Raw genomic sequence first — 477,597 nt, forward strand, 5'->3', positions numbered from 1 at the left:
ATGAAAGAAAAGCAAAATAATGTTACCCATTTGTGAGCCAGAACTGTCTACCTCCTACTGAATGAGAACTATCAAATAATAAAAAGCTCTTTGAAATCTATAAAAATACCTGTGCTAATTATGTTTTACATCAAACCTTTGTAATTCCCAACAAATTCATTATATAAAATTGATAAAGAACAAGTGAAGATTAGGCTCACAGCGATTACTAAGTGCAGGTCAGAGATAGGAAAATTCCATTCCAGGAACAATTATCAGGATTGAGAAACGTTTCTGGGTTGAGATACATTTCTGGGGATAAGCTTTACTCCCTTGCATTCTGAAATATGCTGCCTCCCCCTGAGAGGCTGCAACAGCCCCAGAAAGGAACCGCAAAGGGCAGAGGATTTTCTGTGAAAGTGTCTTTAGGAAGAGAAAGTGTTATTAGACCTGACATGACTAAAGCAACTTACTGGAAAACTGAGACAACCATCTGGGAGGGAAGTCCCAACCCAATGTACTGATCTCTTCTGAAACTGGGAAGTAGAAGAAGAGCAACAACAAACTGCTAAAGCTTTGAGCCACTGGTAACTGCATTACCTTGCAATCAACAGGGACCTAATTAAAAGCAGACAAGGTAATGTTTTGGAAAGAAGCAGCACAAGGAGGATTTTCCCCTTTTCTGAATCATTGGTGTCTCAGGCTGGCTTTGGATGTGTGGATGTGCATCACTGGATTTCTGCCTGTGCATCATTTTGACTGTTAACTTTGTTTAAACCAATGCAAAACTCCTGAGCAGCAGAAGAGCTGAGATTTTGTTGTTTGTTTTTGAATTGCTGACTACAGAGGTGATAGCCTCTTTAATAGAGGCTATCCCTTTCTTTAGAGAAGGAAAACGGAGCTGGAAGCTCAAAAGTGGGGTAATTTTGAAACTATCTCCACGCTAAATCTTCTAAAACTATTGCAGCAAAAGAGGCAAGATCATAATAACCTCTCTCTTTTTTGGATAGCCCTCTGTGAAATGCAAGACAGAGAAGAAAATAAGCAAGAGAAAAAATAGGAGATAAGAAAGGAAAATTTTAGGCAGATTATGAAAATTGTCCAAGTAATTTTCTAAATGAAAGTAATCCTTGACTATGAGCAGCAGAGGCTGCAAATAGATGAGACTTTTGGGTAGAGAATTCCTCTTACTAATCAGAAAGAGAAGCACTGTGCAAGCAATATAAAAGGAGAGTAATAGTATTAGTCACTCCTCATGCTCTGGGATTAACTTCTTTCAAAACACTGATTACAGCTCTAAGTACAGCCCAAAACTGGAATTTATAAATCAGACAAGAAAGTGGCATTTTTAGTAGTTCCGTTTCAGATCCCAGCCATTCTCTTTCTGCATAACCAAGATCAGCTTTTGTAAGCTTATGAAGTTCTACCATATAGAGTTACTCATCCTATATAGTGAACATTCCCTGTTAGTCACATTGTGCTTCAGCTGATTTCACAGCTTACTGCCTTGGACTGCAAGTTGTGTGGGGTATGGCAGACCAACAACCACCTGAGGTCCTGCAGACCTCAGTGAAATATCTTTATTTGGCTTTTAAATCACGTCAGGCATCTGCATACAGAGGCCAGGATTAAAACAATTTGAGCATGGGTCTCTTTTGCCTCCTTTCCTGTGTTTGCCCTCCCAGCTGACACAGAACCTATGGGAGGACACAGGGCCAGCTCTTGCATGGAGCACAGGGTGAACAGGAACAGTGAAGCCTGACCAGCCACTTCATGTCCCACCCTTGGAAACCCTTGGCTCTTGGCCAGGGTAAAGAGTTTTCACCAGTTTTCAGCGCTGAATACTCAAGGTCAGTGATAGCTAAGCAATAAATTATGTCATAAGAAGATGCTGAGCCCCTGGCTAATACACCTGGAGAGAATAACACAGAAGATCCGTTTTTGGAAAAATACAGGAGGAATTACAAACCAGAAGCAAGGAAGGTTGCCAGTCAGTGGACAACCTTCTGTCAGAAGAGGCCTAGTCTGATTTTTTTTAAATTATAGCCTTCAAATTTAAGCACATTAAACCTGATGTAGAAAAATTCCTTGGATTCTTATTTAACAAGCCTGTGTCTCTGGCTTCTCAGGGAACTAACTTGCAAAGTCAGTTCCTGCAGTGTTCATCTCCAGATATCTGAAGGTTGCACATTGCAGGTGTCCAGAGCCACTTCCAGGGTCTTAGGAAGATGAGTTTGCCTCAGAAATACTTCTCCCTTTCTCTCTTTGCCTTTTCTTTCTTGTGCCTGAATATGTGTGATGAATCACAGCATCCCTAGGCACAACTCCAAGAAGGGGCATGTTTGTCCATCAGAATTCACATAACTTAAAGCTCTTGCCCAAATTAAATGTTTAACCACTGCTTAGCTCATACCCTGCCAAATAAAGGCATAAGGACTAATAACCCCAGTGCTCAATGGTTATGAAACTGTGTGCTCAGACTAACAAAGCCAGTGCTCATTCTGTACTGAATCTGAAGAAGCAGGTTGAAAATTTGTTAACATGGATGATGTCGCTAGAAAAGATCTAAGAAAATTTTAGACTTAAATATTAGGAGACCAAAGCTCTTTAATAATAATATTACAGTCATTCAGAATGTACAGCAGATAGCCAAGGTGAAAGTGAATTTATCTCAGTATATACACAGACACTGTATCATCCCTATGTTCATTAAAAGCAATACATTAAAAGAACATGTAAATTGCCTAAGCACAGCAAGATGGAAAACAGTGATGCTGAGGTTATGCATTCAATCTTAAATGAGTCCCTTTCACTGATTCTTAACTGGTAATAAAACATTTCTCTCAATTTCTCTACTTATTCCAGTGTATCAAGTAATTTATTTTATATTGCCACCTAGCTCCAAAGGAGCTGTTTTTCCTTTAATTGTTTCCTAAAGCAGTTATTAATGTGTCAATAGATGCCTAAATATTAATATCAAACAGATTTTTTTTAAAAAAGGAACAAGCATCATTGCTTCTTTTATATTGTCTCCTCTTTACTCTTCTTAAATTACAAATTTTCTAATTATGGCCCAAATTAAATATTTTTCTTTGAAATATGCATAGCTGAATTAGGGTCCAGCTCAGTTCCTATTCAAACCTAATGACGCAAATGAAAAGGAAAATAAGACATTTTGGTATCTTTCACTCCCAGCTTCAGCTTCCTTTTTTCTCTTCCTTCTTAGATTCACTATACATTTATATTGGTTTCTGAAGGAGATAGGGATTATCTGACTACATTGTCTTTATGCTCACCTTCACTTTTGAGCCCTCTGGCTTAATGTACTTTAACTTGAGAGAGCTCCTGATCTCCAAAAGGTTTTATTTCTATGCCTTCTGGAGAAATAGCAGAGAAGAGACAACCAGATCAGTCACCCCTCTAGGAGAAAGGTGGCAGTGTGAGGGGGGTTGTTACTCCCCCCCATTTTGCCAGGCTGCAACCCCTCTAGGAGAGGCAGTCCTTGGGAAGCATGGATAGCACCGCTGATAGCTGGGTACTACAGAGCACACAGGAGGATGAGTCAGGATGAGTCTGACAGGAGCCTTAAGCAGATCGGATGCCAGACTGGAAATCAAGATTCACAACTGACAACTCACAAACTGGATGTTCTGTTATTTTTTCTATTATTTTACTTTCTTTTTTTTTTTTGAGGAGGAATCAGTTTGATAATGACTCGCAGTCCTTGTGAATATCTAAGTTCTGAAGAGGAATCCACATGAGTTGGATTTGGCATTTGGCTGAGCTAAATCTAAGCAGAAACTTTGGGACTTGGCCCAGTGGCTGTAAGAGCTCACTTCCTCACATCATTTCCTCCCCAGATGGCAAATGAGTATTTCACTAGGGTACCAGCTTATCTCACCTAGGCCAGCTGTGAAAGCTCATATCAAGTCCAGCTTCTAAAAGTACCTGGTACTTTCACCTGGTGTTGGATTTTTCCCTCTTCCCTCAGTGATAAATTCAGCAAATCTTTCATTTTTGTTTCAGAAATATTAAACACCAAATCCCAGGTCTTAATGAAAGCTGCTATATGTAATGTCTTATAAACATAAAAGTAGGACAAGAGATATGAAAATCAAATCCCATGGCCCACTCAGTTGTGGGAATTTCTTTCATTATAATAACCAGTGCAGCTAACATAGCTCAGCTACATCTAAAATTGCTCACATGCCTGTTCCATTTTCTTCTTCACAGCAGCTTTGCTCTTAAAAAAAAAATTATTTTAAAAATGTTTTGTCCGCATACTGATCTCACAATTACACAGGCCAGCTTCTCCAGCACCTTCAGGTAAATCCTTCCTAGCCCTATCCCCAGTATTGAGTACATCCAGCTTCGTTCAAGTCTCTAACTTGTTTTATCTCTCCCATTGAGGAAGGGCTGTCCTTCTCCATCCCACATCCTGCCAGATCCAAATCAGCTTTTCCTTGTGAATACTGAAGGAAAAATGTCACTGAATACTTAAGCCATTTTTGCTCCCTTTTAACTAGTGCTTCTTCTCTATCCATCTCTGGGTCCTGAATTTACTTTGAAACCAACATTTCCAGAGTCTGTGCTCCTCAGTAGTTTCAGTTCCAGCTGGGCTACGGCCTTCCTAATTTTGACACTAAGTTTCTAACACTGCTCCATTCTATACTGCCTGTCCTTCTTTCTACATCTTCTCCACTTCCTTTTTGTGAGCTACTTCAATGAGAAGCTCCCCACCTAGCCATGCAGATCTTCTCCAGAAATTCAGTCTTCCCACATGGTGGGATTCATTCCTGAGTTCTCAGTAAGTTACCTTCAGAAACCAGCCAGGTTTCCTGGACACTCCTCCCCTTCATAGCAGCTCCATAAGGGATCATGTCAGGTAAACCCTGAACCAGTCCCTGTTTGCTTCCCCAAAGACCAGGGTCCTCTGCTCACCAACCTCCAGCATCTTGTGTCACTGCATCCTGGCTGCCCTGCGTGACCAGAGCTCTTTCCTGTTTGTGAGAAGCAGCTTGAGTCAATCGGTGGGGTTCAGTCAAAGCATTACCCCGAGGAGCAGAGCCTGCCAGCAGGATGGGGCTGCTGGTTTGGAGCTTGTGCCTGTTCCCAAGGAGTGAGCACCTTTCTGCCACGGGTGAGCGCTGTCTGTCTGTACAGCCATGTATTGCCAGCCACAGACACTACTAAACTTCATAAGAATGTTCCATAATAATTGCCTTGAAGAGGTGAGCTGGTCCTCTATTTTTAGATAAGTGACAGCTTTACTTTCAATTACAGTGATACTTAATACAATGAAAATGGTATTTCTTTTAAAATCTGGACTTTGAACTCCTTTCTGGAAATAACAGGAATATCAGCTCAAATTACTGCTTATCAATCACTGATGTAACTGTTTCAAATGAAATATAGCTTTACAGTTTGTTTTCATTTTTAATTATTTTCTGGCATGACAACCACAGGTCTTACCATGCTCCAGTCAAAGACTTGTTTTTAAATTTTGATACAGCATGTAAGTCTTAGAAGGGGATTCTGACAGTTGAAGAAACAAAATAGTATTGTACAGAGATTTTTTTTTAGAGTTAATTAAGAAAATGACCATGTCTGTACTTCACCACTTTATTAAGCACAGCTATACTTTGCTCAATATGTGATTATGAAACCATTGTTTTGTAAAAACAAACATACATTTGAATGCATTGTGGGGGCAAGGGAAACTTTGCAGATTAGGGGTAAATGGAGTCTTATATCCCCGACAACAATAGCTTGTCTGAAAAATCTCACTCGGGGATAAAAATGGTATAATTATAGGGGAAAAAAAAGATATATTGGTTTGGCACTAGCAGCAGTTTGCCAGGCTGGGTGGCTAAACCAGTACAGTCTGCACCAGTGAGACATGACCTTAATACCATGTTGCACTTCATGTTTTTATAGCATCTGGAATCTTCAGTGTTGAAATTTAGGTCCAAAAATGTAAAACATGATGAAAAAGACGTCACCTTCCAGACTTTTCTCATCTGAAAGATTTTAAGACTTCTTTTTCTACAGGAGAAGAAGATAACAGCTTTGTCACAGTTGCTGAGTGTGGTACATGTGTTTTAAGCAAGTTTTAGTCTGCAGGGCCAAAAAATAAAGGTGCAGAGTGTTGGTTTAACTGTTGCCATCTATATTCTTCTTTGGCCATTCTTTTTGATCCTTGAGGTTCACACTGTAGATTGTCATTACCAGAAACTTTAATTTTAGCATCAGAGATCCTAAAATGAGATACTTATTCCAGGGTATGAAGAACACACTGAAGATGGATAGAAATGCCAATAATTCTCAGGAATAAATTTAGGAATAGACAATTAGAACAGAAATTTAGGAACAGACAATTTGGCCCATCTAGCCCAGTATTTCTTATTTCAGTCATATGTATCAGCCACCAGTAAGGTTTTCTTTCAGAGCTCAGAAGTTGTGTGGTTCTTTGTTGCCTTTGTTGCAGTAGAGTAAAACTCTGCAGTCCTTGAGTATTTTGAGTTTTAAGGACCATGTAGAAAAGAAAGTATTTTTTCCTTAATGTCATATTCCTTTGCTTTCAAGGTTCTAGGTTAATAGTGTTTGCTAGGCCACCTCTGTAATGTAATCTCTGTTCACAAAGCATTATTTCTTATTCCCTATCTTACCCTATTTGTCTTTATCTAATCAGGTTTGCATGTTGGCACTCATGACTAAGTACCTGAATGCTACCAGCAGGAACTTGATTCTAGTATCTACAGGACCATATTGTGTCCTAAATAATCACTTGCCCTTCCACAGAAAGCCACTCATATTTCAATTTTAGTTTAGCTTTATTTTTTTCTGTTTTGGGCACTCGCTATATCTGCCCAAGTATAGAGACTGACCCAGGAGCAATGGACTGGATGGGATTTCCCAGTGCAACAAGTTCTACCTATCTAGTATTACTGGCAAACAGCCTGAATCATCCTTTTAATAAACTGACCAAGTTCTAGTTTAAAACTATGTAGATTCTGTCATTCCTTATTTCCACAGAAGTTTCAAAGCAACCAAAACCTTATTACTCTACTAGTTATAAGCCATCCCAGCTTTCAATTTAGTTGTGTTCACAATTTATACTCATTAGTTCCTGTGTCAGTATTGTTCTTGAGCACAAGTGGCTCTTTCCCTTCCAGGTGTTTTACCTGTTCAGCATTCACAGAGAGCAACCAGGTCCTCTTTCAGCTTTTGCTTTTCTAAGCTGAGCAAGCTCTCTAGTTCAAAACACTTCCCATAAGTGTAATCAATTCTCTGCACCTGTTCCAGTCTGAATTCCCTCTCCCTCAGTCATTGATGCTCAGAAGTGCACACAATACTCCAGATAAGGTTTTGGCAGAGTCACTTACACCTGCATGAATATGTCTCTTTTTTTCCTTACAATTACTTCAATTGACAAATCCAAGCACTGTGCTTCAAGGCAGCTTCTCATTAGTAGCTCATAGTCTGATTCTGATCAGTTAATACAGCCCATAGCACTTATCCTCTCTGTTATTCCCACCTGGCATTCTCACAGCTCTTTCTCTAAGGTATTTCTGCAGGAATAGTTTCATTCATGCAATTTTAGCAATTTGAAAGTTAGTGGTCAGGCTCATCAACTTAAAGTATCTGTCAAAGGCAATTTAGATAGGTATGTCCCACTGTGATTTATTCCATCTATCTCCAACAGATTTCTAGTACTAACTTGATGTCTCCACCCAAAGGTCACACAGAGTCTGGGACACATGGGCCATTTTCCCATGTAAATATTCAGCCCTTGCCTAATACATTGGGGCCATTTTGTCACATGCTGGCCCTATAAGTCCCATTTCCTCCATCATCTTCCCAGTTGTCTCTGAGCTTACACCATCCCTGGCCAACCCAAACATGTAAAAACCAAAGCTCCCACAATGACAATCAGGTTCACCCACTCTGTGTAAATACTGAGCCATGAATTACCCAACACCAAAGAGATACATAAAATGTGTTTTCACAGAAACCTGATGGGATTGAGTAGAATGAACCGGAAGACAGCAACAGAGCTTGGAAGGGATATTAGCAAGAAGATAAGGACTGGACTACAGCTCATCTTCCTGGAACAATTGTGTGGACACACCAAGACCTGAGACAGCTTTAAAGTTTGGTGGACCAGAGAGAGCACAGACTATGGGACAGCCCCAGCCATGGCTGCAGGAGGGGTAAGCAGAGCTCCTGAGGAAAACACTTTCTCCTGGATATCAAAGAAACAACTGAAACTCCCTACCATGGCCTTTCTCACTCAGAAACATTAAAGATGAAAATGTTTATTGGCATTTCTTTATGATCTGAGCACAGGACTTTTTTCCAGAATAATTTCTCAAATGATTACTGAGTACAACATGGAAGGTCAATCAGGACCAGAGCAGTGTTTGGGGAAACCGCCTTTGGCTACACTTGCCAGCTTTTTTCTCATTTTTTGAAATGGGCGAAGCCAGAACAGACATGGGACAAGCCCACACCATCTCTTTAAAAGCTGTTGTTTCTGTCTAAAAGAAAATCATGGTTAGAAAATAATTGACTCTTTTTCATGTATGAAAAACCCAGGAGCCCAGCAGTCATGTTTGATTTGATAGGCAGGTCAGTAAGGTAGGACTAGGTCTGTCTGTTCATTCCAAGGCCAGGGAAGCAGGACTTTCTCTGAACATGCTTATCTGAGCAACTCCTGGTTGTTGTGGTTTGCTTAGCTGTCGCTCCAAGTTTTGCTCTCAGGCTCACTCCCATCCTTTGCCCTGGCCAACACCCCCCCCACCCCCACCCTCCCGTTCTTATCACTGCAAGTATTCTGGCACTTGGAAACACTAGGAATCCCTTTTTCAATTTCTTTGGTTTTGAAGTTGTGTTATTGTTGTTGTTTGGCATTTCAGTCTAAGGAGTGAAGGTTGATCAGTGTATTGCTGACCTATTCAGATGCAGCCACCAATCTGCAGCTATCAGTGAGGGTCAGCTCTCACTGATGAACTTGGACCCCTCATTCATCTGTCAGCTTTGAGGCTGCTGAGAAGCCTGTCCAGACACCCAAGGCTATCTTTAAGACATGGTGAGCTGGAAGGCACATGGGCATCTCCTGCCATGGCATCTGACACGTGGCTGAGAGGAGAAAGGAGAAGCAACTCTTGCATTCTGGACAAGAAGAGTTCAAAATCAGGGCAGAGCTGTGTGGGACTATACTAAAGAATTCCCAGCAAGCCCTTATAGTGTCTGGATAATCTTCTTGTACAACACTGATTTTGTGTAAGAACAGAGGTTTCTGCCAGATATGGTCTCTCTTTCTCACATCTGCCTTGCCCTAGTGAAAAGGAATTCAGGGTGGTAAGAAGGTCTGTGTGTGAGTAGCAGCCTGAGACATTGGCCTTGCCAGTGGATGTCCAGGGGCTTGAAAAGCTTGAAAGAGGCTAGTCTGCAACAAAAATTCACTTGAGAAAATACTCTCTGAGTGCAGAAAGCCTCCTCCAGATACAACACTGAGCTTGATTTCAAGTGACTGATATTTTTCCTCACATTTTCAGGCTCATCTTCAGCCACTTACACAACAGACAGCTATAGGTAAGCTACATGTGTACCATCTTTCTATTGGGTTGATTTAAAGACTGTTAAAAGGTAGCAGTGCATGTCTCAATATTACAGAATTGTCAGTGATAACGCCCACATTCTATTTTACTGTTTTCAGACAGTGAAGTTCAGTTGCCTTACTATAAAAATGTGCTAGAAGAACCAACATTTCTCAACCTTAATAAACCCTGCTCCTCCAACCTAGAGAAGTTTTTTTTTGAAGTATGTGATCTCAGTGCCTCTGAAAAATAGGGTCTCAGATACGTTTCACAAAGCAATACAAATTTATAAAACTGGGATTGCTCTGTATTTTTTATTCTCTCATAGTCCATGCATCCACCTGGCACTTAATGCATCATAAATGCTATAATAAGCATGTCAATGCACGCATCTATTTAATTTTGGCAAGTTCTTGATCGCAGTCTTTTGTATGGAGGCAGTTGCAGATAGGAATTGTGACAGACAGTAAATCTAACTGACTTTGAATTGGCAACAATAGCTGTAATGAAGATTTGCATTTTTGAAGGCGTGTAATTAACACCAGTATTAACTTCCTCCTCCAGCTAAAAAGTCAAGCTGAAGTACCTTTTGCTGAACTTGTGTTGAGTTTTGTATTTCTTTTGCTTTGCTGACAAGTATAAAGCATACAGATCAGCTACTGCCCAGGTACTGTTTTGAATATTGCTGTTAAAAAAGGTTAACCTGTGAGAGAGAAAAAGCAGGACAAATGGGTAGATGTGCTGGGATGGATGGATGGATGGATGGATGGATGGATGGATGGATGGATGGATGGATGGATGGAACAAATACTTAGCTTACCTCAGGATCTGATCTGAGACATTACCTTAGAAAACTTGGGTTTTACTCTGTTTTCTATGGCAAAATTACACAATCCATAAGGCAATAAGAATTTTCCTTCCTTAGTTTCTTCACTTTTGTTGTATTATATTTCATATGCACATAATGAAACATAGAAATGGCTTTGGTGTCCTTTATGTTCCCTCAGCCTTTAGACTCTCAGTTTGAACACATGCCTATGAAGGCATGACATTCAATCCAGTTATTCCAATTTTAGTAAACATCAGCAAATACATAAAAGAATAATATTATGGTAGACAAAGTACTAATGATAATGGTTTTTAATACTTTAAAAACCACATATCAATCAGCAAGTCTGAATTCCCAATTTTTCACTGCTGTTTACTTATTATTTCTATAATTTTTCATTTTCCAGATATTGTTTCTTTAGCTGAAATCTCCCTTCAGCTTGTTTAACAAGGTCAATAATTGCCAGTAGTAACAATAAAGAATTATTTACTTGAGCTTTCTCTGGGCCAGAACCTGATGTTTCTATCTAAAGTTTACTCAGTTCTTTGTCAAACAAAACTTCCATGAGATTTGATTGGTCCTTGCCTTTTGAAAGCTATGAGTATAAGCTCTTTAATAGGCTGCAGAGCAGCTTATGTGAAGAATTCATCCAACTGTACAGAGAGTTAAAAGCAAGACTAAGCATGAACTTTGTAGATGCCACTGTGGGATCGATAAGATGAAGTCTATGACACAGCATGGAAATTTTGGTTCTGTAAATTAAAGTTCTTCATGTCTTTTAAATGCATGGTGTTATACCAGAAAGCTGTTTTGAAAACTCCTAATTTGAAGGATGCTATGCAGCAATCCTCTATGACCAAATGAACTGTCCCATTTAAAAATAAAAGTTTAACAGCCAGATGGATTTTTGCTCCTGTAGGTATTTATTTGAATTATGCTTATGGTTTCAACAGGAAAATAATTCTATTCATTTTTTTACTGTGTTAGTACATTACAGAATCAGAGAATCACAAAATATAATATTCTCAGCGGGAAGAGATTGCCTTTCCCTGGACCTCATATTTAAATTAAATGTTGACTTAGTATTCAGGTTTTTTGTAAGAAAGTACATTCTACAACTGACATTAATGTCTAGAGGGAAACTTATAAAAGTGAATTAATCAAGAGGAAAACATGCTTGACCAATCTGACATCCTTGTATGGTACAAATGGCCAGGTAGATGAGGGAAGAGCAGTGGATGTTGTCTACCTTGACTTCTACTTGGAGGGTGACAAAGCACTGCAATATCTCCTTCTCTGATCATATCTGAAACTTGCCTGGGCACAATCCTGTGCAGCCAGATCTAGGTGAAGTTGCCTTAGGAAGAGGTTGGACCAGATGACCCCACTGGGGTCCCTTCCAACTCCAACCATTCTGTGATTCTGTAATTATGAGATTCTTTAAGTATTGTTTGTGTTGTTGTGACATCAATTTCTAGAATTCCTTGATTTTTTTTTCCCACAGAAATGCACACACATGATTAAAAGTGTGACAAACTGAAAAATGATTCATTGAGTCAGTGAGAATTTAGAAATATGCCAGCATGTTTTTCTTCTGCATCCTAACAAAAGGGTGAAAAAACAGCAAGGAGCAGCTTCCAACCTAAACTTTAAAATTAGATGAGATCTGATATAAAATAACTTCTAAGGCTTACAGAAAAATAAAGTGAAAGTAAGGCAATGCTACTTAAACATCCTGAGGAAAAACACACAAAGGAAACAATCTCTATATTTTTGCCTATTCTTATTTCATGTGTGTGTTCTTCATTGCTCTGAATATATACAGCCATTCATTGCATTCAAGTATACCTTATCTTTTGATTATGGACACAACTCCATCCTGCTTAGGTGAGTCAGTGGCATCCCTGAAAAGGCAAATTGGTCAGAAAAGCTAGAGCCCCTTTCATCATCTGCCAGCAAAGGATCTGACTCCTGGATACTTACATATAGAAGGAGAAGTATAGAAGTATGCAGTCAGGAAAATCCTCCATTTGCTGCTATTTTGTTCATCCAAACTAAACTGCAACCTTTTTTTCCCCTATAATGTGCATAAAATATGTCATGTAGAAATCAAAATATTCTTTGTGAGCAGGAGCAATTCTGCCCAACCTTGCAGCTACATGGAAAATAAAGATAATAAAACTGACAAAAGAGGGTCCATTTGCACACTCGTTTTCCATAAGACATTTTCACTTTAGCTTGCAGGTATTTTGGGGCAGGCCAGGAAGAAAAAATAAAAGCATCTGAGCAGTGGATCTGCAGCCAAAGCATCGCTTGCTGACACCACTGGCACTGAGTCAGCTGAGGTGAAGGTAGCAATTCAACCATCCCAGACAACCAACAACTAGATAACACTGTGGCCTGGTATGGAAGGAGAAAACTCATCAGTAGGACAACTCTGAAAAAATCATATATATTCCTGCTTTCAACAACATCTGCTGTATGATAACAAAGTGCAAAATTATTTCAGTCTTCATTTACATTTTTCTTCATAAATAGGAGTGCCAGTATCTGCTACAAAGAAGGTGGATATTTAAAGACCCAAACTCATGGCCAAAATAGATGAAAGAAGCATAACTACTTGCTTCAGACCTAACAAGTGAGTCAGCAGTCAGATTCTATTTCCTTTGTTGAAGTCAGAAAACAAATTAAGCTGACAGCATGCCTCTAATGGTGATGACATCACCAAGAGCAGAGTTATTTTCAGTCTCTACAGCACTGGTAAAGGAGAAGCATAAAAGTGAGAAAGGGAAAATTAATTTTTTACTCATGCCTACTACTAATACATTTGTTTTGCACCCCTTCCCTCAAGTTAGGTACTTTTTTGCTTTTGTCATTCTGTGTTTAAAAGTATACATGCATTTTTCAAAAGATTGTAACCATATAAGACATTTTTCTTTCTTTCTCTAGGAAGCACCAAAACATAAGATTTACAGCAATTTTATACTTGTATGAAGTGGGAAAATGTCCTCCAAATACTTTAGAATTACATCTAAATAAAGCAGAGAAGAGTCTAAACCATTTCCCAAAATGTTCAAAAGTGACCTTATATGAAATCTGTCACTCTTCAGATGCACAACCTGTGGGCCCTGTGGCCAGTATAGAGTATGCGCCTCTACATCTGCAAAAATACCTCTCTCTCTCAACTGCATTGCTTCCTTTTAAAGTGGAGGTGGAAGAGCTTCTGCTTTTTGACAGTACAAAAACTGTGCTTTGAAGAGTTTTCTAACTTGGAAAAAAAAGACTTTCTGGGACAGTGGCTGAGAGGCACTATTAAGGTGGATACAGGGAGACTCGAGGGGATTTGGGGAAAAGCAGGCCTTTCTACATGAGAAGCCTGAAGCACAGAGTGACATAAAAAATGCATGAGGCTGAGAAGCAGTGGAAAAGAAGATGCATGAGTATACAGGCCCATGAACCAGACAAAGGAGAAAATGAAGAAATAAGCCAAGGCAGAGGTCTGCCAAGCTATGAGGCTGAACCTGAGTAAGAAGCAGAAAGAAGTGAAAGTGTGGAAGTGTCAAGGGAGATGGGAGCAGCCTGGCTGTGTTGGTGAGTGATGAGATGTGAGGTGATGAGAACGTTGCAGCAACAGGACTGCAACTCCTGGCACTGGCAACAGACAGGAAGGAAATGCTGAATAGCCAATATGCAGTTCCTGAAGGTACATGATTTAGTGAGAAGCTGATGACTTGACAAGGAGGATTAGAGAGGTTGGCTTCTTGTGCAGCAAGTGGGAAATCATTGAGAGAAGGGGAAGAAAAATTTTGGATGCACCACATAAAATATGCAGATAATTAAAAAATAATGATGACAGGGCAGAAAGAGGAGTCATAGTAAGCGAGGAAATAGATGTACATGAGGTGGGTGGGCACCTCAGATCTACTTAATATAATGCAATGAGAGCAGGCAATCTTCTGCCAAGTGCCAGATTTAAGTTGTGTGAGAAGGATTATGAAAACCTTGAAAGAAACATGAGAATGAAGTTAAGAAAACAAGGTCTGTCTGCAGAAGCTGAAATGAAGAAATGTACAGAGGACTAAGAGGACTGAGAAAAGACAGTTAAAGCTGTCCGGAAGGAAATTAGTGACAGATTTCCTGCTTGTGTCCAAGGAAAAAATAAACTCAGTGCTGAATGTCACACTTCAGACAAGAACATTCATGTCATGATATGCCGTGAATGTACAAGGTGTTCTGTTGACTAAAGTGTACAAATTTTGTCATACAGATGAGTGGTGCTTTAAGGAGCTAATAAGAAATGTCTTTGTCCTGAGAAACTATTAAACCCTAAAAAATCTGGAGTAATGAAATGAATAGTTAAGGAAGCCTTGCAACAGACCAATTCAGCACTCTCTGGAGATGGCCATCTTATTGCAATTTACACTCTCTCTTAACCAACGTCATTAGTAGGGGTTCTAGAAAGCAAAAAGTGATGAAGCACTGAAATACTGCAGGAACACTGTCAATACTGATCAAAGCCCTCATCGTGGTTTTTGTTCAACTAGGGCAAGCAGAGTGTTTGTGCACAGCAGAGGAGCATTCATTCTGATGAAGCAGGCAAAATAACGTCATTCCTTCCTGAAAATTGTGATTTTTAAAATAGCTTCTTTGAGTCAGACAAAGTTTCAGTTTGCTGAAAGTGAATCAGTAGAGGAAGAATATAATCCTGACGATTCATTTAATCCCTTCTACTGTCTGTGATGATGTAATAGCAAAAACATCATTAACTTATACATCCACTCATGAGCTGAAAGTTTACTTCTTACTGCAAGCATTAAGCTAAGCCATTGGAAATTGTATCCAGCTGTAACAGACTTAATGAGACAGTGAATGGTTTTTTGTTTCATTAATCTTGTATCAAGTGACTTTAAAAAAGAAAATACTGACAGATTTCTACAAATGTTTAGAGCATCTCTCTGGCTTATCATTATGAACACATTATGAACAGCCTTTACAATTTTCTGTGATTCACTAAATATATACTGAAGTATATATAGATTTAACTGGATATTCACCTCCAAGACACAACCATTCCTTATAAACTTATAAGCTCCTTTAAAATTGTTCTGCTTTTTTCCTTGTTTAAAAAAGCTATCTTCTATTCTCAGCATTCCCTCTCTATTTTATCCTACATCTTACATTACCTTCCTTGGCACTTAATGAAGAATGACCAACAAGCCAAAAATCTTCCACAATCTCCCTTCCTCCTGTATCTTGCCCATCTAGTAGTAGATCAAGTCCATATCACTCATTAGCTTAAGCCCAAAACATTCAACAGGTATCAGACTTTACAGTTTCTGACTCACCTGTCACATATATACCATTTTGCAACACTAAAGCTTTAAGTAAGGAACCACATCTTAACACAGTCTTCAGCTGCTCTGCAGTACAGGATAAAGGTTGCTGCCTCCTCATCCTGCTACTCCTTTTGGCAAGTTTGGGACTCTGGAGCAAGGCCTTGAGCGTGTCTTTGCTCCATGAAATAGGACAAAGTGGGTCAACACAGCTGGGAAAGAGTGAGGTACTTAAGGGGGGAACAGGGTTTCATCTAACATATTTCTCTTCATTGCTTCTGGATAATGCTTCCAAAGCTGTCTTCCATCACTTTCATGCTTCCCTTCAGTAAGCAGTGACTTTGGGGGACAGAAACATGCACTCACTGTGGAATCATGTCATTGCAATGTGCTGAAATGATTGCTGGGGATGTAAATTATCTATACTTAGAGGAGGCACCTTTTCACCAGTAAAATCACTTGTAGGACACAAGGAAGGGTGTCAGTATAGTTTGATAGCTCCTAGCCAATAGTGAGTGCTGAATAAATACTTCAGGGTAAGGCTGTCATCAGTGAAGTTCCTTTTTGATGTATCAACAGCGCACAGGAGTGTGAATCCATCATTTCACTGAATCACAGAGGGGCCCAGGGCTCATACAGGGAGCTGAGGAAAATATTACCTCTATACAGCCTCTTGTACAATGTACACAATTATGATCCTTACTGATTTACATCTGATGATGTAACAGGTTTTACTGATCACTGGAGAACATTCTGGACATGATCACAAACCTGGGCCCCCTCTGGCATTGCTTTGTTCTCCACAGGGCAAAAGGCAAGGCACAAAGGTGAGATGCTGATGGAAAAGCAAGTGAACTGTCTTGAGAGAAAACATGGATCTTTCAAACCAGTAGAGGTAACAAGCTCTATTTTTAGGTGAGATCACTTCAACAGCACATATCTTGGAAATATCCCCAGACTACTGGGAATGAGCATCAGGTGTTTTCAGGCAGGATAAAGGACAGCTGTTAGCTCAGTCTGGAGAATCCTGTTCAGTATAATTAAGGGTCAGTAAAGAGAAAGTGAAGCTTTCTAGATTTAAAAGGGATTCTTTGATAAGAGATGCTGGATATTCTATAAAAGGAAGTGAAGAGTAAGATGATTAGAGAAGATTTGGTAAAGAGACCTCTTTACCAAAGAGACCTCTCTCTTTCAAAGAGACCAAGGCACTATTTAATTGTGAGGGCATAAAATCAGGAAATTTAGGTAGTAAGGTTAAATAGCAAAAAAGTGGGATAAAGTAGGCTTTGCTTGTCAGTAGGCTCTTTACTTTGATAAGAATAATAAAAGGGTCTGTGACCCCTAAAGTCCAGAGGCTGTCTAGATCTGTGGGGGGTAGGGTGCATAAATAATGCTGTGGCCTCCTCTAGGCAGTGTGTTTCATAGCAATGATTTGTGAAGGTGATGAGTTTTTCATTGCTATATTGCTATATTGTATAATATAACATCATGTTCTATCAACACTGCTTTTATTTTGGGTCTTTTTGTTGGTTGGTTTGGTTTTTGTTGCTTTTTTTGTAAATCTTGTGTTGTATTTAACACAAGAGAACCCTGACCTTTACACACTGATGCTTGTTCATACTCCACCATGTCCCTTTTGTCTCAAAATACCCCAATCTGAAATTCTAATCTGCTTCTCAATGTTCCACTGCAAAGGGGTGACAACTTACATTCCATATTTGACAGCAGGTCCCCATGTAAGATCTCAAAGCTCAGCAAGAGGTTTCTTATACTCTGTGGTGAACAGGATAAATTTTGTAATTCAGACAATAAATCTGAGCTATCTGTATGTACAGAAACACTAAAATGAGAACATATGTTGGAGACAGGTATGCTGTAATGAGACCATATTTTATTGAATTCCAGATTTCCACTCAGGATGTAGAAACCACAGGCACAATTATTTCCTGCTAGCATAGTGACCACAGATAAAACTCGGATAAGTAATTCCATCGAGCCTCATGCATTATGTTTTACCCTTTCAGTGCAATTTTATGTAAACATACTTACATCCAGAAAAGCTATAGCTTTAAGCAGTGAGTCAGACATTGTATCTCTAACATATATAGAATTTAGAAGCATTCTTATTGTCATTATCACATTTACTACACTTTCAGGATTAGAACTTCAAAGAAGAGCCTGCCAGAGGAAAATGCAGGAAATGTTTGCATTCCTGTGTGATTCTATCATCCAGGGGCCTGTAATGGTGAAAGCACCCTTCAGCAGATGTTGTTTGAAAGGTCAGGTTAAATCCTAATACACAATAGACATTCATTTCAGTTCTTCCCTTTTTAGTTATTGATTATAATTCTGATTCATACAGCAAATCCTTCTGGTGTCTCTGATATAACAACTCATACCACCTGGAAACTTCTTGCAGCACTTTGTCTCTCTTCCCCTGGTCTTTGTCAGCTTCCCAAACATCACTGAAACCATCCTTCCAATATCCCAATGATGTTAAAGAGATGTTCTTTATATCTGCACCTAAAGCACAGAGCCAATTCTAACTAGCACTAAGGTTTCCTTAGTTTATTTTGGCAGAATGTATTTATGCTTCTTCAATCAAGGCCTCCTCACACTTTTGAAAAGATCATGAAGATAGACTAAGTCTTCTTAGTTGAATCTCATCTATATGAAGTGACTGACTAGATAACACAATTGTCCTTTATGTTCCGCTAGGAATTGAATCCAGGTGTCTTGAGAGTAAGAGACTCTCTTTGTCTGTTAGCTATACAGAGTGTTGATTATTTTTTTAACTCCTTGGAGGTTTTTTCTCATATAAATTCGGATAGTACCTTCTGTATATATTCCTGTGCATTAAATTCAAATGATACACCTCAGTGCTGTGGTCATAATACTTGAAACAGAATTTCACACTTTTGCACTGTATTTACTGTTTCATATTCTATTCAGAAGATACTGCATCATAATTCCCACCTAATGCACTACTAGACCTTCTAGATGAGTGTCAGATTGTGGGGTTTGTTGCCATAGTTTCGTTTCATTTTTTCCCCGCTTTTATGTGTATTTTAAAAATGCAAGTTCAAGCTCCCAAATATTATTCTGATAGTAATATTAGTAAACTAATTTTGTTTTATACTTATTATTTTGGGGGGCATGACTATGGTGATTTATTAATTCTGCAATTAATTCTGCACTAATTGCAAAGAGTAAGTAGGTACTACTTCAAAGCTAAGCAAAGCATTAGATACAACCATCCATAAGCAAGCTTCTCTAACTTCTGTCACATATATATCAAGAGGCTGCCTGTAGGAAAAGACAGGTAAGTACTACTAAGCTGATGTCTGCCTTGCAATCGAGTGACATTTCAGTGAGGTATGTTAGAAACAAGAGGAAAAAAAATGGTGCAGCATGTGAAGCCCATCTAATTCATATGACAAGTTAATGGGATTTTATACAGCACTGTCATTTCAGTGCCATATGCTACCCTTTTCTAACAAACGTGATCAAATTTTTGGTTGCAATGCATATAAAACATCCATGTGGATGCACCACAATTGCAAGCACTTATGCAAAGGTGACATCAACGCCCACAGCCGAGCCTGGTGACAGACAGTTATTAGCAGTGACTGCAGTCAAGCAGAGATAGCTGTGCCTAGAGGGAAAGAGGGAAAAAGGAGAGGTCTGCTGCCACAGGTGAAGGCACTGCCTTACTTTGGCCTGAGACAAAAGGAATGAAAAATAGGAGCCACTGTCTTGAGGCAAAATATCTTCAGCATCTTACCTCTTGCTGGGAGGATGATCCAACTCTGAGCTTAGCAGGATTTGAAAGTCAGAATCCCCTGCATCTCCCTGAGATTAACTGATATGTTTGTCTTCCCTGTGGAGACACTTTCCAGATGATTTTCTTGCCCTGAAGTCTGTTCTTGCATAGTAACTCCTACTAAAATCCTGATGCAGCTTTCTCTTTTATAAAATTTAAATGTGTAGTGTGATAATGCTGAAACCCCTGAACAATGAAATGGCATACTTCTACCTACTCTCTGTACTTCAGAAAAGGTCAGATTCCTATTGTTTGCAGCCCTCTTACCTGCTAGTGCAGAAGATTTTTGCCCCTGTTTTATTTTGGATTTGTAAGATGCATACAGTGAAGGACAAAAGAGGATCTATGTAAAAAACGATAACCAAACTATTACCCCCCTCCCCTTCTAAAAAGAGTTCAAAATTCAAACAAGTAATTTAGAATATGTACCCATGGCAAGAAAGGACAAGACAACTATGAAAGGAAAAGAGATCATGGAGTTTTTTAGTTAGAGGAAGGAAGTCTTTTATAAAGAGGGACTTGTTGAACTATGTGAAATGCAAGTTGAGGTTTGGTGTATTTTTCTTGTGATTGCCACCTTTCAGTTCTCAGGTTCTTCTCCCTAATGGCATGTCTCAGATGTATGTACCTGACTGTGCAGTTGATGCAAGTTCAAATGCATGAACTTTGATAAAGTCAAGTGAAATATCCCTGTGGGGGAATAGAAACTTGTATTTCCAGAGGGATGTAAGGTAACATTTTTTTTTAACATCATGAATTTTTACATTAACTTAGGGATATTTTTTAAAGTCCTGATTTGTGTGTCAACCACATAATGCATGACTGCTGTAAAAAATTAGTTTTATGTTCAACATTCCAGCAGCCAGTCTGAGACTGAAGTGACCTGGTGCTGATCAGACTATGAAAAATTATTTCTTGCATTGTGCTTAATATCGTAACGTTTGCATTGTTCTAAATTTCATATCATTAACCAGCCAGAGTTCTGCAACTTGACCACATTGGAAGGAAGCAGTCCCAGCTCCTCTTCAGCCTTTAATAGGGTGGGTTGGCTGGTTGGTTGGTTAGTTGGTTGGTGAGGTTTTTTTTGAGGACAACAGGAGGTAAAAAGGGTAAGTTTTGATGTGGATCTGTTCCCTGGTATAACTCACCACATGACAGCACAAGCAATTGCACCCCTTCAAGAGACACCGATGCGAGGGCCAGACTGAACTGCAGTAAATAAGGGCACATCTGCTCCTCCTGGCTTCAGGTGATCATTCAACTGTGACCTTTTACTGCAGATATGGAAGTCTCTGTAGGACCAACTGAAGACTGTTTCATTAAGAGCAACTGCCTATCCACTCCTTTGTTCCTCCTTGTAGGTGGGTATTTATGCTTACATGAACATGAAGGGGGATCAAACAGAAACTGCTACCAAACAGAAACAGAAGCAGTCTGTACTCATCAGAACAGTGTGCGCATGCACACATACACAGACACACACACACTCTTTTAATTACTAGCACTCTTGCCATCTCTCCCACTCCAAAAAGCCTTCTAAGTATTTAAAGAACGTTAACTTTTATAAAGGATGGAGTAAATCATGTGACCTGTCAAAATCTATAAATGGTCGGGGCACTGGGGGCTGTCGAAAACTAAGTGGCCTTCTCAGAGAGTTCTGGAAAGTTTGGCTTTAACAGCAAGAAGTCTGACACCAGCGTTCAGCCACCTTCAGTTGCTGGTCTCATGTTTCAAGGATTCTTCAGCATCAGCCAAGGCATCTAATGTTGCAAGACGATGGGTGTTTATGACAGTGCTTAGCATTTTAGGAGAACCATGTAACACCCCAGAGGCTGTGGGTCTCAGTTTTTTTGTTTGCGTATCAGCTAACAACTGAGAGTAAAAAAGTAAGACAAGGGCCGTTTTCAGAACCTGTGGGGGACTTTTTGACAGCTTTACCTTCATGTTTCTTGGCCTGGGGAAGTATGACTTTCCCGCTTCGACGCAACTCCTACTCACGCAGCCCAACCACTACTTAAACGGTGTTGCTACAAAAACAAATTCCTACACCTTAATTCCTTTCCCTCTTTGCCTAATGATATTCTGCACAACACCACGTCTCACCCGCCTCTCGACTTCTCCCTCCGCGCTTGTTTGTGCAAACAAACTCTCCGCCTCTCCAATTCCCCTCAGCCCGGGGAGCGGCAGCAGTCCCGGTTCCCGCAGCCCCTCTCCGTGAGCCGCGCCCGCCCCGGCGGCAGCGCTGAGGGCGCAGCCCCTCACGGGCAAGGAACGGCGCCGGTCAGGGCCGCCGGGCGCAGGCGCGGCCGGGACCCGGCCGCCGCCATGTCGTGAGCGGAAGCCGAGACGGGCCGGGGGAGGGCGGCAGCGCGGCCCCGCCCGGCAGCGGGGAGGGCGCGGGGGAGGGACGGCGGCGGTGGCAGCGGGCAGCAGTCGCCGCAGGAGCTGCCGCCGGAGCTAGCCGGGCTGTCCCGCGCCCTCCGCAGCGCTCGCTGCCTGCCTGGCCGCCCCCGCCGGGTAGCGGGAACGCGGAGCGCGGAGGCTGCGGGAGCCGGGCGGGGAAGATGCCCCTGGCGCAGTTGGCAGACCCTTGGCAGAAGATGGCTGTGGAGAGCACGGCCGAGAGCAGCACCGAGGTACGGGGCGGGCGGGGGGGTGCTGCGGGGAAAGTTGTGAGGAGAGGACGGGACCGGGACTCCCGGTGCTGCCGTCGCTCAGGGGATGGGCAGAGTTTCCCCCTAGCGAGGTTTCGGGATGGGCAGCGGACGGGGGCCAGGCGGCAGCGGCCCGGTGGGGGAGCGCGGCGAGCGCCGGCCCCTGCACGCCGCTTCCTCTCCGGGGCACTGACTCACGGCCGGCACCGGCCGGGACTCCCCCGCCCGCGCCGGGCTCGGGGCGTGTTTCCCGGGACCGGGCTGCTCCCGGCGCGCTCCCTCCCCTTCCGCCCCGTTCCCGGGAGGGAGTAACCTGCCTCCGCGGTGGCCGCCGGCTCGGGCGCTTTTGTTCCAGCGCGGTGTCTGGTTACTGTCACGGCGAGTTGCCTTTCCCGGGGCGGCCCCGCCGCCTCCGCCGGCGCGGCTTGAGGTGGGCAGGAGGACCAGGCCTGCCCTCGCCTTGCCCGGTGCCCTCGCCTTGCGGCCGCTCCCCGTGTGGGTCCCCGCCCGGTGCCGCTGCCCCCTTATCTCGGCAGGATGGGGTTGCCGGTAGTTTCGCAAGAATTTGGGAAACCGCAGGGACGTGAAGGGTGGTGGAGCATGGGTGAAGCTTTGTGCTCGGTAGCGTTGCCGGGAACAACCCCGGGGTGCCGCGCAGTGTGGGTTTCCCGCTGTGGTAGCGGGGAGTGCGTGTTGTGCCTGTCCTTGTTAGGCAGGACGCGTGTCAGCTTTCCTAGGTTGGAATAATGAGAGCGGCTGGAAATTAGAGTCACTTGATACCGAGGCCATAGAAGCTTTCAGTTATTTTAATATTTTTTCCTACTATTCTTGGTTTGGATCTATGTAAACACTGCACCTACACAGTCAGTTGTGCTTGCTCCGTGAGTCCCTAGTAGCCTACAGTGCGTGTGCTACTTTGCGACCAGATTCCATCTGAAAAGAAAAAGCTGCTTTTGACAGTGCAGCTTCGACCTGAATCGGCTCCAGCTGATACTCAGCCAGGCTGCTTCAAGTGATGCTGATGTGGAGCGGTGTGGACCCAGGCCAGCTCCCAGCAATTAGTCGCAAGGTTAGGACTCTCTCCTTAGTGAGACGAGCATAGAGGGACCAATGCAGAGTTTCTGCAGTATCAGGATTTGTCCTTTTGGTCTTTGTCTTGTCATCCTTCGGCTGAAAGTCACTGTATCTCAGGGAGTCAGAAGAACCTACAGTTCACATCTGACAGGCACATACTTTTTTTTTTTAATTCTTGTCAGGTACTGTAGTTACTTTTAAATTCGTGCTAGTTATTCACCGACTTCTGGAGTAGTGATCTTAGATGATTTTAAACTGGGAGTAACTACATAGAGTGTGATGCTTGAGGGTGGGGCAGAGGGTGGTAGGGGAAAACAGATTAATCATTTAGAGAAAAGAACTGTTGCTTTAGTCTTTGATGCTCACTGCATGTGGTCTAACTTCAATAATAGTGTATTTTCTAGATATGTAGAAAAATAGATTGTTATTTGCAATATGTGTACTTGCATGATTATACTTTACTTGTTTTAGCATATTTCAGACATCATTTGTTTTTAAATTGCTGTCCTAAACTTTTTGAAATAAGTGTACTTTATCACTTCCTTAAAAGCAGTTAAACTTTTTATTGACATGAGTGTATCATGTAGAGCAGTTTATCACCAAAAAATGTCTAGGACCAATAATAAAACATGAAACAGCATGAACTGACAGGTTTGCACTCCAAGGCCCTAGCCTAGAATAAACAGTTTTTGAAAAGACCAGGCTGCACCTGCAAAAGCTTCTAAGATGACATTCAAAAGGAAAAAGTTCCTTAGAAAGGTTGCTTATGTGAAATAACTATTTAAGAAAAGATATTTTAGTAAAAATAGTTTAATTCAAATACATAGACAAGTGACCTAAATACATAACTTGGATTTTTGATTTGCATGAGTTGTGTTTATCTGTAGCATAGTGATATCCTAATTACAGACCCTATTCTGCAAGAGTATCCTTGGGCAAAAATGTTCTTACATTTGCCTGAAACTCATTGTGATTTCAGTCATAGTTTGATACTAATAATGTCTTAGCTGTAACTCTGAGTAAAGCATTTCTGCTAACCTCTCTGATTTGCTGACACAAGTCTTGAAACGCTGATTAGCCACATATGGAATTACAAATTTTTGAGCTCTAAAACTCAGCTCAGACACTTTCCTTGTCTTAACGACTAATGGAATTTTTAATTGACTTGATTTTTCATTTGTTTCCCAGTGCAGTCCCATAGTTACAGTGGTACCACCAAGGAGGTGATATTCTGTGATGGGTGAGCAAATTTAGGAGAAGGACTAGGATACCTTTAAATAGCTTTAGAGTAGAAGTGTACTTAACCACAAAGAGCTGCTGTAACTTAGGCGTGCAGAACATAGTCTTTCTTTCTTAAAAAATAAAGCGGACAAATTTTTTTTTAGATAAAATGTGGCTTTATAATTTTCAGGACTTTTGTTTCTACAGGTCCAAACAGGCCAATGATGCACATTGCATCTCTGACAGCTTTTTTAATGTGTAAAGTAGTTACACTATTTTTAAAATATTTTGTCTGTACGTGTAGTTTCAGTTTCATGTTGTAAATCACAGCACCTTTAAAGCTTGTGGAATGATGCTGTCTCTTACTGACTCAGGGTCTACTCAGGATTCATAACAAGCACAGGTTAGTTTTTCATGGTGAGAATATGCCTGTTATTGCAAATCATCTTCTTTCGAGCAAATTAAGTATTGATGACTTGAGTCTGCATTTGAATGCCTGAATAACTAGCCTGATCCTTTGATCTGTACTCCCAGCCATGCATATTAATATCAACTGGAGGAGAATGAATACAGTTATGGCAGCCAAATTTTGGACACCAATATGTTGAAAGAACTGGCCCTCATAAGGAGATGCCATTTGCTAGACGTTCTGGGAAGCATTTGTGACAGCTGTCATTAGGAGCTTTAATTTAGATGCTCCAGACTGACTGTGGAGAAAGTTCTTTTTTTTTTTCCACTGCTCTTGACAGAGTTTATGGTCACTTGTTCAGGTGTTTAAGTAGGTGGTATGAATCTTCCTTCACAATTTCTTTGTTTTATATTCTGTATCCAGGATTATTTGAACTTTCCATGAGACAAGGGATGCTAGCACTTAGCAGTCATGCTGATATTTTAAAGAAGCTAGTATAATGCAAATTTTGCTTTGTAATTTCATTTTGATTGTCAGTGTGGCATTCTCTATGTCAATATATATTTCTGGCCTGGAAGCTGAAATTTGTCAGATGTCTTTCCACCTGTAGCCTTGAGCCTGTGTTTGTGATTGTCTCTTCACATTCTGTACCATGTAATCAGTGTTGTACTTGTCTTCCACAGGAGCAAAGGCTGTATTTACAGTCATTTCTGGTATAGCCAACACAGGTAAATAGTTAAAGCCAAAGTGGAATCACCTAAATGGACTGGTCTGTGGGGGTTTTGAAGACTATCCATTTTCTCTCCATTGTAGACAAAATTCTGTGCAGCACTCGGCTGTCGCTTCTCATGCAGAACTGCTGTCAGCATAGTGCATTCTGAAGTCTGAATTTTTCACTGATTTGTGGGCTGATGTTTTCTTGTACTGAGTTAAAAATGGGAATTAGAAATTTAATTTTCATTTAAATAAGTAGTATACACTATATTCCACAAACTGTTGTGATAGACGGATAACAGGTCTTATATGTATGTAAATACTATCTTGAGAAACACATAATCTGCATGAGAAGTGTTGGAGGGGGATGTTCAGATTTTTCATATCCTTATTGGTACCATTTTACCTGCTTTGTTTTCCAGTTAACGCAATCCTAATCTGTAACATAGTAATCATGTCCTGTGGTCAGCTGAGTGGGGCAGGAAAAGACAGGAGCTTTACTTTGTTGAATTCAGTACCTCCATGCACTCACTATTGTGTGCTCTCTGCAGCTCTTGGTTTCCTTGTAAAGGTGTTGAATTTAACTTCTCTGAATGGTTCTGTTGCTTTTCTTCGGGCATCGGCAGTTCTTATCTTGTTATTGTTTTTTTTGTTGTAGTGTAGGCGATATTTCTTGCCCCAGCTGTAACACAAAGTAGATGTGAGCAGATTGACACATTTAAAGGTGTGTCTGTTATCTTTGAATTGGTTGTGGTCTGTCGCACTGACTGTAGTTGTTTGTCATTTGAAATGCTAAACTTAAAGTCACATTGAAACATAGACTGAGGTGGGCGTTTAATTATTTCTGCACATCAAAAATACTAGCTTTGGGTGTTGACTGATCTTGGCAGGTGGCAGATCTACCAGCTTTAAGAGCCTACTCAAGATACTGGTTTGGAATTGTGTTTTTTCCTGTGGGGAGATGTTTTGTTTTGAATTTGAGGCTTTCTTTTTTTGGGTTCTTTTTTCCACCAGATATAATTCATAACCATATACCAATAGTGAAACTTTTAAACAGTTTTTCAGGCCAGAGTAGATTCATATAATCAGGGGTTTTTTTTCAATTTTGGTGATGTTCAAGAGGAGAACAATTTCATCAGTAAAACTAGGAAAAGTTAGAATCCCTTCAGGGAATATTTAAGTTTGGGCAAAGTGGTTGAGTACCACCATTGCTGTGCTATATGCTTGCATACGTGATACCATGCTACTTATTCTCTCCTTATTCCCTGAAATAAGATTAAATGCCTCACCCACTGGAAATAGAGGGGAGAAAAAAATCCTGTGTAGCAGATGGGAAAATGAGGCTCAACAGCTTAGTGACCCCATCTAGCATCATTCATTGAGTCTCTTCTAGAACTACATGAACTCTGATTTTTTGGGACCTGCTCCAGTGGCTTGACCACAAAGTTACTGCTAGTTCATTCCTATCAGTAAGAGTTACCATATGTTGTCTTTGATGCAAGAAACCTCTGTGGTATGCTTAACACTCCACTTAACTATTTTTGGAGGAAACAATTTTTATTATTAATTTATTTATTTATTCAGTGAAGCCATTCAATTTTGTGTGAGTGAGTATGTATCTTAAAAATACTTTACTGTGGTCTGGGTCTGTTTCCTGACAGTTTCTAAGTTGAAATTAAAATAAATGTTAAAAGAATATTTAAGTAATTTAATCCAAGCATTAATTTATTGAAACATGCTTAGCTAGATGCAAATGATGTGAAGAAATGGTATTTTGTGATTTTAAATATCCAACGATACATAGCTCTGAAAAATAAAACCCTCTTTGTCCTGCATATTCAAAAGGTAGTGTTTTTAGGATGTAAATATTATTTGAATTATTTCTTGCATAAGATGTTTGCCAAAATTAGTTACTGTTAGAACTTAGACTTACTTGTGAAAAAATGCTTTTAGCTTCATGGGGGTTTTTTCTCCTTCTGTCTTCCTGTAGCTGACTTTTGTTTCATAGTCAGAACTATACTTCAGAAATCCTGAATTTTAGGAAGTAGTGAAGTTGTTCCACAGCTTATTCTCTATTCTTAGCAGAATGTATGAAAATAGTAAACTATAAAATAAGTGTAAAAAAGGTGTAAATTTCACCCTTTGAATTTATTATGAATTCTGAGAAACTAGCTGACTTCTGAAAACCTGTGTGTGTAACACAGGGAAGCGCAGTGCAGAGCCTTGCTGTGCCTGCTCAGGGAAGGGCCTGGCACATCCTCCCTGAGTGCATCCAGTCCTTTGGCAGGAGCCTGGGAAGGCACAGGGCATTTCCAGGGGCCTGGGACTGCAGGAGGAAGGGAAGGTGAGCTGCACCTGCCTTCTCATGCAGATCCAGGCTTGGTACAACTAAGATTTGTACACTCTCAGGTGCCAGAGTCACTCTTAAGATTATGCATGCAAGCAGAAGGAATTTCTTCTATTTTCAGGTGTGCAGCAGTAGTTGGGTATATTAAGGTGGGTGATTTCTAATAATGTGTGTATTTCTTCTTCCTCTTTGGAGCAGATGAACAGAGATTGGGTGCTGTGGGGTTTTTGGCTTTGTTTTACTAAGGCTGGTCAATTGATGTGTAAAGCGTAATAATTTACTACCCATCCACTTGTTTAGGTAGGGAACTGAGACTTTCTCTTCCCTGTCTTTTTCTCATTTTCTTGGGTTTTTTGTTGATTGGCTGGGGTTTTTTTGTGAACACATGACCACACACTATTTGGAGCTGGTTTTAGCTACACAGCCTGCTTGTCCAAGACCAAGATTTTATAATAGTATATGTACAGCATCTTGAATAATGTTGTGGCACTTGCTTGACTTCAAGATGAGTTAATTTGGAGAATAAAACTTGCTGAGAGCTTTTTACTATACTTTTCTAATGTTCCTTGGCATGGTGCTGGAGAAATGCCAGCGAAGAAAAGCACTGCGGTGCAGGAAAGGGGACTGCTTTTCTGTATTGTTCAACTATACTCTTGAGTCATACTAGATGGGAAGAAGGTGGCAAAGCAGATAGGGTTTACAAAATCACATAGTTAAAGTTGCCCAAGTATCCTAACTTAAAGAAGTTTGGCTTTGTACCTAAATGATTTGCAAGTTAATGGCTTTTATCTCAGTTTGTCTATGGAGAGGCAAGTTTCAACATCCTGTTGTTTCTCTTAATACTTAGCAAAGGAAGAAGTCTGTCACCTTAGACAATAAAATTGAAAATAAATTCTGTGGAATTCATGGAACATAAGTTAACAAAGTTTTATATTAAAATGCTGGTGGGATTTTTTTTTTAAAGAAGGAGTTTTTAATACTTGCATGTACTATTTCTAACAGTATATGTAAAATGTTTTGGATGAGTGTTATAAGAGAACAGCTAGAGAAGTCTAAGATGGTGGCTCACTTCTGCTATTTGCATCTAGTAAATTTTAATCAGGTCAGGATTTAGGTAAGTGCTTTGGATCTGTGTGGCTTCACAGCTCAGAAGTTAGGGCACAAGTCATTAATTCAGATCCTATTAAAGCCTTATATTTTATTTAAGCACTGGAATAGATTGTGAAAACTCCTGAAGATTTAAGAAGAGCTTAGACATAAATGTCTTGTGAGCAGCATTGTAGGAATAGCTGATCTTGCTTTGGTACATGGAGATAGATCAGCTGACCTCTTAAGGTCCTTTTTGGTCTATTTTCAACTATTTTTTGCAGACCAACAAATTTTTTCTCAGGGTAGCTCATTGCTGCTTAGAATAGCAGTTTTGAGTGTGCACAGTTCAAAAGGTTTTTACTAAATGTGGTTCCACACAGTGCCTTGTGGCACAGATGTGTTATGAGTGTTTCAGTGGAATGCTGCATTTTGTGCTGCTTTGAAACAAGCCAGAAGCATTGTCACAGCTTTATTCTATCCAAGGACCTCACAGTTCTTGGGCTTTGTCAGTTGAGAGTCCCTTGAAAACATAGAGGGAAGGAGCTTGGGTCTATATATACCCAGTGTTTTAATGACTAAATAATACTGCAAGTTCTCATGTGTTTAAATCCAGTAACTGGGTAGATCTGGAAGTTTTCATAGTTGACAACTAGGAGTTACCTGAGAGAGCCTTCATCACCTATGTTACTCATTGGCATGTTAAAACTTCCACATAACAATTTGTGAGGGGTCTGATTCAGACATCTTATCTCTTTTTCTTATTTGTGTCCTCAAAGAATCATTCTGCACTGATTTACAGTTTAATTCTTGATTTAACTCTTGTCAAGTCTTGATTAATTGCTGAGTCTAGGAATAGAACATTTTTTGCGTTTACTGAGTTTTGTGGTTCTGCTACAAGGCACCAATTACATGGAAAAGCCAGTAGTTGCCAAGTCTACCGAACTCTGTTATTAGTATAAGGACTGCCTACTAATTTATATGCTCAATTCCAGTATTAATAATTAGGAAATATTGACTTTAATGGCAGAAAAACTATTCCAAAAGATGCAATTGGTATCAGTTTCATAAAGAGTTTTTAAGTAGCTGACAAAGATAGTTGAGGAAAAAAGTTAAAATATTTACCAGAAAGAATACTTAAACATTCCAAAATAGTCTAAATTCAAAGGGAAAATATTCTGGGGATGGGAGGAGGTGTCAAATATTGAAGAATATCTGGGGACAAACTTAATGCCCTTCAGAAAAAAATCCTTTTAGACTGTAGAAAAGAACAAAGATTAACAGAATGTAGGAATGGAGATGCTAAACTAAATCTAAAAACTTCAAGTGTATACTATCTATCATATTATTGATGAAACTAAGGGGAAAATATGAAAAATGAATACAATAGGAAACATAAGTATTTGCTCACTTAAAACTTCAATTGATATGGTTTGGATACATGTAAAAACAGTACATTCCCAGTACATTGCATGTACTGGAAATGGTGGTTACCTGACATTATTATTAAAACAAGATATCCTGCCCCAAGTTCCAAAGTCCTAATTGTATTTATGGATGCTAGGTGCTGTATTATATGTACAAAATTATCCATCTGGATCCAGTGCTAATCAGAAAGGTAGTTTTGAAAAGCATTAGGTTTATTGTGCAGGTAAGTTTTGCCAGACTTCTGAAACAAATTGAATCTCTTACAGTAAATGCTGAGACTATAATTAAAAAAAAAAAAAAAGTGGCATTACAACTTGCAGATCAATATGTAACTGTAGTACGTAAAGTGCAGGATATTCAGTGCTTCAAAGGAAGTGGTTAATTGATTGTAGAGAGATGTGGGCTGCATTTCTTGGTGTACTTCTTTCTTACAAAGGATTTGGTATGACTGTGTGTTCTTGATGCCAGTACCTTAACATGTGATTCTACTTGTGACCACATTGTCCCTGCAATGTGCTTTTTATGGGTGTGCATTACTGGTCCAGATTTGAAATAATTTGAATTTTAAAAAAACTTTCTTTAAACTTTCTGCCAGGAAATTCCTAGGAGTTCTTACATTCTGAGAGTTCAGCAGTTTGAAACCTGTAATTTTTGATTGCTAGAAATATTGATGATTGATTGACTTTTGTGTCACATGTTCTGTCAGATCATTTGGGGGACATTCATGTACTAGCTGCCTGATAAAGATTCCCTGGTGTCTGCCTGCTTTATACCTAGTAGAGAACCTGTAGGATCTCTTTGTGTTCCTGTCCATGTGCCTTCAGGAAAACTGCTGGAGCTCAGCTGTGTTTAGGTATTGATTTCTACTAATTTAGTGAGATATGGCAACAGGTTTAAAAGCTTTGAGGAAACAAATTTTGTACCTTAATTAACATGACTTTTTCCACTGGAAAACAGAATAGGAAGTTGAATCAGAGTGGATTGGAAGACCATTTTATAGGTTGCCTTTGTAAGGGATGGGCACCCTCCTTTCCCTGGTAGAAATTGATTGTTTACATGTTCAGGTATAAGTAGAAATTTTCTAAGGACCTTTTCTGTTATTTTTTCTTCTCTTGTGTTGCCATCTGAAATAGGTTTTACTTTTGAAACCAGAGTACTGGGAATATCTAGATCGTGGATCAATTCTGCTTAATTAGTTGCCCTGCTATGGGAGGAGAGCACCTGAAGAATAATCAAGGTCTGGAGTCTGTCCTTTGAATTAAACTAATCTGAGAATGCAAAAGATATATATTCAGCCTTCTCTTGGTCTGTGTTCATCAGACTATTAGATCTGCTCCCAGCCTGTTATGTCATCAAGGCATGCCCTTGGTGCTAGTTAAATACTAGAGGGAGTCTACAACCAGCAAAACAAAACATGTTTCATTTGCTCACTTCTTAAGTGTGCTGCTGACCTCCTCACTCCACACTGCTTTCAACAGTGCCATTTCCAACAGGAACCTTTGGGCTTTACATTTGAACTCCTACAAAAGGCTACAAAGTACACAGCCTTTCTGAATACACAGCTGTTTTCTATTCAATGGTATATACCAGCAAACCATAAATCATATATACATATTCTTCTTTACCTTACATGGCTCAGACTGTTCTGAGAAAAACTGGTTCTACCATCCAGTGATTCCCTTAGCATAATCATTGCTTGGGTAGACCTGTTTGAAAAGATCTTGCTAAGCCAGTGCTCTGGCTCAGACAGGACTGCATGGTGCTCATGCTGATTGCTTGAGTTTGTTCCTAGTTCCACTGAGTGTGTTTTGCTTGAGTTCAGCTGAAAAGTAACTGTGAGGAGTGCAGGATTAAACAGGAAGACCAGATTGTGCAAAACAGTTTATTTTTTTTGCAGAAGTTTGCTGTGGTTTTTCTGGTTGACTGCTGAGAAAGTCAGTGAGGTTGAAGATTAGAGCCTTTTTAAAAACAGAGGTTGATCTCGCCTTTTTCTCTTTGAAGGGAGGCTTCTCTGAAGTTTCTGAGGGTGCATTTCACTTCCAACTGATTTCAGTTGTCTTAAAATAGTAAATGTGAGAACTTAAACTTACTGTGTTGTGAATTCTTTTTTAACCTGCAGTTAATGTACATTACTATTTAGCAGAATGACTATTGTAGCAGGAATTACTATTTCTGAAAATCTGCATGTGGAATGGAGTCAGTGTAGAGCACATGGTTTTGATATACAAATTGCCCTATTTTAGGCCCCAGAGTTTAGCCATTGTTGCTGTTAGGACATTACAGACTCCTCCTTTTCAGCTAAAGTCAATTATTTTATTTGTTCCACTGTTTTTTTTTGTTGTTTTTTTTTCTGATTGCAAGGTTGAAAGAAGCTATGTTGTGGTGTGAACAGAATGTAGAGGTGTGTAGCTAACATACTAATGTTAATTTATGTCTTAAATTTGAGAAAAGAGGAAGTATGTGACTTGTGGCCTTGATGGTAATGATATATGTGTACTCAATATACAGCTTGTCCCTGTAAACAAGCTTTATTAAAAACACTCATTTCTGTTACTTAGCTAAGCTGGTATTTTTCTGGTCTTCCATTTGATAATATTAACTTTTTATGTCTCTTAAGGAAGGGTAGTACAATACAATATGCACTGCCTGTACACTATAAGTAAAAGATATTACAGTGTGGGGAATGTGGGCTTTTGGGAGAATCATCAAATTACCCTTTGCTGTACAGATAAAAGATTGTATTAGCTGCCCTTAACTGAGACAGCTTTTAAAGATTATATTCACTGCTGTAGTTATGTATAGCACATGCCACTGATTTCTTACTAGAAAGAAATCTTTCCATCATGGAAAGATGACTTCCAGATTTGACCACAGTCATGTCAGAAGTCTCTAGTATCTTCCTGAAGCTTTTCCTGAAGGAAAGATGAGAAAATAGCACTGCTACCATGTGCCAGATGTCTGCACTAGGAAGACAATCAGAAAATCCTGTCTTCTTCCCCTCCCCACCACCTAAACAAAACAACCAAAAACCCCCAAAAATAAATCCAAAACCAAAAAAAAGCCCCAAACAACACAAAAAAAGCCCCCCAAAAAACCTAAAAAAACACCCCCTCAAAAAACCCCAGCCCACCTGTGTCATATTTGGGAAATCCATGATTCCTATAATTTAGCTTTTTCTAGCTGCATCTTCCAGGAAAAAAAAAAGCTCCAGAGAAAAGTTGCTAGAGAGCTGGTAATCATCTGATTGAACATTCAGTGTGCTTGCAATATTTGAAAATTAGAATTTGGAAGTGGTTAGGATTTAATCTGACACATATGAAAGACTCTCCTGTAGCCATATGCAAGCTAGAAGATTCTATTAATCAGAAGTGGTTACAGAAGATGTTAGGAAAGTTCTGAAGAATTCTGCTGAAAAACTGAGTAGTGGGAAGGAAGGTGTGAAATGAAGCTAAAATCTGAATTTCTGAACAGCTTTTACTAACTTTCTGACATCTAAAAGGTACCTATTTATACATGTATGTAACTTTTAAGTAAATTAGGATTTGAAAAAATTGATTAATTAGACTTTGGATTCTCTAGGGAAACAATGCACAAATGAGCTCAGATTCTGTCTCCAATGGTAATGGAAAATGGTAACCATTTTTAATAGTTTTTTGTGACCGTGTTCACAGGGGTCTGAGGATGAGGGAAGAGATGAGGATCTGACTCCATGTTTCAGAAGGCTTGATTTATTATTTTATTATATATATTATATTAAAACTATACTAAAAGAATAGAAGAAAGGATTTCATCAGAAGGCTAGCTAAGAATAGAAAAGAAGGAATGAATAACAAAGGCTTGTGTCTCGGACAGAGAGTCCAACCCAGCTGACTGTGATTGGCCATTAATTAGAAACAACCAGATGGGACCAATCACAGATGCCCCTGTTGCATTCCACAGCAGCAGATAATCATTGTTTACATTTTGTTCCTGAGGCCTCAGCTTCTCAGGAGGAAAAATCCTAAGGAAAGGATTTTTCAGAAAATATCATGGCTACAGTTTTTCATTTGTTTCTAAAATGATACTGAATCACTGTTAAAATTTAGGAGCAAACTAAGAATTAATGCCTGAGGTGATGCCCTGTTCCCTAACTTAGTAAATATGTACTTTTATTTACAACTTCCTATTGGTCATGCTTGTTGTGTAAGCAAAGTCATTCAGATTCTTTCAGGCAAAAATCTCTTAGAAATTCTCCAATTATAGTATCACTGTCAAGCAAAGGAAAGCCTTTGTTGACCAACAAGGTATTCAAGGTTTTTGGATTTTTTTTAAATCTTTATTACTAAATTTCAAATTCAAAAGCCTTTTTCTGTATTGCTTGTTAGCATAGCCCTTGGGAAGTACAGAAAGTGGTAAATGCTGTCTAATTGATAGTAAAATTAGAATTGCATTCAGTATTTTTTTAAGGAAAATGTATAACTACAGTCTATACTGTAGTTATAAATTTTCCTTAAGGTGGAATAAGGACTGACTTGCTATGTAAGGTCATGGTCTTAGAAGGAGCCCCTTTATCTGTTCATTTTGTGTGACTTTTTGCCATTCAGTCTTCATCAGGTTTAACTGTTTTGCAGAAGTTGTAGTAATGCAAATAATGTCTAGCTGTGTAGTAATGAGGCTTCAAATGCCAGGTGGTTTTATGTATTTCTTCCTGTGACTTCATCCAGGTTGAGAATACACAAGGATCAAAGCAAGAGTGGCATTACATGCCAGCAATAGGGAATTTTCCCTATTTACTGTTTACTTTCAATTACTTTTCATTTTTTCAATTTCAGTGTTTACTTTCAATTACCTGCTTTTGTAGAATATGGAGAAGAGAGTACAGTAACATGCTATGAAAGCCTATTTCCAATATATTTATTTCTGTACTTGGATTCAGTATTTATTTTCACTTTGTGTCTTTTTTATAGAATGGACAGCAAATTGTGGATGAACCTATGGGAGAAGATGATATCAACCAACAAACTGTAAGTAAAAGATGGCTGTAATAAAAACAGTACAATTTTGGAGCACACTGACATCTCTTAATTCATAATGGCAGTTTGCCACTAGTGTTTTGTTGTTTGATATTACTGGGCATGGGGTGCACTCTCAGATCTTAATATTTTTGAGAGAGGTTTTTTTTCTCACTGACTCCAGTCTAGTTTGGTATCCTGCTGTTCTCAAAACTCATCCCTCAGCTTTTAATAGTGTTTCAGGGAAGGTTGAGTGTGAGGAACAACTGTGAAAGTGTAGTTTCCATTGTGCTGGTTATTGAAAAGCATTCCTCAAAGGAGTTCTTAACCTAGGCTTCTTAAAAATAGAGATTGTTACTAAAGAGAGGATCAGTGAACCTTCCTTACTGTGATAATTTTTAAGGTTCCTTGTCTTCATGTCGGACTTGCAGTTTACAAAATTTCATAATGTGAAGATACTGAGTTCAGTTTTCTTGTTGCAATGCCTGTGAATTTTGTCAAACATGAAGTTTAGCTGTGCTTTCATGTTAGAGAGTACTAGCTGAATCTTAGGTCTGGTGATAAATGGCTTTGCCAATAAAAACAATTTTTGAAATTCCATATTTGGTTGGACTTCAGGGTTTATATGCTGCTGTTGCATATTGTGCAGACTTCAGGTTGTGAGTAGATGGTCCAAGCTGTTTCCCATTCCACTTGTGCTGCTTGACAGGGAGGAGGTAGAGGGGTGGTATCAGCCTGAGAAGAAGGGGAGGGTGGAGAAAAAGGTGGCTTTAGTTTCATCTTTGTTTCTCACTATCCTGGCAACAGGTGAAATAATCCATTCCCTAAATGGATACTCTCTGGCCCATGGTGGTAACTGGAGTGTGCTGTCCCTGTTGTTAAGGCAGGGCATGAGCTTTTCTCCTACATGTCCTGCTGAGGAGGGGGATTGAGAAGGTGGCTGGGTGGGTGTCTGGCAGTCAGTTAAGGTTTATCCCTCAAAATTATCAAACTTCTCTTTCAATATTTGATAACTACAGAACGCTTGCAAATGTTTCCCTATATTTCCTTTGGAAATTTCCAAACTGCTGCTTTTTATGTGAGCACCTGATTTTAATACAGTATAACCATCAAAAAGTTAAAGCATTAATCTGATATTCTTTCTGTCATGCTTGAGCTGCTTGGTTAAGATTGTTTCAGCTTTTTAATGTCTCATACCAGTATTTTAGGAGTATACTTTGCATTTATTTCTAGACTGTGGTGAGTAAAAGGTTGCCAGTTGTGGTGTAAATTACTCTAGGGGTTTTTAAACAACATGTTACTTCAGCTGCTCAGTCAGTTATAGCTGGAAGTTAACCAGTGCTGTCAGTCAGGTGATAAAATACTACTTGAGCTGGGATGTGAGATTCTGTCAGTCCTTCATAATCTGTTTTGGTGCAAGATACAGACAATTGTAAATTACCATTGAAACTCATTTAAATTGTACTGTTTAACTTTGAACTTAAATGGACTTGGGGCACTTAGATAGTTGCTAACAATTTATGAAATTTCTCAGCTGTAACTGAGGAGAGTAGAATGCATAGGGTGTACTAGCAAAACAGGTCAGAAGACAAAATACTTTGGTAGGTGTGTGAAGTATGCAAGTTCAGGACAGAAAGTTGCCATACTTCTATGGAGATAGAAGGTGAAAGCTTGAAATCTGCATCCTTTTTCTGTTGTAAGTGGTTGGATAGAATGCTGATAATACAAATGAGATTGGAAGTTTAAAATAAATATTAAAACATAACACAGTTCTATGTACAGTCCTATGTACATAGGAACTCTCTCTAGTATTCTGTGTATCAAAAGATTAATTGTTTCATTAGATCCATGTTTTTTTGGTCAAAAGTAAAGTTAATTAACAGGAAAGTCTGAATTACATGGCTGTGACTCAAATTTGGTAGTTGTTTTAGGAAAATCAGGACCTAAAAAGATATCCATTTCTAAGGAATCCAAGATGCTGTATGGTTCAAAGTCTTGCTTCTTTTAAAAGGGGAATCGTTCAGTACTATGGTTTTATTGCAACAAGTGTGCTGATTATAGCTGACTTTATAGCTTGTTGCCAACATTTTTTTATCTGTATCTCATAAATGACCTGGGACCAGCAGGAAATGAACGTAAGAGCAGCTGGCTGAAGCTTAACCTGATGTGAAAACTTAAGTGAGCATTACTGAAAGGGGAAGCTATTTGAAGCCTTTTATTTGCTACCTTTCTCACTCTTATGCTGCCATTGCTTTTTCTACCTCTGTGTCCACAGAGATTGTGTAAGTTAACTGAGCAAATTAATTGTTTTGAGCTGTTGCAATCATGCTTCAGGCTTTATGGCTAGTTAAAGCTAACCAGCAACTGCAGCTAGTTTAACAGGTGGCTTCCCATTTTATGTGTATGTGAAGAGCATATCATATTTGTGCTGTGTTCTTTATGTTCTGTTTTCTGGATTCTATGTAACTGAATAAACACTTAGTTTAACTGATGCGTTACCACTGCATTCTACTAGCTTAAGCCTAATTATTAAACATATGAAAAATATTAGGTTCCAAGAATTTGTAAAAAAATTTCTTTTCACTAGAAGTGAAGATTTCATTTGTAAGTTGCAGGAAAATTTCTTTTTGGTAATCTACAAGGACTAAAAGATTTTTTTCCCAGTACAGGCAGAAGTGGAACCTGTTCAGGCTCAAACCTGGGATGAACCTCTCTTCAATGCAGGTGGTGGGGTCATATTACTACCCTTGACTTCTTGCTTTGGCCCTACTTTTAAACAAGCAGAATTAAGGCATACATAGAATTAAAACTAAATCAAAACAAATCATATTGAAATATGCTGATCAAGGTGATAAAAAATTAAATCTCAGTAGCTGTCATCCTCTTACTAAAAATATGTAACTAAAGTAACAATGGGTCAGTGGGTAGTCAAAGGTAGAGTAAGAAATGCTTGCAAAGAGAAGTCAGTAGTTTAAAAAGTCTTTTTCATTTATGTTTTTCTGATAGAATTTAAGTAACACATCTGTTTGTAGTCAGGAGAGATGAAAATTAAGACCATTGTCTTCCTAGTCAGTGTTTTTTATTAAAAGAGTTCATAAGAAAAGCGTGATCTTAAAAAAGGCTTCAGTATACACTGGAAAAATAATTTGAAGCATGTGGACAATAGAATCTCTTTGTTGAAGTATTGCATTTGATTGGCTGGTGCTGGGATTCTGTATTTTACATGCATGAATACCATACAATTTACGCTAAATCTGTAAAGCACTGGAGTGGGGATGTCAAGATTAGGAGAGGGATATCATTCACCAGTTACAGCCATGGGCAAAACAGCCCCCATCACTCAAGCAGTAATACTAAATCCAGAGTAATCTGGAGTAATCTCATTTGTTGTGTCTTCATCTGTGAAAATAATGCAGGATGAGAATGTTATTCAGGAAAATTCAGGGAAAAAGCATAACTAAACTGAACAATTTTTAGATTTTAAAACATTTCAGAGAGGCTTTAGCTGATTTTCAGTTTAGCCTCAATTCCTAATATTCTATACTAGTGAGAACTCAATGTTTCTGAAACATTTGTTTGTCTTTTGGCAAGTTGAAGCACTGTTTCAGGACTGCTCCAAACTTCTGTTGGGTATTCCTGCTCAGGTGATCAGTAACAGTTTCCATGTTTAAGAACAGTCATATCTGTTAACATGACAATGAAGACATTTCTGATTTTGATGTTTGTTTTACTTTTGCTGATACAACCTTCACATTCCAATTTTCTGTGTGTGCATGTTTGTCAGTTTTTTGATTAAAATTCTTGCCTCTGTGGTAGAGGCTTTAAGACATAGCTGTAATTTCTTAAACATTAGGGAAATGTTTCGATTCACAGGTGTTCGTAATCCATAATCCAAGTTTTGGATTTCTCATTATTTACAGACTGATACTTATTTTTAGCTGAAACAGCTACTTGTGTAGCTACTTGTAGCTTGGGTTGCAAATACTAAACTTGCACTTGAAAGTATTCTGTGATTCTTACATTACTTTTAGTGTATTCTACTAAATATACTTAGATATATGTACTCATGTATTTAATTTTATTTTACAATCAAATAACTTGATTCTGGAACAAATAAGGGTTTTTTTTTAGGCAAGCAATTTACATCTGTAAAAATTTAATCCAGTCATTTCCTTCTCAATGACCAGACTGTGCTATGTAAAAGGCTGAATACTTCTTTTTTGTCTAATGTAATAAAATTAGAAATTCATTATCTTCCAAGGCACTCTCCTCTGCTGAAACTTGCGTGAATTTTGTTAGCAGCTTTTTGATATGGTGCATGTTAGCTTTCTGAGAATGAAGTTGCAGGTCCTCATGTAAGAAGTTACAGCATCCTTGTAAACAGTGCAGACCATTTGGTCTGAAATGTTAACTCTTAGATATCAAACTAATATATAAAGAAGGTAAGCCCGGAATACTTTTTTTCCCTAAGATGTCATCAGGTGTTGAGGAAAGATTACAGCAAAAATTTCAGTAATGTGTTCTACTGGATTTTCTGAGTGACTTCTTATGCATTTGGTGTCTTAGTTGCAGGGTATGTTCTGGATCTTGGTCAGAAAATTTAAATAATTTGAGAGTGTAAGCAATGTTGAAAGTCAAGCTGCTTACTTGTTACATGGAGAGAAAACAGATGGTAGCCCTGCAAAGCCTGTAAACTGACAGATGGAAGCTGCCACACCCCTTGTTTAATAGAATATTGCTTCTTTGGCTATACAAATGTATTTATTATGAAGAAAAGTACATTATTCTGCTTCTGAAAACTCAAAAAATTATCTCTCTGTTCCTCAACTGTTGACCTTTGTCAAACAAGGGCTTTTCATTCCATATGTGTACTGCTCCTTTGGTTTTTTGCAAATAATTGAAAGCAATCCGTACTACAGAGCCTTGCTTTTCTAGCACTGTAAAGACTTAATCTGCATTGTTGCACTTCTCAAACTGAGGGTATAGGAGATTGTCAGTTTATCTGAAGGACTCCACTTACATTCAATGTTTCAGCATTCAACAGAATTCATGGATTCCCAAATGTTGTCTATTGCTTTGAGAGTTCCTTGGCAGTTTTCGTTTCTCCTGCTCTCTGTAGTGTCTGTGAGCTCTGTTCTCTTGAAAGTCTAGATAGCGTTTCTCTTAATTTTCCTAAACTCAGATCATCCAATTTAAACAATGAGGAGGGGATGGGGGGAGATGAACTCACTTTGTTTCTGTACTGGAGGAAAAGGAAATGCATTGTGCAAGTGCAGTTCTGCAATTGACAGGACTGTGACTGACAGGCTCACCACATTCCCTTTGTTTTGGAGACAGTTGTGTCTCCTTATAAACAAGTACAATAATCTTATCAAAGATTTTAAATTAGGGAAGCAACTTGCTGAAGCAATTTCTTCTTTTTATCAGAGACTTCCCTGTTGGGGACTGCTGCCCTCTAACCTGTCTCCTTCGTATATGAAGGAATATTTAAAAGGGCAAGCTCTCTTCTGAGAGATGCTCAGAGTTGTGTAGCTTGTTTCTTAATGTTTCTGGTTGGCTGCTGGTGCTCTTTGGGAACCATGCAGGCTGTGTTCTCCCAGAGCACAAGAAATTTCTTCCACCTGCCAGACTCATGCCGGTTATAGGAGAGCTATTGTTGTGCAGTAACCCCACTGACCCCTGAGCACTGTGCTTTGTACTTCTCTGGGAGGTCACATAAAAGGTTTTGGAGAGCAGTAGTCAGCAATTGTACAAATGTTTCAGTTAAAATGCCTTATTCCCATCACCCTTAGCAGATACAGCATATCTGCAGCAAAATACACTCTTACCTTTACAGCCACAAGATAAGAAAATTATTATTTACCCGCAGTATCTTTTCATCTTTAGGGAATGTTGTAGTTAGAGCTGCTCTTACCATTTACTCTCCATTTCTGCCTTTAGCTCTTTCTGGTACAACAGGGTTTAATTTAGTGACTTGAAGATTCCTGGTCACTCTGCTTTTAGTGTAATTGCATCTATTCTTTGCAAGGTAATGGCAGAGAGCTTGAATGGTCTCCCTTTTTTTTTTTTAAGTTTTTCAAGTGCAAATAACTATATTGCTGTTAAACTGCAAATTTAAGTTCTTGAAGTATTTCAGTTTTGAAGGAGGAAGTAACTACAAGTTTGAAATGAAGAAGGGAAAGCTTCAAGTAATTTTATAATATTTATGAAATATTTTAAATCCTTGTGTTGCTATAAGCTTCTTGTGTTCAAGGAGCTTTGTTCATCTTGAGACTAATGTTTAATAATTCTTTATACTGTGTTACTGCTGCTGTAGGAAGGACTGCTTCCCAAAAGGCTGTACCACACTGGACTGTAAAAAGCACATTGGCATTGAGGACTTCTGAGCCCTCAGTTGAGTTACAAAATCCTCCTTTGTGTAGTAGCAGTTCCTGAAGGCCTGTGTTTATTATCATAATAATTGTGTATATTCAGTACACAGAGTTTAAAAGATCGTCCCTGCAGATGTGACACAAATAAAGACTTAGAGGAGTACAAGAGAACACTAAAAGGGCACCATTTTACTTCTGGGATATGGCTAAAGTCAGGTCTTTATTTCACCTCTCCATTTGGACAAGAGGATCTTGGCTCATAGTGAGGAGATGTGTAATCCCAATTTAAAGGAAAAGCTAGAAACTGATACTGTAGGGAGCCAGGATGTGGGCTAGAGATAGCAATGTGGTCTGTCACTTAAATTACTGGCTTTGTCTTCTGAAAAGGAATTAAAATATAACAAAAAATGAAGTAATCCAGATATTTGTTAGAACCCAGTTAAGGGAAGCTGTGTGCAGGGTGGGTTTGTTTTCATGTCTTGTGCAAGCAGGACTAGAGTATTTTGCTGTATGTTTCCTTTGATACACAGTCACTAAACGGAATCACCTGGATATGTTTATAGCTGAATACTTGTATATGCCTTTAACTAAAGGCTTTTACTTGCCTTTGTTTATTTATTACTTGAAAAACAATCTTGTTCCACTAAAGGAGCATGTACTTTGCAATTCCTTGTTTTAACAAGTATCAAAAAAGCTAAAGATAGTGTCAATATTCAGGAAAATAGCTCCCATGGTAAATCCAGAGAGATCAAATTAAAAACTTCCTCTCTTACTCTTTGCAGTAAATAGATTGAATTCTAATTCCTAGAACATTTGAAGGTTCTGGGGCTTTTTAAACATTGAAAGAAAGCTTAGGGATCTTTTTTTTTTTTACTTCAAGAAGTTCACTTTCTACAGAGCAATACAATATTGGTGCAGAAGTCAGACCTCTGAGCCAGGCAATCCAATTTAAATATTTCTGCAGTTTGCCTTGGCCTAGAACATCTGTGTAGCATTTTCTGTGTGCAGGATTTCAAAGGACTAGGTACAAGGTCATTTTGATCCTCTAACTAAATTCTAGTAAATAAAAACAACCTTTAGGCATTCTCTGCATTGAAGTCTATAAGATAATGATATCTGAGATCTTAAAACATTTTGTAAAGTTAAATTCTTAAAAATATAGTAATCACATATAGGACTTTCAAATACTTGCTATCATGCTTAATCAGTGAAATGTTGTGTAGTAGTGTGATTTCTGAAAGAGATGCTGGTCTCTTTTGTTCTTTTCTGGGAACCAGGAATCGGTAACATCTGCAACAGCCTGTTGCTATCAGGCAATCTGCTTAAGTTTCCTGTGCTGATCTCTGTAAGTATCAGCAGCATGAGTACCACTGCTGCCCAGCCTTTATCACAACGCTGTATGTGTGTGTGTGTGTGTGAAATCAGTGTCTTTTTTTTAAATGTCTTTTCTTTTCTTTTCTTTTTGACCTTTTTTTCCCCCTTCTCTCTCCCCACCCCCCAGCTGTGTCTGACTTGCCTGACAGGAAATTTTCTAATTGCCGGAACAGCTGGTCACAGCAAAAACGCCAGGGTTGGTCTTCCCTGCTCAGTCAGAAAATCCAAACATCATGGTTTCTTAGTCATGTTTAAGTTTCTGCCTCTGCGTGTTCGCTCTGTTCGGGTGAGCTTAGTTTATTATTTAAGAGAATAACAGGGAAAGTTTTACTTTTGTAAATACTTTGGATTTCAGAGCAGTTTTAGTCTTTCGCTGCTTAGGGATCAGTGTTGTTTGGATACAAAGTGTTTTGTATTTCCTTTAAAAAAAGTCTGTGGTATGTTTGTATGTTGTAGAAGTTTCTAAGGTACCTGCTGATAAAATTTAGCCTTATTAGGAAATTGTTACCTGTATGTAAATAATGTAAAACTTGTATTTTAGGGGGAGGTGGGGTTGTTAAATGTGAGCTTAGCTGTATGTTTTCTCACTGAGAGTCAAGTTTTATTAAAAGCCTTTGTATTTTTAATACTTAGTGGTAATTTTAATAGTTTCATCCTAATAGTGCTTTAAACTGTAAATTATGGCTCTGTGTGATGATAGTTAAAGTAACTCAGGCATATTCATATCTTAAATTTACTTCTGAAATGGTATGAAAAGTAGTGATGCTTGCATAACAGTGTTAGGGTTATTTCAAATGATAATTTAGTCATAGCAAATGTTTAATTTGTGTAATTTGTCTTGTTGGGCATATATTTAAGCATTAAAAAGTTTGGTTTACATTGAGAAAAATTACTAGTGGAGTATTGTATTGTGCCAAGCACTGTTTCAAAACTATTTAACATTACATGTAAACATTCTGTCATTGGAAGTCAAATCAGCTTTCACTCCTTTTGTAGGTCTGCAAATACTTTTTCTATGAGGGGGTAAAAACCCCAAAACCCATGACCTTCTTCTGTAATGACTTAACATCTTAAGTGAGGGTCTGTTAACTTCTCAAAGCAGTAGACACCTACTAGCCCATGTACTGGTTTAAACAATTTGTATTAGTTTTTGCAATGCATATTAAAAAATGAAATGGAATTTTCTTGCCACAAGTGAAACACCAAAACCAGACATGAATGTAAAACAATAGAACATAGATTGGGTTATAATCAAGAGAATTTTTAATATAAACATTACAAAATAAATACTTATCAACTCATAGTCCTGAATTATAGTTCTTTTCCACAGGCAACATGAAAGGTATTCCTCAGAGATTTGGTCCAATAATGGCATTGTTTTATCTACTTACAGCAGCCTGCTTAGGTTGTCTTCAACATTCTGTTGATTTTAAAGTGCTAGCTATTGCAGACCAAACTACAGGTTTTCAACCCATGTAGAGTTGAGTATATATTTAGGAAATTATGATAATAAAACAGGATTCATAGTTTTCATAGATTAGTGCTGAGTATGCTCAGGGATTATTTTTCCTTCTAAATAGTTTGGAGCTTTTTAACTTTAATTAGTTTTTAATTGCAATTCTCTGTTAGTGCTTACCAAGTAGGAAAAAAATTTATATCAGAGTTACTGGGAAATGAAAGTTCCACCCAATGAGTATTTTTTTCCAATGCTGATGAGCACATTTCAGTTCATGAGATAATTTTGTGCTGCTTGATCAAAAGAGAACTGCATTGCAAAACTGCTTTTGGTGGCATTGAGCTTTTAAAATGCTTACAGGAATTCTTCAGCTTACTGCTCACAGTTCCTTTGGGAAGGAGGGGGTAGTGTTCTGTCCTGTCCTTTCTGTTTTCATTCTAAGGAAAGAAAGCATTTATCAGAATTACACTCCCAGCCTGGTGAACCACATTTGTCCATAGGGCCTTACCTGTCCTCTGGCTTGTTTCGCTGGGACAGGATTCATTCTTCAAACTCCTATCTGGCTTCATCTCTACAACCAAAAGAATGGGAGGGGTTCTGTCCCAGTAGCCAGGTCTGCAGTCTTCATTTTGTGAGTTGGCTATGTGAAACAAATACAGACATAGGCATCTACGATCTCAAAATTGTTGCAGAAAAAGACAAAAATGAAAAAGAGTAGAAAGAGGCTAAGGAATAAATACATTAATGCAATTTTCTCTTTGTTATCTCTACAAATTATTTTCCCCTGAAAGACTTAACAATTTAAGGATTAAAAAAAAAAAAAACCAGACCCTGAAACTAAACATTTACAAGTAAAGTTTTCTCTAAGAAATCATATTTTCTGTCAGGTAAAACAATAGATGCTGTCTGCAACAAGTGATATGCTGTTAGTTGAAATTGTAGGTTTTTCCATCTTGTAAAAAGAAGCAAAGACATAAACTGTGAATGCCTGTGTTTCTGACTTCAGATGTCCACATTTAGAACATCTGCTCTACTCTTGCTTTTCTTTGGTAGTAGTGTAAAAAAGACAGCATACATAGAATATCCTTCGATCAGCTTGACTTAATTTTATGCATGATACTGCTTTGTTTTTTGTTGTATTGGAATAATTGCTACTTCAGAAGCAGGATTTTTAATCAGCTTTTTAGAACAATTGTTTTTGTATGAGCGGATAAGTAGTGGCTACTTGTGTTGACTCAAATTGAATATTAGTTACAGTTACAAGGAATGGCTTTTAGACCATGATTTAGCTCACTAACACTGCTTACCAAAGTAATGGGAGATTGTGAAGTACTTGTTGCAATGTGAATTTTATTTTTAAGGTTGTTTTGAATTTGAAGGTAGGAGAATTAAACAGTGTAGAATGTATGAATGTATATAAAATGCGTCCAAGGTATTTAAAAACACTTAGACTGATGTACTCTTCACATTTTCAACTCCCATTTTTACCTTAATGAAGATTTCTATAAGCTCTAGTAAAAGAGGTAAAAGTAATTGGTTTTCAGTTTGTTGCTCTTTATTACTTCTAAAAGTATAACTCAAAAGGAGGGTTTAATTTCTGCAAATAATGCTGAAAATTCATCCTATGTTCATAACAAGTTGGGAAAGTAAAAATCTATCTAGGAGACTTCCTGACTCAAGGGAGGGGAGGAAAAGGAAGTTCTGTATATGAGCTGGGGCACTGCGCCAACATTGAGTCATCCTTTTAAAATCACTTGATATCCAATAAGCTTACTGTCCTTACAGGACATAACTGCTTTATGTAACTTCAGCACCAAGGTTTAATATCAGTCAGTACTTCAGAAATAGTTTATTTGATTGTGGGGATCAACATTATGATGCCTGTGACAGACAAACACAGCCATGTGCAGCAGAGCTCTTAGCAGTACAGTGAAGGCTAGCAAAGTAGTAAAAGGCAGCCTATAGCCATTGTTGGAGCAGTGGGAAGTAAATTGGTGGGGAATCCATTTTTCTGTTTTCAGCCTTATCTTTGCTTGTACTAAATGTACATGTGCTTCAGGAAAGTGCCTTGTCTAAAGGAAGCAAAACATTCCTGAAAAGAGATTAAGAGGGGTGAAAGCAAAGCTGCTACTTCTGTAATGAAAATGGAAAAAAAATCTATGTTGCTACATAATCAATACTAACAAATGAAAAATGATAAAAGCAGTATCTTGGCTGCTGCACATTTGGATTGCTTTTTTTGAAAATTGTATGGTCAACAGCATACCCTGATTTTAGGACTGATACACTGATTTAGGTCTTATCTTGAAAAATAGCTGATGTTTGAGGGAGGTGTTCGCCAATATTGGCAAAATGGTTTTGACTTAATTGTTCTGATCAAAGCTATCAAAAAGGATTTCTTTTTTCTCTTATTCTGATTCCTGACCATCAAGGTTGAAGTTCCAGAACTGTGATCCTTCCTAATGGTGATTCTGGTTTCTCATGTGTAAATTATCCCCATATAAAATAGATACAAAAAATACTGTAGTATGTGATTTTAAGCAGAACATATTCATTAAATAGTTCCCTAAAGGGTTTCTGATGGATCCACCAACATTTTTTAATGTATTCATAGGGTCTGTTTAAAAGAAATGTTAAAGTCACAATATTGGCACAGTTAAGTGGTAAATGGTGTATTTAGAAAAAAAATGTCCAGTTTGGGGGAGTGACTTGGTTTTGCCAGACAGTGACTCTTGGAAGGGCTCTCAGTACCCATTGAGCACAGCCCCAGGGCTGGTCCCTCAGCAGCTGTGGTCACTGCAGGTTGAGGCAGGAGGATTGTGGCTGGAAGTGTGGGGATTATTGCTCTATGTGCAGCAGAAATCAGTGATGCAGAGGCTTCCATAATAACATGAACAATCAAGTAGTAAAAATAAAAAAGTCAGTGAAGACTTTACAAGAACATGAGCTAGAAAATCACTTTACGGTGAGAAATCCGAAAAAGTCTTTAAGAAGCAAATTAAATCATAACTAAGACTTATGTCTGTCTGTAACTGTATGTCAAAGATGGTTCTGTTTGTACCTTCTTTACTCTGTAAGGCAGTACAGAATTAACAGGTAAAGGTGAAACCTGGGTAATGCTGGAACCAGGATTATCAGTATTTAAATTAATTTCTCCAGCAGTTGCTTAAGATGGCTTAGCTATTATAAAGGTTTTAATTATTTATTGATATTAAAATTTGTTAATCTTCTTATCTGATGTTTTTGTTAAGTCAAAGCCTTAACCTAATTTTTACAGATTTTGGTCAGCATGTCAACAATGTTTGATGTCTGGGAAGAACTTCTATGATTACTGAACCCATCCAAGGATTTTTTGCATGTGTCAGATTTCCTTCCCACTGGGTTTTTATGAACTGGAGTATGTATAGCACATCTATCCTACTGATGTGTGTTTGTTATTGGAAGGTGGCAGTTTATGTAAAAGTCCTGCTTGTCAAGTTTTTTCTCAGTTCTAAAAGCAAAGATATGACAGAGGGGTTTCTTTCTGTCCAGAAATTGTGCTGTAAAATTTAGAGATTTTATTTAAAATGAGTGTGAGGTTAATAGTTTCTTCTTGTTCATTTCTTATGTCCTTTATTTCATAACTTCCATCTCTGTTAGCTGCAGAAGGGGTTGGTCTGTGGCCTTTTACTTTTTTCAACCATGAAACCTTTTATTCTGATGTTACAAGTTTGGTGCTGTGTTTCTTGCTATATTTTGTAAAGCCAAGAAATGTGTGTGCAGAGGGGAAGCTTTTTGATCAGTATTTAGTCATCTGCCAGGTGAAATTTACTGCACTTCTGAGGAGATTTTCACCTTCATCTAGGTAGTGCTCCTTTCATGGGAAGGTGAACGTGCAGCCAGCCTTGATTTGCACTCAGTTCTTGTGGGTCCCTTCTTGTAACAGCGTGCAGATGTTCTGTGTTATCTCCAATATCCCCTTCCTGATGCAAAGGACTCAGGATAGTTATTCATCACATGTCTCATGTCAATAATGACATTAAGGATTTTCTTAATCAACCTTTTATAAAGAGCACTTTCTCAGAAATCTGTTCCTGAATTTGTTCAAGATAGAACTTGGGTATGGTGAAGGAGTCATTTATTTTCTTTAGCCTTTAGCTGCTGTTACTCCGTTTTTTCATCAAATAAGAACATCCATTTTCCACAATAACAGCCTCAGAATAATTAAAAAAGTAATGCCAATCCTTTCAAAGTGTTCAACATGTTAAAAATAATTAGAATGTTCTTTCAAAAAGCCTTAATCTATAGGTACTTGTGGCATGTACTGCACATACCTATCTTTGCTCTTGGTATGGTAAAAAAATTAAACCTCACGGGTTTTTTGTTGCTCTTTGCATAATTAGTCAAAAAGATTTTTTTTAATTTGATTTTTTTTTTTTTTTTTTAATCCCACAGTTACAGAATCAGATAAAATCTTCCTGGACCCTTCCAACCCCCCAGTCTTGTTGTGCATGCTTGTCTTTGTTAGGAATCTTAGTTTTTGGGTATCTTGCTTTCAGTCAGCTTTCTATTTAGTTTCATTTCACTGAAGCGGACAGCAGAGACTATGCAGTCACTCTTTCTGTTCAGGATGGGTCCAGTTTACTTTTAGAGTCACATGCTATTGACTTTAATGTTTGAATGCCTTAAGCTGTAAATGTTTCCCTGTACTTTTTTATTTCTCACCTTTCCAATTCTATGTCACTTCATGACTTTACACCCCTTAAATGTTGCCTCTGTGTAGGATCCATATAAATACACTAGTCCATTATTATTTTTGCACTAAAACTTTACATTTTTTAGGTAGCTGCTGCATTTGTCCTTTGGAATAATATATGCATATCATAATTTTAATTTATACTTTCAGTCTATTGAAAAGTATATACTCAAGTCTTTGTCCTTCATTGTGAAGCTGATGAACAAGTTATTTTTTAACAACTGTTATCTAAAATATGCTGTCATTAAGATTAAAGTGCTTCAAATATTTCTACTCATACTGTAATTTTCAGTATCTAGAAAAGGAGAAATCTGGCTTCCAGAAATACCTTTCCAAAGTACATGTTCCATACGTAACATAGCAGTTTATTCTTTGATGTTGTGTTTAAGGTAATTCACATCTAGTTCTTACACCTCTTTAAGAGTAAATTCTTGCTGAATTTCCTATTTCTGCCCCAGTATTTTGAAATTTCTTTGCCAAGCACTTTCATCATGCAAGTTCACACTTTGCTTATGCATTTTTTTCAGGAAGTTGAGGCTGAGAATTTTAGGTGCAGTGAGACTCCTATGATGTTTGGATATGCTAATATTCGTTATTCTGAATGGCTTTCCTCTTCCTGCTACGAGTGAGAGCACAGATCTGATCCTGTGCTGCCTAATAGGATGATTTGGAGTATTTCCTTGTGAATAATTTTACCAATATTGCAGCATACACTTATATATTTTTAAAAATTATTTTAATCTTTAGTTGATTATTTCTCTGTCTTTTTAGTGTAAAATTTGCAGACTAAGAATGCTTCCATTTTTTTAACGTTTACTATTTAAACACTAATGAGTGTTGTAATGGTATTGTGGATTTTACTGGTAGTTCTCCTAAATACCAGTTCAGAGCCCAGTTTAGTAGTCCTAGAGCAGCTATTCAGCTGTCCCTGGACCATACTGCTCAGAGAAAGGTCTGCAGATAACACACAGCTCGTTCTGCACTGATGAGCTTATGCCATCCAGCTCTGCATGGGCCACTTCTTTACACAGAGCAGTTTTCAGGTTTCCTGTTGAAAATTCAGAATTCCAAAGGGTAAGTTGCAGAAGAGTCTATGTAAACTCATGTTTTTCTCTTGCTTTTCTGGGCTTTTTCATTACTACTGAGAAGTACATACCTAGTAAGACTGTTTCTACTTCCTTTAGGGTTTGAAGTCTGGTTTTCTTTTAACATATTATCTATTAGTTGTTCCTGTAATAAGATCTCAAACAAATAAAAATATTTTATGTTGCAGCAGGGTTAATTTACTTTTGAATTAAAACGTGATGGTAAAGGAAATTCACATAAATTCAATTACTAGAAGTAAAATGAGTGTTTAATTGTTAATTAAGTACCTAAAATATTGGGAGTTTTTTTTCCCAGCAACATGATTAGGCTATTAGTTTTATAGTCTGATAATGATTAAATAGTTTTTCACTGCTTCCCTAGAAGGTGTCTGTCCTTTTGCTTTACTGGCAAGCATGTTTCCTATTCCTATTTGTAGCTGATTATTTATGATAAAAATGAGCTGCCCTTGGTGTTGCAGAATCCTTCTTTTTTTTTTTTATAAAGTTTTTCATTCCAGTTTTATTTGTCTGTGCCATACAGTCCATTTGATGTTCTTTCCTATGTGTATTTGTGTGTTCTTGTGCACAGGCATATATTGTGAAATATATTACTATAAGCTTATTATATGGAGGTACTGCCTGGAATAGACTAGTTCAGTACAGGAAATTGTTCTAGAATATTGTATTTTAAATTCATACCTGAACTTGTTTGTCACTCACTTCCTTTCTAGGCCAGTGTTCATTTAACACTATTACATTGTTAAGTAAACTCAGAGTAATGTTACCTTCTGTTTGTTTCCTTGTATTCTATATTTAGTTTCACTCTAGTGGAAGCCAGTAGCAACCACTTAAAAGTTGACACACATGGTTATTTTGGGGATTTTTTTAAATGGCTTTCTGAGGCAGTGCAACTTTCTAATGTGAGGAAGGCCTTGAGAGAACTGTGTGTCTGGAAGAGGCAATCATGTCTTGAGACTTTTATTTAGACCCTGCTGCAGTATAATTCTTGAGAAATGGGAGCTTTCCAAGCTTATAAATAAAAGAAATAAAATGTAGGCAGCTGGGTATAATTGTAACTGGAAGGAAGACCCCACCATTGCAGCTGGTGAGTTGACTGTCTGTAGTTGTGTGAAAACTGTCAAGGAATGGAAGAAAGGAGCAGAGGACCCAAGTATTCCAGCATCTCATTTATTTTCAGTTCATCACATGGGACAAATGGTTTTGCCAGGTACCAAGAAATGATCAAGCAATTCAGTACCAGATGGAACAGCTGGCTTCTCTTCCAGTTTACTGCAGGATGACATCTTTATTCTGATGTAATTAGTGCAGTTGGTTGAGAATAGAGATCTCTTTCTGCAGTGTGTAAGATTTTAATTCAGGTAGATAGTGAGGCTTATTATCTCTGCATATGATTTGTGTTTCTATAAAAGCCTTAGCTTTTGTATTTTTAACTGCATTTTCAGAACACTGTTTAGGTTAAAATAACAAACATTCAGCAGTTATGTCAGAAAAGGAAACTGCAAATTTGTGGACAACCACTCATCATAAATCTTGCTCCCAAATGAGAGTTACCGACAACTTAAAGTTGGATATCATTGGAGTTCCTTTTAGTTTAAAACAGAGTTCTATTAGGTCTGCCTTTTATGGACTGAAGAGTAACTGAGCCCTGAGAAAATGCAAAGCCTGGGAATATTCTCTTGGTATCAGGAATGTGAAGTGGTGGTTTGGGGTTTGTTTTGTTTTTTAGAGGGTGCTCAAAATAACCACTGGAAAGATGGTTGCATAATAATTGCATAGCATTCAAAAATAATAATTTTTGTTTGTGTATAGAGAGCAAGTTAGTATATTTTCTTGTTCTTGTTGAGTTTTGTAGTGCTTTTAAAGCAATATAGAATCACAGAAGGATTTGGGTTGGAAGGGGCCATGAAGGTCACCTAATCCTAGCCCACTTGCCCTGGGCAGGGACACCTTCCATTGGATCAGGTTGTTCAAGGCCTTACTCAGCCTGGCTTTCAACACTGCCAGGGTTGGGGCATCTACAACCTCCCTGGGCAACCTGTTCCAGTATCTCACCATCCTCATAATAAAGAACTTCTTCCTAATACCTAACCTAAATTTCCCTTCTTCAGTTTGTCCCCATTACTCCCTGTCCTGTCACTGCAGTTGTTGATGAAGGATCCCTCTCTGGCTTCCCTGCAGTCCCCTTCAGATACTGGGAGGTTGCTGTGGGCTCTCCATGCAAACTTCTCTCCTGTAGGCTGAACAGCCCCAACTTTCTCAGCCTGTCTTCACAGGGAGGAGCTCCAGTCATCTCACCAACTTCATGGCTCTCCTCTGGATTTCCTCCTACACTTCCATGTCCTTCTTATGTCCACCTGATTCCTTTGCATCTCTGAAAGCAGTAAATAAAGAAGATTTTATTACATTGTGTTTCACATGTTTTTGACTTTCCCAAGATTGCCAGTAGGCAAATAGATAAAACCGTTAAGCAGAAGTGGATCAAAGTATCTGAAGTATTACTTCAATGTGTGCCAGGCATTCTGTTTTGCTGAGCTATTCTGTTCCTCCCTTGGGATTCTATAAGATTCAGTGGGTGGTTTAAGTAGTATGTAATCCAACTGATCACATTATAATATAAAATGTAAAACCAAAAATGTCCACCAGCAATTTATTCAACAATATTTCTTTCAGACTCTGTACAGATTCAGCTGGTAATCAATGATGGTAGCATTTTCTCCTGAAAAGACACAGAAGTTCAGGTTATTAGGTGGAGTACTCAGCATGACTATGTGCACACACATGCAAAATTTGGCTGTCTTAAAATGGAAACAGCCGCCTAAACTTAGAGGACATCTTGGATTTGTCTTGGGTCTTCTAAAACTATTCTTTAAACTAAATTCTTCACACTAAAGTATCTTTTTTTCACTCCCTGATTTTAAAAGTTGCCAGCATATTCTGTGCATTATTCCAAATCATGTGCTGGAGTTTTTTAATATATACTGACTATCACACACACTCAGGATTTCTTGTGTGCAGCTCGTTTCCAACTTTGTAGTCTTTTGAAAATAAGAATCTTTTGAAGAAGAATTGTCTGTCTGAGAGAAGCATGTGTTGGAATATACTGACCTGGGTGGACAGTTGCTTTGCATTTATATACAGTACTGAAATGATCAGATGCAAAAGGGTACTTTCAGCACTAATTCATGCACATAAATTTTGCAGAATGCTTGAAAAGCTTACAAATTAGTGCTTCAGAAACACAGTTTTAGAACTTGGCCTGTACTAACCTATCACTATAGCTAATTAGTGCACATTTTGGTGCATATAGATGTAGGAAAAGACTGGAGCAAGGAAGACATAGTCTTAGAGGTAAATCATAGACTATCCTGAGGTGGAAGAGATTCATCAAGATCATCGAGGTCCAGCTCCTTGTCTTGCACAGCACCATGACCAGAAGTCACACCATGTGCCCAAGAGCATTGTCCAAATGCTTCTTGAGCTCTGTCAGACTTGGTGCTGTGACCTCTTCCCTGGGTAGCTGTTCCAGTGCTCAGCCACCCTCTGGATGAAGAACCTTTTCCTAATATTCAACCTAAACCTTCTCTGACACAACTTCAGGCCATTCCCTCAGGTCCTGCCACTGGGTAGGTTAGAGAATACTTAAGCAAGCAGGGTGTATGTAAGTCTGTGGGCCCTGATAAGCAAACAGAGTGTGTCTGACCTGGGCCCTGATGGAATGCACCTGAGTGCTGAGGGACCTGGCAGCTGTCATTGTGAGCCCACTGTTGATTATTTTCTAATTACCACCATGACTGGGAGAGGTGACAGCACTGAAGGAAAGTGAATGTCAGTTCTTGTCTTCAAAAAGAAGGAGGATCCAGGGAACTACAGGTTGGTCAGCCAGGCTTTAATCCCCAGGGAAATCATGGAGAAACAAAGCGTTCCTGTATACGTGGAGTACAAAAGGGTAGCAGGGCTTATTCAGCATGGATTCACAATGGTGAAATGATGTTCAACCAGCCTGAAGGTGCAAAGAACTTTTCTTCAGTGCTGCCCAGTGGCAGGACCAGAGGCAATGGGCAAAAGGAGAAATACAGAAGTTTGTCTGAACATCAGGAAACAATTTTTCACTGTCAGGCTGGCTGAGCCCTGGCACAGGCTGCACAGGGAGGTTGTCACCATCCATGGAGATATTCAGGTCCTGGCTCTGGGTGGCCCTGCTTGAGCAGAGGGTATGGGGTTAGACAGGATGATCTCCAGATGTCCCTTTCAATGTCAGCCAGTCTGCAATTCTGTGAAATGAATCTAAGAGTTCCTCAATAAATAGATGGAAAGTATTCTCAGATTTATTTTGTTTGCTATAACCCATAGAAGAAATAGAAAGAGAATGAACAAGAAGTTAAAACTGTAGATAGTATCTTGCTTTCTGTTTGTTAACTAACAAATTCAAGTTGTATGTTAACTTACAGTAGCTTGGATTGCATGTAATGCCTAGATAGATCTTCAGATGACATGAACAAGAATGCAGGTTTTTTTTACGTACTTGATGATTGTAAGTTCTGAAATTCTTTCCTTGTGTGGCAAGGAGTGTCACTTTTCAGGGATTTTCAAATTCAGTGCAGAAAACGCTGAATTAAGTGCAGAGCACAAGAAGATAAAATTCACTGCTGCTCAGAGCTTTCTGATGAACATTTTCTCCCAGAAGGGGAAAGGATGAGGACTGGGCAGCTTTTATAGGATAGACTCTCCTTGAGAAGAAGGGCAGAATACTTTCTTCAACAGAATTTTGTCAGTGGCAGGTGGGGTCTGCTGCTGAAGTGGGGGTGGACAGTTGCTTTGTGTGGAAATGTCTTGAGTCTCACACTGTCTTAAAAGGTGAGCATTGGCATTGCTGCAGCATGGTGGTCCTCATTCAAGTGTTAGAAAGGAGGGCTTTCCAAAGACATTTGGTACATTTGGTACACTCTAGGTGTGTTTTAAGATTACTAAATTCTTAAGAAGATTGGTTTCCATTAATTGGTTGTGAATCTGGAACAGAAATATGAACCCAATAATATGGGCCTAAAAGGAAAATCTTGGGAATTGCTGACTTCTGTCAACTGTTATTCTTTGGATCCTGGTGCATCTCTAAAAGTTTAAGCTACATTGTTACTGAACTAGTGCTGTCTTAATTATGCAAATAGCATTGCTAAATGGCTTTTTCCCTATATTTGGCATTGTCTAGTTGATTGGGTTCAGTGACACTGGTATTTTCCAACATATTGTGAATTTGTAAATATTCGTAAACCATTAATCTAAATTTATTCCTCTGTTTTCCTCTGCCAGGAAGAAGGAAGTATCAAAGAAATTGCAATAACTCACCATGTGAAGGAAGGACATGAGAAAGCAGACCCTTCACAGTTTGAACTTCTGAAAGTACTAGGACAAGGATCCTTTGGAAAGGTTGGTAACTGAACTCTTGTGGAGCCAATTATTCAGGAATATAGCATTGAATATTGGTTGTGAAATATTTAGAACAGTCACAGTTTTACATTAAGGCAATGTTGCGAGTGAAAACTGCTTTCTAAATTAGTGCTAACTAGGCACTGTAATTGTGGCAGATCTTTTTAAAGCAGTAATTTTTTTCATGTTAGCATAATATGTGGATTTCAAAGTTCAATAGCAAAAATGGCTTGATATGAAATAATTGGGTATTTTCTATAAAAATGGAATGTCATTCTTCTCTTAACTACTCTTCTCTATTTGAGAGGGTGAGGGTTGAAATGTTTTTTTGATAAGTATTCCTTGTTGCTTGCTAATTGTAGGACATCACCAGTACAGAAGCTGGTTTTTGTAGAATGGTGCAATTGTAATGAACAAATTTTAGGCAATAATGGCTACTGAAGTAAACATGATACACTCCAGTCATGTTCATTATCTGTTATAATTTGGTTAAGACAATGTACCTTGATATTTATCTGAACATCCGTTAATGACTCAAAGTTTCTAACATTTCATGAGTACTGAGATCTCACTAGGCATACATTTTTTATACTTTTAGTTGTCCAAATCCAACTTGAAAACAAAACATTAAGTTCACATGATAAGACTGAATGGAATATGTAAGGCAGGACAGGAGAGCCTTTACATCCATTTTCAGCCTCAGCTGCAGTTCTGAATGTGATGTTAAGCTCTAGCATGTAAAAAACCACCTTAGATGTGGTGGGAAATGAGAAAAATAGGTTCAATTCTCTTTTGGTGGTAGTAAGTTACTGTTAGTCACATTATTGTTCCAGTTAAGTTTGGAAATCTAGGTACTTAAAAAGTATAAAATTTTGTACTCACACTAGTAAGAATTCACTGGGAAACCTGATTCCAAAGGTTTGATTTAATCCAGAATCATAACCAAGTTTTTATTTGGAAATCTTCAGATCACAAGAAGTAAATCATTCAAGGGCAAGGAAAAGTAAGCTAATAAATGCTCATTTCAGCAATCACTTTTATTGATAATACTAAATTCAGTACTCACATTCAGGGGAATGTGAGTTTTTTAAAAAGCAAAAATAATAAACTGTCTAACTGACACAATTTTCTGCAAAAATGCCAGTCTTGTTCTCAGTTGTCTTAGCCTTTATGCCGAAATCATTAATATTTTTTAAAAATCCATAAATCATTTTGTTCTAATAATTTTTGAAGCTGTCTCTGTTTCCCATTTAGTTTAAAAAAAAGGAAATTTGCATGTTTTTCAAGGTCTCTTGATAATGATCTGGTAGTCTCTGGGTAATGCTAGGAATGTTAACATAAGTGAGAATTGGGCACAAAACCAGACATCAAACTGATTTCACATAAATGTTTAACTTCCTCATGAACCACAACATGTGTCTATACATGTCCACAGCCAGAAAACCTGTGACAGTTGGTTTTGGTGTTTGTTTTTTTCATTCCTAAATCTAAAATTTGTCTCTACTGGAATTAATTTTGTGTTAAGGGTATTTAAAACAATACCAGTCAAGAAATCCCATGATATTGAAGAAGGAAATGAAACACCCTTTAATTGAGGCTGGTTGTTCTTTATTGGTACATGCAACACTAGGATATTTTTAAAATTTATTTATACATTGATTTATATAGGTTTCTGGATCAAATTTTGTTCACATATTTATGGTCATATCTGAAAATTATTTTATTAGCACATTTCCTGTGTCATCGTATGAATTTCAATAAGATAAAACTAGAGATTAATTTTAAAAAGCAGATTTTTGTGTGTCAAGTTTGGAAGAACTTCTGAGAGAATCCAATTTATTTTTTTTACTCCCTGAAATTACTTAAGTTAGACCAAAATTAATTTGGCAGGGTATCCTCTGAATGAACTTTTTAGATTATGAAAGGAGATTTGGCTTTGCAGAATCTAAAACTGTCAAATAAAGTTTCATTGAAATCATAGTGACTACTTGAATTTCATAGCAAAAAACATTAATCTGACTTGCTTTTATTTTCTTTTAAGAATTCTTTCTAATTTTTAATGCAGGTCTTCCTTGTCAAAAAAATCTCAGGATCAGATGCTAGACAGCTTTATGCAATGAAGGTATTGAAAAAGGCCACCTTGAAAGGTAAGCATTGTTTAGAACAAGGGAAGATAAATGAAAAAGGTAACTCAGGGACATTATACCAAAACCTAATCTTTACACAGCTGCTGCTCTACAGATTGTGTCTTACAGCTTTCTTCTCTGAAACAGGAAATAGCAGAATACACTGCTTTGTCTTACATACCTGGAAGGATTAAGGATTAACAATACCATGTTGGTAGTTAGAGAGGACAGCAGGCTCCTTCCCTTGCCACTTTCCTTAGGTGATGGTGGGTTAATGGAGGGTTGTGTTACATCTGCCACCTGACTTGCTCCTGAGCTGTTATTTGAAACTTAATATCCTTCCGTTTTTCCTTTGCTGTGTGTCGCCAAGGATACAGTTAATGCCTTTTGCTCTGTTTATAATTAGGTCATGATACTTAAAAGCACTTTATATTGGCTGTTTTATTCTAGAAGTTCTTAAGCACATGATTTATTCTTTTCTTTTGAAACAGATGTATACAGTACGTATGTATACAAGTGTATACAGTACACTTGGCCAAAACCTTGGCACATGATTTCAATGTAGAATGTATTTTATAAAATCTTAAGTTAATCATCTAGGTTACTTGAGCAAAAACAAATTGTGGATTGATCTGTTTCTTCAGTGATTTTGATCTTGAATGCTATCAGTAGCAAAATAAGTCTAAGCCTGAACAATCTCAATTCTGTCTCAGAAAATTCTGTAAGAAAAAAGAAATAAGGTATTTTTTACCCTTTTTTTATGACTCTACTGAAACTGAGATGATAATTTTGGGATGGCTCCAACAGCCTGTAGTGCTTTACCGATGTTATCGATTATTATATTGAATTTCAGTTTTAATGTTTTAATTTCAGTTTTAATCCTTTTTATCATTAAATATTTATAGAATGATGGGGAGAACAGAAACATTGATTTATAAACTTTGGCTAAAATGTTTAAATTTTTTCACTTAAGATCAAGTGCTGAATGTCACAGTTCTTACACTTACAGAGGGCTGTGTATTTGAACAGTTTCCTATATTGTGATTCCTTTGTGTTTTGTGGCACGTGTCATTCTCATTATTTACTTCCTATTTTTCTGAATTTGATTTCCACTCATTTAAGGTACATTAATATCCTCAACAGCCTTTCATTCCCCAGCCTGTTAATAGCTCAGGACTGGTCAGAGGTCACTCAGCAGTTGCTTTTTAAGATGTTTGAGGGCTTCTCTTCATCACCTTTTGATTGCAGTTTAACCTCATGTAAAAATTACAGTCCAGGCTGTGGTTCTAGTTTTGCCTACAGATGGGAGAGACTGATATATACTGAAATTGAGAGCATGACTCAAATTGGGAAAGGAGACCCTCTGAGGCACTAAGAATTCAAGGATGCAAAAGGCTTGAGCAGAAAGGTGACAACATCAAGAGGATGCCACAGTCCTCAACGCTTTGTATCTGGATTATCAGATGCTTGCTTGTGATTCATGTTTTAGGAAGAGCAGAATTGCAAGCAAATTAAGATTACTGTTAAAACTTTAATATGAAATTAACTGGAATTAATTCTATTTTCCATAATTGCAACTTTTTAATATATGTAATACTGTATTCTTTAATACAGCATATTACTTGATCTGTCTGTGTTTCTTTAGCTCTTTCAAATCTATTTCATACAGTTATTTTTGTGCTCTATAATTTAAGATAAAAAGACCACACTTGAAGACCACACCTGATCCACAAATCAAAATTAGAGAAAATATTTTCATAGAAATGCAGCTGTATTAGCCAGAACACATTGATATAACTACACAGTCCAACTTTCTAATGTTTAGAGCAAATGCAAGAATATATACATATAATTTTGTTTACTGCAGAGACTAGTTTATTAATACACTCTGATAGAAAGTGTTATCTTTCAGTGCCCCTTTATGATGTGGAGAGAGAAACAGCCAAAACATTGCTAGAGTGTTTGGAATCAAATATATTAAGAAAAATCAGTACTTCCAGTAGAACCCACGTGGAAATTACAGTCAAACAAAAATCAGATGTCAAGTCAAATAATGGCTTATGCCATTATCTGAAATGAGCTCAGTTCTTTACACTTCTTTTGCTTGGAGTTTTAAGTCTATACTTTCCATGTAACTGCTGCATAGCTGCAGGCACTTGAAAGTCTTTTACATTTTTTTTCACCTGAACCTGCCTAAGAGTATTCTGAATTTCAGTCTTGTAATTCAGATGAACTGCCGAAACAGTTAAACTGCACAACTAACTATCTTGTGACATTTTAATGCCTTTAGATGCAAAGGTCAACATTCAGATGTGATGTTTGCTTTGTACTTGAGCACTTATTTCATAAGCTTCCATTTTTAGGGATGTGTTCTGCAGGCAGATGGAAACTTCATGGTTGTATTCATTCATGAAAACATATCTATATAACTTTTTCATAAGTATCTGTATTATTGTAAGTGTGTGTTTCTGGGAAAATATATATAAATGCCTTAACACCATTTTGCTTCTTGTTCTTTTTTCTTTTCTGCCTTATTATGTTTTAATATCTGAGAACTCTGGCTTGTTAACTGTACAAGGAATGCTGTCAGCTTAAACTTTGGACGGGACTTCATTGCTCTGGGGTGCTTCCTCCAGGAAGATACATTTGTGAAAGGAGCAGAAACAAAATGTAGAATAGAGGGAAAGAGGAAAATGCAACATCTTAAACCACTGAAAGCAAACTTTGGTAGTTCTCCCCTGTGTAAAGTACTGAATATTATCTGTATCCTGGCTGATTCAGAGCTTCAGAAGGGAACCAAGCCCTGACTGGAGCTGGCAGGAAAGTTGTGAGGAACAGCTGAAGCAGGTGCTGTGCTCAGCTGACTGCCCTGCCTGTATTCCTGCATTGCTGGCATGTGATGCTCATTTGGGTTTTATTCTCTGGTGGCATAGGAGCACTTACATGTCCTGTTCAGAGCCACCATGGATGGACAGCACAGGCAGCTTGAGCAGCAGCTGCTTCTAATGTCTGATATATTTCTCCATGCACATTTCCTCTCAGTAAATGTCCTTAAAAATATAATCTGAAGTATACACTACATTGAAGCAATGGCATTTTTATTTTAAGTTCATTATAAAGGAAATGAAAAAAATCCCTTCCAATCATAAAGAACTTAATATTTTATTAGTGTGAGTTATTTAATGAGTTAAACTAATACAAGCATCTTTATGATAGTATGATTATAATTATGCTGTTTGTTTTGCTACGACTTTAATCCTCTATGCTTTTCACTAGCAGAACGTTTTCTATACATAGGTGTGGCAATTTTTGTGATGTTTGAAAGGTTTACTAAGTATAGAGCTGACTGAAGGGTGGCTGTGTTGTCTCATGTGCTTTTGTTAAATTTATTTGCCTAGTGTTAGGTTTTGTCAATAGCAAAAACTGAAGCAAGTCAAAATGCATATTTATCAGAAAAAAATGTGGAATAAATTTTCTAAGTTCTCTGCTGTGTGTGGTATAATGACCTGCAGACAATTATAATATTATACAATGGGAAGTACATCAGGAAACAGATGAGAAATACTGAGTCATAATATCACTTTTTTTTTCATCTTGCACGCTCATGTTCTGTTGCAGTTCGAGATCGGGTTCGGACAAAAATGGAACGTGATATCCTAGTGGAAGTTAACCATCCTTTTATTGTCAAGTTACATTATGGTGAGTTGCAGAAAAATTCATTTTTATAGCATAGCATGTTTGTCAAGATAGCTTTTAATATTTGCTATTTGTGGTTCAGAAAATCACAGAACTTTAGGGTGTTAAGTCCCAATGGTGCAGACTTGCTCTGTAATAATTCTCATGCAAAAGAAGCACATGACTAACCTCATGCAGTGTTAAATCTTTATAAAACTGAGAGTCTGTAGCCCTTTGTGTTATTAAAACCAGCTATCTATTAATAACTAGCCATTATTTTCCAAAACCTCTAATCTTTTGTATGACATACATTTTTTAAGTTCTTTCTTACAGTTGCTTTGTTTATTCTATAGAAAATGTATGCAATGGCATTAATTCCACTTGCATCGAAATTGGTGGAAATTAGCCTTTTAATTTTAATAGTATGAACAGCTGTAGCACAATACTTATGTATAAGAGGGGAGGATATCAGTACTTTAAACATGTGGAAAAAAGGGGAGTTTCTGGTTTGGTTTGGTTTGGGGTTTTTTCAGCTCATATTTTTCTTTTAGGGTTTGTTTTTTCCTATAGTTAAACCTCATGTCTCTCTCACTTTTTAAAGTGGCTTAAATTATGTACCTTTCACTATTTTATTTGCCATTCTTTTGCAGACTATAGTAAATGTCCCTGTTTAGCTGGGACATTTAGTTTTTAGATTTTTAGATTTTAAAAGGTTCATTAGTTACTAGTTTGCCCTTTTAAATCTAGTTTCTTACTTTAAAATCTGAAATAAAATGCTGGTTAACCTAAGTAAAGTTTATTTTTTAAGGAACTTTATTGGTGATTTGCTTTACTTTCATATAGCATGGGAATTACTTGGTCTGTTGTAGAGGATCAGTTACCTCTGATTCATTTCAATAGATTTTCTCACAAAGGCAAAAGAGAAATTAATTTTAATAATGAAAATAAGGGTGAATTATTTGGTATGTTATTTTCCTAATCGTGGATAAAGTTAGGTGATATTTAACTTTTTAATTGATCTTTTCAGCTTTTCAGACAGAAGGGAAGCTGTATCTTATTTTGGATTTTCTCAGGGGAGGAGACTTGTTTACACGTTTATCCAAAGAGGTACACTTTTTAAATTTGAAAAACTGTCTGTTGATAGAATTTGACTATAAATTGTCTGTATTAGGAGAATTTACGTTTTAAATGCCGTTTTCATTTAATAAAATTTTGACCTGTTTTTAACCAGGTACATTTTTTGTTTGTTTGGGTTTCTTTGCACAGTCACATCATAGAAGGGCTGATGGCAATTAACATTATTTCTGAAAAAAGTCTTAGACAAGCAGTCTTTCTGTGCTGCTTTTTATACCTGGCAAAATCTTCTCCTTTTGTTACCATGTTTAAATATAAGACTCAGAACTTGGATTTTTATAAAGTAAATTTATGGCTGGTTTTGATATCCAGAATTCAGGGGCAGATAAGATACTCTCTTTTTTTATGAATGCAAAATTGTATTATGTATGAATGTTTAAAAAGTGAGAATTGTATACCACTTATTTTAGTAATTTTCAAAAAGTGAATATTTTGCCTCTGTCATGATAGTGATGTGTCTGTGTAGATACAGGATATAACAACTTCAAAGGGTTTCATTACCTCAATTTAATTTGATTATAATTCCTGAAGTAAATGTTAACATCTAATTTATCACCATATTTTTAAGTTTTTGTTATCCATTACTCCTGTTCAAAAACTCACAACAAATATCTGTTGGGATAGAGATTGTATCCAATGTGTATCTGGTAGCCTGGACTTGCAGTAGCTGCTTTCCATTTTCCTTTGCCACAACAGTATCAGGGGCAGTGGGTTACCACTGCAGTAAGTGCAATACCACTTATTGTTATTAAGAGGAGAGTAGAATGGAATTTATTTTGTGTATAGATGTACCCTTACTTCTGTGCTGACCACATAAATTATTACATTTGTTTTGATGATACCATCTGTTTCAAGTTGTCCTTTGTCATTTCTTTTACCACAGATAACTAATAGGTTATTAGTGCTCTAAAATTGAGATACTCCTAAAGTTTGTAGTTCGTTCTTGATTCCCAAAAAAGAATGTATATTGGCTTCCTGCTTCCTGACTTTTTTCATTCTGAGCCACTCACATTTTATAAAATTTAATGTGGTTAGATGAGAAATATTCATTATAGGTACCTGAATCTAAGCAGAGTTCATGACTGGTGAGTGAAATGGGCATGCTGGATGCTATTAATATCATCCTCATACCACACCATGTGATTTTGAAAGAGATCACATGAAAGTTGTTGCTTTTTTCCTATTGTCTACAAGGGAAAGGTGATTAATTCCAAGCTAGATGTCTACACTGCAGATATTTAAGGTTAGGAAAGACGAGTCCCATGCAATGGTTTTAAATAACTAAGTGTGGGTGTATTATCCTCCTCATAGGATCTTTTATTATTTGAGCTTTTAAATGTTTCTTCTACAGATTTCCTTTCTTGAATATGTCTGCACTAAATATTGGCTCTTTTGTAGAAGTAACATCAGCAAGAACCTATTGTACAAGCTTTAGTATTGCTTTCTCTCATGAAACTACTAAGGGGAAAACATATTCTCCATTCTTAACTTTTGTTTAAAATAATCTTCAGCTATGCTGAAATAAATTTTTATGCTTTTGCATAAAAAAGAATTGCCATTCTTTTTTCTGGGTCTGTATGCTTTATCTTAAGGTATTGAGTCTTAGATTCTAAAAACAAAGCAAGTAAAATAACTGAGTAGTAACTGAAATAGAATCAAATCATGCAGGATCTGGTTTTATTTTTATCTTTTTCTGTAGTCTCAGAAGAGTTGAATTGTAATGTATTCTGACAGGGATCACAACAGTTGATATATTGGGACAATATGTTCATTTCAATTAACATAAACAGAGAGTAGTTTATCTTCCTAATCCAGAAAGTGGGATTGCTACCTGGGATGCTCCCTGTGCTCTTATGCAGGCTGTTCACTTTACTCCTTGTTAGCTCCTGTTAGTTTACTCCTTCATCTGCTTTCTGCAGTTACATCTGCAGTTACAAGGCTGCACCTTGGGGCTTTTATTATTGCTGTAACTTCTTTCTCAAAGTACCTAGGAGCAGTCCTTCCAAAATCAAGATACATATACTTTTCTTCTCTCTTACTTTGTGGATGAAATTCTGGCATTTGGACTTCTTTGGTCCAGTTGTTGTCTGTGAATGAAATTATCCCATCCAACCAAGAGGTACTTACATTTTTTAAGTGCTTCCAAAGTATTTCAGTTTCACTACAATGTGTCTGTCTGTTTTCTTGAACAATCAGAAACAAATAATATCTCAATTTGCAGAAAGAAGAATATATTGCCTTTAAAAGTTCTTTCTTAAGTGTGTCCAAGTATTTCAAGTATGAAATAGTGTGGGTTATAAAATCCTAGTTTTTGTATAACTAAGAAATTTGAATTTTCTAGTGTTTTGTGTAGCAATGAATTCAAGTATTGTAAGAAACCCTTCTGAAACACCACTGCTGTTGTTTTGTTTGTGCTGGTGTAACCTTTACAGATTTCACGTGTGAAATACATTGTGCTACTTTTTCAGGTGATGTTCACAGAAGATGACGTTAAATTTTATCTGGCAGAATTAGCACTGGCTTTAGACCATCTACATAGTCTTGGAATAATATACCGGGACCTAAAACCAGAAAAGTAAGGCTCCTCTCTGAGAAATGCAGTGTATTAACTTCATTTCTATAGCACTTCTTCCTGTGCACTTTTTCCCAACTGTTAAACTTCGGTAATTTACTATATAAATTGAACAGAGGGAGGTGGAGGAGGTTTATGAGCTATTTTCATTTAAAAGGTTGGATTTCACCTGTCTCAAAGAGGAAAAAGGATCTTAGCTTAGGACTTACAGGGGCTTGTTGAGGGAACTTTAGACTCTGTTTGAAGGGGAATGGGTGCAAAGCCAGAGGTAAGCCTTTGGATGGCACACCACTCTTTGAGGGACAATGTTTCTCCAAGGTCCTTTGGTCTGCCATAGAGGTAGAGTTAAGGGATGGAGGTCCTTTCAGCAGCAAGGATGAAAGGAATATCAATATGTGAGAAATCCTAGAAGCAGAAGACAACAAAAAATATTTGTACAAATCAGCAGCAAAAGGAGAATCTCCATCCTTTGTTGGATATGAGGGGAAGCATAGTGACAAAAAGGATGAAGAAAAGGCTGAGGTACTTCATGCCTTTCTTGCCTCAGTCTTTAATAACAAGACCAGTTATCAAGATGCCCAGCCCCCTGAGCTGGAAGACAGATTGGGAGCAGAATGAAACCCCCATAATCTAGGAGGAAATGGCCAGCCCACTGCTGTGCAACTTAGAACCCCAACTTAGAACCTCCATATGACCAGATAGGACTCACCCAAGAGTTCTGAGGGAGCTGGTAGAAGAACTCATCAAGCCACTTTCAATCATTTATCAGAAGTCCAGGTCAACTGTGGAGGTCCCAGGTCACTGGAAGTGGCAAATGTGACACCCAGCTATAAGAAGGGTTGGAAGGAGAAACCAGGATGTCAGCCTGACCTCGTTGTCAGGGAAGGTCATGGAGTCGTCACCTTGAGTGCCATCATGTCACATGTACAGGAGAGCCAGGGATTCAGGCCAGGCCAGCCTGGATTTATGCAAGGCAGGTCCTGCTTGACCAACATGATCATCTTCTATGATGAGGTGACCTGTTTAGTGGATGAAGGAAAAGGCTCTGGATATTGTCTACCTAGACTTTACTAAAGCCTTTTGTAACATCCAACCCTTAAAGGGGAAGGACCACACAAAGTTTGTAAATGCTTGTGGTGGAAAGGAACAACAGAAGTGAGAGAGTCTGAAAAAAACCACAAGGTTTTATTAGTAAATTATATACCTGGCATGGAAATTGGTATTTTAGTCCCTGACCTACTATAAAAGCATATGCAGTGGGCTTTAGGTAAAGGGGTAAGATGAAGAGAGAAAAGGGAATTAAAGAGGGAGAGAGAGGAAGAGAGAAAAAGAGATCACCAGTCTTGGCTACATTGCCAGTCCAACTGTTGGGACATCCAGGGTCTGGGGGGTGTCAGCTGGGGCTTGTTGGGGAGATGTTTTTATAGATAGGTTTCCCTGCCATGAAGGTAAGTTTCTTGTTTGCTATACAAATTAGTTGTTAGGCACAGTCTGTTCTTTCAGACCTTTTGGAAAATGGGTTGGGGGTCTTTGGGAATATTGGGTGATCTTTTCTTCCCCTACAGTCCATGTCTGTTTCTCAACCTCATTCCTGCACTTGTGCTGTACTGGGTTGTGCTTATCTTCAGGAATTAGAACGAGGATGTTTGTCCCAGAAAAGTGCTGCCCTATCTCTGCATGGCCTCTTCTCTGGGCACATCTTGTTCTTTCTCACAGTGTGTCATTACCAGCAATCCTTGCTTATTACAGGCAATCCTTATCTGTTACTAGCAACAGTCTGTGGTTGGCCCCAGAGTTAAATGGCTTTCAGTGTTTGAGACATACATGTTAGCCCTTTATCTTCTGTGATTCTCTGCCTTTGACTCCATTTCCCACAGCATTCTCTTGGAGAAACTGGCTTCCTGTGGTGTGGACGGGTGCACTCTTGACTGAGTAAAAGACTGATTTATTGACCAGGCTCAGAGAGTGGTGCTGAATGGAATTGAATCCAGCCAGAGGCTGGTCACCAGTGGTGATCCCCAGGCCTCTGTGTTGGGACCAGTCCTGTTCAGTATCTTCACTGGAGATCTGGACGAGGGGATTGAGTGCACCCTGAGCAAGCCCACAGACAGCACCAAGTTGGGTGGAAGTGTTGATGTGCTGGGGGGCAGGAAGGCAGTGTTTGCATGTGGCACTTGAGGACAGACTTTAATGGTTCCCACCATGGAAACTGCAAAGAGGAAGGGAATAGGGTCTGGGTCATGTCTTGCCCCCAGGATGAAATGCAGATGGAGGAACTAAAACCATTGTGAAAGGGATGTTACAAAATCGAGTTCTTCAATACTTTGCATGCTTTGCAATGCAGTGATATTCAGTGGTAGTCAAGGACAGTTGGCATCTCTGAGAAGTGTGGCCTTTCTTGTGATTGAAGTGAAAAGGTGGAATTCTAAGGTCTGCTCCCAGTATAGGATAGGGCCTGTGGGTCCTGTCCTTTGGTACAACATGAGGGTATTTATTACTCAATCTTACTTGAAATGGTCAACAACTTTTGAAATGGTAATTACAAATTAATACCTGTTATGTATACATATGAAAACATACCTGGTATAAGAAAAATAGAACTATGTCTCTGTTTCTAACAATTATAATAGTGCTTCATGTGCTGCAGTTAGCCAAAACTGTTACTACATGCTGAATTTAATAAAATATTTGAATAAAATTCTAGTAAACCTGTTTCTTAATCTTTAAAAAGAAAGAGTAGAAGGAAACCAAAATGTGTCATTTGAATGTATCTTCTAATAATTCATTTTCATGCATGCTTAATTCTCCCCGTCTTTGTGTATCCTCTCCTGTTTATTTGTAAATATAGTCAGTATGTTTTCTGAAATAATACTTAAGATATTTTAATTAGTTTTTAATATTCTTTTTATTATTTTTTAGCATCCTGCTTGATGAGGAAGGACATATCAAATTGACAGGTGAATAAAGGAATTGCAATACTAGGATCATTTCTGTTCATAGTAAAATATTTGCATTTTCCTTTTGATAAACCACTAAGATAAAATAAGTAATTTTAACTGATCGGTAATTCAGCTGTGGAAGCAAGTAGTGTAATTTGGTTGAAATAAATAAAATCTAAATATTTCAGTAAGATACCTGCTTTACAAGTATATCTGATGTTATGGACCTATGATAATGTGGGGAGGGAAGGAGAATCCTATAAGTCCCATATTAGTGTTCAGTTGTCTATACCAATGATAAAAGCAAAACACTTCATATTATGGTTAAAGTATGAACATTTTTTTTTATAAATTACATTTGGAATTACTTTTATCCTTTCAGATTTTGGCTTAAGTAAGGAGTCAATTGATCATGAAAAAAAAGCCTACTCTTTCTGTGGAACAGTGGAATATATGGCACCAGAAGTTGTTAACAGACGAGGCCATACACAGAGTGCAGACTGGTGGTCTTTTGGTGTTTTAATGGTAGGTTTCTGGCAAATGTAAATAATAGCAAAATTGTGATTTGCAAGGTCTGTTGAAGCAAATCAAATACTAACCCCTAAGGTGAGCTTTACATGAATTTTAACTACAAAGGAAGTCTTAATTGTGAGAAATCAGTAGCACCACAGAGTTTGACCAAGATGATGGATTAGGTTTTATATAAACACCAATTTTATGCCATATTTTTATGATCATTTCAATCAAATACTTTATAATAGTTGAATGTTATGGGGACCAAGAGGAATACAGAAGTACACAGGAAAAGGCTGTCTGTTCCAAAGTGGGGAAGAAATTCATGTTCAAATTTTAAATTTGAATTTACATACAAGAGGAAAAAGGTAATTGGCAACTTTCTAATTAGAATCTACGGTGCAATTACAAGTTAGTGGAATAATGACAACTGTTCAACTGTTGTTCTCACACATCATGTTGATCTAAATGACACTGACCTGGTATGGGATATAGTTTCTGACTTGCTTATGGTGTTTCTGCAAGAGGTAATTACTGTGAAGTTACAGGGTCAGGGGAAATATTATGTATATGGAATATGAATTGGAAAATAATAATAGATCATGTTTGTTATTTAAGGAATGCTGAAAGACTTTTAACATTTAAAATATTTGTGTGCATTTTTGACATGGAAATTAAACAACTGTATAAATGTATTCATTTCTTACTGCTTCTGCTACATAACTGTAACAGTACAACTAATGTGTGTGCTTTATAGTACAAGAAGGACTCCTGTGTCTGAAAATAGGTCATCCTATGGCTTTATGATGATTAGAATGCTGTTGTGATCTGAAAACTGACTATGTAAAAGTAGCACCTGATAACTGAACTCTCTCCAGACAAGCACACACACTCCTCACAACCTCACATTTTATCATTAAGAGCAGTCAATTAAAAGATAATTACACTGTAGTTACAGAATATTTATCGTTGATAACACAAACATAATTAAACTTCAGCTTTAATTTATAAAGGTAGAAAACATAATTTGGTGTTTATCAAGTGGATATGGTGTAATTGAAAATTGCTGTAAGATGTTAGCTGTGATTGGGGTGGCTTTCACAGTCTTAAGTGCATTGCATGTTAAATACTTTGGCTTCTACCTTGAATACAAAAATATGACCTTAAAAACCAAATTCTTTAAAGTAGTATATGAAATACAATGCAGCTTTTTCTAGGACATATTTTTATTGCTTGCATTTATAGTTTGTAATTTTCATAACCAATCTGTAAGTATCCACTTTTAACTCATTCCTAATTTCTGAGCTGATCAAAAATTCAAGTGATGGTTGGTGTGGTATAAGTACACAGAAACTAGAGTGAACATAGATTCTATGCTAGAATTTATAGTATAGAAATTGAGACTTTAAAGATATTTCAACAAATCATTTGGCTTCTTTTCTTGTGCTGCTAGACATGAAGTATGCTTAAGCCATTGTTAAGAACTATATTCCAATTTGTCCTTTGAAACAGTGACAGTTTTAAGGGATGCCATACAAGTAAAAACATTAATTTAAAGTTTTCAGAAGCACTGACGTACTCTCCTCCTGAAATAAAACATAAGTAGGAAAGGCCAATGTTGGCTTATTCTATAAGTACTATTGGCTTCTTAATGTTGGAATATAGTATCTGGGAGGGGTGACAAAGAATACACATGTTGAGCTGTTAATACAAACATGTGTGCTTGTGACAAATTAGGAGCTTGTTAAAGAAACTGTATTTCATGCAAGTGTAAGTGGAGCACTCCAAGTTTACCTTTTAAAAAAGGGGGTTTTTTTAAGTGCACCTTATAAAGATCTTGCTAAAGCACAAAATTTTTTTATACTTATAGTTCTGGCTTATCCCTCTCGCATCTTCCTGACAATTGTCCTAGGTGTTAAAGTTAAAAGTAGTCTTTTTTTCATGTTGGCATCATTATTAAAGTTAATTTTTTTAATATATCAGTAATAAATATTATCTAGACTGTAAAGCATCTACCAGTAGTGAAGAGACGACAGTAAGGAATTCAAATTTTATTTCAATAAAATGGTGTTTTAAATGATACTATTAGTGCAACTTCATGCTCTTATTGTAGATCTACAAATACTATAGTCACACATTATTTATTCAAGTTATCCACTCCATTTTTTATGTTTAGGAGGCTGAATGTTTGGGTCATACCAGAAAAGAGGGGAATAGAAGATACGTTGTGTTCAGGATGACTTAAGTTTGCATAACCTGTTCTGAGGGTTCCTTTATAATTATTTTAATTTTGATGTCGTTAACTGTATGCCATAAAATTGCATTGAACTAAATAGTTTTGTAGTCATTAAACCAAAAAAATCCAATTTCTGCCTAAGTGCTGGCTGCCATGACTGCTCCCAGACTGCTTTCACTGCCTCACTTAGATCTGACATCCCTGCAGCATACTGCAGACCAACAGGAGTGCCTTTATATTTATCTATTTTTACTCAGTCACTTTCAGAACAAATCAGTATTTTAGCAGTGTCTGTTGCTTACTGCCAGGCACTGTAGAATGTGCATGCACGTACTGTGTAGCTCTTCCGTGTTCCTTCAGGCTTTATTTCCACTGTATGCATACAGTAACCACTTTTCATCATGCATGTCTTTGTCAATCAGCTAACCTTTTCCCCTTCCCAAGGCTGTGTACATGCCAATTTTCAAAATTTTGACCTTTTAAAAAATTTTTGCATGAGGAAAAATCATCACTAACTTTTCAAAGGAAAACCTTTTCCCCTACTCCCTCCCCTGTTGTTTAAAACTAAAAATACAGTTGTACAGATCAAGTCTTCCTAGGACAAAATTTTTAGGCAGAAATTAAACACAGAACATTATAGTCTAAGTTGTTCAGATAAAAGGATGTAAAGCAAGTTACCAATATAGGAAAATATTTTGCAGCTTTAAAAATGGCAAAGGCTGCTCAATGTTCTTAGCAGTTGAAACTGTACAATGAAGTTGTTTTGCTCAGACTTTGATTGTTAACATGCATGAATTTTGGAAGGTTAAGATGCTAAGTAGTTTTGTCAAAAATTAGTTTTTGTCCAGGTAATGTAATTGATGAAAGTTTTACTCTATACAGTTTGAAATGCTCACTGGTACTCTACCTTTCCAAGGGAAAGACAGAAAAGAAACCATGACTATGATTCTCAAGTGAGTACACTCTTATTTATATATCTCATCAGGTATTCTACAGGGATGCCCTCCGGGCTGCAATATCTAATTTCTACTCCTCCCTCATTTTCAAAGGTACTGGTAAATCCTCACTCCCTATTCCATATTATTAATTCCCTTTGCTGCCTATCTAATTTGCTTCACTATTCCTCCACCATACCAGGTACAAAGGATTTCATAGCAGCTCTTTAATCTGTAATAATAACTTCTCCAACCACATGATCTCTCCCATCTTATTTCCATAATATTTTTTTAACTTTCTTACCCTTTTTGATAATATGTGCATTTTTTCCTTGTTGGGTTTTTTTTTGCTTTGTTTTAGGTTTTTGGAGTTTTTTTGAGAAAGTATTTTCACTCCTCTTCCTTCTTTATCTTACCAGCTCCTCACCCTACCTCTTTATATTAATGGTGCTGCCAGCATCTTGCCTCCCCAATACTCCTCCCTTCTCTACTCTCCTATGACTTGCCTTAGCTCCAATTTTTCCCTTTGCTATTTTCAGCATTGATTTTGCATTAGCTCTATTGTGGGAATTGCTTTCCTTCATGCAGTTAATGTTCTTGTTTTTGCTAATGAAGCTCTGCTTTTTTCTTTGCCAATTCCCCACATATTCTCTAAAGTAGTACAACCTATGGCGTAAATTCCCCATTTTTGGGACTGTAGCCAAACACTGTGCAAACAAGTCTGTTTCCTCATAGCATAGGTTCACTTCTCTGTTTCCATCTATTTTTAACTAATACCATTTTTTTTCCATGGAAGTTCATAAGATTATCTTAGTTTTTTAATTTGTTTTCTGCTTCATTGTTTATCATTGTTCTCAGTCCTGTTAGCCACTTGTCTACCCATATATCAAAGCTGGAATTTTTTTTTTGCACTAAAAGCCTGTTTTGAAAAATAAATACATGGAACTTTTAATCTTTTCTCTAAATAATTAGAATGTGAAAATCACTAGAAAACACACTCATTATTTTCCTGGCTTTTACTTTCATAATGCATACATGTTATCTTATTCTTTGGTTTTTTCCTTCATCTTATTTGCAAATGTATTTAGTGATGCTAGTTTCTTCTGCTGCCTCAGCACTATGTGAGATCAAATCTTCATGTTGTGATTATTCAATGTCTTTTAACTAAAAAGTTCTATCTATTCACAGCAAGCATAAACTCCTTCTGACCATCTCCTATTTATAAGAAGCTAGTCTGAGATAATTCTGCTGCAATCTCACTTGCTTCAGGAGCCGTGCATTTTTTTCTGTGTCTCATGAGTCATATCTTTCTCTTCTCTTTGCCTGCATGTGACTCTGCCCTGTTCCTCAACAGTCTTTTCACTGTTGCTATAAATATCTTCTGTATTCAGCTGCCATGTAGAATATCCTTGCATTTCTCCAGGTAATTGATGTTCATAGTCATTCATAGCCCAGAGAGTGGTGCTGAATGGAGTGAAATCCAGCTGATGGCCAGTCACAAGTGGTGTTCCCAAGGGGCCAGTCCTGTTAAACATCTGTATCAACAACCTGGACAAGGGGATTGAGTGACAGTTTGCAGGTTTCCCCAACCTGGATAAGAGGGAATATGGATCTGCTGGAGGGTAGGAAGGCTCTACAGAGGGATCTGGATAGGCTGAATCAATTGGATGAGGCCAGTAGGATGAGGTTCAGTGGGGCCAAGTGCCAGGTCCTACACTTGGATCAAACAGCCTAAGGGAACATGCAGGCTTAGGGAAGAGTGGCTGCAAAGTTGCCTGGCAGAAAAGCACCAGGGAGTGTTGGTCAACAGCTGCTGAACATAAACCAGAGTGTGGCCAGGTGGCCAAGAAGCCAGTGGCCTGGCCTGTGCCAGCAATAGTGTGGCCAGCCAGAGCAGGGTAGAGATTGTCACCTGTACTCAGCATTGGTGATGCTGCACCTCATTGGTGATGCTGCACCTCCTGTGTCTAGTTTTGGGCTTCTCACTGTTAGGACACTAAGGTGCTGGAGCGAGTGCAGAGAAGAGCAGTGGAGCCAGTGAAGGGTCTGGAGCAGAGATTCTGTGAAGAACAGCTGAGGGATCTGGGTTTGTTTTTTCTGGAGGATGTGCAGGGGTGACCTTTTCGCTCTACAACTACCTGAAAGGAGGCTGTAGCCAGGTGGGGGTCAGTCTCTTCTCCACAATAAGAAGCAACCAGATGAGAGGATCATGAGTTGCACTGTGGGAGGTTACAACTGGATATTGGGAAAAATGTCTTCATTAAAAGGGTTGTAAAGGATTGAAACAGGCTGCCCAGGGAAGTGGCTGATTCACCATCCCTGGAGGTTTTTTAAAAAGATGTGGCACACAGGGATATGGTTTAGTGGTGGACTGGGCGGTCCTGGCTTAATGGTTGGACTTGACAGTCTTAAAGGTCTTTTCCAACCTAAGCAATTATAGGTTTCTATGATTCGGTAATTACTTTCAGATTTCATTTGAGAATATATCTCTTAATGAGATACAACTTCTTTCCAACTTTTTTTACCTTCTAGTTTTTGCAATTGTTAATGGTTTCAAATAGCTACACAGAAAGTGTGCTATGATGTAAAGACATTTTACTCTCTTTGAATGTTCCATATTCTTATTAATATTATCTTGCATAGAAGTGTTTTTCTTTTGGACAGAAAAGCAGCTGAAAACCAGAAGATATTTTGGAGTATTTTCTGATTAAGTCCACACTTTTTTTCTGGTTTATGTTTTCTTTTTATTTTCCACATACGTAGTATAATTTTCCTTAAATTTTCCATTAAACTTTAAAGTGGACAGGTGTGCATATGAATTCTGGTTTCCATAGTGTATATTTACAATATATTGCTTTTCTTACCTTCTGTTCCTAAAAATCCACAGAAAATGCATTCTTCTTACAAGAAATTTTTTCGAGGGTTCTTTATTTCTCACAACGTTATCAAGAAAAATTTTTGTTTATTCTTGTGTTTTACCTAAAACTGGGAAACCCTGCAGTTTGAAGAAATCATAGGTTGCTGCAACAAAGTTAAATTTGTAAACATTTTTCTCCTTTACTTAAGAGGTATCCCTTCATATAAAATTTTGCCATTGTCCATCAGGAATGTCAGAAAAAAATTGCTGTCACTCATGTAGTTGCATAATATAGGAACTCTGAGGACCTGGTAATTGCCTTTCCTTCTCCTCTGTCATGTGCCTGGTACAGGATTTTGTGAAAGGTGGCGGTGCATGGCAGTCAGGAAGAGTTGGATGGCCCACAGCCCATTCCTCCCCTCCACCGGTGGCCTTCATCTGTCTGTAGTGTGTTATTGAAGAGTCCAAAGAAGCCAGTGTTTTTCAGATTTTCCTCCTCCCTGCCCTAGCTTTTTTAATGCTGAAAGGAATGGAAAATTTACTAAGTTCTGGGTTGAAAGTAATGAATAGTGAATCAATGGCAACACTGATTTGCATTTAGACAAGTGATACCAAGGTGACTATCTACTAATACCTGGAATATAAGACAAATCAAGTTCTGATTGAAACACAGAGCTTGTGTCATGGACAGTTACAGAGAAATACAAGCTACAGATTGAATTAGTGATGGAAAGGAGGGAATTATATCCCTCTTTCCCATTATCATAGTTACAAGAAAAAGTAAGACTTAGTAACAGTGAGAGAATGAAGGCTCAACATTAAATGGCAAGGAATGTTGCCATTACAAAACAAAATGAAATTAAAGTACAAAAATTTAAATCTAAAAATTCAAGGCTGGCAAATTGTAAAAGTATTATTTGAAATAGATTGGGGAGGGGAGCAAAAAGGAAAAGAGGAGTGGGGTTTTATTGTTTGTTTTTTTGGGTTTTTTTTTTACCAGCTCATCCTGCAAGATCTGTCCTACCTTAATTGAATTTCTGTATTCTAGTTTGTTTCCTGGGACATCTTGGTGTGTGTCATAGTGTGGTACTTTTCTTAGTCCTTCTATTAGATAACTATCAGAATGCTTTGTTTGGTGTCAGTTGCTAGTAACTGGACCTATAAGTGGATCAAAGCATATTATGAAAATGTACAAGTTTATAAACTGCTGTTCTTTAGCTATTCTTCTCTACATTTTCCACCTTTTCCTCCACTGAAGTTCCTGAGTCATTGCTGAAAATACTATACTACTTAAAAAGAAAAATTTGAAACCCAAACATGTTTACATGACTGACAGCACTTTTGCTCTGTGTCTGATGTCTGAGGGCAATTTCTCAGTGATGCTACTTCATTTATTATGGACTTGTTGAATGGCAGAGGACAGGGGGAATGCAGAGTTAATTCTTACCTAGATATGTTTGTATGCTATTAATTATTCTTATTCTCTAGGGCCAAACTTGGAATGCCCCAGTTCTTGAGTCTTGAAGCACAGAGCCTTCTGCGAATGCTCTTCAAAAGAAACCCAGCAAACAGATTAGGTAAAGTTTTTAGCAGAGTATTTTAAATGTGATCATAATATTCATAACATCAGTGATCACTAAACTGACTAAAATTTTGTTTCCTATGTAAAATAGACTTTAAAGGAAGAATGTAGTTTGCCCTTCAAGTGATCACCAAAGTATTATTGTTTTTGCTAGTCATACATCTAAAATTAAGGAATAAGAAATATAATTTCGCTAGCCATTCCTTTGACCAAGAAGAAAATAATTCATAGACATTTTTCTTCCTTATAAAAGGAGCAGGTCCAGATGGAGTAGAAGAAATTAAGAGGCATGCATTCTTTTCCAAAATAGATTGGAATGTGAGTATGTAAAAATCAATCCAGTAAATTTCTTGGTTAAGTCTTTTATGGTATCATGTAACTTTTCCACTTACCATTTGTCCCTTCTCTTCAGAAATTGTACCGGAGAGAAATTCATCCTCCTTTTAAACCTGCAACTGGCAGACCTGAAGATACATTTTATTTTGACCCTGAATTTACAGCAAAAACTCCAAAAGGTAAAGAGATATGAATGAGAGAATTTGCATATTCAAAAGATTGAATTTGAATTTCAGATTTTTTCATTCAAAATTTGTTAGAAATTGTTGTCTTCATAAATTCAAGGTGCTACCAAAATTTCAGTACTTAATCTCATATCTACATGTTAAAGAATCTGCTTGTAAGTAGATGATGTATTTTTCAGATTCACCTGGTATTCCACCCAGTGCTAATGCACATCAGCTTTTTCGGGGATTTAGCTTTGTAGCTATTGCATCAGATGATGAAAGCCAAGCAATGCAGACAGTTGGAGTGCATTCAATTGTCCAGGTGAGTACATCTAATTAAAAAAAAAATCACTGCTGTCTCTTGGTGGATGGATTGTTTCCTCGTCACAGAATGAAGTATCATGACAAAATCACTGTCATCTTTTAGACAAGAAAAGTAAAGATCAGATTATTTCATCCAAACAAAATCTCTGAAGGTACAGGACCTGTATAATTACTGAGCAGCTACAGGTTCAAACAGGCTTTTAAATGAAAACTTTATACCATATGTACTGTATTAACTCTTTAATGTCAAGCCATAATTATAAGGGGGAGTAGAATAACAGATACATTGATTTATTGTTTTTTTCCCCCATACATGAAAATGTCAGTGGACTCCTGCAATGCAGTAGTAGGAGGCACTGGACTACAATTTTGAATTGTATCTGGATATTCTGGACTGCTGGAATCCATGGCCCAGGACATATTCTGTCCCTCCTAAACCACTAGTTAGCTAATCTCTGCTTTTTGTGACTGGAATCAGTGCATCTTACAAGTCAGTGTAACAGTGCACACTCAAGCTTTGGCTTCCTTGATGTGTTTGAATGACTCCAGTAGAGTCTCCTGTATTAATAATTGTGAGGTTGTCACCTAGAAAAGGAGACCTATGTAAAAATTGTATTTCTCCCTCCTCTCTCTTCTTTTAATAATTACTGAGTCATGAAAACCAACTCATGATCCAAATTGTGTTGAAAACTTCTTAATAATAAGGTAGGAATAAATGATTGGATTTACTATTAGATTTATTTGTGTGATTTGGTTTATTTGTATTTTTCAGTGCACTGGTATTTTGCAAATGTCTGAGAAAACTTTTTAAAACCCACAATTTATACAGAATGTGAATAGCCCTTGCATTTCATTAACACTCTCATGTCTAGAATTGTCACAACATGCTTTTCTATACATTACAGTTTCCTGTGTAATAATTTTTTTTAAATATAACTTTAGATCCTTTTTTATTCTCAAGAAGCTTTCTGATTTGATACATGCATCAGAATTATTTCTGATCCTGGCATCTTGCTAGAAGTTTCTGAAAGCTTCTCTGTGCTGCTTTATTTCCACATAGTTTTGTAGATGGCATTATTGCTCTTTGTGTATGGTTTCCTTTTCTTGTAAAGATCTGTTTCTCTGCTGCCTTTCCTCTGTGCCCCTCAACAACTTCCTCACTCCTATTTCCTCTTTTCTGTGCTGCAGGATACCCAGATGGTTTCCTGCAAATGCTTTGCATCCTTTGCACAAACTCCATACACTAGAACACCATTTCCTTCCCTTACAAGAGTGAGCACTTGTCCTCCTTTCAGCTTTTTATTTCTGTGAAAGGATTTTTGACTGCCATTCCATGCAATTCCGGCCAATCTGATTCTATTCAGTATGTCTGAATTTTCCAGCTGCCATTCTGTCTATTCAGATAATAAAAACAGTGATATTTCTTTGCCATTGTTGTATCACTATTTTATCTTGAAGTCTTCTGGTTTTCTTTGGATTGGAGCTTCTATCTTTAAATTAGTAAAGCAGCAATCAGAAAAATAATGCCATCAGTTTCTAAAATACAGTGTGCATTATTTACAGCATGTGTAATATATAATTTATCTTATACTAAGTTTGAACAGAAGGTAGTGGTGATTTAGACCACTTTGACCTAGTAGAGTCATCAGTTAAAATTTTAAGCAAATCAATAGGAATTTTTAAAAAGTTATTTTAATTTAAAAAAATCAGTTACACATTAAGAATATTCATTAATTGATAATGTTATTTTGGTAGCAGTTGCACAGGAACAGCATTCAGTTTACTGATGGATATGAAGTAAAAGAAGATATTGGAGTTGGCTCTTATTCTGTCTGCAAGAGATGTGTTCATAAAGCTTCAAACATGGAATATGCTGTAAAGGTAATTATTTTGTTATAAACCACACTTTTCAGATTTTAGCATTGGACATCTTTTATTTGCCATAGAGAAACACAGAGATTAAGATTAATTTTTTAATGTAGAAGTATTTTATATACAGCTATAAAAGTAAATTCATAAATTCTTCGTAACAGTCTTCAGTCTGCTATAGCTTCCAGAATAAACTTCAGCTCTGTTTTTGCTTCCTGGTTTTCAGCAAGGTATTTATTGTTGTTTTTGTTATTCTCTAGAGCTTTGTAGCACTTCTGTGAAGGCATTAAATTCTCACTTGGAATCAGTAGATTTCCCAGAACTGCAATGATAAGGTTTTTTATCTTTCTGTGTAATAACCTAGGACTGAATGGTTACTATGAAAGCAAGAGTATGGATTAGCAGACTTTATAAGTGGAAAAAAAGAGCAGTCTTTAAATCCTATTCTGTGGGGCAGTTCTCTTTTTGAATTGCTAAACAGCTTAGTACTTAATTATGTAAAATACAAAGATTTATTAAGTATGTAGATTGCCTCCTCTAAACCTTCAAGTTTTAATCTGGTAGTTAAATACTTTATTTTATTCTGGTTCTGGCCAGGAACAGATTTGACTTCTGTCCTTTCAATTTGAAGTAATTTCTTGAAACTGCAAGAAGGTCCTGGCATAGCTGATAATTCCCTCAGCTATAATATTTGTTGTGAAGATTCACTTGCTTTTCTATTGCTTCTGTTACGGCATTTTTTTTCCTCAAGGAATCTTGAAAAAAAGAATAAGGTACCAGTGTCTGATGTGTTAGCAGGGGATGGGTAGCAGTATGGGCATAAGGATAAAGGGCTAACATAACAATAGAAGAGACATTATAGAAAATTCTACACTTCAGGAGAGGAAAAAAGTGAGAAGAACAAGAATACATTTAAGTAGGGTAAATGGTATTTTGCTTGTTTGAACAAGGTGAACTTGAGAGCCAGAGATTCAAATGGACTTTTGTAATGAATGTGTTTGAATTAACTCTGAGAAATTTTTATTTTTACTATTTTTTTTGTTCTCTTTCTCTCCTACTTTCTTTGGCTGCACCAAATGTTTGAGATTAGCATTGTGAAAATCTGTTGATTAGCATCATCCAACCAGTATCTCGTGTTAAATTAGGAACTTCCTATTTTATTAAATAATGGATCACTGAAGTCTTATCTACTGAACAGCCTTGCATTATTTATCACAGCCAAAGAGGTTAGGTCACTTATCCTCTGAAATCGTTTTCAAAAGAAATTTTTACATTTTTCCCAACATTTTTTGCTTTGCCTTGCTTTTCCAATTTAACAAACTTGGTTTTGGTTATAATCTATGCCTTTTGCAACAATAAATACTGCTTAACTGTTGATGCTAATAAGCATACCAAAGCATTAAACTAGATCCACAAAAAGAATTATGCCTATGTCTGTATGTGCTCTTACAGATTATTGACAAAAGCAAAAGAGATCCAACAGAAGAGATTGAAATCCTGCTGCGCTATGGACAGCATCCAAATATTATCACCCTGAAAGATGTAAGTACTGTTTTAAAGACATCCTGTAGTCTATTACAATTCTGAATAACTTCTAATTTGAGAGATGAGAAGCTACATATTTTAGATTTATGTTCATGTTTTTCAGTATTTAAATATAAAACAATGCAATTTATTCAGTAGTATCTAGTTTTATTACTGGGATGTCTGTGTTTTCTTTTAAAGACACATATATTGTGGTACAGCGTTATTCTAAGGAGTCAAATAATTCACCCTTCATAAATCCTAGCAAGAGTAATTTACTTAATGTTGGCTGTGTTTTTAAAGGATCAGGGAAGTTTTTTGCTTGCTTAGTTAACTTTAAATCTGATTTCCCCTACATTAATCAAAAGCAATTTTATTATATAACAAAGGACTTACTGTTAGCACAGTACCCGAAGTATTTTTCATGGACAGTAGCAAGTATTACTCAAGTAGTATTACTACAAGTAGTAGACAAAATCTTTCCATGTTCATGGTTTTCACTGTTTTTTATCTTTATCTGACCTCTGTATGAACACTGTCTAGGTATTTTTTCCTTGTATTATTTGCTCTGACCATGGAAACACTTTGTCCATAAAAGCAAGGAATAATACAAGCTGGGAGGTAGAGGGTTTTCATAGTGAACAGTATATTCTGATGACCTAACTGAAAAAGAAAATTGTCTCCTTGGTTATTCATTAAAGAGGATTAAAAATTAAAAAGACGTATGCGTAATGACTTTCTTAGACTGCAGGGAAATATTCTGGTCCCTCAAACCAAACCTCAGGCAAAACAGCAAACCATTTCCAGGAAGCTGAGCTCAGCTGAAAGGAGATTGTCAGACATTTTGAAGCCATTAGAACAACAGCTCATAAATACTGTGGAGATGAGCACTAGAGAACTCTGCATGAAGCTGATCTACCATAATCTGTCTTCACTTTATTGATATCATACTGTTTGGCCCTTTCTTGGACAGAGAAAATAAGGTAGATATTCAGGGAAGCCCACCAGGGAGCTTATCCTCTTGTAAGCAAGATACCACAATTACAGTCCCAGTTTCTGTTCTGTTTCATGTGGTTGGATAGTAAAACTACCTGGAAGGAGCTGTGCTGAGCAGAACCTGCATCAGCATTCATGGTGCTTTTAGTGCTGCATGCTGGGATCATGTGTTACTTTAATTCATAACACAGCTTATGTTATTTAAGCAGGAAGACAAACATGAGAATGTGAGCACTTAACCTGAACTTAAGCATGATGAATATTTTACATTGAGAACAGAAATCCAGGCAGTCTTAAACAGCTGCAATATATGCTGAATTATTTCACTTTGTAATTAAACTTTTATTATCATCAGTCATCTTCCAGCAGGAATCATCTTTCATGCACAGCAAATAGGAGACAGCACACAAATAGGAGACTACCAAAAAAAAAAAAAAAGCTTTAAGCCCACAAAGGGAGAAAGGCTGTAATTCTCACTCACTTCTGCTTCAAGATCAGTTCCCCAAGCAAGATTATGGAAGGATGTAAAGAGATATAGAATTCATATGTAATAGAATATTGTATAAATCTGTAGGAATTTGGCATTAAGTTTTTTTTGTCCTAATACAGACCCATGGGGCAGATTGCTTGCATATCCCACATTATAGTGGTGTGCTATTACAGCTTTCAGAGAAGATAAGGAGTATTTTGCCTTCAGGTGTCAAACTCTAGAGCACCATTGTATACCAAACTCTAGAGTACTATTGTAAAAATAAAACTCATTGTTGATTTGCTCATTTTTTCATTTAGTTCCACATCAAAACTGAAATGTTTCTAATCTGAAGTGCCAAAATAAAATAGTTCAGCATTTAAATGCCTGCTTTGGAAATCATTATTCTGCAAGAAACAATTTCTATCTTTTCTTCTATTTCAAGAAGAAATGCAGTAATATTTGAATTTTGCTTAAGATGGAAGTTTTCATTCTTGTTCAGCCTTTTTATGTAATTTAATTCTGAAGGTGTTTGGATTGAAACAATGGATATTCAAGAGACCAAATTCTTTCTGCAGTGCACAGTCCTCTGGGGGTTTTCCTTCTGATTGTTATCAGTGGTCTTTTTCAGTTACACAGTATATAAACAAAAGGAGCTATATTGTGCTAATTCAGATCTCCTTCTTATCCAATATCCTGTCTCTGACAGAGGCCCTTAGTGCATGCCTAGGAAACAGTGTAAGAAGGGAGGAAGCACACAGCTTCCAACAAAACATTACCTAGAAACTTCCTGTGCCAGACCATTATAAGTATTTTACCCTTTTTATGTAATACTTACTGTTCTGTAACAGAACTTTTGTCCTGCTTTGAGTTATTTAAAGCATTGCCTGAAGAATCTTTTCAGAAACATTTTAGAAACCCGAATACAAGATATCCAGTCTCCCTGTCCAAGTGCTTATTTATGATTTCAAAATACCTCATAATATGTCTGTAAAATCTTAATTCCCTTGGCAAAAACCTTAATTTCTTTCTCCCTTGCATTATGTTTCGTTCATACGCCTACATCTGTTTCTCACTATAGTTTCTTCCACTTTACCTTGTAGAGCAAACATAATGACTGACCTGTGGCTTGTGCTCAGAGTTAATTTTAAAAAGTAGTGTCACATTTGTGACCTTAGCCTGATACAGTGCATCTGTGAAGAAAACTTCAGCAGTATTTATTCAGAAAGCAACTTAAGTTGGTAATGCCATTAGAGGATGGTAAAACAACTTAAGTTGGTAATACCATTGGTGCAAGGGGAATGGTTTGTTTGGGGTGAGTTATCTGTGGGGTTTTTTGGCTGGCAGACAGAACCAGCAGATAAAATAGTAATCAAATGCAAATTTTGCTTGAATTTGGCAATACTGAGGTGTGTATGCTCTGTCATGTCAAATGAAATAAGCTGATCTCCTCATGTCATACCAGGATTAGAGGAGGCATGCCTATAAAAAAAAAACCATCCAGTTTTATATCTAGAATTAGGTAATTCTGCTTTTGAATACTGTGTTATATTTAAAGTCTTAATACAAACACATTCAGGTGCTCAGTCATTTATATTCCATGGGGGAAAAATTCCTGTTAAATGAGAACACAGAAACCCATCATGTCTTCATCTCCTTAAGATCATAAGCTTGTAATGCCTACAGAATTATTTAGCTTTTTTTTTTTTTTTAATTTGCTGAGAAAATAAATCCTTTTAGTATCTTTAGGGGAACAAAAATTTTGATGCTTAGAGCTTTATTAGCAACTTTTTCCCAGGTAGCTTAAGACCAGGGAATTGGGATAAAAACCTGGTTTTTTATTCTTATTTTCTGTTACTTAGCTGATGTCTATTCCTTAATGTATTTTACTATAATTTCGGTAATTGTTTCTACTTAAACACAAAGGTTTTTTTATTTCACACATTTTACTGAAAATAACAATTAGGACATCCCCATAAAAGTAGGTTGAAACGATTAAAGGGAACAGTCTGTAAAGGATTTCACTAAAGCAGGAATTGTTTCTGGATTAAGTTGGAACTCCCAGCCCAGGTTGGATGGGGCTTTGAGCAGCCTGATCTAGTGAAACATGCTCCTGCCTATGGAGGAAGGCTGGGACTAGATCATCTTTAAGGGCACTTTTAACTTAAGCCATTCCATGATTCTGTGGAAGTGGAACTGAAATGAAATGCTAAAGTGTAAGTACCTTAAAATGTGCTTTGGTATCACTCAGTCTGTAGTGCCCTCTGGTGAGAATGTAAAGAATTCTCAAATGCTTCCCTGGATGATAAAATCCATGCAAAAATTGAGCCATTTTCCATGACTAGAAGTAAGGGATAAAATATGCTTATTTTAATACTTTTAGACTTTGGCATAGTCTTCATGTGCAGAGTGATGTATAAGTTTTAGGTGTTTTTCACTGTTCACAGTGGCTATTTGAGATAAATTTTGATTAATTTTTTTCCTTTTTTTTTTGTCTGACTGTTGGAATGATCTCTGTTTATATTTTTAATTTGGTGCAATAATTGCTGCTTGAACTAGCTCTGGTTTTGCCTAATTAGACTAGTTTCCATTTTTTACTACTTAATTTCTCATGTCTGGTTTCCTTTGTTGTAGTGAACCTTTGTGGGGGAAACTACCTGTTACTTATCCTTTTATCTTTAAACACTTTCATGCTAGTATTTCTATGTTATTTTGGTACAGCATTGCCTTTTTGTGACTGTTTTGTGTTCACTTCTGAAGATGCACAACATTTGGGTATAACATGTGGGTTATGAAATCAGGGGAAAACAATTGAAGAAAACAGCTCGTGGACACACCTGCACTATCTCTATGTGCTTCACAGAAGACAGCAGAGAATAAATGTTTTGAAGTTGAAATTTTTATGTACTTTTTGCAGGTGTATGATGATGGAAAATACGTATATGTAGTAACAGAGCTTATGAAAGGAGGAGAACTGCTGGATAAAATTCTTAGGCAAAAATTTTTCTCAGAACGAGAAGCTAGTGCTGTTCTGTTCACAATAACAAAAACGGTTGAATATCTCCACACACAAGGGGTAAGTTTTCATCTCAGACAAAATGTTTTTTGCTATTGAAAGCTTCTCTTTCAGAAGCATAAACTTGTATCTTGATACATTCTTCTGTGTGGTAATTAAGTAGTTTTTGGTAAAGAATTACATTGCAGCAGGAATTTGTGTTGAAATCAAAACTTTCCTTATCAGCTCAGTACGAGTTCAGATAACTGAGATGATGCAACTGTTTCTGTTGTTCTTTTGCAGTCTGTCAGCAGTTCTGTGGAATATGCAGATAATTACTAACAGGATATGAGGGGAAGAAAGTCCAGGAAGAAGTGCTAGGACCAGTGTTGTTGTATAGCCATGGGACTTAATGCAATTTCAGTCTTGTCCTGTGATATACTCTGAAAATTTATTTTCCACCTGTTATACTTGTAACTCCTTTGACTTCTTGGTTTCGAAGAACATGGTTTATGACTTGTAACTCCTGTGCCATAGGATCAGGAATTTGTAGGAGACAGAAAATTAGCACTTTGGGAAATAAATTTGGAGACAGAGGAAGTAGTTCAAATATAGAGAAGGACAGTGTGATAATTGCATGGCAAGAAAGACAAGTTGTGTTGCATTTTTAAGTAAACAAAAAAAGGAGATGGAGAAAAAGGAGAAAATAAGGGTGCAAGGAAAAAGCCAAGCTGCTAATACATGATGTTGTTGCCCAAGAAAATATGTTTTTGGAACATATAGTACTCAAATTATTTTAGATAACAAAGAATTCAGTACATACTGCCGTGGCTGGAAGCTATTATTTCAGAAAACTTATGATCAAAGTTATCTGGTATCTCATTCTGTGATTCATCACTCCAGTCACTTTCTCATGTGTGTGGTTTGGTTTTTGAGCCTGTGTGCACAGATTATAGTCCTTGGCCAGCAGCACCCATGGGAATTATGATCAAACCTTGATACCTCTGTATGGAAATACAGATAGTAGAATAACAAATCCTAACTTGGTTCATTCTTGCCACATGTGGCTAAAAGATGCCCAGAGTCCTTGCATCAAGTAAAGGATTTTAGGGGTTTTACTTTCTTTACTGTAGATATCCATAAATATTGGCATTTTAATTTGTATTAGACCACACACACTTTGGAATGTTTGCTTTTGTAAATTTTCAAGTCTTACATTAAATACATCTCCACATGAAAGCTGGCCACATATGTAAATATGTGAGCACTTCAGTAGTCTAATGCTTTTTTGGAAGAGTCACTCATATCTTTCATGAATTTTCCTGTTGAAACTCCTTTGAACACTGGGGGAGCTTATTTGAATATGGTATTAGGTCATATCAGGTTTGACAGTCTCTGCATCTGTGTGCAGTCTCCACAACCCTTCCAGGGAGAGTTTCCTCATGGAAATTTACCTTTGGGAAAACAGTTTAACATTGGAAGGTGTTTCACTTATTCTTTGACATAAACATTCTGGTTGCTTGGGAAATAGTGTTTTAATTTGAACTGCACTGTTAGACTTATTTGTCCTTCTACTTGACCTTGCTTCCCAATCTTCCAAAAAAAGCATACAACTCAAGCAGACTGTTCTAGAAACTGCCAAATCCTCAGCTATGTGCTGCTCCCATTCCATTGCTCACTTCTTCCTTTCTACCCTTTTTAGAATCTCTTTCAAAAAACCCCCAAAACATCAACAAGACTAAAACTGGGGCTTTTTTTTATTTGCTTCTTGGAGCGTAAAGGTTGTTTCACTTATTATTGGGGGAAAAGATAAAAACCAAGGGCAATCAGGAACTGATTCTCTCATACACTGACATCTCAGGCCAGGATGTTCCCCTTAACACCTACTGTTCCAAGTCAAATTCTTTAATATAATTTTTATATTTCAGCTTACAGAGTGCTTATTTCCATAATTTTAGGTGCTTGGTTTGTTAAATCTGAGAATTGCATGGGATTTACATGCTGGAGAAGTCTCTACTAAATAGACTTAATGTTTTAAATGGCTTTGCAATGTGCATGACCCTCTGCACTCTTACCCCTTAGTCTCATACTGCTTTCCTGAAACCCTGCTAGGTTTGGATGAGTGTGTTGAGCTTTTGATTTCTAGATATCACTTACTTGTAGAAGTCTGGGGGTATCTTCTTGTTCTAATGTGATTATGAAATATTTCACAATCTTTTCTGTTTCAATTTAACCATGAAAAGCTGTGTTTAACATTAATGAAACACATAGCACAACAAGGAAGATAAAGGCCCTCATGTTCAGCTTCAATATTTAAAGGAGGACACTTAGATCCACTCTGCTGTCTTACAGTGGTATATACCCTGTTCTTTACAGAGAGCAAAGTCTCTGGAGGCTGTAGGCTTACTAGTCTTGTGAAGAAAATATAGCAGATCATCTGATTTCAAAGACTGTCCTTGTGCAATTCCAGGTTTTGTTAAGGCTTGTTATAACATGGCTTCAAATTCTGCCAGAATGTTGGCAGCTTCTCCAGTATTGTCAAGCATTTTACATCTCGAGCCCCTGCAAAAGCAGACACTTGGGAACCAGTACAGGCTTTTTTGGTACTTGGAGAATACCTCTTTGATACTTCATTGGGGTTTTTATTATTATTATTATTAAAATACCTTCTTAATCAGGCTTTAAGTGTTTTTCTGAGATTAATTCAGACTGCCTGAATGAAGAGAATGGAATACAGAGTTACTCCAGCAGTAACTAGTCTGTGGTTACATAGCAAGGTGGCACATCGGCAGTTATGGGCACCCCTGACTCCAAAAGATATTAGAAACCAAAAGTTCTGATTTAAAGAGCCTGGTAGTTATGCATGTTAAAAAAGAAATACATTATTCAACCATTAGAAGAGACATCTGGAACTGTCTGCACAAATAAATTAGGGGGGCGGGGATGTGTGCAGGAGGTTTTATAGTTAAGAGTTTCCAAGTTGGAATTCATGTGCTCCAGACACCATGGAGCATCAAAACACTGCAGCTGATGGTGGAAGCTGGAACTCTGGAAACTAAGCACACTGGTGGGAGACTTAATTTTAAGTAGCAGAATTGCCAGTTAAAATAAAAAGCTTTTCATATGTTTAGTTTATTGTATCTAATGATTTCATGGGGTTTTTTTTTTGTTGTTTTTTTTTTAGGTTGTTCACAGAGACCTGAAGCCTAGCAATATTCTTTATGTTGATGAATCTGGTAATCCAGAATCAATTCGAATTTGTGACTTTGGCTTTGCAAAACAACTGCGAGCAGAAAATGGTCTTCTGATGACTCCATGTTACACTGCAAATTTTGTTGCACCAGAGGTAAAACCCAGGATAGTTTATATGCCTTGATATATTTTACTGGGATTTTTTTGCTAGATACATTTTGTTATTGTTGTTCTTGTGTAACAAGTAGAATCAATCTGTAAATAGTAAAAATTTGAAATGTTACCATTTTTATAGCATAATCAAAGCATTTCTAAGCATTTTTTTCAGAAAAACTGTTTGTCTCCCTCAGGTTTTAAAGAGGCAAGGTTATGATGCGGCCTGTGACATATGGAGCCTTGGTGTTCTACTTTATACCATGCTCACTGGGTAAGGGTGATTATAATTTGCTTTGCTGTAGAATAAACCAATGCAAACAAAACCAGTAATAAATGTAGGCCCACTGTTGCAGATGTTTCTATCAAAGCACTGATTAATCTCATCTTTGGGGTTGAGAATACGCTTCGCCTTTAGTAAAATCCAAGTTTTCAGGGACTGATGTGAAAAAATCTTTGCTTCTATTGTCTCCTCTATTTCAGGGTTTTAATTTCTGCTTAAAGGTGATTTTGCACTAAGAATTTATTGTTTCATGTGAAAATTAAAAGATAGATTAAGCATATATATTGAAGAAAATGTATGTTGCAAATACAATTACAATGCATTAAGGCATGTTTGTGTGCAAAATCCAGCCACTGAATGTTTGAAGTGATGCAGTTAGAATATAATAAATTCAACAGAAAGGCATTTGTATATGCAACAGAAATAAATTGTATAAAAGCTTATAAGGAATTCAACTATAGTACCAGAAGTTCAAAATAAAATCTATTTAGCAGATGCAATAGCAACTATCTTTTTATGCTAGATTATTCAGATTGCCACTTTGGTAAAAGTTAACATCATCAAGGATTTTCATATTTTAAAATAAATAAGTGACAAACATACTTGGTTTTAAGTGTATTGTATCTCTTTTTTGGTTGGGGGCATTCTGATAGCAGCAAGAGTATGTATAGTCAAGCAAGGAAAACTGGTGCACCTTTCTTCCTCCGGCATTAAACCAGCATTTATTCTTTCTCAGATATTTAGATTTACAACAGAATGGATTGGTTTAGTACTTCACTAGAATATGAAAGCTTAAGGAATACTTTCTGTAATTCAGGAACCACCAGTATTTGAACTGCTATAGGAAAAAAATCTGCTTTTCAGACCAGATACAGAGGAAATACATGCAATAAGAACAGATCTATAGTCAGTGCCACGTATTTTCACATGTTAAGAATAAATTCTTTTTACAGCTGTTTAACTATTTGTTGCCTATAATTATGTTGAACTTGCAGTCACATTTGTAATACTGAGACCCAGGTTATGGAAGTTGCTTACATTGAATTTGTTTGGTTAAATAGCTACACTCCTTTTGCAAATGGTCCTGATGACACCCCAGAGGAGATTTTGGCCCGAATAGGAAGTGGAAAGTTCTCCCTCAGTGGTGGTTATTGGAACAGTGTTTCAGACACAGCTAAGGCAAGTATATTTGCTTTTTCTCTTGGGGAATCAGGGATGGATTGCAATGTATCATTGTTGATTATCATGTATATGTTGTATCATAGATGATTGGCTAAATTCCACCCACTGTTATATTAAAATACTGATCTAATCCCTTATGTGCGTAGAATTTTTGTTTCCTGTTTTTGATCTGTTCATGTTTCAGCAGTCACTTGCATGTAGGAGGAAAGAACAGGTGTGACTTACACCTGTTCTGGTTAAGTTAACTGTAGCAGTTAACAGCTGTCCATAGAAATATTGTGTGTTCTGTCAGTGTTCATACACACAGTTATCCATGGTAAGGAGTGCTTTGATAAAACTTCATGTGGAAGCATGACATTCAAAAGTCATACAGGTAGTCTACATCATGATAATGAAAACCAATGAAGTATTACATTTTTGAGAATTCTGGTTTTGACAGCAAATAGACTCTGGACTTCAGTGTGCAATATCCTCTATGCCCCTTCTATATGGATGCTTAAAATGCTAAAATTTTCCGTGTTTAATTGGATACCTTCCTTTTGTGTTACACTGTTAGCATTGCTGGGTGGTTTTTCATTTGTTTTAAATGGACACGATGAACATATTTTTATACCTCTAGAATCTTTTATAGTTTGAACTATTAATCTCTTTTAAAGTTGAAGTTCTGCTGTTATTTCCATTGACCTTTGTTGACAGGACCTTGTTTCAAAAATGCTTCATGTTGACCCTCATCAAAGACTGACTGCAGCTCAAGTTCTCAGTCACCCCTGGATAGTTCACTGTGACCAGTTGCCTCAATACCAGCTGAACAGGCAGGATGCTCCCCATTTAGTGAAGGTAAGTAGATATTTTTTCAGCTTGCTGTTTAGCCAAAATCAGTGTAAACAAAAGGGGTTTGTTTTTAAGGTTGGGGGTAGCATGTGTGTCTTCTAAATACTTCTAAATACTGTGAAAAAGTTGTTACAAGTGGATGTTGCACTAAGCCGTAAAATGAACTTGGAATATGTAATAGGATTTAATGTGAAACCACTTACAGGTGATAAATCTAATAAATTGGAAAAAAAATTAATTTTCTTGAGTTTGAAATCTATTGGGCCCAATCTATTGGGCTTACTTACACTGGAAGGCTTAAGTGCTTTTAGAAACCAACTTAAATAATTCTTCCTCAAGTGAAAAATATGAGGTGACTATAAGGGAGCTGTAAACTCATTTGTTAACTTTACAGTTTCAGAGGAGAGTACTTGCCAGTAACTGAAGGAAAACAGAATACTTTGTGATCACAGTAAAAGCTGAAGTCAAAAGGGCATTGTTAATTACTATAGTATCACACTTCTGCACTCTGTCTGAAACAACCTGGAACTTTTTCACTTTGAATAAGCAGAGGAAAATCAAAAGAAATTGAATTCTACTTCTTTGTATTCAACCTTGTTTTCAGTCCTACTTTCAAGAATCTCTTGTGCAACATAAAAGGGATCTGAAGAATATAATTAACACTCTCTCTGAGTCAGCTACTAGAAAGTTCTAGCATCCAAAACACAAGTGGGAAGTGGGGGAGTTCTATCCCAGAGCTCACAACTTTCTAAATTTTTTAAAAATTAATTTTATGTGTTGAATAATGTGGGTGATTTTTAAATATTTTGTTGGAAACTGAAATAGTTATGTAAGTGATAAGCAGACACAGTCTACCAATGGGATTTCATTCCCCAGCTCTTTCACACAACATAGTGATAGAACTTAATTTGGCAACCTAGCTTATACCTTCTGGGTTTGACTCCAAGCAATGTAAAACTGTTTATTACCCTAAAAAACCACTCACTCCTAGCACTGCTAGGACTTGAGTAATGCAGTAGTATGTTTCTATTTTGTAGATGAAAATAGACTGAAAGTTGAAACCTGTTCAGAGTTTCTGGCATTTAGCACTGCTTGTAGTGTGTGCATCAGTCACAACGTACTCTTACTGTTCTTTTCCCCTCTATCCCACAGGGTGCAATGGCAGCAACTTACTCTGCTTTGAATCGTAATCAGTCACCAGTTTTGGAGCCAGTTGGCCGTTCTACTCTTGCTCAGAGGAGAGGTATTAAAAAAATTACCTCAACAGCCCTGTGAAGTGACCTCAAGCAGACACTTGGTACCATGGCATAAGATGATAGCACAAATCATGGCGACAGGTAGCACATATCTGACAGATACCTGCAAGCACACTCTGTCCCAGCTGGTACCTATAATGCTGCTGCTCCTGCTGCTGCTACTGCTTTCATCTACTCTCGCTTTAAACTGTTGATGGCAAGTTACTGATCTTACTGGAGCTGCAAATGGAGTGACAAGTGGAGACAGTGAAAATTACCGTGTTCGCGACTGAGTAAACCAGAAGAATTACAAATGCCACCTCTGTCAAAAATACACTGAATAAAGCACTCTGCACCACATAGCATTATTTTTATAAGGAATATTTTTTTTGTCCCCTAAAATATTCTTTGTTACAGGTCGAGATGGACAGTTTATGTTAAGCACTTAGCTTAAACAATCTGTTTATATTAGCACTATACATTGTGCCATCCAACATTTTGTATGTTTTTGTAAACAGTTCACAAGCAGTACATTTCCGTGCTGTTTTCTTTAATGTATACATGCCTTGTTTTACTTAGATATTATTAATCATTATGACAAGTAAGTCTGATTAAACAGTTCACCTGGATTAATCAGTATTGTTGGACAGCTCTAAAAGAAGCCTGACTGTTAAACAGCTATTGAATGTAATACTATGGATAAGTAGTTTTCCTTGCCTATGTCTTTTCTACATTTCTGTGTTTTTGATGCCACATGTCACGTTATAAAATGTAAACAATGAATCTCTCACCATACTATATATCCTATAGGTAATGTAACCCAGAGAAAAGATAACTTTCTCCATTTCTCACTGTCTTTGTTACCCCTCCCCTCCTTTTTAGTCTCTCCCATCTAATCTCTGGACTCAGGAATTATTGCTAAATACTTTCTGATAGAGGACATTTCTATATGGTTTATTCTTATAATCCATTGTTAATATTTTATCTGTATGTGACTTTTGTTTAAGCTGCAAAGGAATTGTTCAGTGAATGAATGTTGGCATTATAGAAGAAAGGCAACATTTGAAGATAAAGCAAAACATATTGGTCACTAATAAGCAGCAGCCTGCAAAGAGTAGATTTAAACTGCATTCATTGCAGTTGCAAAACTGATGGATCTAATGGTCTGTCAGTTTCTTTCTGATAATTTCAATTGACTTCAAAAGCAAAATGAGGGGCAGGACATAAAGATCTGTTTGGTTAGAATAAAGTCATTCTAATTTACCATGAAAATAGTGTCATCCCAGACAGGTAAGATGAAGCCATTCAGAGGGAACATTCTCACTTTTCCACAGATGGAGGTGAGTTGGTAATGAGGGTGGAAGACTCACTTTAAATACTGGTATAAACTTTTAATATTCTTGGCTTCTTGTTGTCTAAAGTAATTAAAGGCCCATCTTGATGGCTTGTCTTGAAAAGATGAAATTTCCCAAATGAGAAGGGGCACTGGAATGTGTTTGAATACAGTGAGTGTTCCATTCCACCAAAATTACAGGCTGTGTAAAGTCCTTCCAGATATGAAATGACTTTGGGGAATTCTAGCTTTAATAAAATACGGATCTGGGTGAATGGCTGTTGGTGAACAATGCAATTTTGTGTTTTGCATAAGAAGGTATTTTCTTGGCTTAGTGGAATTAACTTTCTTTTACGGTGATTAATTGGCTTATTTCCCTGAAATCATCAGTGATTTATTGAAAGGAACAATCATCTTTATGACACCACAGATTTGCTCTGGATGGGAAGGTTTCTTCTGCCAGAATTTTTGAGTTCCTTGGGGAAGCTTCCTTTGCTAGATCTGCAAATGATCCCACTTTTATTGCCCTTAAAATTTTGCTAAATATTTAATCCATGATATAATTGTGAAGAAATTGGTTTTATAAACAAGGATTCTTAAATTAGCCTAGCTCTCAGAAGTTTGAAAACACAGCTCTTCCCAAGCAAACAGTATTTTTCCCTTACTTGGTGCTCTAACACTGAAGTTCCCTTTAACTGTACAGATGCATCTACCCTTCCTACAAGAAACATTTTTAAGTAGAGGCAGAAAAAGGCCATCTTTATTTTTTTTGACAGTGTCAGCAGTTCCAGAGGAATTTAGTAAAACCTTACCTCTCAAAAAATGTATTTTTCAGCTCTGTGAGCAATTTTATATCAGGCTTCTCAAAATCTGGAAACTGTACTTTCTGGTGGCTTTTAAGGTGTTAATTAGAAGATTGTCATATCTAGTCAACCAAATTATTTAAATGCTGTTGAAATAAAAGGATGGCAGTATTTGCCAGTGTGTCAGTAATAACATTTCACTTCAGGAAGGAGTTCCTACTCTGTTCAGTGTGTGTATATAGGTACCTGGCAAAGAACAGACCAAAAAGAGGAAGTGTTTAAGCTGCCTCACTATTGGCAATGTCCATATTAAAATAATATAAAAATACTTTCAGTAGTTTTATTGTAGCCTTATTTTGTGGTCCTCAAACTCATTAGTCAAATAGTGAAGCAAAGTCAACTCCTGCATTTATGTATCTACACTCTCAAGTAAGCTGTTAATTTAGTCTAGACTTTACAAATGTTGCTATTAAGTCATGTATATATATCAGAGGATGAACATTTTAAATTGTAGCAAAACAGGAAAATTTAGCACACCCTAAGCTGAATGTGTTGAAGTCTAGATCCACTATATTTTGAAATTACTTTCTAAACCAAGGTATAAAGGGCCTGCCTAATCAGGGAGGTGTATTTTACAGCCAGGCATGGTTTATGTACCTTACTTCCTGGTTTGGATCCATGTTCATGACTTCCATTTTTTTTATGTTTTTATAGTTGCAGTTGTTATAACCTGTAAAGAAATCCACATAATGCTTCTCTGAGTCTCAGCACTTTTCTGTTAGAATGTGAGTTTATGACACACTGTGTACATGCATTGCTGGACTGCTGCTTGGTCTGCAAAGCAAAGCAAGTGACTCAGAGAGTCATAGAGGATAAAAAAAGAATGCAGATACAAGTGAATTTTTCTATGTGTTGACCATGGTTTGTTTTTAATTTTTTTAGTGTGAAATTACCATTTACTGTGCTTGAGAGCATGAGGGAACAGAGGGAAGAGTGAAGTTGCAATACCTATTAAATGCCATCTATGTCCAGTAATGGCAAAGTTCTGTGTTCATAATCACTATAACATTGAGTAAAACTTAAAAGGAGTTTTTCAAGAAAATAGTTAAAGCTTTTTTCTGAAGAGACAAGGCCATAAGAAAATAGATTTACGTGTCTGGGATTTGTGTGTGTGTGTGTGTTTTGCTTTTGTAAATGTGGTGTTACCAACTAAAGCTGTGCTTTTCTATTACTGGAAGGAAAGGATTCAAAATGTGCTGGCCCTTATTAAGCAGCAGTGGTTAATAGATAAATTTTCACTTATGAAAATGATGTAAATGATTAGCTTTATCTTGATACTCTTGACCTAATCAAAGGGAAGGTGTACTTATGAGGGATGTAATTATTTTGCAACCTAGTTGGGGGGGGAAGTCTACTTAAACAATTTTTAAAAAATTACAAAATCACAGATAAAATATTTTTCTACGATTCTATACAATCATACTTTATACTAGTTTTCTCAGCATGGCATGTAAGTGAGTCTAAGGTACTGTTCCAGAAAATCAGTGGTATTGTACCTTGTTCTAGACCATTACAATAGCATCTGTTAGATGCTTGGCACTGCTGTCATAGAATGAAATGCTAGTTTAAAAAAATTAATTGTACTGAATACTTTAAATGATTGTTTTATTCAGAGTCTGATCTAAGAGATGTTCCAATCATGCTATTAATGTGTAATTAAAACTGTTCCAGATGTAACTATGAACAGTTTTGGAAAGTATCATTGCTTGTTTTCCTGTCTAATGGCAGGTTTTGTAGTCTTCAAAAGAAATTGAAATTTCTACTATGAATAAACTTTGAAACATCTTCAAGGGTTGTTTTGTGTAATCATTTGTTCTGACCAGTTATGAAAGTCATTGATTGTTCATCACTAACTCTGAATTACCTTCACAGCACACTGAGCGTGCTTTGCCAGCCAGAAAGGGTTTGTAAAAAGCAGGTGTCCTGACATTGCAGCATGTTGAGGAAGGTAAAGATGGAGACAAAGGAAAAACTCCTGTTCAGCTGGTGCTTATAGACCTGATCTAACATACAACAAGACCACAGTGCAAGGATATTGTATTTAAAGACCCTGTCAGATTCCAGTCGACTCTAAAGTACCACTTAATGGGAGGCTGCTAAATAGCACTTGCAATGCTGCATTGCTCTGGACACTGAAAATATGGGCATGTTGGATAATTAATGCACTTTGTAAACATTTGAAACATAATATAGTGTATGCAGAAGCACTCCATAAACAACAGGCCTATGTTTTAGCAGCTCATACAACTTGGAAGCTTACAGCTGTGATTCTTTTTAACCTTGCAGCCTGGAAAAGATGGGAGATTTTCAAAGGTTGCATAGTGTACAAAACATTACAGTAATTGTGATAGAGGATTTGTGAGGAATGTTGCCAGAGGTTTTGCTAAGTGTACCAGAAGAAAGGCCTCAGGTAACATGGAGAGGTTTGGCAATGGATACTGTGATTTCCTCAGTGAAATTCATACCTGGGATCAGAGGTGTGCATAGCTGTAGCCCTTTGTTCACACAAGGCTTTATGCTGCCTGCCTAAAAACATTTTTAAATTTATTTACAAGTAAACTGGATCATTTGTAAAGCTCCAGAAACCCTGCAAAGGCAGAAAGGGGGGCTGGTATACCACAGCTCCTGCTGTCAGCCTTCCTCACCTTCATACCCTCTGTTTACAGAATCGTAGAATAGTTTGGCCTGGAGTGGAGCTTGAAAATCTGATTCCAATCCCCTGCCGTGGCAGCGACACCTCCCAGCAGAGCAGATGCTCGGGGCCTCCTCCCGCCCTGCCCTGCCCTGAGCAGCTCCGGAGATGGGGCACCCACAGCTTCTCTGGGCAGCCTGTGCCAATGCCTCACCGCCCGCACAGTAAAGAATTTCTTCGGAATGTCTCATCTAAACCTACTCTCTCAATTTGAACCCGCTCTTCCTAGTTCCGTCACTACGAACGCCTGTAAATAGTCTTGCCCCATCTTTCCTGGCAGGTACTGCGGGTACTGGAAGGAGTTATCCCTAACACCGCTGCCCCCGAGCGCCGTGCGGTGTCCCGGGGCTGCCTGGGTGCGCACTGCCCGCTCCCCCTGCTCCTTTTCCTTGCACTCCACCAAAGAACGCCCAGCAGTGCCCAGGCGGGGCCCTTCCCGGGGCCGTTCGCGGGGCCGGGACGGGGAGCGGGGACGGGGAGCGGGGACGGGGAGCGGGGACGGGGAGCGGGGCCTGGGCGCGTCCTGCGCCGCCGGAGTCCGCCGTGCCGCGGGGGGGCGCTGTGGCCGGGTCGGCGCAGCGGCCGGAGCGCAGCGCACGAGCCCGCGCAGCCCCGGCCCCGCCGCTGGTCCCGCCCGGAGCCGCCGCCGAGCCCGAACCGCCGCCCCCGCCCGGAGCCCCTCCCGCCGCCCCTCCCGCAGCCCCTCCGCGGCGGAGCGTTCGGCGCCATGCCCAAGAATAAAGGTGAGTCGCTCTTTCCCTCCGCCGGGCTCGCGGCGGCGCGGCCGGGGCCGGGCGCGGTCTCGCAGGGCAGGCCCGGGGGCCCCTCACGTGGGCGCCGCCGGAGCCCGGAGCCCGCAGGCGGAGGGGCCCTCCCGGCAGCCCGGCGGGTCCCGGGCCGGTTCCGCCTGCCGGGCGCGCTCCGGAGGCCGCTGAGGCCCGGCCGGGAGCGGGAGGCCCTGCCCGCGGCTCGCTTGTCAGGAGCGGCCCTGCCGAGGAGGCGGCCGGGCCCCTCCGTGCCCTCGCTGCCGCTTCCCTTCTTTCGTACTCCGGAAAGGAAACGCAGAAACCATGAGGGAAAGGGAGCAGCAGATTTTAACAGCGGGGCAAGTATGAGCTGCTCTTATGCTCTTCGTGAAGAGCATCTAATCCTGTTGCCACGTGTGTGCCTTTTAAAAAGGGCAGCTTCACTCGGAGGGTAAGCTTCCTCTTGAGTATTTCAGGGATTTCAGCAGCGCAGTAACTGAAGTTATTCATCTGCTCTTGAAGATGACGTGCATCAGGCTATCCCACCGCTAGTTTTGAGGTATTTGGTAGCAGGGATCACAAAAACTGAAAATGGCCATCTTGTGAAAATCATTTTGAAGGCTGCTGTCACTCCAGAGCAACCAGGACAGCTTAAACAGTGGAGAGCCCAATGTTTAATTACTTTGTTACTACCCAGATAAAAATTCAGACTTAAAAGTTAGCAAAAAATCTGGATCTGGGTGGGATACTTAAAATTGTCATTTAGAATGCAAGCATAAAAATCTCCATAAGTCTGACTTTTTTCATTCACTGTGTCCAGAGACAGTAACACCTGCTTTTTACTTCTTCCACTTAATTTAGGCAAAGGAGGTAAAAACAGGCGACGAGGTAAGAATGAGAATGAATCAGAAAAAAGAGAACTGGTCTTCAAAGAAGATGGGCAAGGTGAGTTTTTAACTATAGTATGGCAATGTCATTGTTTTCAGTCACATACTGTGACAGAATAGAGAGAGGTATTCTTATTGGGGTTGTATTTGAATTCCAAATGACATATTGAATGTAAGAGAAAGACAGTAGGAAAAGGAGAATTTTCAATACCTTCACTGCTTAAGAATGACGTTTTCCTCTTCTTGAACTTAGTGCATGCTCTGTGTAAAACAGCACTTAAACATTTCCTAGAAACCTCTTTATAGCTTGGTGTGAGGGTCTGTGAGCAGCTGGCTTGGCAGATGCGGTTCAGTTTTGCCAGTAATTGTCCCTGGGATACACAGTCCCACTTTCTGTTCTGTAAGGACTCTAACATCTCTTGGACCCTTCACTGAGCTCCCTGAAGTCGCTGATGTGGCAGAGCAGCTCATCTCACTGATCTGTCCCCTGGTTCATTTGGCTGCTGAGCTGAAGTCTAGCAGTTATTGAAACAGGAGCAGTAAGTGGGATGCTGTGTGGTGAAGTAAGGCATAGGAGAGTTCATGGGGGATGACTGGGATTCCCATCTGCCCTGCCTTTGGTGACAGTGAGCTCACCTCCCTTTCAGCTCGCCCTGCCTTGTGTGCCCCACTCTGGTGGTTGCTCACATAATGTGAGTGCTTTCCTAGTAACCAATTAATCAGTTGGTTTGTTAGAAATATGGGAAGGGTACTGATTTAAATCACTGTAGAAGTGCCACTGAACAAATTTCTGGTATTTTGTATTGGTTGTAAGCAGAAAAGGAGTTTATTTTTATGTACATCTGAAACTTAAGATTCTTTACATCTCCCAAGCAAAATCTATTTAATGAAACATTATTCTCAGTTATGTACAGTCTCCTGGTTCACTGGACTGTCTAATTTGTGTGAAGTTCTCCAGTATGTGATTTTTTTGCAGCTTGGTGAGGGAGAAGATGAAATACAAGGTGAAGAGATTGAGGGTGGGGTTAGAGAGGTGCTTCACAGACCTCAGCTGAAGTCTGCTGTTTGCCTTGCCTTGCAGTGTCTGATAAGGGTTCTGTCCTTTCAAGGACAGAGGGGTGCTGTCCACAGAGCCTCTGCAAGAGGGATTCAGAGTCCCAGTGGGTGGCTGTACAGGGCATGCAGCTTTCTCCTGCCTCAGTGACAGCACTGAGGTGTTGTCCTTTAAGACAGGTGCTGTGATGTTGTCATGTACTTAAATACTTTGAGTGTGACTCAGTAGCTCTGAGATTTTCTGTAGCAAACATTTGAGAGGGAACGAAAGGGTGGATGCAACCAAGAAGGAGCAGTATTTGAAAATGTTAACATCAACAGTGATACAAAACTGTGATACATTCAGCAGCCTGTGTGGGTGCTTGAAGCTCCTGTCAGCAGTTCATGTTTGATAAAATATTACAGCAGATTTGGGTTACAGTGGGAAAGTTATTGGTTGTGTCTTGAAGCTGGATTTGTTCAGAAGTTTTGCTCTGTGGCACTATGGGACATAACTTAGTGGTGGACTTAACTGTGCTGGGTTAATGGTTGTACTTGTTGATCCTAAAGATCTTTTCCAGCCTAAACGATTCTGTGTTTCTCTATGTTACCATCTCTTTCAGAATATGCCCAGGTGATCAAGATGTTAGGCAATGGAAGACTGGAGGCATTATGTTTTGATGGTGTGAAGAGGTTATGTCACATTAGAGGGAAGCTAAGAAAAAAGGTAATTCTGAAGCATTGCAATAGGAAACAGTGACATTATGCATCATATGTAATTGTAAAAATTTACATATGTAGCTTGTTACAAAAACAAATATTTCTACTGCACTTAATATTTTAAACTACTTTTTTTGATAGTAAACTAGTCTGTCCTTCTGTTTCCATTGCTGACACAAGAATAGGCAGTCTTTGGCTCTTGGGTGAAGCTCACAGTTGAAGGGCTGCCTTTCCATGTGCATTTTTCAGGGGAAGGTTTTTTTGGCTGCTTATTAAATACAAGCTTTTCATATTCTAGAAAATTATACATATATGAAATACTAAAAATCTCCCTAATTGCAGATGGGGAGCTTGGTGACTATATAGAAAATACACCTCCAATGCCATTGTTTCATTGTCCACTTCATCAGTTCCCAAAATATTTCTGTTGGAAGCTAGTCTGCAAAGATTTGTACCTTCAGGGATATCAGGTGTAAATGTTTGCATTCTTAAGTTTGCCATCTTCAGATGGTGTCCCCTCTGGCCCTTGTTAGGTGTTACATCTTCCTGTCCTCTGCTGGTGTATGGTAAGGAGGAGGTCCCTCAGTCTGTTTCCAGTGAAAACAGACTTTCACTGTCTTCATTCTGGATTGTTCCATTTTTTGGACAGCACTGAGTGCATGTGTCTTGGGATCAGTGTAAGAAGTGCTATAGTTGACTGCAAGAAACTGTTGAAGGTGGTGGAGAATGTGCATAAATAAACACTAAGTTAACATCAACAGTGCATAATTAATTTCTTGCTACAAAAAGCACCACTTATCTATTCCTTATGTTTAAAAGAAGGGAAATTCCAACTGAAATTAGTTCAGTCTCCAAAAAAATCAAGTAGGTGTGGGATAGAACTCACATAGAACCACCCTGTGCATTTAAAAGCATATCCTCTTCTGCAGATTTCTGGTTAGCATAGTTTCTGGAAACAACTCAGTTCATTTTCTTGTGCTCTTCACTGTTCTTGTCCATCACCCCCTTCACTGGGTTTTTCTTTAATTTTTGCCCTTGAAGAGCTCACTTCACAGAGTTCACAACTTGTGCCTTGATGCATTCCTTCTGTTTTCTCAGATGTTAAGGCTTAGGAAACACCTTGTTGGATAGAAGCTCTTCAAAGAACTCTGATTACCCTGTAATAGCTCCATAACATGTCAAAATAACTATGAGTATTTATGACCTTGGATTTGCTGTTAAAACATTAAATTGGACATTTTTAGCATTCTGGTTAGAAAATTAAGGTGGTGGCTGTAATGAAAGGTTTGTCTCTCCATAAATCTAAATGTGCAGTTTGGTTATTGTGTTATACAACAGAAGTTGAATTTTTGTAACACTTGTTTTCTCCTTCAGGTCTGGATAAATACATCTGATATTATATTGATTGGCTTAAGAGACTACCAGGTAAAAATCCAGTATTATATGCCACTATAAGGAGTATCTTACAAGTATCTTTATTTACTGTTAAATTGCAGCAGGTGTTGTGAGGAAATTCCTGTCTAACTTTGCATTTGTATTTAGTTATGCTAAATCATGATTTTTAGTTTCCTTGTACTACAGGAAGATTGTAATGAGTAGACAAATTCTGGTTTGACTTGTTCTTTTAAATTGCACCCTGAAAGTTTGTGAGTGAAGGTGCTTATTGTCATCAAGCTTGACCTGGTTTTTTTCCCAGATGGAGCCATTTGGTGCTTGCATCCTGTGGTACAAAAGGAGATGGAGTCAAGTACCAAACATTTTATGGTGACAATTAGAATTGCTGGTAATCAGAATTTTGGGTCCTTTATGTTTAGGCTTTTACCTTAAGAGGGAAATTAATCAGTAATTAGTTTGTACTAAAATTTCCAAAAATGGAGTGGCGTAACTTTACATAATACAAACAGTAATGGGAAACTGGAAAAAATTGAAAGTTGTCAGGTTTTCATTAGGTGAATGCCTTTCATGCATGAATGTTCGTGTTGTCAGCAGTTGTTGAAGATAGATTCTGCTTCTGAAATGTTCATTAGGTTTATAAAACATGTAAGATACTGTCACTTACTGTATATAATAAAGTACATAAAACTAGGAATTTTCTGGTTTTGACTTCACCAAGGGAAATATAGGTTGGATATTAGGAAGAAGTTTTTTATGGAAAGAATGATAAAGTACTGGAATGACCACCACAGAGAGGTGGTGGAGTCGCCATCCCTGGATGTGTTTTAAAAAAAACTGGATGTGGCACTTGGTGCCATGGTTTGGTTGAGGTGTTAGGGCTGGGTTGGACTCAATGAGTCTCTTTAAGGTCTCTTGCAACCCAGTCATTCTGTGATTCCTGATTGACCTCAACACTTCACTATGTGTGTTGTCTGAAGAAAGATTAATTTCAAAGGCATGAAACTGAGCTTGTCAAGTCGTTGAATACTCGAGATTTCTCATTTGTCTCAACCTCTCTTTTGTCTTGTTGCCCAGGGAAGTTGTGGTTTCCCCATCTCTGGCAGTGTTCAATGCCAGATCGAGTGCCTGGTCTAGTGGAAGGTGTCCCCGCCCATGGCAGGGAGTTGGAAGTAGATGATCTTTAAGGTCCCTTCCAATCCAAACCATTCTGTGAATTTATAAATTACTTGCAATTGGAGATAATTAAGTTGTCACTCAGAAGAAATTAAAATACTCCAATGTGTTTACTTCACATTTAAAGGAACTGGAGGGGAAGGAAGAACAAGATGTTCTTCTGTAAATATTATAGGTGTTAATCCACTGTAAATAATATAGTTGTTATAAATAATGCAGTCTGCTGAGGTTAATAGTTTTCTTTTTCCTTCATAGATGACTAATACATTCTAATAAATTCTTATTTAGGATAACAAGGCTGATGTTATTCTAAAATACAATGCAGATGAAGCCAGAAGCCTGAAAGCATATGGGGAGCTTCCAGAACATGGTAAGAATCTTTTTACTTCAAATTGGAAGTTCATGTTGGGTAAGAATACTCAGTCTGTCTTGGCACAGTGTGAGTGCACTCCTTAACTTCTCCAAATTCCTTCATAGCTAAAATCAATGAAACAGACACATTTGGTCCTGGAGATGATGATGAAATCCAGTTTGATGATATTGGAGATGATGATGAAGATATTGATGATGTAAGTAGTAAATGTGTATTTTTATCATATGCTTGAAGCTCTCATCTTTGGCATTAAGCTGTTGTTAGTTCTACAGCAGGGAATACATGGATGTTCAGGATAGCTCCTCAGGGACTGCCTCAGGGAGTGCTGTGGTGCATTCATGCCAGCTTTCTGTCCTCTCTCCTGTCCTACAGTCAATCCCGTGCTGACTTCTAAACCCATGGTACAGTTAGTGTCACACTGCTAAAACACACACAGAGAGCAGTCTGAAGGTGCCTAAAAGCAATCAGTCATTTGACACCCCCCAGTTCCTCTAGGTTTCACAGCCTCACTGTCCCACCAGAACTGCAGCAATAATTAAGGAATTTGGTTTTTAAAAATAAAGGTTTTAAGTCTCCATTTTTCTTTACATAAAAACTCCAAAAAGCTGCATCCTAGTAGTTTTTCTAAAGCTAACCATAATCTTGACTGTCACAGTCACTTGTATTACTGCTTACCACTAAACTGTAGTAATTGGTCATGCACACTCTGAAATTATAGTAGTAAAATTGTTACAATTCAAATTTTATAGTAAATTGCAGAAGTAGTATCTGCTGTGCAATGTTTTCTAAGTTGATGCACTTTAATTTACAGCTGAGAGATGAATGTGTGCAGGGTCAGCTGGCTGAGAGGATAAGTAGTAACTTACTGAGCCAGTGATTTAACTTAATTGGATAGACTGCTCTAAGAATACTATTATACTTTAATTCTTCATCTTTTTAGTCCTCTCTCTGAGTTGATAATATGACTAATTCTTTTAAAATGCTTCTATTATTCTGACTTTTTTGAGGTTATCAATATATGGTTCATTAGATCAAGTATTTTAAAAATACCAAAATGCTGAAGAATTTTTTTTCAGACTTTCGAAAATTTCACTTTGGGCCTGTCAGTGGTTGAGCTTACTGAAGATTTAGCTCATTGAAGCCAGTAAAACTAGTACTGCATGCTTTTAATAATGAGGCTGTTGTAAGACATCAAAGAGATAAGTAGCTGTAGGACAAATTTGCAAACTAATGGATCTGTGTGTGGGGTTAAGTGAGAAGCTATGATTGTTTTTAAGCTTTTGTCAGCTCTTCAATAAAATATTAATATCATGCTCTAAGAAAGTAAAAGATGCAAAGAAAAGATGTGAGTAACCTCTCTGAGGATCACTGTCATATATCTGGAATGAAGTCCAGTTTCCAAGGTCATTCTTAAACAGGAGGAACTTGGTGGATCCTTTCCTTTGTTTTTTTGTATCAGAAGGACGATTGGAAAGTTGCTACTTAGGGAAGTGACTCCCAAATTTGGTTTTATTTTCATTTGTGAGAATCATGGGCTAATTTATGGCTGTTCTAGTGATGTATAATTGTACTGCAGAGGCTGTGGTTATGCAGAATTGCTCACCTGCGTGACCATAGTATTGTCACAGGGCTTGCGGGGACAAAGGCAGGGAGCAGTTGTTATTTGTTAAGAAAACAGGGTATAAGCTGAAGCAAAACAGGACTGTCTAAGTTCAGGAAGTCTCCTGTTGAACTGTAAAAATAACTTTTAAAAAGTTATTGATGAAAAATACACTTGGATGAAATACATGGTGTGGTGTTTTTGCTTTTCAGATCTAATTTGGAGCAGAGGTTTACATTCCAACTTTTTTCCTCCAAGGATTGTTCTACATTGATACTTCAATTATTTCTTGGGTGATGTCCCTTACTTTTAAGAAGACTGAAAATTCTCAGTAAAGAGTGTAGTTTGTTACATCAAAAGGATTTATTTTCAATGTTTGTTTTAAAGTATTTATATTTCTTTAGAAATGGATAACGCTGGATTATCACAAAGGTTCAATGACATGCCACAAATATTTTGTCTCTTCACCAATTAGAGCTTTTATCTCTGGATGTAAGTGAGATACAGTGACATGGGCTGTAAAAGACTGCATTTTTCCCTCTTCTGCTTTCATCACTACAATTCCAGTTAAACTTGTATTTTGAAATAAAAATTGTTTACCCTGTAATTATCATGGATTTTGATTAAAGGCAAATAACCCAGTTCAGATTAGTATCAAATCATACTATGCAGTGTCTGTCCTTATACCCTTGCCTTGATGTTAACTTTAAAAAAAATTTTGATAATATAAGAGGAAGGCAGAAATCTGCATTTAAACTCACAATGCATGATGAATCTGCTTTTCGTGTCTAGTAGCATGCTGCTATTTTTATACTGATTTTGATAATTAAAAACACTCATTATTTCAAAGATGTCAATTTTCCATGGTGGAGGGAGGGATGGGAGAGGAGTAAGGATGAACAGTGAGCAGCATCTCAAATTTGCAATTTTTTGGAAACTGCAGTGGCTGAGCTGCAGCTGCAGACAATGAACATTGGGTGGCACCTGACTGAACAGGGAGACACAAATGCAAAGCCTTCACAGTGGGGTTTGTACTGAAAAATGCATAAAATAGGTTTTCCCCAAAGTAAATGCTTAACATTCTTGATATGTTAAACATGTAGAATATTTTTACATTATATAAAAGGTTATGTTAAGAGTAGAGTTTTATTTTAATCTGAAATTCCATACATTGTAAGGTGCAACATAAAAGCTTATGTGAACTTTGAATAACAATATAAATAAGTTTGTGTCAAAAGTAGAAAGAATCTTCTCATCCAGAATAAATCAATGAAATAGACTACTGGAAAGATTCTTGTCCACCTTCAGACTGGAGGAGTCAGTTGAGAAACTGAATAAAGACTAACATCATCATGCAAATATTATTTTGTGGTAGCCTTAGTGTCTTTGTCTTTAATAATGTATTTAACAACTCTGAAACAGGTTAATGAAAAAATTCCTTTTGTGCCATAAAGATCTGATTCTTGACACTTGTATTCCTTATACAGTCTTTTTGGTATGATGTAAAGTGACTACCCCAATAGATAAAAAGAAAATGGCTTTAAATACAGAGTGGCCTCTTTGCTTTATATGTATTTTTAAGGAGATTTAAACATCCAGAGCTTTTGTAAAAATGTCTTCTCTTTTTCTTTCATTATGGTGTCTATTTTCCTTTACATGGATCAGGTACCCTGCTCTAGGAAGAACATTTTCTTAGTATTAAGTAATTATTTCATGGATTTTAACTATCTGCTGTAAAAACTTGGTAAGTATTGAGGGAAAGATACTACCAATACAGCATTCTTACTTAACTGATCTTAAATGTATGAATTTACTGTCTTTGTATGTCTGTAAGGTTCAATTGTGAAGGAACATAAATGGTGTAACGTTTCAGAATAAGGCTTATAAATCACTTCTAAGTTCATTGCTTTCCTCATTGTATTCAGCAGGCTAAGCAGCTCTGAGAATGGTTAAAAGCTCCCAAAGTTCTTGAGGTGTGTGTTTCAGTTGTGCTAGCAGGGAGGTTAGTGATTACACTGCAGAAAACATGTACTGAAGATTCAGGTATTATGGGAACTGTACTTTGCAATCTGATATTCTGTATGTGAAATGTAAATGCATGGTCAATGCTAAGGGGAAGCAGGTACATAGTGCTGCTTGAGGGAGCCTACAGTTCTCAGTGTGACACAGACTGCAGCTGTGGGTCAGAGATGGAGCTGTTCCTGTCAGAATCAGTTCTGGTTTGTCCTGAGATTCCTTCCAGTCTTCTTTGCTCCCACATTCATGTCTGGCTTTACCTAAACTGCAGATTTTAGGGAAATTTCTTACTTAACTATTAATTTCTTAGTGCACCAGCTTAACACCCTGAGGTTTCTACTCATAAGCTGGGCTGTATGGCCTTTGTGAGTACCCTTGGTCACCTTGTTTCTGTCATCTGCTCAAGCTCCCTTCACCGTCTAATCTAGGCAGCTTGATATCATCCCTATTGCCTTTTTTTCCTTTGGGGCCAGAAAAACAGCTTGCACAAGAAGCTGGCTTTCCCATATCTCTGTTCAGAGCACAGTGGTAGAACAGCAGCTGCCAGCTAGAGCATTGCAAGGTTGCTGACTCCAAAGCTGTGAAAGGCCTTCCATCTGTAAAGTATTTTCTAGATAAATTTTTAATTATTCTTGTGTGAGAATTGCAGCTGTCTTTTTCCCTAGAGTACAGAATTGAAAGCAGGGATACAAAAATTATTCTCCCACAGCTAAAATACAAACTTTGTGTTCTCTGTTGTTTCCCACTTCAAGGTTTTCTCTGTGATTAACATTTTGAAAAATTATTTTTGTCCATTGTTCCAAATCTTGTCTCTTCACCTTACAATAGGGCAACTGTACATTTGCTTGGAGAGCCCTAATGCTTCTCCACCCTAATCCTTAAATACAGTCCAGACACAGCAGCTGAAAAAGGTGTATGAGAAACAATCTCTCGTTCCCTGCTCAAGAGGAGGAGCTGTTAACCATGGCTGCTGAGCTGTGTGCCATTTATTTGTTACTGCTGATAGGTGGTGCCATGGTTGTGCTCTGCGTGTGCCAGCACGCAGGTCTGAGGTGCTGTGTGCTGGTGCCATGCAGATATGTGATACAGGCCATAAATCTCATATGTGGTACCATATTGTACACACACACTCCTAAATCAGTGTACACATAGAACCTGCAGAGTTAGGCTGGCACAAGGGTTGCTTTGTCCCCTGGCTGATGTCCATGGATGGCAGTGAGCTGATGACCAAGGCTGGCAGGTTGCTCTGGGTGGTATCCAGCCACACTGCACAGGTTCTTCATGATTAACTGGTAGGACTGGTGGCATCTCTGAGTGTGAAACCATGCTGGGACTGCTGCTCCCTGAGACCCTCTGGCCATAAGGTAAGTCCTGCTCTCAGGTGAATTGGGGTGTCAACTGTTCCTGCAGTTGAGCAAGCTCCAATCGAATCCATAATTATTTGCTGTTACTGGATATGAGTATCAGGGGACTTGAGTTTCCCTGTGGTTCCCTGGAGGTCTCAAACCCAGCTTTTCATCTGTGGACATTGTGCTATCCTATAGGCAGGCTGACTGCTTCATGGAAGAAGACTTAAAATTAGGTGTAGCTTTTTGGAAGATGTGTGGGAAGAGGGAAGCATTATCTGAAATAATGTTGTTGTAGTGTGAGTGCAGCTTTATTTGTCCCTTCAAACTTGAGGCCCATGGCTGGATTTTCTGCAGGTAGCTCTTGGCAATGCTTTCTCATTTTGTTGCAAAACCGAGTCTTCAGAATTTACTTCTTGGGCTGTGATTGCCCTTCCTTTTGGAGAAGGAGAGAGAAGTAAGGGAGGATGCCTTGGCTTCGTTACATTTTTAATCACAGCAAGCAAGAGTCAGAGTTCCTATTGATTAATTCAGGTTACAGCTTGTGCTATCTTGCCCATCAGATTGAATGCCAGAGCTCAACATTGTGATTATAAAATGCAATCACAACCAAATAAAGAGGCAAAGTGAAAACTCTAAGTACCTTTATTTAGTAGTTGCAGCTAGTTTAGTGGGACAAAAAATACTTTCAAAAAATGCACAGATTAGACTGTTCATTTTTTTTCTATGTTTGTAGAGAGGACACTTGCACAGCAGTTTTATTTATATCCAGGCTGCCAGCTCAAGGAAGGAAAGCTTCGGCAGAAGCTGACAGAGACTTGGGGCCTCTTACTGCATCGTTTACTTAGCAGTGAAATCTCTTTTGAAACCCTCTCACTGTGTTTCGTAGGCATTCATTTTTCCCTCTTGCAAAAGTGGCTGGCTTGTTGTTTTGTGTCTAGGCTGTGGTGGTGTAGGAGTCTGTTCTGTGGTCACCAGCACCTGTATTCCTTTATCAGCCATACTCTTCATTATGGTTAAATTAATGAATTTTATTCCCAGTTGAGGAAGATGATCAGCTAAATGCCTTTGTGTGCTTGGCCTCTGGAGGGAGCAGACAAACAAAAAACCAGACCTTGACATACAGGAGCAAGCAGGGTGCCTCAGCATCTCAGTAGGAAGTTTCTATTCCTGGCTTTCAGAGACTCTGAGGTGCCCATGTCTGCAGTAAGTATTGCCAGCAATGAAAATATTTTTTAGGGTTTTCAAAGTAGGTCACCTTCTTCCTAAAGAAGCAGCTGATTGAAGCATGTTAGTATGGGCTTAGGTGCACCTCTGGCACTGGCAGCAGCACACAATGGACACTGCTGTTGGCAGCTGGAGTAAATACAGCCAAGAACAGCAGAAATACTGAAGGATCCCCGTGGGAAACCCAGAACTGTGTAGGTTACTTATGTTCCACTATCAGTGGTGCTGGCTGTCAGGGAGGATCCAGCCTGTGACAGGTCCTCAAGACAGTGACAGGACATGGTGGGCACTGTGTTTAGCCTCAGTGCTTGGAGAGAAAAGCCAAGTGCTGCACAGGGCTTGAGGAAACAGCTTCTGACTTGCATGGCTTTGAAACTAAGTGTAGTAGACAGTGGTGGAGGCTGGAGAAAGGAGCATTAACGAGGTTTCTGAGAAAACCCTGACAAAAGACAGTTTTAGTCTTTTGCTGCCTGACCCAGTAGAAACATCCACCTTCCTCATGAAGATGTATAGAGAAACTACAGTGATTAAAGCTGTAGTCTTGAAGACTTGTCAAGAAGCCCAAGACCCTGAAAAGGTGTGGAAGACCTTGCTGCCTTTTTACCCACTGGACAGTGACTATCCCAACTTGCCTTGCCAGGTTGCTCTGGAATACATTGGGATGTTAATAATGAGCTGTTGCAGCAGTGGCTGATCAGAGGAGTCTTGCAACAGCTCTGACACAGTGACCTTTTTGTCTTGAAGAAGTGACAATAGGCAGCTAGAACATAAGCTTTGATGAAAATGGCAGAAGTAGCCAATGCTAAGTGACTGTGTGATGGAATATACAGAGATGGATCTTCAGATCTGATTCTGGAAGCCCTGTTAGTTGAAAGCATCCTTAAAAATGTCCTGAGACTCATTGGTGTGCTGTCCAGTGTTACTGTATTCCTCTCGAGGGACTGGGTCCCAAGGATGGGCACCTGTGTCTCACTGTGGCTGTCAGCTGCATCCCCTTAACAGCAGCTTATATGAGTTCCAGGCTGGTAATGTGTCTGGATTTCTGCTGTTAACCAGAGTATGGGTGAGTGAGCAGAAACCTCTCCCCAAAACAGGGCACCAATTTCACAAAGGTGTTGGAAACGTGGAACAGCCTCGGGACTGTTTCATTAGAAGTTGGGTGTGTCACCTGTAAGTGGAACAAACACGGTTACTGGTGTATTGTTATCCTGACATGGACTAGTGAAACAGTTGCTGAAAAGTGGAAAAAGCTTGTGCTTTTTTGTATTAAATTGTGCTTTAATCCTCAACAACTTCCATTTCTGGCCTCCCTCCCCAGTTTGAATTGATGCTATCATATTGCCGGGTATATGCTTTGTCCACAAATGTAGAAAGAATGATCTCAGGCTCCATGAAAGGTTTTAAACTAAACAGATGTAAAGCTACTGTTTAGGACCACAAAAGTCTAGATTAACTGTAATATTTAGTATAGGGTAATACAGAAAATAACATATGGTTACAAAGAAAGAGAACATAATATAGCCAATAGCTGGTTGTGTGTGTTTACAGGCAGTTTAGGTTAACATCAATAGTTACATAAGCAAGTGTTGTAGAATCAAAAAACACTGTGTGTTTTTTGAAAAAATCAAAAATCAATGTGTGTCTGGTACAGGACATGAGGAGGCATTTAGAGGAAACAGCTTAAGTGCCAAGTAGCCAATAACTTTATATTGAGAAGACAGAATGAGTGTTTCTGATTACTTGCATAGATTGACATCTAAATCAATTACAAAAATAACAGGGGAAAGGAAGAAGTGTATGACACCTCATGGTTTCCTTCTTTATTACCCAAGCCTTCCTTATTAATGGTTCTCAAAATATTATTTACTCTTGAACAGGTTTTGGGGATTTGTTTTGATGAGTGCATGCCTAAAGAGGGTAATCTGTAAAACACTGAACTTTCCCCAAACAAGAATTCTGAGAAACTTAAGCTTTCAAGATAATTTGGGAGTTATCACTGATCCTTAGAGCAAGCTGAAGAACGCGGTATGTGAGGAGAAAATGAGATTCAGTGGAGGTCTATCAATCAAATTCAGATTAGGAGCTCCTGCCTGTTTACATATATTTTAATATTTTTCACTGTAACAATAATGAATGCACCTCGTTTGCACAGCTGAAATACTACATCCATATGATCTCTTCAGCAGATATTATTATTTTATTGGACTATTGATTATTCAATAAGAAGAAATCAGAAGCTGCAGAAACTTCTTTCTCTCTTGGGCTAAGCTGAATTGGCAGTAGCCTGGGAATCTTTGCAACAAATTTCCCCACTGTAATTCTTCTGCAAAAGTAGTCCTTTAGTGATACTGAAGTTAGTTGGTACTGACCACTTTAGGAAATTGGTATTTGTGTTACTCTATTTCTTTATGGTTGTATTGGCAGAATAATGTTGCATTGGTAAAAATGGCAGACAAAAAAAATGAAACTAACATTAACCAAAACAGGAGATTTTCTGAAACTGTAAAAATTTTAACAGTGATCCCTGGCAAGACAATATTTTTGGATAAATGATCTTTAGGTCCTCCCCTGGTCAATACTCATTTTGAACCTCTGCCACAGTGTGTACAACACAACACTTTGTGCAGCACAGCCTGAACCATCTCAGGGGAGTTTAGTTGTTTAGTTACCTAAGAGAACATTTTTTTTTTTTTCACTGTTCCATTTGCATTAATGCCAGTCAAGCTGAAGGAAAAATGCGCTGGGAGGTGAGAAGAGCAGTGGAGGTACAGATAACTGTGTTCAGTGCTCACAGCTAACTGTGAGCTGTTATAGCTCTGGAGGCTTTGAGGAGATCCTGGCCTCCAGCAGCTGTTTGACTCACAGAATTGCTTAGGTTGGAAGGGACTCCTGGGGGTTGCAACTCCAATGTTCTGTACAAAGCAGGTCGAGTTAGAGCAGGTTGCTCATGGCTTTGTCCTGTTGCCTTTTTAGTATTTTCAAAGTTGTAGGTTCCACAGCCTCTCTGGGAAATCTTTTCAGAGTTTGAAAACAAATAACTTCCCTGAATCTCATTGGAATGTCTTGTGCCCTGGGTTGTGTCCCTTGCCTCTTGTTCACCCATGATATGCAGCCAAGAAGAGTCTGGCTCTCTCTTCCCCTCCACCTCAATTATGTAGCTGCAGAAAAGAGTAAGAATTCCCTTCATCATTCTTTTCTCTGGGCTGAGCAAGTCCAGATATACGAATGTCTCCCCACTGTCATGTGGTCCAGTTCTTCCAGGAATCTGTTGCTCATTTTTCTCATGTTGGGGAGCCTCAGAATGGACACAGTGCTTTGGATGCAGTGTCAGCATAACAGTGTTCTTCACTGCAGTCTGAACCAGGCATCTGGTGCATGACTTTTTGTACACTGCTGAGCTGTTGAAGCATTTGATCTGAATCACAAGATTAGAACTTGACTCCGAGGATCTGAGAACTCCTGACTCACCTCTCTGTTAGAGAAGGTAACTGAGCAATTGACTGAGCAGAAATGGAAAAATACAAATGGGAAATATTGCAAAAAAAATTTAGAAGTTCTTTTTTTTTCATTTTCTTTTTAAACTAGCTTTTACCTTCAGTACAATTAGAAGTGTCTGTAACTACTGAAAACTGCACCACAGACTGTGTTACTGGTTACTGTCATAACAACAGATAGACAGATAGATCTGAAAGTGTTTGGAAGTCTTAGAGCTAAGCTTTAAAGGTGTAATTCATATTTACTGAATCCTAGCTCAGAAGAGTAAATTCTGGTATAGGGGGTAGGACATTTCTCATACCAGAAGGACTTTCAAAGTTGTACTTGCTTGAGCTGTGAGGTTCTGGGGTTATTTTTAAGTTCATGTTTAAACAAAGTGTTTTTCTTAAGCCTATAATCAGTCTGAGTGTTCATTCTGTAGGATCACTTGTTCATCCTTTTATTTAATTAGCTTGCAGCCTTTCTTCTGAGGAGGTGCTTTCTGAGGAAATAAGTGCAATCACTGGAATAATTTAATTGTTGTTATTCTGAGACTCTGTCCCAGCCCTGTTTTAAACTCCCTTTCTGCGTCTATCTGGATTTGATGGGAGGATTTTGGTGGATGAGAAATGGGTTGGATGGTCACATCTCCAGGGCAGGGTTCAGTGGCTCAGATGGAGAACCATGTCAAGGGCTGTCCCTCAGGGTCACTGCTGTTTAATGTCTGCATCAATGACACGGTGGGGTCAAGGGCACCTTCACTGGGTTTGCAGGTGACACCAAGCTGAGTGGTGGGGTTGCCACACCTGAAGGATGGGATGCCATCCAGAGGGACCTGGACAAGCTCAAGGAGTGGCCTGTGGGAATCTCATGAGGTTTAAGAAGATCAAATGCAAAGAGCTGCACCCGGGCTGAAGCAACCCCCGGTATCAACAGAGGCTGGGGGATGAACAGATTGAGAGTAGTCCTGCTGAGGACTTGAGGATAGTTGTGGATGGAAAGCTGGATACAAATGGGCAATGTGCAACTTGAAGCTCAGAAAAACAACCATGTCCTGGGCTGAATCCAAAAGCAGCATGGGCAGAACGGTGAAGGAGAGAATTTTGCCCTTCTACTCTGCTCTTGTGAGACCCCACCTGGATCCAGCTCTGGGGTCCTCAGCACAGAACAGACATGGACCTGTTGGTCCATGGGAGGGCCACCACTACAATCCCAGGGCTGAAGTACCTCTCCTTATGAATAAAGGTGGAGAGAGTTGGGGCTCTTCAGTGTGGAGAAGGCTCTGGGGACACTTTCTGGCAGCCTTCTAGTGTTAGAAGGGGCTTAAAAGAAAGATAGGGATGAACTTTTTAGCAGGGCCTGTTGCAATAGGACAAGGCATAACAGTTCTAAACTGAAAGAATTTAGTTTTAAACTAGTTATAAAGCAGAAGTTTTTGTGTCGGCAGTGGGTGGTGAATCACTGGAACAGTTTGCCTAGAGAGGTGTTGGATGCTTCATCCCTAGAAACATTCCAGGTCAAGTTGGACAGGGCTCTGAGCAACCTGGTCTAGCTGAGGATGTGTCTGCTTATTGTAGGGGGAGGGCAGGGTGGGGGGTGTTGGAATAGATTATCTTAAAGTTCCCTTCTAATTCAAACTACTCTATTCTCTAATCCAAAGCCCTATTTATTTGGCACTGCCTTAGTATCAGCAACCCCTAAAGTCATAGTTCTCTCTCTGCAATATTTAAGACAAAAGAGTCTTCAGTTCAATCTTCTAAGTGTCAGAAGTTGAAGAGCCCTTCATGGCCAAGTACCCACAGCAGTCACCAGTGGTTCAAACAGTACCAGCTTTTACAGAACGACTGGATCAGGTACTGCATGTGACAAGGGCAGGTAAAAGGAGATTTCTACTACTTGGACTTCAACAAAAGAATAAAGAAGGTCAGATATAGTGTTTCAGTCCATCCTCAGGTACTTCTTTTCCCCAGGTGCAGGACTTGGCATTTCCCTTTCTTGAACTTTACAAGGATTCTGTTGACTCATTTCTCCAGTCAGAGTCCCTTTGAATGGGGGCACACTCATCAGATGTATCACCTGCTCCTCCCAGTTTTGTGTCACTGCAAAGGGTGCAGTCTGTCTCATCATCCAGGCCACTAAGGACGATGTTATGCAGTATTAACTCCAGGGTTACATCACAAGTGACTGACCTCAATCATGCCTCTGATCACAACCCTTTGAATCCAGCAGTTCAGTCAGTTTCCAATCCTCCCCACCGTCCCCTGATTTTTTACATATTTAATCAGTTTCTCTACAAGGATGTTATGAGAGACAGCATTGAAAGCCAGCATAGATAACATCCACTGCTCTCTCTTCCTCCACCAGGTCACTTATATGATCTCATCATAGGGAGGCATAATCTCCACTTTGTAAATCAATCTCACTACTCCCCAACACCTTGCTCTCCTTCATGTGTTTGGAAATCATTCACAACATCACTTTTCCAGGCTCTGAGGTGACACTGGCTGCCCTGTAGGTTCTTGGATCCTTCTTTTTGCCCTTCTTGAAGAAAGCAGTGACATGTGGGGTTTTTTTCCCAGTCCCTAGGAACCTCCTATGATCACTGGCACCTCCTATGATCACTGGCACCTTTCAGAGATTGGTGAGGGTGACCTCACAGTGACATCAGCCAGCTCTATGCTGTTACAACTTACATAATTCAAATCTAGAAGAAGCAACACATTCCATGGATTGCAGGATTTGCAGGGAGGAAAAAACCTCATCCTTAATTATATGTGACAGTAAACTTTAACCTTTGCAATTAAGGTAAATTAATGCTTGATTAATATCATGCGTTTACTCAAGTTTTGACATGCATGACAAATATCTAAATGCAACTCTGTGAAACTTCAGTAAAATTACATTATTTTATCTTCCATGTGGGTTAGGTGTATTCCATCAGACACCTTCTAGTTTTAATTTCTCCAAGTATGGCTGCTCTTCTCCTCCTGTTAAGATACATCACATCCTACCATTTCTCCACTGAAACTTTGAATAGTGGACCCAAATCAAATCCACAATACAAGAAAGGATTCAGATGTGTGGCATCTATACTACCCTCTGAGAATAGGGGGTAAAAGATTCACAGTTCTAAACAGAAAACAAGCAGGTTACAGCTCCCCTATAAACAAGTAAAAGCAAGTTCTCTTGGTGGTGTGATCAGTCTGGGAATCTACTGGGCCGAGGTGTTATGCAATCAATATAGTTCACTACAGAATGTGTCTATTTATATCAAAGAATTTTCTACAGAATAAAGAAGTTGGATACTGATTTGATAACAGAAGGCCAGAGAGAGGCTAATTGCTATTGTTTCAGACATGTTGGGAGGAGTAGCTGAGTTTACATTCATATTTTAATGTGGTAGAGGCATAAGTCATCTAAGTTGGAAAGGCAAATGGATGCTAGGGCAAGGGGATGTGGAGCAGAAGTGTGACTTGAAAGCCATTCCTTAGGGGAAGTCTCTTGCTGCATTTCCAACTCCACAAAGTAGGCTGGTGAGAGGTGTTGTCCCACTTAGGCAACTCACCAAGGTGTTTCCCATATATTGAGTCTTCCCTCTCCAAACAGGCTAGGTGACAATCTTTTACTACCACTCCTGAAACCAAACAAGTAAATAAATACATTATTTTAATAATAGGCTTTATTAATAAGATGTGAAGACCTGAGACCTGCTGCAAGATCATTGAAATGTTGGTTGAAAGGTACCTCTGAAGGCTGTTTTTCAGCTGGACCAGGTCAGCACTAGACTATGTCAATCTTGGCTTTGCCTGAGTCTTGAAAAGTCTCAGTGACAGAGATTCCTCCACTCCTTTGGACAAGCTGTTCTACTGCCCATCTACTTTTTGCTTTTATTTTCTGATGCTTGGTCTGAACCTCCCAAGTTTTAAACTGTGGAAATTGCTCTGTTAGACCCACTGGCAGTGATAAGAACAGTTCAGCTCTGACACTTTTCTAATGATCCTTCAGACACTTGTAGGCTGATGTTATGTTACTTCAGAGCTTCCTTTCTACCAGCTAAGTCCAGTGCCTTTAGCCTCTCCTCAATAACTTTCTTACCAGCCCTCCATTGAACACTCTCTAATCTTGCCCTCGATCAGAGATATCCAAAACTATTTCAGGCATGGCTTCACCAGTACCCAGCAGAGATAATCAGCAAATTCCCTGTGATGTGCTGGCCATGCCTTTAATGCACTCCAGTGAGAGCCTCCTTCCAGAAGAGCCATGGTTTCCTGTGCTGTAATCCACAGGATTGTGCCCTCTGTCCCACTCTGTACCCATACCTGGGGCAATTCCATTCCAGGGGCAGAACTTCGTACTTCTTAAAAGAATCATGATGTCTTTGTCTGATCCTTGAGCTTTTCAGCATCCTTCTGGGTTGAACCAGCAGCTGCTCCCCAACCTCAGTGTTACCTGCTCAGAAGCTGTTGGTGAAGCTGTTGGATATGGGTGCCAGTATTGATCCCAGGCTGCTTTGCTGATTACGAACCAGATATTGAGTTAGTGATTGCTATCCTTGCAGCTTCCAATTCATCCAAACAGGTGGTTTGTCCAGTCCACACTTCTGCTCTTTCCAGAGGGGAAGGGTGGGGAAGGTGTTGTCAAAGCCATTTTCAAACCAAGGTATGTAGCAGCCACCACTCTGCCCTTGCCCACAGGGTCAGACATTTCATCACTCAGCAGGTCAAACATGATTTGCCTTCCTGGGCTGACTCTGCTGATTATGTGCTCCCTGATCTTTCCATTGACTGAGATGTGGCTGACTGGCCCATCCAGAGGGCAACCCTCAACCCTTTACAACCCAAACCATCCTGGGATTCTGTGACTCCTGTCTTCTTTCTTGCCTTTTTTTAAGAATGAGGACTGATAGTGGCTTCACAGTCAGGCCCACCATGGTGATTCCCATCCAGCCCAGTGGATCTGAAGACATAGAGCTTCTCTAACCTCTGGCTCTTGCATTGCTGGCTGCCCAATTCCTTCCCCACTTATGTCTGTACAGGCAGGGGTTGTTTTTCTGAAGACAGAGGCAGAAAAAAGGCCCTGAGTTCATCAGCTTTCTTGTTAATACCTGTTGTCACAAGGGGCCTCTGTCAGTAGAAGTCCATTTTCCCTGAACTTGCTTTTCCAATTAGCAATCTCCATAATCTGCTTTGTTCCAACCAGTGCCCCTTGGCAGTCTCAGCTCCAGCTGGGCTTTGGTGTTCCTGGTTTCCTGGTTTTGACACTAAGTGCCTCCCACTGTGGGAGGTATTGTGTCTGTCAAGTAGTAGTGATTTACTTAGGACATTAAAATACTTTTTTTTTTAGTTTGGCTAATCTAAATCACATACAAGAGATGATCATTCTGACTCTTGCACACCTTTGTTCCAGTAGGTCAAGACTTATGAATAAACATGGAAAAATTGCTCCAACTGCAGAAGCAATTGGCAGCTGTCAGGAAGACATGGAAAAATGTCTGAAATTATAAGGCAGTTAAATGTGATTAATAAAAATTGAATTGAATTATTTTATTTTTTGAAGATTTAGAAGGAAGGTGCAACTTGATAGTAAAAACCAACAGATGACCTGTAGGAAGGCTTAGGGCTGGTCTGCCATTGGGAAACATTCTTGGAAGAGGATCATACATGCATGCACACACAAAGTAGTTTGAGGTCTGGACTGGGATCAAGGCTAATTTGATTGATAAAAGCTTAAATTTTAAAGTAGGGAACAAAGCTGGGAAAGGTCCATGTAATCTGCATGATGATAATGTAGTAAGAAAGGAATATCAAAAGGTCAGAGGAAAGTGCCAATACTGATATATGGAGCCAGAAACTGCTGGCTAAAACTCAGCCACTTGTGGTGGCCAGCATGAAGACATTGGATGGGTAAAACAAGACAGAGAATCCAAAACTACTGTGTCAGAATGCAAAACTAGCTAACAGATACTTGTGGAGGATTAGCAATTGTGGCTGGAATAATAGGATGGAATTACATGCATAATTTAGGAAAGATGGAGGAGGAAAAAAAAGATGATGAAACAGCCATTATACATGAATGACTTCAGAGAAAAGAAAGGGATAGTATGAATAGCAGGAGTCATGTTAAAGTAAAGATTGTTTAGAAAAAGTTAGAAAACATACTGTGCTGTACTGGACTATCAGAGAGCCTGCAGTATCCAAGGGAGCCTGGGAGTTGGAATTAGACAGGGGTGTAGATATCTGTTATGTCAATTGGAAAAGAAAATAAGTACCTTTAGTTCCTCTATAATTATGGAGATATAACCTTGTAAGACCTATTCCTAAATGTACTAACACACCTCTACACTGCAGTGAGAAGATATGCAAGAGTGCTATGAAAACTTCACCATAGTTTTCATATCTGTAGAAGAAATTTGTAGAACTATTAAATATCTTTAACTACAAGAAAGTAATTTCCATTACTTTGATTTGAAATAAAATTCTGAAATGTCAGAATTCTCATTGAATAGAAACACTGGTTTTAACCATTGTATTTTTCCCCAATTGATTGTGATAGTTACATCAGGTTGCATCTTCAAATTGAGCCTGAGGACAGAGTAAATGACTTCTCCCATAAATACCACAAATTAATTTAAAAACAAAAACATGCTAAGATGTATAAAAGATGGAATTTAGAAAATATATGCTAAATGTAATTCTGATTTTCAATGGGGGGAGAGGGAAAGGTATAAAGCTAGGATTCAGAAAATACACAAAATGGCTACAAAAACAGCGCTATACATTTGGAATCATCCTCAACACTATTTCCACAGATTCTCTCATGCTTATTTTTATTCAATAACTAGCAATTACTTTTTTTTTTTTTTTTGGTCTCTCTTATGGTGACTACAGAGGTTTATAGACATGTACCAAAAGCATACACTATATTTGCTAAGTTGTAATTCCTATAAAATTCAAATCTAGAGGAAGCAGAATGATTGGATTGGCAGGGAGGCAGAAAATGGATGCTTAATTGTTCATGAGAGTGACCTTTCACCTGTGACATTAAGGTAAACTAATGTTTGATTTATATCTGATGTTTAGTCAAGTTTGTAACACATGACAACTATCTAAATGCATCTCTATGAGATTCCTTGAAGCTGTAATTTTATCTCTTTAGCAAATCTAGTTAGGATTTTTTAATGGAATGTTTACACATTATAAAATACAGTAACTGATTTTTCTCTTCAGAGACAGACTGAGTAATTTGTAGCTGTGTTGAAGGCAGAGGAACTCAGTCTGAAAATCCATTTCATTCTTGATGAACAAGTTTTATCAATAGCCCCTCCCCTTTTGTGTTAAAATGCCTGGTATAATATTTCATACTAATTGATTTTGCATTCTGCTCAACCATTTTTCAAACACTGCTTGCTTAAAAATTATTGATTTCATTTTAATAACCAGGAGGCCTTCATACTGTAACCATCTCCAGGCACAGCCTGATTTACCATGCCTTGAAGCAGCCACAGAATCACTGGGACCAGCATTGCTTTCTCTATGTCTGAGTGAGCCAAGTCACATGGCACAACCCTTGTCTGTGGAATTTAAGGAAGAATGAAAAATTGATTATAAGAGCAGATAAAATCCTCATTTTTTACAAAGTTCTTTCTCTCTCTTTCAATAAAAGCAAACAGAATTTGACTTGTATTTCCCTGTGCTGGGCAGATATTAAGTATTTTCTTAAATTACATCTGCATCCGTCATAGATTCCTAAAAGGTAAAAATTCATGAATGTTTATGATTTAATAAATCACTGAAAATTAGTTATGAAAGCAGACCTAAAGCACACAGACTTCTCTCCTAGAATCATCATGTCTCTCCCAGAGCTGTATTGTGCATAGTGCCCAGAGAGGCTGAGGCACTGGACTTGCCAGGCATTTAGGAAGTGCTGAGCACAGAGCAAATGGTCTCACTGGCTGTGCACTTGCAGTGCTACCCATAAAGTTATGTACTCTCAAGACCACATGACTGCTTGGACTGCCTGGTCTATATGTTGCAGAGGTTTTGCATCCCCAGGGTAGTCATGATTTCCCTTCTCTCCAAAGTGACTGAATTTATCATACTTGGGATGCTAGTTTAACCAAAAAAATAAAAAGTTAATTCTCTACTGACTGACTGACATCTGATGCAGTATAATTATTATTCAATGATAGCTAAACTTAATTAGTTTAAGGCTATTTTAGGCATTCAATCAGAGTAGAAACATTTTAGGGTTTGATATTCCATGAACTTGAGAACAGTGCATTATCAGTGTGAGGTAGGAACATTCCTGTCCATGCTTCTCTCCTATATAACATAATCTTCTCCTGCATGTTCAGTTGAGGTGCTGCTGGGGGAAGAATATTCCACTTCCTGGCAAAGCATCCTGGTGCAGTTAAACAAAAGTACTACAAATAACTGCAAATCCTTCAGGCAAATATCACTCACTTCAGCAGGTGGTGAAGAGAAACAGAAAAATATTTCTATGGCTGCAGGGCAGACATTCTTCCTTTCCAAAGCAAGACCTATCTTCTCCTGCTTCCCCCAGCAAAGGTAAGACTGTCACATCCTCTTAAAGCATGAAAACCTGACAGAGCTTTTGCCTTTTCTTTACCTAATACTGCAGTAAATAACCTTTAGTTGCATCCCAGAATCAAAAGCAATCCAAAACTCATTAAAATCTAACTTGTTCTTATTGCCCAATGATACCTGCCCACAAATCTGCAAAGCAATTAGTAACACAGCTCTTAAGATTCATGGCTCACAAGGTTTTGAATCTGGAGGGGAATAGCAGGCATTTGGTGGCAAATATTTAAAGACTTATTTACAGGAGAACTGGAGAAATCATAAATATCACCCTTTCAATGAAATATTGATGACAAAATAACCAGTTTAAATCAGTTTAAATCAATGTGAAATAGGTTTGTACTGCATTCCACTACTGTTTATCCCACAACCAGGCTCAGCAAAGCAGGGTGTGTATACAGGGCTATGTTTGTACATGACTTGAAATGCCTCTGCTGTCAGCAAATAACAAAAGACAAGGTGATGAGAGAGTTCCTCTCTTGCTCTATTTTCACTTATTTTTGTGAAGATCAACCCTATTAGTGCCAACCTTTTCCAAATCAAATAGCTATGACTGAACTACAAAGGATAAAAGTGAAAAGTGTGAGGCAAGTGAAAATATTTCCCTAGTTCAAGGCATTTGTAGAGTACAAAAAAAAGCACATATGGCATAAGATATTGGGGTATGTGATTTATCAATTTAACATTTAACAATGTTAAAAAAAAATCTACTTTCACATGAAGGAGAAAGAATACACTTTTCACATGTCAAATAACAAATACAAAAGCAATTCATTATGATTCATCCTAAAAATTATTTTAACACTATGCTGGTATTACTCACTGAATGACAGTTCTTGTATATATGTATACACAAGAATAAAGCAGACAGATGTAGTTCAAGCTTTTCCAGATGGAGTTACACATTGTTCCTGCTCTTCAATCAAGAGAAGATGCCTGTGAGTACCTGTGACTTCTTAAACAGTGAGAGAAAAACAGAAATTGAAGCCATTTCACCTGTGCAAATTCAACTATTTTTTATAGAAATATTTTTGACTAAAAAGGTAGAAGTCCTTCAGAAATACAACTGTGAGTTCTGATTTCAAAACTGTAGTTTTGAAACAGAGCACCATTTTGCTGTTGGTATCTACCTTCAAGACTGCTACCACCAACACATTCTATAGAATGATTTCAAGCTACTGGAAAAAAAAAAGATTTTCTCTGTTATCACAATGGTCCTCAGTTTATTGACTCAGAGCCCATGATTCTTTTATGTAACATTGATCTCTCATGAGGAAGATTTCTTATCAGTCAATTACTCCATGTGTTTCTGTCATTTCATAGAGTAGTTTGAGTTGGAAGAGACCTTTTAGAGCTCATCTAGTCCAACCTCCTGTGGTGAGCAAGGGCACCTTCCACTAGACTGGGCTGCTCAAAGCTCCATCCTACTTGGCCTTGAGCATTTCCAGGGATAGAGCATCCACAACTTCTCTGGGCAATGTGTCCATGTACCTCACCATCCTCACAATAAAGAATTTCTTCCTAATATCTGATCTAAACTTGCCCTCTTTCAGTTTAAAGCCATTCCCCCTTGTCTTACCCCTACGTGCCCTTGTAATCTCTTTTAGGGGAATGCTTAAGATGCTGAGTTAATATTTGAACAATCAGGAACAATTATATCTAGTTAGACCCACCACCTTTCTTCAGTTTCTGACACATGTGCTAAAACACTCTTTCTAACTTCTGACTCATGTTCTGTTTATCTCAGAGAACACAAACTTACCTGATGAAGAGGAGCACTTCCCTTCAGATGACTTTGCACTGCTTGTAAAAATACTTTGGTCTGAGCACTGAATTTCATCCAGAGATTGTGAGACACTGCACTTCCAAGTTTCAGAAAAGGAAGGATGATTTTGAAATTAAAGCAGACAAATAGTGCCTGGGAGTTATGGATTTGCCATCTCTGACAAGCAGTGTTTGCATGACACTGGGCCAGTTGCTCCAACTGAAATACCCAGACAGCCATTCTGCTTGCCTTACCTTTTTTTTTTGGGCACTCAAATTCTTGGCTATTGATTCAAAAAATACAGCAAAAACTGTGGACCAACATAGATTTGTAACACTGTAAATATGGCTAGTTTGCTCTGACTGTTCTGTTTTCCTTCAGAAGCATTCCTAGGGTGGGATGGCTTTGGTTGCATAGATACCACCATCTCAAAAACACAGAGAAAAGAAGCCAAGATTCTAAAATTTAGTTTACACTTTTGACAGTTTTTATTTGAATGTCTGTTAAGGTGGCAAAATTATCAGTCTCTCCAGCTTTCCAGCTTTTTTCTGTCTGCATCCTGAGCTGACTGTAAGAATTTATTTCTCTGCAGATTTACCTCTGAGATTTTCATAGGCTTAGGTTGACCATCACCTATGGTAGCTCATTTGCACAGACCTTTTTAAATAAAGAATCTCCTCAAAATGTGTGGGAAGAGAGGAAAAATGTTTTCCACAAAAGAAATCAAAAGTGGTGTTGATTTTAACACTGCACAACACAGCTTAAAAGAAAGAACAATGCTTCAAAATACAACAATCTAGAACAAGTGTTACCAGAGCTTCATTCATAGCAGGACAAACTGGGCTTCAGATGAAGAAAGCAGAATAACCAAAGTATCTGCAATAAACACTTTCCCAAATGGAGTGCTCAGTGTGATGTGCCTTACAGAGATGAAGTTCTGTGTTGGGAAAATTCCTGCACTGCTTTATAATCTATGCCAGAGAGCTGCTGATCAGAGACTGGTAATGCCCAGCAAGCACACAGCTTCTCCCTGCTGTCTCATTGCCCTTGCAGACAATGTGTGATAATAGTGTGATAATTCACACTCCTGGCCCAGGAGATGAGGAGAAATTTTCCAATCCCATCTCTCAGCAACCAAAGACTATGTAAAAGTTGTGTAATCCTTCCCCTATCTCTCAGAAGTGGACCCTCCCATTGCTCCTGGTGATGTGCAACCTCTAGGATGCTTTCCTTCTGCTAATAGGAAGGGACAGCAAAGCAAGGTGGGCTGTGGAGAGTTAGGGAGGAACACGGTGACATCCCCAGTTCTAAGCATGCAAATGCTGGCTGTAGTCCACCACAGCTGGGAAGGTCCCTTTTGCTGCTATAGTCAAGAAAATAATCTTTTCTGTAAACTATGGGTAAAATTAAACTGTTCATAATTTCCTTTTTGAAGGTTGAATATTAAAAAATTTCCCAGAGTTCTTCTATTTGTCATAAAGAAGGACATACAGACATGCTGAAATTAGCTCCTGACTCCCAGGTGTAAGTGCATTCCAAAGCTTTGTAGATTACCCTAAGTAACCCACTACACCTAGTGCTTAAAGATCTATGAAGTATTTAAAGTCAAACCTGAGCAAGAACAGTTATGCTCTTGTTTCTGAGGTGCTGGTGGATGCACACTGTATTAAATCCACTGTTCCCCGCTTTAAAACAACCTGCCAGCCTCCACAAATAAAAGAATTAACAAACCACTACAGACAACTCCAGACACATTACCATCCGTTAGCTCTTCCCTGTGTGTGAAATATGATAATACTACTACTTCAACTTAGAAGGCTGTTACAAAGTTAAATTTATGAATGTTTTGAAGGAGTTATAAGACTACCACAGGAAAGTCATCATGGAAATTAATTAACCTGCCTTCAAGGCAGGGTTTGAAGAATGTACAGAGAATATGACATGAAAGATTCCACTTTACATGATGAAAATGAAGAGAAACGTTGAAGAACTATACATTAATTAAAGACATCCTTGTATTGAATGAGGCAGGAGTCTTGTGGAAAAAACCACTCTGCAAAGGCAATTAAAAAACTGATTCCTATCACAAACAACATACAATACTGTAGGGGAGGGCTTTGGTTTTGGAGCTCTCATGTTTTCTGTATAGTTTCCTTAAGTTTTTTTAAAATCTCCTTTTTATTTTTTTTTCCATGGCATGACTGCAGGTATGAATGCTGAGAACCAGCTATCAGAGGAAATTACAGTAGTAGGAGAATACTTCTTTCTCCATGTGACATGCTGTGCTTATGGGCTTCAGGACTACTTGAGAGCCAGCACTGGTGGGCTCCTGTTCCTCGGGGCAGATTCTCCAGTGCCCCCATCCATCCCTCTCCTCTCAGCCACTGGCTACTGCCTGAATACCCTCTCTCCCTCATACCCTTTTCTCCAGTTTCTGGCCATAATCTTCCATCTTTTCATGCCTCACATCCATTCTCTGCTGTCCTGTTTCCCAGTCCTGGAAATTCATTCTCTGTGTTTCCTTTCTTCATCACTAAGCCCATATATCTTGCACTGAGACCAGCTGCTCTTTCCCATGTGTTCATCAGACACCAACAGGCTGAAGATTAATTACTGTCACAGGAGATTCTTCCTTTTTTCGGTTTTGTTGCCAAAGGAGCCCCTGGAAATTAGGATGAACAGCTACAGTGAGAGGTGGGTTTTTTCTTCTGTCATATGACCAAAACTGCAATTTAATCTTTAGACAGGTAGAATAATAAGTGGGGCCCCTTGATGTAGGGTTGGTGGGAGAAACAGCTGAAATAAAAATATCACTTGGCACTTTCAAAATGTGGTAGAGTTCTAAGCAATGAAAATTACATATTTCATTGATAAAGCAACATTACAAATAATTATTACTATATGCACCAGAAACCCTAAGTCTGTGTAGCTAAACTTTATTGAGGTGTGTGAACCCACACATCACTTCAACGCCACTTCAATGTCTAGATGGAAGAATTGCTGCCCAGCACCCCAACAGAATAATTGCCTCTTAGGAAACAGGAGACACATCAGGAATACCAAAGTAAATGCTGTCCTCCTCCTTCCTCTCATATTGACCATGGTCTGTACTTTCAGGTGAAGAATATAAAGGTAACATAATTGCTTGGCAAAAAGAAGAAAAAAGGAGTAAGATTGGAAAGTGGAAGGATTACATTTATCTTACATTTAAATTTTGGTAAATTGGCAGTGAAGATGGGTCAATAAGATGTTTGACATCTCACACCAGTTCTGGCAACGTTTTGAGCAGGAGCTGCCCCAACGCCGCAAGCCCTGGGGCCGTGTGCGCTCCCCTGGCACTGCTGTGTCCCAACATGGTCCGGAAACAGCAAAACCAGTAACGGGAGGCAAAAGAAGCATAAAAAGTGTGTGTTGAAATTTTGGGAAGGGGAGTTAAACCACTAGTATGTGAGTGATGAGGCGAGACAAAGATGATGTTCATTTCTCCTCTTCTAACACCGAGTACAAAGTGGTCCTGCTGCTGCCGGGCCAGCCCGGCCCGAAGAGACCCCGTGCGGGAACCGCGACCGCAGCCGGATGGGAAGGACACGGCTGTGCCTTTCCCCGGTGCCATCGATTCACCCGAGGCCGCACGAGGCTGCAAAGAGCGGGCGCAAACACCTGGATGGAAAAACGGCTGGATCGGCCGGGAAAGCCATAGAGCGCGCGTTTTTTGGCTCTGAGGGATAACCCGAGTGAACGCGCCCGAGCACCGCAGCGCCGCTCAGCCCCCCCCCGCCCGAGCGCAGCCCCGCAGCCGGAGCGCTGAGGGCGGGGCGCGGTTCCACCTGGGCAGCGGGCCCGCCCCGCCGTGAGGGCCCGGCCGCGGCCCGCCCTCCCTCCCCTCCCTTCGCCGCGCCGTCAGGTGCCGGGGCGGGCACTGCGCCTGTGCGGCGGCCGCGGGCGCAGCCAGCCCAGCCGGCCCCGGCGGGACGCGGCGGCGGCACCGGCGGGGAAGATGGCGGAGCCGGGGGCTGCGCGGAGCCACCCGCGGGCCACAGGTAAGGGATGGGGCCGCGTCCCCGCGACGTGCGGGGTACGGCGGCTCCTCCGCCCGCATCCCGCGGCTTTCCCCGGCGCTGTCCCGTCCCGTCTCTCGCCGCCCGGCGCCGGCGCTGCCCGAGCCCCGGGCAGGGGGCGGGCGGGGGTCGCTCCCCGGCAGGTGCCGCCGGGTCCGGCCGCCATCTCGGAGGGATGGGGCGGCCGCTGTCGGCGGGAGCCGCGGCGGTGTCGGCGCTGGGCGGCCGCTCCCGAGGGGACACGGAGCGGGTCCCGCCCGCGGCTCCCGGCGATCCCCGTCCTTGCCCTTTGTGGGGCGGGAGGTGTTTGCCATGAGGTGGCTTTTGTGCCGCCGCGATTTCCCCGGCCGCCGGCGGTGCTGCCGGGGCGGGAGGGCGGCAGCTCGGCTGTGCCCCGAAGTGCAGAGCGGGGAGGCAGCGATTTGTAGAGCTCCTTCTCGGCGGTGCCTGGGCCTGCCTGTGCCGGTGCTGCCCAGCCCGGGCAGCAAACTGGTTGAGCGGGTATCGGGCGTGAACACCGCACGCAGAGCCCTTATATAGGCACGGCTCCTGGTTAAGGTCCCTCCTCGCTGCTCGGCGAACATAACTTTTCATTTCCGAGGATGAAAAAGGGCGTGTGAGATGTGTGGAGGTTGCTGTGCTGTATGTGGGAGCAGCACCTGGCATGGGATCAGTTCCCCAGCTCCATGAGATGTTGGAGCCAAAGCTGGTGGTCGTGACCTTGGCTCTTGGCTTCATATGTAGGTGTTGGGGTGGGTCTGGCTGCTCCTTCTTCACATGACTTCCCCTGGGCTCAGTGTGAGATGAGTGGTGATTAAGGTGTTATGCAGGTGCTCATTACACTTTTACCTTAATTATCTGGTATGGAGCCTGTGCTTTGTGGATGGTAAACCATCTAAACCTGGTGCGTAAGAGGGAATTAATTTCCCCGTTTGTCCTAAGCCACTGTAGTGACTAAAAGTAGCTTTACAATTGCTTTGGGAGATAAAGAAGGATTACTCTTTCAAATTTCTGGAGAGGGAATCTGCGACTTTGACTTCTCTGAGGTAACACAGTGTGAGGAGCCAAGGAAGGAGCTGGGAGTGTTTGCTGCTCCTCGCCCTTCTCCACATGCTGAGCAGTTGTGGCTTTTGCTGTAAGGTTGTTGCTGTTGAGCAGTCAGGCACTTCTAGGGCTTGGGTCTCCATTTCTTAGTATTTCACATGGAAGGCAGGAGGAAATTAATGCTCAGAATTCATATTTGTGAGAATTTTTTTAAACCTCTTGTCTAAAGCATAGGGAATTCTTCCCAAAATTCACTTGCATTCTTCCCATTTTTCTTTTTGTGGGTTTTTTTTTTTTTAGTTTATACATTCTAACTTCAGAGGCAAATGTTGCAAAAAACTTTCACTCCTTATATTGACCAGTACATAATCTATTTTTCACCCTGTATGAGATTGGGAATCCATAGAAAAAGTAGCATGTACTCTAATTAAAGATGGTATCAAATGGGGTCATGTGTTGTAGGGCATGGACAGGCACAGACAGATGTCATTACTTGTGGTCAAGCATTGACATTTGAGCACTAATACCCAAGGAAGGCAGTATATATACAGTGGTCTTGGCCAAATTTGTTATTTGAATTGTCTGCTAGAAGATAATTCATGATGTGGTGTAAAAGATGGTGTATGTGTGGGGTGTGTTACAGACAACAGTATGGATAGCATTTGATCTCCTGCAGAGAATGAGGCTCTTTTTTGTGGGACTTCCCAATTTTGTAACAAGCACAACAGCTACTAAAGTGCATCATTAATATGGATGTGGAAATGGTGCTCTCTTAGTTCATGTTTGTATGTATGCCTTGGTCCTGGAAGTCCTTGCCTTGGTCATAGGGATAGGAAGAATTTTACCTCTCTGTTCCAGAGTAAAATGCTCCTTCCCACGGTGTTGTTCTCCAAAAGGGTGCTGCCAGCAACAGGCAGTGACTGAAGCCACCGTTCCCTTTCCCAAACTGGAGTTCTCTGGCAGCATCTGAGCTTTGATCTGTAGGATCCTCCAGTGCTGGGGGAATTGCTAGGATGGCAGTGCAAGCAAGGCACTTCAGACTGTCTGCCCAGACCAAGCTGTAACAAACAAGCCTGCAAGAATGGTTTTTTTTTTGCATCTCTTGACTACTAAAGGAGAGAATATTGTTAAATTGTTTCTAATTCTGCAAACAAGGAGCAAAATTCTGTGGTACAAGAAAATAGTAATTGCAGAGCTCAATTATATCCCTTTGCCAAAAATCAAAGGCATGAGGCAAACAATAGCATGAGAAGACACTGTAGGAATCTTTTTGTCAGGGAGAGTGTTAGGTGACCAAAATGTGGGCATTATTGCTGCTGCTGTCTGTAGTAAAGGTAATGACTAAAGAGCATTTGAAGGACAAGAGCATTGAATCTCTTGTCTTCTTTTTTACTGCCTGGTGAGATTTGCTTAAAGTATGTGCTAGGGGGCTGAAATACTGGACACTTTGATTTTCAGAGTAAGATGTGTTTGTTCGTTGTTTGAGTTTTTTTCCTTCTAGAAAACGTGATCATGCCTAAAAGAATTTAAGAGAAAAAATGATGTATTGTGCCATCTTAGACTGTATATCACAAAACCAGTTTGTGTGAGAGGAATTAATGTGTGGATTCCTTTAAAAATACTGTGTGGGTTTTTCTTCTTGATCTCATTGCTTTTCCAAGTAATTTCTCATAGGCCAAAATGATTTAACCAATGTGTACTTACATTCTTCTTTTTGTACTGTACTGTTTTCTCTCATATATGGATACTCAAAGTTGTTTATCCCCAAGGTTAATTCATGTGCTGCTTTTCATGTAATGTTACCATTTGCAAGTATTGGCCTTAGTTCAGGGCAGTTTAATACACTCTCAAGGTTAGTGTTTTGGTATTTGAAGGATTGGCTTTGTCCTTAAAAAAGCAAAGTCAAACCCCCTTCCAGTAAAGTTCACTAAACGGCAGTGAAGAAAAATGTCTTGCCTTTGAGTTCCAGGGCTGCAGCAGTAGAAGGAAGGTGTATCCCTTGAAATGCACAGGTTAGGAAAGTAAAGCATCTGAAAGCTTTAGTGTTTATAGGACAGTGTTGTATAGTGTCACATAGCTCCATTTGCTTTGGTGGCTGGTGTATCCACAGCAGTGGAAAGGCATGAGGAATGCTTTTTTGAACATAGGGTAATTATTTCTGGATGTGCTAATTGAAGGAGCATGCATGTATTTAATGTAAATGAAACTATGTATCCTGTGTGATGATACTGTATGAAGATACATGTAGTTAGGTTTTTTTTAAATCTTGTGAATAAATAAAATACAATTGTAATTTTTTTGGTTATCAGTCATTCAATGTATGTGGACCAAAACTGACAGGGGAAATTCTTAAAAAATCTTATGTCTGGCATTTATAAGTAAATGCTTTCTAAGACTACAGAATAAAGCAAGGCTTTAAATTCTGTTCAATTCTGGACTGCTTAGATGATTGGAAAAAATATCTTATTTCCTTCTTGTGTGTTTCACCTTTGCAAGAAGGTCCCAGCATCAGGATTATTGAGTAGCTTGTTTGGCTCTTCTCTTTTACTTATCTTTACCACTCCTTGTGAAATCAGGTTTTTGCACCAGCTCTCTGACAGGGCATTGCAGCTTCCAGCCCTTTGTGACTGGCTCAAGCTGTTGAGCAGATCCTAGAAGCAGTAATCCTCAGTTTAGATTCTACATCAATTTATATAATGCTTTTTTTGTTTAAGATACTGTTTTATGGAATTTTTATAAATAACTGGACTGTACAGGTCCAGTTATGTATAAGATGAAGAGAGATGAAGCTGATCAGGAAGCTAATGCAAATTTTGGGAATGCTAACTGCATTTAGTTACTTATATTACACACTCAGATTTAACTTTCTTGTGGACATCTACTGGTTGAGAGGGAAAATCTGGATAATAGGCTTAAATAGTGGAAGAAATAATAATGCTCAGCCAAGGTTATTGGAGTAATCAAAAGCAAAGTTCAGTACTGTAACAGGGTTAATTTTAATCTGCCTGTTTTAGGTAATTTTACATAATTTCTGAGTTATTTTGCTGTAATTGACTCATGTTTGGTGTTTTCATCACAACTTGATATATTACTGGTGTATTTTCTGTGCCTGGAATTAGTGCATGTAGGAACATGGTATGTATCAGTTTTCCCAATGTACCTGTGTTCAAGCAGCTCACCCAGTGAAAAAAGTGACTTAAAATCTTGGGTAGTCACATTACCCTGGGCTGGCTTTAGATAGGATATTTAGAAATACCTTTCACTGTGTCTTATATTCACAATGATTAATGATGATGATGATGTGTTGCTGTGCAAAGATAAGTAGGTTTCACAAAGTGGAAATCTATCTAACCATTATAGAAACCCTCAAGTTTATTGTTATGTGGTTTAAAAGACTAATGCATCTGACAGACTTTGTCATTCAAAGAGTACACTATTGTTTTTCTTCATTTGTGTCATGAAGCTGTCAAGATCCTAAAACCCTATCACTCTCTGTGGATCTGAATGTTGTAAGAATCTTAGTAAAGTACTTCTTGTTGTAGTTAAATAGTAATCCAAATGTTTCATTTGGAATTACTTCTGGCTTTGAGTTGTCCTCTGTGTATGCACATATATAATGCATGTGCATTTCAGGCTTTTTGCAGTTGTAATGAACTAATATATTCCAATCTTGCTGGTCACATTCTTGGTTTTTGTAATTTTCTTTTTGTAACTCTTAAATGCATTATCCACAGTAGTTACACTTTCCCATAATTATTTAATATCTATGCCCTCTGTGATCTGAAGTTTTGTGAAGTATTGTGCTTCTTTTCATTTAATGTATTATTAGTATGTGTGTCATCTTTGTTTGCCAAATGTCAGATCAAACTGTTTTGCCCTAAATTCTGGGACATCAATTTTGCTTTTGCACTGGAATATCTGAAGGCTTTTGCTGCTTCTTTCATGTGCTTGTGTCTGCTTTCCTTTGATCGAGGGGGAGCTGATTATTCCTGTGGTATTGAGGTGCTGCAGACAAACGCCTGCTTTGCTGGGATTGATAAAGCATTTCTGTGATCTTTGCATCAACTTCAGGTACACAGCAGGTGTTTGTTGTTTTAGCAGCTTTTCAGTGAGGAGCTCCAAAGCAGTGATGAATAGGAGAGGTATTCCTGATGTTGTGCAGGGTTTGCACAGTTATGCTGTGGTAGCTGTTTGCTTAGGCATGAGCTTGCTTTAAACTGGTTTTCTCTGTGTGCCAAAGTTTGTTTTTTTCACTGTGTTTTCATGTTACTTTTCTTGGCATAAAGATGCCAATAGCAAGCTTCTTGTATTAATGTTTCACTTTTGTTATATGCATTCCTTTACAATGTGTAAAATGCAGCTTTTTTGTGTTCCAGTGTTACAGGTATGTGCTTTTTGATTGGACCAGTTGGAAAAATAACGTTGAACTCAATTTCTTCTAATGATTTAACAGAAGAGATTGTTTCCTGTGCATCATATAATGTTTAACTTTTTGAGCTCTGTTTTTCCTTCCAAAAGTAAATATACATTTAGTGCAGTGTTGGACATTCAAATCCTTTTTTCTGGTTTGTGAAAAATCTGTAAACTCTTGTTTCCTGTATTTTGAGTACAGAAATAGATGAAATTGTCCGAGCTTTCGAGGTCTACCCCTTCAGTAGTAATTGCATGTGTTGTTTTGCATTGTTGTGTCCTTGCATTTGCCTTCCAAGAGGAACAGTCAATGGAATATGTATTAACTTGGTGTAATATGATGAGCATTTTAATCTAGGGTGTCTTCTGCATTGTTGTGCCAGAGGTTGGTGCCTTGTTGGCTTTGTGCATGTTAATACATCTGCTTGCACAAAAATGAAAATGGATTTTATGCCCCATAACCTTAACGCCATCACAGGTGTGTTGTGCATTCAACCAGTTTAGAAGAAATTACATGAAGCTTCATAAATCTAGTTTTCTTTGTTGAATAGTTTCTCTTAGATACTTCTTTTTCCTAGCAGTGATTTCAATAAATAACATGAGTGAGAATTTATCACTTCTACCTGAGATTTTGATAGGATGGCAATGGGTGTGTTAGATAAAATACATGATACCATATATCAATTTGTGGATGCCACTGTAAAAGCATATCAAAAAATCTTCAAGAAAACAGTGGTAATACTACTACAGTTAGTACAGTTTTGTCTGTTTTGGTGCCAGATGCTGGAGGATGTGTTGTGGTTTTGTTTCACTTAGGAAGATCTGCAACTATGCCTTGCCCAGTTCAATCCATATGAATTATCAAATTACTTGTTTCATGCCAAGCAGAAGCCATCAAGGCTCTGCTTTAATTCAGAAAAATGCTCATTCAAATATTTATAGTTTGAAATTAATTTTGCTCGTGGGTGTGGAATAATGAAATTCTTCATGTGGCTACAATCAAAAGAGAAAGATACGAGCTTTCCAAAGGTGCTGTGGCATGCCTGGGGCTGTAACCACAGCAGGAGTGCTGAAGGGGTCCAGGCAGAGCTCTGCTGCCTTCTCACTTCAGTGATAGATCAAGTGAGAGCTGGAATACTCCAGTTTGAATAAACTAGCCTTGATTGTTGAGTTGGAATAAACTTTCAATATCCAATTATATTGGGAGTAAATTAAACTTAATTTTGAAAAAACTCCAGCCATGTGAAACAAAAATATTTTTTATGCTTCTAAGTTTGCTGCATGACAAATCACCCTTTCCTTTTGTCTCAGAAGGGAAAACAGGACATACTGCAGTGTTTATCCACACATCATTACTGTGATTTTTACATAGTTCAAGTTAAGGGATTTGGTTTCCCTTCCCATGGGAGGGTGGTATCAACAAATGGGAAGAGTTTTCCTTTGCCTTTTGCTGGTGACTTGCCTGCATCTTGCCAGTTTTCATTCCCTTGTCTGTGTTGAATGTGGTGTCTGTGTCTGTGTGCAGACCCGCTCTGTGTCAGGGGAAAGAAACCTCAGGGAAAGAACTGGAATGTGCTGTTGGGTCTCGTAAAATGTTGATAAACAGTGAGAAAATTATGGCTTCCAAAATAAATGGTGGATGAGTTCTAATTCTCCTTTCCCTCTCCTGAAGGGGAGGGAGCCAGTAGGGCTTTACTCTCATGTGTCTTGACTTTTGATGCCATGCATCAGCCACAGGACATATTTTTCCCATATGCTTAATGGTCTATTAATAGATGTGAGTATTTCCATTCTGTTTCCTGGGTTTAGTGGCTCTAAGTGCTGTGGTTACAAGTAAACATGGCACTTTTCAGTAGAGTGAGGAAGTGGTTTTAATGATGCAGTGAAACAAGAGAGTGACCTTCCGTTGGCACAAATGAGTTTTTGATGAGGTTCTGGATGTGAGTACTGCGTTGCAGGGTTGTGAGCCAGGATGTGTTTCATGGCTTGTTGAGGCCAGGTTATGGCACTGAATGAAAATGTTTGAGCCCTGCATAGGGAAGAAATGGTTTAGAGAATGTATTATGGAGAAAGGTTGCTTTTTTATGGCATTATCAAGTTACAGAACTGAAAGAAAACTTGAAACAGAAATAACTGAACAGATTGAAGCATTTACAGATAATGTAAATAGCTTGGGTTTTGTAATAATTTTTATATTCTATAGGCAGTTTTGCATCTCTTTCATGCCTTGCAGTATGTTTTCCCTGTTTTGGGTTGGGGGTTTTTTGCTTCTGAGGTTTTTGCAATCTCTGTTCTTATAACAGAGTCACTGCCATTATCCAATCTTCCTTTAAGTCTCATACAGCCAAAGGATGTAATAAAAAAGTAGCCTATCCTTGAATTTTAATGTATTTAATCTGTGATGATGTTGTCCAAATCATGTGTGAGTGGCACTGAAAATCATGTTACACAGTGCAAGCACATCCACTTTCAGATCCAATTTTTGTCATGGTCTGTTTGAAGTGCTGAAGGTGAACTGAATACTATAAGGAAAGTCTTCATGCAACCTCCTTGTAGTGAGTGCTCCCTAAAGCATAGTGACAAGCTTACAGGCCATGTAGCAAGTGAAAAGGTGTTTAAAATAGCACAGTGATGCTCCTGGAAGATCACTAAAATCTCTGGTGATAAAAACCCCTGCACTACATAGACCTTCTGGTGCCTACTTGCTGATAATGGTGCATCTGTGCTGTTGATAAAATGAGACCCTACCAGGATAACTCACGTGCTCTAGTCTGCTTCTTGCCACAATTTCATAATTACACTCAATACAGTAATTCTTGCTCTTGCTGCCCCAGCAGAGCTCACTCATTCTATCCAGCCTGGGGAGTGGAGGAAAGCATGATGGAGGAGACTGGGCCCATAAGATGGGCTCCAGCAGGAATTTACCTCTCACCAGCCCACCTACCTCCTGCAGTGGGACCCCGGAGGGCTGAAGTAGCTCTGAAGTTTTTCTTGTGCAGCTGCAGAGGAGGCAGAGACCATGAATAGGAAAAAGGTGGAAAGGAAAAGAAAATGCATTCCATGCTATTTAACCTCTCCTTCAGGCGTTACTGTTCAGAAGTAGAGAATCACCATATCAAAGAGCTCTTTGAAAATCAAAGGTAACAAAAACAAATGTTTTCCTAGTCTTCAGAGCAGCTCTTGGTTAATGTGTTGCAAGTGTGATATACTTACTTAAGTTATAGACTTGGAGAAGTGGAGGGGCAAAAGTCCTCAAGATGGTTTGTTAATGGCTATTTTGCGCTGAAATGAACCAGATATCTCCTGGCGATGCATGCATCTTGAGAAATTCTGGTCAAAACCTCCATGGTATAAAGTAATGGAAGATGTAATTTTCCTATTCTGACCCAATGGCTGAGAACTGTTGGATCTGAGGAGCAATGTTTCAAGCTGATTGTACAGTCCTTCATAAATTTGTACAACTGAAAACCACCAAGAAATAAAATTCTTAAAGGAATGTGGAAAACTGCTCAGCAACTGAAAGGTAACTATAATTCCAACATTTTAGATTTGAAAGCATTCAGCCATCCCTATCTGTTTCCAGCTGTGTAATCTAGTCCATTACCTTGTACCTTGCCAGAATAAACCAAATTTGTTCTTCTTGGGTGTTGTTTGGTAAAAAAATGTAATTTCACCATTGTCTGACAGATGCCAAGTGCTGTTATTGGGGAATAGTGAAATAAATAAATACACATATTTATTTGTAGGTAGAGCTAGAGTGACATTCTTTGAGTATACAGTTTGGGGTCTTTGGGAATTTCCTGTGTCAAAGTTTATACAAACTGGTAAGGAACTGATGGTGTCAGGCTTGTAGAGGAAAAGAATTTCAGTATGCATCATCTAGCTCTGCTTTGAGAAGATGGTACAGGATTTGGCTTCTGGTTCTGGATTTAATGAAGCATGTTACACTGAAGTAATCTGCCCCTAAGTCTTCAAATGTTTAACCAGGAACAAGAATCTCTTAATCTTTTGCTGCTAGTCAACTGTCTCCTTTTGTTTCAGAAGTATTTGGTGCATCAATAAAAAAGTACTAAAAGCAAAGACAAAAATATTTCTTTCTTGCGTGTTAGATGGTCCTCTTGCCTATGCACAGGAGCAATACCAAAATGTTTGCTTGCTTGTTTGGGAGAAGTTAATTTCAGATCTCATTTGTATTCTCAGGTAAGAAGTTCAGATGCTGATCTACTGGAAAAAAGAAGTGTTAGTTTTGGTTTTTGTTTATAGCATTAATCCTCATGAAGGTAGAGAAGGTGGGTATAGTTGGCTGTTAGTGATGGTGGGTAGAGAAGGTGGGTTAGAGAAGATGGGTGTAGATGGCTCTTTGTCCCATTGCCTGTTAGCCCAGATGTATCCATTCTTTCTTCTACTGTCAGCTGAGGCTTAGAGAGCAGCCTTCTTGTGTGTGTGTGGACCTACATTTCCCTTCTTCCTGACTTCTTCTTACATGTGCAGGACTGCATGCATCCCCAACTCCTCTTGGCCTCTTCCAAAATATTTACTGGTTTCTATTTCTTCAGCCAACTCAACCTCTCTCCTCTACTCATCTCTCTCCTCTTTTCCCTCGCTATGGGTAGGCAGGTTTTTCAAGCCCTGACTCTGTATCTTTTGATTTGTATCTACATGTGAAACAAAATTCTGGAAGAGTGTAGGATTCCCATGTAAGTGCTGGCTTTCAGCCTGAGTGTTTGTGATATGGGGCTCCACATTCAGCAGAGCTGCTCTGTTGCCACAGTCAAACAAAAGCCTTTCCTTGTACAGGTGTGTCCTGAACTTTGCTCTGCCCACAATTAGTCTGTGTCTAATCACCCTGGCAAGGAGCTCCACAGTCAGCTGCCTTTGCTGAGAATCCTACAGTGAATGTCTTTGCAGTGAGGCGAGGTTTGAGGACAGATAACCTCTTGTTATGAGACCTACCAATTACAGTCCAAACAAGCAAAGTTCCTTGCCCATCGATCTGGAGAAGGAGCAGCTTGGTTCATGATATGTGGAAGTGGAGAGAAGAACAGGACAAGTGAGTGCATGAGCACTGAGGTTCCTGAGGCAGCAGCTGGTTCCTGCTCTTACAGACACACAGGATGTTGGGACACAGCACCTGTGATCTTTTACTGTGCTGCAGGGTGGCAACCACTGCTCAGGGTGATTCTGGTCAACTCAGTTCAGGATCTAGAGAAGCCCTAGACAAGAGGGTGGGAATAAAAATTCAGATGTCTAATTTGCTTTGAAAAGTATTCTAGTGGGGTTACGTGCTTTGCAGGGTGAATATTTGCCATTATGTTTCAAGAACTGACTAGGTGAAGTTAAGACACATCTCTTGGGGCTTAGAACAAAGTGTACAACCCATTGATGGGTTTTGGTTTTTCTGTGCTTATATACAAAATAACTTTCACCTAATGAAGCAACCCTGGTGAGTCATTTTATTAACTATAGTTGTAATGATGGAATTCCAGATTAGCAAGGGAAAACAAAACTGGTGAAAAAGAAATAAACAAAAAACCCCAACCCAAACAAAAATCCCCTTCTGACGTATCTTTCATGTCAGTATGTTTTGGATGTATCCTTCATGATTTTAAAAGAATAAACCAAGAGAGAATTGCTGACGTGTATAGTCATTGTATGCAGTTTTCAGATTCCTTGTAAATGCTGGAGATAGCAATCTTTTGAATGCACTCTTGCAACAATTGCTGAGTATTAATAAATTTCTGAGTGCATTTAAGTAGGCAGGCAAGACTCTTTTCTCCTGTACTGCTGGTTTTTCACCTAGGTTTGCACTGTATAGTAAAGATAAATGGCATTACTGGTTAGCTTGCATGGAGAAACATGATGCAGTCTCCACTTTCCTCATTTGAGACCTTCCTTTGTCAAGGAAAAATGTCAGATGAAAGCTTGCTGGAAGAAGTAAAAATGTCAGCCATAACACTTAGCAAGCTTGGATTTTTTTGTTCTTGGTATTGTGGGATTTATGGCACCAGGCTGTGGGCACATCTGGAGCTAAATGAACAGGCAGGCACATTGCTGTGACTCTGTTTGCAGGGACTCTGCTGTTACAGGCTTCTGCCATTTCTTTAGTAGAAGGGAATTTAACAGTGTCAAGTGTATTGTATCATCAAAGCAGTGGCAGCTTTGCTGTTTTTCTCTAAGATTTTTCTGGAGGATGCCAGAGCTAGGAGAGATTAAGAGATCCTGCTGCCACCTACAGCATCAGCAAATACCAGATCTGTTCCAAGCACATACATGCTGTCCTTTAGTGGTTCAGGACTTCAGTTACTAAGATAGTTAGGGATATGCAGTAGCTATCTGGAAAAACACCTTTTCTCTTACTTAGCTGAGCTGTGGTTCTCACTGGGAGCCATAACTGGAACCCACTGTCAGAGCCTTACATGCCCAAGGGCAGATTTTTTTCAGCAAATTTGAGGGGAAGGGAATTTATGAGGCCAAGCACAACTCCTTAGTTTCAGATTTAAGAGCTTTCAAAGTAATTATAAAAATGTTCTTGTTATTTAGCTTTGTTTTATTTGACTTGACAAAAAGTTCAGTGCCATATAAATAAGGGAGGGGAATAAGGTCATATTTTGTGTGTTATGTAAAATATCATTAAGTTTTTTTGCCTTTGAAAATAGGATATATTATATCCTATTTATAGGGTATAATATATCTGTATATAACCTGTATATAATACAGATTGCCTGCCAAGTATAGAGAACTATCAGTTCTTAGCACTTTGCTTGTAGCATGAGGGTGTTTGCTTTTTGAAATGGCTGGCAGAACAAATTGCAGACAGGAGGTGTGAGGGGTTTTTGTGTACAGCACAGACATAGAGGAGATGGAAAGTTAAACTTTGGAACAGAAAACTGTGGAGAAAGGTGGAGATTTCCTTTACTATTTTCATGTCTCCTATTTTAAAATACAGCAAGATGAAAGGTGGTGTAGTTTCATTTGACTGACAGAATGAGAGTAGTAGTCAAACGTGTTTTGGCAGAGGGGTTTTTAAACTGTCCTTACACCTGTGTGTGGAGGCAGGGGGTGGACTACAGAGCAGCATGTGTTGGCAGGGATAGTAGGAACAGCCCACTTTATTTTAGGAAGAGTTGGAAGGAAGAGGTATGAAACTACATTTTTATGACAAGGAACATAAAGCTGAAGGCAGCTGAATGCTTAGAAAAGGTGATAAGTGAAGAAAATGTAACCTCAACAAAGGTGAATCTTGTACCTGATTTCAGGAAAGTGAGGAGGTGTGAGGTCTCTAAGGTTCAAAGCTGAGACACTGAGCACCCACGATTCTTGTGGATGGGCCTTGTGTTGGTGTATAAGCAGCTGCAAGGCAGCATGGGGTTAACCTCAACTTATTGCAATGATGGAAACATTTCAGTTTCAAAAACCTGCATTTGAACTATATCATGAAAACATTAGTAATCTGATTTTTATGCCTTTATTAACACTACTGTAGCCTAACTCTTAAAGCATGACTGACATGAACCATAATTGAGGTAGCATGCCCAGGATTGACAGCTCTGATGTCAGTAGTAAGGAAAGAATCCAGTTTTTCTTTCATTTTTTCTCTGGAAACTTCTATGTTCCTCTGAAACCAAATAAGATCTCTGCTTCAGCTATACTTGGGTAAGTTCTGGCAAGTTATTCAGTGATTTTTCTGTGCAGCTGCCTGTTTCTGAAGAACATTGTCAATGAGGGGAAAATGGTAGGAAGCTCACACTGATGCCTTATGTGGGGACAATAGAAAATGGTATTATTTGGTGCTATTTACATATAGTATATTGCTTTGGTAGCTCATGCTACCAAGACATGGCTGTGGTTCTGTATATGCTATCAATAATGAGTAATTGGTATTGCTTTCCTTAATCCTTCTTAAGATGCATTGATTTTTTTCTTCCCTCCAATATTGAGTATCTACTGTAAAAAAATCTTTATTAGTTGAAATCACTGACTCATGACATTTGTTTTGATGTTTCCTTTTCTACTTAGCTTACTTATTAGGTTTGAGTTTTGCAAGGAAGACACATCTGCTAATCAGTGACTGAGACTTGATCTTCTAGAAGGGCACAGAGCTCTTTAATCACTTGCATTTTAAAAAGACAAAAAAAGGTGTTGGAGAGGAGACAAGACATTGGAAAGTGGGTGGGTATGTTCTTTTGGTTTTAGAGACGCTGACTTAAAAGCAAGAATGAAGCTCATCATTTTAGTGTTGAAGCTCTGAAAAAGTATGGAGAATAAATAAGACACTTAAGCTAAAATTGAGCAAACCCATGTTTAATAGAGAATATCATACATTAATTAAACAATAAACAGGGTCCATATACATTCTTATTCGATGAAGAAATGTCATTATTAGAGAGCATTACATTGATTTTCATTGTAGTCCTGTTGTACATTTATTTATAAATGTAAAAATGTAAGGGTTTTGTGTATTGATTTTTTTTCTTTTCTTTAGTCAAATCTCTGCTTACAACAGGATCTTTTAAAAAGAGCATCCTGCTTCTGTTAGATGTTCCTGGAAAAGAAAATCAATGTATGAACTTGCATACTGAAACATCTACTGCATTGACTTAGTAATCTTTAATTCTCCATGTAAACAGAAGGAAAAATGATGTTCAGTAAGACTATTTTTTTCTTACAGTTTGTTATTTTTCATCTTCTGGTAACAGGTTTAACTTCTGCAATTTTTATGTGCACATCTATATATGTACACAGAAGAGTTCTTCTGAAGTGTACTGTGTTTATTTGTATTTGGAATTCTACACACAGTCACAGGAAAGAAAATGGTGTGCATCCCTTTGGTTCAGTGGGATTTATTGTCATGATGGGGAAAAGAATAATGGGATTAAGATTAAATAAAGGTTGAGAGTTTTATGTTGGCATTACTGCACTGCTGTTGTTTCCTCATGACCTTTTGCAGCATTGCTCTTGCTGTGCTTTCATTAAACTACAAAAACTCTGAACTCTCTTTGGATTTGTTTTCTATCTCTGAGGTTAACAGGGCATGAGCACTGTCTATTTCATGCTGCTCTGAGCATTCATCTTGAGCAAGTGCTGAACCTGGAAGTGAGTATTGGAAAGCTGCTACTATTACTGGGTTAATTTGTTGAAACTCTGCTAAGCAGTACCTGCTAATGAACATTTATAGAGGTTTGTCACAGTTGACAAAGATATTGTCAAGTGCAGATTTGTCAGTGTTACATCAGGAACTGGGTTCATTTCATCTATTTTAGGGATTCTGCTTAAATGTTGCAGTTCTCATGGAATCAGTTTTGAGGTTGTTTTATCTCTTTAGCAGTCCAAGGAGATAATTATCAAATTAAATATGTAGTATTTCAGTTCCTTTGCTAAGATGCTTTAGCTGGTTTCTTTCATTCTTCTCAGTCCTGCTGTTCTGTCCTTTAATTTCCTTGAGGTCTGTTCTCTGACAATGTAGAAGTGCTGCCTTCATATAGAAACCCAAAGGCTGATGGTGCTGTGTAGTGTAATATGTAATGGAATAGAAAAATATGAGCTTTAGATAGTCAAATTGTTAAAACCCCTAATTTTAGAGCTCTTTTAGAAGCCTTTGATCCTTAGCTGAAAACTCATCATTAAGTGTCCCTTCCCTGAAGGGATATATGTTCAACTGCTTAATGTTCTTAATTTGTCATCAATAAAAATGTAGAGTTTTGAAATTCTGACCCCCAAAAAAGAAAAGTTTAAATAAAAACTTCCTCCTTTGCTATTACATGTGCAGTGTAATTTTTCTGGTGTTAATAAGCAGGCGATTGAAGACAGTTGGTATTTTGAATATACCTGTAGAAAATCCTGCCATTTCCTGTATGTGCCCTAATGCCTCAGTGGCAGGAGAGTGCACAAATTGCATTACTGTGCACAATTAGGTTCTCTGCAGGAATTCATCTGACATCTGTCTGCCCTGGTTGTCTTGGGCTCCCTTTGAGTAGAGTGGAACAGGCACTTCTAAATTCCTCCCTCAGGAGGAGGTGACAGGTCTGAGAAGCTCTTCTCGTAAAGTGAGTGAGAGGGAAGCTGAGAGATGCTGCCTCTCAGAGGTGAGTGTCTGTTTATTTGGGCAGCTGAAGTTAGGCTGAATCTCACCCTTCCTGGTACACTGGAGGTGCTGTACCTGTCCTAATGTACAGCTCTGCAAATGAGGAGACAATTTGTGGCTGCTATCCAGTTCATGATATGCTGACAGCTGTAGCAGTTGCTTTACTCTGCACTGCTCAGGCTTTGAGGATGCTCAAGAGGCACAGGAGGGCTGGTTATGGCCCCTCTGTGCCCTGCTGAAGCTGCTGCCTGCGAGCCCAGGGGCAGAAAGATGGTGCTGTTTACAAGTCAGGTTTACCATTTTTGTTGCAAAGGTTAAGTGCCAGTCTGCTCTGATGTTTTCCCCTCTGTAGCAGTGTGTTGCTACCAGTTGGCATTTCATGGAGCCACGGCTCAGCCAGCCTTTCTCAGAGGCCTTTTGTTGACTCACAATGATGTTGTCAGTGGGACTTTTCCAGTGGCAGCAGTTTGTTCCAAGCTGCTGTCTTCCTCAGTACCTCTATGCCTTCCCTGGTGTGTGACTTGGAATGCCCCATCCAGGCAAAGGAAAGCTGCTTGTGCCCTGTGTGACCTGTATGATGGGCAGGATGTGGCCAGGAGGCTGCTGGTTTGGTACCACTGATTGGTTGTTGGTAATCATTCAAACCATTTATCACTTCATTTAAATCTCTTCTTTTTAAGAAGGCAGGCAAATTTCATGGGATGTTCAATTATGGATGTGTTGATGTGTCATGAAGATATGTCATGCTCTTGTTTCTCTGGCTCTGAAAGCTTATTCTAATCATCAAAAGAGTTACTGCTCCATATATACTGTATATCACTATAACTTTGACCATTGAGGTTACAACATGTGCCACTTAAGCAAACACTGTGATATTTTAGCTTTTTGCAATATAGTAATTAAATAGAAATGTGGGATAGAGGTTATGATAATTACCAGTCTCTGTTTTAGAAAAGTCTGTGTAAGGTAAACCCATATATGCATGGATTCCTGTGAAGTCTGTCATTCAGCAAAGCATTTGGGATGAGGTTTGAAAATATTTAAAAAAAACCCAAAATCATCAAGCTTCAGGTTTTTTATTTGAGTTTTGTTTTGTTTTGATTATACAAATTGTTTATCCATGCAGGGTATTTTTATTGCTAAATTGGGGGTAGTCATGAAGATTAAGACTTAACATACTGTATTAATTCTGTTTATTGGACCTTGATATTGGGTATATGTTTTGCTTATTATGGGCTTCCTGGTGAATGTAAGATTACTTTCCAGATGCAACTAGAAGGCCACAGAATTAGCAGGCTCTGTAGCCCCCTGCTTTGGAGATGAAGCCATTACTGATGCGCCAAAATGGAATAAATGAAACTTCTTTTTTCTGCATCATTTGCTAAATACAGGTAGTATTTTATCTTTGACCAGTTCTCCTGCCAGAGCTGCCTTATGTAATTTTTAATGCCTTATTACTATAACCACTGGGGGACAGGGACTGCCTTTTATCTTGTGTTTCTACTCTGAGCCAAATATTAAAGACTTTTTGCAATTTTTTCCTACAATAGAAAAGAATATTTTTTTCTCCTAAAGAAAAAACAAAGTCTAAGAAAATAGTATTTTGTCTGAATCCTTAAAACATAGTTAAACAACAGAGTAAAGGAACACATTGAAAATAAAGGAACAAGACCATGGAAGAGAGCATAATCTCTGAAAATTTAAAAAAATTTAAAATTGCAAGGCAAATATTTTTGAGGAGCAAACTGGCAAAGACATAAAAAAACAGTGAACATGTCACCCTTGATACAGACCCTGCCAGACTTTGTGGTAGGTTGCTAAATGGTCCATGTGTGAAAGGAACACAAGAGACATAAGGCTGTATCACTGAAGCTTAGTTACTTGCTTTAGTGTTGTGTATAGAGGAGCTTAGGGGTGTTTCTTGTCCAAGTCTTTCTTAAAATGGAATATACCTTGATCTATTGCTTAAATTATATTTGATGCTAGAGGAAATTAGCTGTAATACAAAGGTTTAAAAACTCTAGAGAAGTGAAAAATTAAAATTTTCAAGCATAAAATTGAGTAGGTGAACTATGATACACTGGGAAGAGCCTATGAGCTTTCTGTAAGGAAATATATTTTGTACAATTGGGCTCCTCACAAGAGGTCAGCAAACAGGCAAGGTGGAGTAGTCCAGAAGAAGGAATAAGCTTGGCTTTTTTCTAAAAGATGTTTGTAGAAACCATCATCAAAGACACTAAACATCTTGAAAGCTCTTTGCTGTCTGGTGATTTCATGATTGATGTGAAAAAAAGTGTGAATACTGTGATGGGGTTTTCTGTTGAATAGGTTTTAAGAATGGTCATGTGACGAGTAGTCATTAAAGTTTGTTAGAAAAATGACCACCAAGTGACTGAGCAGTAAATAGCAGACAGATTTCAGTGTTCATTGGTACAGACAGATGTCAGGAGCAATGCCTGTGGAAGACAATTTATAAACAATGAGGTATTTTGAATTACCCAGTAACACTGGGGAGGGCAGCCTTGGAGGAAGGCCAGTCTGTGGGGGTGACAGCCTTCCCTGCAGAAAGTTCCTGACCTTGGGAGGATGGGCTTGGCTGGGATCTTCTCAGATCCTGTGTCCTCACAGTTAGTGAAGCTGCCTGTAGCTGTGAAAAATCTTTTGTTCTGAGCAGTATTAATGATCATTCAGAAGTTGGTTTTCTGTGGAGGTTTTCTATGCAATACATGCGAGTGAAACCTTTTTTAAAACCAGTAATTAACGGTTTGTGATAGAAGTATTTCCTAAATATGATGTATGATTTTTCTTTTTTTTTAGAGAGAGACTGTATCAGTCATGTTAGAATTATTGATGTTAGTTTTAAATAATTTAAAAAACTTGATCTCTCTACAGAATTTGGCATATGTGAAAAGATTGCCTGTTATAAATGCCTTTAGCCATTGTTTGTACTATGAAGTCTCAAATCTATTTGAAAGGTAGCTTTCTGCTGAATATATGCAACAAGGAAAGCTTTGTCAAGCCTGCCTCTTGTAAAATCTACAGGTCTACTCTGTATTTTCTGCTTCTTTTCTTGTACAGATTAAGCATCCCATTTTGTAAATATGTAGCTATAATGTAGGCTTGCAGAGATTTTCAATTATCTGTTAAAGCTAGGAGTAATTTTGAGAATGAAAATTTAATTATAAAGAGAGTATTGCCTTTTTTTCTTATTCAATATTTTCTGTTTTAATCAGATATAAATGTAATCCTCCATACCAAAATGAATTCTTTCTTATTTGTTGATGTTCAAAGGGACTTTTAAAGTTGTCCTTTGAAATCCTAGGGTGGTTTTAATCAAGATTGAGCAACTTTTTTTTTTCCAGAAGCCAGAAATTGTTTTGGTTTTTGAAGATGATGATGATGGTATTATTAGTAGTTTGTCTCAAAACATCTGCAGTAATGCTGTTTCTAGAACACAGATTGTCTGGTGCCACTGAGCAGAAAAGCACATTGTTTGCCCTGTAGGTAATCAGATGATCTTGTAATTGTGTAGTGGTATAAAGTCAAGTCAGAGTTCTTGGCTCCTGTTTTAGAAGGCTATTTATTCTTACTGTGTTGACATTTTAAATAAGGTAAATGGTGTTACTGATAGAGTTGAAATATGATGGCTTTTACTTGTAAATGAGCCAGTTCTTAATGAAGTTCCAAGGTAAGTGGAGGTAATGTATTGAAAACTTAACATGGTCCAAGATTTTAATTTTCCATTCTTGATTTCCACCCACAACGCCCGCTCCCATCAGTTTCCTGCATGTAAATTTGCATGCCTGGCTTAATATGCATTTTCTCCCCCTCTGTCTCTCACCTTCAGGAATGCAACCACAGTATTGTATTTGCTTGTTTTTCATCCTTGTCAAAATGTCCACCTCTTTATCTCCTCTCTGTACTGTTATCTATGGCCTAGTTGTCCAGAACTGGTCTCTGCAAAGGAAAGCAATCCATGCATGTCCTTCCATGCTTGGCTCTATTATTGGTATCAGGAGCAAACCAAGAGCAGTGCTTGGCTGTGCTGCAAATCTGCATGCTCTCTTTAAATTTTGAAATGTGCTTGATGGAGTATCTTATTGAAATCTCATTCTTACATGTCTATTAGATGGACACCTTGTTTTCCCTTCAAACAGCTGTGTACGGTACAGAAGTTAGCTTCTAATTTTTACATCAGTTGGAGAGGATTGGAACACTGTCTAAAATGCTGACATACCTGATTGCATTCCTGCTGGTTTTGTGAATGCCTGTTCAGTCAAGAAAAGGAGAAAGGGAGATCCCTTCCCTGCTTTGCTACATCCCAGGCAGCAGCATTTTGCCCTGTCCTGGTGGTGTATCCCATTTATCTCCCTGTGCTGCCCTGAGACAGCCTTCTGCCTAACCCTGGTTCCTTGAGCTTGGCTGTTATGCCTGTTTTAACTAACCTTAGCTTAAGGCTGTACAGTCTGCTCTAAGTTTGGCTCATTTCAGGATGATGCAGGCTATTTCTTGTGCTTTTCTTTTTTGACCCAGAGAAGAATTACTGTTAACAACATGCAAAAGTACATTGATATCAAAGAACTGAAGTTTTGACCCTTGAAAAGGGGCACAGTGCTCTGAACCCCTCTAGGCCTCTGGGATGTGCACATTAAGGGAATTTTCAGTGGATTACTCTAAAAAATTGACTGGCTTTGTAAAGTATTGTGAACGAGGGATTGAGTGACTGCAGAGAATGCAGACTAGAAGAGCATGTAGTTTAATCTTCATAATACCCTAACTTCGTCTTCCTATGTACACTATTTGTTTGTTTTTCTTTTTAAAAGCTTTTTTTGCCTCTGGAGACTTTCAAAGTGATGCTCTTTCTTCCCTAGTTTCCATATACCAAAATAGTTAGCTTGGTCTGGATTTTTTTGTGTGTAGATGATGGAGGATGCTGTTGCTTTATTATGTGCTCCTCGGTGTTCTCAAACAAATAAGATAAATAAGGAAAATTAAATGGTCTCAGTTGCTCCAAATAAAAGCCCTTCCTCCTTGCCCTGTAGAGCCATCTGTGCCCTTGATTTTGATTCACACAATGATGTTCTTAAGCAAAGACCAGGACAGTGATTGTCCCCCTGTAGCTGGCATTGGTGAGGCTGCACCTCAAGTTCTATATCCATTTCCAGATCCATCACTACAGGAAAGAGGTTGGGGGGCTGGAGCATGTCCAGAGAAGGGTAGCAGAGCTGGGGAAGGGTCTAGAGAGTAAGTCAGTGAGGAGCAGCTGGGTCTCTTTAGCCTGGAGGAAAGGGGGCTCAGGAGAGACCTTATCACTCTCTAAAACTACCTGAAAGGAGGTTGTAGCCCGGTGGCAGGCAACCAGTGACAGGAGTAGAGGAAATGACTTCAAGCTGTGGCAGGGGAGGTTCAGGTTAGATATTAAGAAGAATTTCTTCACTGAAAGGGTTGTCAAGCATTGGAATAGACTCCCTCCTGAAGTAGTGCAGTCATCACCCCTGGATGTGTTCAAGAAATGACTGCTTTATTTAACAGGGTAGTGTTCAGTCAAAGATTGGACTCAGATCTTGGAGTCTTTTCCAACCTGAACAATTTTATGATTCCATGAAAAGGACATATATTTGGATGGATAAAGTTAAAATACTGCAACAGATTAAATAGTTTGAAAGAAACTAGTTATCATACTCAAGTGTAGCACTGTATTTAAGTGTATGATTAAATAAATTCAAGCCTTAACAAAATCCTAAATCAAGCACATCAGGTTGTGTGGCTTAGGTGTAAACTTCCCTAATTTAGGCAGGTCAACACTTACCTCCCAGCTTTAAAGAGTTGTGATGTCACCTCCCTCCTGTGTGTCAGACTGCTCCAGCTGTCACCTGCCAAACCACTCAAGGCAGAGGTGTTGGGTGTGCTGCCCGGGGTGTCCCTTCCTTTCCTTGCACTAGCAGTGCACAGGGTAGCCCTCCCACCCCTCTCTGCCTTGCCCACTCAGTGTTACAGTCACCTTCTCAGGGCAGGCAAGAACATGAGGGATCTGCTGGGCAAATGTAAAATAGAAATCCCCAAATAGGATCTGCTGCTTGCAGGCTTGAGCTATTTTGGTTAGGCACACTCTGGATTGCGTGTACCTACACACACACACTATTTAGTAATTCTGTTCCCAAGGCCAAATATTTCTACTTGAAGCTATTTTGGTACAGTGAGTAGGATGAAAATTTTCTTACTAAGCCTTAAAAAGTAGTCAGAAAACAAGCTAGTATTTTCAAATATCACACTTGAGTGTGTGACAGACTTGCTGGGAGAGTAATCTACATGATTTTTCCATAGAATACTCATCACCTTGGTACTGGAATGTTAAATCATGCACGCTGTAGATTCACAGTCTCTGTAGGGACTCTGATGTCTTGCTCTGCTGTTCTTTGCCTCTCAGGTGCCAGCAGCCCTGCAGTGTAGCTGCACACTGCTGGGACATTGAGTAGGTAATTGTTCCAAATAGATTTCAGAGGGGCAGCCTGAACAGGAGCCTTGCTGCAGCAGTGTGGAGGTATTTCCAGCTGTCACAGGCAGCAAGCCAATCCTCTTGGAGAGACAGCCTTGCATGTGGCCACTGATGGATTTGTACAGATCCATTGTAGGATAAAGGCACGTAGTTATGTGATCCTATAGACCTCCTTCATTCCTGGAGCACATCTGATATGTCAGTGTACAGTGTAATGGATAATAAGTCCTTTTTTGCTGTAGAAGTTTAAAAGCAGAGCTGTTATACAATCCCATAATTATGTCCTGGCATGGTAATGTCTTAATTTATTTTAAATAAATTGACTCCCCAGGAAAAGCTGTTATACTGAGAATGAGCTTCATTTGTCATTTACAAATAAGTGAATTTAATAACAGCTTGAATGCCTTATGTTGAGTTGCTTATTTCTGATTTAATGAATAATGGAAGAACTGGAGGACACGTCAGGGTGGGTTTTTTGTTTTGTTTTTTAATTGGATAATTTGATAAACCTAATAGATTTTAATAATTATGAAGTCAGATACAAGGCCCTGTTGCCCAAATCAGTATCCCACACGTTGTGAAACAAATAGGTGTGATCCACGCTTCCTCAAGCCAGTGTACTAGGGCATATATATAAAATTATGAAGATCCATTCCACTTGCAAGAAATTGGGTATTTTTGTATGGAAATTAGATTCTGAGCACCAGAAGGCAGTTATCAAAAATACCATTTGCTCGGCTGCTGTAAGCTGGCCCGGTTCCTCTCCTGTGGCTCGGATCTTGAAATGAAAGTAATACAGTTCCTTCTCACACTGCTGTGGTTCCAATCAGATATGTGGCTGTGCTGATTATCACTACTTAAATGTGCCTGCTTTTGATCACCCTAGGAAAATAATGTCCCAGTATGTTGGTTATTTTTGTTACTGAATTTGAAGCTGCCGTAGCATAGAAGCAATAGCATCCAAATGATCTTCTCTGCTATAATTATGTATAGTAGATGAGAGCCTAATACTACTCACTGCAAAGGGGAATTTGTTCTGAAATTGACTGTAAAGTGTTATGAAAACATTCCTTTAGCAAAGAGGCAATTTTCTTTTTAAAGGACTATGTGCAGGCTCATTTCAAATTAGCTGCCTTAAGGTAATCACAATATTCACCTAGTAAAAACAGTGTATGTTTCGTGTACAGATGCTCAAGGGCATCCTTTTGTACTGAAATGATGGCTGCAGAACTAGTGACTGAAAGAACTCTTTTGTTGTGGGTGAGTTTTTTTGGTGTGGTTTTTTTGTTGCTTTTTCTTTTAAATTTTTATTCTGATGTTATTTATAACGAAGGAGCAGATCTGCAAAGTTGACTGTGTTCCTTCACCTTGCATTCAGTGATGTAATGCAGGAATGTGCAGCTTTTAATTGGCTGTAAGCTGGGATGTGTGTGTTAGCTCCTTTTGCTCACTGAAGCAGTAATGAGCTCCCTAAATCGTTCTGCTCACTCAGCCCTCCCGACTGACAAGAGGAGCCTGCAGTGCCTGCAGCCTGCCCGCAAGGACCCTGAGCCATTCCCCTCTCCTGATCCCATTTATCAGGGGCAAGTTTCTTCACATCTTCACAAAGCTCTTCTACTCAAGCAAGCCTGTCACCCTCAGTTTCTGAGCATTGCATTGAAGCGGCTTTGGTATCCAAAGACTTATTTTGAAAAGTAGTGTATGAAGTAAAAATTATGGTTGTTTCGTCTGCATAGCATGCATGGCAAGCTGTTCTTTAGAATGTGGCAAATAAGGCTTTAAAGCTTGAAAGCAGAGAGATTTGGGACTCAGAAATGGTAACTTCACAGAATTAAATGTTTTTGCAGGTGAGTATAGGTGGAGTGAAAAGGGAAGAAATATTCCTTAAAGGGAGTTCAGAAACTGTCAAGTCAAAAGAGCTTTAGCCAAGGATGAGAAAGTAAGATGGTTTTCCAGCATATCATAATTATAAATGTAGTGGTGTGTTATTTCTGAATGATGTAATAGTTTCCATTTATAATCTCAGAATTGTTATCAGTGATTTTTCTTTTTTATGAAATACAGCGAACACTTTAGAAAGAAATACATATTGGACTTGCTGGTTGTATAAGAAGAAACAAACTGAGAATCCTTTTGTCCAAGGAGGCAATGAGAAAACTTGAGAAGATCCATTTGAAGTTAAGGTTATAGTTCTTACACTTAAAAAAAGAATAATCTGTACCTTTCTACCTCTCATGGAAAACATAAAAGCAGATAGAGTTAGAATTCTGAGTAATGCCACAAGATAAGCCAACTTTAGTCATAATAAAAGGGATGCCAGTACATCATCTATGTATCCTTGAATCCTTATTGATAAAAACATTCTGATGTTGTTCTAGTTTGGGTCAGGTCATTGCAAGGATATTCAGATATGCCAAATACTTGCAGATTACTTTGATGTCATGTTGGGGTGTGTGTTAAGTTTTAAGAAATAATCAGAAGTACTTTGTAAAAACTAATTCAGTCTTTGCTTTAAGGTAGTTCTGGTTTACTGACATTGCTTTCAAATTGTTTAAACTTCATTTTTACACTTTTCTTGTCCTTAGGCAGTCAAATATCAATGCTTATATACACCTGAAGTGTAAGGCAAGGCTTGCAGAAAAATTCAAGTTAAATTTCGCTTGTTCTTCTGATTACCACATCTCCTTTAGCCAAACCATTTCAATTGATCTTGAAGAGATGGTGTTAGTACATCCTTTTAATAGCTTTAACTATTACAGTTACAAGAGAATTATTTATTGAAGAGTGTTTAACTGGGTATAACAAGTTAATGTTGTTTCAAGTATCTTCCTATGTACATTTTGGTTAAGATATGACTTGGAAGTTTAAAAATAGAGACATATATGTATTTTAAGATCCAATAAAACTTGATTTTATGGAAGTGTGATGTTGAAATATTGGTGTGCACTTTTTATGTAGGAAATCATGTACTCTAGAATTTTGAGGCATAAAATTCAACAGATGGTTTCTAAAAGCAATATATGATTTTGGGTCAGTTTGGATTTTAATTTTGTAGCTGAATAATAATCACTCAGTGAAGTTTGAATGATTGAGGGATCATAAGAAGAATTCTTAAACATCGAGTAAGAACAGTTTTTCACTAGAGGATTTATATCCAATCTCTAAATTTAGGCTATATTTCTTGAATATTTTATTATTAAAGTAGCACTGAAAGTTCTATTTTGACATCTGGATACTGACTAATAACTGACATTTTTTCATCAAATATTTCTGGACTAACTTGGTTCAAAAAGAAAAATAAACCTATTTTCCCAGTCAGTTAGGTATAAAACATTTTTCCCGTTCTTGTCAGGGAGCACCTAGATAAAGTTCTATAAAACGTGAGCTTTGAAATATTTATATTTTAATACTGTATAATTCATTTGTTTGCATTGATTCTCTCTTGTCTTCTGTTGGAAAACAAAGAGACTCTTAGTGTAAGGTATAGTGGAAAAAATGATGCTTGCACCAATCTTAAATAAAATTGACAATGATATCTGATCTAGTCAGCTACTGTAAGGAAACAAGTGTTCTTTTCTACTGTCATTTTAAGTCTGTCCTGTCTTAATGCACACTGATGAGAGAAACAGCAGTGTGCTTTTCTGTTGTGTTCCAAACATGCAAAAATATGAGAATTCTTTGACTTGTAATTAGCACAATTGGCTCTGATTATTTTGATGCTCCTGACTCGGCTGCTGTCCTGCTTGCAATACTCCAGGACCATGCTGCAGGTCTGTTCCTAGAGTTTTAGTAGGAGAAGAACATCCACCTCCTGTTTCTGCCCTTTCATCTGTGTTGCAGCCTGGGCTTCTGCTCACATCCTTCTGCTGCCCCCCTGGGTATCAACAGGCACTTGCTTTCATTTTTCTGTTCTCCCTGTTGGAGACCAGGCCTTTAACCTGGAGAAGAGGAGGTTCAAGAGCTCATCACCATATTCCAGTACTTAAAGGATGACTCCAAAGAGAATGGAAGCTCTGTCTTCTCAAGTAGCTACCTGGAGGAAGCAAAAAAGAATGGTACCAGGAGAGGCTTTACCTCAATAAAAGAAATAATTTTTTTTGCAGTGACAGCAATAATCACTGTAACAAGCTCCTGAGGGAAATGGTGGAGGCCCTATCACTGGATGTTTTCAAGATGGAGCTGGACAGGATGTTAGATAATCTCATCTGGGCTCCTTCTCTCATGGAATATTGGACCAGGTGTTTTTTTGAGATTCTTTCCTCCCTGGATAGTGCTGTGGTTGTATGAACCCACAGTCCTTCAGAGCACGAACTCTAGAAAGCAACAAGCCAACTACATATTTGCAGTACCCAAACTGATGTTTTGGAGTAAGGGCTGATGTGATTTTTGTAAGGAAAGCCTGTGTATGGTTTCTCTGTGAGGCCTAGAGCTGCCCTGGGCCAGGAGTGCCAGCCTCATGGCTGGCAGAGGTTGTGGCAAAGCCCATGGATGTGTCCAAACCACCTTCCCTTGTGAATGGAGTGGCTGGGTGTGAGGGAGAGACTTTATGGTCCTGAAAAATGTCTGTTTTCTGTCTGTGGGCTTCTCAAGCTTCCCAAAACAGCAGGCACATGTGGGGTGCATGGTTTGCTTGCAGCTGGTGTGCTGGAGCGTGCCAGCCACCCCTGCCAGCAGAGTGCTGCTGGCACTTGGCCTGCCAAGGATGGCACATCATCCCCAGCAGTCCCTCAGGAGCTTCCTGGGGCACTTGGTGAGTCAGGGGAGGTGTGCAGGACAGTTGTGCTGAAAGCTGCAGGAACAGTGGGCTGGATGTGCAGATGGCATTCTCTTTGAGGGGTAGGGTTTTGAGGGGAGGCAGGAGCTCATGCAGATTTGTGCTGAGAAGTGGGAAGGTGCAAGGCATGCCAGAAAAGGGGTGTGTATGCATAGGCAGAGCCTGAAGGCAGAGAGCTGCTTTTGATGTAATTTGAATTATTTCAAAAAAAGAAGGGGAAAGGTAGGGAGAGGGCATCTTTATCTATTTCTTCCTCTCTCTAATTTTAAGAGAGGAAAACTGCTTAGAATGAGGAGAAATTGCAGAACTCAGCATACTGGTATTCTCTACAGCCAAACTCTATAAAGGTGGAAACAGATATGGAAGCGTCTTCCCAGAAGCATTGTATACATATTTGAATTTCTCAGGTGTATATAAATACACCTTGTTTTCTTTGCTAAATAAAGTCTAAAAATAAGCATAGGCTAACACTCACCACCACTGAAGCTTAATGTGTGTAATGTTCTTTACACATCAAAATTCATAAAGTGGCTATAGCATGCCCATTTGGCCGATTCCTAGTCTGCCTTGCACAAGGAGGTTGTGGCAATAAGTTTTTCATTGATACTTGAGAGAACTTTCCTGTCCTTAAAACTATTTCCAAGCCAGGATGCTCACCAATTTTCAAGGTTAAATAAGCCTGCCATGAGATCTCCAATAAATAAATAAGCACAAGAGGAGTTTGAAAAGATAGACGTTCACACAGTGCTGCTATTTATCACTCTGCTTATAGAAAACTGTTCCAGTTTTCATGGGTTTTGTTTTTCAATTTCTGTCCTCCCCCTTCAACCATATATATGTATGTGGGAGGAATCTTATTTATCTAGTCACACATAAATCTTTTTCTGAATCTTACTATTTACTCTTCATACTGTAAATCATTTTAAAATGGCTGAGCAAGAGCTAATCCAGTCTTTGACTCTTCATATAACAGTCAACACTTCTGACAGGACTCTGCCATGAAGAAAAGTAATCTTAAGTTAATTATGTACTCATTATATAAGGTATATATATTTTTGCCTAGAAAAACATTATTTACAGAGTGCTGTTCACTGATTCTTCTGTAGAAGTTAGCTTTGTATAAATCACAGCAATCGACCTATTAATTTTTCACAAAGTGTGGAAAGTGCTTAGACAAAACCTGCATCCACTTCCAGTGAGAGGAAGGAAGCTCAGTTGCTATCATCATTAGCTGCAGATGTATTTGTTCAAAGTCATTTTGAATGCAACTGAGTAGCCTCTAGTCACACATTTTTTTTATTTATGAGAGGAGGGAAACATATATGATGTCTTCAAATAGTGTTTAGGAATGTTGTCTTTGAGATTATCATGCTGTTTGCTTAAGTGGTTGTCAGAAACATCCTTGAGAGCTCCTCTTCAACAGAGAGAAGAAATCATTGTGGCTTGTCTGCAGCAGTGGCAGTTATAGACAAGACTCAGGAGAGGCTGTACTTTACTTTTTATTCAAAATAAACCCTGCAGAGTGTTTTCTGAAAACAACTCTTATTGCTGGCTGTGTTATTACAGTTGAAAAGAAGAATGATTTTGTTTCCCTGCTGTTGTCTCAGCTGCGCTGTGCAGGATATTGTCTCCCATCTGGCTAGATCTTTATGATATTAATAATGAGAGTTTGCAAAGCAAGCTGATTTCATTTTCACCTTGAATGCTTCCTATTTTCAAACTGAAACCTTTCATATTTCCTTCTGGTTCCACCTTTATCAATTTCAGAACTTGCTGTGTTTGTATGGGGTTGTCCTGTTTTGTTTTGTTTTCATTAATATGTTGATCTTTAACTGGGTTTTGATAGACCTATCACCTTGGACTTTTAGACCTGCAGATTTTATTAGGCAAGTAGCCCTGATCTTTTAGCTGAACTGCCATGATGGATTACATAGGGTAGGAATCTGCCCTTCAGCAGAACACCTTCAGCAGAAGGGTGTTCAAACACCCTTCATCCTAAGTCGTGCTTTTTAAGGCGTCAAAATAAAAATACTTCATTTCATCACTCAAGACCTGATGATTCTTGTTGACATTCCAGCCTTTAGTTTGGAGAAATGTTGATGAGAAATATGTCCAAAAACTTAGGAAGAAGGTGAGAGGTTAAAACAAAGTGAGGTGGGGGAACCCAAAACATAGCTGTGTAGGTTTAACATTTTTTTTCTCCTGAAATTGTTTTTATCTGATCACTTCTCACTTATTAAGCAGGAGTGGCTGCTGGTTTCTTGGGATGTGCATTACTGAGCAGAAGAACTTTTCCTTCCCTTCTGTTAGCTGGTGGCCTCTGTGCAGTGAGCAAATGGATGGTTTCCTGGCTTCTGGTTACTTGTGCACCAGCAGCCATCTCTGTGTGTTACAATTGTTTATTTATGAACCTCTTTTATGTATAAAGTACCCAGCACGATCATAGGCATGGGTACTGGGCATGTGTTACTTATTAAGATAGAAATAGAAGAATGTAAAAATGCCAGTATTAAACAGTTTAATTTTCTGTCAAAAGTACTTCACACTTCATAATCATCTGTTAAAAAAAAACAAGAGAGAGAAGTAAATATCACTATGCAAACCTTGTTTTGTTTTAAACCAATTCACATAACAGTTGGACTTGATGAGACATTTGTGTTTAAAAATACCTGAAACCTGGTACACCACTTGCTATTGACATAGCTATTGTTTTACTCAGTTGTTATCTATCTAGTGGGCAGACTAGTCACCCTATTACCTTTTTTTTTTTTGGTTGTGGTTTAATTGCTGTTGTTTTATGTGGTGAAAAATCACCCTATTTTATGTCAGTCAGTGGTTCTTGGAAGCCAGAAGTGGAAAAGAGCGTGCAGGTTGCTGTTGCAGTAAAAGGGATGAGAAATAAAAAGGAGCCTGGGAGAAAGTCAGTGTTTGTTGGTCCTGTGATTTCACAGGGCTGTTCAGTGATGGTGTGCAGCCTGTGCTCTCCATGTACAAGGAGGGAGGTCCTGGGCTGTGAGTAACAGAGATGTGGAGCTGAGCACTTTGGCAGTTCTCTCATGTGAAACAAAGGAGTAATTCAGAGTTTTGTGCATTGGCAATAATGCAGCACAGTTTCTGTGCTCTCTCCCCAGCACTGCAGAGTGGGCATAGCAGTGCCATGCCAGTAGGTGCTCAGCTGAATCCAGGGACCCAGCTGGGATGGGCTGGAGATGGGGAACCAGTGACTGAGCCCAGAGGAACAGCCAGTCTGCAACCTCACTTTGGGTCCATCCATGGGGCACTGGCCCCTTCTCCAGAGGTGTTTTCAAGGGAGTGGTGGCCTGTGTAAAAACCCTCTCAATGAAAGAGTTAGTGTGGAGGGGAGATGGGTGCAAGGTAATGTCAGTGTTTACCCCAAACTCTCATGTAGTCCAGTAGATCTGTTACTGCATGGGTGGTCAGGGAGCTTGGACCATGGCTTTTGTGGGGACTCCTGAGATCCTGGTGTGTTTTGGTTTTTGTTTTGCTTGCAAATGCCTTTGGATTAACCCCTTCTGCTGTCCATTGGCTGTGCAGTTTGTAAACAGTACAAATATGAAATTGAGGGGTTTCCAAATAATTTTAATACCTTCAGCAACTATTTTTACCACTTGCAATTTAATTTAGATTGCATAATTCATGGGAAATTATTTCAGTCAGTCATATGAAACTTACTTGCTACAGCCCATTTATTTTTGAGGTATAACATAGCAATATGACATGTTTATATGTGTTAAATCCTGAATAACTATATTGCAAACAGCAAAAAAAGTGATGAAAAGACAGTCTAACTTGAATAAACCTGGTAGATTGCTGGAAGATAAAAAATTTAGTCAGTTGATAATTATATGTTATTTCCATAATTGTGTTGCAGATTTGCACCAGTTTATCCCTGAGGTATAGCTGAGAAGATATTTTTTAAATAAAACTTCATTAGTTTTGTTGGATCCAGAATAGGAATAGTTTTAAATAATTGATGATGTTCTTGATATGAGGAAAGTTTTGTATGTGTCTCTACTCTGTAGCTGTAATGTCAGCTCTGGCAGCCTGAGAGGTGAACAGTCTCTGGAAACCACAGTGAGATGTTAAGGGGAAAGATAAGGAGTAAATTTTAAATAGATACTCAGACACTGAATTACTGAACATGCAAGATTTAATGGTGCAAATGTCCTGAAGCATTATATAAAACTAGAACTTTCTTACAGATTTTGTGACATAAAAAGAAAAATAATCAGGTAGGAAATAACATAGTTTGGGATTTAGTGTTGATATTTGGGCAGGGAAAGGTGATGAGGCAGGTTGTTCCAAGAATTAAACCAGTTGTTTTGCTATTTTGTGGTGCAAAGTTTTAAGCTTTTGACTGTAAATTCCTACATTTTGCTGCCAAAAAAGGCTGTTTGTTTTATTTGCAGGATCAGTCAGGTTAAATTTTCTGCCAGCAATTGTTTTATTAAAACCACAACTGCAATACATCAGAAAAGGGGGAGAGGGAAGAACAAAGAATAAGAGAAAATTAAAAAGTGAATTTTAAACAGAAAATACCAGCTAATCCATATATAAGCTAATTGTAGACTTACAAAGTCTGAACACACATTAGAAGGAATTAAGCCAACTAGACTCTATCTTCCAAAATGTATAATTATGTTGTATTGCAAGTAGATAATTTAATTGCTAAATCATCATTCAAGTGTTTTCTAAATGAATTAGAACAAAGTATTGTCTGCCAAGGCTGTGTGACCTTCAATTCCTCACATTCATCATGCATTTATCTCTATTGAAGAGCTTGCTTTTTATCCCCACAAACTCATCCACACCACGTGCTACCAGACTATGTCATAGCATTAAATAAATCTGTGTGCCAAAAGAGAGCCAGGCTGTGTGATTAGATTTGGTGGATTCAGTGTGGCATCCCACACAGGAGAAGGCTGAGTGAAAATTCAGCCATCATCAACCTTCATACATTTATGCTACTGTTCACTTGTGCAAATAATTATCTTTGTTTCCTTTTAGAGCTCAGTATGTTTCCTGCAAATTTTTTTCAAACTCATCTGTCAGCCTCCACTTTTTTAGCCAAACAGTGATGTTTTGGTAAACTGCAAGCACTCCGTTTCTTGTTTTGCTTTTTATAAATAACCCAAAAGACATTATCACTGAAAATTATTCTGCCATTATTGTTGGTCAGTTTATCTTGGCAGTTTAATATTGTGACACTGGTTTATGCTTCTTTTACAGTTCCCATCTTATATCTTGTCTCTGCCTTTCTTCAAGCCTGTCAGTTTAAATGTCAGGCAGCTAATTAGATGAATATCAATATAGCATAACATCATATTTCTTTTTCCTGAAATATTTAAACTGTGTGTTTAAATTTGTTTTTTGGCTAATCTATGTCCTCTCATTTTTATTGTTAGATTTATTCTAGGTGAATTATTCAGAAAATGTGCAGGAGAACCTACAGATTTTTCTCTGAACTATTAGGTTATCAAAAAACATAATATGGAGATTTCTGTATTTGTTCTTTGTAGAAACTTCCATGAGTTTTAATAGATTTTTTGAGTTCTTGTGGGTTTTCTTTTTACTCAAGGCCATCATGTTGTGAGTAGCTAAGGCCTTGAAGATAGAAGGCCTTTATTGATAGGGCATTGTGTACTTAATATGCTGTATTTCTGGAGAAATGCAAATGAATAAGGATTTTTATGCAGGTTTTAAGTGTCTTGCTACAATTTCAAGAACTCAGTTGTCTGTATTTCTTGAATATAACTTTGAATATAACTAAAATGTAGAGGATCACATCTATTTGTCTGTCCATCCTTCTTTCTCCTCACCAATATTTAGCTGTTGAAGTCATCAGTCAACTTCAACCAAATTTGTCATAAATGACAGTCTAAAGGATGCTATGTTCCCACAAAGATGATAAAACCAGATGATGCCACAGAACACAGTAAAAGCTCATCCCTATATTACAGGGCCTAAAATTCACCACTTTCAGGAGAGAATTGTTTATGAATGACCCTGACCTCTGAGAACACTTCAGTAGAGAATCTGGTAGATTCTGGTAGAATCAGGCAGAGCCCTGTAATAAATTAGGCTTTTCAGTGTAGAGGCTTTTCTTAAATCACTTGTTCGAAGAATTTAAGTTACCAGAAAAATAAAAATCTGTGGGCAAGATTTCCAGCTTTGCCCTTATTTATAAATAAGAACAGAAATTTGCTTTGCAAAGTGCTACAAAATCATGTGCAAGAGTATACAGAGGCAGAAGAAATATAGGAATAAAAACATTTTGTCTTTGACCCAGATAGCTTTTGTTATGCTGTGGTGGAAGACCCATATGAGCCTCTTAATAGACATCTGTCATTTTGGACAAATATAAGCTACATTTTTTTCCTTAAATATTTAAAGTCATCTTCTGCTTGTTTTGTGCCCAGAAAGCATCTGGACACTGATGTTGAATTACTGACTCTAGCACTTACATGCCAGCTTTGGGCTTTGTCCTGAATCAAGTCAGTCTTCTCCAGATGGCTGAAGCATCAACAGAAATCCAGGAAATGTTGTTCTATAAGTACCTGTATTTTCTTTAACAATTAAATGCTGGGCTGGTCTTTGAAATGAGTTCTGGTAGCAGTGAAAAGAAAACACTGTGCTTATAGAGTGCATACGTACGTGCAAGGGCCTATTTGTGTGTAAAGGCTCTAAAATGCTCGTGCCATGGGAACACCAGCTGAGTCTCCATGGCTCTCCCTGGTGCCTGCAGTGCCTGTTCCTGCACAGGGGTTCCCTGAGCCAGGGCAGAGGCAGACTTGTCACAGCCCTGAAAGCTGCAGCTGTTGACTGGAGTATTAACTCTGTCTCCCAACTTGTTCCTCTGTGGGCCACGAAGGTCACAAAAGAAGGTAGGAGACACCAGTGCAAAGTGGAGTTTTCCTTCATCCTGTGTAGGATTGTCACACATCACTGCAAAAGTTCAGATGAACTTTGACAGCAAATGCTGAATGCAGGATCTGATCTCTGTGCTAATGCCCCTTACTGCAGAGCTTAGTGACCCACTATGTTTTAATTGGCCTCTTTGTGTTGGCTGCAGTGTGCTGTCAGGCCTGTATCGGTGTATGTTTTCATCTTAGCATATCATTTAAGCACTTTGTGTACAGTTTAGTCACTTTATATTCTGATTTATCCGTTAATTTTATAGATTTTTGTAAATCTTTGTAAATGCTCCAAATTCTTACCCGGAAAAAGCGTCCTTCTTTTTGAGATTTGAAAAATCAGTGGATGCATAATCCACTCACCTCTCTTGTGTGGAAAGTCTGAGTATGGTAAATTATCTTTATAATTCTGTAGGTTAAGAGCTCCATGAACAGTGTGATTTGTGTTCTGAGTTTGCATAAACAGCTAAGATAATATACTGGAACTCTGAATAATCCTCTGAGAAATTAGAGATTAAACAAAGATGTATGTTTTTCAGGGCTAAAAAGGCAGACTTAATTTTTTTTACATTTGTTAAGGTAATGAATCTCCAAATAAATTCCACTTAAGAACATTGGTTCACATGACTCTTTCAAGGGATGCAGAAATGTTCAGCCTTATTTGTGTGTCTGTCCATCTCCTTGCTGTCTCTTGCCCTTGAAAAATAATCTTCCAAGTACTAACCTAATAGATCTAAGGTCTTCTGTTTCCATAAAATGCAAACATTGTCAGAATGAAGCAGGATTTAGGCAATAGGGGTGGGTCCCAACATGTCTCAGTTGTCACTGTTCCCTCACTGACCTGGACTCCTTCAACACCAGCCCCATGCACAGATGAACTTGCCTGGGTCAGTTAAGTCAGTCTCTACTTTGGCATATTTCCTAGACTTTTCCAGACTTCTAGAAGCTCCAAGTAATTCAGACCCTTTACTATAGTTCAAGGGTAAGAGTTGAATGAGGTTCTTGCTTTTGGATCTCTGCCCTTCAGGAGGCTTGATTGGTTTCTAACAGAGGCAGCACTTTGTGTGCACAGTGGCCAATATTAAATTGTTGGACCAAGAACAGTCATAATAAATGATTGTTTAGAGATGCATACATATGTACAAAAGGATGTATGTAAATGTAATATTTTGTTTTCTGGGGCAGAGAAGTTGCCAGCACATGGACAGGTCTCAGCAGTGTCTTGCAGGTGGACTTGCATGCACTGAAAGCTTCATGCTTGGAATTCCTTGAGTGTCAGAAGCTCACAGCTAAAGCACAAGTAGAAAAGTAAGCAGAAGTCCCAACAAGGACATTAGCTCTTGATGGAAGACCTAGAATGAATGATTAGATTCTCCAATGAGACTGACTGCATAAATGCCAGAGGGAAAAATCATGTTCTGGATTTATAAGAGTATTTGGAGCCCACCACTAAATTATGTGCTTTATTAAGAACTATGTGTAGGGGCCAAGACTGGGAATGCAAAACCAGGAGCTGTGTGTAATACACTTTGATGAAGAATTGACATTGACCATAAACATAGTTAAAACTGTGTGACTGTGTGTCCATACATAACGTTATAAACTTCAACTATATTGGTGTAGTTCATTTACTAAAACACAAGAAAAAACTTTGAAGCAAACATTTAATTGTTAAAGCTTTTCTTCCTGTGAGGATTCACTGTGCATGTTCCTAGAATAAATTGTTTTGATTTTGATAGTCAATGAGCGTTATCCCTGAAATAAATGACTGGGAAATATAATTAGTGTGAAGCTCAGCAAAAGCAACATTTTAACTGTTGCTCCTGAGCTTAGCCAAGTCCACAGAGGATGAAGTTCACTTGATCATGTGTGCTGTGGATTAATCAGCTTTGCTTCTTTTTTATTTTGGAAGCTTTTGCCAAATCACAGGGAAAATGTGCTTTCTAGGTCTGATGCTGGTAGCTGCTTTTCTTTGGAATAATACATTGTTTCAGCACTGCATGAAGTGTGGGTAGAGAAAAATGGAGGTTATTTAGGTCAGTCCTTGATAGCTGCATGTCATGTTAGCAAGTCATTAATACTTTTTCTTTGATAGAGAGATATATATAAATGGAAAATTGCAAATGGATTCTTCTTTTGTTAAATGCTTTATATTCACTTTGCGGACCACAAAGAGCAGAACAGAAGCATCCTGGAGCTTTCTCCAAATCTTCACTCATGGAGGACAGAGTATAGTGGTAGATGAAGGTAATGTTAAAAACTTAATTTTACTGTCTAGGGGAAAAAAAAATCGACGTGCTTTAGTAATAAAGGACATGCTGGCAACACCTCACGCCTCCGTAAGCATTGTTAGGAGCCAAGTGTGTTTTCTTGATTCTCTAATTGTATCTTTGCTGCAACTCAGAGCAAATCCAGTGCAAAGCACCAGTGTCTCTTTTGCAGTTTCTATTAAATAAGACATGAAATGAAAACAGACCTAGTAAAAGGAATCTGCAGAACATCCCTGTACATACATGTGCAGTGGAAGGTTGATGGTCTATGTTGCACTGTACAAACTGCCACTTCTGAGTGGTCATGCACCAAGCCTCTATTGCCCAAGTGTGAGCCTTTGATTTGTAGATTTTTGTTCTGTTTTGTTTTATCATTTCTTCTAGGATTGTCTTAAATATTAAGGACTGTTTTTAAGATCATACTGACAAATCCTTTTCATTTTCACTTCAGACTCCAAAAGAAAACTTTCTGGCTGAAGTTGGTTTAGAAGCAAGCTGTAAAATTTTTGTCATGCTTTAGCTTGGGTACCTAGACAGAGAGGTTAATTACCAGTTTGATTACAGGATTTTAAAAAATCTTTATTGTCTGCCCCATCTGCAGAGTGTCACTTTGCTGCAGAGATCCATGGCCTGCAGAAAGGCCACAGTGGAAGGCAGGATGTACAGGGACTGCTGGGGTTTCCTCCAAAATGCTGTCCTGTGACCCTTGAGTCAGGTGAAATCAGAGATTTGCAGCTGCTGTGGACTGGTGCTGTGAGCAGGAGCTCTAGCAGCCCAAGAATGGCCTTCAGCAGTGCACTTCAGTGCCTTGAGCTGGGCGGCTTGACATGTTCCATGTAGCTGTCACAGTGGGAAAATCATTCCAGCTTCCCTCTTGTCTGTGGAGCTGAATTTGAATGCTGGGTGCTGCTGTGGGGGTGCCTGGCCTGTGGGTGGAGGCAGGACAGCTGCCCCTGCAGAGGGGAAGGTGACTGGGGCTGCATGGCCCACAGAGCCTGAGGACAGGAGCTGAGCCCAGTGTGCTCCACGTTACCTGGGTGCTCACATCTGGGAGCTCTCTGTGTTCTACTGACAACATTTGCAAGCACTGGCTCCTGCACCCCTTGGTTTTAAATGTGCTTAAATGTGCAGCGTGGGTGCTGCTGTGAGGGCTGGCTCAGGTGTTCAGCAGCAGAATGAGCTGTGGTGCCCCCCTCAGTGCAGCCCCTCAGTGCAGCCCCTCAGTGCAGCCCCTCAGTGCAGCTCAGCTCAGCTCCTCGCCCACCGGGGGCTGCCCAAGGCTTCCCCCAGCTCTGGGTGCCCGCAGCTCAGGCTCCCTGGCTTTGGCTGTCTCTGTGCGCTTCAGCTGTCACTGGAGAGCGCCACACAGCAGTGACATTTGAAAAGCATGAGATCACTATTCAGTGCCACACACCAGCAAAGCCAATTAACTTGAGCAGGAAGTGGGGTTTAATGTGCATTTGGGGATTACAAGCCAGTGGAGGTGGGAGAAATGGGTACTTACAGTTCCCATCTGGTCTGCTCATGCTAAAAATAGCTGAATTTCTCAGTGAGATGCTGGTGTTTCACTAAGCTCTGGTTATCTAATACCTAATAATCAATATATAACATCAGCAGATGTGTATTGTCAGTCCAGAAGCACTTTTAATTAGAAATTGAATTGTGCTAGACTACACTGTACACATAAATACAGCTCTATGTGTTCATGTGTGTTAAATCTGAGAGAAAGACACTGTAAAGCACTGGTTAAACCTTCTGACTCCTTTCTGCCTGAGAGGTTACAGAAGCACATAAATAAAACATCAGTGTAGAGTACACATTGGACAGAGTGCTGCTGACTACACCTGTGCACTACAGATCCAAAGCTTTTTTCCTTTTGGCAACAAAAATTGTTACAATGAAGGGAATTTCTTTCATTTTGATGTATATGTTCCTAAAATGAGGCTGTTCAGATTGAATTTAGTGTGATGGAGAAACAATTTTATCTGATCCTATAAAGTTTCCCTTAGATAATTTGGGCAAAAGAACTGTGACTTGAGGTCTATTGTCTTACACGGAGACTTTTTCTTGCAAAAGTCAAAATACAGTGAACCAGGCAAGTGATGTCTACAGTACTTATAGCTACTCTCCTTTCAAAAAATGAATTTTCTATTCAGTATCATAGTACATGAGTGATAGGACCTTTTTTTTCAGATTTGGGTGGGGTAAGCATGGGCTTCCTGATCCTAACAAGGTATTTCCATATCTTCTGTTTTAACACAAGTCATTCTGCTGAAGTCAGTGAAACTAGTCTGTGCAAGTTTATCAATGCATAAATTACAAATACAAGTTGGGACTATTGCTGATTCACGAGATAGGCAATCTCATTTCATTTTGAAATGTTTCAAATTTTCATTTTGAAATGTTTATAGCTTTGGGGTTCACAAGTTTGCTTGTTGTTTTAGTGTAAAATTTCCAGCTAGTGCCACCTTGGCAAACCCTAGAAGTTTCAGAATGTTAATTGTGGATTAGAAACAGTATTTTTGGTGAGGTTTTTCGTTGGTTTGTTGTCGTTGTTGTTGTTGTTGTTTGTTTGGGTTTGTGTGTGTGTTTGTTTGTTTTTATCCTTTTCAGAATGTACAGTGTTTCCTTCTAGGAAGTTGCTGGGCAGGCTATAGAAGGGAAGATGCTACCTATAGATGCCACATGGGTCTGGGGTCTAGGGCTGTTTGAAAAATACAGCTGTAAATGTTCATGTGTGTTAAATCTGTGAGAAAGACATTGTCAAGAACTGGTTGAGCCTCTGGACTCCTTTCTGCCTGAGAGGTTGTGGAAGCACATGGATAAAACATCATTGTAGGAAACGTGGACACAGTGCTGCTGCTTGGTATGGGCTGTGTGGGGGGCTGTATAGCAGGGACCTGTTCAGTAAACTAAATACATAATAACACTGGATTAATTATATAGTGTTTTCATAAGTAAAAGCATTCTGCTAATGTGTCTTACCATTCTCTGAGTGCTCTTGAGGTGCAGCTGCTGTGTCTGCCTGATACTAGAGTCTCCTTGGGGCACTCTTCGGGCTGCACACACATTTGTACACAATCCCATGAGCTAATTAGGTGTCTGTGGGCTCGTGCAAAACTGAGAAGATCTGCCATTAATATTTTAGCAGTTGTTTACTCCCCATGTAGTAATTAAGATATTTATGTTAATATATGTGATCACAAAATGATGTATATATACTCTATGTATCATTTCAAGGTTATTTGGCCAGCATTTTGGAGCAATTTCACCTTAAATAAACATACCAGTAGGATATATTTTGCTACTGCAGTCTGTGTAATACATTTTACAGCTGAAGTTCTTGATTCAAATGGATAATTTGAAAGTCCAGGGTGGGGGGAGCAGGAGCATAAGGCAGGTGTCCTAGTTGTTTAACCAGAGCATGCAGTCCCCAACAGCTTCTCTGTTCTATCTGCCAGGCCACCTCTCAGACAATTAGCCTGGGGTTCTGAAATGTCACTATGTTTGGCAAATGTTTGTCTTTAATGACTTCATCCACTTAACATCTTTATAATAACAAGTAGCCATCCTGGTATTTTAATTAGACATAATGGACAATGCTCCTTTTTCTTTTCTGGTTATATTTGAAATCCAGCCTGGCAAATCTAAAACTAAAATTAAGTATCTGAAACTGGGGAAATTCTGATTCTTTGTATTAAGATTTTTCAATGCCATAAAATAAAGAGCTTTTTAAATTAAAGAAAATGTGAAAAAGATAATTATCAAACAGGACAACAATCCACTAAATCTTACTGAACCTAAATGCAAAGCTCTTGTGGTGTTTGCATGTTGCCTCTACCTGAAAGCCTCTCAGCTTTAAAATTAAAATTTAGGAAAAGTGCCTTTTGCCAATAGAAATTGCCATCCAGGTACAGTCACACACAGCTTTGTAACTATTTTTCCCCTCCAAGTATAGTTAATAGCTGAAAACTTGAACATTTCTTCAATCAGGAATACCCAGAGGGAAGCAATGACAGGTGGAAAATGTCTGTTCATTATTGTCCCAAAGAAGAGTCCCAAGAGAGACAAAGCAGGTTTTAGGGAGCAGAATGTCAATTTTATAGATGAAAATTGTTATTTGAAACAGCAGAGTTTGCCAGCAGTACAGTTGGGTGTAAGTGCAGTGGTGTCCCAGGCAAGGCCACCCACTGGCAGAACTGCATCCCAACTGGGAAATGTCACTAATTCAGCAGCATCAGTGCATATTGTGGCCAAGGTCTGAAAGTGTTGGGCATTGCCAGATAGAATGGACAAAGGTGTAAATGTCTTGAATGTGGTCATGCAGGATGGCCAGAGGTCTCAGTGTGTGGAACACCACAAGAGCTTTGCAGGTACGTTACGTAGAGCTGGTGTCAGATACCCAGCTGACATTTCTTCTGTCAGGGTGCCCAACAAGGGCTTCAGTATCTGTCTGTATAAATATATTGTGAAACCAAATACCATGGGGTGTAAGAGAGGACAGGTGGGGGTGTGGGGTTCAATAACAAAGCAGAAAATAGTAAAAATAATAGAGACCTTACCTGCTGACAATTACTTGGGTATGAATTGCAGGAGAGGAGATGCCCAAGCAGCCTGTTGGTCCTTTTGAAATGTAGCCTCAGCTTCCACTAACCTCATTGTCCTGCTTGGGTACTTGTTTTCTCACCAAAAACAGGATATGGATTTTAAAAGACAGAGGTTGCTATGTCTCATCAGGAGAGGACAGCCTTCCCCTGCCTTGAGCAACCACCAAGAGGCTTTCACAAGCAGGATGTGGAGCAGAGCAGTGTGTGTGGACATGTTCTGGCACTGTTTCATCAGTCTGAATAGGTTTGCCTTGCCCATAAAAAAGGGTTGAAGCAGTGATTAACATGTTGGGTTTTACTTCTGTGAATATTTATTTTGAGGTAACATGGAGGTAAGTATTGAAGGAATCCTGCAGCTTCAGCTGTTACATTATTGCTGCAGGTCTGCTGCTGACATTTGAACTGGTTTTATGTTATGGTGTTTTTCTTTAGAAATGCTCATTGTAATAAAGTCCCAGATGAACAGCTGGCCCTCCTCAATCAAAAAATGAGGCACAATCTCAAGGAATTAGCCCAGTGCCTAAGTACATGCCTTAGAGAGTGGGGACTCTGTGCACAGGACTTTTGGGGAGGGCTGTGAGATAGAGTAATAAGCAGAAGCAATTTGTACGTGTGCATTTCCTGAGAGTAAAATCTTGGATCTTTTTATTTGAGCAGTTTCCTTATTCCTCTGCAAGTCTGGGAATAAGCATTTCTTAGGGAATTTTCCACTAATATCCCTTTGTATTCATTACTCTGGTTGGCAGAAGAACAGCCAGCCTGCATTTACATCCTGACTCTTAAACGCGTTGTTAGCTGTTATGTGCCTCTCTAAGTGAGGGATCAGAGGCTTAGCTGTAAATATGAGGAAGGCTCAGGATAAAGCTGCGTATGCAGACTTAACCCGAGGTCACAGCTCAGTGAGAGCGACTTTGCCGTTTTGTTATTCATTCAGACCTTCTCCTGCCCTCTGCTGGCAGTTCCCTGCTAGGGGACAGGGATGCCCTTACACTATTCCCGGGATAGTTACCTGTGCCAGCGTGCTGCGTGCAGTCTGCTTTGCCAAAGGGATTTGAATTCCTGTCATTAATGAAATTCCTTGTCACAGGTAACTGCTGTGCCCACTGCATTTAGAATGTTGCCTGAATGTTATATGAAGATGCATAAAGTCATTTTGGCCTTTGAAAATCATCTCCATGTACAAGCTATCACCCAGGGTTCAGTTATTCTGTCCTTCAAAACTGTATTTACTTTCTGAAGTAAAGTTTCTGATTTTTGGCAGGCATGCTGATTTGCAAAGTCAAGTACTTGAGTTAAGAAATGCCAGCATTGAGGATGCCTGTGGTATTCCAATGCTACTCTTGCCATCTTGTGTTTGATGCCTGTATGTATCAGAATGCAGTTTTCCTCCACTGTTTTATTGGTGGGTTGTTTTTTTTTTCATGTTGGTGTATTGCATATGTAATGAACATAATTCCATGCATTTCTAGTTTTACCTGTGACGTAGCCAAATGTGGAATGCTGTTCTCCAAAAAGCCTTCAAGTATAGTTTTGTCTACTTTCCAGTTTCAGAAAGAAAGTGCAAGAAGCACTAATAACTTTGAACTTGGTTCAACTCTTATGCACTGAATGAATAAGCAAAGGGACCTAAAAGGAAAAAGTGTAATATATTTGTAAGAACAGGCAAAATAAAAATTGTACAGACTGTATCAATTTGGATACATTCTCGTTCCTTTAATATGTGACATCACAATTTGATTATCTTATAGTATTTTTTGAATTGGGTTGAGATATTCAAATGCTTGAGAAAGCCAGCCTGAAAAATTGTGCATCAGCTTTGGATAGCAATGGGGTTGTGAGCAAGGCTTTTAGATCCACTTTTACACTTTTCACTTTTGTGTTTGTGAAGCAATCAAATTAGAGACGAGTTAGCTGTGATTTTATTGCTAGGCATAATGGGATGCATTTTTGCTGGTGGATTTCTGAGATAGTTATTGTAAGCCAGGAGAGTGATGAGAATCAATGCAGGATTTTGTGAACATAGTTCATGGACATAGACTCCCTTGCTGTTCATCTCCATGCCTCCATCTATCCCCATTCTAGTTTCTGTACTCTAGGTTCCACCTCTCCATCTGAGTTACATCCTTTGCCACAGAAGACCTTAACTTGTGCCTCTGCTTGTTTCTTTCCCTTTCTCCAGCCTCCTTGTTCCCAAGCTCAGTCTTCCATCTTTGGGCTCTTGATCCACCAGAATTTCACATCCCTCTGCTGCTTCTAGCCTGAGTTGTAGGCTTCATATTTGTTTGACATTGAGACCACTGAAAAGCTTTCCATTGGAGCTGTAAAATACCTATGCTGATTCACCTTCTTGGCTACTTACTGCAGGCCCCTTCAAAGCCGTAGCAAACCTTTGCCATGGCTGCTTTACTGAGCTGCCACCTCTTGTCTCCTTCTTCCTTGTCAAATCTGAAAATAAATGTTGGCCAAGTGAGCAAACAAGTGGACTAGTATAGAAGTAGGATGAGTCTTTGGCAATAAATAAATAAATAAATATGTATTTGACCCAGAAATTGAGTTGTAATTAACCAGCTGGGAGCTATAATCACATTTTTCCAGGGGCCTGGCTGCCTTCAGGTAATTGCAGTCTGTGTGTGGTGAGGAGGATTAGAGATGGTCTTTGAAGGTGCTGCTTGGGGAAAAGCAAGCTGTTATTGTATTGGGGGACAGCTGAGACCCTGCCTTTGTCACCAGGGGCCACTGAGGCTGGCTTCAGCTTTCCTACAAAACTGTGCATTTTAGAGAAAGGTACTTCCTATGCAAAATCCTTGCTTCCACAGACAGGATGCCTTTGGAAAGGAACCTGCAAGTGTGATGTTTTAGGAAGGTAGTTGGGGTTACAGTCTATGTAAGTTTTCCATTCATATTTATCTGATAAAATTAACAAGTGCAGTTCTCAGAGCAAAAGGAAGGGGACTTAATTAGAATTCAGTAACTCAGTAGGGAGCCCAGATAATGACTGCAAATAATGTAAACTGTACTGTGAGACAGCATGCCTGTTTGCACTGCTTGCACCTCAGGAGATCCTGAGCAGAGAGGGAAGGGAGGGTACTGGAGGCCAAGTCAGCTGTTTTAAGAGGATGCCATCCCTTGGATGGTCTGTCAAGGCACTCATTGGTGGCCTTTTTCCTGCTGTTGCAGAAGGTCCATCTTAGGTCCCTTTGATGCTTGTTCCAGGGCATGCAGGCAGGTGACCCCAGGGCACCTGATGTGTCACACTCTGCCTTCCTCCCTTCTTAAATTGGGCTTTTCAGCTGCCCATGCTGTGCAAAAGAGCTGGGGTGTCTGGATCCAGGTACAAAACATCCTTAGGCAATCTTGTCCCAAACAAGTATCTTACTTTTAGATACCAGCTCCAGGAGGAAACAAAGTGTTTCCTGCCTGGAAAAGAGGGCAGCAGGGCTGCTGCTTCTGTAGCCTCATCCAGCAGTAATTGCTGGTTGTTGAAATGCTGAGCAAGCAAGGAAACTGGGGGGCTGTGGTCAGCCATAATATAAAGGCTGGGACTCCATAGCTGCTTACTGCTTTTCTGAGCTACCTTTTTCTATCTAGCCAAAACATTTAAAATGAGCTTGTTAACAAAGACAAATGCATGTTAATTGCATCCTTACCATTTTTCCCAAGGAGGTCTCAGATTCTGAAACAAGCACTAACAGCATGCTTGTTTGCTCTGAGAAGAGGAGTCAGGCATTTGCACTGAGGAGCCATGCTTGGAGTTCAGCAGTGGGTGGGAGGCTGTGCTCAAGAGGTGCCCGAATCCCAGCTCATTAACCTGCCCACGTACAACAGCAAAATTGGTTTTGTTATTGGAGTTCTTAAATGCAGTAGTTATGTTTTCTTTTTGATGGATTCTTTTAATTTCTTTTGGATCCTTCTTTAGTTTTGCTTAACAGCTTTTTAAGACTTTTTTTTTCCCTCCCTATGTCTTCAGCTATTGATGGATTTCTGAAAACTGATGAAAGACAAAGACTGGCAAAGGAAAGAAGAGAAGAAAGGGAGAAATACCTTGGTAAGTTGGCAGGAGGTGTATCTATTATTTATATACATGTTCTAATAGGCTTAACTAACTAATATAGCATTTTCTGTGCTCTGATTTTTAAGTCTTGTTGTTCAGTTTGTTCCTGGTTTTTATCACCTCTTTTAACTTAAATTATAAAAAAGAATATTTTTGCATTTCCAGTCAAATATTTAGTATTCTATATGTACAAGTTGACTTTCTTCTTTGATTTGTGAGCCTTTGAATATAGGTTTATGTTCAAGGTACTGCTGTTATGATCCTGGTTTGTGAAAACCCCAAATAAACCTTGAATAATACTCAGAATAATGTGTAGGATGATTTGATAAAATAACCTCAATTTTAATCTCTTTGATTTTAGCCATATTGAAATATATAATAGAGTTTTTAAGTGCAGCAATAAAGTATGTACTTTTCTGTAAGTTGTAAAATGGTTACTCTTTCAGGAGAATGCTTATGTTATTCAGGAACTGAAGAATGTTTTTGATCAATGATTTCAGATTTTGTTTAAAACAATTGCTTATTTTTAATCTATTAATATGACCAGGGAAATGTTGAGAGAATTGTAAAATAGATATGTAAAAAGTATAAATACATATTTAAGGGGAGTGGGTGTATACACAATTAAAATATACATATATGTGTGTGTATACATATATATATACATAAATTTAAATTTTCTGTTCAACATTGATTTGGACTTCCTATATCTCTCTGTGTATATAAAAAGGTGTTAAACAGTTAACTTCACTTTTCCTCCTTGTAATGACAAGAAAGATCAGTAGCACTGTTCCTAGAGATAACCTGACAATACTTAGCAGAAGGAACTGTCAGTGTTTTATGATTTTTGCAAAATTTAAGGTAAGCATATATTTTGAGGAAATGTCAACTAAACAAGTATGGGCACCTGTCAAAAGAATCATGGGAAAATACTGTTTTTCTTGCAAGAAATAAACAAACTGTTGACCATTTCTTTGCAAAGTCTGGGGCTTGAGACCAGTGACTTGAGATTTTTCATTACCATGGGCTTGGTCAGCACGATTCCTTTTGATAGTTCTGCTGAAAATCTGCTGCTCTTTAGTACTTAACTTTGCCCAAGCTTCTGTCTATCTGGGACTTGCTTCTCTTCCAGGCATGCTCAGTGTAGGCTATTCTCTTCTTTCCTTCTGATTATCCCTTCTTTTCTGGTTCCCAAGAAAGTGATACGGTATTAGATTGGAAAGGACTCAGAGTAGAAGAGATGAAAAAGAAACTGAAACCTGGAGATTTTGGGAGTGGTTGGCCTAGGGGATTTGGAAGGTGGTGTCTGCAATCTTCTCCCAGACATCATATATGCCTCCTGGAAGCATATTTCTTAAGGCTATTTCTGTAATGGGGAGCTTTGAGTTTGGTCACAGTTTGATTGTCAGAATTTTCTTTTAGAAGTTCAGAAAAAAGCAGCACGCTCCCCCAAGGGTCAGATCTTTAAGCAGTCAGCAGGTACTGTATAGCAATATGAAGTAACTTTTTCACCCAAGCCAAAAGTCATTAATCATTGGTTTAGCATCCCTAAATTAAGCAACAGGAATTGTATGTGTGTCCATGATGACAGAATTGTTTACTTCTCTGTCCAGAATCAGTCCCAGGTTTCATCTACTTACTCAGAAGGTAATCTTAGCACAATCTCTGGACACCTCACTTTATTTTTGGTTTTTATGAACTCCAGCATGCTTTGTCACCTGCTCTACCTGATGTGGCTAGCAGTTGGAACAATTCATGCCTGGTCACTTGTTATCCACTGTCTCTGAGGTAACTTTTTCTGTTGACAAGTCTGAACTTCATGCATTCAATCCAGGTTCACTGCATCACTGACACTCCCCTCATACTGCCCTGTCTTGAGTGGGGAGGATGAGTGGATTTTCATAGGATAAAAGGGGAAGACAGCATCAGCTGTATTTCTGACAAGAATAAGCTAGAAGGTGTTCTGGAAAGCAGGCTGGATTTGAGGAAGAAGTATTGTAGAAGGGTTCTGTATTCAAGGGAAATAAATGGAATGTTGGAAAAGGATCTGGGTGTTGGGAAGACTCTGGCTTTCACCCAAGGGAGTGAGGATGGAGTGGGGCTAAGAGGGACAGAACGTCACAGCTGTGGTTAAAGCCTGGGAGCAGGAACTGAGGGGAAAAGGCTGATCTGAGAAGAAGCATTTGGAATGGCTGGACAAGAGCCTAGGAACAGTGGGAGAGTTAGAAGGGTGATGTGCTGCAAAAGGAAACAGGAACTGAAGAAACACAGGCATAAGTGAGCAGGAAGAAGGACTAGCTCTTATATAAACAGTATTAATTCTGGCTTTCCCTGACTTTCAAGTTCTTAGCCTAGCAATATTCCCTCTTTGATATTGGCTGTATGTGTGTTGGTATGTGACACTACAGGCTTGTGTGTATATAGGCATGCTTACAGAACTCCTCTTTCCTGCCTTTTTATGGAATACACTTGCATGGGAAATGAATTTTTCCTCTCAATTTGCCATGTTAACTCCTGCTACTTGTTTTATGTACACCTGAAGCAGCAGTCCAGTATGTATTGTTGCAGTCTGAGTTTCTGAAACATCAGGGTAATGTCCCATAAAGATTATTGCTCCAGTTGGAATAAACAGCTGGGCAAAACCTCAGTGACAGAAGTAATTTTTTTTTCATATGAAAAGGCAGAAGTGGGTAAAGATGTAGAACCAAATAATGAGCTGAAAGATGTATTTTCAAAGCTTCATAGAAAACATAGCATATATTGTTTGCATGTGTCTGTTTTAAAGGCAGCTCTGTAACAAGAAGCACAGTATTAAAGAAATCCCAAGGGCTTTTGCTTCAACATATACAGCTGATTTCCTTCAAAGATTGCTAGGAGTATGTCTGAAAAAATAATTTGGCTTTAAGCTTCAGAGGGACTTGAAACATAAAAAAAAATTGCTAAACTGTTCTAATAAAAAATTAGCTAAACTGCTAAACAGTTTTTTACATAGATGAGGGGTACGAACTGGCACCCTGTGTACAAGGGCTTCCCTATTTATGTATTTAACAAATTGCTTAGATTTACTAATCATTTCAGCACTTCTGTGCACTATATTTTTAATCTCAGTCAACTAAAACCCTGTCTACTTGCATTTGTTGTTTTACACTATTGTTTCATGTTACCAAATAATTTTAAAATAGAAGAAAATTTGCATGATGTGAAATGCACCTTTTTCTCTGCACAAGCTGCTAGGGAGCAGCAGATACTGGAGAAGGAGAGAAGAGCAAAACTTCAGTATGAAAAGCAAATGGAGGAGCGATGGAGAAGGCTGGAGGAGCAGAGGCAGAGAGAGGAGCAGAAGAGAGCAGCTGTTGAAGAAAAGCGGAGACAAAAGCTTAAAGAGGAGGAGGTGAGGTCCCCTGGGAGATGTATGGGAGCTCTGAACAGGGCTGAATATTGACATGCATTAAACCATGGGGGGTGGGAGCAAGCCTGGAGACGTGAGCAATTACTGCAGGAGCTGCAAAGCACATCACCACAGCTGTTAGGAGTCTACCACTGTACATCAAAAACACTTTCCAAAACAAATTTTAAAATTTTTTAAGATCTTCTGGAATAGTCATTCACTATTGCTAACATATCTGGGACTCTGATTGTCAAATATAAAACACCACCTTTCTGGAAGGAAGTCTTTAAAGATGAGTGTTTCCAAAAAGGGAAAGATTCTTCTTACTGTTCTGTTTACTGTCCATGAAAAAGAAATAATGTGTTGTTCCATTTTTCCTCCATGACAGAATCTCAGAAATTTGTACTTAAAGCACTGAAGAATCTAGGCTGTTTTCAAATTCTAACATAAAACAGAATCACATATTTTTAGGCATCTTCAAGCTCTTCCTCTCTTCTAGGCTCCCTGCTGAGATCATTTAAGGTTCTTTTTTTGCTCTAGTGAGTCCAATTTCTGGTGCAGCTCTCTGAATGCAGAGTGTGTGTGTATATCTCTGCATGACATTATGTGGAGAACACTAGCACTGCTACCCGCAACTGATAAAGAATTAATGATTTTTGGAAAAGGGGGCAGTGGTTTAAAAAAAAAAAAAAAAAGCCCAAAGAAAATATTTTCTCAATTCCTAGATTAAAAAAGCTTTAGAAATCCACAGTTCTTAACCTCCAATTTTCTGCCCCCCTGTCCTTTCATCAAAGTAACTTTGTAGAACAGGTAAAACACTTCTGCATGATTTCACAATAACATACAGCTATTCATTGAATTTTTTGTTTGATTTTTCACTTCATTTGAAGAGAAGATTGCATCCTGTCATTTGTTGTTCAACTTTAACATACTCATTATGGCTTCTATGTAATGGCAGAGAATTGATTTAAAAATATTTTGTTATGTGTTTTGTTTCAAATTCTTTTAAGAAAAATGAGAAAAAACTGAAACAAAAGGTAGGAGGTCTCTCTCTTGTGGTAACATCATTGAAGTCATGTGCTCCTTCCCCAGCATTTCCTGCTGTAATAACCTTCTGCAGCTAAGCAAAATCAATTCCCTTTGTGAGGGTTTTAAGGGGAAGGGGCAGAAAAACATCCAAATCCCTGTCTTCAAAATTTTCAGCCAAGCAGGACAGAAAAGCAGAGAGGTGTAGGAAGAGCAAGTATCCACCAGCTTTCCCTGCATTCATGGTTTGCCTTTGCTGAAGAAAGGAGAGCAGAGTTGTTGGATGTGAGAGGCAGTGACAGGTCAGAACCAAGGCATCTGTTTAGTGGGGGATGACCCCATCTCCTGTAGTAGCCTCCTGTACTTCCCCAGAGATGGAATAAGAGGCAGAGCACACTGTGATGCTTTTCCCAAGCACCAGTGAGCCTGATCCAGCTGCCCAAGACACTGCACGTGTGAGGGCAGGCTTCTCTAATGGTGAGAGAGAGGCTGATTCCCAGTGTTCAGTCATCATGTGAGTACCACTCCTAGCTCTGCTCACCAGGCTGGTCCTTTATGCTTTAAGTGTCCAAAGTCTTTTTTGGAAGTTAAAGCAGGCCTAGGTCTGGATTCTTTCCCTTTCCTTCCCACCCTTCTCCTCCCCCAGGCTGAGGAGCTGAGAGAAGGCTATGTGGGCAGGAGGACAGGAGAGGATGCTTGCTTGTTTGGGGATGGATTAAACCGTGGAAGGAAAGTCCAGGAGCCTCTGAAGGAGAAGAGGGTGCACAGGGGAGTAATCTATAGAACAGGGGAGAGTGAGAGAAGAAGGAAAATGGGAATAGAAGGCATCCCTCCTAGATTCCCTTCACAGTTTCTTGTCCCTCATTTCTCAAATTCTGTTTGAATTCTACTAAAGGATCTGCCAGTTTAGTCCCAACTTCCCCAGCCCTTGCTCTTGTGATGGACCCCTCAAACTCTGTGTGCATCATAACAGTGGAGGTCTGAGTAAGCATGGTGATGAACTTGCAGCTCCCTGGGCATTTGAGTTACTCACTGTTTGTAAGTAATTTTGGCCATTTAAGACTGTCTTTACTGGAAGAGCTTTGAACATGTATTTCCCCCACCTGGGGTGTGGGGGTGGGTGTGCCCCTGTCAGTGAGCCAGTGTGTGCTGCACCATCTTCTCAGTGTTTCTCCTTTTAAAACCAGTTAACACTAGCTGGGTATTGCAATACCCATTTTACTTGCTTATCAGCTGTCTGAAATGACAAGTAGAGAGATTTTCTTCCTTGCTTTCTGCCTTACTGGTTGTCCTTTATAGTTTCCCTGAATTGTTTTTCCTTGTTTTTTAAACAGAGCAGAAAGTAGTGCACGTTCATAATAGGAAGAGGTGATATAAATCTCCCTGTACAAAATATTGTTGTTGCATCTTAAAGAATCTGACAGGAATAAATCTTAACAAACTGTGGAGACTTGTTGTCTCCTATATCAGAGCATCCTATGCTTGACTGTTTTGCTTGCAAAGGACTTCTTAAAGTGGTGGCTAAAATTTGATTTGTTTTGCTTAGTTTTCCCCCTCTACAGTGCCAGATAAGGGATGATGGTTTTAAAGTCTCTCTTGGTAGAAATCAAGGTATTCTGTCAGAGTTCTTTGGGGCAGCTGGAGGTTGTTGCAGAGCACAGTGAAAGTGTCAGATTCTTCAGAAGGAACTGAATAAATAATGTTTAGAAATTATTCTGTCTATATTGACTGCATTTTTTTTATCTACAGAGGTCTTCAGTATCACTGCCCTTCCCTTCATATTACTTTTAAAGCTGCACACTTCTTTTAGTAAAAGCAGCCTTGAGGAAAGCAGTGTGTTGTTCTACAGAAGTGATTTAAATTTTTCTTATAACAGGGAACTAGACAAAAAAAAAGCTAGTCCTTTTTTAGTTAAAGTAATTCTTTTCCCTTTCCTGTCTTGAACTTCCATGTAACTTGGAAATACCTTGTAAATAGATGTCTAGCTGTACACAGGTTATTGGGAAGAGATTGTTTGGTGCATGTGCACTATTTGTTACATTTGTAAAAAGTATGTGCTTAGACACAAAAGAGTGAAAAACTCTCAAGATGTTGTAGCTTTAATTACTTCCTGTACTCCACTCCAAAGATGAAGCCAACTGATAATCTCAGGAAACAGTGAGCTGCTTACATACAGTGCTCTATATAAAGTGAGGAGGAAGAGATGGTTTGGGACTTTTTCAGATGTTTGTCTTGCAGATATAAGGAGATTGGTTTAGAATTATTTGCACAAATTATTTTAAGTCATAATACTTGAAACATTATTTTTTCCCTGTCACATCTGTGTTATATTTTACACAGAAAAAAGGAAATAACTTACTTGTGAGAAAACAAGTCATTTGGCTAAGTTTTGAGGGGCAGGTTTTTGTTTGTTTTTAATTCAGACAGTACAAGTGCTTATTCTATTGCTCAGGCTGAGGAAAACTTGTATGAGTAACTGGATTTTGGAAAGTAATGTATATTTTAGATGTTAGCAGTAAATAGCTCTCTATTGTGATTTTATTCATTCTTAGTTTAACCTACATGAAGTGCTTGTGCATTATAAGGTTTTTTGTGAAAACTCACTATATCTTGAGAGCAGACATTGTTTCCTCTATCTGTAGCTGTTAGAGCTCCCAAATGAGATCACATGCATAGTCTGATATGATTTCAAGAAAGTGCTTTACCTATAACATAGACTGGAAGGGTTTTCTGCATTGTTTGCTGATGAAGGAAAGCTTTGTCTTGTGGTTTAGTTTTCATCATGGAACAAATTATTAATGTATGAGTTGTTTATGCTATGCTTGCTTATGTCTTATTATTTTCTTTGGCCTTTTAGTTCTGTGCCAACTTAAAATGTTTTTTAATAACTATCCCTTTGTGAAAAGCAGCCTTCGTGATGTTCTTTATCTAACCTATATCTGCAAAGGTTTTGTGAGTTTTAATACTTATATTCTATAGTGCTCTAATGAAAGGTTCTTTGCAAATGAAAATGAATGATCCTCTCCAAATAATGTAACTGAAGATTTCAACCTCAGATTGTAGGTAGCATGGGCTTTGAAATGAAATGTATGAAATGTAATTTAATTTCTTTAATCTATTTCAGCATGAATTTTATTCTTGAAACAATATTTTGATAGTAGGTGGTATAAGTGTATTCTATGGTTTGCAAACTATAGAATATTGCTTACTCCAAGCATTGTTAAACCCCCCCCAAACAAGACACCAAATAGAAATAATTGAAACATGACTGCTTTAATCTTATCTTTTTTGATTACTGAATAACAATATTCATTAGAAATGGGAAAAAAAAAGGTTCTGGGAAAGAGTATACTTTAATGAGAAAGAAATGGGCGGGTGATTTTCCTTGGTAAAAAATGTGGGTAGAAAGATAGATTGGGGCAAGCTGCATAGCAGAAGAAAGTGGTGGAAAGAGGCACACTGCAGAGAGGAGCTGGTGATGAAATATGTGAGGTTTGGAAAGACTAACAAAAGGGATTAATTCAAACAGAATTCAGTTAGAGATGTTGGGAGCTAAAGGTAAAAAAGCACAAACTTGTAAGCAAAGCCTGCACACACAGGATTTAAATGTGAAATCTGTATCATCAAGTAGTAAGAGAAGAAAGAAATTCTGTAGCAAACTAAAGCAGAGAGGACTGACTTCAGATTCCAGAGAGTGGAAACAGATTTTTTCCTTTTCACAGGCAGGGTGTGTGTAAGAAGGGAATGGGGTGTTCAGGCTGTGGGGGATTTCTGTGCCCTTGCAGAAGAGGCTGCGCTTGAGCCTTGTGATGCTTCCTTCATTTGCTCTGCAGGGAGAAGGAAAGAGGCAGAGCTCTCATTTTCATGCCTGCCTGGACACTGATGGCACTGAGTAGACAGAGGAGGGGGATGAAGGGGGGAGGGGGCAGGGGAGCAGCTGCCTGCTCTCAGTGGCCTTTGAATGATGTTACCTGATAGACCGTGAGCTCACAACACCACTGAAAGCTCATCTTCGTGGAAATTGAAACAGCAGGGTGGGTCACCTGGCCAAAAGGTAACAGGGACAGGAGAGCTGGGAATGATAGAGGGTGCAAGAATTTCCTTTTTTTCACTCTTTGTATAGAGGGTAATAGAATATTTTATAGCGCAAGTAATTTGTAATAAAATTAGAAGAGAGCTTAAAGATTAAAAGGTAGTGGCTTGCTGTTGATACTGATGGATAGCTGGTAGCAGGGTTGGGTGACGTGGAAAAAATAAGCTCAGAAATAAATTCCTGCAAGTCATGGTAGTAGAAAAGAGTCTTCAAAGATGTGGAAGAGGCAGAAGTATATTCTAGATAACCAAAAGTAGATGAGGGGACATCTGGTAATGTAGAAGGTCAGTGACCAGGGTCAGAAGCCAGAAAGGTAAGACAAAGTTTACAGGTACATGTATAAAAGTATGGAGATTACTGGAGGTGCCTGATATTAGAGTCTGATGTGCTGAAGGAGCTCCCATCAGAGACAACTGGGTCACCACCAGTGCAGAGCCTGAAGGAAGCACACGTAAACAAACACTGAAATTTTTTGGTAAAATAGCTCAGAAAAGCCAGACCAAAGGCATTAATCAGTGAGAGAAAGTAATCTGGACAAGAGATATATGAAGGGTTTTCCACACAATTTATCTGAGCTGCCAAAAGATATTGGAGATAGAGCAGGGCATTGATAAAAATCAAAATGGGTATGACATAATCACAGGAGCCTGCAGGATCCAGTCTGAAGTGGATAAGAGTGGGAGTTTTATACTAGACCAAAGGGACATAGCAAAGGTAATAAGGAATAGCATCAAAAATACTAATAGGATCAAAGGGCTAAAACTAGCTGGGGCAGGAGCTGGAGGCAGCAAGAGTAGACTTATCTTTCACAGTAGGGGCTGGGCTGCTGAAATGTGAGGGTGAGGAGGTTGCCAGATGCGAATGAGGTGCTGGGAGGAGGAAGGGAAGAGGCTGTTGGATGATGGAATTGGGGGTGGGGAAGAACCACATTTTATCTGCTTGAAAGGAGGAAAAGAAAAAGTGCAGGGATCATTGCCACAACAATAAATCACTGAGAAACTAGCAGAGGGAGGAGGTGGGAATGAAACTCAGTGAAGGTTTTTGAGAGTCAAGAGGTGATGGAGAGGGAATAAAGCTACCATAATTAGCTGTAAGTTAAAGGTAGAGCAAGATTTGAGGAGAGAAAAAATTAATTCTATTCTTCCCCCTGTGAAAATCCTAACTCATGGAGAATAACATGGGAGTGGCAGGGGGGAAAAAATTAAATCTTGGGAGCAGTATGCGGTAGCCATGCACTAAAATAAATATACAAAGAAGAAAAAAAGTCAGAAGGTCTTAAATGCCTAGACTTAAGAAACATAAAAGAAGAAAGGAGGGAGTTTTTGTAAAAATAAATAAATAAGTAGGGCATCCTGCAAAGTAACCTACTTTGGGTTTGAAGTGATCATTTATCTGAGTGACTAGGTGGAGCCACTGGCATTGCAGCAATTTAACTGTGCACAGAAAGGGATGGGAAAAAATTCTGATGTCTGCATAGACAAGAAGGAGTTAATGCTTGGTGAGCATTATTCTTATACAAATTAAGTCCAGAGCACAGCAGCAGCCTCACCAGCAGGAGCAGATGCTAGGCAGTGATGCAACCTGTGTTATTTACTTAGGCCTCTGTAGTGACCTCAGTGGCTTGCAGACAAAGGATACACATATCTGGAGGTAGGTAGCATGCTGATCCCTTCTTTATTCACTTCTTTTTCTTTTATTGTGAGCAAGCTCCTGTAAGCATCTTGTGTGGAGCAACAGGGGGACTGTGTATTTTTAGCGTGGTTTCAGCAGGCAGGGGAAGGAAGCCTGCAGAGACCTGACTGGGATTTGTGTCTCACTGGGGTTTGTACCAAAATTACCAGGAACGTTTAGAAGCCATGATGCGCCGGTCCCTCGAGCGCAGCCAGCAGCTGGAACAGAAGCAGAAGCGATGGTCGTGGGGAGGAGCACTGGCTGCAGGCTCAGGAGGCAGAGATGGTGAGTGAAACAGGCTGCCTGCATTGCAGATCTTGAAGTGCAAAATGCATGAGATTGTGGAGATAGTAAGTATGATGGGTTTAGAGTCAGGGTGGTACCGCTGCCTTGGGGCGTGAATAAGTGCTTTGTAATTGCTTGCCGGGCTTCCTCTCCCTAATTCCTTCTGTGGAGACAGGTTCCTCCTAACTTTAGGAATGCAGATAATTTTAATAGGCTAACCAGAATCAGTTTGGAGGATGCTAAATGCTAGAATTAAAATTGGTGCACTGTCTCCCTTAATAGCTTCTTCCACATTGTCTTCCCAAGCACACAGTTAGCAAATTTAATATTCACCAAAGGACTGAGTGCTGTCTAAGGCTTGCAAAAGATGTTCTGTTTTTGTTTAGTACTTCTAAAAACCTGATGGGAATTTCTAGATGACTATGCAGCATGTGCAGTTTAAAATAGTTTGGGTTTTTTCCCCACGTACATTCTGTTTCTGCTATTTTTGCTTGGGCTTCAGAGGAAATTCTTTTTATTACATAATGAGTCATGTGCTGCTTTTATATTTCAGAAAGGTGCATGTTTTCTCTTTTAAATCATAAAATTTATTTGAATTTATCAGGTTTGAATAGACTGATGTGATAGGGAAAAACATCCATGTTTGGGTGTTGATGAAATATAACAATTACTCTCTTTTAAACAGTGTGTAAGTGTACTTAACTTTAAAAAAACAAACTGTTTCATATCATAGTTTTCATGATATGTCATTAAAAAAGCCGGGAAATTATAATAATGAAAGAAGTCTTTTATACTTTGAGAAAGAAAACCAGTTTTCTTTGTGATACAGTTTGTGCTTAATTCCAGCTCCCCCAACTTATTCAGTAATTTCTTTCACCTCTTTTTGCTCTGATTTCTCTGCTGTGTAGGTGAATCAGAAAATACCCCACCCCCTGTTCTAGGTTTAGCTGCCAACACCCTTCCTCCAGACCCTGTGACCTCTACTGCTCCTGCTGATTCCTTCAATGGTATTTCAGAGAATCACAGTACCATCGTGTCTCGTTTATAACTGTTCTAATCACTGTAATCCATCCACTGATCTTGTTCTTCCTAACCACTGTTTTCTTATCATTTCAGTCTGCTACTCTACAGCATTACCCTTAGTGATGTAGACCAGTGTCTTTTAATTTCCTTTTAATTTTGCCATGGTGGAGCAGTGCATGCCTCACATTCCAGCATAGTAGAGGCATTTCATGGTTTTCTAAGTAATTGTAGACTTCTACTGCTCAGATTCTCATTTTTTTTAATTCTGTGGGTACTCTGTGTGTGTGTGTGTATATGTGTGTGTAATTACATGTATATTTGGCAGTTCTAATGGATGTGCACAGGTGCTATTGAGAAAAATTTCAGTTGCACAGTAAGAAAATGTGTTATGGAGACCATGTTTCATCAAAACAGCCCTCTTTTTCCATCTCAAGGAGCTTCTTCTGCAATATTTTGAAAACAAGCAAATTTGGTACAAACAGCCATGTTATGTTTTCAGCTTCCTAGAACAAATTATGACCAACTCAAGTGGTTGACTTTAAGCAATCATGTTTTCTATTGTTCAGGTTTAGTTTGTTTTTGGCTTTTGTTTGTGTTTTATTTTTAGTGGGGTTTTATTTGTTATTGCCATAAAAGGGCTCTGAAGTACGAGTTCTCCAAAATAACAAATGGATTGCATATAGGATTTCAAATTGAAAATGTGATTTGATTTGATTGCAAATGTACTTGGTAGTTTGAAAAGAAAACACAGCCTGTGCTTTTGAGAAGTAGGTTTGTTCTCTCCCCCAAAGGAGGAGTTAAGTTTGGCTATTACTCCTGCAGAATTCACAGTAAATACTGTTCTGCCTATGATCTCACATAACTAATATTTCTGTGCAAACAGATACAATTTTTTTACTGATTGTTGTTCATGTGCAAAGGTATTTGCCTGTGCAACTGATGTTTTGTAGCATACCAACATTATATCTGCTTTTTTAAAAAAGGAAATGTAGTGAATTGCATTGTTTACTGTAGTAGATGGAGCCAAATCTTGGAAACTCCACTAAGGCAATGATTTGATGGACATAATAGGGAATGCAGTAACTAAGAAGATGCAAAATTAGGGTCACATACATGTTTGTAGCTGAAAATAGTTTTGATTTTGAAAGAAATAAAATTCAAATGGAAGGAATAAAGCGTCTGTGCTTTTAGCTTCTGAGTATCATACAGTGATCATGAGGTACTAGTACTCTGCTAATACTTGAGAAAGATTTCTCTTTCATTCAGTTGAACAAATCCCAAGGTAGGAAATGGATATTATGCTCAAGCAGATTTTATCAAATAGTATTTCAGAAGAAAAATACCAAAAAACCTGTCTCTTTTTTTTTTTTTTAATTCTTCTCAAGCACAGAAAGATAAAGCCAGATGGCTGATGTCAGCTCAGTCATTGAAACAGTGAGGTCTCATATAGATGCATGAATGTTGCTTATGTCATTTTCTTATTAGAGTAATGTCTGATGTGAACCTCAGCTCTTCCAGACTGAAGGTAGAGGGGAGGGGGAATGAAGATGAGCTCAGAGTTGCTATGTATGCAGTTTGATTTCTTTGGGTAACTTTATGCTTGTGCTGGTATATAATTATTTATCAGTGTCAGTATAAAAAATAGGGTTTTGTGAAACTAGAATGTTAAATTCACAAGCAGAAAAGTTGCATGCCAAAGCATGTGTCATAGGGTGCTGGTCCTCAGTGGTCAGAAAGAGCTCATCTCACGTGCCTGCTGCTCTCTGTGAAGAGAGCTGCAGCCACAATCTCATGCCAGTTCAGTGCTGTGATCAGTGCAAGGGCCACAAGTACAGATGCAAGGTTAATTTTTGGAGTTTATCAATGCTGTGCTGTGAATACAAATATCTTCAATGCGTTTCTCTGCAGCATGTGACAAACTTTCAGCTTCTACAATGAATCTGCCAAAGCAAATGGAGTCGCCGATCAGTAAACGCCTCTCGTCCTCCACAGCGGCCATAACGCATTCCCCCGACAGAGGCAAGTGAACCTGCTGGTCTCCTGCCAGCATCAACTAAACTCTCCTTCTGCTTAGAGCACTTCTGCTCCATAGAGCTTTGGGGTTTGCTTATGTCTGTTATTCAAACATCTGAGAGATTCTGTATTAATAACATGGTTCTGCAGCCTGTCCCAAGGCTGTGCTGCTGTGCTGGAGATCATAGTCCAACACAAATGCCATGGGCTTTTACTGATTCTTTTCCAAATTTTGATACTCCAGCAAACCAGGTTGTAAGTACAGGCTGCGACTGCAGCAATTTCCTATAACTGTACTGCTTGTGACCTTCTATCAAAATAAGGAAAAACAGGCAAAGCAAAGGTGTGGCCTGGCAGTAGATACGGGATGTTCCATATGCAGGGATATATCTGATGAGCCACCTGGGAGACTTCAATCTGGTGACCAGAGTTGTAGAGCCCGTTAATTTCTTATGAAACTCTGATCCTCAAGTGACTCCACAAAAGATGATAATCTTGTAGGATTAGTGGTTGCTAAACACTACAAAGAGGACTGAAGGGTTTATCTCACTGTGAACTTTTTCTTTTTTTAGGTTTATTTTGTGTTTTATTTAGGTTTTATTTCTTTCTACCCCCTTTTTTTTAAGTCTAAGGGGAAAAAATATTTTTACTGAAATAAATTATGAAGGTTTGTTTCTAGAATGAAAAAGAGAAGGTAAATTTATTTTAATTTTTGAATTGCTTAGCTCATCAGAAGCTTTGAGGTTATTATGACAGATGGCTATATATACATGTAATAGGAACATCTATATATGTCTTATATAGTTGACACTTATATTTATGGAGCAGGAAGTAATGCAGGCATATTGTATAAATAAGACTTACGTAACATGGTGAGATGGCAGATTTCAAATGCAGTCCCAGCACAGGTGGCACATTAGTGAGCAGCTGCACTGTTTACCAAGTGTTTTACCTTTCCTGCTGGGGAAGAAGACAAACTTTTTTCGTGCTGAGTCATGAAAGCAACCATTTTGCAGACTGTAACATGCTTCTGAGTAAAAACAACGTACAACATGGTCTTAACCTGCTGTGTGTAGTGTATAAGTGGGAAACTTAAAACAATGGAGAAATGAGAAGGTTTTTTCAGAGGGAATGAAAATTATCTTCAAGTATTTAAAATCTCAAGTAGTTCTAGAATTTTTTGTCATTTCATTTAATCATTTCATCATTTTGTTTCAGTTATTTTAATGTAACATTGTTTTATTTCTTTACATTTTAAATTTTATTTTATTTGCTCCCATCCTTCAGCTCACCGCATGCATCTTAGTCCAATGGAAAACTTTATTGTTTCTCGACTGCTGACTCCCACACAGTCATCTTTAGCCAGAAGCAGAAGTACATTAATGCTTTCTGAGCAGTACAATACTCCAGGTAAAAATGTGACTTCCTCACTTTGAAACCACTGAGGTTTGCTTTTAGCTGCATTTATGTAGCTACTGGAAGAAACAGAGTACTATGAAACAAATGGCAATTTACAGGATACTACAAAATCAATGATGAACTAAGTTGTTTCAGATAGCAGTGTATTTAAAATCTTTGAAAAGCACATTATCTTGTCTGTGCTATTCTGAATAACTATTTTAGAAAAAAAGTCATTAAAACTGCAGACTATAAAAAAAAATAATATATTCATTTAAGAAACAGGTTTTTAGACAAGGATGTGACAACTCTGGGAGGCTTTGATTGATTTATTAATGCCAGCCCTGTCATACCCGAATAGTATGTAGAACAAAAATCCCAGTGCACCATTGAGACTTAATTATTTTTACTAGGGCTCCAATTTCTATCTATTAAGTATCTTTTTGCCTTTAACTGTGGACTGTGTGTATGTGACACCTATATGTATGTATAGGTGTAAATATACATACAGAAAACCAGACTATTGATAGGAAGATGTCAGTTACAGAAATTATTGATCTTTAAGAGATGATAGTTACCATTCCTATGTGCAAAGGTTAGACTAATAAAACCAATATTTTGCAAACATCTACAAAAATAATGTTTCCAGTCCTGCTAATACTTGGGCAAGTGCCTGACTTTGAGTAGTTTCTGTTTATAAAGCCATACCTGGTCATAGATTGGCTAAACAAGACAAAAGTTTAACTGCCCTTTTTACTTTTAGTAGAACAAACAAAGAAAAAAAGCCCCCCAAAGCATGCACCCAAATGCCTGTCTGCAAAAGGAAACACTTTTCCAAGATTAAACTAGTTAGATGATGAAGACAGATTATCTTTATGATGAGTGTTTTCACACATCTTGGTTAAAATAGGCTTAAGTTCTGTAGCTGTGTTTTTCATGCAAAGCTATTTAGAAATGAACTGCTAAGTAAACCTACTTTCTCTTGTGCATTACTTCTCTGTTCAGTGCATAGGGACATTGATACTGAATGCCTCTAAAATTGCTTCCCTTGTTTCTACATTAAAAACAGCCTCTACTGGAAGCAGAAATGTTTTCATATAGCACTTGAGAAAGTGCCTGATTTGATTACTGCTCAGGGACCAGCTACTGTCAAGAGTGAGCAAAACCCAAGTGAAAATTAGATCAGTACATTCTGCTTAAGATTTTGAGCTGAATTGCTGAGGCCACCTGTGTTGATTTTTTTTTCTGTTCTGTATTTGATATCAAAGAAATCAATAAGGATGACTTTTGTCCTTCCTCACTCATTTTGTTTTTAAACTCTCAGGTTTATCTCTTCATCACAGGATCTTTAAAGTAATACACTGGCATGTCTGACAAGGGTACAATTTGTTCTGAAAACTGCTTTTTCATTGAGCTGAAACAGGGCAGCTGATTTTGGGAACAGCTTTTTGAACAAGCATTCTCTTGTCATTTCCCCACAAGTCAATCAGGCTGTAGCACAAGTTGCAAACAACAGAGGCCATTGACATTTTGTCAGTAATTGCCAGCAAAATAGTTGAGGGACATTTCCCATTTGTCATGTACTTCTCACCACAGAAGTAGCTTCTGAATAAGGAAGAGGGATCTTCCTTTCCTGTCTTTATGCTGGGGTCAAAATTGCTCTGCTACTGCATTTTCTGTAAGCTTAGAAATGAGGAGCCTCAATTTCAGACTCTACAGCAACACATTATTAATGTCACTCGAAGTCAAGATATTCAGGCACACAATTGTTACTGGATGCATAATTAATTCTTTTAACAGTTGAAGTAAAAATATTTCTCTTAGGCAGCTTTTAAGTTTCTGAATGTTTTTGTTAATATACAGTGACCGTATGCCAGTTGGCTGGAAAGTGGGCAAAGAGTACAAAGGTCCAGTTAAACTTCAAAGTATTCAAAAAGGCTTCATAAAAATCTTATTAGGGCTGTCTCCAGTAAAAAATTTGGGAATGTGACTTTCTTTACATTAGTGCATAATTGCTGCTTTTTCAAGGTCAATATCCCTTCTGACTTTAGTTGACTAAAATTGGAAACATTCTATCGCTTGCAATTAGTGTCTGTCTTATTGATAAAACATATACTCTGTTGATTGTTCTGTATGTATGTAAAAGTTTCATCTGAGAAGGCAATATGAACAAAATATTCAGGAGTAAAATATTCCATTAAAAAATTCCTGTTCATATTGCAAATAAAAAAAGTTGCCCTATAAGCTGTAATGCATGTGTCACACTCAAATTGATGTCTCCCTCAAATAGCAATAACTGAAATACCTACAGCAGCATTTAGTTTAGGTTTGGGGGCTTTTTTGTTATTTTTTTTAATTAAATATTATTTGGAAAGTAATTAACATATTTAGGAGCCTTTGCATGTTTAGGGTTTAAAAAAGACAAAACTCCCCATGCTTTTGTCACCTTTCCTATTTTGCAGTATGCATTCAAAAGTCACCCAGTTAGCATTATCTGCTTACTCTTTTTATCATATGCAAAGGAGGCTGGACTTCTTAGAAGAAAAAAGAGTCACAGTATTAGTCAGTTGGTGATTCAAAAGGTATATGAGGAAAAGAGTATTATATTTTAGAGACTTTTTCCTATAAAATGCTTTAGTCAAGACATTTTTAATAAACAGGGGATCGTGTTGAATGTATTATATGTGATATTTTAAAACACTAAAAACCACTTTAAAACTACCTTTGAACATTATAACTTAAAAGTATGCTGTTTTCTCCCCTCCTTTACTTCCTCTATCCGTGCTCCTTTTTGCTCTTGCTATTGTACTATAACTCTTTAGTATTCCATATCTGTCCTCGTGTAGCACCAGCTAGTCCTCTTAAATCTCCCTACAAGCCTTCCCCCACCCGAAGCACCGACAGGAAGAAGGCAACTTCACCCTCCACTGCCAATGCCATGAAAGGGGCACCTGCAGCTGAAGTTACTCAGGTGAGTTTTTAATGGTTTTGATTTCACTGCTGGGTAAACTGATGCAGCTTCTGCTTGTTATCTTTCCCTTTACATGAATACAAATGAAGTGCTTCCCCTGCTATAGGAAAGAGCAGTAGAAAAGTGAGCTGTGCCAACACCTGTTGTCTTTGTGCTCCTGTTAAGGTGCATTTTAATATCTTCTTCCTCCTGGGAATCAGTGCTGAGTGCTGGTATTGGAACACCAACACCCCTATTTTCAGAGAACTGAGGCACTGAAGTGTATGTTTTTGGACTTGTTTATAACTTCTGGGAATGGGGATGACAAATATAATTCCCTCCTGAGTATGATTATCCAGGCTTGCTGGTTGATGGGCAAGCTTCATATATTTCAGAAATTCCCCAAGTGAATTGATAATGCCTCTCTTTTACACCAATTGATTTAACTCTTTATGTGGACATTTTTAATGCTGTTTGCTTAAAAGATGCATTATCGATCCACTGTTGTTTCCAGAAAAGAAAAGGCAAGTCACTCATCTTCACTGAGTCTACACAGCTTAAGGCATGCTTTAAAAAAAATCTGTGTTAGGGCTATAATATTCATGTAAGGTCCTGTATCTTGTAATACTTTATGTTAGGGGGATTCATACCATCTAAATTAGCTGCAAGTGAAAGAACCAAAGCTGGCAATCAAGATTTGTGTAGTGTCATTCTTAGGTGTGATTCAGTGTTACATGCAGCAACATTTCTGTGAGATGCTTGTTTGCACTGCTGATCATGTCTAAGCAGGGGCATATGGATGATTTTGAAGATTCCACCCAGTGCCACCACCCCATCCAAGAACTCTTGCAGAGGCTGTGATGTGTATTACTTATCTGAAATTTGCATGCTCTACCCATGCAAGACAGGGGTGGGTGTGTGCTATGTCTATGTAAAATAAAAAACTATTAATAGCACCTCACTTGTGAGCTGCCTGTTTAAAAAGCTTTTACAAGTGTGCCACACAAATCTCTTTATATGCCAGCTTGCTAATAAAACAATCAAATGCATTTTTGATTTATTGATCCTAATTATGGAAATGAAAATGAACTTTGCTTCTAGACTGAAAAGATAAAGAAGGAGAAGCGACCTGCAACACCTGGTTCCTCATCTGGTATGGGATCTCCTTTGAGAAGGTCTGATTCTCCTGCTGCTATGTCCAGAAGATCTGCATCACCTGCAACACCTAAGTATGCTTTTCTTAGTGGAAAAATATCCTGTGAATTTCTCATTACCTGTAAATAAGGCACAGATTCTTGAGGAACTTCCTTTGAAGTGTTGTATAAAATGCAGCTAATTTTACTAATACATACACACATATACAGATGGGTGAGAGGAGAGGTGTAGATGACAAATCTGATATCTGTAATATTGTGGTAGTACCCACTAAAGACAGTTCTCTCTACCTTTCCTCAGTCTCAAGATTACAGTGCATTTCATTATTCATATGAAACTTTACATCACATTTATTTTTAAATATGCTTTTTTTGTTGTTTGATTTTGAAGAAACTGCCTAATGTGAAGAAATGCACTCATCATGAATGCTAACTAGAAATTCCACATTTAATATATGCATTTCCTATTGTTGGCATGACCATCTGGTGCCATAAATACACTTAACTATGTGTCATCTAAACCATTGGTTTTAACCTTTGCTCATTTGCAGACCTCTGTGGTTTTGTGTTTGTTGCGCCTTTTGCTCCTTTTTTTTTTAATGCAGAGCTGTGGTTCTATAGCATATCTGGGCTTACTGACAACTGTCTTGCTTTTCTTGATTGTCCTTTGCTGAAAACTGTTTTCTTTGTACCACAGCTTGAAACTCAAGTCTAAGCAAATGGGTTTCTTAGAACAGAATATTAAGTCTGGCTCTAATGTAGGAGCATGCTAAAGTAGTCCTACAGTACTGGCCTAATTTATTTGACTGGTTGATTGGTTTGGACTTTTTCCCTTAGACCTTGTTTGTGGGTTCCACTTCTGTCTTGAAAATTCTTTTTTATCTTTTTTAATATGAAGCTGGCCATATTTTGAACCAGTCTTGATGATCCCCTTTCTGACAAATTTCTTCTGCCTGAAAAACCAGCTGGTGTTCCTTTTCTCTTTCAGCTCTGAGGGCATAGCCCTTTAGTGGGGGATGATTTTGTGTGTGAATCTGATGTTAGACAACATAAGGAAACCATCTGACTCTCAGCATTCTTTCTGGTTTAGACATCTCCTTGCATGTAACTGGGACGCTGCATTTCTTGGTTTTTCTTATAAAGCTACAAATTCTCAGACTTCCAATATTATATATGTAATGCCATCAGATTCTGTGGTATGAACTACATCCATTTTATGAAAAATTTAATGAAATGCAATGGTAATGACAGTCAGCTTTCTTCTTACAGTTTTGAGCAGAGCATTGTCTAGTGGCACTCTGCAATGTAAAGTAAAAAAAAAGTTTGAGCTGTAAGACTGTATATTATTCTGGCAAGTACTGATACTCCCTGCTCAGAATGCATTTTTCAGTTTGTTCAGTATAAGAGTAAAGTATAAGAGAAAAAAAAATAGACCCACCAAGAGACACATTTAGTTAAACAAAATGATTGGCAGGAAATGAATTAGCTTGAAGTCAATTGCTGCTTGCTGGGCAGGCAAAGGTTAGTGCAGATCATCAGAGAAATGTCCAGTGGTTAAAAGAAAAAGTTCTTGGGAGACAGCTCTTTAGTGCTTCATGAAAAAGGTATGCCCAGTCTTAATTTGAAGAACTAATTTCCATAAAAGATTAGGAAATTATTGAGATTTTTTTTCCCAGAGGTGCAAATTACAATAACCTTTGTGCAGTAAAATGTTTTCATGCCTATAAGGAATACTGTTTTTAGAAGAAGAAGAAACAGATGCTGCATGGAGGAACTAAGAAGCCTACTGGTGGGTTTCTCTGTGACTGTGAGCCACAGTAGTGACCACAGATCCCTTTTTTTCCCCCTCCTTCTCTTTCTCAAGGGAATCTGATTCTGACCATGTCTAGGAATGTATTACCGAGCATTTAATCTTAACATGGCCCAATTAAAACACCCTTCTTGACCTTATGAGAGATACAGTAAATAGAGTTTAAATCCATGTTTATTACTGATTGCAGAAATAGAGTTCTGCTTCAGCACTTTTAAAACTTCCCCTCATAATTCTAAAATAAAGAAGTGCCCTAATGGCCATATTGTATAATTATATATAGATGATAATAGCGATAATATATGCATTTTTTCATACAACTCAAATTCCACTGTTAATTTTCATTGAGGAGATAAGATTATACAATCTAAAGGAAGGTTCCAAAAGCCTTACTGCCTGTATTTAAATCCACTGACCAGCAGGATCATTATCTGACATTCAAGTACAATTTTAGTCTGACTAAATATGTATACAAATACTCATTCTCCTTGCAAACCTAACAATCTTTTACATGTTTAATCTTTCTCCTTCTAGCACTCTATATGACTGAAGAAATACCCTGGAAGAAATAAGAATACATATTGTACAGCATTAGTAGTTAGTAATCCAGCATAGCACCTTAAACCTCTAAAGCTGTTGAGGAAAGAATCAAGTATGGCCAGTGATTTACATGACAATTAGCTGTATGCATTTCTTTTCTTAAGAATGTGTGATTTAGCATTCAAGTTTTCTTGGCATTGTTCTACTTACCAGTTTTTCACAGTTGTCATCTTGGTATCTGAGTGGCAGTAACTTGTCTTCTAAATATGTTATTTCATTATTTATTAAATAAAAAGCTCTTTTAATCACGATAAAGTAACTGAAACAGGATCAAACAAGACAGTAAAACCTCACCCTAAAGAGACCCAGTGATTAATGGAAGAAGAGAGTTGCAGTAATTACATAAATAAAATCCTAATGTTTTGGATGGGCAAATTTTACTGAGAAAGCAAAAAAGGTCAGCCCAAAAACATAACATCTGAGACAAGTGAACAGATACAGATATAAAAAGGAGAAAAGGGGAAAAAAATCAAAATATGCTGAACAACAATTATAAGCGGGGAAGGAATCAAAACACGATGTTGTTTGGAAAAGTAAATATGTCAAGAAATGTCACAGAAAGAAATCCAAAACTATTATTTTGAATCTTAATGTGGATAAGATGAAAGTTAATGGATTAGGTTGTTTGAACAATTGAGAAATTGTCTTTAATTTTTTTCAATTGCTATTGGATATTGATGGCACAAAGTTCTCATTTTCTTCAGATCTCTCACAGGATCAATAATAACAGGATTAGGGGTTTGGGTAATTTTTTGTTTTGTGCTTTATCTTTGAAGATCTGTACATTAATCAGTTTATTCTTGCAGTATCCCTCAGAGAATAGATAAGTGTGCTTTCTTATAGATCAGGAAGGCAATAAAGCCTGTGTCCTTCACATGTCTTTGGGTAAATAGTTCCTAAATAAATCAATGGCACCTGACTGAATCAAGGAAGTAGGATTTAGTTTTAAGTATCTTCAGATGAGCCATAGTGTAAGCCAGTGAATAAAATCAAAAGCTCTGACAAGCCTCTGTGCCACGTTCTTTTGCCAAAGCATAACCTCATGAGAAAAGGAGAAAGGGGGAAGGGAAAGGTGACTGATGAGTGGGGCTGCTGATGGGTGGTGCTTCATGCTTCCTTTCCAGATCCAGGCAAAGGTCATTGTCCTTTGCTCATGGTTTCTAATTAAACCCCTTACCTGGTGTTTTTGTTGGGTGACAGCTCCCTGAAGCCTGGGGGAAACATTTTTGATGTCACAAATGTGCATGCTCAGTCAAATTGCAGAATACTAATGGAATATGAACATAGTATAGTACAAAAAAAAGTGGCACTCAAACTTGTAAAATGTTTAAAAATAAGTTATTGGAAAGGTTTCTGCATGTGGTGAATTCCCCACAGAAGTAGCTTCTATGTTCTGCAGTGACCTGTTTTTATTTTTTATGTGCTGCATTTGCTACTCTTCGTTTTTGTGTTGACTTGGAAAGATAAAAACAATGGGTAGAATGTTTGTTCAAGAGTATTTTGAGGGATTTTTCAGCAGTTAGCTAGATAACAGGCCAGTTCACCTTTTCAAACATCTGTAATAATGCAGCTATTCAAAAAATTATTCTACAGACCTATGCTGAGTTTTCTCTCTTTCAAGAAATGTAAAAGAGAAATTAATCTGTCTTTGGTTACAAAAGATCAAAACTAAGAGTGAAAGAAAACTGCTTTTGAGAAAGTGTCACAGATAGAGCAAAAATATCAGAACCCAGAAATAGCTTGTGATCAGAGCAATGTCAGAAAGCAGACTTGAGAACATGCAGGTCTGTGGTGTGGTTTCAGCAGAGTTTTTGTTGATTTAATGGGGAGAAAGGAGAAAAATAATGCAGCTCTGGCATTGCTGAAGATTTCTGATTTCCAGTCAGCCTCATGAGCAGCAGTAACCAGTGACCTGCCACATAGCTGGCTTTTCAGGAGAGCTTGCTGTTCTCTGCCCTGCTCTTTATGGCCAGAGCTGGTTGTGACCTCTGATTTGTGTGCTACGTGTGCTTTATTTTTGTGCTTTGCTAAAGTAAGCTCAGAACCCCTCATATGCTCTTCCTGAGACATTGTTCTGCAGAATGGACTATCTCTTTTGTAATTAAATAGGAGCCATGGTAATTAAGAATCAGTGGATCCTCACACCTGATAGATGTTCTAGCAGAGCATATAGGGGACAGCTTCTTTTGTGCTGCTGCCCTCATGTCAGCTCAGAGCAGTTAGGTGAGAAAACCAATGTCTTCTTGGAGAGAGGAAGGTGCTTCTGTATTCCCCTGAAAAATCCAGTTACTGAGAATGAGTGACGTGTTGGACAACTGACATGCTACCACTTCTTGGACTTCAGTGATTTGTCATCTTAATTCTCTAATCCTTATCAGGCATAATTCTGTGTTTCCCACTTTCTTACCATGGTTTAAACCTAAACAGGTTCCTATACAAGTGACTCTAATTTTTTTTTCTTAATAATTCCATTTTTCTGCCTTCTCAATCAAGTTTGGCTCTTTTTGGGGTAAAACAGCATAACTCAAATGCTATTTAGAAGGAATGGTTTTTCCAGTAACAATTCTGCCTGTGTCAAGGAATGTTAAAGATGCTAACTTGAGAGTACGTTTTAAATACAATTAAAATACAATGTTAATTTAATACTTTCTACTGGCATCCAGTAAATTATGTAAAAATTCTGAAAAAATATTCTTATTCCTGATGGACTTTCTCAGCTTTGTACTTCACACACTGCATTATTCTCATCCTTGCAGTAATCAGTCTTCTGTTTTTCTCACTTTTAGCTACTTTATAGGAAGCTCTACTATTTTCTTGTTGTTCTGGTCTAAGAGCCTGTAGCACTTTGACTAAAAAAAATACTGTAGGTCTAAAAGTTCAAAGATGCAGTAGCTAAATAATACATTCAGCACATGTTTCTAATCCACCAGCTGAGTTGTACAACCAGTCTGCTCTAATGCCTATGCAGTGCAAGATATGTGGCTCTCATGACTAGACTCCTTCCTACCAACCTCTTTGATTGTCATGTCTTTATTAGAGAACAATTACTTCTGTGCTAACACTGAGAATGACTCAGCCTTAGTTATTAGCCTGTTTTGCTCCTTCTGTCACAACAGTCAAATCAAAAGCATTGCAAGGAACGTGAGGTAAAGTTGGAAATGTGAACCAAAGACAGCAAAAAGGGACTCTGCTTTGAAGGAGTGTCTAATTAGCAAGAAGCACCCTCTGTGCTGCAGAAACCATGAGAAAAATGTTTTCTATTTACCAATTATATTTTTATGAAATGCAGTTGGAAATGACTGCAGTGATGAGGCACATGTGAGATACACACTTGTAGGTGGGGCCTTGAAATCTGCCTTTGCTGTTAGAAGGACCTGGAAATGCATCTATAATGTAAAGAGGAATCTAAAGACAATGCTAAAACCAGATTGGGTCAACACAACCAAACTCATTGGCTTCTCCCATTGCTGTTTTTTTCAAGAAGTGGAATCAGGCTTGCCTGTTTACATCTTCCAAACCCTACTTCTGTCATGGCAGGAGTCATGGGTGGCAGCAGGACAGACAAGGACAGGGACCTTGCCCACAGCACCCTATCCCATGGCAGGCAAAAGAAGTGACCAGGGTCAACCAAGAGCCCAGTGACAGCCAACAAAGGCCTTACTGAGGCAAGTCCAAGGACAAGGCAGGACATCATGTCAGGATCAGCAGGTTAGGAAGCCAGGAAGAACAGGCTTAGCTACAGCTGAGCTCAGCCAAGGACTGAGCTGACAGGGAGAGCTCCTGGGCCTGCAGGCAGGGGGGGGCCTGAGTTGAACTTCAAATTTAGTTGGGTCCTACTGTTCCTGCAGCTTTGGACTCCTGAGGGCTTTTGGACTCTGTGGTGGCTCTTCAGTGGGAGTAAGAAAGTAGGGATGGTGCAATACTCTGCAGTGTTTTCCTGCCCACAAACCAGGCACCTCTGAGTGAGCTCCTTGTAGTCTAATGTCTCAACCTCTTTCAAAAGCAGTCTAATATGGTAGAAAAGAACCCTTTTTTCTATAGAATTCATGAGTTTGGGGAGGAGTTGAAAGATGTCTTGTATTTATTGTGTGCTCTGTAATGCAAATGCTGTTCTAGTTATAATACTCTCTGACCACACAATACTATAGTTAGATCTATACAAAACTTGCCACTCCAGTCCATTGATTTTCAGCTGCTGTTCATGTTTTTCATGCTTGTGGTCTGCCAGAATGAGTGTATAGTTCAGAAAGCATATTATGGTACATGAAACTCTATATAGTGTAGATGAAAAAGTGATAAGGGATAATACATTTATATCATAATTGCATATCCAGGAAGAAGGTTAGAAATACATGTGTAATGTTCACTTTAATGTAAGATAATTTATTCTAATGAGACTCACATAAATCATTATTTTAAGATTGTAATCTCTTTATTTTTATACTACTTAGTCACACATCCCAGTCTTTCTTAATGTTACAAGTGCTAGTTACTGGTGTTACATAAATAATGAATGGCATTCGTGTGTAGTTTTATGTTTCCTGGTAATCTCTTCTCTCTATGTGCACCTATTTTCAGTGAATATCAGGTATCTTTACCCTTCCACTTTCCCAGAACTGACTTCAGGGTTATCACTTCCCCTGAAGTGTGCAACAGCCAGATAAGCAATGGGGTGCATTGCTGCCGTGCATCACCATCACCATAAGTGCAGCTTCTGAAAAGCTGCAGGGGCTGAGTTTGGAGTCTGAGTCTGAGTTTGGACTCTGTTGTGTTGGTGCTGAAAAAAGCACTAACTCAGTGTTGTTGACAATATAATGGTTTGATCAGTTCTGTCTCATTCAGTAGTAGCCAGCCTTACCTTTGTATATTACTGGTTTTGGTGCTTTTTTGGAAAATCAGAAACGATTAGAAAAAGACCATGGTTGGCAAGGTGGTGTTCAGATGAAAGCAGCACACTGTAGCTCATTATGATTTCTACAGACAGAGAGCAGCCATAGCTTTGGTTTACATGGTGAGAAGGACTGTACAAACAGTAAAGTTGACAGAATTCTTTTGAAATGGCCATTACTAAAATTATTGGTTTAGGTAGTCCACGATTTCCTATCTCTCACCTAGACCTTAGACAGTGTTACTAGTTTATTTTAATGAGAATTTTCTGTAATCATGTGCACTTTTGTGTCAGTTTTATGCATTTTAAGTTCTGATTGCATCCAGGTGGTTCTTTTCCATATTGTGCAAAACAGCTGATACTCCTCTGTAGCCAGAGACAAGAAGGAATGAGAAATGTGAAGATGGAGTTTGATTCCAAGCTGTGTAACATCTGGCCTTGTTTGATTTTTGTTTTCCCTCATCAGGACAGTTGCAAAGACTTATCCTCAGTCTCCTAAAAACACCAAACAATATCCAGCTTCTCCTGTGAAGCATCGTGCCACTTCCAACAGCAGCCAGGAAACACCTAAAAAGAAAGCAGACAAGGAGAAAGAAAATGTCAGTCACCTGAAGTCCCCAGGAACACGCACTGATGACGTGGGCCAGGTGGCTCCTGAGAAGCATGTGCCTTCTGCTGGAAAGGCTGAGAACAGTGAAGGTGAGCCTTGCTGAAAGATGTTAGTGCAAGGTATGATGGTCCTTGAGAGTTTTAAATGATGATGAGCTGTTCTTTTCATGAGGCTACTCAGTCACAGGCTTCTGAGAGTGTGTAAAGATACCTACTGGAACCTGTGAATACACAGTTTTCACTAATGTACCAAAAGCCAAATGTACCAATTGTTAATGAAGATGTGAAAATGCTGACATCCAGGGATGCCCTTATCTATTCCATCTTCTTTCTGCTGAAAATGCTGAAATGTGCTTTTAAAAAGGTGTCTCACCACTCTGAACCAGGCCCATTTCAGCCTCTGTATGAACCTGGAATTGCTGGGCACTCTCTTTGTTCCCTGCCTGACTTTCCATCCTTGGTTGTCTTCTCCTAGGGAAGATCACAGCAGGAACAAGTGATGCAGAAGAAGCTGCAAAAATTCTAGCTGAGAAAAGACGACAGGCCCGCCTGCAAAAAGAACAAGAGGAAAGGGAGAAACAGGAAAGAGAAGAACGAGAAAGGTCTCTGTGTTGCTTTGTGAAACTTATAACCTAGTAATTTAATCTGTATCACTGAAGATGCTTGAAACTGTGGTAGTTTTGGAATCAAACAGGAGTTTATATGTATTTGTTAATTTCTTTAATTTCAGACTCATTTCACTAGTGTCTTTTACAGTCTCCGTGATTAGTGAAGTTAAAAAATAATAATTTGGCCTCTTCAAGAACCCTGAATAAATTATTACTTTTCCAAATACTTCAGGCACGTCCATGCTGAAGTGGACTGCAGTGTGCAGTAACTTCAGCATGGACATGTCTGAAGTATTTTACACTGTAAAAAAATATTTTAGGTGGCTTTAAATGAGCTAGATCACGTAGCAGAAATGGTCTTGCAGCAGCGGGATATGCATTAAATGGCACAGCTTGAATCATTCATAATTAACCTGAAGCTCCTCTTCCTACCCAACTCTGCTGCAGGCATTGAGGGCTGAGTGTGGGCAGGATGAAGGTTGCTGTCTGAGCAGTGAAGTTCTGGCTCTGTTCTGGGAACAGGCTTTTTGGTGGTTCTCCACATGGGATGCTGTCTGCAAGTGTCAGCAAACCATGCACTTCCTTCAACCCTCTAATAGTAAATCACTCATTCTGCTTGTCTAGAAAAACCAGCTTTGGGTTTTCTTACTACAGACATGGTGGACAGGATTGAAGCGTGGAATAGAACTCTCCAGCTAGTTAAAGTTAGAAATGGGTATGTTTATTGACAGTGCCAGACATGGGGAGTCATCTCCCAGAGATGTGGGAGATTCCCAAAGAATTACAGGCTCCAGCTCTCTATTTATCTAAAAAGTCTTACATATTCATATAATTCCCAAAATGCCTAATACATATCCATTACCTAACCTCCCCACCACCCTTCATATTAAAATGTATTTATAACTGAGTCCAAGGTTCCTTCATGCTTGTGCAGTCTTTTGCTTCAAATGGGTCGGTGGGTTTTGAAATAAGTCGTGGTCTTCTGAGGTCAAAGTGACCTTTTACTTTTCCTTGTTGGCAGGTTTCGGACCCCTTGGCTATAGCTCAGGTTTTGGGGCCCAGGTGCAGGCTCTGGTCCTCTTCTTTTTCACAATTAAATCTGCATCCCATCCTGCTTCTTTAAACATAGTAAAGATAGGCAGGTGATATATCTGATGTATACTCTAGCCTTAACTACCTTATCTCCTAATAATTAACTCTCCCTTATTATTTCTACTCTTTGTGCTATACTCTTAATTGTTTCTATCCCCCTAACTAAATTTAGTTAAACTTTTAACTCTTTCAGTTTCTTTAAACCCTTGATTCAGGGTGGGAGTGGAATGACCAGCTTCTGCCATTTTGGCCCTGATAGGATGATAAGAATGATCACTTACAAAACAATCCTTAAGGAGCATGATATCCCTCAGTGGGCCAGGGAACAACACAGGTGATATTTAGACTGACTCATTCCAGTATTCCACTGTGTTTTGTGGAAGTTGCTGCTACTCATCCCATCTGTTTATCTTCAGATGAAGCAAAGGATAAAAGTACTTGCTTGTTTATAGATACCAACATTCTGGGTACCAAGTATAGGGGAAGAAGGGTTGTCTTTGTTCTTGAAACTTGATTTTATTACTGACACTCTAATTGAAATTAGAACAGGAATGTTTTCTTTGATCACACATGTTTTTTTTTCAATGGAAATTATAACTTCTATGAAATACTTTAGGCATTTAAAGTAAGATTGGAGTAAAACCTTGATAGCAACCTGAATTCTGAGCATGTGCTCAATGTCTTTGCTGTATGCTGGCATCTTTCATGAAAATATGTGCTGATGCATGTGTTACCAGTTACTGATGTACATTCAATAGGATTCATGCTAAACAAGATGAAGCCTTTTAAACCTTACGTTACATTTTTTGCAGGCTTGAAAGAGAAGAACAGAAAAGAAAGGCAGAAGAAGAAAGACTTCGTCTGGAAGAAGAAGCTCGCAAGAAGGAGGAGGAAAGAAAACGTGAAGAAGAGGCAGCCAGAAAAAAGGCAGAAGAGGAAGCCAGGAGAAGAGCTGAGGAAGAACAAATGCTAAAAGAAAAGCAAGAAAAAGAGCTCCAAGCCAAACTTGAGAAACAGGTATGATCTCAAACAGAAATGTGACATTTTTATACATGTAAAAAAGTTCTTCTTAATATTTAGTAGTCTGCCTGAAATAAATAATGGCCCTAACATATTTTACGCATTTTAATTAGAGGGAAGCAGAAATCAAAGCCCGTGAGGCAGCTGAACAGCTCCGTCTTGAAAGGGAACAAATCATGCAGCAAATTGAGCAAGAAAGGCTGGAGCGGAAGAAGGTGAGGATTTGCATCTCAGGATAATTATTTCATTTCTTGTTTAAATACATAACCTAGGAAGCACCTAGTAGTATCTAATAACAATAATCTGGAGGGGTTAGAGGTGAATGGTTATGGCAAACGCAGTATTTGTTACTTGCCTGTTAGGGGAACATGGACATAAAAATTTGTAACAAAGTGGAATTGCCTGAGGCAGATGACTTTCTCCTAGGCACTGAGCAACACAGACCCAGCCTCTACCTGAAAGTTAAATGCCTGAGACAAACAAGGAATGGCATGCCAAGGCAAATGTCAATTGCTGTCCAACCCAGGACATCACTAACTACTGAGAAACATGAGTGACTTTGTTTAAAACTTGCTCAACAAAAGCTCTGTGTCATTAATTGAGAAAGTTTGTGATTAACAAACAGCTTTTCCCCCACCTGGCTGTCTCTGGTTGCATTATGCAGAGGAACAGGATTGTCTGGCCACTGCTGCACACGGAAATGGCTGAAGCTGCATAAATTAGCTTTGTTTACAGCTGTGTGGCAGAAAGAGAACAGCTGCAGAACCCCTGTCTGATTACAAACAGTCATCTATCCATACATGTTATTCCAATATGTTTTAAACTGTTCACCACTGAACTGGAGGCATGTTACAGTTGCAGATTAGAATATCAAACCAAAGTGTTTTACATCTCAAATAACATTTCCTTTTTAATGAAGAAAGAAGGAAAACAAAAGTATTTTAGGATAGTGCCTTACACATTTCTAGCAAGAATAACTTCAGGTATTTTGTTCTTCTATTCCAAAAAGGCTAACTATTTTTAAAGGCACTGTTAGGAAATAGTTGGAAAAGCAACTAGATTAAAATAACTACTGTTGGTTTTAAACAAATGTCTTGTTCCAGAACTGAGCATAACTCATAGCTGCAAACACCTGGTATTAAAATACTTGTTTCTAAAGTGCACCAGCTGAGAAAGTCATGCTCTTTAAGATCTGATAGGTTAAAGCCAGCTGCAAGATGTTTTCTCTATTTAATTTTCTTTATTTTTCACATTTGTTCTCCCTTTTCCAAGACAGGCAGAGAGGATGTCCTGACAGTAAAGAAAAGGTTCTTTGTCTTTTTTTCCCCATTTCTCTTGTGTTACATATTCTGTCTGCCATCTCATCCTGAAATTTATTTTGATTTATAGAGAATAGATGAAATTATGAAGAGAACAAGGAAGAGTGAAACCCCAGAAATAAAGGTATGAAACAAATAAAGGTAGGAAATAAAGTATGTGGTTGCAGATTTTCTTTTATTATCATATGTGGAAATCAAATTCTAGGGTAGTTCTATGTTAGTAAGTGTATTTAGGTACACTCTAGACCCAAATTTCAAACTGAGAATAACTGTTGCTGTGTCACAGCCACTGCTCCAGAGACACAGCTTTTATGCAGCCTTTGCAGGTAGGATAATTGTCCTCCTCACTGCCTAGCAAGGGGCAACAGCTCATTCCTGCCTGTTGGAGCTGCAATGTTTGCTGCTGTTGATGTGTCTTCCCGCTTTGTACCAGGCAGTGATTATTTTACTGAGCTCTCTTTGTTACCCCTGTCAGGAATGTGGGAATGAAAAGAAGGCAGTTGTGTCCAGCTAAGGAGTGCCAATCAGGTTTTCATTTCTAATCTATCACCAAAGGGGTATTGGGGACAGACAAAGGTGGTACAGAGACTCCATCATCAGAGGGCATCAAAAAGCACTTTAATATTAGAAATTCACAGTTCTTATAGAAACAGTGGTGGGCCTAAGACCTGGTTGGCCTTTAGGAATTTTCTCTCACCTATTGATCAAGAAGGGACAACTCTTTCTTGTAAACATCTTTGACAAACAGAGATTGCCTGCCAGGTGCAGAGATTGAGATAATTGTTTTAATTCTTTCTCTGAGCTTTCTCACAGCTTCCCAGGAAAATCATGGAAGAGCTTTGTCTCTCTCTGTTCAGAGGATATGTGGTTACCACACTAATCTACTAAGGAAATTGTTCAGTTACTTTCAGAGAATGTTTTCTTTTTTAATTAAAAAAAAAAATGCTATGCCTAACTAAAAAGGGAAAAAAAGTCCTGTCTTGCTGTTGATGGTCTTTGTCACCCTGTGGCCCTGGGCAGTCTTACAAGTTTTGAGTCCAATCAATTCCATGAAGGTTACAGTCCTCCCTCTGATACAGCCGAGTCATTATTTGATTTCAGAAGGAAGAGCCAAAACTGGAGATCCCATCAACTTTGAATGTGGAAAAGCAACCAAAGGCCCTTGTTCTCAACCAGCCAGGTAAAAATTGCCATATTTTTCTGACCTATTTTTACAATTGAATCTCTTCAGATTTTTTTGATCTGAGGCAGAGCACTGTGTATTATTATAAGTTCTTTGCTTTCATCTCAGAAAGAACAGCTGCATTTGCATCAGTGACAAATGTTAGAGACAGCTTTACTTTGCCACTTAAGCAAAAGCAGAATAAAGTTTCTCCTCCATTTTAGTACCTGATGTAGCATTTTTTGTAAATGAAAAGTTCTAATCTGCCAGTTTTGGTTTTTGGTTTGATTGCTGCAACCTACCTTCAAATTTTGTAGATGGAAAATTTTTGCACACAACCAAGCTTTTTATAGTATGACTCTAAATCTAGCATTTAATTTCACTTCATAAAAAAAAACCCATATGCTTTTAAAGGATTATTAAATAAAATATGTCTGACATTATCTATATTTTGCTTACTTCTCCAGGCTAAGGTTTTTACTACATGACATAAAAGACAGAACATTCTCTTCCTGTTTCCTCAAATTTAGAAGATGTAGCATAAAGAGCAGTTTTGGAGTGGAATAGAGGAATGACAGTACAGTATGATGAGTCATGGATTAAACTGAGTCTACTGCATTGTCAGTCTTCCTTTCTACTCAATCTGTAACTTAAAACTATTTAAACAACAAAGTTTCTACTGTCATAATTCTAACTTTCTTTTACAGAGATCAATGGATTGGCTACCTGCCTGAAAAATAAAAGTTTAGAAAGTGCTGCTTCTGTAATCCCTTCCCAAGATGTAGTTGCTAATGGACTGAAGTCAGTTTCAGGACTTATTCAGCTGGAAGCTGTTGATGGGAAATCTAACAGCATGGAGGATTCAACAGATGAGGTTCAGTCCATGGATGTGAGGTACAGACTGGATCTACCTACAGGGTTGTGGGATTAATGTAGGACACAGGATTTTGGGTTTTGTTTGTTAGCACTTGACTACTTTGCTTCTCACATCTCCCCATGGTGGCAGCTGGGTGTGCTCTGCCTGTGTTCTGCTCCTGCCAGGATGCTCCTGGGTGTTTGGCACAAGAGCCACAAAACCTCATCTCACTCTCACATATTTGGGGGAGGGAGCTCTGAAATCCCTCCACAGTCCTTACTTAGGGATTCCATGCAAGTTTGCCCAAACCTTTCAGACAGTTTTGTGAAAGCAGCTACTGTAGATACTGTTCTGATGTCACTATTTTTTAATTTGGCTGCATAGCTGTGATTCATTAGCATTTCTGCCTCCATACAAACAGAATAAAGAAAATAATGGATTTAGAATTTTAAGTACTTAACAAGTAGAAATGTATGGAAATCAGTAAATAACTTTGTGGTTTTAAATACTCTCACATTTTGATGGAAGGACATGCAAAAATGAAGGATTTTTAATTTTAATTTAAGTTTTTTTATTTACACACACATATATATAGGCAGTTAATTTAAGGCTGCTAAGTCAAAGCTAGATCTGAATTTTAAACATGGAATTTTAATGCTGTTCTTCATTAATCAGTAAGCCAGTTGAACCTCTTATACTGTCTTCAGCAAATTGTATTTCCAGCAATTGTATTTCCAGCAAATATGCATTAATACATAGGAAATGCCCTGCTGGGACCAGCCAGAAGATTGTGCAGCCCATTATTTGGTTTCAGAGAGTATCAATAAGAAAAACTAGTGAGGGAGAGCACATGAGCCTACCACTTCCTGCAATCCAAGATCACTGAAGTGTAGCCTTAGAGATACTGAGGGCAGAAATCTGCCTTGGCCTTTTAAGTGGCCACTGGTTGACATGTTGCCCATGAGTTTATCCAGCTCTTTTTTTACCAGCTCTTTGTGTCTAGGACCTCACCTTAAAGCAGTCTGTTCAGTACAGTCTCACTGGTAGATTATATTCTTTGATCCCTGTTAAACCCAGTTTCTTACTGGTGGCATTGGACACCCGTTACATTTTGTGTTGTAGGATTTCATGCATGATAGTTTTGCTCTCAATCATCCACCACCACATCATAGTTTAAGAAATGTCTGTGAAAGCCTTCCTCTGCCTTCTCTTCTCCAAACTAAAATGCACTACTGGGCAATATCTTTTTTTTTCTTTTTTTGGATTAGGACATTCTCTGGGTAAAATCTTGCTACAGCTGCCCTAAGATGCATGGTAGTTTCTGAACAGACAGAGGTTTAACTTGATTGTTGCTTAATGAAAAGTTATAGACCTCTTATTCTGTGTCTTTCTTCCTTTATCTTTTGCATAGCCCGGTTTCAAAAGAAGAACTTATCTCTATCCCTGAATATTCACCCATGAATGAACTCATGCCAGGTGTTTCTTTGGACCAAAATGGGACAAGTAATGCCAAGGCTCTTGAAGACCTCTTGGATTTCACAGGCCAAGCTACCTACTCCAAGATGTCCAGTGATACCCTTAGCCTAGATGACTGTAACAAAAACTTGATTGAGGGATTTAACAGCCCAGGACAAGAAAATACACTTAATTCTATCTGTTGACAGCCTTGCTTTTCAGCAGAACTGATACAGGTACAGTATTGTGATAAACATCTTATGATAAATTACTGTGATTACTTCCTAGTTTCCCAGAATATCTCTCCCCACACATGGCAGTGTGGGGAAAGAAAGAAAGCTGTTCTCCTAGGTATTAAAATTCAACATAATCTTTGAGATTTGCAGCTGCCTGTAAATTGGCATCATATGAAAACTGACTGTATCATAGCAACCACAAGTATCTGGTAAATGGAAACATTTTCTTTAGGCATCCAGAATTTCTTCATTAATACCATACCTTTCCTGCATATCTTTGGAGCCTATTTGCATGAAGAAAACAGTTAAAAGTGGGGCCAGTCTAGGCCATAGTAGTTATTGCTGCTGCTTTCTCTTTTCTCTGCTGCTGTAAAACTTGCAGTGTAGAATCACACACCCTGAAAAGCCAGCATAGTAAAAATCCATAGTAGGCTTCAGTGACAGTTTCAAAGTACAAAGCTATAGTCAGGTTTTTTGGAAGAGTATATTCTCTAAATAGCAAAACTGAGGTCATCTAACTTGTGTAGCTGACTTGATATTCTTCTCTCTCTTTTTGATTGACAGAGGTAACAATTTCTGGAGGATATATATCCCTGTGATGCTACTGGCAGTAAAATATGAGCTTGTCACTTGAAAAAGCTTCTGCAGTCCTTGAACACTGGATTTCAAATAATCAGAGCTGAATATAACTTGTCTTCCCAGGGAGTGTGTTGAATAACTGGCTGCTTTTGGTAGAAACCAATGATCTAGAGCCTTGATGTTTCAGGGAAGACAGAGCGTGCATTAGAATTTGAGCTTTAGCTGCTAATAAAGCACTTATATCTTCTTTAATTTAAAATTCATCTCAACACTTCACTGTGATTTTTACCTGTGCATTTTATTTTTAACTAATTCTTTCCTAAGCTTGATCATGTCCTTCATCTATTTCCATTTAGACATCTTTTTCTTGTAAATAATGATGGGGTTTGCCCACAGTGCATTGAAACAAAATAATATACTGTACTTTAGTTTTGTGCCTATCTTTTTTGTCTTTAATAAGGAGTTAATGGCAACTTTTATGAGGTGTGTAATTCAAAACTGTAGCTGAAGAGGCTTGAGAAACATATAGCTGCTGGAATCAAAAGAGCCTTCTTATTGACTGTGGAGTATGGGAGCTATCCCTTTATGATTATGTTGACACTTTTAGTCACTAGTGGCACTTACCAGTTAATATTAATTAGTCTGGGAGCAACTATCAACTGTGTTTGAAATCATATTTGTGTAGCACTTGTAAGCAAAGTATGCCAAATGCCAAGTATAACCCCTTAATATGTGTGTAGTATAGCTGTAGTAGATCTGAGTGAGTGATCAGGAGGGTGACACATTAACCGTTGAATATGCAGACACTTTACTGATACCAGCAGGCTTTCTATCACACAGAGAAGTATTTTGTCTTCCTGTAGGTTCAACAAAATGGGATTTGGTCAGCAGCAAAACAATATGTGAGTGTCAGAAACACAAAGGCCAAAATGCACGCTGGGAACACTGGGCGCCCTTAACGTTCTGTAAACATCTGTATGGAACAGTCCACACCACGATGTACAAGGTCAGGACGTCATGTGCTGCACAGTGTGAACTTTATTTCTCTTGGTGAACCTTTATGCTAGAGTAGGTGCTGCTTTGAGGATATTTTGTCCAGTCCCTTATAAAAATAAATTACAAATACAACTCTCTTTGGACACTAACACCAAAAATGTGAAAGCTTGGGTAGGGAGGGGGTGTTTGGCTTTTTTTCTCCTTTTTTTTCCACATGTAAGAGTTCACAGCATAGATTGACCTCAGTTGTAGCACCATTCTTGTGCTCTTAAAAGTCAGCAGTGGGAAAGTAACCAGTGACATGATGTGCAATGCCTAAAAAAAAATACCTACAACAACCCAGCTCTATTTATGTTAGTGTACTTCAAAGAAATACTTTCTTTTGACTGTGCAGTAAGCTGTAGCATGGTACTGTGTCTTCCAAATTAGTCCTTCATCTATTTCCTAAATAATAAACAAACAGAAACAGTTTGTTTTGCTGTAATACACTGTGTTTGACAAATGTCATATTATATTTTATTATGGTGTCATTGTATAACCTGTAGATTTCTGTATTTGCATGACCTGTATAGCATGTATAAAGGTGAAATACATTTTCATTTATGAATCTGACTTGTTTCTTAGCACTTTTTTTCCCCACAACAATATGACTGATTTAAAAATACATGTATGTTAATTTGTTCTGAGGTATTTTCTGAAGGAGAGTATAATACTGAATGAAGGAGCAGTTGGCAAAACCTCAGAATATTTCACCATTGTTCCCATTTCCATATATTCATTTGCTTTCTGAGGTGCTGCCAATACACTGGGGAAGTGCAGACTAGTGGCCAAAGAGCCTCAAGGTCTGGACTCCAAATTGTGGCATCCAAAGGGCTGATGCCAGTATAGGGCCAGTTTGCAGCCCCAGCCTCTGCTCTCTGGCAAAGAAAATAAGCAAAAGAAAACTTGAGAGCTGTGGTAAGTAGACACTTGTGTTTAGTGTGCAAGAGCTGTTCTGTAAGAATACCCATGACATAAATGCTGAACTTCTCTTCAAGCTAGGTGCTCACACTGCTGCTTGGAAAGCAACCAGCCTGGAGCTGCTGATAGTTCTCTAGTGAAATGCTGAGGAGATTTTTTGAATACATTTTTTTTAAACCATCACTTCAGTCAAAATTGCAAATGAGACAATCTGATTTTATGATTAAGGATATTAATACTTTCCATGGTGACAGTTCATTTCATTTGTATTGACTCCTGAAACATTCATGTTATTTTTCCTCTCGATTATTTACCAAGATTGAAGGAAACAAGATGAGTATTTGTGAAGAACCTAATATTAACCTTTATATTCACTTTCAAATGTAACTTTTCAAATTTGGCTGAATATCTGGAGTAGGTACTCCCAGCTGAGGGGTTAAATAGCTTTTTGCTTTTGCTAATATAACTTCTTCATAGCAGCACCATCCCAGTGTTTTTTGCTGTGAATCAAGACTGTGCAATGAGCTTCACTTTGAATTTGTCCGTGGTTTTGCAACCAGTAGTGATTCACACAAGTCCTTGATAGAGCTTTTCTGAAGTTATTTTATATAACTATTAGTAAGTTTCTAAAAGGTAAATAACACCTCTGGGGTAACTGGGCATCACAGTAGCTTTCTGATTAGGTTCAGCACTTTACATGGTGTTGCCCAGGGAAATGGCACCCAGAGCTTGCCTTGGACCATAGTGAAGGTTCTGAGCAGACCTCTTGTCTCCCCAGGGAGTTAATTTCAAATTGCATCAGTGAGGGGTGGATCTGGACCCCCAGGCTGTATTTTCATCTGGTGATGAACAGCAAGAAGCAGGGGGCATCATCCTGTCTCCTTTAATTGTACAAATGAGATGTGTGCAGGAAGCTGCAGAAATAGCACAGATTGCTACTCTGGCTGGCAGGGTGGGGATCTTCCCCCTGGCATGAAGAGAGCAGCACCTTGCCCTGCTTCCCACCCCACCTCAGTCCCATGCCAGCATCTACAGCTCAGGTGTCCCTGCCACCAACCCACTCCTGCTCCAGGCATTGTCAGTGTGGCTGGCACTGCAGCTCCTCTACTGCCCAAGGTGGCACAGTGGCTTTCAGCATTGATCATGCTGTTTGGAGAAGCCTGAGATCCCAGGATAACTGGCCTTTAGTGCTGCACAGCACCCTGGAAACCCTAGAAGAAGACATCCTTCTCATTAAGGTTTAAACTGTATTAAAATGTAGGTAGTTCAATATTCAAGAGCTGAAATCTAGACTCTGAGGTTTATAGTTTGTTTTCTCTAAGCCTGGCCTGTGTCCTGCACAAGAGGGAGACTGTCCTGTAAGTGGCACAAATGAATCAGTGGTAATATGCTGCTCCTTTGCCTGATTTAGTGACCTGTGGGACTTCTGCCTTACTTCTGTCTTCTCCCTCCCTATTCAGGAGAAAGGTGGAAACTGAAAAAAGTCTCTTCATTTGCTTTCATTTCAGGATAATGTTGTTCAGGCTGTTGGTTGCTTCCAAAACCAGAGTGAAGAGTGGTGGTTCACCTATACTATCACTGTTCATGGGTGCACAAAGAGACCTAAAGGGCCAATGTCAGTTATCTGACATTGGGAATGTTGATTTTTCAGTATCAATATTAAATTCTGAAAAGTGTATTATTTCTGCTGAGCTACTATGCTAAAATATGGAAAATATATTGTACATTATGACTGAATGCAATTTTCTCTGGGTTTTCTTTTTAATTTTCAGGAAAGCAGGATTTAAATTCAATCTCTCCAGAATACATACACTTAAAAATAACAGAAAACTTTAAATATTCAGATGCTGTTAGTGCAATAATGCCAGTCCAGAACACAGTGAGCCAGAATGTTCATTTCTCCTCCGCTTTTTTATCCCATCAATCATTTATCATATCCTCATGATGTCCTACAGCTGAAGAGTAGGTGATGCTGTTCACTCCAATTTGACATGTCTGTTGAAGCCTGTGAAGTGGAAAAGTCCTTAAAACAGCAGGCAGAAACTCTTAAGAGATATTATATGTAAGCTTTTAAAACAAATACCTAAAGTATAAGAAAATGGTTTCTTGATCACCAGAATTTTAGATACTTGTTTTCTTCCCAGCAGCCTTGTTTGCTCTGCAGCTTGTATATGTTTTATAGCATTTTGATTATTCAAGACTGAGCTTAGTAATGTTTTTAATCTAGTGGGTTTGATGATTACCTGAGGCCTGCAGGATCAAAATAGAGGCTCTGGAAGATAGCGTGTCACGTTTGCTTGGGAGCTTTACTAAAATAGGTGTTCTTGCTATAATCAAGCCTTAATGATTTCCAGAGAAAAAACAACTATGATGCAGAAGACATCCAAGGAATAGAAGGAGCAGTAAGCAATGAACTGTGTGCTCTAGGAAGTCCTTTCTCTAAGAATAAGTTTTTTAAATAGTTACATTAATAGCTTAAACCAGCAGCTTTGCATATCACTTTAGATCTTGCTGTGCCCACAAGAACAACTGGAAGTCCATGCAATTGTAGGTGATTGATATTGTACAATAATGAACCCAAGGACATAAAATTGCATAAGTGAAGAAAAAAATTAAGAGATGTTCAGAATCTGGGAAATTACTCTGTCAGTATGTATTTTTTTTTTCTAGAAATAATAGCCCCTCTCACCAAATTCAGTAAGCAGCACAGTAAGCAGGATCAGGGCAATACATGTAAGCCCATATTAACATGCACACACATCCCTTTTCAGAGTAACCTCTCTTTTAAAATACAGATGGCAGCATTGTCTGAAATATCATTTTTAGCACCTTAAATATGCTAAGCTGGGGGGTTTATACCACTAAATTCTATGGTGTAACTTCTAATTTTCCTGGTGTGAAATAATTTTCACTTTTTTACTTTTTTTTTTTTTAACTTAAACGTCTTATCAGTTTAAATACAGAAATTCAAATGAATACAAATTCTGGCCATTGCCTGCTGAAATGGGTTTGTTCTCTCAGCTCCTGGACAAAGACTGCCTACACCACAGCTGGCAGAGAAACAGAAGTCCAAGGAGTCTTTCAAAGACTGATTTTGTGCAGTAGTGTGTCAGGGCCAGCACTGAAACCCTTCTGGCATGGGCAACAGGTACAGTCCTGGTCAGACGTGGCTAAAACTTCCCCAGCTGAAGACTGGGTCAGAAGTTCTTCCCTTCTGGCAAGCAACGTTTATATTTCTAACCTACAGTTTTACAAGGTTAATTTATGCCAATGTTCAGTGTTGGGCTTTAGGGCAGGTGTCCTGTAGCAAATGAAACTGCTGGTGGATTTAGCAAATAAATGAGCTGATGAATGGGTGAAGGTCACAGTCACTGAAGAATGCTAAGACACTTCACACATATTTATTACCGCATAATTACTCTTAAAATTCCTAAGCAAATCAGTATCAGTCATGCCCACAATGTTGTCTCAAGCTGGACATTTTAAAATTTTCTCTCTTCTCAATCAGACTTTCACCTGCTGTTTTACTGCAATTTCTTCCCCTGACATCTTTGCAACACCTGGCTCTTGCACAAGGAAAGAATTGCAGCCTTTTTGCACCTCTGCCTTCCTCCTCAAATTCATCTGCTTTGGCCTCTTGGACGTTAAGCTCCAAGCCTTTGTTTTTAAAATCCTCTTACTGCATTTCTGTCACACATTGGTATTATTTCATACACATTGTTTTCACTGGTATTTTGCCAACACCCTGCCAAGTTCACACGGGCTGGATGCCCAGCAGCAATGGCACATTTTCATGTGTTGTTACAGGAAAGCCACGATAACCTTATAAATAAAACACTGCCTTTGTTACATCATGAGAGCCCAGGCTTGCTGGAGGCTGTCTTTGAAGAGTAATTCAGTGATGCTATCAGAGCCAAGTCATGCAGTTAGTCATCCTCTCACATTCCTTCAGGTTTTAATAAACAATTACTTTCCAGCTTTTCTTAAATTTTGAGGCTAAAAAATGTAGGATGTATTTCCTCAATGAAGGAGGAAGTTGTTATCTATTGCTTTGAGCCTAGATTGGAAAAAGTGTCACAGTTCCACAGAAAACTGTTAAAGAAAGTTCTTATGACTGAGTTTGGGAGTTACTGCTTCATTCTGGAACATACTCTTGTCTTGTCTGCATAAGGTATTACAGATTTGAAGTGCCTTTGACAAATGACCTCAGGAATTGACTTAAACCCCAATGTCTAATTTTTTATAAATGAAGAGAAAGAGCTGATGCCCCTGTGCTGGGAACTTAGAGGTTTAGCTAATTTTGTTCCACTGAATGGTAGAAATATTTTTTTACTACTAACATTAGAGGAAGCAAATGACCAACATGCCTGCCAAGAATTAGGCAGCTCACTCTCATTTCATAACAGGAGATGCACTTTGTGGTTTGGTGAAAGTATTTTGATAAAAAGTCCTGATAGCAGTAAGGGGTAGGAATGGATGAGAGGCAGAAGAAGAAAGCATGAATGTGAAACTCCTTCAAAAGCAGAGATCCAAGTTAATGAAGCCATGCAAACCTAATCAGGAGGCATAACAAGATAGTGAAATACAAAAGAAAACATTTCCCTTTAGGTATAATGAGAGGTTGCTTGGTAAAACCATGATTTAACCTTGGATAGCAGTTCTTGATGGTGGATCAAAATTATCTTGTGGGTGTTGACTCCACCAGGCCCTCTCTCACTGTTCCAAGATGCTTCTTTCCTTTTAACTCTCACCATCTACAGGCTCTGTCTGTAGACACCAAATGAATTGTCTATGACAACCAAGCCAAACCACTCCACAACAAGATTTTAATGTCATTTATCTGGTGCACCTCAGTGGAGAGAGGTGTTCAGCAGCAGCTGCTGTGGTGGTCAGCCCTGGCATTGCAGGAAAGTCCAGGTGATGCTCCCAGCATAGCCTGGGGAGCACTTTACTTGTTCCCTGCCTGCTTCTGTGCCTGACCTTGCCAGCAATCAAGGAGATGTTTTAATTTTTTTTTTTAATTAGCATAATATGGGTCAGCAAAGGTCAGTGCCAAGAGTAACATTTTATGTGGAAAATTAAATGTCTCTTTGAAAGAACAGATCCATAAGATCTGTCTGCTGTCAAAGGCTAGTTCTTGCTTTTGAATTTTAGGTAACTTCCGTTCATCATTTCCAAGTATTTAGCATGCAAACCACAGTTGTGCTCTTTCCAAAGGGAATGTTTACTAAATTAAGCATTAAAGGAATATGAAAGTGATTCTCTATTCTAATGATACCTAATTAGAAATAAAACATGGAAATAGATTAAAATAATTAGTCTTAATAAGCAGTAATTGCCAAGTCTTGTGCAATAGAATGGCCTTCCCAATTTAGAGGTGAAGAATAATGATGCTGTGGAGCTACTAATAGACACTGATTTAAATATTAATTTAACTTGTAAAGTATGTGTAAGTTGTTTTTTACTTAGACTACATGGTGTTAACCACAGAGATCCTTGTGTGCTTACTGTCCATCAGGATAGTATCCATCCTGCTATCCATACATATGAGTTGGATCAGGACCATCTGAGGCAACATCAAGTAAATAGGTCGATATGAAATCTGGTCATTTATTTTATGTCATGTAGAAGTTTACCCTATGCACAGAAGGCTGTGTGTCTGTACTGAGAGCTCAGATTTAGTTTCAAATCTGCTTTGTTTTGTCTCAGTGCAGAGGTAGCCTCCTACATGCAGAAGTCAGGCAAACCATTACACCAGCTGAAGTAGGGAATAAACCCAAATCTTTTCTACTGTTAGTTCAACTTTCTGAATCTTGGTAATGAAAGGGTGGCTGCCTATACAGTGATTATCTCACATACTGCCACATATGGCAAACTGGGACTGCACTTTATCTGGCAGAGCCACACAGGCTGGACCAGGTTTTTTGGGAAAGTGCAGATCAATGGCATCTCTCTGCTTCAGTCTCACTTTCTTCATCTAAAGCTCATGGAGCCAGTTCTCATCCTGAACTTCTATTAACAAAAATTCCAGCGTGGCAAAGAGGAAGCAAGTGTTGTTTGGTGCAGCTTGTCACTGTAATTCTGTGCCCTATGGGTCAGTAAATCTTCTGCAGTCCATTTTAATTGAGAAAATGCTACAGCTAAATAATCTCATAATTTTATATGAGAATTTCAAAGTGTTTTGGTGAATGCAGGAAATTCTTTTATGCAGAAATCATGTGGGATTCCTTGTGTTTGAGTCCACAGAGAACCGAGCAGGATCCTGCAGACAAAGACAGCAAATTGATTGATAGCTGTGACAAGGGATCCCTCAGTCCCACCTACAGCACCTAGGCTTGAGAAGACAGAAAATTGAAGATAATGCACTGCTGAAAGATCAGTCCTATAAAAGGAGGACAGGAAGATGTCAGCAGCCAAAAGTCCTAAGGACAGCCAAAGTTGGCAGCTCACACTGGTTGTCAGAACATATGGAAACTGAGACCATCCCTTTGAGGGGGGCCAAAAGCAAGCAACCCTTCCTCTCCACTCTCTATTCAGTGAATATAACTGCACCCTGTTTAGGCCATGGCTTGATGACAGAGTAAATGCAACACTAAGGCTCTCAGCTGGATCAAAAATGTCAAGACTGCGTAACACAGAGTGACGAGTCTGGTTCTTTTTTTGGCTTAAATTAAATTGTTTAAAAAAATGTTGACAAGGTTAACTTGGTAAGCTTTACACCAGATCAGATATCACCTGCCTTTGCTGTTGTAATGATACTGTATCAGGTATCTAGGTTTCCTTTAGCTACTGTAAAAATACAAAACCAACATCAAAACCATGCTTGGTCTAAAACAAAATTGTGTGCCTGCATCTGTGCTGAATCAAATTTATATTAATGAGTTGATCTGGCAATACACCAAAATAGTATTCAAGATCCTTGACCAACAGCCTCAGACACCAATCCAATCTAGATAGCATCAGTGTCTCCTTGGTTTTGTGTGATCTATAAATTTATTTCCGAGTGGTTTTCAGCCAGGAGAAGAGACTTTGTTTTGAAAGGGTTACAGTATGTTCACTGTGTCATTCTGTTGTTTATAGCTCCTGAAGGAAAAACTGACACCAAACCTGTTGGGCCTGCTGGCTATCAGGACTGGCAATCAAGGGAATTAATGCATCCCAGCAGCCTAAAGAGCCTTCACGCCACTGGGACTGATTCAATCCCAGGCAAGGAGAGTGCTGCCATCCTCTAGTGCATGTTCTGATGGGAATTCCAGGAACTTGCAAGAAGTCTTGGAGAGACTACCTGACACCTTGCCAGGTGCCTCAACCCTCGCAGCAGCAGCAGCCTGGGACAAGGGAGCCATGGCTGCCTTACCTGCGGGCTCGGAGCAGCACCACAGTGGGCACAGCTGCAGGGGCAGACCTGTCTGGCCTTGGGGAGGCTTTAGTTCAGACTTTCCTGCCTGACCCACTACAGTGCAGCCAAGACCAGTGAAAGACCAGTGGTACCTGCCCAGGAAACCCAGGTCCTTGGGGCCTGCCCCACTCTGGCCATCGCTGGCCCTGCACAGGAGCTGCCAGGTGCTCCTTGGGCCCAAGGGGCAGTGAGAAGAGACCCAGAAGAATTGAGTGTAACTCAGCCCTGCACAGGCCAGCCCCAACAACCACTCATGTGCCTGGGCTTCCTGAACTCTGTCAGGCTTGGTGCTGTGAGCACTTCCCTGGGGAGCCTGTTCCAGCGCCCAGCCACCCTCTGGGTGAAGAACCTTTTCCTGATATCCAACCCAAACCTCCCCTGATACAACTTCAGGCCATTCCCTCAGGTCCTGCCACACTGGTCACCAGAGAGAGATCAATGGCTGCCTCTCCATTTCCCCTCATGAGGAAGTTGTAGACCACGAGGTTTCCTCCAGGCTGAACAAGCCAAGTGCTTTTAGCCACTTCTTAGTTTCTCCTCTAGACCCTTTGACATCTTCCTAGGCCTCCTCTGGACACTCTCTAATGGCTTTATAGCTTTCTATCACTGTGGCGCCCAAAAGTGCCCCCAGCGCTCGAAGTGAGGCCGCCTCTGTGCAGAACAGAACAGAGCAGAGCAGAGCAGAGCAGATCCTCCCTCTCCCGGCTGCCCATGCTGTCCCTGACTTGCCCCAGGACACGGCTGACCCTCCTGGCTGCCAGTATCACACACGGGCTCTGCCTCCCACAGGGCATTCCAGGCGAGGAGCTGCCCAGGAGTCAACACCCGGAAAGGGCCAGTGCACCCCGTCCTGTGCGCTACCGCGGCCGGGACGCAGCGGCCCAGGTCCCACCCCACGCAGCACGGCGGGGCTCCGGGCAAGGGGCCCCGGTGTGAGAGGGGCGGTCAGTGGGCGGTGCCGGAGCCGCCCCCGCCCGGCCCCGCCGCCCCTCCCCTTCCGGGCCGCCCCCCACCCGCCCTTTCTCTCCGCCGCGCCCGTGCGGAGCAGCCGCGGCCGGCGCGGCCGCCGGGACCCGCCCCGCCGGCTCGCCGGGCACCTGCTCGGGGCGGAGCGGCGGCGGCCGGAGGAGCGGCGGGAGCGGCGCGCAGGCGGTGAGTGCTGGGCTGGTGGCGGCACCGCGGCCGCGGCGGGGCCTGGTAAGGCCCGGCGAGGGGACGGGGGCGGTGCCGCGGGCAGGGGGAGCCGGGGCTGCCGCGGTCATTGTCCCCGTCGGCGCCGCCTGTGCGCCGGGACGGAGCGGGCCGGGGTGCTCGGGGCTCCGTCGCCCTCCGCCGCGCCCACCGAGGGCCGGCGGTCGGCCCTGCCCGGCCCGGCCCGGGGAAGGTGAGTGGTAGCTGCCGCCCTCGCTCCCCGCGCTGGCCCGGGCGCTGCTGGCTGGTGGCAGCGGAGCTGCGGGGACGGGAGCTCGGCGGGGACTGTGCTGTACTATCCTGAGTCTGCTGAGGGCGGGGTAGCCGGAGCAGCGGCACCCGGAGCCGCCTCGCCCCGCGTGTGTGCCTGTCTGTCTGTACGGAGCGTGTGTGCCTGTCTGTCTGTACAGAGCCTGTGTGTTTGTTTGTCTGTACGGAGCGTGTGTGCCGTGTTGCGGTGCTCGGGGCCGTCAGGAAGTTTGGGAGGCCTAGGGACAAAGCACAGGGCAGGGACACCCACCCGAGTCGCCGCGGGGCCGTGGCCGTGCCCCCGAGTCGTGACTGTTCCAGAACAGCCGTGTTGCTGTGAACCCTCTGGGCCAGCAGCACCGCAGAGCTGAGGTCGCTGCTCGCTGTTACTGTAAGGACACCTTAGAGGTGAGCAATGCATAAATACCAACAGTCCCTGTTTCCAGTAATTTATATGTTGTCACACGTAGAACCACACCAGTTAAAGTCTTTATAAAAACTTAGAGTGGTACAGATTTTGTGTAACAGTCATAGCTCAGTTTCAGTATGTGTTTGTATTTTCTAATGTACTTTCTAGATTGATTCAAGCCAAAGCAAGATGAATTGATGCCGATTTGAATAAATCCGAGGGGTTTTTGAGACTTCTTTAAGTAATTTAGTTGATTATGCACAATTTTTTCATACACATCTGAGTGGGTGGTAATGTCTGGTAAGGAGTTGGTGATAGCAGTCTCCTCACTTGGCTCAACTCCACCTAGGACAGCAACACCTAATTTCTACTGCCATTCTTAAATGCCTCAAGTCCTCATAAATATAGTTCAGATTCCTGATTATAAGGGTTTAAAACAAAGGCTGCTCAAATTGCTGGGAGATTTTAATTACCTGCTTACTTTGTGCGTTTGTGGACCTCAAGGAAAAGTGAATCTTCTGTGAAAGTCTTGCTGGGTGTGGATGGCTGGAGGAAGAACAGGGAAGAGGATGCCAGGAAGGGAGGGGAAGAAATATGCAAAAGGCATGGAAGGATCTTTGGTGAAGGATGTCATGTTGTCATGTTGTGGCAGCCTGACACAGGGCTGGGCAGAGGACACAGATGACTCTTTCCCTTTGAGGATTTTTTCGATTTTTTTTTCTTTTTTTTTTTTTTTTTTTTTTTAATATTGGTCTTGATGAGGTGAACTGAAATTAATTAACTTCCTTTAGTGACACACCCTGTTATCCTGATAAACCGCTGTCTATCTTGAGTGTCCATGCACTCCTCCACATCTGCCTTCAGCAAAAGAACTGGTATTTCTGCCACTGCTTTTGTAAGAGTCATCAAACCAACTCTCCATGTGCTTGTGCTGGGACAAGATGGGCTTGATTTTGGTGCAGTCTTGGCTTGTGGGTGTTCACCTCTCAGGAGGTAACATATGCTGGGTTGGTGTTGCAGGGAAGCTGGTGAGGGATGTGGCTGCACACAGGTTTGCTTTTCCTCTTGGGTGGCAGGTGGCAGCAGGGAAGGAAGGAAGCATGCCTGAGTCTTCCAGGAAAGATGCATTTCTGTGGTGTGACTGGGGAAGGCAGCCTGGACTTCCCAGCCTCCTGGCAATGCTGCTCTACAGCACCACTGATCCTGAATAAAGAAGCGTCTTGTTTTGGTTTTCTGGTGGTTTGTGATGCCAAGGTGAAAAGCAGAGGTTTCTATCATGGTTTGTATGTTTTGGAGAGCTTTCAGTAGGCAGGAAGTTGTTATGGTCTGTCTCTAGGACTGACACAAGCAGATTTAACATGCTTCTGGTGTCCCCTTAGAAACTGGTCAGCAGATGTGGCTGAGTATGGTGCTGTAAAGTTCTGTACTGAACAGGTGTTAAAGGCCTCTAATTCAACATGTTATAGAAATGGCTCACTAATATATTTATGGATTGGGTTTTCTTGGTGTAAAAAAGTAGTTTGAGAGTGAAATACCTTATTTATTATGTGATAGGGATTTATCCTGCTCAGTCTTCCCAAGTTGGCATTCTAATCTGTTCTTTTGCAAAGGTGAGGCATTGCCTGCTAATTAGTGAAATTAAATGGGTCGATTTTAAATGAGAACTCACTGAAGAGTTATATGCTCTGTAGACCTACTCAGTTATTTTTATTCATTTGATCAAATATGCGGGCATGGGGGAATATTTTCTATGTGTTTTAAGCAAAATTTGTTGGGTAGTCCACTAAGAAATACTGTATGCTTGAGCTAGGACTGTGCTTTGTGTAGTAAGTCTTCATCCTACTGTGAGTGTAAGGGGGAACAATCATTTTTTTATCTCTGTCTATTTGTGTAGCAAGCAGAGGAGAGCAATCCCCACATGCTGCCCCTGCCTGGCACAGTTACCTCACTGGCTTGAGGCCCTGGTTGTCTGTTACAGTCCTTGGCATTGGGATACAACCTGTGTCAAGCCTGCCTTCCCCAGCTTGTGCTGAAGAACAAGGATAAAGCTGAGCAGGAGGACAACTTCTAAAGCCACAGTGGATGTGGTTTTGGTAGGTTGAAGGGGTGCTTCTGCTGCTGTGGAGGCCCAGTCTCTTATCTGAAAAACTGGAGCATCGGAGCTGGTCACCTTGAGGGGTGACACATTCAGCACGAGTGTGGTGCTGCCTCCTGCCATTGCTGCTCTGCCACAGCTGCCTGGGGAGCTGCTGTGGACCAGATCTGGAAATTTCTTAAATATAGCATGGCATGAGAAGTGGAGGGGGCATATAAAGGATTATCTCCCTGATGATGTTGGTGGTGAGGATTTAGGCTGTGAGACTGCAGTCGCCTCAGACCTGTCACAAAATATTTTGGAGATTCAAAGCCTATCCATGGAGAGGTGGGAGGTGCTCCAAGAGTGACAAAAGCCCAGGAGAAGGGATCTGTAATCATGAAGAGCCATTGTTGAATATCAGAGACCTATGAGAGAACTGAGGACGGAAATTTGGCTCTCAGTCATTTGCATTGATCTGTTACCTGCTGTGTTTTCTTAGAGAGGGAATGGTTTAGAAATCCCTCAGCCAAGTTTCATTTGTCCCAGCTGGGTGTGTGCCCTTGACTTAAACTTGACTTAGCTTTTCCAGCTCATAGCTTTCAAAGCTGTTACACATGTCCTTCCTGAGGTGGTGTGCCTTGAGATGGGAGTCACCTCCATGTGCTGGCAGAGCTAACAGGGGATGGTACTGAAGCCTGTCTAGGAAGCACTGACTGCAGGAATCCTATTGCAGGCTCAGAAACATTGAGACTGGTTTGCTGGGAGATGTTTCTCTGCTTTTCTACTTTTTCCTGAGGATTTGGTGTTGGAGGTGATAAGATTTGCCTCGAAGATGAATGGGCAAGAACGTGCCAGGCTTGTGTTCTGCTTGGATAGTGGGTGGAGTGGTCACTGCATGGGACAGCCTTTGAATCAGCTCTTACAACCTACACAGGGGAGAAGTTACCAATTCTATGCTTTTCGTTTAACGATGTGTAAATGACTTTCTGTATTGCCGACCTAAAAAAAACCCAACAAAAACCCCAACTTGAAGTCTGGATTGTAGCTGAGCTTTTAATTTGATTGTATTTCTGTCAAATACATGGCTGTCCTGACACTGAGAGTCTCAATTCCTGGTTTTTCTTTCTTGACAGACACTGCAGCAATACACAGCAATACAGACTTCGGTGTGCCTCTTGCAGCTTCCGACTGATCCCCACCTAGAAGGCAGTCAGTGAAAAGCTTGGAGCTGCTTCTTATCTTTTTTGGGTGAAGTGAGAGAGAGAATAGTGATGTGGGTAGTTTTTACAGCAAGTGTCGGTCTTCTTGTCACCCAGCCTATGAGACCTGCTTGTCCCTCTCTCCTCTGAAAGATTTGTGGTGGTGGTCAGGCAATCCTTCCAAAAGGGGTGAGGGAGGACATTTCCTTCACCGTAGGTGAAAGGCATCGAGGAGCAGCTCCCTGGTGATGAGCACTATTAGTATTGGTTTGCCCTTTGTGTGTCCTGAATAAGGTTTCTTCCATTATCTGTTCCATGTGATGATGGAAGGCACCAGAAAGTCATGTAAAACACACCTTTATAGTCTGCTCCAGCAGAGTTAACTGCTTCTACTCAGTCTGTGCTCTTACCTGCAGGATTTTGGCTGTTTGGGGCTTGCTGATTTGGGGCTCTTTTCATTAGAAAGAGCTCCAGTTCCCTTCTGTGCAGCTAGATGATTGCAGTCATTTGTGATTTCTTGTTTCATGCTGGAGAAAGTAAAGAGATAGAAGATTGTTCTGTTCAGGAGTGCTAGTTGTGAAAAATCTGCAGCCTTTCTGGAAGAACATATGTTCAAGTTGGTGCATCCCGTACAATTTCTGGTCATTTTTGATTTACTTGTCTTAAGATACTCCTTTCAGGTTTGTAAAAGACTTTTGTACTTGTCAAAACACTAATATCCCAAGGGTGGAATTAAAGGAGAGCTGGTAGCAGGCTTGAGGCCATTTCTCCCAAGAGGGAAGTTGTCTGAGTCCAGTTCCAAAAGTCAAGGGAAAGAAAATAAAAGGTGAGAGTCCCATTAATATTTAAAAACTATCTAAGCACAGTTACTGATAACTCTTCCAATGAGTCACTTATTGTAACATAACAAACACAAGCAGCACTCTGAACCTAATAATGCTGCTTAGTTAAAAAAATAGTTCTTCATTGTCGAGTTATGCATGGGTCTTGGGTCTTTAAAGAGACTGGGACAGTTGTTGATTGTTGTAAAGGTGTTTATTCCAGGAATGCATCAGCCTTGAAGGCAAAGAGTTTAGAGTTCTAAAGTCTGTGCTAAAAGCTTCCTGGCATAGAGTCCCGATGCTCTGAGCAGAGGCAGCAGGAGCAGCTAGCAGAAGCTACTACCACACCTTTTTTTGCACCCTGATACAGGGGGATTTTATTCATAAATCATCCAGTCAGCTAAAAACATGATTCTAAAACACTCTTCCTACATCTATCTGAGCTTTATTCTAACGTGCGAAAATAGTGTCAGTTCTTCCACAAAATCTATGTACGTAGTTCTATCTGTTCTGTCTAGAAATGTAAGCAACCTTCTGCTATGTTTTCATTATGTCTGGAGCTAAGTTAATCTTTGAAAGGTATCACTACTGAACTTTAAACTAGGCTTTAGGGCTTTTTACTAGCTAACACAGTCTCTTAAGGCACTTAAACTATATTTCTACTTATTTAAAACTAAAACTTACACTCCTACTTCATGTCTGTGTGCCTTAATATCTTTCAGTTTCTCTAAAGGTACCAATTCAATCCCTGCATTCCTTCCTCTCTCTCAGGGACTCAGAGAGGCTTCTATTTCATGCATTCCAACACTTCATGTTTTCATAGTGACAGTGTCTCCCAAAGTACAGCAGAACATTTTGGAGAAATTCAGGGCCAGAGTAGCCAGGTCCTGGCACCTCTGCTCCATCATGACCTGTCTTTTCAGAAGCACCTGGATGCCTTACTTGGAAACTGTAGGGCCTTCACTCGAGTCAAGTAATTCTGTTACAGACAGGCTTGCTACCTGATACCATCCTACAAAAAACTTGCTTTTTATGGAACCATATTGCTGGTCTAGCTGAGGTGACTTAAATCTGGATTTAGCAATGTTTACAAATTCTGTATGGATTAATTTGCAATTCTGGTGTTACACTGGGAGACTTGTTGGGGGGGAGTGTCTGCTGCCTTCATATGGGATGTTTCTCTGTGAGGAAATCTTACTGCGTGGGTCATTTTTAGGAGGTGCATTAGATGAGCACTTCTTTCCACTAAACAAAAGGAATGTCATCATTGGAAATTACAGCAGTCCTCCTTATCCTAAGGCAAGATCTAGGATGTGCTGTCACAGTCTTTCTCACGCTTTTAGGGATGATTGTTTAGCCAGTCTCAGAAAGAATAAGGAATTGGTCATTATGTATGCCCAGTTTCTAGCTTTATCAGTCTGGCAGATCAAATTCTGTCCAGGTAGTTGGGTGGAGTTCAATGGTACTTTTGTCTTTTTAGTGTTTACATACCCATTTGAAAATTAGGAATAAAGTTCAGAACTGAAGGGAAGGTAGGAAGAAAGAATTCGATTGGCATGTAAAAACACTGTCACTTGTAAAATTTACCAGAAGAGATGGTAGTAGTGAATCTTTGAAACTTGTTGGACATGTACCACATTTTGGAATGTGTTACCCAGGGACTGTGTTGGGGTTTTTTTGTTGCTGTTTCTGAAATAGTGTTTTGTAAGATGTATTTTTATGGGTGAAATATAGGAAGCTATTTTGATCACAATATTACTTTTCTTTGAAAAATAATGAATAGTGGCATTGGAGCATCATATCTAACTTTGGCTAGTATAACTTCAAGTAAGCAAAGGGCCTGAAGTTAATCATGCTACGCAGTCCTCAGATATTTGTCTTTAGGCTATAAGAGGCAGTGATAACTTCATATTTATGAGTTCAGAGAGCAAATGCTTTATCTTGTCCTTGAGGTACTTTGGGGTTGGATTCTTTTTGCTTCACTATCCCTTGCAACAACTACAACATTGTGGTTTGTTACATGAAAAGATTGATTTTGGAGCAAAAAATAAGTTATACAGGTTTTTCTTCAGAACTAAGCTATTGCTATTAGGAGAAATTCAGAGCCCAGAGCAGCCAGGTCCTGGCACCTCTGCTCGATCACAGCCTGTGCATCTTGCAAATAAAAGTCTGGTTAACTTACAGTGCAACTTGATGAGCAGTTTCTCGTTTAGGAGGTGGCTTATCTAATGCCTGCTTGTGGGGTAGACAGCAGAAATGTGCTGTATATTCTTCTCTTAAGATACTACTGTTTCAGCCATGAGGTAATCATACCAAAAAGTCAAGTATAGCAAGGAGTGATACTTTGTTTAAGCAACCAGTGTGACTGAGGGGTGTGAGGCGCTGGGTCAGGCATGTGGGTGCACACTACTTCAGGTAGTGCCTTAAAGCTTGCGTGTTTTTCTCCCGTTTCAGCTCATTAGGCAAAAGATTTAGTTAAAGGAATTATTTCAGCTCTGGGAGTGTCAGAAACACCATACTTTGCTAGCTCAGACTAGTTCTCTGTCTCCCTGAGTGTTTGTACAAAAAGTTACAGAAAATACCATAGCATATATAGATTGGCATTGACCTGGGTGCATTCTTTCATTTGCAAATGATTGGTTGTTCATTAACTTTAGAGCTGTTGATAGATCTGTTTTTGCATCTATATTTTTCTGGCCTTTAAGGTATTTTGTGGTAACTAAATTTGTAGCCCTGGTTATGTGGTCCAAACTTCAGTTTTTAACCAGTTACTCAATAATTTCATTCTGCTTTAATCCTTTGTGTTTGCTAAATAATGAACAATCATTTAATTCCTATTCACCAGTCCATTACTGGTGAGTTTGTATATACTTTCATCACTTTTTTATGAAGTTCCTAGGGTTTTCTTTTCATTCTTTCATAGCTTTTATGAGAAGGGTTGTCAGGAGCTACCTTCAGGAGTCAGGAGCAGCGCTTTGTCCTAGTGTATCCACTGTATATTTGGTGTGTGTCTAGTTAGTAGGCTGTGTTAACAGGTGAAGTACAACAATGGAAAGTGATTTTTTTGTACCTGGTTTGATTTGGATGGAGTATGTGATGACCTAGCAGTTAAGATTTGATGGATTAGTTAAAGCTTACAAGAAGTCTGCAATCATGTAAATATTTTGATGTATATGACAAATTTGAAGTTCAGTATATATGAAGCTCAGGATATAACTTGATGCAAAAACCTTTTCCTTTATACACTTTATTTTTAAAGCTGTCTGTTTGTCCCCTCAGCTATGTCCTATCATCTACAGCATTCAACACATACTAATATGTTTTTCATTGCTGCAGCTTGCTTGTGAGCTTATTAGCATTTAACAGCAGGTTGAATAGACATTAATAGCATTAAAAATGGAGAGAAAAATGGGACAATTATCAAATATTTAAATCTTTATAAAGAACATATACTGCGTTTTAAGATCATCAACTTGAGAAGAAAAGTTGCTTGCCTTAGAATTGGTGTTAAAGGTTTGCCTTTGAAGTGAAACATCCTAAAAATATACCTCACCCTAACTTTGAAGTTTCTAGTACTACACTTGTTAAAAAACCTTCCTGATGTAATTTGTAATCAAAATAGTAAATTATATCATTTTTACAGCTTCAAGAAACTGATTAACACATGAGAGAAGATGACAAGATCTAGATCAAGATCACCACGATGGAAACCAAGGTAAATATCTACAGCTTGTATTCTGAAATGTAGCTCTATGTAGAGATTTGTAATTAGGACCTAAAACATGCATTAAAGAAAGAAAATGGCATGCAGAATTGCAATTTGTAAAGTGTGTTTTGTAATCTCTAGTTTGTTGTACAGCTGAACACCTGTAATTTTTTTCCCAAGTCATGATTTTATTACAATTTCTCTTAAGCTGGAAATGTTCAGGTTTTGAGTCTGCTAAGAACCTTTTCATCTTTTGTATTCTGAGATTTACAACTACCTTGAGCACAAAATCCAAGCTTCAGACTAGTTAAGGTCATTTTTTCTCAAGCACCACCTTGTGCACTGAATGTCTGTAACTTGCTTTTGTTTTGCTTCTTGGCCTACAGGGAGGTACTGTTAAAAAAAAAAAAAGAGTTGTTTTTGTTTGGTGTTTTTTTTTTAAAGTTTCCTAGTTCAAACACCCCAGACTTTCTGAAGTTTGGGGTTGATTTGTAAACTGATCTTTAGCACAGTTAGACATGCCTTGCAGCATAACAGAGAGTGAAAACATGTGGAAATGTGGGAGTCATTACCCTTCTCCTTGGACATTAGCCTAGTAGCGTGTCTTTGACGTTTGTCACCAGGATAACATCCAGCTTACTTCATGCTGGGAGTTACCTGCCTCATTCTTAAGACTTGCAATACAAATTTGAGGTGCTAAAATCAGGAGGGTGGAATACAATTGCAAGGTTTTGAGAATGTGAAATTACTGCTGGTTATGGGTATCTCTTCAAAACAGACTTAATTTGTGATGACCAAGACCAAGGGAGTTTGGATAACTCTGAAAAATGTGTAGGCTCTTAATTTGTTCCTTTTGTTTTTAAAAAGAGAAATCCTACCTATGTAGGATTGATAGTTGTGAATGTCATTTGAGTAAGGGCAGCCCCAGCTCTCATTAAAATTCAAGCCCTAACCAGACCAGCATGGGATGGCAGCCACAGTGTAGGTGCTGTTGGAAGTCAGCCATTATGGTTTTAGGAACATCTGTGGTTCTGAGTTTGAACTCATTTGCAGAAATGGAGAAAACAGTTCTTCCAAACTGTTCATTTGCAATATGTGCATAAAGGAAGTAGCTTATTTCAATTGGTTTTTGATGTTTTTTATTAAAGAGTGTGTAAAGAGTGTGCAGTGAATACTTGAATACAAGCAGGACTGTTACGTCTGTGATTATTTATGGTTGTCGTTAGTGGCCTGTGCTGTTTTTTCTTTATTTTAAGGAGATTTTGACTAACAGGTTGCCCTCATTTTTGTAACTGTTGGTGAAAATACAGAGCTGAGTGATGCAATTGAATCATTGATTGCAAAAGCTGCAGTGAGTGTGGAAGTGTGTGTGTATACATGTGTGAACATGTATATACAATTATCCAAAAGGCCAAAGCATCTTTCTCAAACTTGTTTTTTTCTTCAGGAAAAAGCTTACCTGTATGACAATTTAAATATATTTTGTAATGTTTCAGTCTTTCAGTTTTGAAGGTTGTTTTGGCATGCAAAGAAAATGTGAACAAGCATTTTTCTCCCCTTTTAAATTTCTTTATACACTTTTTTTCCTTTCCTTTTTTCTCTTTGCGCTGAAAAAGAAAGATAGGGAATGCTTGAGAAGTGCAAAAATATGTATAACAGTTGTTCTCAATGTAGTGGAAACTTCATGTATATGAAATTATTTTTAGTTTTATTTAAAACACTTCAAAGAGACAAAATGATTGACTTGCTGCAATTTCAAGTGTGTATTTTTACTATGAAAACTTTCAACAGAGTAAAAGTAAGCCTGGTACTCAGCCAGAAAAATGCCACTTTGGTATCTTGGTGTTAATATTTTTACAAGCTGATTAAAATTATGTACTAAACTCTACTTCCTTAGGAAATAGATGTTCTCATTAAGAAATTGATTTAATTTTATGGAACTACTCAAAGTGGATTTTATTTTTGCTTTAGGTCCTTATCTCCAGCTTTTAGGACTCCAGAGCACCATAGGCAAAGGCATGCTCATAATAATTATGACTGTGAATATAAAAGCTTTCGTAAGGACCCAAAAAAACCTATGCCTTGGAGAACAGAAGATGACAAGTATGGACAAAGCAATTCCAGGTTTGCACCTCATGGAAATAACCACCAGAGAATATATGAACGTAGGTCACCTTCACCAAACTTGAAAAGAATTCCCATGGAAGATGCTTACAGTCATAAGCCCTACAGAACACATTCATCTGAAAGGACTGAAGGCAATAGGAGATGCCAGTTACCACCAAAATACTCGGAAGTACCTTACAAAGAGCATGATCGTCCGTTTTACCAGCACAAAATGGAGGACAGATACATGTTTGATCACTACAAAGTCACTGGAAATGAAAAAGGAATGAAACCTTTTCATAGACCATTAGGGGCTTCATGCAAACTTGAAAGAAAATGGCATGAAGATGACTTGAGGCACCAGAGGTTACATGAAGAGAAGTATGGTCAGTCACCCAGAAGAGTTTCTGATGAATTTACGGCAAGGAGCTCTTTACAGAAGAGGTATAGGAATAAAATAATTAAACCCTGGGTATTGTGGTGTAAAGCCTCAAGTGAAAGTCTATTTTCATTATAGTTGAAGATATCCACCTTGAAACACGTTGGCCACTTTGTAGTTTAATTATGGGCGACTGGTAGTAGTGAAGTATTTGTCTTTTAAGTAAATCGTATTGCTGGCTAGAGTATGAAAGGATAATATTTCCCTCTTAAGAGCCCCTGCACATCTGTACCTTGGCGCGAGGGATTATGGGTTAACTTGCCACGCATTCTGCTGTCCAACATTCTGCACATATAAGTTCTCGCTTTCTTCTCTAGTGCAAGTGTAAATTGCTTTATGTCAACACAGGTATCCTGAAGATCACGATTACAGAGAATATGGGCACGCGTCTAAAAGGGCTAAGGAAATGGAGAGGTATGACGCTGGAGATGTAGCGAGAAATTCCAAGTGGAAGCAAGAACGTTCTTTTCCACCCTGCCAAGAAAAGGAGGAGCAGAGATACCCGGGTGCGCAGTCCCAGCGGTCGGCTGAGAGGGAGCACCTGGGGGGGTCTGTCCCAAAGATAGCCTATGAGTACAGCCACAAACGGCGCCGCCATCCCGACGGGGAGAAGCCTTTTGCAGGAGACAGAGCTCCGAAGTACGTGAAGCAGGAAGAGCAGAAGTACGGCTCTTCCAAGGGTGCCCGGAACAGCAAGGAGCTGGATTACTGCGGTGGGGGCAGAGCGAGGCGGACTGAAGAACGGCATGTTGAGGAACCTGTTAAATGCAGCTCAAAGAAGGGCTGCAATGCTTGTGTTAACTGTTCCAAAACAGATGTTGAGCTGAGGTCTTTTAAAAACAAACTGAATGAAAGAGTGAGGAAAGACGGGGAATTGAGGAAAAACGTAGATTCCTCCAATAGCCAGCGTGATGCAAGTCATACTGTTTCAGATGTGAAAATGTCAGAGGCCAACTGTATGAGAGAACATCTCACAGTCAAAGTGGATATGAAGAAAATGGTGACCAAGTACAGGTATTGGTTTTCTTTCACCTCTGCTTTCTTCCCATGTCTTTACAGTTTATGAATATTGGAGGGAAGCATGGTTTTTTAGGAGGTAACCAGGACAAACTATGATTGTACTTTTTTGGTTTTATTTCTTCTAAATTGGTAACTTTCCTGTCTGGGCAAGTTAATTATTAAACCTGTATTAAAATAAACAAATACAGCCAACCAACAAAAACCAACATTTTATGGAGATGTAGGAAGTGGAAAGAATAGATATGCCTGATACAAACCTGTAGTTAGAAGTTGGTTATGATAAGTCAGTGTTATTTTTATTTAAAAACAAAACCCTCAAAAGACCAAAACCCAAATGCAGATAAGCATAGATAGTACTGTGCTTTCATCTGAAATACAATGGCATTTTTTTAAACTGTCTCCCCTTCTTTTTTCTAAAAATCAGATAATCTTTAAATGCTTAAATCTCAAGCACATATTCAGATGTTCAAGATCTCAAGTTCAGTAAAACTGTCAAAAATGAGAGATCTGAGTTATATTTATTGTTATAACAAAGTGGCAACCTGTTGAGGCATCAGAACTGAAAATCAGTAGAGTCTGCTTACAAATGTCTTCTGTGTAATACTTGAGTTTGCATTTAGCATTCGCAGTGCTGGCTGCAATGGAAGAAAAATTGACAGTAGTATAAAATTTTAGATGATAAATACACGGTAGAGAGTAAGCAGCTTGGTTTTGATAGATTCTTGCAGGGTTATCTGGTTTGTTGTCATGCTGTTGCAGGCCAGAATATCTTATATTGGTAGTAATGGCTTTTGGAAGAGATTACCTTCCTTTCCAAAATGATCAGCCTTCATTTTAAAGGGATTTTGCCTCTTGTCCCAAATAAAATATCTTTATAAATTTTCCTCTCTTTGCACTATTTAAAAAATATATAATACAATGGAGAGTTACTAAGACAAGTTACTGCCTATAAGGAGTTTATACTAAAGACTGAGGAAAGGGAGGTGGAGTAATGACCATTACCCACAGTTGGGCTAGGATGAGGATTTGACTTCCTGAATGATAATGTAAGGAAAAGTTTTGGGTTTTGTTGCAAACCCACAGAATGATTCCTCTATCTAGGAGACTCTTGCTGCTGTTTTTGGAGGTCATGCACAATGGACATGGTAGCTGTTTGCAGACCAAAGAAACTACTGCATTGATTACAGCTAATTTAATGTATGGATGGTTTGCTTCTGCAGCCAAAAGTGCTAAATATTTTATTTTTTCAAGATAAGAACATTAATTTTACAGAAGCTGATGACTTGGAATATTCATATTACTTTAGGCATTTAAGAAACACCTGACTTGAAATGACTCAGCTGAGAAGAATAATTTCTTTATAAACCTGGGGAGCGGGTAGATAATTCAAATATCTAAACTTGAGGTTGCTTGGATTCCTTCTTGCATGCATTTATTCTCAATTTGCTAGGGAAAAATAGATGATTTCTGGCATCTGCTAGAGGCTATTTCTGATGCAATTTTTGTATGGAATTTGTATGGAATTCTAGCTTCTAATACAATGTGGCCAGGCACATAATCACTTTGCAGAATGAACAATTAAAAGTCTGTGATGGTGGTCACAGGGGTTTTCAGGTGAGGGAAGAGATGAGAATGTTGAGTCCATGTTCAGAAGGCTTGATTTATTATTTTATGATGTACATTACATTAAAACTATACTAAAAAGAATAGAAGGAAAAGTTTCATCTCAGCAGGCTAGCTAAGCTAAGAATAGAAAGGAATGAATAATAAAGGTTTGTGTCTCGGACAGAGAGTTTAAGATAACTGGGCTGTGGTTGGCCATTAATTATAAACATCTAAGATGGTCCAATCACAGATGCCCCTGTTGCATTCCACAGCAGCAGATAACCATTGTTTACATTTTGTTCCTGAAGCTTCTCAGGAAGAAAAATCCTAAGAAAGGGTTTTTAATGAAAATATGTCTGCAACAAAAGTCCTCATCCTAAAATCTTTTATCTGAGCTCTTATTATGTTTTAGAATGACAGGCATTTTCCTTGCAGCAAGAACAGTATGGTTGTTGAAGTGTTGGCTTTCTTGTCAAAATAATTTTTGAGCAGCAGTGCAACCATTTGGTGTGTAAACTTACTTAGAATGAGTAAAAATTTACACAAAGATGGTAAGCACGTTCTTGAGTTCACACACTGCTACTGAAGCAGTCTCACTAGCCTGAAGTGATGATTCAGTTCCTAAAGATTTGAGACTTCTTTTCTTATCTCTGAACTGTTCTTGAAAATTGCCTGGTAGTTCCTTCTAAACAAGACACAGGCATAACTGCATTTCAGAATTATTCTAAAGATGTCTATCAAGATCTAAATTTTTATCTAGATTTGATAATCTAGTTGAATTAAATTTAAAAGTCACAAATTTTGTATCGCATACTTCACAGAAACAAGGGTTCCTGAGAGTGAAATTATCTCTTCATATTTTATGATAGATTTTCTTCCTTATGGCCTTACTAGTTTTTTAATTAAAAAAAGGAACAAAATGAGATTTTTGCTTTTAATCACATTTATTCATACAATGAACTTCTTAATTGTTTTTTTTCTACTTGTCTATTTCAAGTTTTCAGATTTAGATATTGGCTTTAAAATAAACTATACATTTTTTTATTCTAGGACTGCTTCTAGTCACACTACAGAGAGACAGATGTCCCATGATCTGGTTGCTGTTGGCAGAAAAAAAGAAAATTTTCATCCAGTGTTTGAGCACATGGCATCTGTAAAACAAAACATTGAAAACGACCCTTCAAAAGAATTTACTCAGGAAATAATCACAATTATTCATCAAGTTAAAGGTGGCTGTAGTATTTGAAGTATATGTATGTTTTTGTATGTTCATGTATATATTACAGATATATATATATATATATATATATACATACATTACAAATGTAGATTACTAAATCCAAAGCTGGTGGTTTAGATATGAGGTCCCTGTAAGTCTCAGGTGTTTGCCATTGGCTTTGTTTGTATTTTGGCTTCCTTTTGTATTTAAGGAAAATGTGGGTTGAGGATTTAAAGTAGTTGGGTGGAGGATGACTGCAGGAAGGTCTCAGGCCATAACTGAGGCATTATTGTGGAGATTAAAGATCAAAATGATTTTATGCTAGTATGGGAGAGTCACCTGCTTATTTAGAAAACATGGGAATAAGGGAGCTTTTCTGTAATCACAGCTCTCTAGTTATGTATAGTTCCTTTAAATTTTCAGATTAGTGTTTAGGCAGCTGCATCATGCTCAGTGTTGAGTCTGTATATCTTTATATATAGATTCAAGTCATTTGAGTACTACCATGGTAGAGCTGTCAATTGAGTTTAATCTTATCAAATAAGGGTGTCTAAGCTGGGCTGGCCAAATCTTTCATTTTTGAATATTAAACTGCAAGTGGAAATAGTTTGAACTTTCATTTCAATAGAGTTGTCATGGTATCCTTAAGAGTTAATCTTTTAAAAGATAGCTTTTCCCACTGTGCATTTCAAATACTACAAATAACATTCTTGTATTTAATATCTCTTCACAGCAAATTATTTTGCATCTTCCGACATAACTCTGCATGAACGGTTCTCAAAAATTCAGGATAAATCAAGTGCAAATACAAAAGAAGTGAAAACGCATCTGGATCCAGAAATTCACAGGTAATTGTTGAATTATTGGTCTTAATTTATTTGCATTAAGGTAATTAATCTTCAGTAGACTTTACACAGTGTGAAGTTTTTATTCATTATTTTTACCTGCCTGTATCTTTAACACATTCTGTAGCCCGGTCAAGAATGCTTTTGCTTTTACAGTGATGGCATTTGTTTTTATGCAGTGTTTTTGTGTTCCAGGAGGATTGACATGTCTCTAGCAGAACTTCAGAACAAACGAACCGTGCCACCTGAATCTCCCCAGGTACCTTGATTGCTTAACTTTTTTGGCAAGCAGTAAGTTGCTATTATAGATACATTATACATGTAAGCAATGTTTTCCCCTTGCTGTTGGCACATAATTTCTACATGCTGTGAAGACCAGCAGTAATTTTGGGTGTTTTGAAAAAATGCACACCTGAGCATATTTACAGATACCACAGTATGTGGTACTGTGTTCACTGAGCAGTAAAATGCAGATGTGTTCTCCTGAGTAGCTGGAGTGTGATTATTCCTGCAGCTTGAACCCCTGTCTGGTTTTAAATAATGTAAATACTGAGTCCCTGACTGATGTGTGGTTCTTGGTTTTCCTCTGAGGTTACAAAAAGCCTTAAAGTTTCTTCTACCCTAATGTTACAATGACTGAAAATCCACATAATTCCTCAGAATGCTATTTTATCCCATGCTTTCATCTGGGCTCATAAGATTTTCTATCTTCCCCTTTAAAGCTCTGCTTGCTATTATTTAGTTACCATTCCTTTTCTATAGTACAAGTACATGAAGATTCTCCTTATTAAGGATAGTAAAACTTCTTAAGATTTACTGAAATTTACATAAATATTTCTGCCTTGGCAACTCCATGCAGAATTCCAGTGCTCTGTGCACTGCTGTTTGGAAACTTGTAAAAAGGCAGATGGTGCAAGGAAGGATAAATTGCTTAGGACCATTTTTTATTGCTTTAGGCTTTGGATCCTTGGGTTGCTGTGAACCTGTCCTGTGTGCAGATAGCTGAACTATGTTAACAGGTTATGTACAGGGTTCTGCCCCTGAAGGACAGAAGCAGGTTGGTGTTGAGTTCTTAGCAGCTAACTTGGCTTCAACCCTTCCTTTTAACTAGAACATTGTAAGAGTGTTAGAAGATCCAAATGATCTACGGTATGATATAGAAAGGAGAAGAAAAGAGAGATTGAAGAATGAAGATGAGAGAGTGTTTCATGTAGATGGTGTAACTCCAAGGTAATGAGCAAATAATCTTGTTGGCCCAAGCCTATAGTTCCCTTTTTTTTCATTTTAGGGCCCTTCCACAGTTACATTCACATTTGTGGTGATTATTTTCCGCAGTTAGGCCTTATAAGTTTGACTGGGGCTGAAATCCAGCAGACATAGATTGCAAAGTACTCTGTAATGAGGTGTTACCTTGAAAGAGGTTAAACTGCAGTGGGTGAAAATGAAAAGCAAGCACAAACTAGCACTGAATAAGAAGAGAGGACAAAGTTAGTTTGAAAAAGTTTAAGATTTTTAAACTCCTCAATGTGCCACATAACAGCATGCTCATGGTATTTTGCAGTTCTGTAAAAGCATTCTAGGATGAATATATTGTTTTGTTGCCCTACTGGTTTGGTAATAAAATGTGGAATATCAGCAAATAATTGGAATTTTTCTCATTCTTGGAGAATTTGAGAACTTAGATTTTTGGAATGGTGTTTTTCTCCTATGGATTCCTCCAGCAGGTTTGTTAAAGGTTTTTGCCCCAAAGGTGTTTGCTAACCTCACTCATCCTGTTTCACTTTAGAGAGAGGGACTGTTAATAGAAATGTTGATTATTGAATTTCCAGAGTGTAATAAGATGTATCCACACAGTAGTCATAGTTTCTTGTGCAGATTTTTCTTTGTGTGCTGTTCCTTGTTCATTTTAAATGCAGTCTGTAATAGCAACTAATGGCAATACACACATTTGGAAAAACAGACTTAAGAAGCTGTAGAAGAAATTTCTTGTATTTGAGATTCGTGAAACAAAAAAAAGTTAACCTTAACACGTGGAGGACAAAATCCCTGGAATTCCTTCATTTCCCCCAGCACACTTCCCCAGTTACTGTCCAGCTTATCTTTTCTGAGAAGTGTAAATTTCCCTACCAAGTATGGATGTCCTGGAGTTTGTTGTCAGGGGTTCCAGGCTGAGGGCAGTAATGGCATGAGTGATATATAGAATTTTCCTGAGTTTGAGAGGCTTTAATAGCTCAGATGAGATACTGGCAGTGCCTCTGAGCTTATCAAGTGTGCTGCTGTTTTTTTCCTTAACTTGTTTTGGAGCTATGAAAACTGTTTCTGTGTGTTTTGTGAAATACAAATTCTGACTTCTGGTGGTTACTTTTCATGGTAAATACTTCATTTAGAAGTTTGCGGATGCATTTGTATTAGCAATATTCTTGGTAAAAAAAAAAAAAAAAGAAACAACAAAACAGTAAAAACAAGCAAGCAAAAGCCCAAAGCCAGAATCAGCTGCTTGCTGAGGATGAAACTGGAGGATGTAGGTGTTGATCTAGAGCTTTGTGGGGCCGGGAATGCCATGGCAGGGCGCGTTCAGTACAAGGTGCGCGGGGCTGGGTGTGAGGGGCGCGGTGCAGGAAGCGCTGCCGCCAGCGGAGGGCGGCAGTGACCGCGCCGGGCCGAGCGGGGAGCGGAGCCGGGGCTTCCCCGCGCCGCGTCCCTGCTCCTCTGCCGTCGGTGAGAGGATACGCATTGCTGTGGAATTCTGTGCGGTTCGAGCTGGGACTAGGAATTGCTTGATTGTCCTAGGAAGATTTACTTATAAGCTGGCACTTTGCATTTGTGATACAGATGCTAGAATAAGCTAGTTTTAAATACAGGGTGTTGATATGCTGTGGCTTTAGGTATTAATTGTTCTCACTCTCTCTCACACACATCAGGAACCAGCAAAGCTGCAGTCTTTCAAAGTTGCAAACATCTCAAGTTGATGGTTTCCAAAAGCCTATGAAGTTCATTAAGCCACCTTTCAGGAAATTTATTGGGAGACCTCATCTGGTAAGCCTAAATGTAGAAATAGTAGCTCCTGCACTGTTGATGTATAATTAATATTTTGCTTCATTGTCTACGCTGATGTAAATTTAACAATCTGTGATATCTTGCCCTTTTAAATTTTGAGTGGGGTTTTTTTATCTTCTGTCTGTGCTCAACAATAGAACTAGTCATAATTTCACAGTTCTAGTGCAAGAGCACTTCCTCAGGTATTTTTGAAGCAGAGATTAGTACATCTGAACTAAAACTACTCTGATACCACTCCTTTTCTTTTCATAAAAGAAGTTTGTGTCTAATATCACATTTCTTCCACATAATGGTGTAATTACCTAAATTATAAAATAGGAGGCCTTGTTATTGAGCAGATAATCTGAGCTAATGTTAAGTAGTTTTAGAAAAAGAATACTCTCCTGCATTCTAGTTGTCATTGATACAAAGGGAAGGCCTGAATCTTGTGTGGGTGGTATTGTTACTGAAACAGTGTTTCTTTTCTCTTCATTATGATAAAAGTTCTGAAGAGCACTTATTTTAAATAAAAATGAGGAGTAAATCACAGAAATAACAAGAATTATCTGAAAAATGTTCCTGGGGATGAAATGTTAAACAATGCAATGTCACATCTCTTGAACATTGCATTTATGAAACCTAGTTTTGGACAATTATTCTTTAGGCTCTCTTTCTGCAGTTTACTTCAATACTGAAATGGGCAAGACAATAACATTAGGTCCAGTACAAATAAATTTGTCTCCTGTGGAAAGTTCTTTCTAAAGAATTGTAATCAGTTCCAGGTGCATGTGCTTGTTTAACCTGGGGAACTGGTGAGACCAGAAAAGCTTTTTTAATGTGTGCAGTATAATTCTAGGCCTTTTTTCTTCCTAAACTTTTTTTTTTTTCTGACGGCTGCAAAATAAGTTGTCCTTTTTTAAGGACATAACAGCAACTAACATAAGTTGTCATTTTTTATACACTGTAACTAATACCCTATGGAGAGGGTTCCGGGAGCCCATGGTACTTAGTTCTGAAGTCCATCAAAAGTAGCTTTCATGTAGTCAACTCTCAAGTGTAGCTGCTTTGCAGATAAAAAAGTGCCTCCTTCAGTGTAAAGAAACACAAGTTTTTAATGGCAAAAATCATTACTTCTTCAAGACTAAGGTTCAGGTCTCCCAAAGCGCGTGCCAATGGCTCAGTACGTAAGTGTCTGGAGGGTCTGGAGCTCATTTCCCATGGCAGCCCCTCCCAGTGCTGGGCTTTGCACTGGTGCAGACGGTGCTGGTAGCACAGCACTGTTGGGCTCCACATGGCAGGGCTGCCTCTCCTGCTTCCCACCCCACACCAGTGGGCTGGGCCTGGGCAAGACCTTGGGAGGGGACATAGCCAGGCCAGCTGACCCAAACTGACCATATGACCTCATCTGCTCAGTCAAGAGGAAGGAAATAATAAAAGCTCAGAGAAAGGAAGGAGAGTGTGGGAGGTAATTGGTTATTGTGACATTTATCTTCTGGAGCAACCACTGTGCACTGAAAGCTGCCTTCCTGGGAAGTGGCTGCACATTGCCTGCTGGTGGGAAGTAGAGAAGAAATCTTACATTTTCCTTTGCATCTATGTGCAGTCTTTGCTTTTGCTTTATTAAACTGCCTTTTTCTTGACCCATGTGATTTCTAAAATTTTATTTTCTCCCTCCCAGCCCTGCTGAGGGGAATGATGGAGCTGCTTGGTGGGTACCTGGTATCCAGCCAAGGTCAACCCACCACAGTAGTACTGTAATTGCAAATAAAAAGGAGGTTGGTTTGAAAAAGACACTGAATTATTTCTGAATGTGGTGAAGATTCAGGAAGATTGCATTTTCATATTTAATAGTGAACTGCAAACATGCAATTTTTAGGAAGTCCTGCACTGCAGTAGAGAGTAATTCCTTTGGAACAACAGTAACTGTGAAAGCTCAGGTATTAAAAATGCAAGACATCCTAAAGACACAATGGCTCTTAATGGTCAGCCTTTCAGAAGCTGGTTTGCAGACAGGTAGAAAAGTAAAAAACTTTAGTTAAGTAATCAAAATATAATATTTGTGATGTTAATATTCAGTAATGGGGGATTGAGCTTAAACTTGAGAAAAACTTAGGTACAATTGTGTATCTAAGCTTGATTGTAAGATTTGTCCATTTAGCCTTTTACCCTACTGACAAAAGGAGGCTGGCTGAAGAGTGAAGCAGAAAATCAGAACAAGTATACATGTGTATTTCCCCTCCTCCTTTTTTTCTTTTTTATTTTTTTTAGGCCTCTGGTTTAAGAACTTCCTAAAAAGTGGTTTGCTGTACCTTTGCATCAAGTAGTTCTAATGTTAATATTTCTATGAATGTACTTTAGTCTTAAGGAAGGTGGGGATGGGGAGGGCTGTATCCAGAGTTAATTAAGGCAAGCTTTATTTTAATTCCTAGAGGTTTATTTTGAACTATAATAGGAAATTTTTCTAATTTTTTTTTTCATCTTGCTGGATTCCCAGCTTAAAGGAGGAGTGTACTTCAGCTAGGAGCTTCCTGATTTAATTGTGTTGTATGTAGAAAGTTAATTTGATTTTGTGGAGTGTCTTTATTTTCTTAGAATAAGGGAACTGGAAAGTTCTTATCTTTTTCTTGCAAAAGCCATTTTGATCTCACTTCATAAAATCTTTCTTCTTCTCTTTTTGTTCTCTGAATCCTTTCTTGTCAAGGCATTGTAAGAAGCTGAATAGTTGACTTGCAGGCAATAACATAGTCTAAAAAAGAAAAAAGAAAGATAACTTAAATCCTAGTTAAAAGTTATCTTGGATTCTAACATCATTCCATTATATTTATAGCCCCCTCTCTCCCCACACCAGTATTAGCAGTTTTGCCAGAAAGGTTTGGTAGTTGTAGAGGATAGAAATTCTGGGAACAGCAAAGCATGCATTTGCATTTATTATTAAGGATTAGTATTTATGAAGTATTTCAGGGGAGTTCTCTTCTTAGGCTCTTTTAAAAATGTATTTCAAGCTGATGAAATTTCCTCTATTAAGAGAGTTCAACAGCATTGGAGTGCTTCTGGGATTATTCAAGAATGGACCATAAACAAACAAATTTATTTAATTGCTTAGAGTTCATTAGCATGTTTGCTCTGTCTGCATAGAGGACTTCAATATATGCAAGTATGTGCCAATGCCTCTGTAAATATTGGTGATCATATGCAATGATGGATGAGAATGACATCTTCTAGAGGTAGCTGTCATAGGAAAAGTTGGAAAAGAGCCAAAATGTGCAGGTAGGTCAATGAGGGAGTGCTCTGTTTTAGGCAACCACAGCTGTTTGGTTACAGCTGTTCAGTGTGTTGACACAACAATTTCAATACTAGCTGTCTGTGTAACTTGCCTTTGAAATTGTGCTTGTGTGGCAGGCAAGCAATTCTCAAATGCTCCCTTGAACTAAGGAGTTAAAAGTAGCATTTTCTAAGGACCTCAATGTGCTATGCATTGTTTGTTTGCTGTGGAGGTGTGTGTGTGCTACACACTAAGGAGTGATGGCCATGTGCTAACCAGCAGCTCCAGAGAACCAATCCTGTCACCTTGTTCCTGATGCAAGCCATGACTGCTCTACTTGATACATGCATTTGTTCTGGGAGGGAGGGAGGGAGGGATGGAGAGCCTTAATTGTGTTGTCATCTGCTTAGATCTCTCCAAGAGGAAGGCATTCCAGGAGGATGGTCTGTATCATCTTTAGCTTCTGCTCAGGACTCTGCTGTCCCTTCAGCTCAATGCTCCTGTTACTCCTGTTCCTTCAAAGAGTGTCATTGTGTCAAACAGTACAAGACTGAATGTGTTGCATTATTTGTTAGTATAACCTGAACAATTTATATTTTTTCTTGAATAATTTATTAACATGAAGCTATAACTGTTTTCCTACTAGAATTCTTACTATGCTTCAAAATCAAGTGACACTTACCCCCACAGACGTATTAGAGGACACCTTGAAAATGCAGGACCCATCCGAAGGCACTTTAAGGTACAGATCAGTTTTTATAAAATGTTTGTTATATAAAATGGTGGTTGAACCTGTTGAGTTTCGTAACAGGAGGCATTTATGAAGGTATTAAGTGCCATGAAAAATAGTATCATCAAAGCCTAATTGTTTCTGTTGGAATAATGGGAGGCTTAGCTTTTAGTAGGTGAGAGGGCTGGCAGTGGATTGAGCAGGGCTGTCCAGTGTTCTATGCAGGCAGTTGAAATAAGTATGTTACTGCAGAGTCAGGAATAAGAAATGCAGGAATTGCACAATAAATAGAAAACTCATCTATCCAAAACCCAAGCTGCTGAGCTTTTTTCCTACACGTGACAGAAGCCTGAGCTTTTTCCAAAGACTGGAAGTCGTGAGTTGTGTTACTTTCAAAACTGTATTACTGTTATTTCATTAACCCGTTCATGTAGGGATTTCTGGAGAAATAATGTCATGTGAATACCCTGCATACTGCTAGCTATGCATTAAAAAAAATTGAAAGTGAGATTTTATTCTTGGGACCTCAAGAAGGTAAAGAGATGGGCAAGTGTGCTTCTTTCTCAGGGAGAACAGTGGCCAACTAATACCTTTTAATTGTAAAATGTATCCTGGGTTCAGCAGAAAAACAAAACATTTCCTTTTCTGCTGACAGCAGCATGCTCTGCATGAGTCCAGTTAGAATTGTTGATGTGAGAAAAGTATAAGTCAAATCTAAAACAGCTTTACACTAATTTTCGACTTGAAATTCCCCCTACATTTTTAACATGGGTTCTTATGAGTAAAGTAATACACAGAATAGATAGTCACCTTTTCTGTTTTGTAGATAGTGAAGTAAAATTTCAGTGGCTGAGTAGCTGTCATTTTTGGATGAAACTTTGAAAGGTGGGGAAGTATAAATGTGGTTTGTGGGGTTTTTTTCCCCCTTCTTTCCTCCCACCCCACCCCAAACATAAGAGCTGTTGGATATAAGAGCTGTTGGATAAAAAGACTTTCTCCAGTTTAGGTGTGCTTTGCCAGCCGACCTTAGTCAGATAGCTGAGCTAACACCAACATAAACTGCTGTCTTTATTCTGCTGGAGAAAGTCTTTTTCTAAGTTAAAAAGTTCAAAGTGTTCAAAGCCTGACACAACTATTTCAGCACCTTAGAAGATCATAGCCTGTTATTTTGTATCCCCTCTGTATTGTCAGCCTCCAGGTGATGGAGGAATCTTGCACTGACTGCTGGATCCCTGAGGCAGTGTTGGTGGTTGGTGCTCCTTTCATTTACATCACTCTGCAGCTCTGCTGATTGTACAAGCAGGAAAGTGTCCATTTAAGTTGTCACCTCACGTAGATATGAATATCTAGTGATCTGTCCCAGGATGCTTTAATATTTATAGGGAAAATGGCATATGCACTTGTATTGCAGTTTGCTTATGTGTATAGCACTTCTATCATTGCCATGGAAACAGTGGTGTTGACTTAATTTCTTTAAATTTTTATGTTTAAATTCCTTTTGCACAACAGTTTTCTTGCTGTGCTGTTGATGAAATAGAGGTGACTTGACTATCTTCTACACTTAGGACTTTCTTGGCTAATTATTTAAAAGAGCAGCAGCATACAGAGAAACAAAAACCTCACCAAAAAACCCATATAGAATTCCATTCTCTGCCTTTCCCTCTCCCCACCTCCCAAAAAAAAATCAAGCCCCACACAGTTTTTTCTTGATATATAAAATAGGGGCATTTAAATTTAGTAAGCAAAAAGTGATGTCTACTCAGAGTATTAAAAAAAAAAAACATATGATCTGCACTATATTTTTGGGAAAAGAAAAAACTGCTGTTCTAAAATACTTTATAAAGGATCTGGAAAAGTCTTACAAAATTTAAAAGGTCTTTTTTGTAATGACCCTTTATCATGAATCACTAAGTCAGCCTTTAAGCAAGTAAATGCAAAGTGATCTTTAAAACTAAACTGCATTCACTGCTTAAGAATAGTTCTGTGTGTTATTGGCTGTGGTGGGTTCACCCCTGCCAGCAGCACAGCACCACACAGCTGCTGCCACCTCAGCTCCCTTCCTCTCCCAGCAGGATGGGATGGAAAATGTGGAGAGCAAAAGTGAGAGAAGTCATGAGTTGAGATGAAGACAGTTTTAAGTAGTGAAGAAAAAAGTGATGCAAAGGCCGTCACTCACCATCTGTCACAAAGTGACTGATGCCCAGCTGGTCCCCAGGCAATGGCTACTTCCTCCAAAACCCCCTTCCCCCAGTTTCTGTTCCACAGGAGATCATATGGTGTATGACATCCCTGTGCTCACCTTGGGCCACCTGTCCTGGCTGTGTCCCCTCCCTGCTTCTTGCCCACCCTGGTGTCCTTGCTGAGCAGCAGAGTAAGGAAGGAGGAAAAATTGTTGCTGCTGTGCAGGTACTGCTGGGCAATTTCCAAAGCACTGGTGTGTTACCAGTGCAGTTTTAGTCACAAATCCAAAACTCAGCACCATGCATGCTGCTGTGAAGAAAATTAACTCCATCCCTGCCACACAGTGCAGCCATATATATTTACTCATATACCCTTATTTTAGAGCTTCAGGCTCCTAGGGATTGTCATTAGCATTATTTATAATAGTCCTAATGTAAACCTGGATTGTCACTTCAGCAGACTCTTTTCTTGTTTCTAGACCAAAAGTTTTGATGTTTTCCACATACTTTAGATTATCTTGTTTTGCTATAAGCTGTGTGTGACTGAGGTGCCTATTTGCCAAATATATATAATCTGTTAGCTTTGTCTGTAACTGATGCTCCTCTACAGTACTATTACTGAGCTGTTTATCAAGGCAATTTTCAATACCTTTCACCTTTTCCCCATCCCTTGCTTGTTCTAGTCCTTTGTTTATTGTCATACAATTGCAGTGGCAGACCACCAAGGCCTCCTTTCTAGTCACTGAAGTCAAGGGAACCATAGCAGGAATGGGGAAATGGGAACTTGAAGTGCTTTGTTCAGGGCATTATTCCAGCATTAAAAGTGCCCTTCAGTTTTCCCTGTGATAGGCACATAGCCATGTAATACAACCTAGTGCAAGGAAGTTCTTTGTGCCTGCAACTCTGATACTCTCCAGGAAAGTGATTGGCATTGAATGGGTTCTTGCAAGTGTCCTCCATCAGAGTAACCCTGGGGGAATGAATGATGGGGCCAGATTCTCACTGGTCTCCTGCAAAGTAGGTGGGTGAAATGATTTGTGAAGTAACAGAACCTCTACATTTGCATAAAGAAACCTCTGTTCTGTGCAGTTCTTTCTTTATTGTTCACCAGCCACACAGTGGAAAACACAGTGGAAAAAGTGGTTCTAAAGTTATTGCAATCTCAGAGCATGTGATTTTTCTTGAAGTGATCCTTACTCTGTCAAAAGGAGACATTTCACCAAAGGAATTTTGTCATGCTCAAGAAGGGCTGTTTCTGTGACATATTTTGTTTTCTCCTGCTCTTCAAAGGTGTTTGTAAAAGATAAGAAGAATTTATATGGCCTGAAGGTTTTCTCTGGTTGTAGATGAAAACCCATTGTTTAAATTTGGAGTGGCTGTTGAAAAACTTAAAATGGCAGTGTTGGAAAACTATGGAAAATTATGATAAATAACATTTTTATTACTCTAAAGATATTTACTGCCTATTTTATTGGAGGTCTGAATGCCTAGGAATGAAAATATTTTTCAAACTTTAGCTGCTGTGATCAGTGTTGATCTTGCTATATCCTTTCTGTGTCTTTATAATGCCTTTCACCTTTAAGTCTTCTGATACCTCTGTGGCCTCTGCTTCTAGTCCCACACTAGGTTAGTTTGCAGTTTTCCAGTGTGGAGGTATCAAAGGCATAGAAAATGCCTGTGTGTTCAGACTGTCAGACATTAAAGCTCTAGGAAAAACATGTGTACTGACTTGTGTTAGTGTGACACTGTAGGCTCAAGGTGTGCCTGCTGCAGGCTTGGCATCACTCAGTTTGGTAGTGGCAGTGAGGTGTTGTCTGAAAGTTTTTTGTTGATGGACTGTGCCTCATTAACGGTTGAAAAATGTTAAAATGTTGTACAATGCATTTATTTTTTTTCTACAAGGAAGATAATTTCAGATGTTCTAAACAGCAAGTGCAATAAAACAGTTCTTTGAGCCCTGTGGTCTAAGAAATAATACATGGACATAAAGGAAAAGGGTGTGCACTTGCAAATGCATGCTTCTGTCATTGAGTACTGGCGGTTTTACATGTGTATAGCTGTAAATATGAACTTTTTGAGTTTTGGTGCCCTCATTTTGCAACTTTTTTCTTCCTTTCCCCCACCCTTACAGAGCAACTTTGCAGATGGCCGTTTGCAATCCCATTATAAATCAGGCTTAGTGCAGAAGGGTTTATATATTCAGGCTAAGTACCAGCGGTTACGTTCTGTTGGTGTAAGGGGATTTGCCACTAATAAATTCAGAGATGGATTTTTGAGGAAAGAAAAGGTAAGTTGGATTAATTTATTTTTTACTGAGCCGTTTGTAAAATATGCATATTCATAAGATCCATTTCAATTTTTAAATCTCCATGGGATGACTTGGGTGGGATTTCCTGGGATATTGGCTCTTTGTACTTCACTGGCAAACTTGACTGTACACTCTTGTTTCCTCTCTGTTTATTCTATGGAAACTTGCTGAAACTTGCTTTGTGTAACTGCAAATCAGAGGTGCCCTCAGAGATTCTGTGGTTCCTTCTGTTTCAGTATTTTTTCCTCAAGCTCAGCTGATTTCTCTTCCTACTGACAGGACCAGAAATTGTGCCTTTGTGAAACAAAATATTCTGTCCTGTTTAATCTAAGAGAAGGATATTAATAATTTTTTAATACGTGTGCTTCTCCTTTTTGTTATGTTACCATAATTATGTGCTTTAAAGCATTCACTGGGGTGCTAATCTGAACAAAATTTCCTGTACAATATAATGTCTTGTGTAAAGTGGTTTGATAAGCTTAAACTTTGATTTGCAGAGTGTATGGGCCAACAATAATCTTGAACTGCAGAAGAACTTTTGAGCCATATAAAATGTTGCAGCTTTTGTGAGGATCTGTAGTTAAAACATACTAAGTCCTTTATTAGAATTGATCAAAGTAGTATGAAGTTACTTGTGACATTGGGGAATTGGATTATATGAGCTACACAGCCCCTTGCAGCTCTGTGCTCTGTGTGAGTTTTTGTTTTGTAATTCTGTGTCCATCCAGCTACAAGTAAACACACTTGAATAAATAAGCATTTGTAGTTGGATTAGAGTTTAGCTCTTGGAGCACAGAAGCACCTTAAAGCACAGGTTCTTATGGCTGTTTGCAAAATTCCTCAAGTTTACAGGCCAGTGGGCAGAAGAAAAAGCTCCCAAAACCCCTTAAGGAAACACACTTGTAAGAAACAAACCAAACCAAACAAACAAAAACCACCCAACTATCAGAAAGAAAACTAAGCACTTGAAACAAGGTAAAGAGATCACTTGTTACTGAAGTATCTGGGCAAATATATCTTCTATTTACATGGGCTCTGAGAAGTATTATCTTTGAAGGCTAAATTGAATTGGAATTAGTGGAAAATAGGAGAAAGATATTCCCCCCCCCCCCAATTATGACCTTGTAAAATGGGTATAGCAACGTTACAATTTTGTTGTTGTGAGCAATTTCCAGTATTCTTCTATAATTGGCTGTTAAGATTCTTGTCTGGAACCTATAAAGCATACTTAAAACATGCTGGCTGCTAGATACTGAATCAGAGACTCATCAGTGACTTCTGAATTTTATGGGACTTTTTACAGCTGGTGAATTTGAGTGTGTGTGAGTTAAAGTAAAATAAAACTTGAAGAATAAGTATTACAACCATTTTCTTAACAGCATACTGTTTGCTGGTTGGCTAATTCTGAAAAACCAAAACTGTTCCTGAAATTGTAGCATTTTGCCTATTGTAATGATAAAACTTGTTAAGATCTGTTAAACAGGTCTGAACATCTTTATTTCACTTTATTTCACTTGAAGTAATAATGATGCATATGTATTTTTAAGGTAAACTATTATTGTGCTTTTTGAGTCAGTAATTGAAAGAACCTTGCATTTTACATACAGAACTTAGGAAGGTTGGGAGGGTTTTTCTGCTATTACAACTGACAGTAATGATTTTCTTTTTTTTCTCTGTGTAGGGAAATCTAAATATTGCAACAGAAACCTGAACTGAGCTGAGATCCTGAAGTTGAAACAGATAACAAAGCAAAAGGAGCATCTGTTCAGTTTTTGACAACTTTCTCAACACTTAAAAAAGGATAAAGGAACTAATGCTGTAACTTTCTTGATTAAAAAAATAACTTTATTTTGAATGCTGCAGAACTTTTTTACAGTTTTAATAATTGCTTTTAAAGTACAGTATTCAATTGAAACATCATATTATGTACCTTTAGTTCTGTGTGCATACGAGTCTCAAGTAAGGAAGTCATTGAAGGGAGTCTTATTTATTGAATACTTTTTCTCCAAGCATGATGTTACAGATGGAACTTGAGTTGTTATACCTAGAGGTTTCTATGTTGAAAGTTTATTGCTAATGTAATAATAAAAAAGAAAAAAAAAAGTGCCTGAATTGTTTGGTAATAGCACATTAGCTCAGGATTTTCCAATTAATGACCTTTTAGGTTGTGCAATAGATTTTACACCTCTGTTCAGTCATTTCCATAAAACAGTATTTTGTATTACTTTGGATTAATAATACACTTGGATTTCTGATGTGTATATACATTTGTAAATTGTTAGAATGTTGGGACAACTTTCAGCATTTGGTTAAAATTAATGGTAACAGGCAGTTATGTAAAGTACTGTAGCAGTAGCTTATAACTGCACTGAAAGCATGCTTGGGTTTGTTAGAAGATTGGTTGGTCTGTATTCAAAATTATTCTGTCTCATATTTCAGTGTATGAGATTCTTGACCGAGCCACATGTTCTCTAATCTTTTTCATCATAAATGATTTGATGACTTTATGAATTCTAAAATTGGCGCCTGAAGTATTAAATTACGAGAAAACCAAAAAATGTAAGTTTTTGAAAGCATGTCTTCTAACAAAGAGATAGTTCATAATTGAAACTGCTTTAAATGCAGACAGCTGGTGATTTTGTTCTGAATGATTCTCTGAAGTTTACCATACTGCAGTATTGTTAGGCTGTGTGCAAAACTCAAATAGCCAGACCTGTTTCATAAGCAGCTATAAACAGTATTGTGTTTATTTCCTGTTTATAGCCCTTGCCTTAATTCATTATCTATGGTAGGGTTGTGTGTATGTATTGCAGATCTGTTCAGGCTTCTTATTGACAGTAAATTAAAGATGCATAGCACGTAGTCTTAAGAGAAGTTCTTTTTCAAGAAAAAAGTTAATTCACAATATCTTCAATACATGCAAGCAGTTGTATTTCCATCTAGAATGAAGGCTGGTCTCAGTTGTGGCTGGTAGACCAGAATTCCAGTTCTGGGTTAGAGGTATGTTCACAGGAAAGGAAATTTGTTTTTTTGGGTGGAAAGCCAGGATGTGATTTCTGCATGCTTTTTTGTAATGTTTTTTTCCACAATGCCTTCAGTAGAGAGACTGTTTGAAAATGTAATTATGGTTCAGAACAGCTAAAATTATTGTGACTTGAGCTCTTCAGTTTCATGGGTGTTCTGCTTAGCGTTCATAGGGAATAAGGCAGGAAGAGTGCAACATTCATTGATGTCACCGTCATTCAATGATAACATATGGTTTGTTTCTAAAACACAGGTTTTCAGTTTAAATAACAATCATTAATAATTTAACTAGTTTTTTCAGTAACTTTAAAATGCATGGACAAAATGGGAATTGGAAGGAAAGGAACTCCCTGGACAAATAGAGGCAGGCAACCTTCTGCAGATAAGAAAGTGGTTTTTTACTTAATGCTGTCAGTGATTAATCTGGCAGAGTCATCCTGTGTAGATATACTGGGAGATAAAAATAAGGAACTGAAACAACAGGTTAAATGAGTCAACCCAAAGCAAATGTGGAGTAGCTGCAGTTCTGATCAGGCTGCTGGCAGGGGAGTGCAGCACCTGCCCTGCTGAGAGGGGCAGGTTTACCCTGAAGCCAACAAGTCCTTCACACTGCTCTGAATGTGCACTGTAAAAGATGTGAGAAATGAAACCATTTATGATACAGGACAAACTACTGAGGCTGTGTTGTCTTATTCAACAGGATACTACTGTGTCTGTAAGCTTCCTGCAGTGTTCTTATTAAATTCTGGAAGAGAACTCTTTGTTGAGTAAAGTGGGGAAAGTGGATACATGAAGAAACTTCTGACATGGTAGTTTTGCTAACACTGTTTGGAAGTAATGCTGGAGTAGTCAGACTTCAGTCAGTTAATGCTGCTTTAACCAGGTTTCAACATATGACTGACTCCTGATTTTGTGCTTTATTTTATCTATGCATGGTTAATTTGTTTTGTACATTACAGTTTAGCTTTGTGTTTATTTCTGCAACTGGGAGCAACATATTGCAAAGAAGTTTGTGGGTTTTTTGGCTTGTTTGCTGACTTTGGTCCCCCCCACCCCATGATCCTAAGATGAATGTCATGAAATGTAGTCACTGTTTCAGTTGGTTAATCTTTTGTATGATCCCATTTGCTCAAATCACATTTTTACTGATAATTTTACTTAAATAGTTTTGGATTCTGTCATGATAGAACCTCTTATATTCTAAAAAATGCACACAGGAATAATGACTTCAATAAAAATTCATGGCTTAGGTGCTAGAAGCATCTAGTCTATGATATGATGTGAGACATTGCTATGTAGATATATCTTTGTGAATTACAGAGACTTGTGTGTATATACTCATACCCAGTTCAGCTTGTTTATTGTTTTAGCACAGAAAATTGTTGTACTGGAATACAGTGTTTGATTGAGGGCAATGTATTGAAGTTACTGTTTGGGTTGTGAAGGCACAAGGAAAAGGCTTAAGTAGAAGAAAGGTCAATTTACTTGAATAACCTGGTGCCTTTCAATATTGTGACTGCATTGTAGAAAACACATGTACAAAGACTTAAGTTCGTTGCAATCTTTCTAGTGAGAGCATGGACTGATAACAGTTCTTGTTAAAACAACTGTTTACTTTAAATAGGTGTGTAAGCCTCTGTGGGAAAACAGTGACTCTTTCATTAGTAAAGCCTGTCACTGCATTGGAAGAGCAAGTTAAAAATGTGATTGTCTTAAGAGCTTTCTAGCTTTCTGTTTTACACTTTGAAAATACAAATGTGAATTGCCTTTGTTTTGTTTAGCTTGAAATGGCTGTTAAATGCTGTCATTTTCAGTTGTTCACATGTGAAATTTTATTTTTAATTGCTATCCAAAACGTAATGGGTTTAATATGACTAGAGTCTTCCTTTTAAGTGTCTGAAATACTCAGTTGCTATGATGTTTGCATTTATATTGCTGATCCATTTAATTTTTGCATAAATTGATTAGAATACTTATTTTAAATTTGTAATTATTGAGTTCACAAGGTTCACAAAATTCTGGGCCAGTAAGAAGCAACATATTTGCAAAGTTTCTGTAAGCCTGCCTTAACTAATAATTGCATGTTTGAAATAATTTTACCTGATGGATATAGATGGTCTTGAGACTTGAACATAGCTGTCTCAACTCAGGTAACTAATAGCAGAGGATAGGAGTAAGTCCAGCTGATCCATCACCTGCTGTGTAATGTTTACCTGCTCCCATCTTCCCTAGGGCCCCAGGCTGAAATGCTGAGTTTTATTTAAATGAGCTTAGTTGCTTTACAAACAGAACCAAACCCCAGGATTACACTTTTGTGGCATTAGAGGCAGAGTTCTCAAAACTTGCTTGTTATGCATCAGAAAGTAATTTTCTGCCATGTCTGTGAAATGGATAATGAGAGTCTCTTGAAGAAGATGATAAAAGATCATAACAAAGGAGAGACTGATTTCTCAGTATTCACCTTAGAAGACTGTAAATAGAGGGATTTCTTTAATTTCCTTGCTTTCCTGAAGGAAGGCATTTCCCATACTGTGTTGAAATCCACCTCTTGCCTTTCTTTAAGCATCTGAACAGCAATCTACAAGGTTCTTTGTGGGAGAGCCCTCTAAAAGACAGACTTCAGACTTGCATCCTAATGAATCTGAAAAAAAGATGTTTCTGCACGTAACTCTGGCCCTTGACAGACTTCATTCCATTGCTGCAGAATTTGAAGATAAGATGTTCTTCAGCCTCCTTTCGAAGGAAGGAAAGAATAAAAGCCATTTCAAGATTGTTGAAAGCCTCCTTGTGACACTTGATTCCCTAACAGACCTTAAGGATAGCCATGAACATTTAAGTGTGTTCTGTTTTGAGCTTTGTGAACATTATTTTTCAGTTTCAAGATCAGAGAAAACTTGTCATAACACCTGCCCCTTCCTTCCATGCCTGGTGGTTTTTGTTGGAGGGATTTTGAGTAGGTATCTAGACATGTGGTTTAATAGCCTGCCACTTTTAATGCAGTTTTCTTCTGTTCACTGTTCATTGCTCTGAATTTTGTCTAAGCAGTCTGAATCTCATGTTGACTTTTTAATATTTCATTTTCTGTAAATAATGTAGTAGATGGCTTTCATTTTGTGACTGGCTTCTCACATCTTTAGTATTGAGGGAGGAGGCAGTGGAAAGAGTTGTTGTTCAAGTGTGTTCTTCAAGGAATAAAAAAAAGCCTCATTGTTTTGTTTTAAGAATAGCAGGAATTTTTTACTCCCAGTTGAATGAGGGGAACTAATGTCCACTTCTAAGGAATAGATTGTTGATGTTATTTATACTGTAGTTTCTCAAGGACTGTCTAATGTGTGTGTGTGTACGTGTATGTGCACATGGAAACACACTGTTAGAGAAGCCTTTAATTATTTGTAAGTGTGGATAAGAAATGACATTTTTAAACTACTGAAGCTGGAGTTAAATGCAAATGCATTTTAAGTCTGTAGTCTTTGAGTCCATGACGGTGCTTTTGACAATGTTACTCCATATCTAAAAGCCTCGTTCATAAGGATATATAGTAAGATGTAGGTATGTTTATATGTATGTTTAACATAGTTTATATAAAATAAATGTAAATTTTGTTTCTACAGACAATAAATGTTTTCACGAAATTTTTACTTATAAATAATTCAGTTATTTGATTCAGTAGTTATTAATGTTTGGTGTAATTTTCAGGGTAAAAAAAAAGAAAAAGCTTTTTTCAAAATCTCTTGTGCAGGGAGTGGAAAGTGGCAGTTTTCTGTTTTCATGAACAAATTAACTACCTGAGGTAAGAACAGGCTCGTTTTGCTGCTGTTTCAGTAATAGTCAAGGTGCTCATGCTGTAAAATGTTACCTATACTTTAATACCAGCTTTTATTTTTTTTTAAATCCGCGCTTCTCCTCTGCTGCTATTGTAGGTTTTTTCCCAAGGGTCTTTACCTGTGGGAAGGCGTGCCTGTGCAGAAGCCTCCCCACCCTCCTTCCATGCCTTTCTGTCCAAACGTGTTGCTGATGTGTGCGCACTGTTACTGTAGCAGGGGTTTCGCATCTTCCTGCGGTACGAACACTCCGAGCTCCGTGTGCCACGCTGCTCTTTTTAGTGAAGCATCAACACTACCCCAAAGGCGCTCTTCACCTTCGCTTTTTGTCTTCCTTTCTTCCTTCCCTGCTCCTAAACCCAAACCTGGAGCGGTGTGTGCGGGGAAGGTGGGCCGGGCAGAGACGAGGGGCGCTTGCGGCGCTGCCGGTGCCTTTCCCAGTCATTCGCAGCGCCCCGGGGCAGGGCCGGGCCGGGCACGGCTGCCGGGGCCGTGCGCGGACGGGGCAGGTGCGGGGCCGGGATGCGCGGTTCGGAGCCTGTCCCGCCGCCCGGGAGCGCTCTGGGTCTTCCCCCAGCGCCCATCGAGGACGCGCCCCGTCCCCTCCCTGTGCCCAGGGAGTCCAGCCCCGAGAGGGCGGGAGCCACCCCGCTCCCCGCCGGGGCTCCGCTCCCCGCCGCCCCTGCCCCCGCCGGGACCGCGGCGCGGCTCCGCTTCCTGCGCCCTCCCCGCCCTCCTCTCCCGCCGGCCCGAGGCGGCGCAGCGGCTCTGGCGCAGTCTCGCGACACTTCCCGCAGCGCGGAGCCGGAGCCGCCGCTCGCCGGCAGCAGCAGCGGCAGCCGCGGCGCTCGCTGCCCTGCCCGCGCCTGGGAGCCCGAGCCGCTCCCGCCCCGCGCCCCGCCGCGCTCACCGCCCGCCCCTGCCGCGGCTCGGCGGCACAGGCTCCTCCGGGCGCTTTCGCCCTGGGCTGCCTTTCCCGGCGGCAGCCGGGACCCAGGTGGCTGCAGGAGCTGAAGGCTGAGCCCCTTCTCTCGCCTGATTTCTGTATATTTCATTTTTCTCACACACGCCGAGGGAGCCGCGGCGCAGGACGCAGGATGCAGCCCGGCTGCGGCGGGTGCTGAGCGCGGTGGCCGCCGGAGGAGGGAGCGGCTCTGTCAGCGCCTCCGCTCCGCGCGGCGGCGGCTCGGGCGGTCCCTCGCCCCCTTCCTCGTCGTGGCTACCCGCCCCAAACTTTCAGCCTGTTGTCGCTGCCAGGCGAAGCCCAGCTCGACATAAATGGGTGAGTTCAGGCCGCCGAGGTGGCGGTGCCGCGGGCCAGCTGGGGCTCCCGGCTAGCCGGAGGGGTGCATGTGCCGCTGGGGGCGGTGGGAGGGAGGTGGCCGCCACCGGCCTCCGCTCCTCCGCCTCACGGCTTTAACTTCTCCTCCCCTCCCCCGGCCGAGGCAATAATTGTTTTCATGTGACAGGCGGAGAGGTCGGTGTTGGCGGCGGCGGGGCGACGGCCGGGCGCCCCTCGGGGCTGCCGCTGTGGGTGCTCCCGAGCGGGGCTGACGCGGTTACGAACCCTCCCGAGCATCCTGGCCTCGCCGCCTTCCCGCCGGGCACGGCCCTCCCCGGGCACTCTGGGGTGTGGTGGCACCGGGCCGGGCCGGGCGGAGGGAAGAGACACCTCCGTGCCGGGCGCGCAGGTTGCGCTCCGAGGGTTGCGGCGGGGAGGGATGCGTCGCCCGTCGCTGCCCCGCACTGCCCCGCACTGCCCCGCACCGCTCCGCACTGCCCCGCCGGGCGGGGGCGGCCGCCGGGGTCCTTGTAGCCGCGGCGCGGGGGGCGGCCGCGTTCGGCTGCCGCTGCCCGTGAGGTGTCACCCGCGGACTTCGGGAAGAGGCAGCGCCTGGATGCCCGGGCCGGGCTGGGCAGCGCCCGTTACCTGCGCAGGGGCAGGCAGGGAGGATGGGGTGAATTGTCCCCTGATGCGGGCGAGGAGGCGGCAGCGGCGGTGCCAGGCGCGGGCTGAGCGATGCGCCCGGGGAGTGCGGCTGCCCTGGCTCGCTCTGCCCAGCTCGGTGCCCGGCGGAAAATGACGGATGGCGGGAACAAAAGAAGCGGCAGCTGTCGGTGGGCAGCCTTGGTGCACACACCGGCCGGCGTCTGGAGACAGCAGCGAGCGGTGCTCCGAAACAGCGGCTCTTGGATGTCCCCAGGCCCCCCGCTGCCCGCTTCGCTCACGGCGGCGGAAATGCGGTCGGACTGTGGGGAAACCTAAGGGCAGCATCACCGAAACGACTGAGTATAATGCTTGATGTGGGAGGACATTTTACAGTTCACCTGTTGTAATACAGTGACGTTGGGAATACAGTAGGAAATAAATCGCCCCTTTGTTCTTTGAGAGATTACTTTGCGGGGTGCTAAGGGAACGATGCACAGCTGCTCTACCCGTGTGTTACCAGATTAAGCACAAGCTTTTTGCTATCGACTTTGAGTTATCCCTCCCGTTCGGGCTGAGATGGGCTCATCCCTGTGCAGCTCGCTCGGCCCTACGGACCCGGCTGAGCCCGGCCGCTGCTGCCGAGGGTAGGCCGGCATCCCCGGGGGCATTGCAGGAGCTGACTGGGGGCACTGCAGGAGCTCCGGCAGGGCTGCTCTGCCGGCTCACTGACACGGCTCTCAACTTCTGTCTTCTGTCACAACAGATACGGTTTTAAACATAGCGTTGTATTGAGAGGTAGGGTTTGTAACTGCTGAATAGAGCAGAATCTGTACTCAGTAGGGCACGTCATAAGAAATTTTTTTAAAATTATTTTTGGTTTCTTATCCTCTTCCAATGCATTTATTTCTTACTAACTTTGTATTGTGATACAATAAGGCTTTTCTGATTTCAATTGGCTCCATAGTCCAAATATTAGCCTTCATGGTTCGAAAGGTTAGGTAAAGCAATAAAGAACCAAGAAAGTGATTTGCATTGATAGAGCTCTAGGAAGGTTTTTAATACAGTAACTTGGTAGTAAAGGCCATCTTTTTTCTTTTTACTCACCCATCCCTCTCTTGGACAGTGATCCTACACATCTGGTTTCTTTAAAGCTCATTTGGGTGATGACTTTCCCAAATCATCATGATTCAGTCATACTTTGCTTTGCAAAATGGGACTGGAGGGAAGGTAGATATGATTTAATATTTGTTCATATCTTTAAATGATAAGTGATTCTTAGTTTGCAAATAAATAGAAAAATTGTGCAAGGAGGTGAAGATATGCATAGTATGAAAGTAAAATCTTTATAGGAGATATCAAATGAAAGCAGTTTTATTAAACACATTTTTAACATAGTTAACATTTTTGTAAGGTATCTCAGATACAGAAGAGAATAGGTGAATTCTTTGTGTACTATTCCTACTAGGAATTTGTGTACTAATCCTACTCAGGATTCCTAATTTTTTTTTTTAGATTACTTCTAAGCCTTCTTATATTAACCATTTATGTTTTCTCAGTGGCATTGCAGGGTGTTTTAAGCCCAACCCTGTGCATGTGTATATATTGGGTGTATGTTACACGTTCCTGTTTACTGAGATTCAGTGCTTCTTTACAGCACACACCCCAAACCTTACAAGAAATACCTCATGTAATTGGTGTTTTATATGAGCTCTTCCATGACATTATAGGCAGAGTACATTAAAATTAATTAATTTGTACTTGGAATGGACTTCTCAGGAGAGTTGATTGAAATAATGGTACAACATAAAAAGGGGGGGGGATAAGGCAAAGATCTTGAAGGTAATCATGGATGCAGTGAAACAAGCTTGGTTCCTCTCCTTAAATGTTTCAGAAATGAAGATGTGTTTTGTAGGGACTTGTGTGTGGGAGAGAGTTGTTTGTTTGTTGTTGCTTTTGGGTTTGTTTTGTTCTGGTTTTGTTTTGAAACTACTTAGACTCAAGTATGTTCAGGGAACTCAGTCTCAACTGCAAGAGCATGGGGTGTCCACATATCAGACTGTCCTGAAGTTGAAGGTGCAGAAAACAAAGTAGATATGGGGAAACCTGGTTTGGAATGTACTGCTTATCAAATTTAGAAAATGCAAGATTAGAAGTGTGATTTTAGAGAGCAGTGTTTAACTGCCATCATCGCCAAGCAGCTGTGCAGCTCCTTCTGTCAGTCGAGGCACACCTCCCAACTTCTGCAGTAAATGAAGGAAAATCCTTTCTTCTGCTGTGCAGCCTTTGCTCATGTTCAGAGCACAGCCAGTTAAATGAGGTGTGGGTCCTGTATTATAACGTTGCAATGAAGCTGTGCAGCTGAAACCTTCATCACAATGCTTAAACACTTCCTTCATCAATATTTTTTCATCTAAATGTTTTTCAAGGTATTTTTAAAGCTCTGCTGTTTGGAAAGGGGAAGAGAGGAAGTGCTGCTTTTGTTTAGTGGAATCACATCCATCACCTCTGCTGCCACCATAGTTGGGAGTTTGGATCCAGAGAGAGCCTTGTGCCCTTTGAACCACTTAAATTACTTCCCCTGGCAGACAGCTGTTGTCTGTGTGGTTTTACATAATTGGTTGAGAAAGGTGCTTGCTGTGGAATACTGCAGCTGGTTTGTACACACCAAAGGAATATTACATCAAGAAGTAATGCAATCAAAAGAATTCAGTCTATGTGAGAGTGTGATTATTCTGTACTACTTTCAATCCCTTTTTCTGTTTTTACTATTATTTTTTTTTTCATCTTCTAAATTCTTCTCTATCCCTTGCCCTCAACTTTCCCCCTCCTCTGTTTCTCTTTACACATTTCAGACTTGCTGCTTCCTCTCCCTTCCTCTCTCTTATCACAGCATCAACAGAGGGAGTGCTCTGAGCACATTTCCTGTGTGTGGGGCCAGGCTGACCCCCAGCACCAGGGCTGTGCCCCATCCAAACTCCTGCTTGGCCCCGTGGAGACACCTGGGGAGTGCAGCTGGTGAGCTCCAGCAACCCTGCTCTCCCATCTAAAATGATGAATTATTGAGGCCTGAGCTTAGCAGAAGTTGTACACAGAAGATGGTAGGTGTGCTTGTGGTTGCCTTTCCAAAATGGTGGAGATATTGGAGCCTTTCAGTAAAATAGCTGTAAGCTTTTAAAAATAGAAATAGTATTTGCCATTCCAGTCATCCTTGAAGGCAGTTGAACAGTTTCAGCTGAATAAGGAAAAGTAAGAAGAAAGATGATTAGCATGATTTTTTCACTTTGATTTCTTTTTTTAAAATAAGGTTTTAAGCAACTGTAAAGTGGCTTTATAGGAAAAAAAATGTGCAAAAATCCTTCCCAACTCGTAAAAAGTCTTTATTCTCCTCATAGGGAGTGTTACTGATTTTAATTCTTCTGTGGTCCTTGGTAGGTTTGTTTCTCACAAGAAGGCAACAACATTGGAGCTGTTCAGGATCAGGTGTCCAGTGGTTTGGTGGCATTATACAGCCTGTGAATGGCTAATGAGCAGAGTTCCAGTGGAGTTTTCGTGAACTGTAATAAAATACTTTTAGTAATCTGTATAAAGTTTCATTTAAAAATATCTGGTATGAAGTTTTTTTTTCCCTAGAAATCAAGAGATAATGACACTCCTGTCATAAAAGGTTGTCAGAGCTGCCTTCTATATGGATCAAGATAAGGGATGGAAATAAAGAAATATAAAATATGTAAACATGAGTGTATATGTAAAAGATTATGAAAATAATTCATGATTATGGCATCTCTTCTGCTTGCTCCTTTGCAGTAGCTCTTCTTTCCTCAGACTCTCCATTAGAGTTGGTTTTTTATATTAACTGTTGCTTTTAGCTCAGGAAGTGTGATAAAGAACATAATACTTAAAATAGATGGTTTCTCAAAAGGACAGAATTCCTGCTTGTTTTTGTGCTAGTCAAAGATTCATATGTAGAAAATGACAATAGAGCTGCTAGAAAAGGGTTTTTTTGGCTGCCTGGGTTTAAGGAAGGAATGTAACGAGCATTTAATAATAACAATGTAATGTAATAAAACATTTTATTGAGAAGCAGTTTTGTTTTGATATGAGTGCATACATATTTTTGTTTAAACTGCTACAAATGTAATAAATACAATTTATCAATACCATATACAATTATATACAATATATATAATTTATCTCTTGTGTTATTAAGACTGTTTATTTTGTAGTTGTTATCCACTGGATGTTAGAGGGTGTTTTAAGAACACTGGTGGTATATTAGGATTTGTATAGGAGATCAGTGTTGGCCTTGATAATGCATTGACTCCTTCCCTGCTTACAGGGGAAGGGTTGCATGTGTTAGGAGGAGAAAAAGGAGAGCTTGGGAATGTGAAATGAGCAGCTGAAATTTCAGGTCTGATGTGTTAGAGGTCACTGACTGATGTGCTGCAAGCAAGTTAGCCCTGATGAGATCAAAGGAGTGAAAACAGCTGCAGAGATGGGATCTGTTGTTTTGCTCTGATCCTGCTGGTTCAGAGCAAGCTTATAAAAAAAGATGATGGATTTTGTATGGTTCCTATCTGTGTGGTTTTTAAAATCCTGGGCCAGGGAGCGGATGTTTTCCCTTGATGCCAAAGCAGGAAGTAGCTGCAGGCCATATCTACATTCTGTACACTGAGGAATGATGAAAGAATATATTAGGGGGAGGGGAATGATAGAGGAGGTGAGTATCAAGATTCAGTAATTCAGCTAATGTAAAAGTAATTGCTGACAGTCTGCTTCACACTGAGAGGAAACACAATAAAAGCTTGAAGTCCCTGTGTGTGAGAGAATATGCAAATACTGCAGTTCAGTAGTCATGGATTGTGTTATCAAATGAAGTTGTCTTTCCCCTCCTTTTTATTATTGATAACTGAGAAGCATCAGTAGAAGGCAACTCTTGAGAATGCAGTGGTAAATCCACATAAATTCTGTGTGGTGAGTTGACTGCTGCAAGGTCTTGGCTATGCTTTGTTGCTAACATAACTTTGCCTTAGAGAATGGAGCATCCTGGAGGACAAGCAGTGAAAGGGGAAAGGATGTCTTTGTTCCCAGTCTTACAGCAGTTTGTGTTACAGTGGGAGTGCTGCTGAGAATTTGTGCTTCTGATTTAGTATGAAGAATTGTGTGGAGTTGTGGATCAGAAATGATGTTTGTGCTAGAAACAATTCTCTTTAGCAACAAAGATAATGTATTATAGAAAGCTGAGCGTTTATACAAGAGAAATATCCCTAAGTTCTGATTAATTAGTAGTGTCAGTATAAAGAGGTGTCTTTTGAACTCTGAATTTCATTAGAAGTATTGTACAAAAGGAAAAATTTCCTCTTTACCTCATTCTCTGTCTTTCAGACTGTGCAGCTGAATCACTTCTGACAATTGAAACCTGCTCACACCAAAACCAGTGTAAAAAAAAGTGTAAGTTTATTCATTTATTCGAAGATCAAAGTCAGCATTGGTGCACAGCTCCCCGGGGAGATAATGCTTTTTTGGAACTGTCAATATAGATTCATGGCTTGTGTTGCAAGTCAAGGCCCAATTAGACTAGGTCTAGGCCTTTAAAGGTCCCTCCCAACCCAAAGCATTCAAAATGATCTATCAATATTTAATTAGCTTTCAGTGGTCACACCGATTGTATTTAAAAATTAAGTGGTTTATGTCCCACAGGTAATTTGTATTAATGAATTTGTGACTTATATTAAAAAAACCCAACTCACCTAAAACAAGCAGACAAAATAACCACCCCTGCAAAATAGGAATACTCATAACATGTTGTGTTCTCTGCTTGTAATTTCCAGGAACTTGCTTGTTACCTTAAAAAGCAACATATTGGTGCTTTTTATTGATAACGAGGTCTCAAAACAAACACACACAAGTCACTTCAGGGTGTTTCCTTGCTTGTTTTAGGTTGGTTTTGTGGGAAGAAGTTATTGGGGGTCAGTGCCACTGCTGGTGCTGTATGGACTACTTGTGTTAGCCTGGCTCTCTTTGTGTGTAGCCCTGTCTTTCCCCATGAGCTGGATTTATAAAGGTTTTCATTAAAGGTAGCAGCAGTATCAGAATATAAGTGTACACATAAAGAACTTTTCATTTTTGAGCCAATTGTAAAGCCATTCTTTGAGAACTTCCATGTCAGGTTTAAGTTAAGTATGTTCTCTGTCTGTGGCTGCTGATTCATCCTCGCCACTGGCAAAAAAACATTTTTCATACTCTGGTAACTTGGCAGAGTTGATTTTTTTTCCTGATAGGCTTGTGCAGCATTGAAAATTTTCTGTCCTTGTGACAGATATAAAACTGGCAAGCAGCAAGACCTCAGCTTAATTTTTCAGTGTTTTTCTCATTCCTGCTGTTCTTTTGGTGAGGTCTCACTGAGCTCTTATTGAGCTGTTAGTGCTCCTCTATTTCCTACTGTCAAAGGGCACACCAGTTTCCAAACTGTGCCCAGAAAAAGATGCCTTTATTTAGAGGTTTTGTTATGGTAAGGTTTAAAAAACTTCTTTGCTGTTAAATTTGGACCACTTATAAAAAAATGTTTTAGCTTTGGCCTTGTGTTTCCAAATGTAGGGATTAGTAGCTTGCTTTGGAAGAGTGGTGATGCTTATTTATAAACAGTATTTGAATGCTGATGAAGATTGACTACTGCAGTACTTTTCTTTTTTTGATTCATTTCTTATGAACATTTATTTATTGTCATCAACAGCTTTATGGAAAAATATCCTATTGAAACATTTCACTCTAGACAAGACCACCTTAATTTCCCATGAAATAGCCTGTTACTATTTCAATTTCATTGAAATTGCAGAACGGCCAGTTTCATGAATACAACTATGCAACTTTTCTGCTTAAATGATCACATTAAAGAAACCCTCAAAAGTTTACACAAGGCAGCCAAAATACCTCAAACAACTCGTACAAAAAAAAGGAAATAATTCTAACCCTAGAGGAACCTGACTTTGTTTCCATCAGGCTTTAAATGGCTGGGTGAAAGGAAGGGATGGAGAAATGAGTGCAGAGAATGAAAGCCTTCCAGTAAAGGCTGAGCTTGAGTGCCTTGCCTTGAATGCACAACCCTGCAGTTTGTGACAGTGGGAATTCCTGAACACCTGAGAGTGAGCAGCAATGCTTCCAGGCAGGTCCTGCTGGCAGGGAGGACAAAATTTCACCATGGTAGTAAGAAATCACAGGCCTGGTAGTAAGAAATGCTTGTAACTTCACTCATTAATAAAATGAAAAAATTAAATTAGTTCCAGGAGAGTAAAAAAAAGTCTACAAATTTATAAATCCTCATTATATTAAAGATTTTTTGATGGCATGTGCTACACCTTATTATTTGATTTTAATTTTTGTTCAGAGAAGCATCAGGGTCCCAACAGTTGTGGAGAACACCAATTTGAAAGCTTACAAGCTTTTATTTTGTTTTATATCTGTATTTTTAGATTGCATGTGGGAAAGACAAGGTTAATTGCTATGCAATCTTGAAATCTAAATTTGGTTCAGACTTAAATATTGATATTGAAGTCAAATAGTAAACCTTTTCAACTAGGAGATCTGAAGTTTGATACACTTCTGTGCTTTTGTTGCATTTGTTTAATGAAAATGGTAACATTTAAGTTTGAGCTCATTTTAAGGTTCTTAGCTATTTGCTGAACTGAGCTGATCATGTAACTAGTTCAGTGTTAATCTCAGTCTGATACAAGATTACTTTTAATCTTGATTCATTGCTAATTGCTGTATCCTTAATGTTGGAAATGTGTTCTTTGTAGCTATTTTTGTTAGTGACTTGAACAACAAAGTTAATTTTCCCGGTGACAAAAACCCGTGTATTTTGTGGATTTTGTTGGCTTTTAAGTAGCTAGTTTATAGGTTTGACCAGCTCCTCAGCTGCTCCTTTCTTTGTTGCTTCTTTCTCTGTAAGTCTGGTAGATCACAGTGGGTCAAGTTTATCTTTCTGTATAGAGCTGCTCCAACATCACAGAGGTAACATGTGGTTAATTAAGGGATTTGTGTGTTTAGATAATCCAGGCTAGTTAACTGCTATTTTATTGATGGGAGGTTTGCTTAATAAGCAAAATCCTTCTCTGACTTCTTCCTTGCTTGACTAAATGCATGATGAAAAGAGCTTTATCCTTGAATGGCCAGCTAATTTGTACAAGTAAGATCAACTCTTTCTCTTGCAAGAAACAACCTTTCAACTGTGAGAGAAATCTTCCTGCTGCTGTTGCTGTTATCTTTGGTTATGATTGTTTTTAATGTTCATCTTCCTGGACAGCTGCTATTTCCTTCTCCCATTCAGTAATCTCTTTTAAAATGGGAAAGATCTTTATTTTCTTTGAAACTTAATACAAAAGCCCTTTGTATCTGCTGCTCGTTTCATTCATCCAATACCTGTATTCAGCTTCATTTGAAAACAGTAGAAATACACTTGTCAGTTTTCCTTTGACCACCGAGGTCAGTTTGAATGGTCTTTGTTCTGTCAGCTCATAGCGCCCTTCAGAATTGCTCACTTTGATTTGCATTAACCATGCTACTTATTTTAAAGGCTACCATTTCTGTGTATGAAGCACCTATAAATAGTGCTTTTGATGAGCTGACATCTCAATTATCTGACTGTGGTTTGTGGAAGATTAAGATAAGATACCTTTGAGTTCATGATGAACTATCTTCTGTCAATTCAGAATTGTCTGTACTGGTTCTGGAGTCATGAGACATCTATTAATATGTATTCCTCTGCAGTGTATTTGATAGTTTGTTCACAGTTGTGGAGAAAACATTCTTGTTTGTTCCTGTGTTTCTCATTCCTTCACCTCATTCTGTCAGAAAGCAGTTGCACCTCTTCTCATTACTTGCAGAAGTACATGTATGCTTCTTTCCCTTTCTAAGTTGTGCTGTTTTGTTGCTTTGGGTTCTTGTGTTGTGGTGGTTTTTGATTGTCAGAGTGTTTTTTCTTTTTTTTCTTTTTTTTTTTCTTTTTAAAATAAATCTACATTACAGATTCTCAACTGTTTCCCAGGAAAGATGCTCTTCAGCCTTTTTCTTTTCTGTTCACATACCTGATGCTCTGTCATCCCATATTTTTATATGCACTTCCTTCAAATCATCTTTCCTTCTTTGACCTGTCTTTCAACTGTACTTCTTCCCTTTTTAGAAAGCTTTCTTATGTATTTCACTTAGAGTCTCAAAATTCCCTAAATTAAGATGCAAAGATATACAGAACTCTGAAGGCAATCTGGTGTAGAATACAGCACAATTATAGGTGATCCTTTATGTATTTTATTTAAAATTAAGGACAGAAGAAAGCTTTGGCTGGAATTCCATAAATATGATGTCAGGAAGAAAAGGGATTGACTGTCTTTTAGAGACTATTGCTTTAATTTGCAAAGATTTTTCAGAGTTGAAATTGGTACCCTGGAATAATGCTGAGGTGTGTGTTGCATATTGTGTTTTGCCAGCCACGTTTTTGATATTTTCTGATGGAAGAGTGGTGCCTATGGTATGTGGAGTAAAACAGGTTGTAGAAGTTGGCAAAGCCAAATACTGAAGTTCCAATGTTTTTGGTTTTTTTTTAATTTGGAGAACTTTAAAGCAGGATGTTGCTATTTTAAGTAGAATTTCAGTTCCTGTCTGTTCAAGTCTGTCAGTGTCTCTCTTGAACCAAAACCAAGGAGCTGATGTAAATGCAGCCTTGTAGGCAGAGAAACTGAATGTAATCTACAATCAGTTTTGACTTCAGATTTCCTTAACTCTAAGAATCTGTACCACTCAAAACCAGGGAAGGTCAATAGAAGATTCTTTAAGGGGATGGAGTACAGGAAACTTTTTCTTAGATGGAAAAGTTGAGCTTTCTCCTTAGCCTTGGAAGAAGTGCTCATGGTAGAAAACATTCAGTGACCACGTTATTCCTGTCCTCTCTGGTTCTCTTGGCTGCATAGTTTAACCTGCCTGCTGCCTCCTGGATGCTGTAGAGAGATTCTGTGCCAGCACCTGAGCAGGTTCTACTTGTCTTGAGGAGAATCTGTCCTGTTGTTGCCTCTTTGGCCACACACTTTGTTCTGTTCCAGACAGTACCAGTGTTGGTTACTGGGGGTGGACAAGAGGAGCAGGAGCAGAAGAATAACTGCTTATAAAACAATAGGGTTTATTGCCTCTGTTTGTTTCCTTGGGTTCCACAAAGCCATCCTGCTGCTTTCTCCCCCTTTTCCCCCCATCCTCAGGGCAGCAATGGGTTCTTCTGTCTAAATGCTGACTGTTGTTTGTGCTTTCACTCTGTGTGCAGCTCTGCTGAGCATTCCCATTCAGGCAGCACAGAGTGGCTCAGATTCCCTTTTGGAACAAGGCTATCATCAGGTCACAAGCTGTTCTGGCTCACAATGAAAGCCAGGGATAAACTTTCAGATGTACTTCTTTGGCTGCATCAGGTTTTGCTTTCAGGATTGTTCTTCTGAGGAGGAGCTCTGTGTAGGGTCTCCCTTTTGGAGGTTTGTTCTCATTGTAGGAGTTAAAGAGGATCCCTTGGAAGGAAGAGAGTGTTTTTTCAGGTGGAAGAGACTTCTTGAGACCTTTAACCTGCTACCAGACATACCTCTTCAAAGAGCTGTGTCTTCTACTTGCAGCATAATCTCTGCTTTCTGAAAGGCTTTGCCTTATTCAAAATCAAGAGTATTTCTCAAAGAGAAAATTAAACTAAAAAATGTCAATGCAAGTGCCTCATTGCCCAGGCCTACCATGGACACATGGGATTTTGAAAAGCACCATTAAAACAAAACATACTAGCTAATGCCTCTGATGTGGATTTTTGTTCATTAAAAAAAAAAAGTGTTAGTTTGTGAATTCCATTTATTGTGACATCCAAAAAACATTACCTGCAGAAACTGATTTGAGCTGAGAAAACAGAGGCATTAAAGATACCATCAAAAATGTATTACTCCAGAATTGCATCCTGAAATCTAAAATTGAAATTTGAAAGTTTTTTGATGCACATAAGCTGACACATGTTATCTGATATAATAGTGAAGTTTATTTGCCCAAGGATTGTCTGGAACTTGTGAATTCATATATTCAGTAATTTCTAAAACAGCATTTTTTTTCAGTCCTATTGTTCTTACCAAAGTTTGAAGGAGAATAAAAGAACCTGATGTTAAAAGAGAAGATGAGCAGCACTTTGATGATATTTTTTTATTAATGAAGAAAATATTATATTGGTAGGTGTTAAAAGTGTTCTTTTAACCTCATGTGTCCATTCTCCAAATATTCACACCCTACCTTCCATTGGTGCTCACATAATCGAGGGAGTTTGGTGTTTTTAACACCCTGGGTGGTTGTTGGCTTTTCTTTCAGTGTGGTGCAGAGGTTTAGTGGAGATGGCTTGATGCTGATATGTAGATGTTGTTTTGTACCATAGTGATGAAATGCAAATTTCCCATCATCTGAGCTCTTGTACTTAGGGCAGTGAGCCCCAGTAGACACACACACAGAAGTTACAGCTCCTGTAATGCCCAATAGTCTGTTGCATATGAAAGCACAATAACTGTGTCCTTTAATTTTGCTTATAAATTATGAAACTGCTGAGAAGTTCCATACTGGGCCTGACCTTCCTCTGAATGTGAAGTTTTGTAGCTTGAAATGCTTGGATTTATGGAAGAGGTTAGACAGACAAAAGCTGATTATTTCTCCTCTCCATCCAGCCCAGCTTCTCGCTGTTGTACAGCGCACGTCTTTGCGACAGTTTATTATGCATCAGTTAAAACACAGCACTGGCTTGTAGTCCTAGCATTTGACAGGTGGAATCAGAAAAGTTGCTGCTGGGGTAAATATTTTGCAACTGCTGTCTTAAAAATGATAGAATTCCATTAAACTGAGGGAAAACAGCATAACTTTGAAATTGTTATAAGACACCGTGTTTGTCTGCAGCTGGCATCTCACAGCAAAAGACTCAGACTGTAGCACAGTCTGAGGATTTTGGCTATATCAGGCTACTGCTGCCAGCAATCTCTTGCAGAAATTGCCACTTCCAAAAACAAGAATACCTCAACAGGATGTATCTGTGCACCACTTTTCAGTCTGGTTACTTAATGTAACACCATTTTTATGAGCACTTTCAGCAAATGTGGCTAAGATGCAGAGGAGTATGTTGTATTCTCCCCATCCTCCTCCTGTGCAAAAGGGTTGCTACTTTTGGCAAAGACGTGTGGTGATAGTAACAGCTTAGGCATCTAGTGAAATCCTCCAAGCTCCTCTGAGATCATATTCATAATCACATTCATGCTTCTCTCTGATGTTAATGAGATGAGGTGGATGTTGCTGGTGTAGAAGCTCAGAGTTTTAACAAATGCTATGCATGGCACAATATGAAGACTGTGAACCACTTGTTGATCACAATCTCTGCTCATCTTCCTGAAGGTTAAATGATGCTACATCATCTCTCAAAAGGTGCTTATTCCTTGTCTTTTTAATTTTTTATTAATTTGTCTTTCCACCTCAGTACCATCCATTGGCATCTTCATAGTATTATGAAGGCAACTTTGGGACTAGAATACTGTACTGTATATATACTAGAATATACTAGAATACTGCTAGTACTTCTGAGTAATTTAACACAGCATTTATTATCATGGCATCAGATTTTGTATCCTGTTTACTTTATATGGTGATACATTCATTTGGTAGCAGTTCTCATGAATTTATCCAAGTGGTAGTTTTTTGAATAGTTCTGGGTGTATTTAGCTGTAATTTGTCTCCTTTTTGTTCTGAAAAAGTAACTCATATCCTTCCTATGTCCTCTCAGTTGTCTGAGAATGAGATTTAGAAACTGCAAGAGTAGAGAAGTATTACTAACAAGTTTGTATGAAGATATAGTTTGTCGAATGGGACTTATTTGTCTTTTTTTACCTTAAGTACTCTTCTCCTTTTCTGTTTTTCTCAGCAATGGGTATAATAATTTACACTCTTCAGAACTTTGAATTGTTTTTATGGATATTGGAGGAGGCAGGAACTCATGTCAAGATGATGATGTTAAATGTTTTCCTCTGAATCTAATGCCTTCCACTTCTTCTGAATGGGTCCTTGTGTGCATTAGTTTCTGAGGGGAAGAGCAATTCCAAAGGTGAACAGCTCTCAAGACAGTTTTGCCTCTGAGAAACACTACATTTCTTTAGTTACAGGTTAACACAATGCACGTTGCCTGCAAATTTGACAGTGAATTTAAAGTAGGTTTGTTTGTGCATGCTGTGTGCAGTGGGAACATCTGCTGTAGTTGAGAGGCACTCTGGTTGATAGACCAATGGATCACAGTAAAATAAGTCTCTTTCAGTAGCAAAAATGTGATTTGAGTAGTTTGTTGTCCAAGGCAGAAGGACCATTTTGCCTGCAGGAAAAGATCAATTAATTAATGGAATAGAAGTGTTTCCTCTGACTGACAGCCACATGAATGCCAAAGAGTACCTATGAAATCTCAGTCTTTCTAAACAGTTAAGGAGACTCATCCCAGTAAAATATAACATGTATTGTTGGATCCAAGGTGCTATTAAAAGGGAATATAGATGTAACTGCTGCCACCTAGAACTACCACAGTGATCTTTCCTTGTTTATTCCACAGTTACCTGTGCATGGTTTCTGGTGTTCAGATGTGCTTTGGCATATTGCATAAAAAGTTTATATCAGAGATATGATGTGATGCTATAAATTCACTTAGAGGCAACTACTATGATAGGCTTAAGAAAAAAATTAAATTCATTGTATTTCTTAGAAATACCTACCTGAAGTAGTTTACTACAGACTTGCTATGAGATGTGGTTTTTTATGTGAAAAGGCCCCACGTAAATACAAAAATACAAACCCACTGCCTTACTGTTGTTCTTCACCTGACTGTAAATGTGAGATTTTTTTCAATGGATTGTGGTCATACCAAGTGGCTTAGCTGGAATATAAAGTATTTCTTGTCCTAGTGGGTGATTTCCACTCAAATAACTGTGTGTTTGTTTGTTTTAAAAACTGGAACCAAGCATACCTCTTGGAAAAACAGAAAACCAGCTCTCTTCCTTTCTTGGAGGACATCTCAAGTGTTCTGTCAGCTGCAGTGGCTTCAGCTCTGCTGCTGCCCAGAGAGGAGTCACATCAGGACAGTGCCAGGCCAAGTGTTCTCTGTCCTGCAGATGAGGACTCGGTTGGGGTCCTCTGGCAGCCCCTCTGTTGTGTGCCTGTGAATTCCCACCACAGAGCTTCCCCCCAAGTGCTTCCCATCTGTCCTGAGCTCTCTGTGCTCCCTGGGGTGTCCCCAGGTGCAGGCTGGAGAGGATTTGTGGCTGTAACAAGAAAGGACCCGGGGCAATCTGATTTAGGTGGCCCCCTGTGTGGCTGCTCTGCCCTTTGAGGAGTGATGCAGTGAAGGTGCTATTCTAGGATATGACCTTTAGCTCCCCACCATTGTTTGCAAGGGGGAAATAGGAAAATCTAATGTAAACTGAAGGCTGTTGTCTAAGTGGAGGAGTTGCTGTTTATCATGTAGCACGGATTTAACATCTTGAAGATTAAATAGTACTGCTTTTCCTTCTGATATTGATTTTTCCTTCCCCTACAGCTTTTCTTTTTCATGAAGTAAAATCCTTGCAAATACTTTTAGCAGGGAGTATTATTCCTGATAACGTTGCAAAAGAAAAATGTTAAAAGTTGAGCAAAGTTTGGAATTAATTTTTCAAGGAAATTGTGGATCTTGCTTGCAATCAAGTAGAAACAAAATGTTGAAGTTATTTTTTTGTGCCACAGACATGCCACAAAACTAACAGCTCAAGCTTTCTTAAAAATCCCACTTGTAATTTACATTTAAGCTGTAAAGTTAGAGGTATATTGGTATTTAACCAATTTTTTTACAAGGCATTTCCATTTTGGGAGAATGATGTCTCCAAGGCCTGTTCAGTGGCTCACTCCTTCATCTCATATTATAAAGTGTAATGGAATTGAGAGAGTTGAGTCTTTATAAACTATGGATAATTTTGTTCTCTGGTGGAAGAGCCACATCAGACTTGATATGGATCTGTTTTCCTTCTCTTCTCTCAGTCCTATTTGTACCACAGCATCCCTCATGTGACTGGCCTGCCAGCTGCTCAGTGTTCTTGGAGTGAAGAAAACAGTGGCCTTGTAGGTCATATTTGATCTTCAGACCTTCTGGTCCTCCAGGTCTAGTTTAGGCAAACAGCATTATTGAATATAATGTAGTTTGGGTTTTGGTTGGAAGGGTTTTTTTGTGGTTTTATTTTTCCTTTCCCAGGTTTTCCCTTTCCCTTTCCATTTCTTTCCATCTTTTTTGTTTTGGTTTTGATTTTGGTCTTTGTTCTTTGTTTGGGTGGATTTTTCCTCATTTTTGTTTGTTTGTTTTTATGGTTTTTGTTTGTGTGTGTTTTTTAATTTAAGTTCAGATTGTTCAGTCGTGCTTTGCTGTTTAGTCTAATAAAAGGTATTGATTTTTCTCTCTCCTGGTGGTTCCTAATATTTTACTAAGAGTTTTATTGCAAACTGTCATATAGCAAAAAAAATGTGGGTTTTTTTAAGTATGCCCATGTGTGGTATTCACATGCCCTCTGAACAGAGAGAGATTTAGCATTCTCAGGATTTCTCCTGAGAGAAGCAGAGAAAAGAATGATCAAAACAATTCTTATCTCATTTGCTGCTCCTGTGTTTGTGCCCATGTGGAATGTGTTCTGGAGATTGTTTACCCAAGGTGATTGCTTGATTGGGTTCTGGTGATGGTGTTTTGGATTCATTGACCAGTTGCATCCACGTGTCTGTGTGTGTGTCAGGACTCTTGGGCAGAGTCATGGGTTTTCTAGTGAGTTATTTAGTTAGTTAGTGATAGTTCTTGTTAGTGTAATACAGTATGATAAAGTAATTAATTAGCCTTCTGATATCACAGAGTTCTGCCCATCATTCTTCCTGCCCGTTGGGCATCTCAGCACCAATGCTCCTCAGCTCTGAAAGTGTGCTGGGCTCACCAGTTTGTACCCAGGTGTCTCAGAACAGCACATTTGAAGAAGACCTTGTCTGTGAGGTTGAGGCAGATGGAATTCAATGGTCAGATTTTTAACCTGTTATAAGATGTTATCTTCATGCAAAAGCGTGATGCACTCTCTTCTCAGGAAATGCAATTTGAGCTTTAACTGGAAGCTTGAATGCAGAATATTTGCAGGTAGTCTGTCTGGTTTCTGTTCTGGTTTTTTTGGGTAAGCCAATGCAACAACATGTTTATCCTTCATATGGAGCTGAGTGACTTAGAAATGCGAAAACATAAAACTTACAGCTCTTAACTCCTTGACTGCCATGTCTAACTGCATTTACTCGGTCTAATGTCTACATTTGGGTGTGAAACCAGACTGCTGCAGAAGGTGGTGCTGCCATATGGATGCTGTTACTTGGGTGGAATAGTGCCAAAGAGGTTAATAACATTTCCATTGTGCCTACACACGTCAGATGTCTCACAAGAAACTGATTTAATAATGTAGTTTTTGTTGCACAGTAGCAAATCTCTGTTTCTTTTTCTTTATATTTTCTTGCTTGGAAAGGCACTGTACAATAACTGAAAACAGAATAAAAAGAAGACATTTCTGTCTTCAAGTATTGGTAGCATTATTAAAGAAATTCTGTCTAGGTCAGTTTAAGAGATTAGATTTTCCTTGTAATTTAAAATGTGGCAAAGAAACAAAATAAACGGTAAGAAAAATATTTGTAATTATCACTAAAATAATTTCACCTGTATGTGCAAGACTAATTTGTGGAATGAATGAATGGTAGGACCAGTTAAACTTTTAATCAACAGGTTCTTTTTCTAGATGTGCTTTTTAAAAATACAGCTGTTAGGTTACATTCCAATGCCTGGTTCATATCATTAGCAATCCAAGTTGTGTATTTTAAATCCAAACCACTAAGCATTAAATTAAAAAAATCTTTGTCCCTGACATTGCAGTAATGAGTTGTACTGTGCCAGTCTCCAGCAGGGCTCTTAATAACTAGCTTTGATTCTATTTCATGAGTTTTTATGTTACAATTTGGATTGATGCTAATATAGGACTAGGAATAGCTGATTTTGTTGGCATGAGAATAAATGTTCTCCTTGTAGATCAAAATAACTTGAATAGCTTTTGATATTGAATTTCATTCCTAATGTACAAAATGCCTTTTTCTAACAGAAAGAGTAGCTACAGTTTGCCGGCCGGGGCAGGTTTGACTTTCAGGCATCATGAGGTACAATAATTTGAAGAAAATTTCTCTAAAAAGAGAAACCAGATCTGCCTGTCCCAGTTTTGCCAGTTTATTTTTCTCTTGGCTTAAAATGGATTTGAGTTTTGGCTGTTAATGCAGCAATCTGTTTACCTTGGCAGAGCTGGGCCTAAGACCAACCTTTGTTGTTTAACAAATAACATTAATTTGAGCTCACTGTCCATGGAGTGTTTTCTCACATCATGAATCATTGTGCAAACTGGGACACAGTTTTAGTCCAGTTCCTGAGGAGAAATCTAGCACAGCACTTCAGGAATCAGGTATGTTGTACTTACAGATGTGAAGCACAACTCTGATCTGCTTTTTTGTAACAAACCTGGATCAGTGCTGACTCTAGTATCAATCCAGCTTCCATGAAGACTAAGTTTCAGCTTAAAAGAAACAAAAAATATTAAGTTTGAGTGGCAGAATGAATTTTTCAAAGCACAGTTTGAGGAGGTGCTGTGATTTAGCATGCTTTAGAAATTGAGTTTGATTTAAAAACTGCAACTGCGATAACCTAACAATTGTAGAGCAGTTTTGGCTGTCTTGTGCTCTTCAAACTTCACTACTGTGATAAATGAGAATTTTGAGTGATCTCAGAAGTACCTTCCCATCAGTTTGTCACAATTCTGCACATTTGTTAGGTGTACTCTTATTTCTCTTTCCAAACTGTGCTTTTGGTTTCCTTTGAAGAGTTTATAAACATCTTGATTGTGTGGTCTTACTTTGGTGACTCATATGTCTCTGACTGCTTACACACACTTATGTTACAGTAATCAGATTCTCTGAGAGGAGGCAGCTTTTAAAAATATTTATATGTGTTTTTTAATAAGTGGAAACTTTTATAGACAGAGAAAAGCCTGAACAGTGAAGAGTTGGGGTTTTCTGTTTGTTTAAACAAACTTTCAGTAAAACAAAAGTGATTGAACAGCTGCTGTCTGTATGTGAATTAGTGCAAACTTGAGGGAGTTAACTCCAGTGCCTCCAGCCTACCCAAGCCAGTGTAGAGTCAGGTCAACAGCCCCACTCTACCTTTTGGTGCCTCAACTCAAGAGAGAGAACATAATAAATAAGAAAACTGTCATTAATCATGTCATTTTTTGCAGCCTTCTTAAGGGAAAATTGCAAGAACAGCAACAGATTCTAGAACTCTTGAAAAATGTGGTACTTACAGAGTGGGAGAGTTGTTTGTCTTCCTTCATTATGTCCTGCTGCAGCCTGAATGCTGAGGAGTGTTTGAAGAATCAGTAGCTGGAGCCAGCCTGAATCCCTGCTGCATTGTCATCTCCCCCTTACAGCTCTCTACCCACCTCCTAGCAGCTCAGGAAGAGCAAGGCAGTATGTAATTGCACTCATTGCAAAATCAGAATAGGATTTTAAAGCTTCCTAAGCAGGGAGGAGAAATGACTTGACACATACAAAAAGCTTTGAGTCCTGAAAGCAAGGACGTCCTAGTATGCAGCTTAAAAATGAAGATACAGGACCTTGCTTTCAAAAGATCTTTCCTGGGGTTCAACCAAACTGGAAATACCCTGCTGAATAGTCTAAATTTTGCCTTTTCTGAGCCACAGTCCTGTTGTGTTCTGTGGAGATAAAAATTTTCATTGATGTGTGTACCTTGCTGCCACTGCTTGAATCCAGTAGTCTTTGCAGAAGTCTTTGGAGAGCTATTGTGTAAATACAACTTCTGATCCAAATGCACTGGTTGGTCTGGGGTAAACTGTATGTATGCATATGTGTGGATATATATATATATATATATATATATGTGTGTGTGTGTGTGTGTGTGTATATATACACACACACATACACACACACACACATATATATATATATATGGATAATATTGATGCTAATTTAGGGACTTTAGTTCATACATTAGAAGTATGTGTAAAAATTTGTTAGTTGGCTGGACTCAGAAGGTTGGGCTTTCCAGATCTTCAGGTCCCTGAGGTTTCAAGAGCCCAAACCCACAACTTTCCTGACTAAAGGGATGGAGTCTGTGCCTCGTGGGTTTAGAGACTCCCAGAATAGCAAACCTGAAAACATGAATTTATAATTTCTGATGCTAGGAGGAAGGCTTCTGCTCCACCTCAAGGTCTGCAATTAAAGAACAGATTCAATGCTTTTGTAGGTGATGGGGGTCTGGGTGCTCAGTCCAATGAAGCACCCAAGCTGGTAAATCTGAGCCATGCAGAAGCACCAGGAGAAAGTGGGAAGTGGTAACAGTAGGGAAATTCCCTGCTGTGGGTGTTGAAGACTCCCATCTGCTGACCTGACCTGACCTGTCATCTAGAGAGGCTCGTTGCCTGCCAGGATCTGGAACACTGTGGTAAAACTGCCAGAGCTTGTCTGGCTTCACACCACTACTCCTGCTGCTCTCCCATGTAGGTTTGAATGATACCACCTGAAGGGATCTGAAATGATCAACTGTGACTCTGTAGTTCTGGGGTGATGACCAAGAGCCTGGCTGGATTCTCCTTGGTCCTTTGGGTGAGAGCAAAGTGCATTAGGATGAGTGGAGAGATCCTGTGGCTAAGTTGGTTGCATAGTTGGTGTCAGCAACAGAATTCTAGTTTTACAATAATGAGGGTCTTTTTGAAGATTGCTTGGAAAAGATGGGGTTCACCTGACTAAGGCAAAAGCATCTCTGCTAACTATCTTATGAGCAATTGGTGGACCAGGTTGGCAAACAAAATGTGATACAAACTATGGAGACCTTGTAATCAAAAAAAATCAGGACTGATGGGGGCCTTTCCCAAGCATACCCATACAAACAAGGAAGTGCTTTTCAGAATTACAGGGAAAACTCTTTCTGGGAAGTCAGCACAGCTGGTTGCCTCTCTGAAATGTCTGTGTTCTCATGCAGACAGCATGGAATGCAAAGAAGAGGAATTACATGTCTGCATGCAGTTTTAGAGTTGGAATTTCATTGGGATTGTGAAGATACAATATGGTAGCTCATATTCCATCACTCTGATATCTGCTGGAGGGATAGTGGAACTTGTTTGTGTGCTGGGTTGGTGTGTGCAGTTCAGGAGGTTTCTGGAGTGTGTTGTCTACTGGATGTCATACCTGCAAACAATGAACTGTTTGGGACTCTGAAGGCTGAGGGCAGCCTTGGTGGCACTGACCAGGAGATGATGAAGTTCAGGATCCAGAGAGGAGGGGGGGATAGGCAGAAAGCAGGGTTGCAACCCTGGACTTGAAGAGGAAAGACTTTGGCCTGTTCAGGACCCTGAAACCAGTAGAAAAGTCCAGGGCAAAGTAAACCTTCCCTCAGTGGAAGAGAATCAGGTTAGGGAATATTTAAACAAACTGGTCACATGCAAAGCCATGGCCCTGGTGTGGTGTGTCCTGAAGGAGCTAACTGATATTGGGAGATCCCTCTTGATGGTCTTCAAAAAGTCACTGTGATGAGGAGAGGTTCATTAAAACCAGAAGAATGTACCTCCTGTCTTCAGGAAGAGCAAGAAGCATCATTTTTTACTGAAAACTACAGGCTGATCAGCCCCATGTGAACCACTGGAAGATGATGGAACAAATAATCCTGGAGGCCATTTCCAAACACATGAAGGACAAGAAGTTGGGAGTAGTCAGTGTTGATTTATGAAAGGGAAGTCATGTCTGAGCAATCTGTTAAGTCTTCTACCATGAGATCACTGACTTGGTGGAGTGAACATTGTTTATGTTGACTTCAGCAAAGCTTTTGTCACTGTCTCCCATAAGTTGACAAACTGAGGAGGTGCAGTAGAGGTGAGTGGGAAGAAGTGTCTGAAATGCCAGAGGCAAAGGGCAGCAGGAGCTCCAGCTGCAGGCTGGTCCCTGGCAGTGGTGCCTCAGGGGTGGGAGATGGGGCTGCTGCTGCTCAGTGTGTGCAGTGATGAGCAGGAGGCCAGAGAGGAGCAGAGAGGAGTCTGAGCAAGCTGCAGGTGCTGCAAAAGCAGCAAGTGTTTGACTCCCCAGAGGGTGGTGCTGCCATGTGTAGAGGCTCCAAGAGGCTGGAGAAAGGGGCTGAGAGGATGCTCATGAGCAGAGGGAAATGCCAAGTGCTGCAGCTGGAGAGGAATAAGCCCAGGCAGAAGTACAGGCTGTGCCTGGGGGTCTGGGGAGCAGCTTTGTGGAGAAGGGCCCAGGGATGCTGGTGGATGTGAAGCAGAGCAGGAGGCAGCAGCGTGTGCTTGTGCAGGGGCAGCTGCTGGCTGCCTGGGCTGCTTTAGGCAGAGTGCTGGGAGCAGGAGGATCCTTCTGCCCTTCTCCTTCCTGGTGAGGCACCTTTGGAGTTGTGTGTCCAGTTCTGGGCTCTCAGGTCCAAGGGAGAGATGGAGAGAGCAGAGTGAGTCCTGTGCGGGGCCATGAAGGTGGTTGAGGGACTGGAGCCTGTGACATGTGGGGAAGGTCTGAAAGAGATGGGACTGTTCAGTCTGGAGAAGAGAAGGCTCAGGCTGATATTATTGATTTGTCTGAAATAATTTTTAATTTTAAGGATGATCAAACACTGGAATTTCCTTGAGATCTCACTGGAATCCTTTGAGATACTCAAAGCTTGGCTGCATAAGGCCCTGAGCAATCTGTGCTTTGGCAGTTTCTGCATTGTTAGGGGATTGTCTATAGAGGTGCCTTCCAACCTCAAAAACTGTGATTTAGGCAGTGGTTAGTGGTTGGTACTGCAGGTGCAAGCTGATAATAAATGAAGTACAAATGGGGCTGTCCTGGAACTTCTTCAGTCTAACATCTTTATTGAATACTGGAGAAGGCAGTGGAGTGCACTCTGCTCATATCTGTGAATTCTACCAAATTGGTGGAACAGTTCATGTGTTAAAGAGCGAAGGGACCTGAATCTAGAAGAGCTCTGATTGTCTAGCTTGGACAAGAGAAATTGGGAGGTCCTAATAGCAACCTTACAAAGCTTACAAGTAAATTATCAAGAAGATGGAGTTATGCCCTGCAGTGGACGCTGGGGCAACAAGATCAGTGGGGGAAAACTGATACAAGAAAGGCTCCAACAAACTGTAGAGAGAAAACCTTTTTCCCAGTCAAACAATGGAGCAGATTCTACTGCATCCCCTACCTGCCTCTGTAGGAGGAGGTTGGAGGATTTCAAGACCCATGTGGCAAAAGCCCTGAGTAACCTGGTTTGACCTCACAGCTGGTCCTGCTTTGAACACAAATCTGAACTAGAGATGTGAAGTCCCTCTCAGCCTGCATGACTCTGATTTTTCAGCTAAGTTTCACTGGTAAATTTTTCATGTTCAGTTTTCCTGTCAGCTTACAGTGTGTGGTGCCAGTCTTTCTCTTTTGCTGTTCATTATGTAGTTTAGCAGGCCTCTTGTAAACTGGCTTTACAATGGTTTTTGACTTCACAGATGAAGTAATAGAGGAATATTACAAGCCATAAACTTGTGGCTGGTATGTATCCAAAAGTCAGAACACTGCTTTAGCTATGACTTGCAGGCTCTGGGGGAGGGATGGAGATATTCAGCATTGTGACTGTGTGACATTTTGGGGGTGGAAAGAAGTAATTCTGATTTCCTGTCAACTTAATTCAGTTTAGTATGCAGGGTTTGTTATTCAGGCAGAACCTTTTTGCTGCCTGTGGTGTAATGGTTGGCTTTGCTTTGTGAGCTGGTATTGCCTGCTTGCAGGCTGGAGCTTGCAGGGTTTACATGGCACAGTCATTTGATGCCTGATACTATTTCTCACTTTGCTGTTTCAATGGTTGCAGTGCTAAGTGTTTGCTGGGAAATCTTTGGATGAGCTTTTCCACTGAAGAAAACAGGAATAAGTTTTACAGATATGGCTGTCCAGACCTCACCAAACTGGCCAGTAAATGTTTGATGAACCACTAAATGTAACTATGGCTTCCATGTTGAGTACCACAGGTGTATTATTTTTGATTTTCTGAAGGAATTTTTCTGTCGTTATGACTTCCTTAATTCTCTAAAGAGACTTGCTTGTGTGTATGGTTTCAAAAGATGGGGTGACTTCTTGGGAAAAGACAGACATGCCATGTAATGGTAGCAAGCTTATAATGCTTATAACTCTGATAAGAGACATTCAGAGCAGTAGAAGTATTTAATCTTAATTCTTTGATGCATAATCACAAGTGAAAGTAAATATTCTGTCTTTGATGAAACCCTGTGAGGGCATGTTCATGCAGCAAAGCTTTGCATTTCTATATAAACAGCAGTCAAAATCATCATGATGAAAAAAATTCTTGTTAAATACATTTTAGATTGATAATGATGTATTTAGCAAGGTAGTGGCAGTGGTTGGGATGCTTATGAATTTGAGAACCTTTACATATTTATTTCCACATAAAATAAAATGCTTTGAAAGCCCTGTGAACAAAAGGTAAAACTTTGTCCAAGAAACAAAAATAAACTTCGTAATGCTGCCAGAATTAATATTGCTGAAGCATAACAAATTGATTTCCTTTAAAAAATAAAGAAAAAGCATGTTGCCTTAACCATGATGGGTTTCTTGTGTGTTTTTTCACTTTGGCCTCTCTTGTAGCAGGCACCCACAGAACATTACCATTGCATGTTGCCTCTTTGATGTACTCTCTTAGTTAAGCTGAATATATTACTTTCACTGAGAATATATGATTGCATTGGTGTTTTCTAATGCCTTTGAAAGCCAGGAAAGCTTAAATGTAGTCAATAATTGTGCATATGTGTGCTTCTTTTTTAGTGGAGGCGATAGTGGAGTTTGACTACAAAGCTCAACACGATGATGAGCTGACAATCACTGTAGGTGACATAATCACCAATATCAAGAAAGATGATGGAGGCTGGTGGGAAGGACAGCTCAAAGGCAGAAGAGGTTTGTTCCCTGACAACTTTGTAAGAGTGAGTACAAAGTGGAACTGTTCTTGTGTTGTGTGTATAAGTTAAATGTACTGTGCTGTTCAGGCTAAATATCAGCCTTTATGTCATTATATCTCTTATATCCAAAACCATAATATATTGCATATACACATGTATTGTGTATACCCATATATTGCATATTTATAATGCAATGTTCTATTGAGACAATGTTGCAAAGAAAAGATTACTTGCTTTGCAAAGACTGAAAATAAAAGAAGCTACACCTACATTTCTCTGGTGTTCAGTAAAAATACTTGACTTTGTGGTCTGAGTACAAACTGGTTATTCTAGAGCTTATAGGCCATTGTATTTTAAATATTTTGTTTTCTCTGTAACAGATTCTGCTTTTCCTGAGTGTTTTCTTAGGTTTTATAGAAGTTATTTTGGTGAATATTTATTCCTGGCTAAACTAGTTGAGAATTACTAGATTTCTCCATACAGTTCCCTATAAAAACCTTTTTAAAAAACATTAATTTGTATTCACTTAATATATCAAATAACTTGCAGTAATCCTTGTTTTAGGACAACCATTCATAGGTTTGGAAAGAAATCATAATTTTTACTGGGCATCTGTGTTTGCACACATATGTCTGCACATGTGAAGCCAGCTATTAGTACCTCTGGGCCTCCTTGATTTGTCATTGCCGACCTAGGCTGTTAATTTCCATAAGTCTCCATAAACCTGGCTCTCCACTATGGAAAAGAGACCAAGAACTACAATAATTTACATACATTTTATGTTACTCTTTTAGTACAGCTCCTGAGGATCCTTGGTACTTTCGCTTTTCTAAGGGTATAAGTGTCCTTTTTTTTTTTTTTTTTTAAAAGTTCTTCTAACTGTGTAAGCCTGTTGTGTGTTTAGGCATATGGACACAATGAAGTAATTCCATTTTGCTTCCATAGTGCTGCATATGTCCAGGTAGCTGGGGGAAGTGGCTGGCTGTGAGTTCAGCCAGCCCATAGCAGGGGGTGTGGGGGTGGACAGGGAGCCTCAGGGGTTTCTGGAGGGGTCAGCACACACCCTGATCCTTGCTCCTGTCCTTGGAAAGAAGGAGCAGCTCTGTGTGTGTCAGGCGGCAAAAACCAGGAGTGTCGCAGACATCTTTCATGAAAAATCCTTTCTTAGGATTTTTCCTTGTGAGAAGCTGCAGTTTCAAGAACTAAAGTAAACAATGGTTATCTGCTGCTGTGGAATGCAACAGGTAGACCCATGATTGGTCTCCTGTAGGTGTTTAGATTTCTTGACCACTCATGGCAGAGCTGGCTCTTGCTCTGTCTGAGACACAGATCTTTGTTATTCATTCCTTTTCTATTCTTAGCTTAACTAGCTTCTCAAGAAACCTTTTCCTTTCTATTGCTTTTTAGTATAGTCTAATGTAACATATATCATAAAATAATAAATCAAGCCTTCTGATCATGGAGTCAACATTCTCGTCTCTTCTTCATCCTGAAAACCCTTGTGACCACAGTCACACAGGAGCAAGACTGGGTCTCAATGAGATGAAAGGGCATGGTTGAGGACAATGAATAATCTGGGTTTTGCTTATCTCTGAAAATACACATTTTGAGCTAGGGGGAAGAAACTGTTTTGGGATTCATTGTGTATTGGTAATATTTTTCTGATTAAACTCTGGTGAACTGTGGGACAAATGCAGACTTCCTCTACGCTTTTTCCTGGTTGATATTTTAAATTTGCTGCTGATTTTAGGAGGTGTTGGATTTAGTGTTCTAAACAAATGCAGCCTATGAATGTCTGCTATGGGAATATAATAATCAAAAGATTTGTAAGTCGATACCATTAATACCTAATTTTAAGGCCTCTTTTTTCCAAAATTATTTCAAGCTGTGGCATCCTGTCACATAATTGAAATATAAATAGCTTTTTCTTAATAGAAAGTTCTAAAACAACAGTAAATGGTTTAGGTTTTTTTCTTCTCATGAAATACCACTCCCTGCTCTTTCCTTCCTGCCTTTTTTTTTTTTTATCAACATCCAGGGCTGTTTTCTAAACAAGTAAAAACCACATTGTGTTCAAGCTGAGGATGAGGAAGAATTTAAAATCAAAGCTGTTTTTCATAGCCAAGCATTTTCTCTCTAAACTAGGCAAGATGGAGTAGAAGATGCACACTTAAAGTAGAGTTAGTTTATGAATCTCTTGAGTGAAAACTTTCATTTTTCTTGTTTTCCTTGTGTAAATCTCCTAGATGGAGAAATATAGTCAAAACAGCAGTCCTATTAGAAAACTTGTTGCGCATAATCACTCTGCCCGGTAAGATTATAAGTAACTGTGAATTTCTCTTGATGATGGAAAATTTTTTAACAACTGAATGCAGTCAGTTCGTGCCCCATTGGCAAAGTGTGTGTCAACAAAGTAACAGAGAAGCTGGCAAAAAGGGATGCTACAGACAAGTAATGGACTTGAATGCTACTCCAAATTCCTATTTCTTATCAAAATTGGTTCTAAGAGTAGTTGAGACAGTTATTCAAAGGTTAAAACCTACAAATTAAATTCTTGAAGTACTTTGCATTCCACCTTCAAGAGGTAGGATTAATTTCTTATGGACAAGAGCTTTTTCTCCCTGTGATTTTATTTTCTTTTGAATAAATTCATGATGACGTTCCAAATAAACTGTTGGGGTTTGCAAAAATTGAATGTTTGGGCTGAAACGAAATAATGGAATTAACACTGTAAAGAGTACTGAATGGTTTCTGCCAACATTTCTGCACAGATTCTGGAAGTCAAGTTTGGAAGAAAAGAAGTAGAAATCAGAAATGAAAAAATTAGAGAAATGCAATATATTGGAATGTTTATGAAAAGACGTTTATTTCAAGTGTTACTTAAGAAATAAATCCCCCGTATTTTTCAAGGGAATGTGAAATAAATTGTGAATATGCAAAAGACTCTTGGAGTTGCCTATAGTAAAAGCGTTTTTAAATTTCTTGGAATAGATGCAAATTATGAGACCATTGAAGAGGAGTTGTCTGAAGACAGATGTGAGACAGAAAGAGGAAAGGGGAGGTAGCAATGATATACGTGAAGTACATACGCAGTTATTTTTTTTCAAGGGACTTTCTCTACGAAGTTGTAGCAGAGGTGCTTCCTGTTCTTGAATCTACAAAACAACTGCTTTGAATTTTTTGTGTATTTATAAATATAACGACGAAAAAGACGGATTCATACCCTTCTTAGGCTCTGAAATTCAATATGCAAAGCGTAACAGAAAAGGTATTTGAAATTTGTTTTCTGTTTCTTTTTTCATTGCCTAGTAGTCTGCGGCTACGGCCACTCGAAAGATTTTGAGGAAAAAGTTTGTTTAAATATGAGAAAAATCTTTGGTCTCTCTTCAAGATCTAACTTAGCTCTTCAACACTTGGAAGATGCCTACTTTTGCTAGAGATAATGGTGCCGAATGTATCATAAGAAATGTATGAAATTGTATCTGGTTGTTGTCTTCTGTTTTCTTTCAGTTTTTCAGGCAGAGAAATAGAAGTAGGAATGGAGAATTATGTATTGTTCCTGGTGTCTGTTTTAATTCTCAGTTATGCAGCTGACAAAGAGGAGGTATCAGGTGTGATTGCAGTATTGTTCATTTATATGATATAAAGTTGGTTTTCGATGTCTTTCTAGCTTGAAAACTTCAATTTGAGATGGATGCTCTGCAGTGTAAACTGTTTGTAAGTGTGGCGGCGTCTGAGACAGACTTTGCTGATGGCGGGTGGAGATGTAGAAAGCAGGAAACTGGTGCAGAGCCATTCTTGCTGGCTTGAATTTTCAAAGTCAATTCTGTGTGGGATTGAATAGCGTTACACTGGTAAACTGAATCTGCTGCATGTAGCAACCTGAAAGCTTCTCTGTACTCCAGAGGACTTGCCAATATTACTAGCAGAGTTGGAGAGGTAAATTTATCTCAAGCAGGAAGTGTAGTGTAGTTGTTTTTGGAATTCTGGTGTATATTGTGTTTTAGAATCAGTGAAACAGGGCAGGGATTTGTGTAACTGTAGTGCTGCCTCGGGTCAGAAAAGCAATCTGGATTTCTTGTTATGTAAGCAGAATACAATCTTTAAATAGTGCACATTAGTTGTAGGATGTCAAAGATGTTCATGCTGAATCATGGTACAGATCCTTATCTGTTGCTTGTTATTTAATTTTCTTCTTTGTATTTGTTTGTTTTTATCACAACCAGCCAGAGGTTGTGGAGGGATTGTGAGTGATTTCTTGATGAGACCCTTGTGCTTGTTACACATCCCTACCTATCTCTGTTCATGCTTTCATAAAACTTTTCATAAAGCATAAAGAGGTAATGTGCACATGCAGGGGCCCTTTGCAGCTGAATTTTTGCTCCTGGGCAGGAAAAGAGAATATTTCCCATGTCTGAGAACACTTTGGTTCTGCTTGGTACCTGCCAGGGCAGAGAGCTGCCAACTCCTGCTGTCCTTCCCTGCTGCTTTCCTCAGCCCTTTGCAATCTCTGGCACTCTGGAACCTCCTGCCCTTGCTCTGGGGTTTGTAGGTTCTTAGGGCCACCACTGCCCTCCTCAGCAGCCTGAGTACTGTCACTTAAGTGATGTCTGGGTCAGCTTTGCCTCAGTCAAAGCCACTTGTCATGAGCTTAGTCCCCATACAGGCCACACACTTAAGAGTTGGACTTGATCCCTATGGGTCCCTTCCAACTCAGAATATTCCATGATTCTGGGGGAGTGGTGGCATTAGCAGAGGCACTGAGGTTATATGCAGACTGGGGAAATTATTTCTGTCAGTACCTAAAAAGATAACTTGCTTTATGGGTCAGTGAATTGTTATGCTGGGGTACTTTTGATTCTTTTGATTTGGTTTTTTGGTGTTCTTTTTTGTTTCTTCTTTTTACACACTTGGCAGGAATTTGCTCAATTTGCTTTTTCTTTTGTTGTTTTTGGAAATCTTACTAGAATACTGTCTACATATTCGTTTTCAGGAATTGTTTTAGATTGTGGGATCCTAACTGAATGAGAGTCTGGAGTACTAACTAACTCCTAATTCCAAGTTTTGGGTATGGCCATTAAACTTGCTATACTTATGATGAAATGCAAGGAAATATAATCAGGTGCAAATGTTGTCTCTGAGGTTTTGTTCCTGTCAACAGCAATCAAGATTTTATGAGAAGAAAAGTAACATCATAGACCGTAATTATTTATTATTGCTGCTGTTATTACTCTTACAATGGTGAAAGCAAAACTAGTAAAACAAAGTGTTTCCCCCTTTTCCAGCCCATCTCTTCACAAAGACACAGATTGACCAAGATTGTCTTGTGCCAGTCAATAACCTGTGACTTGGCTGTGTTCCCTGCTCTGAGGGAACTGAGCCCAGAGCAATGGCAGCACTCGGGGCTGTCCTGGCTGCCCAAGGTGTGGTGACAAACGATGTCACACCTCAACCTGTTCATCTGCATTCAGAGGAGGTGAGGGAGCTCCAGGGAGGCAGCAGCCCTGGGTGCTTGGCCTGGAAGTGAACTGCAGCTCCCTGGCAGTGAGGGAGGGAGGCTCTGTCCCTTGCCCGTGTCTGGAGCTGGTGCTGTTCCCAGCCGGATGGACGCGTGCTCAGGGCAGGCAGCACCATGGAGCCCGTACGTTTACCAGGGGAGCAAGTGAGCGTTTGGCTGGCCTGTGGTGACCACTCTGTTGGATGTGGTTGGATGGCAGGCTTAGAAGGGAGGGGTTACTCAGGGGAGTGTGGGGGTGTGGAAAAGAGGAAAGATGGTGGTGGTTTGGGTCTGTCTGGGTGTTGTGTGGGAATTTAGTGAAGTATGTGAAAGTACGAGTACGTGCAGCAGTCGTGTAGTGACGCACAGTAATGGGAAGCTTCAGTGTTGAGATGTTTACTCAGTGACTAGTACATTATATTGCAAAAAGTAACCTTCTGAAAAGAAAGTGGCTTACTTGTAATTATATACTGATAGGACTGATAGAAATTCTGCCATGGATTCAGCTCCTCCAGTGGCAGGGGGAGTTGAGCTAAATGATCTTTGCGGTCCCTTCCATCCTCTAACCATTCTGTGATTTTATGAGATCCCTGAATTTGAAAACAAAATTTATTGGTTTTCATTTTTTATGCAATGTAAATGCCGAGGTCTAAAACCATTCTTATTTAAATACACATTTTACTGCTTTACTAATGGAGTTAATGTAGGTATTATCAATTAATATACAAAGGAGACTCAATTGTTTCCTTTCTTGCTCAGATTGTTTTTCATAGTCTTAAGAAAACGTCAGTACAGCATTTCAGTTTAAAAAATGCTGTTGTTTAACTTGTAAATCACAAAGACTCTAATTTGGGAAGCAAATACTATTTTTTCTTTCTTTCCTTCCTGAAACTCCAAGCCATGAGGAGAATCTGATCAGAGATTGAAACAAGAGCCCAACATGTCATCTAGAAGTCATCTTTTCAAATATATAATTTCTTTGGAGCTATAACATAATAATTCTTTAAGGTAGCTTCAATTTATTCAGAACTTAGTTATATATTATTATTTGAAATGTGTGTTATACAGAGAATTCAATGTGGTTTTGGCAATAGCCTCTTAAAGTAGTCATAAGGAATTATAGAATTGGCAGGATTAGATGGTTCTCAGCATTTCTCCAACCTAGTCCTAAAAGCTTGTGAGGCAAAGAGAAGGTACAAAAAAAAGTATAAATTTATATTGTGTCTTCCCTGAAATCAGTTTTCTTTTCTTTTCCCCCCCCTCTGGCAACCTTACAAGCTCCGGATGTTTTTATTTTCTCTGTAGATTGTGTGTGGGTGGATATGTTAGTAATCCATGTATTTTGGTCTGATTCATTTTCACGCTTGGCCTGGCAATTGTTTTTCTGTTGGAGGAGGCTGCTGTGAGAAACTCTTCTCTGTAGCTAGAATCTGTAGAGGCCCTTAGCAGCATTTGCATACAAATGTCTTGCAAAGCATACTTCTACAGTTATGGATTTGAAGGTAGTACAGCTGTGTATCTGATTTTTCCTGACAGGACCAAAAACCTCATTAAAATTCTTAAAACACAAGCTCCTAGAAATTGAATTGCAGCTCACTCTCACTGCTGTTTGGAGCTAATGTGAGAATACTTGTCAATACTTCTACATTCTTTGCAGTTTAATTACAAGAGCACTCAGATGGATTCCTTCAAGTTTAGAAAAGAAACTTTCATGAAGTTTAAATGAGTATTCTGAAAGCCTGTGGAGTATCTACAGCATTTAATAGTCATAATGATGAAAGGTTGTGCTTCAGCCTTAGTCTGCCAAATAGTGCATTTACATAGAACAATACAGCCTGTATCCAGACTTCATCCACTGATTGTCTTTTAGTTTATATTACTTAAGAATTAACAGTAACAGTAAGAAAGAATGAAGATGAGAGCAACAGGGACATGTGGGGAAAAAGAAGAAAGCTATCAGAGATAGCTTGCTGCTATAACTACTGCTGCCATGACTTAGTGATACTCTAGTTCTGTTATTTATTAACAGTACTAACTCTACACTGTTATTTATTAACAGTAAATATGTGTGTGTATGTGGGATTTGTTTAGTGGTGTTGATTTTTAATTTATTTGGATTTTCATTGTTGTATTTAGGTTTTACTTTTATGTATGGAATTGCTGTTTTTTTCTGAAGTATCATGTGTAGACCATGTAACAGTTTTCATGTTTTTGTAAAGTGAATATTAACTGGAATGACAAACTACTTGCACTGTTTGCTATTGGAAGTAGTATTTGACTAATTAGGTATCTGTATTCTGTTCCTGTAAGTGCTGCAATTTCCTCCTAGAATCTTTTGGGAACTGTTTGGGAAGCTGATGGTGAAGACAGTCCTTAAAGGGTCTGCCATTTCCTGCTGCCACCTAATTATGTACTCTACTAGAATTTCACTGGCACTGTTAATGAAAAGTAAAATTATGATATGACACAGTATATTAGTTTAGGTTTATGAGCAGAACGTGTTGTTCTCTTCAGAGTTGGAAAGAGCCGAGTGTGTATGAGCCTCTTAATCCTGATTTTTTGGCTTTGTTACAGCCAAATAAAATATATCATTGTTTATATATAGGCACTCTAGTTATTCAGTTACCATGGAAAAAGTCAAAGGTGCAGGTAAACGACCATCATGAAATAGGATGGTTATTTAATAGGGTTATTTACTCTGACTTCAGACTTCAGTGATGGATACTTAGTGCCAGTGGTTGTGAAGGGAGGTGGTGAGGGATGGAAGGAAAACAAGTAGAGCATACATTTTAAAAAATAACATTGCTACTTCCCACCCAGGGAGAAGGAACAAGGCAAACCTTTCATTTTTACAGAAAGTGGTAATGACTTTTGCTTTTATTGAATTTTTTTTTAAATGGGAATATCGAGAGAAAAAAATGCATCCCAAGCCATTCAAGAAGGTGCAAGGTGCTGAGTTTATGTATCTGGTGCTTCATAAAACCTTAATTCATCCATTTCCCACTTGGTGAGGACTCACTGCACCTTTTGAAAGATTGAGTCAGTACTTGGTCTTCCAGAGAGCCTGCATTTGCCTTCCCAGAAGCAATAGGCCAGTATTAGCTAAAGCCCTGATTAAAAACACCCTTCCAAAAGATACTGTCTCTAAAGCAGAAACTTCTTTCATAGTTTTCATGACTGCTTCAGGATACAAGCTACTGCCATTATTTTGGCTGATTCCTTACAGCCAGCTTAGCTAAGCCTTGGTTTCCATTTTAAACATGCTTTGGTGTGTTTAGGCTGCCTGATTTATCTGTCAGTATTCACCTATTAATCGATAACACAAACCAAATGAAAATATCTTTTAATACTTTTGGCTGAAAATTATTCTCTTCCTACTTGGAGCCAAGAGCATTACATCATTCAGCTTTGCTTTTGCCAACTTGTTTATCAGCTTTTTGGTAGCTTGAAGGATCTTTTCATTTTTGTTCCCTCACCCCAAGTTTCCCAACCATGGTGCCCCAGGACCCTGCCAGCAGGTGAGCAGACTGCCTGTCCTAGTTCATGGTGCTGTCATATTGTCTGCATGGCACTACAGAGACATGGCTCTTACACTGTCAACATCCATTGCCAAATCACTGGCCCAATGAATGCCTAATAATTAGAAGTAGAAGAAAGTAAAATGCAAATCTTCATGTTTCCTTTATGCTTCCTCAATGTCCCATGGCTCAATTTTATTGTGCTATCAAAATGTAATCTGTTCCTCCTTTAAAAGTTCCTCTAAGTTGACCTGAGTTATTCTCCTTCCAGAATTGAATTAGAGAAATATGAATGGAAAATGCTTGTAATTCAGAGCTACCACATTATCTATCTTGAATAAAAATTAGCTGAAATTCACCCACCAAAAATCTACATGCATGTCTCACTGTATCTTTCAACAAATTTTTAAATTCTCCTGTTTTGTTTTAGATGAGTCTAATTCTAAAAATTAATTGAATAGTTGCTATATAATTTATGTCATGAAATAAACCACTTATAAGTAGAACTACCTGAAATGTAGTGATGTGCAGGTATAGAAGGCCATATGCTCAGGAATTTACTTTTGGTCCCACACAACCTGTGAATTTTGCGACCTTCAGTTGATTTGTAGTGCTATGTGGTGTTCTTGCTGTATTTACCTTTCTCTGACTCTGTTCTTTCACATTGAGAGAACATGAAGACCTGCAGTTGTGAACTTGAGTTGACAGGTTAGAGAACACAGAATATTCCAAGTTGGAAGGGACCCACAAGGATCATGAAGTCCAACTTCCAAGTGAATGGCCCATATGGGGATTGAACCCACAACCTTGGCATTATTAGCTCTCACAAACAGATTGTCACAACTAGTAATAGTCAATTCAAAAGAAAAACTGGTTTATTGCCGATGTTTTGTAAAAGTACAGAATGCTGAAGTTAAAGTAAAATCCTGGAAGGAATTAGGATTTGAATTATTGCACTGTCAGATAAAACTGGATTTTTCCCTGCAGAAGAAAAAAATATGTACTTTGAAACATTTCAGTGGTTCACTGAAGTTGATAGAATGACGAGGACACAACAGTGCTTGTGGAACTGAGCACTGCATTTCATGATTCCTAATTGCTCTGTGATTCTGCACAGAAAACTTTCTAATTTCTGTATTGTTAGCCCACATGTTTTTACTAGGCTGTTTGAACTTCTGCAGCCTGTCAATGTGAAAATTTTTTAGAGGCTAGTCAAACTGGTGGATGCCAGAGGAAAATGTTGAGTAAGAGGAAGGAGAAGAATGACTCGTTAAACTGTAAAATGAAAGCTCTTTCTCAATCTGTAATCCCTTTCCAGGTGTTTTCAGAAGTCCCTATATCTATCTATCTATCTATCTAGATAGATAGATAGATAGATATATGTCCATTCAGTAGGCATGCATGATGTATGTGTGTTGTATGCAGAAATAAACACTGGGTCTAAAACCACAACATACAAGTTAAAGCATAGGAATTTTTTTTTTCAAGAGAGTTTTATTATACAAAATAAAGAAAGAAAAATTTATTCTCTGGTATTCATGAATTCAACCTTTTTTACTCCACTAAGCAATTGTATAAGGATGGGTTTTTTTCTATATGGGGTTTTTTTCTATATGAGAGTTTGCACAAGGAAATACCATGTGTTGCTTGCCCTTCTGAACCCCGGTGATGCTTGCAGTGACACTGCAATATTCATCCCATTTCTTTTTACTGGGATTTTTACCATTGCATTGTTTCCTTAGTGAACATTCAGATATTTAGAAAAGGGTAGTTTTTGTTTGGTCTCTTTAAGGTGAGTATACTGTACTCCCAGTACGTTTTCTTTCAGGCTCACGTGTTTCCATTAGAAGCTGTGCTTCTCTTCCCACTTTCCCACCACACAGCTTCTGTGTGGGTTTCATTTTCTCATGAAGCTGAAACTGGGCATACAAGTTCCAGGGCTGAAGAACTCCTCCAGGGCTTCCTTGCTCATGCCTGGAGTTATTTGTAATGTGTTGGTAACCTGCCTCTCCAATCTCTGTACTGTGCCCTTCTGCTGTCAAATTGCAGCTCCATGACACTGAGCACTGTAAATAATGAGAGAAAATATTAATTACAGCTGTGTTAGAGAAGTATTTCTTTGAAGACTGTTGGATTAGTGGAGGCTTTCTTGGTCATGCTTTTGAGCCTGTCTGTACTGAAATGAGATTCTCGAGTCCTACCATTGAAGAATGTATCTGGAAGGACAGACAGGGAGATGGGATTTGAGTTTTGACAACCAGCAGCACCAGCATTTGCTAATGAGTGCAAATAGATGTGTTTGTTTTCTACTGATGCTTTCAGACATTCATAAAGTGAAAACAGGATTTACAGGGAGAGGCTAAATTACTATCTCTTACTAGATTGCGTTGTTGGAAAAATTTACTTGGCTCCCCTCATCAGATCTGGCAACAAGCAATGAAATGAAAGATAAATACTGGCTACAGGCAATTGTTTTTAGTTAAAGCCAATTAATATTAGCTGGTTAGACTGCTTGAGAGAAAAGGGAAGTTTGCATCCCTGGAGCATGATGCTGAGTAGCAGGGGGAGAGGTAAACTTGAAATGGCATTTTTGGTACTGTGTTGCCATTATAGTGACACTATCATTTTATTGAACTTCATCTCTGAGTAGTAAGATTTTGCATTCCTGCTGCTGTCAGCATGTAAGCAGGACTTGTGAAAAGATGTCACATGTAATGATTCAGTGACAATACAGAGTGATTAACTACAAGTGCTTTTATAAGTGTGCAAAAAAATACACCAACATAATTGTCTGGCAAGGATCCTTTGGTAGCACTAACAGAGGCCTTGATTTTTTTGGTGTTAACAGTGGCCACTTGAAATATTATTTTTGCTTTTTTTCTGAATGGGAGTGCCTTTCAATGAGGAGCAAAAAGCATGAGATAATACAAAAACCAAATTGTTCTTTGTGAACGTTATGGATGAACAACCTCACTTGTGATAGGAACTTGCACCTCCTGCTCTGGTGCTCTTTCCTGGTTATAAGGGTGTTAGTGTGAAGTATTGCCAGGGAGCTCCTGCCATGCAGCATCTCTACAGCCAAGAGTTGCTGCTCCAGGGCCATCTAGTCAAACCCTGCACAGCAAGCAAACAGGCTGTACCAGTGAGAGCTCAATCAGCTAAACCAGTGCAGTCAGTGGCAGGGGCTTCTGCTGGTTCAATTGCTAATCACCCCCTAGTCTTCCTGCTTCAGCTATGCTGCAGAAGTTTGCAAATAGGTACCATTTTAGGAAATTCCACTTTGGTTGTTTAACACATATAGCACATTGTTGCACTGTAGTGTTTTCCTTTTTTTTTTTTTCCCTTCTTTTGTATCTTTGTCCTCCTCTCTAAGGAATTTTCAACTATGCCTTAGTTATATGTACCTGCTCTTGGATACAGTCATTACCACCTGCCTCTCTTGGAAGAAAGAAGTTTAAGGTTTGAATTCTGTGACTGGAAGAGAGTAGTTAATATTCAGATTTTATTCTCATGTGAAAAGGTTAGAATGAAGTCATGGAAGCTGTGCAAGGTACTTGGACAGCATTTAATATCCAAATAAATGCTGCTTTTTCATAAAACCATTAACTTCTGGTTTTGTGTTCAACTGTTAGCAGATGAGACAACTGGAAAGGAGTGATTGAACAGTTTCTCTAGCATTTTTTAAAGTGAAAAGGATACCTACAGGGTATCAGGAAAAGCTTCTTTAAGATGAACACATAGTAAGCTAACTTCACTGTACAGATCATTACAGGAAATACAGCTAAGGCACCAAATTACATTGTTTGAAATGTTAATGAAGCATTTTTGTGCACTGCAGAAACCATAGCTATGCTAGCACAAAACCAAAGTTGTTTTCGGTGGTTGTTGCTTTGCAAACTCCTCTCTGCTGGGTGCTCAAAACCTTGTGTGCAGAGAGAAAAGCTGTACAGCTTGTACTGTGTTAGATTGCTTCCATGCAAGTGGTAACGATGGTGTGACTAACCAAAGCTTGAAGAAGCACAAGTTTGATCAAGAATAAATAGGAAAAACCATTGAAAAATGGGCACAGGACAAACCATGTAAATTCAGGCATCTCAAAAAAAGCAGTGGTCTAATAGCTCCCCACAGGAAAGTTGGATGCTTTATTTATAAAATATAGGGTAATTTTTTAAAATTGTAGTTGCCAGGTTGTATATATGTTCTAAAAATTACATTTTAGTCTCAAAGGTTGTGTTCCAGTTAATCATGGCTGTGTAACAACAAGTGTTAGAATTGCTTGAATAGTTATGTCTTACATGGCTTCATTGCTTATCCTTGAGCTTAGATGAATGCTTGGTCTGCTTTATGATTGACTTCAAAAGTACAGATAGCTTTATTTGCAGTATTTTGGGTTTGGGAAACCTATTTTATTGTCTGAAATGTCATTCAGTAACTCTAGGTCATATCTGCTTCCACAGTATAAAGCATTGTAAAGCATTCTCTATCATCCTGCAACCCAGCCTGATACCTGAAAAACAAGTGTTCTTTTCATTCATACATCATAAAGAGAGTGTAGACAGATCTGCTATAATGCCTCATCCAGAAGAAAATCTCAGAGGAGACTAAATTGAGACAGAAAATTGATTTTCTCACAAAGAACCTTGGGCAAGGCTCCTGGGGAATAGCAGAAAGCAAGGAGGAAAAGAAGGAAAAGAAGAAGAATTTGGGGAACTCAGGCTTCATCTTTACTTCCTAGAGGCCATTTCCAAACACATGAAAGACAAGAAGTTGGGAGTAGTCAGTGTTGATTTATGAAAGGGAAGTCATGTCTGAGCAATCTGTTAAGTCTTCTACCATGAGATGACTGACTTGGTGGAGTGAACGTTGTTTATGTTGACTTCAGCAAAGCTTTTGTCACTGTCTCCCATAAGTTGACCAACTGAGGAGGTGCAGTACAGGTGAGTGGGAAGAAGTGTCTGAAATGCCAGAGGCAAAGGGCAGCAGGAGCTCCAGCTGCAGGCTGGTCCCTGGCAGTGGTGCCTCAGGGGTGGGAGATGGGGCTGCTGCTGCTCAGTGTGTGCAGTGATGAGCAGGAGGCCAGAGAGGAGCAGAGAGGAGTCTGAGCAAGCTGCAGGTGCTGCAAAAGCAGCAAGTGTTTGACTCCCCAGAGGGTGGTGCTGCCATGTGTAGAGGCTCCAAGAGGCTGGAGAAAGGGGCTGAGAGGATGCTCATGAGCAGAGGGAAATGCCAAGTGCTGCAGCTGGAGAGGAATAAGCCCAGGCAAAAGTACAGGCTGTGCCTGGGGGTCTGGGGAGCAGCTTTGTGGAGAAGGGCCCAGGGATGCTGGTGGATGTGAAGCAGAGCAGGAGGCAGCAGCGTGTGCTTGTGCAGGGGCAGCTGCTGGCTGCCTGGGCTGCTTTAGGCAGAGTGCTGGGAGCAGGAGGATCCTTCTGCCCTTCTCCTTCCTGGTGAGGCACCTTTGGAGTTGTGTGTCCAGGTCTGGGCTCTCAGGTCCAAGGGAGAGATGGAGAGAGCAGAGTGAGTCCTGTGCAGGGCCGTGAAGGTGGTTGAGGGATTGGAGCCTGTGACATGTGGGGAAGGTCTAAAAGAGATGGGACTGTTCAGTCTGGAGAAGGCTCAGGCTGATGTTTTTAAGTGTCTGAGTACGTGATGTGTTGGAGTACAGAAAGTGGAGCCAGATTCCTCCTGGCAGTAGACAGTAGAAGGAGGAGAGACAGTGGGTATGAATTGAAATACAGGAAAATCTTTTAAACATAAGAGAAAATGTTTGAGCTTGGCCAGCCACTGGAATTAACAGCCAGCTGAACACAGCCTTGGGTATCCTGCTCTCACTGACCCTGCTCTAAGCCAGTGCGTTGGACCAAGCCATCTGCAGAGCTGCCTTCCTGCCTTGGCCATTCTGTCAGCCTGTAAAAGCAATCAGTTGGATCACAGGACTTTGGCTCAACAGGGATCACTCAGCTATGGAGTAGTAAACAGGAGAGTTAGTAGAAGTACAGGACACCTAGAGACTCTATCTTGAGAGTAAGCAATGCCTTTTCTGTATAATCAAGTTAAGTGTTGGTTATAGTTTCCACTTCTAATTATAACTACATGCTTTTTATTTCAATGAGCAACATTTTTCACACTGCAATTAAAAATATGCCTACGCACACACATGCACTTATGCCAAGAATGAAGAAGGAGGTTTTAGTAACATTATGAAATTATGATTCTTAAAGCATTTGAATGGGCTGAGTGAACTGTGCCTCTAGTTGATTTTTTTTTAAACAATACCTAGCTTTCTTCAGGCTATACTTTTATGTGCGTCCCTTTTCGTCCCTCATTATTTCTCCCATATGTCACAATTTCTGAAGTGACCTTTAACTGTGAAGAGATAAGTTCTTAATTTATAAGTCATAAGTAACTCTTTGTGAAAGTAGGCATCTACAGAGAGCATCCATATTCTGTGAAAGGCAGCAATACAAATTCAGGACTTGCCTGATGTAAAATTGTCTGGGGGGAGAAGAGTGGTTAAAGGTAACTGCTGAGAAAACTTGCAAACAAAGGAATAAAAATATCAGAATATTAATGAATATGGGTCTTCATTGAAGATGTACCTGAGTATCAGGTTACATTATTCACATTACTCAGAGAGGGGAGGGGTGAGGTAACTGCTTAAAGTGTGTGTGTCAGTGTCTGTGTATGGGTTGGTGTAGGAATGAGAGAGCAAGGGCATGGGAGGAGTTTGGAAAACATCCCTTAGGTCTCCCCTTGCTCTTGTAGGCTCCATGTTTCACAATTATGAAGATTCATTGGGTTGTTGCTGTGCCCAGCAAATGCTGCTCGAGAATCTCTTTGCTCTTGTGGTTAGAAATGTTCCTTTACACTTTCTCCTCATCATGTGAGTTAAGGTGGCTTTTTGGGTTTTTCCCCCCCATGGAATTTCATCAATCCTGTTTGCTCTTTGTCCTTGTAAGGTCTTTTCTTTGCTTGAGAAAGTGTGGTAGGGTAGGTTTTCCTTCTCCTGAGAGTACAAGCAGCACTTCTCTGTGTTTTATTTTATACCATGTGCTGGACAGACAAGACATGATAAGGAGTGTTACATTGTAACCCAGATTAAACTTCAGTATTGCACCCTATATTGAGTTTGACTCATCCATTGTCCATTTAATACTTTTTTCTCTCATTTTCAGTAACCTGTGAAGCAATTCATGGGCCTGTATTTGTGAAATGGACTCAAAACTTTGAGAGAAGCAAAGTCTGCGTGGTCTTTTGAAAATCACACAAATTTTTAATATCCTTCTCTATCTACTCAGAATTGCTCAAACTGTCTCTGAAACTCATCTCATGATAAGATTGGGGTTTTTTTCACCTGTACACTAAGGACTGGTTTGAGTTTTTTCATGTCATCGGGGCTGCTTTTCTCTCCTTAGCTACTACACATACAGCTTGGCCTTTTCTCCAAAATGGCTTTTTACTACTTTGCCTGTGGGTAAGAGTGTGTGTTAATTTGTGGACTTTATCTGTCAGCCAGAGAACCAGCTGTGTGCTGTCTGGTAAAGAAGGATGCTGACTGGGATGAGTTTTGTTGAAGAAGTTATACATGGAGTGAATGTTGGGTTTTTCACTTACCTGAAATAGCCTCCATTTCACATTTCCATAGAGCCATGTTTTCCCTACAACCCTTTCTTTTGCTGCTAATTATAATCTTCTCTTATGAGTTCTTACAGCCACAGAATTCCCAAACTCTACAAAGGGGAGAAAAAAGGATTTAATAATTCAGAGATAAAATGATTGAGTGAAAAGGAAAAGAAAAATTATTGTGGAAAAAGAAAAGAAGCTGTGATGTATATGGGGCTTTATATGCCATTGTGGAACTATTTAAATAATTTAGCTGCCAAATGAATCACACTCCTGTTCTGTCATTCATGGAGGGGTCTGATAAGACAGAAGCTTTGTATGAACAGGATGTTTTCAGAACAGGGTGTTTGAGCAGCCCATTCTGTCTTGAAGTAAAAATTATTTTCAGCAGGCATATTCTAAACACATTGTACCTGTGTGAGAGAAGTACAAAAAGCACAAAATCTTGCAGTAGAGTTTTGTGCCTGAGTTCAGTAACACTTGGCAGAGGCCAGCCAGGATAGGAAATTATCTAGATTATATTTAGAAATAGAATATTTGCCTCTCTAGGACAAACTTGTGAGAAACTGGTATTAGCCTTAATTTAGGAAAATAGAGGAACAGTGAAATTATGATAGAGTGGTTAAGGGAGAAGATTGTAATGGCTGGGGTATGTTTGCTGTTCTGAAGAGTTAAAACTGGTGACCTCTGTTAAAACAGATAAAAATAAAGAAATAAAAGGATGGCAAAGAGTAAAAACTTCTGTTGAATTGCTAACAAGGTCTGAATTTAACAAGGGTGATGGAAAGGGAGTGAAGCTGTGGGTTGGGGTTAAAAGGCTTGAATAGGGCACTGTGACCCAGGGTAGTGTGTTGAAAAATGTAAATGTAGTTAAAAAAACCCCAGACAGCACTAAGATGAAAGTGCACTGGAGGGAATGCAGAGTAATGTTCAAGTGCAGGATACCAGCTCTGCTGTGTTTCCTTTTGGGTTTTTGGGTTTGGGTTTTTTGGGTTGTTTGTTTTTCATTTTTCAGGTGTTTTTTCTTCCATTTTCTTCCTCAGTTATCACCCTGCTACTAAGCATGCCCCCATGGCTTTCTCTGCAGACCATAAACACTCTCTGTAAGCCATCCCTACTGCACCTGTTTCACAGAGGTTTGGTATAAAGATGAAGGACAAGTAAAAGTCGATGGAATGCATGGGAAGTTAAGAACTGAAGGCTTGAGGAGCACAATGGCTCTTGGGAGCCACCCCATAGGGCCCTCAGTCTATTTGAACTGAGTTTACCAAGGTTTAATACAGGCAGTGAGGAGTTCCTGGATTTAAAGATCCTGTGACAGTGTGTACTGGCAAAGACAGACATCTGTGTTCATAATAAATTTATATCTTGTGGTGTTTTCAAATTTGCCATGGTGTCTATATATTGATTCCCCCCAAATAGCCTCCTTTGAAACTGCACTAAACTGTGTAATCAAAATCAATTTATTTTATTTTCTTTTTGGTTTTGGGTTTCATTTTGACAGATACTCATCAGCAGTTACTTTATATATCTTTGTTTTATGAAATCTTTCCTTATTGGTGGTTTGCAGTGTTACCTTCATGCATTTGATCTAAAGTTCATATAGTCTAATTTATGGCTCCCTTTGGATTGCACTGCCTATTGCTAATCATAAACTGCATATTTTTCAATTTACACTGTTTGAATATTTTAAAATTTAACTTTGTACATGTGTGTGTGTGTCTTACCTATCTCCAAACCACACTCTGAGTTTTTTCACAGTCTCTAAGGAGAAGCAGAAAAAACTGCAAACTGCATGGACCAATGTTGTCACTTAAACTTACACCCCTATGGAGCTGGTTTATTGCCTTTTTCTTTCTTGAAACCTCACTTTTAAAAATGATATTAATAAGAAATAATTCTAATTGTCTAAGGACAAAATCTTAGAAGTAGAATCAGGTAGATTTGCCTTGCTGTATCAAGGTGAGGTGGCAGAAGGTAGCCCTTTGCAGAGGCTGAGTGTCATTCTGAAGTCTCTTTTCTTCTTTGTGGCAAGTGATATTTAGATCATCTGTCTTGGCTGCATCTAAAGATCAGAGTCAGCTGTGATTTCTTGTGTTTGGGATCCCTGCAAGCAGTACCTCTGGAATGTCCAGGAGGCAGTTCTTGTTCATGCTGATGAATTCCTGCTAGAGCAGCTCAGCATGCCTTTGTTCTGCAGTTGATTATAACAACTTCAGGCCTTAGGGCTGTAAGTGCTCAGCATGTCAAGAACTGAGCACCTGAGTGAACCTTTCTTTCTCCTGAATACCTGGTTAATATCTAATTAACGACCACATTATTTAAAATTGTTTGTGTGTTTATGTCCCTTTCCCTGTAAAACTTAGTGACAGCTCTAATATTTGCTCACAGTGAAATAGGGCTGAACCTTCAGGAGGAACATGCACTCTGAACTGCTGTAAGCCCTTTAATGGCTGCTGTGGTGGCTTCTCTGACACCAGCACTTAACCAGTCACATCAATACTGCTTGGGGACACTTTGAGCATAAACAATGCTAAATAAAGCTTAATGTTGTGCAGTACAACACTACCAATGCAGATGGCAAACAGCAGTTTCGTTTTTTGTGAAGTTGGACCACTTACACAATGTTTGCATAAATTCAAACATGATATGATGCAAGGAGAAGTAACATGTAGTTTTGTTTTCAGAGCAGCATGCCAAAAGCAAAGTCAGCTAATGACAATATGTTCCTGACTTGAGCTTCAGGTATATGGGTTTTTTTTTCTTTTCGGTAATACATGACTGATTCAAATAACAACACGTTTGTGTGAACCCAGTGTCCCTAAAATGATTATGCAAGAAGTGTGATCAGAGGGCTCTGTTAGCTTTGTGGAGCTTGAGAATGAACTAGAACTTCTGCTTAATATGGAAGTTATCTGGCCTTTTAAAGCAGAATTGCATCAATTGGAATTTACCAATAACTATGAAGACATTGAATCTGAATTCTGATGCAATTAAAAAGAAGAAGTACTGTCATAATTTTGCTGCCTTCTTGCAAACCTTGTAAGAAGAACCATAGGAAGAACTGACATAACTGTCCTCTTTTCATGAGAAGATGCTGACAGAAGGAACAAGGGTGAGCTAAAGGCTGCAAAAGTTTATTTCAGAAGCTATTTCTACATAGCTTTATTGTGCTGAAATCGGAAGAGTAACTATTGTTGTAGTTTACTGTCATAAATAACCCAACCTTGAGGACTTTTATAGCCCCAAAAATGCCTCAATGTAATGAAAATTTGTAAATCTTGAGGTAAGAGTCATCATATAGTGTGAAAATCAGCATCTTGGATGAGCACCTGGTTTTCTGTAGGAGTTTTTAGAAGCTACCTTTGCCAAGAGCAAAGCTCCTTTCTGTACCCATTCATTTCTTGTCAGGAAGAAAGGAGTTGCCACATTCCTGGATAAGCTGACCACCTGACTCACAAGGGCATTTTACCATGTTTATTCAAATATGATAGCTTATCATATCAAACACATTTCCAAGGTGTATTTCTACTTTAGAAGATCTTAAATAATGAATTTTTAATTTTCAAAAAATGATAGAATTCATGGAGAAAATTATCTACTTGCTCTTTAAAAACAGAATAAATTTGGAATAGATGAATTGACATCACTAAAGCCTGAGGCATAAGTTTAATTAGTTACTGGCATAGGTTTCACTACAGCTATTATGCAGTACATACCTCAGGGAATGTTTGTCTCAATGGATTTATACTGTCTTATGCTGCATGGATTTTTCTTACCAATGTTAAAAGAAATGAGTGGAAGTGTTAGGAAAACTTTTTTCATTAATTCCTGAAATCTTGTTAGAATTTTAAACATATAACAGTGTATCATTATCTTAATTTTTTTTTCTTTTTACACTTTCTGAAATGGGCTTTTGAATCTTTGCAGAGACACTAGGGATTTATTATATTTCTTGAACACAATCCTTCTCAGGTACCAGGGCAGTTGGTTTTTTTCAGAGGAAGTACCTGTCTGTGTATTAGCAGGAGTGCAACATGGGTACAAAGGAGGAATGTGGTTTTCTGTTGTTTTTAGCAGTGAACCTGTTAAATTTTTGTAATGTTTGTTTTTATGAAGTTTATCACCATTGCAAAATGGCAGCAAGCTACCCTTGCACTTTTTTGGGTCTGAATGTGTTGCAGGTCTCCAGAGGATGCCTGGGAATTTGTCCCAAACCCAGGCTTAGCAGCCTCACTCGTGGTCCTGTTGCTGATCACTGTGGGAGGTGCTGGGCACTGGGCTGTGTCTGAGAGCCTGTGTCAGCACTTTCCAGTGATCCTTCTTGTGTGGAGCCTCAGGATCTTTTCAGCACCTGCACTCTGAGGAGTCTGGCCACCAATGGTACTGGAGGAACAGATTCTCCAGTGGGCACTGCTTTATCAGGCCTGGAGAGCAGTTGCTGGCACTCAGACTTCTGACAAGATTGCATTTCCAGCCCAAAAATTCAAACTGAATTATAAAGAAAATTTGTGTGCTTGTGCACTATGGCACTGTCCTAGAACTGGAAGCTGTAGTTTCAGGTCATGCCTTTGGTGCCAACTTTAGCACCTGAGAAACCAGGCATAAATTTTTCTTTCCCTGGGACAAAGGAAGATGAGATACTGATGGAGAAGCCTGTGGATCATAATGCACTAATTAGAAGGGATCAATGAATTAGAGTATCCTCTCCCTTCTGATTTGGTAGAATGTGGAAAATTACTAGCAATTAGAGTGCAGTATTGTGGATTTACTTTTCCTTGTTTTGAAACTCCTTAAAACTGGCTGTGAAGAAAATATCTTGAAATGCACAGTTTTGGAGATTTTGTGCTACTTCTACTGTTTATGAAATTGCCCTTACTAAATGAGAAACATCACCTGGAAAGTCACTTTTTTTCCTTTTCATTCTTTTGGACTGTTGGTGTTGCACAGGTGTGGCAAACATCTGCAGGTCTTCAGCTACTCCTAAACCTTCCTTTGACAGGTGTGTCAGAGACCATGCCAAAATCTAGGTGTAAGGTGTGTAATTAACTCCTTGGGTAGACACAGCCCTTTCAGGATCTTGGACACCTCAAACAATTTTGGCACAACTTCTCCCCCAGCGTGGCTGCTTTAATCTGTGTTCAAGGAGCTCAGACAGTTACTTTGTTCGTTTGCCACTTCTTTTTTTTGACTCCCAAGCAGAGCTGAAGGAGTCAGAGTCGAACATTTCTTGTTTTTAAAATGACTGTTCTCTTGCTTATGTTCAAGCTGAAGCTCCTCTTCAGAGATCTGGTTGGAGACACGGATGAATCATCCTCCTCTCTCCCTCCCTCTGCGGTGCCTCAGAAAGTCACTGTAGCTGATGCCTGAGCTCCTGAGACTAGGGGGGAGCGATGGAAAGGCAGCTGGAGAGGCTGTTTGTAGAAATGGTCAGAGTACTGCAGCTTACCATCAATGAAAATAATTTAGAAAAAATTTATTTTCAATGAATCGTCTGTTAAAAGCCACATTTTTAAAGCATAGGAGGGCTGGGAAATAATGGTTCAACTTTAGAGATTAAGTACTAAGGAAGATAGCATCTCTTTTTGGTCTGTGAAATTGTTAGAAAATGTTTCCAGCCCTGGAAAACTAAAACTTGACATCATGTATGCAATCCTGAGGCTCTAGATAGGAGCAAGCCTGTATTTCATCAAGCTGTGTGAATGTGCACAATCACATCACTGAATGAAAGGTTGATTGTTTTAAAATAATTGTCAACAGCCCTATGACCTCATCCCTTGCTATGAAGGAAGCCAAGAGATTTCTTTGTATTATTCACTGTTTTTCTCCAAATGCAAATCCAACAAACTACAAATCTTTCAACAAGAAAGTGGATAAAGAGATACTAAAGATTCAAGCAAATAAAAACACATGAAAGATAAAAGCAGAAATCAACATAGTCTTGCCTGTTGGCTGGCTTTTAATGCCAGTTCTGTCTAAAGTCTGCCACGGTGGAAGCAAGAGGAAAGAGAATGGTAATCTGTAGGTGTCTCAAGAAGAATAGGACATCTCTAACTATTATGGAACAGTGGATGCCATAGGAGAGAGAGAGGGCAACAGCAAGTGTTTCTCACAGTGGCTTGTGAGAATTTTTAAGGAGTTGTAAAGATGTGGTAACTTGTTATGTATAAACAATCTCCAGGTGGTGTTTCTTTACTTTGTCTTTCTGTTCTTCTCAAGGACAGTGTGTGAGGAAGATGTTTTTGTTAGTTAGCCAATCAAATAAAATCTATCATGTCACTCTATAAAAACTGTGTGCTTCTCTTGAATAAAACCTTCTTTGCTCTTTCTACAATACTGCCTCCTGCCTGTTCCTGTGTTATTCTCAGTGCAAGAGTGACACAGGACCATGCTTGTGACAGCTGGTCTTGGGGTGAGATTTCCTGTAAGAAATGCCTTTGCCTGGTTTTACTACTGCTGTGCACTAACCACTTCACACACTGAAATAAACACAACAGCTTCAGCCATACAAGCATCTTTGTAAAATGATCATCCATGCTGTGTGTGCTTGGTATGAATGAGACTCCTTTGTAGCCCTTTGTAATCACTCTCATTTACAGCTAATGAACGAGGTTCCTTCCAGAGGAGCACATTTTCTCCCTGGCATGTAGGGAAATAAAATGCATTTAAGATTGATAGGATAGGGATCCAGTTGTTGTGGGGTGATTTGAAGGTCTGAGGGGTTCCAGGAAACTCAGACAGCATGTCTGGGTGTTACCACAGGAAATCAAACTTGGATTTCAGTACTTAAATGGAATGGCTTGGATCCTGCCAGCCATAGATGCTGCCTGCCTGTATCTATGTGTCCAGGGCAGTGTTCTCAAAGATGCAGTGCTGCAGCAGTGGTGGCAGGCAGAGAATAAGCGTGCCTGGAGTGTTCTTGTCCTCCTGTTGCCTTACTTGAAGTTCTGAGCCTGGCCTGCTGGGCTTTGCTCTGTGATGACCCTGGTGGGTGGTGGTGAGCACTGCCTGCCATGGTTACTTGGCCCCTCAGCACTTCTGGACACTGAAGTTTCTTCAGGTTGCTTCGGAAGTTTGTAGAAACTTTCCGAGAGCGTTATCTTAACATTTGCTACCCATGAGAGGACTTTGCCTTTGCTTCTTCCCTTTCTCACTTCCTCCTCCCTCTCCTCTCTTCTGCTCTAGAGAAACCACTCCATTGAGCAACAGCCTGCAGCCTGCTCAGGGTGGTCACCTGCAGGCAGCTCCGAACCCTGAGCAGTTTCAGTCAAACCCACAGTGAGAACATAGAAATGCAGCCTAATGTTTATCAAAGAAGAGATGGAATGGTTGAATGCTGCTTTGTGTTATAGCAAATACCTGTACAAGAGGGAAAACGCTGATTCTCACTGAATCTGAATATAATATCTTGTGATTTTTAATTTTCTCTTATTAATTTACCTACATGATACATATTTTCATAGTTTCTTAAAAAGCAGTGCAGCAGTTAAGCAGTAATGCAGACAAGGATAAATCTACAATTAGATTTGAAGCTTTCAGCTGTGTTTTAAACTGAACTGTACTTTTTAGAAAGGCATGCTTTCTATTTTTTCTAATCATAATGAAAAAAAATCACACTAATTTTATTGATGTAGGGAAGCATGTCTTAATAATAAGTTTGAGTGCACTTATTTCTCAGCATTTACTGGGGGGAAAGGGTGTTTTGTAACATTTGACAATCTGAATTCCATCTGGGTTGTTTTTTTTGTTTGGTTTTTTTTGGGGGGGTTGGGTTTTTTTAATGTGTTTTTTTAATGTGTTTTTTTAAATATTTTTGGAGGGGGTGTTTCACGCTTTTGAAGACAAGAAACTATACTAAAACCTGGGCAATGGTAGACTGCAACAGCTGGGAAATAATGATCTCAAACAAAGAAGGAGTGGGGGAAGCCAACAACCAAGGATGATTTTAGGCAGCCGTGTCTTTTGGCATAGGAATGGCTTTCAGAAAGTGAGGATAGAGAAACAGACAGTAGATGCCAACAAATTCTTGCTGGGGCATAGGACCTTGTGGTGCATTTTGAAGGATTTAGTCTCATTTGGAATGTTTGGAGGACTCTAAGCAGTCCTTTCACTGTGATGGGATATTCTTACTCAGGCTCTTCCATTGCTGTTGCTGGTTTCAGAGTGCTGATGCCAGGGGTGGAAGCTGCCCTGGACAGAGGGTGTCTGTCTGTGTGCCCTTGGCTCCTGCCTCCTCCCACTGCCAGCCTCTGTGGAAGAAGGGGCAGTGTGGTGTATGGGAAGGGTCTCGAGGCATGTGGCAATTAATATTGACTTTTGACAAAGATCTGAGTTTGGGGTGGCCTCTGTCACTGTGCCTGTGTGTGCAGGTGGGCAAAACAACTGGTCATGAGAGGGTCATGCTTTCAGGATTCTCTTAGTGGGAGAAAGAAAGGAAAAATCAGTTTTGAACAAAACCTCTGAGGTGTAGGTATGATCAGAGCTGTGGTTGCAGGACATCTGTAAATAATGTGACTTTAACAGGAAGTATTTTTTTTTACACATAAATAACAAAGTGGCTTTGTGCCTTTTTTCATTAGAAGTGTGCCCAGGCACTACTGAATGAAGCATATAATTAAACAGTTGTTTTTTGGAGTTCTCTGTTGTGGGGCCAGTGTGTCTTTTTCCTCATAGCAAAAAAGAGATGAATTTCTTGTCTTCTTGTATTCTCTCTAGATAATTTTAGGGAAGTCTAGTTGTTTTGGAACCACTTTGGTTAAGTAAAAGTGAAATGTTTTCAGTTGTGGTATATTGTATAATTTTTTCTCCTGAATGGAAAGATTAAACAATTTAACTCCTGCATTCTGTAGTTTGAGGGTAAATGTTTTGTCTGGAGTAAAATTCTGGTCTCCACTCAATACTATAATTCCTACTTAATTTAATGGAAACAGGGCTTCACCCTTAAGTCTGAGTAGATCTACTCTAAATGTGAGTGGGATGCTGATTAAATAGCAGTTAAAAACAGAACAAAGCCTTTTGTCAAGGTAGATGGTGTGTGTGTGTGTGTTACATTTGACTTGCACTGTATCCCAGAATAGATCCAGAACTGCTGTTGTTATAGTTTACAGGTCTTGCAGCAGAATACATTTCTATACTGCACAAATCATTCCTTTCATGCTGCTTTCCCTCAGCTGTGGAGGAGCTGTACACAGAGGTCAGAAAAGCATTACAGACGTTTCAGAGTCAGAGAACAGAGCTTAAAAACAAAACAAAACCAAACAAAAAGCTGTCTTTGTGTGCTGATCTCAGTAAACTGTGTTTTGCTGGCTCCCTGCTCTTGGCTGTAGCCATTGGAAATTAAGAGGCTAAAAGTGAAGCTGGCAGAGAGCAGAACCACGTGTGATTTTTGAGTGGAGCACGTTACAAGCTCTGGTGCTGTTTGGGGGGGAGAAGAAAGGCAGCCCCAGCTTAGAACCCTGTTGGGCAGAGCCTCTGTGTGATTATTCTGCTGCTCTTGCACAGCTCTGAGAGCTCATCTCATCAGCACAGCAAGTTCCACTCTGAAGGATTGAAAGGTGTTGGTGGAAGGATTTTTTTTAGAGGGAGGATTTTGGCTTGTTAGCTTGACATGGCTTTGAGGGTTTTGTGCATCTAAAAAAAGGCACATTATTTTTCTTCTTTTTAGATGTTATTGAAGATACCACTCTTATGATTAAAAAAAACAAACCCCAGCCAAGCAAAAAACAACCACCAAAAAACCCAGCTACAAATAACTTCCTCAGTTGTTTAGCATAAAATTATTCCTGGGAGATCTTAGCTCATTTATTCTCATGACTTGTATTTCTGATTAAAAAGTTCCTCCTCTTCCTGTTATTTTACTATTCCTTCCCCTCTGATGTATTTTTAGAAAATAATCACACATATTTTCAATGTATCAAAAAGGCCAAGCTCTTTTGATTTCCCCTTTCAAGTGTCCTTTACACTGATTGATCCAGCCCTTTGCTTTGCCCCATCAGTGTGGTTAGTCCCTCACTGCAGCACTGTGTGCAGCACTTCAGCAAAGCCTTGCCACTGACTTACCTACATGGTAGCAGACAATTTTCTGCAAGGCTCCTGCCTTAATTCAGCCTCTTCAGTTTTCTTTTTCAGACTCCTTATCTGGTTTCAGCTGCTTTCCCCCTTTCCTCCTGGCTCTCTCTACTCTCGATCTTCAGCCCTTCCCATATATTCCCTTCCTTGTCAGGCATGGCAGCTCCTTCCTTGCTCCCACCTCTGGGATTTCTTCAGCTTGTCTTATTTTTCCAGCCATGCCAGGCCTCCTCCTCTTTCCCCCAGCTCTGTGTCTCCTTTCCCTCTCCCCTGAGATTCTTTCATCTCAGGTTATCCCATTGAATTTGCTCCGCTTCACCCTTGTTTGCTTCCCCAACGAGGTTTTGATCCAGGTTCTTATTTCAATATAAATGCTCTTCCTCCCCCAGTGTGATCTTGTGCTCCTCCAGCTGATCTTTGGTGATTCCCTCTTGCTGTGGCACTGCTGGGAGCACAGGGCTGGGGCTTGCAGCCAATTTCTGCCCCTGGCACCACCAAGGGGATTTCTGCCCTCCTGCTCACAGCCTTCAGTGAATACACTGAGCATCCCAGCATGTGTGGCAGTAGTGAGTGACAATGAAATCCATGGAGATAGTAACAACTATTACTAAATCTGTCAGTTATGTACTTTTTTTTTTTTAATTTTGAAATCATTATTTTTTACCATATTTGTGAGATTTTATTTATGTGGATACCTCAAAGCATATTCATTGTATAAATATTAGCCATGGTAATATTTAAAGGTATGACATGTTAAAACTTGTGTTTTTCAAAAGTTTAGGATTTTAGAATAGTTAAAGCTACTTTGTCCTAAGTTTCCTGCCCCCACCCCCAGAAGCAGGTTCTTGTTAGAAATAAAAGAAGGGGATCCTGACATTGCTTTTTTTAAATATCAAATATTTTGTAATATAGTTTTTAAAAAGAATTGTCAAGATAATACCTAGATAAATACTGGTTTTATAATAGGAAGTTATTTGCAATAATGAAGAGTACTAGAGGGTTCCTGTGAAATTTGTATAGTGTAAGTTACATTTTCAAGAAAGAAAAGTAGGTTAATTTTATTGTTGAACTTGTAACTTAAAGCATAGCTTTAAGCAAATCAGAACCAAAGAAAGTATGTTTTGTACAAAATAAGCATTTCCCTATTTTTAATTTGAGCAAGCTATTAAAAAGCCATAAAATTTTAACTGCTACCTCAGCCAAATTTTATAGCCTTGTTTTCATCCAAGATGCTTGAAATAAGTATCAACAAACATTTAAAGATAAATTGGATTTTTAGCTGAAAATTTCATTTATCTGGTATAAAACTTATTAGCGAGAGGCATACTTACCTCTATGTATGATTTGTATCCATGTGCCAAAGAGCACCATGCATTTGATTAATAATTATTTGTTCTACATTTGATTAATATTATATTTGTACAGTTGGCTGATGTGAATTAAAATTTTATTTCCTGAAAATATTATACTGCTTTTCCTGTTCATAATGTAGATTTTTATCCCAAGTTTGTGCAGCATCATGTATATATTGAACTGTGAGCTCTTGAATACAAAAGCTCCAGCTTGAAATGCAAATGTTTTTAGTGCTGGGTTACTTTTTTTTTTTCCTGGAAGAAAAAAAAATCTCAAAAGAGCAGAATCTCTTTCCTAATATGTCGTAAGAAAAAAAAAAAAAGATCTCCTGAGGCAACAAATAGATACAGTATTGACTGAAATATCTAATAGCTGCTCATTGCTTGGCAGTGATAGTACTGAGCCACCCTTACAAAATCTGTACCGTTCCAGAGCCCACTCAATAGACTTAGAAGCACACAACTTATGAGGGAAGTAAGTGCATTACAAATATCCTGCTTGAATTTATTCCTTGGTGCAGACAGTTTAAAGATGTTATGAAGAGTAGAAAAAGCAATGAAAGCTAAAATTGGGAATTTTAGTGTGCTCTGGTAGCTGTTCTCTATTATGAAATGAAATAATTTTAATTTCAAATAAAACCAAAATTGTTTGTGTTAAAGGTAATCAAAAAGTAAACATGGTTGCACAGTCGAAATATTTCTTTCCACTTTTGACAGTGTTGTGAATCATTTTTGGTTTCTCATAGGTGTGCAGTCTAATATAAGGTTTCAGCTATTTGAGCACATCACGGGTGCTGTGGAAAGGGGACTTAGGGATCACTCTAAGCCTTTTCATTATGAGGGCTTCCTCTTGGGAAGTGAAGGGATATTTTTATTTTTAATACTCTTTTCCTCTCTAGCTGACATGCTGTCTGAGCTGGCAATGGCAAGGTCCTGAAGGGTGTGTCCATTCAGCCAGAATTGTCACTGCTGGATCCTTCAGTTGGACTTGGAATGGGCTCCCTCTGAAAACCTCTGCATGTTATTAGAACAGAATGGTGCAGACTGCTTGGGCTGAGGAGGTGGGAAGTGATTGCTCTTTGCTGGTGGTGATAGGATGCTTGTTTTCCCCGTGAGCTGGTGAATGGGTCTGAATCACCATAACAAAGTGTTCAGGGTTGTTTCACAGTCTGTGGTTGCTCTCTTACTGCTCATGAAAATACACATTATTGTTGTCTCCAGTTCTTACAGTTTCTCCCAAGAGCCTGGGAATGTTTGTCATCTCCTATGTTCCCCCCTCCTCCCCCATCTGGTTCTGAGACAAAAGAGGTCTAAATCCCCCATGTTTCTTTAGTCCTTTTTCAATGGCCTGTGTCACCATATTTTGCCATTTAATACAGGGTATGTAAACTTCTCCACAGAGGGCTCAGCATAGGGAATGGGGAATCTGGGTCTGGGAGGGAGAGGAGTTTCTCTTGCTATAGCCCAGCTGAGGTGTGATCTGTTGAAGCATCTTAGTAAGGAGGGAGACTTAGGAAAAATCCTTTGTATCCATGTGGAATCTTAGCTTACCACTTCAATTGGAAAAAAACCAAACAAACCCAAGCTAACTGTGTCAGCACTACATCTTTTGAGTGGAATACACTGATGCTATGACCTAGTAGGGTAATTCTACTGTCTACTACTAGGTAGAGAGACATTTACAGTGTATTTAAAAATAAAACAACTTGTAACCTTTGTAAGTTGCACAATAGCAATATCAAGTTTTGTTATGTACATGTAACTGAAAGAATTACAATGTACCCTTATTCCTCCTCATTCTATGGACTCTCTGGTGGTTCTGGATGGACCAGCTGAGGGGTTTGTTTTTCTTTTTCTTTTTTCCTTTTCTAATATGTTCAGATTCTGTTGAGGCTGTTGGAGTGCTCAGGTGTGCTAGCACGTGTGTGGTTTGTCCTGCTGGGCTTTGAGTGAAGAATTCATGGCTGTGGTTGAATGGGAGGAGTGATAGTGCAGAACATGTGGTAGGGAAGAGATACATTACTTAAGCTGCATCATTTTTCCTTATTTCTTTTGTAGTCTAGGCACATCCATATCACTTAAAAAAAAACCAACTTTTTTTATTTTGAAGAAGAGGTTGCTCTATTCCTTATTTGTAATAATGAAATGTACTTATGGATATCTTACCCAGTCTTAAGAAATCTATTTTCATAATTTTAACCTAAAATGTGAAAATTACATTTGGAGTTGTCTGTTTTCTTAACAGAGATTGATTACTCTGAAGGAAATTAATTTCCCTGTCTTTGAGAGCATGTAGAAAGAATCTGTGATTCACCTATTAGGCATACTCTATGGTATTTCTGAAAATAATTTCAAAGGAGGAGGAGAAGGAGGAGGAGGAGGCCATCCTGAGGCAGCCTAATGTTAACTGCAAAGGTCTCAGAAGTGATGTAGCTGAGCAGGATTTGTCAAAGCTGTGATGAGTTAATAGTGAAGAACATAAGTGATGAAATCCATTTTCTGTTGGTTGACCTTTTAAAATATTTGATATTTCTTCTTGTGTTATTTTTACATGAGCCTTTCTTGAAAATAGGATAATCTTACTTCACTTTAACTCCACCTTCACTCATTTTTAGTTCTAGCTCCCCCTCTCCCCTGCTTTTTTATTTTATTAAAGCATTTGTCAGATGTGCTGACAGGAGTGTGAAGAAAAGGCAGTGAGATGTCCCTTGTTGTGCCTCAGAAATTATTTGAAGTAAAGTAATTGGAGGTCTGGGGATGGAAAAACTGGAGATAATATCCTGAAATAGATCTTAAGAATTGAAAGGATGGGCCATAACTTTGATATCCTCTATGCTTGTTTTAAAGGGTTCTGGAAAGTCTATATGGTTAAGCTGCAGATGACTGTCCATATGACATTCCTCTTCTGCCACACAAGTTTTTCCTTTCTCTGTAACTAATTAACTCTGTAGCTGGTTCTTTACACAGTGGTGTTTAGAGCCTGCAGAGTTAAATCCCAGCTAGTGACCCTGGCAGCTCCCAGTGATCCCAGCTGTCTGGCAGCCTTTCACCAATTCAGCACATTTTTAAGCTGCAGGATTGGGTTCCTGGATCTGTGTTAGCAGTTTGATTGTCTCTGCAGCTCCACTCCCAGTGCAGTAGGAAAGCTTAGAGTGCATTTCCTAGTGGATTTCGAATTTTTTTGCTATGTGGAATCTAAACCTCCATACCTAGTAATAAAGACTTTTTAAAAACTTTCCAAAAACTCCTGAGTGGACAAGGCCTAGCCTACTTATGCAAACTTGCATGAGTAGTTGGGTCTTACCTTGAAGACCAGCAGAAGAGCTTTTGGAGTATTTCTTCCTCATGCTACAGCCAATAAAGTACAGAGATTGCTGCTTCAGACACATGGCTCTGTTTGGGCATAGGGGAACATTCCAATTGTGGAAGAGAGAAGGGCAGGGCTCTCCCATTGACTTCTACATGTAAGCTTTAAGAGCTTTGGCATGATGGAATAAGAAATTAGTCTGCAGATTTTGAAAGAAAGCTTAAAAATGTAAGTCCTGGTTTATGGCTTGCATGTCATCTGTTGTGTTGCTTAAGCAGCTGGAAAAGGTATCAGCTATTTAAATCTAAATTCAAAACTTTTGATTAAAAATACATGTTTGTTTTCCTTTCTTGTGCCAATTGAAGTTCCTTTCTATGTGTAACAGAAGGTATTGTATCTCTTCCATATAGCATTTTTGGTGATTTTGGTTCTCACTTCTTTCAAGCTCACTTTGCAAAGCAGAGTGTTTTTCCAGCTTTTAAAGGACTGTGGCAAAAGAACTGAAAATACTCAGACAATCACTGCCTTTTTGCTTAAGGGTTGCATTAGGAAGGTGATGTAATAGGGCTGCAAGGCTTGGTCTTCTGCAGGTAAGCAAAGGAAGCACAGGCTGCTTGCCTGGAGTCAGTGCACGTTGGTGGGATTGCATCCTCCCTGCATGGAGACAGAGGTCACACCTTGAAATGAAGGAGCTGCTGTAGTCCTGGTGTGCCCTGTCCATGCCCTTTACCCAGCAGTAATCGACAGCTGAGAAGGACAGGCTCTTCTGAATTAATCCTTCAGTGTTGTGTTTCTTGTTACTTCTCAAAATGGGAGCATAAAATTGCCATTAAACCATTTTTGTTTTCTGTTTTGGTGCTGCATATAACCTGCCAGCTCTGGGCTTGATGCTTTGAATATTGAAATACTTTGAGTATCTACTTCCAGTGCCCATCTTGGTCTTGATTATAGCCTGTAATTGCATTTTTTGAGGGGATAAATGTCATTTCTTCCATTTATTTGTATGAAAATTGGCTTGTTATCTAATGTTGGTGACTCCTAACTTGATCTCTTTCACTCAGGAAAAATCACTGTGAATTTTTGAGAAAAGAAAGTCCAACCTCCTCTGCCTTATTCAAATTGCCTGTTTTCTTTCTTAATTTAGGTCTTCCAACTAAGCTGTCACTTATAATTTAAATGTGACAGAGGAGGTGGCTGAGTTGCATTTAGTTTTTTACCTTGAAAAACTGTAGGTCAAACCAAAACTATAGCAATGGTTACACTCCATACAGTGCAGGAGAAGGACAGGGTAACATAATTTCCAAGGCAGGTAACCAGTTGTGGCTAGGTATGCAATATATATGGTGAGAGAAGAATTGCACACATAAAAGTAAAAAAAGGTAAAAACTTACTGAATAGGTGACTTGGTACTTGGTCTGCTAGGAAGTAACCTATGCAGTTCACTGTACTTAACTCCCTGTACCTTTGTTTTCTCAAGTAATATCTTACAGAAATTATCCAGACATCATAGTGAGAACATTCTGTGTGTAACCCTAGGAGTGAAATGTTGTGAATATGCCACTTCTGCTCATTGCAGTACTGTGCTGTAATGGAGTTAAGCTTTCATGTATTTATCACTCCTAATCCATATGTACAAAGTTGCAGATAATAACCATTTTTTACAGGAAAATTTAGGTGCTAACTTTACCTTGCTGCTGTCCTGCAGTGCTGTCAGTGCTGTCTTTGATGAGCAGGGATCTCAGGAAAGTGACTAGGCAGATGTAGATGTGGAACAGTTTATAGTTTGTCCTGACTATGCAATTTGTCTCTTATATATTTGTGGGGGGTTTTTTTTTGTTGTTGTTGTTTTGTTTTGTTTTGTTTTAAATTTACCTATCTATGTTAGGGAAAAAGCAATTTGCAAATCCCTCCCTTCCCCTTTGAGTTTTGTAAACAGTAGACTGGGTTTTAGACTACCAGTGCCTGCTGATTTATGTGTTCCTGCTGTTCCAGACCCAGTGCCTGGTTTGCCAGGCTTCTGGCTCTGTTAGGGCATGTTTTGTATTTAGTAGCTTAATCCATGGACTGACTTCATTTCAAGGGAGAGAATTTTGCTTTCCACAGCCAGATCTTTGACTGGAGCTGATGCCCTACCTGCTGGATTATTAATACCCAGTTCAAAGTGTCCAGTTCATTTTTCATTTCTTGACTTCCCCATTTCCCCTCCTCTCTTAAGTCTTGGTTGTTATAGAAATACTGAGTTTTGGTGACAAACTCGATTTCTTCTCAATTACCACATAAAATAAGGTGAAACTTGTTAGCAGGAACTGTTACTATATTATTATAGACATCTGTAATTGTAGAATTTGTATTTTTTTCCCCTTTCAACAGCTCAGCCTCCTATTATTTTAATGCATACTTCCAGGCTGTAAAGGAGCTGTTATAATAAAGGGTGTTTACAGGACTCTGCTGTAGTCTCAGGAAATTCAGAGAGGCTTTTTTGCAGCCTGTCCCAATCCCCAGCCTCTCTGGAAGCTTTCTTGCATAGCTACTCTAGCTGTGAATTTACAACAGTAGCTCAACACACCAGGGAAAAAAACTGACTGGCTTCATTGGATAAAAGATGAATACTACTTTGTACAAATGTTGTGGTGTTTAGAGTATTTCTCCCAGTATTTCTCAGACATTTTCAGTAGGTCTTGGTTCTAATTCAGCATATGTGCTTGCTTTTGAAAACAAACAGGGTTGGTTTTATGTTCTTTCTGAGAACCCTCTCCAGTTTCTGAGGGTGGGAGGCAGAGTGCTGTGTGGGAAGGCAAGAATACATTGAAGCTGAAGGACTCTTTACCTGCACTACATGTTGCTAAGTTTCCCTTTCCCCCTCATTTATCTTCATTCCTGTGTTATCCCATCCCCATTTTGAGGATTTCTTGGCCTTTTTTTGCATGTTAACTAAAATCTTGCAGGCTTTGATGGCTGTTCAGTTAGCAGAGCTGATTTCACTCCCTTTAGGGTATCTAGCACTAAGAGTTGCACAGTTGGCTTTTCCTCTGTCCCCAAGCAAATGGGATAGACAGAAGATAAAATTTGATTGTATTTCAAGCTTTGGGGCTGGTTCTAATATCTTTCAGTTTTAATTTCCAGCTGTTTGTAATAAAAAAAAAAAATCTGCTTTAGAAATGATCATCAGCTTGATACAGTTCTATGGTGAATAAAATGTGCATCTTCAAACCTGTATATCAGTTTTTGAGGCTTATTTTTTTTGACAGTCTGTAGTGGTACAGTATCTTATGGTGGTTTTTGTGCTTGCCCTCCTGAGATTCAGTGTTTAAGCAGGATACACATGCAGCATAAAAGGTTATGAAGATAATGAGTTCAGATTATTACAGTGGTGATATCACTGCAACAGGCAAAGAGACATCTGGCTGTGGTCAGATACAGGTGCTCTTGGGTTTTGTATTTTTGTTTCCTCTGACATCTGAATAGTGCAACTCTGAGTTTTCTTCTTCTGAGAAACAAAAAGTTATGTCTAATACACATTTCTGCTATGAAAGTCCTTACAAATGTATAAGGCTGGCTTTTCAGGTGTGAAGTGACAGGATGAGAGCCACAAGCAGTTTTTCTTGTACTGTTAAACCCTGTTGAATCCTTGCTCTCTGCCCTACAGATCAAGGCTTCTCAACTCCTGCAGCTCAGGCTGTTGTCACTGCCTGAGCAGAGTTACAGGTGATGCTCATGGTGTCAGTGCTGCTACTTCTGCTTCAGACTGGATCACACAAGCATGTAATTGAGTTAAACATGTTAAAATCCAGATAAACACTTCCATGTTTAGTACCATTTAAATGGGATAGCTTTTTCAAGAAGATGTGAAAAAATCTGGACACCTTCCACAAGTGTCATGAATCATCTAGATTTGCTAGCTTTCTCTTGCAATCCATTTGGGCAGAATTTCTCCTGGTGATGATGATAATTTTCTAATGTATCCAGCAGACACCTATTCAAGCAGTGACTGGGGAATAGAATCAAAACAATCAGAGTGTTCTTTTTTAAATAATTGCATTAAGTGTCCACTTAACTGGATAATATTAGATTTATGAAATAAAGCTTACAAAATTAAACAGAGTATAAATGAGTGTCAATTGACTACACTCTTGCCTTCTACATTATCAAAAGGATTTTGCACATACTATGGCAATTTAGATTTTTGTTATTGTTAAATACACTGAACCGTTTTGGTATTCATTTACACAAAATAATGTCCTAAAACACTATTCACTGTAGAACAGCAGAGTGGGGAAAATATTTTGGTTCAAAATAGTCTTCAGGGCATCTTTTCTTTTGGACATCTCATATTGTTAAAATGAGGAAAGAAGTTCAAAAACATGATGTGAGAAGACAGTGGAAGTACAATTTAGCTGTGTCCTCCAGAGTGTACTTTAAAAATTAAGCATTTTTAGAAATAAGCTGAGGAGATTGATTCTAATTTTCTCTGGATTTTTTTCTGTTGACCTCATTGTGTATGTGTGTGTGTGAATTAAGAATGTAAGTAGAAATGATAATTCTTGTTAATAGATTTTTTTCCCCTTGTTTTAAGAATACTATAAATTTTGAACAGCTGGTAAGAGTATTTGGCCAAAGATTCTTACTGAATTCAGGGTTAGCAATGTTTTTACAATACTTAGTTGAAAAATGTAGTTTGTGGCTAACTGCCCCAGATTTTGAGTGAATGAAAATAAATATCCAAAGACAAGGTCTGAGTTGTGACTTTGTGAAAAGGGAATAGTATGCTTTTCCAGTCTTCCTTGTGCACTTCAGAAATTTGGGTAAATATTTTGACATGACCAGGAAACCTGAGCAACCAAATGAAAGAGTCTCATTTTCTGACCTTACAAGCATCTTTGTATAGAAAATTACTTTTGAAAGTTGAGCTCTGAGTAAGAAGAACTTAATAGATAAACTAAGACAAATAAGAAAATACATAGGATTTCCCTTAGAACTGCATGTATGTGTCTTGTGAATAGATTTTAATAAAAAAAATGGAAGTATGAGAGAGAATTTCATGTTACTGAAAACCAAACTGCTTTATTTTTTGTCTGTGATCTGTGAGACTGTCATACTGAAGGCAGTGTTATGAGGTAAAGGAGAACCTGTGAGAACAAATATTGTATTGTGGGATAAAGAGGGAGAAAGGAAGCTGAAATACTTGTTTTGATTACCTGTGTCTCCAACCTTTGTTTTCTAAATGACAAATAAATTACTTCCTATTAAACTGTCAATGGTGTTAATGTTAAGGTGTGGTTGGTTCTGTTTAAAGATTTGTGTAGCTGTGTAAATAAATGGAGACCAGACCATTTATTTTGATCTATGTGTATATTTAATAAATATTTAAAATACAGGAAGTACGGAATTCACCAGTACTTGGCTAGCATGGTACTTATTATACTCAAGCTTCCTTTTTGCCTTTTTAAATGACTTTTCCCAGTTATTGAATGTTTATTTGTGTGGGCTTGGCAACAGTGAATGTGAGATAAAGCCTATTTAGATGAGGAAGCAAGTGATTTTTTAAAAAAAGACATATTAAGTAAGAAAGATAAACATGATTCTTCGGGATTCAGAACATTTAAGTTGTTGGTTTAGGAACTTCTTGTAGCTGCTAAAATACCTGGCCTTAGCAGATTAACTAATGATTATCAAATATGTTTGACCAGACTAGTTACTCCACCTTTATAGGTGGAGGTTCTTTCCCCAGCACTTCAGCTGCTCAGTGGGCTCATGTGACTCTTGTCATTGCTCACACCCTGTACAGTACTTCAGAAAAAATTCAGTCCAAAGCAAACAAGCTCTTTCCTCGTGCCTTCTAGTCTGTGCCAACTTAAATTTTGTGTTAGTATTGATGGTAGATAATGAAATATGTCTTGAAAATACCTAGGTCTGAAAATACCTGTAAATACTCAAAAATTCAATGCAGTAGTCACTGACTGTGCAGCACTTACCTGACAGAGGGATAGAAGATGGATGAAAAGTGATCAATTGGCCCATTCTCTTTAAATGAATGGGGGCTGAATGGAGACACTCTTATAGGAATGTATGAAATTCATTTCCCTAAATGTGTATTTGCTCCAGCTACCTGCTCTCATCACTAGCAGGTGCCCTGATGCAGACACTGCTCACCTTTCGTGCCTGCATTTCCCCCTGCCTGTAGCAGTGAGGACCCCTCTGCCCCTGAGCCCTTGTGTGTTGTGTGCAGCAGAGCAGACACATCCAAACCAGTTTGGAGCTGTGCTGCACCTCCCCAGCCCTGTGTGGGGTTTCCATTGTGGGTTTCAAGCTGCTTCCCAGATCCTTGGATCTAATGTTTGCTGCTTGCTTGCTCTGTATTTGTCTCCCTTCTAGGAGAACACCCTCAATGGGCCTTGTTTCTTCCCAGTTTTATATTGGGATTAAAAGTGGTATCTTTGTCTTTTATACTTTTCAGTGTAGTATGATGTGTGTTCAGCTCTGTTTCCTTTTCAGAGCCATCTGTTCCCAGGCCACCACTCCCATGAATTCTGGGACATGTCCACCACAGCCCTTGTCTAGAGTGGTTAATGACTTTCCTGAAGGAGTCTGTTAAAAGATTTGGGATTAAACCTAAACTGTTTACAAAGTAGAACACACCTATGCTTTGGGTGTTTCTTTAAACCACTGCTGTGTGGGTGTTCCTAGATAACTTTTGTTTTTTCAATATTCCCCCATGGAGTGGATCACAGAGGGGAGGAGCAGTGTATGCACAGTGTAAGAAGTGCTGACAGATATGGGGTCTTGTTTTTCTTGGGGAGTGGGCCTAAAAACTTGATTTCTTGATGAGACCTGTTAGAATCAGTAGAACTACCTGAGTGTGAATGTACTCCTTGACCTGAAGTAAACGTGCCAAGGATGGCTCCCAATGAAAACAAAGGAAGCAAGGGGCTTATGTTCTGTGCTGTCAAAATTAATATTGTAAAGGTAAAATACCTACAGCTGAACTTAAAGCATTTTGCAGTAAAGGCAGTTAAATCTAAATGCATCTTGAATATCCTGTAATTTCTAGAAGATATTGGAGTATCTAGAAGAAGGAGTGTTATTTTTTGCCTTCCCAGTAAGAAATACAGCTTAGGGAAGGCTGGCTAGAGAGTACTCTTGTGAACTGCCTGGCAAATTACTCTGCTTTGCCTGCAACTTCCTAAATTCAATATTTCCCAAAAATTGAAGGGTACTCCCTTCTGCTAAGTGAGATTTCTCCCCATTCTTTTCAAGAGATATTTGTATTTGTATTAATTATCCTATGATTGGCTTAATTTTCTAGGATTTTTATTGTGCATTCACATTTATCTTCTGGAGCAGGCAGCTACTTTCAAGGTAGGCTGCTCTTGGGGAACAAAAGCTAAGTCATATATTGTCATTTTTCCTGTCATCCTGAGAACTGTGCAAGTCAATATTTAGAATTTCAAGGCATAGATCTGGATATATATAATTGGAGCCATGGCAGTTTAATAATTAAAGTTGCAGTAAAGTCTACCTGAAATGTAGGTGAGTTCCTCTTCAACACAGAGGAATAACACTCAGTGTCTTCCCTCAGCCTTCAACACTCAGACCAGGAATGTTTCAAATGTTCAAAATGAATTTATCTTTTCTTGATAAATTGGTGAGTAAAAAGAATTGCTAATGCTTAGATCAAAAAAATAGGTCTTTCTTCTATGTATGGCATATGCAATTTTTCCCTCTTGATTCTTATTTAAAGGTAAAAATGAAAAGTAAGTATTAAGTTTTTAAATTGAAAAATATTTAAAGGCAATTTCCCTGGGTGTTTGTAGCTGGTGAAATCTTGTTCCTGCTTGCTGAATCAATCTGGATCATCTGCATCATCTGCATCATCATTCAGTGATGCTCAGCAAGGCAAACAAGTTCAGAGGACTCAGTCCTGCAGTTCCAATATACCTTTATATATGGTCAGACCACCATTTCATCATCTTTGATGACTCCTATGCACCTGCTGTCTGTTTGCTTTCTTTAACTGTCATCTTTAAACTTTCATTTCCCCTCAGCAGAACTGCATAATCAGTACTTTTATTTTACCTCTATCTTATTTACAATAACAGTGAGCCTCAAGCATTCTGGTACCACATGGTACATTGGGAGAAACCATAAAATAGCTGTCTCTGCTTGGAAGGAGGCTTATCCAAACAAAGATTATACTTTCTCATGCAACTCATCTGTGAACAGGAAACCTGCTGAGTGTGCTAAGCAGATACACATATTTTTTTCTTATGTGGACTTGACCATAATATGTCCTATACTGTTTAGGGTTTTTTTGTAATACAAGCCAATGAGTCTGTGTGTCTCTGATAGCCATGAAGGTTTGTCCAAAGTTTCATGCTGGCTGAATAAACACTAGGTTGAGAAACTCCAAAGGTAGTTTCAGTATGATGCATTACTTCAAAGGTAGCATGCCAATCTCTTTTGCAAACATTGAGTAATTATGGGATTGAGTAATTTGAGGTGAGGATTGTGGTCACCAAATCTTCTCCCATCTGTGATGCTAGGCTACACCTCTCCTGCAAATACCAATGGTATATCAAGCTCTCTCAGGCAGTTTTAGCAACCATCACACATTTTTTAGTCTTGAGCAACGCTCTTTGCTGTTCTGGATAAGTGTTGAGCATGGTTATTTCTTCTATTTGCATTCTTTATACCTCTTTTCCCTTGGATAATACCAAGATACAGAAGGTTGTTTTGCTAGAATAGATTGACCAATACATCCCCTTTTCCCTGCTTCTTCCTTTTTCACAGCTGTAAAAGAGCAGACAGAACATATGAAGAGCCTAGAAAATTCTACCATGGAAAGTTTTGTCCAGAGACCTTAATTCTACCAAGAGAAAGCAGTCTCAAGTGTAGAGGACAGCTGCTGCATTTCTAGGGACTTTTTGAGACCCATTGTTTAAGGATTGGGTCAATTTTCCCAGCTATTAAGACTTTATGAATAGGGCTATCTTTTCTAAATATCAAATCTCTAGAATTAAGTCTAATACTACCAAAGAAACATGTGACCTACATTTTATTAAGGGATTTCCATGGTTCCAGGACATCTTTTCATAGGGATTATTAAATTTGTTGTTCTCAATCTTTTTGGTTTCATACCATTTTTTCCCCTCTACCAAGAAATTACCTCTGGGTTTGAGCAAATCAGCAACATGCTGGAGCTCAGAAGGCTGTACCAGACAAAAAGGAACCCATAAGATATATGGCCCCTTCCAAACTCACATGAATTAACCTGTACCTGCTGTAATGTTTGCAAGAAGATAGGTCAGATTAAGATGGAAAATAACCAAACAACAAATTTTGCTTAACACCTACAAGAGTTGTAAGCCTTGAGGAACACGACTGTCAGAAGTGCTGAGGAACTGCTTCTGCCATTGGCTACCTCTTGAAATTGCTGGTGCTTAGCTCCAGGAATAACTGGAATCATAATATATTGTCTTGTGAACAGTGGCAGGTGGATGCCAGCAATATTTATAAAGAGACCTCTAGTCCTAAACTGTCAGACTACAGAAGGAAGAGTGTTAAATTCTAATCTCTGATTTACAAGTCTGGCAGCACACACTATTCACATGGTGTGTGATTTGAATAATGATGCATCTACTCCTGATCTCATTAACCCTGATCTAATCCAGGATCTTATTTCATTAATTCCTGCAAGCTTTCATACAACTGGTTACACAAACAAACAAAGCCCTAAAAGTCCTGTAACACTGTAATTATCTTTCCCTCTAAATATTTGCATGATCCTTTATTTTTGTCTTGCAAAAAGTCTCAACTTGTCTTTTAAAACAGTGATGCATCTTCAAGAATCTCAGTTTTAATTTTACATGCAGTGGAACTCTCTGACACTTGCCCTCCCCAGGGTTCAGTGGAATTCTCTGCATAACCTTAATAACTGAATGCTGCAGAGGGCTGAGCAATTGTGTTAGTTCAATAGAGTATTTGATGAGAGGTCTATCAAAAACAATAGGAGTGTCTGTAATTTGCCCTTACCTTCTTGTGGCACAGTTCTTCTTTCTATAATGCAGAATGATGTGTTTGAAGACATCTGTAGAAATTTGTACAATTTTTCATTACTTGCTAATTGGATAGAAAAATGGCTGTTTGGATCATCACCAAGGGTTTTTAAAGTGGGGTTGAAATGAAAATTTTGAAGTTATGTGCAGCTGTATTTTATGTATTTTGCATGTTTTTGTGTACTACAGTGACTTCCTTTCAGTTTGTGTGGTTTATTTTTAGTTGGGTTTTTTTTCACTGTACAACATAATTTAGAAAAGATAAATCCTTTCTTAAAAAAACCTTCCATATGATTTTAAACAGAGAATACAAGATACTGGGTGAGTCAGTTAATGTTCTCATTAGAAAATCCTGCTGTTAAGGATCATCTGGTTTGTGATAGGATTTTGCATAAAGGATTTATGTTACTTTGTCTCTCTCTAAACCTGTCTGTGTCACAGAGATAGCTTAGCTGTTTATCTAACATGTTACAATTTGTGATAATGTCTCCCAGCACTTTTTTTCCCTAAGACTGTATGTTGTTGCTTTTTTTCTGCATTGGTCATCTTTTCAAATTGGTATGGTTGTGAGAAGGAACATAAATACAAAAGTTTCATATTTATATATATATATCTATGGTAATATGCACAAGGGTTTTTTATACAGACAGCAGAAATATTTCTACTACATGAAATATCCATTTTTGAATGTCTAAAACTGTAGTCTGTTACATTTTTTAATAAGGCCAGGTGTCTATGGGAAGAAACTCTTAGCAAGCTAAATTCTGGCATATCCCACTCTCTACTCAAAGAAATGAGAAATGACATTGCACTTTCAAGCAAAGTTAACAATGCTTCTAATAGCTGGGTGAAAATGGACCTTTGTGAGAAGAAATTTATGTTTGTTTGAAACTGCTTGAGTAATTTAATTCTGCTGGAGCTGAATTTAAGCTCTGGGGAGAGGATGGCTGAGAAGCACCTTTAGTGCCTCCCCAGTGTACCTCCCTGCAGAATCCAAGAATGCAGGGAGGGCACATGTGTGTTTCTGAGCACCTGCAGAGGTGTGTGTGTGTGTGCTGAGGGCACTGGGCAGCTGCAATGCACACAGATGTACTGTGCTATTGGCAGACACAGGTGAAAGGCAGGAGTTCCAGCTGATAACATCCATTGTCATGAAGGGTATAGAGCTGGGGGAAGAAAAGGCCAGTTAGAGATTCTGGTTGTGGAGCATCTTCCCCATGGCAGTCCCTGCTAAATAGGTAAAACAAAACAAATTCCCAGCCCCAGATGAAAACTGGGAAGGAGTGTGTGCTGCAGGGGTTCATGGGCAGACAACTCCACAGCAGTATGAAATCAGGAAGTTGCTTCCAGTTCATCTGCAGGTTGAAAGACCTGCTGCAGTTGTACACTGTGATTCTCTGGGAAGTTCCTGAAATTCAAAGTCTGTGTCAACTCTGCAACTTGCCCACTCTAAATCTTAAAGTCTTTGGGTCATCATCTCTCAAGTGTCTCATACATGGATGGTGTGTCCCTCTATTCTGGTGACAAGGTGACAGGTTTGGTTTTCCTCACTCTTTTAATAAATTTTAAACAAACTTCTGCTTTTGTATTTCTCACCTACTTTGGGTAACCTGCACACAAAGATCAACAAATGTACTTGCTGGTTTTCAAAGCCTTCCTTAGAGGTGTCTTGTCACAGTGTGTACAAAATGCTAAGTGCTCATGCAGCCGGCCTGTGCCAATCACTTCTGCTTCTTCGTGCTTCCTGCCATCTGCTGTGTCTGCTCATCAGTTATGCTTTGCTCACACCTACGTTGGGAGGCCTCAGAGAGAGGTGCTGTCATGTGAAAAAAGTAGGTCAGGATGAATTGAGTGGCTTGGAGTGGCATCCAGCACCCAGCACACCATGGTTTTCCTATTTCCCTTTTTATATTGCTCTAATTATAATTTTCAGTCTTGGTCTGTTAAGAGCATTAAGATGTAGTGAATTGCTTCTTCTGGTGGTAGTGAAGCTGATCACTGATGTAGCCAAGCATGTCTCCAGAACCCAAACCACAATGTGCAGAGGGTGTACTCTTTTTTCTTCCTGGCTTTCTCTGAGACAGGTGGTGTTTTGTGACTCTTTGTTTTAAAATGTGCTCCCTACATTTCTTACTGTTGTATTCCTTGCTGTTTCTCGTAGTCTCCATCTCCCTTCCCCCTCCACCCCCTCCATGTTTCTTTAATCATGTTTCTTTAATCTTTTCTTTTCTAGTAATTAAAAAACCCCCACAGTAAACTAATTGGTACAGGTGAATATGAGCTGTCTCCTTTTGAACTGAAGTACAAAGTGTGAGGCTAAGGGATTTAACAAGATTTTCTGGAGCTGACTGAATGCAGAAATACACACTTATGTTCATAGACAAGCAGAGCTCAAAGATTGCACAAGACTCAACAAATTTGAGAATTTTCTTAATTTTATTATAAAGTAGGCACGAATCTCTCTAGAAGTACAAGGCTTTCTACATATGTAAGAGTGTAAATCCAGTCCAGAAGATCTTCACTTATCAGAAGGATGTAAAAAAGATGTAACAAATAACATAACAAATCTGTATCAAAAAAGGAAAAATGTGGAGATTCTTTAAAAGAGGAGTTTGAGTTTACTGTAGAGTACTGGTCACTGAGGTGTAGAAGAGGAACAGAGGATTTAGGAGTGGCACAGTGTGACCTCCTGTGTCATGGAGGGCTTTGTAGCTTGGGCATCTCTAGCTGGGATAAGCAGGAGAGTTCAGACACAGATATCACAGAGAAGTACCAGCAGTTTAAGCAGGAGCAGGCTGCACTGTGCCTTCAGTGCACAGTGCTTTCATGGTTAATGTAGAATACACTGGATGTAGGAGTTAATTTTCTTTTCATAATAACTGCTGGTTTGCCACTTCGTAGTAAATTTGTTCGTTGCCAGTTGTTTGCATTAAATCTGACCTATTAATTTTTTTACATTGGTATTTTCTATTTTCCCACCATTATCTCAAATGTCTGAGGGATGACCTTTGTTATAAGTAAAGTTTATAAATAAAATTAGTACCAAAATGAGTATTTAAATGTTCAAAGAACAATGTGCATGACAGATGGGCCGTAGAAGCCTTTACCTATGGCAGTGTAATGAATTTGTGATTGTGCAGGCTGGTTCTATGTGAACAGTAGGCAGGCAGCAGAGTCCTGACAGGAAGCTTTGCAGTGCTCATAAGGCCTTTCAGTCTGAGGAGCAAGGGTGGCACTATGGGCTTACCTGAGCAGCCATGAAAGCAGCACTTCTGGCTGTGCTCAAGGCTTTATCTGTGCTGGGAGGGAGCAAATCAGTGCATCTGTTTTATGTAACACAACAAGAAACACAAAGGGAGGGTAAAGCAGGTCAGAGTCCTCATCCTTAAGGTACCTGTTCTGCTAGAGTAGATATGCTGTTCAGTATGTAAAACTTGGTGAACAAATAGCACTTTTCTCTGTCGAGCTGTAAATCAGATAGCAGTCATGTGAGCCACAGAAATAGACCTGATTTTAAAGGCCAGATACAGAAATGAAAGAGAGCTTTAGGAGGCTGTGGTGGCACAAACCACAAACTAGGCAGTACTGGCACAAACCAGGAGGCTCCTGAACTGTAACTCGTGGGGGTTTTTGTGGGTTTGTTTTTTTTTCTCTGTCACATGCCTGACAGCTGGGAACATGTTTCCTATAAACTTGGGATAAGCTGATAGTGAAAAAAGGAGAGAGGATGTGGAATCCTGCAGCAGTGAAACAAGAGCACAGCTTTTGTCATGAGCTCAGAGGATGTGTGCAGAGGCACTTTGGGATCTGTGCCTCTGTTAGAAACTGAGGGTCCCTGCTGCAAAGCACAATCTCCAAACCATCCTTCCCCCTCTGCTTGGTGACAGATCCACTGCTGAGTATCTCCTGTCACAACCAGCTGATGGGGAGGTCTCAGGCTTGATCACAGTGCTTGATGGTCCCATGTCCTCCCTCTGTGTCTTGGACCTGGCATTGCCCTAGAAAGGAGAAACTAAAAGCTAGTCATGCAGAAGCCTGGAAAATAAAAGCTAGATGGTTTCTTATTTCTCCCTGAAATGTTGTCATTTTATTTTTAACAGAATGTAAAGCTCATGCTATGAAAGTATACTGGATTTTAGTGCAGGCAACATCTTTCTGGTTGAAAATAATTTTAATCTTGATTGCAGTTCAGTTGCTGGGAACGTTTGTTCCAGTCTTGCTTCAGAATACATTGTTTATTTATATTAGAACTACAAGATTCTTGAAAATCAGAGTCACATTTCTAACTAAGGACATTTGTAATTGTTCAATAACTCTTAACTAGTTTTAGTGAAAATGTCACAGGAAATTATTTAGGAGGACTAAATATTAAATTGATCTACTGTGCAGCAGAGTTCTATTTTGAGGCATTTAATAGTTGAATGATTGAACTCATATATTGTTTGAAGTTACAGACACTGTCTGCAGGAAATCAAGGTGGCATTTGTCTCTTGGAATGTAAAGTATGGTTTTTGAGAAAAGGGATTGAAGGAAAAGCATTCTGTGTCTCAGGGGGCTCAAAGTTCTCCTGACATTTCCTTTGTCATCTTTTGATAATTCAAATATATTGCATTGATTCCTCTTTGCTGTGTATGATTCCAGGCTCTTATTTCTGCTCCCATATTTGGCTTCAAGCAGGGCACATGATAGAGATTTTAGAATTGTGAAAGACTCATTCTTTCTCAGCTTTCAACTCTTTCATTATGCACGTGTCTTGTTTTCAAAAGCTTTGATTTTTATTAAACCTCTTGCTCCCAGGATGCTGGAACTGTTGTTCCCTTCATATGGAAGGCACAGATAAATCACCTTATAGTCTGATAGTTATTCTTCTCATAATTTTTCATGGCTCCCAACAGTTTTGAGGACTTAAGAGTTGGCTTTAGGATTTTGTACCTGCAGCAGTACAAAAAATCATTTTGTTGCATTTAGAGTCATGGAAAACGTTGCAACAATTTCCTCAAATGTTTTCAGCTGAGTTTCCTGTAAAGGTCAGAACTGTTATAGTAAAAAACTTGAAACTTTGGTGTAGTGAAAATGGCAGAAGTTCTTGTACTTTCCTAACTGTAACTTTTATGGCTGACCTAATTCAAGCATTTGCTCTAACTTCAAGGAAGCTTTTTGATAGAGGGGCGGAAACTTCATCATGTAAAGGCACATAAATGGAGGAAACTTGTTCCTTGAAATGTAATAAATGATTCAATTCTGAGAAAAAAAGCTAGGTCTTGCAAACAGCAGTAGAAAAACTATGTTTTCACTTTGAAAGCTGTTAACTGTTCTTTTTGCCTCTCTTCAGAATGACAAAGCATGTGTCATTCCAATGAGTAACAGTTTTTTACTTATAAAAGATAAGGTGCTTAATTTATAAATTTTAATTGTGTTTAATTTATACATTTTATATGTTGGAATAGCCATTTAATAGGGTACAGGTATACTTGAATATACTGTATTTTCCTATGTGGTGGACTTTCATCACACTATGTAATTTGTTGTTATTTGAAGTTTTGTCACGTTGTAAAGCTGATGAGCTTAGGGATAACATCTTTCAAATTTCCTGTGACTTATACTGATGTAGGATAGGATTAGAGAAGATCCACATAAAAACAGCTCAGGTATTGTTTAGGGTTTTGTGTTTCTTTGGAGAAAATATATTTCAAAGTTTGCTAGAAGAAAAGAATCTTTTCACAGTGATTTGGCTATTGATATCTATGCAATATGGTTGAATCCTAGTTACAAAAAAATAGAATTTTTCTATGTATTAAAAGGAAGTACAAATTTTAAGGGCCTTTATGCCCTCATAACATCTTTGAAATCATAATATTTCATGGAATGAAGTCTAGTTTATTTTTAAAGTTCACAATTACTTTTTTTCAGTATTTCTCAGACTGAGGATGCTTCTTCCCAGTAAGAACTGCTTATCATATTGGAATCACACTGAAACCCACGTAGATGGGAGGTGGGAGTTGTCTTAAAATTTCTGACATCAAGAGAGCATCTTTTAGATTTAGTGGTTGAAATGCAAAGTTACTTACTTAAGGGTTGGGTTCCTGAGGCATAGCCTGTTGAAAATGATCTGCTGTTAACCTGAACCTGCAGTTATCTCTGTGTGGGCTAGGAAAGAAGTGCATCATTTAGATCCATGAAATTTATACTGGGCAGTGCTCCAAAACCAAGAACCAAAGAGTCCCAAAGATTAGGCTTAGAGATATTTTTGAAGCTGTTAGCACTGTGAAAGCCTACTTCTTTGCAAATGGGTTGTGTGAGTGAGACAGCTGCTCATTCTGCAGAAACATCTCACAGGAACTGAGAGGTAAAGAGCCAAGCACTGCACTCAGGATCCCTTTGAGCTCCTTCTCCTGAGGCTCTTTGTGGGGTTTCCATTGACTTTATTCTGGGAGGGGCTCTCAAGTTTGCCAAGCCTGTTCCAGATATTGTCAGCACAGGGGTTGCTGGTGAAGGTTCTCACACCGTGTCCCTTGGAGGAGACCCAGCGTGGCGCAGATGTCCGGCTGTACCAGTCCACCCACCCCGCTCCACCCAAGGGCAGATTGTATCTGGTTGTATCTGATCAGGGTGTGAATATATCTGCTCTAGTCAAAATAAAAACCAGAAACCAGTGCAAAAGTCTTGGTCAGGAGGTGCACTGAAGTCCTTGCTGGACAGGCAGCAGGTTGATCTTTTCCCAGTATTTTTGGGTTGATCTTTTCCCAGTATTTCTTGATATTTTCCCAGTATAGTGCAGTCCAATATCTTACCTGTCTAGGTTCTCCTCTCCTTTATTACACAACCTTCTTTTTCAAGACACAGCAGTTCCTGAACTTGAAACTGGACTATTAGTTTCTGTTCATCCTCCTTTAGCATTTAAATTCAGCTGTTCTTGACCCACTCATGGCAGATTGAGGACTTCTATCCTAACTGGAAGTTTGTTTTCTACTAATTTGTGTACATGGAATTTCTCCTGTAAAAAAATAATATCTGCAAACTTCAAATCAGAACTGGAATTAGATTTTGTCATACACTGGGGAAAGCTCTCACAAGCCACCTCTGATATGCATGGGTTTGCAAGCTCATTTGCCTACTCTTTCCTCATGTGGTAGGCTTCAACTCCTTGCAGATCTGGAAGGACGGGGTTACATAGAGAGATTTCTATAACTATTACTGATAAAGCACCAAGCTTTTAGGGCCATTGTAGTTCATTTACCAAATATGCCAGGTAGGCATATTCAGTATAATTTTTTGCAGTAAAATAAAGTGAGATTAAAATAAAAATAAAGTCAATTGGTATATTTATTTCACCAGAGTTGTTTGTGTTTGTTTTCACTTCATTTTTTCAAGAATAAATGCAATTTTGAGTAAGGCATTATATATTTTAGAGTAATAATCTATTTTTTTACAGCAGATTAGAGTGGGGATAGATGTAAAAGGTTATGTCAATATTTCTGAATTTAATAGCACCAAGGGTCCCTTTGGCCTGAGGATAAGTGTGCCTGGCTGTGTTTGAGCCATAGCTGAAGAAAAGTTGGAAAATCCTGAATTCCCCCAAGGTGAACACTACAGAAGAGAAGAGAGCAAGGAGGCAGGAGAACACATACTAGAGAGAGGAGAGGGGCTGGAATATTGGCATGAGTGTTTGCTGCAGGCTACAGGGGTGAGGCTGCTGGAGGCTGGGGCATTTGTTAGGTTTTGTTTATAGGTTTTTAGTCTTATGCTGTAGACTAAGACCAGGAATTGGAAAGATGTGCAAAGGTCCTAAAGCTGGCATTTCTTACTGCAGAATGCATCCTAAGCCACTTAGATATGGGCTTCCCATAGGGTATTGCTAAGTATGAATGTGTTTCTGATAAGATTTTAGCTTAGTAAGGCTGGATTGATCTTTACTTGATTTCTGTTTCATTATTTAGACAATTCTCCTCTTTTCCTTTCAACTCCCTCCAGAGTGTGTAATTTCAGGTTGCTGGGGCTGATCATGTCATGTTACTCTGGGCAGTAGCTATGAAAGATTATGGCCCTTCTCATGAGCATCAAAGGCAATAGTAATGAAAAGTAGCTCAAACAAATGTTAGAAAGGCACACAAAAAAGAAGTCCTTGGACAATTTTGATGACTTCAAGGTGCCAAACCTTCTGTATGAATTTTGGCTTAGTGGACACTCAGCATGTGTGCCTTTCTTCTTTCCACAAATAGTGGATGAGAAGGAAGTGCAAGACTCCCCACCCTGCAAACAAATGCCAGTGTTTGGGAGTTGTCTTGTATTCCTTTGCTTTTTTCAGGAGCCAAACAAGGCTTTCTCAAAAAGCTGTCAGCAGCAGCAGCAAAGGCACCAGTGTCATTCAGCTGGAGACTAAAGGGTACAGCATTGTTTTCTGTTATAGCAGACAATTTTCTCTGTCAGTTTTGAAGCTGCAAAAGGATTTTTACAGTTAAAAATATAGTACTACTGTTTCAGAATTTGTGAGTTGAGGATTTAATTACATTCTGACATAAAGAATGAAAAATAACACAGTAATGGCACACAGGAAGTAAGTTCTGGCAAGACGGGGTCTTCCGTAGGATGTTATCTTGTGGTCTTGTTCACATGAGAATGCTGTTTGACTCACAAATTCTGTTCAAACGGCAGATAATTTTTAATAGAGTTTGTCACCTAGCTGCAAAATAGATGTAAAGCTCTGGGTGAAGTAATTTATTTACATTTTCATTTTTAAAGCTGTGAAAAAGAAGCTTGTGGAATAATGTACGTGTTAAGTCTAGTCCACTTCTTTTAGAAAGTGATATATTCTTCTAAATGCATAAAGTGTTCCTAAATTCTCACATGGTTCACTTTTTACCAGAACTATGAACAATATTTCTTCTAACAACAGCAGCATCTATCACACAGATATCACACACCTCTCATCCACATATTCACATTTGTTATTTCAGTTATTATGGTTACTCTGAGGAGTTGTCTCTTAGATACTATTTTACCAGTGTGATGGCAGTAGATAAAGGATTTATTCTACCTGCCATAGGCAGTAATTTATAAAAGTTTTATCTCTGCTAATGTACTGATACACAGAAAATACTTTGGGCAGATGTAGAAGACTGTATTAATGTTGTATATCTTTTAAGTCAGCTTTGAAATAATAATTGCTTTGGGGAAATAAAAGGTAAAAAAAATTATGAGATTCAGGTTTAAAGTGCATCTTACAGAGAATAACTTAAAAATTCTTGCTTTGCTCGATGCTGTTCACAGATGACAACTTCAGAAACTTCAAATAGAAATGTGCTTTCTATGCTTTAGTGCTCATATCTGATATGCTGAAAATCTAAATAAGATCTGCAGTATTTCCTGTGTATGTACAGTGCTGGGGTGATGGAAGTTGATCCTGCACTGGTTTGTAGAAGAGGGCGGTGAATGTGAGAGGTGGAGAGGTAATGGTTTTTGTAAAGGAAAGAGCTCATCCAAAGCCATCACCTGTCTCTGATGCCTGTTTAATGTAGATCTCATCAAATTTGCAAATGATATCAAACTGGGGGAGCAGCTGACATGCTTAAAGGCAGGGCTGCTCTTCAGAGGGCCCCAGACAGGAACATTATGGAATCCAGCAAGACAAAAACCAATTCTTGCCCTGGGAAGGAGGAATGTTGGCAGCTCTGCAGAGTGGGACCTGATAAATTTGGGAGCAACTCTGCTGAAAAGGACCTGTGGGTCCTGGTGGGCAGCAACATAAACACGTGCCAGTCTTGTACCCTGGCACCAACAGAGTGAACAGCATCCTGGGCTGCATTAATAGCCTGCAGATTGAGGGAAGTGGACATCCTCCTTTACCTGGCACTCCTAAGTCCATATCCAGAGTACAGCATCCCATTTTGTGGATGGGATGAGAATTTTGCATAAAGGGAAGATATTGATGAGTTGAAGCAAGTTCTGTGCCTCTGGAAGCTGCTCCCTAAGGAGATGCTAAGGGAGGTGTGGGCTTGTTCAGCCTGAAAACAGGGTTTTGGGGGAACTTCTGCTACATAAAAATTGTTATCCAAGAGATAGTGACACACCCTTCACAGTGATGCCTGGTGGGCAGGACAGGAGAGAGCAGATGGGACTTGAGAAGAAAGTTCTAGGCAAGATATAAGGAAAATCTTTGTCACTGTAAGTCAGTCAAGCAGTGGGCTTCTGCAGCCTCTGTCCTTTGAGGTTTTCAAAACCCAGCTGCTCAAATAGCCCTTAACAGCCTGGTCACCTCCACTCAAGGTGACCCTGCTTTGAACTGAGTTGGAGGAGGGACCTTCTGAGTTCTCTCTCAGCCTGAGTGGCTCTGTAGGACAAAGCTTGGAGCCAAAACTCTTTTTTTCCCTTATATTTTGGGAATTGGTTATAAGCAAATGGTTCAGCCTCTGTAGTGTGTCAGTTATCTGTCTAGAAAGTGGAGGTAATGCTATTTGTTTTCTGCAGTGGCATTTCCAGATAAGATACATGGAAGGTGATGATATTTTGGGTGCTTTGTCACAGTGGGTATGGACAGCAACACAGTTAGGCTTTTAAAGTCTGCCTAAGAAGCTGATAGAGAGGATCTGTGCATCTCTAGCAGTAACTGTGAAGCTGTTTTCTGTGGATTTACTTTCATGAAACTCCACCATATAAATTTTTGATATATATTGTAAATCCCCTTAAAAGGTAGCGAGCAGCAAAATGTGTCGGTGTTAGCAACAGCTCTGACAGCAGTCTTGCTATATGCTTCTGCCAATTATGGTAACATTTGTCATATTTTCCTAGTTAATAGTTTTTTTCCTGCTATGGTGGTTGTTTCTGTGGTCTTCTCATTGGAGGGGAAGCAGACATAGCTGCCTTTACATCAGGAGCACTGTGCTGGTTCTGCCCTGTGTATCAAATGTACAGCTCACTGCTTGATAAACTGAGACATTTATTTCTTCCCCTCCTCACACTTTTCAGCTTTGGTGATCTTTATTAAGAGATTTTTAAAGCCATCCTACAATTTTCATGCATAGATAAGGAGTTATTTGAAAAAAAACAAAAAACCACAATAGTGCCCATTGGAAAAGGTTACTGAAAATTGCTTTCTTTTTGTGGCATTTCAACTTTGTAAGGGTCTTTGAGGTAACATTAGAGCAGGCAGAGGTATGTATATAGAACTTTTAAGAAATCTTGGGAGCTTGAGATTTATAATATTCTGTAATACCTTTTTTTAAAACTTGTTCTTTTTTTTTTCTTTTCCCTCTCTACCTGTCTTCTGCAGGAAATAAAGAAAGATATGAAGAAAGAAAATACTGCCAACAAACCACCAGAGAAGCCTATAAATGAAGTTTCCAATGGAAGCCCTTTACTGTTGTCTGAGACAATTATTAGAACCAACAAAAAAGGTATAGTATATGGACATTAAATGCAGATTAAATTCAGGCCCTCCAAAGAACAAAATGTAAACCTTCCTTCTTTCTAGAAATAAAGCTAGAGTCTATTTAACTGAAAAGGCATGGCAGGAATAATAAAAATCTTTGTCCTCTTGGACTGGCATATATGGATGCACGTCTAATATTTCCACTTTAATTTGCACAGACATCCCTTTCTTTTTAAGGAAATCCCTCCTCCATAAATTTAATTAAAGAAAGTTGTATGAGGAGATTGCTAAAGCTTATTAAAGTAAGGAAGTGGCAGCTTGCATGTATGGAGGGTTTTGCACAGGGATGTCAGTCTACATTCACATATTCATGCTTTATCTGGGACAGAGAGCTCTAAAAAAGGAAAAAAGAAGTGGAAAACATACAACTTAATGTATTAGTTTCTTGGGAAGTGTCTTTCACTGTCTTTCATTTGAGACTGGAATGTGTGCTCTTCATGTCTGGCTTGACTCCCAATGCAGATTCCTATGTAGGGTCTTGGGTAGCTAAAATGAAAGCCCCAAATCCTCTGTGTCATTCCCTAGCTCCCTGCCCTGCTTTCAGAACTATCAGAACAAAACAAAAATTTGGAAATATAAAACCTGTATTTTTCTTCAGGTTATGTTTATGCTCCTGTTTGTTTGTAGGAGGACACTTGGGTCTGTGCAAGAGATGTGCTGTAATTTTTTCTTGACAGTTCACTTGACAGTTCCTTGCTTGCTGTCTTATACAGAATATCTGCTGTCATTAGTCATTGCTGTAATGTAATGTCCATTTTAGTGTGCCTTCTGTATTTTTAGGACTGTTATGGACATTTCCTGTTATGTATTATCAGCTAGCATTTTATTTGAGCTGCAGTTTCAGTAGAGGTCTCATACTTAAGGTTTACAGCTGCAAGTGAAGAAGAATTAATTATTTTTTGCAAAATGTATTACTTCCTTTAAAATGTGAAGCAGACTAATCTCTACCTCTTGTGCAAGGATTGATATCCTCTGAAAGAAAAGATTGGAAATAAATCTCAGAAACCTTTGTCTTTTGAGCTTGCAATGTTGTCTTGAATCTAGAGACACGTCCAAAATTTCTGCTTTGGGTCATAAGTTTTTCAAGCAACAGCAGAATTAAATTACTAAGAATTATTATTTTTCATGGCTGCTATACAGAACCATATGAATAGTTGGGAAATTATCTAGGGACCAAGTTTGTTCCATATTGCTTCTGCTGCTATTTGGAGAAGGCTAATAGCTGTGGCAGAAACAGAGATTTGTTTCAGTCACAAGGGGATATCACTCCAAATATGGATCTTAGAGCACTTTCTCCTCCTTTTTCTTCCCTCTGGCTAGAAGCTTTAAAGGATTCAGGAGAGAAAGATTTTTCTGTCCCTAGCTGAAGAATACAAAACCTCATATTTACTGAGATGAGAAAAGCAAAGTCTGACATGAGGATTTGTTAGCTGAGGCAGGGGTTAGGTTTGGAAGTAGCAGATTTCATATGAGGATGTTGTTTCATTGGACTTGGCTGGTGGGGATTGCACTTCTTGTGGCCACCTGTACATCGTGTCAGGGTTGGTGCACTGTTCATGTTGGCTGCTTCTCCACAGCCATTTCTGCTGCTGCAGAAAAAGCAGGTGCAGGAGGCCATGGTCTGGCACCACAGCCAAGGATGCACGGGGCACAAGGCAAGAGAGCTTCCCCCCGTTTTTCCTGGGATCAGTTTGATCATGGTGCCACAGTAGCCTTGTTTAAGTGTGGAGAGTTGAGAAACCCAATTGCTGCTGGGTTCAAAAAGAGTTTTTTAAGATCTGTGTGGCCAGTCTCCTTGTGGAAAGTGTTGCCATATTGAAAAGGGAGCCCTAAGTGCTATGGGTGTTACTTTCTTTAAGGATTCTTGTCCCGGGATTTTTATTAAATCCTAACTCAATCTGTTTACTTATCACAGAATATGACCTGAAAGACATGAAAAAGGGGACAGGATGTTTGTGTTTGGTTCATTGGTTGGTTTGTTTTCTTTTGTTCTCTTTGTTACTAGGAAGTGAGGAGGACAGGGGTGCATCTAGAGGTCTTTAGCCACTGTTCAGCAGTGAAAGTGATAGGCAGTATTATTTTTTTGCTTGGGCAATGTAATCCTGCTGCTTGTAACTTCAGAGCAGGTCCAGTGATGTGGGAGTGAAGCATTCTGTGCTGCTGCATTGTTTTTATTACCAAGATGATGAAAATAAGTGCTATTCTGCTGCTGTGGTGTTATATTGTGTAGTTTTACTACTTAACTTGGTTGGCCTAATTTAAGTGTCAGCACTTTAGCAAGCATTTACATTTTGAGGAGAGGAATCTTGGCCTCCTGGGCTTCTGGCTTGTAGAGAGTTTTTCCTTGAGTAATATTGACAAGTGTCCAACAGTGGTATTCAAGGAAAATAGCTAAGTTATTTGTAAGAAACATCTAAGTAACTAAGAGGAAAATAATGAATTTCTCAACTAAAAAGGTATTTAGGATCCAACTTTATATACTGTTTTTTTCATGCTAATTATTTCTAAGTACTGTATTGAAATTAGGGGTTCTAATAATAAAATCAGTGTAAATTTAAATAAGTGGCTGCATAATATTTATTTGCTGACTGGGATTAAACCACAACAGTAATGGGTGTTGGATTACACGTGTAGTGTAGCATAGGAACAAATTAAAGTTGGTGTAACTCCACCAGCAGGAACCTACCTGGGTTATTACTTCCATTACATAGTGAGGGTTACAACTGGTTGTACGTCACCATTTGTGAATCACTCAGGTTTTTGTTACAAAGGCCAAGAGGAGATGGAAGGATTTGATTTTTTCTGCTTTTCATTGTGGGCAGTAAAACCAGAATATGTCTCATCCTTTAATGTTTCTTGTTGACCACAGATATTTGTGACCTAATGGAAAAAACAGTAGTGACCACTGCTGTGGTGGACATAATTTAGTTTAGGAAATGCTATGGAACTCTTGCTAAATCACTAACTGTTGGCCAAATTACCACACTTATCTTCCTGGGTCAGGTATTTTAATAGGTATTGCTTTTTCAGATAGGCAAGGCTTTATTTTTTCTGATTTATTGCAGTGACTTATCCAGATTTATGAGTAACTTCCATGTATTCTGGGTGGCTCTGCCTGAGGCTGCCTATTGGCAAAACCTGGTTTATACCTGCCTCATTAAGATGTTGAGATCTGCTCCAGCATGGTAGTGATGGCAATTAACATCCAGGAAACGGAGCATTATAATTTACCACTGCAGTGTGTTAATTCTTCACCTCTGAAAGGCTCAGGAAAGGACCATGTGCTGGAGTGTAGGGATGGGGTTTGGGAAGCATGATGGCCCCATGCTTTCCCTGGCTGCTCCCAGGGCTGCAGCAGCTCTGGGCTGGTTTGATGGATGCTTCAGGTGCTGCAGTGTTGGCCCTGTCTATTCCCTTTTCTTTCAGGTGCTGCAGTGTTGGCCCTGTCTATTCCCTTTTCTTTCAGGTGCTGCAGTGCCAGCCCTGTCTATTCCCTTTTCTTTCAGGTGCTGCAGTGTCAGCCCTGTCTATTCCCTTTTCTAGGGACAAAGGCTGTGGCACTGAGGCACCTGTCTGAAGCTGGAGGAATGTCAGATGTTGGTTGGCTTGCATATTCATTGCCAGAAACTGGGAGGGATCGTTATAGTTCGTTAGATAGATTGTTATAATATAGATATTATGAACTATCCTATAGTTCATAAGTCAAGAAAATCCTTTCCTGACCAAGAGTGGGTCTTTGAGTATAACTTTTCCCTGCTTCAGATTTTTTTGTTGGCATATAGTACTATTGTTCTAAAACTTTTATAAAGCTGACATTAAAAAAAAATATTAAAAAATAGTTTTTATTCTATTTAGAATTGGCATTGTTGCACTTTGGTAATAGCAGGATGGGAAAGTCTTTTATTCTCCGAGAACATTTTCAGATTGTTTGAAAAAAGCAAAATTATTGCTATTGTTGCAATTATTTAATAACATAAGAAAATTACAACCAGGTCCTGGAACAGAAAAACACTGAAAGATATCTTTTATTTTCCTTAAATGCTTTTCCAACATGGTGAAATTCCATTTCTTCTAAGTTAACTTTCAAAATCTAAAACAAGATCCAAAGTTGTGCAACTGTTTCAGATCTCTCATAAATTCAGTATGATCTTCATTCAGGTATAAAGGGACATAATGGAAACCTGCCTTCGATAAGCTTTAAGTGTTAAATGGCTATAACTTATTTTAGACTAGTTTTGCTCTGATTTTTGAGTATCCTATTTTTAAGTATCTTATTCATTGTGCTGTTTTGTGTGTCTGGGAGCAAGAGCCCACTTGCTTAGGTCAAGTTGCAAAACTGGAACTGATAGACTGTATTTTGTAAGTAAACTCACAACAATTGTTATATGAGTAAACATATTTGAGGCAGAGCTATATTTCCTTGTCAGATATATTTGTTTTCTATAAACTGTAATTGCAGGCTGCACTGAGCCAGCAAATCTGGAACAGTTTATCACGTGTTACATGCTCTTAATCAAAGCCAAATACTGAGAGCAAGGAAAGTTTTTTCTAGTTCTCTTGAGAATTATTTAATTTACCTTCCAGCCTACATTTAAATAATAGAGAGTATTTGCATGCAATGCTAAAAGGGAAGTTTTGTGTAAATAGGTTTGCTGATATAATAGGTTTAATTTAGGAATAAATAACAAGTCTGTTATATGCAGAACTGAGATTTAAGTCTATTTTTGTAAATTAGGGAAACGGGGAAAGTATTTTGCAAGAAAAATGCTTCATCATTTTGTTTGATAGTTTTTTTATTATTTGGATATAAAAAGGCACCCCATTTATTAGAAACCCAGGCTGTTGGCTTCTCAGCATATGAGTGTGTTGACTCAATCTTTTATTAAATAATTTATGTAAGCTATGATTCTGGTAATATTTTTCAACAGAAAGGCAAACTTCAAAATCTTTTTCATAAAATATTTTATTACCAAGAAGTGGAAGTGGCTGCCTTCATCATGCTTGATGAGGTGTCTGACCCTCAGAATGCTCAGCTTTGGTTTTCCTTTCTAACACAGTAAGTTTGAAGGCATTGATCTTTTGTTGGATTATTCTTCTGCTGTTTACACATTCAGGCCCTCTCCACAGACAGGCTTTGGTGTTCCCTTGCAATACTGCCAGCTTCAGACAAATTATTGCTAGCAGGGAAAAAAAATCCCTTTCATTTTTAAGATCAGCTAATTGGTGTATAATCAGTATACAGTTTACACAAATTGCACAAGAACATACTGCTCAGCCTATTAAGGTTAAAATATGCATGCAACATATGACACCAACCCAAAATGGGACATAAAAAATTAATGGCACAGGAAACTTGAATGTGCAAAATATTTATTCTTTGAGTTTAAATACCATATCTGGATATGCATATGTAGTGTCTCAGATGATACACATTTCCTTTAAAAGTACTGTTTTTTTGAAAATAAGGGTGAAAATTATCCCAGTATTTAGCTAAGCTACACTGTCCTGGAAGTTGGTGCTTTCAGTTCAGAGAGGTAGGAAAGGACACCAGCCTGTGCTGGACATGTGGGTGTGACATTGACATGATTTTTTTTGTGGCTGGAAGAAACATCTCAGTGCTGTCTTCTTGGCAGGAGTGGAATGGGTGCTCACTCATTCTTTTCAAGCACATCTTGTTTATGAGTTCAGTTTAAATAATGACTTGAGATACATAAAATCTAAATTTCTTTTCCTGTGTTGTGGTCATTTGCTACCCTGGTTTTCAGTTAAGGTATCATAATCTATCCAGATTCCAGTATCTTTTTCCAGGAGATCATTTATTTTCCTGTTATTTACTGTGCAGTGCCCCCCATCTTTTTTTAATCCTAATTGCTTACCCTTTCTTTTCAATTACTCCTTTCTTGTAGTCTTTCTTCTAGTGCAGGAACAGCCTATAGAAACAAGAAGTCATTCTGGGTTTGAAGTGAAATCCCAGGTTAATTCTATCCTCTGGGCATCTGTTTGCCTCAGTGGCTCCCTTGTGTGTCATGTATTCAGCTCTAGGAATCCCATCTATGGACCATGCTGGGAAACACTAAACAAAAACACAGTCATTGCATCAAGGAGCTGACTATATGTACATCTCTGTGTGTATCTATTATGTATTAAACAAGGTAACAGATAACTAAAAAAAAAAAAGAGTAATGCAAGAGAAGGTGCCATATTTGGGCAATTGCTAGCTGTCTGTTTTCAGGTTTCTTGCAGACAGAGCACATTTGTTTTAATAAAATACTTAGATCTGGATCTGCATTTGGAAACTGGGAGGTTGGTATGGGGAAAACTGGGACAATGGTTTAGAATTTAATTTTTCCTGTTGGGTACTGGACAGGACAGAGAGGAGGCAGAAGATGACCTTTTCATAAGGAGCCTAAAGAGATGTGGGAGAGCAGTCCCTGCTGAGCATTCTCAGCAGCTTCCAGATGAAACAGAGGGAGGGAGTTATGGAAACAGATGTGGGCATCATTTGGCTTGTTGGTTATTTTTATTTAAACTAGACCCAGAATTATATTTGTATCAATGAAAAAGCAGAGGCAAGTGAATTTTTAGGAAGAAGTGAGAGGGAAAAAGAGAAGTGGTGGAAGAGGGCTACGGGGAGTGTTGAAAGAATGAGAAGAAAGTATTTTCGCAAGTAATTTATGTTTATGCACGTACTCAAAAATGCTGTTGAGGAACAGTTTAGAGTGGCAGCTTCTTTTTCATGAACACTGAAAAACTTTTGTCTAATCAGTTAAAGGATTTTTTTCATTTCTAAAAGCTTTGCAATACATTTTACATGCCTGAAGTATAAAACTGTCAGGTATATAATTTATCATTTCTATGAGCCATTTGCAAGCTCACTTTATCACAATATGTGATAACTGTCCACAAGGTGCTAGTCAAAAGCAAACGTTGTCAAACCCAGGTGCAAAATGTTTTTCTAGTCAAATTTATACTGAAATCTCCTTTAAAGAATGCAAAAAACAACAAAATATGCTGGTTGTTGAAGTAACAACAGCAATGAAACCTCCTCTTGTCTCAAAACTACCTTTGCCCACCACAAAAGTGGCTGTTGATTTTTCCACGAGGTTCTGCAGATAAATGTCTCCCTGCAGCCAGCAGTTCTGTCCCTCAGTGCTGCTGGATAAGTCACCAAGGCCTTGCTGCCCTTGAGGTCTGTCCCTGACCTTTCTCCTCTAGACTGAGCTGTCTGTATCTGTCTCCTTTAGCCTTTCATCTGGGTGCTGTGAGATTTTTGAGAAAAACCTGGCTAACTTGATTTGAAAATTAGCAGATCAACCTTTCTCCCCTGTCCCTTCTCACCTGTAATTAAGGAATAACAAACATGAGCAGGGTGGTTCACCAGATGCTGAGCCTTGGAGCAAGACTTTGGGATCCCTGTATATTTCCCAGTGCCAAGAAAAATTGGCATTTGTGATAGGAGAGAGTTGGACTTCTTATTCTGTGGTAGAGACAATGAAGGCAGAGGAGACATGCAGGGATACTGTTGTGGAATATAGAACACAACCCTATCTGGACTGAATTTTGGGGCCAAGAGAATATACTCTGACTGTGCAAGTTAATATATTTTCCACAAGCTCTGAAGCTTTGCAGGTGTACTTTAAACTGGGTCAGTAACACTTTTTTTTTGTTGTTCCTTCAGTTATCTTGATGAATTTGTAACTGCTAAGTTAAATATGCCCCTGTAAATGTGCAAGCACACTGAGAGGCAGATCTTAAGTTCAGAGTTCCTTCCCCTTTGCTTGATGAGGTGGTAGCTGGGATGGTGCTGTGTTGATTTTGAGGAGACAGGGAGCTGGTGTTGGCCTTTCCTGTGGGCTGGAGCTGGGGCTGTGCAGCTGTTTACATCCTTCCCCCATGGCTTGTAGATAAGAGTAAGCTGTGCTATGTAAGTTACAGCACTAATCAGCATCCTGAGGTAGCTGAAGGTCTCTGGCTCCTGGACAACCATAAAATCCTTTGGATGATTTCTGGGGTTGTAGGTGAGAAGCAGGGCCTGTCAACAGCTTCCTTGGGTCTCCTTCAAACTGCAGTGTCATGCAACATGGATTGAAGGCCTAAATAATTTGGATAAATGATTGATATTAGAATTTCTTTTTTAACCCATTAAGCCCCACCCCAGTAAAAAAGATTTTTGGATGTAGGTGAAAGTTTAATGCAAACATATGCCTTTGTACTTTTTTAAAAAAAGCTCCATACTTCTGCTGTCTGCATTGCATCAAGTGACTTATTCTGCTGCTGTTGAGTCACTTCAGTGTAGGAAACCTATTGATTTCTGTCTACTTGGACCAGCAGGAAACTACAATTATTATTCAATAAGACCTTCCTCTTCTGATGGAATGGTGTTTTCAAACCCAGGTTGGAACAAACTTCTGCATAAAGTGGCTAGAATGTACATAGCAAAAAGGACCTGTGGCTGCTGGTGGGAAGGAGCATCACTGTTTGGGTGGTTTAGGAGAGCTGGGCAGAGTTCTGCTCAGAAGTGTGCTGTCCTAGGAACCTCTGAGCCAGCTTCTTGTGGGGCTTTGGACAGCAGTGTGTGTCTGGGGAGGGGCTTGAACTCTGAATGCATTTTGCAGAGGCATTTTTCACCTCTGCTTTTGCCCTACTCCCTTTCCTACATGCATACATGCAATCTCTAGAGTGGTTTAAGCAAAGCTTTGCTGTTCTCTGCAAGTGGCAATAAACTGTATGAAAGCAATGCCCATAAGGCACATTGTTCAGGCTCTTTTATGATGTGTGATAGATTCTATGAAACATTTTACTTTCAGGAATTGATACATGCTTTAAAACCAGTCTTCTGATAAAGCACCATGCCGGAATAAACTTGTTACTGCATTAATTTTAATTATTTTTCACACACTATGTGAAATACTTTGATTCATAGGGTTAAAAGCCCCTAAAATTAGGGAAATCTGCTTTGCTATAACTAGATTTGAAAAACACATGTAGGTATCAGACAGTGCTAAACAATGCATGACCTGGATTATCCTGAGTAAATGGCATTTTTAGCTATTTAGGTGTTCAGTTGTTGAATTCCTGTATTATGTAAGTGCAGTAACTCCAATAACAAGATAGTTTGCTTGCAAAGGTATATTTCTAGTTTCTGCTGGTTTCAAGTTTCCCAAATTTTATTCATTGAGTACTTCATACACGTTTTATCTTATTTCAGAATTTTCTTGTTTACAGTCTACCCTACCATTATCAAGGTGCATACAGCATGGGACCTTGTGCTGTTATTAGTTATGTGTTGTGATGTATAGGACCATTAACCCTGTTTTTTTATGGTTATGTCACTGTTTTCTAATGTTATTTCACAGTTAAGATACACCAGTCATTTGCATTAGCTCCTATTCTATATCTTTTTGCATTCCCCTTTAATTATAAATACATGTTTGTGCCTCTTCCTTTCTTGCAGTTAATTTGTAGAATCATCCTCTCTAAAAATTCAAAGCATGTTGCTGATGATGGTTAGTTTCCAAGCTCAGTGGTAGGGTGGTTGTGCTTGACAAGGGAGTGAAATGTGGAAGTGCTGACAAGTGGCTGATGGCTGATTCTTGGCCCCAGCACAGGACTGTGATAGGAAAGATTATTGCTGTTATTATTATCTGTCACACAGCAAGAGCCGCTCTTTCCTAACTTCGGCGCCGACTTTATTTAGAAACAGAAGTGGAGGCTGGGCAGAGTTCCTCGTGGTGAGAAGCAGCTCCCTGCAGATGCCCAAATTAGCTGGGAATGGTTGTTGAAGTCAGCAGGGTGTTTGCCACTGGCATGGTCCTCTGTCTGAGCTGCATCGCTCTGGTGAAGGCCCTCACGACCCCAGCTTTTACTGCAGCATCTTCTGTGGCTGTGAATTTGTGAATCTGCCACTCTGTTCCACAGACTTCCAGAGAGCACTGGCACCACTGTGACAGCCCAGGATATATCTACTTTCCCCCAAGAAATACTTGGCTGCATCAGAATCTGTTTCTGATATTGTTTTGTCTAGGGACCAGATTTTACCAGCTCTCTACCCAGAGAGTGCTTAGCCTAGCTCTGAAAATACTCTACTGTGGCAATTGACAGATTAACACCACATTATTTTGACTTTCCATGAACTCTGTTCATCATAATACTGTGGCTTAAAACAAAGTTGTTAATTTCCTTTTTCATTACAGTATGATAATATTTTTATTAATGATGTGTCCAAGCCTGATGCCATTGTTAAGACCTCTTTAAGGATTTCAGGTATTTACTTTGTATATCCAAGCTGATTGTCCTGTCTTGTACTAACATGTTTCATTACTATACATTTAGTACCAGATGTACTTTGTGCTGGCTTCTGTTAGACTCCTGTTAGATTCCAGATGTCCCTGATCTATAGAGTCTGGTATCTAGCTCTGCAAAAGCTGCAAGATGCAGTGTCAGCCATTTTTGCTTCATTTTGCAACTGCAGTCATAAGACTTGGTGTTTTTTAGACCTAGGAATTCTCTGCTAGACTACTGACTCAGCATAGTGTTATCCTAAATTATACGGGTCACAGTCACTTCTGGGAATTCATAAGAGGTCAGGAAGTCTCCAGGAAATTATTTAATAAAAAAGGACCAGTGACCTAAAGAAAACCAAAAGATTTAGTCACATGTGTGGCGGTTATCGAGCAAACAGAGTAGTGGAAAACAGAAGTAACAAATGTAAATATTAGCCTGAGGCTGTAGTTTCATGAAGATGTTAATCTTTCATTGCCACCAAAAAAAGAGCCATTTTTCCTTTTTTTGTTCCTCCTGTGTTCTGGTATACAAATATTTGGCTACATTGTGGGCCAGATGAGGAGAATGATCAAGGTTAGCATTAAACTAGCAAGAGAAAAGCTTGTTTTTAATAGCTGATCTGTTCCTTGCCTACCTCCTCATACTGCTTCACAAGCACTTCATCTGACAGGGTGGCAAGGAGTGTTGCAGGACCTGCAGGAGCAGAAGGATCACTAGTATTGCATTTTATTTGGAGGTGAAATAGTTCCAAAAGTCCTATGAGAGAGTGATGGTTTGTCAAACTTTTTGAAAGCTGGTTCAAAGTCATTCAATTAAATCAACTGCTAAAGAAAATTGCTCTCCTGTTAGATTCCATTGTGAATATTGCTTTTCACTTTTCTCTTGTGTTGGGAAGGTATAAGCATTGGTCATTGTCCAGAAAAACCATCATTGCAGTTGCATACTGAATTCTTTTTATGCAGATGCCTTCTCACCTGCCAATTCTATGACTTTTAATCACAGAACTGTTTTGGAGATGGATTTTGTTGCTGACACAGCTGACTGGAGCCAGAGGCCTATTTATTCACAGCTTTTAAGTTTGAGGAAGTAACTTTTCATTCATGTAGCAGGAGTAATGGAAAAGACAAGAGGAACTCAACAGTTATTTTTAGGAAAAGATAGTGTTTATCCCAGCAAAACTAAAAATGTTGTTGAGACATTACACACTTGAAACCTAGACAGTTGTGGTTTTGTTCTTCCATAATTATTTTAATGTGAAGGAATTTCTCTTAATGCATACTCTACAACCCTGACAGCCCCAGTAGTCCTCCACATACATTTTTATATCTGTTCAAATTGGTATTTTCCTATGTGGTGTATGAAAAATCCACTGAAAAGCTGGAAATCAATAATGGCAGAAAAATAGATAATGTGCTTTCAAATGCACAAAGAACACTTTGCCCACTTTCACAAATAAAAGTAATATTATTGATCAAATGTATCAGCATAAGAGCTGACAATAGTTTTGAAGCAGACTGTATGATTCAGAAGGAGATAGGGAAGGGTGTACTGATGCCATTAAAAAGGCAACTAAGTTGGTAAGATATGAAACCAGCCTGCCTGCCTTGTCCAGCGTCTGGAAAGTGTGGAAATCTCCTGTCTAAGGAAAACAGAACAAAAAATGAAAGGGACAGTAAACTGGAAGTAATTGCTCTGTTCAACATGGAGAGCTCCAGCACTCTGGTTAACATGATGCTAAGGAATCTTAGACAGAGGTCTGGGGCAAGTTTTGGGTGGTGGCCAAGTGCTTTGACCTGGGGAGAGAAGTACTTTGTGTAATGCTGCTGAGGAGGGAGAAAAGACAAAGATTAAGGAAAGTTTTGGTGGCAGGGTCAGAAGGGGATCTTGCGTGCCATTGCACCCTTGGAAAGAATTAGCAGATCTGTGCAGCTGGATTGCAGGAGTTGGTTAATTTGGCAGGAAGTTTCATCCTTGCACAGATCAGAACTGACATGAAGTCATCCCTGCTCACAGCACGTTGGCAGAAGTGGAAATGGTTGTGGCCCTAGAGGCAGAACCAAAGGGGATTGAGGTGAGGAGTCATGCAAGTATGACATGCCCAGATGTATCGTGGAGTGGGGAAATCTGGGTGAGCTACTGCATGAGGGACTTGCAGCAAGCAAAGCAGCAGAGGTTTTTGTCATAAAGTTCAGTACAGCTTAGGAGTTGGCATTTGGAACAGTGTTTTAAGACAGGGTTACTTCTGTACAGAAGCCTTTCAATGTCTAATTTAAAATCCATGAAAAGTAGCAAAAAGCTGAAAATACAGGGTAAGTAAACATCACTAGAAAGGTGGTTGGCAATAGATCCCTTGAATAGGAGACAGAATATTTAGTTTGTTCATCATGTGCTATTTTGAGAATTATGGAAATTAAAGGGCTTAATAATAAGGGCTTAATAAAGCTTTTATTATGAAGACTGCAAACCCAACCAGCACATGCTCTGCAGTCAGGTTGTAGGAAGTTCTGTGCCAAAACCTGGGTAAACAAGTGTGAGCTGACCATTTCCAGAGAATGGCAGAGTGGTTAAAATCCAGCACATGGGTTTGTTTGAACTATGCTTTTGCTGTGTTTTGGGGCTTCCCCACCATTTGTGTTGTGAAATTCAATGCTTGATGCAAGAGTGAGACACTGCTCAAGTGGTTATGTGAAGTTAATGTTTAGAAACATAATGCAAGCTACATTATCTTTGGGACCAAAAAAATTTATTGTGGAAATGGACCACTTTCTGGCAGTCTGCAGTGTAAAGGAGATGGATCTTTAGTAGCTATTTCATTATGTAAGGTATTAAAGGTTTTATTAGATTTTCAGCTTTTCGCTGTAAACACCGGATCTAACACTGAGAAACTACTGCCATACTGAAGGGTATTGTATTGCATAAGCAGACAACTGATTAGTATACAATATAGAAAATTATGAGGATTTTATTTTCTTCCTCGCTCTTCTTGTTTTTCAAATCCAAAAATGTAGTGTGAAAGACAGAACTGCTTTTGAAATAAAAATTTAACTATGTCCTTGAAGAGGAAAAGACAAATTTGTCATTAAGAGATTCTTCAATAATGGTGTATATCTTCATGAAAACATAATTGTTAAGGTCCCGTAGGAAACTTATTATAAACCTCATTTCACGATATGAAGGCTCTGATGTTGTTTTCTGAATACACAAATAGTGATTTGCATATGAGAGAAGAGTCCTTGAAATCATAACAGCAAAGACACTGTTGTCCTGTGACATTCTGGAGGTCTTTGCTACTAGAAATTTTATTCTAATTTCCTAATGGAACAAATACTTTTTTAAGAGCATCTGTTTATTCGCCCTATTCGCCTTGATTTTTTTGAACTCTCTGCATGCCACCAGCTACAGTTGGCAAAAGAGTAGAGGAACATAATTATTCCATAATTATAACAACACAATATTTCTTTTAAATTGAAAGCAGAATAGGGGAATTAGTGCTTCCAACTGAATGAAAACCTCAGTTCAGAGTGGCAACAGGCAGTGGCCAAGCCACACAGGTGTGCTGGCCAGTCAGTCAGTGCCTGTGCAGCTCTGAAGCAGTCCCAGCATCTACTATCACCTTCCCAGCTGTGCAGGTGTAGGATACAAGTGGAAGCTGGGGCAAGATGAGGTGGGAGCAGGTTGAGGTGATTAGAAGGCATTGGGTGCTATGGGAGGATGGGTTGTAGAACAGAGACAATACTGAAGGCAATCTCACCCCTGAGGAGTTGCAGCTGTACTGATTGCCAGAGTAGGAACAGCCCTGCCCTTAATAGGGCACAGCTACGTCCAATAAGGATGGGTGCTAATAAAGAGTGGCTTAGCTGGTTGAGAGGAGAGTTGGAAGTTGTGCTGTGAGGAGGAAGGGTCAGGCAATTGGGCAAGGGACAAGGAAGGCGTCAGCTGGCCATGCAGAAGAAAGAGAAAAGGAGTCTATGTTGTGAGGAGCTGCTCGTGGGAACTCACAGAGAGAAGGTATGAAAGTTTTACGGTAAGATAATAAACTGGTGCCAAGCACCAGTGCCAACAATTGGTGCCCTGTATGGGGAGGAGTCCTGACAGGGTGCAAATCCATGGCTCTCCAAGCTTCACTAGTTCTGCTGCTCATGAAAGAATTATTGGATGCCTTTGGATGTCATGTTCTTTGTACAAAGATGAAATAATTTAACAACCTGGAGGTGTGCATGGCAGTTTCACGTATTTCTAGGCAGATGAAAAAATTCTTTTTTTCACTCACCTTATATCATCTTTGTCAAAATAAAATGAAGAGCAAAAATGAGGAAGTTTATCTTCCTGATTTCTCTTTGATGATAAAAATAATTGTTTGTTCTGGAGTATTTTTATTACAATGATGAAGGTTTCATTTCACCTTGTATTTCAGCTACCTTAGTGGAAGTCTTACCAGTTAAGAAGAAAGAGACGAATGAAAAGTGCTAAAGAAAGGTTGTCTGCAGCTCCCTAGTGAAATGCCAATCCTCATAGTTACAGCTCTAGTATTTGCTTTCTTATCCCAAGTGGCATTTGCTGCAGATAAGATCGTAAAGGAGTTTGGTTCAGCTTGGCAAGCTGAAGGATGGGTTACACTAGCATGTGGTTTGTAAACAAGGAAAGGCATCAAATATATGAAATTGGATTTCTGTGGGTTTGCTGACAGCTCACACCTGGTTGCAGTAATAAACTCTGCTCTTGGTATCTTAACCTGTCAAAGGCTGGCTCAGAGGAAGGAGAATGCCTTTGAGAAGCTTGGGAGGCTTGGTTGCATTTCAGCAGTCAAGCTGTAGACGAGGAAGATTAATGACAGAGAAACAATACAGAGTCATGGGGCATAAGGATTTTAAAGAATAGCCTTAAAATAGGGTGACAGCATAGCTCAGATTGGAAGGCACCTCTGGAAAAGTTCTGGGTCAGTCCTCTGCTCAATCAGGGACAGCTAGAGCCAGTTGCCCAGGATCATGTTCAGCTGGGTTTGAGTATCTCCAAGGACAGAGACTCCACAAACTCTCTGAGCAACCTGTGCCAGGGTTTGATCATCCACACAGTAAGGAAACCTAAACAAAACCAGCAACAACAACAAAAATTAAGGAAAATATTGGCTGTATTTCATTAACCAGAGATCTTGGTCCAGCCCATCAAAATCACTACTTTCCTACTTTTCCGGCTGCTGACCAAATAGAAATATACTGTGCAGACAGAAGCTTGTAGTCTTGAATGCTCAGGGCACGAGTTGTAAGTTATTGCAGATTGAAGCCACACTGTTTCCCAGGCTAGTATCTTGAAATTAAAACTTACTACTCTATGTTTACTAAAAATGTTGTTGTGCCTGGAAAAAAGAGACAGGATAAGAGGACATCAGGAAAGGCTGAGGGGAATATGTTGTGAATGGGGTTACAGCACAGGTGAAAAGGTTGCCAGGAGTAAATGTTTCCCATAGAGTCCATTAGCCTCTGCCAGAAGACTTGAAGGTCCAAGCCATGTTGCTGTATTGTAGTGTTGGGCACTGCTGCAGTGCCTTCCTCTCTTGCCAGTGCTCTCCTTTTAGAGGAGCATCTCAAGCACAGGTAGGAAACTTTACAGCAGCACAAGTGCAGGAAACTGCCCTGGGCTGGCCTCAGGAATTCATTGCATCCTTTAACTGGTGACTTCAAACACAGAGCCTTTTAGCATTTCATGTGTATTTCTTTTAACACCACTCAGCTCCATGCTGGACAGCACTGAAACAATTTAATTTTCAGTTGCCTGTCTTGAAAAATTTACTTGGGTGATTGTGCTATCAGTCCTTTATTTCTCACTTTCATAGCACAGTAGTCATTTAAAACAGAGGATGCATATATATAGACCAAAGAATAAAGTGATGAGAAATCTGAATATGTGCAGGGTAACTAAGAGGTAAATCCAGCCCTGGAAATAAGGGCAGGTAGCATGAGTAGAAGAGAAAAATTTAACATAGGCAAAATTGGAAGATAACAGTGATGCCTTTTATAAAGGAGCTGTTGCTGTATCATTTGAAATCAGCAGAGAATCAGTCAGAGGAGAGAAGGCAGATGATAAATGATTCATTTGCTTTCCTCCTCCTTGAGATCCCTTTCTTTGCTAGCTTGAGTTAACAGATGTTTTAAAGATTATGAATTCACAGGAAAAATAATACAAGACAATGGGCAGCCAAGACAGTATTCTGATAGTCTAAATATTTTGTTCTTCATATGTTATCAGCTATTGAATCTCAAAATCTAGAAAAGCTCTTGTATCAAGGAAGGAATTTGCCCACAAACACTTTGGTTCAATGAGGCTTTCAATGAGAAATGGTTCTTCTGTATTTGAACTATAATCTCTTTTGTTCATTGTGATCCAGGCTTAGGTTACAGGCAAATCAACAGGTTCTGGGGAAAAGAGAAGACTGATTTTCTGTTGTGCTATACATCAGATAAAGTCTTATTGCAGAACTTTGTGATCTTTGGTGAGGATTAATTTCAAAGGACACTTATCTTCAATGGTATGAAATCTTTCAAGGTTAGTTCAGTGCAGTCTGTTTTCACCTTCAGTATGGGACCATTTCTCTGCAGTCACTATTCACTAGGTGGGATTCTTGCATTAATATGCTAATCCCTTCAGGGATGGGGAAGTTCCACCCCCCAGGTTTCTGCTGAAGATGCCTAAGAATACTGAGACTTGTTACAACAACAATTTTGCAACCCAAAATGAACATGGCAGTGTATTCCTTGAGGATTTCTACATTGAAAACACATTTCATTTACATTATCAGAAGCAGAATAAGATGTGAAGTAATTATTCTGACTCAAAAGGGATTATTGATATACTTGCTCTTTAAGAGAAAGGCTAGACACATTGGTGAATATCTTGTCATTTATGTGTATCTCTGTGCTAACTGAAGTGAAAACTGAGGAACTGAGGGCTCTGAAGTGGCTGCCAGTACTGTGCATGGTGAAATTACCAAGGGGCTGTGTTTGCAGAGCCACTCTGTGCTTGTCTGCAAGCAAATGTTTGTCATGAAGTGCTAAGTTCTGTACTGCAGTGCTGGTCTGCAGTTAGATGGACCCTCTGTCTCTGTCTTCCTCTGTTTCCACACACAAATTTGGCTTTGTTCATGAAGCTGTGTGGAGTTCAGAGGTCCTTTACATGCATACATATCCACTGCAAATTGATTTACAAGAGCATGTTTACACTCAGAGTGAAGGCCAAATGGTCATCAGATTTGCTGTCATTCCAGCTCTGGGTTAAACTTCATCTGGTGGAAAAGGATATAAAACATTGCTGTGTTTGCTTTAGCCTGTTGCTACAGAGTCATGATCCTACCTTGGTGCACTCTTTTTAAAGTATAAATGCTTTCTTTGTCTTTACAAAAGCTTTAAATTGCAATTTTAGTGCAGGCTTCATTTCTCTTACTGGGTTCTAAGATACTGAACATCTGTGAACACCACAGCATGACAAAACTAGGTAAGTGGTCTAAGAGCACTTTTTACTCTAAGAAGAAAAAGTTAAGTAGTAAGTTACTTAAAGGGCTATTTCTGTAAATACAAAAGCATGAATCATCTCAGATGCAACTATGTTATCAGATATTTTTCTTGATTGATATCTGTCTTGCAAGGCAAAAAATATTGAATTACACAAAGGCTTAAAAATATTTATATCAATCTTTCCTTGCAGCATAATGATATCAAGTATCTTTTGTGAGGTGCTTGATTTGAAATTTTTGTCTGAGATATGGAGTCATAGACTTGCTTTGGTAATTTTTTCCTCTTAGGTGTTGCTAGATGCTTAAATAAAGGTTTCTATATTACTGGATTTCATTGCTCAATAATGTAAGCAGCACACACTGAATGAGAACAGCCAGTATTCATATTAGTTCTCAGGTGTTGGCTTTTGTAGAGATATTTAGACTGATATTAGTAGATGACTTAATATTTACAAATGACTGTATCAGGATATGGTGTGGCTCATAGTAACTCTGTAAGCAAACATGCTGCTGCTATTCACAACATAGAAAATAATTCTAGCCCTGAGGACAAATATGAGCATTAGCCTGGAAGTGGAAGTTGGCTGTGGCTGCAGCTGTGCTGCGGGAATGCAGCTGAATGCAAGGCATGACTGGGAGGGGGCTGGGAAAAGTCATTTGAAATTCCTTGATCATTCAAAGGCTGTCAATGGAATCTACATACTTCACCTGTTCCCCTTCTCCAAACAGCACCACAGCACCAATCAGAAAAAGCTGATTAATCTTTGATCCTTTTAAAGCAAGGTTTTAGTGGATATTTGTACCTGCAGTAGTGATGAGCAGCACGTGATAAAAGGGCTGTAAAAAGTGTTGATCCCATGGTACAGTGGGGATCACTGCTGCTGTCTTACCTGTCAGCATGTCATTTTTCAGCTGCCTTTCTGGTCAGGGGCTCTCCTGTTTCCCTTCATGCCAAGAAGCTTTCTGAGTAAGGCTGTTTCTTGTATTGTTTTGTAGCTTCACCATCTGAAGAGGGGAGTGTTGACACCAGGGTGTGTATTGGGGCCTGTAGACAAGTGTGAACACCATACTGAGACATGACAGTGCTTCCAGTGACTAATGGAGCAATTATAAAGCTTGACTATTGCTTTTCATGTAACAAATATAAAAGTTTTTAAAGTAATGAATGATCAGTGGGCTGAGATTGCAGCAAGGTTTTTAGAAAAGCTTATGTGTTAATAATGCCTAAATGGAAAGCATTCTTAAATGTTCTTTCAAATTGATGGAATAGAATTGTAGGCTGATTATGCATATCTCTGGCTCTATAAACAGGTGGAAAATAAGGTTAAACCTATGACTGTTGTTATCCTACAGTCTTAATCTGTATATTGAATGATATTCATGCAGAAGAGGAAATATGTTACTGGAAAAGTATGTAGTAGTTGTAAATCTTGTGGGTAGTAAAGCACTAGGAGTATATTACAAAAATTTGTGTGCATTAATTTTTTCATACCTTAGTAGTGGTTGCTTTTAGTTATGGAGAAGTTGTTATGGGAGAACATTTTCTTGTACTGACATTTTTAAGCACTGTGATTGATACATGTATTGCTCAAACTCACTCCCATCATTTTCTGCCCTCATAAATAGACTGTATCTCTATCATCCAAGTGTCCTTGTTATTCTAAATTGGTACATTTCATTATGGTAAAGACAAAAATGCATCTTTGCAGGATTTAAGGGGCTTTTTTATTCAGGCAGGAAAACAGAATAGTTAAGGAAGCAGTGAGAAAAGAACTGGGCAAATAGGGTGTTGTATAGTTGTGAAAAAGTGTCTGAGTTGAGTGCATTGGGCCTGTTATTGGGCCACTTTGGACCAGTATCTTTTCTTGAGGTTGTGAGATGCTCTGTGGTTTTGGTTTTCCATTTATGCTGGATTCATGTTGTTGGTTTAGGTTAATTATTGCAGTCAAGGAAATCCCTTACACTCTGGGCACTCTCAATGTGCTTAGGAGCAGAGGATTTTGAGGAATAAAGCCTGCTTTCTGTGAGAACTAAAGCTACAAGGCAGTGATGGCAGAATTGAATGTTATACCCTTTGGCATTTTTGATTCAACACCCTCTTGATAAATTACAGTTTTTTGAATGTGTTAAAATCTTTTGAAAAAAGTAACAGGATGAAGACCAAAAAACTTGATTTGTTTGTGGCATCTTTTGAAAATGACACTATATTAAAGAACTAAATTGCTGGCAGCCTTCTTACCATGAGACATGACTCTTAATATTTCATTAGTTTAGTAAAAATTAATGCTTATAAATGCCACAGAGGCTTGTTTAACTGATGAGAACAAGTAAAAATATATGGGGAAATTTCTATGGCATTCAGAGCTTCTTATGACCAAAAAACTGAAAAATGCTGCAGAGCTGGCTAGATGCAGGTATTGCAAAACTCTGCCTCCTCTTTTTCTCCAACCTTGCCTGAGGTGGCTTTTCTCCCCCTGCACTGTATACATAGGCTGACTTGCCAAAACAGCCTTTTGTTTCCTTTTTTGCATTTGTTGCTCAGTTTTGGAGGATAATGATGCACATCTGATCTGATTGATACAGAAATATTTCTCCTCCACTTATGGAGGGAACTATCCTGTGTGGATCCTGTGCCAATGTTAATTTTTGAAGTTGTGGGAAAAGAATGTTAATTTTCACTTTCATTACTCAGATGCCTTTCAGGAAACCTACCTTCTGCTCAGCCATACCAGAGCTAATGGTGCCTGGGGTGGTAGAGGGCCAGCAGCAGCAAGAATAATTGATTTTTTTCAATTTATCATATTTGTTTATTGCTGTTCTGGACATGTATTCCTGCGTTCTTGTGCAGCCCTCAAATACTAAAGTATAGCATAAGATGCCCTTTAAGACAGCAGGCTATTTTGGATTATAGCATTTTCATGATGGTAGCTGAGAAATAATAACAAATCTGAACCCGAGGAGTGCAATTGAGGGCTCCTCCTGGGGCTCTCTCTCTCAGCAGAGCTGAAGGACAGGTGGTTGTATAACCCTGCACGCTGAGCTGCAGCGTGCCAGCAGCCCAGGGAGGAGTCCTGCCAAACCCTGCTCTCCACGAGGTTTGAAATGTCATGGCTTAATTGCCATGGGAGCCACATGCCTGAGTGCTCCTGCCCAAGTGACTGCTCAGGGTCTCAGTGTCTGTGCTGCAGAATGAGACCCTCGGTCCCACCCTGGCTGAGTCATTTTCCCAGTTTACCAGGGCATCTCTTGGCTTCCTATGATAGCTTTCTAGAGTTTAGGATTTGTCTGCGCTTCTGTTTCAAGGCAAATTTAATGTAGTTTCCTAGGCTTTAGGAGCACTGCTGAACTGGAAAGTGAAGTGTTTGCTGTTTGTGGATGTGTTACTAATTTAGTTTAATTTTATTGCCTTTAATGGCAAAATGAACAGATTGTACAGATAGTCTAGAGGAAAATAAAATTCTAGATTACAAATCTGACTGATGTCCTAGATGCCAAATATGAAAAAATGTTTTGGTTTTCGTTAAGGATTGTTGATTTATTGCATGTGTTCATTTTGTAATAGCTCTCATGACTGCAACAAGCAGAAAAATTATTGCTGTATTTTTTGCATATTTTCAGCATTTGTTTAATGCACTTTGTTACCTCTTGGAATAAAAATAAAATGGTGACAATGGTGGGTTTCTTCCCCTCCTAAGAGAGGCTTATTTGAAACTGATCTAACAGAGGTCAGAGTAAGACCTGCAATGTAATGTCATTACAGAGAGATTGAAAACCTGTTGAAAAGCATGGATACTCTGGTATCTTAAAATGAGGTAGCACAGTTGTTAGCAGTCTTTAAGAAAAAGTCATCACTTTTTAGAGGTGTTTGTGAATTTGACTCTTTAGTTAAGTTGGCCAGAAGTCAGTTTCAAGGCAGCAAGCTGCTGGTATAAGGCTAATACTTTTGGAGAGTACTGTGTAGGAATCCACGTGGTGTAATTGCCTTTGTTATAGTGAGGAGAACATAACAAAAACTAAATATGCACAGTGGTTTTGCAATTTAGAGCTATTTTATGTCATCTACTGTATGTTTGAAGTGCTGATGTGTACAGGCAGCTTAAGCTATGTGAATTATGTGATGGAACATACGAGAAGTGGCAAAGATGCAACAGCAACTCAAGTTTGCTTTTGGTTTATTCAAATGTTTTCTCTAGAGATCAATACAAAATAACAGCAAAGACCCAAGTAGTTGGCCACTATCTCAGAATTTAGGTAAGGGGATAAAATTTTTGAGATTGCCCCATGATAACATGATGTATATACAATGAGAATGGCAAGAGAAAATACCTGTTTGGGCCATTTGCAAATCTTGTGTTTCTGTACTTGCATTTTTAAGAAACAATATTTCAGGTTTGTTTATTCCTTCTTGTTCTTTAGAAAAGCTAATTTATTGCTACAGATATCTATTGTCTGCAGTATTTCTTGAAGCTATTTAGATGATGAAGTTTAAGAGATACAGGTACTAGAATTAGTATATTTGATAAACAGTCACATTTTCAGTTCTGCATGTGGTTGAGTTTACTGTGTAGTTAGATACTGTATTTTACACTTTCTTTCCAAAATATAGATTACAAAGTATGTAGCCTGCATGCAAAGTCCTAGGGCTCTTGTTAGTTTGGAGTTACTTCGTCTAATTTGCTGGTGATGATTTAACTGCATTCTTAAGTTTCTATTCCATTTATGTGCATTTTAAAACTTTCAGATTAAGAAAGAAAAAATGTTGGCAGTGTACGGTTAAACTCTGGAAGTGTCTTTTGTGTTTATTAACAGTTATTTATCTAATGTTTCCTTCTGCTTTGGGTTAGGCCTAAGTGATGATCTCAGCCTCACCAGTATTGTGGTTCTGCCTGTCACACGCACAAGCCTGGCTCCAGCTGTGCATATGGAATTAACTTCTTAGTTAATTTGCAATTTTCTCCTAAAAGCTTTTGACCACTAGTACTACGTTTTTGCTGTAAGTTGCTTCAGTTAATTACTGCTGTTATGCAAAAGAATTATACCCATTAAAAGGCCTGATTACTGCTGCATGTTTTTAACAAAAGAATAAATTAATTGAACAATGAGGCTTGCTGTTATTCTGACAGTACATATGTGTTAAAATGAGATGGTGTTAAAAAAAAGGTGTCCTCCAGCCTTTCAGGTTCCTCACAGACAAATCTTGGCCATAAAATCCAGAGCAGCAGCCAGATGGCTGAAAGTTGGAAGTGTTGCTGTGGAGTCTAGCAAGAGAAAACACTCCTGGGTAACAGTAGAACATTAACACACTCAGAGTAATACATTACTAGCAGTGAGGCCATACTGCATTGTGGCTTAATTGTGCTTAATGGAGTCCTGCAGTCTCTGTGATTTAGCTGCTCATGTCAAAGCAGGGCAATTCCCAGTTCATCTGCCTGTAGAAAAACACAGCAGCTTTACATAACCCATTTGAGAGAGTACTGGAAGCACCTCAGATATTCTGCCTCTCCTCACCTCCCTCAGTTTATCTTCCTCTTCTCTGGCATATCAATGTCACAAATTCAAGCAAGACCAAAAAACCCAAACTAAACAACCTCCTCCCACAAACACATCTTCACCCCCAGTATGTATTTCCCCACCCAATATTCCTTCCCATCTTAGTTCTGTTTTCTGCTAGACAATTCTGTTTTCTGCTAGACCTCAGCAGGTGTTTTTTGTCATCCATCCAAAGCCATTCACCCTTTATAACAGCATGTGGGTGATGAGAGAGTTGCAATTGACATGTCAAACCACAGGTCAGAATTACACTGCCAAAGCCCTCCAGGAAAAGGAGGAAACTGGAACTTGATCATTCTGGAGCCTTCTAAAATCAGAATGGTGTTTTTGCTAGTGGGTGGGGATAAGAGGATGGAGTTCTTGTGTTGTGGAAGATAGTGACAGAGTCCACATTAGAATTTAGTATGCCTAAGACTTCAAATAAAGTCTTATAATATCTATCTTCAATACACTTTAAAGCAATTTTAAAAAGTTAACATTTTTTATGCTGTTTGCTCCTAATTGGGTAATTTTCTTAAAAACAACTTTTTTCTTAACGTGTGCATTTTATATGCACAGTTGTCATGGATAACTCATATTTTGCTTCTGCTTATTGGTGGAAAGGAACTGGCTGAATCAAAGGGGGGAAAACTCATTTTAGAGTGTTCCCCTTTAAACTGTCTTAAGCCAAGACAAAAATTTAGTTATTAAAAAAAAAGTGATACAGTAAGCACTAAGGCTGGCTGTGCAAAGCAGCTGTATACAGGTGTATAGATAAAAATCTATACACACATATGTGTACAAGTCATTTTTAGTTATGCAATAGTTACCTTTTGTCTTTTTACACGTTAGATTTAGAACTAGTTTCTATCTGAATCATATCAAAGCTCAGCTTGTCTAGCCAGGAGACACTGAACTGATCCAGTTCCCCCCAGTTACGGATGCAGCTTTAAAGGTGGAAGAATTGAAAGTCAAACTGAGACTGATGGGCAGATAATGCCATGTGCAGGAAAATCTGAAATAGAAGACAGGAAATTTCTTCATCTTGTCATTTTGTCCTAATAGAGCCACAAGATAGGCTACCAAGACATTGGCATCAGGGAAGATTAGACTCTACAGAAACCACCATATAACCCACTCACACATGCACATGTCTATATAAACATCTGTTTCATGACAGAGGGTTTAAGTTAAAAAAAGGTAGTTTGGATTTGAGAATTTCAGTTAACTTTGAAATAGTTCACTTCCTATCTACAATGCTACTGCTGCTGCTGTGCTTTCCAGCTAATCATGAGCTGTCAGTTTGTGCCCTTTTCTGGGTCTGATGGCAGCAAGTAAGTGCCAGTGAGGATTTTTTTAGTGTAGCATTGCCTTGCCCCTTACAAAGGTAAGCATTGAATGCCAATGTGCTGTCATTGCCCTTTCTTTGCTGCTAATGCCAGAGGAGTATTTAAATTATGGCAATGATGCCCTCTCTTGCATGTTTACAGCTGGAGGAAGCCCCTTTGTGGTCTCCTGCTGTCAGAGGCAAAACCACAATTTTAAGGGTCTGATCAAACACCACTTAGGTTTCACCACAAATTAGATTTGTGCCCTCAAAGATTTGTTTGCTTCTTTGTTTCAAACTTCTAAATATAAGTTAATAATTCCTTTTTCCATTTGACCTAACTTTAGACCTTTTAAAGTTAGTCTGTTCTAGCCACACCAGTAGAAAATGGGCTGTAGAGCTCTCCGCCTCATGCTCTTCTCAAGTGTACCAAGGATTAGCGTGCACAAAGGGACCCTCAGCACCTTCTCCTTAAAACCAAAGGTATTCTCTGCTGGGTCTGTTGTCTTGCATTAGATCAGAGAGAACAACTAATTGGTACATAGAATCAACTAATTGGTACATAGAATCTGTGTCTCTTGCTGGCTAGCTACCCCTCACTTAGGTATTCCTTTTGAGAAAGACTTGGAAGGAGAGGGGGGAGCAGTGACACAACCATGAGACTAATAAAGATAAATGCAGACTTTCACTAGATTTTGTATACAGTAATAAAATAACTTTATGGATTGGGAGGGGGAAGGATTCATACAGCTGTATTATTAACATCCAGAAATGTGTTTATTTCTTACTCTCAAAAATATTCTCCAAAGAGTCACACAATATTTATTATTAAATAGCATGACAACTGCCATCTGTCACATCAGAAACATCAGCATATCAGTTGCTATTTGATGTTAGAAATCATAGTGGGAATGCTATTTTTGGGGCAAATAGCCAGCCTCTCTTGCACAATGAAAGAAGCCCTCAATATAGAAGGTATTTATTATATTTAAGTTATTTGGGATGCATCTGTGTAAAGTTGTCAGTTTAGGACCATTTTAGTTTAGATGGTGAAGCATGAGAAGGCATTTTAGGTGGAAAAAGAGCCAATTTGACTGAGTTTAGTTACACTGCATTAAGGTATCAATTTTAACATTCAAAAAGCTGCCACTCATGCAGGATTGATAGCTTTTAGCTTTCTGATACTATTTTTCATGCAGAAAAATAGTATCAGAAAGCTAAAATCAGTGGATTCCTTTCTACCTTCTTTCTTTAGTTTCAATGACTAGATTAGGAAAAAGGTCTGTAAGTTTTTTATCACTATTCACTCTAGAGCAGGATTATCAAGAGATCTTGCAGAACATCTACAACAAAAAGTGGACTCACCATAAAATCTATTTCTGTAATTTAATTTCACATGAAGACCATGCTTGGAATGTGTTTACACTTTCAACTTTGGTGTACATTGAACAGGTTTAACAGTTAAGAGAAATAGCATAAGAGAAAGTACATTTACTTGTGTAGAGTGCCTTTATATATTTGTGTGGATACATGTATGTCAATTATATGAAATAACATGGTTTATAATGCACAACTTCTAGGGAAGAGAGAATAGTCAGGGAATTCTGTGTTTTGAATAAATTCTCTCTTCTTACCTTCTGCTCCTCCACCACATTCCACCACAGTCATGATTTGTATCAGCAAGTTGTACTTCAGCTAACAGAGGCTAAGCAGCCAGCCTAGCAACTTAATTTAGGGAAGCTCTCTCATCTCATACAACTATAATTACACATAAGCCAGCAGATCTGGCAAATGAACTTCTGGAACAGAGTATTTTCACTAATCTCTCTTGAAACTCTGATGGCAGAAGTGTCAAGTTAGGGGTCTTACTCAAAGCTATGGATTCACAGCCTGGACACCCAAGCTAGAAGAGAAAGATTTGCTGTTAACATAATTTCCAGTGTCTGACTGATTATCAAAATTAGCCTGTCTTAACCTTACTAACTCAATTGCAATGGTTTTCCTTCTATTTTCTTTAACCTAGCATTAGTGCACCTTACAAATACATGTGTGCCCAGACATACACACACACATGTATTGGCATGGGTACATACATGAGTTCCTGCCTGGTGCAGCAGGAATATCTCTGTGAGTGCCCCACCTCCCTGGTGCCTTGGCATAACAAGTATGAGGCTCTGCAAGTGGAACTGGACAATGGTGACAATGGTGCATCTGCCTTGGAAATGTCATCAAGGTGATGCCAGCCTAGTCCTTTGTTCAAGTTGCTACCATAAAAAAGAAAAAAGGCAGGCAGATCACCATTGTGGAAGACTGTCTTCTGAAGGAAACAAAGAGGCTGATAAGCCAACAGGACCCACTTCTTTGGGAACTCTGCAGTCTCCCTGGGGCCAGGGTTGAAGGTGTGGATGGAAAGGTTCCTACCCTAGTACAGCCCTCAGATTATTGTCCATTACTGATTTCTCAGGTAGGCAGTGATACAGTTGTGATACAGCTTAGCTAGCAGACTAAGGACAATCTGGGGGTTGATTATTCAGGGCCATGGGACACCTGCTTAAGGGATCAGGAGCACAAGCAGTATTCTTCTCTGTCCTTCCAGTCACAGGGAATGAGGATGCAAGGAGACACGTGAGCCAGCTGATCAATACCTTGCTCTGAGCCCTTCTCTACAAGAAAGACACTGAGGTGCTGGAGTGTGTCCAGAGAAGGGAACAGAGCTGGGGAAGGGTCTGGAGCATGAGACCAAAGAGGAACAGCTGAGGGACCTGGGATTGATTAGCCTGGAGAAAAGGAGTCTGAGGAGGGACTTGACCACTCTATAATTATCTGAAAGGTGTTTGCAGTGGGGTAGGAGTTGGGCTCTTCTCCCCGGTGACAAGAGACAGGATGAGAGAAAATGGCCTCAAGTTGTGCCAAGGGAAATTTAGATTGGATATCAGGAAAATTTCCTCCACAGAAAGTGTTGTCAATCATTGGAGCAGGTTGCCCAGGGAAGTGGTGTAGTCACCATTCCTGGAGGTATTTAGATGATATGTAGGTGTGGAGTTTAGGAATGTGGTCTAGTGGTGGACTTGGGAGTGCTGTGTTAACATTTGAACTAAACAGTCTTAAAGGTCTTTCCCAACCTAACCAATTCTACGATTCTGTGAAAAAAATATAAAGAATGGTTAATGAGTTATTTGTACACCTGTGAAAGAGTTGTGGACAAAAAGATACAGCTGAGACCTTATTTCCTTATAAGCTTTGGATCCCTTCCCCATCCCTCTGGTTTCTGGATTTGCCTACACCATGAGTACAGAGCATTAGCCTAGAAGAGAAATTTTAGTGAATACACCTGGAAAGATCTACTGGGTGAAGTTTGCCCATCCTATCATTAGGAAGCACAATTATTTAAATTTTGGCTCTTTTTGTAAGGTAAATCTAGGCAGATAGACTAAGTATCACATTCACATTCTGATAACAATGCTCAAAGAATAATTTTTCATCTTTAGTAATTTCCCCTGGCTTGTCTTTGGCATGGAATTTTATTTTCATTTTGTGATTTCCCTATTTCCTTCATTTCCCTCAGGAGAGAGAAGCAGAAGAAGGAGATGTCAGGTGGCTTTCAGTTACATGCCTCAAAATGAAGATGAATTGGAATTAAAAGTTGGTGACATCATTGAAGTTGTGGGAGAGGTGAGCACATCTTTAATTGAATATATATACATGCATTTCTGACATGTCTTTTGTATGCTAAGCTCCTCAGTGTATAACTTAAACCAGACATTTTTCTTCTCTGCTATACTGACCTGTCTGGTTTGGGTTACTGTTGGGGATTAGGGGGTGTTGGGTATTTTCTTATGGATTTTGTGACCTTTTTTATTCCCCTGTAGCATTTCTACTGGTTTTACATCAGTTGATGTCTCAGAGTTCTGTTTAGGGAAAGTCTGTTCTGTTCAAGTTTGTGTTACAGAAGAGAACCAAAGATTAAAGCAGAAGAAACTTTCCACAGTTTGAGTAAGCCAGCCCTGGGAAAAATTACCTTTGCAAAGTTAAACAAATTTAAGAAATTCACTTGAATCTCTGCTGGAGTTCACCTTTTGTCATCTTTGGCAGCAAATTTTAAGAATTTCATTTTGGTCTTAACCAGTTTAAAAAAAAAAGACCTAAAACCAAATAAAAACCCCCAATAAAATATTTAGAGACACAAGAGCCACTTATTTTGGTTAGAACTGGATGTGAAAAATTAATTACACGAGCTAGGAACAAATTATGCAAGCTAGCATAGAGGTACAGAGATTTTCCTTGCATGGGTGACTCTGGCTGCAGGGTCAAGAAATGGTGTTTGCTCCCAATACCTTCAGTGTTCCATTAGAGATTTTACAAATAGCTTATTGATAGCATGAGGACCAAAGTCAAAATGATAACGTGTATCCTTTAAGTAGAATACATTTAAACTCATTTATATTTATTTACTTAGCTTTAAAAAGAAGACCTTAGTCTGCTCAGGCAGCCAACATAATGTGTGTTGCAGTTTGAATCATTTACTTGTAAGACTTTTTTTCTCTACCATAACTCAGCAGTTAGTAATTCAACATTCATTTTCTTGTCTAGGATATATAGTTAATTTACTTTTTCCTGCATCTGTCACTTAAGCAGTCAATTTGAAAAGAATATAAATTCTACTGTAATCTATTTGGTATCCAGCATTTTCTTATAAGAGATTAAATTCTCACATCTGAGTGTAAGAAGCTTAGTGATCACTGGTTTTGCTCTAACCTAGCTGTGCACACCAGCTCTGCACAGCATTCTTCCCCTGGAATCAGACATGCTGTGTCACTTAACCGACCTTATTCTGTCTGTGAGCAGTTTTGTAATGGGGGAATTCAAGGTTATGAGAGCAATGTATTGTGAACATATTGTAAACTCCATATTATAATGAGTTTTGTGACATCACATGAACTGTTTTCATTGGGCAGTTTGAAGTATATTTCACCTCACATGGCCACGCAAATACTACTTAAACATTTTAAGTTGGTGTCTTTTAAGAGTATATTGATGGAATAAAACCTTTTCCTAGTATCCAGCCAACAAATTAACTCTACTGAATGAATTATATGATTAAATAATTTAGATGACACACTAAGCATCTCTTATGGAATGTATCTCATCTCTTTTTAAATTTGAAAAACTTAATTATACATACCTGATTTATTTATAGCCAAAAGAGACTGAAAATATCAGCATTGAAATTGAAAAATGTAGAACTATAGTAGTGAAACATTCCATGTACTTGCATGTGTGTGCTTATAGTTAAAGGTATGTTTTTTGAAACCCACATAGGTTTCTCTTTTGGGTGAAAGTAGATTAGCTGGCAGAATAGGGAAAATAGGATATTAAATAGAAATTCTCAGTGCTTCAGGAAGTATTGTTGTGGGACCTTTATTTTCCATTATGGTTGATACCAAGCAGTTGATGCTGAACACTTGTTGTAACTTCCTCTTCTGCTGTTATCATAACAGTATGAATTCCTCGAAAAAGTAGAGCAGAATGTGTTTTTTGAAACAGGAACTTTTATTTGATGCAGGAAGTTGCACCAATGAACGTGCTGATTTAATTGTTTACCCTTCTGCTTTTAAGTAATGCTGCATAAAGAGTCATTGCATTGGAATAGAATTCATAGTGGTTTTGTCATTATACAATCCTTCTTATTTCAAATGATAAATATTTGAGGTGATTGACTTTTTGTTTAAAAAATATGTCTTCCTCAGTTGTGAAAGTTGAGGGGTTTTTTGCAAGGGAAGAAATCATGCTCTGTTATTGTAGAAAACTCCCCCAAAGAACCAGAAAAAGCCTTTCCACATAGGCAACAATTAGAGAGAATTATTGTAAAATACAGGTTTTGTTTATAATTACTTAGGATTAAAAACTGGATGATATCTTCCACATTATTTAGAGCACTTCTGTGTAATTGGAACATTAATGGTAATTCACTTTCCATTTCAAGTTGCTCTTTTCTCTCATCCCATCTTTTTATTCATGAATAGGTCTCAGATTCCCACAGATGATAGTATTTTTTGAATCTTCCTAAGAAAGTTGTATCAGTTGAATTCATTGGTTTAATTGACTTGGATTAATCTTTTAAAATCTCCATGGATTTCTGTTTAGTTGAAAATAAATGGATTCCTAACTGAGTTACAGCAAATAAAACCGGTATTATTTAAGGCAAAAAACCATCTATGTATCTTCATGTAATTATTGAGGAAAAAAAAAGTTAAAATTTTGCTTCTGGTTGAACAACTCATTAAGCTTTTCCTGTTGCAAAGAAAAGCTAAATTGGACTTCATTATTAGAGAAATGTGCTCTGCTCCTCCTCAAGATCACTGCCTGCAGCACAGGGTTGACAGAAGGGAACACGAGTCTCAGATGCCTCCGACAATGTCCAAGTGTGTTTTCCCAGATTCACTGGGAAAATAGGTTACACTGGCATCACATGGGGACATGCAGAGGGTGAGGATGTCTTCCCTTCTCCCACCTCTCCATATGTAATAGCATCCAAAGCTACCCAGATTCTTCTTCCTGCTGCCAACAGATGGGATAAGATGTTTTGAAAGGGTTTTTGTGCCTGTAGTAGTGGTAGGTTAAATGGAAATTCCTGTTGTGGCAGAAATGATTTGGGTTGTAGGGTGGATGGAAACAACAGCAAGTTGAATTTTGAACTTGTCACAGATGGATATCCTTAGAGGTTGTGTGTGTTCAGAATTCACATTTCCTTCCTATTTGTCTTAAGCAGTTAGAAATTAATTGTAATAAGATCAAACAGTCAACACAATAGATAAAATGCTTGTCATTAAAATAGGTTTCCATAACTACAGAGACACTGATACCCATGAGACATTAATTAACAGACTTAAATTAAAAGTACATTTAAAACTAACAAGAGAAGAATTTCCATCATTGTTTATGTTCATGTTTATTGTGTGATTGATAGCTTTTTGCTTGTCATTTTCCTACCTCATTAGCTGTAACTCTAATTACAGTTGTTCCAAAATACAACTGTAACTAATTGTCTTATTAAATGCAGATATCTGAATTCCAATCATGTTTCACCCTTACACTTTCAGGGGATGCCAGATAATTAACCTGCAGCATGAGAGTGAGGACATTTGGCATGTCACTCAGGAGTTCAAAGGCTGCTTGTGTTTGGGATTACTCTGTCACTGTGCTGCTATGTACCTTTTGGCCTCCTCCTCCTCCTAAGACAGATTTTTGGCAATGTGTAGTGCATGAAGTGAAGCCCACAAGTCTTTGACTGAGACCTTCTGTAATGCCACTGAGCTTATTCTTTGACTTTTAGGTAACATTGCCATATATTACATGATCAAATCCTATCAGTAACTATTTTTAAGTTATAAAAATGCAAACTGAATTTTGACAAATCTGTTGCCTCTTATTTGCACGATTAGTGGATGGGTGTTTTTTGGTCTTGTTATCAGATAAAGTGATGCAACCCATGTCCAAGAACAAGATAAACTGGGGATTGAGCTGGACTTTTCTTACAGTGACATTTTTTGGCATCTGTAGAGTTGAAAGGGGAATGAATATTTAACTGTAGTGAGGGGATGGTCTGTGCTACAAATATAGAGCTGTATAAATTGCAAGAAAACAGCTGGGAATGAATGCTGGGGTTTCACATCCCTCAGTTACTTTTCTGTGGAATGTGCCAGTTATTCCAGATTCTCTTCTAACAGATTGTTCACAAGGATTTCTATGCCTACTTCTTATTTGGTTAGTTCATGTGGTAGGGGACTTTTTTGGGGAAATATGGGTGCAAGTACTGCTGAGTCCATATAAGGTCATCCAAGTTCTACATGATTGCTTTCACAGTCCCTTAGTTTCTTATTTAGAAGAGATATTGAAAAACCCAAACAAAACCCCAAACCACAAAATCAAACACTCAAAAATTCCCAAAGCACATTTTGACACTTTAAAATAAAGAACCCTGAAGCTGAAAAGATTCCCTACTATAAAGTACTTGTTCATTTTTATTTTTTTCTTTTCTGCACCTGAGTTATCAAACAATTTCCAGCTATATTCTGCTGTACCAGAATCCCAAGGGATGGCTGACACCTTAGGGGCATGGCTCTCTCTGAATGCACTCCCAGAATAAGCCATCAAGTGGCACTGTAGGCACCATCTTCTCTTGAGGTCTTGCTTCCAAAATTTATTTTCCCATTGGCAGTGGATGTGATTTGTTTATTTTGCCTCTTGGGAATCTATGTTTTTAATTTCCTTTCAACATGTGATTGCTTTTGTCCTTTGAGCTCAATGTTTTCCATTAGAATTTATAAACTAAAGGAGCTTTTTTCCTCTGCTTTCTGTGCTCTAGTTCTCTCAAAGCAAAAGAAAATCTGTTGACCTTGAGCTTCTCTCTCTCTCCTTTTGCCTGCTTCTGGCATTGCTTTTATTCCTGGGACTCTGTTTTAGTTTCAACAGCTCAGAAAGACTCTGTTATGATCTAGGGAGACTTTCTTCCTTTTGAAACCTTTTCTGACTCTGTGAATAATCTGTCAGCCTAACAGGCAAAGCTGCAGCTTGTAGAACATCTTGTGGAACAGGCCAATAGAGGAATTTATTGGAAATACACTTTAGGTCAGTGATTCCAAAGAGCTAAACATTTTAATCATTTAACAACTTTAGCCTATTAATTCTATAGCAAGGTGTAAGCAAGCAGCTGTGGCAGTCCTAGATTTCCTGGCAAGCAGCTGCTGGTAGAACTTCTTTTCCAGCATAGGGACATGGACTGCCAAAAGAAGCCCTCCTCTTTTTACATTGTTTGGTTCAGCCTATGAACACTGGGCATAAATCAGGACATAAATGTATAAATTCTGAAAGCACTTTGTTTTAATAGCATGGTAACAAATTTTATTGAGTTTGTGCCTCCAGATGGTTTACCCCCCATGAATAATGGATTTTCATTTGTAAGATTTTATTGGCTGTGAATTATTGCAACTTTTCAAACCATATGGTAATGGAATGTCCCAGTTTGGGATAACTTAATCCTGGAGGTATTTTAGTGTCTTGTATTGTATGGATTCATCTCTAGCTGGTGTGTTTTAAGGCTTAAGGATATGTAGCAGATAGCTTTAATGTTTAAAATACTGAAAGCCTTTGATACTTTTGATGAAAATTTCCTAATAAACCTTTGGGAGGCCCAGTTTGACCTCAATCTCTAATGTCTTGCTGACATGATTCTGCATTTCTCTTGTGGAAGAAACCCCTTGATTTTGCTTTAGATTTTTTTCTGAATTTATAGAATTATTGCATACAACATGGTATTTTCAGACAATTAATTTTTCAGTCAGCTGAAAAGCTTAAAATATGCTAATGAATGATCTGAGCATATTCATGTGCAGTTTAGATTTAGCTGTCTAAATATCTTTATATATATTTCTATACATATAGATAGAGATCCATAGATCAACACATCACATAAAGTGCTAATTTTAACTGTAAGAAAACTCTGAAGAGAAGTAAGCAAGTAATAGTAAGAAAGTAGAAGTAAGAAAACTCTGGAAGTAAACAAGTGAAAATTACTTGAGGAAAAGATGGAACTGAATGAGATCAGTCACATTTTTTGTTAAGTAATCTCAGCATCTTGCAAAGCAGGGATCTTGGCAACTGTGTAAATCCTCTCATTAATCTTCTGGTCAATCAGCTAATGCAGTTATGGTTTAATATTTAGCTCTAATCAATATAGCCACGTGGGAAAAATTGAAATATTTTATGGCTCAAAGAGTCTTGGCCATTTTGTGTATTTTCTATATAACAATGATATTTTATATGGAATACAACATTTATATCAGATGGTCTTTAGAGATATAATTTGTAGAGTCTGAGTGCTGTGTATCATGCAGTTTCAGGTTTCCATATTGCTTTTTATTAGTCTGGAGAGAAGAAGACAAATATTCCCTTTTAGAGGCTGATACTGAGATGTGAAGAACCTCCACCTCACTGAAGTGATTGAGTGATATGTGTGCATTCTATCTCCTCAAGTAGCAGCAGGACAGTAAGAAGAACAAGATAATTCCCAGAGATGTGTTGGAGCTCACCAGTGTTACTGAGGCATTGAAGGAGGGAAGTTTTGTCAGGGACAGATACTGAGATTAAATGAAAGTCTGGTCTGAACCACTTTCAAATTAAAAAAAAAAAATTCAACTCGTGAGATCAAGAAATGTGGGTTTTTTTACTAAAATGTCTCATGTAGCTAAATTGAAAAAATGCACACATTCTTCTATATTTTAAGGAAATATTTGGTTGTATTATTATGAGATTTCTTTCCTAAGGACTCAAGTTTTTCACAGATAAGTGAAAAGACTTTTTACAGACTTTTTTTCTGTGATAATTAGCTAGGTTAATTTAAAGTGTGGGGTTGTTTTTTTAACAATAAAGTTAACTTTCTCTTTTCATAACTGAGGAGAAGATAGGCAGGAAAGATATGAGTCAACCATTATTGGAGACTGACGTGTCACAGACCTACACTGTCCTCTCCTGTCATATTTTTAGTGAAGGGACAGTGTCTGACAGATGAAAAACATTTATCTATCAAGAATGTGTTTAGCTGATGCATATAATCAGTCATTTCTTGCGGTGCCATTATAACCTAAAGGCATTTCTATGGGCTGTCATTTCACTGCCTGACACCACCATTCAATCCTCAATGGATTATAGAGGAGAGAGTTTGCAATTTTAAAGTGATATTTCCTCTTGGGTTTTGGCTAGGTAGTGTCCTTCCTCCTCCTGACACTATCATTATTATTATTCTGTATTTCAGTACCTCTTCGTAAATCTCAAGTCAAATGTGCATTAGTACTGTTCTTTGTTCTCCACAGGTTTCTTGCATTTTCACATGAATGATGTAGCAGCATTCTCAATTTCTAAAATACAAAATTTCTGATTTTGATGGGGAAGGCAAGAATGTTTTAATTATATTAAGATAATGAAATTAGATTCTCTGAGTAGCCCTTTTTAGGTGTTTCTCTTTCACGATTAATTACTTAGGGAATTCAAACAGAATCTGCAAATCACATCCACTAAGGTGATCCTGAATAGCCATACACTGTGCACTGCAAATTTACTGATTGAATGGATATCCATAAAAGTTGAAATTGTAGAGACAACATGTGCTTTCTCCTTGCTCATTTATCCTTTTATTTAATGCTCATCCGTGCTTCTGACTGCTGTCAGCACTGCTGACATTTACAGATGGGTTCATGCATCTCTCTTGTTTTCACTTACAAAGAATAAAAGAGAGGTGTTCTGGCTTGGAGCCCATGCCATGTGCTCCTTATACCTGAAATTAATTAATATAAACTATTCATGACTATTGCTGTCATTTATTGAATGTATATAATGATACTCAGTAAAGTGTTGCTTATGTAAAACCCCATTTTTTTGTCTCTGTGTAGGTGGAAGAGGGCTGGTGGGAAGGTATACTTAATGGAAAGACTGGCATGTTTCCTTCCAACTTCATAAAGGAGCTCTCTGATTCTGATGATGTTGGAATAGCACAGGAGGAGCAAGTAAAGTCAAGTAAGGAAAAATTTATTATTGATGTACTGTATGTATGTTTGTGTCTTTAGCTCGTAACACATTGATAGGATAGCACATTCTTATCTCTTGCTTGGAAGTGTTTTTGAATGTCATGTTCTTAATCTATGCTGAAAGGGTCAGATGATGATGATTTATGTATACCTGCAGTGCTACCTGAGTTGCAACATTGTCAGTGCTCTCTGAGCTGTGTAAGACTTGCTGAGCCACAACAGACCAAGAGAAGAGAGAAGGCAATGATGATGACTGCATTTGTGTTCCAGAATTAGTTACAAGGCAATTTTTGTCTTTAGAGGTGGAAAGTACCAAGTGGCTTATTTAAAGTGGAGGAATTCAAGTGCCATGCTTTCTATAACAACTCCAATAGATGAAGGATTGATAATTACTGGTGTGGGACATGCAGCACTTTTTCCCTCCAGGTGCTGAGCATGTTTCTATCACCTCCGACACCCACTGCCCCAGCAGCCAAAGGGAAAAGGGCCAGAAGTGGGACATGGACTTTGTTCTCTCATTTACAGTGGGCCAGTACTGCTGCAGGTGAAAAGCATGTTTGGTAACTAAGTTTGCAATAGTATAAGCATGGGAGTGGGTTGTCCTATTTATAACTTCTTGTGGAGAATAACCTGAACCAAAAGTGTGCTGTTACATTAAATGGAAAGCTGTTGGTCCTCATGTTTTTTATGTTCTTCAAGCAGCTATTACTTTTTTTTTTCCTAATTCAGTGATCAAATCTGACTTTTCAGAAAAAAAAAAAGTCAATTCTATTTGCGTATTTCAGGCTAATTCCACAATACTTGCTGAGGTCTTCCTATTTTTAGCACTGCAGATGTTCATTGCTATGTAGCATTCTCCTGAGATCTCTGAATAAACAGAAGTCAAAATTTACCAAAACCTTTATAGTTTACTCTGTCAATAAAAGTTAGAAAATTATAGCACTTTTTTCCGTTTTCCTTATTTTTCCACTTAAGGCAAATTTTTCACCCTTATTCCATAGCACAAAAAGAAGATCCTGAAAGCCCTAACACTTGCAATTATGGAAATATTTTATCTTTTTTTGTAATGGAGTACATTTTCATATGTGAATGTGTACTGGTGACTTACACCAGTAGGTGGTCAGTGCAGTTCAAGATATTTAAATGTAACATTCCTTCAGACTGGAATTAGCATATTTTAAACTTTAAAATTTTAATGTGATGGAGAGGGAGAAAGGTCATTAAGTGAAGGTGCATGTTTCAGTGAGATTGCAAGCCACTCTCTATAATCTGTATAAGCTCTCATGAATTATGTTAGTTAATTATAAACACAGTGAGTCTTGGAAGAGCTAATTGTGTAGAGTAGTTTCAGCTCTGGAGTCTGTAGTGTTTGGCACTATATAAGTGAACAAGGTAGGTGATAATGTTCAGAATGGAATATCCCAATTTTTTCTATATGAAGGAATGAGTATTCTTTCTTTTCAGGTAATTTGGTAATATATACTTCATAATAAGCATCCTAAAAATGGCTTTTAACAAAAACATACATTGAACTATGCAAAAGCAGCCACAAAGCATTAACTTCTGATGTCCATTATGGCCCATGCTTTGTTCAGATTTGGGTTTGTGTGCTGGTTCTGACTGTTAGTGGAACCCAAACCTGTGATACCTTTATGGACAAGGCAGCAATAACACAAATATTGTTTTTGCATCTTTAAATGTAACTGTAGGTGGGAGATGGGTTTCCTCCTTTCTTGTATTTAATTTAATGCTTTATGGCTATCTGAGGAGCTATTAGATATACCTGTAAAACAAAAGAAGACTTTAAACATCCTGAGAGAGAGAGACAGTGACTCAAGGAACGCTGAGATTGTTATGGGCATTTTAATGTTTTTTAATTTATTTTTTCTTCAAGTAAAACTATAAATTTAAGAATTGCATTCCCCTAGGAGAATTATGGGAAATGTACCAATTCAATTTTTTCTGTATGTGATTTATGTGATTGATACAGCTGTTGTTCTCCAACACATAATGCTTCATGAGGCTCTATTCAGGCACACTGAATATCTGGATTTGAAAATCTCTGCAATGAGATAGCAAAAATTTCAACAAGTTTACACAACTGACTAGGAATGATAATCTCATTCAGTCTGATAACATATTAAAAAAAATTGAACAAGTAAACCCTGGAAGATTTGGCCATCAGGCTGGTAGCACTGCTGAAATGCTCTAGGTTACATCTCAGAAAGGTGTGTATTCATGCCTCTAGGTCAGCTCCTTCCTCCATGGATGACAAGATGTGACAGCACCTTAAACCTGCAGTAATTCCTTTTTGTTCCTCTGGGAACTTTGAGTGCATCTGTATCACAGGACTTTGCAAGGTGGAATCCTTGAATATGAATTCTGGATTTTGAAGCTGGCACTTGGGTGAGGGGTTGTACCCAGGCACTGAACTCAGACCCTGGGCAGCCACTGAGGTTCTGCTCAGCATTCAGAGGAGCCTAGACAGGGCTGGGGCTTGGTTCTGCAATCTTGAGCAGCAGCCTTGAACTGTACAGCCCAACTTGTAAAATGGATAAGGTAATACTTGGCAAATTCACTGTAAGACCTGGGAAAATGGCACAAGATATGTGGAGAACTGGCACTGTGCAAATCCATGAATATTTTTAAGTTAATAATTAAATTTAACATCTTGGTTAAATTAAATTAAACTTGATTTTTAAATCACATTTTACTGACTATCTATAAAGAGAATTTTTGAAGGGCAAATGTAATTTTGGTGAACTCAAAGAAAAAGAAATACAGAAGAGAAAAATTACATAACTTGGCTTTTTAGGAATAAAGTTAATAAAAACCTATATTTCTCTGTCCGTTTATTACAATCTACACCAGCCCCAATGGACAGAAAAAAGTCTGATTTTATTGGTTTTGTTCTGTCCATGTAAATTTTATGGCAGATCAGAGTAAACAGCCAGAAGAAAATATCTTGGTTTCTTTTCATGCTCTGCCATAGACTAACCTCAGAAGCTTGTCCAGAGCAAAAATTTCCTTTTTTGAAAATGCCTGGGGCTAGTTTTAGAAGTGCCAAATATTTCTGAATCCTGACTATGGGACTTAGCTTGAACCTTATTTGGAAAGGTTTGGGAACCTGTGCCTCCTCTTGATGGTGTGTGCTCAGCAGGCTGGAAAGCAAGACTGTTGCAAGATCAAAATATCTGGGGGGTTGTTTCTTTGATTTTAAAGTATTTGTCCCAGCTGTAAGGTGATTGCCAAATTTCTTCTTTTCAAAGGCGCATTTTGGAATGTAAGTACAGACAGGACTTAGAGTACTCTTAGAGTAAACAGCAGTTCCTTGCTCTTTAAAGCATGCTCTTAAATGAAAATATTGCTTTTCTTGGGCCAGCTGTTACAACATGAACAGGTAGCATGCATTATCAATTTATTACTACATTAGATACATGGATTATAAGATTATGTCCCATATTTCTCAGAGATGCAGTATTAATTTTAAGACTATTTTCAATACCACTTCTTGTCAATATAGCCTGTTGAGAAGCAAAAAGTTGACATGTAGTCAAAAAATTCTATTTGAGATAATCACAATTTCACATTGAGGAGGTTATTTCAATAAGCATTTAGTATATTCACAGCAGTGTCATGACAGCATTGAAAGGTGGCCTTTTGTACCTTGCTGTCTCTGATGTGCATTCTCTAAGGTACAGCTGGGCCTCATGGTATCTATCAACTATTTTTGGAACCTGTTAGTGATGACCCCTGAAAAGTCCTGGCTGCTGCTGATAGACTCATCAGCTGAAGCTTCAGTCAGGCAACCTCCTCTGTTTTGAGTTCTTAAAACTTTAGGTTTCCCTTACTGTCTCTCTGGCTCTCCACAGTGTCATGAAGCTTAACTTACATTTCTCTTAGCAGTGGGTTCATGTTTGACTGTTTTAATAGCACTCTTTTAGTGGTATCCTGTAAAAAGAAAGTGTAAAGATGGATTTCTAGCATTTTTACTTCCTCATTACATAAAACATTGCATAAGGCAATGGAAACATTCTGTTTTTAATTAAACTGCAGTAACAAAACTAAGAATTAGCTTATTATAATATATAAATAAGTATAGGTTTTTATTGTCTGAAAGTCCAACAGAATGATATACAGGAGAAAAAAATCCCACACATTTTTGGTACCAAACTGGGTGTGATTCTGTGTTGTGACAATTCACGTATATTGGCTACTTTGCTATAAAATTTTACTAAAGACATAAATTTTTGTGATGGTATAACTAGGGGGGATTTGGAACAAGCTGGCATTGGTATATTCTTGGGCTTGACTGGGTTTTTAAACCTGGCACATAAACCACTTCTGCTGCTCATGCCTTTACCTTCACTTGAATTTCATGTCCTAAATATCAGAGCATGAGCTATCTCACTGGCAATGAAAAAAAAAAAGATTTTGTAATAAAAATGTTATCTTAAATATCTTAGATGAGAAGTGGGATTTGGTTTTTGTAGTTTTACTGTTTTTCCTCTTAATTTTAGAATTTTGCTTTTGTTAATGTCAATGCCAAGTCACACCTGATTAAGCTTTTAGCTGAGAAACTGATTTATTCAGGTTTTAGTGTCCTATCCTTCCTACTAAGCACAGTTTAAGACCAGTTCCCATGTCCAAAATATTTCCAATAAGTGATCTTGGAAAGAGGCAGTATTTCTGATGCCCACAGGATCCTGGTACATTAAAGAGATGTGAGTATTTCATTGCCCTGTTTGGATGTCAGCTGTGCTTGTTCAAGTGCACTACATCTGCAGCAGGAATGTTGAGCCACTGTGAGTACATCATTGCAGTAATAATATTTTTTCAGTATTCCCCTGTGCAAGGCTGCAAAAACCAGACAAATAATTTTATTTGCAAGTCTCACAACTTGATGGACAACAGACCAAACCTAAGAAGAATGCATTCTGTTGGACATTGTAAATAACAGCTTTAGCAAAATCATGAGATTCTGTTATCTAACATACATGCAATAAGAATATTTTAACTTCATGTACAATCAGATATGTTCGTTAATGTTCTCGTCATTTTGCTAATGAGGCTTTTAAATGTCAGTGACTGAAAATACAGATTAAAACCTCTTCCTTTCCCTTCTTTTTACCATCATTCGATCTCTTTACCCCCACCCTGCCCCTTCTCCTTTTTTTGTCTTTCCTTCTCTTGCCTGCTGTCAGGAAAATCTGCCTTTGAAGGGACAATTCTGTACAGAGTGGCACCGGCAAAGATTGACAGCTACAGACGTTATAACAGTGAGTGTGCTCCAAAATCATCCAGCAATAGCTTCAGTCCTCTGAACTTGTTTGGTTTATCTACACTTGTAAATTGTGCCACTGCTACCCACTGATGGCTACTCTACGTGCATTTATCTGTCTGTAAGCTGAAGTCAGTTTGCTGCTGATGAACTGCCCAGCCTTAATGCAATGAGAATGCACCTGTTCCTCCTGTGCATGTGTGTGTTCTGTGTCCATACAATGTCTGTGTGTAAGCCCATAGAAAATTGTGAATTACATTGGATGTTTTGGTCTCAGCTATGGTTGGAATCTTAAGACCATTTAGTCCCATCACTTTTGCCCCCTGAAATGAGAAGACTACTGATAATCACCACTAATCTTTGAATTAAAAGTCAATCTGCACTAAAAGTAAAGTTTCCATTGTGATTGTTGAACTCATAAAGTATGCTTTGCTTTTCTTAAAGGATATTTTGGGTTTTGATTTGTTTGAAGTTTTCTTTTTTTGGTGATTTTTAAATTTATTTTTACTGCATGCTCTTCATTTGGCATTCTGTCTTTGACAGTTATTACTCACAGCATTCTGGCTGATACATTTTTTCTGCCAAGGAGAGTAAAAGATATAAAGCTCTTTTCATTTCATGTTCAGGTTTTTGGCTTCTGCTTTTTAAAAGAAGGGCACATCCTGTTTTCATGTTCTTTTACTGCCCTGGTAATATAGAAAAGGAGAGAATGGTTATATCAGATGCAAGACAGAGGAAGCAAGGAAGACAGAAATCTGTCCTTCCACCTGTTTCCTCATGGAGAAATCTAGCTGGAAGATTCACATTTGGTGTGTCTAAGTGCAAAGTGTTCAGTTCTGTCTTCCAGTGAACAGGATGTTGTGCTAGCTTTGGCATCTGCTTTTGCCTGAGAGAGCTTTCCCTTGAGAGGATCCATGCTGTGCTGCCCTTCTTCCTCCTTAATGGGTGGGAGTGTTTGGTCTTCTACCTCTGAGGACTTCTGTCTTATTCATGTTGACAGCAAAGGATGAAGTAGTTGAAGTCACATTATTCTAGTCTGATATTTGCCCTTACACCTTTTTTTTTTCTTTTCTTAACAAATCTGATATTTTTTTAAACAAAAATCTATGTGAATGTGTGCAGCTCTGAGTATTTTCTTGTGGAAAATTATCTCCCTGTCTACCAGAATTCATTTTGCAGCTCTTTGCAAGCTCCAACCAAGCCCTTGCTCTGGCTGGAGCAAACCATGTGGTTGATAGTCTTCAAATTTTTGTGCTGCTTCTCACATTATATCTTCATGACTGCTTATCAACCACTCAAATTTCATGCTTCTTGCAGAGTTCTTAGACCATCATGTCCTCTAATCCACCCATCTGATAAGCATGATAAGGATTTATGGAGTTAATTTCCAGTACGCTTGACTTTGGACATAAAGATGAAGCTTCAAATCAGATTCGAGGTCTACCTTTGGAGCCTTTAATTTCATAATCTTACTGGGTAGTGCTGCCCTAATATTACCTTTCCAAGTTTTCCAAAAGCCTGGTCTCCATGTTCAGCCTGTTACTCATTGAGGGCCAAATCATCCTTCCCCTCTTCTCAAGTCATCTAAAGTAAGCATAACTGAAGCCAGGAAGAATTCAGTCACCTTTTGTGCCAGAGCTCTGCATTTAGTTCTTCTTGTTAATCACACTGGCCCATTGTTGTGCCATGTCAAAGAGAGGAAATTGCATCAAACTGATTTCAGAGTGCAGGATTGGATTGATTCTGGAGGAAAGCTTGGTAACCAGCTGCAAGAATACAGCTTAACCCACAGTAGATTGTCTCACATTGCTCTGGGCAAACACCCATCTAAACTTTGTTTTTAAAGCTGATGAAATATATCTATTTATGCTACCTGGAGTTGGTTTACCTGGAGGTTCAATTCTACCTCCCTTTGCATTTGGTTGAGACTTGCATGTTTTTTCATGCTGCAGAAGTGTGTTACTTTCTCCATAAAGCTGCATCTCACAAGGCCAGATATCCAGCTACACTTATGGCCTGTTTGTTGCTTTTTGGGTTGAAACTGGGGCTGAGGAATTGGTAATACACAAAATCAGGTCAAATGGAGAAGTCTTAAACAAGGGTTTCACTGCTGTTACTATCAGAGATGCTCTTGCCTAAACTAACAGACAAAAAGGAGGGTGTCTTACTCTCCCTGCTTCATCTATTTACAGCTCACTTCCTGCAAACTTACTCATCATGCTCTTCCTGAACAAGCTGACTGGTGCTGCAGCCAGCTCCTTCCATTTCATGTCTCCTCTATGGTCCATATTTTTAGGCAAATATCCATGAGCTTATGTCTCCAGTGAAAACCATTTGGAGACATTCCACAGAATTGATTTAATTTAGAGATGTCTGGTTAAAACAACTCATAGCTGCTCTAATTTCAGCTTGTTGATTTCTCTGTAAGTTAAGCTGGAGTCAGTTCATAACTTTAGATTAGTTATGCCTAGGCAGTGCTTGGATTCACCTGTATCACATTGCATGAAGTGTTGCTCAACTTTGCAATTAAGCTTAGAGCTTTTACTTCACAAACACATGCTCAGTGCTAAATACTTTTATTTTGAAAGCCATTTTCCAACTGCTGCGTTTAAAAGGCACTTTCTTACTTAACCAAGGCCTGTAATAGCTGTTGAATTGGTCGCTGCTTCTAGAGATACCTTCCACTGAAATATGCAAGATTATCTCCTGCAGAAACACCCAGCCTTGCCTTTTTATGCTGACATGGCTTTCTTGGTCATGAGGTGTGCCAGGCTCTGCTCAGCAACAGCTCCAGCTCCTTTGGCATTCTGCTCATCAACCTGCTGTCAGAAAATCTTTGCTGCTGCATATGCTGGGTGAAGAGAGAAGCAACAAAAAACTTGTCATTTTGTTGATCACAACCCTCTTTTCTCTCATCCTGCAACTTTCTTGCACCTCCACGAACAACGCTTCTTGGATTTCTAATTTTTTTATTTTTACTGATTTAGTTTCTCTTTCTTGCTTCGCTTTCTTTTTCTTCAAAGATGCAATAACTGAGGAACAGTGCAGATAAAATGCTTGATTTGACAAATATTTGCCTCTCTTTCCTTATATGTGGATCCACAATGCTGTCAGTAATAGCTATTAGATATAATGGAAGAAGATCAGGATCGTTGAAACAGAAACATTCGTGAGTAACCTCAATTGTGTTTTGTGTTTTCTATTGCTCCACCACTTTTTTTTTACCCTTTTTTTGTCTCCCTCCCCTTAATTCTTGAGGAATTATGGCTGGTCAGAGTTCTGAGAAATCAATATGGCTGATGTATTTATGATGTTCTAAACCCCCTTTAGGAGTGTCGGAATGTGAACAAAGTTCAGTGAATGAGCAAAATGTGGATTTTAACAGTTCTGAAAAGAGGACAGTTACAACTTTGTATTTCTCCTCACCTTGTTACAACTTGCTTGCAAAAGAGAGCTTGTATCAAATACACAGCTGCTACAGGTGCTGCAATGAAAATTAACATCTGAGAAAGAAAAATTATAAAATTGCGGGAGGGAAATTTTCATGATTAAAAATTAGCATCCTGTTTTCTGGAGAACAAATGTACAGATGACATGGGACTGGGGGCCGTGTGTGGAAAAATTACATTGACCGGGGTGAAATGTGAAATCCTTCTGTTGATTGGTATTCCCACTACCAAGTGGTTTTCCATGAGTTTCACAAAAGACCTGCTTGGTGAGTGGCAGGTGAAGAACCCTGCTGCCTATGGATGCTTAACTCTCCTTCCACATGTGATAATGTGCCTGTACTTGGTGAGGGTGGTGAAAAAAGTAGCTCCCAAATGAAGAGGACGATGGCTGTCTACAGTTGTAGAGCTCCTAAACAAATGATTATTCCTGTTTGCTCTTGGGGAAGTGGCTGGGGAGGTGGGGAAGCCACCAAGTTCTGTACTGATGGCTCTGTGCTCGTGCTGCAGAAGATGCTTGTGCTGCATCAGCCTCAATGCATGTTGCTACATGGGGCCAGGCACTGCTCCCCTTCCCCTTGCATGACCACTTGTGCAAGCATAGAAATCTTGGGGCATTTCTTATGTGGCAAGAACTGTTATGCAAAGGAAAATGAACGTGTTGAAAGCAAATGACAAAATATTCAGCTAACGTAGTTTCATTTTTTCAAGAAATGATGGAGAATAACAAATAATTACTAATATTGAGCTAGTTTGCCTCAGTTATTTGTACATGTATAATCACTCTTGGTAAAGAAGCATTAATTTGTGTTTTGAAAGAATGAATTTATTAATCTTTAAAATAAGCAGAATCAACATGTCTTTCTTTTGCAGTAGTATTTAGAATCCAATTTAATTTTCTGGTTTTGATTTTTTTTTTATGACACTGGAATGTTGTTGGGGATGGCTTCAACAAAATACAGGATTTTGATAGAAAGCAAGCTCAAGACTAATACCTTATAGGATGTGGGTATTTGTTCTGTGTTGACCAGTATGTGAGGAAAAGGAAGAAGGACAGTTCCTGTCTCATCTACTGCAATTACCATGTGTAATTTCAGGACCTTTGTCATTCAGATCGGTCACCCGGGCGTTCCATGCTGTCATTCTCTAAATAGAAGGAAAAGGCATATTTCCCCTTGCTTTCCTTCCCTTCCATAAAAGAAGAAAAACCCAATAAGCTTCATTTACAAATGTCTTTGTTCTATTAAACACAGTTGGCAATGTTTCTCTCTGGCTGCCATACCAGATCAGGAGATCCTTTGCATTGTCTCAGCTGTGTGCCTCTGAACAGCTGCCATTGCTTAGCAAGGCTGAGAAGTGCTTAGAGGGCCAGAACACCACTGGCCTTTACTGTGTCAGTGCTCCAGGACCATAAATTGTCAGCAGAGAGTGCAATCCAGAATAAAGAACAAAAATTAAATTGCCAAATAATAGCTCAAAATAGAAAGCTCTGTAACCTTAGAATGTATTTCCTTTTCTGCCCTGCCATTTTAAGCTATTTAGAAATAATTTGTTTCCTGCTTTGAATGGAGTTAATTTTACCACAGCTGTTTATTTTTGTTTTAACAGCTTTAGTTACACAGCCCTTTATCATCCCTAACTATCTTTCTGATTTAGAATCCTGGTTTGATGCCAGCACAGCTCTGAGAGGCTGTTTCTGAATTAAGTCTGATGTTGTGGTCTCTTTTTAATCCCTGTTTGAGCTAATCTGTTTTGGTACATTTCAGAATGTTGCTCTCAAAAGACCTGTAACTGCTATAGCAGGAGTGTGGTGTGTTTGAAATGTCTTGAGGAAGCTAATCTCTTTTATATACCCATAGAGGAAAAAATATGTGAAGTGCGAAATTCCTCCAGACAGTTTTGAGAAAATTTAATCTTCATGAATACTAAATGAGCTTGCATTTTTAAGGAGAATGAATCAATAAAGAATCAAAATTCTGAGTGTTTTTAAAAAGCTGTAGACCCATATCTTGTTCCAGCCAAAAGCTGGGAACAGTCGGCCCCTGGGAATTTTAACTCCTTGCTGGTGATGGTGCCCTTGTTCAGACTTCAAAGAACTTACTAGAAAAAATGCAACCAGTGCTTGGATTTGAGCTCTACCTTGTGGTGCTACAGATGATTCAGCAACAATAAATCTAGGTAAAAGAATAACAGTTTTGCTTATAGAGCCAGAAATTTGAAGTGACACTACCAAAAGACTTGAGAAATATTAAAGTTCTGAAAAACATTCCTTTTATTAAGACTGATGTGATAGTAATCATGTTTAGTGAGCACCTTATTGATGTTATGTTCTTAGCTTGTCAGCTCTCCAAATACTGACAGAGAGCTGACAGATTCTAGAGAAATTCTGTTTAAAAAAAAAAGGCAAAAATAGTGAGAGACTTGACTACTGTAGCTTTTATCCTATATTGGCTTTATTTGAAATACTTAATAGGCTTACAAGAAGAGAAAGATGTTCTCAGTGTTTCTGAGGAGAGCCGTTTGCTGAGCTGCTGGCCTCACCTTGAGCTCAACTCCATCTCTGTGGTAGAGCACAGCTGTCCCAGGCTGAGTGGGTGTGATGGGCAGCAGAGGGGGGACTGTGACCTCTGAAATTCTCTCCAGCTTTTAATGTTCACTTAGCAGCCTGACCTTCCTGATAGTTATAGCTCTTCATTAAGAAAATTTTGTACTTAAAATTCATAATCTGACAGTCTGTGTCACTCAGGTTCCTGCCTAGATCCCAGCTGTGTTCATGGGCTGCATTTATCTTTTGGAGAAACTATCCAGCCAGCTGTGTTCTGCCACACAGATAAGCTATTTGCATAGTGGCAAAAAATTCCATGAAAAGCTGAATGAAAAAAAACCCAAAACCACCTAAAACACACAAAAAAAAAGAGGAACATTTTTCTGGTTTTAAGAGGAAAAATCACCTGAGCTGAGTTGCAGGTGCCCCAAGACAATTGCTGATAGATACATACTGATACATATATATACACACACATGTATGTATCACACACACATATAAATGTATTAGGGAACAACCCAATGCAGAGAGTTTATCAGGCAAGGATGGGCATAGTGTTGCAAATCCTTGCTTCCAAGATTTTTATCTGTCCAAAGCAGAAGAGTGTATCTCATGTACCTGGACAGGAAGATAAGAGAGAGTCTCTTTAGCATGCCTTTAATAGTAAGAGCATGTTAGACTATTTTCTACGGGGCTGTTCTGTACTCAAGCAATTCATTATTCTTTCTAAATGTTACTGCAGATCCTCAATTTATCTGATTTGTTTTACAGTTTCCACTGCATACAGTTCTTCTCTTTTGTCCCCTTTGTCTCTAGACCCCATCATGTTGTGGTAAGAGCACAAGCAGGACTTTTACTGATTTATTTAGCGAAGTACAGGGAACTTCTCGGTTTGGGTCAGTCAAAAATAATTAGATTAGGTCATTTTCCCAGTTGATCTGGAAGAACTCTTTTTAACTTAGAAGGAGCTTTGTATCTGATCAGTCAAATGCAATTTAGTTTGGACAGGTCACACTTCAGTCCATTCTGTCCTCATTAAAATAAAAAAAAAAGAAAGAAAAAAGAAAAAAGCAATGCTGTTGTTTCCTATGTTGCTTTCATTTTGAAGACTGTATACTGAGATAGTTCTGTAGCAATATAGAGAACAAACAACTCTTGGATTATCATCAAGCACAGATGGGTGATGCTCAGGAAATCTGTTGTGGGCCTGAGTTGAGGCTTCTGATACAAAGTGTGGTGCCTCATCACAGAAGAATGGTCATAAAAGCTGAAAATGCCGTAATGAAAAACAAGTGATGACCCAGAAACAAACAAAAGCTTTATTCTTATTAGATCCCCTTGACGTTTCTGATCTTTCTTTCATGTACACTTCAAAGATCTGAAGTCCATGTGAGACCTGTTGAGTAATTCTCACAATTACTTTCATATTTTAATTCCATCCACTGTCCGAAGTCCAGATCATCTTCTTCCACAATTAGGGATGCAGAGAACCTATTTTAATAACCTATTTTAAGCATAGGTTTTATGTTCATTTCAGGGAGTGGCAGTCATGGATTTTTATCAGCTACTTCTGGAGGGAGGTGTCTTCACTGCTTTTTCCCTCCATCACAGAATAGTTTGGGATTTTGGCAAGGATGACAGTAGAAACCTTTGCCAGAGGGTAATTTTCCATATCAAGAGATTTTGTTCAGCTAAAAGACAGCGATCACTACAATCTGAGTTTTTTGAGTTGTGGAAGTTTTATAGTCAGCATAGTCAATTGCTGAGCATTGTCTTTGCAGTTAGAAGTGGTAAATAAAGTTGGTTTTACCTTCTATCTCAGCCAGAGCCCCAGTGACTTGTAATTTGCAAAGCTGGAGAAGGTCCAGCTGGTAGAACGTACAGCTTCCTCACTTACTGCTCAAGTCAGAGCAAGGGGAGGGAACGAGAAAGGGGCAGTGACTTTGCCACACTGCCCAAGGAGATTTATGCCTGTCTGGCTTAATTTACCCTTAATTTACCCTTGCCTCTCTGAGTGCCTCTGCTGGAAACACTGTGCAGTGGCTCTGTGGCACTGGGCAGATAACCACTCCTCTCCTGCCCTCCAGATCTCCAAGCACCATCACAGCCAATGCTTAAATTCCTTGGTTAATGATTTCCTGAGGTCTGGAACAGAAGTAGTGCACAGAATTTACTTTAGTGATGGTAGGCATGCTACCATAATAAATAAGATTTGAGGTTTTCTCCCAGGCCGATCTTAGAAAAATAAAACATAAAGAAATGAAGACTTTGGCATATTTAAGAAGAATAATGTAATTTAATTATTTAATATTCATTTAAATTGCAATCCTGCTCAGCTTCTGGAGCAAATAACTTGTTCAGTGTTAATTGACCTGAATACCTGATTAAATAGAAATGTTACTGATGTTCAACAATGGCTGCAGCAGCCACTCAGGAGGCTAGAGGGCCAAAGTATTTTGTTTAGTCTGTAGTCTTTCTGTTTGTTTCTAATTGGGAACTTTCTCTAATTCTGCTTTTATGCTCCTTTCATGTTAAAGATACAGAAAGTGTCAGGGCAGCATATCATGGCTTTCCTGGTTTTGGCTATAAGTCCTGATCTGATGTGATTCCATTTCCTAGTGGCAACCTGGTTTGAAACCCATTTAACAGATGAGCCTCTCGTGTCCTGGATCCTGAAGGTGTACCTGGAGGCCTCAGGACTTGCACTGGTTTCTGTGGTTCATCTGTACTGTCAGCCTTTCATGATGAAAATCAATTGCAATTGTTTTGTCAACGTTGATATAGAAGTACTTAAGAAGAAAAGCTTATTTGAAATTCTTCTTCAACATGCAAGATCCACATCTGTGACATCATGAGTGCTTGTTAGGGAAATATAAGGATTTGAGCTTCTTATTGTTAGGTAGATTTAGTGGTGTAGTAGCAGCAATTGCTGTGGTTTTCCTGGAAACAGTTCTTGCGGGGAGGCGAATTTAAATGGTCTAGGGAAGGAAACTTCAGTGGGTCACTTTTTCCTGCCTGTGGCTGTTTGACCTGATGCACCCTTCTGTAAAGTGCCTGAAACACCCTTCTGTAAAGTGCCACCTTATTGCATCTGTGGCCTCTGCAATTCAAGCAGCAGATATTTTCAGATAAATGCCGATAAATTTTCCTATTCACTGGAAGAAGTAATGCAAATCAGAATGCCAGTTTTGATCTGTTATATTCCTAGAGGAGAGTGTGCATGGGTGCTTTTCTTATGAGGCTGTCTATGCTGCAGAGAGGTTTAATTTTCAGCAGGGAACATATTATGCAGCTTATTTGATTGCAAATTTGTTTGAACAGCTTTCAGCTTTATATTTCCCAGTAAGGTAATGTAGCTTTAGATACTAATTGCATAATTGGCTTGAGTCACACAGATTTAAGGTACAGCATGCCTGATCTGACTGCTTGTTAGCTTTATGTGACTTTATACAATAGGAGCCTTACAGCTGAATTTAACTCTTTTTTTTATTGAGGTCTCTTCCAAAGAGGTTTTGCCTGAGGAATGAGGATTTTCTTGGTATTCAAGGAATCACCATCCTCATTTGTGAAGTTTTGATGCTGGAGTATGCATGTTTTATGAATTTGTGGGTTGGTGTAATTTCTAACCAGTACACCAATGTGATGATATAAAGTCATTTTTCAAAGCCAAAATGAGTGCATGGCACAGAGAGCATCTTCTCTACCTGTTTCTTGTGGTTTCCTTTTCCTCTAGAGGATGGTGGGAGGGATGTTTTCCACTCACAATCTGATCTTAAAAGAGTGAGTTTCACACCTTTCATCCCTCCTTTTCACAGGCCTAAAAGATGCTACAGGCTCTGAGAGTGACGGTGGTGACTCTTGCAGTACAAAATCAGAAGGAGCCAATGGAGGCACGACAATCCAACCCAAAAAGGTCAAAGGTGTTGGCTTTGGAGATATCTTCAAAGACAAACCCATAAAGCTACGACCAAGGTCAATAGAAGTTGAAAATGACTTCCTCCCAGTAGATAAGGTATGTGTTCTTCATTAATTGTCTCTTGGGTTTAAAGAAGTTTTCATCTTAGAGTTTTAAGTTCTGTCACTGGCCAAAACTTGGAGCTTTATGGTCATCATTTCCTAATCTTTCTGTAGACAAGGTTCTGCTTTTTCTTATTTTTGCCTCAGACCAGAAAATGGATTCCAGTGAGGTTAGCTGCATGATAAAATATTTTTAAAAAATAAAAAATTAATTGCTCTCAAATATGTTATTTAGGGAAACAAACAAAGAAGTCCATGGTTTCCAATGAAGTCACGACTTAAAAAAAATCTGTGAAATCCTTCCTTTAAATGAACACTCAGATTTGCATAGAGTTACTGATGTGCTGAGAAGTGTTAGGAGGCTTCCACAGCCTCAAGTTCTGCTATGGGCATAGTTACATGATGCATTTTATTTCACCCCCAGTCCCCCCCAGTGGTGATTTTAGGAAGCTCCTGGGCTCTTGATACCTGGTGTGGCAACTTCTCACCTTTGGATTCATGCTTGTCCACTTGTCTGTAGAAACAGGCACTACAACAATTACCTTTTTTGGCCTGCAAGATTTTTTTTTCAACCTAGATAATTTCAGTGATCTGATTTATAGCACAGCACCTACTCCCACATCCACCCTGAGTTACAGTAGTACAGGAGAAGAGGAGGTCTTGCAGAGAGAGATGGAAACTTCTGAGCTAAATTATGCTGAGGGACATTTGGTTGATATTTTGCAGGTGACCATTTTTCATTTAGTGTAAAGAGGGTAGGGAAGAGCTGGAATAATCTAAATAAAGGAAAAACCTAGACTGGATTACTGCTTGACCATTACTGACTTCTTCAAAACCTGCTTGCCTTCTGTTTCTGGGTGGACTTCCTAACTCACACGTAGGGCTTTGCAGAAGCATTTCTTTTCATTTGAAGTAGTTCAAAAGTCCTTATGTAGTGGCCTTCATTTCTTGAAGGAAAATCTTACTCCACTTTATAATTATGTGAAGTCTTACCTTTGTTTTGCACAAACAACTAACACGTTTTTTACCCAGCCAAAAATGGAATATACAATTTTCAGGAAACTTGTAACACAGACATTCCTTCCCATGTCTTCAGATTCTCCTAAAATGGCCATAGTTAGTAGAAAATAATGGCTTCATTTTGTAAACACAATCCATCATTTTTGTTTGCAATGTGTAGATAACTAAAGGCAACACTTCTTTCCTGTTGATGCTTTTTTCCTGTCTAGGATTAGGTTAACCTTTGAGAGGTGCCATTCAGAGGCTTCAGCACTGTGATCTTTGCCTGCTCCCAGCACCAAAACATGGGGCAGAGACATGACATCTGTCAGGACTGCAGACAACCAACCTCCCTAAATGCTTTTTTCCCTGCTGCAAGAAATTTCTCCCTTATCATTGCCATGTTCTTTACCATTCAATGCTGAGTGTAAGAGAATCCTGCATTAAGTTGGCCATCACTATAGCAAGGTCCAATTTAGCCTGAAAGCTCTGCATACTGGTTCAAGTGGAGCAATGCATGAAGAATTCCAAACTGTGCATATTTTTCTTAAACAATGTAGTTTTTAAGGGGAACTTTGCCCTGTTATATGTATTTATCATTTACAAGTAGCCTTGGTTTTTCAATAACTTGTAAACTTCTGAAGGAGTAAAAATGCTTTCCTCCATTCCCCCTTTTAAATTTTTTTTAACCTTTCTGAAGTTTGGAGACCCTAAAACTCTTTCTGTTGCTTCTTTATACAGATATTGATGAAACATTATTGATGTAATGATAATTTTAACTTTTTTGATTTAAAATATTTCCTAACAACAGTTGTTTTTTAAAACACATCAGTAAGCTACTGTGAGGATTTTATAAAGTGGGATTATTTATAACATGATATTTCTCGTGTAAAATGTCAGTCCCATTTACAGAAGAATCAGCAGGGTCTTATTTTGTTGGTGTTATCACTTTGTGTTCTAATATGTTTTCAATTTTATGAATCATAAGCTTAGAATCATATTTCACACAGAATTACTGGGGTGTTAAAAAGGCTTTTACACAAATATTGGCAGGAACACGAAGGCAGAAAGGTTTGCTGCCATCTGAGCAGAAGCAGATGCCATTAGGGTCTCCTGTAAATCACCAGGCAGTTTAATGTGCTTCAAGTGTTTGCTCAATGGCAACAATGTGGGATACAATCACCCTTGCCTTCTAAGGTGATCAATAAACTCTCAATAAAAAGCAAAACTGAGGAATTGAGTGAAACCCCATTGGTTTTATTGGTGTGGAGAATTCATTGCTTAGCTGTTATTTGTTCTGAAATCACAGAGGCAGATTATCCTAGGGAAGTTAATGATGCAGTTGTGGGAGATTTGTTTGAACAGAACTATCAGAGCTCTGCTCTTTTAGAGAAATAGAAGAATCAAATACTTATTATGCTTTGTAGTCCATTTCATTGCCTGTTGGTGCTGACAAGTCGACCACTGGCAGTGTGTAAGCAGAATGAGGTTCCTGAGGCTTGGCTGTGACAAATTTCCATTACTGATAAATGTAACTGAACTGATTTACAATGCTGCACATGCCTGAAGTCATGGACATGTGCAGTCATAGTCAAACTCACCAACAGATGAAAAAATTTTAGAAGAAATTTTTAGAAGAAATATTGCATGCATGCAGACAGGCTGTGTGTCCTGAGAAAATTCAGGGTAATGCTCTTGAAGCAGCACAATATTTATGGTCAAATAGAAATGCCTGTCTTACATGTCTCACCTCAGCTCTGCAGCTTCAACACATTTAAACAGGTGCTTGTGCTTACTTCTTTTTTTCCTTTTTCATTTTGCAGTAGCATATCTAAAGCTTCTGTTGCTAGGTTGGACTTCCTTCCAATATAATCTGTATGTGCTTCCATTGTTCTAACAAGCTATCATTTTTTCCTCTCCTGTATCTAAGAATAAACCTCTACAAGTACAGGAAAATAACCAATTCATTTGGTTATTTCATAACCAATACATTTCTTAGTCTGAGTTAGCTGTATTGGGTTGATTTGTGAGTTGAGGATTCAGCTTGGAAATGCTAAGACCATGATAGATAAATATGAACTGTCTTTAAAAGCTATTTTTATCTTTCTGAAAACTGTCCTTACTTCAGAAGGCACTATTACGAGTATTTTTTACATTTTCCACTTGAGATGTATTTGTAACTTTCTTCAGGCAAAACTTTTATTGTTGGCTAACCATGGTGGATTAGATTAGAGCTAGATTTCATGAACATCCTTTGATGAGATCACAGTACTGTTTGCCACAACTTAGTGTAAATTATATACTCAGCCATCAGCCCAGGGAGTATTGCAGACTGTAATGATTTAATATAAAGGGGGAGGTTTTCATGACTCTAGAGTCAGCAACTTGTAAGATCTAGTTAACTGCTGTTTAGGGATCCTTACTGCAAAGCACTGAATTCCTACAGAAATTTTTATTTTTTTATTTATTCAGTATGCTTTGGATAGGAGAAATGGAGAAGAACTAATGGAAGTAGACACAAGGGCTAGAAGGGCTAGAAGCTCTTGTCAATTATTAAGTCTACCTATCCTTTGTAATAAGATAAAAATTTGTAAACTCTGAGACTGAATGCCTGCAAGGTCTGAGTTCCTATTTTGAGCCGGCAAGCAGGGAACCCAGAAACTGTGCTGAGAGTGTCTTTGCACACCTGTTCTGACAGTTCCTGCCTGCCTGCTTGCAGAAAACATTTTTACCCCTAATTTTCAGTTGTCATTTAAAGAGAAGTCTTTGAGATACACAAGTTGGAGGCTCCTCCTGTGTTTCTGAGCCAGCTGAGGATGTGCCTGAGCTCTGCCAGCCCTGCCCTGTGGCACCCGTGGTGCATGGCCAGCCCTGGCTGTGTGTGCCACGTGTGTCTGCAGCTCACAGCCACTTGCTTTGCCTCTCCCATGCCTTTGGAAATGCTTCTCCCCTAATAGAAATGTTGGAGTCAGTGCTCAAAATGCTGAGATTAAAAACAGATGCAAGCAAAACCACCTGGTACTGACTAGCAGCACTATGAAAAACTCCTGCTGAGGCAGAGAGCACACAGTGGGAGCACCAAGTGTGTGTGCAGCACTTTGCACTTGAAAGCACAGGTTTCTCTGGCATTCCTTTCTTCAGAGACAGCCACCAGCAGTGGCAGCAGCAGACGTGGCAAGCATCAGCAGTTTGTCAAATTCCATGTAGGAACAGAGGAGGCACTCATCTGTTCAAGCTACATCCATGTTCTGCTTTGAAGCTTCTGTCTGCCACAGTCTGGCATCCCTGTCCTAACCATTTATTCTAGTGCCATCTTGTGAGGAAAGCTGCAGGGGAGGAAGGACCCTGACCCCTTCTGCAGCTGTCATGAGAGCAGGGCTGCCTGCAGCAGGGTCCCTCACCTTTGCTGGTGTAATTTCCCATTCCTTGTGGAAAGAGGATTTATGTGTTTCTTTCATTATGTGAAAAAATAGTACAGGTTTGCAAATGGTGGCTGATGTCATGAGGCAGCATGGACATTATAAATAAATACTTTATAATATTTACTACCCTATTCTGGAGGAATAAGAAGGAGGGGTAGGGGAATTAAGATTGACAGGGAGAGTTGAAAAGCAGCTTGCCCTATTTTGGGGAGGCAGACTCAAAGCAGGATCTAGCACTAAGGGAATAGAATGGGAAATGCAAAATTAGGTTTAAAGAGAGGTATAAATTTGCTAACTTCAGCTGGCAGTGACTTTCTGCTGAGTCACTGAACTGTGCAATGTGAGTGAAGAGTGACTTCTGATCTTCTGTATGCTTCCTTCCCTTCCATGCTATCCCATCTGTGCTTTCAAGTTCTGTCATTTTGGTTTCTAAAATGTTCAGGCTGTCTGAACAGAGTTGTCCAGGTATCAATGACATGGTTCAGCTTACACATCAGCCTCCACTACTGGTTTTTGGCAAAGGATTGCCAGAAAGGTCTGTAACACATAAAGGATGTGTGTTACTCACACACTGGTTTGTGCTGCCCATGATGTTTTACTTGTTTTAAGTTTTTTGTTTGTTTGGTTGGTTGGTTTTTTTAAGCAGCTATTTGACTCTAAATAATTCCAAGTTAGTTGTCCATGCCACAAGCCTTTACATGTATACAGTTGGACTTTATTCAGGAAAAATTTGTCAGTGTGAAAGAAACACACCAACCATATGCATGAAAATATTTTCAACTGTTTCTGACTCAAGCTGCTTGAAGAACATTTTAAAATAGAAGCAGAGTAGTGTAGAAATACTGATAGTACAAGTTATTCCTAAAAGCAACGTGGAAGGTCTGATCTGTCCTCCTGGGGCACAGCACTGGGCTTCTGCCAGACTGAGTTCTCCTGGAGGAATGCTCTGTGGAAAGGAAAACTCCTGTTATTTCAGTCATGGTTTTGATTAGGAAATCTTAGGATGCTCCAGTCAGAAAAACAGGATGTGTAGGTTTAAGCTAATGCAATTTTATTTCATAATAGGATGGCAATAAAAGTCTATATGTTTTAAGTTGCTCTGGATCCAGCTGGTGATCATTAGCTTGCAAGTCACTGTAAATCTCTGAATTTCAGTTGTACCATTACCAGGCCTTTTGCCCCAACAGGCATCCTAAAAGAAGAATTGCTAAAAACCCCAAAATGCTTTGCTTACATAGCTTACAATAAAGCTGATTTCCTGAGTTCCACAGATACTTGATGGAGCCATAAACTGAATTTCTAGGAACTTTTGTCTCATGTTTCAACAGTACAGAGAAAATGCTTCAGAAGGTGACATACTGACATGCAAGCTAGCTTAGTTACTGTCTGATGAGTTTAAGAGGACTGGTTCCTGTCCACTTGTTTATTAATAGCAATAAAATCTACCTAAGCAAAATTAATTTATGTACATCGATATGAAAAGGTTTTAATTAGTGTAATCAAGACTTTAGGGATAAACAGTTTTATAAACCATCCTAGTGTTTCTCAGTAAAGTGTATTTTTCTTTCTTGCTCCATTTGGATTTTGTTGGATAGTATTTCTGATTTTTAATTACTACATCTGACTTGTTACATTTAATAACTTTGACAAGATTATAAAGCAATTATAATGAAATAACTTCTGATAATCTTAGAACACATTATCTTTGAAAATTGAAGAAATAGTTATACCAAAAAAAATTACCTGCCTTGAAATTTACTTACACCACTTGGAAAATTACATAAATAAAAAGGCTGATAAATATAAACCAAACTGAATATAACCTTTAAAATGAAATCTATGCCCTTATCTTTTGTTGTCTATTTAGCTTTATTAGCTTGTGGAATTTTTCTGAATTTTTTTCTTTCTTTATATTTTTCCTAGCTGAGGATTATTTTTTAATAGTCAAATGGAAATGAGAGTATATAGTATCTTGTGGCTTGCTTAAATATAAATCTTTAATTTCTTCCAAATCATCTGTGTCTTTCCCTGCCCTGACCTTATTCAGATATTTTAAAGTTGAATGTTTTCAGGGAGGCAGCATTAAGAATTTATAAGATTTTAATGGAACAGAGCATCATGTTAATGATATTTCAGTTTCTTGAACATTTTTCTTTAAAAACAAAAGACAAAACAAAGACATAAGTTACATGAAATTTCAACCTTTTTTTCCCCCCACCAGAAAGACCAATACATTCTGAATTTGTCATAAGCTCATTTGCCAATAGAGTTATTTGCAAAATTTACTGCCCGGGCTGTTCACAAAAGTTCTGTAAATTGTCACTCACATCCTTGCTTTTCTTAGCTGGTGGTCTCAAGAAGCCAGGAAAGTCTAAGCTGGAAAGGAGAGGAAACTTCTTGAGTGAGCAGAGGTAGGAAAAGGTCCAGATTTCCTGTGACATAAACAAGAGGAACTTTTGTTTCCTGGGGATGGCCCTGCCCGTGAGTCAGTGTCAGGGCTGGGCTCTGGCTGAGCTGAGCTCATGCAGGGCAGGGCCAGGACTCCAGGACTCCTCTTGGACACCTCCAGCTGCTGAAAGGCAGCTTGGCTTCACAATGGGAGAGGAGGTATTTATTTTACAATTAGTTGGGGTTTTCTCTCTGTGGCTGTTTGAAAATGTTTGGTAAAATATACTCTGCATAGCACAGGTTTCATCTGCGTGCTTGTCTGGTTCTTCTGCACATTTTGGAGATGCTGGCTAGGTAAAATAAAAGAAGGAAAAAGAGTGCTGAGGATCCTGAAATCCATTCCTGCTATGGAGGTCCATATTAGAATAGGGGGTTACTTTTGTGTGAAAACCATATTCTCTCCTGGCTCTATTTAGCTTGCATTTTTTCCTTTCTGCCTGTTTGGCCATTAAACTCGCACACGTGTTTTCTATTTCTATATGATGTGGTTTCAATTTTCTTATTCTAAAGAATAATGCAAGTTTAGAGTTAAGCAAGACAAGTTTTAAAGTCTTTAGGATGCGTTGCTCTTTCAAATGTTTGCTTAGTAAGTGAAAATTCACCACCCCCCACCCTGTGTTTTTTCCTTCCTAAATACACCAACAAAACTGTACTTCTTGTCAGAAAAAAGAGGAAGAGCTTTACTAATTCCTCTTCTGTGTGAGGTGCCATTTGTCCAAGTGAGGAAAATGGATATGAATGAGTGTTTTAGAAAATTATATTGTGGTAATAAAACCTACATGGAAATTATCCTTTTTTCTCTCCAAGAAAAAAAAGAACTAGAATCAACTGTTGCTTGTAACATTTTATAGAAAGCTGAATGGAGAGATACCAAGTCATCTGTTTAATTATTTGCAGATACTTTGGGAGCTCTTAGTACAAAAATATAAATTTCCCTCAACTTTGGCTTTTCACAGCAAAAGTCAGTAAGCTGTGTGCAGAAATGAAGCAACAAGTTTTTTGAGTTGCCTTTTCTCCTAAAATGTGCCATGTGTCTTTCTTGTTTTCTGCCTTAAATATAGAAAAGAGGAAGGAGGAAAGTAGTGTGAAAGGATCATAGATGAGCCAGGCACTTGGTAAGATAAAAACTCTGTAGGCCAGTTTCTAAGAAGCCTTTTTAATGCTTTGTGTGTGTTTCTATAGGAGATTTTTGGCGTTCTGTGTTTCTAAAATAGTCCTTCAATACTAGAGATGTGAGCTCATATTATTACAGTTAGCTGGCTAAGGGCTTTATAAAAGCTTCCCAATAAAAGCCAAGGAGAGGGAGGGAGGGCAGATCCTGGGGAGGTCCTGCTGCAGCAGTGACCAGCGCCAGGCAGGGGCTGCTGGGCTCTTTGCCATGCACTGGCCACACAACGAGCAGAGCCCTCCACCTGCACAGCTGACACTTCCCTCTGCAGCAGCCTCGGTACCTAAAGCACTGCTGGAAAGAAAAGCTGAAACACATGGTGAAGGTCATTTTCCATTTGTCTTTTGAGTCACTTGTTGCTCTGCAGTCTTCCTTGTAAGTCTTTAAAATAAAAATATCTCCCTATTCTTCCTCAGTAACTTTTGATTTAGGTGATGTAAGGTGAGGGGAAAAACCTCAAATCTAAAAAAGAGGAGAAAAGAAGAAGTATTATTCCAAAATGGAATAAATGTTTGTTTTCAGCACTAAATCTGGGATAATCTGCATGACACTATGGGCTTGTTCTTTTGTTTATGAGAATTGAATTTGAAAAATGTCATTTAACAGCTACTTGTCAGTTTGTTGACAACATCATAACTTTCACAAAAGAGCTAAGAAATATTGTTGCCACTTTGAAGAGGATGATATTAAAGAAGAGACATTCCCTACTTGCTGTTTTCATAGGTTTTGCTATTCTTCTCAGAGATGGAAGTAGCTGCACTGCTTCCCTTACTGCTGCAAAAGGAAGTGGAGATTCATGTAGCAGTTGTAAGGTTCAATAATTGTTGTAAAAGAGGGAGGTTTTATAACCATTTTCTAGGCTGGGTGGTGCAATCTGGATCATGCAGGTTACCAGCTGCAATCTAGACAGGCATGGTTCTCTTGGGAGAGTAGGAAGGAATTTCATTCACTCAGTGCAGACTGACTAAAGTATTTTTCCTAGAAGAGATAGAAATTAATTGTGAATGGCAACCTGCAAATTGTAAAATTCATTACAAAGAGAGCAAGGGGATATGTTTCCTTTACATTTATTTGAAGGAAAGTAAAAAAGGAGAATGAAAAATAAAGCAGGGAAGAAAGAAGGCTTTTTGCTTAAAAAAATACTTTTGATACAAAAGCACCTTCTAGCATTACAAATCTGCAGCTTGAGGAAAAAAGGAAATGAGCTTGTTCATTGTGCTCATTGTGATGTGCATGCTTCCAGAGCTTTGAGATCAGGCAGCTGGGAGCATGCTGTGTGGGTTTCATTCTGTGCTTGCCTTTTATTTCATTTACTTAAGTGGTTTTACTCATCAGTGGTTCTAATATGTCTCGCTCCAATTGTTTCAGCAGCATCTATCTAATCTAAACTCTTCTGTTCACTTTCTCACCATTAACCTTTTAGCAAGGCAGATTTTTAGTTCATTAATGGTTTGAAACTGACAGCCTGACAGCATCAAATGCCAGGAGTCCAAATTTTACAGAAATACTGATGATCTAATGCATGCAAGTTAAGGTATATAGGTTTCTCTCCTGTCCAACACATCAATCATGTTGGGAGGAAAAAAGCCTCTCCAGTCCCCTCCCTGCCCATAATTTCAAATTTTAAGAACTTGTCAAAATATGAAGTTACAACAGTTTTAGAGTCTGAACTTACCTGCTGGTAGAATAGGTTTAACTGTGGACTACACTGCAAAAAGCAAAATGTGCACTCCAAGCTATCCAGAGTTTTACTGGGAGTGATGTTTCACCGTTCATGGTTTTGTTTCTGCTCCCTTTTCCACCCAAGAGGTTAAACCAAAAACTTTGCATTGCATGGTTTACCTACCTATTTCTTTGAATGTTATTTCATATAGCACAGATTTCTCTGGTGAGTTGCATAATGCTAATGAAGATATTCTTCATCTGTGGTTTGAAGACTGATGGCTTCCTAAATACCTGATAGTTTTAGTGCTTGGATGAGACATTTGGTGCTGGCTCAGGTAATTTCTAAATGGAGCTCAACAGCTGGAAACAGGAACAGAAGCTATTGCTGAAGAGAAGTTTTGTCATTGCAAATGGGAAGTTAGGAGGCTGTGCAGCAGCCTCTCTAATTAGAAGTCTTCCCCACTATGAAGGTTTGAGACTCCCCTAAATGCAGAAATATAAATTACATGAATGTGGACAATACAGTTACAGTTCAGCATAAACATCAATTTCATCACTGAGAGAACAGTTTGTATTCATACTCTGAAATATTGTGCATCTCAAGATGTCTTAAATTTCTAGTGGTTTCTCAGCAAAAGCTGGTAACAGTCAAAGCCCTTCCAGACAGCTTGACTGGAAATAAATCAGAGTTTATTCAGGAGGTTGGTAAGTTGTACAAGGTTTCATTTTGTAGTGTTGTGATGAACATAATCTACCTTACAGGTCATAACATGTTTGAGGTGGCTAAACAGGAACTGTAAATATACATTTCTGTACTGTGGATTTGTCTTTTTCATTGCAATATCTGATTGGCAATGCAGTATTTGATTTTTATAATCTTTTAGATTCATAGTGGGTTTTTCACTTCTGTGGCAGCTACAAATGATGGCCCAGCAAAGTAGACTTACATACATACCATAAAACATTTCTTAGTTTTGAAATTTTTCCATTGAATATTTCTGTAGTGTCTTATCAGAGGACTGTATAATTTTGAAGGCTTTTCTAATTATTTTCTCTATATATCTTTGTTCTCTCTATAATTTTGCTTTCTTTTTAACTGAAGAACTTAGTGTGTTTGATAATATTTGGGTGGGAAATAGGAGTTAGAGTAACCCTTTGAAGTTTCCCTTAAGTTATCTCTTTGGTTTTATATCACTTTGCTTTATTTAAATTTACTTTCTGAAGTGTCCTGTATTCAATATTCCATTTTCATGTTAAAGAATAATAATTCTTGGAAACTGGAAGATCCTGGGAAATCTGTACTGCAGATCAGGACTGTGTCTGGGCTCTCATTGTGCCTCCATGAGAGGTCAATACTGCAAGCCTGGGGATGATGTTGGGAAGGAAGAAATTCCTGCAGGGAGTCTTAACAGCCTCGAATAATTTTGAAATTTGTATTAATAACCATAAAGGACCTTTGTTCCTTGGCAAATCAAGCAGTCGCATTTTCATTGCATGCAACGTTTAGCACCTGTAGTTCCTGTGAAAGTGTTCCAGTCTGCTGGAGCACACACTGTGGGAAGGAGTTACCTCCCTCTGTTTTTAATATGGCACCTGCTAATTTCATCTGATAGCCCTTAATTTTAGTTAATGGAAGAGATGAGTGAGTCCTTAATTTTTATTACTGGAAGAGTTAATGAGTGACTCCTCCCTATCTACCTTCTCTCCTGATTTTTATAAACTTGTGTCACCTGTATCTTTTTTTCCCAGAATGAGGGATCTGTTCCATATGTTTGATCATTCTTGGGGACTTTCTGTCTTTTTCAGTCCCCTTGAGAACTCAGGGGGTTTGTGTGCGAGGGCAAAAGGAGGTGAGAACTGCACACAATGGCCAAGGTGTTGGATGAATTTATGCAGCATTTTTATAGCTTCTCATTGCTCTTTATTGCTTTCCAAAGTATTAACAACTATGGGTTTCAAAGTCTGTAATTTCTCTCTTAAAATAGCCCTTTTCCTGCAAATGTGTCATTTTATTTCTACCTGAATTTAGTTTCTGTCTTTTCCCTTTGGTGGGTCATCTGGGAAGGTGTGGGAAACAAGAGCCTTGATCTAGATCCCTGAACAGCTCCACTGATCACCATGATAAAACTCTTTGTTTTCTGTCTTTTAATAAGTTACTTATCCAAGTTAATACCTTTTTTTAAAGGATGAACAGTAAACTCTTCCTAATCTCAATCTTAGTTTTGAATGTGCAGTGAGGTTACTATTTCAATCTTCTTCAAGAGCCAGAACCAGGAGCTTTTAAAATTTGTGTATTTTAATGAAAATTGCTGTGAATTGGCTATGCAAAATAGAAAAGATAATACAGGACTTGTATAAAGACAACACTGTATGCCACAACATCATTATCTAATTATTTAGCTATTAGGCAGCTGGATTTATAGATTTCTTGCTAATCTGTAGATATATAGATTCAGATAGATAAGGACAGATCTTTAGAAAGATTACCTGGCTGCTGTCCTGGCAGGTAACATGCATGGACTACACAGCAAAGATATTTAAAAATATCAACTACCATGGGATTCTGGTGATTGAATTTAGGTGTCTGTGATGCTGCTTGTAGACAGCAAGCAGTCTTTCTTCACAGTCTGTTGACTAAAAAGCATTATCAGGACAGGAGCTTTCTTTATCCCAAAGATGAATTACATGCTAAAGGGACTGTTTTACCTCCTGTGACAAAAGGGAAGCCTGCAGGGACTGGCATCTGGCTCACAGCTGATGTTTGAATGAAGTTAAGTCAATCTTGAATAACTACATCAGGACACTAAATCTTGTCAAAACCAACTGAATGTCATTGTACTAAGAAGTATAAGCAGATTACATGTAAACTATGAGGCTCATGTTGTCACAACAGAGCAAGGGGTAGTATGAAACCCTAAATTTTAAGATTTCTTAGCTTTTCAGTGGTTAAGTAAGAAATCATGCTAAATAATCACTAAAATAATATGCAATTGTGAGTAACATATTCAGTAGATAAAATTTGGTTCATACAAGATAAAAACAATAAAGTGAATTTAATTGCAGGGCCTAGTGCCTTCTCCTAAAGAAAATACACACCTGGAAAATCTACCAAAGAACTTAGTCTCATCTTTAGTTTTGGAGTAACAAACTCTGAACCAATAGGGCGTGTCAACACATACTGATTAAATAATCCTGCCCTTCCTTTCTCCCTCTCTTTGCTTCTGTATGTAATCCTTCACAGTGCTATGCCAAAAGCAGTGCAGGCTTGTCATTTTCTCTTTATTCTGCCACAAACATATAAATAATTCCTTCTCTGTCCAGCAGGTGATTTTCAAGGACTTCCCTTTATGTGATTTTCAAATACTTTTTGATGTAGTTAAGTAAAACACCAGTAACTTCTTTTATTAAATATTTCAGAAGTTACAGTTACTTTGAAAAATAGAATGGTTTTTATTCAAAATAAAATGTGACTGTTCCTTAAGCATTCAAAAATTTATACTTGGGCTTGATGTAGTTTAAGCATTTTAACCAATGAGTTGAACTTGTTTGGCTTTTTGTCAACTATAGGAAAGAATTATATCAGAAGAATAAATATCAGTGATGAATCAGAAAAAAAAGCCCCAGAAAAATCATGTTTTGTTCTAAAATTTCCCTTGTCTAGGGACCTCAGTTCTGTTTGCTTTGCTTTGTTTACTTGCTTGCTTGCTTGTCTGCTTGGATTCCAGGGCTGTGACAGTGGATGCAGTAATTGTAAGGTGCTCTGACAATCAGTGCTGTGTTTCTAGGGCACCAAGTGAGCTAAGGGTGGTGTAATGTAATCACAACCTGTTCACCATTCTCTGCAATGGGTATTGTAGTAGGATTTAGACAGACATGCTATTTTAATACACACCTTGTCTTTTCTTTCTTTTTCTTTCTTTGTGCTCAAGAAGTAACTCCTGAATTGAACACTAGAAAGCATTTTTCCCCCAAATACCTCTAGTTTTTCTGCATATGCATGCTAATTCTAAAAGCCTTTAACATTCAAACAACATATTCTTGTTGACTACATGAATATTGCTCTCCTCTAAAGCACTGATGGTGGTGTAGCCACTTCCCAGTGGACTGATGTACATGAGCATTTATAGGGCCTCCACTCCTTCACTCTTGACTTGTGTTCATTCATTGTGTTCATTTCCAAGGAGCTCCAGTGGGATGAAGGCTTTGGTCTTTTGCTTTGAAACAACAGGATGCTTATTTGGAGGATCACCTTTTATTTAGAGATTGTTGATTTTGTCTAGACAGAGAGGATTAAGATGCTAGAAGTTCATATGCCTTTCACAGCACCTAAATACAGGGGTTTGCAGTCTTGCTGCAGAAGGGTAAAGCCTTTCACAGGTAAAATCTTTTTCAAAATTAAAAAAGGACTTATATCTTTGCAAAGATATGATGTAAATCAGAAGGCCTATGTTCATTCAAGTCTAAGTGTCATCTAAAATAGACATCAGTTGGAAAAAACTGCACTTTAATCTGTTGGAATATGGACAAAGTGTGAAAATGTGCCTTTTTCAGGTTGTCAGGTGGAAGATAGTATAGTTTGACTATGTGAAAAGAAATTGTAATATGAAGCTTAAAATACTTTAATTGATTTGTTGTCTGCATTCTGTGGAATATTTACCAAACATCCCACTAAAAAGTTCTCTTGAGTTGTGCTTCATTGATGCTGTGGTTAGGGGGACCATTCTTTAGGGAAGCATCATCTGGTATTTAGAGCTGAGTGATGTTCATGTTTCAACTTTTGAATGATGTAAAGGCAAGAGCTACTAAAGAAGAGTTTGGACCCTGGGTTTGAGGCAGAGTTGGTTTATTTTTAAGCTCAAGCTGGGTGCCTCTGAAGAGGGACCCTGAACAAAGAAATCCCTGGGCTTTACACCCTCCCAGTTTGTGCACAAGATGTTCCCGTGCCCCGCGTGCACCTCTTGGTCCAATGGTGAATTATTGTCTGGGGTCCTCCAATATCTCACTGCATTCTTTCTCCATGTCTGTGTGGACAGGCCATTGACTGCTCTTATCTCCCAGCCTGAGGCCCTCCAGGGTCTCAGAGACTGGGTACCCTTATCTGAATGTACCCAGTCTCTGTTTCCTCCCCTGCTGAGCCAAGGGAAGTTCACCTGCTCCAGGCTTTGAGCTGGCAGTAGAAACGTGTGCAGTTTTGGCAGCTGGGTCTCCCTGTGTTATTGGGGAGTGCATTGGGCAGATGTTCCTGACTGATTGGTGTTAAAAACCACAAATAATTTACATGCATATGGATGGTCTTTCTAGCAAAGCAAAGCTGTGAAGAAAGTAATTACAGAGGAAGAAGCTACTGTAGATGACTGAAGCAATCAAATGTGTAGACAGGTGTTTAGTTCACTTTTGTTCAAGAACTTTTGTTTTCTCTGTAAATGTTTCTTAAAATTCCCATTACCCTCTTTGAAGTCCCCCGTGGTGACTCTTCAGAAAAGTGTTAACTCTGTTCTTTTGGGAAAGCTCAGGATAGCAATACTTGATCATACTGTCACAGAAAGGGCTTTATGTGGAGCTGAATGTTGGTAGCATGGGAAAAAATGAAATCTTGGACATTTATTTTGTTTCTGACAGAGTGAGAGCATTTTGACATCTGAAAGTCTTTGGGGTGTTTATATTTTTTCTCTTTTTCAGATTTTAAGGCAGAACAGATAGGATGGATGGAGAACTTGACACTCCTTAAGCACTTGATGCATATTAGAAAAAAAAGAATTAATTTGGCTGCTCCGTCATGACACCAGCAGTATGGATAGTCAATGAGAAGATAGTTTATGCTCCTGTTAATTCAGAGCTAGAAGGCTCTAATAACCATTTCTGCTTCTTTGTGAACAAATATTCTCAGTTACAAAGACACACTGAAGGCTACAGCTTTTATGCTCTCACTAATAGTGGCCCTGGATTTGCATATAAACCTATATATTAGAAAATTCTCATGCATATAAGCCACACCTAAATATACTTAGGTGAATGTTAAAAGGAAGTATTGTGGTCAGAGAAACATGATACTTTTTTCCTCTGACCCAGTCATTGAGGTTTTCTGAAAATCTAAAAGTTGAAAAGATACATAATTGCCTTTTCCTCCCTTCTTTTAGGCACTAGTGCACATTGTTGTATTTTCAATATTCAAACTGACAAACTGTGTTAAGCTTCATGTTTCCAGCTCATACAGCCTCTTCTTATTAATTCTTTTATGTCTGATGTATTCCTTAAGAATATCTTCATAGAGTTGTATTCCAAGTAGCAGTTTCCAAAACATTTTATCTAGGATAAATACCTCAATACACTTTCCAAAATAAATGATGATGCTGAGTAAATCCTTTTTTCCTTATTCCTGAGTAAATAAGCTATTGCTTCAAAAAGGCTTTATTGTTAAAGGAGTCTCAAAGGATAAGTATGTTACTTTGGTGCAAAGTGAAACAGAACCTTCTGCATGGACCTATCTGTGCACATATGACAATTCAATTCAAATTTTCTGATGAAATATTTTAGACACACTAGACCTGAATAATAAAAGTAAATCTACAAGTCAGTTTTCAGCCACAACAGAAAACCCTGAAGTATAATGATAAAATATCCTGAAGGAAGAAACTTGGTCACTGGTCTACTTTTTTCTCCCTCTGGTCAGAGCTCAATAGTTGTAGGAACAACCACAGTGTCTTTAGGTGAGAAAAACTCCATTTGTTTACTGTCCATTTTGTGTTCTTTTTCTCTTGTGTTCTCTGCTGTTACAGGATTGCAGTTGACACAAAATATATAAATGAAAGAAAATTAGACAGTTCAGATTGTACCATGACCTCATTTACCTGACTTTGTGGCCACCTAAACAATTTTTGTAATCCCTGTTAATTCAGTGTCAGAGGAAACTGGTCTGCAGTAATGCAGATTTGCAGTGTACCAAAATGCCATTGAGGCCCACAGAACTGGATATTTGGTGCTGGGCTGTCCCTCCATTGGCTTCATTGATCAGTTTAGCATCAACACTGCCAGGTTGCTGCTAAATCTGCACCATGATTTGGTGACAGCTAAATAATCTAATTATGCTCACCTTGCCCAAATAGTGGGATTAAGATTCTGCCTCTTTTGTTGATAATATTCTGTTGGTTTGGGAGTTAACCTAGGCTTGGAGTCAGAAAACACAAGCTGTTTCCACCATGTTTTTCTTGTGTGACAGGACTAAGCAAGTCAGAGTGACATCTACAGAGAAATACAAGCGGAACAAGGCTCACTGCCACCACCTAGAAAAGGGATTTATGATAATCAGGATGCTGGAGGAGGACAGATGGAAACTGAAACTTTAGGAGTGTCTTTAGGAATGTCTCTGTACCACCAGGCTAGAGATACAAGGGCACAGATTAATATGCTGCCCTTCTTGCTGGTGATGAAACCATTCTGCAGTTAAGAATCCAAGATAGTTTTAGAGAGAAAATGCTGAACTTCACTTGTCTTTGCAGCCTGGTATTTAGGACACTACTGGGAGATGCCATTATGGATATTCTGGTTCATGCTGCATTTGACTTTTAATTGCAAACATTATTGACAACATGATAGATTTAGGTAAATGAAGTGAGACAGTTTATGCTGGGAGATGTCAGGGATTGCTGACAGGGTTGAGGATCCTGTTATTGGATATGGAATGTCTAAGTTCCCAAAAAGTCCTTCAATTCCAAGTCTTGTTTTGTGCCTGTATTCCAAAGGGCTAAGATGTACTTGCTTCTTAGGAATCCTGAGCCCAATAGGTAAGAATTAATCAGGTAAAAGACTAACAGCAAAGCTGGAGCTGTCTATCAGTACTTTGTAGCATAGATCAATGTGTCTAGAAGGGCTTGGACCATCTTGTATGTAAAGGAAGAACAGAGGAGGAGAAAGAATTACATTGAAATCTTCAGTTCGACATATTGGGTGTTCTTTGCTCCCATGTTTCCTTTTTTTAGAAGTGAAGGTTTTGATAAATTGTACTGGGCCTTCAACTGAAGAAGACAACAAAATATCCTGTAGTAACTGTTTTTGAAAAGAAAAGTGTATGTCATGCAGATTGGATCAGCAAAAATTCAAGTTGGGCTTGCTTTGTTCTCCTCACCACTAAAACACTTGGTAGATATTTGACCTGTATGGGAGTATGAGTGGCATAGAAGAGTTGGAGAGAGAGCAGGAAAGTTTCTGGCTTATGTGGGAGATGTTACTGTCTCCCATTTTTGTTTTCTTGTCAGAAAAATTGGTGGCTCTGATAATAATGCTTGCTCTGGGTCTCCAAATCTTATCTATACTTGAGTTTTTAGCCTGTTTTAGCAAAACCATCAGATTTACCAGATCACAGAGGATTCAGTATCTCTTAGAGTGAGGAGAGTTTATCTTGGGTAATTCCTAATGAACAAAAAAGTACTATATTAAGTTTCATGTAGGTGTTTTCAGAAAGTGGTGACATATTTTCCATGCAAATGTAGACCAATTGAAAACATAAATAATAATTTTTAAATCCCACCTCCTTTAGAACCTCTTAACAGGACAATTGAACTTGTCAGTTCAGGTCCACTTGAAACCAGATTTACATGACTTATCAATTTTTATTCCTTTTTCCTGTCAGTGATGCTTGTTTCACCCCTAGAAATCCCAGAGTGTAGTCCCCTCACAATTAAAGAAAAGCAGTTTCACTTGTCTTCTCCTCTCCCTGTCTCACAACAAATTCAGGTATCCCTTCTCACTGGAGTGGGTCCTATGCAACCCTCATAAAAATTATTTTAATTCTTCCTCCTAGCTCCTAATAAAAGAGCAGCCTTGTTTGGATAGTATTCCCTTTACTGTTCACAAATTGGTTCCCAATGCTGATTTATTACCTGCACAGGCTTTTGTTCTGAATGAACAGATGAAATAATGTTTTCAAGCATTGCTCTTGTATCTGCTTTTATATATTAGGAAATTACTTTGCATAATGGATTTTCCACTAGAATACACAAATATCTTCCTTTTTGTGCATGATTCTTTTGTTGTGATCTGTAGCTTGTTAGATTTTAGCCTGTTGTGGGTTTATATGGTGTTTGGTTTCATGGCATAAAATCAATGATTCATGTATGGTAAAGCAATTACTAAAATATTTCCTTTAATTAACTGGTCTTGCATAATAATTTAATCTTTAAAATAACAAAACCTCCCCTAATTTAAAGGGTTTTCATATTCCTTTAGTGAGCATGTCTTTATTGCAGTGCAGTTTAGAGTATCTGTTTTTGTCATTTTCCTAAACAATTTCATGAAGCAGAAATGTGAATAAAGGTTTGATCATGACTGAGCATGTACTGTGGTGTGCAGCTATCTTGAACTGCCCTGTTTGCCTCTGAACCAGAAGCTGCCTTCCCAGTCTTGCTTTCATTTTGAAGGCATTCTGTACTTTTATCTGTGTAAATGCAAATGCCTGGTAGCTTCAAATTCTTCATTATATCTCTTTTAGTACAATTTTCACTGCTTTGCAGATAGATCTCAGATTTATAATCATCCTTCTTTACTTTAAACTTCTTCAACACAACCAGGTCATGAACTTTTCTGTTTTCTCTCTCTCAATTTGCAGATACCTGTCATCTCGTATTTTTCTTATTTCCAGCTAATACTTCTTATCTTTCATTCCCACCTCAGAAAAGAATTTGGGAGATTCTCTAGAGTTTTGTTGTTTATTTCTCTTCCTTAGCATTTCACAAACTCTGGATTCTGAGCAGAGTTATAAGCTCATCAGAAGGGCAGGTGTTTCTTCTTCCACCTGCAAATTAGGTGGCAATGGAATGCCTTTGGTATTGCAATTCATAGTCTGCATTGCTGCCAACATGGATTTAATGACTGTCTTGTGCACAACTCTTACAACCATCTTTCCTCCCTATGTGCTCTTTTTACCAGCCTGAAATCCCTGTGTGTATTTGAGTCCTTTCCATAGATATATTTTCACATATTATTACATATTATTAACATGGAGCTCTCAGTATTCCTTATATACCTTGGAATTTTTCATCTACTCAAAGACCTCTACTTCTATTGCTTCTTATATTGACCAGTGTTTCCTTATGGTCCTCATGGTACCCAGTACTTGCAAGGCTGGATCTCAGCACTGTGGTCTCTAAGCTGTTACTCTGGAGGTCATGAAAGCATGAAGGAGCTTTGTGGTGCTTGTGCAGACCTTGCAGGGAATAATGGCAGCTAGGGCTTTTCAGAAACAATTATGCCAACAATTATGCTTATTTTCTCGTCTACACATTGCTAGGATTTTAAAGATAGAAAACTTTCTTCATAGGGAGACAAGCTGAGAAAGAGGGGGGATAGCATGCATATAATAGGAGAAGATACATAAAGATTAATATCACTGATTTTATTCTATTTTATTTTGGTGGGGGCAGATGGTATTTGTTTAGTGTTACCTCAGCTTACTTGTCTGAGGCAGATTATTGCTTATTATAGTAGTTCACTGTAAATTAGTTACTTTTGCTAAAAAGATATAAAAAATTAATAAAATAAGAAAGAGATGTTGTCGATATAAAAATCACACTCAATCTAGAATGACTAAAATGAATATTCCTTGTATGAACAGAAGTCAAGTGGGTTCCTCTCTGCTGCTTCTTTCAGCTTTACTTTTGGTACTGAATAACACCTTTCCCTAAATCACTTCATCAATTGCTTAATATTCAATCTACCAGTGAAACTTCTGTGAGTCTTCCCTGAAACTCAGGGAAGTGTTAAGGGGTGATCATTTAAAATTGTTAGAAATATTAGTGGAGGGAAATTAAAGGATCACATTTTTATCAATTATTTATACTTTTAAAAAAAGTTAATCCCCAGTAACAAACATAAGTATAGTTTATAATTTGCCTCTTTTTCTTTACTGTCCCTTTTCTACTCCTATATTTTGTATTTCCATTACTATTTTTTATGTTGTCCAACTTTTAACTGAACCTGCAAATTTTAAAGAAGAATAATTATTTTTTTTCAGAGTGTTGGGAAGAAATTACCTCCAGCCACAGCAACTCAGGAGCCAACAAAAATAGAAGTGGACAGCAGAACAAAAAGTAGGTTTCATAGGTTTTTCTTTTTTGCACTTTGTGCTATTAAAAGCAAGCTGAATGCTTTTATTTGGTTTTGGGTAAAAGAGTGTCCTGTATGTAAAAAAGCCAGGATGCAGATAGATATATTTAGGATAAACTTTGAGTAGGTGGTACCTAGACAAAATGCTTTGTTTCACAGAATCCTCTGAATTGTTTTTGCTCTTGTGACCCTACCTCATGTTTTCTGTCACCAAAAATCAAGTTAAATTATGTGATAAACTTTCAGCCTTGGGGATGCTTTGGAATTAATCAGAGTTGAATAAGATCCAAATTCAGGTTGTAACTTGTAGGTGGGTCATAGAAAAATTTCTCTCAGTGCGAATGCCCTTGCCTTTTTCCTCTTTTAAAAAAATTATTGTAATTATTTTATTTTTATTTCTTTATGTAGAAGAAATAACACTGTATGCATGATATAGTTTGTATGGGAAATCAAAGAGAAGGCTCCAGGGAGACCTTCCAGCAGCCTTCCAGTACCTCAAGGGGACCTACAAGAGAGCTGAAGAATGAATTTTTACAAGGGAATTCTCACAAGTGACAGGACAAGGAGAAATGGCTTTAAACTGAGAGAGGGCAGGTTTAGATGAGGTGTTAGAAATTTCTTACTTGAGCACAGTAAGGCACAGGAGCAGGCTGCCCAGAGAAGGATGGCAGTGCTCAAGGCCAGGCTGGCTGGGGCTCTGAGCCACCTGCTGTAGTGAAAGGTGTCCTTGCCCATGGCAGGGGCACTGGGACTGGGTGATCCTAAAGTTTCTGTTCAATCCAAACTATTCTCTGATTCTCTGACCTTCAGTCCTTTTTTGCATCATTTCAGTGCTTAGCAATGACAGTAATGATTAAATCTTTCAGGTATGTCTCTGTGCTGTTCTAGGGAGGCATATGCAACCAGCTTACCAAATAACATAAATATATATTCCCCATCTTTTGATTTTATTTATGTAGAGTTGCAAATAAATGTTACAGATTCTGGTGGAAAAGAGTGAGGGAATTGAACATGGCCATACCTTAGACAAGAAGCTGAATATAACAGAGTTGACTTTCTTTAAATATTGCCCAGTCCTTCTTCCCTGATTTGTTTATCCTTTTAGATAGCAGATAACATTTTGTCTCAGAACTGAAACCCATACAGACATATGCAGGAAAGCATCTGGATCAGCAGGGCAGGGTCTGTCTGAGGGAAGTGTGTGGCTGCAAACTGGTTTGTTCAGGTTTTCAGCTCAGAGTTGCAAAAGCAGCTTGAAAGAGTTTTTAGTGAGTTATTGTCCATTAGCCCCACCACAATCACTGACTTGCTACATCCTCTCATCTTGTGACCCCATGCCAGCAGGCTCTAAGGGAAAATACTGCAAGATTTCAATTGCCCTGAGGAAGTGAAAACTTGAAATACTGAAACATGTGTGAACTGGTAATGCAGAAGAGGGCTCCTGAAGGTGTTTTGGAATTACCTTTGCCAACCTGCAGGCTGAGCAGTTCAAGCTGACCTGAGTGCAGGTCCAGGGGCTTTCCCACCTGCAGCATTAACCCTTGTGTGGGAAGCCAGGCTGCTTCTTTCCACATCACCTTATACTTCTGAATATATACAGCTCACTAAATCCCATCCCAGGGTATGGGAGGTTCAAATGTTCACATTTATAAACTGAGTGTAGAAACCTTCTGACCAATGGTTAGAAAACTGTATCTTCTACTGTGATCCATTGAGCTCTGGCTGAATGTATGGGAGACATTTTTCACTTTTCAGAGACTTTTCCATCAACACTTTTGGCCTCTGGATGGTCCTCCTTTCACCTCATTTTATTTCCCATGGACACATCTTTTCGGCCAGAAAAATCCTTCTTCTGTCGCTGTTTTCATTCAACATCCACTTTGTCTGAGTTGGTGAGAAGGATGGACTCCTTATTTGCACAGTATCTTGTTGCATTTTAACTAAACTGCATTATTTATTGTTTTATCTTTTCTGGAATCTCTGGAGCCTCAGTAGAATTCTTGGCATCTCTGTAAATGCCTAGGAAAGAGAAGCACATCTATAGGAAGGTCTGATGTAATGTAATTATATATAATTTTCCTAGCCTCAAATGACATCACTGAAGACACATTTCATTCAGCTGAAGTTGTCCTTCACTTAAATTGAAAAACCTTTCAGTGCAAATGAAACATGCTTCAGTCTGGTTTGGTGTTTAATATAGGCAGAGGAATAATTTCTTCATAATAAAATTAATGTCTGATAGTCAGAAATGAGGAGTATGATCAGACCTTGGCCCAGGACTATTGTCTGAATAGTATTTGTTATTTCTCAGAAATTCAATTTTTACTTTTTATGACAAACAAGCTTGAAAAAGCATTCAGCCCAAGGATGTTTTCAATGTTCCCATTGCTGTGTTCAGCACAAAAGTATCATTCCACCTTGGACCTCAAGTACTCTCACTTCTGCCCGGGATGCTCGTGTCCCAGTCCTTGTTGGAGCCTTTAACTGCTGAACAAAACAGATGCTGTGCCATTCTCCAAGGAAGTAGCAAGAAACAGAAGACCCATAGACTAAGTTCAGTACAGAGAGGGAGCTTTTGGGTACATGGTTTAGATTCCTTTGGAATTACTCTTGGAGATGAATGCTGCAAGCAAGACAGAGCTTATGTTGGGAGAGGAATAATCCAGTTTTTATTTTTCCTCATTTCTTTCCACGACTATACCTTAGTGCCAACTGGATTAAAAAAATGCAATTGCATTGAGAAAGAGCCAGCTGAGAGAGGAAGCAGGTACCAGCAGCATCTTCCCTCTGCCCACGGGGCTTCATCAAGGAGTGATGGTTGCTGGCTTGTCTCACACTTTGATTCCAGTCTGCTTTTCTCTGTAACTTTTCTGATGTGATGGGGCAGTGATCAGCAGTGAGGCACTTAATGCGCCAACTGCTCTTGGAACATGCAAGATGAGCTAAGCTCTGCAATGGGGTGAGCTGGTTGAAGCAAAAGGCAGAGGTGTGTGGTCTCTAAGGTGCATCTCCCAACAAAACGCTTTGTAAATCTCCCCAAAAATGGACTTAAGATTTTGTGGTGACTCTTCAGGGCCAAAGACAACTTTTTGCTCAAAGGAAGAGCACAGTGAAGGTACAAATCTTCTCAGGGTTTGAGTGATCCCTTGGAAAACATCACTAATCTCTCACAAATGAGGAAATGCATCTTCAAAAAGAGAGCTGTTTAATTTAGATTTGTGGTTCCTAGATTTAGAGGAGTGTTCTGCTCTTGAAGTTCCATCTCTGCCAAGCAGATAGGATGGCACATTAATGCATGAGTGTTTACAATCCTATTTCTGGGGTGGGATATACTGTTTTCTATAAAATAGCTTACTTCTAGTGTGAATGGCTTGTGGTGAATAGGATATGTTGTACAAAATGTATCTAAGTTTTGAAGTAGCTCTATTGGATTCTAAAATTAAGCAAAACAAAAACATCTACAACATCTGAGTGTTATTGCAGATTGCTGGGACTGCATTAATGGAGTATAAATAAGCAGACAACAAAATAGCATAGGCATTAAATCACAGAGTGCCTTGACCACAGCACTTAATTTGATTACTCCACTCACTATTTAAAATTTGTGTTGAGCTACTGCATAGGAGTACCAAGATCATAGCAAACAACTAATCTTTTTGCATGGTGAATATGTATTAATAGGACCATAGCTACTTCTGTTTCTATTTTTTAAAATAAGGTGGTGTTTTGACAGTTCACATCTTACTAAGTTCTGTGAAAATACTTATTAGTACAATCTATTTATGAGTCTTGAGTGTAGCAATTAATAGCAAAACCAATATAGTTTGAATATAGTATTTGGATTTTTTTTGTTTGATTTGTGGTTTTGGTAATAATTATGTAATTTTCCACTAGATTTTGTATGTTTTACTGCATTTCAGATTTTATGAGTGATAGTCAAAGAGAGGAAGTTTAAGCTCAAGGAATACTACCTTAATGCTGCTTGTTTTCTTGCTTAGTATTACTGTTTGTGTCCATATTGATTGCTGTACTTCACTGATGGGGAAATATTTAAGCCTCAAAAATTAACGACACAAAGAAGCAACAATAGAAGTAAAAGAAAGAGATTGTGTCATCCTGCCCTAAGAGGAAAAGCACATTTCAGAGTCACTGTCGTCTTTGAAATTAAAGCTTGAATGAATGTTTGTGAACTGCCTTCTTGAAGGTCTCAGCTCATCCTAAGAGTGTGGCAGGAGAACAAACAGAAGAGTCATGCTTTTGAAGTGAAACAGGATTCACTGATACAGTAAATGGAGTTTGCTCAGGTCTGCTTGGAACAGTATAATATTTAACCAGTCTCTCAAAATACAAACAAACTAATTTACCTGCTATACTGCTGCAGGACCCAAAGTCCCAGAGCAGGTCTGTAGCTTGACATCAGCTCTTTACTCTGCAGTTGTAAATGCATATAGAGCCACTGGATTCTGTCAGTGAAACACTGTCCTTGCAATGGCCTGGGTAATGAAGCAGCCCCTTGCTATTGTTCTCCCTCCTGAGGCAAAGATTTTTCGAGGGGTTGAGACTTTGTCAAAAAGAGCACATTTTCAACCTGGGGGCAGACAATGTTGCACAAAGATACATGATAACAACCCCCATAAAATATCTCATTCTCTTTAGTTTTATCCATTGACTCAGTTCCTTGAGCAGTGCCCATTGCCCATGGTTGGGAGGAGCTGTGAGTTTGCAGTGAGACACTGTGGTCTGACAGAGTAAAGTACTGCTGAATTGATAAAACAGGACTGAAAAGCTCATGAGTATCATCTTTTCTCCTCCCTTAATGTTTCCCAGATAGCTGCTGTTTGGGGGTTTATTAACAGATATATTTTTACCAGGAGGAAAAAAAGAGGCTTCTGGAAGAACTATCTGTGATGTATAAACCCAGCTTTGGATGTCAAATGTAAAAATGAGATTTATCATCTACAGCTGAGGGATCTTAGTATCTTAGTTTGAAGTTTTAATTTGGCTTAAGTTTATTTGCCAGGCATGTAATAGGACATATTGTTTTGACTTTTAGTATTTTTCTGGGGTTTTTTTTCTCATTCAGAAAATCCCAAATTCAGCAAATTCCAGTGTGGTCTATACAATGCTGTGTGTGAAATTAGTTTTTCTCTTTTCTTCCTTCCTATCTAAACATGACCATTGACATTAAGTGCTTCTACATTCTGCTGCGGTATTGTGCCCTACTGAGTAAGGACAATTTTAGTCCTGATGTGACATAGCCTATTAGATTTTTCTCTGCTTTTATTAATCTGATTTTAAAGGTTCATATTATTTTGAGTTCTGTTGGCTTTGTTTTTGCTTGCCTAAATCATATTGGTTTACCTATTCCTTAGGAGAAATTTGAAAGCTGACTTTGTCCAGTTGCTTACATTGCTCCCAACCCATCTGTGATGTTGAGACCTCTGTTGCAGCATGATCCAATGATTATGATCAGTGATTTAGTGTAGGTCTGTCTGAATTGTACTCAAGAAGTCCAGACTTCCACTGTACACAAACCATATTCTTTTTCCATGGCTGTTCCTTCACTCTGTGTTCCAGCATTCAGAGCACAGGGGCACCTGAGCCTCCTCCAGCTCCCTCTTGTGCTTCTCAGAAGTTTCTCCTGGCTCTTAATGAACCACATCATCAATTGGTTGATTTTTGATATTTTCTATAGTTTAATTCCTTGGTTTGCTGTTATTTAGGTTTTCTTTTGTTTAAGAAAATAAAAGTTTATAATTTGGTGGGGAGAATGGACAGAGTTGGGGACCACAGAGTTCTTGACACCAAAACTAGAAGGACAAGTGTATCTGTCTGCTAGAGAGAACTTACTTCCTGATCATCTACTGATATTTCAGATGCTGAAACCACAGCCCTCTCTCCACTCTTGTCTATCAGGGTCTTCATCCTGAAAGACAATTCAAATACCCAGTCTTCAAATAGCAAGCCTGAGGGAGGCTTCTCTGTTATAGAACTCAGGATACCCAAGCCCTTTGCTATCCAAAGCATTTTTTAACCTGAAACATGTGTGATTCATCTGCCTTGAGCAGAAGCTGCACTGCAGACATCCTGTCAGAGTGAAGCTGTGGTGCCTGTTTGCAGTTCTTTAGCTGTACTTTGTGCTTAGCTTCCCACTTAATCTTCAGCTGATGCTGTTATTGAATGGAGGATCAATGTATGTGTCTGAGAATGGATGTTCTGGAATCATCCTTCTTGGGCTCAGTTGTTGTTTACCTCTGAGAATCCAGCCAGTTCTGTATCCCAAAAAAGAAATGCTAAGCCTGTTGCCAGTAACTAGAGATTTGCCTGAGTGTACAGCACTCAGCTTCTTTAGTGCAGTATTGCATCTACATCAGCTCTGGGCTAATTCATTGAATCTATTATTTAGCACAGCTGCTTTTCAGAGTGTGAATATACTCAGAATAGGAAAAAAACCCCACAATGATAATTTAAGGTAGCATGCCACTGAAGTGCAAAATGTGTTGAATCTCATATTTATCTACATGCTGCTTTGCATCCACGTAAGTTAGTGTGTGTCAGCTTTCTACCAGCTTTTACATAAAATGTTGTTATACTGTCTCAAAGACAAGGCAGTGAGCAGGTGGAGTATCCTAGCCAAGTCCACAAGGAGACATCCCAGCCCTTCCTCAGAATGCAGTAAAGCAGCATGCTGTTAGACACTCCTTTCATCCTCTGAATCTGAGTTGTGACCTGGTGGTTCTCACATGGCCGGTGGTTTGGAAAAGTCACCAAATGTTTATTTCATAGTGTTCTCTGCTTTCAGAACAGGGAAAAGGATTCCCCCAAAACCTTTGTTCATTTTCTTCATCTGAATTTTGTTTCTTCAGAGACACCAGAGGAGGTGTGGTGAGCTGACCCCACCCAGCAGCTATGCTCCACCCAGCCACTTGCTCCCCATAAGGGAAAAATCAATGAATAAAGACAGTTTGATAAATAAATGAAAGAGAAATAAAAAGAAGGCAACAAAAAGGCAACCACCATGTAGTAGCTCAATTCATTCACCACCTACAGTGGATCAATGTCCAGCCAGTCTCCGAGGAACGGCAACACCCCCAAAGCCATTTATTGCATTATTCATTTTTATTGCTGAGCAGGAGGCCATATGGCACAGAATATCCCTTTACTCATCTTGGGTCAGCTGCTGTGTCCCCTCCAGATTCTTGCTCGCTCTGGCCTACTTGGGGGATAGAAAAAGGGGAAAAAAGAAAGCTGTGTAGGTATGCAGGGCAACAGTGAAAACACCAGTGTGTTACTGGTGCAGTTTTAGTCACAAATTAAAAATACAGCACCATGTGGGCTGCTGTGAGGAAAATTAAATCCATCTCAGCCAGACCATATACAGGGCATGGCCAGAAAACCAACTGTAATAGTCATGGGTAAATCAAACATTTTAAACATTTGTGTTCAGAATAAGAAATCTGTAAAGCCTAAGAAGTTCTTGTTTGCTTGAAGCAATGACACATAAAGTTCTTGCTGTTTCTGAATGACAGTGTGTGAAATGAAGAGCTTTCCTGGTTCGACTAGTACTATTTAATTTCTCAGGCTGATGGTGCTTGCAGAGAGCAAATTTTCAGATGCACATTTCTAGGCTGCTTCTTTACAGCTGGTGTTCCTCTCACTAAACTTTAGAAGTTTGGAGGGAGCTTATGCGTCAGAGCCCTAAATTTGGGTTATAATCATGAGTTTGGTATCTGGATTTTGGGGGGGCTGATCCCGCTAGACATCTGTCACTGCTGTCCAGGCAGCAAATGGTTCAGCTAATCAAATGTAGGTGTCTGCTCCTGGAGTCACAGTGGCTCTCAAGGCTTTGCTCATTTTAGTGACTTGGTCTCCATTGACTTTATTGCCCTGACCGGGTTGATTTCTAACATCAGATGCCTGAATCTAATACCTGAACAAAATACCCCATGGTATTTTGTTTTGAATTGCCTCCAGCTGTCAGACCAGAGGGACATGGGAATTCCATAGGTTCAGCCATACTATGCATGTGTCTTACATACCCACAAGTGTCTGAAAAGGCACTTAGTGTCTGGGCAGCTGAACTGACCCCCTGGAGGAGCCTCAGATACCCTCAAGTGTGATAATGCAGGTTCTCTTTGTAGTAATTATAAAAGAATTAGTCCTGTTATTTTAAATTAATTTGTGTTTCTGTGGCCTGCCAGTACTTCTCTGCATTGAATATGGAAGTTGACTAGACAGAGAAGTCATCAGACTAAGACATTTAAAGGGAGGTGAACATTTCTACAAAATCACATGCCCTTCTGCAATCAGTAGAGTAGTTTACTTAGTCCTTTTAGACCTGCTGTCTTAGAGTATCACATATTTTTATGCATAGTTTAACAGCTGTAAAATATATTCCCTTTTTATTTGTAAGGCACACTGACATACTCATCTGTTGCACAGCAACATGGAAGTAACTGCTTTTCATGACAACTGCTTTTTATGATTTCTGAGTAGGAGTGCTGGCTTCTGTATTTTCCAGATGAAAGTTGAGATGATGCCCTTATTTATAGACAGTAAAGGAAAAAGGGTCAAGGAAACTTTAGAGTAATACTCAACACTCTTACACTGAGTGTACAGGTGGTTTAGTTATTAATGGACTAACATTCATTAATGTCTTATTTATTGTTGTACCATCTGTATAGATTAATAAATATCTGCTTTCTTGCACACAAGGGGATAGGTAAGCTATGTCACCCTAGTGTGTCCTTAGTGCTTCCAGTTTATGCAGTCTGGTGGGAGGCTGTACCAGTGGAACTGTGGAAGGAAGTGTCAGATACAGGCTTACTCTAAGGGAAAGAGTTGGTGGCAGGTTGCTGTCTGGAGCAATTTCATTTGAGATAATGGTTCTAGGGGCTACAGAGCTGACTCCCTGGATGACGTGTGTGGGAATGCTTATCAGCCTGCAGTTTTTTAAATATTTCATGTTGTTTATGAAGGTCTAAAATACAAAGAGAAAGATGGCAAGGAAATAAGGCAGCACAAAGAGACACTAATGGAATATTTTATGAAGATTATTCACCCCTGAATAAGCAGTTGTTATAAAGTGATAATTTATGACAGTGAATGTTCTTCCTTTCAGACAAGGAGTATTGCAAAGTGATATTTCCATACGAAGCACAGAACGACGATGAACTCACAATCCGGGAAGGTGATGTTGTCACACTCATCAGTAAGGTAAAAGCAATATTATTCTCCTATAAGCAGTGATACAGTTTTTAAAATTTGCATAATTTAATTGCCTTAAAATTAGTATTTGTGCCTATAGTGTTGTTGCTAAACCAATGCTAGTTTGACAATGAAATGTTACACAGACTTCAGAGCCCTACATCTCCCTTCCTCTTGTGCTTTAGAGCCTTACCCTGATAATGAATGTTAAGCAAACAACAGCCAATGTGTACTCAAATTTATACAATTAATTTCAATTTGAATCTGCTGGCAGATCAACATAAATTGTAAATTGATCTCTGTAACAAACATAATGGTTTAAAGAATAAAGTGGAAGATTCAGGAAAGCAGCAGCTTTGAATATCTCCCTTTGGTAAATGAGTTATTTTTCTTGTAGGAATTGTGAATTAGGTTTTTGTTTTAGATTGAGGTAATGTGCCTAAATTAACTTACTGAACTAAACATTTAAAATTTAGCCACCCTTAATATTCTGGTAAAGCAGAGAAAGATGACAGAGCAGCAAATAAATAGTTTTACATCTGTGTTTTTTCAAAAATTATGTGTTATTATTCAAGATAACTAATGAAAAAACAATGCCAGGATTTATACTAAATCTTCAAAAGCCATAGAGTGAGATGGTGAGTAAACAGTTGGTTTTCCTTTAGAAGAGCTGTGCACCATGTTACAAAGAATAGATTACAGTTTAGGTGCACTTAATTTCCTGCTCCTGTTTAAAGACTTTACAGTTTGTTTAAAAGTTTTTGATTGCTGGACATAAATATTTGTGGGGGGGAAAAATACTCTATAAACTAGGAAAAGCTGTGGATTTTCCATGAGGAAGATGAATCATAGCAATGTACACAATACTGCTGCTTTTGTTTGTGCTTATATGAAAGTAAAATAATTACTTCTATAATAATTGATGTGTCATAAGAAATTGTTACTTGACTGAACAATTTGGCACTGGGTGAAAAAAACCCCAAAATCTTGGGAAGTCCATCTGGGGCTGTGTTTGCCACATACAAAGCTATTTTCAATCCTAGAGGATATTTTTGTCCTGAACAATATTCATGTAACCAAAGAAAACTAATCACACATGTGGTAGGAAGAGAAACTGCAAATGTAAAAATTAATTGTGTACATTAAAATATCCTTTAATGACTTGCCCTCCTTGACCTTTGTTTAACTTGTTTGTAGAGCTTTGTAGCTTTGCCTGATTTAGAATGTTCTCATGTGAATATTTAACACTGTTTCTGATCATGAATATGGCTTTTAAGATGTTTTTCCTGTCCACTTTATGCTTTATTGACCAGAATGATTTAATTCCCCAAGATGGCTGGTCTCTGGGTGTTCATCAGCAAGCATAGATAAAAAGACAATTACATTACTGAGGTTTCTATGTGAGATTTCGTTATCTTGCTTTTTTGTATTTTCTTCTTCCATCTGCCACAGTGGAAGGATATTTGTCTTTTATAATAACTAAGCTGATGATTTGACCACATTGATCAATTTTCCAAGCCAGGCAAAGAGAATGGTTTGGAATAGTAAATACACTGCTCTCTAGCCCTGTCCTTCTGTTCTCTAGTGATATTAAACAATTGCAGACATATTATTTACTTTTCTTCTTTTTTTCTGTGTCATGTCACGTCTGTGACCACTTACATAAACCCATGTCTCTAGAGAGGAGGATCTCAATGCACAAAATCCTGGAGTTTCTCTAGGGATGCCTTTTTGTGCACTGTCAGAACTGTTCTGAGCCACTGCAGAAATGGTGCTTAACAAGCAGTCACTTTGCAGATCCTTTTGTGCTTTGCAGACCTCATTGCAGTCAGACTTGTGGGGTTTCTTCATCTGTTTTTGATACAGTTTAAAAAAAAATTAAATTCGGGATATGTGGTGTCAGGGTCTTTGCTGTAGAGTTCTGAAAACAGTGAGGTCTCCTCTATGCTCTACCACACAACACAGTAACTTTACTTTAGTCCAGATTTTCTGAAGCAGATGTCTGTTGTCATCTTTCTTTTAGTCAGCACTAACAAAGTCAGCCTCACCTTTCTGCCCACCAATGGCTTCTGCTAGAGAGTGACCTGGAGCTCAAATCACCATACTTTGACATGACCAGTTGGTGAGCCATGCTGACTAAGAGGCATCAAAGAGAAACATATGGAATGCATCAGAAATTATTATCATTGATTTGCTTTGCTATCAGATTACAGTTTCTTTTAATTTATTTGTAATTAATTGTTTTGCTTTCTATGCTGGGAAAGCATTAGGCAACACTTATTGTTCCCAATTACCTTCACTAAAGAGAGAAGACTGGTACTTCTAAGGAAACAAATGGGTGTCACAGTACTGCCTACAACCACAGATGCATTATTGTAAAATAATATATTTTGTGAAATCACTAAAACTAAAAAGTGATGTAGATTCCCAGCATAAAATGTCTGTCACTAGACTAGTTTGTTTTTCCACAATTAGATCCATAGGAGCATTGAAGGCTCATAATTTTAACTCATGCTGAAATTGCTTTTATTTGAAAACAATAGCATTGGTGAGAATGTGTGGGAGTGGCTGAAGTGATGAGTGACAGAAGAATGGGAAAGAAATCTCATGAAAAGTATGTAGAATGCATTACAATAATCTTAAAACCACGAAGATAACACTTGATAGGTGCTAAGACAAAAGGGGAGGGATCAAATGAGTGAAATGGGAAGTTGCTACAAGAGCCTGGGTACAGGTGCACACTGTGTGACAATGGAGGAAGCTGTTTGTCTAATGTTCATCTCAAAATGCTAAGACCCAATTTTGTGGAAAGGTGTAGAATCAGTAAATGCAGAATTCAATATCACCATTTTAACAGTACCCACATATAAAAGGGATAAGAATATAACGGATTTCTCTCTTTTATTCAATTGAATTAGTTCTAAAAGTCCCTTTGTCAAGATCATAAAATCAAGATCATAAAATATCTTTCTAATATAAAGAGCAGACTCTGTTTCAAGTTCTCACTGTTTTGATGGATGTTGAGATCTTGAATCACAAGCTGGTCAGAACTTCCCAATAGGTCTCTGTGATAAGAGAATTTGAATATCTGAGGTTTCTTTGAAATAGCTAAAGAATACTTTGAACAGATTTGCTAAATCACAAGTGACCTCCCTAATCACATGGAGAATGTGCTGGAAAGGTTTATTTAGGTGCTGAAGAAAGTCAGTAGAGGCTGATAACTTACAGGTCAGAATGTATGTATTTGGGGAGGTATAGGATAAAGGATGGCATTATGCAAAACTGATAACCAAAAATAATTACCAATTATTTGGAAAATATACACTATGAGATAGAGTCCAAACATATCTTAAAAGACTGAAGAAAAGCAGAAACTTCACATACATCTGTTCCAAAAAATTCTGGAAAAGGTTTTTCTTCCCTTTGTTCACCCAGTGAAGCCAATACCCTTGTAAATACCTAGAAAAGGTTTTATTTATTAATAAGTGGAAATAAAAGTGGGCAAATGGTATTTTGCCCCACTTTAGTTTTTCATGCAGAATGATGTAAAAACCCTGAAAACATTGGTCAGAATTGTAACAGAAGGTAAAAAACTTCAAGGCAGTAAACTAAAAGATCTGGTACATTTTCTGTGCAAAAAGGGAGTCTAAGAAAGATGCACCTTTGAAAGAAAGAGAATAAAAATAAAAATATAGTAATATTAGTTGTATAGTTAAGGTGATGTTTGTGCATTTTGATGATTAGATATGTTCATAAGGTTAAAATTATGAATGGTAAGAGGCCATGAGATGGACACTGTAGATTATTTTTGTATTGTCAAACATTTGTGTTCCTTAGGTTTGTTTGGGTTTTTTTGTGTCTTCAAAATATTCCTGACAGCATTTGGGTGTGGGTAAGAACACTGGTTATCACTGCACCCTGCAGCTGAAGGAGAGTGGCAAACAAGTCTTTTATAATGCTCAAATATTCATTTTGAAGATTGTATTTGTAATAAATCCAGTTTCTCCTAAGCAGCAGAAGATTCATGTGACATTTTAAACTGTCATCATGAAAATTTTACAGGACTTTTTATTCCAGCCCTCTTAGCTCTAGCTATTGTAAGCCACTTTTCTACAAATTTATTAATAGCTTTGATAAATTATGACAAAATGCATAGGATTCTGAAGACTTCACTGGCACACAGAAAATTACCTGTGTGAGGGATCAATAGAAATGGCTACATAATTTCAAAGCAAATACATCAAGCACACACTGGCAGCTGTGCACTCATTCAAAAGCAGTTTTATTGCAAGGATGTAAAGAAGATTTCATTGTAGTGCATCAATCTACCCGAGCTCTAGACAGCAAAGACCACTTTGTTCCCAGGAGTGAAAACGGTCTGGATAAATAAAATTAGTTGCTTCAAAAATCATTGCAAGTTTGAAAAGGTGGCAGCATTGGAAAGATATCCTCATCTGAACCCTTATTATCAGTGGGCAGCACTGATATCAGCAGCAATTCTGCTAATTTTGAAGTTATAAGGTGATTTTTGCTGATGCTATTGAAATAGTACTGGGAAAGTTACTGCATTGCTATCATGAAAGACACAATAGGATAATTACTAGTGAAAAATGTACATGACTATTTATCTGGTCTAGTTATTTAATGAGATTTTTATTGGCAACTCAATTTGTAGAGCTTAATTCTGTGCTGGGAGGCAAAGAGCCACAAACCTAGTTATAAAAATAAGCATAATGGCAATCACCTTTTACAAAGCTTGTCTTTGCTTTTGGTGTCACCGTTAATAATTTATTGAGAGATTTGCAAGTTTTGTGGCTCAAAATGCTGTACATTTAGCAGCTTCCTGCCCTGAAGCATGTGCAGTCGAGTGATAAGACAGACAAGTAAGCACAGGTGAGTAGAAGAGCATAAGGAAACAATTCAATGAGATTCAGTCTTGGTAGTCTCTTCCATCATGTCCTTTTCTCACTGCTGCACTGGTGTGCTGTGTGTTGGAATCTGCCCTTGTGTAGAGCCTTTAATGCTGCCCAATCCTTAGGGTAGCCACAAGGCAGTTCATTTAACCCTGACTGTATTTATAGGCAGTTACTGGAGCGTGGCCCTTTGGCCAAAACAATTCTCCTGCTTTTCTCTCTTACACCATCTTTAAATGCTCATCCTGGTGCAGGAGGTAATTGTCCAGAGCACTTTCTTTAGCTGAGGGATTGGCAAGGCAAACTCATCTGGGCAGGGCTGTGAAGGAAAACAGCTGCTCTGCCGGATGCAGGAGGCTCCTGAAGGGATGAAATTAGTGAGTGCTATGTTAAAGGATCCTGCCAGTGAGCTGGGGCCGTGAGCAGGGGAAGGAGCACAGGCAGTGTGATAGAGAAGGACACTTGCTGATACTCAATCAAACATTTTGCTGGGCTGGGGAGTCACTAGGGTTGCCAGAAATTGTTTCTGTGGGGTTTTATTCATTGCTGAATTTTTCTATATGCCTTTAATTACAAACAGCATGCACATATTTTATAAACCTTGGCTATGGAAATATGTGAAGGAATTAAAAAGTCTAAGATTTTCTTTAAATATGAGCTAATAGGTAGGTATCACTAATTCTTCTGTATTAAGATGAAATCTTCACTATTTTCACCTCTATGGGTAAAAACAAACCAACAGAATGATAATATTTGAGGTCATTAAAAATGCACCTAATTGGCAAGATAGAATTTTTCCAAGCAGAATTATTGTAGCTTAAGACTTTCAAAATAAAGTTCAAGATTGTCTCTTTCTTCCTATGACAGAAAGGAAAAAATTAGTCGCATTTTATGATATTCAGGTAATTTTGTTTTTCCTTGATTGGCAACTAAAATCAAGCTTTTAGCTCATTTTTAGAAAATAGTTTTCTAATATAACCTTGCAAAAAAATTTAGGTTATGTAGTTAAAGTATGATCTGATTTAATAAAATATTAATACGGCTTTCTGTCAGAGTAACACAATGGACTTTTGTTGACACTGAATATTTGGTCATGCAGATGCCCCTTTTTGGGTTTTAATACAAGATATTTTGCACATTTGTGCAAATCTTCTGCAGCAATCTTGCATACAGAAACTGAAAGGAATACTGTAAGTAAAGTAAGTAAGTAAACATTTAATAATGCCCAGCTTTAAGAAAGCTTTTATGATAGCTTTAAGAAAGCTTTTATGAATATTTGTGTTTAAAGAGAAGCATGTAAGCAATAAAGGCACTTACTTCTTGCCTCTGGAAATAAATAGGTACTTCCTTCAGAAAGAACAATACCATAAAGGCTCCTGAGATAGCCATGAATTATTCATCACTGGCCAGGCCTAATAGCTGTACCTAATCTGCTTTCTGTGTTCCTTGTCCTCTACCCTTCACTCCTTCCCTTGGCACCAGTTTTTCCCCCAGGACACCCTGCCTCCTCCTCTGATTGGGAACCCTGCTTGTATCACACTGCTGACTCCATACAAGAAATGATTTTGCACATTGTGCATGCTGAGGGTGCAGTTTTACATGATGGATGAGAGGTGGCTGCTCAAAGGGATGGTTCTCCTGCCCTCTCACCTTGCATCTGGCAGCCACAGCACACACAGGGGGTGTGAGCAGGGACAGGTGATGGAGGGGGGGACTGTCCCAGCAGCTTGCTGAGAGCTTGGTGTAGCAGTAGGGTCACTTTTCCCTGACCTGAAACTTTCCTCTGTAGGGTTTGACTAATAGGAATCAGAAGGTTTGGATCTTTTCTGGGTTTCAAGCCGTGGTGCCATGAGGGATGGCAGCTGGGGTGGCTCCTGTTTGACATACCTCCAATGTGTGCAGCTAGTGCCTGGGATAAAGCTTGTGTCATCTCACAGAAGCATGAATGCTTCCTCAAATGAGTTATTTAAAGCAGTTATATAAAACTTGTGGGCTCACTGATGATCAAGTAAATAAATCTTCATTTTCTGAAATTATGTTATATACTCAGTAAATTATGGAAAATAGACTCTGAGTAGAGTCTATTGCTTGAACCTTGTCCTTGGCCAAGGATTTTTAATGTTTATAAATAACTTTGAACACTTAGTCACATCTTGCAGCATTTCTTGGCTGCTGTGATTAGCAGTGGGGCATTAAGGTCTCTGTAGAGACAAAGCCTGACAATGTTTATTCAGGAACCAGGTACAGGTTACTTTTCATTGGTATCTTTAGATATATTACTGAAACACAAATGTTTGAGCTAAGCATTTAAATAAGCTTTTAAGCCTGTGCTTAGTCCAGGGAGAGTGGAACAGCCAGCACTTGAATGCTGATCTCAGTAGTATATTTATAATATTACTTTTTTAAAGTACACACTGAAGTTGTCTTTTCCTGGTTTTGTTACCACAAATTGTAATGCTACAAGAGTGACTTCAAAAGAAGGTGATTCTTTTGTTCATGGGAAGTCCCAAATTTGAATTTTGACAAACACAAGTTCATGCCAAGCTATGTAGGTGAAGTGGCAGGATCCCTCATGCGTGCAATGCTTCAAGATTTGCATAATTTGAAAGGCGTTTTGTTTGTAAGTATGTTTAACACAGCCAAGCTAATCTAAAAAGGTGACACATTTTGAGATAAAAAAAGAAAGAATCTTTTTTTCTACTGAGAAGAGATATTGCTGAAATGCTGAGGTGTCTGGAAAACTGTGATTATTGCTCACAGTGTGGGCTTTAGATGCATTGCTTAGTTTCATCCCTTCTTTTATTCTGAATGTTGTGTTCACCTGCTGGTTTGATAGTATTATCTGAAGCTCAACCTTTTCAAGGCAGAGAAAGCTATTTCAAGGGGAAGTAAAAATGCACATACAGTGCCAAGTAGTTAGTAATTGTAATTAGGACCCTGGTCCTAAGATGTCTTCAATCTAAGTAGTAATAGCATTAAATAATCTTTCAAATGTTTTGTTCTAGGTTCATATAATCTTTCTAAATACAGAAAATGTAATTACATAAATATTTTATCTTGGCTCATCAGAGGCATAAATTATGTCTGTTACTAGAACCACCTTTCATGTTTGTGTTGGCTAATTTAGGTTTAATTTGAGTATTGGAATGTTAGAGTTTTATGATGTGGAACATATTTATTTTTCCACAATAATTCTGCTGACTGAACATTGCAAATGAAGTGAATCCTCAGAAGAGATGGTTTTGTTCAATAAGCAACTTAATTCTTCCTGTTTGTACAAATATTTCATCAAAGCTTTTTCACCTCATTACTGATTAAACCATTTAGTCACAGAATGTAAAGTCAAAAGATTAGACCTAGCCTGAAACATATTTAACAGAAAAAAAGTCTGCTCTGTTAGATCCTCTGCTCTAATGTCCTGGGTATTGCAGGTCATTCATTATTCTCAGCCAGTTCCTTTTTTTTTCCCGTTCACTAATCTGAGCCAATTTTTGAACAGACTTTTTCTTCTGAAGAGGTGTCTTCTTGTTGTGCCTTCCAGTAAAAAACACAGCCTGGACAGAGCAGTGTAACCAGAGCTGAAATAATGTCTAATTTCTGACTATCTCTCCTGTTTCCTTCCATAGAGGTTTGACATGAGGATTTATTAGCAGAGCCTTGGAGCTTGCAGATAAATAAAAATGTTCCTGTTTGACTCCTTAAACTTTGAAAGATGCAATTGGCATTATCAGATGTGAGGTTCAGTATGGCTTGGGCATGAGAACTGACAGGAGCTGGGAAGGATCCATTCAGGATTTGGGGCTTTTGGAAGAGGTTAAGGATTTGAGCAGGATAAACCTCTGGGTTAGAGGCCAAACAGAGGTTAGAGGCCACACTGTGAGGTTTCCTTTAATGCTTTTCTTTCAATATTTCATAATCTATATATATTTGCAAGAAGTATGTAAAATGAAAATGGGTTTTCTCCAGGATTGCTTCAGAAGGCAAATTTATTGTCTATTGGGCTGTCTCTTTTATCTAAATTATCTCATATTAGGTAGTTGTTGAGAGACTCATTCTGTCTTATTGACAGATGTTAAAATCATGTTTCTGCCAAGGAGTACTTGATTACTAACCAGATGCTCTAAATCATGGCCATTTTCTTAACAGAATTTAACAAATTTTGCACTTTTTTGTACTGTAAATTCTCTATCTCAGTAGCTGAGCTTATAGTAAGTAACAAACCTTGATAATTTGGAGAAGTACCAGGTAGCACAATGTGAGTGTAATGTAGGCCTCTGGAGAGATGCTTTCCTTCATTCATAGATAGTTTAGCAAGTTTAATGAGAACTGATGAAGATTCTAAAATCAATTATTTTCTAACTCTTAAGATAAACTTGGATTTTGAGAATGATCTGTCTTGGTGTCAATGTCATGACACTGAATGTAGCAAGAATTTCTAAAGAAACATATTTTAATATTATTAAAATGCTTTTTCACCTGACTTAGCATGACTTTGTTGTTTCCCTCCAAATCCAAGTTACATTAATCAAGATCTGATGTGTTTTTAATGATGGTTTGACAATCACAGAGCCTGTCCAGTGGCCTTCTCTGGTGTTTGTGAGAGTTGGGACCTCTTGGCCCCAGTGCTGCAGTCAAGCCTGGAGCTCCCACAGGTGCCCTGTGAGGGTGGGCTGAATGCAGAGGGCTTGTCCTCCAGATTTGTCTTTCTATGAGCCTTTAATCCTCAAATTCAGAAGCCTTTGTATGTTGCATGTATCTCTTTGTGTCTTATGGTTGATGTCTTGGAAAGCTCAGTAGACACATTTTGTTTGCATTAAAGGTGGTTTGTTTTTCTTTAAATGGTGATGTTGGCTAGATGTTGGCAAAAGAATTCTGGAGAGATGCTTACAATGGGGTTAGTAGTAATTTAATGGGGGGCTGCCAGCACAGCAGAGCTGATACATGAAAGCTCCCAGGGCAAGCATAAGAGGGATTCATGGCTTTCTGAATAATGCTGTTTTTCCAGCTCAACATTCTTCTTGATGAGAACCAACTTCACAGGGGCAAAAGGAAAGCAGAGATTTAATGAATGGAAATGCCAATTGCTGGGATGATTATCTATCTATCTATCTATCTATCTATCTATCTATCTATCTATCATCTATCTATCTATCTATCTATCTATCATTGTTGTTATTATTACTATATCTTTCTCTTTTTTGTTTGTTTTTGGGGTTTTTTTTGGTTTTTTTTGTTTTTTTTTTTTTTGTAAGGAACTATGTCTTCTAGTGGAGATTTCCAGAAAAGTAATACTTTCTTAAACCCTGCATCATTGTGGTGTATCTCAATATAGATACTACAGTATAAGCTTCTGGGGGCCTGCTTTTTCTTGTTCTTAGTGTTGCTTTCTGTCTTAGCTGTGATGATGAAATCTCTGTGATGGAATAGTTCTGAATCAAAAACTTTCAATCAAAGAGCTGAAAAATCAAGCAGTTGTGGGTTGATGTCTAAACTATAGCTTTATATTTTAGCAGTATTGCAAAGTACCATCATGTTCAGAGGACCAGACTATGCAGCAATCAGCTCCCTCAGAAAAACAGAAGTCCTATTTACAGATGAGAAGATTGGCCTTTTTCAGATGTATTTCTTCAAGAGTTTACACAGCTGCAGTTCAAGTCATGGATAGGAGAGAAGATAATCACATAGCTTATTATTTATTTTGTGACCTTGGGGAATAGAAAATATCTTTCATTTACTTATACTGACAAAAGCCTTCTCTTCACTTGAGGCAGCTTGGAAGGTAGGTTAGGGAGTGGAGAGATGAACTTGGGCCATGGCACTCCCTGAAACTGTCAGTCCTCCCAAAGGTAGAAGGGAGGAGAGGAGTGGGTGCTGCCTCGAAGACCTGGCGGCTTTGGGGGAAAAGGCAGGAAACACCTTTGCCCCCAAAGTGAAGTGGAAAGCACAGCTGCAGCAGTGGATGCCTTCTTCCTCTCAGGCTTCCTTTGGTAAAGCTGCAGGAATTGCTCAGCTCTTGGTAGATTCCCAGAATCAGATGGCTGTTAGTGCTGGAGAGAGCAGTTTTGATGCACTTGCAGCTGGCTGCAGTGATGAGAAAGGTGCAAGTCCAATGGGCTTCTGAACACATTCTAATGGATACATAGAGCCAAGTAGCTTCAGGGTTTTATTTAAGTCATTAAGAACAGTCTCATAGCACACAGTAATTCTCCTGTAAGTGACTTCAAGAAAAAAAAGAATAAAAAGAAAAAGGGTAGAATAATGTATAGTACTTGGAAGAAAACACACACTGGAGCATGTCTGACATTTAAATTATAGTAATCTTGCATGCTTTATTGATTCTTGGTAAAATAATGAAAAAAATCCAAATAGTAGAGTTTTATTATAAGTATGTTCACAACCAGAAGGGCTGCTTTGCATTTTCAGCAAAAAATGTTGGTTTCCTTCATGTTCCTTTTATCTGGCTCAGGCCTAGAGTGCAAATAGTAGTGTGGGCTAGAAATAAACCCATCTCTAATAACCAAGTCTGGTTTTTTAAGGGAAAGAACTTTATATGAAATGAAAACCCCTCTGTCTGTGGGGTGTATGAAACTCCTGCCTCCTTGGAGCAGAGGGAAAGGCTGTGAAGCTGTCAGCAATTCCAGCAGGGAGGGTTCAGTCAGGTTTGGTGGTGGGGTAATCAGTCACAGCCAAGCTTGTGGCTGGGACACAGCTTGGCATGAGAGACACATTACATGCCAGGCATGAACTTGAGTCTTGTAATTTCATGGTCTTGAATGTGGTATCAGGTACTAAAGGGGACTTGTTTTGGTGTTGTGAGGGTCCCCAGGACAAGGTGAGAGATGAGAATTGACTCCAAGTTCTCAGAAGGCTGATTTATTATGATATGATGTTATAAGAAATTGTATACTAAAACTGTACTAAAGAAACAGAAAGGAGACATCAGAAGGCTAGACAAGAATGATAATAAAACCCCGTGACTGACCAGAGAGTCAGACACAGCTGGACTGGGATTGGTCATTAATTAAAAGCAATTCACATGGAACCAATCAAAGATGCACCTGCTGGTAAGCAACCTCCAGACCACATTCCAAGCAATCAGAGAATTATTGTTCACATTTCTTTTCTGAGGCTTCTCAGGAGAAAAATCCTGGTGAAGGGATTTTTCAGAAAATATCATGGTGACAGGGACTGACAGCTCTGCCTTATCCACCTCCATGGTCACCTCTTTTACCACCAGGGAAATGGTGTTTGAAGGAAGGGAAGTTTGTGCTCTTGGCTGGTGGCAGCTGGGCTCCTGCATGGGGGGATGCCATGGGCCAGTGTGGGTCTGTCTGGGTGCAGCTGCTTCTGAGCACAGAGTGGAGTATTTGTCACACTGGAGAGCAGAAGGTGCTTTATGCTGGGCTTTTTCTTCAATCTCCACCATCTTCTGCTTTTTTCCTGTTGAATTGAGAGCGCCAAGGGAAGGAACAGCACTATGTTTGCTCTAATACAGAGCAGTAGTTCTGCTGCTAAGAAACCTTTTAATGTAGGATACTGTGTGCATAAGAGACCAAGCAATGCCATGATTCTTTCACCCAGAAGAGGAGAAAGCATGACTCCACCATTTTATGACTTTTCTTTGTCACTATGAGAGTGGCTGCAGGATCACTGCAGTTGCTAAAAGGTGACAAAGCCTTGATTTTCTGCTGTCAGCCCTACTTATGTATCTCACTGTATTTCATTTCCATTCAGTAACAGTGTGATAAATCTGGTGCTCTGAATGGAAACTTTCTTTGCCAAGTATCTCCCCATGGCTTTTGGCTGGTCTCTCTACTCATGTATCTCTCTCTTTCCCCTCTCCTCTGTCCCTACTTTTTTAGTCACCACAGAAAAAAGTTTCAGAGTAGAACTGTGTTTTTACATTTCTTGTTTTACCATTGGTTTGGGTTTGTATTTTGCATTCTTTTTTGATGTTCCCTTCTGGAAAAAAAAAGTCTGTTTTCTCCAGACGATTTTCTCTTCCAGTTTTATCCACAGCTTGCATGTCTCACTGCTAATTCCCTAAAGAATAGTTCCTCTTATTCTTCATATCAATAAAAGGACTGATGTTTTTAGTTCACTTGTGTATACTCTTATAATTCTTGGCAGCATGTTGATAAAAGGTAGCTATATTCTGATTTTCTAGTACTTTCCATTTCTCCCAGATTTACCCTTTCCTCTGGCTTATGTAAATGTTCCAGCCCAGGCTGATATTTTAGTACCTGATGTTTTGTGTAATATTTACTTCTTATAAAGTTTAAACATCTCAAAAATTCCTCAACACTTTAGTCTTTCCCTTTGCTATGCTTTGTCCAATTTTGTCCCAAATATTTAGCACAAAATGAACGTTGCTAGTTATGCCAGTATATTCAGTTTTTTATGCTTTATTTGGGAACTGCTGAGGAATTAGAATGGTTGCTGAATGGATGTGACAGCTGGAATCACACCCTGCCTTCCCTGGGGCAGGCCTGATGGGCAGAGAGGATGCTTGACATGGAGGATTCCCTGTCCTCCCTCTGCCTGGCTGAAGGGACTGAAGGGACAGGGACAATGGCAGCAAGCTCCTGGCCAGCACAGCAGGAGCATCTCCTCTGTGACTGCCCCACCTGCCCAGGTGCCCTGGTACAGTCAGTGCGAGGCTGTCCCAGTTACAGGTGACAGGCCTTGAGCTGTGCCAGAGGAGTTTTAGATTAGATGTGAGGAAATATTTGGTCCCCAAAGGAGATGTCAAGCACTGGAACAGGCTGCCCAGGGAAGTAGTTGAGTCTCCATCCCTGGAGGTATTTAGAAGACATGTAGATGTGGCAGTCAGGAACAGAGTTTAGAGGTGGGCTTGGCAGTGCTGGGATAAAAAATGGATTCAGTAATGTTAGAGGTCATTTTCATCCTAAACTGTTTTATGATTTTACTTCACTAGAAATGAGGATAAAACCAAGATTTGTATTTTAATGAGAAAATACCAAAATCTCCCTCAAGATTTTTAATTTCTCTGTTTTATGAATCTGCCTCTTCTTGAACAATCAAAGTAGGCTTGGCAATGTGAACCAGCAGTGAATTTCTCTGAGGTCTTTGATTGCACTGTCACTGCAATGAGAACGTGGGTATAGTCTCCAAATTAAGCTTTGGTAGGAGCTGATTTTTACAGTAGCTAAATGTTGACACAGCTACCCCTTAACTTGATGAATTTCAGTAGCTGGAGTATTTGTTTTGCCAGTTTCATAAATATTTTTTGAGGGCTTTTTTCTTAAAGGAAACCAAAATGCATTTCTAGTACTACATTTCTAGGTTACATATTCTTCATAGGACTTTGGGGATATTGCATCATCTGATTTTTGTTTAAGTTGTTATATGAGTCTGACAGAATAACATGGAGATAAAGCAGAGATCCATTTGGTTTGTTAATAAATTTTGGGTTATTAATAAAGATTTGTCAATCTTGACACTGGATCGCTTGACAGCTTTTCTATAAAATTTGCATTTTGAAATTATAGCTCTTTTGCTGTACTTGAACACATGAACACAAGATATGTTAAAAAAGACAATATGGTTAAGATTGCATGTCTGATGGCAATCTGGAAGTGATTTTTGCTCATTGTTCACAAGCAGACACATTGTTTTCATCATGCTGCCGTGATTGTGCTTCATAGCTCTGCCCTTTGTCAGTACTTGTGGCAGCTTGTGCAGTGTAACTCAGGTGTGCTTGTGTGCTGCTCTGACCCCCAATTGAGATCTACCTTCTTCCAGCACCTTAGGGTGGCTTCCAGAGGTTCCTGGGGCATGGCAAACCTGCAGTTGTGGGCAGCAGGAGGGCCACCATGGAGATTCTTCACCAGATTTCATCAGTAGCTTTTAACTTCTGAAATCTTTATTTCTCTCAGTGACCCATAAGCCTCCTCTTGCAAGTGAAGTAAATGAGAAAATTAAAGAGAGACTGCCTGAAGATATTTACTTGCTGTATGAAAATCCACTGTGGTGATTGGCTGCATAAGCCTGAGTGACAAGCTGGAGAGGGGTTAAAAGCAAACCTGCAGCTCTTTGGGATTTATGCATGTGTGACACAAACAGCAGCTTCATGAAAACAAATGTGCTTTAAAAAGGAAAAAATTCAAGTGTTAATGAAGTGAAGAAGTAGGAGTAATATTTATGTTCCCTAAGAGCATAAAAAATCTAACCTAAAAAGCATATATGTGATGTCTTGTGCTGTTCAGTCAGGATTATTAGCTAGTGCTAAGCCATGCAATCAGTTGAAGCACAAGATTTTTGTCTCTGGATGCTTGACTTATTCTTAATGTTTTTCAAAATCTGAATTGGGTTAGAAATGTTTAGGCAATTTCAGCTTAGCAGCATAGGGGTGGAGGGCATTATAAACCACCCCATGTGACAGAGCAGTTGAGGGCCCTGAGTGTTGGGCTGTGCAAGTGGACAGAGCCAAGTGGGAGAGAACCTTCACAGCAGGAATGAGGGGTGCTGGCTCTGCAGCAAGAGGAGAATCCTGCCCAGAGCCTGCCCATGACTGGCCTCCATGGAGTCCCTGACAGCCCTGGAGGCACTCAGCAGATGTTTTGGAAACATCAGCTGGGCAAGAATCAGCTCTGGTCACTAAGAAAGGTCTAACAGAGCTGGGAAATACCTCCTAAATAACTGCGGGAAGGTCTAGAAAATGTCCTCCGTGGTGGAGACCACCCTGCTGAAGAGAAGGGAAAATACAGAAAAGGAAAGATTAGGCATGAGAAAAGATTATAAAAAAAGAATGGAATGATTGTTTTGTGCCTGCATTACATCAGAAAAAATTCTGAGACAGTGGGGGGAAAGATGCACAAATGCACCAAAACAGACATGACTCTTTAGCTGGTGTGTTTAGTTAGCACATACTCAGGAGACCAGGAGGACTGAATAAGCTAAATAAAGATTCTAAAACAAAAAAGTAACAAAAACCACCCCCAAAGCATAAAAGCAATGATCTTTAATATTAGTCTGTTTTCTCTCAAATATCATCCAGTGTTTGTCTACTGTAACTTACAAAAAAATACCAACAAGCACAGTCATTGTGAACAATATTTTTAGGACTTGGTATTAAGCACATCTCACTAAGTTAACCTGCATTGTTCTGTCATCCATTTAGTAGGTGAAATAAAAGATTTTATGGAAATCAGGAAAGGCTGGCCAGCCTGATCTCGAGCCAACTGCAAAAATTGGCTGAAGTGGTTTTAAGACTGAGCAGACAATGGGTAACTTTCCTGTAATTGTGTTTTGGATAACAGCTGAACTGTTTCAGCTTTAGCTTTCAGGAAAAAAGAATGTGGAAAATCTCAACAGGAAGTATTCTATGTAGCAAGCACACAGACACAAAAAAGGGAATATGGAGCACTGAGGACTTAGGGAACCATTTCAACCTTCTCTAAAATGTTGTGACTTCTGTTACTGTTATTATTCATAACAAAAATAGCTTCTATTTTTTATCATTTATATTCACTGATATTACTTTTTCACCTATTTAGCTGTACATTGTTTTACACTCTGCATTGTACTGCTCAGAAATGCTGCAGAAAAAGAAGGTGATGTCAGATATTAATCAGGTGCATTATGCCTTATTAATTGGAGTGAGATGAAATTTAATAATTCCAGTGTGTCAAGCTTTTCTTGAAAGTATGGGAAATAAGGGAGCTTTTTTATCTTCTGATGTATGATATTTAATGAAGTTATTGTCTTTCTGCAGAATGAAGTCAGAGAGACATAGGGTCATGGATGATCAAAATGCTGACTTGTTTAATAGATCAAATGGTGAACAAGCATTTTGTTTTAGACACAGACAAGGTCTTGAGCTCTTACAGCATGTTCATTGTTCTTTCCTAGCTGTTCCATGTGATAATGGAATGCAGGGTGGTTATTGAAGTTTTTGTTTGATAGATTACCCTGTTAACCTGGCACTCCAGCAAATTGTCATATTCTAGCAAACAGGCAGGACATCATGCAAGAGAGTACTTCAGCTCAAAAATCTGTTCAGTGCACCAGCACACTGTGGTTTTCATTTCATTTTACTGTTTTGTAGGATTGCATTGATGTGGGTTGGTGGGAAGGAGAACTCAATGGCAGACGAGGTGTCTTTCCAGATAACTTTGTCAAGCTACTCCCTTCAGATTTTGAAAAAGAGGTAAGCAATATATTCTTTCATTTTCACTTGAAAATTCAGAATTAAAGTAGAGCTGAAAGAAATCCTCTTTCAGATATGTGATTTTGACAAAGTTTTTCTTCTCATCTAATAACATAAAAACATAAAGGAAAAGAATTCTGGTTAGAATCCATAAAAAGAATGCGTGGCACTCAAAGTCATATTACACAGTTTCCTAGAAGGGTTTGATGTGCCCATCCAGTCACCCCACCTGCACTATGCTGCTCTGAAAGCCCTCTGTCCTGTGTCCTACAAGTTGGAGAGAGACAAGAACTAGAGGTCCCAGGACTGAGTCATGTGATGCAATGATATCCAGAATTCTTTAATCTTCTCCATTGTTTTTGTGGTGGAATATGAAAAGTTAGAGTATCACCTGCATGCTGATGGGCAGCAGTCAAGCACTGTTCCAGAACAAAAAGGGTGAGATTTTAACTGTGAAATTTGAAAAATAATAAGCTTTTGGTATCTCAGAGGTATGTTTCTTTACCTCTCAGAATTACTAAAAAAGAAGGTATAAAACCTATGCAGAAGTTTCTTCAGCTCCTATTTATTTGAAAAAGATGGCATTGTTACTTGCCAGACAATATTTAGAAATCTTGTGGTTTCCTGGAATAAAGTAATGGATTGCTTCCCCCAAAAGACCATTCCATTTTTAGGAACCTTTTGAGTCATCAGTGGGATATTACAAGCTTGCAATCAGGCTTTTGATGAGTATTTCACAGTGACAGTGTAAGCCTTCTGTGATAAAACCAAAACTTACTGACACCCAGCTTCCCTCTTTGGCAATAAAATTGGATGCTGAAGGCAAAAATTAAATAACTTGGAAAGCTTAATACAGTAACTATTAAACAACTCACAGAGGCTAGCATGATAATTTTTGAAAAGGAAAGGAGAAGAGCAGCAAAAACTGTGGGAGACGAAAAGGCAATTCCACAGCAAAGTGCATATCCTGGCTTAGGCCTAAAAATGAAAGAAGGTGATTACTGGAAGGGGCAGAAATCAAAAACCTGAAGACATAGTGAGCCTATTATAGAAGAAAAAAATCCTTATTGGTATCCATTTTTTGCGGTGTAATTATTCAGTCTTTTTGAACTTAAAAATTATGTATCTTTAAAGTGATTTTTAGAGTACAATTGAATGTAACTTGTAAAGTAAATTAGATATTCAGACACTTGGAAATTACAGCTAGGTTTGCTCTAACTGTGGAGAATAAAATTTTATTAATTTTTGAAATGCCACAGATCTGGCCACTTGAGTAAGTAACTGGTAGGACTATAGACCATCTGTCTTTGCTTGAATCAGTGCTAAAAGGGAAGGAGATAAATACTTTACCAGTGATTTTGTCAGGTATTTTCTGATGTGATCCAGAAACCTTGGATTCCATCCCATGGTCTGAAAGTATTTGTTGCAGTAGTTCTTCTGTCTGTTCAACAAAAGCCTGGGATCTCTTCCCATCTCCTTGTCCAGTCCCCAATTTTCCAAGCCTGACTCTTTTCCACACATGCCTATTTGTTCCAGTTTTTTTCTATTCACTGCCTAGTCCCAATCTCCACCTCTCAGGTGGTCTCCATTACAGGATTTTCCCCTGAGCTCACTACCTGAGTCCAAATCACCATCTGGATTTACTTTCTATCCCTACACCAAATTTCTTTATACAGCTTTTTTTCCTCTCCCCTTTTACTCTTTGTCCCTGCTCTCTAGTTCTGTTCTCTTCTTGTCCAATCAGTCCTGGTTTCCTTTCTGTAAATTCTGTCTCCATCACCTTCTCAGTTATCTCAAGCAGCCACAGACCCTTGTAAATCCTTCTCGCTCCTCCGTGTTCCCCTAAGGAGTCTTTTAAGGCTCCTTCACCCTACACCCTTTCTGGCCTTGTTCTGTCCTTTTGAAACAATCTATTTCCCTCTTCAGCTTTCAGTTAAAGCCACTTTGTCAAATGAACCATAAGACCCTTTCTCCTTTGTGTCTCTCTACATAAGTGCTTTGGTTTTAATCAGAAGTGACCGCAGTGAATCTGTCACTTGTCCATATGCACTTGTTATGCTTTGGAAGGCATCTCAGGGGACATAACTTAGAGCCCTTACAGGAGAGAGCTAAGCCAAAAGATGTGCTGAGAGAGTGCATCTCTTGGATGCTGCTGATGTATGGTCAGTCAATGGGATCAGTCCACAATAAAACCCCAAATGCCTGTACTGTACTGCTGAGTCCTCAGCATCAACAGCATCCCCCTGCAGCCATTATCAACAGAACTCCTAATGCCTATCACAGGACATTCATTGTCTCTGCCTCATTTCCTTTCCAAATTTTTCTTCACCTTTCTGCATTTAAACCTTAAACAGTGTTGCCCAAGTTCTTGTGGAAGTGTCTCTGAGTGTAAGGGACTCAGTGTGTGTGGACAGTGGCCCATGGCAGCCAGGCTTTACAAGATCATTCTGATCTCCTAAGTTCATGGCCACAGCTTTCTCAGGTTGATGATGGGAGGTGAACTGGTCATGTTAAGATGGTAGGAGAAATTTGAAGGTTGCTGGATGACAACTTTGAGATTCAGGATGTTGGGCTTACCCTGTCTGGGCTGAAATGTTATTTTCTCCAGAGATGAGTACATTTGCTAGATTTGAGAGAGATCCCTTGGAAGGGTATGTGGCAAGCACTCAGCCTTCACAGCAAATCTGCTCTCTTTCAACACTCAGACCCAGATCTGAGAGTTCTTGGGCAGACACTGAACTAATTACTGCAAGTGAACAAAGCAATTGATCTTTCTCGAAAGCTTTGGCAGATAGATAGAAAATAATTGGGGGGAGGGCAGGGATCAATAAGAGTTTGAGAGAAAATACTAGTCTAAATGGCTGATTGAAGTTTGGCAAAGCTGTGCATATCTGGAAAAATCATTTCATTTCACATTTGTTCCACAAGACAATATACATTGCTACATAGCCAGAAATGTAGTGAAAGTGATTGTGATCAATCTGTAGCAAAGGAAATAAAGTCCTCCTCAGAAAAAAAAAGAATGAACATATGGGGAGAAAAAGTTAGGTTTTTTTTTCCCTTGGAATTTCTTTACAATAATCTTGATTGTTTTTGGGGGTTTTTTCAAAGTGAGAGATAGAGTATGGCATTTGATCTGGCATGATGCTCCATTTGGTTCTGTACTCATTCCAACATACTTGTGGTGACTGCCAGTGTGCTGTGCATGCATTCACACACATCAGCACAGAGGAGAAGACAGCAGCCCCCCAGCCTCAGGTGAAGAGAAATTGTTCTGGCACTGCCAGAACTGTTGGTGGTCATGTGTATCAGTCTTGCCATTACAGATCTATTAGGAAAATCATCATAACAGAGAAGGTAAAAGTATTAAAAGGACAGATTATTCAGAATAATTCATTTCATTTCACCAAACATCTAAAATTTCGATCTTTCACAACTGGAACTCTAAATATATCCTAGTAAGTGAAGAAAGAGTAACCTTTGTTGTATTTCCTGAATTCTGCATTTTTGCCTCATTTACAGGTCTGGAAATACCTCAGCTTTTGCCACATGTATCTCAGAGTTTCTTTGTGTTAGCGCTTTTTTTTCCAAAATGGGTAAATATTTACAAAGGTCTTCTTCATGAGATCAAATTTCAAAGGTCTTCTTCATTAAATCAAATTCCTCCAGTCTCAAGGTACATAAAATGAACTTTTTAAACCCCTCAGCAGGACATTTCAATTGCAAATATAAAAATGATATTTTATTTGTCAATGCTATTTTCTCTCTTCAAATTCATTTTAATGACGTTATTTCAGGAGAAATATGTGTGACAGATCTGTAGTCTTATGACTTGTAATTATTAATGTTAAGCACTTTATGATCAACTCCAACCTCTGTATGAATGAGATTTACAGGCCTTTTGAAGCAACCTGTTTTCTTCTGTTATTAAATTTTAGAGACCGAAGAAACCACCACCTCCATCAGCTCCTGTCATCAAACAAGGATCAGGTAAAGTGCAGTTGAAATTTTACAGCACATTTCAGTGAGCACATCTCAATCTAAATTAAGTGTATTCAAATCTGTATAGAATTCATCTGTAAAAAAATTGACAAGCAGATGTCTAGACAAAACCAAAGAAATCACAATAGTTGGTAACCCTGAAAGACTGTGGTGGGCTTTGAATGTATTGCAGTCAACCATCTATCCCATTTCAAAATAACCTGGTTTGCCCCTTAATCATGTTAAATCAGAGCAAGTGTGATACTTCAGTTTTTCAAATTGTTTTGGTTTTGTTCCCTGACTGGAGTTGATTATGTGCATCTCCTTCAGTACAGACACAGTATGTGGAGTCTGATAATACCTGCAGGAGGAAACTGCATTCACTACAGATCTGATTTATTCTAGACACACAGAGCTTTTTGGAATATCTATAAAATAGTGTCATGCAGTGGCCTCCTCTGAGCTGCAATCTAAATCTTGCAGATCTGCACGAATGCTGGATCTGGCTGGCTGCTCCAGGTTTTAGGCCATAGATTCTTGGTTTTCAATACTTTTATAGCCCTAAGTGTAAAACTAAAAGGAATTATCCTGAATGGTTGTGTAGATAAAGGTATTGAAAAAGTATTAATGGGCTGAGTCTGTTTTCCAAACAGAGGAGTGATAGCAAAACTGATTTTGTGATCTGTTATACTGAATTGTGTGTAGTTACTGAGAGCTGAACATACTTCTATTTGTAATTTTAAAAGGATCTCTTCATACTAATTCTCAAAAGTGCCTGCATGATTTATTTTTATCATGAAACTTAGAAACAGTTAAAAAATCTACACACTTGACAGACCTCAGAAACCAAATTCCAGTTCCATTCATGTAAAAATACAAATCACAAGGCAGGGGATGCTCTCAGAGTTTTCATTTGTATTGCAATTGTGGTGGAAACATAACTGTGGCTGGAATTCTTTAATCCCTTAAGCCCAGTCAGTTTGTAAAAACTCTGCAGCAGCACTACTGCTTCCCCCACTGCAGGCACACATTAAAAACCAAAACAAATGTGTCCAATCTCCAGATAGTTTTCTTGTTACTGTGACATGTTCCAGCTTTTGGTGCTTTAAAAAGTAAATTTTCCTCTCCTGCAGACTTAAGCTGTTAGTAGAAATGCAACTTATACCAATATACAATTTACTGTGAATTAATATGCTATCATTTAGCTAGTTTGAATTTGTCATGCAGTTCTTTGACAGAATCATGACCATAAATATTTGTGTTGCTTATTGACATGCCTGGTTTGTTCTTCATTCTGTCTTGAGACTCAAGGAAATATAAATTTGATTTAAAATCAGTAATAGTGTCCAGAGACAGCAGTATGACTTTGCCATCTAGTGGTGGCTTTGTAACAACGATGTTTTAGTGACCATTGATGTTAAATCCTGATGCGTTTTGTAAAAACTCGTTAAAACTTCATATTTATTTCAATTTATACTGCAATAATTAGAGAATAACACTTTTAATAGGTACCTGCTTGCATACAATGCTTTACTGTGTCACCATAGCATTTTTCCTTCTGAAATATGACATTTTCAGAAGGAAAATTGGTTATAAAAGGATGCAGACAATCTGATTAAGGCTTTCTAAGTCTATGTCAAAGCCAAGACTATTGCAGTTCTTTCTTTTCATACTCATTCTTTGACAACTCCTGGCTGATCAGGCACAAGAGTTTCTTCTGATACATATCTAGAGCTGAAAATCATCCTATGTTTATTAGGATTAATCATCCTGACATCCTCTATTTGTCAAATTATTTTTTCACTGAGATTATACTGTATTTTACCACATCCCCACATCAGGTCTTACTGTTGATAAAAGGTAACAGCTTCAATAATGCTTCTGCATATTTGACCAGTCACAGTGTGATGAATAAATTTAAAACTGTCAGTTGCAGCCAAAATAATTAAATGTCAGCATCTTCTGATGCAGAGCATAAAATCAAAGCAGAGAATTAGAACTTGTCTTTCTAGTACAAGTGGCATATGTGTAAAGAGGTGTCTCTATTATAGTAGAGATAGAAATTTATACTCTCTACTGCAGTAAACAGCCAGAGACACCTGTGCTGCACTTTACAAAGCAAGGTGAAAACCAGAGAGCCAAATTTAGGAGCAGAAGTTCCTTAATGAGCTAGTCATTGCAAAGCCTTGGCATTTCACTGGGTAGCTGGGTAAGCAACACAACTGTGTCCAGACTGAAGGGTGGCAATACTCTGGAGTTCCTCTGGGAGCTGATACAGAGCTTCCCAAAGCTGATACAAAGCTTCCTTGAAGGTGACTGTCACCTGGAAGCTAAGGCAGGACACGGTGCCTGCCTGGGTGTTGATTAATTTGGGGATCACAGTGCAAGTAGGAAGAGCAGCTGAGTCTGGGAGCTCCTCAGTGGCTGTCGGCTCTTTGTTCTAGACTTGGCCTGAAAATGTCCCTCGGTGTGTTAATGATGACTGTTAATCATACTGTAATTAGGTACAGACTTACTGTCTTTCTTTTTGAACACATTAGTGTGTGCAAGATTATCAATACATTGACTTGTGCTTTGCATAACTTGAGTTTTGAAAGGCTTTAGTTGATCAGGAGCAACAGCTTCTCCTCTCAGGAGTGAAGTCTTTTTCATAGAATCATTTCTGTTGGAAAAGACCCTTAATATTATCAAATCCAACCATAAATGAGAATTTAGTATTATTTATTGGCATGGTATGTGGTACTATTGCCCTTCCAACAGCACACTTGGGTAAAGAAACCATGGCTGGTGATCACCACTGATGACTATTTCTAGGAACCAGCTGCAGAAGGGAGTTCCAACAGCACATTCAGAAAATGTAAATGCACTGGAGAACTGCATATAATAGAATAGATTGAAACAAAAAATTGCCTTGTGCTCCTTGCCCTGCCTTCTCTGCTTTTCTTGGATTTCATCTACTGTAATTTTTATTGAAATGCTAATAGTGTTACCTAAAGCAGTTTTCAACACTACTAAGTTGAAATGGCTTTAGCACCTAGTGGTTAGCCAATGCAGCAAAGCCAATATCCAATAAAGTGTTTGTTACAACGTGGAGATTGGAAGATTTTATCTTGTATGTGCCAGGAAATTTTTGCAAAATCTTCCCGTTGTTGGTGCCACAAGTTCTCATATTTCTTGAAGCAACAGAATGTCAGGGCCTCCAGTACAGAGGCAGGAGAAGCCAGGGGCTTACACCTCCAGGCCAAAAGCTGTCAATTAAAATAGTCATGCAGAATGCTGCCAGCATTGCTCTTCTCCTCCTTCTAATATGTGGAAGTGAACAGCTACTAGTAGTGGAGAAAAAAGGGAGTGATGTGTTAATTTAATGTAAAATAACCTCTGTATATTCAGCTCCATCATGCATTCTATTGACATTGCTTAATTAATTGATTTATTCTTAATGCTTCTGCACACTGTTGAGTTGCTCTTCATTTATGTCTGTAATGATAAAGGACTTGTCCACATTTTCAAATCTGCAGTTATAGATTTTTTCCCCATAGAATAGTCAGAGAGTGTCTATTCTTTGGGATTGCACTCTTTGGAAACAGTGAACTTGATTATAAAGACATAAATATCCAATTGCTTTTTTTGTCATTATGGTACAGCCAAATATTTTATATAAATTTATGTTCAGTTTTAGCAAGACGTTTTCAAATTTGGGAATATGAAAAGCCTAAGAAATTGCAGAATTAAATCTTATGTCACTGTTTTGTTGGCTTGGTCAAAATTCCAAGTTTTCTGTCTTTGGCAGGGACCACAGATCGAAAGCATGAAATCAAGAAGATACCACCTGAAAGGCCAGAATGTCTTCCTAATCGAACAGAAGAAAAAGGTATGAAATGTGTTTTCCTGCCTGCTCTCTGCAGAGAGATGAGGGAAATGGAACAAATGCACATCCTCATTTCCCACTCTCTGTTTCCACTAAGTGTATTGTTTGGATGTTTGTTTTCCATTCTGATAGACTGTGATGATAGGCATATTGGAAAGGCTCTCATTGTCACTTATGGACTGAATTCAAGGTGTTCAATTGTACCCACTCAGAGCTGTTGAGTACATGCAGCCACAACTGAAGTCCAGGGGAGATTTGCTCTCAATACATGAAATGCTCTGTAAAACCCAGGTGCTCGATCAAGTAAAATACCCCAGATTAATCTGTACTTTTTTCTTAACATGTGTCTTCTTTGGTTCTCTAGTTGAAAGCTGGGTTGGTGGTTTTCCTGCATCACAAAGGGATTGTGTGGAGATATAGTCATTAATGCTTATGAATCACCCCATTATCATAGCCACAAAAGTCACAGGCAAGGCAGCAAAGAAACTAAAAAATCCTTCAAAGCCATGTTTGAACATTGCGAGAAATGGGACACAGTACCACAAAGAGCAGGGACAAGCAAATTAAATCTTTAATGGTTTCATTGTGTTCACTGTGAATGGTGAATGGTCTCAGGAAAATAGCTACATCTATTCTCTAATTGAAGATGGTGCCAAGTTTCATATGTTAAGTGGACTATTAGATTGTAAGAACAAGTTTGTTTATGGGATTTTTTAATGTCTAAGTATTTGAACTTGCAGCCTTTTAAAAGGCACATGTATGTACATGACTAAATGCAGTTATGATTTAGTGACAGAACCTTCAGACTTTGTACTGAGATCTGTTTCTGGGTATACATCTTAGCAATCTGACAAGTGTTTTAGCTATTTTCTCTACATAGGTTTACTTTTGGTTATGTGTGCTGCTTCTTGTGGTTATCTTAGCAATAAAACCCTTTGCTTGCCATTATTAGATTTAAAAAGCCAACTGCTAAAATAGCAGAGGAAATTTAAATATGTTACTCTCCTGGGCTATAAATATATTTTTTAACTTTTCTAAACATTGAAAAGAGGCTGTAGGAGTAGTGCCTACATTTCAGGATTACCAGGGAGTGGCTGGAATGGCTCATGTGTTGTGACAGCAGGGGTGGCACAGGAACATCCTTTGAGCTGTGTGCTGGCACACTGCCCAGCCTGTCCCTCATACAATTCAGATTCTTGGACACTGACGCCGTATAAATTGTCATAGGATTAAGTGTGTAAAAATTACACAGTGTGCTGGAAAAGCTTCAGTGTTAGTGAGGACCCAATGACTGCATCTGCTCAAAGAATACTGCCTGTGAACAATAGCTGCTAGCTGGACTATTCCAAACCTAATGTGCCTTGTGTTTCTGGGGATTTATTCCATGACCTTCTCATTAATGGGTTCTCTTAAAGAACCCATTAAGCAATATCCTGTAACACTCCCAATACCTCTTGGATGTATACAGAGGTGTAACATTCACAGCATATCATAGGCAGCATTGTCAAGGGAAGTGGGGTATTGAAATAGTAGTATATAAAGAGCAGAATTTTAGTTCCTTGGAGAGTTTTGTCCTTTCTTTAAGAAAAATCAGCTCTTCTCGGGTGTGGCAAACATACTTACATGTTTGTTTTCTATTAGGAATTTAGAGCATATTATTTAGAAAAGTTACTAATGTGTATTCTACTTTATACATGCACAGGTGCTGCATATTTGTCATTGGGTATCAGCATGGTGGCACTCCCTAACTATACCTAATCTGTTCTGCAAATGATCTAGGTTTTCATCAGCAAGCTGAAAAATTCAGCATATTAGGCTGTGCTTAAAACCTAAATAATAGGTCTGATTTTTCTGAGGTGTTTACATCCTGCTAGACATTGTTAAATCTTTCTGCTTGTATTTTATTTTTACTTAACAGTTGTTCACTTGAAACATGCTTTTTTCCCTCCCAAAAATAGTATTTCTCTGTTTGTTCAAGAGATGTTAAGAATATCAAGCATAATTATTTTTGTGAACTTCTAAATTACTATTGTTTCATATTAAAATTTAATATAAGCTGTGCTCGTAGGAAGTTGTACCATATGGTATGTAATTTCTTGCCATTCTTGTACTTTACAGTCAGAAAACCAGTAAGTTACTAAAATAGAAAATAGTATTCCCATCAAGATTCTGCACACATGTTTTGGCTGTGGAATTCCAGGCAGAACAGCCAGGGAGGTTGAGCAACTGATTTGTGGCAAATATATCAAATAAAGAATGATTTAGAACAGAAATGGAAAGGTTTTGCTTTGTATACAGTCTATCTATAGATTTCTTCTTTGAATGTAGACTTGTGAGTGCAAATGAATTCCACTTAATAATATCCCTGTTCTTTTTTCTGGAAATGATTGATTTAAAGAAAGATCAGAGAGAGAGCAAAAACAGTTAGACTTGCAGAAGCCTTCAGTTCCTGCTATACCTCCGAAGAAACCTCGGCCCCCCAAAGCCAATGCTGTGACCAGACCTGGCACCTTGCCCCCGAGACGACCAGAAAGACCAGTTGTGCCTGTGACTCATGCAAGGTATTGTTTTTCTCTTGTCCAATGCTTTTGGGATTAGTGGAAAAAACACTCATTTAAAGAATTTAGGTTTTGCAGTTGATGTCCCAGTTTATTTCACAGTAAGCTGTATTTAAAGAACAATAAGAAAGAAGAAAATCCTTATAGTCACCTGGCTGGATCATAACTATCTTCTCAGTAATAGCAGTCTTACACTGTTCATGACTAGTTCATTTCTACTGAAGAAATTCAGCTGTTGCTGCAACAGTGCAGAATGTGTGGGAAATACCTGCATCAGAATGTTACTCTGATCTTGACTTTCTTAGTTTACCTCAAATTGTTGCAGCTTAGCTTGGGCACTAATTCAGTGCAAAAGCTTGGATTGTGCTGAGGAATAGCATTAGGCAATGCACATTTCAAATACTGTCAGCCTGGTTTCAGTCTGCTTTCTTTGATCCTTTTTAGATCAAACTTTAGCAAAATACACATTTTCAATGCTCTTTTAGCTGGAGCCACTGCAGAATAGTGCTGTCAAGTAATTATTCTCTAATGTTGGTTGTCACTCTGCAGTTACATAACGCTTTTTATCAGAGGTGGTTACAGTCTTTGAGGAGCACTGAGAAATTGGATTGTCAACACAAGTCCATTTGTTCTCTGCTAGGGGAAAGGTTGCAGAAATTCAAGGCCTCACTGTAGTCCTAAGCAGGTCTAGGTGGCTACATTTTAGTCATCAGCAAGTGGGTTGTGCACTGTAGATTTCCTTTATGCATAGTGAATAGAGTTAGATGAAAACCAGAATAAAACAGTTGCCTAAAATGGGCAAGCTGTGCATCTTGCAGAAAAACTAGAATATAGGCATGAAAATAGTTTTACTATTGTACTGTTAGGAAAATTATCTGCTATTGAACTACTGGAGTTCAAGTAGTAATAGTAATGGTGGATTTAATACCAGAAAAGAATATAGGTTAGAGGAGAGTGAAATGCTAGACATTGATACCCTTCAATCCTCCAAGTGTGGTTAAATAAAAAAATGCTCTTAGTGAGAATCTGGGGCAAATGAAAAGAAAAAAAGGCACCTGCCTTGGGCTCCCAGTTTCATCTTACTGAAATGCTTTGGTTGTACATCTCTGAGAACTTACTCTTCTATCCACAGCTTCTTTTGGACTTGGTTTTGAACATGCTTGCCCAGTTGCTCCAAAATACAGTCCATACCTGCTGATCACCTGGGCATACTTGGAAATACAAGTATTTGCTACAATCTTCTGATTTAGCTATGTGATAGCTAGGAAAGACCAATACATACCCTAGTGTTCAGTTCACTGGTGAGGCATGCAGTGGAGTAACTATTCTTTTGTTCTATCCTTTGCTTGAAATATTTTAAACATGCTATAAATTTTTAGCAATTTTTAGAATTTTGGAAAGTTGCTTTGCTGCTCTTGTGGTTTCCTTTTTTTTTTCCTAATTACAAAATTGTGTGAAGTAACCATGTATTTTTTAAGATATTTTAATTTTCATGTTACCAAAGTCAAAAGGCAAACCTAAACAGCAAACTTATGTTCTTAATAGTCAAACTTTGCTATGTCTAGCACAAAAAAAATGGACAATACTTTTAATTACTTGGATAATTAAGAAATATGAAGCTTCAGGTGGAAGCAGTTACTTCAATAAAGGTGTTTTGGTTTAAAATCCATTCAGTTTAATAAGATAGTAATTATTTTAAGACCTACTGGTATCCATTTCCATAATCTAAAAAACCTAAAGCAATTAGAATAAAAATTGAATCAGCAGAACTTTTGCTGATCTGGTGGGCAGCTGAGCCCTGTGCAGACACTCACTCACTCACTCCCCCACAGTGGAATGGGGGTGAGAATCAGGGAAAAAGTTAAAAACTTGTGGGTGGAGACAAAGACAGTAAAACAGGAAAAGCAAAGGATGCATGTGCAAGCAAAGCAAAGAATGTTGCTACTTCCCATGGACAGGCAGGTGTTCTGCTATCCCCTAGAAAGCTGAGCTTCATCACCTGCAGTGGTGACTAGGGAAGACAAATGCCATAACTCCAAACATCCCCCACCTCCTTCTTCCCTCAGCTCTAGGTGCTGACTATGGCACCCTGTGGTGTGGGACATCCCTGGGTCAGCTGTGTCCCCACCCAACTCCTTGTCCCCCTCACCCTCCTTCCTGGTGGAATGACAGGAGAAGCAGAAAAGGCCTTGACTCTGCAAGCACAGCTCAGTAACAATGAAAACACCCCTCTGTTATCTACACTGTTTTCAGCATAAAGCCAAAACACAGCACCTTGCAAGCTGCTCTAAAGGAAATCAGCTCTATCCCAGCCAAAACCAGTACCTGAGCCTGAGGGGAAAATTGCTGTAGTTACAAAGTGGGTGCTGTGCAATTTCCATGGCAGCTGCTAAGCCAAAGAGGGTTTTCTTCTGTCCTAAGGGGCTTGCATCTTATGCATTTCACTGACTTTTTGTAGTGATGATTGTTTTTCCATTTAAATATAATCCTCCTTCACTGGAGGGAGAGTAGGGCTTCAAGGGCAATAGGACAGATAAAAAACATGTGGGACAGTGAATAGCTGTCAGTTTGTTCCAATGCCTTCACAGCTTACTTAGACATACCATGATTTATAAATAAGATATATAGACATACAATTTATAGGTAAGTCAATTCTCTGGAGTAGACAAGCCATAAACACCTATAGGTGCATCTTTACAATCAGTTTCAACCAATCCATGTCCATGCCACTGCTAACAGGGTTCCTTGTCCTGGCACCCCATTCCCACAGCCTCCCTTAGGTTTAGCACCAGCATTTGTGCAGCTGCACAGCCATATGGGTCAGGGAGTTGCTCCAGATGGCAATTAATCAGTTTGCAGTGGGACTTCTATTAGTGTGGGGTTTCTCTCAGGCTGATCATCTGTCTGGTCAAGCTGACAGCCTGTCTGTATGGGCACAAGCAGAGAGGGACACTGTGAATGAGAAGGGAGGGCTCCACTCCTTTCACAACACTATGGATGCAGAGTGCCATAATGAGCCTGTTGATTCTTCTGACAACAGGATTGGGTTGTTTTGGTTGGTTTTTTTTGTGGGGCTGTTGCCATATATCTTGGTATCTTTTGTAGGCAAATGGTAAATGTTGTGACTTTCAGCCCTAAATCGTGCCATTCTAAGAATCTCTCCAAAGCCATACTCACACATTTCCTAGAGTGCTTCCAACTCACATTGTGCTCTCAGATTGCTGGGAAATGAATGTGTGTAAAACAGAGTATGCAGTCAGATGCTCATTGCTCTGTCAGCCAAGAAACTATGCAAGAAACTATGTTGCTTCTTATAGGTTTACAAATATATAATCACTATAAGAAAAAGTTAAAGACTAAAAAATAAGAAAACTAATTGTTCTAGTAGATCACTTGGAAATACACTTATTTATCATCTTGCCAATTAATACATTTTTCTGTGTATGTGTTAAATTTCTTCTGTGTCCTCCCTGGTGCAGACTGCCTGCCATATTGAGAGGTTTGCTATTAATCTGATTGTCTATTTTTTTGTTCGCTGGTCACCCTATTACAGGGTTTAATGGGATATATATTCACTTAATCTATGACCTCCTCTGGGTTTTAATAAAAATTTTCAGCTCTTTATCACAGCCTCCCTGAAGTCTGAAATAGGGTTTCCAGCCACTTTCTGTTTTGCTCATAAGCTGCTGCCATGAACTGAGGTTCAGGCCATCTGTCATCAGCTTATGGTATCAAAAGCAGAGACCAGTGAAAAAATCAACAAGATTTGTGAGCTCACTACGTATTTTTCTGTCAATAGCTAATTATTGCAATGTATAGTACACATCTACCTGGGTTGTTTTGGGGCAGATCTATGTCTTTATCCCTAAATTTGGTACCTTACATACATCATAATTTTTAGAGTGTTACACTGGGAATAGTCATTGTGGAAAAACTAGTGTCAAGTGACCTGATAATGATGGCAAGTACAATGTATGCAATACTGATTTACCCACTTAGCACTGTTGGTTTTTTAATATTGTTTAAGTAGGTAATTTTAGTTAACTCAAGTACTTGTGGGATAGAATATTCTCCAAAGTAGGGATAGTTTTGTTGCTTTTGTTTGATCTCCTGTTTGATTTTAAAATAGCTCCTCTGTGTAAAGTATCCTAGCTCTTGATACTTTACTATTCAAAAGACATTTCTGACAAATTAGATGATCTTTGTTCTTTGGACTGTGGAAACAGTATTCATAGTCTAGTCTCATAAGAAAAGTGGAAAAACATGGTGGAGGAGTTGCATTTATAAGCAAATACTCAGAACTGCTGAAATGCACAATGCTAGCTTGAGGTTCTCTCACTTTCTGCAGCATTCCAGGTAGTCCACTGCTGTAGCTTGTGCAAACCAATTAATTAGAAAAAAGCTACAAAGAAGATGTTGAATAATGTCCCCTTGCCCTTCGATTTCCTTCGCGTTGAGATGCTGTGAACATCTGAAGAATTATTCCGGACACTAGGGTGTCTAAAAGAGGCTTTTTTGACAGGTGTTAAGGAGAAATGGGATAAGGTTAATCTGGACAGCATGTCGACTTGCTGGAGATTGCTCTCGCTGACATTGCTGTCACTCTGGTGCTGCAAAGGAAGAATACTTTGCTCTCTCCTTATTAATTGCAAGTTAGCTATCAATTTACTGTAACCCACACAAAATCTCCCAATAAAACATCTCCTCTTCTTGATCCAAATGCAGGAGTGATAGTCCAAAAGTGGAATTAGTGGGCAGTACAGTATCCGGCACTCTAGAGAAAGACTCCTCTGAAAGAAGCAATGACATCGGTAAGTTATAGTGCTTTCTACAGTTTGCCTAAGAAATTTATGGTACAAGTTTCTGCTTTTTAATGACTTTTGTATGATTCAGGAGACAGATTGAGGATTTGGCAATGAATGTGAGTGCTCTTATATGAAATTTTAAAAGATTGCAGGATTAAAGGATCATTTCTACTTTACTTAAAATAGTTTTGTTGGGGTTTTCTATTTTTAAAAAAATTAAAACAAATATGGAATAGTGAGCTATTTTGAATAGGAAGGCTCTTGTTCTTTTTGTTTAAAACTCTGAAACAAGTGAGAAGGCCAACAATAATAAGGCATACTTGTTTAACTGATGTAATAGTGCTGCCACGGTTTTAATACTGCAAAAGATTGTGGGTTTGGTACAGTTAGTAATCTTTACACTGTCCAATACAAAGGAACAGAAACCCAGTTCAGGTCAATTTGACTCAATTTTACTGCATACACAAATTAAAAGCAGTCTAACTGTCTATTGTAAACAACTTGTGTTCCTGACCCATGAGCTGTTTAGTCAGGAAGTCACCTGGAAAGGAGCAACAACAGGTTATTTTTTAGTCTTCTCTCACCCTCCTTCCTCCTCAAGCTGGCAAAGCTTGAGCGATGGTGTTTGCTGGGTGGGTGCTGCAGAGGTGGCCCTGGGTGAGCAGGGTGCACTGAGCTGTGTCCTGGGGCAGGGGGCACAAGCCCCAGAGCCATCTCCTGCACTGAGCTCTGTCCTGGGGCAGTGGGCATGAGACCCAAAGCCACCTCCTGCACTGAGCTCTGTCCTGGGGCAGTGGGCACAAGCCCCAGAGCCATCTCCTGCACTCAGCTCTGTCCTGGGGCAGGGGGCACGAGCACCAGAGCCACCTCCTGCACTGAGCTCTGTCCTGGGGCAGGGGGCACGAGCCCCAGAGCCATCTCCTGCACTCAGCTCTGTCCTGGGGCAGGGGGCACGAGCCCCAGAGCCACCTCCTGCACTCAGCTCTGTCCTGGGGCAGGGGGCACGAGCCCCAGAGCCATCTCCTGCACTGAGCTCTGTCCTGGGGCAGGGGGCACGAGCCCCAGAGCCATCTCCTGCACTGAGTTCTGTCCTGGGGCAGTGGGCACGAGCCCCAGAGCCATCTCCTGCAGTGAGCTCTGTCCTGGGGCAGTGGGCACGAGCCCCAGAGCCATTTTCTGCCCTGCTGGAAAGCCCAGCAGCTGCTGCCGTCGCTCTCGGCGCTCGCTCGCAGCTGTGCCTGCACAGACCCGTGTTTGTCTCAGGCAGAGCCAGGGATCCTGCCTGTGTAAGATTGCTACCTTTCAGCAGGATATGAAATGTCATTTTGGTGTGGTGGTGTCTACCCAGACTCCTCTATTAGTAAAGCATTTCTGTACAATAGCATCCTTTCAACAACCAAACATTCCTTTCCCTCAGATTTGGAAGCAGAACTTCAGGTTTTAAAGGAATTTTATTTGCAACATTACATCAGAATACTAAATGCATTTCTCATAGGTCTATGAGCTTTACAGCATACATAGATCTGCTTTTTGTAAAGCTTCTGCTGTAGCTATGGTTCTTCTGGAGTAGCAGGTAATATGTTTTTCCCAGGTTTTCATTTGGCTTAAACATGGAAAGCTAGAAGCTCGTGATAAATTGCATGAACATTTTTATTGTAGAGACTATTAGAAAGAATGATATGGAAATGCAGACAAATTCTACCATTTAGTGTTTCTTAACTGTGTTTACAAATTTGCTTCAAAGCACATGAGCCTGTGCTTACCTGAAAATTATGAGTGCTGGTAGCATATGCTACCTGTGAGTGATGGAGGTAAACTTTTTTATTCCTTGTTCTAGTTCCTTTGGAATCACTATCAGGATAAAAGCTTAGAGTGTTTTGTATTTTTAAGTTTTGTTGGTTATGGTTTTATTTGGTTTTGTTCTTAACATGTCAGGCAGGAAATCTGATTTATAGAAATTCTTGTTCATTTCCAGAACATGCAGGGGGAGCAGAGGGTAGCAGAGGGAGGAATTTGTGTTGTTTAGGGTTTTTTTTAGATGCAGAATAGGAGCCAACAAGAATCCATAAACCAAACCATAACATGTTGCAAAGGGTTTAGTTGATGTCCTCCTGTTACCACTTACACAGAGAACCTATTGAGCTCAAGGATAAAATAGTGTGAGTACTTAAATAAGTATAACTTGATAGGGTCAAACAAGAATGGCATTTACAAGGGCAAATCATGTTGTTCTGGCCTGTTAGACAACTTGTTAAAAGAAAAAAATAAATAAATTATGGGTTTGAATTGAAAGAGGATCCAGAGATCAGAACTGTTATAAATCTTCAGGCAGCTTTTGACAGCTTATGTAAAATATTGTCAAATAAATAAAAGGCATCTTAAGAGAGGCCAGAGCAATAAATCAAGGCTTAATAAGGAAAACCAATTCAGAGTGTATTAATGTCTTTTCCTATGAAGAGAGGTTTGGAGTTCAGAGCAGTTTATGGTACAATGTAATTGTAGAGATTTATGGTGAGTGTGTGATTTGTTCAATTTATTTACAAAGAGAACAATGGGCTGGAAAAGTCTTGTGGCTACATGAGTTATTAGAAAAGATGATGGATATGTGAGTGGAGTTGTCCAGTGTGTTCCAGAACACTGCTAGATCTGGCTGTGTGGGTCCAGATAACATTTAACAGTGATATACCTTACTGGTTTTGCCCCTATATCATGTGCTCTGTAGGAAGGACAACCTCAGCTTCTCTGAGGCTCATCCATCCTCTCAAAAGGGATTTGATTAAATCTACCATTTGGTGTCTTTTCAGAAATCCAAATTTACACAACAAGTTAGAGTGAACCTATGTGACAGCCAAGGTGTGACTTAGCAGTAGCCTTTGATAAAAATTGAAGTTAAATGGCCTTTGTAGCAGCTTGGATGCATGACCATTCTGGTAACTGGGCTCCTCTTTATTGTCCCATTAGTCCAATACCATTCCCAGTCACTCAGAGCTCTCAGGGAGAACAGGGGGGAGAGCAACAATCACTTGCAAGCTGCCTCACCCTCTTTCATGCTTCTGCTAAGTACTGATGGTAAATTGTGCACTGAAAGTGAATACCACAGCACCTCCTGGCTACTTTGCACTAGAGATGTTAAGCTGGCTGTCACTTTCTTAGTTCTATACCCAGTCTAAAGCTCTTGTTCCTTCCCTGCAGAGCAGAGAGATGGAGAAAAAACAGTGGAGACACAGTTTTGGTTATTAAAGCAAACCAAACTAATGCTGGATTGAGAACAGTTCTTTATTCTCTGAAGCCTTTTTAAGGATTTCTAAGTTGGTTCCTTTTCTTTACTATGATGATACCAAAACCTCTGTGATGGAGAAGATAAAGGGCTCTTCCATATGCCATCTCTCAAAAAACAAACAAGTGATCAGCAACAGTGAAATCAATAATGCCATCAACAACTGAGCAGCAATATGCTGAGCTGAACTGGGAATCCAGATTCAAAACTTGCATTTCGTCTAGGTCCCTTGTAAATGGTTTTTTCCTGGTTATTTTCTGAGTAATATTCTACCAGTGGATCAGTGTTGTCTAACCAGAAAACCCCACACCATTAAAAATATTCTCTCCCCCACTTTTCCAATCGGGAAAATCACAAATGCTTGAGCAAGGTTGAGGTGATGTGCAATACTGTTAATAATGTTCTGTGAGTTGCATATATAAAAAAGTTATTAGCTCATGACTTGGTTCCCTTAACATGTTCAGCAGAGCTGTGACTTCACATGTAAATTTCTTGGTGATAATTCAGTACCGATTACAATTTTCCAAACTGCACTGACAAGAAAAAAATTCTGCTTAGCAACATCACTGCTGCTTATAGATATAATGGCAGCTCTTATTTCTGTTGTCCATGCATTTACTTTTTTCACACTCTTTACAAAATCACTGGAAAACTTCAGATTATATTATTTAAGAGGAACCATTCCCCATTCCTCCTCACTTTTTCTTTTGTTTTCTTTTTCCCTGTTTGCAGTGATGTCTTTACTTCCCTTTCCACACATTTTGCATTCAACTTTTCCTATTTACATCTCTTTGCCATGGCTAACTCTTCTTCATTTCAGGAGGGTAAGGCTTTTTTTTTTTTTCCATTTCTTTTCTATCCTGTCTTTGGTTTAGTTTTCAATGCCTAACAAGCAAATACAAAAAGAAGCATTTCATAGAATGCCGAAGTTTACATGGATATTACAGATTTTTTTGATTAAAAGTTGAAATTGAATATACTGTGACAGAAAACCTTGCATCATAGTACTGAAATGAGAAATCATTATCATTTAATGTATCATAAGAAATTTTAGTGATGAAGGTGACGTGCAGTTTACATGTGGTGTTTGTCAGTGCTCTGGATTCATTAACTTGTTCTTGCAGACAGATTTTGTCATCACAAAGTGTAATGCATCTATTTCATTGTGCAAAAGCATTTAGAAACATACAAGTATGGCTTTCTAGTCTGAAAGGAAAAAGATCACAGCAAACATACAGTAAAAATTTGAAGAGTGTTCAGGGACACTCAGTGGAAAATGTGTGGTCATGTACCCAAGGCTGTGGTTAAATCACAATCTTGCATCTGCACATCTCTACCAACACTGTTCTGGATTGGCTGTCGCTTTTTGAGCTTTTAAAATGCTTCTAAAGCAACATAAACTACACTGACAATCAAACATGCTCTACAAACTGCTGTTCCTACATAGAACTACATTAATTTCAACAGCTTCAATTCATGCCTTATGGCATAACTTGACCTGTCTTTAGGTGATGTGTTTCTTTTTCATTTCATAAAGAATTTTGTATATGAGGGCTAGTGTGATGACAGAAACATTTAGCAGATAGAATAGCTTAGGGATGTAGTGGGTTGAGCACTGACCAAATGCCACTGTACCTACCAAAACAGTGGATCAAAAAATAATGCTTTCCAAAAAATGGTATTGAGTTATTCCTGCAAGTCAGAATCAATCCCACATCTTCTAACTACACACACACACAGACACACACACACACTTTGGAATTCTGGAATCCTGAAAAAATCTTGTCTATCCAAAGCAGGGTTGCTTTGGCATCAACTGATACTTAAATCCATATGGATTTAAGCTAAGTGATTTAGGAATATACCACAAAGAATTAAAAATAATGTATCTGCTGTGGAAATGATCAGTTAATCCCCACAAAAAAAAGTTTCTGTGCTTTGCAGAAAGACTGAGTTGCACAGAGCCAAGTGGACACATCTTTCCAATATTTTTCCTGGCTCTTTACACATTTTGCTTAGTATTTATGAAATCAGTTAATAATCTTCACCAGTGCTAACATAGGGCACATATGCCTTCATTGATTCCTACTGAAACATCCAATGATGGTATGAAATATTGTAAGAGCTTCCCTGGAAGCTGGTCAGTGCAAATCTGTTTTTCTAGCACTTTCTCAGACTTTAATCTGCAGAGTATTTGCTAGTGGACCATGGAGTACTGGCCAAAGCCATGTGATTACCCATTCTTTTTTTTTCTGTCTCTCCCTGCAAGATTGGTGCTAGCTTGCCTGAAAGGATAGTAAAAAATACCCTCTTGAAAATATCTAATAAACAAACAAAAAAAAATTCAGTATATCAAGTTTCCTTGAACTGTATTTGCAGTTGCTCTAGAGCTGTATTTTGTCAGGAGAGGTGATTGCTGTGCCTCTGACTGCAAGAAAAAGTGATAAGATTTGGGCCACACTAGGGAAAAAGATGGAGGATATTTCTGGTGAAATGTTGTAGAATGGAGCACATTTGTCTTTAAATCACAGGCTGTTTTACTGTGAGATATTAGAATTATTTTGCCTGAAAACACAGAATGAATGTTGGAAAATCAGAAAATACTGGTTTTTAAATATAAGGGTTGGAGGACAAAATGTGACGCATATAATGAAGATCAAAATCTGTCTAAACCTTTTTCTATGCTGCTATTCATGCTCATTTTAATAGGGCAAAGCAAAGGAACAGAACTGCCCAACTGGTTTAAGTTGCACTATTTACGTCAGTGAGTCAAAATCACCCATAAACATAGTTCTGGACTGTAAATATTGTAATCAGGAATATGGTAATGGTCCTTTATTTAACTTAAGCAGGGCTCTTGCCCTGAAGGGTCCAGAAAAAAGCAGTAAACTAGAAATTTAAATTGGTTGCCATGCGTATCAAGTTGAGGTGCCTGAAAACAGCATATCCATTTCTTCTAGCTCCTCAGTTTTCTTGACCTTTCAGTTCTTTCTTGGCATGTTCTGAATTGTTAAAAATAAAATCCTTATGAGGGCACTGGCAAGTGGTTAGCAGAGCTCATTATGGCAACTCATTTCTACATTCAGCTATTAAAGTGATAAAAGTCAGGACTGAAATGGGAGAATATAATTGGGTGCTTGAGGAGAGGTTGTCCTAAAGTCACAGCAGCTGTGCAGTGACAGTCCTGGGGAGCCAGGTGAGCTGGGCTGGCTCACCCCAAGGTACAGAGCTGGGGGGGCAGCCCTCCCTGGCACATCCCTGTTGCACTCCTGAATAAAGGAGCCTTGCAGCCAGGGAGCTCTCCTCCTAAAACTGCATTACCCAAATCTTTAGAAAACAGTCTGTGATTCATTCTGAGTGAGATTTGCTGCCTGGACCCTGGCTGGGTGTATGGCTGTCTTCCTCAAAGGGTACAATGCAGGGAGGGAGTAGCAGAATCTGGATACTCGAAGTAGTTATAATAATTATAGTGTTTTGAAAATTCCAACTAACATTCAGATTATTTGAGTTTTTAAATTTCTACTATATATTGAATGGGCACTACTGCAGAAGTTTTTGTCTGCAGTGTGTGTCTCATTTGACACCTTTATGGATTATTGCATTTAAAGACAGTATATATACTATTGCACATGCCTGTTGTCAACCTGTTAAATGTATTGAAGATGATTATGGAATGAAATCTACCTCTGGCTTTTGTGACATAATCTTCTCCAAATGAACTGAATGCCAATTTTGCCTCATTTCCTTCAGCCCTGCTGTATTTCTGTTCTGCAAAACCTCACCATTAGCACTTTGAAAGTGTTGATTCTCTTATATTTCATATCCCATTTCAGATACTCAAGGGGAATTCTCTCTACTAATTCAAAAAAAAATCTGTCATAATTTCAGTAGAAATTATTTTGCCCAAATACTAAAAAACCAAAATGGAAGATAAAGCCTAGCTACATTTTATGCCAGAATAGTAAATGCAGGGAATAAGAGGGGTAAGGAAGGAAGCATAACCACTTAACTTTTTATTTCTGGGGTCTTTTAGGGGGCAGGGACTAAAGGTCATTTTCTAGGAAGGTACAAGTCTAATGAGTTTAGAACTTTTTCTCTAAATAATTGTTTTCCTGGATCTGGGCATTTTTAAAAAAATACCAACATCATCCTTTAAATAACCATGTTTCCAGATGAACATAGCAACGGGGGGAAATATTCTATTCTTAAGGTGCATGGAAGGATACCAGGGAACAATTCTTGCACAGCTAACATTTTTTCATATTCAGGAAATATGGTTGCTCAGTAAGCCAGACTTTATGTACTACATAGATATATTAAAATTATTCTGATGCCTTTCTCCCCATCTCATGAATTACATGGATTTCCAGCTTGATCAGTGAGACAGTAATAATGATGAATGCATCTGTTTATTTGTAGAACAAATATCAACTGTTTTTTAATTAGGTACTTAATTGATGGGTGCCATCTCTATGTTCTACATGTTTATTGGACTCTTCCTTACTGTTTGTTATTACCAGACAAAGAAAAAGCTGGACCAGTGCAGAGTCCAGCTCTGCTGGATGCTGATGTTGCTGTACACAATTAATGTGGCTGTGAATACAGTAGACTGGGCTTTTTCTTTAATAAAATTCCATTTGGGCCCTGTCAGGAAGGCTGTACATTTTCTTTAGTATGTAAATTTAAGCTCCCAAGTTCTGATAGCTGCAGAAATACAAAACTAAAATCAAAATCCCTGCATTTAATGACCTCAGTGAGTTTAATATAGTCAGAACCATATAGCCTTGCTTTCCACCAGCAAAAAATAATCAAATAACCAGCACAAGTGAATTACTGATTCCACAGCATATATGACAGCATGGCAGAAGTTTTGTGAGTGGCTCTGTTAGCAGTTCACTGGGTGGGAATTTTCTTGAATGAATATCTCCACAGGTGATGATTGTGGGAAGTGGTGATAGCCTTAGATGCAGAGTGGATTTGGGAGGAAGAACAACATCTAAATAAGGAGGACAAACGGAGAGAAAAAGGGCATATAAGAGTGCTGGAAGTAGATTTACTGTTTTATTGTTGTACCAAGTGTTGTCCATTACACTTTAATAGAATTTCATTCAGAGTATCAACTGAATGGCTGTCATTTCACTAGTTTGGCAGCAGAGCCAACCTGTGGAGCCTTTATAGCCTCTGTTCTAATCTCTTTAAAATTCAGTGCAGGTATAGGCTGCTTTAGTTTATTTTTCTAGTTATCAAAAATGCATTCAGAAGTGGAAAAAATGTAGGATTCCCAATATTTCTTGATAATATAACTTTTGCACATAAATGTTCATCTTTCATGGTAGTTATAAAATGCATGGAGCAAATTATGTCTGCAAATGCTTATGGGTCTCAAGGATGCAAATCTGTACATTTTCTGTTTATCAATACATTTTACAATTTAAACCTGAGTGTTTTATTCTGATCAAATATAGAACTCTAGGTTTTTTACTAGTTTATTTAAGCCAAAGAAAGACATTGAATTAATTGACTTCACTATTTTTTCATTGATTGTTTTCCATCTGAGTGTAGTTACCTTTTGTAAGAGCAGAGAAAGGGACAGTGGTACTTACAGAATGATAGAATCTTTAAAGTTGGAAAAGACCTCTGAGATAATTAAGTCCAACCATTAACCCAGTGGTGCCAAGTCCACTATTAAACCATCTCTCTAAGCACCACATTTGCACATTCTTTGAATACCTTGAGGAGCAGTTGACTCTACCACTTCCCAGGGCAACCTGTTCCAATGCTTGACCACACTTTCAGTGACCACATTTTTCCTAGTATCCAATCTAAACCTCCCCTAACTAAACTTCAAGGCACAACCTGAGGCTGTTTCCTCCTCTCTTGTTGCTTTTTACCTGGGATAAGAGACTGACTCCCATCTCTCCAATCTCCCTTCATACTCCTGTGTAGACAAAAGAAATGGAAAATGGGGACAGGGAAGTCATGCACCTCAGCTTTCCTAGGCTGCAGAATAACTTCTGCCAATTTCCTGCCCCCAAAGCAGAAGTCTGCTCTTCCCCTCAGTTTGGGCAGCTTGAATCAGTCCTGTGGTAACTGATCCTTCCTTCAGTGCAAGTGTTTGCATGGCCTGGCACATGCCACTGAAAAATGAGCTGGATTAAAGCTTGCTCAGGAAAAAAAAATAGTAAAAAACAGTAAAGCAGGAGAGAGTGGCTGGGGCAAATGGAAGGATTGCTTCAGCCTCCATTTCTGCTCATGTGACCCATTTAGAGGGAGTGTATGTTTTTGATGGCATTACATTTTGGCTGTGCCATTTAGCAAAGTAACTCAGTAGTGGAGATTACAGTTAGACAATATGTTAATACATTGATTACTGATTTGCTTTGTGATCTTAACTCATTTGGCTATCTTATGGGTCAGCTTAAAACTGAATATTAATAGAAACCAGCTTTTATAGTTGCTTGCTATTTTTTTTCCCAGAAAACAAATTTTTCCTTCTGCTTTTGCTCTCCTGAAACCCTGAAGTTCTGTAGTACTCCATATAGGCTTTGTGCAATCTGCTAAAATTAGCTCATTTTAACTTTTAAAGCACTGTGGCCTCACCTGACATGTTGGGTACAATTGAGGCTTCAGATTGCCAGAATCCCCCTGACAGACTGGGTGGGTGATCTACCTTTGCACACAGGCTGCAACAGTCAATAGCAAGAGCAATGACAAAAACACATGGTAGAGGACAGTGGGGTCACTGGTTATATATAGGAAGAGTCACTCCAAAAATAGAGTAGCATTTGGAGGTGAATAACCTTAGACTATTTCAGGGCTATTGAGAGCGCTCTCTTTTTCTTCTGCTTTTTTTTTTTATCTCTTGGAGATGGAAGGATATTGCTGAATAAGGAAGCTACAATCCCATTTACTTTCTAGCTGACAAATCACGAGTACTTGGAATCACTTTAAATGTCTTTCAGTGCATAGAGTTTATTGCACAGGCCCATTAATTTGCTTGTTTTTCCATTGCATAATTTTGTACAATGGTTGGTTGTAATATGACAACAAAACTGGATCTTCAGGGATTTATTGTTCTGCAATATTTGGAAAATTAGGTGCTTAGTATATAGAACTATTAAGTTAGAAGCTATTTTTTCCTACATGTGTGTAATGAAAAATAGTCTCTGAATAATGAATATCATTCCTATATTTGATTCATATCTGAAAGTAATTTTGAAGAATTTTGATTTATCTTGTCTAAAGTACCTCTTGTGTGTTTTCTGACTTCTTCCTGCTCAACATATGCTGTAGGGCATTTTGAAATGAAGGTGAGTGAAACTGATACAACCCATAAAAATAGATGAATGGTATTAAGCCATTTGATTTATCCATGTGATCATGAGCTGTGGTATTCCTTGAGCCTCCACATCTTTCTTTCACGTAAACATGCTACCCTGTGGCTGGATTCAGTAAACACTTCCCCAGAGCTTTTCACTGGCCATGGAGATGTTGGGACAGCATTCAAGCAGACCTGCTTTCCCTGGACTCTGTACAGCTTCAGGAGCCTATTAGAGCTTTTACTTACCATAGCCTCTGGGCTACTGGAGGGAGATAGTCCTTTTACCTGCAGTTACTGGAAACCATGGTGCCTCCAGATGCAGGTGTCCAGGAACCTGCAGATCACTTCCAGCTTGATCATTCTCATTCTGCATTCTCCTGAGCAATTACTGCAATGCAGAGCTGACAGTACAGTTCCTGAGACAATCTATGCAAAGTCTTATGTCTCCAGTTATTCAGGAAAAAAAAAAAATTACTAACCCCTTCAGTAGCCAGATGGAAATTTTGAAACTGTTTATTCCATGCCGTAGAACCCATGATGTCATTTAGCTTTCACTATGCTGAAAACAAAGCCAAAGGCTCCTCTACACGTTCCCCCTCTGCTTTATTGTGTTTGAGATGGAAGGGTAATTGTTCTTGGCAAGGGTGACTGGATTACAGCTGCCTTTGACTTCCAGGTTTTTTCAGTGCCATCATGGTGGCTAAATATGTGCAGAACACTGTGACACAGTGGGGAAAATGGGATTTCATTTCTTTGAAATTAGAAAAAAATGTGATTCTTTCCCTTTGAAGACAATTGCCAGAAAACCAAATCAATTCTATTTTATTTTTAAGACTTGGAAGGTTTTGATTCTGTAATACCAATTGCTGAGAAGCTTAATCATCCAACTACAACCAGACCAAAAGCTACTGGCAGGCGACCACCCTCCCAGTCTCTCACATCTGTAAGTTAATTTTCCTTTTCTTTAAAAACTATTTTTAAAAATACTTTTTCTGAATTTTCCCCCCCTCTTACTTGTGTTCCTTGATGTTTTTACTACTTTTACCCAGCCATTCCTTCACACGTACAATGAGGCAGAGAGATACAGATCGGGAAAATTACTGTCAAAAGGCTGCCAGTATTTTGAATACTGATGTTTAAAACATTCCCTTCCTTCTAAGGTTTATACCCCCTTATTTGGGTGCTGCCAAGTGTTAGTTGCCAGGCATGACTGAGCCCAGAAAAATCCCTTATAAAAATCTTTGGAGTAGACTAATATGTGTGAAATATTGAGGATTTTGAAAATGTTTCCCAAAAGAAGCATTTCTCTTGGTTTCTTGGAGACGTTTACCAGATTTTGAGGACAAATGGACCATTCACTGTTCAAGAGCCCTCTCTGAGCTATCATGTGTTTCTTCTCATTAAGGTCACAGTTCTAAATACAAGGGTGATTTAAATTTCACTCTCTAATATCTATCTTTAGACAAGTTGGTCTCATAAACAGTACTTTGGAAACCACTGCTTAGCTTTTCAATTTCTTCTTCTCTGGGGTTTGGGGTCTGTTTGTTCCCATGCTTTTTGTGTTCTGGAATATCAGAATGAGAGCAACTACTGATGGTTACCTGGGTCCGTGTTGCTGAAGAAAAACAAAGTGGAAGGAAGCAGAAAGGATTATTGCGACACTAATAGAACTCAAAAAAGAGAATGCTTTCAAAGTTGGCTGCTGTCATAAGTAGAGAAATATGTAAAAGCAGTATAGAAGTTCTCCTTCCCCTGTAACATCTATGAGGAAAGGATCAAGGGGTGGAAGGAACCTTCCCTTTTTGTGCCTTTGCCAAGAGGCTGTGCCCAAGGCAGTGCCAGCACCGTGCCCTGGCAGTGGCTGTGGCCTCTGGGGAGCAGCAGGGTCCGACCTGCTCTGAGCAGAGCCAGGGCAGAGCCACCGCAGGGACAGAGCTGGCATCCCCAGGGCACAGCACTCAGCGTCCTGCCTGCTTGCATCTTGTGATATCATGCAGTGCAAAGCTGTAAATTGATGCTGAATTCAGCTCATAAACATACCTTATTTCTTGAATGCTTTGAAAGCAGTCTAGCTTTGAAAATAAGGTGCAACAAAGGGGTAGTAGGGGGACAAAGAGTCCTTATTTTAAGCATTGTTACTTAGAAAATGATAGTTAAAAAGGTTCTTGTACAATAAAAATATCTGTGCTTTTTTCTTCTTTTGTGGTGTTTGTCTATACAGTCATCCCTTTCAAGCCCTGATTTCTTTGACTCACCAAGTCCTGAAGATGAGAAGGAAGAACATGTTTCCATTACTCACAAAACTCTTGAAGTGTCAAGGAAATCAAGAACTGTTACAATATCACAAGTAAGTTAATTGGAATGCCTCTGCTTAACCTTATCACATGCATCTTCTTTTTTTAAAGCAGTACTGAAATATTTAAAATTTAATTCATCAGTCACCTGGTAACTGCCCACTTAAAGAAGCTTAAAATGATAAAGGTTACTAAAGATTGTTCTGTGCTTGAAAGGCAGGTCTATAGTGAATTGCACAGTTAAAATGTGTCAAATAACCATACTGTGAAAAAAGTACTTGTGTAAATGCATTTTACAGAATCACAGAAGCTAGGAAATAAATTTTAGAAACAAAGACCCTGTCTTTTTGCAGCTTTAAATTGAGTTTACATTAGAAGAGTCTGCAAGCAGAGAAAATATTTAAATTTTAATTTAAATTTGCAAAAATAATCACTTTTTATACTGGTATAATTGTATTCATTTTACAGGCTTGTGCCATTCTTACTGTATATTGGTAGACTACTATAGCACAATCAATATTACAAAAGGAGTGTGTAGGTCATGCTTTAAAGGTTGGAACTCTTTTTTAGTACATAAGAATACCTTTAATAATAAAAATACTACATTCTAATAGTTTAACAAGTATTTGAAAGATGAAGTCGTGCACTTCTGTGATCAAGTTATAAGGATAATGTTTTGCTATGTAGCTCCCTCTTCTGGGAGCACTTGCACCAAGGAATACTGCTGGGCCAACATTTCTGAGTTACATGACAGCACTGTAGATGTTGTTCCTGTAAAATTAGATGGCTGCTATTAGAAAACAGCTACTTGAGGCTTTAATGTTGATAGCCAGTTAAGCTCTGGAATAAGATGCTCAGATCAATGACTCCAGTTGTGCCTTGCTTGCCTGCTCCAGATTTGAACTCAGCCTGAAATTTATTTTCAGTCCAAAGGAAACTTGCACCTAGTGAAATATGGGGTTATTATCCATGAAAGATCTGTTTATTGTTACATATTTCTCACACCCCACTCTGCTCTGGTGCGACCCCATCTGGAGTTCTACATCCAGCTCTGGGGTGTCCAGCACAGGAAGGACATGGACCTGTTGGAGCAAGTCCAGAGGAGGCCACTGAGATGATCAGAGGGATGGAGCACCTCTCCTATGAGGAAAGGCTGAGAGAACTGGGTTTGTTCAGCTTGGAAAAGGAGAGGTTTTGAGATGACCTAATTGTGGCCTTCCAGTACCTGAAGTGAGCTGACAAGAAAGATTGAAAGGATGGAGTGATAGGAGAGGATGATAGAATGGTTTCAAACTGAAAGAGGATAGGTTTAGATGAGATATTAGGAAAAAAATTCTTTTCTGTGAGGTTGGCAAGGCACTGGAATAGATGCCAAAACAGCAAAGTTGTGTATGCCCCACTCCTGGAAATGTTTAAGACCAGGCTGGGATGTGGAGCACCTGGTTTAGTGAAAGGTGCCCATTTTCTTGGCAGGGAGATTGGAACTGGGTGACCTTTAAGGTCCCTTCCAACCCAGATACACAAACTACTTGATAAAATGTTAAAAGAATACTATTCAGATTATTGAGTCAAGTTTTCAAGGCACAAGAGTGATTCAGCTTTCTTGTGATTATAATACCATTTTTTTTATATTTATGGTCAGACTTGGGTTTGTGAAGAACACTTGAATTCAGTGTTTTCCCAGACCAGGTTCTGTGCTCAATCATGATTGTATAACCTAACATTACAACAGTAAAATAGGGAAGACTGTTTTTTGCACAGCTTGGTAGATCCTGCTCTTCTCTCCCCATCATAACTTTTCCTGATTTTCATCTCATCACTAACTTTTCTCTCAGTGTCTCCTTCCATTTCCATACCATTTATTCTCAGTATTTTGCCCTATTTACCTTTCAACTTCAATATCTCTTTTTCAAAGAGAGTTGGAAGGTTGCCTAGAGCTTTTTCTTACTCTTGTCCAAATCAGATTTTCAAACATGCCTGGTAGCTGCCATGTAAAGCACACACAGGACTGCCAAATAACAGTGCAAAGATTCCCTTCACTTGCCATTGTGATACCTGTACTTGTACACTGCTCTCTGCATGCAGTGAAGTAGATGGTCATGTATGGTTGGTAAACTGCAGATTTTTTAATTGTCTAATAAGTATAAAATTTTGTATCACATTATATTACATTATATGCATATATTACTTTATGCAGCATATATCAGTCGAGGCTTGTCTAATAAGTAGAGCACTGGGTCACAGTTAAGAAGCATGGAATCCTTTTTAGCTAACTGCATGAATCCAGGGTTATAGGTTAATGGTGTGTTTTTCTGTCAAGTTCCTGGAGGAATAAAGAGCTATTGGTAGTTATGAGGATTCATGGAAGCTTTGATTAACAGAGGACACTATACTACATTTATTTATTATCAATATCATTTTGAAGCCATGGGATTTTTTTTCTATATATGTCATAACAACAAGTGAATCTAATGAATATTTTTCTACTTTCATAATGCTAGGGGGGAACATGTAATACATTTTTTAATTTTTGAAAAAACTTGGAAGATTCATTCAATAGTTGGTGGGAAATTATTAATTTAATTTACAAAAAATATCACTTGGATTCTTGGCCACCGTGGTTTTGTGCTCTGTGGGAGACATCCATGGATGGAGATATATTCTCACAAACATCTGAGAGAAACACTCATCATCTGTCCCTGGTTTAATTCACTGCTAGGTCTGAGATCTTGGAAATGCTGTTGCTGAACTTTTGCATCACAACTAGACCCCCTCTGAAGGACACATACAAAGATGATGACTAATCACTATATTTATCATGCTTTTGCCAAGACTGTCCATGTTTGACTGTTGGAATTTCAGCATTACTGAAGAGTGGCTAAATACTTAGCATTGGTTAGAGATTTGATTTTCAGAAATCTTTCTGCAGACATTAAATGTTATTATTTTTGTTGCAGGTGTCTGATAACAAAACTTCCTTGCCTCCAAAACCAGGAGGTCTGGCTAGTGGCAGTAATGTACAACCATCACTATCCCCTTCACCATCACCTGGATTTCACTCAATTGCTATGGGAACAACAGGCCACAGGTCAAATTCCCCATCCCTGTTTGGTACTGAAGGAAAGCCAAAGACTGAGCACTTGAGCCAAGGTCAGACTGCCCTGGAAGAGCTGAGAACACAAATTAGGGAGCTAAGAACCATCATTGAAACCATGAAAGACCAGCAAAAGTAAGTGCTGCAAATCACAGCTGTAGGTGGGATGGGTCCGTTTGTGCGTAGTGGTGGCAGTTTCTGATTGAGTTTGCCTTCATGGATGTTACTCTGCACAGCTGGCATATGTGTTTGTGAGTGATCTTCATGTGACAGAACATATTCAGGGGTAAGAACCTCCACAAAAAAAGACCTGCACTATCCACCAGCTTTTTTTTTCCTGTGTTATGACACAAGTAGATGTTTTTGGGGTGTTAAAAAAGTTAACTAGCAAGCTATAAGCAGTGAATTTTGGCTTATTTGTCAATAACTATCTGGGAACTCATGTGCATTGATCATAATAAAAGGGGTGCATTTGTTATAGTTGTAGTACAAATCGCTACAAGCTCCTAAAGTTATTAAATTGATTTGTTATTTGACTGTTAGCACATTTTCACAGGAAGCTCATGATACTTAAATTGTGACTAGGTCCTCTGAAGGCCTTTGTGTTTATGGCCTTGAATCTTACTATTTTAGTTTTGGGCACCTTTGTTTTTCTTTAAGTTGCTCATTTCTTAGGAGAAACCGGGGCTGGCATGTAACTTTTGATGTTCCTGAGACTATTGAATGCTTTGGAAGCTAAACCTTCACTTACATTGTCAGTTGTGTGTAGCCCAGGCAGGAAAAAGAAAAGGGCAAGCAGCGTGCAGAGCCTGTGGCGGAACAGAGGTGTGCGGAGTTTGGGAGAAGATGCGGGAGGGCATGGTTCAAGCTGGATGTAGCCAGCAAGCCCCACGGCCTCGCCTCTCAGGCTGACCCTGCTCCTCTGGTCTCCCCGGCCCTTCTTGCAAGGGCAGCTTCCACCTACTGGTATCTGTCCTAAGGTGAGATCACTCAGTGGGAACATGAGAACATGTCTGCTCCTTATAGCTATGTTCCCTTTCCCAACAAAGAAGAATAACAGAAAATCCATATTTGGTATCTTTTAGTCTTATAAATGAAGTTGGAGGTTACATTGTATTGCTGGCATAAACAGATTTTAAGTGGCTTAAGTATGTGATAGGATGGGCAGGATTTGTGTTATCAGTTCCTATAACCCACCAACAATCAATACATCTATATTTTGTATGGAAAAAGGCAACTGGGTGCTGATACAGTGTTGATACAGCTAGGCCAGAGCAAAGCCTGTGGATGCAGGGCTGTTAGGAGGCATTAGCCATGTGGGATGGGGCGGGGTACTGTCCCATAGTGAGTTTTACTTCTCTCTACTATAGCCTAGAGTATACAAGAGTACGCCGACTTCAATTGTTCAGAGGGAAAAAACAAACTAGTGAAGTGGGGTAAATATATCTCCAAGAGATAATCTTCTGTATTTTACTAGTGTGGTCATTTCCATCCCAAGCTTCTTTTGCATTCTTTTAACAGAAAAGAGATTAAACAGTTGCTCTCTGAGTTGGATGAAGAGAAGAAGATCCGTCTACGATTGCAGGTACTTGAATTATTTTTAATGTTGGGGATGTTTGATTTAGCCCCCTGCTTTTTAGGGGTTTGGAGAGTGATTTAAACAATGACCTTAACAGCATGCTTTAACTTGGTCAGGCTAAAGGGTCATTATAGGCCCCTTCCAATAAAAATTATTCCATTCTAATCTATGCTGTGCTATACTCTCCTATTCAATGTACTTGATAAGTAGTTTGGTATCAATTATATTTTATATTTTTATGGTATAGGGCAACTGTACTTCAAACTAGGGATAGAAATTTGAATGGTAATTTCACTGGACTGTTCCCTCTCTGTAAAGCACTTGGGAACACGGCAAAGGGTAGCAGAACTGGGGATCCTCAATGTCAGTGCTCCAGGGCTGCTTAAAGGACTTTGTGTCCAACCACATAGCAACATGGCTTCTAATAATACACAATTCTTGTTCAGCTTAAACTGAAATTTATTCAGATAAAACCCAGGGAACATTTTCAACAGCCACTGTTGATTTAGTCTATCAGGCCAGACTATTCAGAGTTATCCAGAGATAACTTTACATCTTTATGCCCTGCACTAATGAGTTTAAAATTATGATCTTATAGCTGAATGCTTTTACTCCAGTTCAAATGTTGCTTATACTAGTAAATGTTTAGATGCTAGATAAGATGGCATTATTAGCTTTACATGAAGATAAGAGTTAACAAAAAAAAGTAGCATTAGTTTCAGAGTGCTCTGATAGACATGCAGTAGCACAGTTATCAGGCCACGTATTAAAGACTGCCTTGATGATGGTACAGTTGAACACAGGTTGAAACAGATGGATTTGGATAAATCCAGGATTTAGGGTTAGGGTTTCCAGTGTCTGTCAGAGGGACCAAGTATACAACTGGGGCTGCTGATGGTTTCAGCCACATCCTTTTAAGCATGGCTGTACATCCCTTAGAGCCTTTAAGATGCCTTGGCACAGGCTTGATGCTTGTAGAAGGCAACCACCATGCTGGCTCTAAGTGCAGCTGCTGGTGCTTGGACACAGTGCTCATTCTGCAGTAATGCCAGGCAGTGAGCTGTGTGGCTTGTAAAAGTTGTAATTTAAAGAGATTGAAAGATCTTGCAGTACATTCAATGACTGTACTTGTCATGATCTGAGGGAGGAGGCTGTGAATGGTCATCTTATACAGTTGAGAAATACCTCAATTTGTGAAATCTCTGGAAATAAGAGTGGTATAAAGCCTGTAGCTGACACCTGTGGACAAGAGGGAACGTGCTTTTCAAGTGACACCAACTGTGCCTCAGTTTGCTAAAGCATCTATTTTACTCAAATACTTTTTATTCTGTTTGTTTTTAGATGGAAGTTAATGACATAAAGAAAGCTCTTCAATCAAAGTGAATACTTGATAGGTGGAATGTTGCATTATTCTTCATGACTGAGACTCAAATTTATGCCCCAGCCAAAATAACTTTGTGCCAAATGATTTAAGAATTGCCTCAACATCCCTTTATTTGAAGGATTAGCACAACAGTTTTTGATAGCACAACAAAAATACCAACGAGAACAAAATTTCTACCCAAAGCCGTGCTGTGCGGCACTAGTTGTGACTGAAATTGATCTTCTTGTGCTAAAGGCTCTCTACTTCAAGATCCTAGGTGAAATGAAAACTCAGGCAGTTTAGTCCATAGTGGTACTATTTTGATGATATTTTTCCATAAATAAAGTGTATTTCAGATTATCTGTTTACAAGCTTTATGATTTTGACTTTTGGTTTTTAATTGTCTTTTGTCACGGATTTTAAGATGTTTGTACTTCATATAGCCAGGAATGAATGTTAATGTTGGGGCTGAAGGGATTATTTTTGCTTCGAGATTGAACAGCCTACTTTTCGTTATGGTTTTAAGTTCTGTTAAATATGCAATTTTTTGTCCCCAGATCCCCTACAACTTAAACTTACATTGTGTACAGTAATGTATTTACAAGAAGGAAACAAACCAACAGAAGTCTGGTCTTTGCAATGATTTGTGCCTTTCTTTGCCACACACTGACTGGAGCCAGTTGAGGCCAGGTCTCCCTATGTAGCCACCACAACAACTCCTGTCCCCGGTGTCCTCCTGTCCCCGGTGTCTGGCAGAGGTCACCTTCCCAGTGCTGGTCAGGAGAGCACGTTTGTGCCAGCTGGCAGGACAAAAGGGCACAGCTGAGAGCAGCTTTGTCTTGAGCAGCTGTGGCTTTTTAGCTTTCCTGGTTTGGATAGGCCTCTCCCTCAGCCTGAATGTTCATCTCAGCTTGATTTTCATTAGATGATTTAAACACCCACCTCTGTCCCCAATTTTGCACAGAGTGAACAGAATATGCATTATTAAAGCAAAAATAAATAAAAGTAATCTATAAAACATGAATAAAAAGTTGTATTATTTCATGCACAAGGTTCTCTGTCGTGTGACAGTGTTTCATTTGCTGTTGATGTGGTATTGTTTGCTATATAATATTGTACACTTACAGACTGATACACTTCATAGTCCTTCTTTTGCAGCAGGACTGTCTTCTCAACATTTTGTTGAACCAGATGCTTGCTTCAGTTTCTCTGTTTGCTTTCATTCTTTCAAAATTTCACATTTTCCTGGTTGTGGTTTCATATGTTCTTAACTAACCACAGAGTATCTCATATCTTGTCAGCAATCTCTGTTAAGTTCAAAAAGTGTTTAAATAACAGATATTTTTGCATAGCATGGAGTGAGTGGGAAAGTGATGCTGGTGATACTTCCAAGTAACAAAACCCCACACACAAAGGATCTACTTGCCATCCCATCAAATGCTAGAGCTGGCTCCAGCAGCACACTGTATCAACATGAACCCCCCTGCCTGCCAGGAGTTGGGTGAGATGCAGTATGAAGTTGGCTGGTCACATTCACATATGGTTGGCAGAGTTCCCATAATCTTTTTGATATGCACAAATATATAAAATACACACTCCACCATACCCGAATCTGGCTTTACAGGTCTCAGCTGGCAGTACAGAACCTTACTGTTGGGGATGATTTTTTTCTTCCAGAGCATCTGCTTTTATTGTACCAGTGATGTCTGAGATTTAAAGATAGGGTAGTGCAACTTGAGAATTTTTTTTAAAGTCACAATACATAGCTCAATGTACTCAAACAGAAACACTAATAAAATATTTTATCACTGAAATGCTCCTATGTAACATTTCTAAATATCTACATTAAAATATTTTTGTATAAGGAATGAGAGTCCTGCCATACCTTTCCAGCAATAAGGATTTCTACATTACTTCCATGTTTTTTGTAAAGTTAGTAGCAGAGTTAGGAGAACAGAAGGTAATGAAGGGATAAGAAGCAAGAATTCTGTTTGGGTTTGTAGTTATACATTTGCCATATTTATCCAGGAATTAACTGCTCTGGATTCCTAATTCCCTGGAAAGAGATAAACTACTGTATCTGTGATAAATAAAGTATTGATTCCTGAGCTGTGCCTCAGAAATATATATATATATATATATATATATAAGTGTTCCATCTTTTGAAAATTAAAGTCTGAATTTGGAACTAGATTCCAAAAGAAAAAATAATTAAATTCTTTTTTTTCTCCCCCTCCTGTTGAGATGATGACTTGTCATTTTACAAATCTAAGTTAGAAGTCCAAAAAACCATGCTTTGTAGAAGATGGTTAAAATAAGTATTTGTGAAAATGCTTTGCTTTGCAAGTTGGTTTTTTCTGGGACACTGTGGAAATACAAGTTCTTTTTGATGCATTTCATTATAATAATACAAAGTATTTCACATAAGACATGGATTTTCCCTTTCTAAGGAATATCAAATACACATTAAACATGTGGATATAAACTGCTGTTTTTAAAAGTGTTCAGTTTTATATTTAAAGAAAATCAGAAAACACTGGTGAGGTACAAAGTGATTTTGCTGTGAGAATCATTAAATCTTGTTGTTTGAAGAGTTGTGTAAAATGACTTTTCATTCACATGCACATACCATTCCTGTAGCAGACTTCTGTTTATGTGTAGAAGTCAGGCTCATACTTTTGGACGATAATATCCAAGTTCTTGATTCGGTAAATTTTTGGTTATTAAGAAAACAGTTTTATGTTCTCTTTTTGTTCTTACAATTCTAAAAGGAGCAAGTAATTCTTAACGTGAGATCATAGCACTTAGAACTTTAAAAAGTTCTACATGGAAGTAAGATGGCAAATACTCGAAACTGTATTTTAAATTTCATCTTCTGTGGTGTTCTTATTATTTGTTTGTGAATGAGCAAAAGGTTCAGATGAATTTTTTGTTATGCTGACAGGTCAAAGGACTGAACACAACTCTATGCAGTTATTTTTATGGGTTAATTTGTGTATGAAATGTCCATGAGCGCCATGCTCTGTGACAGACAGGACTGAAATTTGCACATACCAAACAAGGTGAGACAGCACTGTAAAACACCCTCGGAAGTTTGTGCTCTGCTGAGAATACAGAATCCTTTCCCTCCTCTTGCTGTGGAGCTGACTGTGGTGTGAGCAGGCCCCCTGTGCCCTGCTCCCCTGTCCCAGGCTGTCCGGCTGCAGGGGCGGCTGCTTCCCTGCGCATCCCGTGCGTGGAGCCTGTGGCACAGACGGGGCTTTGCTGCTGCAGGGCTGGTGTGGCCAAAGGGGTCTGGTGTGCCTGTGCTTTCCTTGGCCATGCCACAGCACAACTGGCACACTTTCAGCCTCTGTCTGGGTTGTTTATGCTCCAGGGGCCTGCCTTAGGAGCAGGAGGCTGTGGCTGGAGGTTCTGCTGTTCATGGGTCCCATAAATACCAAGCATCAAAAGCCAAGGAGAGAGTATGGCTGGGTGGGGTGATGGGCAGTGCTCCTGCTTTCAGGAATGATCTGCAGTTTCTGCAGGGCCTGGAAGAGGTGAGGACTCCAGTGTCTGCTTCTCCTCTGAATAAGGACCCTGGGGCTGGAAACTGGACAGAAGTGCATTGATGAGGAAAGTGTGAAGGCTGGTGAGAAAGATGGTACATTTTACACAGAGAGCTGTGGTTCAAAAGCAGGCAGGATTTTTTGTTTAAAGTAGAAACAGCTACTTTACAATTTGGCACTGAGGAGGCTTTTCAACTGTGTGAGGGTGGCAGCGCTGCTGGGCACCAGCAATTCCCATAGGCTTTGGCAAGGACAGGGTCCTCCAAGCATTGACTTCTGTTCATGGCAATCCATAAGTTAAAAAGAGCCAGAGAGGGGGAGCTGAATTCCCCACACAAAACATTGGGTAATTGTCTCCATGGTTATTAATACCCTTTAGCCAGAACTTAGATTTTGCTTGGCACCTTTTGCCTCAGCTGACTCTGGAGCTGGCCTAGGAATTAGCAGCTGCTTGTGTGTGACCCGGCCCATTCCCTCCCAGCTTCCTGCAGCTGCTTCCCTCCTCCTGAGCTGCAGCCTCCCTACTCCAGCCATTCCCTGCCTTTGGAAAACAACCAACTTCTTTAGGTCACCACACCTGAGGGTGAGAGGGTGCCAGCGCTTCCCAGCCTGGAAAAGAGCGACCGAGGAAGCAAAAGACATCATTTAAATGCTGGCAGGAAGCTGCGGTGCTGAGTGTGTGCCGGGAATGAGCAGCCCCGGTGCCACCAGCCCGGTGCCACCTGCCCTGTGTCAGCCAGGAAATGGCCCTGGGCCATCCTCTCTGCTTTTGGCTCAGGGAAACAAAGGTTATTGCACCCACTCCACACGTTGCTGTTTGTTGTTCTCTCTTTTAATGAAGATTTCCAACCCAATGCAGACACAAACTTTTAGAGGTGGTGAGTGTAAACCACAGGCAGCCTCTAGAAGAGATGCTTGAGAGACTTTCTCTATGCTGCCTCAGTTAGGCTCTTCTTGAGCCAATGATACAGCTGAGGTGCCCCTTGAAGTGCTCACAGTTCCACTATTGAACAGGGTGAGGGGCTGGAGTGCAAACAGCTGAACTAACAAAATGACTTCATGCTCCAGTGAAATTTCATTTAAAGTATTAGAAATTAAATCATATTTTTAAATGTGTTAGCACTGTAGGATGAAAATTTTAATATGCAAATTTTTAAAATTGAATTTTTACCCTACTAACTGGAGTGATTAGTATATTTTAGCAAGATAATTAACTATAATTCTAGACAAATCACTAGATTAATGAGAATAATTGTCCTGACACATTGTAGAGGTTACAATAGAGAGGCAGGGCCTACCAATGTCTCTCGGCCCCCTTGGATAAGCAGATTTCAAACTCCATTATCTTCCTTTTTTCATGTAGGAAAAGCAACAGGAGAATATAGCTGATGATAATCACAGGAAAACAAAATTGGCATTTATCAGTATAATCTTAAAACATCTAATAGGCTGTTTCTTGAAGGAGAAAACTTGAAAATTAGAGCACCAAAGCAAATTAGATAAGAATGAGCAGACTTCAAAACCAATTTTGAATATCAGGACATTAAAGAAACATCTGTTCTCAAAACTGTCTCTGGTAAAACCCCTTCACTTCACCAAGCCCAGACCCAGCATTTTCATTTGGAATGGGAGATCATATTCCTCAGTACAACAAACCCTTCCCTATGTCCTTCATCCAGCTACTGAACAGCAAACATCCTTTTAGCAAAGGGGCCCATCAGGCTGCTCTTCACCTCCTTGGGTAACAGCAAGGAAGAGTTTGGCATTTTGTGAAAGCACTTCTTGGGCTTATCTTAGAGCTAGTGAAAATTAAGTTGGGCAGCTGTCCCTGCCACAGGATGACCAGTTACCTGGGTTTACCCCCTTCTAGGGATGGTTTTCATTGCAAAGGGCACACCAAGTAAAGGAGAAAGCTCAATCACACAATCTGTGCACCATGCTCTTTTTCCTAGGACAGAGCACCAAACAGAGAACAATAGCTAATGCAGGGCAAGTAGAAAAGAAGGTGCACCTGCATGGAAATTACTACTGCTAGATAATTTGGCTGCTCTGGATTCAAAGAGCTAAATCTACTGAGCTCAGACAAATTTACTGTTGGAAGCACAGATGCAGCTATTTAGCAAATAAAAGTACTAGGTAGGGGGAGGCATGATGTAAATTTTGAGACCCCAGCAAAAGCAGTGCTGGCTGGAGAAAGCTCACTCATTAATGTTTGGCATGTTTCTTGTGGGAGGTGCAGGTTGTTTGTGCCATGATTTCACAGTTGTGCCTGGTGTGTCACTGATCTCAGGGGAATGGAAAAATGATGTTCTAACCTGAAGAACCTGCTCACCTCAGAAATAAGCTCTGTAATCTCTGCTTGGGGAGCTCTTAACACAAGAAGGATGTCACATTACTGCAGTAACTACAGGCTTCAATATTGGACTTGATCTAATTGAGATCTCTTAAATTCAATAAGGCTGACTCAGTCTAAGTGCTGATTCAGAACTCCCAGATATCACCAGTGCTCTCTCCAGCTGGGTGCAAGTCTGGGGTGAGCCTGAATTCTCCTATCCCCATTTTCACTCACCTTCTGTGTGCTCTGACTCAGGCCTGACTTCCTCAGCCTTCCCCTGCATAATTATAAAAAGGAGCAATCTCAGACTCTAAATTTCCTCTTGTCCCAAATCTGACACCTTCCTACTCTAGAAATGTCCCAGTACCCCAGTGACACAGAGAAGAGGAACTGCCCACTTAAGGACACAGCCCACAGCCTCTGCCTAAATGAAAGTGCTGATGCTGCTCAGGTAAGCTGGTTGCCTTCTGCAGGCTCTGGCTGGAGTAATTTTGTAGGCTGGACCAAGATGTGCTGGACCAAGATGTTGCTGTGCCTCTTTCTGTTAAATAGAAAGCAAATGTGACTCTCCTCAGGTTGGTTTCATGCTACAGCAGGGTGTGTGTCATAAGGAAATCTGCAACCTGTTGGTCTTTCCATTCAGGGATTTAAGAAAGAGTATCTGATGTTTGTCCTATGAGCCTGTGTGTGCCAAAGTACTAACCTGATTTTCTACTTTGTTGCTCTGTGAATAGCTGAGAACTCTCCAGTGCAATACTGAAATAATTCAGTTTTACAACTGGATTTAAACTTCTAGAGGAAAAAAGTCTGTGCAGTAATAAAAAGGATACCTTTTAATACTGCTTCCAGAAATCTTACTGCTATCACCAACTCAACTCTTTTCCTCAAATAGCCATTTCTTGGAATTTCCCAAATAAAAAGAAGAGGTTGGTGTTTCTATTACAAGGTTATTAGCAAAGAATGTATTGGTTCCTACAGAAAGGTCAGGAATGCTCAGTGTTTTCTAGGTGTGTTGGATTAGAACAGGAAGCAGGTTATTATTTAACTTGCTTTTTACTGTGAAGTACAGGAAGAAACTCTTTGGCATTTTGACAGAAATGTGATTTGACACAGTGATGGGCTGAAGGTCTCGCTTATGGCACTATAAAATTTTCTGTAATGATTCCTATCATTCTGGCAGATAGATGTCTAAAAAGGGACTGCATTTGAGTGACAATGTGTCTGGCCATTAAATTTTCTAACTGTCCAGGAGTGACATGTTATTTGGCAGCAACTTTAATGGTCTCGAGCATGTGACACTGCTCTAGCCAAGAATAAATGTAATGCAAGTTGACAAAGCAGAGAAGTGTCTGGCATCACACAGAGGTCTCACTGAGGAACCAGGAGAGCTTCAGGACCTCACTGCTGACTGTTACACACATTTGGATGCCACCATTAAAAGTATTGAGAACTCCACCTAGCCATGGCCAAATATTAAAGTCAGACCCAATGCTAATGCCTTCACACCTTCAGAGCATGAGCATCATGCAAGCTGAGAAAATAGTTGCCAGAAATTTCAAGACAGGCTGATGTTGCTGTCTTGCTGGGTGCCTCAGCTGTGCTCCTGCATATTACTGCCTGCTTCTGCCATGACTTTTCACACTGCTACTTCATGAAGGTGACTTACTTAATAGTACTTTTTTAGAAAACAAAACAGCCCCTCTTTTGGACATTGGTAAATTTCTCTCTTCACATATCAAGCTCATATTTAATAATGTTGCAATTTCTTGACTGCCTTAACAAGGAGAAAAGCAGGTGCAACTGAAGAATTCTTACTGAAATTTTACTAAATGCTTAAATATATGAAACTTTCATTAATACCTATTACAAAAGTGAGTATCAACATAACAGATAAGTTTTTTATTTGTCACTTTAAAGCAGCTCCTCAGGACTCCTTTGCTGTTCACAGTCCCAACTGGTAACAGCAAAACCCTTGTGATTACAAATATTTAAAATATTTTCAAACAGCACTGAGAGCTTTGCTTTTGCCAGGCCTCTAAACTCCATGTATCCTCATTTATCTGGCATCTACAGCAATATAAAAATCACCTAAATGTAATAGAAATGAACCACATATTCTAGTCCTCTCCATTGTTTTTACAATAGGAGTGTAACCAGGTTGTCTTCCCTGACACAATTTTGTTGGGCTTGCATTAATCAGTAGACACAATTGCTTGACTGGAATAAAAATTAATAGTCAGGTAGTTTTTACCATGAATGTTTCTTCAGTGAGAAACAACTTGAGAATGACTAAAAGTGACAATATTTTGTTAAAATGACATGAAAAACACTGAGCCATGGCACATTAAGAAGTCTAGATACTTTGATCAAGCTGAAAACAAGAAAACTTATCAGTCCTGGTAAGAATATTTAATCTTCTGCCCATGCAAAATTTTTAAACCGGACCTCTTGAAGTTGCTGCTTGTAAGCAGCTGCTTCTTTTTCCCTAGGGAAATGTGTATTTCTCACCCCCAGGGCCTGCTGAATTGGAAAGAACTGCAGAGGAGAAAACATCATGCCAAGATGCTGTATGAGTGGAGAAATCTAGGGCTTATATTGTTATTTATGAACATCTAGTACTTGAATACAAATATTCTGAATTTTATAGACAGTCAGATGAAGACTCCATCCTCCTAAGTTGAAAGATTTCCTTTTTCCCAGGTTTTCTTGAGGTTTTCTCTAACATTAGTCATCTTAGTAAGGGTTCAGAAATTTCAGGGTCCAAGGGACCCTGAGTAGGGGCCTGGTTTGGTTTTCTGCCATCTGAAATATAAAAACTAGAAGTTATTTGAAATGTGTTGTAAACTGGAGATAAGGGGGTTTCGGTTTGATTAATTGGTTAAAAACTGTATTTGAGAGAACTTGAGTTATCTTCTGGCTGTTTGCTCCTCAGTTCATGAACTGAGTAAGAAAGTCCAGAGAGCCATAGATACCTAAATCAGAATAAAGCTTTTAAGCAAATTTTATAAAAGCATGTGGCCAAGTCTTGTGTCATTGATATGATCTAGCTGTCCGATAGAAAGAAATGCCAGCTATCAGACATACAGAAATTATGAGTTCTGCTTTGACAGAGATTCAGGAAAGGTTGAGTGGGTTTTTATTCCTTCACTTTGCTATGTTATTTAGTGGTGGTCTGTTGGTTTGGTTTATTTTATTATTTCAAATGCAGGCATTCCTCTGTAATTGAAATTCTGGTTTTATGGAAGTTATTGAGAATACCTGTACACTTTTTTCACTACTACCTTGCATTCCTTAGTCATCCCTGCTCCCAAAGTCTTGACATATAACTAGTCAAAATCCGAAAGCAAGATTTTTTTTGATTAGGGTGCCAGATGTACTGAAAAATAAGATTAGGAATTTGGAGTCAAAGCCAATTTTGAATTGATCACACTGCTCTGTGTGCATGTGAGCACACAAGGCATATCTATACAGTTGTTATTCTCCAAGGCAGGAAGAGAGCAAAGAAGGGGAAAGATCTCTGACTAGTTTCTTTGAGTAACCTTGTCTGTCACACAGGATGTCACTCTGTCCTTCATTTGCAAGGGGTGCTGAGGAACAGATGCTCTGAGCAACAAACATGCTTCTCTGTGCAAAGGAGTGGGTCTGAACAGAAAGCTGTGCTAGGGATTATATTCCTACACCCAGCAGTCACTTTCTTTGCCTTCATTCTTTATCAGGCCAAATGAGCTTGTGAGGTGTCACACTGCCCACTGAAGTAAAAGCAAGAGGAATCCTTGAGAACTTTGAACCCAGTTCCAGTGATGATCTGGTGGCCAAGGTGCTTTAACTTCACGTGACTGAGACATCCCAGTTACCCCCCTGCAAAAGAGATGTGCTTTTCTGCAAAGTCAACTTTTAAAGCATTATAGCATTTTTAAGTCATCTTCATTAAGATTTTCTTCAATAATTATACCTGTTGCTTAGATTCCATTTATACAGAGTTAGTATTTTTAATCTGACCTTTGAACAAATCCAAGCAGTTTATTAGGGAGAATTATTCATAGGGAGAATTCACAAAATTTTATTGAATAGCTAGTAAGGTTTCTACATAATGACTTTGAAAATTAAAACATATTTTCTCTGGATTCATACTTCAGGAAAAAAAATCCTGTTCAGTAAAGAAATCAACTCTTTTCCTTGTCATCATGTGACAGCAGTATCTGTAGGGTTACCTGGAGATCTGCTCACTGTAAATGAAAATAAATGGAGTAGCACACTAGCAGCAGTAACACCAAAAGATCCATTAACAAAATGTTTGTCTGGAATAGTTTAAACACCACAACTTGCATTATCCTGTGGAAAGTTCGTACAGTGGCTTGCCAGGAAACAATCTGGACATTCAAATATTTTCCCTAATGCCTGATATTCACAATACAGGAAAAAACCCTCACATCTAGGGTGTAGAATTCAGGCTTTTAGGCTGCATGTTCATGCAAGGCAGCTGTCACCCTGATGGAGCTCCTTGGGGAGGCTTGCCCAGGATGCTGCTGCTTGCCTGGGCTGTGGCTCTCTGCCTGGGACACAAGGGCAGGGGAGATGTGCCCATGGCTATGTCTGTGCCCAAAAGTGGGGTGGTCAGTGCCAAGTGCCTGTGGGTGGACTCCCAGGCACCTGTGCAGCAGGTGTGATGGATGCCCAGGACACTGTGCTGGTGAGCATCCTTCAGCAAACACTGCCAGGGCGTGGCCAGGTGGCTTTGCACCTCAGCGGAACAGCTCAAATCTGCAGGATCCCCATGGACCCAGATGTCTTCTGGTTTATTTGCTACTTACCTGAGCCAAGAGAGCTTGGCTTTCCCTTACACTGCATAAAATGGGAGGAGCTTCTTTATAGGTGAAAATGTCAGCGAACAATGAAATTGCAGACTAACCTTTATGATTGTTCTAGTCTGTGCTTTCTTTTTTTAAAAAAAGGGAGGCTGTAGCTGTATATGCATTAGGGAAAAGGTGGCATATTTGCCTGTGGAGTCAAACTTTATATAAATTTACAGTTTGAAATTTATATACCTTTACAGTTTGAACTGAAAGTTTTTAGCCCTGGAGAAAAAAAAAAAAAGGAAGGAATCACTTCCCTTAGCTCAGTTATGCTACTCAGGGATTTGCAAAATGAAAAAAAAAAAGGTGGTTTCAAGGACATCTATTTTCTTTGCAGAAGTGGTAATTAATATTCTGCACTAAGTGGATTTGACAGGTGCAAAGTGCTGACTGAGAAAATTGTACCATCATCTTTACAGTTCTGTACAAGAGCAAATGTTGACTTCACAAACTGGGCTTGGTTTTTTTAAGCTGGGTTCTATGTAAAGGCAGAAAGTCTTGGAAAGTGATATAGAAGCTGAATATTAACTTCTGTCCTGGACTTTTAAATAGGCAACTCCAGGGGCAGAGTGGCTCTTTCTATAACCTCATTCTTGGACACTTTTCCAAAAAGAGTGAAAGAGTGACTCAGTTTTTTTTCCTTCTACATTTTACACTTTTTGATTTGCACAGAAACAGTTCAAATACCCCAAAGTCTGATCTCCTATTTATTCTTACTCAGGTGACTTGCAAGATCTGAAGATACTGTTGCTCACTGGAAATGTCAGGCACTGAGCCACAGTTTCTCATGACAGTCACAGCCTGTAAAATGAAGCTTCTTCATTTAAAAATGGTCCTTGTTTCTAGCTTGAAAGAAAGCATACAAACTCTGAACAAGTTGCACCAGGTTAAACTACTGAAAATCAATGATAGATTATTAGGAAACATGTCCAAGGAATAGTGAGGATATTATTTGAAAGACAAATAAAATTAGGAAAAGGGGGAAATACCCTTTTCTTATTTATCATCATGTAAAATATCTACTAAGAAACTATCACTCTGTTTCAAGACAAAGAGACAGACAAGTAATTTAAAGAAGTAACAAATAATAAAAACTGCTAAATGAAACCTGAAGACATGTCTTAGACCTAGAACAACCTAAATTTTTATAACCTCTGGAAGGCACAAAAGGCTTACTTACTATGCCTCAGTGGCATCCCACTAAGCAATCCCAGCCTATTTGTTGAAAATTGTCACTAAAACAATTTTCAAGATTACAGAAGCCACCACACCATGCATATATTGTTCTAAACACATTTAATTGCAATTTGGGTTTTTTGCATGTTAGTTGCCAAAAGCCCAAGAATGTCCTTGAAGAAGAAAACAGCTTTCCTGTGCAAATAACCCCTTAACTTTGACAGCACTGTACTTTCCAGTTTTTAATAGCAGCTGTTCAAACAAACTTTTTTATAATTCAAAAAGTACAAAGTAGGATTGGTGTTGGGGAGGATCATAAACTTATGTGCTAGCGCTTTTTATTGATGGAAGGCTTTTTATTGATGGAAGGCTCAATGTGCACACTGACTATCTTCTAAATGCAGACTTCGATTTTTCTCCTGTTATATCAGGTAAGTGGTGCATTACTGGATCAAGGCTAATAGACTTGGTGTGTCATACAATAGCTCACTCCTGCCTAAAGAGGAAAGCTGCCAGGAATGGGGGGGGGGAATCTCTGATGGCCATGTCATTCTTCCAAAGTCTCATATTCTGGTGCTTCTGTCAAAAAAGTTCATACACATCCCCAACCTGTGGACCAAGTTCAAAGGTTTATTTGCCCCAAACTTTTCAAAATGAGAAATAGGTTTGCTTGTTAAATTATTTATCCACATTCTCTCTAAAATCCTTATAAGCCACTGAGCAAACATGAATACTGCACAGCACTGTGTTATCCTCACGTTGGACTGTTTCTTAGAAATACTGGCTACTGCAATTCTTATTAACAATCCCTGGTGTCACAGAGATCAGACCCTGGGTTTGGGGCAGACTTGGTTTATTTTTGCTTAAGCTGCTGGACAGGGACTCTGAATAAAGAAATCCCCGTGCCTTCACACCCTCACAGTCTGTGCACAAGATCTTCATGTGCCCTATGTGTGTCTCTTGATCCAACAGAAATTTATGGTCCGGGATCTTCCAACACCTCACTGGATTCTTTATCCATGTCCACATGGACAGCCCATTAACTGCTCTTATCTTGCAGCTTGGTGCAGCCTTGGGACCCTCCTTTGTGTTACTGGGTACCGAGGTCTCGGCCCTCATCTGGAAGTGTCAGGTCTTTCTCTGTTTCCTCCCCTGCTGAGCCAGCCATGCTGACAAAGGGAGCTCATTTCAAATTCACCAAGAGTGTTTTGTGCAGGGCCTATTCGTGCTAAGTCGTAAGCAAGTTACAATTAAACTTAAGCCTATGCATTTCTCATATTCTATAAGTAAATCTATTCTAATCCCAAACTGACAGACACCTTGAGAGGAAATACCATGCTGTAAGCCTTTGATTGTTGCTTTTGTTGTATAACTTCATTGAAAGGATGGTGAGGCATTGTAATAGGCTGCCCAGGGTAGTGGTTGAGTCACCATCCCTGGAGGTGTTCAGGCGTGGGTGTGGCACTTGGGGCTATGGTTAAGTGCTGAACATGGTGGTACTGGGTTAACAGTTGGACTCCACGGTGTTAGAGGTCTTTTCCAACCTCAACAGTTCTCAGTTTCCATGATTATAGCATGGGGTAAAATCATTGTCTCTCTGACTGCCACATAGTCTTCACACTGCAGCAAAAGGTGAAGACACTCTGTCTAAAACCTCATCTGTCACCATGAGAGGAAAATAAAATGAAAAACATTCCAGATAGGTTTACTACTTCAAACACAAATTTGCAGGCGGACTGTGCTTTTCCACTGTTCCCTTGATCATCAGTTGCTTGTGGTCTCTGTAGGGTGACTTTTGACAGCTGGAGTACAAGGCTGAGATATTAAGTTATCCGGGCACATGCACCAGTGCCTGGACCAGTAGCAGCGCCGAACCCCGGGCTGCCATCACCAGTGTAGCTAATAAGAAAAACGGGTTAGAAAACAAAAAAAAATTTTGTTCTTAAAAAGAAGCCAGGAATTGCCACAGAGTTACAAGAAGCTGATTTTGTCATGATCGTGGGAGATGATTAAGAAAAGAGAAGGAAGTTAAGGATGAACTATTACCCAAACTTTTGACACAGTCTAAATGTGGTTAAAGTCGTGTAAACAACTGGATGGGGGATTCAGCAGGGGAGAAGTTGCGATGGAGCAGAGGGAAGACAAAGGGGCAGCAGCTGCCTTCGCTCCGCGGGCGGTGCGCGGGG

The 477,597-nt window shown here is 39.1% G+C and overlaps 5 protein-coding genes across 17 annotated transcripts; all 5 read left to right on the plus strand.

The window, feature by feature from the left end:
- Window positions 1–21,944: 21,944 nt before the first annotated feature.
- Window positions 21,945–96,064, plus strand: RPS6KA3 (ribosomal protein S6 kinase A3). Of its 5 annotated transcripts, none has more exons than XM_054651632.2 (23): window positions 21,945–22,202; window positions 35,446–35,502; window positions 43,363–43,521; window positions 55,837–55,953; window positions 58,019–58,100; window positions 61,698–61,778; window positions 62,782–62,861; window positions 65,357–65,463; window positions 68,380–68,417; window positions 68,782–68,924; window positions 72,031–72,101; window positions 76,429–76,517; window positions 76,776–76,840; window positions 76,935–77,037; window positions 77,223–77,347; window positions 79,105–79,230; window positions 80,671–80,760; window positions 85,125–85,283; window positions 88,387–88,548; window positions 88,745–88,821; window positions 89,892–90,009; window positions 90,709–90,849; window positions 91,996–96,064. In XM_054651632.2, the coding sequence occupies exons 1-23, from the start codon at window positions 22,131–22,133 to the stop codon at window positions 92,116–92,118; spliced, it is 2,385 nt and encodes a 794-aa protein (XP_054507607.1). In that variant the 5' UTR covers window positions 21,945–22,130; the 3' UTR covers window positions 92,119–96,064. The 5 variants fall into 5 exon arrangements, with proteins under 5 accessions (XP_054507607.1, XP_054507633.1, XP_054507615.1 ...); XM_054651640.2 differs by having other exon boundaries at window positions 21,989–22,202; window positions 79,108–79,230; XM_054651668.2 differs by lacking the exon at window positions 21,945–22,202 and adding an exon at window positions 43,139–43,206 and having other exon boundaries at window positions 35,460–35,502.
- A 1,477-nt stretch (window positions 96,065–97,541) lies between these two features.
- EIF1AX (eukaryotic translation initiation factor 1A X-linked) lies at window positions 97,542–106,441 on the plus strand. The gene is made up of 7 exons (XM_054655152.2): window positions 97,542–97,709; window positions 98,574–98,657; window positions 100,255–100,358; window positions 101,726–101,776; window positions 103,208–103,289; window positions 103,397–103,488; window positions 105,105–106,441. Exons 1-7 carry the CDS (start codon window positions 97,694–97,696, stop codon window positions 105,108–105,110), a joined length of 435 nt encoding a protein of 144 aa, XP_054511127.1. The 5' UTR covers window positions 97,542–97,693; the 3' UTR covers window positions 105,111–106,441.
- Window positions 106,442–127,133: 20,692 nt separating this feature from the next.
- On the plus strand, window positions 127,134–208,889 carry MAP7D2 (MAP7 domain containing 2). 4 transcript variants are annotated; one of them, XM_054628220.2, is made up of 17 exons: window positions 127,134–127,360; window positions 171,963–172,040; window positions 175,274–175,437; window positions 182,395–182,509; window positions 183,418–183,516; window positions 185,441–185,551; window positions 189,766–189,914; window positions 190,995–191,122; window positions 198,812–199,044; window positions 199,430–199,556; window positions 201,467–201,671; window positions 201,788–201,889; window positions 203,064–203,117; window positions 204,095–204,173; window positions 204,863–205,049; window positions 206,423–206,702; window positions 207,267–208,889. In XM_054628220.2, exons 1-16 carry the CDS (start codon window positions 127,318–127,320, stop codon window positions 206,670–206,672), a joined length of 2,124 nt encoding a protein of 707 aa, XP_054484195.2. In that variant the 5' UTR covers window positions 127,134–127,317; the 3' UTR covers window positions 206,673–206,702; window positions 207,267–208,889. The 4 variants fall into 4 exon arrangements, with proteins under 4 accessions (XP_054484195.2, XP_054484196.2, XP_077028683.1 ...); XM_054628221.2 differs by having other exon boundaries at window positions 127,195–127,360; window positions 189,790–189,914; XM_077172568.1 differs by lacking the exons at window positions 127,134–127,360; window positions 171,963–172,040; window positions 175,274–175,437 and adding exons at window positions 181,949–182,051; window positions 182,152–182,203.
- A 9,014-nt stretch (window positions 208,890–217,903) lies between these two features.
- Window positions 217,904–251,711, plus strand: BCLAF3 (BCLAF1 and THRAP3 family member 3). 3 transcript variants are annotated; one of them, XM_054654771.2, is made up of 12 exons: window positions 217,904–218,020; window positions 226,226–226,297; window positions 228,260–228,838; window positions 229,182–229,847; window positions 232,509–232,687; window positions 233,411–233,525; window positions 233,718–233,781; window positions 234,634–234,752; window positions 236,444–236,558; window positions 240,467–240,562; window positions 244,862–245,017; window positions 246,720–251,711. In XM_054654771.2, exons 2-12 carry the CDS (start codon window positions 226,257–226,259, stop codon window positions 246,747–246,749), a joined length of 2,160 nt encoding a protein of 719 aa, XP_054510746.1. In that variant the 5' UTR covers window positions 217,904–218,020; window positions 226,226–226,256; the 3' UTR covers window positions 246,750–251,711. The 3 variants fall into 3 exon arrangements, with proteins under 3 accessions (XP_054510746.1, XP_077028698.1, XP_077028687.1); XM_077172572.1 differs by lacking the exon at window positions 217,904–218,020 and adding an exon at window positions 220,550–220,578; XM_077172583.1 differs by lacking the exons at window positions 217,904–218,020; window positions 244,862–245,017 and adding an exon at window positions 220,547–220,578.
- Window positions 251,712–252,645: 934 nt separating this feature from the next.
- On the plus strand, window positions 252,646–464,552 carry SH3KBP1 (SH3 domain containing kinase binding protein 1). Of its 4 annotated transcripts, none has more exons than XM_054628054.2 (19): window positions 252,647–253,165; window positions 277,781–277,938; window positions 330,598–330,721; window positions 358,966–359,072; window positions 366,845–366,968; window positions 372,184–372,258; window positions 382,067–382,263; window positions 402,976–403,051; window positions 412,189–412,283; window positions 429,258–429,359; window positions 433,298–433,349; window positions 437,131–437,211; window positions 439,607–439,769; window positions 444,492–444,577; window positions 456,003–456,112; window positions 457,391–457,516; window positions 460,421–460,692; window positions 462,079–462,142; window positions 463,478–464,552. In XM_054628054.2, the coding sequence occupies exons 1-19, from the start codon at window positions 253,162–253,164 to the stop codon at window positions 463,517–463,519; spliced, it is 2,058 nt and encodes a 685-aa protein (XP_054484029.1). In that variant the 5' UTR covers window positions 252,647–253,161; the 3' UTR covers window positions 463,520–464,552. The 4 variants fall into 4 exon arrangements, with proteins under 4 accessions (XP_077028705.1, XP_054484029.1, XP_077028710.1 ...); XM_077172595.1 differs by having other exon boundaries at window positions 277,781–277,912; XM_077172590.1 differs by lacking the exons at window positions 462,079–462,142; window positions 463,478–464,552 and adding an exon at window positions 461,317–462,000 and having other exon boundaries at window positions 252,646–253,165.
- The last annotated feature ends 13,045 nt before the right edge of the window (window positions 464,553–477,597 follow it).

This window comes from Agelaius phoeniceus, chromosome 2, assembly GCF_051311805.1.
Source record: "Agelaius phoeniceus isolate bAgePho1 chromosome 2, bAgePho1.hap1, whole genome shotgun sequence".
Taxonomy (NCBI): domain Eukaryota; kingdom Metazoa; phylum Chordata; class Aves; order Passeriformes; family Icteridae; genus Agelaius; species Agelaius phoeniceus.

What these genes read in the sequence shown, in the direction of transcription:
- MAP7D2 (XM_054628220.2), top strand. Translation starts at nt 127,318, where the DNA reads ATGGCGGAGCCGGGGGCTGCGCGGAGCCACCCGCGGGCCACAG. An exon ending in CCTTGTTCTCAACCAGCCAG is followed by an intron (nt 204,174 to 204,862) that starts GTAAAAATTGCC and finishes TTTCTTTTACAG; the next exon opens with AGATCAATGGATTGGCTACC. An exon ending in GTTCAGTCCATGGATGTGAG is followed by an intron (nt 205,050 to 206,422) that starts GTACAGACTGGA and finishes TCTTTTGCATAG; the next exon opens with CCCGGTTTCAAAAGAAGAAC.
- RPS6KA3 (XM_054651632.2), top strand. Translation starts at nt 22,131, where the DNA reads ATGCCCCTGGCGCAGTTGGCAGACCCTTGGCAGAAGATGGCTGTGGAG. An exon ending in CGGCCGAGAGCAGCACCGAG is followed by an intron (nt 22,203 to 35,445) that starts GTACGGGGCGGG and finishes TCTTTTTTATAG; the next exon opens with AATGGACAGCAAATTGTGGA. An exon ending in TATTGTCAAGTTACATTATG is followed by an intron (nt 61,779 to 62,781) that starts GTGAGTTGCAGA and finishes TGATCTTTTCAG; the next exon opens with CTTTTCAGACAGAAGGGAAG.
- SH3KBP1 (XM_054628054.2), top strand. An exon ending in GGAGGAGCAAGTAAAGTCAA is followed by an intron (nt 366,969 to 372,183) that starts GTAAGGAAAAAT and finishes GCCTGCTGTCAG; the next exon opens with GAAAATCTGCCTTTGAAGGG. An exon ending in CTTCAGATTTTGAAAAAGAG is followed by an intron (nt 429,360 to 433,297) that starts GTAAGCAATATA and finishes ATTAAATTTTAG; the next exon opens with AGACCGAAGAAACCACCACC.
- EIF1AX (XM_054655152.2), top strand. An exon ending in TTGGCTTAAGAGACTACCAG is followed by an intron (nt 101,777 to 103,207) that starts GTAAAAATCCAG and finishes ATTCTTATTTAG; the next exon opens with GATAACAAGGCTGATGTTAT. An exon ending in TGGGGAGCTTCCAGAACATG is followed by an intron (nt 103,290 to 103,396) that starts GTAAGAATCTTT and finishes ATTCCTTCATAG; the next exon opens with CTAAAATCAATGAAACAGAC.
- BCLAF3 (XM_054654771.2), top strand. Translation starts at nt 226,257, where the DNA reads ATGACAAGATCTAGATCAAGATCACCACGATGGAAACCAAG. An exon ending in AGGAGCTCTTTACAGAAGAG is followed by an intron (nt 228,839 to 229,181) that starts GTATAGGAATAA and finishes ATGTCAACACAG; the next exon opens with GTATCCTGAAGATCACGATT. An exon ending in GATTTTTGAGGAAAGAAAAG is followed by an intron (nt 245,018 to 246,719) that starts GTAAGTTGGATT and finishes TTCTCTGTGTAG; the next exon opens with GGAAATCTAAATATTGCAAC.